Source organism: Neopsephotus bourkii, unplaced genomic scaffold (genome assembly GCF_033783945.1).
Source record: "Neopsephotus bourkii isolate Nb327-2 ecotype Australia unplaced genomic scaffold, CSIRO-AGI_Nbou_v1 NB_1292, whole genome shotgun sequence".
NCBI classification, from domain to species: Eukaryota; Metazoa; Chordata; class Aves; order Psittaciformes; family Psittacidae; genus Neopsephotus; species Neopsephotus bourkii.
Window position 1 is genome coordinate 2,371,747 of NW_026901776.1, and position 576,716 is coordinate 2,948,462.

The following is a 576,716-nucleotide window of genomic DNA, read 5'->3' on the forward strand; positions in this document are numbered from 1 at the left end:
GTCCCTCATCTTGTTGATCAATGAGCCCACTTTTTCCCTAGTCTTTCTTTTGTCACCTATGTACTTGTAGAAGCCCTATGTGAGATGTGAGCTAAAACACACTAGATTATTTCTGCAGTATTTTGGGCCTTACTGCGAAGCCCTGCTTCCAAATTTCTCCACTTTCTCCCCTGACCAACACTGATTTGCCACATTCTAAAAACAAATCTAAGTATTAGTGCCTTTTTTACTGGATGCTGCCAGTGGGGATGTAATAAAGCCCAGAGCAAAACTCATCCTCTTCTGTGCCTCTTACTGTATAAACATAGAGACTGGGAAAACCTGCATCTCTGCTCACATAAAATGCCTTTAAATCTTTCTTTACAGCTTATGCAGAGGAATCTTAACTCAAAAGAACTGCCACTTAAAAAAAAAAAAAAGTATCTTGCTAAAAACTTTAATTCAGCTGAAACGGGGGGGGGGGGAAGGGCTTTTTGATGCAGTCCTGCCTAGGACTATTTTTTTGCCAGGTCATGATCAACTTAGTTAAGGAAGTTCTTGCTGAATGGAGGTGAACATGTCGTCATTAACTACCTTTTAGCAGGATGGCTCCAGCTAAATTGTGTCCTTGGCTTCTTCCTTCCAAGTCCAGGAGAACAATTTCTGCTATCCATGTTGCAAGTTTTTAGCAGTGTTTGGCATAGTGGAAGTGTGTGAAATGAGATGCATCTTGGTTAACTAAAAAATTGATTTCAGCAACTGGAACAAATGTTTGCTTAAAAAATAAATATTTATTTGCTGGCAGGTATTTTTGGTGTTTGCTAAGAAGGTAGGGAACTTTCTGTCTCATTAACTTTGTAACTTTGTGCGTAAGAAGATCATGCATACAATTGCATAAGATGTGATTTTCTAACTGAAATGTAAGTTCTCAGTGGTATAGATCTCTATCTGAAGTATGAGTCAAAAGACAAACTTCATCTACCAGAACTCCCCCACCTTGCAGTCTTGCTGGGGAAGATTGTGGGCTGCTGACCTGCCTGTTTTTCATAGCGGTGTTTCTGAAATCTGGGGTCCATAGGTCTTTGCCTCTAGGTAGAACTCAGCTGCATCTGTATTTGTCAGAATAAGAGACTTGAATATGCAGCAGCTCTAGGGACCCACCTCCTATAATCCTTGAACTGCAAAATCAAAAATCAACTACCTAGCAATGGACCATGACAGAAAAGCTGGACCAACAGCAGTCAAGCTGGATTCCACCTACTGCCTTTTCTCACTGGGGTAACTGCCATCATCAGAAGATTAAAAAAAAAAAACCAAAAAACCACAACAAAACTGTTGGGTATAAAAAAGAGCTTTTATTGTACTTAAAAAGCACAGAACAGTAAAATGACCCATTTAGTCATATGCATGAGGAATAGTGTTGAATTCTAAGGTGGGAACAATCCTGAACATCAAAAAAGAAGAAAATTTATAACATCAGAGAACTGAGAGCCAAAACCCACTAGATGGCTTTAATGAGACTTTATAGACACTAACTCTCATAATACTATGGTATCAGTTGATTATATCAGTATATCAATAACAATGAATTCTAAGATTAACGTACAGAACAATGCAAATATAATGTCCCACCCAGTCATGATGGAAATACTCTATTCCATATGCAATGAAATTAACATAATCACATCTGGATGCTTTAATCATGCAAGAGCTATACGATGACTTTTCTACTTTTCCTTTCTACTTTCGCTTTTCTTTTTCTCCTGAAGTGTCTGTGAGACTCTGAAGGAAGGTTAAGTAAGCTTCAGCACCTATGTGCTACCTTCAGCATCTGTTCCCTCTCCCTGTCATGGCTTCTGCAGAGCTTGTCACAGGTAACTTTTACCTTTTCTATCTTTCATAATTTCCTTAAAACAACCAAACCTATTCTTTACCTTTTCTCTGTTACTCTGAAGTAACAGTTCAAACCCCAACTAGAGACATTGAGCTAACTGTAGTCTAAATATAGAGGTTTATTTTTTCTTTTTAACTCCCTGAATGTACAGAAGTTTATTTCTACTCCATGGAACACTATGCACTCTGTTGTTTTGTGGATTTTCATATGCTATCCTAAAAAACATATTGTCATGTCCTGAAATTACTGTGTGAAAATACTATAGTGTTTCATGTAAGTGGAGGACTTGATCCAGTGCCTTTGTGGAAATTTTCTCTGTTGCTACTAACAGCTCTAAATGGGCTGTTTTTTCACTTCAGAACTGCCTGCTTCACAACTGTGTGATAAGCGTTTCCCTACACCGAAGGAAGCAGGTTGCTGAATTGTCTAGTACCTAATGATAATACATGCTATAAGAGCACGTTTTAATTATCACATATACTGCATTTCTAACAATAATAATGATTTAAAAACTTGTTCTGAATATATATTACAGCATGTTACAAAATTGCTAATTTGAAAACATAAAGAACAGTTTTATAATATGGTAAATCTAACACTAAACATTTCTCCAGCCATATCTCATTTATGAAGAAAACCTAAGGGATAAGTGATGTCAAATATTAGCAAATAATAATGGTAAAATGCAGGTGGCAGAATGAGTCACAATGCCTGTCTTGCTATTTTAGTTGGTCAGAAATGTCCTGGCAAAAAGCTCTTAATTTAAAAATTCAGACAGCAAACTTTCTGAAGTAACTTTCTGTAAGTATGCATGCATTTTACGTACATATGCACCTACACATACATGCCAAAGAATTGTCCAAAGATGGACAACATTAGTCCATCTGGTGGAGGGCCTAGAGCCTAAGTCTGATGTGAGCAGCTGAGGGAACTGGGGTTGTTTAGCCTGGAGAAAAAGGAGGCTTAGGGGAGACCTTGTCCCTCTGTACAACTACCTGAAAAGAGGTTGTAGTGAGGTGGATGTTAGTCTCTTCTCAAGTAACACATAGTAGAACAAGAGGTGAGTAGCTCTAGAGAGGACACCTTCAACACCAGAGTGAGATGAATCGAAAGAATGTAAATCCCACAGGTTGAGATAAGAACAGTCCGGTAACTGAGGCACCATACAAAATTACTACTACTACCACTAATAATAATGATAAGGGAAATAGCAAGGGGAGAGAATATAAAAATAAAAGGGAAAAAGGAAAACAATAAGCACAAGTGATGCATAGTACTATTTCTCACCATCCACCAATCGATACCCAGTCTGACCCAAGCAACAATCTGGGCCTTCTGGGTAACTCCCCTCTGTTTATATACTAGGCATGACGTGCTGTGGTATGGAACACCCCTGTGGCTAGCTTGGGTAAAGTGTCCTGCCTCTGCTTCCTCCTGGCATCCCATGCCCCTCCTCACTGGCAGAGTATGAGACTGAAAAGTCCTTGATAGGAGTAAACATTACTTAGCAACAACTAAAAACATCAGTGGGTTATCAGCATTCTTATCAGGCTAAAGTCGAAAACTCAGCAGTACACCAGCTACTAAGAAGGAGAAAAATAGCTGTTACAGCTGAACCCAGGACACCCAGTTAGAATTAAATCTGGCGAGGGATGTGAAAGATAACAGGAAGGGCTTCTATAGGTACATGGCAAACAAAAGACAGACTAAGATAATGTGGGCCCTCTCCAGAAGCTATCAGGAGAACTGACTACCCCAGATTTGGAGAAGGCTGAGGTTCTCAATGACTTCTTTGCCTCAGTCTTCACTGGCAAGTGCTCTGACCACACCACCCAAGTCATGGAAGGCACATGCAGGGACTGTGAGAATGAAGCCCACTGTAGAAGAGGATCTGGTTCAAGATCATCTTAAGAACCTGAATGTTCAAGTCCATGGGACCTGATGAAATCCATCCACAATGAAGGAGCTGGAGAATGAAGTTGCTAAGTCACAGTCCACCATATTTGAAAAATCATGGCAGTCAGGTGAAGTTCCTGATGGCTGGGAACAAGGAAATATAACCCCCATTTTCAAGAAGGAAGATGTTCCCTGGGAAGACTCAGGGAACTACAGAGCAGTCAGTCTCACCTCTGTGCCTGGTAAATCTTGGAGCAGATTCTCCTGGAAGGCACGCTAAAGCACATGAAAAACAGCAAGGTGCTTGGTGACAGCCAACATGGCTTCACTAAGGGGAAATCCTGCCTGACCAATTTGGTGCCCTTCTATGATGGGGCTGTAGAACTGATGGACAGGGGTAGAGCAGCTGATATCATCTACCTGGACTTGTGCAAAGCGTTCAACACTGTCCCACACGACATCCTTGTCTCTAAATTGGAGAGACATCAATTTGATAGTTGGACCACTCAGTGGATAAAGAACTGGCTGGATGGCCACACACAAAGAGTTGTGGTCAATGACTCAATGTCCAGCTGGTGACGGGTAATGAGTGGCCTCCCTCAGAGGTTGGTGTTGGGACAGATCCTATTCAACATCTTTATCAGCAACATGGACAGTGGGATTGAGTGTGCCCTCGGCAAGTTTGCAAATGACACCAAGCTGTGTGATTTGGTTGATATGCTGGAGGAAGGGATGCCATCCAGATGGACCTGAACATGCTTGAGATGCCAACTTCATGAAATTAAACAACTTGAAATGCAAGGTCTTGCACCTGGGTCGGAGCAATTCCAGGCACAGCTACAGATTGGGTTCAGAAGTGGTTCAGAGGGACTCAGGAGTATTGATTGATGAGAAACTTGACATGAGCCAGCAGTGTGCGCTCACAGCCTAGAAAGCCAACCATATCCTGGGCTGCATCAAAAGGAGCATGACCAGCAGGTCGAAGGAGGTGATCCTGCCCCTCTACTCTGCTCTCGTGAAACCTCACTTGGAGTATTGTGTGCAGTTCTGGTGTCCTCAACATAAAAAGGACAAGGAACTGTTGGAACAAGTCCAGAGGAGGGCCACGAGGATGATCAGGGCACCTCCCATATGAAGACAGACTAAGAAAGTTGGGTCTGTTCAGCCTGGAGAAGAGAAGGCTGCATGGAGACCTCATAGGAGCCTTCTGTTATCTGTAGGGGGCCTAGAAGGTTGCTGAAGAGGGACTCTCCATTAGGGGCTGTAGTGATCGGAGAATGGGTAGTGGGTTCAGACTTAAACAGGGCAAGTTCAGGTTAGATATAAGGAAGAAGTTCTTTTCTGTGAGGGTGGTGAGACACTGAAACAGATTGCCCAAAGAACTGGTAAATGCTCCATCCCTGGCAGTGTTCAAGGCCAGGTTGGACAGAGCCTAGGACAATATGGTCTAGGGTGAGGCATCCCTGCCCATGGCAGGGGGATTGGAACTAGATGATCTTAAGTTCCTCTCCAGCCCTAACGATTCTATGATTTTATAATTCAATTAGAGGAAGTGGCTTCAAGGATATTGGGGAAAAATTCTTCACTAAAAAGATTGTTAAGCATTGGAACAGGCTGCCCAAGGAAGTAGTTGTGTGACCATCCCTGGAGGCATTTATGTCCCTAAGAGACATGGTGTAGTGGTGAACTTGACAGTGTGAGGTTAATAGTTGGACTTGATCTTAAAGGTCTTTACCAATCTGAATGAATCTTTTATCATTCTATCATTATATATATATCAGCTTCAATATAATTGGTTTTTAATAAGGAGTTTTCTTGCTGTCAGAATCAAGTGGCAGATAACCACTCTGGCAGTGAGAGCACTCATAAAGGATGTAAGCGAGCTTGGTTTCTTTTTGAACACAGACTAGACAGCTCAGCTCATCAATAATAGACTTAATCCATTAATTAGTCACTCTCAGGGCTATTTTGGTAGAAATCTTATCTCTCTGTTTCTTTTATTAAAACTTTGTAACTTTGTAACAATAAAATAAGTATTCATTGGTCTAAATAGAGGAAGTGCAATTTACTGTGCTATCAGACCTTTGGCATATACAGATCCAGGAAGACCCAAAATCAAGAAGTTGTAGCACACCCATGTAAAGCACCCTTCAGTCCGTGTTTGCTGCAAACTTTTTGTTTCACATCTTCAGAAACTGTAGTGAGCTGGAACAGTCCCTTTTCTACTTTCCCTTTCCCTTGCTGTCCTAGTGCCTACAAGGAGTTAACAGCACCTGAAACTGTGACTCCAAAAGCCCTTTTTACAAATAGGAACTCTGAAAATAAAGGTGAGACAGAACCAGATTACTGAAACCATCAGTATTCCTGGAAACACAGAGAACATTATTGGCTTTATTCTTTCACTACATGTTTGGGGGAAATTATAATCAGGTCAAAGTCTAAAATGTTTAAATACGTCCTATTAAGAGAGGATAATACCAATCTGCTATGAATGAAAAATAAAGTGTTCACTTTTGCTTTTTCCTGAGCAAATTACAATTTCTGAAAATCAGGGATGATCAAATATGCAAACTGAGAAAACAGCATTTGCAATCCCCTTTGCTCTTTTTTAGAAAGAATTCAAAGCACTGAAATAATGATGTACTAAGCAACAGAAGTGGCATTTTTCTCAACCACTACATCTTGCAGGCTGTAATTTTCAGCTTGCTCAGGGACTCTTGATCATGTAAACTAAATTGAACTATTGCATGAACAATTTAAAAGGTACGGATGCTTTTATCCAGGGCTGAGTAATCTAGTTGAAACACCCTAAATTAGATCACTTTGTGACATCCTGTCTACCTTGGGTATTTGCATTTCCAAGTGAAACAAGGATTATACTGGAAATAGTCTGGGGAAAAAGATGGAAAAAAAAGATATTCTGTACTGTGTAAAAACTAGCAAAAGACATATCTGAAAGAATATCTCCCTCCCTGGCCAAAAGTGTGGAGTGTACCAAGCATTTCCAAAGGATGCCCATGTGTACAGCAGCTGACATACTGAACCAATAGCCTCCTCTTACATCCCAATCGGCTAGCAAAATCCAGCAAGATTATTTTACTTGTAATAATTTTCATTAATTACAATTCCCATTCACCACATGCCATATAGGAAAAAAATAACCACAAAAAACCCCAAACTAAACAACCTCCAAACCACCACCCACAAAATCCCCAAACAAACAAAAAGGCCCATAAAAAGACAAACCACAAGCCACATTTGTCATTCATCTGTATTTGGACACAAAGAAACTAAAGCAAGAGGGGTATGAGTTACCTTGTACCTTTTTACCTCTGTTGCCTTTGTTTCTGTTTAATTCTATATTGATTTCACCAGTGCTACTGCACTGGACACTGTGAGTAATTTGTGTCCATGGACTTCCAAGGCAATGTACCAGACTGGGAGGATGCTTCCATGATGTGTGAGCGAAATGATAGCATCTGAGTGAGGGGAAGTATGCAGCAGGCCAGTCATGTAACTGATCACAAACAACTGCCTACAGGACAAAAACTTTCTCTTAGCAGCAGAAAATCATCTCTATTAAAGGTCAGGAAGAAAATCATATCAGAAACAATGGGAGTACTTCAAAGATCCTGAGCAACAGAGAATCTCCTAAGATGAAATTCTGCAATTTCCTGCAGTATTTCTTGATGTAAATTAACAGTATTTGGTAGTATTGCATGTAGACCTATGAAAATAAAGGTGAGATGGAAACAGCCTACAGAAACCATAATTGCCTATGAATATTTTGGCTATGTAACAATGAGAAATAAACCTATATAATTTATCTTATAAAGGAGAAGGAAGGAGGAAATGCATGTTCCTGGGAGCATGTAGTACACACTGACTTGTGTTAATGGAGACTGGTGTATATCCCACCAGTATGCAGAACAAAGGAATGTTTCTCTGCCTGGTACAGATTTTAATTTTCCCTCAATTCCACTGATAAACTGAAAAATCTATAGAGTTCTGGCCAGCAATACTGTATCATATTAGCAAAAGATTTTCCTACTACAAGGTTAGCCTCACTCTTATATAACAGCCTGGTGATATGTGAACTGCTTTGAACATCATTCTAAGCCTGTCTGTCACTCAGTTAAACTTGAAAACTTGTTCACCTTCCTGTCTATATGTCATTCATGCGACTCTCTACAACAATTTCTAAATGCATTTATTTGGTGCATTTTGTATTTCAGAATCAACTAAATTAAGTCACAGGAGGTGAAAGACTCATACATTTAATCTATTACATAATTTGGCAGTGAGTTTACCTTTGCAGTCCCACATGCCTTCCCAGAAGATGCAATTACCAAGCTCGAGCAAGAGCCAGCTTGGGGAGCTTTAGTGGTCTGTGGTATGCAATCAATCAGGAGAGGCGAGATAATGGCGCCTGCCATAAGTGAATCTCTGTTTCTGAAGAAAAATGTACTATGTTTTTGACTACACCTGTTGATATAAGGGAGAATCCAGAAATAAACCCAAAACAAAATAAATCACCTTTAGCAAGCTAATTAAAACAGCTTTAGCTCATACACCAACACATTCTTGACTCAGAAATAAATATCCTAAGCAGACCTTTTGCCTGGCAAATAACCCATTTGTGAAGAATTCTGCTGATATAGTTGTGGAAATTAAGCATGCTGCAAACTAACTCATAGCAGAGAACATAATGGATTGGAGCAAAAGGTAAACACAGCAATGTTTACATGGCCAGAGCACCAATTTATGCCTAAATTCAGCAGACTATTCCTTCCAAAACGGAAACTTTGGATGTTGCTAAATGTGTAATTGAAAATAGTCATCTTTTCTCCTGCTGCTTTTTATATAGTAGTTTGCTTCAACACATTTGCATTCCGCTTGGATCTCCCAAGTCAGCCCCAAGGTAGCCTGAGGATCATGCCTTCAGGGATTTGGAGAGAAGGGAGGAGTGGGCTCCTCTTCTACTTTGTTGCCATGGCATCTGGAAAATAATTGGCACATTATCACAAATGGTGTTTTTCAGCAGCTGTGGCAAGCAAGGATTATAGCCTCAGCAGAAATATCAGTTCCCCAACTGATATTTTCCAGAGGGCTTCACAGTGCGTGAGCAATATTGAAATATGGGCTTAGGAATATGCCTCATGTTTTCATCTGGAGTGACAAAACTACTTCTGACATGAAAGAGAGCGGGGACTGGGCTTTCAGACAGCTTCTTTTTTCTTAACTAGGATACCCAGTGGTCAGGACTGACACCTACACAAGTTCAAGTTCAAGTGAGTACAAATTCTATTAGTGGGCCTGCTTTGTAAAGGAATATTTTCCTGACTCTTCCACAGTTGTTCTCAAGAATCTGTTTTGCGTGAACCCAGATTGCTTTAGCTTGGTGATCTGTGTAAGAACTGTACCACAAAATTCTCTCCTAGGGAGGGAGAATCCTGAAACAGTTACAACTTTGATCAAATTTGGGTAATTATTAAAAACTCAAGTTATCAGTGTAAAATTAACATGGGTTTCTTGGAACCGCTAAATTTAATTTTAACAAATTTTCGCTATGGAGAATCAATGAAAGAGTAAGCTCCCAGCTAAAGCCTGGATAAGAACATAATGCAAATAATCATTCAACTCGTATGCCCATTTTATTCCCAAGTCTTTTAGTTTATGTTTTGGGATGGGGGTAGGTTTTTTTTTTCATTGTAAAGTCTTTGGAACTAGGGTCATATTATGTGCATGCATGTTCTGACATTATTCTTATAGTAACTAAACCTGAGTTTTAGTCTTGGCTAGATTTTCAGGAAATCCTATCATCTCCAATCTGTCTGTTAGAGTGCTCTGCTTCCCCATTAGAAAAGCAATCAAGACTGTAATAACTACGTAGTCTGAAGCACATTAGTGATCACACTTGAAAATATAATTTCATGTTTTCACATCTTTCTGTCCCGCTCCTCAAGCTCTGAGCAGAGCAACTGCAGAAGAATGGGAGGGAGGTGGGAAGGTATTAATCAACTCTCATCTGCCTTTCTTCTGCCATTTTAATGATAGGTTCACCTTACGTGTTCCTCTGGGAAACAGAGCAAGAGGATCAAGTGAAATCAAGAGGGAGTGGAAACACAAAATAAGTTAGAATAAGATGGACTGTAGACAACAGCTAAAGTAGACTTAAATAAGGGGGAAGTGGAAAGGTGGAATTGGAGAGAAAATAGAAAAGTGGAGCAGACAAAACTGAGAAAGTCAACAGCAAATTTAAAGGTGCAGCAATTGGGATGGAAAAAGCAAACACTAAAAAGAGGAATACTGTCCTCTCAGAGAAAAAAAAAAAACCACAGAAAATTAAATAGTGTCTAAGAAGATTCATCAAACGAGGGTGTGGGATGGGGAGAATGCAGGAAAAAGAAAATTAACAGCAAAAGATTGGGAATGAAGAATGTCATTGGAGAAACGAAATTAAAAACAAAAGATGCCAAAGAACTGGAGATGGGAAACAAGGTGGTGTCAAGAGGCAAATGAGAGTATAGACAATGAAGAAGAAGAAATTTCATAGATAAAGTATAGAATAAAAAAAGGTATAATCACATATATAAAGAACTACCACAGAAGATGATGACTATGTGAGTATGGCTTAAGTTTGTCCTAAGAACAGGTAGAAGTTTTCCCACTGCTGGTCTTGTATTTGCTGAGGAAAAAAAAAAAAGAAAAAAATTATAGTAGGGAAAACATATTTCACAGTAAAAAACCGTGTATTGGTAATAGAAATGGACTTGATGTCAAGATAGTCTGAAGAGAGGTTCAGATAGTTTGTTTTGTACTCCCTTATGTAAAAAAGAGATCTACGGCTTTATTCTATAATCCTGATATATGTTGAGTGGAACTGTGACCTGCAAATTATTTGAGTGAAATCAATAGGACTGCTTGCTGAGCAAGAACTTGATTGCTGCTTTGCCTAGAGTCAACAACAGAATTTCCATTGCTTCCAATACAAAAAGATCAGGCAGTAAGATAATAGTTGTGAGAAAGAATGACAGAATTGTGTACAATACAACATAAGTTGCCATGCAATGTAATGGGTGCATGGCAACATACTATGTTATGTATCAATGTAAAATATGAACAGCTCCTGGGAATGTTTCCCATTTCCACCACCAGGTGAAGATTCAAACCACTGCAAAAGAAATTGATATCAAATGAATGCCTGCATTTTCAAAACTACTGCATTTATAAACACCAGCTAGACATTTTGTCCAAAAGGTACAATTGATTTCACTGCCCTGGACTTAGTGAGAATGTTCATTTGATTAATCTGCAATTTTCTCTCCACTTGATTTAATAAATTGAGTATCTACTTACATTTCAGAGGTTCATTTTTGAGCACAAAAAATGCTAAAATCTTGAAGTTTTGATAGCACGTTATCAAATTACATTTGTAACCAGAAGATATATTCGTTGAACCCAACTTTCAGGCTACACCTCTAGAGGGGAAAAAAACCCTGTAGGTCATTCAAGAAGCGAAGCAAATAGATACATAATGGTGAAACATGTAGTTCAAATTTTTCAATTAAACAATAAAAGGAGACTGTAAAGAGTACATAAAGAAGTGTGTAGGCTCATAACAGCTGGTAGTTTTCTGACTATTCAAGTTAATTGTTTTTCAGTATCCATAGTGTTAAATACTGAAACTTATGTTTTTAGTTAGCATTGCTAGGAAATGGCACAAAAGGGAATACTTGGAATGATGAAGCAAGGGGAGGAATATAAGAATCAGTAACAAGAAAATTAATTGTATTTTATATTACCCATTTCTTTCACAAAATGACTCCTATTGATCTGCATGCTATTGGAAATCCATCCAAACTCATGTTTGCTGACAAAAAATAACACACAAGAAACTTGTTTCCAGGCAGATCTTTACTAAATAGGTCTTCTATAGCTATCAGTAATTTTATTTTACAGTTGTTTTGCTTGAAATGAGCCAACACACTATGGAGACATAGCCATGAGTGAAAATAACTTCATATATCTTCATATATGACTACAGTCATGCAGAAAATAGCAATTGGTCACAATAAATCTAATAAAAGAAATAATGCCAGAAATGAATGTTGTGCTATGAATTTTGTCACACTGTCTGGGTTTGTGATTCAGTAGGATTTCACAAATTAAATAAGCTGGGGCCTAGTGTAATAAAGTTGCATGCTTACAGACAGATTAATTTACCAGATCCATCATGCAGGTGTCTTATAAGCCAGGTCTGGAATCCAGCCTTGCTATCCCAAAGCCACCAACCTCTTGAGCCTACAGGGAGCTTGTTAGCTGCCTGCATCTGGGTATATGCTTTCGTCTCCTCTGTAACCCAGCTACTGTCAGAAAAGATGAAGCAAATGTTTCAACCAAGTCTTCATTCAATTCGAATTAACATTATTACTATTATTATTACTATTATTATTATTTAAGAAGGGGTGTAAGTGGAAGTGAGGCTGTTTTCAGTTCATCAGAAAAGTGCTGCTGTTGCACAGGCTGCAAGAGAGGGTGTTTGCAGTGGAGACATCCTGGCTGACAAGGGCACCAGAACTCCAGAACACTCCCACTACAGTCACTGGGGCTTAACCCAAACCCTCTCTTCAGTATCCTCGTAGGAAACAACATTGGGTCTCCCTAAATTTTGTAGCAACAAGATACTTAGTTTTCAAGGACAAACTTGCTTTAGGCCAAGTAGTAGACATGGTATCCCACTGCAGAATAGATGCATGAACTCCCTCAGAGGCATTCTGCATGAAATAAAAAAGCATTTCAGTTGTTCAGAAAACTGCTATTCCATTTATCCAGTGCCAGTTTTCAACCTTATCTCAAAATTCTTCCAGCATCATCAGCTGAGAAAGCATATAGCTTTCATCTTCTGCCTCTTCCTGACAACATGCAGGCCATACATAATTTTATTGTCTTTAGAGAAATGGCAACAAGCATCTTGAGTACTGTTAGTCACCATCTTTTCAAGTTTGGGATCCCTAATGACATATTTTCTGCAGGACTATCTCATTTTTTGCAGCTCTGCAGTATATCACACACAGTCTTGAAGCTGTGTAAGTTCTTTAGACTGTTTCTGTGTTATAAATAAAATATCCATGATGGGACTATAGAAGAAAATAAATCCCATTATTTATCAATATATTTTCCACAAGGTCCTCAAAGATAATTAAGCATCTAAGTCCCTTTATAAACACACTAAATATAATACAAAGACTAGGAAAGCTACAAGGCAAATATGAAGGTCAAAAAATCAGAGTATATTTAAGACAAATAGTCATTAGGTTAATGTATTTGCACTGTGTGGACTTAGTGCCTACAGTGAGACTCTGCAAAGGACAGGACACACTGAGGAGGGTTTTTAATAAACTAACTTTCCGAATATATCTCCAGCTCTTCCCAGCTCATTCTAAAACTCAGACATAAAAGGCTGTTATGAATAAGTCTGGTGCTCTTTCTGATCAGGGTTATTCTTAATGTTAACTCCATATAGCTGTCAAAATATTTTTTGTTGGATATGCTAGATTTATTTTTGAGAGAAAAAACAAAAGAACAGCTTTAGGAACTAACTTTATAAATTAAACCCAACCAAAATCCTTCAAAAGTTATTTTATAAATCACACCAAAATGTTCAAATCACAGTGTATGTTTTTGAAATTAAACACAATTATGTGGTAAAAGTTCATCATCTTTTGCACTAAGACCAGATGGCCTCATTTCAAACAATGATGTCTATCTAATAGTTTGTATTCGTTGTTCAGGAATGGAATTCAGTATTTAGTGAGATACCAGGATGAGTTACCTGGACCATTGGAGACTACTATTAATATCTTTTTTCCCAAGGACTGATACCTCCATGAATACACGTCTGCATTTTGCCATGCATGTTGGATCAATGTGCAGACGGGTTGCCTCTAAAAACAACACCATTTGCTTCTGGAAGGGATTCAGAAAGTGTCATTAATTCACTGCTTGCGCTGAAATCACTTGGTGCTCCAATATGGCACTAAGGCTACTATGCCTCAAAGAAACAGAGAAAAACTAAGGTTGTTATCACTTAGGACTATTACAACTCACAAAGTAGAAGTTATTTTTAGCACGCTGTGCTATCCACAGATTCTCCCAAATTTCATTTACTATACCATCCATTACTTCTACATGATGTAATATTATTCATTGGGCTAGATCTTTGTTCTAGATGTCCTAGAACAAACCATAAAAGTAGGAGAATGATTCGATTGAGTTCAGTGCAAATATTTAGGACTAAATTGTTTCTGATACCGGTATGAATTTATGATTTTACTTACTGTTTTTCATATACACATTCAGCCATATTCAGATACTGAAATACAATAAGACAAACCTAATTCCTCTTCTTGTGTGATGCTTTCATCCACTCTATTACATCATTTCACATTGTAGAGACATTTAAATTACTTTTATTTTAATTAATTAAAAAAAAAAGAAGAAGAAGAAAAGAGAAAACACAACCCTGAGGAACTGGTGTTTAATGTTCAAAAATCATTAAACAGCAATAAACTACTTAGGGATATTAGCCAACTGGAAATTCAGTATCCCTAGTTGTTTTTAATGACAATCTGCAGCAACTTGACTATCTCATTAAAAAAATCTTTTTGTCAACTTGGAGCAACTTCCTGTGCTTTTAACAGGAGGTCTGAATATATCTGCAGCTTTTCTAACCAGAGCTGGCCTTTGCTATTTTAGTCCCCCAAAGAATGGAAATGCATCCACCCTCTCCTCTGTATCCCTATAATTTAACATCCTCACCACTTAGAAACCTCTGAATGAAATTGTGAAAGGGGAGACACACTGTCTATATGTAGATGGAAAACCTAATAATGTGAAACTGAGTGTATTCCAGCAATTAAGAGATTTGCCCTCCAAGTGAACAGCTCAATTTTGTGTACTCTTGGTGTGGTGTCCTCACAGCAGCATGGATACACACATTTTGCATGTGCCTCTTCCAGGGGTTATTCCACACCCATCTAGGGGAAATCAGTTTAGTGAAAAATAACAGATTGCCGTTATGTTGCTTTGCTTTTTTCTTTTGCTAATACTAAAAGGCAAATAAAGGGGGACATTTTTCCAGCTCTAATTCAGACAGTGGATACCCTGCCCCAGACCAGAATCCCCTCTGTGGCTGGGAACCCAGTCCTTTCAGAGGCACCTTTACTGGATGCCTCCCTCAAAGGCAACACAAGCTTCCTCACTCCCGCATGTGGAGCTTGGTAACCAAAGGAGCTTTCACATTTAAAAATGGAGTTTCCCATCAATTAAGGTTACCAAATGGAGCCCCAGATGAATGAAAGTAATAACAGTCAGGAAAGTTGTCATGCAAGCTTAGACATATGTTGTCTCTTAGATCTCTCTGCCCATGCTTATATCTTCCTCTATTGCTGTTGCTGCCCTTGGGGTGTAAGGTGGATGTCAACTCCTGTTTTCACAGGAAAAGGATTAGAGCTATACTTTTGTTAGATATTAACTTTTATTTACCTTCAGAGAAGCAAAGAAGCTTCTGATCATATAGACCTCATCTGGAATATTGTGTCCAGTTCTGGGCCCCTCAGTTTAAAAAGGACAGGGACCTGCTGGAGAGAGTCCAGCGCAGGGCAACTAAGATGATTAAGGGAGTGGAGCATCTCCCTTATGAGAAAGACTGAGGGACTGGGTCTATTGGAGAAGAGGAGATTAGGGGTGACCTTATTAGTGTATATAAATATATAAAGGGGAGTGTCACGAGGATGGAGCCAGGCTCTCTCAGTGGCAAACAATGAAAGGACAAGGGGTAATGGGTACAAATTGGAGCACAAGAGGTTCCACTAAACCTGAGAAGAAACTTCTTCTCAGTGAGGGTGACGGAACACTGGAACAGGCTGCCCAGGGAGGTTGTGGAATCTCCTTCTTTGGAGACATTCAAAACCTGCCTGGACACGTTCCTGTGTAACCTTATCTAGGTGTTCCTGCTCCGGCAGGGGGATTGGACTAGATGATCTTTTGAGGTCCCTTCCAATCTCTAACCTACTGTGATACTGTGATACTGTGATACTGATCAAACTGATCATACATCAATTTTCTTTCAATTCTGTATTATGGTCTTCTGTAAAATTACTTCTGCAGAGGATTTTTCAAGTAAAGAGAAAATTGGAACAACCGTCTTTAGGGAAAAAAACCACAACCAAAGCCTAGTAGATTTTAAGCAGGTACTTATTGGAACCTCTTATGAAACAGGCAACCTGCATATATGTATGTATATATATGTACTGTTTTTGCTGGGATAGAATTCATTTTCTTCATAGTAGCTCATGTGGTGATCTTCTGGATTTGTGACCAAACCAGTGTTGGTAACACAGAGATGTTTTATTTACAGTTGAGCAGTGCCTACATGGTGCCGAGGCCTTTTATTTCTGTTTCTCACACTGTCCAGAGTAGACTGGCAGTGCACAAAAAGTTAGGAGGGGACATAGCCAGGACAGCTGACCCCAACTGACAGAAGAGATACCCCAGACCATATCACATCATGGTCAGGAATAAAACTGGGAAGGGAGACTGGCTGGCAGGGGCTGCTGTTGGGTGCAAGAGAGAGCAAGCAGCTTTGTGGGGCTGAGCTGCCTCCTGGGGTTAAAACCATCACCACTGTTCTAGCTATGTACATGAGATCAATTTCTTTTCAATTATTTTAGGATAGGGGCTTGAAAATAGGAATCAAAACACTAGAAAATTGAGTTTTCATCAACGTCTGCATCTAAAAGTGTCAGAACTGTGCTATAATTAACTGTAAAGAACTGTGTTACAGTCATTTTGTATGCTAATGGTAGGTATTTATCACTGTGGAACAAGTTTGTTATCTGACATATACTGAAAAAAATTTCATAACTGGTCATGTTGGACTTTTCACTGAAATTTTTCCTTTTTATACATATTTAAATTTCTGTATTTTAGGTTAATTGATTTAATTTTTTTTTTTTGTCCCAGGATACATTATTGATGAGAAATTCAGCAGTTACGCCTGCTAAAGGTCATGGTAACATTGTGGGGTTTTTGTTCTTGATCCAATCTGTAAGCCAACAAGGGCAGCAACAACTTTTGTGAGGTCATTAGTAAGTTGAGAAACTAAGCAATAGTTGCACTTCCATTTAACTGGCATTCAGTTCTTTCTAAATTAGAAAGTATGCCTTGGAGCCCTAATGTATTACATATATTTCATGGGTTTTATATTGCTGATTCCCAGAACAAAATGATGATTGCTATCACCTCCCACAGCTTGTGTGTATGCACCCTGCATCATGCATGTGTCCTAGGAGGAAGACAGACTAGTAAGAAAAAAGGTTGCTTGAAAACAAAGCTTTCCTTTTCTTTCAGCCTTCGGTTTGTACAAGGTTAAAGATAATAATGCCTGCCAAAGACCTCTCCTTTGTGATCTGCTTGAAAACACATATGGTTTTGCTTTCTTAAAGTTGCAGTTGAATATTACAAACTATCAAAACTGAGTGTCATTTGGAGCAGAGGTCCTGCATTTTCTAAGGAGAAGGACAGAAGGAAGAATGCAGAGAGGGAAGAAAGGAATGACTTTGTAATAAAGCAACATTCTTGTCTGAGATTTTTCTGTGACTCATTTGTTTGGAGACACAACAATAAAGTAGGACAGTGAGATGCTGAGATGCTAATCAGGAATAGACACTGTTCTTCCACACACGCTGCAGTGTCACTGCAGTTCTCTCATCTCTGGAATTCAGGTCCAAAGACATATATTCATTTGGGTGATATAAAAAAAAAAGTCTTAAATTACAGCCTTTACCATGGTAATTGTCTTTTTTGGTTTTGAGTTTGGTTTTTTTTTAATCCCTAAGTTTTACACCTTGATACTATTCTTTCTTCCTTGTATCTGTCACTGTCTTTGTTCTCACTGCAACAACGGGGGGCAGCATTATCCCCAGATAAAGCAGCTTTCAGGTGGTCCCTGTTGTCTGAGCGTTACTTTTTTCCAAGAGCCTTATTCTCAGACCTAATAATGACTCTTCAATCAGTCCTGTGCTGTGATGGGATGTGACTCAGGATTGATCTTTTATCTGCTGTCTTGAAACTGATAAATTGTTGTAGAGGTTCTCAATATCACACAAGCTTTATAATGCCCAAGTATGTCCAGCTTTTCCTATCCTATTTGTAGGGTTTTTGGTGTCAACATCTTTTCTGATATCTGTTTTTTCATCAGTTTTTTACTGAGTTTTAAATATTTTACTCAAAATACCACATTGAACGTTGCTCATTTTGCCTTCATCTCATTATTTTATGTCACAGGTAATTTTTTCATTGTGTTTTTTCACTTACGCAGATTCTGGGAACATAAATAATACACACACAAGGCAATCCTTCAGTGGTTGTAACCAGAATGGCTTGATTGGTGATTGATGTAAAATAATATATAGTAAAGTATCAAAGGAAAAAAAGCATGCAGAATAAATTGAGCAGAATTTGTTTGTATTTCCATGCAAATAATTCCTTTTACCAGCTGCCTGTCTGGCGAGCGTATGTGTCTGTATATGGGGTAATCAAACTGAGTAGGTGTCAGAAATCACACAATAGAAATAGATGTTTTGATTTTAAAGTTGATCTCCTAATGATCTTTCTGTCACAGCTTAGTTGCAGTACTTTCTTACCCCTATTTTGTTGGCAACTATGTAGAAGATCTGTTTTCTGTTCACCTGCAAAAAAATACAACTCAGCAATTAGCGGAGGTCCAAGCCAGATTTCCACAAAATTCGGCATGTACACTACTTAACCAGATCTTTGTCAGACGCAGCAAGGAAAAAGTTGAAGGATAGTGAAATGTCCAAATTGTCCTGGATGTAGAAGTTCACATTTATCATTCACTGATTTCCATGAACAGGAGACTGCATTTCATTTTTGCACAAATCCTAAATCCTTAGGATTCTGCAGCTGAGACTCATTCCTCAGCCACATGGTACATCGCACCAGCAGCTGTGGGAGCAGATCCTCATGGTGATGGCAGAGATGATGTCACAAATATGTGACATTTTTGGCACACCAGGCAGTGTCAATTACAGGGACCTCTCAGACCAAGAACCACAATTAAAATTTGTGAATACAGTAATATCTATAATACCATCCCTAAGATACTTGGTTTGGAGGTTTTTTTCAGAAGTAAGTTTAACATGCCTTAGGAAATCTGATCAGTGGGAAAGGATGCTTCCTGAAGGTGCAGAAAGAGATTGAACAGCACTGATTTTCCCACTAGTAATGCGCAGCTTCTTCATTGCTCACATTACTGTCTAGCAATAAACCTAGCAACTATGTAACAGGAAGGAGGCTGGAGGCAATCAATTAACATTGATTCACATGCAGCGTGAGCCTAGCAAATAGTACATTTTATATTTGCTGTTGTATTTGTAGTTGTCTATTGCAGAGGAGACGCTTAACCAAGGCTGTAAATAACGTCTTTTAAGTAAATCTTTTATCTAGGAAAAAAATCTCATTGAAAAAAATTGACAAATTCTCAGAGTTCCAGATATCAAACATTTCACATATTAGTCAGATGAGATGAAATGATCATATAAAATTAAGTTAGAACAGGTACAAGTCTACACATCACTATCATAAATTATGCAGTAAATAATGTTACTACTTTGTCATGTTTCCTGTCAAAATTTTTCTATGAATCAACCCTCTACTTTTTAACAAATGTTTGAAAAAGTGAAACACTTTATGAAATACTTCATAGAAAAATATGGATGTCTCATTAGGAGACCAAAACTCTCCAAATGGAAAGCTTCCTGGATCAAAAAAAGGAAATTCTCCCAGCTTTCACTTTGTGGCAAATAAACAACAGCAAAAGAATAAGCCTTTCTTTCTAGACTAGCCAAATTAGACTTTCAATAAGCCTCTTTCATTTAGGTAATCAATCTGTGGTTTGGAAATCCTACTTGCAAATGTGTCATAAAAGTATATTTGATTTCCAAAGCTGCAGATATCTATTTTTAAATATTTTAAGTTTATAATCAGGAGATCCCACACAAAATCTTTTTTCCCATTTCTTCAGAATAGTGATTATATCTACAAAACCCACTTCTTTTCTTAGGAAATGTCCAAGTATTTTCCATTTTAAAATAGCTTACTTATATTTCTAGCAAGGAAACTTTTCCTTTTCTTTTACTGTTTTCAGCAGAAAGGCAGTATTTGCAAGTCTGAAGAAAATTCAGTGCTAAAGAGGCTATGATAGACTACTGAAATATAAAGAACATGAGCTTTGGTGCTTCCAATAAAACCATTGTCTAACTAATAACTTCATATGCTCCCAATAACACTAATTGCTACTGATTCTAGAAGTCAAAATTTATAATGCAATAAATGGCTGTGCAGATGCTGTGTCAGGTGTGAAATTTTAGAATCTGTTCACTTAATTTAAACTATAATAATGATTTTAGTTTTATTTTTAAACTTCTGTGCATTTAAATGTAGTTTAGGATGTAAGTACATGCATAATGGTGCTGAGATGAAATTATTCTTTTTTTGTAACTGCTTCAATTTGTCTAGAAGAGACTAACTAGAAATAATTCAGCCAAAATGGTATTTTAGTTTTCAAAAGCTGCTAAACATCCCAAGTAAGATCTAGGATAAAACACATTTACTTTAGTTCTTCCTCAAGAGCAGCACTGCACTTGTGTTGCACTAGCATTGCTGAGGTAGATAGTGATACATTTGAGAGGGACATTTATCTTTCCCTGCCATAATTTGCAGGTTTGATGTTACTTCTGTGCAACCACAATGGAGCTTTCCCTTCTGTTATGCAAAGCAAAAGCTGGAACTTTGACTATTTTATCAGCTTTCTCTGAGCTACAGTTCCACTGGAATCCCTACTTTATCTATGAAAATTTGTTTTGCTTCATTTTATTTTGTTTTTTCCCTCTTTGTTCTTCACTTGCCTGAGAGTTTTTAGTCAGGGCTACCCTGCGTCTGTCTCTGTCGGACCAGCCCCACAGAGCTGGATTGTGGCCCAGCCTCCCTCTCCATGCATGGGACAGATCTTGCTTTCTTGATGCACCGCTGCAGATGCATCAAGATTCTTGACTTTTCAACACCAATTCCAACATTAAATGGTGCAAAGATAAAACAGGTAGTGTTCAAGCTGGCCTATTCTAAACCTGGTAACTAAGATACTTGCAAATTAAGCCAAATGCTGTACAGTGCCTTGGGATTGGTAGTTGCTGAAGTCTACAGACAAAATTAATATTGACTTGGTAGCGAAGGGGATTGAATATTGACAAAAAATCCCTTAAGGACTCAATGGAATTTCAGCAGTGTTAAAGACCAAAATATGATCAAGATAATATCTGACCATAAAAAAAAGTTAAAATTCAAGATTTTCATGACAAAAAGGTAAAGAAAACACTGCTCTGATCAGCTTAATTATGTCAAAGCTGTGAGCATAGCCAACCTGTTCCTTCACAGTTTTCCCACACATGATATTTATTATTGGTTTCTAATTAAAGTGGAATTAATTTAAAACATGACTGAGAGCATTCACTGAAGGTTTGTAACATCAGTGCTTAGTAGTAGACTTTCCTCATTTTTCCTGGCTTTGGGAAGTTGGCTTTCAGTTGCTTTAAAATTTTCACAAAGCACAATTTATAGAATAGACAGGTGGAAGCACCAGATTCTTAAGTTTTGCACCTTGAGAGCTCCAAAACAAATGTGATCTTTCATTAAAAAGGGAACAAACCTATTCTGGAAAATGGTTTTGAGTTATTTGTCCTGAGTGTTTCAAAGCAGGCCATGAATTATTCTAAAAATTCTTATTTTTCTGTTCTATGAAAACCCACAAGCCCTTCCTTGGTGTGGGATCTGGGCTATGTTGTTTCCTGGCACCTGGGTTTTACTTCCTTTTTATATTTGATAAGGTCTGCCTGATGAATATAAAGCTAGTATGTTATAATAAAGAAAACTAGATGTCAACAATTAATACACTAGCTGAACAGCTCTTGGAAATGTGTATAAGGCTGGTTTAATAGTATCACAGTGATATGTTTGTTAAAAGACTTCAGAGCTTTTTTAACTTATATTGGTCAAAAGTTTGGGGGATATCTTTTTAGATGTTCAGACATAACATTGTTGAAGAGTCATTTCTAGCACTTCACCGCAGCAAGCAGGAGTTGGATCCATAACCCTGCTTCATGGTTTTACCCTACCTGAATCATAACATCATACTTGAGACTTCTCGAAGCAAGAAATCTGTTCAGGAAATTCAAAATACTCTTATGTAAGGATAAGACACACTAGTGTTTTGTTCAGGGCAGCACCACCAAAGCAGGACTTGAAATATTACTAAGCCCAGCTCAGCCATAGAGATGTTGGAAAAGGACTGAATTTTAGAGTTTAGGTAGAAGGTAAGCCTCAGGATACCAATAGCTAGGTAACAATGAACTCATAGGAGCAATGGGATAGATTCATTTTGTTATATGATGTTTTGAAGACAAAACACTATTGAAAAACTATGCAGTAAATGGGGCATTCATATTTAAATAGGCTACATGCAGAGAAACTGGAAGATTAAATACTATGGTGGGGTTTTTTTAAGTGATACATTTCACTGCTTCTACATTTAAGTCCTAGAACAGCTATACAGAGAATGAGTCGAGTGGGGATATGCCTTCTCTTGACTACCACTTTATATGTGGTTGAAAGCTATTTCTCAAGTGTCTGCCACTAGTCAGCTGTTGACCTTGACCACAAACACTTTAAAAGTTTTTTTAATTATTCATTTAAAATAACAGTGCAAATGGATTTTGTGCTGAAAAGTCTTTTCATTGGTGACAGATCACCAATGAAAATTTTGTACTTTCAATTGATTATCTGCTTCTTTCGTGACTGAGTGGCTGTGGTTCATAGCTTGCAACAAACTTCTATTGTTTCCTACATCCGTTTGACTTTTTGCTGTTTAAAAAAAAGAAAGTTAATGGATATTAAGTAAAAACAATGTTAACAGATTGAGGCAAATATCAATAATACATGCATCTATACATTTTCATTGTGCACATCCAAAGCATGAAAAGGCCTCAAAGTTGTTCAAATTGCTATATGACAGATTTTTCAGAATTTGATATCCTCATGAACACACCTGGATGGGCTGCATGTGCTGAGCAGGGCACTGAGGGGCTGTCTCCAACCACCTCAGAGGGCTACTGATACTGCAGATGGACATTCGCTGCATAGCATGTGTGTCAATAGAAAATCTTGCTCTACTCTTCCTTCATGGGCAGAAAACACAGCATGAGTACTATGCGAGTACACTATTATATGCCACCTTGTAATAAGCTGGTGCCCTTCTTGTGTTACTTATAAGGGATGACATGCCCTTTGGCAAAGAAACAGATAGCAGAAGTATTGCACATACTTCCCCTTTCATCTCACAGCCCTTCAGGGACTCTCAGGGATTCACTATGGTTAGCTGGACTCATGGGGTTTAGTGCCATCTCTAATTAAATTTAAACAAGTTAAATCACAGTCTTTCATGTCCCCTCACATGAATCAATCTAATTGTGTTCTGGGATTTTCTAACAGTTTTGTGAGTTAAATTGATTTTTACTTTTTCTATTCATCTGCAAAGTTACATGAATAAGTTCAAAGTGAGTTAGTGCTGTGAGCTGTGTTAGAAATTTATTTTCATACCATTTCTGTAACTAGACTGAAAAATGCTCAGCACCTCCAGAACAAGAGTTTCAAAAGTTAAAGAAATTGCAAGAGCTTGCTTTACTGTTGTGTCTAATCCCCCTGTCTGTTGTGTCCAATCCCACTGTTATAAGCAGCCCTGGCATGTGTGGCCTCTTTTCCTATTTAGCCATAACAACTGTCCAGATTTTCAAAATAAAATATTGCGCTGGGAGCAATTCAGCACAGGTTTGCCTCTTAGAGCAGAGGAATCAGTGATCTCAGGTTATTCACTCTATGAAACATAGGCTGAAACAGAGAACTATAATTAATATTTCGAGAACTTGGAATGAGAACCATGTCTTTCAGGCAAACACAGACTGAATGTTATGAAAAAGAACCAGGACAGCAGCTGAAGAGATCAAGATGTACTCACAGCTTGAAAGGACAAAGGATTTTTACTTTTTTCCACAGAATCATTGAAAAGGGATTTATTGTACTTTTCCTTTTGTGTGGCTTAAATTTCCAGCAAACTTAAACCAGTATCATGTACATTTCATTACTCACTGCATTCATTAAAGACCAACTGTCAAGTAAAATTGCAGCAGTTCTTGGCTTGTAATTGAGTTGGGCTCCAGGCAGCAGTTGTGCAAGTTATGATGAAGAGCCTTTACCAGAGTTGAAATGAGGGTGTTGTTTTCCTTATACATGTCATATTGTCCCTGCTTGAAATACCTCTAGTGTTCTAATCCCTTAGTTTAAAACTGAGCTTAAGTCAGAATACATAAATCAACGAAGGGATACTTTCTGGTTGCTTTGGAATCTAAATTCCCTCCAAGATTACTGTTTGGTAGAAAAATGTTTCTTATTTACTGTCTTTTGCTTTTGGTGTCTAGAAGTAAGGTGTGTAAAAGTGACTTCACTTTGAAATCGTGACAGTTTGGGGGGGGGGGGGTGTCCAACATTATCCCTTGCTCCAGCCTCTCTAGCACTCTCAGTGAAAGCAGTGGAAAATCTGACTTTACTAGGAAAGAAAGATCAATATTTCAAATTATTTATTTATATAATTGACTATCTTGAAATAAATCAAGCTCTAGTTCCAAAAAGCTTCATATTTCTTGCTGACAGATGATCAGATACTTACAATGAAAGCCATTAGCAAATCCCATGTGCGGTATTCACCATTTGTGTGGTTTATTTACAGCTCTTTGCAAAGCAAGTGGTGGAAAGGTAAATAATTTGCCTTAACGGAGCAATCTGAGAGACTGTTTTTCACTAAATGTAGTGTTACATGAGTTGCCTACAGAAAGAAGAAAACCTGGAAATGTAGTTGAATCTCCAGGGAGAAAGTTACCACTTCAGTGAGAGAGACAGTTTAAAAACTTTCCTAAAACATGAATGTGAAAGTCTTAGTGCCCTGCGTGTATCAACTTTCAATTGCCATACGGATTGCTTACTGAATTCACCACAGCTTGGATTCTATACATGTGTGACCTCTGCCAATCCAAACTCTCTACCTGAGCTAAAGCTAAAAAGTCCTCCATGTCAAAGCGCCGTATGAAGCGAGACATTTGTTCTGCCCAAGCTAAATTCAGCTCTTTAACCAACTGAACTTCACATATCCCCAGTCAGTACAAGATCAAGAGTGCAGTGTTATCTGAGTAGAAATGTATCCTTCTAGATTGTGTTTTTCCTTTTATAGTGAGCTTCTGGCTGGCTCCTAACAGAGATTAGGTGACAGCTTTCATTTAACAGAAGCACTGTGAAAACCTAACATGAGGGTGAGGTGTTCAAGGTCATCAGTAGGAAGTAATGTGAAGAAAGACTTCACCTGAACCCTCTTGAAGATTCAAAGGACAGAAACCCATTTGGACCAATTAGGAGACATATAAGAAACATCCTGGAAAAAAGCACAGAGGTTTAAAAAAGAAAGAGAAAGGGACTGAAGGACAATGTCAGTGGCAAGACAGTGCTGACTTTTCAACTTTGTATAGGAATGAATTTTTGATTCCTATATGGAGCAATCCATGAAACTTTAGTGAAGAAAACACCACTGCTACCACCCAAGTCATAGGCTTTGGGCTTACACATATAAGAAAACCCCCAGATTGAGGATTATTTGCCATTCTGTGTACCTGCTGGCTTTAGGGCACAGAAGTAGCACACATTCCATGAGCTCAGCTACCATCCCTTACAGAGCCCCATGCAGCTCCAGCTGAGACACAGGATCCCTGCCATCTGCTCTGAGAAGGGACATCAGTGTAGGTGGTGCTGTACTATTGTCTTTCCAAGGATTGTCTGTCACACTGGAAAAAGCAGAACTGGCTGCACCAATTGATTTTGCCAGAGGGAGGAATCTGCAAAATTACTAGGTGCAGAAAACAAAGCAGTATCCTTGAGCATAACCATCCAAGCATCCAACCCAAGATATAAACTATCAAGTTCTCCCTGGATAAATTAACACTGAAGTCTATGTAATTGCTAAGAGCTTGATAAAGTTGGATTTAAACTTTTGCTGAATTCTGAAGATTACTTGATTCAGTTATTCAAATCATACGATCAAGTAAATGATGGACTTGATGGTCTTAAAGGTCTTTTCTAACCTAGTCAATTCTATGATTCTATGATGGTGTAGAAATATTTTGTAAGAGTTTATAAACAATATCATAGCAAATAAACTAAGAGAAAGAAAGAAATCTGGTAATGTTGGAAGACATGTATGGAAGGCTTATATATAGCTATATGGAATGTGGTCATTTGCATGAAAGAAAAATTGCTGCAAAAATGTTATTAATGATCTCTGTATACAGACTGAAGTTTCAAAAGCAAAAATTTGACTGCTTATAACATTTCAATACATCTACTACCTGCATTTAAAAATTTACTTCTGCAAGTTAATGGTGAGGCAAAGTCAAGAATGTGGTATGAGCAGAAAGCAAAATGTCTCTTGGGATTCATCCACAGGAATGCCTCCTCTAACAGTAAAATCCCTAGAGGGAAAAGAGAAGAGGGAGAGGAAGGTAAGCAATAATTGTTTCATTTATCAATTCAAAATAAATAGTGACATTTATGCAACATATAAACATTAATATTTTAGCATTCATTATTTCTTCCTCGTCAAAACAAGTTATGAAGTATTTTTCCTGTGATCACAACCATTTCCTGACTCTTGTCCTCTACTTGGATGAAAAGTTTCATTCCCCAATGAAGGCAGCTGGAAGAACGGGAACAAGAAAGTGTGAGCTATTTCATATAAAAGACTAGGAATCTGTAAAAGAAACCAAACAGCAAAATATTATGACACTCTGGATCCGAAACTGGGAATGTGTACAACTGATTACAGAAAAAACATTTCTAAAGCATTTAAAGGAAACTAGGTGGAAGAAAATTGTCATGTAAATCTTACTGAACTGCTGATAGGGAGTTCTACAGCTGAACCAATCTTCAGATATGTTGGCAAAGTTTATTTATCTTTTACCTTAACTAGATTTAGTTGCTTAGTTGCTTTCCTGCTCAGGGTGAGAGCAGTATAACATTTGCCCCCCTTTACATTTACTTTACAGCGTATCTTTATAGGATATCTTCTCTCACTCATTTTCTCTCTAAATGAAACAATATTTCAATTTCCTTCCATGGAGTAGCTATTCTGTAATTCTAATAACGCCAGTTGTCTGTTTGTGAACCTTTTTTATTGCTGTCATATCCTTTTCTGAGATAGAATGATAAAAAGTCGGCCAACTATTCCAAAGAAGAGCTTATAATTGATCCTTGTAATGACAGTATAATATTATTGTGCTGATTTCTAGCTCATTTTTCACATCTCATTCTTTCCAGCAATGGTTTGGTCTTGAACAGTTATTAGAGCAGAAGACGTGAGCAGCTCAAATTTCCCTTCCATTGTACAACAGTCTGATTTCTTTCAGTAATTCAATTAACTGACAGCTGCATTACATTCCTCCAAGCATTCTGACCTCTCTGAAGGTGCTCAGAGCTTGCTCTAGTTATTTACAGCTCAAATGATTGTTCTTCAAATATCCCTGCTGAAGTTGTCCATAACAAGATGTTTGCAAATCTCCCCTTTCCCAGCAGCTCCCATACAGTCACTTCTCATAACTTTCCAACAGCAATTAAAAACAAAAACAATATCTGAGAACAAAACAAAAGCTGAGAACAAGATTAAGGGCTTGGGAGATCTGAGGTTGATTTTCCATGATAGTTTTCCAAGGGGCAGCAAATGTGTCAGATTAACTTCTTTTTATTAATGTCTTTCACTGCCTTGAGGAGGAGACAAAAGTTCCCATAAAATGTTCTGAAAGGCTTGAAATATTATTTATACATAATGATAAAAGATAATTGAAAGTAGTGGTCCGAAACACATCGTTTTCCCCCTAAGGGGGAAGCCAGTACTCAGAGACTGACAGAGTCTAAGCCAAGGGACAACCTGTGTGCCGGTTTTGTACACATCTTCCCACCTCCCAGTCACCAACAGTTTTCCCTGGCACTTAACCAAATCCTCTCTTGGTGTGTCAGTGCTTGTATCCTGTGATGCTGCTCCTCTCTTTCCCTCTTCCCTTCTCATTTCTGCACTCTTTCCCCTTCAGTAGCTCCTTGTCTCCACCTCTCTCCTCCCATCACAGGTCCCCTGCCCTCTCCTCAGGCTGCACCCTCTTGTTCCCTTTGCCTCTGGTTACTGGGGAGGGAAGAGCTGAGGAAGGGGATCATGCTTGCACCTTGTCCTCTACATCACTCCTGCTGACCTTGGTCCAGACTGTGTCCTGATCTGGGCATGGGCCCACCTGTAGATGTCCCCCCACAGAAAGGTTTAGTCATTTTGTTTGGGCTAACTCTTTAGCCTCCTGCTCCCCCATGACTTTTTCATTCAGAGAGTGCACACGGCTAACACAGTTAGCAATGCTTTGGTTAGCAAACGTTCTGCAATTCCTTGCATCCACAGACTTTTAAAAGTCTCATGGTGTAATATTTACTGTCCTTCCTTCCACCAGGATTTTTATAATTCTTTTAAAAGCAATGAGGACAAATTTATGCTAATTATTGCTCATAACTTTATAATTTTCTGTACATATCTAAGGGCTTTTCTCTTCTCTTTTTCCTTACAGAGTGGTATTTTATAGATACATAAATATGTTAAATATGTTTGTTGTAAAATGTAGCCTACCTTTCCTCACACGCTGGTGCACATCTCGATTAAATGACTCATGCAGATCAATGACTCAAAGGCACTTTATATGCAGATATATTCTATGTTTATCCTGCAGACCACCCACTGCCAGCAAATACAATTATAATTCTATAACTGGAGCAGAGCCAGGGGGATACAGGAGTGTGCATCTGCACAGGCGTGCATGTGTCTCGCTATATATGCGTGCGTATATGTACATTGTATGCATGCATAAAATTCACATGGGCATATTCACTGAGGGTGGAAAAATAGAGGAAATCAAGTGAATTAAAATGTCCTGGGTAATATGACCACAGCACATTCAAACATAGCACACAGACACCAAGTGCACTGCAGATGACTCTGAAGATCTGCATCAAGTGCAAGACTAATGGTATTCCAAACATCCTGCCCAGCCTGGCTGTGGTAGAGCTTTTAAAACACAGCACTCGAGGAACAGGATGGGGGAAGGGTAGAGCAATAGTTCTTCCTCACCCACAGTCACACTTCCCTGTCACTTCACATCTTTTAATTTTTTAAATTAGGTTTAATTAAGGAAATAATTGCAGGAGATTAAATAATAAACTGGTATTCTGCAGGAATGTGTTTTATCTGGGCTTTAGAAAGAAGGGTAATACAAGAGCAGCAAACCCTGGAAATAATAGTTTTGAAAGAAGAAGACACCTTGCTGTGATGTGATTTGTAGCAAAAGCTATAATACAGTCACAAAGACTAACTGTTTGCAGTGCTAATAGGTGTTTACTCCCATGCAGAGATGGCTGGGAATTTTCCATCCAAACATGTTTTGAACTAATTATACTGGTTTTGTCTGAATTCCCAAATCTACTTTTCTTGAAAAAAAAAATATGGCCTATTTTTTCTGTCCTTTTTGAAGGGTCATAGTAACTTATTATTCAAAAAGTACTCCTTTCTATTCTTGCATCTTAAAAAAAGAAAAAGGATTTCTTTGCATTGCAATTAAAACTGAACAATGAATTCTATAATAGATCAACATGGATGTGTTAGGTCTGAAAAATAAGATAAAATATTGCAGTGAGGTTGCAGCTCTCTTTAGCCACGTGTGTTCAAGCCCAGGTCGGACAGAGCCTTGGGCAACATGATCTAGAGTGAGATGCCCCTGCCCATGGCATGGGGCTTGGAACTAGATGATTTCAAGGTCCTTTTCAACCCAAACCATTCTATGATTCTATGAAAGTAGGACAGCTCAACAGCATTAACATGCACTAGTGCAGACTGCCATTTGTACACTACTGTGTGAAAAATGCAATGAAAACAATAAAATAAAAGATATAACTTTGAAGCTTGGAAATAATTTTGAATTTTTCCCAACAACTCAGATTTTGAGTTTCTTTACAAAGAATGCTTTTGTAGTGCCAGTGGAAAGACTTTTGAAGAAAGTGGAAATGGAAACTATAATGATTAATTTCACTATTTCATAGAATCATAGAATAGTTAGGGTTGGAAAGGACCTTAAGGTCGTGAAGTTCAAACACCCCTGCCATGGGCAGGGACACCTCGCTCTAAACCGTATCACCCAAGGCCTTGTCCAACCTGGCCTTGAACACTGCCAGGGATGGAGCATTCACAACCTCCCTGGGCAACCTATTCCAGTGCCTCACCACCCTAACAGGAAAGAATTTCCTCCTTATATCCAATCTAAACTTCCCCTGTTTAAGTTTTAACCCATTACTCCTTGTCCTATCACTACAGTCCTTAATGAAGAGTCCATCCCCAGCATCCCTATAGGCCCCCTTCAGGTACTGGAAGGCTGCTATGAGGTCTCCACGCAGCCTTCTCTTCTCCAGGATGAACAGACACAACTTTCTCAGCCTATCTTCATATGGGAGGTGCTCCAGTCCCCTTATCATCCTCGTGGCCCTCCTCTGGACTTGTTCCAACAGTTCCATGTCCTTTTTAAGTTGAGGACACCAGAACTGCACACAATACTCCAAGTGAGGTCTCACGAGAGCAGAGTAGAGGGGCAGGATCACCTCCTTTGACCTGCTGGTCATGCTCCTTTTGATGCAGCCCAGGATACATTTGGCTTTCTGGGCTGCAAGCTCACACTGATGCTGGCTCATGTTCAGTTTCTCATCAACCAGCACCCCCAAGTCCTTCTCTGCAGGGCTGCTCTGAATCTCTTCTCTGCCCAGCCTGTAGCTGTGCCTGGGATTGCTCCGACCCACGTGTAGGACCTTGCACTTGGCATGGTTAAACTTCATGAGGTTGGCATCAGCCCACCTCACAAGCATGTCAAGGTCCTTCTGGATGGCATTCCTTCCATCCAGCATATCAACCAATCCACACAGCTTGGTGTCATCAGCAAACTTGCTGAGGGCGCACTCAATCCCACTGTCCATGTCAGCGACAAAGATGTTAAACAAGACCGGTCCCAACACCGATCCCTGAGGGACACCACTTGTTACTGGTCTCCAGCCAGACATTGAGCCATTGACTACAGCTCTTTGTGTGCGGCCATCCAGCCAGTTCTTTATCAACCGAATGGTCCATTCATCAAATTGATGTCTCTCCAATTTAGAGACAAGAACGTCGTGTGGGACAGTGTCGAACGCTTTACACAAGTCCAGGTAGATGACATCAACTGCTCTACTGCTGTCCATCAGTTCTGTAGCCCCATCCTAGAAGGCCACCAAATTGGTCAGGCAGGATTTCCATTGACATCTTTAGACAGGCATTACACCATGAAGACCAACATACTGCATAAAGTAGGTAACTATAGTATCCATGTGAACAGAAAACACTGGAATACTTTTCCAGGTGTCACAGCAAAACTATCACAGGGAAAGAAGAATGGATTGCATGGAGCTGGGAAGAAGAAAAGTTTTGACAACCAAGACCTCAAATGTCAGGGACGAGTGAAGAGGCAGTCTATGGCTCTTTCCTTAAACAGGGAAAGAACAGATATTTTATGGGTGCAAAATCCTGGCCAGCCGGTGTAGCACCAGGTGGCTGAGCGGCAGTAAGACATCAAGTTAATGTCTGAGATGTAACAGCTTTGAAAAGGTAAAACTCCAGATGTATGCACACGAGCATGTGCATGTATATCTCTGCCCTTCTCTTATATAGAAGGATTTTTCAGTGACCTTTCAAAAATTGTTAGTAAGCCAGACGAATTTCAGTCAACTGATTGGTACTCATGACAAACATATCTCCCATGTAGATGCTTAGATGTGTTATTTTGGCCATATATTAAAGGTGATAAATTTAGACAGCAGGTTTTTTTTAATGCAGCTATCCTTCAGCCATGTCACCAGATTATTCCAGTGGCAGCATCCAGTCCTTCTCACAGTCCCTTACGGTTTCTAGAGGCAGACATTTAGCAAGGAAACATCTTTTGAATTTATTCTTCTATAAGTTTTAGGCAATAAGTCATTTGAGATTTCAGTTCCTGTTATCTGGATGATTGTTTTCCCCATTTCTAACTAATCACTTACATTTTAAGTTAGAGGTCTGCTCTGGGCTTATGTGTTGCTGTGTCCGGGAGGGGACATTGTGACCTGCACATGCCCACACCAGTGCACAGCCTTACTTGGTGTCTAAGTCTGGGGCTTTTGTTTCCTTCTCATGGGCATTTCCATTTTCATCCAGTTGCCTGTTTAAATCAGGTGCTGAGGCTACAAAATAACCCCAAGTGTTTATTTTCTTGAGAAAAGATCCCCTAACAAAGAACAGTTAATGGAGTGCATGCAACAGATTTTATATGATGTGACTTTGTGGTCACTTTTCATTCGTTTTCATCTACTTGAAAATGCAATGCAGTGATTGTGACCATGGTTCTAGAAAAACAGATCTAATTTTTTTTTAAGAGACTGAAAAAGTGAGTGCATATGATTTTATATTCATGAAGGCTACTGTCTTAATTTCACAAAAGTCAAAATAATTATCCAAGATGGAGATTTTGGACAAATGAGGTCAAAAGAAACTTTCCAAAGTACTTAATTTAAATTTAAATATTCAGTGACAAAAATGCACAGTTTCTGCAAACAGCCTGTTAACACGGAAATTGTAGTGCCTGCCAAACTCCAACAGCTTCTTTTTTCCCTTTTTAAAATAAAGATAGAGCACCATTTGCTCATCCAAGTCATTTATGTCAGTGCTCGGATAAGGTGAGATGCAGCAATGCCAGTGGAATCCTGCATCGTTTCAAATCTACTGCCTGCTGCTGCTCATCAACAATAGCATTCATTTCAAACCTTATGCATTGTGTGATAGGAAAAGAAAACATGTTTTCTCCTTCTGTCATGCCAGTCTATAGTGCCAGTGCATCACTATCCCTCAGAGTATGACCAGACTCCTCTTCAGCAAGGGTAATGAAGTGAGATCACCCACATTATAGTTTTCATGAGTTTAAATCTGTATGCCTTATCACTAAACTGAGCATGTCAGTTATTTGCCAGCAACACTTTTAAGCATTATTTAACATCTTACAAGGGACTTGCCAACAGGGTAGTAAAAATATAAATGAGTGTCTTGAACTAAGAGACTTCCTGAGAGTGGGCACTTAAAAACCTGCTGTCTTGATGAAAGGAACAACATAGGTGGTGGTGGCAGACTATATCTAGTCTCCTGGAGTATATAAGTCCTGTTCAAGATCTTCCTCCACATACAGTCAGTAGAACATGCTGGTGAGTAAAAATCTCCACTTCCTACATGACAGCCCACACCATTAGGCTACCAAGGAATCTTCTGAATGTCTTCCTTCCACACAGAGCCACCTTTCATTTTGGCAAGAGCTACTGAGATCTTCACCCAGAATAATCTGTGCCCAAAAAAACTGATGGCGGCTGCTTGCTTTGGTGCAAGAAAAGATTATCATTCTCCAGACTAAGAGTAAACAATAAAGCTTGTAGGGAAGGTGAACCAAATATCTCTCTGCTCCTCTTCAATTATTTTTACTGTCTTATTTGAGCTTATCTGTGTTGCAGACCCATTAGATTTATTTAAGAACCCCTCTTCCATTAGATTTATTTTAAATACTTTTTGCCTTCTGTTCCTGTGATGTCCCAGTCAAGACTGTAAAGAAAAAAGCAGATAAATCAGTTTAAGAAGACATTGTTTTCTACCTACCTCATTTCTGGTTTGTGCTCTTTGCCCCAGTCACTGGGTACAGGCATCCTTGGCCTGGAAAAACAAATCAAACCAAAATTTTTCACTAATTAACCTCTTGGGTTTTTTACAGTAAAGTAGAGGGAGCATAGAAGAATTCTGGGCAATTTGTGCTTGCACATTCTTGACTTGCAGCTTTCTACCTCTGCCAGAGCTTCCTCCAACACATTCCTGCATTAGACAGAACATCTTAGCCCTCCCCCAGCCAGGCTCATCTGTTACACAATACTGTGTTTAACTGTACTTGCCTTCAGTTTTTCAAGAGCCAGGTTGTGGATGTGTGCTGAAAACAGTGTTGATAACACAAAGAAGTTTTCATTATTGCTGAGCAGTACTTACACAGGGTCAAGGACTTTACTGCTCCTCACACCACCCCACTAGGGAGGATGCTGGGGGTGCATGAGAAGCTGGGAGAGGACACAGCCAGGACAGCTGACCCAAGCTGACCAAGGGGATATTCCAGACCATATGGCATCATGCTCAGTATATAAACCTGGGGAAGAAGGAGAAAGTGGAAGATGTTCGGAGTGATGGCATTTGTCTTCCCAAATAACCATTATGTGCAGTGGAGCACTGCTCTCCTTGAATAGCTGAACCCCTGCCTGACCATGAGAAGTGGTGAATGAATTCTTTTGTTTGCTTTGCTTGTGCATGTGGCTTTTGTTTTACTTATTAAACCGTCCTTACCTCAAGCCACAGTTTTTCCCATTTTCACCCTTCTGATTCTCTCACCCATCCTACCGGTTGTGTGGTGCTCGGTTGCTGGCTGGGGTTAAACCATGACAGTGGTTTTACAACAGCTACACTTTAAGCCAAAGACACAAAACAAATCTTCATTTATGACATTAAGCAGTCTTGAACTGTCCGGAAGTAGAAATGCACTTTTCATTTTGGATATATAGTTTCTACCAAAGCATTAATGCTTTTGGCTGTCTAACCATTACATTCCTCCTACCAAATTATTAATTACACAATCTATCAAAGCAAGTAGTCAGATAAATGGTTTGCCATGTCTTCTTTGTCTTTTTGCTGTCTCAAACTATTTTCCCACTTACGTGGAAGGATGAGCACCACAACATATCCTCCTTTACTCTTAACCTGAAAGAATTCAAGGTTTGGCATTTGTGACCTAAGGATGGGAGGAAAGAGAGAGCTTCTGGGGCAGGCAAGAAGAGCACTGCTCTCCGCTGCAGTCCTGGTTTCACTCTAAGCCTTAACATGGAGAGGTAATGTAGTCTACAGTGGTGTGAACTATCCTAAACCTAAATTTTCTGATAGGAGGAAAGTCTGTAGGGAATCTGGGAAGGAGGCACACTTGATTGTAATTTTTCCTGCAACATCATGATACTCATTTCTCTAACATTGCCAAATATTTGACCCCACTGAACTGGTGGAGTAATTTTTTTCAGTAATTAAGGTATTAACAATTTAAAAATAAAAATTGAAACTCCTGATAGACAGAAAATCATCTTTCTTCTAAAACAAAGGGATCTAGTTTCTGTCAATTCCCATTTCATACTTTTTGCTTGACTAGCACCTCCTGGCCCCTAGGACACTGCAGAATTCCTTCCAGTCTGCAATACTAACAACACTCTTTCATAATATGTTCTTTCTTACATTGTTCTTTTAGTTGTTCAAAATCATGCAAATCATAAACAATTCAAAGGTAAGTTTAAATCTTTGCCTGCCTTCTCATGTACAGCCACCAGCTACCCAATTTGATCAACTTGCACATAACTATTAATTTTATTTGCTATTCTTATTTTCAGTATTCTCCTTGGAAAAATAATAATTTCCCTGTGGCCTCCAAGAAACTTCAGAAAATAGTTTAATTCCATGATTTTTGCAGAAATTCAACTCCTAATAGTTCCTTCTGGGCAAAGAATAAGTAATGAGTTTATTCCCGCTACACCTTTTCTTTATTAAGAATACATTTTGGAAAGTGGAAAATATAGCCTGTCTTGCTTGAAATACTCTGATTCTACAGCAGTTCCAGGTTTTAACTTTGATCTTCTGAATACTGTTAAAAAAATGCATCTGAGTAAGTGAGGAATTTTCCAAGTATTTTCTCTTCTTACAATGCAACAAGCACAGAGTAACTCTTTTCCAGACGTATATCCTGCTGTGCCTGAACCTCAGCCCTGAAGAGGTCATCACCTTCACTGACCAAGCACCTAAGAAATCTAGCCACTCACTCCTGACAATAAATCTGATATAACTATATGCCTTGTCACTCCTTAACTCTTTGTTGTCAAAGTGATTTGGACTAGAAAAGACCTAACTGGTGGAAGTGTCTAAGCTAGCCATGTCTCCTTGGCAGGCACCTGGATGCTAACTTCTGCCATTGAGCAGTACAGCTCCAGATTTTTATGTTTCTTTTGCTTTGATCCCCCTCTAGCACAAAAGCTGTATCCATCTAGCATTGTCACTTCAAATTTTGGAAGTGAGAAAATGAGGCACCTACTGTGCCTCCAAAAGCTGAAATTAGATGTGATAATGGTGTTTCTACATAACAGCTGATGATTTTCCCCTACCACAGTGAAAATTGTGACAATATATGAAATCATCTCTTAGCTGACAGCTCAAAACACATCCAGAAATGTTAGTGTGGACACAGATAGGTGTTTTTTCTGATCAAACACTTCTAGATGGAGAGTTTTCAGTGTAATTTTTCTTAAAAAATATTAAGGGGCAGCAAAAATGTGGGATAAGTTAAAATAAATCTTACAGACTATTCAGGATTTTGATATAATGTGACATTTTTTAATGAGCAAAATTTTGCAAAAAGTTTTTTTTATTAATATTGTCGTATTGATTGCAATGAGATGATACAGGCGGCTTATATTTCACTTGCAGACCTTTTTTCTCAGTCAACCTCGCGTTAGGACCAGATTTTTGGGTACTGATGACATCAAAAAGAAAACAGACAATTGGGAGCCAATTTAGGTTTCAAAGCCTTGAACAGCTCTGTAAAATTGTCTCCACACTAAAATGAAGTAGCATTTCAGTCACACTCCACTCATCAGTGTTTTCTACTGGCTAATGGAAGTTGTTCAACATGTAAACTGATGCAAGTCTTTCTTCTGCGTAGAAGATTACTATGCATATTCTAGAGATGCAATAGGTTTAACATAGGACAGTGGGTTCCAGTTCAGGCCACAGACATGTAAATGTAGGTGTGATGGCAATTGCTGTATATCTCCAGATAAACTGTACTCAAGGCTGTATAACCTTTTCTGAGCTATTTTATGGAGGAAGAGCTGCTTTTATGTGGAAGAATTAGAGTCCATGTGATATCTGCTCTCTGTCTTTGGAGACAGCATAAGTGGTCAGACTAAGAAAAAAAAAAAGTATGCTCACATAACAATTTTGTCAGGTTAATTTGATTTCTAATTTCAGTTTAGATTCTATTATTTTGACAAAGATGCTGCATGTGTAGGGCAAAAATAACAACTACATTATATTACTTGCCAGTCTGAAATGCTAGAACTGAAGGATTCTGAGACTTTTAAAGGTCTCTGACCTTGCAGGCAGATAAAGATTTGAGAGAAATAAAGACCTACTCACAAAGTGCCTGTTTCCCATTACTCTGAGCTGCCAGCATCTGGCATTCTGGGATTTCAGACCACAGGGTTTCGCAGAGAATCCTAAAATACAGGACGCAGGAGGGACCTCTCCAAAACTCCCATGCAACCACCTTTTTTATGGTTTTGTTCTCTGTGGAAACAGAACTACATTCTTCTACTGCAAAGTGGTTTTAATTCCTTTCCTTCCTGAGTTTTTGAGATCTGCTTTTGTTGTGCTCATTTCTGTGGGCTTGCTTGCTTGATAGAGAAAGATATTGATCAACCAGGAAAAATGAAAGGATGAAGTGAAATAAAAGAAAGACTCCTAAATGTATATGCCTTGATTAACAGATGGCCGAGGAGACTGGGATGGCAAAAGCATGATGCCCTATAAATAACTGAAGGATGGAGTTAAAAGTGTTGGGCTAACAGAAGACATTTTTAATGAAATATCAAGATTTTATCGTAAAAGGATCAAGAAATGTTATATAAATACTTAAAAACAATGGTTGCTCCACTTACCTTCAATATTTCCAAATGTTCCAAGAGGTATAAGCCATCCGTTTCTGTAGATGATCACATTCCATGCTGAAGCAGCATTTGAAAATATTACAGTTAATACCCAAATAACCTGATTTTAATTAAAATTGTGTCCAGGTAATGAAGGTGATCAGTGGCCAAAGTCATCCTGTCACTTGACAACAAGATGTCTCAAAAATACCAAAGAAACAAAGAAAAGTAAAACCAAAGGCAGTGAATTTAAGGGTTAAATGCCTTTTTTTTTTTTTTTATTGTGTTTGTGTCTGTTTGAGGTGTGTCTGATTAAACTTTCAGGCAGATCAGAATAAATTTCTTTTCTACAATAAAAATTAATGAGGACTATGATTTATCTATTTTAGCGAAAATATCCAAAACAACATCATGAATTGACCACAGATTATGCAGACCAAATTCTTCAAATATTAAATTCCATACAGTATGCTAATCCTAAGAGAAACAGTAATAGCTTGTTTTGATACGAGAAGATAATAAAATATACGACAGATTTGCCACATGCTCCTATCTATTTTTTTATTTTTTTTTATTTTCTGTTTTGTCTTAAATCCTTCTGCTGTTATATGACTGACCACCTTTCATTGTAACCTGACGTCTCTGGAAAATATTTCCAAAAGCTCACTGTGGCCAACTCTGTACTAAAGATGCTACCTGCAAATAGTTGAAGATAAGAGCTAAAAAAGGACATAGCTAGTATAAACCATAAGTAAAAGTCAGATGCGTAATTTCAAAATTGCAATATGAACTAATTTGCTCTTAATTTTAACTCTGAATTTTCCTTACATCTCCCACATGAAGAAATTAGCCAAACATCTCAACTTCTGCTACACTGAAAACATGATGCAATTTGAACATCTTGCTGTTTAGCTTCTAGCTAACACTTGGGCCAATTTAGAAGTTAACATGTCTATACTCAAGGTACCTTGACATTCACATATTAGCTCAGATCAAGAAAAGTGAATTTCCTGATGGTCTCCATCTACCAAAGTTTGGTCTACCATGATAAAGCAGTTTCAGAACATGTGAACTGGGGGAGTTTTTTGGATGAAACTAAATTGGAATATGTGCCAACTAGTGGGCATTCATCTCACACTCTTAGAGAATGTAGACACAGCTTCTGTTAGTGGTTGTAAAATTCATGCAGACCTGTATATTAAATGTCGGTCTCAGTAAGGGGTGGGACACAGTCACTGCTCCTTCTAGAAGGGATGGCTCAGGGTGGATCATGGATCTATATGGAAGTTATGTATGAGTTTTTAAATAATTTATAGAGAAAAAAAGTATTGGCTGCTGCTCCCAGAACTACTTCTGATCTGCAACCAATGCAGCCAAGCCTATCAGCTGGGCTTGCACAGCTTATTCCTTCTCAAGCTTTCGAACTTTAGTACTGGGATTCTTTCATTACTTTCTGAATCTTTCATTGCTTCCTACACAATGTCATGGTTCCAGCAGAAGGTGCTGACAAGACCCACTATAATTCTTGTGACATGGACTGAAAGCCTTATGGTGATTACAGTAGTCTATACACTCCTTGAAGATGTTCTCTGTCTTAGTTTTGCCTAGAAGGACACCATTTTGTATGTTGCCAGGCTATTCCTCACTGCAAGCAAAAGCATAGCAAATGGTGATGAGGACATTGGCTTTAAAGATGCACTCTTGGCCCAAATGAAGCCTTTAACAGAAATGTACTCTGTGGAAATCCTCTTTAAAACGGGATACATTGCTTGGCAACCTGAGTTTAAAAACAGTATAAAAATTCAGTCCCTAGCATCCTGCACAAATGTTCTGGCCACCCTGCTCTGGCATGAAAAGGAGACAATAATCACTTTTCCTCCCTCAACCCTCTACTACGCCACTGCAGGTTTAGGGTCACTGCTCTGTCCATTGAGATAGCAGCTCTCAGGGCAGGAGTCATCTCTGAGTCTAGCAGTGCCCCTATGAATTTCTGGGCCAGGGTGGTTTAATGTCTCTTCTGGATAGCTCTGCATGTTGCCTTGAAGAAAGTTTTTGGAGTTTGGCATTTTTGTGGAGGTCAACGACCTGCTTTGGGGATTGGGTATCTGGAAGCTGGGCAATACAGTACCCAACAAACAGAGACAGAAAAATACAAACAGACCTCCCCCTTCAAAAAAAAAACAAAAAAAAAAACCAAAACAAAACAAAAAACAACATACACACACAAATCATTATGACTATCTCCTAATTTCATAGAAGCTAACAGTTTCAGAATTAGAATATAGAGATTTCATATTTCAGGTTAGGACATATACAGACAGTTCTTTCTTAAAAAAAAAACATCATTTTCATGATGCTTCTTGTTGTGTTACTGGGCATCACTGACCCTGTCTGCTGATGGCAGAGATTAATTGGCCACTTCTGCCTCTTGTGTCTGCTTTCCTTCTCTCCTACAAACAGCAAATCCCTAGCAGTAGGCTTTTACAGATAATTTCCACTGTTTAGTTTTTTTGCTGAGAGCAGGTAGAACTCCCATATTCACTTTTTCACAGTTTAGCTGGCTGCCATAAAAAAAAAAATAAAAAAACCCCAAAACCACAGAAATTTAAGCACCAAAATTACATTCCTGAAATAAATAAGTACAATACACCCAACTCTGAAAAAACAAATAAAATTAAAACAGTTTACCATATGGGACTCTGTCAAGCTCTGTGCCTGTGGGTGTAGGCTAAATATCACAAAAGACCTCATTGTATCTGAATGTTTTTATTTTTAAAAAATATAAAGGCAAAACAACAACAATGAAAGGAATATGTCAGTATTTTTCATACACAGTGCTTCCTGTGCAGCAGTTATATATGAACCCAGAGTAATAGAGTCAAAACCACATACACCCACCTTCTGTCCACCCACATATACAAGGACAATTATATAATCCAAATGACAAGATGAGTTTAAAAGGTTTTTCTTCCAGCTTTTGTGATCTTTATTGCAGAAACTCCTCTAGTCTGAATAATATGGCAAGACAAGATCCCTAATATTTTAGATATATAGACCATAACTACTGTTTAAGCTGTAACATATCTTTCAGGCAGAGTACTTTTTGGATGGAAAGCTTTAAAGGATGGAGAATCCTGTATTTTTCTAGGTAAATTGGTACAGTGTTTTTTACTCTTGCTACTAAATTGCTTATAATTTCTATTCTGAATTTGTCTAAATTCAATTTCCAGGCATTGGATTTCATTACCCTTATTTTACTAAATTAAAGAAGTCATTATAGGAGGTCTTCTCTCCATAGAGGTACTTCTGAAGGTCATGATCATGTGCTAGATTAATTAACTATCTTGAGTCTCTTAATTCTCTCTAGACCTGAAATCAAGTTTGTAGCTCTTTACTGTACTTTTCTAATCTTTCAGCATATTTCCTGAAGCCTGGGAAGAATGTCTCAGCCTCGTAGGAACCTTACTGTGATGACACAGGACTGCCAAGTCCCTATCCCTTCCAGCAATCCTCAGCTCAAACATCCAAGGACTATATTCACTTTTGTGGCTTCAACACTACAATGGAATTTGTACACGAATTATGTAGCTCCTATATGTCTGACTTTTTCTTTAGGTATGCCAAAAGGCCTTTCTTTCTGATGAACCTATATAATTGCTTTGTCCTCAGCAACATACAGCATTTTATCATGTTTTGTGTAATCTACTATTTTTCCTGATCCAGATCATACTTACAGTTATTCAAAAGCACTAATCTCAGGAACTAAAGAAATATTTAAAGAATTACACTATTTGAACATAATGAAGCAAATTTTAAGTTGTACAGTGAAGACTGTCAGCTTATTTGTTTTGTGAAACAAAGTAACACACAAGACCAAACTATTAGAAGATTTTTAAAGTTGATATGATACACTGTTATTGAACAAACTTCTGGTTTTAACTGAAAACAAATTAGTATGTTTGGCAAGAACAAGTTCCCTACTCAAACCCATGTGAATTTGCATGAGCTGTACATGTAACCCTTGGAACCCTCAAGGAACACTCCTATGTAGCATGTATGCAGCTCGGGTAGCACACCGTGCCACAAAGTTAAGATTGAGTCCTTACTCGTTCTTGTAAAATTTCTATCATTTTCTTGCAAGTGTTTCTTCAGAGAGGCTGAAAAGTTTTAACATTTCAATTCCTGCCTGTGCCTGCATTTCACTTGCGATGTTTATTTCACTGATATATTTTAATTTTATTTTAACTATTTTTTAACTTTTTTTTAATTTTTAACTTTATTTTTAACTATATTTAAACTGTACCCTTAAAACAAGGTATCCTACAAATTTTATCAGGAAACCTAACTCCTGCACAAACAGCAAATGTGACACTTACAATGGACCCCACTTTACACTGCTTTTGACTCACTTTTCCAGTCCAAAGTGCATGAAATGTTCCCTCAAGAATGCTAACTTACATGAATGAAAAGTCATTATTTAAAAATCGGTTTCATCTGAAAGTTCCTGCAAATTTGTTTGATTTCTTCTCAGCAAGTGTAGTGCTTAAAGCAGTCAGTTAAATATCAGATACCTAACAGGACTGGGGTTTGGTTCTCCTTTTGGAAGGGCAGGATACTAAAAGTGACAGCAAACATATCCAAATCTGAGCTGTATCTCGGTGGCCAAGTCAGTATTTCCTCTGGGGTCTCATCACAGAAGTCAGGGCTGAAGATTGGGGATCTGGAAAGAGCCCAGTCTGATTTCAGCATTCATCTGCGAGTTGTTAAACAGGACATTTGGAAAGATTACTTACTCCTTGTAAATGGAACATGAATTTTATCTGCAAATCTGAAAGAGAAATTCTCCAGTCATTTTGTGGCATACAGTTGTATTTTAAGAGCATGTAAGAGGATACCTTGATTGCTAATTTAGGAATCCAACATAGTTACTTCAAAAATTAATGTGGCAGATTTTCTGGAGATTAATGAATATAATCACAAAGAACAAAACAAATGAAGACTTCCAAAGAGAGTAAATTCACTTAAAAAGCTATTTATATCTAAATAAATTTCTGCTAAGGATAAACATCCATGAGCCCAGACCTTTTTTCATATTCTGGAAGAGACTTTCTGCTCATTCAGACTTTTTGAGGTTTTGGTTTTTTCTTCACAGAATAGCAAACTGATTAAAAATACTAGAAAGGTGTTTTTAAGACTGTCAGGATGACAGGCTTCCTCCTTCAGTATAGATTCATTCCTGGCTGAGAAATGAGAACTCTCAATCACACTTTGCAAGTTTCCATGCGATGGAAAGTACAATTGCTTTGTCCAATAAATTAAAAGGTAAATTGGGTCCTAGTCTCAGCAGTTAGGACTGTATATACTGAGGAAGCAGCTGAATGCTCTGTCAGGACAAATAGATTTTTTTCCTATATTCAGTGTGTAACTGGAGGGACAACATGCTCAGACATTACTCTGTACGCACATGTAGTCCAAATTTCAGGAGGGTTTCTAATAGGGAAATGTTATTGTTTCTTGATTCCTGACAAATCAAGGGGCAGGCTGAAATATTTGTGCAAAACCTTTTTTTTGTGGGTTTTATTTCTTTGGTTCTTTGGTTTTGCTTTTGGTTGGTTGGTTGTTAAGATTTTAAGAAAAAAAGAAAAGAAAAAGAAATCAAGGTTTTCTTCTCAGGTAGATTAGAAAAAGTCTTGAGATCATTTGAAAATTCCCAGGCTAGATACACAGTCTCCTGTCCTAAGCCTTATTAGAAACATAAGTCACCATTTCCTTCTACCTTAATGAAAGCAGTGTAGTTAAATCCAGAGTAATCATTTTGACACAGAGCTACATCTCTCCAGCATACTTCCATAATAATCAACTGAAGCAAATTTTCAATAACACCAGGGCAGCAGAAGCAGAGCTGCAGAACACACCAAAGCCGTACAGATAGGCTGGTATGTTTATTTGTCACATGTATATTTATCTAACTACCTTGATTGCTTCTATTGAAGATGTCTGAAAGAGAAAAATTACTTGAGTTTTATAAAATAGTTATTCTTATATCTGTTACTTTAAGTACTGTTTGACTAATAGTATATCAATATAGGATGAGAAATATGAACTTAGTCCTGCAACAGTTACCAGGAAAGTGTTCCTTATTTACTCAGCTGTTAAAATAAATTCAGATACTTCCATGATAATTATTACAAATATATGGCTATGTTAATAACAACTCTTGAGGATGAGCTACAGAAATGGAATTTACTTGGGAATATTTCCAGCAACATATATAGTCGCAGATTTCCAAAAACATTTTCTTTGAAATACATACACTATTTCTATCATGCTATCGTCAGCCTTCTGAGTAATTAGCTTTTAAGAATCCCCTTAGAAAGCTGATAGGTCTAAGCAAAGGTTGCATAATTTCTGCTTATCATTTAGGTAAGTTAGCAGGTCTTCACCAAAGGAAAACATCTCTGGCAAATAGTACACTTCAGCTCATTACTGAAATATGTGGGTTGCTTCTCTGATGCTATTGCTAACAATATTAGTAGTAACTACAAAGTTATTTGTATCCATAAACAGGTATTAAAGGCCTTCAGACTTATAAACATTTCATCTGGTTTTATGGCAATAAGAACAGTATTATTACTAAAAAATAATTGATATCTAAATGACTGATTATTGCTTTATTAATTACCAAATAATTGAATTATGAATAAAACTAAATTTGACTATGGGAAGTTTGGAGATTTATAAAATTCTTAAAGAAATATAAATACTTCTATATATGAAATGAGCAGGGAACCAGTTACAGCAGACAGATATAATAATTTGTCTAACTGGCAAGAATATTGGTTAAAAATACACAGCCTTTGCTTAACAGCTCCACCCTGCTGCCCTTCAGCTGGTACAGGTCCAGAATCCATCCTGAACAGGGACATCCACAGACCTGTGCTCTCCTAGCAAAATGTAGTTGGGCACTCAACATGCTGTAGCAGCAGCCTTCTGGTTTTGTCATTGTGAGTTTTACAGTATGGTGGACTTCCTCTTCTGCTTACTGCTATGAAAATTACTCCTTAGAAATGCTTTTGTTATATTCAGTTGGCTGTAGCTTTATAGAGACAAAAGAGACTTATTCCATTACGTGCAAAGCCTGCACACCTCTTGTCCCATGTCTACTATTGCTCTCACTATCACAATTTCTGATAATATATAGTATTCACACAGTCTATGGTTTGACTAGATTTCTTTCCTGAACCTTATCATGCATAAGGAGATAACCTAGCCCACAGGCATATGTGAATACAGATTATTTTATTAGTTGAGCCTTCTTTAATTGTATCAAAATGCTCTTATGACTAATATGCAGATGGATATTTACTGAACTGAGTTCCAGCATCTTGAACAACATGTTCTCAAGTCATTTTGGTGGGTGAAAGAGTATAACCAAACAAATATTATGTGCGCAGTAGTAGGTGACAGACTGCTGCATGTGCACTCACTTTTTTTTTTACTTTTTAATACAAATTGCATTTGAAATGCTATCTGCATACAAGATTATTGCCAACTAGATTGTGCTGTGGAAAACAAGATTGAACAGAGTTAAGAATCAAGGTACAGGCTTACCCAACTCGATGGACTGGGTGAGAGACTCAGAAGATACAAAACCTCAAGGCTTCCAATACAGTGTCATAGATCACTAAATTTGCTTATAAGGAATTGATAGATGTCTGCCTGAAACAAGGCGGTCAGCTTGAGATGATAAATTCCCTTACAACCACCTACTTACTTTTTCTGAATACACGGCTTAATCATCAAGCAAAGGGACTGATTCCAGGTGTAAGCCAGACAAATAACCCCGTAATTTTGTGATGTGGCTGCCTGGCTTGAACTTCAGCCTTTGCAATGATAGCTTTTGAGCTGTACTTTAGCAATATAGAGTAAGCAGCATAAATTGTTATGACCAAGTATCATCCAGAGATTCCCAACCAGTGTTGCAAGGCCTCACAGTTCCCAAGGAAAAATTGCGTTTTGTTTCCTATTCTTTCTTTTTTTATTTTTTCTTCAGGTGAAAAAAGTAATGAAGAAGTAAGGAGCTGACTTCTTACTACTCAGCAATTTTTAGAAGCTTTGCTGGAATAGGAAGGATACAAAATAGTCACTGGTTGAAACTAACATTTTTCTTCACTTATGATAAAATGATCAAGCTGGGTGGTGCATCAGTCCTGGACAGTGGCTTGGCTTTCCCCATGCTACCATCCCAGCAACTGTATTTCAGAAAACTCTGTAAGACTGTGACAATCTCCCTATATGCTCTATTAAGTGCAGTGTTGCTAAAATACAGTTCCAGAGCTGTTATACTATAATTTTATATATGGTCTGCATATAATGTATACAATATACATGTGTTCTTGTGAGCATGTGTGTCTGTGTGCTCACCTGTGAAGAGAAATACTGTATATACCTACTGTGCTCCCCAGCACAATTTATGCAACAAACACCATCTGTTCAGCTGTGTCTGTTCATGCAACAGACACTCGGTCTGAGCAAAGACACTCTATAAGCATGAATTAAGTTACCCTCAGTATGAAAAGCAATTTATTGATCCAGTCCCTGATAGATTTCCTTTTCATTCAATTTTTACCTACTGTTAGCAAACAATACAGCTTTAAAGGGAAAATTCAGTAACTGGTGTTTCTCTTGGGTACTGTGTATCTGGAAGACCTAGAGCTTTAAAACCTTCTGAACTTGTAAGAGTATATCTGTTCTGCAGCAGAAAAAAAAAATCAAAACAAAAAACCAAATAATGTACAAAAGAAACAGAAAGCTGCAATGTGCTTCTTCGGGAAGAGCAGGAGAGCTACGATTAAATCCTTACTTTTTCTGAGCCAAACCAGGGAGACAAACTTAAGTATCATCCCAATTCTTCATCATCAGGCTGTAAGCTATTTATTTCTCACACTTTATAAAAAAAGGACCTGCTTCAGTCTCTGGACAAAACATAAAAAGAGCTGAAATCCCAGTAATGTTTCCAGCTGTAATTCTTTGAGATTTATAGCTACTATTGCCACTTTTCTTTGGAAGAAGTATTCTTCAAAAGAACAATGTATTTTTCAGCCTGATTGACTATGACAACCTGTTTATGAATTTATTGTTAGACCAGGAAGATTCCTGCTTTTTCTGTTTGCCTTTTAAATGAAGCTAATACACTTTTGAAAGCTTTTGTGTTATCCTAGTGAGGCATATTAGTTGGGGTTTAGGAGGAGAGTCTCACTTTTTCTGTATGCAACTTCCTTTTTCCTCCTCTCCTTCATGCCCAGGTATAATTTTTTTCATCATAACTTAGTTTTTTTCTTGCTTCTCCTTGATCTCTTTTCTAACATAGGCAAGTCAGATAAGTGGTAGCACTCCTAATCTTTGCCTAATATGTTAGACTTGGGTCCTGACTTTGAATTGGATCTGACAGAATGCATGTCCCTCTGCAGGGACTTACTTTGGCATGGTACTGTCTATGTTGCCTGCTGTACTAATTGTGAGTAAGCATTTTGCCCCCCTCCTTGTAGCTTCCTTTTCTCTTTGGTAAATAAATCAAACAATAACAACTTTCTTTTCCCTCTTCTTTATTGCCTTATTGAATTATGGTTGCTTAGTAATATCAGGTGAGTGATATTGCCAGCTGTCTTCCCACAAATGTCAAAATACTAATTGCTTGCTGCCACAGGAGGCTATTATGTTCAAATTCCCAGGACTCATTGCTCTCACTCCAAATATGAATACCTCTGTTAAGACCGATACAGCTTATTAATAAAAAAGACCAGCCACTACAATAGCTTGTAGTGTACATTAAGAATTCTATAACCAGAGAGATATGCAGGGTTTTGTGATCTCAAAAAACTCAGATGCACTTGATATTTACAATGAAATAGATTCTTCCACAATAGCAGTATTACAAGGAAGTTTATTTTGTCATGCTCTGATTTAATAAAATAATATCTTCGAGTATAGCTTCCTTATCCTCACTAAAACAAGCAACCTTTTGTGTACTCCAGTACTAACACAGAATGCAGATCCTGAAGAGCATCTTAAATATATTGAGAGGAATAATTGTATGATTTTAATATGATTGAATACAAGATACAGCAAAAGATATAAGGCAGCATTTCCCAGAATTTCTTCAATGAAGTCAGAGTCACCAGAAGAGGCACTTACAATGAAAATTGGACTATAGCCTTTAGCAAATGGTGAAGATAAATTACGTGAGTTACAAAAAACTGGGAACAGAGTGTGTTTGATGGATTCAGAGCAGGATTTGAAGTTAAAGAATGACACATAGACAGAAAGAAAGATGTCAGAGTACCTGGAAATCAAAAGCTCATATTTAAAGGAATAGACTAATAGGTAGGAATTTTATTTCCTTTTCTACTCTCTACTTGCCACATGACCTTAAGTTAGTCTCTTGACTTCTCTGTTGGGTTTGGCATAATGGTGTGATGGTTTTCTTGCATTAAATGCTCATAAAAAGGATTCCGTCCATTGTTGTTTTTCTGGTTTGGTGGGGCGGGGTCTTTGTTTGTTTGGGCTTTGGGGGGGGGGGAAGCGAGGGGAGTGCTTTTTTTGTTTGTTTGTGGGTTTGTTTTGGTTTTTTTTTTTCCCCATTGGAAACAGATACTGAAGCACCAAAAATTTTAAGTAAAAAAAATACTGAAAGCTCTTAAAAAGTTACAGAATCCAAAAGGAATTCTTAATTTGCATGTCCCATCATCCCCATTCCCATATGCATCCCATATTTTCAAGGGATATTTCAAGAAATGCAATCACCTTCTGCAAAAGGTTTTGTCAAGAAACACATTTTCCCATGAAAGTTAAGTTTCAGTAGAAAATCACAGAGCAAATTTGGCCAGCCAACAGCATTACATATCTACTTATCTGTATATCAGGAAACAAGAGGTTTTAGTTCCCAGATGAATGTGGCTTTTAGCTGACCAGGTGGGCTGAATGACACAGACCTAGCAGTTTTGGAATATGTGACATGATCCCTGCCTTTCCTTTCCACAAAGGTGCCTTCCCTTTCTGCAATCTCTTCTCAGAAGCATGGCATACCCTTGGATGCATCAGTGACATGCCTTCCAAGAATTGTAAAGTGGTAAAACAATTTCCTCTTAACAAAGTCAACCCATGATTCCTTCAATAGCATTCATCTTAATCCTCTTTTTTTTAATTAGTTCAAGTGAGTATTCATTGCTTTCTCACACAGCTCCCACTACCTTATGTATAAGCTTTCAAGACAGTGACAAAGTACGTCTGCTCAGCTGACAATATGGAATTATTTCTGTATTTGTTCAGACTGTAGCACATAGAATGACCTATATCTGATAGAGGTGTGCTGAACCACATTATCCATACATTTAATTGGCACAGCTTGGAAAGTACCATCAGGAACATAAAAGTGTCAAAGATGTCATAGTCATAGAGTAAGCAAGAAGGAAACACTGAAGGCTGGTGAACAGAATTAGCTTTTCCAAACACATAATTCACAGGATCTCCAAAGAGTCTTCTGAAATGCGTTTCTTATTCCCTCACATCCTGACAAAGCAAATTAAATGTTACTAACTTCTCAGTTTCATCAAACGTTTGTTCCCCTTCAAAGTTAAGTACTTGGTTATTTTAGTTTCCAGCTTCCTGGAAGCTCAGGCAATGTGTTAGTTTCGTTTTATTAACACAGGACTGTTTGGTTTTTTTTTGTGCTAGTTGTTCACACATCCCTCCTGAGAACACCTGCATTTTTCAAGCAGCTTTGACTGAGCCAAAACTGTGGTTCACTTAACATTTTCCAGGCTTCACTGAGGCTGAGGTTAGTTTTTGAGGAAGAGAAGACAGATAGAGAGTTCCTTATTTTACTCTTCTTTTACAACCTTGGTACATAAATAAAACACGCGCAGTAATTTATAAGAGCTCTAAAGTAATTCTGCTTGTCTTATTGCGCTTGTTATTGCTTCTACTGGCTCCAGCCTAGACAAACTCTTATTTCATGGCCACAACTACACAGTTACACCTTTCTCATACAGAGAGAATCCCAGAAGATAGTGTGCTTGATTCCTGCATGCCTTGTGTAGTCATGTACAGAAAGATGGTTACAAATTGTTGCTTTTCTAAAGTAATATTTTGCACTTACTTGGCAAGACAGAAAAAGGAGAAAGCACAAAGCAGTGGAGAAAAAAATTAAATCAGTGGAGAAAAGGATCAATCTTTAACAGCTATATGTAAACCATGTAAATTAACTGACCTAGAGCAATTACGGTAATTAAAATAGCATGGATTTGCATGGATAGCTTCTTAAGTATTTTTTCTTTATTTGTCATCAAATGTTACCTTTCATTACTGTATAATAAATATTTAAAGCAATATATTGAAAGGGTGCAAGCCCCCAAGCACCTGTGACCCCACCAATAACCTTTGCTAATTGAAAGGGTATGCTTCTTCCCCAAGTTGCTCCTTGAAAACCCCTGCATGACAAATAGTTCAAAAGCTCCATATTCTGTGATATATAAACAAAATGAATCATGAATTCTTTAAAAGATCTTTAGAAAGATTACTAGTCTTTCAGTTAAGCCTTTTCTGAACCATCCTGTTTCAGAACATTACAATACTACTTGACATTTCTATGTACAATAGATTAAGGCTTAGCATAGTTTAGATTAAACTTACTAATATTAATATCAATGTTAATATTACAGTTATGATGATGCATAGTATTTAAGTAGTTATTTAGATGATAGAAAATAGACTTTTTTGCTAAAGGCATTATTTAAAAGAGAAAAGAAAGACATAAGTGCAATTGGATACTCAAGTTATTTGAAAACATAAGAATTTTTCAACATGAGTCTAGCTCTGAAATGGATGATACTGTACTTTCAAAAGTAGCCCTTTCTAATACTTTTTAGCTTGTTAGTAAAACTGAGCACCTCATTTCACCACTGGATGCTTTCCTTATGACTTGTAAACTAATGTCCATGGAAAGGGTTGTTTGAAGACTTTCTTAGTACCTATTTACAGGTAGTCATGTAACGACTGCCCAAGAATCTTCAATGCTGCCAGGAAATCTCTGAACTTGCTTGACTGCTTGCTAACCAACAAAGGTGCTTCAGCATCACCTCCCTGATCCCAGCACTGCAGGACTGAGAGACAACACGTGAATACTTGGCCACACCAGCTCTTGAAGTTGTAACAATTCATTGAAATATACAGATAATGGAAAAAAGTTCTTTTTTAAGGACAGACTCAAGGGGACTTTGAGGTTAATTGTTAATTGCCTTTTCTACATCTGTCTGTCTATCTATCCATACATTCATCCATATTAAAATACTACAGATTAAAAAAAATGAAGACCAGCACAACTACATTTCCGAGCTTTTATTTCTGATCTAAGTACAGAGCTTAATCCTAAGATTCAGTCTATCACTAATGATGTATGTAATTTCAGTAATAGACTGTAAAGTAGCATTTCTGAAAAAAGTAAAGAACTGCTTTATAATACACTATTTGTTCTATGTTATACACTCTTTGACTCTTTTTAAAATGGTTAATTCATGTATTATGGTTTCTACTGAGTCCTTGGATACAAGTCAAGAACAAAAACCAACAATATTTTCCCAGTAAAGTCAGAGAAACCTCTGCATTTATAATGTGATGGGTAGGACTGAACATCAGCTGAATACATGACAACATTATGACATGACTTAAAAATATAGTAAATAAAGAGCATAACAAGGGAAGACATGATATAAACAATTTACAAGTATGCAACTCACAGATGAGAAAGAAAAAAGAAAGTAAAAAACGTTTACATTTGAAATTAGAATTGCTCTCCAAAGAATATATATAAAAAAATTACTAATGTGAAGGAAGAAAACCTTACCTAAGTTCAAAGGCTAGATTTCAAAGGTTTGAGGTATGCGCAGATGGAAAACATTCATTTCAACACAGCTTCAAGGCCAGAGAGACACCATTAGTGGAATAAACCTTTTGTTGCTACTAATGTAAAATTAATCCTTTCAGCATAAATAAATCCCTATCTTTAATATAAAAAAGATAACCATACATATATACAGTTAAGACCCTTGAACTACCTTTGTGGTTCCTATATGTCCTAGTTTCAGCTGGGATACTTTTCCCCGTAGTAGCTGATACAGTGCTGTGTTTTGGCTCCAGTCTATGAATAATGTTGGTAACACACCAGTGTTTTAGTTCTTGCTAAGCAGCACTTACCCTGATCAAGGGCTTTTCAGTCCCACATGCTCTGCCAGTGAGGAGGGACGCAAGAAGTCTGGAGGTAGCACAGCCAGGACAGCTGACCTCAACTGACCAAAGAGGTATTCCATACCATAGAACATCATGCTCAGTATTTGAACTGGATGGAGTTAGCTAGATAGGAGAGATGAATCACTGCTCAGGAATGAGCTGGGCATTGGTCAGCAGGTGGGATCAATTGTATTGTGCATCACCTGGATTTAGGGGTTTGTTGGTTTGTTTGATTCCTCTCTCTCACTCTCACCCCCTGCGACCCCCCCCCCATTTATTATTATTGTTGTTGTTACTGTTATATTGTTATTAAATTTCACTTTATTTCAGTTATTAAACTGTTCTTATCTCAATCCACAAATTTTAACTTTTTTTCTAATTCTTCTCCTCATCCCACCAGGGATGGGGGAGTGAGTGAGAACAGCTGTGTGGTACTTAGTTGCCAGCTAGGCTTAAACCGCAACACTATTCTGGCTCATTTCTTACTTCTGAAATATATTATGTTTGATGTTTCCATACCACACAATCTTTTATTACCATTACTATAGTGAAGTCAAATGTATACTGCCTACAATGGTTTCTTACATTTGCTAAGTTTTACTTACTTTATATTTTCACTGAAGGATATTTTATACTATTTTATATAATCTTATACCATTTAACACCTATAGGCTGACTCAACGAATGAACATTAAATAATAGGGTAGTAGCAGAAGTACAGCAGGAACAAATGCTGCAAGCACAGCCTGCTCTGAATGTCTGTCCAGGAAGCTCTGCATTAAGGCAGCTGATATAAAAATGATTCCCTTCATAGGGAGGGAATACACTTATAGCCTCATAGGCTCATCCTTTTATAGTTGCTTCCTCTATGTTTTCTATGTTATTTGCACCTTAATCTCTAGCAGGCTTACAGTTTTTCAGAAGTACTTTCATAGGCCCATGGAGCCTCACAGTGTGGATTGTATAGAACTAAAATATTGCTCTCAAACCATATTGATTTGGGAGTGTTTGCATAGCATAACTTGTACTGACAGAATTTGTTTGGATGTGCTACAAAGCCAGAGGATTTCCAGCAATTCTTCACTGTGAATTTAGTGAATACACTAAATTATTGCTGTGCCAAAAGACAACAATTTATTACACTAAATCATGTTTGCATTTACAGTTAAGGCCGTAATATTGCAGTGGCACAACTAAAGGCTTCAAGGTACAGAGTTCTTAAAAAAATATGCCTACAGACTGTAAAATTTTATTACTTCTGCTACTACCTCAGGATCCAGGAGTTGTGGTACTGATGGAACACAGCTCAATGTCCAAGTGGAGACTGATAAAGAGTGGTGTCCCTCAGGGGTCACCGTTGGGACCAATCCTCTTCAACATCTTTGTCAGTAACACGGACAGTGAGATTGAGTGCACCGACACCAAGCTGTGTGGCTCAGTTGATGCACTGGAGGGAAGGGATGCCACCCAGAGGGACCTGGACACGCTTGATAGGTGGGCCAATGCCAACCTCATGAAGTTCAGCAAAGTGAAGTAGAAGGTCCTGCACTTGGTTCAGAGCAATCTCAGTCACAGCTATAGATTGGGTGCAGAAGTGATTCAGAGCAGAGAAGGACTTGGCTGTGTTGGTCGATGAGAATCTTAACATGAGCCGGCAGTGTGCACCCGCAGCCCAGAAAGCCAACCGTATCCTGGCCTGCATCAAAAGGACATGGAACTGTTGGAACAAGTCCAGAGGAGGGCCATGAGGATGATCAGGGGACTGGAGCACCTCCCGTATGAAGACAGGCTGAGAAAGTTGGGGCTGTTCAGCCTGGAGAAGAGAAGGCTGCATGGAGACCTCATAGCAGCCTTCCAGTATCTGAAGGGGGCCTATAAGGATGCTGGAGAGGGACTCTCCATTAGGGACTGTGGTGATAGGACAAGGGGGTAATGGTTTTAAACTTAAACAAGGAGAGTTTAGGTTAGGTATACAAAAAAAGTTCTTTACTGTGAAGGTGTTGAGGTACTAGAACAGGTTGCCCAAAGAAGCAGTAAGTAGTTGGAACCAGATGATCTTAAGCTCCTTTCCAGCCCTAACCATTCTGTGATTCTATGATTCTATGATTTCCTTTCATGAGAGCTACCTCTTCTGAAAGGGTTTATGTATCCTTTTACATAAAAATTCTGTACACAATACAGAAGGAAGTTAATCAGAGCAGTTAATCCAATAACTCCAAGTCTTGTCTTTTTCTATTAGCATTCCATATTTAGCAGTCACTGTCTACCAACACATAAATCTGGTGCAGTTATTTTCCTACTCTTAAACTGACCATAGTCTCTATGAACATAAGTATGCTTATCAATATAAATATGTACATTTTAGGCCTTTGCTTCACACAACAATGAAACCAAATATTTGCAAAATATACTCAATAGAATCCTCCATTTGTTAGTGTGATTCATGTTCAACACCAGTGTTTAATGAATCCTTGTCAGTGTTGGCATAGCCATTTGCTTACACTCTTAGAATGCTCAGGATTTACAAAATAAATTAAAAAAAATAAAAAAGGAAAACCACCACTCTTCTGTCATAGATGTATTACTTTGTTAATAAGTCATCTCCAGAAAAAGCTGTATACCCAACTTTGAGAAGAGGTCACCATGAGCGAAAGTGAAATGTGTGGAAAGGTGGAAGTTAGGATCAGTCACAATCATAACATGCAGAGAAAACTACAAAAACAATTGTGAGAAAATTCCAGCTTCATTTGACATAAACTGTGCCACACACTGTACTTGTTTCTTATTTTCTGTTACTGAAAAGTGGTTTTCAAATATGTGTTTGTCGATCAATTATCCTAACTGATTAAAATATCTGCTGGAATGCCCCAGAAGAATATATTATTTTGTGGGCATGACTTTTGCATACGGATATGAATATGAACATAGAAAAAGTATGAAAAATACACCACTGACTTTGAAGCGGATAATTAGCCTCATATTGAAAGCTATTAAACAAACAAACAAACAACTTGATTTGCAAACCTTTTGACTACATAATTCCCATAAAATTAATTATACTGCAAATTCAGAAGAGTGGAACCTCAGCACTTGTAAGTTGTTCACATTGGATTTTCCTTCAGAGCCCTCAAAAGAGATCATAAATATTATTTTATTACAACCCAGAATCTCATGAAAAAAAATGTTCTCCCTGACCCTGATTTTTTTCATCTCTCCTTTCAGGACACCACTGTTTCCCATGGCAGCCCCAGCCCAGGAAGGAGCAATTTACAGCAGCCCTTCGAAACAACATCAGCCATACAGATCAACATTTCCCTGTGGATAATTTTCACTTGAATGTGAGGACCTTAGAGAAGTTCCCAAATCCTTTTCCTACACTGCTGAACTGCAGGGATTTTGCAGCAGAGATGGCACCTAACAATACCTCTGGGGACTTCTTATATAGAATTTATTAAGCATCCTGATGGTGAAGGCCAGCCAAATTGTCTTTATTTTTTTTCAGACCTCAACAGGACTGCACTTACTGCTTTCTAGTCTGCAGCATGATGTGCTCTATTGAAGTGATATGGCACAGAAATACACGTTTTCCTGTACTGAGTGAATTAGAAAATCATGTGTTTTTAATTAGCTGTAAAAGGACACTACAGCAGCTGGTAATACAAAGCATATGAAAAGATTTGCCTTGCTTTGGCTTTGCACTTAGAGAATCAAACAGTTAAGTGCCCGCTCTTCTATAGTGAGTGATGAATGTGAATTATGTGGATTGGAGAAGGCGTGGGGTTTTAAACACAGGCTCTTCCCATTTCACTTCAGTGCTGCCGAGTGGCTGCTAATTTACTCCTGCTCTATTGCCTGTTTCTGGATCATTACTGAAACTGTTAGTCATAGACTCCCTGAGATGTTTTACAACATTTCGTGAACAAAAGACAACTATGGTACAGTGAGAGTACATCATACAGGCTCCAGTCCTCCTTATGCTCACATGTATGCTCCTGGGCAGGGGAGGGCAAAACACAGAAACCTGCAGAAAATCTTGGGGGAGGGGAGAAAGAAGGAGGCGTCCTCAGAGTGGGATTTCCACCTCCCTGTTGTTCTGTAAAGGGGTCTGCTCCAAAAGAAAGAAAAAAGGAATTGCAGATGGACAGATGACACATTTTCCTCCCCTGAATATCTGCTTTGGCTTCTGTGATGGAGAAGCTAAGAAGCAGTGCTAAATGTGCTCAGTTAGTATTTCCTGAAGCAGTATGAATTTGTCTCATGTGTTCTGTGATACTCATTTAAGGAGGGCACAAGGTTCCACTCAAGCTTCAGCTCCCCAGCCACTAGCAATAGCCTCTCTGAGATGAAAGGGATAATGCATAAGAGTGTTAAAGATTGGGATGGCAAGCAATGAACATTATCAGACAATCAGTATTTTCTGTGTTTTGGCACAGTTTGGCCTCAGCATTTAGAAGCATATATAGAAGCAACTTTCCCATCACCCTAAATTTAATTCACGGATACACAAACTAAACCAGGTTTGAGCTTTTACATATTTTTTTGCCCTTCCTCACTATCACTCTGAGATTCTCATCTATTCAAAACTGGTAGCATTTACTAAAGCTTGTCAGACTTGAGCTTCCTTCAGGGTCCAGAATCACCATTCACAGTTAGCACTATCATATTATTATGATACGGTGGAAATGAAAGACGTATATGAGTGCTAAATAGCCAGTATTATTTGTTGTTATCAAAATTATATACCCTTCAAGATCTGCACATATCAACCTTAAGGCTCTAGAAATCAGTCACATTTTGTATCATATTTACATAGTTTCATGTACCATGTTCAGGCTACTTATACGAAGAGTTCCCATGCTTTGATAACTAACCTGATAACAGAACACTTTGCTGAAGTGCTGAATTCTTGGCTAACATTGTAGCCACATAACCACAGACTTGCTATGAATATACTTACTTTGGTACACCTTCCAGAATGAGTCCTCTAAGGCCTTTTCTCCTCCTCCCAATTTCTGTGCAAGTTACTACACTTTCAAAACACTCCTATAGGTTTTGGTTTTTTCCATTATTTCTAAGAAAAGGTGAGAAGTGAATTATTTAATATAAGGAGTAGCAAACACATACTTTTTGAAAAATTTCCAGGTCAATGATCAAAAAAATTACCTGCATTCTAAAGGCAGAATGCATGAATTGGTACGGTGCTGATTTGTCTCTGTTACAATGTGAAGAAGTATCTCCAGCTCATCTGATACCCCACTGAAGAATTTCTTCAGTGTGTTCTCTAGATGAGAACTGGTCTCAATCAATTTCCATTAGTGAGAAAGGTATCTCTGGGAAAAAAAAAAAAAAAAAAAAAGGTTTAAACTCACAATAGCAGAAATGATATTTCAGGTTTTTTAAACCTGTCAAAAATTAACTTCATGTTGCCTTAAGCAGAATAAGTAACTCAGGTGTGGAAATATTAAAGATAGGTGAATGGGCATTTATCTTTACTCAGACTATTGCAAAATTAGATTTGACTTTTCATCCCCCAAACTACTGAATTTCATTCTTGCATGATATTTTCCAAAACAGCATCAAATAAGCCAGTAGATGTGCTGTCGTTTCCCTGTATAGTACATAAACACCGCCATAGGTGGCTGCTCACATAGATCCCCAGCAGCACCCACAATCACCTAGAGGGATGTGGTGGGTTGACCTTGTCCAGCTGCCTGGTAGCCACACAACTGCTCACTCCATCCCTTCCTCAACAGGAAAGGAGGAGAAAATCAAATGAAAAGCAAAGCTTGTAGATCAGGACAGAGAGATCCTCACCAGTTACTCTCAGAGGCGAAATAGGCTTGACTTTGCAAAAATGAATTTAATTTATTGCCAATTTGTAACAGAGTTGGATGGTGAGAAATAAAGACAAAACCTAAAGCAACGTTCCCCCACCCCTTACCTTTTTTTCCCAGGCTCAACTTCACTCTCTCATTTCCAGCTCTTCCTTCCCCTCAGCACTCTTGAGCAGCACAGGGTGACAGGGACAGGGGTTATGGTTACTCCATGACAGCTCCTTTCTGCTGCCCCTTCCTCCTCTCGCTGCTCCCTGCTCTACTATAAGGCTTTCATGGGTTGCCATCTTTCAGGCTGAACCTGCTCCAGCCTGTGCTCTCCATGGGCTGCAGTTTCCTCAGGATATGACCATCTGCTGAAGGAGCTGCAGGCAAAACCCTGCTGCAGTACCTGGAGCACCTCTTCCCCCTCCTCCTGCTCTCACCTTGTTCTCCCCCCCTGTTTTTTCCTCACAGTTTAAGAAAACGAAGTGTTTTGCCCTTTCTGAAACATGCTTTCACCAAGCCACCACCAGTGTGGCTGGGCTCAGCCATGCCCTTTGGTGGGGTGGCTGGAGCTGGCTGGAACCTCTGGGCCTGGCATGAGGCAACCCCTGTTCCTCCTCACAGAGGCCACCCTGCAGCACTCACCACTAGCACTTCGTCATTGACATCTGGCACAAGATGTAAACACAGTCCTAAACACATAGTCTGATACATCTTACAAGTGCACAATCCATTCTTAAAAGCATTTGAAGTATGTTAAACTGATTTTGAAGGGATGAGGCCATTTAGATCCTCTGAGGTAATGGAGCTTGGCCTACACGTTTCTTGATGTGCACTGGATGTTCATACAATGCACTGGAAGAATAATTGCCTAAAGTTTATTTTTACACAATTTAGAATCAATTAAAATATGTGCTTCAAGACCTAAACCTTACCCACCTGAATAATCTGAAATATTTTTATCAGTTTCAAGTATTTAGTCACAAATGGTGAGAAATTTATGCCAAGCAACGCGATCTGCCTCCGATTCCTGCCCAGGTGACCTTCTCCTGATTTCTCCTTTACTGCATCGACATCTACATCTGATTGATGGTTCTTCAGTACTTCAGAGTCTGAGATTAATGATCAAGTTCCCTCATCTTGGTCACCTGAGTTTGAAGGAAAGACTGGGATTTGAATTGTGGAGGTTAAAAAAAGGAAAATATTTTTCTTGTCTTGCCATGGCTAAAAGGTCATTCTTGAGCACAAGTGGTTTAAATAATTAATCATGAGCTACTGAGTCATAATGATTACTGATCTGTCTTCTACTACGGTAACATTCTATTTTCTCAACTCCTTATTTTTTTATTCTGCAGTAGGATTAAACAGCTCTCAATCTGCAGTAACCAGAATTGTTTAAGCATGCTGCAACTGCATAATGATGCATCAGATCAGTACCTTTTATAATCTGACTAACAGAGAAGTGCCTTAATGGGACTACATGCTAAAATCAAAGTGTTTTGTTTGGGAACAGCATGCCTCTCTCAGCTTTGAGCACATAATCTGTTTTTTAAGTAGTCTGTGCATACTCACTTTGCAACAGGAGATGATTTGAGACTCCAGTGCTGATCTACAGAAAATCTGGTTTTCAAAGGGAAAAGCTGCTGTTATAGGTTGTGTATTTGTAACTTATACTCCTGGTGGGCATTAACAGATGCTGAAGGAGAAAGTAGATGTATATATGTTTTTGTTTTATTGCATTAAGAAAGGCAACTTCATTTCTACTTACCTCATTGTTAGATCTGCCATTGCTATTGCATTCATTTAGAAATTTGGAAATAATGATATTACGCTTACAAAGATCTTGGAAGGATTAATTAATTGTTTTGGAAGTGTTCCCCATTATGAGAAATCAAAGTGTTATAAAAATAAAGTTATTATGTTACCAAATAATAGGCCTAGAACTTGAATTTCGGTCTTGATTAGACCAGTTCTATATAGATAAGGCTCCAACTGAACACTCTTTTCTGCTTGCATTTGTTTTTCTCACAAATAGTCAGATGTTATATACAGTGATGTATGAATTTGGAAAATTATGAACCACTCTCATCCTTGTTGGATATTCTCTGAAATCATTATGAAGAATGAATGAAACTGCATTCTTTAGAGGTATTAAACAGCAGAAAACTCCATAAATTTGGTCTCATTTTGTCAGGTGTGCATAGTGGTTGGTATTAGTGGGACCTTGATATGAGCCATTAGCACGATTTTGATTTTGCTTGTGTTAAAAGGATCACCTGACTCTGTGGAGTGATGTGTGATTCACGCTGATTTGCACAACAGAAAATCAGATAGAATGCAGTAGGTTATGCCAGACTAACTTGATAATTTTTTTAGACAAGATAAATAATTTTCTTCACAAGGGTAATTAATTCTTCAGGCTTGTTCTTTCGGGGGCTCAGTAAAGCTTTTGCCACAGTAACACACGGGGAATCGTTAGTTAAGATGAAGAGGCTGTGGATGAGTACAAGAATGTTAATACAGTAAGACATGGGCCAAAGGGAGACAATAAGGTGTGTTGCGCTGACAAACCATCAGGCTCGATGCATACTGCCGGTGAAATTCCTCAGGGAGAAGCAGTTGCTCAGCCTTGGCCAAAGGGAAGGAGGATCTGCCAGCTGAGACTGTCGCTGAGACAATGTTCAGAGGCGCTGCCAACACTGCCTGACAAGTATCTGGTTATCAAACATAAAAAAATGGAGTGACCATAAGGTCACAGTAAAGCATAAAGTGAGAAATGCAGTGAGGCAAAATAGGAAAAGACACCTAGGAGCTAAATACAGGAATGTCTGCCATGAGCTGGGGGTTATCAACTGGAAACAAATGAAGCAAAAGAAATACTTGTTGGTACTATTTGGCCAGAGGGTAACTACTAGGGAGCAATGGGATAGGGCAGTGAAAACAGCAAGGTGAACACCAGCTTACGGTCCAGGACACGCTCATTCCTTCTAAGCCCTTTCTAACTAGCTGTATCAAGCACTTTGTCTAGAACTGGTATATAATTTCACCAATATTGAAGGAAACTGAACTCAAAAATAAATATGATACACAAATGCAGCTTGGATAAAAAAAGAGAGGAAGAGACCTACTTTACAAAACAAGACTAGGAAAGCACAGATGTAGCCCAACAAAACTATGGAGGGGGCATTACAAAGATCTTAAACCACAGGAGAATGGTGAGGCCAGTATCATAGGGCAATACAAATGGGTATAAAGTATTCAGAAATAAATTGAGACTTAAAATTAGAAGTTCCTAAGTATTACAGACATGAGGTTCTGCTGTTGCAAAGGAGAAAAAAAGGAGGGACCAAAAAGTGAAAGATTATCTTAATCATCTGAACTTCTAACTGAAATCGTGTGATTCCTGATTCCATTTGAATGACGGCACAGATGAGGAAGTGCCCAAGAAGGTACTTCAAGGATAACTTCAAGGGGTGCTAAACAGAGATAACTGAGTTGATTTCTTGATGAGACTATTCAAATCTTAGCTGTGAATACACAACCACAGAGCATCCAGACGATGACTGCACAGGCTCTGGGAACAATAATTGCGTGCACACAGGCACAAAAAGCACAGGAAGCCAAGGATGCAGGATCAGCATCTACAAAGATGAGGTTGCAAATTCAGTGGTCCTCAACAAAAAGTGTGTGTTGTGCTTCAGGTTGTCCAATCATCCAACTTCATGATACTCACTTGTACGGCCCAACTTTTCTGCACCACTGTTCTCTGCAAGGGCCAGGATGTTCATGGAGACTTGGTCTTGGTCATCCAGGGCATCCCACACAACAGTTAGGGTTTAGGTTGTTCAGTGAGAGGAGAAATAAATCAAGGCATTGAGAAATGCACAACTTCCCATGCCAAACTTTCTTCTTATTCCCTATATACCTCCTGCAAGATAGTCAAGTAGTATTTCCTAGTAAAAAACCCCAGAACAGAAAATACAAAACAATACAACACAAAACAACAAACTAATCCTTACCTTTTTCCCTTCTTAAGAATATATTGTAAAGACACGTATTACATGTAGGAACTGTGCTGTGCAGGTTGAACCTCTGGTCTCTGCTCAGTCAAAGATCTTGTCAAAGTCAATGAATATTTTCCATAAAGGGTATTATTTAGCAGTGTCACTGCCAAATTTATTCTCCTACCTTAGGCGTCCCTAACCAGCTCCTTGACTGCCTTGACACTTACTTCTTTATACAAGACATTATCCAATATGTGTTTTCTAGGATCATTGATTTTAATGTGCACTTGCTTACTTTAAAGGCTCATTTTGCATGACTCAAGGTTAAATATATTTATGGTGCACAATTGTACTGGGCAACTGATTTATAAAGTATTGATATGTCTCTTAAAGCAAAGCAAATTCGAAGCCAAGCTGATCTCAGCTTGTTTTGAATCTTTTTCTTTTTTTAAAAAAAGCATTTTCTAAAAAACATTCTGTACTATATACATAGATGATTTTTGCCACAACCTCAGAAACTGATGAGGTTATGGTAGACACAAAACTACGGACTTTTTGACCCTGATCTAATTATACTGTGATTTACCATTTGGGATTTTTTTACCCCCCTTTATGTGGTTTATGTGCTAATATATTATCCACCTCAACCTGAGATCTTCTTAGCTATATTTTGTGTGCTCACAAGTGGGAAGCCCTTGAACAAATGTGACAGCTAATAGAAGAGACAGAAGGGAAAAGACAGTCAAATTATCTACAGCTTCACTAGACAAAAAGAAATACACTGTTTGTAATATAATCTTACAAAACAGAGGTGCAACTGATGACCACACCTCCACCATGCAGGGATGCTGAGGTGCAGAAACTCCAAGGGCAACTGTACTCTGAAGGGTGACCTGAGAGGATTCCAACACACCATGGGGGCTCTGAGCTGCTTTGAAACGCCAGCCTAGCACTACAGCGTACGGAGTGAATTCTGGCACTATTTTTAGGTGCAAGGTAAAAGGAAAAACAAAGATGGGCAGTAAAGTAAACATATGCAGAGCTTAAGAACTGAAGAATCTTTGCACACCAAAATCTTGATTTTTTTCCATGTGTAAGAATATTTTTTTTCTTTCTCATCCCATGGGTATTTTTTTAGAGTGTGATTAATTGCTCACTTGAATTCATTGAAAACCAGCAGATTCATAGCGTGGAAACTTTAGTACCCAAAATTGTATATATTCTTTCACAGGCTCTTGTCATGCCCACTTGTCACTGAGGATCCTTGGACATGTTATGTGAAAATCCCAGTGCAGCTGGGGTGCAGGGGACTGAGGCCACCCAACAGCCAGGGCTGGCTGTGCTGCCGCAGCAGAAAAGAACCACTGGCCAGCAAATAACACTTCCTCACCACGACAGTGAGGTGCAGGTCACACCCCAGGCTTTTAAATTTTCTTTGAGAGTAGCAGGCAATGGAAATAGTATTACTTAGAAAACTGATAGAGAATTAGGACCCTCTGAAGTACACACTGCCATTTTATTTATATTTTCCAGAGCACCAGTTTATAAACTTTTCTGTGTAACCAAGAAATACACCAGCAGGCAAACAGAACACACCCAGCTCTGTTATGTCATAGAATCATAGAATGGTTCATGTTGGAATGGACCTTAAATTTCTAGTTCCAACCACCTGCTGTGGGCAGGTACACCTTCCACTAGACTAGGCTGCTCAGAGCCCTGTCTGACTTGACCTTGAATGCTGCCAGGGATGGGGCAGCCACAGCTTCTCTGGACAACCTGTTACAGTGCCTCAACCACCCTCAGTAAACCATTTCTTCCCAATATCTAATCTAAATCTCCCCTCTGTCACCTTAAAGCCATTAGTCCTTGTCCTGTCACTATGTGCTCTTGTAAAAAGTCCCTTTCCAGATTTCCTGTATGCCCCCTCTTGGTACTGGGGGGCTGCTGTAAAGTCTCTCCGGAGTCTTCTCTTCTCCAGGCTGAAAAAGCCCAGCTCTCTCATCCTGTCTTCATAGCAACTTAGGGCAAGAAATGCAGATCACAAAAACAAGCGTAAAACTCTTAACTTTTTTTGTGCCAAACAATTTCAAGTTACATTTATTAATCTTTTATGACAGAAGAAACGTGGAAGTGAGACAACTCAGTTTGATTTATCATGTACATTTACAGGATCTTCCGAAATGTGAAAAATACGTTCTTTTGGTTCCACATGTTTTAACTGTGCATTAATACATTATTTAGCTTTCTGGAAGTTCGTAGCATATGCTGATTAGCTGAAAGGGAAGAATATTTAAAGCGCATCTTTTGAAAGACTGCTAGTAATGAAGCACTACCATATTAACATATATTACAGAGCTCTATGATGATATCTGACTTGGCTGATGTTATATGCCCCATTAAGAGGCATATTTAATATGCAGTGGAAAATTATTTACTTTCCACAAACAAGACCACCATCTTCAAGCAACAGCTGCTCATATGTCTCAATTAACCACAATAAAAATAGATACGAGGGAAAAAAAAAAAAAAAAGAAAGAAAAAGAAGAAACCGTTGCAGACTAATGGAAGACTTCCCTTCTCCGCACAGTCTCATTTCGGTGAGTCCTTTCTGCCCCGCAGGCAGTTTGCAATGGTAGGGGATGGTTTCTGTAAAGCTCTGTTTTGAACGCCTGCACCCGAGCCCTGGGGGCGCGGGCAGAACTCCTCCGCGCCAACCCAAGCACAGTCCCACCGCCTCGGGGCCGATGCGGACCGCCAGACACTCGGCATCGAGCCTCGGAGGTACCGCTCGGTGGCTGCAGACCCCCCGCGCGCCCCTTGTTGCCACCGCCTTCGGGATCTCGGTGGGGTACCCCCAGGGGCACCCACCCGGACCGAGCCGGGCCAGAGGGGCGGGGCTGGGCCCTGTGAGGTCAGCGGCGGGTGGGCCAATGAGCAGCTCGGAGGAGTCAGGGTGCCCCTTGTGCGGTGGTTGCATGGGGAGGGCGGCAGCGGTCGGCGCGGGGCGAGGGGTCCCGGAGCAACCCCGCCCACCCCGCGGGCGAGACTGAGGGAGCCGCTGCCGCTGCCCCTGCCCCTGCCCGGGCGGGCACAGGTGCGCCGGTGGCGGCGGGAGCGCAGCGCCCTCCTCCCGGCGGCGTCCGGCGGGGAATGTGCCGGCCGCCGGGGGCGCGCCGCCCGTGGGAAGAGCGCTCCTAACGCCACCTGGGCGCCGCGGGGAGCGCCCGGCTCGGCGCGCAGCGGAGCGGAGCTGGCGGCGCAGCGTCGCAGGGAACCGGGCAGGTAGGAAAAGAAACGCCGGTTCGGGAGGGTCTGAGGGGTTTTTGTTTGTGTTTCCTCTTTTATGCGCGGGGTGCCGGTGGCGGGGAGCGGCGTGCGGGATCACCCGGGCCAGCAGCGCAGCGGGGCTCCCCGCGGACAAAGTTGCGAGAATGGTCCTTGCGGGCGGCTTGGAGAGCCGCAATACCCTCCTGCTGCTCCCTCTCCACCCGGGTGGGGGGCTTCACTTGGGGCTGCGGAAGCGGCGGGTGTCGCCGGGGGCTCCTCGGACCGCGGCGGGGCTGCCCTCCCTGCAGGGGTTCGGAGGAGAGGCCGCTTTGCTCAGCGAGGCGAGCTGCCGGCCGCCCCGCCGTGTTCGCCTGTGTGAGCTCGCTCCTCCGGTGGGCTCGGGGACCGCGACCGCACAGCACGACTGTCCCGTCCTGTGGCGGCTCGCACCGGGAGCTCCGGAGCTCGGTTAGACGTGCTACTTACTAGGTGCTGGGTTTGTCATGTGGGGCAGCGCGGCGCCCTGCCGCGGCTCCGCGCACTGTGCGGTGTGCCTCTTCTCTGGATCAGGCGCAGTTCCTCGGGGCTGTGTCCCGGGGTGCGGGCTTCCATTCAGCGGGAGTTAGGAAAGCTATCGGCAGGCAGGGGGTGCGCTGCCAGCGCACCCACAGGAGCGTCTGAGGCAGAGCCCAAGTATTTACTGAAAACCAGATCTCGCCGTGTTCCCTTCGTTGTGGAAGTCTCAGGGCTCACGTGTGCAGGGCTATGGATCTGCTCTTGTGGGTGTTATTACTGATTAACGGCCTTCTGATTGTCTGGGATTACTTTTGGAAAAATGCAAATCCCAGCAGATATCTGTGCTGACCATATATAGCAGTAGTCACAGACAGAACTGTAACTTCAATATTGCTGACACATGTTGAGAAACTTTAAAAAATAGCAAACAAAAGCTAGGGGTATGTCCTGAGGATGTTTTTGCCCAAGTAATAAATTATCATGTGTTTACACCCTACACTGACTGAAATGTTAATACTTTTTATTTACATGCCTATATGCCTCAAAGCTAGTGAATGATGTATTGGTTTTATTTCATCTGCTTCTGTATATTTAATCTGACAGTGTTTGGTTTTCTTACTTGTGTTGGATCAGGACTGCAGCAGGTAACGCTGCTTTATCGGGAATGGAAGCCTGGTGGCTTTCAGAAACATGTCTCAGCACTGAAGCAAGCTGGTCACTCGTACGGTAGCAAGTCTCCATGACATGAAGAAGTATTGCAGGCTTTATCTGATGCTGTGTGTCCTAAAAAGTTTTCACGTTTTTCTCTCTCCTTTTTTTCTTTAATTTTTCTTTATTTTTAATAGTCCTGTTATTACCAGAAATTTTTACATGTACATTGTTGTCCTGTAAAGCAATATGAAGATTGAATTTTCCAGTGCTGCATTTCATTCAAAGTGATGTATTTTTACTTTAGTGCTGTTTGTGTGTTAAGAGGGTAACCAGCTTTATGGAACAAGAATGGTTGACTTGAACTGAAACACTGAAAACCATTCTCTTGGACTGTACTGGATGTAGCAGTTTTGTTTGATTTTTAGTAGTGAAGCAATGAAATACTCCGGGGATAATCCAGTATGAAATGCATTTGACTTGTTGCCAGCTGTATCAAAACAGGTTGCAAGTTTTCTTCTACCAGCTGCACTCTTCCACCTAACCCAGAAATTCAGTTTTGTAGCCTTTCATGTTTCATTCACAAGAAATAGAACCTAATTCATTGCAGAAACTGTTGTGAGATGCAAATTCATGTAACTTTTAAAGTAGATGAATAGTAACCTGCAGAGGGAAGCCAGTTGTCTACTTTATATCATGCATCCGTATATTGTCAAATGCAATCCATTTGTACTTCTGTTACTGAAAGAAATTTAGATTTCATCTCACTCATAGTAATGCTACTCTAGTAGCAGTCTCAGAAGTAGGTTTTTGTGGTGAAAATCAACTACGACAATATAAAATATCACAGGCATAGTTCTTAATGGGTGTCTTAAATTGCACTTTGAAGTATTAGTATTAAGAATTAAAATGTCTTAGTTAATTTGTAAGCTGGTCTAAAAAGTTATCACATGATGCTTCATTCTAAAACTATAGTCGCTGCTTTAAAACAATCCAACCTCCTTTTCTTGAATTGTTTGGATTTTAGCATTATTAATGTTTTCAGGATCCAATCCTGAAATGCTAAAGAAAAAAACTTGTGAGAACTAAGGCAGAAATTTCTTCTACATAAATATTACAACGTTATGATTCTTACGTTTACACCTTTCCTTCTCCTTCAGTCTTAATTTTAGCAGACAGAAAGCCTAAACGCATACTTTGTGCTGGCAGTTACTGTGCTTACAGAGTGTTATGTGACTCAAAGAGGAAGGGGAAGTGGTGCAAAAGGTGCTTGACACTAGAAAAGAGTTTGAAGTGATCTGAATGACCTTAAGTAATTTTGTCTGTTATCATATTACAGCTTGTTTGCCCTTAAGAAGAGATAGTGCTCTGAGGATAAGACAAAGTGCCTGTGAGATACTTGAAGGCAATGAAAGCTCTGCTCACTGCATGTAAATGCATGGTTGATGAGTTTAGTACCTAACAGGATAGAACAGTTTACTAATATTATTAGTATCCCTGACTGTAGTGGCAGCATTTCATTTAATGAAGACATAATTTGGCTTTAAAATAAGGAGCAGTACGGATAACAATATGTGGGAGAGGATACGCAATGCCATCTCAGTATCCTCAGCTGTATTTAAGTACCTTAGTTTGTGAATATGTAATAGATGTTTAAATGGATCTGTAAGCTTAGAATGAAAAGAAAAAGTCTGGTTAATGCTAAAAGTAGCTTGATTTGCAAATTCTTTCAACAGTGTTGCTGTCGCCTCTGTGACTTCATTCTGTGTCTTCATTCAGTAGAAGAACATCAGTTCTTCTAGGCTGCACGGCTGCTTGTAGCATGTGAAACTGTCAGATGCTGAGAAGGGTGTATATCAGCTACACCTCTAGATGCACAAACTGTGCCTCTAAGCCCATTCAGCAGAGAGTGTTGTAGAATATATATTGTGGTATGTTCCTGATGGTGTTGGGGTGCAAAACAGAATGAATGAATTTAGTATAAGCTTTGCATGCCAAATTTAGAATAGGATTTCATGCTTCGGAGTTATGTCTTAAGAGAGGATAAGAGTATGCTGCAACACTCTACTCCTTGTGCCTTGGTTGAGTGTCATCAGAGCACAACTTTCTGCATGCAGGCCTGGCTAGGAGATTGAGTGAGGGCAAGGAAAAGCCATTCTCCAAAATATTAATTGTTGAAATTCCTGTGTGTAAAATAGGAGAGGATGGAAGATTAACCCTCTCATCCATTCCAAGTATATGGTTTCATGGTGGAGGCATCAATTAGGGTAAAGGAAAGTAGGCTGAAGTGAATTTGTTTATTAAACATTTGTAAACTAAAGGCAAGGTCTTTTCTATGGTTGGAAATGAAAAAAAAAACCCAAAAGATGTCATTTGTGTTACAAATGATAAATTTTCGGTTGCTGAAATGAGAGCTAGAGGCACTTTGATACTTCTGGAAATCAATCTTGATAGAGATAGCTATAGAGAAATATTTAATAATATGGCTACAGTATGGATTATGGGAAAATGTTTTCCTGGATATGATCCAAAAATGTGTCCACTTGTCAATGCCATTACCTTTCCTCTTCTGTTTTCTGTGCTTTAGTTCTGAAGTCGGAGCAAACAAACCCCTAACTGTTTAAATCAGAAAACATTCCTGCAAGCAAATTCAGGGTTGTTTGGTTTTTTTATTTTGCTAGGTGCAGTACAGCAGTGTAGCCACAGTGCTGAAGAGCTCCATGCAAATCAACCATCTCATAATTTGCCTGGTCTCTGTTGCGAACACTATGCCTGGTATCGGTATCCAAGAGGTTGTGGCTGCTCTGCTAGTTTGTAGCAAGTTCTTGTCAGGGTAGTGAATGTGCTTGGGGGATACAGGATTGTCCAGTTGCAACAAGCAGTTGATGGAATTGTGCTGTAAAATGAGTATTTCTGATTTATTTTTTTTTTCCCTTCTTCTGAATAACAAGGCAGGGTGTGATGACGTGATAATCTTTCACCATGTGTGGATGATAACCTGTCCTTCTGCATTCCCAGTATATCCCCATGGGAAAAGATTAACTGTGATGTGCAAACGGTTGTAATACAAAAAGTCAGAGGTTTCCCACTTGTAAATCCATAGAAGTTTGAGAATTTGTTTTGGGAGGGCTTAAAAAAAAAAAAGGCAGCTTGGAGTTTCTAACACATGCCTCTGCTCTGCCTCACTTCTGTTAAAGAAAGTGATCTATCATGATACCTGTGGTTGGGTAAGGTGTATTATGCAATGTTGTATGCCTGCTTAGCTCTAGCTGTGTTCATTTGTACTGTTCCATCCCATACTATCTTACTCAACAGTATCGGGTGTTCTGGAGCCATATGCCATGAAGGCTGTTTGTGGGTGTTAGAGTTCCATGTGAGATGTAAAGGGACCCTTTCCAGGTCAAGCCTGCAGTCCCCTTATACTAATGTCCCTGTCTCACAGGGTGCCATTAATTGTGAAAGGAGCCTCATCCCTGTGCTCTCTTAAGGATTTCCTGAAACACAACAGGGGCTGGGTCCATCTGAGGGTGTTCAGGCAGCAATGTTCATGCTGCACATACTGAAGCATGAGATACCCATTATGCTTGGTTTTGTAGCTGCGAGCTCTGTATTGATCACTTATGCAAAATCTTACTGCTTTTTTTTTTGGCCAGAAGCCTTTTAGCACTCTACCGTGTTTCTCTCATAAAAATTAATAGTACTAATTGCCACTTCTTTTATCATTAATTTCTGAATCAACACAAAGTATTGCTATAGCAACAAATCCTTTCGAACTTCACTGCAGACAATTAGTAGGAAAATTCAATCTCAGTATGTAATAAGCACAATAGTAAGGACTATTCAAAGGATTAAGAAACTTTCTTTTTGAAAGGGGAGTAATGCAGACACGCAAAACTGTCATGGAAGAGCAGAACTTAAAAATTTTCAGAATTATCTTTTTATTAATCATCTCAAATTACTGTACAAAGGTGCATACTTGCTTCTAACAAAATAATTAGAGCACATTGTGTGTCCTCAGACATAAAATTCATCACCCTGTGGAATACTGCAGATTTTTATCTCTGATAATCATGTTTCACCACAAACTGCTGCATCTTCTCTCAAAGGGTGTCTGTTCTTCAGTCTTGACAGTGGCTGTGCAGGAAAGCCCTAAGTAGGTTTCAGGATTAGTTGGACATCAAGCAGTCCAAATTTATGAGGTCAAGATTAGATAGTGCTTTATCTTTACTTTTTTTGCCAGCTGAAACATCCTTCTTTCTTTCATTGAAATGGATTGCTATTTGCATTTTACCTTCTAATCTCTCTTGATAACAGGCAGACAAGGGAAGTTATCCATATACATGCACACGCACACAAAACAGGAGGCATAAGGGACATGGAAGTGCGAAATACCTGAGGAACAGTGGAATAAAATGGAACTGTCTTGGACTGTGAGTCCGTGATCGATGTTATTGTCTGTGATAGACTGAGGTAGTGAAAGGTTATAAATTTTTAGGAGGAGCCAAGTTTCTGAGGATGTCAGTTGCGGTGGAAGAAGGGAGCATATGCTCCCTTCCTTATGTGAAGGGAGCATAAGGACAGGTGAAGAGTAAGAACAAGAAAACTGTAAATTAAGGAAATTAAGAGGATAGTCAAAGGAAGAATAGTGCTTGTAGAAGGCAAGTCTGAAGGATCCTGTGACTCTTGCATGTATACAGGACAAAGAAAATAAAGTGAAGGGTAGAAGACCCAGAAAAATGGACCAGCATAACTCCAGGTGCCAAGGGAAGAACCTGACAGTGGCAGACATTCTGGATGTGGCAGTTTTGGGTTGATGTGTAGACTCTTGCTTCATCTTATGCAGTGGGTGATGGTGCTACAGCAGATGCTGAGGCTGGTGGTTCTGTGTATTGTTAAAGTATGTTTCCTTATATGTAGTGCCCCTGACACCCACCAGACTTTCTCTGTTAACCTTGCAAGTAATAACTGTAAAAGGCAAATACTGAAAATGCAGTTATATGCAAAGCCTCAGCTTTGTCTCGTCAGAGCAGCTCTTTTTGGAGAGCCCTCTGCACAATCAAGTTACTGTTTTCAAGCAGTCAAAACTTAAAATTTCTCTTCAAGTTGTATATCTTGGTTGTTCCTTTTATTAGCATAGCAGTCTGGTTTTATTAACTGGGAAACCTTAAAATTCTGTACTAAAAGCTAAAAGATCATTAGAAAAGCCTATAGTGAAGAAACGCTGAGTGTGTTTTACTTCCAGGATTCTTGAAAGAAATCATCCCTGGAGTATCTATGTATGTAAATATCTTTCTAAAATACTTACTACAGAAAGAATCTCCCATTAACTAGAGAATGAGCAAACTGACTTTAGCAAAGTGTCTCTTAAGGAGGACTGGAAAACAAAATAAAAATTGGAATCTTATCTTGGCTCTGAAGCTGCTAAGGTAAATTCGGGAAGAAAGAGGCTTGATGGGGGATAGAGTTGTTTATTTCAAATGCCTTTGTATCATTTTTATAGTTTGTGGTGGGGTTTGTTGTTTTTGTTTGGTTGGGTTTTTTTTGTTTGTTTGTTTTTTTTTGTACAAAATTGTCTTGGGCTTTCTGTAGCAAAAGATGCAAAAGTTCACTTTTAAGAGAAAAGATGTAGATTTTCTCCAGAAGAGAGAAAAACATTGGCTCTGGTGTCCGGATGCAGTATAGAAAACCTAACAAAGAATGATGAAAAATGAAAGGAAAAGGTCTGCATCGAAGCAGACAGTTGAATGTGCTAACCTTCAAATGCGTGTGGAAGAGAAGCTTATAGGACTACTACGCTATGGGTACAGGGTTGTGATGTAGAAAATAGTTGCGAAAAATAATAGTGTGCAATGCAAAATAGAAAAGTGATGAGAATTAATTTGTAGCTCTGTTTCTGGAAACTGCAATTCAGTAGCTACTGGCTAGTGATGACGTGGTAGGCAGAGGCATTGGTTCTACTTTCCCTTGGTCTTAAACTGCACTGTGGTAAGGGAATATATCAACAAAACTGAAGACAGTGTTTGTCTTTCTTGTTGATAGACAGTCACAGGTATGTGCCTTGGATTGTCAGATTTTCTCTTTTCAGTCATAATATCTATGAAGACCAACAAATAAAAATGCTAGCGACTATTACTTTTGCTCCTGTTCCATATCTCCCTTCAAAAAATTGGAGAGTTTTGTGAAAGCAAGTACATGAAAGGTGAATTGTACTTTTCAGAAGAAGCAGACTGTGTTTATACTTTTCACTATGGAGTCAGTAGTCTCAGCCTCATTCAACTAGATGAAAGCTGGTGGTTTTTTGTTTTTTGTTTTTTGTTTTTTGTTTTTTTTCAAAAGGGAATACTAGGGGCATAAATGTGCAAGATTGAAAAAAAGATGCATTGGATTTGTGTGGCAAGGTTTTGGTAGCGATGGCTACAGGAATGGCTTTTATGTGTAGCTCCTAGAAGCTTCCCCTGTATGGGATAGAGCCAATGCCAGCTGTCTTCAAGAGAGACCTGCCACTAGCCAAGACTGAGCCCATCAGTGGACAGTCGTAATTCCTCTGGGATAACATATTTAAGAAGGGAAAGAAAAAAGCTGTACAGGAGCAATTGCCGTCATAAGAGAGGAGTGAGAATATGTGAAAGCAACAGCTCTGTAGACACCAAGATAATTGTAGGAGGGGAGGAGGTGCTCCAGGTGCTGGAGTAGAGATTCCCCTGCAGCCTGTGGTGCAGACCATGGCGAGGCATGCTGTGCCCCTGCAGCTCATGGAGGTTCATGGTAGAGCAGATCTCCATTTGCAGCCCATGGAGGACCCCACACTGGAGCAGGGGGATGGCAGAAGGAGGCTATGACTCTGTGGAAAGCCTGTGTTGGAGCAGGCTCGTGGAAGGACCTGTGAAGAGAGGACCCTACCCAGAGCAGGTTTGCTGACTGACTTGTGACCCCAAGGGGGACTAGAGTCCACAGGAAGGACCCATACTGAAGAAGTTTGTAGAGAATTGTCTCCTATGTGAGGGACCCCATGCTGGAGCAGGGGAAGGGTGTGAGGAGTCCTCCTGAGAGGAAGAAGGAGTGACAGAAACAAGGTGTGATGAATTGACCACAACTACCATTCCCCATTCCCCTGTGCTTCTGGAGGGGAGGAGATAGAGAATTTGGGAGTGAACTAGAGCCTGGGAAGAAGGGAGTGGTGGAGAGGTGTTTCTGAGATTGGTTTTTTATTTTCTCATTCCCCTATTCTGATTTGATTGGTAATAAATTAGATTAAATTTTCCCCAAGTCAAGTCTGCTTTGCCCTTGACAATAACGAGTGAGTGAACTGTCTTTGTCCTTAACATGACCCATGAGCTTTTCATTGTGTTTTCTTTCCTCTGTCCAGTTGAGGAGGAGGAATGATTGAGCAGCTTGGTGGGCACCAGGTGTCAGGCATGGTCAACCCACCACAAAAGGTTTCTAAAAACAGCAGTAGATTTGTACATCCTTGGGAAACGGTAGGAGATGAAAAAAAAAAAAGGTCTAGTGGATTTAATACCTAGAAAAATTTCAGTTAATCTTTAAAGACTTTCTGCTGCAGTCTGTCTAGAAATTTCTGAATTTATTCCGCAGTAATGGTAGCTTGAACTGGATCTGATGGGCAAAACTTGAACTAAGCTACAAATTTTTATGAATTTGTGCACAAACCTGTTGTGATTCTTTCTGTTTAATGTCCAAGCTCTTTGGAAACTGTTGATTTTTTTTTATTTTTTTTTGTCTGATATTAAACAGAGTGATCAAAGATATTGGATACTTATTTTACTGGTAAAAATTTCATAGAAGTAATCATTCAAGCCTAATTTTCATTATGATTCTGAAGATCATATTTTACATGAGGTGTATTTCTTGTAAGCACAATCAAGTCATTTGTTATTAAAAGCACATTCTTATGAGCTGCAAAGAGTTTAAGTTATTTACTTTTCCATCCAGTTTGGGGAAGAAAAGTGTCATTTGTCACATTCAATTCTGCATTCAGCATGATGTATTACCATCCGTGAATAAAATACTGAAGCTGAATAGGTAGCATGATTCTCACTAGAGTGTTGTAGTCTGTTCCCATGCCTCCTCCCCAGATAACAATATTAAATTCTAAAAAATGAAAATGATGATTCTGAAAATATTTTCATTCCTGAAGAATGCTAAGAAAGCATGGATTTAGTTTTATAGGTTTGTACGGAACATTTTATTGAATTAGATTGAACCTCCCACCCCCAAAGTGTAGGACTTGAAGCCACTCATGTAAGTAAGTGTATGTCGAGTCCACCATCCAGAAACATGGTTCAGTAAATAGGTATTTGCAGTGTGGAACTCTTGCAGAGCACCACACATTGAAGCTTTTCAGGGCACTTGTGAGCAAATCTGCTGCTGCCAGGAGCAGCTTTTGAATTATGGATATAGTAAAAGAAAACTTTTAAATGCTTGAAATAGAAGAATGAGGATTATGCGACTTGTTGTCTGACAGCAATGATCAAGAGATCCATTAAGATCTGGGAATAGCTGAAGATGTTGAGGCCTAAAAAACCAGATATGATCTCAACGTATTTGAAAGGAAATAATACACACAAAAAAAGTACACCTCACCTACTCTGTTTTCCACAGCATTAGCACACATACAAAATTTTAACTTGCAGTCATATTTGCAAGCTAAGAAAATTAAGGTTCAAAGGTAAATGTGGTCATATCTGTTGTTATCAAGAAGGAAATACTGAAATTGAAACAATTTGTAATGTACTGATTACTTTTTAATGAAGCTGAATGTCTGATATCTAACAACTTGCCAATATCACCATGCAAAGGTGTTATCCTTTTTATATCAGTCTGAAATTTTCCATGGTACAGCGAATCATACAGGTGACCAGTATCTTTCTCTGTGTCAGATCTCATCAACTTATTTCACTTGGTACATTAGTTGCTTGGTTGGTTTGTTTCTAGGAATAATGCATTCATTTTACAACAGCTATACGGTTTTGCTTCTGCTTCTCTTAAATTTAATTGCTGTTACTATTTCTAGAACTGTTAAGGTTCCTTTAAAAAATCCCAAACTTCATCCTTCTGTTTTTATAAGGTGGGAACATTTCCTTGATATGGATTACGTAAAGAGATGGGTAAGAATTTATTTGCATTGTATGTTGATTTATATGACAAGAACAGTTAAATACTGAGAGCTCTTGTGTGGTTGTGTGATTTGCATGTCTTTGATCCTGCTTTCCATATTGTAGTTGGAATCAGGCATTGCAGTGCCATAAGGTGAGTGTTTCTGAATCTTAATGTTGACATAAAACTGTAAAATTTCAAGATTGCTCCTTTCAATTACTCAGAATTTCTTTATTGACCATGTGTTTGAAACCGTGGTAGTGTTTGTTTTTTGGTTTAGCAGCTATTTTCCATCATATGTATTTCTTTTTTACTATATGAAAATTACTTTTGATTGCCTTTCACTGGGTTTTCAATTGGTAATGCTGCTGTTCCTGATCTCAGTTTAAACAAATGCAAGGCCTTTAGTGCCAACAGCTCCTGCCCCCTGACTCCCCAAGCTTGGATGCCAAATGTCTTGGATTATTAATGATTAAGAGCAATGAATAGATGCAGAAAAGGTTCACTCATCATGCTTGGCTAACTCATGCAGAAGGTTATATCTAAAAGGAAAAATATTCAGAGGAAGCACTATAGAAGTGTTCATAAATTCGATGGTTGTGTGAATATACCATCTGGTTGTGTTTCTACCTTACTTAAGGATGTGGTATGACACCTAGCACTGTTAAGCTAGATGTCTGGGATTTTTTGCTTGTTTTTTGTTTGTTTGTTTAGGTTTGTTGTTTGTTTTTTTTTTATTTGGACAAACAGATTTTACTTCAGTCTGTATTTCACTTTTCTTTCTTTTTTAACGCTTCTTCGAGAATGAAAAGTATATTCTTTTCTGCATGGGTTGATTTGTGTATGTTCTTTATAATTTTTTTTCTTTTTGTTTTTTTGAGTTTTCTAGTAGCTGTGATACAAAACCCCTCCATTTTTATTTATTTTTTTTTAAACCAAAGATATTACCTCTTCTACTTTAAGTGAAGCAGAAGTGCAAATTCTAGGAATAAATGGCCAGTTGGTCTTGTTTTGGCCAAAGATGTGTGGAGTGTACGTGTGCAAAACATACTTCAAGGCCTGCCTTAATCAACTTAAGCAAAATAAATGGAAACAAATATCCCCAAACTACTTGCAGCAGTTAAATTAATTTAATTTAAATAAGATTAAAGCTATAATACACATAGCTATTTTCATGTGAAGATAAGCTTGAACAAAATTCTTCCTCTGATCCTAGTTCAGAGTAATAACCAGGCCAGAACCCTTCATTTGAGGATTATGATTTCCCTTCTGAATTTCTAGTCTCCTCTGTTCTCCCTTCCCTCCCCACTTCTTCTTTTAGCTCTAACATTTTTCCAAACACACTTGTTTGCATGTTATTTTGTCATTTGCAAGTTTGGTCTTGATGCAGTGAACCGTGCATTATATTAAGACTCTTAGTTGCAAGAATCATATAACTGGAACAAATATTCTAAATAGCTAATTAAGTATAAAATCATAAGAATAGACGTTGCTATCTACAGCCTCAGGTAGGAATTTCTGGTTTCGACTGTGCTTAATAGATCTCAAGTGAGGGAAAAACATGAATCATTGGAGAAATGGCACTCATAGAATAGAGTTGAAGTACACAGATTAAACCCCAATTGTACTGTTTGTGAAGGTAAGAAAGTTATATTCTGTGTCAGCCTGTAAGAATGAAAGGTTGTTGATATAGTTTTGCTGTAATAAGAATAGGATTCATTATGGAGTTGTGATGTTTCAGCAGTTTATCTTTTCAGCAAAATTTGGACAGAAAGTTGATTGAGTGCTGAATAATATATAGAGCAAAAAGCTCAGCATCTGGTGACTTTTATTAGTTAAGTGGTTTTCAACAGCTTTAACTCAGTGTTTCAATGATATTAATAGATTGCTAGGCTGCATCCTTACTCTCTGGATTCAGTTAAATGTTACATCCACTTGAGCTGTTATAGTGGATGTCACTCAGATACCATGTAAATATGTGAAAATGACTTTAGCAGTACAGAATGCTTTAAAATGGATAAATGACTATATGTTAAAGCTTTGCACAGTCAGCTGTATGTAGCAAAATATTTATTATTTGCCAGTCATCTGAACTTTATCTAAATTGTTGGCCATGTGAAGTTAACTACAATTTCTGGTTTTGGCAAAGAAGTCATTAAAATGTGAAAGGTATTCCTGAGTCTGTACCGTCACCAGAGATACAGTTGAATGTGCACAGTATGTTTGACTGAAAGGCTAATTTTGCTTTTGTAATTGCAAATATGGTGTCCAAACAGCTGCGGAAGTGATAAGTTGCAACCTTTTATCCCCAAGAGCTTAATGTAAAGAAGTGCAGGCTAGCATCTGGGTGGGTATCAGTTAGCCCATTAGCTCGCATTAACTTATGTCAATTTTTAGCTCCTCTAAAGTCATCTTCATCTTTGCACAGGAAACCTGTTATGCTCACCCGGGTTCTGCCAGCCCTAAGAATTTTAAATATCTTTAAATAAGCCTTTTAGGCTTATTGCACGAGGGGAGTATAAAATAAGGTGTCAGTATGTAGCCAGGCTATGTACCAGGTGTTTTGTTTTCCTTCTGCACACCCTTGTTATCCTACACTTCTGTGTTCCTTCTGTATTGCTTGTTGATCTTCCTGAGATGAAAGTTACTGAAAAGTCACCTGAGTGCTGCAGTTTCCATATTGCAAAAGCAAATGTGTAAGTATTGAGTTGTGAATTCCCATGTTGATATTTAGAAGCTTTGTTTGCCAGTCCTATATTTCAGGAGTTCCTTGAAATTGTTGTAATGAGAGTTGATCTTAAATGTGCAAAACTTAATATGCTGTAAAGCAACTTTATTACATAATAAATTCAGTACTGAAACATGAGAGAAATAACTCTGGACTGAGGACTTTTATTCTTCTGACAAAGCCTGTATAATTTAGCCAACTAGCTCCAGTCAAGGGAACTTACCTGCTTTTTCAGACATGACTGATAGATCTCTGCAGTTCCATAACAGTTATATTGCCACCTCAGAAAACTTTTACGTTTTTTAGCTTAATCAGCAGATGGACACAATACTGTCTAATTTTCACTGAGTTAGTGTTATGGGATTTCCCCTTGACTGTTCCTGTTAATCCTCTTTGTTTAGTTAAAATTCAGAGAAAGGAGACAAGGGCAGTTATCTGACCACAGAGACAGGCTGGCCACCCAAGAGAGTTTAAAGCTTATAATAACTCCAGTCAATGGGGAGGAATTGGAAAAGTTTAAGTTTCTGTCATTCCTGGATTTGAAGTGGCAGTTCTTTAAAACATCAGCGCTGCCATTATGCTGTGAAAATCTAGATAGGTATTTTCAGTTTACACAAGACAGTAGGAGTTGTCTGATAGTGCCGGGCTGGGAGCCTGGAGGCAATGTCAGACATGAGATAATGGGAGGTGGTGTTAAAATGGTCCACTAGCATGTATTCCTGACTTGGACATATGTAAGCATTCACACAGGCATCTCTCAATGAGGGAGAAATATCAGTATTTGACTTCTGGAAGCCTTTGCATATACTCTTGACTCCATCATGACAGGACACATCTGTATCTCAATACACTTGTGAGTTTGTAAATTGCTGGTTACTGAATCCCTTATGCAACCAAGTGTTTCATTTTTGTGCTCCCTGAAAAATGGGGATTCTAATCTGCTTCAACAAAAAACACTTCTGTGGCAGTTAATTCCATGAGACATTGACCATGAGGCAGGTCAAGTGATGATGTTTTTTCCAGGTGTACAGCTAGAGGAAGTAGTTTGGAAGTGGGTTTTCAGTTTTCCAGCCATCTGTTAAAAGCTTTTTTCTTGAAGCTGTTTGTTATATTTCTGAGGCTGTGGTGTATTTCTCAGTGAACTATAGGGCTGTAATAGTCAAAAGATTTCCCTAAGCTGGGCTGCTGAACAATCCTTCAGTGACAAATTAAAGTCAGTACTGCTGTGGGTTAGTATAGCAGGCGTTTCACCATTATAATATGAAATCAGAACTAAACTGAAATCAGAACCGTAAGTATGCCACAGGAGAGAAGTGAATCATGTATGTTAGAGAAAAAATGAGAAAGGGTGATTGTGGACTGGCATTTGGGAGCTCATGCTCCCCAAAATGGCAGAATTAGGGTTGCTACTGGAAGGTTATAGACTTTCTCTATATTTTGAATCACAGATCAGAAGTGAAGTGTTTTCTCCCTTAAAGTCAGGGATAGTACATTAGCAGGCAGTTTTCTAGCTCACGTGGATCACAGTGACCAAGCAGTTTTGAATTGCATAGATTTGCCAGTGCTTCTCTGCCCAAATCTGTTGCTGTAATCAGGGTGGAAAGGATTCTTCTGTATGCTCACACAAATTAAGTCCTTTTTATTTTTTATTTTTTTTGTCTATGAGTCTGTTCTGTGCAAAAGGGATTCCTGTGCTCAGCCTCAGTTGCAGACTACTTCACCACCAGAAGTGCAATCGTCTGGCAAGCCAGCAGAAAGGGTGAGAACATGGACAGCAATTGCCAGACCATTGTAGTCCATTAATTTTCCCTTAATTATACTTTGGTTCATGATTAATGCAAGTCACTGCTGCCTGGTCACGTTGTAGATCATGCTGAATATTGTACAATGACAAGCACAACTCCTCTGAGTCATTTTGACACCATGGCTTAAACAATCATTGTTTAAACAGGGTAAAGAAACAGTTTATTTTAAAAATGTTTCCAAGAAGTCCTAATCCCCTTTTGGGGTAAGTGGAAGAGTTTCTGCTATGAGATTGCTTGCAACTGTAGAAAGAAGTCAGGTTGAATTCTGAAAAGGAAACAGAGAAGGTGCTTTCTCAGCAAGTGACAAAATTTCTTTAGATTGGGTAGATTTGCCTTTTTCACCCAAAGGCTACGTGGAATGTCTTTGCAGGTCAAGAGCTGAGTTGATCAGGCTAAAACGTGTTATCAGAAGACTTTGGGTCAGGAGTGCTTAGAAACAACCTAGCTCAATGCCTACACATCCTGCTGTGGCAGGAGTATCACAGAATAAGAAGGGAGAAATCATTAACTTAGGATAGATCATTCACCATGCAAGGTAGCATCACATGCTTTGTTCTAATGAGTTCTGAATGTTGTTGTGGTCAAGACTACCCCAAACACCTAGCTGTTCTGGTTTGCATTGTTTGCAGGTCATGGTTACGTCTTGTGTAGCCAGCTAGCATCCACCTGAGCAAGAACTGCAGTCTTGCTCTCACATCCCTCTTCTTTCCTTTCCAAGCATCCCTCTTCCTGTCCTATTTGCAAGTCAGATGTTTTCTTCATATGTTTCATATCACGTGGCTTAACTTCAGTGGGAGGTCCAGTGCTGGTGTCCCAGGAAGGCAAGAGCTGAAGTGCCTTGGCAGATGGCTGTTCTGTATTTGTGCCCTCTGCTTTCACCTCGCAGACTATAGAGCAGCCCTCAAATGTCACACTTTGCCCTGGGGTTTTCAGGGGAACTGAGGCTACCAATCCTTTGCCTGGAGGTGTTTGACTATAAAATGCAGAAATCCTGGAGCTACCTCACAAGCAGCAGGGCTGGAGCATAGCTGGGACTGACAGTCTCTGTATGCCTTGTTCCTGTGCATCATCCAAAGCCTTTGCATAAAAGCCTTACCAGGGAAAACCATACAGTCTCAAACTTGAATGTTCTTGGGAAGTCAGAAATGTATGCTTGAATGCGTAAGTTCAATTCCCTGCTGCCTTTGAGGATACTGTTCAACCTGAGTGACAATTGTAAACCCCGTTTACACAAAAAGGCATGGGCCTTTCTTTCAAACCTAAGCCTGTATTTACATGCCTTTTCCTAGCTGGGTGAGTATAACATACTTGTTTGACAGAAAGTGATTCGGTTTGGTCTTTGTTTTGCCAGAAAAAAAAATCTTGAGCAATAGTAATTCAGGTTGAAACTCCCCAAATTAATTAAATCTGTTGGCATCACAGTTTAATTTAAGACAAAAAGATTTATACTTCTTCTGTGTTTATATAAGAAACAATGCAAGAGGATTAAAAGTTATTTCAAGACATGAAACAAATTAAATTATTTGCTGATAAAATCACAGGGGAAAAATATATATATAAAAAAGCCCCCAAAGCCAACCCAACCCCCCCTTCATATGTAAACTTTGTGGAGGTTAGATTTTAGGGAATTTTTTGTTTACTGGCACCTTGTTTCAGGAGCAATGACTAAACACATGAATGTATCCATATGTAAGCACCATTCTGCTACCCCTACTTCTTATTCCAGGAGTGCAGGAGTCTGGTAGGAGGCTCCATAAATGGTGACTGCTCTTCTCTTCAGTTTTAATTACATGTGCCTAGAGATGTAGTATGTCTTTAGAAGCTCAACATTCCCTTCTTGTCGTCACGTACAGTTATGTGAGAGGATTTTGCTCATAGGACCAGATGATAGCTTTCTTGCAGTGATGAGCACATGGGAGTAGGAGGAAAAGAGTTCTTTTCACTGTGCATCCTACATAATTACATTTAAAATGATGGCATGAGTCAAGGCTAAGTTGTCTGGGCGTATATCCGTACTTATAGGTTAACATAGGTACAGTAGTTGCATTTCCTAGATAATTTCCTTATTCTTTTAATGTGTTTGCAAGAATATGAAAATTGTATCCATTAATTTGACAATAATTGCTTTCTATCAGTAGTCAAAAAAAAAAAAAACCCATAGACAGTTCTCCCCACTGTACCTGATTCCATATACAAAGTACTTGAATAATTTGACCACAGAAGCTGTTCCACTCTCTCATGTACATATATTCTTCATTGCCATCAAGGGATATCTCAGGGAATTTTGTTCTTGTGTGGAAGTAAACAAAAATGTTCCTCCTTTGCTATTTTAAGCAACAAGTGGAAACTTTCATAGGTGAAACAAAGAGTTGAAATGTAAACTGAAACAGCTTTCAAGTTGAAGTTCAATTTTGGGGTTATAAACTGCTTTTGTAAGACTTAACTGTAGCTTCATTGCTTCTTTTGGATATGAGTATGATTGCAAAGAACTGTTAGTTATTTCCTTGATGTGACAGAAGACGTGAATGCCTGTCTGAGGCAGCTTGAAACCTTCATTTTTTCATTCAGAATCTCTGTTGGCTTCTGTGGTGGGAACCAAATAATGAGAAAACTATTTGACTAAAAACTGCAACTGCCTACCATGTTTTGCCTCATCTTTCTTTCATCCATTCTTTTTTGTCTCTTCTAAATGCTTTGTAAGTCTAGAGTATAGAAAAAATTGTGGTCTCTCTCAAACCCATCTTTAGGTGCTATTATGTGTTAAACGTATCCTTTGCTTTATGTGGGGTTTTTTTTGTTTTTTTTTTTGTGTGTTTTTTTTCAGGATGTTGGCTTTTTACCAGCTGTCAAATTATAAACTGTAATGACTGGTATGCCTCTTCTCAATTCCTATTTCCGATTTGCTTTTAACTGAAGAGAAGGTGCCTGCAATTGCGTGTTAGGCTTGGTATGCTGCTCTGCTACAGAGATAACCTATTAGAGATACTAATCAGTGGCAGGGAGAGTCATAAAACAATCATCTGAAGCTTGTAATGATCCCAGCTTGTCATTTTGGATGCTGAATTGACAGGTTTACTGGGGTGCCAGCGTAGATCTGTGAGAAATAAGTTTAACAGCCTTTTGATCATCAGGTCCTTAACTGAGATGAATGAAGCTGGAATTGATTCAAATATTGTGCCCAGACTTTTCCTGCCGTCATGCTCAAGGAACATTTGTATTGAATTCTTCCTCTGTAAGAGCCAATAGAAATTAATGAATTCATCTCTATAGAAACAGGGTGCAATTAAATTTAATATGTTGGACTGAATTTTTTTTGATACCTGTGTAAAAAGCTTAAGAGGAAGAGCTAGTGGCTGCTAGTAGCCAGGTACATGGGCATTGTTAGTGCAGCTCCAATTGCTTATATCTTTCATGTTTGCAGCATCTGGGCAAGAACTGAGATGCAGTGGTGGGGTGTTTAGGTTTTGGGGTTTGAATTATCTTTTTTTTCCAAAGTTAATTCTTAGCATCATGTTAAATTAGCCTTTATTAGTGTTTATCTTTCCCAAAATCATCTTTTTACTTTGCTATTCTGAACTCTAAAGCCACAATGGATTATAAGGCAAGAGTACCTGGATTAAAGTTCAGTTTATTTTGAGCCTAGAGTTACAGTACCAGTACTAGAGCAGCTGATTCAAAACATTCGGTTTTTGGAAAACACTTCCACTTTAACATGGTTTGAATTTTCTGTGGCATGGACCTTTCTCGTCTCTTCAAGCTCTGTTTTATTTAATTACCTTTCAGAAAAGTGAAAAGCTGCACCAGGTGAGCTAAAGATTTATAGTCTTTAATTTTGTGAACAGTGGAATGATTCTCTTGTCTTACATAGCTGGTTTAAACAATATTTATTTTTATTACTAGCAGAAACCATTTTTAGTCAGAGCAAATATGAGTTACTGTGTAACCTTAAGCAATATATTTATTGCACAGAATGTGTCTCCAATACTAACAAATGTTGTGTTTTAATAATGCATTCTGATATGTACTTGAGAAATTATTGATACTATTAGCATTGCGGTAAGTTTTTTTCTGTGAAACATGTGATATGGGTAACTGTTTGTTTCCACACCTCATTCTAGTTCCTGAACTGGGCCAAATCATACTACAAGCATATTTATGCTAGTCTAGTACTATCCATGTATGTTGAAATGAAGTGGAGGCAGGAGGAATGTTGTTGCTGTTAGCAGACTAGTTATGGCTGAAGCATAAAGCTTTTTACTACAGCTGAACCTTTACAGGCTATAAAGATCACCTCACCTTTCCCTGAAGCACAGCAGTATCTGAGGCAATACACAGGACATGAAAAATGTCCTATGACAGTTTAGCATATGATGTGATGCATTAAAACTGCAGGCATGATACAGTTGTCTAAAATGAAACTTTGCTGCTAGTTCACATTAAGGATCATCTCTAAGAATGACATCAGATGTCTGGTTACAAGTAACTGTTTTTGAAAGTATAACTCAAAATTCTACCTTTGTAACGGTTCTCACTAACAGGCTCATGGGGTTTTGATACACTATTGACACCGATGAATGTCAGCTTCCATAAAGATAGCATTCCATGTACAGTGCTCAGTTCTCCTCCAAATACCTATCTAATGCAAACTTTGTTTTCTTGTTTCCCCTACCAAAGTTTGATTATGACATCTGAGAATTCGTTGTAACTTTTTGGTGTGAAGCACCTACCTTACTTCTACTGTACAATGTTTTGCATAATTATGCTTCATCAACATATGAATTTGTTAAACACTTTGGAATGTCATGAAAGCATTTAAACTTTCACATTACTTAAAAAATCTTAGTCTTAAAGTAGTTCACAGGTGAGAGATTGTGAAGTTCATGAGATAATTCTGTCCAGTTTATGTATTTATGTTCCCTTTCTTCTTAAGACTAGATGAAACTGGCTTCAGATAAGTGGTATAATTTGTTAATGCGCATTAGAAGAGCTTGTAACTTTTCCTCAACATTTCCTGATCAGTACACATCTCTCTTGTTTTGTTACTATATAGTTATATTGCTAGTTGTTTTGCTAGAAAATGTTTTTCCTTGACATGAGTACCACTGTTTTTCCTCCTTGAATAGGCTAGACTGTTTTTGTTTATACTACTAAAATATAAACAAAGGTTACATCCCTGTATAGTAAACTCACATGTACACATATCTATTTTAAAAATATGGTGTACTTTGCCCTTAATTTTCAATGTTTTTTTCTTGAAAAGCTGGTTAGTTTCAAACTACATATTTCCCTTAATATATATATATACTTATTAATAGAAAATAGGAGCATAGTCTTTGAGAAGTAGAATACAGTAGGTTGAAAGAGATTTTTTTTTTTGATTTTTTTTTTTAATTTGGGAAAAATAAGTCAGAAAAAAAATTCGAGATTTTTTTTCCAGAAATTTATGCTTTTACCTTATTGGATTAGTTTCCTGTGAAATAATAAATAATTACTTCAATTTCAGATGTTATGGGAAAACTTGAAAATACTGATTAGAATCTAAGCCTTCAACTAAGGTTATGGCCAATATCTGAAGATGCCTTTGTCAAAAGTTAGCAGGTTTGTTTGGTTATCTTAAAATTATATTGAAATTTAGTGCTCATGGAAGTAATTTTAAAGTGATACTTTCATTTTATGGATGGTCTCTAAAGGATTTGTTGGCGGGATGTTTTATTTATTGGATAGAAGGGAAAGGAGATATTTCTAGGTTTTGCTTCTTTCTTTAGTGCCTCCTGTTGTGTTCATGGTCTATATAATATAAATCTAGTCAATTTTGAGATTAGCATCTTAACCTCTGAGTAATTCTGGTAGATGAGAGTTGCTGCACTGCCTCCCATACTGGTTTTTATTTATATAATACATGGCAATCTCTGCCTTTTTGTTGGGTTTTTGTTGTTTTTTTTTTTTTTCTTGGTTGGTTGTTTTGTTTTTTTTTTTCCAATTCATCATGGAGCCAAATTCAACTGCAGCAAGTTCTATTAGTCTGCTCTGTGCCTATGCAGGCATACTTAAGGACCACTAATGGAGACTCTGCAAGATAAGGGTCTTAGCTTTTAGAGATGGTGGGGTGCAGACCCCTGCTCTCTTCCGGTGTATTTTCATGTTACTGTTCCTTTGAATCATAGAATAGTTAGGGTTGGAAATGACCTTAAACTCATCAAGTTCCAACCCCCCTGCCATGGGCAGGGACACCTCGCTCTAAATCATATCACCCAAGGCCTTGTCCAACCTGGCCTTGAACACTGCCAGGGATAAAGCATTCACAACCTCCCTGGGCAACCTATTCCAGTGCCTCACCACCCTAACAGGAAAGAATTTCCTCCTTATATCCAATCCTCCTTATATCCAATCTAAACTTCCCCTGTTTAATTACCCCTTGTCCTATCACTACAGTCCCTAATGAAGAGTCCATCCCCAGCATCCCTATAGGCCCCCTTCAGATACTGGAAGGCTGCTATGAGGTCTCCACGCAGCCTTCTCTTCTCCAGGCTGAACAGTCCCAACTTTCTCAGTCTATCTTCATATGGGAGGTGCTCCAGTCCCCTGATCATTCTCGTGGCCCTCCTCTGGACTTGTTCCAACAGATCCATGTCCTTTTTATGTTGCGGACACCAGAACTGCACACAATACTCCAAGTGAGGTCTCACGAGAGCAGAGTAAAGGGGCAGGATCACCTCCTTGGACCTGCTGGTCACACTCCTTTTGATGCAGCCCAGCATAGGGTTGGCTTTCTGGGCTGCAAGCACACACTGCTGGCTCATTTTCATTTTCTCATTGACCAGCACCCCCAAGTCCTTCTCCGCAGGGCTGCTCTGAATCTCTTCTCTGCCCAGCCTGTAGCTGTGCCTGGGATTGCTTTATGCCACTTGCTTCAGTCTCTAGTGAAAACTGTAAGCAACAGAAGAAATGAGAACCTAAGGTACAGTTCAGACAGAATTCAGGACTCTGTCTAAAGAAATTTTTATCTTGCTTGTGAAGGGACAGAGACGAAAAATGTCTTGTTATTCTAATGTTTCCACCATTATATAGGGAAAGGTGAAAAAGTGTGTGGAAGGCTCTATACCCAGTAGTACTCAGTGGTTTGGGAAGGGAGCAGTAAAAAACCCAATGTTGTCTGCAGTGAATGAGCGTAAACTGTAGAGAAAATGAAAGCATTAGGAAGCTTTCTGATTTTTGGCTTTTCTCTGTAAATTGAAGGATAGCATTTCTTGCCTTGATGCCTTCAGATTTAACAAAACACAAAAGTGGCCCAAGTCATGCCTCCCTGAGATTTCTGGCTGCCATGGTAAAGACTTGAAAAGAGCTGGCTGAGGCTGGAGCTGGGAAACCAGCCCAGGCTGTGCAGCCAAAAAAGGGAAGGAAGGTCATGCAAAGGGAAACTGCAAGGAGCCTGAGGTTCACATCACCTGGCTGAGGAAGAAAGATATAAGATCAGTCTCCTGTAACAGCTTGAAATGCTGAAAGCTGCTTCTTTGCTGGAAGATACTTTTACCTGTAGTGATTGGAAAGTATCAAAAATCGCATGGCCTTTGCAGTCCATGGGCCCTCATTGGGAAGGAAGGGAGCATCTTCTGTTCCTTGCTTCCAGGCCAGGTTGTGCATTATTTCTGGTGAGTCCTAATATAAAGTGCGTAAGCAGTCCCGGAAACAAAGAATGCAAGTTGGGAATGTGCTCATCACTTTATTGCACTAACTGCATTACCAATAAGGCATATGCTAAATGGATTAAGAATAGACTGCCATCTCAACAGTGGCTCTTCAAAAAGAAGCCTGTCCATCTCTTCAGAGCTTAAAATAATTTTTGTTAATTATCTAGAAACAAAGATGAAATCATTGACAATTACGCCATCTACAATTTTTATCAAAACAGCAAATAACTATGACAGTGAAATCAAAGGAGTTACATAGTTGAAGCAGCTGATTTCTGAAATTGAGGAAGTCAGACCCCAGTCATAGGTCTGGCAGTCACAGTCTGAAACACTTGAACTTTGAAAGGGGCAGTAACTGAGTTCATGTCCCCTAGGTGGTGCTGTAGAAGAAAATGCTAGTCATATTCATATATTCATTATACATATATATGAGAATATACAAATAGGTATAGGAATATATATAACGTGTGTGATTCATAAATGTATATAGATATGAAATGTTGGAGATTGGTGAGGCTAACCCTAGACAGTGTATGCATTTGGTATTCATATGGAAAAGAAGTGTTAGGGAAGGAGGAAGAAATGATCGAAAAGAACTCATGAACCAATTAGAAGGAATGCTTCTGAATAAAAAAACTTCCAAGCTCAGTTAACTTCCAATCTTTGATTTGGTAGCGAACACAATAATAGTACAGAGGAATTCTGAGGACAGGAAGCCAAGACTTACAGCATTCTCCACTCTAGTGCTGCAGACAGCTGAAGGATGACTGGGAGTGAGGTCCAGGTTTTAGCATCAGCAGGGACAAGTTACCAGAATCAGTGAAGGTTCTTCAGCCCCCAGCACTCCATCATGCCTCTGTGCTGTGCTGGCAGATCTGCTCTGGCAACCTAGCACTAGCAGAATTAAATACAGCGGAATAAACAGTTGAAATGAGATTTACAACATTCAGGACATCAGACAAAATCTTCGTGTAAAGATATAGTATTTTCTGACCTGAAATTAGATTAAATGTTCTTCTACCTCAAAGGAGTATTCATGATGTTTTACAGTTAAACTGACTTGACCACTGTTGCAACAGGACAAGGGATAATGATTTTAAACTGAAAGAGTGTGGATTCAGACTATATTTAAAGAAGACATTTTTCACAATGAGGGTTGTACAACACTGGGACAGGTTGCCCAGATTGGTGGTAGCTACCCCATCCCTGGATGCATTCAAGGTCAGGTTAGATTTGGTTCCTCAGAGACTTGTCCAGTTGAAGATTTCCCTGCTTATTACATAGGGGGGTTTACCTAGATGGCTTTTAAAGGTCCCTTCCAACCAAAACCATTCTGTGATTAATTTGTCTGTGCAGGAATTGGATGACGGCCTTACTAACAAGTTGTTTTTCATTAAAATGTAGTTGAGTTGCACTGCCTTGGTTAACATCACAGTTGGACATACTCTTTTGGTGCCTGCAGTGTCTCTGATCACAGACCACTTACTTTCTGATTATGACCGAATTCCTATGAAACAATTGCTACAATTGCCACAAAAATTTAAACCCCACATCCTCTTCTGGAAAACTTTCAATCAGTTTAAGCTTACTTTTTTTTTTGCCTTGGCTTTATATCTTGAAAACGATACTAAAAATCCTCCTATCTGAGCACTAAAAAAAAAAAAAAAAAAGGTAATGATTTGCATTTTTGTGTCTGCACAGTCTATATTCCTAAAAAGTTATATTACTGATATTGAGTATTTTTTATTAAGCCTTTGAGTACTGTGTGCTACAGGGGATTACTCAGAGTATTTCTTCTAAAGTAATGTCTTCTTGAGGAAATTAAGTTTACTATGTAGTGTATTTTGGTTTTGTGCTGAAGCTCTAACTTGAACTACTTGAGCAGAAATCTGAAAGGCACTTATTTAAAGTGGGGAAACGTTTTATGATTAAATTTTAAACCAATAAAATGCATCTTTCCAAGTTTGTGTGCCACTTCCCTCCTGCTCTTAAGACTCTAACAGAAACCTCCTCACAATGTTTGATTTCTCATTAAATGGTAATGCAGAGGAGGACCTAATGAAGACCCTAGTCTAAACCCTTACACATTAACCTCAATGTGCTGGGTGTTTTGGACAACTCTTGGGGAATCATTCTTTTACCTTGCATGAATAATCCAAAGATGTTTAATTTAAGGCTTCCTTCCAAGAAACTGTGAATAATTTGTACGTTAATATTGAAGTAAGAGTTCAAATTGTGTAAGGCTTAAATAATTTCTATTCATTTAAAATTCAGTCAAGAAAGACCACAAAAAAAAAAAAAAAAGGAGATTTAGTTAAAAATGGTGATGTTGCAGTAGCTACTGGTATTACCCTAACAGTAAACTACTTGCCTACATAATCTTTCAGTAATATTAGTTGTTAGTGGTAGCTATATGTGGATCTTGGTTGTTTTTCTTAATTAAACTTCCCAAGATGCTGCTGCTCCTCCTCATCACCCTAAACGTGATCCTAAATGGGAGCAACAGAACAGAGGAGAATCTGTCTTGGTCTGTATCTATGGGCAATGCCTTTTTTCCCCACCTCATGTGTACAAATACTGCCAGACACTCTTTGTTCAATCCTGAGTAGCTAGGAATGGCCACCTCCTTACAATTTGTCTGATGGAAGAGATGGAGTTCTTCAAGAAGAAATGTCTGTTTGCTTTACATTAATCAGCTCTCATTCAACATCTCTAGAAAGGCGGGTGACCTCTGGACAATTGAAAATGTCGAAATGCAGCTGTCTGTCAGTTTTGTCTCTGTTACATAAGGAATCAGAAATTCAGGTAACATTAATTCAGTAGCTGTTTTGAATACATTTGTACAGCAGAAATTCTGTTACACTGAAAGAAAGAAGATTGAAGCTGTTAACTTTCAGCACTCATCACACACCAATGTGCTTAGTACTCTTCTAAAGGAAAAGTAAGGCCTGTGTGCTGGTGTGTGCCTCATGGTTTGCTCTGCCACTCTGCTATTATATGTCGCTCACTCTGGAAACAGTATTTCTTTTGAAACATCTTTTGGTAATAGAAGTCCACAGGATTTAAAAATTTACCTTTTTTTTTTTTTTTTTAAATACAGTGCATTTCCTGAGGTCAAAATATGTGTGTGGACATAGAGCTTATTTTTGCATTATTTTCTGTTCAGCAGTTAAATATTTTCATACTAATCATTGCCTTAGGTCTTTTATGTGCTTTTATTCCTATTTGAACCATGAATTTCGTCAAGTTTTTTGTATGATGAAATGCTGAGAGAAGTCTTACAGTATCATTAATTTGAATGGGATTAAGACAGAATATCAGAATCTCAGAATTTTCTCTCAAGTACTCTGCATTACTTCTGGAAAAACAGTTCTCAAACTAAAAGTTTCCACTTGAGTTCTGTGAAGGGGCTTTGAACTGCAGTGATATTCCCATCTCCCAAACATTTGCTTCTTCAATAAACTTCTTAGAGCCCAATTGACCTGTACTTGACTCTCTCTCTGTAATATTTACGTTTATGGCACTGCTGCAGCTCCTGTCAGCACTTTTTTTCCCTGTTTTGTTGTTTACCTGCAGTTGGCTATTGATCTCGGCTGTTGCTTTATCACTTCTTATGTACTTGGTTCAAAAAAAAGAAAAAACAAAAGGAAAAAAATATTTTGGCCTGATTATGTGAAGTGTCACTTACCTATGGTGATACAGCACCATTTTTAAAAGGAAAGAAAAAAGAAAGGCAATTCACTCCTTCCTTAGCATGAGCACTTCTCGTAAGCAGAAGGTGGGATGGACTGGGAGCCAGGAGCCTGGGTGCTTTTGTCTCTGCTCTGCAAACTGATGCTGGTTGTTCTGGGCAGTTCACAATCCTCATTAACCCAAGCCTCTGGTCTCATTTTTAATGATGAAATAACTAGCATTTTGTATATATTCAACTGATTCTATACTCGATCATTTTAGTGAGTGTTAGAATCAGGGTTCAAACCTCATCTGTTTATTATGCTTTGATCTCATAATACTTCTGGCATGAATGTGCAAAATACGTAGTCAGTGGTATTTGTTAACATTTGACTTCCTTAGTAGGGCACAGCTTTGCTTCAGAGATGAGCAAGTAACTCAGGAACCATAGCATTGGATCTGCCATTGTCCTGATGCAATACAAATGATGTTCTGACTGCCCAGAAGAGTGTGGGCAGAAGGGCGGGGGGGGGAAGAAAAGAAAAATCCCATTCCAATTGTTAGCTGTGACCATCTTCAGGAGTCCATGCTGAAAGCAGCTACATTGCCTGTTTCTCTTGCATCTTCTCCATAACCATGAGAGGCAGAGAGAGATATAAAAGGTCATGCATTCATATCATTCTGACCCACTATATGGAAGGAATAGTGTAGAGCAGACGTTTATTATGACAGCTGTAATAGTATGTGCAGCATTCCTGCCTCTGTGCATACTGCATTTTCCTATTAGAACATTGCGAGCATGTCTCCCCTCTCCTCCTTGCTGTATTAAAGATTTCACAGTAATACAGGTGCCAAAGAAATAGAAGGCTGTATCTATAAACAAATCAGTAATGGATTCTAGTAAAAAAAAAAAAAAAAAGGGTGGGTTTTTCTGGTTTTTGTTTCAATCTTTAGTTCTAGTCCTTCATTAATGCTTTCTGCCATATGCTGCTATGTAAGAACAAGAATCCCTCTGAAAGGGGAGATCTGCAGGATGGTGATACCTATTTGTGTTTTGCTAAGCCAATAGCTGTTTGCTAGCAGGCAATTAAGGAAAGAACAACAAATCAGATGTCAGTTTATTACAGAAATGAGTAATATATCACTCAATCTTTGTGTTGTTAGCTTTATTTAAAAGCTCAAAGATCTGCTAGATTTTATGCGCATGCTTAAAACTGATGAAAAGTGGGGTTGCAAAGCATGCAAGCATACAGAGTATAACTTCAGTAGTCATGTCTGAGAACCAGTCTGAAAACAGGAAATCCCAGTTTCAGTGGGTGGGTGGGGGGCTGGTGGGAAATACAGTGAGATTGTTATAGATTTCTGACATAATGGCATTGTCTAACTTTCAATCCAGATCATTCATAGGATCTAACCTAAAGACACAAACAGAAGCAAGGCAAAGAAAAAAGTTTCTGAATAATGTCTAAAATGCAAACAACTTGCTTGAAAGGAGCAGTGCGAAGCCTGGGGCAGAGAAGCATGCGTACTGGCATAAGCAGTATTTTCCCTTTGGACAGGGAGGCTGGATTTGTAGGATGGTTATGCTCCTTACAAAACTGAACAGAAAAGAACATAATGTACCTAAAAAAAGAAACAGAAGCATACATATCCTGCAAAATGTAGTAGTTTATTAAACAAATCATCTCCTAGTTGGAATAATTTCCTTGACCATGATGGGACATGGATGTTGCTTAAGTATTTGACACTGGAGCATTAATTGCTAGAATGCTGAAGTTCAAGCAGTTGAAGGTAAAATCTACTCATATAGCAGTATAAGTTACATTGTATAGTAGCTAAATCGAATTTGTAGTTGTCAAAGAAAGCAGTACACTTGATGGCTGAAAGCAGGTGGAAACTACAACAGTGTGAGTATATACAGCAGCTTGTGTAATGCTGGAGAGGACATCAGGAGCCTACTGTCTTGCTCCTCTGTTTTCAAGTGACATCTGATTCTGTAAGTAAGGATGTTTTATATTAATGCAAATTGAAAAACAACAAACAAACCAAAAATGAATGAATGCAAGGGCATTGCACCACAGAGGAAAATAAAACAGTAAATGTACTGTGAGTGACATCAGTTAAACCTTCACAGCTATAAATGATATGCACATAATGGTGAAAGAAGGCCATTTCAAAAGCCTTCAGTTTCAGACCTTAAGAAGGGGCTGGGGGATGAAAGGGTAGGCAGGCAGGAAAAGTATTAAATATCTTCAGCTTCACTGCAGACATGAATGCTTTAGGATGGTGCCCTGATCAGAAGATGTGCTCAAGGTCACTTTGGTTTTTTTGCGACTGAAGGTTTTCCAGAGTTGGTCCCTTCTGTGCTGCTGTGGAGAAACTATCTGGAGGCTGGGTTGTCAGCAGTGCACATGGACCTTTTCTCTCTTTCCTTGGGTCGGTCCTCTCATGTGTTCATTTGACAGTTGCATTGCAGTTTCATTACAGGGAGTCTGTGTCTCACTGTCGTGACTTAGTCTAAGTGCTTGTACTCGTGAGCTGGAAACTTGACCATATCATTAGACTTCCACAGGTTTCCCTGTGTGTTGTCTGGGGAAAGGGTGAGGGAAACTCCAAGTTCCTTGTGCTCTTCTAAAGTAGTGGGTAAGATATTGACTGCATTGGCTATGTTCCAAAAATACACTTGCAAAAGTAATCAGAAAAATGAGGTATCAATAAATTTTATTACTACTTATTTACTGGAATTCCATCCTAGGTTATTTAGGGTATGAGGAATGGAAGATGCACATACTGTTTGTTTTCTGGAAAAAGTCAAACCAAAGCAATAGTGAGAATGTCTGTCTCATATGGACTGCGGCAGGCAAACAGAGTAGGAACTGGTAGTGCTATGTGCCGGAAGTGCTTACTGCAAGGGAACCCTGCAGTTCCTCTGTGCTGCTTGACATAAAAATAATACTTAAAAGTAATAATTCAGTGTAGTTTTCTCTTGGCTTCTTAGTGAGTTTTGTTAAATGGGGTTCAGATCTACAGTTACATTATGTAATAGCTGGTATTTAAATTTCTTTCCCAATTGTAGAAACTGAAATTTATTAAAAAAAATCTGGATGTTTTGTATTATGATTTAATAGCTTGTTATTTTCTACTAATGTTAAATCAGAATTCTTAACCTGGGTCTTTTTTTATCCTAGTGAAAGAAAAGGGAAATAAAATCATTTGACCTCAGCATGGTAGCTTTTGGGGCTTCCGGGAAGGTTTCTAGCTTTTGGATGTGTATGCATATCCTGCTTCCTGAAGGATCACAAAACCAAGCAGTTGCTCATGAGAGATTCTCGAGTGTGTATTTCTGGGTGTTGTGTGAGAGAAGTTTGGTGTTCATCTGTTAGTATTTTGTAGAAGGATCTATATTTCCTCTCCAGCAATATGCTAGCAAGGTTTATTTGGATGGGTGGGTTTTTTTTTTTGGTTGTGTGGTGGGTGTTTTTTTTTGTGGAGTTTTCTTGGTTTATTTTATATACTCATACTTCCTGGTTAGAGTGAAGAACTTTATTTTCTTATTTATCTTCTGATATAATTGAGCAGATGGCAAAATAACAATGTTATTTAAACAAGCAATTCAGTGTTTATAAGCTAGGCTTTGCTACACTTTCTTTGTAGGACCCAAATATATGGCCAAGTTACTTAATGAGTTACTTCAGTTCAGCTCAGCTGTGTTTTTTCTTGAATTTGCAAGGAGATGAAAATGTAAACCTGGTTGACTGTGGGTTATGTGACCTGCAGTGTCTGAGTGAGCCATGAGAAGGTAAAGGTATGCCAGTGGTCTTTTGGAATCACTGTCCAACCACATCTGACTGCAAATTGTTTTGGTTTTTTTGAACTCTGTCATACAGAGTGTCTTACCCTGGAGAGTGTGTTGATCCCCTGAGTCACTGATCTTGAATAAGTAGAAAATAAAGCTTTGTGTGCTTGATTTAAATAGTTGGGATGGCCTATAAGAAAATTCAAGATTAAATTTTTAAATCTCTAAAATGTATTTTTGTATAGCTTGCAGTTCATCTTGTTAGATTCAGTATAATCTTAAACCGGAGGCAGATGTGTCTATGCAGGTGATCCCACAAATTTAATTCAAACTAGTTTTAATTCATGTTTTCAGTAAACAGGATTTGACTGTTTTATTGATCAATCTGATGTGTTTATAGCATGCAGGCAGCAGTCAGGCTGTCGGGAATAAGTGGGTAGTTTCTGTATTGTGTTACGAAGATTGGATCTTTCTTGCATTCTTCAGACTGGTAGCTAAAATTAAAAACAAAAGGACACTCAAACCTTTTCATTCTGCACTGGAATGGAAGCAGAAGGTGTTGAAATGTTGAGAGTAATGCTGCTGTAAGCAGGAATAGGCAAGGATTGAGCCCCAGAGTGCCTATGTATGGGAGAAGGGGAAACCTTGGTATCCATCCTTGCCTGAGGGACCCTAATGTAGCCTCAAGCAATTTCTCTAGCCAAGAAGCTATTGCTTAAGGGAGCAGTGGATGGGTATAGTCATTCCACCTCTCTTCTCTGCCCCTGAATCCGACACAGGAGATTTGTTGTTTTGACATTCTTGGACAACTAAGGCATGTACAGAATCAGAGGGTGGCCATTTCAGAACCTAGGGCTCAAGGACTAGACTACTTCTTTCAACCTGTGGACCAGAATTTCTTCTAGTGCATTTGTTGGTCTGGGCCTAAGTACCTAACTAATGTTGATCTGGGCCTAACTACCTAACTAATGTTTCCTAAATGATAGCAAACAGATTGATTTAAGAATCTTGCTTAAGACAGGTATCCCCTGTGGAGGAACTCTAATGCAAACCAGTGTATCATGGTGCTTAGCTGTGCTTCAGGGTGCAATGATTGTGCTTATTTAATGAAAAAGAAATCTGATGGGTTGCAGAAGTCTGAGGTAATAACTCAGTGTAACTTGCTAAGGACTTCTTTGTCCTGCACTGTTTGTCCTCCTTGCCCCCAGATCAGTTTGTAACTGCAGATAAAATTGACTGGGCATTCTGAATTCAGGTTACATAGCATTTTAGAATGAATGTAAAATAAAAACCCACTAACTCTTTAACCTGGGGAGTGGGATTTAATTCACCGTAGAGTTCTTTGGATTCATCAGTGTGTTGAATTTAATTATTAATTTCTTAAATAGAAACCAATTATGTTATTTATTTCAAAACCTGTTAAGAATAATATTAATTAAATGTAAAGTCAGTCTGTATCTGTACAAGAGTTGTATCAAGGTGTGACAGCACATAATTGAAAATTTTGTTGTTTACACAGAAACTGAGATTGTTATTGATTACAAAGAGCATTCAAAAGTCAGTTTGGAAGAGAATATGATGTTTTATAGCAAAGTTAGAAGTTTTTGACTTAAAATTTCCAAAGTATATAATGCATAACAGTGTTTTAAAAATAAACTTATTGAGACTAAATGCCACTTTATAGAGCACTTTAAAATGCTGTGGGTTTTTTTTTTTTTCATTCCGATTACAAATGAACCCACACACACACTTCAAAAACTGTCAAAAAAAGAGATCTTTTGAAATCAAAGGCGTCACAGTGAATGTGATTTTTGTGAAGCATTTTGATTTCAAGATAGCAGCATTTTCTGGTGGATAATTGTTCGATTGTAGTTTTTTCCAACTAGCTCTAGTATAAAGTGGCATATTTATGCACTTTTTATTTGTGCATGTTTTATTTTGTATGGCACACTTCCATTTCATCTTAGGAGCTTTATAAAGATAAAGCTTTATAGAGCCCTTTTCTGCAGATATTATCCCCATTATACAGGAAGGTAAGCAAATACAGAGGAAGGTTAATTGAATTGCCCTGCTGCAGTATGTGAGTATTGGAACTGGAACTACAATTTGGGAGTGATTGTTCCCAAGTCAGTACTTTAATCTCATATAGCACAGGAGTATATCCTCTGGTATTGTAATGGGGAGGGGGAGAGGGTATGGAGCAGAAAACACAAAGTTAGTCAGATCTTAAAGTTAAGCTCCAAGGTATTGCTCTTCTTCCTGTTTAAGACTCTGTTTTCCTCTTTATACATTATTTCCAGTAACAACCACCTTTCATGCCATAGCATGTAAGATAAATGGGACCAACTGTGGCTAGTAGGAACCTTGCTGTTCATTTTAGGGATCAGAGTTTTAGCTCATCATACATCTTGTTTATGTTTTTCTATATATTTGAATAAATGGTAAGGCGCAGATTTTTAAGGACCTTTAGAAACTCAGCCTCACAATGAAGACCACTTTAAAACTGTTTGTGGAACTAAAAGAGGAGATTGCCTTGTACTCATTGGAATGACTTTGTGGTATTGACCGTTTAAGCAAAATATGTATGGTCACTATCCTGATAGAAGTAATTCCTTGACACTCTTAAAAGCGGTACAAGAGATTTGTGGTACGTATGGGTGACTGACTTGTACCCAAGCTAATGTGTGCATTCGTTATAGCTTTAATTCCTGTTCTGTGTTCTTCTTTCAGTTAAATCAGGACTGAAAGTTGAGATCTGGTCGTGAAGTATATTGCGTAATTTCTGATTTTGGAAGAATTATTTTGTTAAAGACTTTGCTTTCTTACTGTAACTTGAGTTTCTGTGAATCACTTAGCTTGGTGATACTGTTGAACTTGTGGAAGCTGAGGTTAACAATGCTGGCAAAGGCTCATTTAATGCCAAACCCCTCAAATACAAGATTGTGCAAGGAGAAAGGAGGAGCATATCAGGGAAGGGGTCTTTGACCCTTCCGTAGAAAGGATCCTCATGTGTGAACTATAGCAGCACCAGTAGCAGGTACAGTGCTCTCTTTCACAGAGCCTATTTAAGGGCATCTTTTGGGCACCAGGGAGGGAGGGAAAAGCTTGTTAGTTTTTGGGAAAAGGATGGTCTAAAGATCTGCTTTCTCCCTTTACTCTTGTATGCTGTGCAGCTCCTCACTAATGATGAAAAGCAATGCAATGGATACATCGCACCCTTTACAGAAATGATTGCTTTGTAATTCTGTGTTTCAGCTGCACATTATGCTGTCTGTTTAGCACAGATGTGTTTATGGAAAATTTAAGTCTTTTTTTGTGGGTAGTGGAGGGGCAACAATCTCTCTTCCTTCAGGAGGGTGTATAGAAATACTCCATGAACTTTCTTCTAGTTTTGTGAGCCTCTATGGCGGTGATGCACAATACCACGTTCATTGTTAAGGGTACAGAAAAACAAAAGCATTTTGAGATACCATGATACACTCTGGGAAGCGTTTTAAAATTGGTTTACTGCAACTCCACGGATTTTTCCTAATGTGCTGTTGAACTGAGGGCTGTGGTAGACCTGGGCCACCACATAAGACCTTCTGTTACCTTGCAATAGTAGTAACTTTTTCTGCTCTGTAAATGTCACTTCTGTTTTTTAGCTGTACTTCCCTGGTTTTTGAGAAGGTTCAGTTAAAGGATTGCTGTGACAGTTCTCTACTGTCTGTCAGTATGAGTGTTAATGATCCACACTGAAGGATGGGAAGTAAGAAGTCTGGTTATTCCTTAAAACCTGCATTCATGACTGAGGTAAACTATTCCCTTGTCTCTTCCCTCTCAGTGATTGCAGTGGCTTCACTGTAAATACCTCCAGTGCAAATGGCTTCAAAGGAAGTGCTGCACTGGCAAACGTAGGGACCATCTTTGTCCATGGGCATGGACAGGCTATGTCACCCAAGGTGCTGTCTAACCTGGCTTTAAGTTTGGGCATTTTCATTCACAAAAGGGTCTGTTGGACTGCAACAGTCTCTCAGGTTCTTGGAGTGAGCTCCCTTTTGGCTGAGGCTGTCTGTAAATACTGACCCATTGCCTTTGTCAGGGGATGGCTGGGTGGGTGCCTGCAGGAGCAGAGCTGTACTGTTCAGTGAGCAAACCTGAGATATGTTTACGCATCAGTCTGGGCATGGCAGTGGTTAGTGGATCCTCTCCTGCTCAGGACACCCAGGAGCAGGTGGCAGGACAGCTGGTTTAACACATCGGGGTGCCTGGCTCTGGCCCCTCTGCATCAGCTCAAGCCCCCATGGTGGCTGCCACCTTTCTTGGTGTGATGGCCAACACTGTTATTTGCATCTTTGCTTTTCCTGCCCACCCTGGATTAATCTAGTTGATCTGAGGCAATGCCTCAGTGTCCTGAAGAGGGGCTGACTTGGAGGTAGGCTTTGCTCTGAGGTGTGTGGGAGAAAGCCAGGTGTGCAGGAGAAAGCCCAGTGTGCAGGAGAAAGTCCTCTGACCTGCAGGTTCTCCCAGGAGAAGGGAGAAGGGAAGAAAAAAACAGCAGTTTTGAATCCTCTTTGTACTAGATAGTATTATTCTTCTCATCCCCATTGTTCTGTGTCTTCAGGTCACTATGTCTGGCAGTTTTCCCTTGGTATCAGAGCAGAGGCCACAGGGCATGAGCACCCTTTTATAGTCAGCAGAGCCAACCCAGACCAAGCTCTGCAGCTCTTCTGTTTAAGCCTGATGTATCTGAATAATAAATCCCAAGAAGAGTCTCATGTACTTGAATGGAAAACAGCTGAATATCTCTCCCTCCTCCCCTAACATTATAATCTCGTTGGCCATGTGCTTTTTTTCTCTCAACCTGTTGTTAAGTTTTTCTCTCTGTCCCTTTTTCTCTTTCCTGCTTTTTCTTTTGCAAACTGGCAAGAAAACTACTTAAATAAATTTTTAAATGACTGGTTGCAGCAGCTGTGCAAGCATAAGGGCCAGTGGGAAGCCCTTCAGAGGAGCCCAGACCCATTGGTTTAGGCTGGGAGGAGATGCCTGCACCCACTGTGGAGGTAGAGCCTGCTGTAGAGGTCTCTGTCAGCTTCAACCACCTTGGAGGTGTCTCCCCCAGGCAGAAGCCGTGGGATGACCTAGGAGGAAGCAGATTGAGGTCTCTTCAGTGCCTGTGGGTGAGGTGACGTGTCCCACAGCTCACCAAGGGATGGTGCCTTGGCCTTTCCCTTCTTGCTCTGCTCTGGGAAGTGAGGAATGATCAGCAGTGTCTTTCCATCTGTAGCCTTTTTCCTCCTTCCCTTCCTCAGCAGTTTAATCTGCACCTCTAGGGTGCTTCTAGAGACTTGTGATAATATACTTGTTTTGAGGAAAGAAAGAAATATTTTCTTCAGTTATGCATAGAGATCCTAAGCAGAAATATGTGCTAATTTTTGAGTCCCAAACTCCAAAAATCAGGCATTCAGGGTGCCTGGATGGTTGCCAAATATAATTGAGGCCAGGCACTATTGTACCAGCTGCTCCAGTATCCTGAATTCCTGGAACTAGCCTAAAATCAGCTTGTATTATCAACTCTCTCACAGTTCTTACCCTAGAATTTAGTTAATTTTCTACTTTTTTTTCCAAGGGATCTCAGTCTCTAAGTTTCTGCAGGCTGGTAGGTTTCTTTACTAGCTCCTTCCATTGTTTCAGTTTTGCAAATGAGGTCCTAAAGCACAAAATGGAAAACATCCACAGTTTTAAAGTTCAGATGTGTAGGTACCTTGGTGCTTCAAGTGCTGAGTGCTCTATGTGGCCTTTATTTAAAGGACTTATTTTACCTGCTGTTGAGTGTTACGTGTGTCTGGAAAGCCAACACCATGAGGTTTTCAGGAATTATTATTCCTTTTCTAACTTGCAGAATACAACAGTATCAGAACCAAACTTAACTTTGGAACACCTGAACATACTGGGCATTATTGTTTTCCAGGTTTTGGATATAACTATTAACTGGTTTTCAAATATTTTTCTATTGTTTCACAACCTGTAGACATGGCCAAATTTAACTAAAATTACAGCTAATCCATGTTCAAGAGTAAGAAGTAAATTTATGTTTTGGATTACTGTTGTTTGGCGGTTTTAATAATTAAATTAGACTATTAGTATAGCTCAATTAAACTATTATTTTCAATAACTGAACTAATTCTAATTTTAGTAACTAAAACTACAAAGTGAACAGTAAAGAGCTAAACAGTATGTATGGTTTGAAAAGATCAGTGTTGCTACTTAGTATTGGATTTTAACACAGGGGTTCTGTTTATTGTAACAGTTTGTTACCATAGAAGTATAAACTGAAAGGTAGCAATGATGACTTAGCGTAATATGTTATATTAAATAAACTTGTCCTGTTAGGGCTGCATGGAAGGTTTTATTTACATTACAGTAAGCTGTTTTCTGCTGCATTTACAATTCAGCTATACAAATAAATTAAGGGATCTCATGACAGTATGATTTACTTTCTCCTTGCAAACTAAAAAACATTAATATTTTAAGCATATTTGCTTGAAGTGGATGCATGACATTTTCTGTTGGAGCACCATCAAACCTACCATCTAATAAAGGAAGTATATATCAGTCTTCATGTTTCTATATTTAAAGGATGCACAAATATTGAATACAGTGTTTAGGCTTGGTGCTATTCAAACAATATTGAATAACTCTTTGCAATATATCTCTGTCTTGCACTAACAGATGAACAGCCACAAAATGAAATAAAAGAGTCAGTACTATCGCACACAGAATTCTGACTTTTATCTTCCATGTTTTACAAATGCACTCTTTTGGAAATCACTGAATTCAGTTCAGCTTTGGTTGAGCCGAACATGTGCAGCTGAGTGAATGACTTGGTCTGTAATAGTGGTGGTGGTGGTAAAGGAAAGCTGTAAAGGAAAAACTGAGTCTGGACTTCTAGTCCCAGGATAGTTTGCAGGGCTGATAAGTTGGGGGGATGAGGGCAGGGAAGAAGTATTTCTGTTTAGATAAAGGAGCAGATGTTGTCTGCACTCCAGGTACAAAGGCCGTAGAACATCACAGTTTTTAAATAATATTTTCATTAAGATACATACTTCCGACATGATACAGGTATTACTCCTTCTGTGAACATCTGTTCCTTTAAAAAAAAAGGTGTCAAGTGTAATTCAATTTTGTTTATGAATAGAGCTGGTAGAATTAATTTGAAGTATCTTGATGTAAGTATTTGGAGGTAAGCTCTTTCTTTTTCACTAAAAGCTGTTTGACAAATTGCAGGGTAACTTACTCTTGTTGTAAACATTGCCTCCTTTGGTTGCTCAGCTTGATGCAGTTCCCATTCATTAGGAGCTGTCAACCCAGGTCCTGGGAGGAGTGGGATGCTACTTTTGCAAGCAGCTAGCTGACTGCCATACGGTGTCCTGCACAAGAAGGGAAATTCTCCCTCACAGAAAATGGTACATACCTGGCTTCCGTGATGTTATTTTATTTTCAATATACATGGAAGCACAAGAGAAATGCCGTCTCTTCTGTGCTTAGCTGATCGTGCTGTGATCCACACTTGGCTTTTTGTGTTCTCAGCTGGATGTGTTTCTCAGCTACACCTTTACGATTTGTGCCTCTATTGTGTGATGCTGTTGGTTTCAGGGTCCTGTGTGCTTGTCATTCTGCTTTCAAAGTATTTTGTCCAGTGTTTGTGTTTGTTTTAATGTTTGTAGAAGGCAGACTTATCTGGAAAATTACAAGTTATCTGAGAACAATCGCTGCTGAGTTGAAGTTTCATTAGAAAATACTATGATTTTGCTATTTCTGATGAAGGTAAGCTGTAATGGTTTGTGTAATGTGTCTGCAGCTCTGTAAGCTGTAATCCGAATAGAAATTGATACTACCTGACCTTTCTTTGTAGTTTCTCCATGAGTAGAAAATCCAGCTGAAAGCAGAACTTGATACTTTATTGCTATTTGGTGAAAGGCAAATGGTAGTTTAGTTCTACTTGGCAAAATATTAATGTACCTTGTAGGAAGGCTTCATGTGTTTATCAGATAATGCTTACAGAAAGCTTTGAAACCGAGAAACGTAAAAGAGTAGAAGACTTTGAAAGAATAATGTAGAGAAGTTACTTTCTGGCACTAAGTCTGTCTGTGTGTCCATGGAATCCTAGGAGGGCCCATGCTCCAGGCCATCTCCAAAAGCTCAAGAGGGTTGTCATTTGCCTTAGGATGTCTAAGATAACACCACGTACCTGTGGTTAGGCAACATAAATTGCTCCTATAGACATCTAAAAATAGGTGTGGAAATCTCAAAATAGACCTTGTAGTAGGAGCTTGAAATTTTCATTACAGCATAAAGCAAGAATATTTTGCTTTTTCCTCTGAAAAGCCATTGCACAAGGTCAAGTTTGCTGTCAGTGTTTCTGGACGTCAATATATCTTGGAGATAGATCACTAACATTTTTTCTTCATGTTTACCCCCACCTTGTCATGGCAAAAATTTGGAGTGCGGTTTGTGCCATCAATGTGAAAACACTGAGAAACTGACCCAGGGCATCTCCCACCTAGTTCAGAATCCCCCTTACATACTTCACTTTGACACATATGTATGTAAAGCTTTTTCTTTCTACTGTTTACCTAACAGTATTATCCATTCAGAAGAATTAAAGGGGAAAAAAATACCCCAAACATCATTTCTCATTACTTCATTTAGTCTCATTATTATCAGTATTAAACTGTCAGTACTTGAATGACAGTGTATCACCACTGTCAGCATGAGGCTAGACAGCTCACCTGGATTTTTTTACTTATAAAGTCACCTTTACCGTTTCTCCTCAACTGATCATGTGAAACAGTTTTCAGCACGGTGCTGCCTGTGGGTGCAATCATCCAAAAAATGATAGGGGGAACTGTGAGTGGCTGCACTGCCGGCATCCTGCTTCTCACCGCCTTTGAGGGCATGGGGCTGCTGGCTTCCCTGCTGTTACAGCTGGGATGCGTCAGAGTTAAGTGGCAAATGTCTGTAAATTTTAATGGGGTTTGTCTGCCAGAATCTATTAGGCTGCTTTTAAATATTTAAGCTATGATTGAATGTTTCTTAGAAAGGCATTTCCCCATAATACTAATTTCGTATCGGCTGAAAGAAAGTGGGTTTTCATTGCACTGGTTTTTGAAGCTGAAAGAGTCAGGCTTGACCTGAAGTATTAGTTCTGCATAAAATATGAAATCGTATAATTCTGAAGGATGATTCTGTCTGTGTACTATGTAGCAGTCTTTTCAAAATTGTTTTTGTTAACATATCTGGTCTGTTTGTAATGCCTTTATTTTTTAATCATATCAGGTGCCCTGGCATATTATTTTTATACCTCATATTTCACATAATAGTAGGCTGAAGCATGTAGGCTGAAGCATTTACCATAAATTTCTAATCTGATACAACAACATATACTCCTATTCTCTATATTTATTTTTTTTCCTTTAAATGTACCTTCTAGGAAATTGCAGGTTGCATGCAAGAAAGCTCTTCTGTTCATCCCCATGACCTGTGTAAAACAGGTAGAAGATAGACTTTAATATCTAGGTGCAAATCTAACCTTGCAATAGCAGCAGGACCAATCAGCCTTAATCCGAGGTTTTGGGAAGGATGGGAAGGCACTGCAGTGTTGAACGATTAGCTCAGTGATGAGGGCGGTCATGGTAGATGTAATAAACTCGGATTCAACTAACATTTTTTTCCTAAGGACGCTTGAACATAAAACTTCCCTGACTGAAGAAAGTGCCCTGTTAACCAGGCTAGAAATAACTGAGAAATAAGGTTTGTTGTGCTACCCTGTATACAAAATGAAACACTCCATGGAGCGGGGACTGCAACCAGATGTTTCATTTCCCAAGTGGCTAATCTGGCGACCAGGCTAGAGAGTTGTGTTTTCTCATTACCCCTCCCTTCCTTCATTTGCATAGTCTGTACACAGGGGAGAGTTCCAGTCGGTCTGTAGCATTAGAAAATATCACACTGTCATATAATTTTCTAGAGGGTATACTTGTACCATGCCTAAATCAAGTGCAGGAGGAAGTGATTAGCCAAAAGATGTTTTGGTAGGTCAAGCACCAAAACCTGCATGGTTCATCATAAGACACAAAGTGTTATTTTTTTTTTATTTGCTTAATCTCAGGACTTCCTGTGCTCTTGGGGTTGCCTAAAGGAACCAAGAGACCTTCAATTCCAGTCTGAACTGAAAATAACATGAGGAAATGGCCTCCTGAGCTGCGTTAGAAGGAGCATTGCTTGCGGGTTGAAGGGGGTGATCTTTCCCATCTATTTGTCACTACTGAAATCACAACAGCACAGGGTTCAGTACTAGGCCTCCCAATACAAGAGAGACATGAAGGTGGAGCAGGTCCAGCAGAGGCACAAGGATGATTAGGGGACTAGAGAAAATCCTCTATGAGGAGAGGCTGATATATCTGGGACTTTTCAGCCTGGAGAAGGGTCAGGGGAATCTCATCAGTGTATGCAAACTGATGCTTCAGAGGCTTCTTCTGACTTCAGGTTTTCTGTAAAAAAATATGTACTTCTGTTATCTTCTTTCATTTACAGATACTCATTGACCATATCGTGTACCTAGGTTTCTTATTCAGCCAGATTAAGATATGAAATTTATTATAAAAAAAAAAAAAGAGCAAAGTCAACAAAACAAAACCCTCAAGAAAGTTAAAACAATAACGAGGTCTTTCCTTACATTTGTAGGTGACAAAATCCACCCAGACTGATGATATTACATAAAGCACAAGAAACTCTGAGGAGTTGTTCAAGTGAAGTTTCCTTAACAAATGCGTATTTTACCTTCTGTTTTCTTATACTTGCTTTTGGGATAGGGTTTAGATGGCAGAACAATCTATCCTTTGATTCTGAAAACCATATGTGAGTGACTTGAAACATTATTTTCCTTATCTAGAGAGAGTAAATCTTGGGGTGGGGGGGGATAAAAAGAAAGAAAATCTTTGTGAAAAAAGGTAAAAAACACACGAAAGCAGTAGGCTCATTTCAGTGTTAACCTGATGACTTTTGGGTCCCAGAAATCTGCAGCAGTGAGGTGCAGCATGTGCAGATGTGGTCCTTGCTCCTGGCAGACAATCACTGGGAATTCTGGTATGCAGTTTGAAGAGCCAAAGCTGTACTGACTTTTCTTTTTTCCTGAATCCACTTATCTCCCTGTTGTGTCAGTAAAGTTGCAAATATAAACAAGTCTTCAACAGAGAAAATGTAAATTAGTTTTCATTAATACAGTCAAGGAAATATTTTAATAGATTGTTTTTGAAAATCAAAATGTAAATCACACCTTGCTAAAATTCTGAGCCTTGTTCTAGTGTGATGTTGAGAATGTACTTCTGCTTTTGGCAGAAGTTTTTTGGTCTTTCGCATATTCAGACCTCCATGGTCTGGTCTTCTGTGGCTCACTTAAAATGCAACTGGTATTAATGGAGGGGTCCTTGTTTACTTTCAGCTGAAGCTGGATAGTGTCTTAAATGATTATTACCTTTGTCTGGAAAATGATAGTTTATATATTTCCATGTACTTTGATCTGGTTGAAGTGGCTTGACCCCTCTGATGCCACAGGTTTTATCACTGTTCAAAACCAGGCTGTGCATGTATTAAAGGTCTGGGAATCATTCTTTTTGTGTTTTCTTGATGGCTCACCTGGCATTTAACACATAGCGCTTGCCCCATGCATGGTCACCTCAGTTGTGATGCAGAGTAGCTTGCAGGACTGTGCAATGGACTATAATAAGGCATGGCTGGAGGCTAAGAATAGACCTTTTTATATAGCAGTTTCCAGCCTCCATCACTTCCTTGCTCTGGATCACTGCTTGCACCCCTGGTCCTGGACAGTTGAATGGGTGTGAGTGCTGTGGTGGCTGAGTGGCAGGCTTAGATTGGGTTGTGCCTGTGCTGCTGCTGGGGAAAGGGCTATGCAGCCAGCATATGGAAGCACACACTAGGTATTGTGTGCCACAGGGAATTGAGCAAAGAAATACTATTGCATTTCTGAATGGAGTATGCAACCTGTGTGTATATGTTAACTCTGTATGATCAACAACTGTATTTTTAAAAGTTGTCATTTTAGTCATCTGTAGAAAATTGAAATGTCGCAGTGTGGAGCCTTGGGTTTTCTGTGACTGAGTATGTTCCAACACTATCCCATGTAACCGAGCAATTATTTTTGCCTTTCACAATTGTATTTTCTATTCTTTCAGTGAAGATTTCTTTACTTCAGAAAACAGGAGACCATGGGAGTCACCAACAACAGACCAAGGTGTGAGACCCAACAAAATTAATGGAATAGAATAGAATAACGTGGGTTGAAAAGGACCTTAAGATCATAAAGTTCCAACCCCCCTGCCATGGGCAAGAACACCTCACACTAAACCATGTCACTCAAAGCTCTGTCCAGTCTGGCCTTGAACATTGCCAGGGACGGAGCATTCACAACTTCCTTGGGCAACCTAGGGGAAAAAAAGAATCTCCTCCTCCTTTTCCTGCTTTGTTAAACTGAAACCCTTTCAATTATTAGGGAACACAGCCTAGGTAAACTTGACATCATAACTCGCAGGCTGAGAAGTCAGTCGTGAAGACATACCTCAAAGGGGGGTCAGTTAATCTTTGATTATGGTAGACAGTGCTTGTAAATTCATTGATTCAATGTTAGATAAATTACTACTAAATAAGATAGCACAAACTGAAATCTGAGTGGCAAGTTTTGTCACTTTAAAGTTTTTTATGACATTCAATATTAATTGTAAAAAGAAAAAGGTAAATCCTCACTTGTACTACATTCTAAAGGAAGAACATCCTTATGGCTTTTCGTTTTACCTTCCTTCAATGAATCTCATCCTTCATTTATTGGCTGAATGAAAACCAATTGTGTAATTTTAATAGCTGTTCACAAGCAGCCTGAACAGCATAGCTGCTGCTTATTTATACTTCTTGCTTTCATTTCAGTCCTTTATGGTGATCATTTTTTCCCCTAAAATTCATTAATGACAAACCTAATAAAAAGTTGATTTACTGGGGTTTTTTTTTTATTTTTTATTTTATCACAAGAAGTTTAGAGATGGGCAGAGTAGTGCTTATGTATATGGGGAAGGAGCACGAGTACTAAACTGAACAAAATCAGGATTGATTGCCAACAAAGATGTTTTTGTTAATCTTTTTTAATACCTGTATAAATCTAACAATTAAAAAAAAGGGTACACAAAAGAGCTGGAATATAGTTAATTTACATTGCCTCAGTATGTATCAAAGTTTTACTTTGTAGTAAGAGATATTAGACAATGACTGAATAAGCAGCCTAAGCAAAGAGGAGAGCTTCTCTATGCCTGTATTATCTGTTAGTTTCTAATTATAATAAAATTAACAAAATCAGTAATATAGGAACATTTGAGTTACTGAATTTTCTCTTTGTTGATTAAGGGAATTGAAAATGATGGCCCTGTTTGACATCAGTTTGAGTCAATTTTAGCTAATTTTATTTCAGTGGTTGAAAATAGTTTAAGACAATTCCATGTTTTCCTTGAAGTGTTCTTTTTTCTTGTTGATTTTTCCTGCCTCCATGCTTGCTTTTGAGAGCTTTTTAATTGTTTCCACTACAAAAATTATGCCTGAACATTTCTGTCACTTTTTTTATTGATAAATTTCAACTTTGGTAGAACATGTAGATTCAAAAATAAAAATCAGTTTCAGCCTAACCTAATCCAAGATAGTTCCTTCTTTGAATATGTCCAGAGAACTTTACTATAGTTCAACAGAATGTTTGGTTATGGTTTCCTGAGATTTATTTCAACTTCCTTGATCTGCATTTTCCATAAAAGAATGTTGCTTGATTTCAGTTAATTTTCAACAGCAGCTACTTCTGAACTTAATTTTCAGTTAGTTTAACAAATGGAAATGAAATAATTTATCTTAAATGTCAAGGAATATTTATCATTTCAATCAGAGAATTCAGATTATTTAAATATTTCTAGAGCTGTCTCATTTCTGCTATACAATTGCATGGTTTTTTGTTTTGTTTTTTTTCAATGTACAAAAATGTTACCACATTAGAATCAGGAACAGTAATGATTTATTCTGAAACCTTGAATAATGTTACCATGGCTTTCTGCCTAATTTCCTTTCCTGGTGAGCTGTTTTTAACATGTTTTAACTGTTTCTTCAGTGATTTTTACTCTTCCCTTAGCAATTGGTAATGCCTTAGTTCTTAAAGTTATTCACATGTATGTTTTACTGTTCCTAAGGAGAAAAAGCTGTGTAAAAAAAAAAACGTCCTTTGTTAGTAAATCTTGGCTTTGGTGTATCCTGAAAAACCACAAAAAAATTAGTGTCTGCAATTCATTGGTTCTCTCAAGGAAAGGATTCTTGGAGTTGCTTAACAGCTCTGTCCAGCTGTTGCTTTTCAAACCTTTGCTGCTGTTTATCGTTCAGCAAGGCTACTTGGACTGTTTGTTAGGTGATGCTGGAAGTGATCGTGGCACCAGTGGGGTTCGTTGCTTGTCTGAAAACAGTGAAGCCAGGCAGCAGCAAACTTTTAAAATCCATTTCTTTTCTGGAATAGGGGGCTCATGGAGCTTCTTCTCAAAGTATGGTGCAGCCTGACACCTGAAATGCTTTGCCTTTACTTTACCTTCTCCCTGAAGTCACTTTCATTTTCTCCTTTGGCATTGTTTATGAGCATACAGATAATTTTTAAGTGAGTAATTCCATTAGCTTTGGTAGGCTAACACAAACATGTAAAGCTAGACATAGTTGAAGACTTTATTGAATCAGTGACCAGATTTTTCATAATCTTCTCTTTATTTTTAATCTGAACGAGTGGGTCAGTCTCAGGAACCAGATGTCTCTCAGAGCTCTGCACTTTGTCAGTTGTGGTCAGCCCATACTTTCTTTTTTTTTTTTTTAAACCAACATTTATTTGATGTTCTTTCTTCTAGTCCATAGAAAATAATGAGATTTTTACTGTGTTAACAGCTCTTTTAAAGAAGGTATAAGTAATAAACCTGCTGAATGAACAATAGCTGTGTCTCAGCAGTACAGCTTTGGGAACTTGCAGAGCAATTTTAAATTTCCCTTGAGATAAAGACATCTAATTGTGAGACTCTTCTTTGTAGGTGTACTTGCATAGTGTGGTTAAATTACGATAAGTAAGCAAGGTATTTAACATGACTGCAATAGGTTCTGCATGCCAGGGCTCCTGGCATTGCTGGGAAATGACATTAGGCTGAGTTAAGTTTTGTATAAAGTATTGAAGAAACTTTTTAAGCTTGGAGAGTGGAAAATTCTTAGTGTATTTCCTTGACCAAGGAGGTGTCTAAATTGTAAATAACAGAGAAATGTCCTATAAATGGCATTATTTCCAATATTATGCAAATTACATGCTTCCTTTTATATTTTTCCAGAAACTTTCAGATTTTCTATTAGCTTGTTAGCATTTTGAGGAAGCATAAGTGTATCCTGGAATGAAGTACATGTTTTCATTTGCTAGGTGTTACATGAGGCCTATACCCTCTTAGCATTCAGGATACAATCAATCATTTAAAATTATTCTTAATATTTACGGTTTTATGTATCAGGTTGGTTAGAAGCTGTTAAGAGTGAATTAATTGCCTGACTTATGTAACATTAGGTTTCATTAAGGCTGCCACAGGAAACATAGCCACAATATTTGTATTTAGAAAAGGAAACATTCACTTATTTTGTGAATGTTCTTTATTTAAGTTAGAACTTTTTTTTAAGTGAGTGCAAAAATTGATTAATCTACAGTGGTGCAGTAGCCAGTGGTCCACTTCTAGTCTTTAATGTGTTTATTTTCCCAGTGCTATTGGGAGATCACAGATCCTAGTAGGACTCCAGCTGTAACGTAGATTTGAGTTATAGGAAACATGGCAAAAACTCGTAGGTGCTCAAAACCTGTCTCAAGAGATAAATACCTTTGAAATCAAGAGCTACCTCATCAAGAACTATCGTTTTATAATGCTTTATTGTCTTTTCCTTCTCAGTTGTTAAGTGGCAAAAAATTAAGGCAAAAGTCTTAAGTTGATAGAGCAAGTTGGAAAAGAAAACAAAGAAATGGAAACTTCTGAATACCTACTAGGACTAATTGCAGGGTATTTTCTGAATTCAAGTTTGTAATCAATTCAGTGAAAGTTGTGATTCTTTTTATAGTGTATTAGTTTCCTAATTGAGATACGGTTTTATACCAGGTCTTAATAAAACCAAGGTTGCAGTGGTAATATACATAAGTATATAAGCCTAAAATCTTACAAGTCTGACAAAATTAATGTTCCAAAAGCTCATATTGAGTAAACTTTAATTGTATTCTAATTACTTCCATTACAACTTTTGCTTAATTATCACCGTTTCTGTTGTTGTCTGGCAAATTCATAATACCTGTAATTTTTTGTTGTTTAGTCATTTACATTGTTCAATATTTGTGCAGTAGCTTTTCTCTTATTCCCTGAGTGCCATTAGTTCACAAAATGTTATGATATATTCTTGCTTGTATAACCTATGCATATTTTGTTTGTATTTGGAATTCTAATAACCTTGTAATTGTCCTTTTTGTTGTTTTTTGAGACTTTTGCTGAAAGAATATATTCATATACTGAATTTTCTGTTGTTAAAATTCATGTCCAAATCCATTATGAGGCAGAATTAAAATGATTATGGCAGTTTTAGTAATTTCTTGATTTTTCTATCCCATCATAATGCAAGATGCAGAATAATTTTCCTTTCTGCTTCAGTTGGTTTGAGTGTCAGGGATACTGCAGATCAAAGCTGAAGTACATAAAAGCTTGCTCAGCACTTCTCTACCATTAGCCATACCACATTAAATTTGTCTTAATATATTTTGTGAGACCACTTAAAGTAAAAAGGAAACATTAAGCTAAACTCTTCATGAGCAGAAGTACAGGCACAAGTCATCGCATTTTTATGCCATCATATAAATACCCGAAACTATGAAAACCAGCATTTTCACCAACCTTTTCTGTTTCCAATAAGTATTAAACATTTTGGACTGGATCCAGAAATTATAACATTAAACTTGATAACTCCTTTTGGTCCTTACATGCCCTGTTAATGGTTACATTGTTTCACATTTGATCATGTTATTCAGGACTTAGATTGTGAGTGTAAAAATATAAATACATTCTTACAATACAAAATATACTTAACATTACTGAACCTGCTTTGCAATGCAGGAGTCTTTGTTTGAATGCCATCATTTTGGTTAAATATAAAATGATTATCTGTGTTGGAAATTCATTTAGTTTTACAGCTTTATTATACACTTCTCTGTAATGAACCAGTTAATTGTGGCTTGTGTTACCTGAACTCACAAAGCAAAACAGATCAGCCTTTTGTCAGTGAGTAATCCTGGTGCTTTCTTGCTGTTGTACTGTACTTCTCACATTGTCTTCTAGTGATGTGAAATATAATTACGGGTATCAGGAAATATTGATGCCTACTTCAGTTGTTAATGATGATCAAAGTTTTGATAATATTCATATAAGAGACAAATTAAAGAGCCAAAAGGGTAGATGGCATCCTCTGGGTCCTTCCTGGAAGAGTAGTTGATTCCTGTTCCCACATATGGTAAGCTAATCACTAAAGGAGGAAATGTTATAAACAGTGTGACAGTGTAAATTGCATCACTTGTCTTCCCAGTTAAAATGCACAGGATGGAAGTGACACCTGTGCAGAGAACATGCTTTTAAAAGCCTCTCTGTTTTATCTCAGGTGGCAGCATCAGATCAGGGGGGTTCACTCTTGCGTGTATGTTCTCCTTAGCTTCTGTGCCCTGCCTTTTTTCAGCCCACCTGATTTATCCCTCTTGGTCATATGGGCTACAGTCCCTGACTTCTCATGCCTTTCTCTTCTGTTTGAAGTGTGGATTTGGGATTGTTTTTTTTGGGGGGGAAGGCATTGCATAAGGATTTTTCCGCCATCCCTAGTAAATCTGGGAAACTGCCCATGCAATTTCAGTAGTAGTAAAGCACTGTTTTATCTTCTCTTGTGATGTAAGCTACTAAAGATTTTTATTACCGTTACATCCCAAATTATGCTTTTGTTGATCCAAATAGGTGTATTTGTAGGGCTAAATAGAAATTACATGTGATTTTCTCCACAGTGAAATTTAATCGGTGACAAATATGTTTCTCTGACAAAGGTCCAATGCCATCAGAAGAATGATCTAAATGGATGACTGTAGGTGGTTATCAATGTTATGGTCATTATTATATTATTAGTCAAGAAGAGTGGTGTTAAATGGCTTTCTGGTCATAAACTTTATTTTCTGCTTATATTTTTCTCATATGACTAAATGGGGTGTTTGAGTGGGCCTCCACCATGACTGGCAACCTTAACATTATCAAGACTTTCAACAGTTTATTTCCTTGCTGATTTTGCTTTCACTAAGAAAGAAAAATACCATATTAGCATTAAAGCTGGCAGCTATGATTATTGTTTTAAGTTAGTGTGTCTAAGAACAAGTAAAGGGTAACCTGTGATTCAGTATCTCATTTCTTTTATAATAAAAGGGGTTTTATGGTCATTCATGGAATTATGGGGAATATTTTATGATAGAGCTGATCAGAAAACAAATCACTGATTCTCTGTGGACTTTATTTTAAATGCACATCTATTATTCCAACATTATACAAAGAAAGAAGGCCTACTGTGTGCCATGCAGTTGATCCTTTTCCCTTCCCCATCTACAACCAAGCTCTTGTCTCTTTAAGGAAGCCATTGATAATTTAGAAGAGCTTTTATAAAGGTAATGTGAATAACTGCCTTTTGGGTTACAAAAAAAGCAACAGAAAAGGAAGGATGTGTTAAGAAAACTGCCACAAATTAAGTAATTGTTGTCTTCTTCTAAAATAATTCTGTAACAGGCTCAGTTCCTTCCTCTGCCTGAAAGATACTTCCTCCCTAGGATAGTGCAGTGACTGCGAGGCTGTAGTAAATTTAAGTGTTTTTAAAAGCTGATTACAGTTGGCTGTCCTCTTAATTTCTGCAGGTCATGCTGTTCCCATTACTGCACCCTTTGCAAAGCTGGTGGGGGGACGGTTTTGGGTACACAAGTGGGAGGACTGGTTCCAAGGACATTTGGGCAGGTGTCTCTTGTCTTCCATGAGTGGAGCCTGGATGCTCACAGAGAGCCCAGTCCTCATCGCTCTTCCCAGGTGTCAGCACACGTTATAGGAGAGGTGTGCAGGTGGTTGGCAGGCAGCTCCTCTCTGGTTCCTTCCACCCCATGACCACTTTACATGCCCCTCCAGATCCCTTCCCCTCCTTTCCCCCCCTCCCCCTTTTTCCTCTCACTGCTCTCAGCCCTTTAATCTTCGTATCTGTTCAAGTTTGCAGCTTTTCAGTTTGCCTTTTGTTTGAATTATTTTTTTTCCCCCATTTGGAGGACTTCTTGGTTTTAATTATAGTCTGGCTTAAGTTCAGCCAGACCCTAATTCAGTTTTTTGGTTGCTAGGTGTTCCTGACAACCCCTACCAGAGGTAGGGCTGACAGAGTGCCTGATCCCGTTCCCCTGTCTGCAAGCCTGCATGTCGTCTCTGTGGGCTGAGGATCAGCCCTGCCCCTGCCTGGAGGTCAGTGTTTCTAAGATCCTAGGGCTTACACACTGAGTTTGCTTTAAAGGTGTTCAAAGTCAGGGCTGCATTCCCAAGTTTGTGCATTTGAAAGACATAACCTGATTTGTCAATCTTAAGAAATGCTGCTTGGTTTGCAGGGCTGTGTTTTGGTAATAAGTAACCTCACACTTGAAACACTGCAGCTCCCTTGCATTCCGCTGAGACAGGATAGATACCTCTGCAGAGTGACTAAATACAATGGTTTTTGAGCATCTGAGTCCATGGGAGGGACTTGCTGTAAACCATAAAGATGAATTCATCTTGCATTCAAAGTTGAGAAAAAGTATCCCTAGTTGGGCAGGTACTCAAAATTATTACTACTATTGTTACTGTTTAGAATAAATTATTACACATTCTCAGTTCAAACCTGCAGTTTTAGAATCGTGGTGGCAACATCACTGCGGTAAATAATGCCTAGGAAAAAATGGCCCAGGTGATAAAGGCAACTGATTGTCAGAAACTTACAAAGAAGGGAAGAAAAAAAAAAAAAAGGAAACATACTATTTAGACTAAAATAATATAAATTTGGACTGCAGCTTGTGGATACATTCCTTCAGACAGCTGGGGCGGACACAGTATTTTATTCTGAAAGAGTAAGAATTGTGGCAGTAAGAACTGCCAGAAATGGGAACAGTTACATTTTCTTTTCACCAGAAAAAGAGAAAGCCAAAATCTTCTTGCTCTTCTGGTCAAATGGTTTTCTTTTACTTCAAACTGGACTTTAACATATAAATGATGATAGAATGCATACAAAATTTATGTATAATACCAGAACTGATTGCCTCATTTTAAGAATTTTCACCACTAAGAGATGTGATAATCCACAGTGCATTTAAATGCATGAATCTGTACCATTCTATATATAATACGGATATAATATATATATACTGTATATAATATGTGAAACCAGATGCAAATATGATATGCATCTCATCATTTGAAACTGTTAGAATGCTGTATGGGCATATATACGAAAATGAAGTTAGGTCAGAAGTATTATGGTATTAGTAGAAACTGTGAATTTAAGTCTGAATGCAGACACATTAATCATTTGTGGTTTCTTATTCTGTGCACATTGCACATGAAGAGACTGGGCTTGAAGTTATATTTCACCTACACTGTCTGTAATAACATTATTTGCATTCCCTTCATCAAGGGACTTATTTCAGAAAATGTTAGTTCTTAGATGTTTTTTCAAAGCATGCTGATCGCTCTTTGTTGTTCTGAAAATACAAATGGACGTGGTGCTTATTTGTGTGATGTTACATTTTGGTTGGGTTTTGTTGTTTTAGGTTTGTTTTGGTTTTTTTTAAGACAAGAAATTGAAGAAGTGTCACTCAAAACCATGTGTTTTTTCTCCACAACAATAAACACCAAGTATTTAAATATACTGCAGCTCTTTATTTAATCTTCCTTTTTTTTTTTTCTTCTACCCCCAACCCCTTCTCAAATGTGTGAAGTGTCCTTTTGCTGGGAAAGGGATAATGGTTGTCTCATTTTACCCTAGGACCATCCACATCCTTATCCCTTTGAACTGTTTTCCACATCATTATGTCTAAAAAATACCTTTCACTTTGAACAGTTCATTTTGTGTGGTGTTTTTTTCCTCCCTACCAACCTCATTCACTTTTTAGCTGTCCTTTAGCAGTGATGCTGAGACTAGTAGTTGGGGGGGGGGGGGGGGGCATGTATACCCATTATTATACTTTTGGCAGGTGTTTCAATCTCTCGTTCTGGCCACCAAAGAGACTGGAATTTATACTAGAAGAAAATCTTGTCAAAATTGAAGCATTCTTGCCAGACATCCATGCTAACAAATGGGTATTTTTTTTTTTGTTAGAAAGACTTTAACTTATTATGATTGACAGCTGTCTTTTTTATTCTTACTTCTGTGTCTTTGAGTGCCGTAGAAGGGAGTGGCACAATACTAAAAGGAGTTGGTTTACCTTTTGTTTCCCTTCTATGATCATAGAATCTTGGCACATAAATGTAGCTGTATTTCATTTGCAAGGTGGGTATATGGTCAAGGAAAGATGTACTGCACTCTGTAAAGTGTGTGATGTAATTTTGTTTTATTGTGCATCAGCTTCACCATTTCCAAAGGTTTTATCTTTCAGATACTTTTTTGAAAGAAGTTTATCTGACTCAACTATATTTATCTCCAAACTTGCCTAAGTTATGTAATTTAATCAGATGATGCTCAACTCTTCTTAGGTTTCTTTCTTGTACAAGTTAACTTTGTCTTCATTTTTTAAATCAAGTGTCAGGAAGAAGTAAAATCTCTGGGAAAGATGGTTTCCAAACGCAGTTTGGTACTTTTGCTTCAAATTCTTAGTTAAGATACTCTCTGAGGTTTTTTTGTTTCATTATGTCAACACTTTAGGGGGAAAATAACCCACAAAAAGGGTTGCCTCGTTGCAGTTTGCTAGCACACCCCTAACAACTGTGAAACTGGGGGCTGTTTGAAAGAAAACTTGTGAGAAGTGCCATGTGCTAAATGAGGAGCTGAGTGAGCTCTGTCTCATCCTCCATCTGGAAAAGCAGCATTTGCTAAACAGTCAGTGCCTATAAACTGGCCGTCTCTCAGGGGGAGGGCCTGAAATAAGCTACTTTGTATTCTGCTGGGAGCTGGAGAAGGGGGAAGGAGCTGGAGGCCTGACTGTTTCCTTCCTCTGCAGCTTCCTGCAAAAGTTCAAAACTTTCTGTTCCAGTATATGCAAAGTGTGGCTGCCAGCACACTCCTGTGGAACAGAAATGTGCAAACAGTAATCCTGAAAATAGTAATTTTGCTTCTGCGCAGCAGGGTTCTTTTGGTTTAAGAAACTTCTACTTTCTCTTTGTGCTTCTCTGTAGTGATGTGCAGAGCAACGACTTCTGCGAGTTAAAATGGGCAATGGCACCCTCATGTAGTTCATTTCATAGAGTCATAGAATAGTTAGGGTTCGAAAGGACCTTAAGATCATCTAGTTCCAACCCCGCTGCCATGGGCAGGGACACCTCACACTAAACCATGACACCCAAGGCTTCATCCACCATGGCCTTGAATACTGCCAGGGATGGAGCATTCACAGCTTCCCTGGGCAAGCCATTCCAGTGCCTCACCACCCTCACATTAAAGGACTTCTTCCTTATATCCAGTCTAAACTTCCCCTGTTTAAGTTTTAACCCATTACTCCTTGCCCTGTCACTACAGTCTCTAATGTATAGTCCATCCCCAGCATCCTTATAGGCCCCCTTCAGATACTGGAAGGCTGCTATGAGGTCTCCACGCAGCCTTCTCTTCTCCAGGCTGAACAGCCCCAACTTTCTCAGCCTGTCTTCATATGGGAGGTGCTCCAGTCCCCTGATCATTCTCGTGGCCCTTCTCTGGACTTGTTCCAACAGTTCCATGTCCCTTTTATGTTGAGAACACCAGAACTGCGCACAATACTCCAAGTGAGGTCTCACGAGAGCAGAGTAGAGGGGCAGGATCACCTCCTTCGACCTGCTGGTCACGCTCCTTTTGATGCAGCCCAGCATAGGGTTGGCTTTCTGGGCTGCAAGCTCAAACTGCAGCCGACTCACATTCATTTTCTCATCGACCAGCACCCCCAAGTCCTTCTCCGCAGGGCTGCTCTGAATCTCTTCTCTGCCCAGCCTGTAGCTGTGCCTGGGAATGCTGTGACCCAGGTGTAGGACCTTGCACTTGTCATGGTTAAACTTCATAAGGTTGGCATCAGCCCACCTCACAAGCATGTCAAGGTCCCTCTGGATGGCATTCCTTCCCTCCAGTGTATCAACCGAATCAGACAGCTTGGTGTCATCGGCAAACTTGCTGAGGGCACACTCAATCCCACTTTCTATGTTGCTGACAAAGATGTTGAACAGGATCTGTTCCAACACCAACATCGATCCCTGAGGGACACCACTCATTACTGGTCTCCAGCCAGCCATTGAGCCATTGACCACAACTCTTTGTGTGCGGCTATCCAGACAGGTCTTTATCCACCGAGTGGTCCATCCATCAAATTGATGTCTCTGCAATTTAGAGACAAGGATGTCATGTGGGACAGTGTCAAATGCTTTACACAAATCCAGGTAAATGACATCAACTGCTCTAACCCTGTCCATCAGTTCTGTGGCTCCATCACAGAAGGCTACCAAATTGGTGAGGCAGGATGCCCCCTTAGTGAAGCCATGCTGGCTGTCACCAAGCACCTTGTTGTTTTTCATGTGCCTTAGCATGCCTTCCAGGGGAATCTGCTCCCAGATTTTGCCAGGCACAGAGGTGAGACTGACTGGTCTGTAGTTCCCCGGGTCATCCATTTTCCCCTTCTTGAAAATTAGGGTTATATTTCCCTTTTCCCAGTCATTGGGAGCTTCACCTGACTGCCATGATTTTTCACATATGATGGATAGTGGCTTAGCAACTTCATTTGCCAGCTCCTTCAGGACCCATGGATGGATTTCACCAGGTCCTATGGACTTGGGGATGTTCAGGTTCTTAATTTGTATGTAATGCCTCATAAATTTAATTTCATAGTGAAATTTCATTCCAAATATGACTTGAAAACACATTTCTTCTTTGTCTTTCATCTTAATAATTCTTCCTAGCTTTGATATATTATTTAAGTCTGTGATTTTATTATTTAATATCTGAGATCACGCTGGACTGTAGTTTCTGAAAAGCCCACTGTATAGACATGCACCCTTTTTAAAGCTGGTTAGAAATTTGCTGAAAACAGGTAAACAGCAAATACCTTTTGAAAGTGGAAATTGAGACTAAAACAATTATTTGGTATACCCTGGTTGAGAGAACTTAGCCAGTTAGAAAAAAAGAGTCTGATGAGAACCCGACAGTGTCAGTATCTGTAGCATTCTTCAGGTAGACAAAAACACAGCTTAAGGGAAAAATAAAAGGGGAGGGGCTGGGAGGGAGGGGAAGAAGCATGCATAATTTTATTATTGAATATTCAGTAATGACGAAAAGAAAATTGTCATTTCTCACTCCTTTCTCCTTTTTCCTCAGAAATACCACAAAACCAATAAGAAATTCAAAGTTCTGATTCCACAGACCTAGGTCCTACACAGCAAGTAGCTCAAGTGACACTAAGAGTTTAATTTTGTATATGCAAAGCAGCTCTCACATGAAAAAGAAGATAGATGTGAACACTGTTAAATAGATCAGCATTTGTCATTGAGCCCATACTCCTGAAAGCAGCAGTTGCCTGATCCCTCTGGGATCAACGGTGTGTGCCATCTTAAAGCAGTGGCAAAATACCAGTTTAGTTCTGTGATTCTCCAAGCCACAGCATGGTGTCCAGAAGGAGTTATGGTTACAACTAGCTGAATTTAATTCATAAACTTACTGTGTATCAGAACAGATCAGTGCTCATTGCGAATGAGTGCTTGCTTCTGGAAAATGTCAGCAAATGTTAATTTTTCTGTTTATCTGGGATATTTTTTGTCTTGGTTGTCTTTAGGACATTAGGAATAAAGAAAATGTATTATACAGTGCCACCTTAGAATGTAGCCACAGGAAGACACACCTGACTTTCTCAAAGGCAGGTAGTAAAAATACTGCTGTTATTGTCCTCTTCCCACAGAGATTACTTTTTTGCAATGCTTCTGTTTCATTCATATGCACTCTGTTCTGCCAGGTGAAAATAACCTTGACTAAGCAGTGTAGCCTTGTCAGATGTGTGTTCTTCTCAGATTTAAGTGCTGCTGCTCAGCAGTGCTGACGGGGAGTGTTGCACTAATACTGACTAAACTGCCTTCTTCATGTTAGTGACCTGGCACTTTGCGTTTAACTCAGTTTGGTGAGTTTGGACCTTTGGATTTCTGTACAGTTCAGGATATTTTCCACTTACCATTTTGTGATAAATAAACATTCAAAATCATGTTCTCTATTTTTTTATATATCATTAGGAGTATGCCCATATACATTGGTGAATTTGGGAAAGATGCAACAATAATGTGTGCCTGAAAGCAAACTAAACAACCCCCCCTTAGTAATTATATCTCTACTAGGTTTCTTCTTTTGTGTTTCTTGCTATCTACTTGAAATCCCAACGTAGAATGTTATCTTTCTAACTAGTAGGAGAAACAGCTGAGGGGCTGTCAGTCAAGTGAGATTTCTTCATCTGATAGAAGGGATTAACAAGCAAAATTCAAATAATAGTTCTACATGTTAAATCTTCTGTGAAATGTGTTGTTATGTATTTCACTGGATGAAGATACAACATTTTTTGACATCGTATGGAATTCTTAATATATTTACATTGTGCTCATCCTGGATTTATGATCTAGGACCTGAGCCAAGAGATCAAAGACTAGCCCTGTCCTCCTCAGGATGATCCACAACACTGAAAGTGTAACTCGTATTTTACGTGGCTGTAGGTCAACTTCCTTAGAAAAGCAGACTAAAAAGTTGAACTTTGGTTTGGTTTTGGTGTTGTTTTGTGTTTTCTTTTTTTCTTTTAAATTCTAGATTTGTTTCAATGTTTCAGTAATTTGCTATAGTTGTAAATATTTCTGTGCAGGTGCAAAGTCAGTTCTTTCAAGATTCTTAAGTTTTTTCTTAGGTTTAGCCATAACTTCAGATGAGAAACCCATCTTTTCTTTCTCAAAATTTGTTTCATTTTAGACCTTAACATTTAGAAAAGTTGATAGTTCCTGCTGGCAGGATTTGACATGTTGCAGCTCAGGAAAACGCATTCAGAACTTATCTACCTTGTAATCTGCTGTTCAGGTACTGAAAAAGTTCTCTACTTAAATATTAGCATGTGGCTTATTTATGTACTACGTGACAACAGTGTGGTGCCATAAGGTGGCATTCTATGTGGCAATTAGCAGCACATCTCTTAGAACTAGCATGTGCTACAGACAATGTCTGCTGCCTAATAATGGCTTTTCAGTATGCCAGTTGGGGGATTGTAATCAGGTGCTCTGATAATCTTCATGTGCTGTCGAATTGCTGGGTCAGAGAATCCTCTTTTGTGAATTTCCTTCTCTGTCATGATCCAAAGTGGTTCATGGCAGCCTCTCTGAAGGAACAGAGGGAACTAGTACTGACTGTTCATATTATGGCATTGTAGTGGGCAAGGGACACCACCTGAATGTGAAGCAAAATATAAGCTAGGTAAACTGGAGACATTAGGGAAGGATATTTTACGTGTTTTCAATGTACTGAAGAGTGAGTAAGAGCATATTCTAGCTGGACAGCAATTAGAAGTAAAAAGGAGACAAAAAGCAAGATAGTTATTTTCCTAAAAGGAGTAGGGTGGCTTGGTAATGATCATTCTCATACCAAAAAATCCTTCATCTTAAAGATTGTCTGGGGGAAACGTTGATAACTGCTGTGCTGTATGTGCAGGGGCCTAGTAACAGTATTCTCTTATCATCCACCGGGAAGGTATAATGATGAAGACCCTTGTAGCTTAATCCAAGCCATAAAAAGGGTGATAGATCATAAGCCTGTCTTTCCAAATGCTGTATTAAGGGCACACTAATTTGTGGCATGTAGCATTATCTAACGGTTCTGCTCATAAATGCAAATCTTTATTATGTTTTCAGTAGCTTCATCATTTTAGACGCTAGCTTCTGCCTCTCTTTGATGAAGCCAGATAATTTAAATTATACCATTAGAAGGAGAAAGTGTTTTCATGCCAAAACGTCTTGCCAATCAACATCTCTTATGTCACTCTTCTACTTTACTACTGTTCTGCATGACATTTCTGTATGCATTTCTGCTGAATCTCTTTAACTTTCTACCTTTGTAATGGCTTAGCACTTGATTAAGCTAGCTGGGTGCATATAAACAGAACCATCAATGATGGATAACATCTATACTTAAATTAAAAATGTTTTTACCATAGCTCACTAAAGCAGCTACTTAAGATCATGTTAAATGTAAGGGAAGTGTGGGTGAAGAGAACTACGGAAACTGTGTTGGCTAACAGGATGAAATAAAATTGTTATCCCTCTTCAGACAAGAGCAGTTCCTGTGAAGACTATCATTTGGGACAATTTAGGGAGTTTTTGCAATGGATTTCTTTTGGAGAGGGAGGGAGAAATTCTTGAATAACTCTAAGCAGATGTATATTATTAAAAGGGCCAAAGTGCTGAAATACCCAACTGAATCAGGAAAAAGTGATGTTTTAAATCAGGCTTGGCATTGTCCAGTGGGTGTACTTTAGCAAGCTTCACCTTCTCGAGGTCAATTCTGCTGAAGTTAAATTTAGCTTTAGTTCTGCCATTGTCACATAGAACAGCATTTCTTGATCAATGCAGAGAGGGCTGGACCAGTGTGGGAGTGACTCTTCAGAGCAGAATTCACAGTTCCTTTTGGGTGGCTTTGCTATGGAGCTTTTGTCAAAGAGGTGTGGGGTTTTTTTTGTAGCTGTTGTTTGTTTGTGGTTTGGTTTCGGGTTTTGTTTATGTGGGTTTTTTTAATATATATATGCCGATTAACATCAGAAAACTGGAAAAGTTCTGATGTGGAAGATTCTTCAGTTACTGTGGTATGGTGGATAGCACAATCTGTGTCATGTGCTCACCTGAGAGAGATATGAAGTCCTAAGGATCATCAGATACTAGTAAAATTATTTTAATGAGAGGGAAAGAAAAACAGGAAAAAATACTGTTTGTAGTGTTTCTATCAATTTTCCTAAAGCAGCAGTACTTTATTCCCACATAAGTACTTTTAAAAAGCTCTTCTGTGTTTAAAATAACATTTATTTTTAAAAGAATGTTAAGTATTAGACTTTTGTTAATTCCTGGCCTATTTTCCATCTACTGTTGCAGTAAACTACTGTAGTGATACTGTTTAGTGTTTAGACTTTACTCTGCTTGAATTAATATAACTATTTTGAAAGGCTTGATAATTGAGTCCTTCCTTCCAAATGGCAGTTCAGACACAAATGGTTCATAAATCTTAATGTCATGAATGTGACGGCAATTGTTCATGCTCCAGGACAATTAGGAGTAGTTTATTTTCTAAGAATCCACCCCTGTGTATCCAGTTAAACACATTCTCTATGGAATTTAAATGCTTCTAGAAGACCTGTATGCCAAAAGAAGACAATCCTTTAATTGCTGGTGAGGAAACAGAAAGATCATTGAGTTACCACCCTAACTGTTGTTGTCTACAGAAGAGTGCTTTACTTTGATTAATAGTGTCAAGTCGAGCATTAGTTGCAATACTACCAATTTCATGAAACAGCAATTTTAGCAGGTTGGCAAAGCTGAAAAGCTATTATAAAGTTAAGAAAAAAACAAGTTTAAAGGATGAGGAAAACTCATCTACATGCAACTTTGCTGTTTGATCCTATTTCCCTGTGGGAGTTTTCAAAGCCAGTGGCCTTCCGTCTGACTTGCTTAAGCCTCAGTCTTTGCCAGCTCTGCTTGGGGGTTTTTTGTGTTTTGTTGGTTTGTTTGGTTTTTTGTTTTGTTTTGTTTTGTTTTATCTCCTCAAGTAACAATATTTCGGCTTTGCAAAATAAGTTGGCTTAAGGGAATTGGTTATATTTCAAAACTTGTTTAGTACCTAGCAACTTTGCTGAGAATCAAGGCTCTAAGGAGCTGTATTTGAAATCTGGCAGTTTACGTAGATTGACAAGTAGTAATTTCCAGATGCTATGCTTCATGGATAGTAGAGCAGATTGTTTGTTTACATAATTTATAAAATCTAGTAACAGATTAAAAGCCAAAAGCTGCCCATATCCACATTATATATTTGAATATATATAAATATTGATCTTAAATAAAAATTTAATTTCTAATGGCTCTTGGATATTATTCTTGTCGTTAGAGATGTGCTTTTGGTCCCAGGCCTTTCCTTGTTCCACAAAAACAGTCATGTGGCAGGATTTGTGGCATGGTGTTTTCAGGTTTTCTTCTCTGCACAGAGAAGTGGTTTATTGTTAGAAGCCAGTGAACACAGTGGCAGGCATTTAGCTCCTCTTCAAATGTGACTAAGAGAAAATAAATAATACAGCTTTATTAAGCCCCTGTAAATAAGTTTCTTTAAAGAACAAAAGAACATCTATTGATTCGTGTATAGCTTTAGCATTTGTCTTTTAATGAAAAAAAAAATTGTCCTGCTTCAATATTTTAGTGCTTTTATTCATCACTGGCTGCATACACAGTAGTGTTTGTTTCTGATCAGTGGTGTGGCTTTAATGCAGATTCCCTATTGGTCCCTGCTTACTACCTACTTAAGTGCATGCTGCTTCATTACCTGGTTTTGACAAGCATGAACTGGCTTATTCTCAGAGGAAATTAAACCAAAGACCAATTTCAGTGGACCAATGGAGTTTATCCTGGTCTCTTTCCTAACTAAGGTAATTACATGATTTGGATTGTAAAACTCTTTGAAACCTTAAATCTGGCTTATCATAAGTTTTAAGGCAGGTAGGCAGGTAAAACAGAAAGCATAATGAATTGAGCTTCAGAATTTTCTTTTGTCCACCCTTGGTAGTTTGTTTTAAAATTAATTGTTGGGGTGTGGGGTTGGGTTTTTTTTTGTTGTTTTTTTTTGTTGTTGTTGTTGTGTTTTTGTTTTTTTTTTTTGGGGGGGGGTGTATTTCCAGTTTGGCACTTTTATCTTTTGATTCAGCATTTTCCTATTACTGAATTTTGAGGTATTGTGTCTACATGGAAAGCAGTTGTAAAGAGAATAAAGTTTTCTTTAATATTCACAGTGGTACAGGCAACTATGTATAATTTATATATACATATGTAATGAATGGATTGTTTAAGCTATTCTAAAGAATTGGGTTTTTTTTCTGCTGGTGTATTTTGAAAATTGGAAACTCAGGTTTCAATTTATACTGGTTCAGAAGTGACAAAGGTATTTAGTCTTTTTTGTTAGTGATTATTTATAAAGCATATATAAACTTGAAAATTAATTGGTAGGCTAACTGTAGAAGTAAAATGGTAACAAAGTCTTAAAAGAAATCTTTAATAAGGTAGAACAGAGGCATCTTTTTCCTTTGATTTATGAAAGCAATTGAAATACTCTGCAGTATTATTCTCAATGCTTATATCTAATGGACAATTAATTTAAGCTTATTTAAGGAAGTGCAGAGAGGAAACAAAAGGGTTGAGTTACCATTAAGAGCGCATGTGAAGATCAAGCATGGTGGATCAGAAATGAATCAGCAATTTGCCATTGACAGGCAAATGTCTGATGTCATCTGCAGCTTTGAAACTTGTGGACCTGACATGATATAATGATGTGATTATTGCTAGTGCTGGTTGAAAACCAAAAAGTTTGCTTTGAAGAAAGCTCTTACAAAATTGTTGTTTTCTTCCAATGAGAAAACAGAAAATGAAAAGTCTCCATTTTGTGTTGATAGAAGATGGGTGCACTATGTCGCTTTTCCTCCTCCCTTTTGCACAGTCAGGTGCAGTATGCTGGTTGGGACACCTAACTTCAGTGAAATCCTTGCTCTGTGGAGTGGGCCTCACTTTTCCCTGCTATGCAAACCTATGTTCTTGATATTTAGAGAAACATTCTTTGTGAAAGTACAAATACAGGGATGCTTTCCAGTGAAGAATGTAAGAGTTCAAAAATTTCCTCTTAGCCTTAGTGTTTTGAGTCATGGGTTTCCTGTCCCGGCCCATGTTGGTGTACTTGGTTGTGGTTTACATGAATTACAGATTAGACAGCCTTTTCCAAGTTCCTAGCAGACAAGTATCTACATCAGGAAAAGAAATCGTCTCATATCCCTGCTGCACTTTGAGTGGAAGAAGCAGTTAGAAACCTTCCACAATTACTGAAGCAGGAGGGGGAGTGGCTTTAACACGTCTGATGGTCAGAGCTGGTCTGTTAGTATAAAACAAGCAAACACAAGTATGTTTTGGGATGACATGCGTTTCTAACACAAAATCCAGGAAAGGAAATAAAGCTAGGTTTTCCAAATAGATTCCAACAAAATGTTTTACAAGTGATATTAAAAAAATAAAAATAAAAAATGCAGGTGTTTTGGGGAGGGGAAACATCCATACCATTTCTTAAGAAAGGATGTCCAGCGTAAGGGTCACCTTGTTCGGGCAGGTGTGCTCTGTGCAGCAGTGCTCTGTGCATGCATTATGCTTCTGTTGCTGTAAACTGACAGGTGAAATGTGACTGTAAGGACATTGTTCCAGTTCCAACCTGTCTGCTCTCTGTTGAGTGGTGGTATTTTCTAGCGCATGAATAAGTCTCTGAGCAATGGCTAGTTTATTAGGGTTTGTTTATAGGGCTTTTGCCTATTGTGGTTTGTGTCAGAAGAGAGACAGCAGCCTTTGTTTCAGTAAGCATCACATACTTCTCTCTGTTTTGCAAATATTTTTGAATTGGCTTTGCTAATCTTGATTATGTCTTTAAGACTGATATGTCCTCTGAGTTATTTCTAATTGGCTACTTTTTGTCTGCAGCTTGTTGGTTCTGTTTTTCCCATGATAGACCCAGTGTATCATAGTGCTCTAATAAATGAATTTTGTGGTAATATCCCATCTGTATGGCCAGCTGGCCTTTCCTACATCACAGGGGCACCATGTGGCTATTACTAAAGCAGTCCCCCTACAGAGCCCTGTCAGACATTGCCTTCAGGGGTTTTTTTTTCCAAAGGCCATAATGAGTATTTGTTACACGACCATAGCCTTATGCTGCAGGACCTGGGAGAAGTTCCTAGCTTTTGATTCCCCTCAGGAATCAAAAAGTGTCACCCTAGCTTGCATCTGCTCACTTCATGCGCCTTTTCTCCTCTTCTCCCTAGGTCCTCAGGTCTAAAGGCAAGGACAAAACATTCTGACCTGGCTGCGCAGTGAGGTGCCAGGGGTGGGCAGGTATGATGCCAGAGCTGCCTTGCAGATCTGGGACAACCAAGGCAGAGAGGAGCTCCCTTGGTGGCTGTGGGCATGGTCCTGGGGAAGGCAGTACAAAACAAGATTTCTCCTTGGATGCTTTTTGGTGCCAGGTACCTTGCAATCACTTGCAGTGGTACTGGGTTCTTCCCCTGCTGAACTGCTGCTCCAGAGCCACAGTTTGTGTTCACAAAACCTGGACTGAAATGTGTGTTGAAGGTCCAAGATAGGCTCTTTCTTACAAAGAAAGTGTGTTCCTAGTGCACATACCTGAAGATTTGTTTTGGGAATGAGTGACATGTAGGGCTTTCTTCTATGAATCCCTTCAGTAGTAAAAGACCTCTTATGCTTTTACCACATACCACTCTCCTATTAAACTAAAAATAAATGTACTAGTTTTGAGCATTACAGTACCAGTTAGTAATCCTGAGGAATACGGTGTTTTATGTGTAAGCTGCACAGTGTATTTAATTTTGTGGTTACTCCATGCCTCTAGTACCATGTACTATGACAAGAAAGTACAAGTACTGAAGAACTTAAAGCAAGGCTTTGAATAGTCCAGGTGATTATCACCAGAGTGAGAGAAAAAGCTCTCTGCATCTCTGCCTCTGCCACCGGTAGGTAAGGGGATTTCAAGGAAGTTAAATTATCTCTTCCTCATTCCCTGCCTGAGAGTCACTCCTGAAGATTTTCAGGAAGTGCAATGTAATTTATAGACCTTTTAGAAAGGGAAAACCTGTTTTCTGATTTCAGGCTGTAATTTCTAGGGAACAAATCATTCTATGTTATGGGATATTGACAGTGTCTCATTATTGGATGTTAAAAGGTTCAAAGAAGAAGTTTTCATGGCTGTGGTGTAGCTTAATTTATGCCTGTTAGTATTAGAAAACTTATGACAAATTTAAGTTCTTTTCCTATTACTAATATTATCATATTGCAGCAGGGAGATAAGTCTGCTGGTATAAATCTGTGCAGAAAGAATTATGATGTATTACAGAGAATAGCAAATGTGGAGAAACTAGGGACAAGAAGAAAAGCTTTCTACAAAGCAAGATGATTCAAAATAAAATAGGTAGGAAATGCAGCATTAAACAGTAAAAATTCTGTCTGTTATCCTGTGGTTCTTAAGGCTGAGCCTCCTGCCTTGTGTGCTGACTGTAACTGTACCTCAAGCATTACTGATGGCTCTAGATATTTTCAAGAATAAGTGAAAACTAATTCACTATGTTTAATTGCTACTTTACAAATGGCTGAGTAAAAAGCAATAATAAAAATGCTGGTCAGGTAATGCAGCAATGAATATGGTATGTGGGATTTTTTGCAAATGAGAAACACCTTTAGGGTTTATATTTTCTTTTGAGAGTCAAGAACTGTTCTTTTTTAACAAGTGGTTTGTTTGGGTTTTTTTTCAATAAATTCTGAATTCTCACATCACTTACAGTGGCACAAATACGGAGGAATATACATACCCTGGAGCATCTCTCTGCTTTGGTAGGCAGAGACACAGATTTACTGACCAAAATGTTTTCCAAACTCAAATTGGTTTTGATTGCAAAGTAAGTATTTTTACCCTTAGTTTTGGTCTTTGCATTCTTAACTGTGACTTGTGCTCCTTCAGCCTAAATTGCTGTGGCTGTTCAGAGGCACCTGGAGGCACTCTAAGTGCTCTGCTCCATTCCAGTATGTTTTCTTGGCTTTCTCTCCCTGGAGCTGAGGCCTCTTCCCTGTGGCTTTCTGGCAAAAACATGAGTTAAAGGTGAGTTGGTGATGTGAAGATTTCCTTTAGCCCTAACAGACATCTGCATTTCTGAGAGGAAAGTTTTGGGTTCCTTTTCTCCCACCTTTTGCCCATCCTTTCTGGTTCATTTCCTTTAGTTTTTTCTGCTATCCTAAATCTGGTTTATTCCAGTTGGACATCAAATAAAGCAGAAATGAATCATCCGTGCATCTGATGAGATAAAGACATCTTACCATGAAGTTTTATTTTAATTGCCTTTTATGGAACACAAGGGAATTCTAAATAGCCCAGTGAGCTTTCTGTAGAGGTCTGTGATTAGTAAAACTGGCAATGCCGAGAAAATTATAAACCAGAGAAAACTTGAATTTTGATAATGAAAAAAAAAGAAAAATACATAACTAAAATATTTTTTTTTTACATTATTTGGCTACATGCCAAATCATTTTAAGCGCTTCAGAATTGATATGTTTACAGCAGGAAGCAATAGTAAACACTCAAAAATATTAACTTAAATTTCCATCTTTTTCAGAAGCAAAAATACATGTTAAAAAAAAAGGGGGGGGAATCCCTTTTAGGGAGATCTGATGAATCTGAATCCAGGTGCAGCCTGATTAAACAGGGATTTTGATAGAATTCCTATAACATGATAGGCTCTCACACACCTGAATCCTCTTCAGAGGTGGAGTATGAAATAGTTAAGGGACTTTCTCAAGGCCTTGCAGGAATGGTATGTTGAAGCAAGGAATGGATCATGTTCCTGGTGAAAGTCAGTCTGGTACCATTATCACAATGGCATCAGCTGACACTGCTGTCTTTGAAAGCAGATCTCTTCCTGACCCTCTCCTGGGATAAACAGGTGACTCCAGGTGTGTGACATGTCCAGATTTAATTCAGGTATTTCTAGTCAAGCAATGAACTGAAAAATAGGTAAGCTACCTGTGAGATCTTAGCAGATTTGAGGGAAAATTGTACAGCTCCAGCTTCATACCTGGCACAAATTGTAAGGAAAGGTTTGCCTTTTAAGTATTCATAGGGAAAATTCATGCTTTAAAATACTGACTTTCTCCCATTACACTGAAGGTAGCTTTGGAAAATGACTTCTGCTAGGTCATTTTCATACCTTAAAATCAGAGTTTAAATGATTTTATAGACCTCTTTGACTCTGCCTTTAGGAAACACAGTTAACATTTTCTTGCTGATATACTGGTATGTAGAATTGGTTGTCTGTCCAGTCATAACTTCATGAAGAGCCCTTTACGGTATGCAGGGTCATGTAAATACTTTTATCTGGAAACCTTGAATAGCTGTAATAATTGAAGAAGACAGACATCTTTCTAGTGTTCACTCCAGAGCTACTTTAGGAAATACTTACCTTTTGGGGAAGAAAGATTGTAAAATGTCTACAGTGGAGAAGACAGACATTATTCATGCAGGCCTAAGAATGATGAGCAATGCTTATGCTGAAAATATATCTTGCAATCAGTCTTTCTTTAGGTCATTATTCTTCCTGCCTGGAGCTACATCTTAGATTTGTTTCTTTTCTCCGTGACCCTTGCTTTTACCCTTTTCCATACATGATATCCACGTGTAACCACTGTGCTTGTGCCACTCCTGCCTTCTCTCCTCCTGTATCCTCTTCAGAGCCAGCATTTCAGAAAAAATAAATACACAAACCACTTATTCATTCGTTCATACTTTTCCTGCCTTCTTGTTTGCAAACCGAGCAGGAATTTATTTGTGCATGGTGATTCACCATCAGATTTTATGAGGGGATTATGCTGAACATCACTGATTCACACACTTTTGCCTTTGTCAGAGGTCAATGTCTTGGCAAGCATTCCCCTGTAAATAACATACAAGGACCAAGAGCTTTAAGTCAGTTCTGCCTTCCATCACAGGTGCTGTGCTTCTTGCTCTTGTTTAGAACAGGTGCCAGCAGGGGGACAAGGTGATAATTTCTGTCTTCATATCAAATAGAGACATTTCCTCGTATTCTGTTGGTGCGTGGGTATCTGCTGAACAGCAGCCTCCTCCCCTTCACCCTGAAGTGTGCACTGATTTGTACTTTCTTTAATTTAGAGAGCTGCTGAGATAACAGCTAAGGTAAAATCTGATTAGATACTGTTCATGACCTTTCACTTGTTATTCTCCTCCCCTCTTGCCACATAGTTGCTTCCTGCCCCTTTATATCTATTCTTACGTTTTCTGTTGCCTTCCTTCAGAATGCTTATCTTTAAGGTCCCTGGGTTTAAAGAGGTATCAGCTCTTTGAAACTGGGGAGATTGCTATGAATTTCAGAGGTTACAGAATCCCAGCTGGTGATTTGGCATTTATTTGTTTGTATTTCTGTAATGTTTTCTGCATATTTACAGGCCACGTACCTACGATGCAGCTGTAGTAAGCTGTGTATTCAGTAGCACATGGGGAGGTCTAAGAGGAAGTCCTGCAAGCAGTAACACAACTGCCTAATTACTGTTTTCCTGAGTCATGTCAATGACATAGTACTTAATCTCTTGCAGAATGAGCCACTGTACAGATTGCATGCAAGATCTTGAAAAGGAAAAGGTCAGTTGAAGACTTACCAATGGTGGAAAACAAATATCCCATAAGGCTGATACAAGTTTGAAGATGTTCTTCTTGATACTGTAGTAGTTCTCAGATTTTAAAAATGTTAATGTGCTTATTTTACTTTTAAAATTCTTTGAGAGCCTTGGAACATTAAGATGGAAGAGCTGAAAGAAACTTTCCAGACATGAATATAAGTTTCTGCCATCTGACACCGCCAGTCAGTCATACTTCTTCCCAATTCCCATCTGTTGCTCTGCTGCTGCAGGACATTTGCTTGGAGCCCTTTTTTTTGCTTAGAGATCACTTATATTACTGCCTGAGCATTGTTTTTGGCCACTGTTGGAACTGACAGTCCAAACTGACTCTTTGGACCCCTTTCTGGGCAGTGCAGTACTCTTAATTTCCTGCATGCTCTGAAACAAGTGTATTCAAAAAGCCAGAAAAGCTATTTCAAGTATGACAAAGAACTAAGGAAAAGAAGCATGAAAGGAAAGAAAAACAAACAAACCATCCATCCATAAATTGTGCCTTGGAAGAAAATAGAATATGGATAAGTTATTATGTAGTTTGTGTTTTATATGAAATGAAATGTATAAGCATGTATTTCTTACTAGGAAGTCTTCAGCTGTCTCACTTTGGTGGCCTATGCTCTGGTTTATAGAGGAAGATCTGATCATCTTTGGGAGAATCAAATGTTTTCAGGTCACTGGGCAAGAAAATCTTTAGTTTGGCTGGAATTACAAAGTGAACTTCAGCACAAATTCCAAAAGATGAGATTAAAATCATACGTTTACGATTGCTGTCTGTTAGAAGCTTTTGGAGAAACAAAGTTTGTTACAAAAATGGTTTGTTTTGCCTGGAAAGAGAAGATTAGTAATGTTTGTTGACTTATTGCGGTCACCATCTAGAACAGTTCACTGTGACCAGGGTGTTTGAGGAACTGCTGGTAAACTCTGCTTGGAGGGAAAAGTCAGTGTGTTTCAGATACCATCCTGTCAGAAGTGCCAAGTTCTGATGCAGTTACAGGTGTGGATAGTATTGACCTTCATTGATTTCATTGGGATATATTGAAACTAAACTCCACTTCGCTAATCAGCATTTCTCCATGTTGTCTTCCCTCTGCTTTTCCTTTTCTTCCCTGCACAAGATATCTTACCTGCGGAAGCCAGTGTCAGGGGTAACCTTAGGGTTGTTACGGTTCTGGTATGTTATTTCCTCACCAGCTTTGCTCAGAATTGTTGGCCATGGCATTCATGGGTGATTTGCTTTAAAAGGAAATGTCAGATTGTTTTAGAAGGAAATGCAGTCTTCAGTGCTGTCTCTCTATGTATAATTGGTATGTTGTTCAATGAAGTTATTGGTGAAAATGAAAAATCATATCATGTTGATTTTTCTTCAATATAAGACTCCTTGGGGTTTTTTGGTAGTTACAGCTAAATTACCCCTTCTGAGTTAGCAGCCGTATTGCTTGGACTCATTTTACTCTATTTACCTGTCAGACACTTTCATCTGCCCAATTCCGAACTACAGATTTTAAACTAAAATACTGTCTAGTGAAGGCATGGTCGCTGCCAGGAAAGCCTGCCCTTAAACTTATTTTACCATAATGTAATCTACATTTCCTCTCTGTCTCTAGCTTTGTCACAGTTACAGTTTATGCCAGTAGGATTTGGATGGAGAAAACAGATTTAACTCAGTCAGTGCTGTGGTTTTACTGCTAGGCATTGCACATTTTGATTGAAAGCTTGATACGATGTTTCTGTTACTTTAAAAATTTGCTACTGAACTTGATTTTGATACCATAGCAATGGATGTTCTATGAATACCTAAAGGATTTATGGGAATTTCAGATATATCCTTCTAATTATTTACAGTGAACGATAGGGTTAAATTTGATGCCCTTCTTCTGTATGATGTTGTTCTTGCATTATTGATGTACTATATGGAATGCGGTAGTCTTTGAAATCTGGATTTCCTGTAACTTACGTGACTTTTTTTTTTTTGAAGCAAGTTGCAAATGGAACTGGCACAAAGTACAAGAAACTGAAGAAACAGAAATAATATTCTGGGAAGAACATTATTTTTCAATTAAGAAAAACAGCAGTGGTAGCAAAATACTAATGAAATACTAATGAAAATTAAACTCTTAAAAGGTGTTTTTAGTTACAGATATTTTTAAAACTAGAATTCTACTTTTTTCTTAAGGACAACCCAGCATAACATGAATTTAAATGAAGAAAAAAAAATACCCCCAAACATGTCCCCTCCTCTTCTCTTCTAACTTACTCCTCATAAGCACACAAATCTATTTTGAGTGTGTGCAGAACTCTGACTAGTTTTTCAAAATCCTCTAATATTTTAAAAGAGCTTAGAACTGCTACAGCAATGTGGTTAAGCACCTTTTATGTGGAAGTGATGTCTCCTGAGTGAAAAATGTCTCAAACAAAAGTTTAGTTTTAAAAATAAAACAGGAATCACTTTTTACATGTAATCTGATAAAAAAGAGAGGGAGAGAGAATAAATAGATTGCATTTGTTAAATTAAAAAAAACAATTTCTAGTATTTCACAAGGGTAAAATAAGCATAATTGCGTTATTGCTCTTCCCTCCTCCTCCACCCTATTCTTTTGGTACTGGTTCCAATACAGGATCAAAGTTTTGTACTCTTGTAGGATTTGTTCAGAACAAGATCCTGTTAGTTTTTGTAAAACACAGTTATAAAGTTCATGTGGGGTAGTATGAGGTAATGATCATGAATAATAAGGGCGGAGGGATAAAGTTGTGACCACAGAATAGAATTGTGTCTTAATGAAAGCATCTTTCTTTGCTGATGTTCTATTAAATTATTCTAAGTGTTTTATTATGGGATTTTGAAATAGAATGTAGAAAAAGAACAGTAGCCTGTCTTTTAAACTGTCACCACCCTTGAAATCACTCTCCTCTCTGAGTTAATTGCTAAGTGACAGCAAGTGTTAGGCTTTTCTCCAATCGCTGCCTATTGAAGTACAGAAGAAACAGTAGCTAGTACCAGTGAATGCTTGTCACACAACATAATGGTGCTTACCATTCAAACACTGTGTTAAAACAGTTTTCTTCACACACTGCGTGATCTCCTTGATGTAGATATAAGGGTGTCGGTCTGTCAGTCTCAGGAGAAGCAAGGCTTTGCTGCTGTGCTCGCAGGGATGTTTCTGAGCATGTAGGCCACATGCTGAAGGTGAGGAAATGTCAGCATTTGGGCTCAGTATTTTGGGGGTTCTTCATAGTGTAGATTTGCAATGACTAAAAAAATTCTTTCTGGGTTTTTGAAAGCAGAAAAAAGTCCATTGGCATGGATACCTTATGGCCCAATCAGTTGAACTAGCAAAGTTATAATCCACTAAGTGAGGTTAAGGAATTGTTTTATTTTGTACAGTATAAATATTGCTGTCTCTTATGCAGAAGCATTTGTATGTGTTTCATCTATAGAAAAGGTACAGGATAAAGAATAGTTTCAAAGGAAGGTATTCTACTGAAGTCTCTCAAGACTGAAAACTGATTTCTCTTTCCATTTGCATTAGTAATTCCTATTCTGATGAAGCAGGTATGGTATGGTTCTTCAGGCATCTACCTAAAATTTATGAAGCGATTATCCCTCCATTTATAGTGTGTTCTTGCTTGCCTCTTGTAAGCTTGTTTTAATATCTGAAGGTTAGTCTTTAGGTCATAGCCTTTATAGGCTTAGCATAAGCCTTTAATCTCTATTTAATGATTTTTGTGTGTAACTTATTCTCATAATTACTACTAATAAAGCTACCACATAGCAAAGTACAGTACATCCTTTTAGTATCAGAATTATTTATCTTATTTGTTTATAACTTATTAGCAGAAAAAATACTGTCTCTTCTTATTTCCCCACAAAAAGACCTTCCTAGACACTATAATAGCACAGAGCAAGGGTAATGTAGAATAAGAATATTCAGATTTGCCTAACATCTTGATGATTCCTTTATTTTTTTTTTTTTCATTGCCTGGGGTTAAGTTACAATAGGAATTATGCTTAAAACTATGATAGAACTAGGGCTTTAAACACTTGGTTTTATCACCCATAAAAAAATCAGTATTATAAGCTGACTATCTGGCATTTGTACAATATGTACTTATGCCTCAACAGCAAAAGACATCTGCTTAACTAACTTGCTCAGCAATTTAAAGAACTGCTTATATTGTGAATTGACGGATGTTCTGTTACCTCAAAGCCTTTTAAAATTTGTATGTCTCATCTGTTGTAGCAAAATTACTTTTTCCTTACTGATTTTGCTGTGCAGTATTTTCACAGAGAAATAAATGCAATGAAAATTTCCAACTCTACCCTCTTCCCACCTCTTGTGGTTTTGCTCCTGCTTTTAGGATGCCACTTCCAATACAATTCCTCTAGCAATGCAAAGAAAATTTGCTGACTCTGCCTCTAGTGTCTCCATTATTTTTTTGATCCTTCAGAGATAAAAACTTTGACAAATGGGCCAGCTGGCTCCTTTTGCCAAGTGTCAAGGGATAATTTTCCTGGTTCCTGCATTCCTTGATTTGAGCTTCTAACCTTCCCTCTCCCCAGTTCCCTCTCCCCAAACCTGCTGGTGTAAATGGGAGGCCTGTGAAATGCTTAGAACATCACTAGCAACCTTCAGGGGAAAGCAGCACTTCAGATGTTGAGTAACTCATTCACGTGCAAGGTAGGTGAGGTCCAGTATTGACACTTTCCAACTTCTTCCCAAGCAGTTCTGTGAAGTGCAACTTTTTTTTTCCTTCTCACTGTATTTATTGAGGGTGTGTGTTGAGGAGACAGCATGTCACACCTGTATCTGTAGAAGAAAATGCTGAGCAAGATCTGGGGCCCCAAAGGAAATCAGTAGAGCAGACTTATACATGACCATAAGGGAATTGCAGCTAAGGAACACTAGACAAAAACTTGTAACATCAAAAGTTGCCAGGTGAAGACAACCAATGCAACTAATACAAAAACCATGAATGGAAAATGGGGAGACAGTTAAACAGTTTTACTTATAAGGTCATGATTAACATAATTTTTTGCAGTGCATAATGGTCAATTACTGATTGCCTAAATTGCCTTACATAATGAGACTTCATCCTATAATCCATGGACTCTGAAATAGCTGCTTTCTTTCCCCTACATCTTAAGTTTTATCTTTGCTCCCAAAAACAAGGAATGTTTTCATATTCTGTAATCCTAACCAGTGTGTATAGTGGGTATTTGCTGCACACAGCTAGGTGTCCTACATCCAGTGAAGAGGAGGATGAATGGCACGGTGATGTTAAAAACAGCCTCATTTCTCCCTAGGCAGGTTTCATCACAATGTAATATAGGTGTTATTTTTTCCAGAAGTAGTTATATGGCTGGAGTTTTTAGTGGTTTATTGTTAATTAATACCAGTTCATTAAAAGATTAGTTCTGGATGCACATGCTAAGCACAACTGCACTGCTGGTGGTAAGTTGACCGAGGGAATCATGTTCTGCTCTCCAGTACCGAAGAATCCTGGATAAGGATTCTTTTCTAGATAATGTAATTTTTTTATTTTTTTTTTGAGGGGGTGGAATGTTTGTTTTGTTGGTTTTTTTGTTTTGTTTTGTTTTTTCTTTTGTTGTTGTTGGTTTGGTTTTGTTTTTTTTTAATGAACTGTTATTACTAGAAAGCAATATGCTCAAAGAATGATGCTCAAAGCATCAGTTCTGACTTTGTTCATACATCACACAGGCAGAAGGTGGTAAAATAATTACAAAACAAAATTAGGTTTGATTTTTACTGCTGTGTAGCACAACAGGCTGCTGAGAAGCTTATGTAGTTTCCCAAAATGCTATTTGGTTTATAGAATATGAAGATGTAAATACTTGCTTTGCCAAACAATATCAGTGACTTTTCACAGAATAAATGTGGTGAGAAGCAGTATTTTTGCATGTGACTTCTCCTTTCTGTTACCAATATGGTAAAAATATTCTGGTGAGTCAGCCATTTTCTTCAAGGTGAAAAAGAAATATAAAGCTGCTTCTCTAGTGGAAAAAGAGGAAATAAGTTTTTGACAGGGGTAGAGTACAGTTCTTCATGATGTCCGTTGGTCAAGAATCTGTTAGAGACTGTATACTGCCATGAAAGTTAATTTTGCATCATAGAAAGGACATGCACCTGCAGTGTTGGGGAACAAGTGTCACATTTTCATTACAAATTTGTGCAGAACAGAGCTCTCACAGGAAATACATTAGCTTTATTTCTTCACCTGGTGTCCTGATAATGGAAGAAAGTGAGTGACAAAGGGAGTTTGTGGACTGATGCATATAAGAAGTGATATTCAGAACCTGTTGATATAAACTGACATGTCGATTCCTCTGTCCTGTTCCCTTACAGCAGCAAAATAGGTATTTTTCCCACAAAGGACTTAATAAAAGGTCCAGATAAATATCGCGTAGCATTGTGTGTTTTCATGTGGATCTGAAGCAGCCTAAATGAAGAATGTGGCTTGAATGGGAAATTAAGAGCAAAATGTCCATCCAAATCCTTCTAAAAATACTCAAGAGAAATAGATACCACTAGTGCCTACGTGGAGTCCTACCTAAATTTCAAAACCAAATTGAAACTTTTCATCAGTAATTCATTACTAAAATTTTTATTTTAAAATTGCAATAGTAATAAATAACTTCATAAAAATCACAGCACTGAATCATAGAATCATAGAATAGTTAGGGTTGGAAAGGACCTTAAGATCATCAAGTTCCAACCCCCCTGCCATGGGCAGGGACACCTTGCTCTAAACCATATTACCCATGGCCTCGTCCAACCTGGCCTTGAACACTGCCAGGCATGGAGCCTTCACAACCTCTCTGGGCAACCCGTTCCAGTGCCTCACCACCCTAACAGGAAAGAATTTCCTCCTTATATCCAATCTAAACTTCCCCTGTTTAAGTTTTAACCCATTACCCCTTGTCCTGTCACTACAGTCCCTAATGAAGAGTCCCTCCCCAGCATCCTTATAGGCCCCCTTCAGATACTGGAAGGCTGCTATGAGGTCTCCACGCAGCCTTCTCTTCTCCAGGCTGAACAGCCCCAACTTTCTCAGCCTGTCTTCATATGGGAGGTGCTCCAGTCCCCTGATCATCCTCGTGGCCCTCCTCTGGACTTGTTCCAACAGTTCCATGTCCTTTTTATGTTGAGGACACCAGAACTGCACACAATACTCCAAGTGAGGTCTCACGAGAGCAGAATAAAGCACTGAAGTATGGAAGCAAATAATTTAAATTCACTGAAAACATTGAATGAGGATGTACTAAAGTGAGAGATACCTATGGAGGAAAAAAGGCAACGAAAGATGAAAGAGAAGTGTAAATTATGTTTAACAGTTCCAATTACTCCAAGCAGTATTCACTATTCAAAGATCCCAGGTAAACAATCCTTCTTTCCTCAGACGGAAAATCTGTTGTTTGAAAAGTTAATGTCAGCCAATTCTTTGCAAAAATTCAGATTTTTTTTTTTTTTTTGGAACAGTGCATGCTGCCGGATGCATTTTTAGTTAACTGTGCTCTGAATGCAGCTCCATTACATTTTTTTGATATCTTTTTTATTTTTGGAAAATAATATTTTAATGAAAAAAATCCCATTCTTTGGCCTCTGAGTAGTACTTTGGGGTTGGGGTGGTTTGTTTTGTTTTTTTTTTTTGTTTGGTTGGTTTGTTGTTTGGGTTTTTTTTTTTTGCTGTAACTATAAGCTAAATTGGTTACACTTTGAAAATAGGTCTGTGGGTGGTAGAATTTGTGTAAGGACCAAAAAGCACTTTGTCAGTACTCATTAGGCATTGTGGTTATAAGGTCTCAGTGTTAAAACAAACTTGTGGGTTTCAAGCAATAATATGCTACTCCATAGTTTTTAAATATTGCATATTCAAAACATTAAACAAAGTTTGATTAAAACAACAGTTACAGTTGTTGCCAGGGTAAGCATGTTGAGTCATTTGGATATGATCCAGTTTTGTTCGTTATAAGGGGATAAATGCATCCAGTTTCTCTTCCTGCAGTAAGCAATTAATATATTGTTATTCTTCATTGTGTTAAAATAATAATTGGCATTTAGCATGTAATTGATGCAAATGTTAGCATAACCAAACCTAATGAGGTTTCATTTAAATAAAGAAAAATGTATAAATAACAATTTGAACATAGTCAATGATTTAAAACAAGCTGTGCATCGAGTGTTTTATCGTCAAGGCTCTTTAGCACTTTTATGCGTTTACACAGTGTGTCTGTCCTGGTTTGCAGTGTGTAGCTGGCAGCACTGTTTTTTACATTTTCATTTACATTTTACCAGGTAGTAATCATAGGTTTGGCCAATTTGAAAACCAGAAAGAATGAGGGTCAAGAATTACATTTAGAATTAGAGGTTACAGGTACACAAAATGCTCTCCTCTGTGATATGCCTGAGTGAAAATTGATGTATCCAACAAGTAAACACATATCCAATACTAAGTATGTGTTTTGGCTCAGAGGGACGTATGCAGAGTAGGAGAGGCGGTCACTTGCATGAATGACTGCCCTTGCTGGTGAGCATCTCTGGGACAGGCTTGGATAACCGACTTTAAAGGGTGTGTGAATGACTCATGGGTATTGTCTATACAAGCTGAGCCATTTGCAGTGAGGTATTTGAGATTAGCCTTTCATTGATTGTGAAATAGACACAAAATACCTGTGGTTTCTAATTAGTTTTCAGTGAAGGTTGCTTGTTAGGAAAAAAAACCTTTTCCTTTATTGAAATGACCACTTAGATTTCAGTATAGAACAATGCTTACAGACTACTTTTGTCTGTAGTGTTCACTTCCTTCAAAGCAAGTTTTCTAATTAATGAAATCAATTGCAAATTCATGTTCCGTCTGGATACTTATGTAGCTGCATAGGACAGTCATAAAATTGCCCTTATTTAGAAAGGTTTCTGTAGAGATGGCAGAGACACACATACAGTCTAAAACTGTCTCCACATGTCTGAGGCATGAATCCAGGAAAAAATCTTTATTTCATTCTCGGAGACCATCTGAGTATTTTTGTGTTCTACTGACCTTAGAACCTCTGCTCTCAGTGCAGGCTGCCCTTTGTGCTGGAGGTGGTAACTGGTGCCAGTCCCTGTGCTTGTGCTGGGCACTGCTTACCTTGCAGTGCCCGGCTGCAGGGATATGCCATACCTATATAACGCTGATGCACAGGGACTGTTGTTTTTCATGTAGCTGTATGTGTGACTGATTTCAATCAGATGTTTTGTGTCCACTGAAGTCACAAATAAACTCGTACTGTCTACCTGTGCCACTTAAGTGCTGGGAACAGATCAAGACCTTGGCTAGAATGAAGAGATTTTTAGTTGATTGTATTTCAGGTGTTTTATAACTTTCGCTGATATTCAGTAGGGTCCTTAATAAGCCTCTGTATTGTGAATAAGAACTCATTGGGTTTGTGTGTACTCAAAAAAAAGAAATACAGCATTAATCTGTGCAAGGCTTATTTTTCTTTGTAATGTTAAAGTATTTGAGAACATAGAAGTCTTTTTATGGCTTTTGGTTTTATGGACAGTCAAAATACCAAGGAAGGCCAAAACTTGTATTGTTTTGGCTCTGCAGATGTCTGCTTGAAGGATTAAGGCTGTCAGCAGAATGTGTAAACACCATTTCTAGCCTGTTAAGTTGGTCACTAAAGCATCTTTAAGAGCAGCTTGGGAGTCTAGTCCTGCATGACAAAGCTCTCAATCGTGTGATTAAATGATGGTCAGGGTCTTCTGTTAAAACGTTTTAGTAACTTTACAGTTCACAGCACTAAGTCATTTCTCTTACATTTGAGATGCAGTGGTCGATCATGTGTCTGTAACTAGTCCATGGACATATAAAATCAAGCTTACTTTAACTGAGAGTTTACCTCAAGTTAAGACAGGGTAATTATTTAAACAAGGGTGTAGTTATTCAGAAATTATATTGTCACTGTGATCTGCTTAAAGTTGCTGATTTTTCTGAATAAAGCCTGATCATACTTGAAAATAGGTAATTTTGTCCTTGTCCTTTGAAACAGCACTGGGAAATGAATACAGAAAAGTAGAAGAACATGCACATCAAAAGCTACCGTATATGAATAGAATGCCTTTTTCCCAAGCATGTTTTGCTTGGTCTCCACCATGCTAAAAGTATTGTGATGTTTTGGACAATGAAGAATTTATTTCCCTTGTACAGTGAATCTTCTGTCCATCTAGTTTTCACAAATTTACGTATTACTTGACTGAGCCTGTAATCCACCATTTCTAATTTTTTTGGGGGGGGGAGAAGGCAGAACAGAAAGATGAAATACTTGGATGGGTCATATAGCTGCCCTTAAACTACTAACAAAATTCAGATATAGAATTTCAGCAGAAGGGATGGGAAAGAAAGGCGTGATGCAGACAAAAATAATCTGTGTAAAGTAGTCAGAAAATTATATTAATTTTACCTAAGCTTTTCTCATTTTGGGTGAAAAGAAAATTTCTTTTTTAGATCTCCACAGTTCTATGGAAAACGTAAAACCCAGTTCAGAGAGGTCATTGGAATTTCATTCTGTATCTGAAAATCGTGATTTGGAACCACTCACTTTAAAAAATGTTCAATGAAAGAGGAATCGCTGTGCTGGTATCACATTTTCACTTTAGTGTTGACTTTATTTTAATCTAAGATTTGAGTTTCAATAAAACTGTAATAAAAAAGCTTCTCTTAAGAGGAAATATTTAAATCTGAAACTATTGAAATGGGATGCTTCAAGGGTGGTAGAATGCTCTCATCCATTTTTGCTTTGGAAAAAAAAAAAAAAAAAAGCCCAAACCAACCAAAAACCCCCAAATAAACCCAAATTTGTCGAATTTTCAGTTTGAGATAGAGTGTAAGTTGTTGCACCTCATGGGAATTTGGAGGAATGATGAACGAATGGTTCTGTAATAATTTTTTTCCAAAAAGCTCTATTTTTATTCAGTGAATAAAGATGAATTTTAGCTCAGCTTTTACCTCAGTGCTGTACAGCTGCTTGACCTGGAGCTTGCCTCTCTCACTTTTCTGTCTATCATCTGGGTCTGAAAACTGGACTTTGAGAGTAGATCCTCTGATGAGCTTTGTATCACTCTGATCTTTCTGTTCAGTAAAATAGAAACAACGAATTAATAATAATTAATAATTGCTGTTGATGGGATGATGAGTGTTCCTTGTTCTCTGTGTACTTCTAACCCAAGTTAAGCTGTGTACCTTGTCTTAGAGGTGTTGGTGTTATCACCCGTCCACTGATGTGTGTGCTGCGTACATGCTGCGCTCTTCCCTGCCACCCAGCTTTGTACCTAATTTTGGAGAGGGGATTTTATGCTTTGGTGGAAATTACACAGTAAAATGCTGTCCTGGGTTCAGCAAATGCTAATGGATAAGATTGTTATCAAACAACAGGGAATAAAGGGTCTGAATGCTGAAAAGTCAGCTGAAAGCCAAAAAACCTGCAAAATATCTGCAAATTATCTGAGCAAAATATATTGCAGTGGTTGCGCAATAAGCTTTTGCTGAATGGAGGTGATATGTAACAGGATCTTTTCTAACCGTGTTCTTGTCTTTTTAAAACTATGCTTTAAAGAGCAGTCAAACTGTATTTTAAGTAAGGAACACCCAGTTTTCACTGTTTCAGTGTCTGATCATCTTTTGTGTGTTTTTTATTGTTTTTAAGATCTTGACGGTTATGGCCGTATCTTTCATCAGCATATTGTATAATGGGCTACCCATTGGATGATTTACAGTCATCTGAAACATGATACATACTTCTCTTCCTTATCCATGGTAAGTTTTGTGCCTTTGCATGCCTATTAAATACTGACTTCAGAGAAGAACTACAAATTTGCAGTGACCTGAGTTGGATGTTGTTCTCATTGTTTTCATATGTTAATTTACTGAATAAATTTTAAAAACCAGTTCTTTGTCTTAAGCTGTTTGAGAATGTTTTAAAACTTAAAAAAAAAAAGCCCCAAAATTCTTTTTTTTCTGTTAGTTTAGAGCTGTGCAGACATCCTGATACATAGCTTGAAATGCTGTCTTTCAGCTTGAAAGCATCCTTACCTCCATGCAGAGTATCTTAGTTCAAAATAGGTTCCAGCCAAATGTTCTTTTGGTATGACACATAACCACAATGCATTCAAGAACAAAATAACTGTAACTGTTACAAACATAATTCAAAACACAGGGAAAAATAAATTAGTGAAAATATTTAGAAGGAAGTTTTCAGTTTTATTTTTGCACTGCTTCTGTGTTTTGTGCCTGCAGTTAATCTGATTATAGTATCTGTGAGCAATGTTAAGTATTGTATGAACAATAACATTAAAAGCAAGGCTCCTCATAATATAACTGAACTATCACTTCTGATTTACAGTGTCCAGACACGCAATAATGAGATCCAAAGCACTGGTTCATTTGGCTAAACGCATTGACAAACCAAATTTGGATATCGAAATGTTCCACTGACTGCTCTTTAACACAACAGAAATAGCAGCCCAGTCTCCTGTCCAAATATCAGGTTAAGCATTTGATGTTAAAATCCCCACTGTCTTGATCTTCTCCTTAAGTGTTTTGACATGGCTCTTCTGTCAAAGTTTGTGAATGGTGCTGTATTTTCTGGAATAGTTGCTTGGCCATTGTTAAAGTCTGTGTATGTTTGTTACCTTAAGTCTGTGGCTAGGGTTCAAGTTAGAAAAGTAGAGAAATGCAAGCAGTGAGAATAGAAGAGGCAAATTAATGGCATTAGTCAAAGCCATTCTTGTGACATGCTGAAGTACTATAATGAGGTAAGACAGAGACAATAGTTTTCAGAGGTGTGTTTACACTTGATAATGGAAAAGATGTGTTTAAATATTCCATATAAACCAACAGAGATATTTTACCAGCAAAACTGGTTACTGTTATTTTTGGTGGAAGTAGGTAATTGCACACTGAGATGGACAGACATATAGAATCTCTTTTTCATCTTTTGGAGGGCATCTTCTGCTTGTCTATGTTACCAGTTTCAGCTGGCTTTGCACTTCAAGTGGTACATCTCCCAGATGTTAACCATACAAGTTTGAAACCAGGGAGCCAAATAAATAGCAAATAGAGCATCACCTCACTTGTTTCCACTGGCAAATTACTGGGGGGAGAGGAAGGGAAGAGGTAAAGGTATTGTTTGAGTTATCTAGCACCTGTTAATTCATTGAGGCAATTCCCTGGGTATTCATTGAGTTCTGCGTTGTTCCCTAAGCAAGCTGTTTATTTGCTGAATTAGCCAATTTGCTTCAAAAACTTGACCTTTTCTTTTCTTTTCTTCTCTTCCTTATCATCAATGTGCCATACATTTTTGAGCCTGTTTTTGCATCCTGAATGTTCACCAATTCATGATGAAGTAAGGGGTTTGTAACAGGTCTGGTGAAAGAGCTAACTTCTTTAAACAGAGAATAGGATGTCTATCCCGCATATATAAACACTGCAGGATTTTGTCTTCTTTTTCAGAGGTCCGCTACACCACATTTTACCACTATTATTTTCTGTGTTCACCAGCATGAGAACAGAAGCCAGTCCACAGTGTTTCTTTTGTGGCCAAACTGAAAAAAATACCTGTGATGATGTCTTAAATTGTTTAAGTAATGCCACTCTATGTTGCCCTGATTAAAAAACAAACAAACAAGCAAAAAACCCCAAAAACATACAAACCAAAAAACCCCCCAGAATACCCAGCAGCAACAACAACCCCCCACTGCTTGCTTTGGCAGTCTTACTTGTAAGATTTGTTCCTCTTTGCAGTCAAACTCTTCACTAAAAGAGCACGTGTGTGAAAGGGCATCTTCATCCCCTTATCAGCATGGTATGCACTCAGAGATCATGTAGACTTTCAAAAGCCCAGTGAGTTACCCCACTGCTTTTTTCTAACCAGATGAAAGCTAAGGTGGACATTAGGGGTAAACTGAATGTCACCACACATGATGTGAAACTTAGAGGATTTTCTACCCTTGTTTTTCAAAACAGTAATATACATTTAGAATCTGTAAAATGATAGTAATGGTTCTAGTTTGTTCCTAACTCCTCTACTCCATTAACCTAGACCAGGGAAGCCTACTATAGAAAGATATGTTAATATGATGAAGTTAAGCTTTTAGAGGAGAAGGTGGGATGTAGGAAGAACTTATGCGTTCCAGCTGATACAAACTTCAGCAGTTTTTTGTGTCTGGAATGCAGACAACAAAGATAAAAAGTGGAAAACCTAAACTGTTTCATATATGTTGAGAAACTTCATATGGTGTTCTAATACTGAAAGGATTCTTCTAAAGATACTGAATATGTAAAGTCAGCACAGGATGACAAAGAAACAACAAACAGCAGAAGCCAGGTATCGTCTAAGAGACATTTATGACAATTAAAAAGAGAATATATAAAACATTAAAGGTCAGAACATCTACAAAAGAGGTAAGTGGTTCTGATTGTATGTTAATTTATAACTCTTAGTACAAAATAGCATCGATTTACTTGGAAGGCACACTGAAAATAAGTCTAGGAAGTTCAATAAAAAACTGTAGCAGGTATCCCAAAGTCCTAATACTTTCCAGCTGTATTTTCTGAGTGCTTGAAGTAATTTAACTTGAAGTAACAGTATCAGCAACTGCTAGGTTAGTATTGCAGTTCTGTTACCTGACTTCAAAAAATCCCCACACAAACAAACAAAGTCAACAGGAAGAAAACATGGAGGAAGTATAGCTAGCCCTGGACCTCACTTTCTCAGCTTAAAACAATCTGTCAGAAACTATGTACTGAAACCTCCTATACCAACACTAAATAATGAACTTGTGTTTTGGGTGTTTCTGCTTCTGAACTGTTGGTTCAGGCTGTGATAATGCCTTCTTGCAGTTTGCAGAGAGTGTTGTAACTGAAGTGCTCCATTTTAACTGTAAAGCATCATTAATAAGTATTAAAAACAGTCAAATTTTGTTATTTCTATTGCTTTCTCCTTCTGTGGAAATTCATAGTTCTCTAGTCAGCCACTGCTTTTTCTTAGAGCCTCGGTTCACCAGAGCTCATACAGATGCATTCCATGAATCTGGCTCTATCTTGCCATGCCACTGGCTAGCTGGGCTGTCCGAACACTTCGCAGGCTTCGTGTGAATACCAGAATAAATGACATAGCAGGTACACTGGGAGAATCAAAATGAAGCATGCATTATTTATGGAAGTAATCACAGTCCTACTGAGATGTATCCTGAACTGAATTGCCTGCAGCTAATGAACAGAAACAAAGGAACAACCGCTAGTGTTTGTCATGAAAATTTCTGGTTTGGATGAATTTAAACTAGGTTTTTAATGCTGCCTTGGTACATGCAAATAAAATAACTCCCCTTTGCCCTTTTACTCACATTTCTACACACTTCTGTGTACTTTATTTTTGGGCCAATACTGTAATCCAGAAGAATTGCACTATGTCAAAAGTCTTGAATAAATTATGCCCCAGAAGCTTCAAAAGCCACAGAGAAACTAGCCTCAAAGTCAGGTATTGGTTAATAGAAGTCTGAGTAGCCTGAGAAGCATTACTGCTGATGTGCTGTATACTAATGATTTTCTATTAGTAGAGAATCTTGACTAATGATTCTCTATCAGCGTGTCCTGATTGATGTGCCAGTCAATGGATCAGTGCGTCATTTTATTTCCTCTTAAACAGCATCATTCCACAGCATCCTTCCAACCTGAGTATGGTAGGATTTGGCTTTAAATGAACTGCTGCAAACAGTTTCTTTATCTGAATGGAGACAGGAAAATCTTTTCACTTCCTATAGGTTTGAATTGGTGCATACTTTTCTTCTGATTTCATAAATTATTTGTGCCAAGGAACTAACTGTAGGCTTTTTACATTTTTTTTTTTTAAGAATAGTAAATGCTTGGAACGAGAAGAGGCTCTGTGGTAGTGTTACTGCTGTGTTTAAATTCTATACTCTTTAACTGCACCAGGCTCTTAAAGAAAGCGCTGCGTTTAAAGCTCCAGCAAACTTACTTAAAAATATATTCAACAAATTAATATTTAATTTTTAGCCTTTCTGCTGTACTGCCATAAAAAAGCAATGGCAGCCATTTTCTACAAAAGACTAAGGGCTTGCTAGCTTTATTAGTGTAAAAAAAAATAAGAAACTCATGCAAATATCAGTAAACTGATTGTTTAAATCTGTTCTTAGGTTATTAAGTTTTTTTGCTCATTAACAATTAGCAATATAAGAATATACTGCAATTACTTCAGACCTGTTTGGATTTTTTTATTTTCCTGCTATGAAGGTAAAGTTTCCAATGGAAGACCAAGGTGCAGTACAGAACTATCCAAACCCATTATCAGTTTGGTAGAGGAAGATCCTAGAAAGCTGGAAGGGTTTAAATGGTGTGCAGTCTAGGAGTGTCTTACCAGTGATTGGTGCCTGAGTAGCCGCAACTCCTTCCCTCAAAGTTAAACACTGTTGAGCTACAGGAAATTAATGCAACTGCTTCAGTCAGATCTTTTTGAATGGAGAGGACTTTACTTTGGATGACCTGTAGTTGAGTTGATTTTACTCATTTGTGTTCTCACACTGGCATGCTCACAGCACTGAAATATATGTCCAGGTGACCTGGCCAGCATCGCTTCTATGCAAGTCTGGAGGCCAGGAGATGTCAACACTTGTGTCCTCACCACTTTTCTTGGATTCTACTTTGCTGGTGGCAACAGATGAGTTTTGGGAAAACTGATGTAGGACCTAAAGGTTGCTGTATTTTGGTCATTCACTTCAGAATTTTGCTTACTTCAGTCTCGGTAAGTGTTAAGCAGATCTGCTGCCAGTGTTTTCCTTTCATGTTTCTCTGAGTAGCTGGGCTAGCAGGATGAGGCACGTGGCATCACTGCATAGGGTGTTTTCTCTCCTGCCTAACTTCTGACCTGCAGCAGCCTGGTTTGCAGTTTAATTAATTGCACGGTTTTAATTCTGGATACCTAGCTTGAGGAAAATATGCTAAATGCTTATTATCAAAATTGAAGACCTTAAACTTATGTAGGATTTGTCACCCAAAAATGTGCCTAGAAAATGTAGAAAATTAAACTTTGTTTCTTTCTAAGAATAAATATATCCATCTCTTGTTTGTTGGACATTGAGTGCTGGAGTCGGGTGATGCTTATTGTATCTCTGAGAAGCCAGAATTTGGTAACTCCCAGGGTTTTTCACAGAAAAGATTCAATAGGGACTTCTGAAATAATGATAATAATTAAAAAGAATGCTGCTTAGAGTAATTAGTATTCTTTTTTCTCTTTGTTCTTTCATAGTTAGCAGGCAAAGTTCCTTTCTTAATGCTTATTATTTTGGAGCTTTTGGAGGTTTATGTTGCATAAATACATATGTTGGAACTAGATTTTTATATGAGCATAATTCTGGAGTAATTAAGATATTTAAAATCTATGTGGCCCCAACTGTGGGGGAGGAATGAAGGCTCTTGTGACTATTTAACACCCTCCCTCCCCCCCCCAATAATCTGAATAATTAGAACACATGAGTATGTACAAAACTCAGGGACACATTGGCTGTAAGAGGGCTTCTCCCACTCCAGGCAGGACCATTGCCCACCCTGATGGTGGCAGTCACAGCTCTGCCCTTGCCACGGCTGGATGCCCATCCCCTCACTCCCTACTCATGCTGGGTGTTATTCTGTGTCACAGCTCCCCCTTGACACCTGGTGGATAAAAAGGTCTTTCCAGCTAGAGACTCTGCCATCAGCCATGTCAGCACTCCCCCTAATTTGCTCTCAGTTGTGTATTTGCCAGTGGGACCTCTTTGGCAAACAGCAAGTTACTGATGAAACCATTGAACAATATAGGCAGATGAAAATTAGCTTTGCCATGAGATATGAATTAAGTGTTCATTTTAAATTATTTTCAACATACCAATTTCATCGTATAATTTACATAATATCATAAGGACAGGTGCCTGAATTAAGTATAATCATTTTAAGACTCATTCAAAAAGTAACTTCACAAGACACATGTAAGAAAATACGTAAGAATCACTGTAAGACTTCCAAGTGATCACATGCTTAGAATACCTCCTCTAACATTGATTATTCTCGTATCCAGCATCAGCAATAGAAGAAATGGGAGAGTGAGGAAACTGGTAGAAAAGGCAAGCTACTGAAAAGCAATTTACATAGCTCAGGGAAACAAAATCTAGGCTTTTGAAAGGACTAATGAAGTACTTGAGAAAGGGAAGAAGGAGATTCATAAGTTTAATTCATGCTGTTACAGCAGGCATCTACAGTTGAATTCTGCATTCATTGCTTTTGTATGAGTTCTATATTAAATATGAGTGAATGTATTCAGAAATCTGGATAAGAGCTTGTTTGGGTTTTTTTCCTTTTACTGTTGTAAATAAAACTATACAGATGTTGACAATTTGTTAGCTTGGATAGAATTCACTGAGATTAGAATCAGTGCAGACTTTTACAGGGAAATCAGGCATGCTTTTTGACAGAATACTGTTTGTAGATGTTCACCTTTTCAGACTCTCTGGTTACACTGAAATAGTATTGGATACCTTTCTTTACCAGAAAATCAACAAAGTTGGAAAAACCAGCATAAAATCCTCAGAACTTTGAGTGTCTTTTGCAGAGTTGCTTTTGACAAAAGCAACTTAATCTTTAATACCCTTGTGTGACACTTTTAATTTCTGTTTTTCTTAAAAACATGTAACACTTCCTCTTGTCTTTCATCACATTTTATTTCCCTCTATTATACTGTTTTCTACAGCTTTATATAATCATGTCTTCTGACTGCATTTTATGCGAATTAAATGCATTTTACAGTGGCTTGTAGCAATTAATCTGGGCTATAAACTGGGTAAGCATTTCTCTTGGCAAATTTTTTCTGCTAAATTATTTTCTCAACTCCTGCAGTGAATAGATTTGGTATCAAAGGTAGTTGTTTCCTTGCTAATATTAAGGAAATAATAATTTAGATACATGAAAATACCAATTTTGAATAACTGGTGCCACTGGCTTAGTGAGACATGGTATTAATTATTCTAAGAATTAACATGCTGTTATATCTCAGTGTTAATTTGCTTTATGTCATTAACTGATGCCTTTTTGCATGTGTGGTGTATATGCATGTAGAGATGCACATATAAAAAAGTGAAATAATAGTTTAAATTATACAAAGGCTTTGAAAAAAGTATTTGTTTGGAGGGGAAGAGGACCATTCTGTTACAAGAGATGAGCAAACTTGGAAACTAATTTCTTTCCTTTAAAATAAAACTTACCTTTTTTTTTTTTTTTTAATGGGATGCCTTATCTGTGTTCTGAATCCATTACTTTGAATATTTTACTCCATAGATCTTTATAATAAAGGTAGGATTCATCTGGTGTTTCTCAGTTGTCAGTTGGGGAGAGGCAAGCAACTCCAGAAGGCATTTCCTCTCTTACGTCTATCTTAGACACTTATCTTAGAAGGGGATATATTACCCTCTGGAGTTGGCTGTGCATGCAATATTGTTATTTCCTATTTTAAAAGCAGGCCAAGATAAGCCTGAAGAGCTCAGTGCTTCCTCTAGTTCGTATTATTTTGTTGGAACTATAGCAATTGCATCTCTGGAGCGACTGCACAAGTGGATTCTACCTTTCAAGTACTAAAAGGCACTCTCAAAATGATAGAAAATTTCAGGCCAGAAGGTACAGTAGTTCACCACTGTTATTATGTAGCACAGTAAAAAAGAAAGTCTCAGGTTTACTAGCATTTAATCCAAATTGGTGGCATTCTTCAGACCTTTTATTTGCCCGATGGTTTTACAGTCACAGAAATAACACACTTGCCATGTTGGATTCTACCTGCTGCCTTTTTACATTCAAGCAGAATATTAAATTTATTAAAACTAGGAGCTTGTTTGCAACAAAAAGATCTGGAGAAGCGAGGTTTTTTGAGCTATTTTCTTTCTCTATGTTAATGGGAAAAGTCACATATATTAGTAATACTCATTTAAGTAGTTTGTGCAATATAATTTTTCTTATAGAATCTTGCTGCCTCTTGTAGAAAATCTGTATTGTTATTTTATTGGAATTTTTTTTATTACCCAGTTTTGGAAAAGCTCCTAGTGCTTCTTGCCTTTCATGTTGCCCATATTAACTGAACTAATACAAATCTTTGCCTCTGTTAGATTCTTTTGCATTATACAATATCAACTATGAAAATACAGTGATGCTTCAATGTAGCTTCAAACCAGAGTCTTGCCTGGTTTTATTCAAATTTGCTTTTATCCAAATCCCTTTAATTCTCGCGTCTTTGCCATGTCCTCTTTAGGAAGATAGGACATGGAAAAGTAACGAGTTTGGCATGTTTACCTATTTGTAGTTTTCCATGGATTAGACAGCCCTAATTTCCTCAAGTGAAATTGGTATTGTGGTGCTTTGTTAAATGGTCAGCATTTCACCATAACAGTGTGGGCATTTTAGTGGTGTTGAAATTATTTCCCATCGGAGAATATATAGATTTATTCAGGACTTAATACTTACAGTCTGAGTTTCATCTTCAGCCAAGAGAAGTTAATGGCTTGACTCTGCATTATACCAGACCTTCTTGTATAGTTCTAATTAATCAATGCCATGCTTAAACCTGAAACCTTTTGGGTAAGAAATAACAGGAAGGTTTCAACCATTTGTACTTATAAAATAAAATGTGCCATTTGGGGTTATCCTGACTAGATTTCAGCTTGTATAACATCTTGCGTAATAACCTTCTTACTACATTTTAATTATGTAGTCTGCCATTGTTTAATTCTCCCTCTAAGCTGTTTTGTTGCTTGGCTCAGTTGAACAGCTGCTGTGTTCCCTCCTCCAGGTGGCTTTGCTTCAAATACCTGGAAAAGAGTGATTCTTCTTAGAAATAGGTAGCACCACTGTAAAATGTAAGAGGTGTATTTAAAATATCTCATAGTCTGTTTCTTCCTGTCTCAAGGACTGTTGATACTTTGGCTTAAGGAGACAGCATTTTTCATGTTCAGAAAATCATTTAATTGCTTTATAGGCTGCCCAGCTACACAGCTATCAAAGAGTGTCTGAAGGCTTTAGAGAGAGGATTTGTGGGTGTGATTATACTCAGGGGAGAGGAAGGAAGTGAAGGATCTGCCTCAAAGTGATGAATCCTTTGGGAACTGATGCACCAAACAACCTTTCCAAAAAGAGCCTGAAGCAACACATTAGCATCTATAGCAGGTGATGCCAGTGAGTCTGAAAAGCTCAGATTAAATGAATGCAGATGTTGATGTTAGAAATCAGGTCTCTAAAGAGTGGTGCTAGTTACTCTCAATGGGTTGTTCTTGCCAAAAGAAGTTTAGAAGTACTTTAAATTGCTGTGAACTCAACTTCTCCAAGCAAGGTCATAAAACAGTCTTGCATATGATTAGTTCTGAATGTGAGTCAGCTATGAAGAAGGAATGCTCTCAGATTTCTTTCCTTTGGAAAATTTACATTCTTGAGCTGATTCAAGAACAAACTTACCATATTTGTTAAAAGGGTTTATTTTGTTGTTGTTGTTGTTGTTATTGGATTTGGGTTTTTTTGCCTTTTTTGTTTGTTTGGGTTTTTTTTAATCAGAAAAACGAGAAACTAAGGAGAAACAATTCACAAGATATTTCTTTTTTTTTTTTTTTTTGTTTTTTTGGGGGGGGCGGGGGGAGAGAAGTTTGCCAATTCTCTCTTGTGCACAGTACGGAAGAGCAGATCTTTCAAATAATACAAACCTTGGAATGCATGTGCAGGGCACTATTTGAATCTTTTTCAAGTACGTTAACATTATGAAGAAGCAAGATCGGTTATTCTTCAAGAAAAATAAAAAATAAAAAAATGTTCTTGCAAGGTGTAGGAACTTCCTTTTGTTCTTGATTGGATGTAATCTAGTTGGACAAGAGAGACAGAAATCCTTTGGCCATTTTTAAAAGGTTGTGGCTTTGGGAAGGGGTGAATTCATTTCTGTGTTTAAAATAGACATGGAGATTCCATGTGGGGCAGTGTTGTCCAGTGTTCTCAGCATTTTTGTGGATGACACAGATGAAAGAAAGGAGGAGCTTGAAACCATGATGCTATCCATGGGAGTGCTGCATGCGTCCTTTGCAGTTACCTATGTCTGTAATCCTGAGCCATTTACAAGATAAGGGCTAATTCAGCTGGTTTTGAAGAGTCATTGTTATTTCAGAGGATAAATAACACTGTCATATTATCATTGCTTCACTGAGTATTATGAGACTGCTAACATTGACTTCCCCTCTATTTGGTTAAAGAAAGCTATAAACCTTGCTTATAAACTGTGTTTTACACAGCTGCTTTTATACCACATTTCTGTGAGCCATATCATTGTTGACAGAGTTTTTGATTATGTTTGACTTTGATTTTTGCTCTCAGTGCTCTGTAAATTTTGGATTGAATTCATGATTATAAGGTGTCTGATTACTGATAAGCTCCTAACTATTTGAAGAACTAAAATAAAGCTGTTTGCCTCTCCTCTTCCTTTCCTTATATTAGTTGTGTAGAAGAAAGTCAAAGCAAGACACTAATATTCTGTGCAAATAAACTCATCATAAGCTGGTTATGCTGTTGCTAAAAATGCTTTAACTCATCAAAGGTATGTGATACAATGCCCCTAAGGTGCCTGGGCTCAATCTGAACTGAATTACTTGAATAATTATATGCTTCTTGAAGCTGATGAACGATTAGTTTTTCAAATGCTTTTATTAATCCTTAAGGTTTCAGTTTCCTTATGTGATAGGTGAAAAATGAACTAAGTAGAGAAATGCTTTTGTGACGGCATTTTTTGCCATTCCAGCCAGGAACAGTACTGAACCACCAGACTTGAGAAAAGCTTGTTCCACACTAAAGCTGAATATATTCCCCTTTTCTCTTCTCCCCCTTGTCTGATCCCAGGCACAATAGCTGCTGCTAACTTCCAGCAATATTTTACATATCCCCACGAGTTCTTAGGAACTGGGAGATTCCTGGAAGCTTTTGAAAATTGAGGTTTTTGTAAGTTTGACAAACTCACATTAATGTTTTCCAGCATCCCAAAATGAGATTAAGTGATGTGAATACTTCCCCACTGACACCATGCTGCTTTTCCAAGAAATTAATTTTTTTAATATTGTTTTTCCCAAAGGGGAATTTTTTGTTACGTCAGTTAAGAAAAGTAAATTGTCACCTTTCTCCTCCACCCCCCATTTAATACGGGTAGGGATTCCAGTGTAACTAACCCATTGTCCATGATTTAACTGTTACAGTATAGGTCTTCTCATGCCACCAGTTTATGTGAGGAATTGCATTAAGCAGAAGAAGCAAGAGCTTCAAAATTCCTTTACTGATCAAAAGAATTTTGCTCTTAAATATATGATCATATGTTGACTGCAGCCCACTTCATTTCTGCAGACATCATACTCCCCTGACGCAGCTGAGAGGAGGGTGGTTACTGTGCAGTGGCACAAGCTCATTAGGAAAAGCCTGTCTGCTTTAGAGGGTCTCAAGGTGGAGGAAAATGAGATACAAACATTCAGGGAAACAAAAGGCAAGGATAAAGCAAGGCTGGACATCTTGAAACTGTAGTTGCACAGCAGTAGCTAACACTGAGGTTTCAAAGGGAGGTGCTGTAGCACAGTATTGTTTTATGACTTTAGGACTTGCTCGGTTCAGATGTGAAACAGTGCAGTTAGGAAAACTGTTTACAAGTTAGAGAGGCAGACTTTTCCAGGACTTCTGTCAGAGCTTGTCAGAGCTCATTTGCAGTCTGTTAAAGTTACACAGATCCCTGAGGTCTGGGGAAAATGTGTTTTGTGGCTTACTCTGATGAGTGGTAAGCTAGCATTATGTCTACGTTCTCACTGCAGTTCTGGGGGCTTGCACTCTACTTGAGGACTGTATGGATAAATTAAAATTCAGAAGCCAGGAAAAGAGGTTCTTTTAAGACATCTGTGACATGGGGAAAAGAATGGCAAGTCAGTTTAGTAGCTAGTTTGTGTGCTCTTACACCTATTGGAGGTATAAACAAAATAGAGTAGAAATCAGGAATAACTAGAGTGGGGTGGAGGGGCATTGGAATGAGAACGTGTATGTAGTTTGGAAGTCAGAGAGTTTCTCCTGTTCAAGGCTTTCTGCTGTTTGCCTCTTAGGGTGGAAGTGCTTCTTTAGAAACCTTTTCCTTTGAAAGTAAGACAAGCAGGTTCTGTCACCGTGCTGTTTTGTTTGTGAGGGAAAGGGCAAAATGCAAATAATTTACTAGCAATGCCTGAGAAGGTTGCCATCTGCTCCTTGGAGTGCAGGTGACATTAAGTGGCATGTTAGGGTTCAAGTTAAATTAGCAGTAGTAATTAGCTGAGCTATTGGTTTATTGTTTTTTCCGCTGTGAGTCTTTTCAAAACACATCTTGTTGGTCATACAAAACACCATCAAAGTAGTTAACTCTACTGCCTGTATCTCTGTTTTTATAATCTACTTCAAATGATCAGAGTGCTCTGATTAACTCTGGTTAATTTGGCCCAGTGTTTGTGTCAACTTTCTTTTTGCTTCAACATGGAGATTTTATCATTAAGCTTAATTCAGAAAGTAAAAAGTATGTGGGCTAATATTGACTGATACAAGAGTGATTTTCAGGACTTAAACAGAGGAGAAACTGGCAGTGTATAGAACTTATAATCTGTAAATTCATCAAATTTAGATCGAGTGGAATGTGGAGATATTTTTGAATTATGCAGTTGTTCAGCTTTTCCTTTAGTAAAAGTCTGTAAATATGTTCCTTATAAATTGGTTTTTGAACCATCTAAAATAATGATCTTTTTTGTAGGGTCAGGAGAGCAGTTATTAACCTCAGTAATGTAAAGTGTGTAGGACTGTCTTGGTCAGTTTAAAGTCACTTTGGATGTAACCTTTATTTCTGGAAATGAGCTGTTTTCATATTGCTTGCAAAAGCAATTGCAGCAATGTGTAGTGGATGGTATGGTACAATATAATATCTATTATTTGCTTCTGTCTGCATGTGCTGAAATCTCTGCCTGTACCAGCGCTAGCAAAACAAAAGCTGTTAGTTTCACTATGCATCACCTGTGATGCTGCCATGGTTGGTTAGCTTTCCTTTTCTTTGGAGGTTGGAATCAGCTGTCTGCTGGTGTGCCTGCCCAAACTGACCCTGGGCTGCAGTGGCAGCTGTGTCATGTTTCAGAATGGAAAGCCAGTCCTGAACTGTGCAGTGCCAGTGTAGCTTAATGCAACATTCCAACAAAAGAGGTTAAACGGTGCCTTGAAGGCATGATTTGTAACCTGGATTTCTGCTCCAGGGCTATGTTTTCCAGGCGCTGGCAGGTACAGTGCAGAGGGGACATTGTCCAGACTTAGCAGTGCTCAGCAGTGTAGCTCCTGTCCCCCTGTTTGCCATCAGCACCTGGTTGCTTGTGTCTCTTGCTTCTTAGTTCATTCAGAGCCCTCCTTTGTCCAGTGGCAACAGTGGAATAGTTACTTCAAGTATTCTTTGTAAGTTCTGATTGGACTTGGGTTTGTTTCCTATTTGTATTTAGCAATTTAGTGAAATAATGATTAAATTGATGTCCAAATGAGATTTACAGTGGGCTTCAATACACATAGGAATATACACTGATCTTTGTTTTATTTTTTTAATTTTTTTTTTCTTTAACTCTTCAGTATTAACTTAGTTCTGCAGGAGAGCATGAATAAGCCCTGATGGCTTGGGTAAGTCTCTGCTCTGTTTCTGCATTTATACAGTCCTTTTTGGTCATTACTGCAATTGTTCCTTCTTGTGGAAGAGATTGACGGATGTTTTTTCTTCCCCTATTTACTGATTGATTTATTTATAGATTCAAAACTGTCTATTGCTTTGTTTTCTGCCACCAGTTGCTTTTCAAACTGATTGGGCTTTTGTTGAAGTTCTGGTGCTGTTTCAGAGTTGGATTTTTTTCTGTTTTGTTTTTCTTGCCTTGTCATTATTATTCTTGAAAGAGAATAATGGAGACCAACCCTCATTAAGCAAAAGAGTAATTTTTGCACAAGACCAAATGGTATAAACTATGTTACAGATATTGTACAGGAGTTAGAAGGGAAACTCTTAATCATTAGGGCAGTTGAGCTATGCAGTGGCTCTGAAATATAATTTTTATCAATGTATTAAAAGGATCATATGACCCATTGCTACTGAGCACCTCAGTGTCTGAAACTCGCCTCATTACACCTAGAATTAGTGGTTCATGGGCAGGCTTTTAGAAGCATAACTGCTTTAGTAATTTCTTGGAGCCCAGTAAGACATGGTGGCATAGCAACATAATGAGGCTGATTCATTGACAGCTAAGTCTAATCATGTCTGAAGAATGTTGTTCTTTATCCATATGGGATCCCCCTTAAAGCAAACAAATTCAAGAAGAACTTCCCAGCTGCAGCTCTTTTACAGAGCAGCTACTGGCAGCAGGAAAAGCAGAACAGAGTGTGATACCCTGAACTCAGTCTTTTTTTGCAGGCTGTAGGGGCTCAGTAACCTAATCTGTTGTGTTGATGAAAAATGACAGAGTTAAACACTGCAGGCCAAAAAGGAAGTTACAAGCAAAGGTCTTGCAGCACTGGGGAAGTACATTGAAATCATCCTTCTGAATGGTGTGCATCTCAACTGTTGGAGTCACAGAAATGGCTGGGAATGTTTCAGCATCTGAAAGGTATGTTCCAAGAGCCTTAGCACACACACACAGACGCACACACAAAAAAAAAAAAAACCAAAAAACCAAAACAACACAGATCTGGATTTTAAAAGGCAAGATGTTAAAATACATTTTAAAATACATTTTAAAATGTATTTTCTTAAAGCTTTAAATCACTTTTGCATCTGACAAAATCCTTTATGGGATAGACAAGTATCCCCTTCCTGCTTGTGCCTTCCCTTTCTTGTGCAGATAGTTCCCCTTATCCTCAGCTAATCCTGCACTTAATCATGAAGCTGAATGCAGTAATGACATTGTTGTCTGTCTTCTTATTTTTTGACTGTGCCCTGTTTTTAAGTCCTCTCCTTCTCCCCCCACCCCCGTTACTTTCTCAGACTTTGGAACATGTAAGACTCATTTTTAACTTGAAATCTCTGTTCTCCCGCTTGAAGATTTGTCAGCTTTCTGAGCTATAGCCACTCCTACAGCAGTGGCAAAAGATGCCAACTGAACGCAATCCATAGAAGTAATTAATTAATTTACTCAATAGTTTTTCTTTCATCCTGAAGGGACACAAATGAATTATTTCCCCTGCCTTTGCTATGTTTTCTCACATGTGGAGACTACTTGCCTGCCCTGAGGTTACGTTATGGCATCTCTTTCTTTCCCTGCAGGTCAGGCATTGCAGAGCTTACCCTCAGTAAATTTGCAGACAACACCAATTTGGGTGGGAGCATTAATAGGAAGGCTCTGCAGAGGAATCTGGACAGGCTGGATTGATGGGCTGTTTCCAACTGTGTAAGGTTCAACATGGCAAAGTGTCAGGTCCTGCACTTCGGTCACAATAACCCCATACAACCCTACAGGCTTGGGGAAGAATGGCTGGAAAGCTGCTCAGCAGAAAAGGACCTGGGACTGTGTCCTAGTTTCTGCTAAACAACAACAGTGTTTGTCAACAGCTGGCTAAATATGAGCCAGCAGTGTGCCCAGGCCAATAGCATCCTGGCTTTTATGGTGTGGCCAGCAGTATGAGGGAAGTGACTGTCCCCATCTACTTGGCACTTGTGAGGCCGCACCTCAAATCCTGTATTTAGCTTTTGGCCTCTTGGTACAGGAAAGACATTGAGATGCTGGAGTGTGTCTAAAGAAGAGCAACAAAGCTGGCGAAGGGTCTAGAGCACAAGTGTTATGTCAACTGGAGTTGTTTCCTCTGGAGAAAATGAGGCTCAAAGGAGACCTTATTGCTCTCTACAACTGCCTTAAAAAGGTGGTTGTGAGGTGGGTGTTGGTCTCTTCTCCCAAGTACCAAGTGGTAGGACAAGAGAAAAAGGCCTCAAGTTACTTCAGAGAAGTTTAGGTTTCATGTCAGGAAAAACTTCTTCACCAAAAGTGTTGTCAGATATTGGAACAGGCTGCCCAGGGAAGTGGTTGGGTCACCATCCCTGGAGGTATTTAAAAGACATGTAGATGGTGGCACTTAGGAACACAGTTTAGTGGTGCACTTGGCAGTGCTAGGTTTAGAGTTGGACTCAATGATCTTAAAAGTCTTTTCCAACCAAAATGATGCTATGATTCCGTGATTGTTCCTCCTTTACTCTGCCACATCCCAGGATGTTGAGTCTGACCTTCCCAGGTAGGTGGAAGAAATGCTGTGTCCCAAGGACTAGCATGAAACGCCACCTGGAGCCTGCTTCTCAGGATCCTGTCCCAGCCTTTCCTTTCAGCTGCAGTACTTTGGGCCCCACTGTGCAGATCCAAGAGGTCTGTGCAACCTGTGGCTCAGGTGCGTGTTATTTGACCCTTTCATCAAGGAGCCCAAAGCCATGAACAAAGTTGCTCAACCAGTTTCTCACCAAAATGGTAAAACAAGTGAGGATTTTGATAGGTAAAAAGGGGAGTTATTGTGCGCACTAGCAGTGACAAACCAGCAAAAGCTTTTCTAACTAGACTTTTTCGTTCTTTTTTAAAATACCTTTTGATTTTTTAATACCATGGTGTTGAAGAAGCCAAGGAGCTCTCAGACTCAGTGGTGGAACCATTACAGTTTCAAGAACAGTATGTTGTTGGTCTGTTAGCTTAAAGCTCCTATTCTCTGAAGGTTTAAAATGTCATTGATGCAACGATTTGCTAAGATATGCTAGCACTGCTTTACAGAGCTGTGACATCATGCATTATAAAATACTTCTTGAAGCAAAGGGGTTATTTACTATCTCACCTCGTTAGGCTGATAACCAGTGCAGAGGTCGTCACTCAAGATACAGATTACACTATGTAACAAAAATCATTTAAATTGTTTTGGAGGTATTTGAGCAAGAGATATACAATATGATAACTTTAATTTGTGATCTTAAAATTAAAATCATATTTGTTTTCAAATAAAATTGTTGTGTTATGGGAGGTCCACATCTCAGGGTCTGGTCATAATAATAGGATACAATAATAGTTTCATTTTTCTCAACTGAAAGGTAAATTAATGTTTAGGCACACAAGTAAAAGAAGTGGTCTTGATCTCTTTTTTTTTGTTGTTGTTGGTTTTTTTTGTTGTTGTTGTTGTTTTTTTTAATGCTGTCCTAGAAACATTGAGTCTACAGACATTTTATGTATTCTGGAAATGCAGCTCTCTTCCTTTTGTCTGCAGCTTGACACAGTGTAATTTTAACGCTGAAATGTTAATAGCATTTGGGAGGGGATAATTCATACAGTTCTATTGCTTATGTCACTGTCAAAAAGGAAAGAAATTTGCCAGACCTGGGTAGTTGTTAAAAGGCAGTGTAAGCTTGAGCAACTTTGTGAAGGGTGCCTGTGTCCTTCACGGTGCAGAAGGCTGCCCATCGGACGAAAAGAGGACATCCTTCAGGCTTCAGTTTGTGCCTTACTGTTTGGTCTTGGTGGCAATGAATGATATTGCTCAACTTTCCTTTGAATGCTCACAGTACTTCCTGTGAAATCATTTTCTCATGCTTGGCCCATTTAGGAGCATGCCTGAGCCGTGAGCGAGCTGAGAGGCCTCTGTGACCCTATTAATGTGCTGTAGGACAACTTGTCTACTAGGATAGATTTTACCTGACCCAGTGAAATGATTGTGTTAGTTTTAAATTGTGCTTTGCTCATGGTGTTAATACAGCTTCACGTTTTCAGGGCATAATCTGGCTCCCCATACTGTGATTTTCTCTCTGAATTTCAGTGGAACTGCTCATGTGTCTAAAATAAAACATGTGCTTAAGTGCTCTGGTGGCTGGGGGCCAGAGCACTCAATACGTTGTAGGGCTGAGCCCTAAGTGCACGCTGCTTTAATGTATAGTCTTCTCTAGCCCAGGATAAATCAGGATTAACTCAATAGGAAGAGTCACAGTACTGTGAAGATTTGGAAAATGCCTTGCTCTGTGGAGCTCAGGCTGCTAGCAAATACAAGTGCAAAAGAAGCAATGCCTGCAGTGTAATGATTTTTAAGGTGTTGTCAAAAGAGGTGCTTTTTGTGGCTAATGAAATTGTCAGTTGATTTTCTCATCACCGTGTTTGAGCTTGTTCCTGCAGTTGAACACTAGTCTTGCCTTTTCACATGTTGAAGATGGCATCAACTTAACATTCTTTCCCATTATAAGGGTTTTAAAAACCTTCACACTAATACTGAATAAATGGAATTTGTGGTTTAAACTGCAGAAAGAGTACATTGCTGCTACTGGGGAAGCAGAGGGAGGCAGGTAGGAGATCTCCGTTCTTTGTCTTTGATTCTCAGACCACAGCGGCATTCCAATGTCCTTAACAGCAAAGCAGTTTGTGGGGATTTTTCCATGGTAATAGTGACAAAAAGTGTGATACAGTTCAGGCATGCATTTGACAAGTCCTCAATATGCAATTTTATGCATGTTCTATTTTTCTACCAACTTTTTCTGTTTGGGCGATGATTGAAAGTCATCCTTTTTATTTTTTTTTAGTGACTTTCATTGAATAAAAATCTGCATTATTTTGCTTGGATAAGATAACAAGACACAGAGGGGTGATGTTAACTAGTATATGGTGAAATTTTCTTTATTGATCACTGAACTCTGGGTGGCTGCTTCTGTTGTCTCATTGTTTGGTTTACACTTGTTCTGCTTTTATTTTTCTCCTTTCTGTTTTTCTTTTTTCAGTCAGTTAGTTTTACCTAAATTGCTATATAGCATACTGAAGAGCCTTTTTTGAACTGTTGCTTTCCAGAGGATATTTCTTTCCTTACGCTTTCCAGTGCTGGCCTGTTTCAAATCTGGCTGGGCTGAACAAGTTAGCTTCAGTACTGAGGAATCTTGGGGGGGGGGGGCATTTAAAATGCTACACAAGCCAAATTCAGGAGTTGTGTTTACTGAGTCAGTAAAGCATGAAGAAGGGGCAGGTGGCTTTCTAGTCTCCTGAGGGGAATCTTTTGGCTTAGTGACAGAGCATGATTTTATGGGTGTAGGACAAAAATAAAATAGGGTGCATGGAGCTAGTAAAGCTTAAAAATACGGAACACTAAATGTATAAACAAAGGACTCAAAGTGGGGCAGGCCTGGGACTGAGTTGCAGAATGCCACATGGAAGAGGGTCATAGCTGGATGTCTGGAGTTTTGCATATTTTCTCCAAACAAACAAACAAAAGAAGTAATCCTGCAGTCTTGACTATGGTGATGGAGAGAGATAAATAATACTGAAAATATACTAGCAATTCGGAGTGGTTGCAATGGGTTTTCTGTATAAGAATCACAGCTAGTTTTTCGTTCTGTGTATGGGGCTATTTTCCCCTCTTCCATAGTTACAGTTCAGTTCTCAAGTGAACTTTCATACAGTCAAACATCTTGGTTTCCTAAACTTGCCTTGATTACTGTGGCTGATAGATTGCCCTGCAGGGTGGTGCTAGTGTGAAGTGGCGCAACGCTGTTTATTCCTGTACCTATTGCAGTTGGTTATTTCCAAGCAAGTTTAATTGTCTGTTTCTAGTCAAAACATATGCTGGCATCTGCTAAGTGCAGAGCGCTTATGGTGAATGAAAATGAGCGGAGCGTACAGTTTGCCTCTTTTCTTTGAATAGGTACTGAAATAAGAACTGTTAAGCCAGGTTTTGTGTTTCTTTGTATCCTCTGCAATGTTTTGTACTTGCCAGTCATACCTATTTCTCCACAGTAATCCTGAAGCCAGTTAATGTGCTTTTGTCTTCCTTTTTCAACAGTGATTAAATCCCTTCTTTCTGCAGTGCTTTTCTTTTTATTTACTTTTCACAGAGTTCATTAAAAAAAACCCAAAACCAAACAACAAATTTGTCACATACAAGAAATCCAGTGATCTTGTGAGAAAACTTTTATTGTAGAGTGCCAATAAAAAAGGATGAAGAAAAATGGTCCAAAATCTAAAATAGGTGAAAGGCCCAAAAAGGTACTTATTAGATGTTATGCTGCTTGATGGATGTCTGTGACTTCCATGCTTGCCAAAATCTACTAGGTTAGAAAGTAACAGAGAAACACATTCCTGTGTCTAGGGGGGCCTTGCTGTGTGCGACTCTGGCAATATTTAAATAGGCCTTAAAAGATGTTATATTGAGTTGGTATTGAAATATGCAGAAAACAAAGAGTTAATATTGTTATGCTCAGATCTTTGCACTTTTCAGGGGAAAGATTAAAAAAAAGCTTCAAAGGCTACTTTATGATGGAAAGGACCTCTGGAGGTACCTTCTTCTGTTCTCTGCTAACTCATGCTAGCTTCATTCACTGTTTGACTAGGCTGTGCTCTGAGCCTTGGTCACTCAGGTTTTGAAAACATCCAGTGATGGGGCCTCCCATCCTCCCTGGTGTCTAGCATAGAGTCTGCTCAGCCTCATGGTCCCAACATGGTGTTGCAAGGTTCCTCTGGCTACCAGCATCTCCAGGAGGTGGACAGAGGAGTCAGCTTCTACCCATGGAGGACCATGTGAAACCTGTGAGATGGAGAGTACAGAGATTTTTTGCTGAAATACACAGACATCAGGGATGAGAGAACAAAAATGCTCCTTTAAGATTTGAAAAGCAAAATAGTAAGTGAAATAAGTGGGTTTCTTCCTCCTCAGGTAGCAAGTATTGTTTTGACAAAAATCTGGAAGAACTACACTGCTACCTTGCTAGAAAGCAATGCTCACTTTTTTCCATTAAATCTTGTGCTAACTGATGTCTTTAGAGATTGCAATATAATTTGACTACATAGAGCTTAGTTCTGTCTTCACTAGTAGCTTGTCTTTGCTAAGTGGGTTATCAAAGCCAGTTGTCAGAAATTGCTCTCTCTCACAAGCCATTGTAGCTTCACTGTAGTACTGCAACACTAAAATACATTATTTGTTACTGAACTATCCTCAGACACCTTACAAGATGTTTCAGGATACATGGTACTGCAGTACTGGTGATTTAAAAAGTCAGTGTTTATTATTGTTAAAGGATGTGTTGTCGAGAAAGAGCAAGCTGATGTTTGTGAATATAAGTGAGCCTGCAAAAGACTGATTAAGAGAATTGCCAATTGCCTTCTTTTTATGGAGCGTAATGACAGGCTTCAGATGTGTTTTCCACTGAGCTCCCTCTGAAGGAGCTCAGCAACCACAGAATAATGATGTCAGAAAGCAGGTTGTGTTTTCACTCGATTAGTTCATGTCACTTTTGTCTCTTTTCTGAATTTGCTTTAAAATCCTGCTAAATCCTTCCGTTGCTCTGTATGTGCCTCAACCCTCATTCTGTCAAACTGTAGGGAATGATGCTTATGAAAGCATCTTGCTGAATCATCTGAAGCATTTCTGGGATTCTTCTGTCTATAACATGGGAGTGTGCTGGGCCCAGGGAGGATGGGGCTGATGTCAGGGAAAGACCAGTCCCTTGGAGAGAAGAGAGCTACCCCCAGGGGACGTTTGTCCTTGGTGACCACTGGGTAAAGCCTCTAGTCATGTAGGAGCAGATTATTATACTGTGTGGCCACTTAAATGCATGGTCATTAAGTTGCCTGCCTTGGAAAGATAGCTCAGAGTCTGCTCATGACTCACGAGTGCTTTGGGAAGATACCTGTTTTCCTCTTCCCAGCAGCTTGCATTGTGAACTGTCTCCTGCACTTAGATAAATTTATTCTGTATAAGTAAGTGTACCTTTGATAGCCACCCATCCATGGCAGTTGTAGTAGCATGACTTTATAATGAAAATTATGAAATTCCAAATTACAGAAATTTGTAAAGGGCCTTGTTGTTGCTCTGGATCAGAGCACTTGAGCAAGCTATAGTCCTTGTATGACCAGTGATGGCTATAAGCCTGCTGCTTTTTTCTTATGATGATTCTAGGTGATTGATAACCTCCAGAGGGAGAAGAGTTTTGGGTATGGGACACGAGAGAGAAATCTTGTTTAAGATTTGGAGTGATACTAAAAGATGCGATTGTGAGGACATACCTCAATGAATTTTTAGAGTGACCAAATGAAAATCTTTGAGGCAGTGACTTTGTATTTGTTCAAGTCCCTGTGCTGTGGTTATTTTACAGATCTTTAAGTTTTCCCTTTTGTTAACAAAACAGCATTGAAGTCTAAACCACAAGTAAACCCCCCCCTCCCAAAAAAAAACCCAAAAAAGCTGAACAAAAAGCAAAACCAAACTCTGTAATATCGTTCCAGGCAGCACAAAAGGGACAGATAATATTAAGTTGTGGCATTCAAAGTTTCCTTTGTTTTCTGAAGGCTTCTGGGGTTTTATGTCTTTTATTGGTATTTCTCTTTGAGACTAATAGGCATAAAAGTTTAATAGCAATGTGTCAGGAGCTTGTTCTGATTTCTGTATACTGTGTCCTCTACAAGGTGTTGGGGGGTGGGTCATGTAATTTTAATAATCTGTGTAATATTTGTCTTAATAAATCACTTCAAAATCTCTAATGCAGAGAGAGATCTCTAATAACAGTGTGACAACATCTGGAATTAAACTGTTTTATCCTTTCATAAGTTAGCTGTAATTGTTCACAAATTGCTATGTCCTGCAAAGAGTAAGTATTGATGAAGTGGTTAATGCTTCTAAAGACTTTTCATGGCATGCTATCCTTAATGTGAATCTTGCAGTGTGTAGCTGGAATCAGGACAGTATATTGCCTGTGACTAAGCATTATGGAAACTTTCAGACTTACTTGAGATCAAAGAATTCAAAGCTTTTAACTCTGCATGTTATTGTTGCTTTAGTTGATTATAGACAAATGTACACATTTACATTATATAGAGCTGAGTTTATACATCACTGTTAAACAAGGTACTGAGCAGTAACCTGGGCACCCAGCACAAAAATGTCCTGATTCCTTGGTGAAAGATAGGTCGGAAATGGAGAACTGGTGCAGCTGTCATCTGGAAGGAGGCATGGCAGGACTCCAGCCTCCTGCCTGAACTTTCATTTTGTGTTGAGCAATTCAGAAAATGGCTCAGGTCTCTTTCAGCTCAGAGGATTACAGCAGAGGTTGTATAGGAAACAGTTGAGACCTGGGAACTAATTACAAGAGCACTTCTGCACTCTGTTCTGGAAAAACTGAAGGAGGAGAAGTGCCCGTGTACTTAGGTACAACTGAAAAAGAGTGAGGAGGAAGGAAGATTCAGTTCACTGAAACTCCTACAGATGAGAAGTCCCTCTCCTTTGATTCGGAGAAAACTCCAGGAACAAACTTGCCAACAAAGTTTTCAAGCTGACAAGCAGGTATTCTTTATTGTGGTGCCGGTAGACACGGGGGATACCTCCTCCTAACGTGTCCCCGTATTGCTATACAAGCCATCCTTATATAGTCCCTGAGCATGCATACATATTCATGAGGCTACGTATGGATTACATCATTTTCCAGAGAGTTCCCCGCATGCGTACAGAATTGTGGTGGTGGTCTTGAGGGTCGTTTACTTCTTCCAACAATCTTCATCACTTCTGACAGCCTTTGGAGCACGCGCAGTAGATGCTCATACTAGTTTAATTGGTTTGTTAGCACCAGAGACATAATAATCCTCCTATCCTCCTACTTATCAGTTAGTTTAACTGTAGCCCATCCTGGACACCTGCAGTTCCCAGATACCCCTTATCCCTGTGTCCTGTTCTTCTAGACTGTTTCTCTTAAAACTATGTTGACTATAATGATTTATCTTGTGAGAATTCTCAGTATGTTCTCTAGCTGTACTCTGTTTTTTTCTCTATGTATCCTGCACCTCAGTAATTTTCCATTGCTACTGTTACAAAGCCATCAAACTTGACATTACTTAAAACTAATTCTAAAGGTTTCTATATTCCATTTTGTGATTTTTGTGCCACTTTGTCTCAAATTCCCCCCTTTTTCTGATACTGATACTGATTTGGATGTATAACAGCATTCCATAATAATAATTCTCAAAAGCTGGAGGAACTTAGCAGACGATTTCTACTATAGAGTGAGGGAAACTGAGATACAAAACTACCGTCCCAGGACAGAGAGGAAGTCTGGTACAAACCCTGGCTTAAGATTCATCCTACTCTGAGATGCATGGGGCCAACCACAATTGGCAGCCCAGCCATGAGCACTTCACCGCTGGGGCACTGCAGCCACCCGCTGCCCTGTGGTGCCCACTGCCTCTCTCCCCAGAGCCTCTGGGATGCCTTACCTCAGGAGCAGCATGCACAGCTGCTTGGTGCAGTGTGTTGAAGGCATGCAGGAGAGAGCAAGAGCGCTGCAACAAATGAAGGCAGTCTCAAAGGGAAGCCTGGAGCCTACTCTTCACTTTCTTGTATCAGAAAACAGTAACTCCTTGGCCCTCCTACCTCTGAAGAGTCAGGCTGACGGGTACAAATGATGCTCCCGCACATTTCTCATCTCTCACTTCTGCTGCAGTCCTCTTCATCAGTCAAAGGTAATCTTGAAAACCACATGCATCAAAAGCAAAATTTATCTTTTAACTCTTGTTCAGTCTCCTTGCTTCAGTTTTTCTTACTTTATATTAGAAAGCAAATAGTCTCTTCCGTGCCAGTTTTTCTTTTCCTTTTCAGTTTTGTTTGTGTCTGTGTGTGTAACATTTCTTCCAAGCCAAGCTCTGATCTTCAACAGGCTTTCTTTGGCATCCCAGAGTTGAAAAGTGTATGCCAGGCAGCCAAGCACAGTCTCTCTCAGGAACAACTGCCTTTAAAAAGGGGCACTGGCTTTTCTCCTATAGCCTGTGTATCAGTTCTAACACCCCTTCCTCCTCGAGACCTTTGCCTTTCCTGTCATTGAGGTCATTCATTGATTTCTGGTGACTGTTATATTAATCCAAGCACCTTGTTAGTTTTGCAGTGGTGTACAGGCACTTCTCTACAGGCTGTGACATCCAAGCTGGCTTTCAGCTGGATGCCATCCCTGACTTTTATTTTCCTCTCCGGATAGTTGGAGAGCTGTACCAGACAGCAAAGATATTTTTATTGTAACGTAAGTATAGAAGGGAGTATTCTGGTAGGATAGATCTAGAATAATCTTTGTGACAATTTATGCAGACATCCAGACACAATGTTCCTGGATCCTTCTTGAAATATATATGTTTTCTTTATCATTATTATTATTTTTTGTTTATAAAATAAAAATTTACTTGGGGGGTGTTTGCTTTTTTGTGTGTGCTTGTTTTTTTTGGGCACACACTTGTGTGTGTGCTTGTTTTTTTTATGTATTGAGTATTTTTATCATATCAGTATTTTACTATGTTTAGTTTGGTTATTACTAATTACAAATGCAGTTTGGTTTCCTAGTGTAATGAGCTTTGAAAGTAGTATTCAGTAGACACAAATTAGCAAGATTTGTGTTTACAATTGTGCATCTTTAATGTGTTAATAAACATTGTATAATACAGTGTCTGCAGTAACAGGAAACCCCAGTTAGCAACTCAGGACATGCTTTCTGATCCTGCAAAGTTAATGACTGAAACTCAGTAACATTTTTCTGCATTGCGCTGATAATATGCACTAAGATCCTTTGTAGGAAAAGAAAAAAGATGTTGACTTCTCAAGTGGCAAAGCTAATCTCAGAAGTACCTAAGCACAGTCCTCTTTGATGTTGCTCCCCATCCTCCTAGGTGTGGCTGTTGTGAGAAACAATTCACCAAAATTTTCTCTTCAGGCAGTGCCAATGAATTACAGCATTGGATTGTTCAAAGTATTACGTCTCCATTCTTGACATGAGTGCACAGATGAGTCAATAAAATGCTGGATCATATTAATAATTTATCATAGGGATAATTATACAGGAAATAAAAGGGACAGAGAAGGCCATCATCTGTTTGCATCATTTGTGAACATTGAGAGATATATTGTATGCCTGATGTAAGTTCTTCATACTGCATAAGAAACATTGGTCTGTAACTCTTCAGATCACATTAGAAAACTCTTAACACAGTCCATAGAATGCCAGGAGACTAGTTACTCATTAAAGGTCTGAACACCAGGGAGAAATAGTGCAGCTCTAAAAGTTTTAGTTGGGCTGAACAGTAAAGTTTTAATTAAAAAAAAAAATAAATAAATTGTTAAAATAATTTAAATTTGCAGTCAGCCTTGTCAATATCTTGCACAGTTCTTGTACCCAAATATAACTTCTGGAGGATCAGAATAATGAGTACAGAACAAAATCCTCTCTTCTGGAATGGTGGGACAGACTTTTCTGTTAGCTTCCACAGAAGCAGGTTTCATTCTGACATCTTCCTGCAGACTGAAAAATAATGCAGTAGTCAATAAAAAGTCCCATTGTACATATAAAATATCATTATTTGAATTCTAAATGACCATTAGGATCATTCATAGATAGAGGTCAGGAGGAAGCATTGAAATCATACAAATAGTCACACTGCAACAATATCCTTAGTTGATTTCAGCTGAAGCAGAGATACTTTCCCTGTCCCTTTGGAAAAGATTTTACACTTCCCCTTCTTTCTGTCCTAACCATTTTTGATTTTAAACTTGGTGGTGGTGGTTCTGTATGAATTTTAGTGACAACATAATGTTGTCCAACTTGTTTGAAAACAAATCACCTTGAGCATCAGGTCTGTGCTAAATGTTGTCACTGAGATGACAAGACTGATTTTTGTAAGAAGAAACAATACAGATCAATCACTTTGGTTTTGGTCTTGTTTTTTATTGAACTTAGAAGGTTGTCCTGACCAAGGCAGGTGAGGATAGTCTAGTTAACTATTTAATTTTAGATGCTTATTCTGTTTTGATTGCCTATAAAGTGAAAATAATTTCTCTGAGATTACCTGTAGTACCAAAATTAATTTTATGTGGCAAATCCCAATCTTCTAATCTGATCCCTTTGATTTCAGGAAAAAATACCCAGATGGGGTAGTATCACTCATCTTTCATTTTCATTATAGCATATATTTCCCAGTGCTCGGTCATGTTTTAAAACCAGTCACTGGAAGAAATGTGCCCTCATTTCTTCAAGCCTTGCTGAAGCCCTGAGACTGAGCTTATGTTTTTGTTGCATGGAACCGAACTTGTTACAACAACAGGAGACAGTAGGCTCTCTAGGAATATTTTTCTTATGGGATTTCACCAGAGTCCTGGTAATGAGTTACTGGGGCAATCCTCTATCCTGCAAGAAAAATAGAGCAAGGATGCATTGCAACCTTTGGCTGCTGCAAGGATGCAGCAACCTTTGGCTGGTCCCCACCTTCACCACCCACAAATACCTTTCTTTTCTTTGTGCTCTTTCACCCTCTCCCAGGTACCTTCAGCTGGGCTAAGCTGCCCCTAAGGCTGGTGGCTGCAGAGCCTTCAGAGGTGGAATGGTCATTCCTGGACTGTAAATCATGGGTGGTCCCATGCACCTCAGGGGCAAACAATGAATTTTAAGCCAGTGTTCTGTATCCAAACTTCTTTTCTGTGCTGGGACAGTGATTTTACATCTCCCTTGTAATTTTTCTTGCACCATAGTGGAAACTCTCTATTAGTTTCCTCAGAATTTTCTTTTGAGAATTAATGCTTATGGAATGTTAAATATGCAAAGTAGTACAAGACAATGCTTTCTGTTACTTCCATTATGTGCCATCACCAGCCTTTTATGAGATAATTTAAACCATTTTCATTTGAGTGATTTTTATTTGTGCCTCTTTTTTTGAGAGTGTTTACTATATCTCCCTGGTGAGGTTAGGGAATTAGGGTTATTGCCTTTAACTTGTGTTTTAATTTTTGGCTTAAAGGATAAGAGCTTCGTCCGTATTTTAATGGAGATAAGCAGATTTTTGAGGCACAATAAACATTTGAACTGTGATTTAAAAAAGAACCCCAACATTTACCGTTATGGCTACCAAATTGTTCTCTGTATAGCTACCAAAGTAGCTCTGATGGAACTATGGAAATGTGTGTGTGTGTGTGTGTGGGAGGCAGAAATCCCTCTTATTTCGTGTAATATACCTGGACTAAGCTGTTTACATGTATTTTATAAGAAAGTATTGAATAAGACTCTGTAGAGGGTGTTCCCTTAGACATAGAATAAAACATTCTCTTTGAAGAACAAGAGTCAAAGCAATTGGTTTGATGCATTGTAGTCTCTGTCCTCAGGGACATAAATGCTGACTTACACCTTGTTTAGATCAGGCTGTGTTGCCTCCTTCTACTAAGTGAGCATGGTGGGATGGAGGGTGTGCGCTGATGCAGGGCAAAGTTCCTTTTCCTTTTGAATTCCCCAAACCCAGATTTCTCTCGCTCAAATGAATATCTCCTTACTGTCAGTGCTCATGGCTCAGAAATTTTATTTACATGAAGAAGGTTCATTCCACTCACAGCTCTGAAGAAAATCTTTCTCACCCCTTAAAACAAGTGATGGTTTCAAGGAACTCCATCTTAGTGTGTGTTTCAGAGGATGTAGCTTTGGCTGTGTGAGGAATGATGGCAGCACATGCTTTCCTGAATGAGAGTACAGGTTACTGGGGTGGCTTCTGTTTGGGCTCCAGCAAAGCTGCATGTTGAGCAGGGAGCTTTGGTCAGAAGGAGGCTGGGGGACTGGTGTGAAGCAGAAACCCTGCAGCACCTGCATGTGCTTATTGCTGCTCTGCTGCATTGCGCCAGCTGTTGAGTGCCACATCACTCACTGATAGCTCTCTGGAGACAGAAGCTTTCAAACCCCAGGAGACAAAGAACATTTCTAAGCTGGGGTGTTTTTTTGTGGTTGTTTTTTGTTTGTTTTTGTTTGTTTGTTTTGTTGTTGTTGTTGTTTTGTGTGTGTGTTGTGGATTGTTTTGTGAGTTTTGTTTGTTTTGGTTTGGTTAATTTTTGTTCCCTTCTCCCCCCTCCCTTTTTTTCTTTTTCCCTGGAAGCTGAAAAGTGAGTGTGATGTACTCTCCATAAAATGCTGCTGGATGGAAACCCAAACACATCATATGGGACAAACTTTTGAAGAGATGAGAGCTTTCCTAATGTGTTTGGTAGCCAGGGTTAGTTTGAGGGAGTGACAGCTCCCTTTGATGTCCTGAACTCCAAATATTTAAGGACAGTGTTGCAGGAAAGGAGTAGAAGGCTGTTTATATACTACTTTGTTCTGAAATTGTGAGCTGTACAAAGGAAACTTTGAAACCCTAAGATTTAAGAAAGAGAAATGTTCATGCCTCAGGAGAGAGATTATGAATTCCGAGAAACTGAAAATCAGGTATTTCTGTGGTTTAAGTTTTGATCTGCATCTCATTTTATCTTTGGTGCTCATTTACTCAAGTACATGTGGGTTTTGGGTTGCTGGAGAGATTAAACATAGTTGGAAATACTTGAAAACTGGTTTTGCAGTAATTTCTAAGGAAAAAGAGATGCTTACAGTCCATCTCCATGTTCCTTTTACAGCTGGTGTTTGAGTGCTGAGAAGTTAATGACTGATAGTACTTAAAACCTATTTGTATCCACTTAATCTCAATTTGTTGCAATCCAAGACAAGATGTAGTAAATAATTTCATAGTGGGTCATTTTGAAGGACCTTTGTTGAGCACAGGTGGACACAGCTCAGGTCTAACTGTCCCAAGCTGTGCTACCGGGAATCCTGTGGTTCCTGCTTTGTTACCAAAACTGTAGCAGTTTTCAAATTAATTTCTGCAGTTTTTTATTAATTTCTGTCATAGTGTTGTAGCTCAATACTGTCACATTAGCTGATCAGAGGAAGAACTCTAATTAAAGCACTGCATGATCTTTGAAGTAATTGATAGTTTATTCCTCTCCTTTCTTTAAAAAAACCTCATTTTGTACATGTTTTGAACATTAATACTTTTTTCACTTCAGGAAAAATCATCCGGTAATATTTTTCCTGCTGCTTAGAAAGAGTGAGGAAGTGGCTTAAAATGCTTCTAAAGAACCAATGGATTTTCCAGACCACTGTCTGGCAGTGCAGATATATATGCATTACTGGTGAAATGCTCTTTTGGACAGTGATAGCATAAGGCATGCAAGCCACACAGAAGTCCCATTAAACTAAAAATGAGTCTTACTAAGACTCCGGTAGTGTTTGAGCTGCCATGATGGGAAAGAAAGATTTTCATCTTAGGTCACCCACCAGTAGCTCTGTCAAGGAAATACATGGATGGTGCTAAGGTGCCGAGCTGAGCTGAGTGTTGAAGATAACCACCTCCATCTCTATTCTGTTCAACAGTCTTATTTCTGTGGAGTCATACCAGTGTAATTCTGGGGTAGTGAAGTGGAGAATCTGTCCCCAAGCCTATTTGGTTGTTTTAAGCATACAATCAGTTCTCTGTGTTCTGTTTTATTGCAAGAAAAGAGTACCGTAACATCTAGTTGGTTGATGATGCTAATCAGAGAGCTTACTGGCTCCCTTCAGGGCCTTTATGTAGTACACTGGATTTTTATTTGTCATGTGAAAAGCAAAATCTTTGGGAGTGCAGGCAGCATTTGGCTATGCACATAGGATTTCCTCACAACCTGCCCCAGCATTTGCCACAGCTGATAGAATCACAGAAAGGTTTGGATTGGAAGGGACCTGTAAAGGTCATCTAGTCCAACCTGCCTGCTGTGAGCAGGGACATCTTTCACTGTGTCAGGTTGCTCAAAGCTCCATCCAACCTGATTTTGAACACTTCCAGTAATATCTGCTCCAAGAGGTTCTCAGGACAGCAGGAAGTGGAAGGACCCCCTCACCTGCTAGATGTGCCCTCGGGGTGTGCGGAAAAAAGGAAGGTAAATGTAAAAGGGTGTAGTGAAATAAAACCACCTTTCTGTAGTATCAGTGTTAGCTATGATCATCAGCCTACGGGTTATTGTGAGGTGCCTACCTATTGTTTTGACTTGTAATTTGATTTGGGAGAGTGTCTGAGTAAGAACTCTGTACTGATCCAGCAGCCATCTTCATTCATCATAATAGTACCCACGAGATGTAGCTGAGTCACCAAGCTGGGTTATTTTTTTCTAACATGCATCTGTGTTTTATTTGATTATAAAGCCCAGATCCTCCTGCTTTCTGTTACAGGCTTTTTATCTTACTCTGGTCATGTCAAAATCAATTTGTAATTCTGTGGTGTACACATGAAATTAGTTTTAATTTGTTATGTGTTTCCAAGGGTGACTGACATTTAATATTTTGTTCCTAGGGTCTCATTAGTACTGTGTACCCATAATCTATTCTATGGGTGTAATGACAGAGGCTAAGTGAGCTATTGAACAGCATCCATCTGTCCACTTAGCGAATGGCCAGAGGGAAATACAGGGGAAAAATAGATGGATAATTGTCAGCATTTCTGTATTTTGTAGTACTCCACCTGGAGTACTGTGTTCAGCTCTGGGGGCCACCAATGTAAGAAGGATGTGGACCTGCTGAAGCAACTCTACAGGAGGGCCACAAAAATGATCAGAGGGCTGGAGCACCTCTCCTATGAAGACAGGCTGAGAGAGCTGGGCTTGTTCAGCGTGGAAAACAGAAGGCTTCAGGGAGAAAAGCTCCATGGAGACTTAATAGCAGCCTTCCAGTATCTAAAGGAGGCCTACAAGGAAACTGGAGGGAGACTTTTTACAAGGACTTGTAGTGATGGGACAAGGGGGAATGGCTTTGAACTGAAAGAAAGTAGATTTAGATCAGATACTAGAAAGAAATTCTTCACTGTGAGGGTGATGAGGCCCTGGCACAGGTTGCCCAGAGAAGCTGTGAATGCCCAATTTCTGGAAGTGTTTAAGGCCAGGCTGGATGGGTCTTTGAGCACCCTGGTCTAGTAGAAGGTGTCCCTGCTCATGGCAGCATGGTTGGAACTTGATGGTCTTTGAAGTCCCTCCCAGCCCAAACCTTTCTATGATTCTGTGACCCATAACATGCTTCTTACATACCAAGCAATGAGAAAAACATAGCAAAACCAGTAGAGGCAGAACTGATTTTTGTGCATGAGAGCAGTTGCCGCACTGTGAAAGAAGTGTCTTTTTTGTCCCTAACCTCAATATCGAGAGACAAGTTACTTTAGTAGCTGTGCTGTAGTCACTACATATGTGGTGCATACCACTTATGACTTAATTTTTGCTTTGCTCTGTGTGATTTGTTACACATGTTTTGAAGACCTGTATGGTTCTGTAAATCTGGTGTCAACTGAAGTTATAGAAGAAAGATTATTTAGCCTATAACTCAAGTAAGCAAACTGGGAGTAACCAGTACAATCAGTGTAAATGCCACAGGATAAGAAGGGAAGAAAAATATTCAATGAAGTGATTCTGAGGTAACACAAATCTGTGTTAAAGTAGGTGAAGAGAATGGTGACTTGCTCTAAAGCAAAGTATTTCAAACTTCATTTGTCCTGGAGAATTCTTGAGATGAATTATTTCAGTTTATTCACTTTTATCACACTGTGGTGTAATTCATGTGGAATGTCTTAGCGGTTTTGTTTGTTTCTTTAGGGAAAAAAACCAAACTAAACAACAAGAAACAACCCACAAGGTGTTGTGTTTTTTTATTTCTCTGACCTTTCATTAGACTCCTTTCTAAAATCTGTTTTCATCTTGTTCTTCACCTCTGTCTGATAAAATTCCCCTATGTCATTAGTTAGAGCTGAAGTGCCGATCGTGCTTATGCAAGAGCAGGACAAATGATAAGGGCAGAAGAAAGAGCAGATTGTACTGTTAGATTGCACAGTTATTTATGCCAGGGCAAAGGATGCTCAGAAGATTGCTTTCCTTCCAACTGCTCCTACCTACACTTTTTACAGTGCTTTTGAAGTTGTGTCTGGTGCTTATAGTGTCTGTTGTCATTGAGCCTTCAACTTTCAGCTATAACACGTTTTCTCATATGGAGAAACAATATTCTGCACTGCAGAGGGATTACCTATGTAACAATTCTTGCTTTTGTCATGTGCATTTCCTTGGCCAGTTTATAGAAAATTTCTTAGGTGGTTTTTTATTCTTTTATCACACTGAATTAATGTAGAGCTTGTACTTAAAGAAATTGTAAAGTTAGATTAGAATTTATATTTAGATATATTTACATATTTACATATTCTACAGAAAATACATTTAGATATGTAGTAAAGTATTAGTGATAGTTACATGGAATATTTACCCTCAAAATTTTTTACAAGCATTATATTAATTAGCAGTTTTAAACCATTAATTGTTAACATTAATCTTAGAACAAACAATCCAAAGCAAACAAAAAGCCCCTCATTTGACAAGTTTTAGAAGGCAGTGTAAAATGCAAGAATCTGCCATAAATACATTCATCTTGCTATTAACTTTTTCCAATATGCCCTTAATTTCCACTCCATTTGTATAGGTATTAGTTTTACTTTATATATAAAATACAAATTTTAGATCTCTAGAATACAAATAACTATTAACTATTATGTCTTTAATATTTCTGTTTTATTTATATTTTACTTAGTTATAGGCATATTATTTATAATCTTACAAGGAAATAATATGACTTCATATTATAAAGTGTCATTGTATTAGGTGATTATTACAAAGAGAAAGAACACTTAAAAGTATGTGTCCTGAGTATGAAAAAAGCCAGTTGTATTCCTTTTCCGGTGCCTGCAAAAAAAGTAAGGACTCATTCCTTTTCTTATCTTAAAGAAGACCTACCTTATCTTGACCTTATCTCATTTGCTAATCAGTCACACTCAGCTCCTCTCAGGTACCATATAAGAAAATTACATGGTGCTAGGACGTTCAGTATTGTATTAGAATCATCTTTTTATATGGGAAATCTCATCACTGTTTATCGCGAAGCTGGTTTGATTGCATATAGGAATTGCCCATCCTTGTATGTAGATAACCCCATTTATCTTAACGGTGTAAGAAAATAGAAAAGGAAAACAACAAAAACTATTACATTCAAAGGCGCAATTTTCCTTTCCCTATTTATGTGCAGTAATTTTATCAGGAAATATTATCTCCCAAAGACAAGAAATGCCAAAATTGGTGTTGGCATTTTTTTCCATATACGTTTTCTTTATAGATTTTAGTCTTTCTAATGGCTGTTCAAAATTATTCTCACAAAAGGCCTAACCATCTGGAAGAATATGTGAAGGGTTAAGAGGATGAAGAGTAGCAGTATGTCTCCAGTTTGCTTCTCATACAGAGGACTGAAGTATGGTGGACAGGCTATCAGTTACAAGAGTGTGCTTTAGTTTTTATGCTCCTGAACCCCTCCCTAGCCTGAGCTGACTTTAATATAGTTTGGTCTCTTATCCCTAGACTTCCTGGCCTGAAGCAAGGCTCCTTGCTGCATGTTAGCCTATCACAGCAATTATATCACTTCAGAGTTCAGCTAAGCTTGTCAGCTTTGTCTGCCTGATTTAAGCAGAAGACAAGAGAGGAGAGATTAAAACACAGGAATGATGATCAAGTGCTAAGTGGGGGGGGGGGAGTAAATCGAGAATCTTAAATCTGTCTCGACATATTTGGCCGATTTGCTCATATTGAACATGTTTGGCATTGACAACCTGTTAGGGTACCACACTGCTGTTACGGTTGCCTAAAACTTTGGAACAGGAAACAAACCAGACAGACTTAACATTTCATTGCTCTAAATTAATTATGAGTCTTCAACAGGATAGGAGAGTGATGTTTAATTTTTTTCTTGAAGGTATCAAACCAGTAGCTCTACAATTTTGGAAGACATAAGATCCCCTGAATCTGCAACAGCAAGCACTTTGTTTCTGGAGCTGAAAAGAAAAGAAAGCAACAAAAAAGCCCCCACTCCAAACAAAAAGCCCAAACAACCAACAGGAAGCCAAAAGAAACCCCAAACAAATGGTAGTATTAATCTAGGCTTATTTACCTCTTTTTAATAATGCCCCAATATTTGTGTTATACAAATGCAGCAGAAAGCAGAATTAGCTTTTCTCTGTCTCCAGCCCTTCTATTCTTTGTTGAATGACTTTCAGAATTGATTTTGGTACAGAAAACAAAAGGGCTGTTATGTAATTATTTTTTTTTATTGATGAATTCATTTCACATTAATATTAAGAATGTCCGATTATGAAGCCTTTCATTTTAGAAATATTCTGAAGCTAGTTTTAAAAACCTGTATGATTCCCAGTCATTATTTCTGGGACCTCAGAGTTTGGAAACAAACAAACAATTATGTGACTGAAATCTTTATTTTATTCCCTTTATCCTTTGGCTTTGGCTTGAATTTTTGTATTTATTCCATCTGAAAACCAATTATGGGAGCAATTCTTTCAAGCCTTGTTGTAAGAGAAAAATTTCAATCAGTCTTGAAGCATCTAGATCTATTTGGAGGTAACAAAACCTCTTATCTGAGTTTTGATACATGCAGGAGTAAAGACTATAAAACCTGTTATGAGAATTTTGATATAGTATACATAGGATTAGGAATATTTGTTGCCATGCATTGTGGCATGTATCAGTGTTTGCTAAGGATGCTGGGATACAGCTCCGCACTCTGGGATTATTTTCAGGCTATAGATTTGAAGTGCAAAACCGTAAATCCTGCAGTGTTTAAATGTATTAAATGTAAATAAGAGGAGTTGACAAGGCAGATCAAACTCAGCAAATCCCCTGTTTCTATGATATAAATTTTTCTTTATATGGAAAAAACGCAGTGTATTTGGAAAAGGAACAAGTCAAAGTACTTGAACAATCTGTGTAGAAGTTATGGCGACATTTATTTTTTTGAATTTCTAATAGCGATACTAAGTGAATAAGGATTATGAAATCACTTGGTGCTTTTTACTTTTCTAAGTTTTCGTTGGAATAATATGTATCTCACCACTAAGGACTGACTGGAACACATGTCTGGGTAAAATGCTGTCTCAGGGGCATCTTATATTAAAGGCCAAAGACAAAATTCTCTATCTGGTATTTCTGCAGAATAACTGTAAACAGGGGTAGGCAGAGTATAAATGCTTCTGCTTATCAGTTCCGACCTTTTTAAAATTTTAAGGCTGCTGAAATTTCACAAAAAGTCTTTATATGAACTAATTAGGTGACATTTATGTGAACTAAAGGTGGCATTTAGATATGACACACTAAATGATATTACCAAAACCCCCTTAACTTCTGTTGAAAACCTGTTAGTATTTTCATTTGTGTCTCTATAGGCAGTGAGGGAAGATCCTGAAGTAGGTTCCAGTTTGTTATGTTGATATATATGTGTATATATATAGGCATATATATTTATTCAGTGGCCTTCGTCAGAATTTGCACTGGTCTGACATTAACCAGAGTGAACTTGAGTCTCAAGAAGATCCCAGGCAGGACTCCAAATTCTTCCTTTTGAACTCTAAGATGTAAACTCAGTGACTTCCCTGAAGTTCATATGAATTTATATTCTGTCTTTTTGCCTTCTGAGTGAAGATATTTTTTATTTTATTTTTTTTTATGTGTAAGAGTATTAACTTGTCATATCTAGCTGTTAGGTGTAAGTATACAATATGTACTGCAGAGCCTTTCATGTTAATTCATTGTAGTCAGCAGTGAGTGTGACAGTGAGGTGATACTATTGTAAAGAGATTAAAAAATAAACTGTACTGACTCACCACATGATTAATTTACTCTCATGTGGCAGAAGCAGAAGTGGGGACTGGTCTGGCATCTCAGGGCTCCTCATCTATTGGTTCTTCCCCAGCAGCCTCTTTACCCTGCTGGCTCATTGCAACAGCTCCTGCGGGCTTTGCTAAAATCTGGGCTGAACATGAAACACAGGTTAGCTGAGTTTTACTAGAGTGCACTTTCTGTACAGTGGTAATAAAGCTAAAGCAAGTGAAAATGAGAGAAAAGAGCAGGGGGCGAAGTACACTTAAGTCATACCATAAGGGAAGATTGCCTGTCAGTCTTGAGCAGATTACTCTGTTTCAAAAGGACAATGCAGATATTGAAGATGATGGATGATGACATCTGATTTATACTTTACCTTTTAAGCTATCATTACATTCTATGTGTTTATATATATGTGTGTGTTTATATATATATATATATAAAAAGATATAAAATACATGAATTCTCTGCTTCAGTCCATCTAAAGTTCAGGAAGATAGAAGGACCTGTCATTTAAAAGAAATACTTCTTCAGACCAGAGGTGCGCTGAGAGCACCAGTGTACATCCTGTAAAAGATTTTCTTCTATGTTTCTAAAGTATTTTCAAATATGTAATTGTCTTTTAAAGCTGTTCCCCAACTCACAGCTCTTCCTATATTGTCTATTTTTCCTCTTACACAACCAAAAAAGAACAGGGGGGATGCAGGGGGACTAGTGACAGCTTAGGGGTAATTGATCAGGTGCCTCATTTAGGAGTTTAGGAAAGGATATCAACATCAAAACAAGTCATAAGAATTTATATTCTGTCTTTTTGCATTCTGAGTGAAGATGATTTTTTTTTCTTTTTACTATATATAACAGTATTAACTTGTCATATCTAGCTGTTAGGTTTAAGTATATAATGATTATACAATGGGGAATGAAGCTTTGGAATCTTATTTGCTCTTACAGCTTCAGTTTTTTTCCCAGCTTTAAGAAAATGGAAAATTGGTTCTAGGGGGCATTTTGGATGGCAGTGAATTTTGGTTCTCTTTCACTGAATTTTCTTTTTACAGAGATTACTGTTGAGAAATTCTTCATGTCTTGAAGTGTTCTCATCATTAATAGGAATTCGCACATTGTCAGAGGTATGTAACCCTGCAGTACAATTACACATGAAGAAATATTAGAGCATCATTAAGAGCTTGAAGCATAACAACCACTACATGGAAAGTCAGAGATAAATGTGAAGAATAGAGTTAGTAAATTCTTTATGCATACAGAAATGTCTAAATAATGAGGTGTTTTCAAACTAAGCTTTCCATTTCTATTAGATGTGAAAATTCCTTTGTCTGTAGTTGTAAGGAGTTATTCTCTGTCACCACTTGGTTAGGGCCCTTGATCGCCAGTCTTCTGCCAGCAAATATAAACTGGAAACTATTCAGTATGGGTTTTGGGGTTTGTTTCCTCCTTATGGAAAATTGCTCTCCCATTATCCACACTGTTGGCGCAGCCAGCATATAACAAATCAAGACTGAAAAAACAAGAAAAGCTTAGTTAATTTCCAAATCCTTGTCTAATTGAAATGATACATGGCACAACTTGAATTTCAGTGACATAGCTGTAGTCAGAAATTTTTCACTAAGCATGGCTGACACGAATATTTAATGGGCTAGATTATATTTTGTTAATTAGAAATGCGTGCTTTGCTCTAACAAAGGGCTCAGAGGATTTTGCCAGGATGTAGCATGTGACTATGTGTTCTCTACTTAATACCCAGGCTGTGCTCAGTGCCCCTTTTTTTGTTTTGAATCTACATTTCAGTTGTGTAGTCTTGCCAAGGCAGAAGTTGCCACCCACTCAGAATGCCCAAATTTCAGTTTAGTAGAAGTGCAAAGTAGCTGTTGTTAATGGCTTTTTGACTTTTGGATTTGAGGAATTTAGCAGCTTGTTTTTAATGATCCATGCTAATTTGCTGAGTTGTAATTTAAAGTTTCATTTTGCAAAACCAAAGGGAGTTAATTGGAACCTTGTTAGATTTTCATGTATACCTTTTTTTTTTAAATGTGCTGGAAATGAGAATGAATAGTTTTCTCATTACAAAACCTTGCTGTAAGCTGATATGCTTCTTACCAACACATCATTATAAAGTATACACGTGTGTTATATCCAGAATAGATATGTCACAGTTTTAGCAAAAAGGAGTTAAGCGTTGGGTACAACAATAATAATTGAATCTTAATTAGGATTTTTGTAAAATAAAGTTCAGTAGAACAAGAGGAACTTACTGAACTGCGATTTTTCATACCTGTTATTAAAAAGATGTATTTAGAATGCATTGTATTTCTTAGGTAATATATGCTATTAAATATGCTATTCTGAAGGTAATCCTGCATTAGTAAATAGTTGTGTCTAGTACAGTTTGATAGATCTGAATAACTGTGCTGCTTGTGATAATATTACACAAGCCACGTAATTGATGTTTTTAAAGCTTAATCCATTGGCATATATGAAATTTGTTGGAATGCTGAGGGGACCTACATAAGTACTTTCCATTCATAGTTATGCTCAGAAGTGGCCAAGAACTGGTTCAGCCCTTATACCACAGCTGTGTCTTGTTCTCATTTATTCTGGCTAATGTATCAGTTATGGTAGTTTCAAGTCTAAAGAGCAAAAATATGAACTAGAAGTTTCCCAAGCAGCCATAAAGGCAAGTGAGATTTCTGCTTATCGGGGAAAAAAAAGATGTAGTACAGCATTACTGCTGTAGTAACTTTGTTATCATAGAATTATAGAATAGTTAGGGTTGGAAAGAACCTTAAGATCATCAAGTTCCAACCCCCCTGCCACAGGCAGGGACACCTTGCTCTAAACCATATTACCCAAGGCCTCATCCAACCTAGCCTTGAACACTGCCAGGGATGAAGCATTAACAACTTCCCTGGACAACCTATTCCAATGCCTCACCACTCTAACAGGAAATAATTTCCTCCTTATATCCAATCTAAACTTCCCCTGGTTAAGTTTGAACCCATTACCCCTTGTCCTACCACTACAGTCCCTAATGAAGAGTCCCTCCCCAGCATCCCTATATGCCCCTTCAGATACCGGAAGGCTGCTATGAGGTCTCCACGCAGCCTTCTCTTCTCCAGGCTGAACAGCCCCGACTTTCTCAGCCTATCTTCATATGGGAGGTGCTCCAGTCCCCTGATCTTTCATTCTTTGTAAAATGATGAAGCAGAGGCAAAGAAAATAGCCACGGAATTTAAGGTGATGTAAACATTTCAATGTACTTTTTCCATGTGATTCTCATAATTACTGCAATATTCTTCCACTTGCAAGTGATGCATGCAGTCCAATCTCATGGCAGTAAAAGCTTTTAACTTAACAATCTGTCGTAAGTCTTGGTGTGCATAACGTGCAGGATAATCCTGTTAGGTCAGTTTCAGGGTTTTGTCCCCTTTCAGCTATCGTGCTTACCTGTCATTATGTGAATGAAACTCAAAGAAAAACTTTAAAAATTCTTCTCAAAATGGCTGTTTCTTTGTCCATGTATGTGGCATTTAACGTTTGAATCAGCAGTTACAAGTCAACAGGAGAATGGCTGGCATTTAATGTCAACTAAAAGTGGTTCAAGTGTTCAACCCAATACAAGAAAAAGCAGAATCACTAGTCATTTGAGAAATATCCTGGGTAAATTTTTAGGATCAGTGATCATGATAATCTTTGAATACTGTCTTTGTGAATTTCCAAATGACACTGTGTCAAACATAGTGCTTCACGATTTAGGACAAAAAAATCTTGTGGCAAAGGCATAAAGTTATCTTTAAAAAAAAAGGTATGGCTTCTTTCTTGTTTTGAAAGGAAAAGTTGATTTACATTAGATTCATCCAGGAATCATTGTGCACAAGTTATTTTCACAGTTTTAAAACTTATCCAACCATGTTTCTTATGAACATTCTCCTGGTGAAGTCCATATAAGGTCAGGTGTTTAATAATGCCAGTGAAATATATCTACAGTTTATTAGCATAGAGATCTCTTCTAACAGATGTTACTTCTAACTTAGCTGGGGATTTAAGACTTTTAATTGGACTCTCTGCTGTATTTAATCATGAACAATAATTAGGCAATTGCTAACTATTTCGTAGCCATTTCCATCTTCTGGATGAATGGCGGCTCATCATCACTGGTGGTTGGGCAGTGTCAGTATGAATTATTAACAGTAGTAAATAACTGTGCCAATACTAACGTTGCTTCTACAGTAAACAAGGGATAGATCTTAAGAGGAAGCAGGTTCTGCATTGTTTCCTAATTGTGTGGTCTCAGCTTCTGCAGAGATAGATGGTGAACTTTAAGAACTCTGAATAATTCATTTGTCTCCAGTAACGTCATACGAAGGCAAGGATATGCTGCGGTCTTGGCAGCGCCAACAGCTTCAAAGCAGTATTAATCTTAGGTTTCACAATACAGATATCCAGCTATGCTGGAGTCTGGTATTTTCTGCCTGTCACACGTTCTGGTGTTACCGCAAGACTGTTTGTGCAGCTAGGTAGTAAAACAGATTGGAAAACTGATTCTGATTCTTCTTTTTCTTCCCCCCTCCCCCCCCTCCCCCCCCGAGAAAGGTAGAAAAATCAAGAATGGAGATTGCCAAAAGAATACCTAATATTTTATATCATAAGTGATAATTTAAATCTTGTTGTATGCACCCAGAGAGATTGCGTACTGGTTATATACCTCCATTTGACAAAAGCAAAATAAGTTACAAGATTTAAAGCATTGTTCAGAAGTATTTTGCAGTTGGGTCTAGAACAGAGTGTGTGACATTAAAAACTGGTTAAAGGCTATGAGTACATTTCTTCTGATAAAAAGATGTAACCTTCACATTGTGAATAATTCTGCTGCTATCATTTGATAGGAAAGCACATACAGCAAAAAGTGGAAGATACCCTTCAAAGCTTTGTAGTGGTCATAAAGATGTTAAGACCTTAGGTATCAGCAATTATCACTTTATTTTATAAAGAGAGAAAAAAAAAACATTATTAAATAGAGATGTTTCTAACTTCAGCAACTCATGCTGTACTTTCATAGTCATTAAGAACTGATCTGTGCCTTACAGGTTCACTCAGAAATACGGGTATGATCTGCACCAGGAAGAGGCAAAACTCTTGTTTCTGTTCAAATTTATCAACCCATATGCTACAGAGTTGCTACCACCTTTACCCTTCTGTACATCACAGTACCTCAGAACAGTACAGCTGGCATGTAGGAGCAAAGAGAAACACACAGAAGTGAAAGCAGAAGGTTAAACATACTAGCCTAAGACTGTTCTAGTCCAGAAATTAGCATCTCATAATTCATGGAGTTGATTGCTTAGCAAAAGTCAACACCAGACGCCAGCTCTGAGCGAGCCAAATTAGAGTGCTGCGTGAAATTTAAAGGGAAAAATAGTCAATGACTGCACAATGCAGTAACACTTGAGTGCTCAGGCAAGCTGTGTCAGTGCTGTGTATTTCTTAGGTTCATTTCAATGCTTTGCTGTGTTGTAGGTGGCATTTACCTGTTGATTCCACTTCAAAAAAAAAAAGTTACAGTCATGCTTTCTTCCTGCAAAGATCATTTGGTATGGTTCCTCTGTGAAAAACAGAGAAGCTCCAACTTGGAGAACATGACTACATTCTGGAGAACTGGAACAAGAGACCAAATGGTGCACTCTGCCAGAATCTGTAAAGGAGCAGGCATTTCACCTTTATAAGCTCTGTAAAGAGAGAATACGGTATTTTCCTAACATGCTCCTTGACGTGCACAGTACTGTGGAACAAAAAGATTTTAATATAAGCCAGTCAGGCACAGGAGGAATAGATCTTTTTTCTATAATATTGAAAAGGATTGAAAAGCTGATAGTAGGAATTAAAAATCAATTATTTTAATGAAAACCAATCATAGCAATAGTACCAGCTATTGTCAAATTGCCATTGACAACATATCAGTTTTCAGTAGAAATCAGTCATATCATTGGTATCTCCTGGTTAAATGCCTTTAATCTGCTTTGAATGAAAAAAAAAGGCAAATAATCAGTGACTGGTATCAGAAATTGATTGGTTTGTGTCAAAACAAAATTCTTGACATACACTTACATGCTTGAAGCGTCTTCATTTACATTTACTTGGAAATTCCAAATTTGAATGTTGATTTTCTTCTGGAGCTAGCATTGGAGATAAATGTGAATGATAAGCTTTTTCTGCACAGGATTTGCCTTGTTCCTTATACTAGGTATGACTGGGAAGAGTTTTGGTTTGTTTATAAGAGATTTAATTGTATGTAGTAGAAGAAAATGCACAAGACTGATGGTGAGAATACTGACACTGATCTAGTTCAGATGCTAAAAAGTCTTCGGGAAGAACATTGTCAGAAAGTTTATTCTGGCCTTTGTTGGTGAGTTTTATTTCACAGCCATTAAAACATGGAATGTACTCCATTTAAGCTGCCAGAACTATTCAGACCACCTGAGTCTTAAGTAAAATATGAAAAAAGAATGCATGTAGGTAGTAGATTCTTCTTTAGGTATTCTACGTGATAGTTACCAAAACCTAGTAATCGTTTTAATGGTGTGAAGCTTCTAGCTCTAATTTGCATCTCTGTATGGTAGTAATGCTAAAATTGCACAAACAATTGTATGTTTTTAATCTTAATCTGTTTACAGTGGAAAATTACGTTCTTGTATTTTTGCTTGCCAGCAGTGCTGCCACCCTAAAGGTTGGCAATAGCTGGAAAGAATTGAGTAGGCTTAACATACTTTTCCAATTTTGTGAATGTTTTTGTTCCTTAACTTCCCTGTGGTCATTAGCAGTTGTTAAAGATGTTACCTTGCTGTCTATGAAAGCACTGTACCTATCAGCAGGCATGATCTTCAGGATGGGATGCAAGGTACTCTTCTCTATGTTTACTGTCTATTTAGAAGCAGACTCTTCCTCTATCCAAGTCAGGCTTCACAGTTTTCCTTCACTGGTGACTTTCTTTCTGTGCACTCCTTAAGTGTGTTAGCTTAAATTTACCAGAATTGCCTGATTCTAATCAAATAATGAAGCAGGCCCCCAGAATCATGGAGCTGGTTTTGAAAATGAGGGAAAAACAAAAGGATGTGACGGTGTCCTTTTATGTGTTGGATTGATGTTTGTCTACAGCTAAGGAGCTTAGATTTATTTTATTTTCATGTTTGTGAATAAAAATGGAAATACTTACCCAAGGGCATAACTGCATAAATCTGTGGTCTGAAACAGGAAATGTCAGAGGATTCTCTGAAAAGCTGTCAGCTAGGTGGTTGGCTTCTTCACAGCTTTCTTCTCGTTTCTGATTCTTCAGGAAAGTTTTTTTTTAAGATCAACTCATTTGATTTTTATAACTTCCTTTGGAAAGAAATCTTTTCAGGCATTGCAATGGCACGTACTAGTTCTTTCTGATCCACTTCAGTGTTTTGCTTTTGCTGAAGAACCTTTCGTTGCCAAGATATACCAATTGCTAGATTTCTGTTTTTTCTGTGAATGCATGAGAATTCCTGGAAAGTGAAAAATCTTGTCAAGATTTATCATGTTATCACTTTAGGAAGCAGATATATTCCCTGTAACTAAGATTATATCCCCTTGTCTTCATTATTAATTTTCCAAGCCAGACTGAAAAGAAAAAGAAAAATCCCAGGAATTCTTTCTCTTTTTCTTTCTTCTTCTTTTTCTTGTTTTTTGGGGTTTTGTTTGTTTGTTTGTTTGTTTGTTTGTTTTTAATAGGCGTATGAAAGCAAATAGCATATCTAGTTTTCTATTCAGGTGAATATAATAAAATATTATTAATTTGTAAGTATCCCTGAATAAATTTCACAATTCTTGAACTTGTCTTTTTCTTTCTTATGCTTATATCAACACTGATTCCCAGGTTTTTTCTTTACAGGCTTTCATAGTTGTAGCTCACACCTTGCAGTGTGCCTCATCACCAGGTTCATCCCCTCCTTACCATACTTTTAAAGGGCATATGCAGAGATAAATAACTCCAACCTATAAACTGGAAAAGTGAATTAGAGCAGAGGTAATGCATTTCCTTATCTTTCTCTGTGACACTGTTAGGGCATCTTTTTGAAATAGGTCCAAATTTTAAGTGTCCTTTCTACTCTGTACTTGAAGACAAATGAAGGCTCTGCTCCAGTCTTGCTCCCTTGGACAGGATGGTGGTGGGTCTCCATGTCCTGACTGAGTTAGAGGCCACCTCTTGTCCTGAGGGCACCTGGCAGTAGAAGCTGTCTGGGGGTGAAAGCTATATATTTTCTCTTGTTTTGCGATTGCTGTTTGCACACTGTCTCCAGTTCTTTTATGGTGTTTACTTGTCTCTTCTTCCACCTTTGCATTCCTCCAAAATCCCCATGAAAAGTCGCATTCAGAATACAAAAGTTTAGAAGCATAAATCAAGAAAAAAACTTCCGCAGAACTATGATGCTGATGCAGCAGTTCAGATACTACTTTTGGCTGAAAAAAGATCAAGAGAAGATATAACTCAAAGAAATGAGATCTAGCGGGAAGAAGGAATAGGAACAAGGAACATCTTGGTAACAGGGAGAGACTGAGAGGAATGGTATGAAAATGAAAAGGAGATTTCAGAGGTTGAAGGATGCTAGAGGCAGCTACCAAAAAATGTTACTGCTCGAGAAAAAGTTAAAAGATTGAAAGTGTGTTTATGGAAGTGGCAAGGAAAGTAAGGAAAAGAGGGAAAGAAGGATGAAAGAAAACACAGACTTCATTATTACATGCATATTACTATATTATAAATTTTATTATTTTTTTCCAGTGTAGCATTAAATCTGATATCGTGAGCTTCACACTGCTGCTTGCCTTTTTTTTTTTTTCTTTCAAAATGCTGTTTGAATATTATATCTTATTTTATTTTGGGGAGGGAAAGGTGAGCATTGTTGCTGCCTTGCCTTACCACAGTGGATAGTCAGCAACCAGGTTGATCAGGGGTTTGATGTGTGCATCCTTGTGAGAGAGACCCACTTGATCAAGTGTGCTACAAAATGTAATCAGAGGGAAGACAAAACAGAGAGAAAATGTTGGATCTGAAATCAAAACACATTCCTCAGTAAAGGCTCATGTAGCTTGTAGTACTGCAAGCAAACACCTATATAAGTGGGGTGAAGGGGGAGTGTGTGAGGTGGGGAAGGTGTTCATTTTTTTCTGGGGTGGTGGTTCTCTTGAGAATAAAAGCCAGGTTTTGATATCAGTTACAATCTATGTAGAAGTCACCTATGTTTTGTGTTGACTCTTGTACAAAAATTAGAGAGGTGTTTTTTCCTCCGGTGTTTTATAATATTCCTTTTGTTTATACTGCTACTGTAGCACTTCAACTGCCTGTTTAGAAAACAGTCTTTTATTTAATGTTATTTTATGTCATCCTATATTATTTCTTATCCCATTTCAGGGGGAAAAAAAACAAAACCAAAAAACCACAGGGGGGAGACCCAAAAAACAAATCCATAACAACAAAAAAACCCACTCAAAATTCTATTAAAAAACACCCCTGCAATCAAGTAAAGGGCTCTGCATTTAGGCTGCCAAAAGTCTTGAGCCTGGCTAGTAACTCTGTCCTTTCATGTCCTTTCATCTTACCTTGGAAGAGCTGGAGCAAGATTTGATAAATACGTACATGTAGTCTTTAAGCTGCCAGGGTTTATGATCATCCCAGGGATGCTGGGAGCAGGAAAGATTCCAAAGAAAGTGATGTTCTTTATAGGAAAATACTTTGTAAACCATCTTGTACGCTACTTTTTTATTAGTTTAAATATATAATAAGAAAACTTTTTCAGATCTAAAAATTTGATTGCTTTGAAGTAGCAATTCAGAGGGAAATCTTCCTGATTGTTTTAGAGATGAGGAGTAAAATACTGCTGGGAACACTAGTTCAAGGAGAGTGCATGGTTTATGGACTGTCTCTTACTCTGAGCTCCATGTGTATCTCCAGAAACTTAAGACAAGACAAATTACCCAAGGAAGGTGTGCTCAGGACACATTTTCATGTCTTATTTTTTTCTTTTTTATTTTTAACTGGTGGTCTCAGTTTCTCCATTCATCTCTATTAGCTTTTGAGGCAATGACCTTCCTTCGGTCTGGATCTGCTAGAGCTAAGTACCAGGCAGATACCATGTAAGAGCAGCTAACCAGGGATGCTTTCCTGGCTAGATAGTGCACTGTGCTTAGCTTCTCTGTCGTTACTATCTCTCACTTGGTGATGTTCAGGGCAGTTACAGAGACAAAAATAGCAGAACAGAGATTAGAGCTAGAAAGCATTAAGGTCCAGTTTTCCAGTTTGAGACTACAGAGCAGTCTCATATAGATCTTCAGTTTGGTTTAATTTGTCCTGGTTCGAAGCTCATCTGGCAAAAAATAGAAGATGCACCAATTTCCACACAGGATAGACAATAATTTGCTCATTAGCCTGTGGGATATTTGGTTACTATAACCTTTCCTTTTTGTAGTAGGTGTTCCTATCAGGAGCATGAATAAATGAGGTTCTTACAGTTAATTAATTTAAAGTAATTTTATTCAAACTACATATTTTTAATCTATGAACTGTAGAATTCAGAAGCAGTTCCCTAGAAATACATACTTGTAGGAGACTTCAGAAAGCTTACAAAGTATTAAAAAAAGCTGAAAAAAGTATAGTTTAAGAATTGCTTTTTTAAATATATCTACACATTTATATGTATTATTTCTGATAGTTGAAAAAATTTGTCTTGAATTCTTAAAATATGTTGTTAATCTGCTCATTTCACTATTCATTTATTACCTGCTTGTAAAATCTTCTGAACACTTCAGGGATGTATCTCCATGCACAAGTAAAAGAAAAAAAATCCTGCTGATTTTGTAAAATAAAACACAACACTGTCAAATAACAAGAAAAATTAATTACTGCCGTCACATTTACCATCTCAGCTGTTCATTATGTCAAGAATTTAGCTACATGTATTTTGCTGTAGTAACGAAAAAGTGACATTTGTTATTGCAGAAATATGGAACTAATTGGCAAGATAAAAACCATAAATAAATCTGTATTTTCCTTGCTAAAATATGTTTAGGTTTTGTTAGCCAACGTTCTGTCTATCATTAGTTACCTGTTAATATTAATCTCTTACTTATCTGTTAATATTAATCTCTTACTTCAAACACTCTCAGAAATCATTTGATCAGGATACAGCTCTGCAGGGATTGTCAACTATTCTTTCACATCAGATGGTTCCTCCACATTTTTCCTTCTTGGATGGCAACCACAGGATGCAAATGGCAAGTTCTTGCAAGGTATTTTCTAACATCTGGTTCTTGAGGGGCTCCTCAGGCAGCTGGGCTAGATATGCTGGAAGAAATTCTGAGCTGTTCTTAGAAAAAAGTGGCTTCTTGGCCTCTTAGATGCAATGTGCTCTGCAAGCAGCCTTTTACATGAAGTGATCTGCATGTTGTGTCTTGCCACAGAGCCCAAAGATGCAGATCATTATATAGCTTGAAACTGCAAGCGTGCAGTGTAAATGGAATGTGGTGTATAATTGTAAGGCACGTGGGTAGTTGGGTAGCCTGTTGTGATGGCTGCCATGTTTCACATCAGTATGTGAAAAGCTGAAGAACCTTAGTTACAGTAAATGATTTCACAAAATTTTTGGAGTAACAAGGCCCAAAGTAGAGGGAAAGGAAAAGAAAGTGTAGGTATTTTGATTTTAAATTGGAAATGAACATTTGCTTTATATGACTTTTGTCTCTATGTTGATTTTTCTCTTTCTGGTAGGTGTTCTTAGGCTGTAGTTCTGTATTGCAAATACAGAACTAGGTGCTCTTTGTAACTTAGTTGTGCTTTTCGGCACCCTAAAGGAGAAACAAGCACAATGCATTTGTTTCATGGCATGGAGTTTCAACTTCAAGTAAATGTGATGCTTAATATTCAAGATTGCAAAATATCTACCAGCCTATTATGTTAACAGTGATAACAGGAAACCTAAAAATGGAGAGTATAACTTTCTGTCAGTTAAATTACATTATTGTTATCTAACCACACAAGTGGACTTGACAGTTATTTGTAAAGTACCTGCTTTCTGGTTTTTGTCATTGATTATTGTCATAGATAATCAAGATTGTTGTCTGGGTATCTATTTGCCAGGAAAAAAAACCCAACAAAACAAACAAAAAATGAAGCTTAGGGAAGCTTAAATATCAGTTGTTGTCCAAAAATTTGATCCACACACACACACCTCCCCAGTGCAAGTTTTCTGCATAAATTGGTACTTGATTATAGCTAAAACTCTGAAAGCTCAAAAAATAATTTCAATTTGAATAAGCATATAGAACTGGAATACTTTCAATACGTTCTTAGGCTCTTTTTGAAGAAATAACCTGGATTAAAAAGACTGCATCTGGCTGGATTCTTTGATTTCCTTTGGCAAAAAAAGGAACTCCAAGTAATCTTCAGGATGTTGAGATTAACAGTGCTTTGGTGTGAGAATACCTTGTTGTAAAGAGGAACTTGAATTTTTTTGAGGCAAGTGAAAATGACAAAATCGGTGAAGTTACAGTAATGCTTTTAGGCAGAATTAGACCAGATTCTAATTGTACTTTTTCCTTTCCTTGCTATAATGTTAATATTATAAGATATGCCAAGCTGGGGTAGGATTTTACTATTTGTGAATTATTTAACAAGTAAAAGAGCTTTTATGTAATAGCAAATGCAGTTGATCATTATTAAACTATTTAAAGGTTTCAATTAGGCTTTTCTCTGGTCGGGGGGAAAAAACACGGCTCAACATCAGTTAAGGTATTGTAACAATGTAGACTTTAAATGTTTTTTTGTTGTTATTACTTAATATGAATCTGTATTTTATTCTTGATGTTAAAAATTTGCTAAAAGGCTTTTGAACCTTTTTATCTTTTAACTTAAATTCATACAGTTACAGAATTCCCAAGTAGCTGATCTTATATTCCTGTGGCTAAAATGAAAGTCACTAGATAAAATTAATCCAGACATAAGAAACTTTAGAGGAGTATGCTTTAAATAAGTGACATTTTATACCTAATGCATATATAACAGTGAGGCATCAGCACACTTTTCATAATTTCATTCTGCTTTTTTAATTTACAGGATTATTAAAATGTTCCCAGTTATTTCTTTTGTTTGTAGGGCTGAGAAAGAGCTAGTCTTCTACTGTGAAACTGTACAAATAGCGGGGCCTTGAAAAGTTCACTTGTTTGAAGTTACATGGTAGGCAAAAAGTTTTGTAGGTGGAATTTATTTATCTGCTGCAAGATAAAAAGGCTGTCCTTGAAGACTATCTATTAAAGTATAACCACCCTGTTGTTTGAACTGATATTGAACTGTTAAATTACCTTCTCATAAGAAAACTGTACTACTCAAATGAACAGATGATATCTGAAGCAGTTTCATCAGTGCTTTGACAAGCTTTCTTCCAGAAGAGGACTGATACTGAGCAATTAAGAATGCTTGCTTCCCTTTTTGTATTTTTTACTTCACTGGGGATGACTGAATTTCTTTCATTTACTTAATGTAGAATGAGATTGTGACCCATACAGATTGTTTCTTTTTTAAAGAGATTAATAACTATAGGGATATGATAACCTTCAGAGTTGAAGCAGCTAGTGTTCCTGTCATTAAGCTATATATTTACTTGGCTGGCAGCACTATTTAAAAAGGAGAGCATGAAGAGGGTGTGAAGAGGCCTTACTGCCTGTTGGATCTGAGCTGTGCTGCACCAAGGTGTACAGAGGAGGGGAAGATGTTTGTGGGCTACTGAGACCCCTGCTCTGAAAGAAAGGTGTCATGAGTGGTGCTGAATGGGTGGTATCAAAGCTTCTTGCTCTCAGAATGTCAATAAAAGGACAGTCTCACGGATAAGGATGGTGAAGGAATGCGTCATCTTTGGAAAAAGAAGGGAATTTAGAGCAGATGAGCAGAGTAGCAGCTTACCCTCCACTCTGCTTCAGGGCTCAGTTCAACAACTGTCCTTGGTAGACTTCATGGGAAAGCCAAAGCTTAGTTCTAAATAATAAATCCAACTGATTTATCCACTGACATATGTTTACAAAGGTTAGAGGTGTTACAATAGAAAACCATGAAACGTTAACTATGCCTGTATATGGCATCATGTTCATTTACTCATTATATGTTCTTAATGCTTAGATTTCTGTTCAGAAATGTTATGAACTAAACAGTAGTGAAACAAATCAGGTAGAAATAGAGGAATTACTCAGTAAGTTGTGTTGCTTTGGCAGTTCTGTTGAGTATTGTGCATTGGCATTTCATTGTACTAATGTGAGACTGATATCTGAGCTCAGCCCTTCGGGTTTTTAACTCTGGCTTTGACATGCATCTCACTGCATTTAGAAAAATAGCTAAGCTTTCTGTTTCATTTTCTGTAATGTCAGCAAGATACATAATTTCTGTAATTTTATTGTTAGCTTGTAATAAATCAGGACCTTACTTGACTCATGAACTGTATGAAGATGATCACAGAATTTCTGTCTGTAAAATCTTTATTAAGTAATTTAAAATCTTATCCCAGTGAGATCCCTTGGCTGAGCTGATTGTATGCTAATGTTGTGTTGCTTTCCTGAGGCAGCAACTGTAATACGGCAATATTGCTGAAGATCTTAATTGTCTCAATGCATCTTGGTGTGCTTTAATGCCTCTAAATTAATTATGCAATTTAATATTGTTATTAAGTCTTGAATTGCATTACTTCAGCAGAAACATAATGTGACTGTGTGCCATACGAATGGCAACACCTGTGTTTTTTAAGGCTTTAGTCCACAACATTGCAATTATTCAGTAAATGTCTAGTTCAGAATGTTCACAAAACATTTTGCTCATATGCTCCTGGGGGCCCCTGAAGACCTTGCATGTAACTTATGGCTTACAATAAAAGGTCAAAAGCCACGATTACAAATTGTCTGAGATATAAGAAATGAAAGCCATTGATGATAGCTTAAGTGCCTGTAGAAGCAGAAAATATGTTAATAAAATATATTTGTAGGGAATACACTGTATCACATATTCCAGGGAAAGTCAGTAATAAAATCAAAACTAATACTTCCTGCCAGTCTAACCTGGGGACTTTTCTTCTTACCTTCAGATTTGGTTATTGCCTTAAAGATGTTCGGTTGGTTGGTTGTTTAGTTTGGTTTTTAACAGAACCAAGCTAGGTACCTGAATATTTTAGTATTGCTGGCAGCATTGGTTCACATCACTTTGAGATTGGTCTGGTATAATTAAGCTTTCCATGCAGAGGCGATGGGGTTTTCCCTATACTTTCTCCTCTGCCTGTAATAGGAGGGAAAGCAGATATAAATCCTCTCCCCAGTCTCCAAGGCATCTTATTTTTCTTAAATATTTAAAAATCTCAGTCACCTCCACTACTACCATCTGTCAAAAAATCCACCATTTCCTTTGCTTCCCAAAGCATCACTGTGAAACTATGAAAACAGGAAGAATGGAATCATTAGGCTTTAGAGTACATGACTTCTATTTTGAATGTATAGAAACAATACTACCCCTCTTTGAGTTTAAATTGAAATAGAGAAGGAAAATTGTTTAGGCAAAAAACATGGTTATCCGAGCTAGAAGATGAGACTGGGTTTGCTATCAGTCCTCAAGGGAAATGTGTGCTTTTACATTTTGTCTAGATGACAGCACTTCCATTATTATAATGACCTGTAAAATCATGGAATTGCAAAGCAGCACTGCAAGCTCAGGAGTGATTATAGTGGATCAGCCAGAAGTGTCTGTTCTTATGATATTGCCTATAGGAGTTAAAGCCTACATACAGTGCACAGCTTCTGGTCTGCAAAGATTCTTTACCCTTTTAGGGCATAGGTCATTCTGTTCCTTTCATAGATACATCTCACTTGTGAGCTTAATCTCATATATCTCCAGCTGAGTTTATATACTCTTGGAGTTATTTATGGTATTCTTCTCATATTAAATCAACTGAATAAATGTATGTCAACAACAAATATTGATAACTACTGCCCTCAGCAGTAATCAGTTGCAAGCTGTTTCCAATACTCAGAATAAAATAAATCCTATGCAAAGCCAGGCCTGTATTATCTGAGCAGAACAATGAAATGGTGATAGGAAAGCCATTGGCTTGTTTTCCCTGGGATGTCAGTCTAGTTTTAGATGACGTAGTACACTTTGTAATTTTGGGGATCTGATTTGTTGATTAAATTGTGAATGTAATGACAGAATGTGGCTAGACACAAGGGTTTCTTCTCAGGGTTGTTATGTTCCCACATATCATTCCTTTTTTTTTTTGTTTTTCCTTCCTTATCCCTTCTCTCCACCAGCCAAAAATTGTTTAGCTTTTTAGTTTGTATAAACATTCAAACAAAATTCAAGATATTGATAGGGAAAGAAATGGCTGAGCTGCTTTTTCAGGTACAGTAATTCAATACAAAATTTATAACAGATCTTCAACTTCAGATGCGCGGAAAGAATCTACAGAAGTTAACAAATATTTGACATGAATGAAAGTGTGTTACAGTCCCAAAACTTGCTTGTTATGTTCCCCTGGAGCAGGTCAGAAATATGTCCGTGTAGTGAGGGCTTCTCTTGGGTTTTGCTCCTCAGTCCTGATGCCTACATGGCTGTTAATGATAACACAGAAAAACACTGAGCAATCAGCCACATTCTTAACAATGACAAATTTTAGTTAAAAGTCAAAATCAGTGGCTTTTCCTACACGGGTTTGTGTTATAATATAAGTTGCTGTAGAGTGAATGGTACATAACTATATGTATTTGGTCCTAGGGCTTAAGTTACTGTTAGACTTTAGTCTCAAAAAAGTGCAGATCTCCCTGTTATGCCCCAAGACCCAAAATGGGCCACTTGTCCCTTTGAATGTTGGAATCAGAGCTGTGGCTGCCAGACCACGCAGAACTGACTTTGCTGAATAGCAGAAGCGTCCTGATAAAGTCTGGGGTTCTGATCCATGCCACTTTGTTGGATATTTCATACCATATGGGACCGGAGCCTGTGGGACCTCGTTTTCAACCTAGTCCACACAAAGAGCAATCACAAAGGGTACTGCTACATGGACCAGAGGAGCTGAGCTGCTACTGAGTCACTTCCATGGTGGTACAGAGGGACAGGGTCCAGGGCTGTGGTCAGCCCATGGCAGCCCTGTCCTTGCGGTGCACCTTACTCGCACCTGGGTCCTCGTTGGCTTCAGGATGAACCTACTCCAGCCTGGACATTTCATTGGCCGTAGGTCTTTCATGACGTGTCTACCTGCTCCGGTGTGGGCTGCCTGAAGCTCTTTGTTCTTCTCTAAATACGCTTTTCTGGAGGCACCCAGCCATGTTGGTGGGGCTCAGCTGTGCCATGCAGTGTGGTTGTGGAGCTGGACAGAACCAGCTGTGGGCAGCATGGGCAGCCCCCACTGGCACCTGGGCTGGGACACCCGAAGCAGAGGTAGATCCAAGGCATGTTAGCTGATTTTATTTCATTGTTTAAAGTGACATTTGCACTGGTGGTTGTGTCAGTGCTGCCATGTTTGCTGGTGTCCCTGGGGCATGCAGGAGCAGCTCCCTCCCCTTCCCAGAGATGCCATTTGCGCCGCTCTCTCTAGGTGCCTAAGAATAGCCCCCCAGCCACAGGAGATGGCACGGACACTTCCATCACAGTATCCCAGGGTCCTGCTTCTGGACCTGGGCAGCCACCTGCTCTGCATGAAGCTGAAATTCATGCTGATGTTGGGCTGGTGCCCACAGGCTTGGCTGTCATCAGCACAGAGCTGCTGTGGGGGCTGGCAGGATTAATGCTGGTGAGTTAGTGGGCAGGGTGGCCCTGGCCTCAGGTCACACCTTTGCCCCATGGATGTTTTACAATCATCGGTTCCTTTCTGAGATGTAGGGTTTAAAATTACTCTTTAATTTAAAAGAAAAAGTTATTTTTTCAAATCCACGAATAGATTTAGCGAAACTTCTCAGATGAAGAGGTTCAGTTCCACTAGGTGTATTACAGCTATTGTATCTGCAACTCATGGTGTGGAAGGAGTTGGAACATTACATATTTCACCACCTTTTTTCTTTGCCCAGAGACATAGTTTTATATGTTTGAATGTAAGTGCTGCATGGCAGCCACTGTCTGGGTTCATTTAGGGGGTTGTTTAAGTTTTGCATATACATACTGTTATCTTTCTCTTGTTGCAGAAGAATGGATTTTGGTAGGTGAGTGTGGGAGATTATTGCATCTCTTGCCAACAGTTTATTTCATCTCTGCGTATAAACATATTCATTAATCCTATAATTTCTCATCAGGAGTTTCATTAAGACAATGTTGTGTACATCTGGCAAAAAATAGAGTTTAGAAAGAAATTTGTGATTGCTGAGATTTTCCTCTATTGCCTAGGAGGCATAGGACACTTCCTACCTGCGTGCCCTGGTGAATATTTCCATTAACAATTTTATCATCCCTCTTCAGGAAAGTCCATCTGCTTCCAACTGATAAAGCAGCATTTTACAGCTTGTTCAACTGCCTCATATGATAATTCAGAACCTTAGGCTTCCCTCCTCTCTCAGATTTAACACACCAGACGCATGCTTTGTGTACATAAGTCACATCCAAATATTTCCTGAAATATTGGAATTTCTAATGTTTCATGAGTAAGGAGGTCATGAATATTTAAAAACTTTTCAGTAACTGTTAATAGTGAAACTCTCTGTGGAAGAACCAGAATGTTATGTACTCAGGACACCTTTTAGATAAGGTTGCCTTCCATGAGAATGGGTATCTGTTGTTTCTTTTTTTCCATGTGTGTATATATATATATATATGCATATATATATAGTGGAGCCTAATCTCACTGTAACTGGCTGGATGTATCAGAATATTTATAGACTAAACAGTGGATGAAAGGGATTTGTAAAAACAGTTACTACAAATACCGATTTATGACCGTGACAACTGAACACTCAGGATGGGATTCGTCAAACCAAATTTAAATGTGCTGCATAATGGATGGGGGACATGAAATACTCCTAAGGCTTACTTCATCCCATCCTAGAGCCAACAACTAAAATACAACAGCTCTGTTGAATGGCCCTTTGATGTGGCAGCTTTTCCTTTGTTGACTGTGCAGAGTCTGTACAGCTTAGGAGGAGATGCCCGTAACTGTAAAGATACCTACAGTTAAATCGGACCACTGCTGAAACGATTAATGCTCTGATAACTCTATACCAAATAGAGAGCTTCCTGGTTTGGTCTGTTTAGGCATGAATATCTTGCAGTGTCATGTAAAATTACACGTCACTTAACAAAGTTGGTTTTGTTGGGGTTTTGGTTTGTTGGGTTTTTTTATTGTTTTCTTAAAAACAGAGTTGCTAGAAGTTAGACATTAATAAACACCCAAAAGACTAAAAATCTACGATTCTAAAATGTTCTCAAATTTTAAAAACCATTTGTGATTATGTATAAAATACATAGAAAATAAGTAATAAAGAGCAATTAAACTGAAGTATTTTCTTAGTAGTTGTTTTTTCCTGATGCATCTTTTTTCCTGCTTGTGCTATGGGTAATACTCACTGTATTGCACTTTCGAGATGCTTTGTACATAAACTGAACTTAGTTTAACACTTTTCTGCTGAGCAGACTTAACGGAATGTTTCCAAAATAGCCACTCAACTTTGGCAATAAAATGCTGAAGACAATGTTCTGGAGTGAAACAAATGTGATAAGTCTAGAATTAACATTTTTTGAGCTACAAAGCTGCCAAATTAAAATCATACCTGAAATGTCTGGGTTTTGTTTTACCATACTCCTCAGAACATCAAAACAATATGAAGCCTTCTAGATATTCCGCAGCTGGAACAGCTTTGACTGAGTCAGTACTATGAATAGACAGCTCTTCACTGAGAACAGTCCAAATTCAGGATGCTAATAGTTAATTTTTTTAGCTCAGTTACCCTGGATGAAAGGGGCATAAAATTACTGTTTTCAGACACCGTCAGAAAATAAGTCAGGCAGATTGAATGAACTGTTGTGTGACATTAAGTTTGTCCTTTCATTTTGGTCTTTTGGAATTTCTCCAACAACCTCAGAAATGCAAAAGGTGATCCAGTGTAGTGGGGACTTAGTTAACCTTTGCAGAATATAGGAAGAATTTATCTATATAGGTAATATTTAGAACAGACACGGGATATCAATTTGTCTTTCACAGAATCATAGAATAGTTAGGGTTGGAAAGGACCTTAAGATCATCAAGTTCCAACCCCCCTGCCATGGGCAGGGACACCTCTTGCTAAACCATCTCACCCCAGGCCTCGTTCAACCTGGCCTTGAACACTGCCAGGGATGGAGCATTAACAACCTCCCTGGGCAACCCATTCTAGTACCTCACCACCCTAACAGGAAAGAATTTCCTCCTTATAGCCAATCTAAACTTCCCCTGTTTAAGTTTTACCCCATTACCCCTTGTCCTATCACTACAGTCCCTAATGAAGAGTCCCTCCCTAGCATCCCTATAGGCCCCCTTCAGATACTGCAAGGCTGCTATGAGGTCTCCACGCAGCCTTCTCTTCTCCAGGCTGAACAGCCCCAACTTTCTCAGCCTATCTTCATATGGGAGGTGCTCCAGTCCCTGATCATCCTCGTTTCCCTCCTCTGGACTTGTTCCAACAGATCCATGTCCTTTTTATGCTGAGGACACCAGAACTGCACACAATACTCCAAGTGAGGTCTCACGAGAGCAGAGTAAAGGGGCAGAATCACCTTCTTGGACCTGCTGGTCACACTCCTTTTGATGCAGCCCAGGATACAGTTGGCTTTAACGTCCAAATTGATAGAATAAGCCTGTGCCTCTTTCTTCTGTCTAATTTATAGGATATTCCAGAACTGTTCTTTGTTAACATAGCCTTTTGAAGCAGTTCAATGGGAAATACAATATTAACATGTTTATTGGGCTAGGGATAGAGAAGATGATCCTGTCATTTTGGATTTCGTTTTAAGGGGCTACTAGTAGTCAGTGGTAGCAGGGAGATCTCTGAGTGCATCAAGCAGCTAATAATTTTACAGCCTACTTCCATAAGAAACATGGAGCTAATATTGAACTTTTTTAATAAACTTTTTATTAAAAAGCCCCTTTTTAATAAAAAAAAAAGCTTTTTATAAAAAAAGCTTTTTAATAAAAAAAAAGCTTTTTATAAAAAGAACAAACTCTAATAATGTGAAAATAAATAAACAACAACAAAAAACTGTACCCAGCAAGAAATTCTGTTCTGAACTTGGTGTCGAATGTTTTCCTATCAGTGGAAAGGTGTTTTTCAACTGTATAAAAATCGCAGCTGCAATCTCTTTCCATCCAACTTTGATCATTTAGTGGTCCAAAGTGGTTCTAACCTCTTCTAATGAGATCCAGTGAAGGAAGTGCAAAACAGGAATAACTCTTTCAGTTGGCAGACCTTTTTATACATGAAGCTCAAGAATCAAAAGATTTTTCTGCCCTTTAAAGTCCACTGGAACTATAGGCTGCAGGGCTGATACTGTAATATGCCTTTTTTCTTATTTTATAAAGTCATTAGAATTACATCTATGAAACTATTAAAGTTCCTTCTGCCTGTATGGGTACACCTATGGGTATTTTTGAGGATAATAAACATGATAGGTAGTAGCGCTGATTTATTTTTAATAGCTTATTTAGGCAAGAAAATACAAATATTTAATGAAATCTCTCCAATTTTTGAGACCTTTTATTTCCTCATAGCAAGACAAAAATTGCCCAAAGTTCATTTATTAAAAAAAAAAAAAAAAAGAGGACCCATGAGATCACCTTTAACCATTGATAAATGCTCAGGTGAAATACCCACCTTATTATATGTGAAGTTTATACCTGTAAAAGTTATTTCCAGCAGTGAGAAACTTACTTCATGCTGCAAGTCTGTATAAGCTGAATCAGTAGATGGTTCTGATTGCTTTTCATAAAGAATAGAGTTTATTAGTTTTGTAGCTGAATATACAAACAGCGCAAGCTTATTTGAGGAGTCTTAGTTTATCGTAAATTAGGGCAATGTATTCCAAAGCTCTGAGTCACAACCTGCCTAGTTAGGGGAGTTAAACTGGATTCTTGACAGTAATGGCATAAAATTAAAATATAGTAGAAAATTACTGGGAAGAAATTTCTTCAGTGAGAATAGCTTGAAAAGGTAATTTAATAATGAATTAGTTTATTGCTGACTAAAAACGTAATAACTTCATGAGGGAAATTATTAAGCATTATTAAAATTCCAGTTTTAATTGTCAGAAACTATAATTCCTCAACTAAAAGAAGACTCAACTGACTAAAATGATACTTTTCATCCTTTATTCTTTCTCTATAAAAAAGTAATTGAACAAATTTTTTTTAAGTGTTTTTTAGTGCTTTTATGTGTAATCCTCGTTGTTTTGTGGGCGATGGTATGTAAGAGTTCCACTTAAACCTCACTTAAACAATAATTGCTACATTCAGTTTTAATACTGAGCAAATTGCCAAAGTATGGATTCACTTCTGCATTGCTGCAGTGTTCAGATTCCACTCTGTTATGTTGCACTTCTTGATTAATGAGATTAATGGCATATCAGAGCTGTGTTAGAAGTGCTGTGTTAGTGTGCAGAAGTGTACATGGATAGTAAATGTGTATTTTCTTCCATTCTGAAAATGGACTGGAATGTCATTTCAGTCTTGATTGTTATTGATCTCAGCCTTGTTGCTGTTGAGTTTGGTTGGGGGTTTTGTTCCCTTTTTCATCCAGCATTGCCAGTGTGCTCTCTTTCTGGTATGCTGCCTCCTTTTTATAACACCTGGGAGCAAAATCTCTTGTCATGCTGGTAAATCTGAGATACTGAGCAAACACGTTGAGCATCTGTGGATTCAGAATCACTCTTCTGTGTTTAAGTTATTCAAAAGGGTCTTGGAGCCTTAGGCTGCAGTGGCATGCTGCAAATGGCATAATAATGGCACATGGTTCTACTTGGCACTGATTACATATGATGAAATGGAACATGGTAGTATATTAAATGCAGCTGTAAATGTATGGAAAACATTAGGGGAGTTAGTTTTCTAGGGGTTTAAATTTTTTTTTTTAATAAAAATATCCCAAACCAGCCTTGATATCTTGAGAGACTGCATAACTGGGGGAGAAAAGGAGAGCCTAGTTCTTAGTTCTGTGCCTGTGTCAAGCTGTTCCTGGGGTCCAGACGGGCTGAGCATCTCATCTCTCTCTGTGCCTAGAGGTGCCAATTTCCAGGCGTAATCCATCCAAGCTCCTGTTCTGACTGAGTGCAAACTTATTTCTGCTGTCTTGGAGAAACTGTTACCTTCACTCCAGTTTGGTCTCTGGGTTTAAAAAAACAGCTGAAAATATTGTGATCATACATAGCACTTTGGGGATAGCTATAAGCAGCCCACAGGCTTGGCAGTACTATCTTATTACCATTGCTCTGGATCTGTGCGATACATGCACGTGTGAATTGTTCTGTTTTCAGCTAGGAGTCTTAAGATTTAAATAAGAAAAAAAATATTATTATTCAGCAATGAAAGTATTAACAGATTTATGTCTTCTTTTGGTACCAGAGAGGACTTCTGGCTTGTATATCTATGCTTCCCCCATGTGTATGTAATCTCTTTTAATAATTATTCTTCTGTCTTCTGTTTTGTTCACAGCCTACATGCTGACACATTACCAGTTTTGTTTCCAAAAGAGGAGTTCACAGAACTGCACAGTGCCTCATCCAACTAGCTGCTTTGATGTTCCTCACTGGACCATGTAGGTAAAATTCAAAGAAACATATATATTCACATTATATCTTTACAACTACTCAGTGTATCTGGAAATAGCTGATTACTGCCAACAGTGCTCACTTTGTGAAGTCTGGTATTTTGAAATTTATGGACTACAAAATCATTCAAGGTCTTCCAACTTTGCAGTGTGTTTTATCATCAACAGACACACAACTGTAGACCATCGTATGTCAAAATGTGTTTGGTCTTCTTGACACATCTGTTTTAAGTTGTTGTGGGTGCTGTAATGCCTATCATTCCTGTAGACCTTAATAGAGCTGTAATGGTGCAAATTTCAGTATAGGCACAAAACCCAGCAGAGAAACTGAATAAATTCTCAAGCAGTTACAGCTGGCAAACCTTGAGCTTCTTCTTATTAGAGCTGCATAGGTAGCAGAATAAGAGCTAGCGAGTGTAAGAGCTAGGCTGAACACGTTTATGTGAGTGAACCCCTATGTTTGACTTAAGAAGAATAGAGCAGTATCCTGGTGTTGGTAATCAGGGGAAAGATTCCTTCAGGTTATTTCTGTTGATCATCTTGAGCTTCTGCATAAACCTTTAAGTTTTCTGTGAGTTTCAGACAAAATGTAAAATGTAGCCGATATTCCACCTCTAGGATTTCCCTTCAGAATAATTCAGTCTTGCTCTAGTAGAGGGGGGAGTCCAACAGTTTAAATTCAGTACTTTGAGAGTGTGTTTTCCCTTCTGTTTTTTATATTCTAGTTGGGTTTAGTTTTAATGAGTCATTTCCCTCTGGGAGAGTAAACCTAGGCAAAGAACTAAATTGTTCTGATTAAATTGCCAGTATTCATTATCACTTGACTGCTTTCTTGCTTGTATGTTTTGCAGGTTTATGTCTCAGTTGCACTGGCATTTAAAATAATTTACATGGATTGGTAGGCTGCAGTGTTTATGCCTACATTATAGTTGGTGTTTCTTTTATGTTCCTTGCACATTTTGCCACATTGGTTTGCATTTCTAATTTTGTGGAAATGAGCTGTAAACATGGGTATGTGGCAGTGGCTTAGTTGGACTGTGTTTACACTTGCTGGCACACTCTCCTTACACAGAAAACAGCTCTTTTCACATTTTGCTTTAAGGACTGTGGCACTGACAGTTTATGGTGATTTGCTAGAGTGCCTTGATAGTTCAGTTGCTTGGTTCTGTCTGGAGAAAGCTTCTAGCCAAGTCACCTCAGGAAAGCATTTTGATAGCATACTGGCTGAATCATAGAATACCAGGTTGGAAGGGACTCCAAGGATCATCTGGTCCAACCTTAATTTTTATGGCTTCGAAGCTAGCAATAAGTATCTCAGATGAATCCTGCAGTGATGCTTACCCCTGCTTTCATCTCCTGAAATTAGGGCATGGTATCTTGCGCACTGTTACACAGCTGGCCACATCCAGTTACAGTTGATTTTGCCTTTCATGTTATGTTGACCATATTCCAACTGTATCTAGACACTTTATTCAGGTTGTTTTATATGAAGTGAAAGGTTTACATTGGCCTTTTATTTTTGTTTTGTTTTGTGTTGGGGTTTTTGTTGTTGTTGGCTTTGATTTTTTTTATTTGTTTGTTTCAGATGACAGATTTTTCAATGAATAAACTACTGAAAACACACTATTGTTTTGTAGTTGAATTTAAATAGTCACAATTTGTAAGTGGGTTGCTAGCTCTAGATTGGAGAGGACATTCATGTTCCCTGTTGTGAGTATCCAAAATCTTTCCCAGTTGTAGCTGAGGGCCAGGAAAAACAATCCCAAAAGACATTTATTATGCTGGCAAGGATATAGAGTCTGAGGAGTCTTTTCTGTTGGTATCAGTGGCACAACTTCTCCATGGCAGGAAATTTTTCAGTCGGTGCCAAAATTCAGAGTACCCCAAAGGAACTGTGATTAAACTGTACTCCCTTTTAGTCTAAAAGGAAAGTAACGAAGAAAATACCTGAATTCATAGAATTAATTTCTGCAAATTTTGTTATAGTCCACAGCTCACTCTGTCTGCATAAAATAAACATGTATTATTTATCTCTAATATCTCTGATGTGACAGTGGAAAAACAGTGAACAAAAATAAAGGGTTAAAGCACCAAACCATGTAATCCATTTCCAGAAAAGCCACAAATACTAAGTTTAAAACAACAAAGCGATTCATGCAACTAAATGTAATGGATTGCTTTAGATTTACAGTACTTGTCATGCCACCTCTTAAGGGATTATACATACCAAAATAATAAAATAATGTGCTTTACTACGCAGAAATGTAGAGCACATTAAGCAGAATTTGTCAGTGCATCTTCATATGTTACATTAGTCAAGAAGAGCAGCATCATTTTGCTTAGCAAAGGTACATTAATTAGGCTGTTTACGCTGTCAGAATCTTGAAATCTTGCCTCAAATGCAAGGATCACTGTGACATGCATTTAACGCAAGTAATGCCTGTGCTTTAGGGACTTTTAACAAAGTATAGATGTCTGTAAAGATTGCACTACAGGTCAGCTTTCTAAAGTGCAAATTCTAACGCAATTGGTGTAATTTTCAAGTGTGAACTAGATAAAGTCTGGTCTAAGAAGAGCCAGAGGAAATGTCTATTTTTAGACAAACCTCAGAAGGTATTAATGTGTTAAAGTTTATTCATATTTGTTTCATATAGTCATAAATGTGCTTAAAAATACTTTTCTGCATTTAAATGTCTACCTGAAACTGTGGTATTGATAAAATCTGTCAACTCAATCAGAAGTTTAACTCCATTAATGTTTGTTTTAGAGTACTGACACAGAAATATTGTTCCTAAAGATTATCCCTTGAAAAATAATCCGAGCTCTTTATCTGATGCTAATGAGAACTTGTATTTTTGTTTCCTTATAGATTTTAGTAATAGGTTATATACATTAGTCAAGAGAAGCAGCATCATTTTGCTTAGCAAGCAAAAGTAGCAGAAGAGTAGCTTTGACAAAAAGAATAACCAATTCAAAGCATATGTAATCTGTGACTGGGGCTGTCATGAGCTCATGCTCTAAGCAGTTGCACAATCAGCCAAAGTTTACAGTGCTTACTTGCCTAGTCTCTTTGAAGTAATTTGGCTTGACATTATTTCAGGAGAAGCATCACAGCTTAGACCATTGTATATCTGTGGCTGTCATGTTGAGTTAATGGTTCATCCATGAGGGTAGGGTACTATTATGCTTTAAAAGGTGATAAATAGTCAAAATTAATTTGCTAGAGACTGTTTCCTCTTTGGCTCTAGTTATTTAACTGAGTCTATGCAGTACCTATTGATTGTGAGAGGAGCACATAGAGTGGGTTAAATTTATTTGTTCATAGTTGCTATTTATTTATGAGATTATTTCAATTACTTAGAGGAAAAAAGGTGACACAAACTGGTCATGTGTAATTTGCATCCTGAAAGTAAGTGTACTTTTTATACTAGAATTAAATTTTTTAAAAGATCTGTAATTCAAATGAAAGATGGAAATATTTACATATTTAAATTTAAGTATGCAAAATATAATTGCTGTCAGCTGAAAGGCCTTCTAGGGTATTTTGTAAACAATTCCTCCATTACATGAGTTTAAAACTTGAGTGGAGTGATTTCAGTCCATCTGAAAAAGTATCACCAAAGATTTTTCAATACCTTTTTTTTCAGAGCGAAGACTGTTAGTTTTTTGAATTAGAAATTTGTTTCCTCTGACATTTCAAAAAAAACCCTTGTGTTTTCTTGTCACATACTTCACCAAGATGATCATGTTTAACTTGTGAGGACTGACTAGTTTGCAGCAGTAGGTGGTATGTGAGATACTGACTTCAGGAAGAGCATGATTTTCATAACCACTTCAAAGGAAATACATTATAAATAAAATACGTTTCTCTGGGGGCTTACAAAACCATTCTGTTTGTAATTTAAATTACATTAGGCTAAATATAATAGTACAGTAAAACCGTCAAGGGAAAAATACTTCATTTAAGTGTGAACATTACGTTACTTCCATTAATTGGAAGTATTTGACTCTCTTTCTCTAATAGTTCATTTTTCATTGAATATATATAATTAAAAAATGTTGTCATTACAACAGTAGTTATTCTTTCCCATTTAGTGTTCCACACCCTTCTGTTCCATAGGCCACTATAGTTGTATTACCCCACCTTACTTCATTTCTCACTGCTTTATTCCTGGTGACTAACCCTCTGAGTGTAAGTGTATGACAGAAGATTACCATCTCTGTGTCATGCATGTTGAACTTAATCAAACTTATACTGGAACTACTCAGACTCTCAACCAGCCTGAAGTTTTGTATCAGAATCATTGAGTGTGAGGATTTTTTCTGCTGGAATACTTTAGAATCTGTTCATCCAAATGATGCAGCTTGCTTCTTCCAGGGTGCTTGAGGGGCAACTGTTGAACAGGGACTGCAACACAAGCAAGAGAATCTGTTGGCCTCCCTACTTTATAAATGTAACTTGGAGGAAAAGAGGAGGTGCTCTACATACATATGCATGTATGTGTATTTTGTGTATCTGCAGATTTAAGGTCATACGTGTTTGTGCATGTGTGCGTGTGTGATTTGCTGGTATTCATATGGTTTCCTTTCTTGCTGTAAATTTATGCCAATTCAGTTTCATATCTGAGCCTGATAGGATGTTCTCCTTTAAGTCATGTAAAGATAATATGACTTCCAGGAGAGGGTGACTAGGAACATATTGGAAAACCTCAGTGAACTATCTAATTGTAAAAATGATTTATTCCACCTTCCTTTTTCATCCCATGACAGGAGACCATACAGGCTGAACTAAATCAGGTTATCATGGAAGGCAGTAAATCTGTAGTGCTGACCTCCTCTCATATTGACAGCTTTGCAATATGTGTTCCTGTAGAAATTGTCTAAGCACGTATAAGCTTACACAGGCTGAAACAGGTTATATGATAGAAGCAGGCTAGTCCCATATGCAGTATTTATTCCCACTTTAGAGTCAGCTTTAAACTAGCAACTGACTTCAGATTAATACCCATTTAAGGCTTAAAACAAGCTTTGTGTTTCATATAAATCAATTTCAAATGATTTTATATGGGAAAATATATCTTCACAGTTAAATATTAACAGTCTTGAAATACAAAAAGAAAGAAGCCATGCAGAAATTTTCCCCTAATTTATAAAATGCTTGTTTTTTTTTAAAAAAAAAAAAGGCAATTGTACTTAAAACAAATTAGCAATAGTAATTCAAGCATATGGCAATAGTAATTAGTGCTGGGTTGAATGAAAACTTTGTTGACCTGAGAGTTTCATGTTTGACTGAGTAAACCTTGAGGTGGAAAAGGTAGTACAAACTATCAAAGCTTAGACACATTGTCTGTTGACTCAGAACCTAAAAGTTTTATGAAAAAAGTAAGACTTCTTAGTCACAAAAGTCTACAGAAATTACTTCTTCATTATGTTTTCTAAGATTTTCAATAAGTTCGCAGTTTCATTTTATATCCTTAGGAAACATTTATTTGTCCTTTCTGCTTTATAAAATTTTTTTTTTCCTTGCACTATTAGATGTCTGTGTTTTAAAAGTAGCTTTTGTTCCTACTATAAATGGTCACTATGTAGTTAAATAATAATGATAATGAACTCTATAATGAAAACCCAAATATACTATACTGTGGCAAGCAGGAATTGATCTGAGTTTTTCTGTGTTAACTTCCTCCAAACTGGGGGTACTGGTGGATGAAAAGCTGGACATGAGCCAGCAACATGTGCTCATAGCCCAGAAAGGCAATCATATCTTGGGATGTATCTAAAGAAGCGTAGCCAGCAGGTCAAGGGAGGTGATTCCTCTTCCCTCCTCTGGTGAGGTCCCAGCTGGAGTACAAACCTGGAGTCCTCAGTACAGGAAAGGCATGTTTAAACAGGTCCAGAAGAAGGACACAAAAAAATGATCAGAAGGGTGGAGCAGCTGTCTTACAAGGAAAGGCTAAGAGAGTTGGGCTTGTTCAGCCTGGAGAAAAGAACCCTCCAGGGAGGCCTTCTTGTGGATTTTTAGTACTCAAAGGGGCTTTATAAGAAAGATGGGGAAAGACTTTTTAGTAGGGCTTGTAGCCATAGGACACGGGGCAATGGTTTTAAACTAGAAGAGGGGAGATTCACATTAGATTTAAAAATGACATTTTTTTACGATGAAACTAGTGGTGAAACACTGGAACAGGTTGTCCAGAGAGATGCTCCCTCCCTGGAAACAGGCAGGGTCAAGCTGGATGGGGCTCTGAGCAACTTGATCTAGTTAAAAAATGTCCCTGTTGATTACAGGGGAGCTAGTGAGCTGTGAAGGTCTCTTAAAGCCCTAATTATTCTATGACTTTTATGAAATTTATTCAAAAATAGTTTTCATTATGCAAGTAAGTTATACCATAATTCTTCCTTTTTTTTCCTGTCTTGTTTCCTAGCCATTTCCACCAACTTTTATAAAGAATAATTTTATTATTTTAATAAATGGGTATGCATATATCACCACATATTTTGCTTAGCTTTCTGGCTGAAATGGTTTATGGTAGGGTGAATAAAAAGGCTGTTCCTCATTTAAAATCTGAAAGTGTTGTGCTTTGGAAGTCCATCTTGCTCTATAAGTAAAGGTATGCTTGTATTGCCAGCTAAAACTCAGCTAGCTAAGGGATTTCAGGTCTTACTCTCCAGGGCTGACTGCTTGATCGTAACAAGGGAACAAGCACTTGGAGAAATTCAGATTGGTAGCAAACATTGAGAGGTGAGATGGCAGGGCAGCAGTCCCTCCATCCACTCCCCCAGCTCTGGCTGCAGCTGTGTCCCCCTCACCTTGCCACCTCCTCTTCAGACTCACAGTACCTGAGGTCATGCTCTCCTTGTAACCCCTCACACACAAGAACTTCAGGAAAAACTTTTAGTCATTATCATAGTGATATAATCTTAGGATTTTGCTGAAATGTCTATATGTATTTGTCAGAGTTGCATAGCTAAAGCTGTGAGGTAACTGAGTTTCCTTTAACAAGGAGCTGCAAGACTAAAGTGAGGGTTTGTTCTTTATTTGCAGATTGGAGCGTTTGACTAGTTGTGCACTTTATCATGCACTCTGCCTGCATATGCACACAGCTGCCGTCCAGCCATGCTCTGAATGATAGCAAGGCACTAGATTGATGTGTGTTTTATTCAGAATACGAATCATAGTAAACATAGTTGCAAGTCCCATGAATCTGTAGTTTATAACTAAGATCAGCTTTCAAAGGGACAGTTAATGTGGAAAAGAAAATCATTTAATTCAAAAATTTACAAAAGTTTGGTTACGAAATATTTTCAACCTTCTGTACATATGATAACACCTTGCCTGGTCTGGTTTTCTGCTTATATCGCTGTCAACAGTCTCATCTCAAATGTTCCTTTCATACTGTCTCTCATGATGCTATAGCAGTGTCTTGAAATAGCCCCTGGAAATCATATTCTTTCTATATTACTGTTTTGAACACTGTGGTGAGCAATTAAACATGAAAGTTGCAGTACTAAAGCCAGGTATACTTCAGGATTTAATTTCCTTGAGTGGATAAAAATTTGTTATGCTACACACATATTTAACATAAAACATACTCCGTTTATACAAATGTTACCCATCTCTTTCTTGTTTACCCATCTCTTTCTTGTTTTCTCATTCAGCCTATGAGTTTTCTGAGGGATAGTGTCTGACATGTTGGTGGCAGCTGTCAAAATGCAAATAGTAAAAGATATCATAGTGGGAGGTATCAGTCCAGCTGCAGTTAGTAATTAGTGTTGCTTTGAAGCAAGAAATGTAGGAGGAAAGAAAATGATCCAAAGAAACCACATTTATCCTTTTTTTGCTGGGATTTTTCAGCCCTTTTCTGTTTTAGACATCAGACAAATAAGTGATTCTAAAATATTCAGTTCTCTATCACTTGTGTGTGAAAGCTAGAGGGGCTCGCAGTCAGCTCTAGCAAGATGGTCACTGCTGATTTGCCTGGTGCTAGCTGACTTACAAACTTACACTTTAATGCCAGTGCGTATCTTCTGAAAAAAGTCTGCATTTTATTGGAATACTGTTGGAGAGCAAATTAAGGTGCCAAGGGCTGATTGCCTAAGGTATAATGACCCTCAGCATGAGCGCCTGTATTGATTTAAATCTAACTTAATACAGTTCTTTGCATGTGACAAGAAAAAGATTCCTCAATGTTCAAAGTGTTTTAAAATCCCTGTCTGTTCAGTGAGGATTTTGAATAGGTGACTTTGACTGAGGTTTATGAGTTCAGGACAAATTAAGCAAGTCCCAGTTTAGGCTTGCAGATGCAGTAATACAGTGTGCCTGAGAGAAGAGTTAGAATCCCTCCCGTTCACTGCAACCTGCAATTACTTTGTTGGTGAGTTCAGAAAACTTACCAAGTGATTAACAAAAGAAGAAATTCATAGTGTGCCTCTGCTTTTTTTGTGGAAGATACTCCATCCCTTATGTTATTTTTTTTTTTAATGGGTTGATTATGTTGATGAACTGACACTAAGGAATGAAGCTTATTAATCACAGAATCCCAAGGGTGGGAGGGGACCTCAGAAGATCATCTAGTCCAAGCCCCCTGCAAGAGCAGGGTAACCTAGAGTACATCACACAGGTATAAAATGAATGATCCACTATGATTCTTCAGTTTCAAGCTTCTCTCAAAATTAATTAATTAAAGGATTCATGTAATTAATTAAAAGAATTGTTGTTGTTGCTTTGATGCTTATCTTAAAGTGAAATGAAAAGTATTTTCAACAGCAGCACAAAAATTTTGCAGCATCACACTTTGGCCCAAGGGATGCCCAAGACAAGGTATTGCAGTATTTGGGAAAGATGGAGAGGAATTTGTACAACTGAGAGCAAAGCTTTCTGTGGTATGGTGACAACAACTCAGACTTGGTCACCCAAAGGCCCTCTACTTCTGTTTATAAGTGGCAGTCTGCCCAAGTGTTTTCAAGATCTGTTTCAGTTTGAGTTTGTGCTCACTTTTTAGCATTTTCCTTGTAGATTTTTCCACTGCTCTGTGAAGTCTGTGGGGTCTGAGGATCAGGGTCTCAAAGTCTTGTATGTAGTTGTTGACTTCTGTATAACTGCTAGGTGACAGACCTGTAGGCAGCACAGCTTGCAAGAGAGGATGTGGATGTCAAGTTTCTGATCTTTTGTTTGTCTAAGCCAGTGCCTCTTTAATGAGCTGCATTTCTACTTTTTTCACACTGCAGGCATTCTTAGTGATTCCCTTTCCTCTAAATAGCAGCCAAGGTTTCCTAATTATTATTATTCATTATCTTTATGCTTCTGTCTTTTTAGGGCTCTTTGCCTAAAACAACAGTCAGAATTAAGAAACATTTAAGTACTAACAAATCCATTCTCTTATTATACCCTTATTTTTAATTTGGAAAAACTCTGAAACCTGAGGACTATTAATACATACATCCCTTTTCCTTCTAGTCAACATGTTTTGCAATAACAAGAGTTCTTTTAGCAAGTCTTTGGCTATCTATAATTGCTGAAAAGGCCCTTTGGAACAAACTGTGTCAAGTAGCTACCAGAAATACATACGGTAGTGTAATGCATTAGATGTCATTAAATGCTCAAATTAGATCCCTAGTGAGCACATATCCAATCATTACTACTTGTAATATGTATTAACTGTTTTACCTCTAAAAATATAAGTTCTATAGTAGCCACTGTCATTAACTTGCTGAGACCATTTCTCAGTACGTGTAGGAATTTGTTGGAGAGTCAATAATTAATGGGATATTTTCTGAGTTTAATTCCTCTTTTCAAGGCTAGTTTTAAGTTTTATTTCAGTGGTTTCAGTGAGTCTGATTAGCTTTTGGCAATTGAAGGAAAGTAAAAGAGGAAATCTTGAACTGGGAAGAAGAAATGCCTGTATTCTTCCTGGCCCTCATTTCTGCTGGAACAATTCTACAGGTGAGTGTCTATCTCTTACACCAAAAGAGAGAATCAAAGAAATAAAAATGACTAAACTTCAGGACGAGAATTTAGGGAGCTGCCTGGAAAAAGGAAATATCTTTAGAAAAAAAATAATTTCCAGCTTCTAAGACTTATTTCTAAAGACTGGGAAAAAGGGACAGAGAAAAAAAGTTATATTTAACAACACTTAGAGGAGATAGGACTTCATCTTTCAAAACTCCTATGGAGGTTCCCTATATGCTAAGCTACACAGAATTTAATCTGTCTCTAAAGATGAAAGGCTGAGGTGAGCCTGCCAGAATTAAACCTCTGCTTCCGGGGAGTCTAGATTTTTCCTGCCTTAGTGATTAGCTCTCAAAGCTACTTTCTCTGGCTATAGATCCCTCTAAATCATAGCTTTAAAGAATTGTATACAAACTGACTGAGCCTCTGTTATTTCAGTGCAGGGACCAAGAGGATTGTGAGTCAGATATTTGAGAAAAACACAGACTCTTCTTGGTTGGTTTCTTCTCGCTCAGTCCTTTTTCATTTAGGATACTTGCGGCATGAATAAATAATACAGCTTTGATTTTACAGCTCAGTTTCTGGTGTAAAGATCCACATTTTTACATACCAGATTTGGAAAGCTGCCTGCAGACTAAGCCAAGGGAATTTCCTGCCTTATCTGTGTATTTATGTACACATTTCTGGTTTTTTATTTGTTACATTTGCTCTCATGACTACAACTTTAAAACCAGCAGAATTCTGTTGTACCACTTTTGTGAGGCTTAAATAATCATATAATGGAAATAGAGAAAAACAGGTGACTGCTTTTGGTCTCTTAGTAACTTAGTAGTTAAAAAATGTCTGGACTTTGTATTCAGAGTTTTATAAAAATAGTATGGTGGTTTGTTTTGTTTTTTAATGCAATAGTATTGTATACCATTAATGTGAATGAAAACTTTTTTTTCTTGACATTTATGATGAAATGTAATAACACGTTTTAATTTTAGTCATAGTCTATGCATTCTGTCATCACAAACTGACTTTTAAAGTTAAACGTATATCAGATGTATAAAATACTTTTGCATCCACTTTAAAAATTATATTTATTTTGTCATTGACTGCATTTTTCATATAGCATGGTATAAATAACCTAAATAGTGGCTTGTTGCATCTAGGAGTTAATAATTTCTGCAAGCTATCTACTTACATCAGTTTTCAGAAGATTTTCCACATAAAAGCAGTTAGAGTAAGTGGGTCTTCAATATTTTGGTTCCAGCTCTTTCCAGTGGTCTGTCTATTAGTCAACTATACATGCAAATTTTTACATTTCAACGTTTCTGTGATTGCTGTCATGGATGGAAAATGCATGGAAAATAATAGCCAGATCTTTCCTTTCATGAATTAAATATAAACATGTATATAAGAAAATAACAGAAAGTGCAAATTGATTAATATTATGTTTTTATAAGACATGTAATAGCACCATCTTTGTGAATGTTGTGTGAAGGAGTACTTAGGTTGTAGGTTTTTGGAAGATTCTAACATAGGTTAAACTTTCAACAAGAACTTTTAGATATTTTTTTTTTTTTTTATACTAAAATAACCTTTTCTGAAAGATTCCTGCCCTAGAATCCCCAATCTGCTAGATGCTGGTAATAGCTGTAAACTCAGTTCTGCTGAGTGAGGATTGGGTCAGAGAGGAGCAGCGCATGATTTCTGAGCTTTGTGCTAGTGGGAGAGACATGAACCCAAGATTTTTCTGCTCTAATTACAGGGAGCTGGGCAGCAGCAGCAGGGGTATTGCATGGGGAAAAGCTGTGCATTACTTCATTTCTGACCTCTGTTCAGATGTATGAAAAGCAGGGTGGTTGGGATAGCCCACTTTATCTATTTTTCATTAGAAAATCCCAAACACAATCAGTCCTTTCATGTGTGCGAACATATCTCTTAGAAAAAAAAACATGGGCATCTGACTGACAGTGACTGAATGGGCTTACACAAATGTTTCACAAATGTAACAGACCAAGGAAGCAGAACCCTGATACGATACTGTTAATCTCAGAATAGTACAGGTAACTTTTATCTACAACTTCTGATGATGACTGGGTAGGAAGCATGGATAAGTTATGGGAGACTGCCAGCTCAGATCGAATCTCAGTAGGCAAGGGCTTTGAGAATACAGCAGGCACAGCTCTCTTACCCACTGGTGCAGATGCCTCTGTCAAGGTTTCTGTGGCTATGCTTAGTCATGGGCAGGAGTAGATATGGTCTAAGCTTCAGTATGATTTTAAAGGAATTTAATTGTCCAGGAAGAAATTCTACAAGATCAACATGAGGGACGTGATCTGTTCAAATCATTACTTCCTAGAATCATGAACAAGAGACTCTGTTAGATCAAGCTAGCAGGTAATACAAGGGATAAGAATGCTGTAGCATAAAAATCACAAGACATGGAAGCACAGCTGTCCAATGCCAATATGGTTTCTTTATTCTGTTTTAACAATTGAAAAGTAAATTCTAGTGTAATGTTCTTCAAAAGCTACTAGAAAAAAGTCTTTAGTAACAGTACTATGCTCAGGGTCCTTCCTGATCTCTGCAGTCAGGATTGTTTAAATGGGTTGTTTAGAGACTTATGAATTTGAATCATAATGCACACTCTTACCTAGTAATCAATAGGATTTGCAGACACAAAGCACTTCTTGTTTTATAGCAGACATGCTGATTGCTTGCTGGATGTTGTTCTCTATCACTCTTAGTGTTGTTCTTCCCTAGCAATATTGAAATATCTTTTGGAGATGAGTTAATCACTTATCACATAATGCAAAGAAAAGCATACAGTATTGTATTCTGTTGTGGAAGGGGTTTCCTGAAGCATTCACACTGCTAAGGGAGGATCAAAAGTGCTGAGGCAAGTCTGTGGGTGTTCTTTGTTCCTGTGGGAATGAATTTCTCATGTTCTGGCTAATTTCTAGGAGAACTTTCTCTACTTCCCATGTAATCAGTGTCTCCATAGAAATTTCTATTATGCCGAAGAGGTAAAGTCACATGTTTGTCAAAAGACCAAGTCCCATGGGGACAATTTGAAATATTACTCCCAGATGGATCAGCCTGAACAATGCATTGCAAAAATGTAATCGTGTCTGGGGACCTGCCCATTAAGCTATTACTGCCATTAGTATTTATGACATTTTTGTTGGGCAGCTGAAAATATCATGCAGTATTCTTTTCTATTCACTACCGCATGCCATTTAACAATGGAGTCCTCTTTTTTGTTCTGCATTAAATTTCCTCTGTAAATTACTTTCCTTCAAGTAACAATCTTCTGCCATCCTCTCTGTCCCTTCCTAGTCAGTCTGAATGGGAACAACTTAAAATAATTTGGCACAGTGGAAGCAGTGGAAGAACTTGAGGAAACTGGTGAGCATATATATTAACTCTCACTGAGCTCAGTTGCATCTCATGAGCATGCAGGAGGGATATAATTTGAGTGAAGGAGAAAATTGCTTGGTTTTCACACATTGAGAGGCGTCAGAAATCTTCATGCTATTCAAGATTTCTTATGTGTCTAGAAAAAAATTCTGATAGCCTACAAATGCTGCTGCTGCTCACTCAGCCATTAAGTAGCCTTCTTCCACTAGATTTTAACCTTTGATGAGGTACAGAACTATAGTATTTGTAAAAACAAAGAATTAACTAAGGGATATTTTATATCAGTTCTATTTTTTTGCTGTTAGTGCTGGAGCAAGGTTACTTTTTAAATAAGCAAAATACTAATTCTGGTTTCCCATGCCTTGAAAATGAAACAATATCTAGAAAGTACCTTCATAAATGTATCATCAACATGGTATCATAGTTGCTGTGTCTTGTGAATCTGCACAACACAGTCTGAAGGTCACAAGACTACTGATTTTTGGTCCAATAACTTTGAGAATTCAGGTATTCAAAATAAGATCCATCTTCCATGCTTTCATCTTTTGTGCTTTATCACCTGTAGTTGAGGCTCTTTGAACTTACTGTCAATCCATTATTATTCATTGCCTGCTTATGAGGTTTTCAATTATACCTATGCTTTTCTCAGGTGCTATGAAGAAATCTTGTGTTTCAGAGCTACCTTAGAATCATAGAATAGTTGGGGTTGGAAAGGACCTTAAGATCATCTAGTTCCAACCCCCCTGCCATGAGCAGGGGCACCTCACACTAAACCATCTCACCCAAGGCTTTGTCCAAGCCTTGAACACTGCCAGGGATGGAGCATTCACAACCTCCCTGGGCAACCTATTCCACTGCCTCACCACCCTAACAGGAAAGAATTTCCTCCTTATATCCAATCTAAACTCCCCCTGTTTAAGTTTTAACCTGCTACCCCTTGTCCTATCACTACAGTCCCTAATGAAGAGTCCCTCCCCAGCATCCTTATAGGCCCCCTTCAGATACTGGAAGGCTGCTATGAGGTCTCCACGCAGCCTTCTCTTCTTCAGGCTGAACAGCCCCAACTTTCTCAGCCTGTCTTCATACAGGAGGTGCTCCAGTCCCCTGATCATCCTCATGGCCCTCCTCTGGACTTGTTCCAACAGTTCCATGTCCTTTTTATGTTGGGAACACCAGGACTGCACACAATACGTAAGAGTCTTTTATGAACCTTATTCAGACTAAATATGTATACAGATTCATATTTTTTAAGTAAAGAAGGAAATAACTCTATGCAGACTGTATAGGAAAGAATAGAGCTAGCGAGTGATGGAGCTAGTGTGGTCTGTAGAGAAGAAAATAGTAACAGCCTGGTTTCAATGGAATTTTCTTGGGGGAAGTGGGTAGAGGGAGGGAGAGAGAGCACAGATTCAGAAAGCACCAACACAGGTAAGAAGCAGTTGACCCAAATCATTAAAAAAAACAGTAAAATTGCTTAAGGCACTCACGCTGGGGTGATACAGGCTGGAGAAGAGAAGGCTTCAGGGAGACCTTATGACCTTTCAATACTTATAGGGGAGTTTATAGGAAAGATTGAGAGAGACTGTTTACCATAGCATATAGTGATAGGAGAAGGGGTGACAGTTTTAAATGAAAAGAGGTTAGGTTTAGGTTGGATATAGGGACGAAAATATTTAAGGGATGGTGAAATACTGGAACAGCATTCCCAGAGAAACTGTGGATGCTTCTTCCCCTCCCCCATCCTTGGAAGTGTCCAAGATCAGTTTGGGTGGGGCTGTGAGCAGCCTGATCAAAGATGTGCCTGCTGTGATAGGGGTGTTGGACTATGTGACCTTTAAAGGTCCCTTCAAACCCAAACCGTTCTGTGATTCTGTGATCATGTGATTCTATATAAGAAACAGTCTTTCCTTTAAACCATTTGAGTGGAAGTTTTGAACTGATCTCTCTATTTTCATCTAGAAGCCACAGACTTTGTGTTAGTAGGTGTTATGGTAAATATGAGTCAGTATATCCTGTTAATACTTTTAAAAAATTCAATTCCACTTCTAACGAAGAACAGAAAACTGCAACCATGATCTCTTAAATGTGTGCTTGTTTTCCAGTAAGATCTACTTGAGTATGCATTTTTGTTTTCAGTGGTGGTCTCAGCAGAGGAAAGAATATTTACTTTCTTTTCCCAGTTTTCTAATATAAAGAGAGGACACAATATGACACAAATTCTTGGAGGAATGTACTACTGCATTTGCTTGTATTACCCTAATTCTGGTAAAGAAATATGTTCTTAGATCTGTGTGATAGCTTTTTACCTTCATACCATTTTATGTTTTCACAGAATCACTATAATCACCAGTCTGCTTTACCGCCAGTCTAAGGTAATTTCATAGATCCTTTGTAAGGGCTTAATATGAAACTATACTTCCTGGTTGCTCCGTTTCTGTGTGAGCTATTTTCAGGCTTTCCTCACAGACCAAGGGTGATGCATTTACATAATGCAGCAAACCCTCCTAATCTGCCAAGGTTTTAGGACCAAGCCCTTCACTTTTTCCAGAAATTTTCAGAGATGGGCTCAAGATAAAGTTTTAAATATGTATTGTTACATTCATTTAAAACACAGCTCTTCCTGTTACACTCGGGAAAAACATGGCTGCATTTCAAAGTTGAAAACGTTAGCATTTCTTAGCTTTCCTATTCCTGTTCTTACTTTATGTATGTATCCGAAATGGATTAACATGTGCGCACTACACACCAAAACCTTTGTAAAGCGTATCCTGTAACTGTGGACTTCTGTGAGGAGTGTTGATGTCCTCCTGTGACCTATGTTTTCAGCCTTGTTTTCCATCTTCCCAATTCTTCAGCCACAGCGATGGCTGGGACATGCAATTAATACAGCCATTGCTGTCTTATTCCCAGGTCACCACCCTGCTTTGGTTTTTTTTCAGTCTTACATAAAATAACCTATCCTAATTTGAATACTCTGTGTGAGCCAGGCACAACAGAAAATAAATAAATAAATAAATAAAAGCAGGTGGGTTTTAAAGAAGAAAAGATGAACAAAAGGAGGTTTGTTTGTCTTTTTTTGTTTTGTTTTGTTTGGGGTTTTTTTGTTTGCTGTGTTGGGTTTTTTTCCCCTTGGTAGGAATAGCTGCACTTCTTTAAATATCAGTTTCTTAATGCCCTAATCCCTGGGACAATTTCTTCTATGAAGAAATTTGCCTCTGACTCTTTTTCTTCAAGCTTTTTTATTTCAATGTAAACAGAGCTATTTGAAAGGTGTTGTCAGAGTCTATCTTTCTGTTCTTGCACAGATATTCCAGGAACAAGGGGACAGTTCCCAAAAGAGCATATCTCTTATTTAACCAGAGTTAAGGCTAGTTACACTAGTGATTAGATTAACTTGTCACACATACTTTTCTTTCCAGATGAATTTCCTGTGTGATTTTCATCTGGTTGAGTTAACTGTTAAATGATGTTTTCAGACCTTCTCATCCATGACTAGGAATTTTTTCATAAATAATATATTATGCCAGCATCTAATCAAAGTAACTGAGCCAAGAACTGATGCAGTGACAGACTGACTTCAGAGGAGTAATGAAGAAAGTGGAGAGCTGTCTTTATTTTCCCCCTGCTTATCATAAGCCAGTCCTGAAAGCATCAAAGATGTGATCTTTCAGAAGCGTAAGCTCTTCTAGATTTTGCAGAAATTAAGAAAACTCATTCATACATTCTAGGCTTGATACAGATTTTACCCCAGACCAATCTGGAACACCCAGAGAGAGTTGGATTCCTCCTCACCTCTTCCTGCTATACCTGCCCATCCATTTTTATCTCACCTTAGCAATGTGCATTTCCCTTTCTTCTTTGCCCACATGAATGTGATTTGCTTGGGTTCTTCTTGCTGTCACAAACTACTTCAGGAATTAACTGCTTTAATCTTTGAAGATGTGTACTGGTATATGTGAAGTGAGGAAGGCTATAGTGGCAAGTAGGTCTCCATGTGGTGGGGCAACTGGGTCAGTTAAGATAATCATATGAGTCTTAAGTGCATAATTTAAAATGGCAGTCATCTAAAATGTCAGGAAATAAATCCCTTTCTCTTTCATATCATTCTAATATCTTGGATTCATTCTTTGTTTTGCTGCCAGTCACTATTCAATGTTTTTTGCCTTATGCCTGTATTCCACTGCTTTTGTTATGATTTACTAATAAACTGTGTTTTCAAATTTGCAACAATAGCCATTAGGTGCTGTCCTTTCAGTAAGTCTTTTTATAATTACACTCATGATTGTTCCTCCATAGCTGAGGACATCCTTAGATCTCATCTTTGTTTAGGTATTAATTGGTTCCATTTTGCCAAGCTTTTTGGTTGTTAGTATTGATATTTAAGGAAAGGAGTACTAGAGCATTAATAAAAAATTATATGTGTAGTTCATCTCAAAGATCAATTTAACGTTTTTGAATAAGTAGTTTTTCCCTCTTAGCTTTCAATTAGCAAGGAGAAAAGAGTATGTCGGTATCATGAAAAGGCTGTAAAATGTATATTGGTCTGTTTTCAAAATAGGCTATGGAGTTTTTATCTACCAGGCTATGATAAACTGGTGGTTATCTCTACGGTGTAATCGCTTGAGATAATGTGTCTCATGTAAACACCTCACAGCTGTCTTAGAATTGCTGGACCTCAGATGATTAAAGAGTTCAGTTCAAGTTGCAGTGTATGTATCTACTGAGCTGCTCAGACAGCCTGTGTGGTCTGTGTGTTAACTGACCTTGGGCTTCTTATTGCTGCAACTGTCATTAACCTTCAGTATCATCAAAGTCTCTTTGCCAATGTAACTATTAAAGCTTCTAGGGTTTTAGTTGATCAGGGAATGCAAAACTGACTGTCAGCATATGTCTGCATTGATTTTGTGGAGCATGTGCACTCACCATTTCACCGATGGATTTTTGGCCAAATGGAATCAGACAGCTATTGTTCAGCTTAGACATTAGAATTGAAAATTATAAAAAAATACTTTTTCATATCTTGGTTAATCTCAAAGTTTATAGCTATGCTTAAAAGTAGCTGCCAAAAGAATAAAGATCCCTTAAGAGTCTTTAGTGTGGTAATACACTAGATTTCTTTTAATTCAAAGCAGCATGCTTAGCAAACCATACTGACATTAGCCATATTGGATTTTAAATTATTCCAATTACTCTGCAGTGCCTCAAACCATGCAAGTATTTGCAGGCTTCTCTTAGGCTTTCTGTGGCTCTGAAAAGCCAAGTCCAGGGAATATATAGCAAGGCCTGATGTTTCTCTTTTACATAATACCTCTACATTCTGAGCACAGCTAGAATATATTTTTAATTAGTGTCTGAAACCTCAAACTACAAAAGGTGAGCCACGTTGTTATCTCTGTCCAGTGAGCATGTCTGAGTTGTTCCAGCAGGAAACCAGGGCTTAGTAGAGGATGGATAGTAGAGTTTCAAGCTTGATTTTGCCAGTTAATAACTAAGCAGCAATGACAGAAATACTGCACCTGCTAGCACAGTTCAGTTGTGCTGCAGCAGGAAGTTGCTCTGTGATCTTACACACCTCCAGAGACATTTATTTTCCTGCATTTTGGTCTGTGTGTGTGTATGCCGGTTGCTTTTCTATCTGGCAGATGAGGACTGCAGTTTGGTACATGGTTGGTGTGCAGAAGTTGCAGCCTTGCATCTTCACTGCTACTTTGGAAGAGCCTGTCCCTTCATATCTGTAGTGCTTTACGCATAGTTAAATGGACAAATAAATTCTCTGAGTTCCCCTCATAATCCTGTGCCATGATACGGTTAAGCAGAATTTAATGATAAAATATGTGCTGAACTTGGCTTCAGCATGAGGGGGAATTCCTGCCTGGCCCTTTTCAAATTAGAAGAGCATCTATGATTTATTTGGCCTTTTGTGTTTACTTTTTTCGGTATTGGGGTATTTTTAAAGTATTCTCAAAGACACTTAACTCTTCTAGATCCACATGTTGCATATGTGTCATAAAGACAGTCTATTTATCTTCTGCCCTTATTGATAACAAATAACCTCTCACTTTACAAATTCTGAGGAACATTTTTACCCCTTTCACTCTGATTAAATAGAAATAAAACACTTGTATAATTCTCCCTGGGTGGAAATCAGGGAAAACTGTGGTCTTAAAACAAAATTGATGCCTACACCAATCTTCTCTCTCCTGATCTTTCCTGCTCTCCCATCTCAACTTGCAAATTAAAAATTCAAATACCCGGATGTATATATATAACATTACAATATCTTTAAACGTATGAAAACAAAACCCGAACCACTGTTTTGCTGGACTTTGATGAAGGATAAACGTGGCCTAAACATTGCCTTTGGGGCAGGGTTTTTTTTTGGTTGCTTGTCTGATTTTGTTTCTTAGGACTTCTGTGCTGGTATTATATAAGCACATCTTAATTTACTGCATTATTTTATTTGTAACTGGAGAGCAGCAGAAATCATGAGGCAGAAAACACCTGGTGAGAAACACTACTGAGAGGACTCATGTGTCAGCAGAGGTGTCAGGAGGGCACTGGGCATAAGGGACTGGGGCCGATCCATCATGATGTTGCTGTAACCACACTGTAAAAGAATCTGGCATGTTTCAGTCTCCTAGATACCATTTGGAATAATCTGTTCTGGGTGTAAAACATAGACATGTAAAAAAAAAAGGAAAGTAGACTTTACAAAACTGTGTTGTGTGCTGGCAGAATTTACCATCAGAAAGTGTTCCAAGTTACAAATTAAAGTTGCATTTTCCCAGATTTTGCGTGTTACAGATAACATGTTGAAACTGCTTTATATGTTCTATGAGTTCTATATGTTCATAGGATGTTCTATGAGTCTTGTTTCTAATAATAATAATAATAATAATGACTTTTTTTTCTAAATCAGTGCAGGGCTTATAATAGGTGTGACCTCTTTACCGCCAGTGCTTTTGTTTGTAATCATTAATTTTATATTATTATCACCTTTTTTCTTTTTTTTTTTTTCATAAGAGAAAACACAAAGGGCAAGAAAATAACATCGAAATCAGTCATCTTGCCTTGTATGGCAAATTCATTTCTACTTCTGCCTAGAAAATTCAGCACATGATTAAGGAAGCATATACAATAAAGATACTAATCTGTAGAAGATTTCTCAGGTCATGCTTATGGTTATAATGAAAGATTCTTTCACTGAAACTGAACAGGTATTGCTTTATATGGACAAAGAGAAAGCCAAAGCTTAATTATAATGAAAATATATGTTGTCTGTAATAGGAAAGGCTTATAATTCCCTAATGTCAGGATTTATCAAATTATATTTAATGTATTCCAGATGCTACAATTAGTCTTAAAAAATACATATGGAAGAGTTCTGTCTTCCCCCAAACCACCTATTGGTGTCATTTAAGTTACAGCTGAACTGCTTTGGGTCCATATGTATATTTTCAGTTTCATGTTTTTGAAGATAACTTATTTATGGATCGTTCATAGTTAATTCTATCTTTTTATCAGTCACTGGGAGGCAAATTATGTAATTATCAGAACCAAATTATTGTCAGACTGTTTTTCAATTGCTGAATGGTTTTAAAGGCAGTATGATAAAATAATGTTGCGTTTTTACTATTGCACCAAATGCAATACATCGAATACATGTGTGTAAAATATTTCCTGCCTTAAAGTGATTAAAATTATGTTAAATAGTTACTTTTGAGTCCTAATTCAGGCTCTATTTATAATCTTTTGGCAGGAATGTGAGCCTTAGACATACCAAGTCTTAACAAGCTTTTCGCTGCAGAACACTTGACTATTGCAAAACTGCATTTTTGGGTGCTATACTTTCTTATGAGAGCTTAAACTGTGAACCTAGCACCTTCTACAGTATATAGGAAGTCTTCTAAAAAGCCATCATATTGCATGGGAAAAGAGCCACCAAGAAATGCTGAGGAGGGAGATGGGGTTTGTGGCACACATTTCATGCAGGGTAAAGTGAAACATCATCTGGCACTTGTGAATTTCCTGATGTAGTCAGCAGCCTTTGGCATGTACTGTGGTTGGAGGAAAATCCATCTTTTGCTTTTGGCTAAAGCATTCACCAAGGTTTGAGGAAAATCATTTGCTTGAAGAGAACCCATGCTTCCTGCTCCCAGAAAGTGTCCCACCAGTGGGAGTGAAGCGCTGAAGTTGGAGCTCCACCAGGCTTTCCCTAAAGCACAGAAGCTCAGGGGTAGCTGCAGAGCTCAGGGCATTGTGGTCCTCAAAGAGCTCACGGCTCCCCTCCCCTCTGAAGAGCTAGAATATTTTAATGTAAATGTGTATATATGTAATTTGTATAATCTCTGTTTTATTCTGCAACCAGTTTGGTGACTGAAATCCTGACCCCAGGGCAAGGTGTCAGAGAAAGCTAAAGAAAGGGCTGTGTGCTGCTCCCTCTCTTTATATGTTACTTGGGGGTTATATTTATGAAGAGCAGTTTCATGTGTTTTTTTGAGGGGGGTTTTGTTTTTCTTTTGGGGTTTTGTGTTTGCTTTTTTTTTTTTTTTTTTCCTTTTTTCATTTTAGGATATCGTTTTGAACTAAGTAGCACATAATCAAAGTTATTTTTTGTACTGTCTCTATAACTCAGTGTTAAGAAGGAAACCTTCAGTCAAGCGTGGTTTTAATAACTGCAAAGTGATGCCAAATATTAATGACTTTAAAGGATTTCATCCTTTCAGGTCTTCAGGAGAGTAATTTAAAGCTTTTTCCTTGGTTACTTTTTTTCCTCTTTAAAGGCTTTTCATTTTCAAGTATCAGTGTGCTGCCCACTTCTGACACATTTGAAGAGGTTTTATGCTTCTGTCAGCTCTCAATAAAAATGCGGGTTTTTTTCAAATGAGCTAATTATCCCTATATAACATTGTTCATTGAGGGAGGGAAGGGTATTGGTAAGAACAGCAGTGTAACAACTGAGGAGAGACAGGGCTGAAAGATGTAGACTAAAATCCTTACAATTGAGGCTCCAGGATAATTGAGGTTGAATTGTTTCAACAAGAGTGTCTATACCCAACTTCAAGTCTCAGTAAATGGGATGGAAGTTTTGTTTAGAGAATGGCCAGTATTTTACTTACCTGAATTCCCACCAAGAAGTTTTTTGTTTCTGCAGAGTTTCAAGGTTGATGATACTTTTACGTCTTAAATCCCCAGGGAGCGTTGCAGAAGTGAATGCTGTCTCCCTGCCACCCACCTGTGGGCTCATTCCTGAGGGAGATTTCTTTGCTTTCTGGCAGTTGACATTGTCGGTCATTGACACTCACAGCTTGGTCAAAAATGCATCTTTTTTTTCTGAGTGACCTATGTTTGCCTTCCAGATGCAAAGATTTTGTCTGCACACTATTTATTGGTGTTATCTTCTTGAGCAATAATGTGCATCCCATGTCTTAGGTTAGCTTGAGACCACTCTCTGTGTGCTTCACTAAGAATTGTACTGTCTGTGGGAAATCAAAGGCTCCTTCTTAATTCCCATAGGTAGCTTGTAAATGTGGTGAAGGTGTCCGCACCCCAGAGCTGCTCTGCCCCAAAAGCTTTTCTGGACAGAGCAGTCTCAGGGGCTCACACTGCTGTCCCTGCCCCGGGGCCAGCCCTGTGCTATGGTGTTACTCTTGCATTGGCCCTGTCATTTGTGAGACTGCAGGAGGCTGCAAGGGATTTACCAGGCTGAATACTGATTGCTCCAGGCATGAGGTGCACCAATTTAACTGCTCCACAGTTTGAGCTACATCTGAAAGTGCAGTCTACACATTTATGAAAAGACCCTTCTTGTTCCTTTTGTGCAGGAGGAATGAATTTGAATACAGCTGTGCTTACGGTATTTATTCTTACACCTTCTTGTGAGCCCTAAATTGGGTTATAAAATCAGCAGATTCCCTTTTTCTGGTGGTTATTTCTAGATTTACATTTTTTACTTTTTAAATTATTATTTAAGTGACTTCTGGTTGCTCACAGTGTTTTCATGTCTGATAGAGTACTTCAAGAATCACAGGCCATAAAATGTGCATAATGTGCAAGGACTACTTAAGCTGCCCTAAAATGATCCATAAAGTACTGATGGTTTAGGTGTCAAGTTAGGAACTTGGGGTGTGTTTCCCATGGTATCTTTGTCCTACTGTTTTCAACCTTCTATAAACATATAAGATTATATTGTCAGGGACCCCATTTCAGCTTCAGGGGGGCATTGCTTTTACAGTCCCTGTGCATTCAGCTCTTCTATGTGTGCCCATAGCCCTTTTTTTACTGAGTTACACTGAATGATAAAATCTGTAAGGCTTAAATTATATTTAATACCAACCTCCAAAAGTAAGCTGGGACTCATTTTACATTCAAATAAAGAAAGATACCACGGTCCTAAGAAACCTGGATTAGTTTCCAGCTCACTCACAGGTTTCAGTACTGGTACAGTGATAGAGCAAGAGTATGTTTCTATGACTTGAGGAAAACCACGCCCATGGTTTCCTTGATTTAAATGAGTTATAACTGCTGTTCAGCCACAGTAGAGATTTATGTTCTGGAATTACAGAAAGCTGACAAACCAAGTGATCTGCTGCTGAAGTCCCATTGCTTGTTTCCTATTTCCAAGATTCAGAACAATGTGACATAACTTGACTCCTGTCTTATTTCCAAAGTTAGAGGTAGATTTCCCTTGTACAGGGCATATCACAGAGAAATGGTGTGCCACCATTTCTTTTTTAATGCGTCAGAAAGCATAAAGCATTCTTTGTTCCTGATAAATCCTGGGTGCTGGGGTTGAATGAACAAATGAAGCTCTCGATTGAGCAAAAATATATATTACCACTCAGGTTCCAGAGGCAAACATTGGTTTACATGCAAATATGAAGTAAAATTGATGGTATCTACATTACATGTGACTGTGTCACTCAATTCAAAGTATTTATATGTTTCTGTGTGTTATTCTTCAGTCTCTGGGGCTTGATTTGGAGACTGACTCGGTGGTACAAAATTTGTGGGAAAATATAAATTGTCTTAATTTTCTCTTCAAAAGAAGACTTAAGGCGAAAAAATTTCATCATCACGTTTGTATTCATTGAAAAGTATGATGCCTAGAAAAAGGGAAATATAATCCCCATTTTTAAGAAGGGGAAAACGGATAACCCGGGGAATTACAGACCAGTCAGTCTCACCTCTGTGCCTGACAAAGTCTTGGAGCAGGTTCTCCTGGAAAGCATCCTAAGGCACATGAAAAACAACAAGGTGCTTGGTGACAGCCAGCATGGCTTCACTAAGGGGAAATCCTGCCTGACCAATTTGGTGGCCTTCTAGGATGGGGCTACAAAACTGATGCATAGGGGTAGAGCAGTTGATGTCATCTACCTGGACTTGTGCAAAGCGTTCAACACTGTTCCACACAACATCCCTGTCTCTAAATTGGAGAGACATCAATTTGATAGGTTGACCACTCAGTGGATAAAGAACTGTCTGGATGGCCACACACAAAGAGTTGTGGTCAATGGCTCAGTGTCCGGCTGGAGACCAGTAATGAGTGGTGTCCCTCAGGGATCGGTGTTGGGACCGGTCTTGTTCAACATCTTTGTCTCTGACATGGACAGTGGGATTGAGTGCGCCCTCAGCAAGTTTGCCGATGACACCAAGCTGTGTGGATCGGTTAATACGCTGGAGGGAAGGAATGCCATCCAGAGGACCTTGACATGCTTGTGAGGTGGGCTGATGCCAACTTTATGAAGTTTAACCATGCCAAGTGCAAGGGTCGGAACAATCCCAGGCCCAACTACAGGCTGGGCAGAGAAGAGATTCAGAGCAGCCCTGCGGAGAAGGGCTTGGAGGTGTTGGTCAATGAGAAATTTAACATGAGCCAGCTTCAGTGTGTGCTCGCAGCCCAGAAAGCCAACTGTATCCTGGGCTGCATCAAGAGGAACGTGACCAGCATATCAAAGGAGGTGATCCTGCCCCTCTACTCTGCTCTCGTGAGACCTCACTTGGAATATTGTGTGCAGTTCTGGTGTCCTGAACATAGAAAGGACATGGAACTGTTGGAACAAGTCCAGAGGGCCACGAGGATGGTCAAGGGACTGGAGCACCTCCCATATGAAGATAGGCTGAGCAAGTTGGGTCTGTTCAGCCTGGAGAAGCGAAGGCTGCGTGGAGACCTCATAGCAGCCTTCCAGTATCTGAAGGGGGCCAATAGGGATACTGGGGAGGGACTCTTCATTAGGGACTGTAGTGATAGGGCAAGAGGTAGCAGGTTAAAACTTAACCAGGGGAAGTTTAGTTTGGATATAAGGAGGATATTCTTTCCTGTTAGGGTGGTGAGGCACTGGAATGGGTTGCCCAGGTAAGTTCTGAATGCTCCATCCCTGGCAGTGTTCAAGGCCAGGTTGGACAAAGCCTTGGGTGAGATGGTTTAGTGTGAGGTGCCCCTGCTCATGGCAGTGGGGTTGGAACTAGATGATCTTAAGGTCCTTTCCAACCCTAACTATTCTATGATTCTATCTGCAGAACTGCTTCACGTTATGATTACTAATACAAAATAGTAAAGATTCCACAGCAGAGACTGAATATTGGCCAGATTTCTCAGCAGAGTCCATAGGGGAATATTCTTCTTCATTTTGTCTCTCTGCCACAGAAGCGATGCAGATCACCTTTTTAGCACATAGAACTTGTTATATGCTGGTGTTTTATTGTATCAAGAAGTGTGTGTGTGCATATAGGTAGGTATGATTCAGTAGCACCAGCCCTACAGTTTTGTCTCATTGGTTAGGAAAATTTCCAGTGGTGATATATTATGGTGAATATTAGTTTAGTCTTCAGTGCACAGTAAAAGCAATAGTACCCATGTTTGACATGTGTGACTGAGAATTAAGATAATTGCTTATGCTGGTTGGATTCGTAGTTGTATTCGGGTTGACAGAAAAAAGTTCAATCTGTCATGACCTCCCAGCTGTTCCAGAAAGAGCCTCCTTAATGAAACACTTTAGCATATTATTTTGTGTGTTCTGATTTTTATTCCTTATATTTAATAGTGAGATTTCTTCTGAAATAAAGGTAAATGTATTTATTTATCCCTAACTACTGATCTCAGCAGTGCTACAAGTGGTAATAAATAGCAACTACAGAATCACTTGTGCCTCTACATCAATGCCAGGATAATCTTTAATTTAATGATATAACTTAGCACTTATGACAACGATTTAATTCCTTGCAGTTTATGGAAACATAACAGATGATTTAGCTGCATCAGTGTATGCTATTTAGCTGCTAAACTCTGTTTCTCATGAGATAATGACAAAATGTTTATTTCTGTTCATGTTATATTTCCATAAGTGTTGGCACTCACATCCTGTGGTTGTATATCCAAAAGCTTTATTATAATTTTGTGAAATACTGGTCATCATAACTACTTTTTTAAAACTTTTTTTCTAAGGCTTTTTCCTGATTTAACAGTAATTCAGTTAATATAATCTGAAAAATAACCATTGTCTCACTGTTGCTGCAGTAGGATATGAAAGTAATATTAGCTGTCTCTTTTTTTTTCTAGTGCAGTATTAATGGATCCTAAAATGCAAACCTTTTCCAAATTAAATAGCTGGTGCAAAATGCTGCAGTTTAAAAAGGGAAACTGTCCAAAAGGTCAAAGCAGGCTTAACTACATCCAGGAGCAGAAGCCTTATGGCTTTGCAAGAGGGCACAGAAGACAGACCTGGCTGCTGTGGTTGATAATATATATACTTCTGGCAAAATAAAGGTTTTGCTGGATCTGTCTATGCTTGTTCCAGAGGTTTGCTAGCTCTCCAGGAGGCAGAAGTGGGCATGGATGGAATTTTGTGTGGGATGTCATTATTTCACTCTTCTGAGAAGTCTCGATGTTTATTCATTAGAGATTGCTATGGTTTTCACTGATCCATAGGCTAAATGATTGGAGTGTTTCTTAGGGTCCTTTTTTCATGGTTGTTTCATTCTGTTGGTAAATTCAAGAGGCAGGGAAATGGCAAACAGAGTAAATAGATTTATTTTTTTTTACATTGACAACTTAAAATCCATTTGGGATATTTCTCTCATGAGACAGAATTTGGGAAGTCATGCCAATCCTTTCATAATAATTAGAATTTTATTTGCATAAATACTGTTACAGAATTGTTCAAAGGAGAACTCTGGATATTTTAAATTTCATAGTACTCATTCATGTGGCTCCTAAACAATAAAATTACATTTCCTATACTAGTAAAGATAAAAGGTATAGCACTCAGTTCCTGGCTTTTTCTTCACTTTTGGTCCTGTGCTATTTGTCATTTCTGTATCACATAGCTATCTGTACGCAGTCTCTAGATTAGATCTGAAGTAAGCTGATTTTTATCAAGCCACTGGATAATTCTGACCACTTCATCTGACAATTTTAGTATTGTGCCATGTCAGCTGACCTATGTAACTCAGGGGTTCCTCTGTCACCAGCATACCAACGAATGTCTTGGAGAATTATTTCAGCATGTGCCTGTTAAAGGTAAGAGAGGAAAACATTTGCTTTCTGTGTATTAAAAACGTAGTAAGTGTTATGTGGAATTAGGAGATAAGCTCTGTTTTTATTCTGGGCTTGTCAAGGCTTTGAAGGAAGCAGCGTGGGCCAGTCATGGCATCACATTGGTTTTGTGTAGAAAATATGGTATTGTCATTCCACCATTCTTCTTCAGTCCAAAAGGAGGTTTCTGACGTGTTCTTCCTGAAATGTATTACGCTAGTGTGAATGTAATATTTTTGCAGGGCAAAACTATGAATTTCCTGTATCAAGGGGTTTTTCTGTACAAAAATGCTTAGCAGCAGCAGTGCTCAGTATGTTCTTGGTGCTTTTATTTCGGCTCAAAAGACCAGCATTTTATCTTACTGTGAGTGCTAAACAAGGCAGTATGGGGTTTAGCATATTCAGTGTTGCATGAGGAGTAGATAATCCTCAGTTCAAGCTGATAAGCTTGAAAGGGTTTTCAGCTGCTTGTCTTTAGCGAAAAATCTTTTCTCCACCTGTTTTCTCTTTGTTGGTGGTGGGTTTTTTTTTTAATAGACAGTTTGTATTATCAGTACAAGAGCAGGGTATTTTTTGTCTAGCACGACAGACATTTTGGCTGGCTGACCCGTCAGTTTGGTATAAGATACAGCAAGAAAAATAATAAATTCTGATCAAGGCAACAATGTGATTATGAATCATACTTGTCCTGTGAAAAAATGTCTTCTGTAGAAAGCATAATTTCTTAAGTAGAGAACTGCTCCAGCACAAGCCTATGCTCTTCAGTAGGCATTGCATCATCCAGGAAACACCACAGCAATTATTTCCGATTAGAGACTAAGGTAGTCAGTTAATCAACTGGCTTTTGCGTTAGAGATCGTATGTCATATGTCTTGCCAAGTCAAGAATAGGTTTCAAAACTTAGCATACAGTTTACATGAATGATTGCTCTTCTTGTGATGGTTCTCTCTCAGGAAAAAAAGGCACTTGTTTCTACAAGACAAAGAACTCTTTGTTTTACAGGTTCTAGGGGGTTTTATCAGCTCTGTAGCCTGGGAAATGGAGATTGTATTGTGAATATTTTGGAGTATTCACAGTGATCTTCAAATCTCATTCTAAGGTCATTAGAGCCTTTAGCTCTTGGTCTTTTCTGAGTAGCCTTGCAAAAGAATAAGATGTAGAATAAATGTTTTCTTCTACCTGAGAGCCAGGTTATCTGCACACTCCAATAAGGAGAAGGTGGAAGTGGTACCGAAGTTGCCAGCTCACTACCCCAGCCATATTAGTGATCTTCAGTGCCTAATGGTCTTCATAACAGTGGCTAACGAACTTTGGGTCCATTCTAAAACTTGTATTTTAGACCAAGCATTCTTAGATATTCACTTTTTAAAAAATATGAAGTTATGAAGCAGAGCCATAAAGCTCTCTTATAAAAATTATCAAACATTCCAAATTCTCTTTTCATTTACCTTTTTAAAGCACAGGCAGAAATCTCTGGTGAAAGCAGACTAAGACAGGCTTTTACATTAGGAGCATTATAAGGTACATTGCGTAATGTCATTTGTGCTGATACGATTTTGTTAGATGAGTAAAATTGAGGAGAAAGCCAAATTTGTATTGAGTCAGAAACACACAGGAATTGTTCTATGCACTGCATATTAAAAGAATAAATGATCTTTCATATAAAAAGCACTGCACATTGTAATTTTTAGAACTCCCACTTATATAGGTAGTGCTTTTCCACTTGTTTTAAATAATGTTCCATTTGGAGAGAAGATGAACAAACATCCTTCTGCAAGGTATTTCATTTGAAGAGGGTGGGAAAAAAAGGGAAACCTATTTGGTCATTTGGATTGTTGTTGGGTTTTTTTCCTCCTTATTAGATATTTGCAGATGAAATTGCAATACTGCCGTAAATGATTTTAAAACCAAAACATAAATGCAGTTCCTTTACTGCCCTATCCACCAAGGGAGTGATCTTCTGGTTTTTCCTTCTATAAATTGAGCAGAATACCTGCTATCAGGACCTAATCACCTGAATGGTATTTGAGCCCAATTACTCTGTTCCAAAACCAGTAACCACCCTCTACCCTGCTAGCATATGATGAGGATGCTCATGCAATAAGCTGTTCAGGAAATGCGAATTTTAATCAATTTTTACCTCCCTCACTGGAATGACATATGGCTTGCATTCACTAATATTAAAAAAGTATGGTCAGAATGAAGCACAGCTCAGAGCCTCTTTATCATATTGCCTATGAATTATGATATTACCAGCCAGAATTATGGCCTTATGAATTCTTGCAAGGATCCCACCCATCCATTTCAACAAAAGAGACTGAAGTTCCATCAATGGCCTGGCTGCCCTGCCCACCAAATCCTCTCAATATTTCTGTATCTGAGAAGGGAGATGAAATGGAATGACCAGAGGGGCCAAGATGGCAAAACATGCTTTTGTCTCTGTAGTCTGCTAGAATATGGCTAAAACAATTTTCCATATGACATACTGTTATTAAAATACATGCAACATAAAATTACCTAAAACCCTGAGCTTGTGTGCTGTGCAGGAGCACAGTGCTGTAACAGCATCTTCTTACTGCAGCTCCATTCTTGTACTTGCAGTGAAGCCCTGGGGCCTGCAGTTTACAGAATTACTGAATAACTGGAAGACAAGTCAGAGCTTCCCAGACCCAGTGTCAGTTCCTCTCCAGGGGTGCTGAACTTGGCTCTGAGTGTATGCTTGCTTGGTACTCTTTGTTTTCTCATCCCTCTGTGAAGTTTCTCTCACTGGTTACTGCTCACAGCTTACTATTTCTGCTAATTAGGTGACAATTTAATCATTGATTTGTAGGTGTTTGCTAATTAAAATTAATCATGAATGCACACTTGTAATTTTATCTCATTTCAAAGGAGTGTGATCACAGCAAATGAAAAGAGGGCAGGAGGGAACAATTCAACATGTGTGCATAATCTTCTTGAGAACCATGTAAATGCTTTTCAGATTTTTAAAATGCTGTACATTCATCTACCAGTTGAGCAGAAAATTCTGCCACTAACTGAACAGAGGACTGTTTACTTAATCTAATGAAAGTCCTATCTGAATGGCTAAGAGCTGGGGACTGGGAATTCTCACACAAATCTCCAGGAGTATCAGGCACCTGCAGTGCAAGCTATGGTGACATAAGTAAGAGCTGGGGTGTTTAAAATTTGTCAGCATCAGCCTCTGTACTTACATTTGTCCCTGTATTCTTCATTCTCTCACCTAAACCTGTAGGTGTAAAATGTTGGAAAATTTTACATATAACATTATAGTTATATGTATATATATATATTATTATGTAATTGTACATGTCATATGTTATATATACGTATAACATATAACATATAACAGTTATATGTATTAAAACATAAGTTTTAATATAATGTTAGTCTGTAAGTGTCTGCAGATGTCCTCTCCCAAGTTAAGTGTTAGTATATATATCAAAGGTGGTTTCTGAATGTTATTCACTGAGAGAACAGTGAATATAACTTGAGTGGAAGTTGGTTTTGTCCTTATGCCAGTGAATTTGAGCTCTTTCTTTATGTGAGGTTCTAGACGTTCATGTTTGCATCTAAGTCTTGCTGTATGCAGCTATAGTTGAACTTTGATCTGCAAAATATTTGTCCATGCCTTTTAGTCTCCCGTGGTCTTTCGTAAGAATGGAACACTCCTGCTGGCCTTTCAGAAATAAAAGGGATAAAGGATATACAAAGTATTTCCTTCTTTCCCTGCATATCAGGAAGAGTTTGAATTTGGCTGATAACAGGGATCAAATTAGTTTGGAACTGGGAAAAAAAAAATCTTAGTGGAAGGAAACATGGTCTTTGCAGTTCCACTGTGGACGTGTCCATGAAAACAGTGCCAAAGCAGTGTGCTGCACTGAGGCTGCATATGTGAAAGGGGTGTGAGCTGGTCAAAGTGCAGAGCTGCAGTAAGGGAGACCACCTTATCTCAAGACCTGGGTAACAGGTCAGCAGCTATTTACCTGCTCTAAAGGAAATAAATGGGTAAGGATGTTGACTTCCACTTCCCACCTGTGAAATGGGCTGGCAGCCAGACACAGCTAGAAGTGTAGCACTGGAAGCTGCTTGCTTGCAACTGTTTCTCACTTGAAGTTTCTCACTTGAAGAGGGCCTGAGGTGCATTTAGTACCTTTGCTATGCTTCTGCCACCTTTGCTGCATGTCCTGCTTTTCTCACCCCTGGGTGCGTAGTGCCAAAGTGGGTGCCCTTTCTCACGACTCAGGAACTATCAGGAAGTGTTTTTGAGAGTTCTTTAATTGGAAACTATGGCATGCTAAAGTGCTTCAGAAGAGCGCAAGTTCAGTGATAGCAGTGCTTTTTGCTTTGCTGAGTAGTATCCTAAAAATTGCAAGGATGCATCATATGCCCCTTTGTTTTCCAGAGGTTTTGTGGTTTGGGGTCATGTTATAGCTCTTAGTAACATCTCATTGGATTTGTTCATCTGTTTGAACAGCTTACATTCACTGATGCCAGGCCTGCCATGGGTCTGTACTGGATTGCAGCCAGGCACTGTACAGGACAGGAGTCAGGGTTAGCAGTTAGGATTAGCAATCATCTTTGATACACACCAGCTTTATGTGATACAGCAGCTTCAGGAGTGAGTAAGAACATAAAGTAATGGTATATAGGCTTTAAATACAGGATAGGTGAAAGGGACAGGGAGGGCAACTAGTGAGCTTAATCCTGTGAAATTGCCAAGGGAGGCAAGAGAGGACAGAAATATAAAGAATAGGGAGAGGTTTTTCAAACTGTTTTGTGCTATGTGTCTGTGATGAGTTGCTCTGTGTCACTTAGGTGATGCAGAAACAGCCATAAAGCTGCTTTAACAACATGGTTTTTCTAGATTTACTGCTTCACCAGAGCAATATGAAACAACTGGAGTGTAATGATGAATCAATCCTGTTTAATTTTGGTTTGCATACTTGAGCTTTACATCAACTTTATTAATGGCTAAAAAGAAACATTCATCTTTGTTTATAGTAGAAACTGAAATAATTTGAGAAAAAGATGTTTTCTTCTGCTCTTCAACTTTCTCAATTAAACCGCATTTGAATCTTGAATCTCTTGAAACTCATTCCTTGTTATTTTTTCTCAGTCAGGACTGTGTCTGTCATTTCCCCAGAGCTGAACTCCCTCTGGCTAAGAGTCACTTTACATATTCCTTAAATGTGAGGCAACAAAGAATGCATTAAACAAATAGAAAGAGAGAACAATGCACTAAAAGTCAAGTCATCATCGTGTGCGATTACAATTACTGCATGTCATCTTCTTTTGTATCTCCGTTTTACCTCGCATATCATACTTTTCTGTGCATGCATTGCACTTAACTGTAATTAACTACATAGTGGACCAGTTTTCAGCAAATAGACTCTGATGATGACAGAAAAATTGGAGGTTAACAGTGGATGTGTTGTGAGTCCTGCCAAAGACTTTAGACTGTTTCCATTGAGGTGACTTCAGCAATTTGAACTGTGGAAGTGAAATTTTAAAGTGTGCTGGAAATTATCAGCTGGATTCCTCAGTAGTTCCTTAGAAAATTTTGGTTCAGTGCTGATCTTCTCTTCAGCCAAATAGTTTGGCACTTTCCTTTGTATTACATTTATTGCTCCACTACTACTTAAGACAAGTGAAGCTAAATCTAGAGCGTTTCTCTTCTTGATTGCATTTGATTAGTACTTTCTAAGGCAGTAGCTTAACAAGCCAGAAGTTGAAAGGTAGGTTTCACATATTCATGAAATGCAATGAAATGTAGTAAAATATAATTTCTCATAATACATCAAGTATTTTTCCCCTATAGGTGGTTTCACCATCCTGATGAAATTCAAATAAGGGTCTATATCTGTTATTTGTCTTGCAACTCGCAGCCAGAGCCAGTCTCCCTTTATTGCAGAAGAAAGATCCATAGAACTTATCCTGCAGTGTTATGAACCGTTCTTCCTTCCACCAGAGAACTTCACATACATCTGTCTCTCAAGGTCTGTCTGCAAAACAGCAGCCAGCTCAGGAGCTCTTGCATGGCAGATGCCTTACTCCAATGCACAATTCTCGAGAATGCACAGAATGATGGGTGCACACTATTTGCAAGGGAAATAGAGTAAAGGTAACAGATCAAAAAAAAAAATCTATATATTCTCTCCCAAAAAATCAAATCACAATGTTGGGGTTTTTTTTCAAAACAGCTAAAGAAAACTGTACTCTATCTGTGGATTTTTCAAATGTGATTTTAAGAGAAATTCAACATATTCACATAGAAAATATAAGCTGAAATTTAGATTTCATGGCTTTTGGTGTCTGTGATTATTCACTTAGATATTAAGAGCAAATTCTAATGGGAAATAAAGCCATTATTACATTCTGACACTGAAAACAGTAATTCTATTGCTTCATTAAGCAGGTACCAATAAGTTTTATTTCCCATCTGAAATACTTTTCTAAGTCATACTGTTGCCTCCATCTGAAATAAATCCACAGAGCAAATCTGTTTTTTCTTAAAACTGCAAGTGAATAAACACAGCTGAAGAGACATCCTACTATCAGTCCTTTTTTTAGTGGGTTCTACTATTTAGGATGTCATTAAACTTAGTTTTAAGAGTGAACCATTTTGACTCATTAGAGAAAAAGCACTCTTGACAACTTAAGTACAATAGCTGTCTTGCAATTTCATGTCATTTTCTGCAAAGTTTGTGAAAATCTTTAACATTAAAGTTTATCAGAATGGACAAAAAAATGTTCCCTTTTTTGTAATACTAAAGTTTAGCTCAATATAGGTTGCTTATAAGCAACAAAGTTTCCTGTTTGCTAGAAGACAATGAGGTGTTAGGGGTATCTGGCATGGGTTTTGCCACTTATTTCTTTGAAGCCAGAACATCTATATTTCTATTCTCAGCTTCCCCCTCAGTGAACTTGCCCTGCCTCTGGGTTCTTGGCATCAACCGACATTGTGCATCCCCAGGATTGGCTGCTTATGGGCTCACCTGCAGCAGTGCTGGCCACATCCCTACTGACTCTACCCCCGGGAGGCCTCGGAACCCTTGTTTCACTGGGTCTCACCAGCATGTTTTGGGGGATGCTATGAAGGCCAGGGGTTTGCACAGCTGCTAGTGAGCTTCCTATGCTGCAGGGCTGCCCCGCTGGGAAGGGGCCTGCTTCGAGGCTGTGAGCAGTTGGGTTTTAAACAAAATCCTTTCACTGACACAAAACCTTCCAGGTTTGCTTTAGCGCCAGGTTTGAGTGTGTGGATGGAATTTTTAAGCATATTTATTTGATAGGTTGCAGTCTCCAGGTACAGAAAGCACCCATTCATTGATAGCTCCTGCTTTTCTTTGCTCAGAAAGTGCTGTCCTGCTTGAAGGAATTGTGCTGGCAGGTTGCTGCAGAGGCATCAGACTGTGCCGGTGATTTCATCCAGGCTGTCAAGGCACTTCCAAATTGGGCGTTCCCTTAAGACATCCAGGATATGTGTGGAATTGGCATAAAGCTGCCCTGGTATTTCCTGCTCTGCATGAGGTAAAGCACCCAGTGCTGCAAAGTGGAATCTAACTTCCTTGCTGGTGCAGGGAAGTGTCCTGATCTGCTAAGCCAATACAGAGCAGCCTGGTTTGCACAGAGGAGAGATATTAGGGCAGCAGCAGATTGTTTATTATATGTATTTGCATTTTATTTTCAATTCTAGCTCTCCAGGGGCCTACTTTGAAATCTGGTGAAGCCCCTCGGACTCTCCATGGGTTTAGGCTAAAGTTGAATAATATCTTGCTTTTCAGTTCCTCAGGGGTGCATGCCAGAATACACCTTTTAAAATGATAACTTTTGAAGTTGAAAAGTTGCCTGCTTTCTCATGTGTAACCCTTTCAACTTGCTCTAATATTGTGAAGTATTTACATTTCCTCAGGTAAAGCTGAAGAGATTTTGTTCTTTTCCTTGATGTTTATTGCAGGACTTATACTGTAAACGGTAAAGATACTTCGGTACTTAAATCAGTTTGTGGCTCTGCATTAACAGGATCAAAATGACTTTATTTCTTATTTGCAGTCAAGGTTGTCACAGGTGTTACCAGGCCTAAGGTCTCTAAAAGTGCAGAAGCAGTAATAAATTTGCTGTACAACTCCATGGATTTCATAAATAGAGTTGAAAGAACCTGACAAAGTGTATATGTGCTGTTTTCTGTGAAAATGGTGCTTACTTTTTTTAATCCTTGATAATACTTTTATTCAAGAGCTTGAGTCCAAGAACATTCTTTGAACACAGCTCTAATTGCTTATGAATATTCCAATTATGGAGAATACAGTAGTAAATCGTCTTCAAACAGAGAAAGAGAAAAAGGAGTGTCGTTGGTGATGAAAACTGTGGGTGGATTATCAGGACTGCAGAATTTGAAATACTTTTTTTTGCCATTGACTTTTTTGACTTTCAGCATTCGTTACTTTTCTTGCTTTGATTCTTCTAAATATGTCAATAGTAGAAACAGTCAACTTAGACGGATGCTTAATATTTGCAAAATGCTTTTCAGCTTTTAGCAGAAAAATGCAGGTAAGACAAAATTAATTAACTTGCTAACTTTTTGTCATATTCTAAAATAAAAATGAATTTATTTTTCAATGGTTTCTTGATGTAAAATTGATAATAATATTTGAGTGGTCTATTGGCATGCAGATACTGACACACCAAAAAGTAAAACACCTTTTTCTTTTTGTTTATTTAAAAATGAATTTATTTTTCAATGGTTTCTTGATGTAAAATTGCTAATAATAACAATATTTGAGCAGTCTATTGGCATGCAGATACTGACACACCCAAAAGTAATACAGCTTTTTCTTTTTGTTTATTAAGTTCTGAAATCTTCTTTCTATTCTAATAGCCCATTTTGGTCACTATTGAAGTAAGAGTAAACTTAATTCAGTTATCCATTGTCTTTAATAGAGAGTTCAATAATATTAAAATTAGAACAGGAGAAATTGGGGGGGGCTTTTCAGTAGATTATTTAGAAATAATTGACTATTCCATGACAATAGGAGTTTTGAAAAAGATTTTCAGTTCACTTTTTGGCAGTTACCTATTTGTAATATAATTATAGTTAAATATGATTGGATGCATTTTACATTTCAGTAGGTTTAGCTAGATTTTGTGCTTCTTTTAATTAAATGTAAAGTTTCAAATTGTAAAGCTCAACGTCAGAGTCTAGGTACTGTTGAGAGGAAAAAATGGAATAACACCAAAATTAAATGTATTATAACTACACATAAATCTAGTAGAGTTTGAAATACAGGTGGAAAATACAACTTTTTTACTGTTTTGTTTCATTTTGATGTGTTTTTGTGGTTTTTTAGTGTAAGCTGTAGGACAGTAGCCAGTTCAGAGGAAGAATGACTAAACATCACTGATTGCTAGGTACTGTCACTCTTACTAGGGATATTCTTAACTGTTACAATAAGGAGATGGGGAAGAAATAAAACCCTGCACAACTCTTTCAACCCTGGCAAAGTGACCCTGAGTGCAGTGCTTGAATTCCTCTCTCAAAGGAAGTAGAAGCTTTTGAAATTTGGGTTCTTCAATTGTTTCCATCTTTTTTTAGCCTCTTTATGATTGTTAGATTGATGCAGTCAGTATTGCTTCTATACATTTTCTAAGATATAAATGTTTTAAATTAGTGCCACATAGATTAATTCAGGAACTTCCAGTCCCAAAACCATTATCTATCAAATTTGAGGTTCACTTGATATTCAGAAGAGTACAGGGTGGAATTTGTACTAGATACTTGCCTCTGGTACACATAGCCAGTGAAGAGAATTTTCATTGTTTTGTTTTCTAATCACAGTATCCTAGTGTATGGGTATTTTCTGCAGGTTATCTGTTCAACTCTTACTGCCTGAAGTTCACTGTTAGTGTCTTAATTGAATTTACTGCCTTAAGTGAATTAAGTTTGTCCACTGTTATGTGGCTTTATCCCTTGTTTTATCAAACACCCTGCAATATAATGATGAGGTAATTACAGTTGAAGCAGTGCAAACACCCTCCCAAGATACAGGCTGCATTATTAAAAGTAAAATGACAGTTTAGTCCTTCTTTAGCGTAATAAACACTTAGGAAAAGATCTGCAATATGCTTCTTACACTGAAGTAATTTTAAAACATCCTCCAAAATTTGTATGAGATGTTTAGAAAGGAGTGTATCTTCAGTATCTTGAGGTCAAGAGTTATGAATAATACCAATTTTAGTAAACCATGCAATATCATTTAGAGCTCCAGGAAGTAAAACCTAAATCCTGTAGCCTGAGAGATGGAAAAAAGAAAAGAAAAAAAATAATTGTGTGGGAGCTTCCTTAAGATACAGAAGCACACTATGAGACATTAAGAGACTGAGAGACATGTCAACCATTTTTACTGTGTTTTCATGATGGATTGTTGCTTACTGGATTGCACTGAAGCAGGAATAAAACATGAAAATGGTGAGATCAATTGCAAAACCCTTTATTGTGCATTTCTTTGGTTGTAGTCATGCCTTTCAGCTGACATCCCTTTGGTAAAATGAGCTGGCACTTCCTCTTGTACCCCAAGCTGTGAGCTCAGCACCACTTTGTGAGACAAATGTAAGTTTGCTATGTAAGAATTATTAATGTGCCTTTAAAAGTGGCATTTATGTCTTTGGGCTCTATCAGACAAGAGGAGGAGATGCATCCTCAACGCTTTCACCCAAAGACAGAAGGTGCTTGCAAGGCCAGCAGTTATAGCTGGAGACAAGGAAAGAAAATGCCAAAGCACGTAGCCTGCAGTGATGGAATTTTAGCATTTAACATGCACATGGTGGCAAAAGAAATAAGTAAATGTGTGCAGTTTATGGCAGTCCCTGAGACCTCACAGCCATCATACTTAGCCATGCAGTGCCTTGTCTGTGATAGATGTGTGGCATCCCTCACCCTCCCAGGCAACAGGGCTGTTGGTACGAGGAAAGGATTACTGTCTTCCTCTCAGCATGGAATGGTATGCCAGATGTGCATGTGATAATCTTGGTGCAGCGAGGAGGTTATTTTGTGCTTATAGTCTCTAATAAAGGCAATTAATGTGAAAACTCTTTCTGTGTGTGTAGAAAAATAAAAGGATTACCTCTGAGCATTAACTTTGTGTTAACCTGTACTGTGTGAAGGTACACTGCCAAAATATGTGGACTCAGAGACAAAAAGTACACATACTATACCTAAGAATTTTGTAATATATATATATAAAACTGACATTTTTGTCATACAGGAGATATAACTTCACAAAGTTTCATGTAATAAAGCTCTTTACACATTTCTGTGTTGTTCATTGTTAATTAATGAGATAATGAAGCTATTAATGCTGTTGTATTTCATATGGATGATTTGAGATGAACAATTTTGATGTAGCTTCAGATTTTCTTCCGAAGAGTTAATATGTTACTTTTACAGGCAATAAAGGGATAATATTTAGAACCTCTTTAGTTATAGTTATCGTAGTTAGACATTTTAAACATCAAATGGTTATAGGAGTGCTTCTTCCACCTCTTATCCCTGCTTCAGTTCTTGCTTTTTCCTCCTAAGCCTGTGCAGTTTAGGTCTCAGGCAGACAACCTGATCCTTAGTAAGGCTGTGCTACTGGTGGGTCTCTGCAACAGTTAAGTATAAACAGACTTAGTCAATTTCTCTGTAGCATATGCAAATATATATGTATGTATATATACACATGTGCACTCCTGGTATTTTGCTAAGATGTAATGCTGTTTCTATTAAAGTTTTGCATCTGGAATTGATTATTATAGTAAAACTGACTTTTCATTTTGTTTCACTGGAGCACAGGTAGTGATGCTTCATTCTGCTGAAACTATTAAGATACAATAAATTCACTGGCAAAAAACAAAATTGGGAAAATGTCTCTACATTAAACCTAGTTTAAAATGCCTTGAATTAGCTCCTTCAGGGCAATGCAAATGACTGGCTCTGTTTTTAAGAACATTTCTTGGAAATAATTTCCAAAGTAACTTAGAATGATTGAATTAACAACAAAAGCAATTTTGGACTTCACAAAAACAGAAACTGTGGGAACAAGAAACACTAATGGTACTGCCATCCTAATCACTGTGGACAGAAAAAAGTGCTTTAAGGAAAACCTATTTCATGCTAACTTAATACATATTTAATTTCCCTCATCTGATGTGAAGAAAATGAGATAAATTGATGCAATCTGTAAGTCCAGAATTAAAATCACATGTGTAAAATTCAGACAATTTATCAGCTGGACTGTGTTTTCCTCTAAAAAGGGTATGAATAAACCCAGTGCATAACCTTTTTTATACATAGCAGATGCTATGTTGAAACTATTCCCCTTGGAGTTTGTTTCACAGTTAAATATGTGACCTATTTGTCATTTCTCATATGTCATGAGTTGTTTAGCTCTATCAAATATGAGATTATGGACTTTTCCTAGTTTTTCTAGAGTCTGGTGCAGAGGACTTGCTTGTCAGACTACCTAGTGGACACCCTGGTGATGTTCAGCACATATGAAAATGAGAGAAAGTGAAGTTAACAGCAGAGGAATTGCAGGAGCAGCAAAATATCCTCAGTTTCTGTGAGGATCTGTTCAAGCAAACCTTCATAACTACACATTTTCCTGATGTGGGGCAAAACTCTTAGCATAAGAGGTAAATATGCATATAGTGTCCCTGTTTCTTCTGGGACAGAGTTAATTTTCTTCCTAGTAGCTGGTGCAGTGCTGTGCTTTGGATTTAGTCTGACAGTAACATTGATAACATATGGATGTTTTTAGTTGTCCCTGAGTGGTGCTTACCCAAAGTTAAGAACTTTTCAGTCTCAGGTGAGGAAGTGCCCAAGAAACCAGGAGGAAGCAGAGACGGGACACCTGACCCAAACTAGCCAAAGGGGTATTCCATACAAGAAAATGTTATGCTCACTATATAAACTGGGGGGAGCTGGCTGGGGATGAATATTAGTCACTCCTCAGGACCAGGCTGAACATCAGTCAGTGGGTGGTGAGCAGCTTTATTTTGCATCACTTTTCTTTCTTGGGTTCTATTCTTCTTTCTCTCTTTCCTTTTCATTACTATTATTATTGATGTTATTACATTTCCCTTTATTTCAATTATTAAACTGTTCTTATCTTGACCCACAGGTTTTACCTTTTTCTGATTCTTCTCCCTGTTCTGTAGGGGAACAGTGGTAGGAAGTGACCAGGTGGGTACATGGTACTTAGTTGCTGGCTGGGGTTAAACCACAACATATAGTTACATCAATTTACAGCAGTTCAGGACTTTTCTTAACTTGTCTGCATTCACACTTCAAAATCCTAATAGAGGTAGGAAATTAAGCACATTTTAAGCACCTCTTCTTGTCTCCTGTGTTGATTTTTATTCGTGTCTGTAACAGAAATGCAGACTGTGAATATTTTTTCTCTAGATAAAGCCCATGCCAGTGACCCAGTTTTGCCCACCTGTAGTGAAGAGCAGAGTGCTGCCTGGCCCACTGACACGATGCAGATTTCATCAGTGAAGTAGCCAGAGGGTGTGTGCTGAGTCCCTACCAAAGCCTGGCCAGATGGGCACTCCTTCCAATAGGTGGAAGTGTCTTCTAGCCAGAAATAAATGCATGCTGCTCAGTCCGTTAGAGGGGCAAATAGCATGTGATTTCAACCAAATGAAAAATTCAGGTGATTATTGTGGAGGAAGAAGAGTGGGTGTTGTCAGAGGTGTGTAATACGGAGCAGAAGTTAGAAGGTAGTGGTACAGGATAGCTTTTATGGTAGGAAAAGTCAGTGGGAAGAAAAAGGTAGGGAAAAAGAAGTCTCACTTTATGTTGGTAATGCCTCTATTACCTGACCTAGGAATGCTTGTCCTAGGTCCTTGATCTTGAGGAGAATATTTGTTTAGTGATAGTTCCTGTAATTCCACATTATTGATATAATTGAGTCAAGCCTCTCTAATGTGTACATTTTGAAGGTAAATATTACAGAAACACCTGTAAGCAGTGATGCTGAGTGTAGACAGACTTGTGTACTGCAAGCACACTGGGACCTGATCTGTTCAGGACTCCCTGCATGTGTTCTCTGCAAACTCTATTTTTGCAGGGTTTCCAAGAAAACAGGAGTGTTTCTCTCTTTGTGCTTATGAACTTAGTTTTTAGTTTGGAGGTTGAGATTGTACTTAATATCTCATTCCCACAGAGCTGCTTCTAGGTCAGTCCTTAGAAATAAACCTGGCTTCCTCCACCTCTCTGAAAAGCTTTATGATAGAGCCTTTATCCACACGTTTTCTCCTCTTGTTCTTTGAACAGAATGATCCTGTTTTCACTACAAGTTTTTTCCTTTTGAAGTACTGTGATCAGCAAGACAATCCGAGTCTCTCTGAGAACAATCATTACTTATTCATTAATTATGAATTATTCATAATTCATTACTTATTACTTAACCTTCAGAAACAAGCAGAAGGTCACACTACAACAGGACTTTGTGCATGTGACTTATTTACAAAAGCTGGTAAGAAAAAATGAGAATGTAACTTCCCCCAAAGCTTGTGAGCTCCATATCTGACAAGGAGAAAAGATCTTTCCTGCTTTCAGGATCCCTCTGTTATCCTTGGTCAAGCTGAAAGCTTTTGCTTTGTCCTGGAAGCCTTGAACTGTTCACTATGCTTCTTATTCCACCAGTTTCCCAAAGCCCCAAAAGATTTAATATTCCCTCATCTCTCTGTGCTCTGCCTTGGCAGTTATGTCGTGTGCTAGACAAGGTGAAGGAGCTGTTCCTGTGTGGCTGTTGGATTTGCATATATTATTTGCTTGGGTGTTCCTGAGCAGCTTCATTGCTTTTCCTTCTCTGCCTGAAAACCTGTAACGTTTAATTTCACAGCAATTTGCTTTGATTGCAAGCACACAGAGGTTGGCACCAAATCTGGAAAACACGCAGCGTAATGTCAGAACTGTGCAGTGTTCCTTTGCTCAGCTTGGCATTGTGCTCTGCCTCAGTATCAAAAGGTAAAACTGAAGATGGCCATAAATGTATTGTTTGTAAAGAATAAAGAAAGAGAGAGAGAAGGGAAGAAACACTCCTGCTGTCTAGATAGGAGCAATGTCTTCTTCCAAAACAGTGAGGTGAATGACAATGAGCAAAGACTCGGGCTATGATTTACTGAGGTTGTTAAACTGTATGACAGTTGCATTAGGAGAATCTCCTTTTCAAAAACTAAAACAAACAAAAAAAATGTAGAGGATGAACTGAAAGGAAGGGTCAGTGAAAATCTGGGAAGTCTCTCTCAGGGAGATTGCTGAAAGGAACTGTGGTTGTCTTTGTCACTCTCAGAAAGCCAAACCTTCCTCAGCTGTCAGAGGAAAACTTAGTCTTGTACATCTGTGTCCTTTTTGTTTCATTGCGTTTGTACCTAGTCCAGATAGGTCCTCATATAGCATTCAGAAATCATTAGATTTCACCAAGTTATTCTGCTGTTGATCTTAAACACTTTAAACAGTGACTTTCTGAACGATGTATGAGACATCAAGTGACAGATGATCTGTTGCTTCTTTCAATGATTTTCCCAGTAAATGACTATATTCTGTGTCAATGTGTACATTTTGCTGTTTCCAGACATTAATTTCAGCATCAGGCCACTAATGCTGGTGCTTTCCTTTGACAGAATGAAGATCCTTTTGGTATTTTCTCTTTTTGGTAGCATATATAAGCTACATAGGTTATGGGCCAGGTTTCTTTTGAGTAAGGTAGAGAAAATACAGTTTATAAAAAAAACCCAAAACTTTATTCTGTGGCTACACCTAATTTTCTATTTGTTTTACATTCCCAGCAGAATTGCATGTGTTTGTTTATTGTAAGTTTTCCCAATTTTATCTGAAGTGATTAAATTACCTCCTTCCTGTATTATGTGTGTATTCACATCCCTTGTTCATATGACTTACTGGGTTTGTAACCCTTTTATGGAAGCATTGTATCTCTCCATCTGCATGAAGCAATAGGTCTTCTTCATACTGCCTGCTTTCCAGGTTGCGTACCTGAACAGTAAGTAAAGAACACCTTTAAAATAATTTGTCATGCAGATCCTGAAAACAGAACCTTCCAGACCAAACATAAACAGGTTTTTCACAGACGTCCGTGGGATTTTCTGGAGGGTCACAGATTTCCCTCTGTGCAGCAGATAACAGGAACATTCTTTGCCCTAGGAAGTTGTATCCATTTGTCCCTTACCATCAATTTGCATGCAGTCTTATGTATAATATACCCCGTTTTGCTTCTGTGCTATGAAACTCATCTGGTGACATCAAAAGGGGAAAAAAAACCAACCCCCACCAACACTTTTGTTAATTTTGCGTCGTCTGTTGTCATTGCTGTTTGTTAAGAAGGTTTTATGTGCAGCCTGATTTTTCCACTGCTTCCTCATTTCGTGCTTAGGGCAGAGAAAATAAGTCAGTAAATATTGAACAGCAAAGCTGTATTATGACTGACAGTTGTCCTAATTCTTTGAGACACACTAGTATCAGTAATGTCTGTTCAAGAATGAAGTGCCTAATTTCACTTTGTTTTGATTGCAGAGCTGATTTATTTCAATCAGAGAGTGATAGCTGGTGTAATTTTTAAGGCAGCTGTCTCATGTGCTTTGGTTTTTTAGTTTGTTTGTCCAAAATTCCAAATAACTGATTTTCTGTGGCATGGTCATCTTTAAATATAATGATGTAAGAGCATAAATACAAGAACAAATCAGTGGGTTATCTGTCTCAGATGTGTCCAGCAGAACCCATTCCCAAATGCCTCTTCACCTGCTAAGGAAGCTCCCAGCAGCTCCAGAAAAATGCTCTGAGCAAAGAGAGGGTCCAGAGAGTCCAGGCAGCTATTATAGCAGGCTCTCTCTGGTCTTCAGCTACCTCTCTCTGCACTTTTGGCAGGCTTACCTCTGCCCCTTTACTTGGTGGACAGCCACTCTGAATTTCTGCCACCATCACCTGACATCTGTCCCAAGTGCCCTGGTTGTGCTCACCTACATTTCTCTGTCTTTTCAGCTTGGGCTGTCACTTTCTTGGTGCCCCCTTCCTCCCCATTGTCCCATCTCAGCCTCTTGTTCTCTCTTTCTCACGCCAGACTAACATTTGCCATGATTGCACTGCTCATGCTGCTCATTTTTTGTACCACTTTTCCCACCAGTACCTGTGTTATGTTGTCTATAAGTTATTCAGAATAGCTATGGTCTTTCACAGTGTATCTCTGCATACTGCTAAATCCTATGAGGCTCATCTTTTGTTTGGTTTTAGGCATTAATGTAGTAAACGTGATTCATAATGCTAACACCATCTGTAATGTATTTGGTTTATAACTGTACCATAAAGGAAAATTACTTCCTCACCCAGCTGCTGACTGTACTTGGTATTTTGTCTGCTGTTACTGTAGATTTGTGCTTCCTTCTGTAAAACAGTTTAATATCCTAAATTTTTCTGGGCTGAAATTGTGACACAGATCTATTTCTCAGGTCTTTTAAGCCAAGGGAATCCAGCTATTTTGACCTCACCGATGTTCCTCAGGTAGATGAACTCCTGAATGAAGCTCCTGAATCAGGTAGAATAGCTTGTCTAAATATGTTATTCGATTGTTAGTATTGCTACAATGCCCAGAAGCTTTCTTGCACAAAGCACAGTAAAAATGCCAAAAAGAAAAAGAAAAGGAGATTAACTGTTCCACTGGCTTACAGCTGAATACAGGAAAAGAATGAAAAATTACTATGCTGACACCAGATGCACTATGTATATGCATTGTCTGGTTTTCTTGGAAGTCATCATGGTGGACGAAAGCTTTAGAGAGACATTTTGAGGAGCCTAAGCAGGGGTGGGTTTATGATTTATTTTATGCTGCCCCAAGTTATTGAGGACTTCATCTCTGAGCCAGCTTGAGTGGCCTCAGAAATCTTAAAAAATTATAATGGTAGCTAGAAAAAAATGGTTGTATTCTTTTCCAAAGCACTTGAAGAGCTGTGAGCTTGTACAGGCCCAGTGTAACACAGAACAACTTTGTGCTCTAAATTAGAGTGAAATTGGGTCTGACATAAACCCACCCCAAAACTAAGGGAACTAGCATAGCTGCCTTTGAAGATACCTCAGTAGCTGCATGTACCAGTTGCTGAGAACAAAGAAACAGGATCTATGCACTAATCATAGAATCATAGAATAGTTAGGGTTGGAAAGGACCCTAAGATCATCAAGTTCCAACCCCCCTGCCATGGGCAGGGACACCTCACACTAAACTATCTCACCCAAGGCTCTGTCAAACCTGGCCTTGAACACCGCCAGGGATGGAGCATTCACAGCTTCCCTGGGCAACCCATTCCAGTGCCTCACCACACTTACAGTAAAGAACTCCTTCCTTATATCCAGTCTGAGCTTCCTGTGTTCTAAATTTTAACCTATTACCCCTTGTCCTATCACTACAGTCCCTAATGAAGATTCCCTCCCCAGCATCCTTATAAGCCCCCTTTAGATACTGGAAGGCTGCTATGAGGTCTCCATGCAGCCTTCTCTTCTCCAGGCTGAACAGCCCCAACTTTCTCAGCCTATCTTCATACGGGAGGTGCTCCAGTCCCCTGATCATTCTCGTGGCTCTAATCTTGTTATTAGCATTGTACGCATATAAGACACACCTGTGTACCTCTGCAAATGCTACAGAATGTGATGTGTCTTGGTGACCTATCTTCTGTATGCTCTGTGAGCAATCCTAGTCATTACATTCCCCACATCAATACTCTTCTTACGTCATGGTACTCTCGCACATTCACTAGTTTCATTTTTAGCCTCTTGTTGCTAAAATAGCATGGTTGTGGTTTTCTGCAGCAAACCATTATAGAAGTCATGTCTATACTGCTCTGGGTTTTTGTTGAGAAGAGTAACGAAAATACTCATTTGCTTTATGCTGAATTATGCTGATATGTTGTCCTAATAAAAATGCTGAAATTAATATTTACCTAAAATCCCATCTTTATATAACTGTCTATGCTAACAAAGCAAATGATGCATGATACTTCACCAGGGTATTCTAGTATTAAAAACCATGAAAGCTTGGAAATAAAAAATTAAATTCTGTCCCAAATATAGATCTGTATATGTTGTATGTATTACATATACATGTCTACTCAGAATACGAGGACAAAGGATTGGTTATAGTGTTGGTTAAATCGAGTTGAAATCATGACTTCACTAGGTCAAAAACTGATTCTGATCTCCATCCAGTGTTGGGTGTTAATGGAAGTATGTGAGGTGAGTAACTCTTCAGAGGAAGGTTTTGTTTGTAAGCCACTTCCTTCTGAGGCTGAAGGTCAGACATTAGCAGCCTTACTGAATTCGGATTAATGAAAGTTTGTGTGTTCCAGTATCCTAGTCTGTACTTGTTTAAGTACATTCTCTCCGTAATTTTAGTTAGGAAAAACTTATCTTGCCACTCTGAAGCTACTATGCTTGTGTTGTTTTGTACAATTAAACTACTACAAAGTTATATAAACTCCTATGGTTTTAGCTGCTTTGCAGAGCTGACGAAAGTCCCTGGCTCTAATTTCTCTGATAAGGCACCTGATGTGCAGATGTAAAGATTTTCCCCAAGTAATGCAGATGGTTATCAGCTTATGAAAAACAGCCTACGTATCTTCAGTCTTGATGCATTGCTGTAATCATTAGGGAAAAAATATACTTTATAATGTTCAATAGTCTAAGCCCCTCATCTTTTAAGTGTGCAAATACTTCCTGTGTTTAACTGCAACACATACAAGTAACCACAGCAATTTAAAGCTAATAACATTTAGAGGTATTTACAGGATCACAACCTGTTATCGTATGTAGTTGTATTTAAATGTTGTAGATAACTCAGGCAAAATGTTTATTGTTTTTGACAATGCTAATTATCATTATGAATTGCCAGAACACATTATGAAAAAGATCAAATTAGTCTAACCTTTGAAATGGTGAAACACCTTGAAAAGATACAAAACTGCTGCAGATTTCTTTGACAGACGGGAAATATGTCTGTGTTGTTCGGAGAATAAATTCACTAGCAGGTAGAAGAATGTGGGAGAAAAGACCAGGGAAAGAGATAGCTTCATTGCATCTTTTAAACAAGGTGGCCAGGTATTTTCCGTTCCAATAATGTAGGAAAAAATTTAAATTGTTTGGTATCTTACAGAAATATTCTGAAATTAAAACCGGTATGAGCTGAAAATGTAGAGGCCCACATCCACTCATTCCTGCCTTTGGATATCATTAAATTCTCGGAGAGTTTAACAGACTTGAAAACATATCATCAGTCACACCAAATGACAGCTGTAGGAGAACAAGATTATGGAAAGTCACAGACACAGCTGCAGTGTTCAGGTATCTTAATTGGTCCCACCCATGACATATGCATTGTTTCTTGTAACATTTGATGGATTAAAATTGTATAGACATCACTGAAACATACTTTATTGTGTTGAAAGACATCTCTCTTTGATTATTCAGTAGTTTTGGGGTGACATTCAGTGTTAACAAGAGGATAAAATGAACATGAAATATTTCACAGGCATTTTACAGTTACTTAAGAAAACCAGAGTGGTCAAGATAGACATCCTTATCCTTATTTAAGAAAGCACTTTGACAAGTATGACTTTATAATGAAGAAACTATCATGTTCTTTTCAAATCGACGTGCTTGTTACTACATTTTACATGTTTTCTCCAAAGAACAGAAGTACCTTTCTACCAGATGGTCCTTTTGGCTGGTCAGCTTTGAACTAAATGTGCTTCCTTTAATGAATGTGTCATAGCTGTCTTGCTGCTTAGACCATGGATCCATTACTTGATATTCTTTTCTGCAGAAACCGTTTTATACTCTGAAGACAACTTTCTCTTGCCATCATAGTTGTGTATTATATTGTGGGGTAATAGACATTTCCCTGCCTTCTACCTGGTGAGAAAGAAATCTTTCCAGTGCAGGCTGAAAATACGCCTCTGCATATTTCTAACTTCCATCTGTCCACATATACTGATAGTCAGGGCTTCTAAAAAAGGATCTGCCTGTGATGCTTTTGAGAACCCCTGACTGGCTGTATGCAGAACAGGTTAAGGCATCTCTTGCTTCTTGCAGCATCAGTCTCGTTGTTACAGGAAATGTTTTGAACTTCTGCAAGTTCAGAAGTTGTTAGAATAAAGGCATTTCAGCAAAATGAAAATACATACTCTGTTTAAAGCCTTAACTTGGCTTCCCACGTTCTAAAGAGTGAGTGATAATCTTTCATCTATGGAAAAGGAATGAAAGATCACATTCCAACTGCAAAATTATAAGGAAATATTGGCATGCTCGAATAAATCACTGCCACCAATGCTTAAGAACCCTCACACTTTTAAGCTTGATTTAGACCTGGAAACTATTCTACTTTGTAGACATTAGATAGTGCTTCAGCGTGCCATGCTATCTGAAATGACAGCTTAAATAGCAATTACTTTCTAAAGTGTCTTTTCTGAAAGACCTTCAGGACCAAATTCTGTCCCACACAGTCTTTCTGATTTAAAATGTCATTAGAATCCACTTGAACACCACCTTCTGCTGTTATTCTCTCAGGCCTGGAAAAGGTTAAGAAGCATTTGTTGGCTCAGTCAGGCAGTTGACTCATAACTTCTGGATATAAGAGGGGGAAGTGGCTGCCTTCAAAGATAGAATCTAGGGTGTGGGCTCAGAAGTCCCAAATCAGTCATCTTAGCAACAGGCTTAATGAAATGAAACAGCATCAACAGAAGTTTTGAGCTGAAGTTTGTCTTACATTCTTTGTCAATAAAGGCAAATCCCTGAAAGGCAATGTAATAAGAACTTGTGTAACATGTCGACTCTATTGAGAACAGGTGACTAAGGTACCTATGCCAGAAGGGAGCACCAAAGAATAACGCAAAAGGTTTATGCCAGATGAACAAAGCAAGCTCAGAATACCAAACAAAGTGATTACACCACTAATCTTGCATAACCCATTTTATACCCTTCTCTTAAATTGTCATGGGGTCTCTTGCAATTATTTTGATAAAATCTTTTTTTTTTTCCTCACACTGACTGATACCTGTGTTCTACCTTGGCCTCCCTGAAACAGGTGCATAACATAAAGCATGCCTAGAAACAGAAATATACCTTTTGGTTTGATGGTGTCTTTTTTTTTTGGGGGGTGGGGGGGGTGGTACAAAAGAAATTCATTCAAAGTGAACATAAAAGAAAAATAAGAGAAAAGTAAACTGAAATCATGTAGCTGTGTTTTCCCTTCTGACATCCTGATTTCCCACATGGAAAAACATCTCAGTGTGTATCATACAAAATAATCTCTTATATGATTATCTCCATGCCACTCCTAAATTCAATTTATCCTTTAAAGCATCTAGCTGCTGAGCAGACTTTTGTTTGTTTCTGAGCTCAGATCATCTCTTCGGTCTGCAACTCACATCAGGTTGAATTTTTTTCCATTCTATCATAACACTTTTGATGAGATTCTCATTATTTTCAGAGGACCAAGCCTAACAGTGTGCCTCCTTTTATAAGGTTTGTATGTTCCTGCAATCTCATCTCCTCAAGAGACACTGGTTTCTGCTATATTCAACTGCCCATGTTTTCCTGACCACTGCTGAAATTCATGCCTGTGTTTAGTAACTGCTCTCTTTGCATAGATGGATTTTTATTTTGTTAAAAACTTGGAACGTGTGGTTTGCAGCAAGAGGAATTGCTTATAATCCCTTGTAAACTAAAAAGTTTATTGATTTACATGCTTTGAAATTAAGGCATATGTAAATCTTCAATCATCCTCAGTAGCATTACCACTATGACCTAAGATTGAAAGAGTGTAAGAATATGTAAGGGGAGAACAAAGCTCTCCCTGAGCCTGTGTTGTAGAATTTGGGGAACAGAGTTCAGAGGACATAGTTTTGCAAGCTGTTTCACTTTGTAGCTGTTCAAAGCCAAAACAATATGAATACAGGCTCTCTGGGGTTTTCATCAATTTAAAGATTTGTTAGTAGATAACAGCAGTGGATGTGTAGCCAGAGCTTATTATGTTCCACTAATACCTATTTACCATAATGTTTATGAGTCATTGGAATGGGAATATATATTCTGTGGAACTAGGAAGTAGGAATATATTCTTGTCTTGAATTCACCTGGGGTTTTCCAGGAAGCCTGTGGTACCTTAATTTGAGGTGCAAATCAATCTGCCATCATCCTAGTTATCTTTCTTCTCTGTGCTTTTACAGCCCCTGTAAACTATTTCTCTAGGCATTCTAGCCCATTTCCTTCTGTTAACATGTACAGTCAATATTCATGTATATGTGATTTTAGAAATGAAGTTTCTGCAACCTGTTTCTGCTTTTTAATTCAATTAGGATTTTATGTTAAACTTTGAATTTTATGTAGCTCCTTATGTCTTCCGAGTTTACATTCACAACTTCCATCTGCCAGGATAACCTGGGAGTGCCATTAGTTCAGTCTTTTCTTTTTTTCCTCCAAAATTGTTTTTTTTTCTTCTTCAAGAAATAACTCAAATTATCCTCAGCTGAGTAGTTCTAATTAAGGAATATGAACTGCATTACATACAGCTAACTCTTTGCCAAAAGCGGGTAGAAATTTACACCTAAGCAATCAGTTCATTGCATAATTCTTGTTTAATGTTCCCCTTCACAGTGTCGTAAACAAGACAATGGCAAACAGGTGCAGTTGCTAAGGGCAGTGGCTCATCCAAGTGATCTCTCTCAAGCACAGAATTCCTTTTCTAACATTTTCTGAGTGCTTCAGTCTTGAAGTCAGAAGGAGCTCAATGGTTATAGGAAGACTAAACTTGGAAAACAAAATGCCAGGGTCCTCCCTTAGGCCGTTTTTCAATAATGTGACGTGATTAGCTTAACATAAGCCATCTTTGATTCACATTTGAGTGAGAATGGAATCTGTGAGGCAGTATTTTCTTATGCAGAAAATAAATAATATCTGAACGCTATTTTTGTTCTCATCTCCAAATATTTAATGCTGTGGTATTTCCATAACATTCAGTGCCACTCTGAAATATGCAGACCTCAGACGTGTATATTTATTACATTTACCACTTTTTAGGGTAATTGACTAAAACACTCAGTGAAAAAAAAAAAAGAAATCAGCAGCACAAAATCTGGGGAGACCTACTAGAATATGCAGTCCATTATTTGCTGAGCCTCAGGTGCACCACTTTTCACCTTATCTCTGTCCTCTTCTCTGTAATGTATTACAACTAATACACTCTCAGCCTCCCTTGGAAATGCATCGGACAGGAGCTTCTTCCCTGAAAACAGTTTATTCCATTAAAAAAGTCCCTCTATTTTCTGCTAAATTTTGTAGTCTCTAAATCTCTTCATCCAGTCCCTTCCCTCTTATATACATAATGCCACTCTACTTCTCTTATCCAAAGACTAAATACATCTCCTGTATATCTGCTGAGAAACCTCTTGCTGAGAATCTTTGCCTTACTGTCTGCAAAGCAGTACTGAAAAGGGACATTCAGCACCATAAATTTTTTTTTCACTATACTGAGGTCATCCCCAGACATCACTCGGGTTCATCCTCCCACAGAGTTATGTCTCCCTCTAATCACCAGCACAGCCTGCTCAGCAGCTCAGCCTTGCCTCTGCATCATTCATTACAGCCATACCATACAGCTTACATGGTGGCATTCTCACACGTCACCTGTCTGCATCTGTCCGGCTGATACCCATTTGGGAAAGCTGGATGGACATGTTACTAAATTGTGAGAGCTAAAAGATCAGTCAGCATTCATCTAAGATGAATAACATGGATGCCAATATTGTATTCTTGTATATCCTAAATAAAGATAATACTTGTAAGAGTTAGTGTGCATTTAGATAGCTGAAATTGTCCTGCTGGTTTGCATTTGAGACAGCAACAGTCAACGATATGACACACTCTGAAACTATAAACTTGCTTCTCAGCTCCTACAGTTAATAATGGAATGAAAGTTTCACATCACTGGAATATTTTAAGTGTGAAGTTACAAACATAGCCAGGGAGAAATCACAGATAAAATCTGTGTCCTACACTGTTGACTAGCCATTTAGCAGTAGCACAGGAACTTCTAACATCTGGTAGAAGGAAAAATACATGAATTCTCTCTTCTTTTATTTCACTATCTCCTTCAGTATTCCGTGCTGCCCTCCTCAAATCTACTAATTTTACTTCACTAGCACGAACAAATTTGCTCTCTGTTGCCTATTGTCTTCTACCTTATACCTGCTTTTATCAAAGCCACCTTTAACTGGAAGGGCACATCTTTCCTTGGTTACAGTACCTGACAGGCACTGACAGGTAGATAATGTTAATCCTCTTGGTCTCTCACATCCAGGTGTTCAATCATTTTTAACAAGACGCTTCCTCTGGCAAATGCTCTCAATTCAGGTAATTTTGAGGTGATCTGCAGAGACTTTCCAGGATCCTTTTGAAATTCTTTTCACCTAGGTCCAGAAAGAATAATTCAGACTATAAGGAAGTCGTGAGCCTTGTGCAGATTTGTGGACATTTCTGCACATATGTAAGGAGAAAATTACCCTCAAGAGCACCACAGATTCTGGATCCTACGGGTGTGTAGGCATAAGACACAGAAAGAGAGGCAGAGAAGCATTACCTCTGGAGCATTTATCTAGCCTGAATATGCTGGTCAATATTTTACAAAGCGGCAGGAGGATGCTTTACATAAAATGTGTGAGTTTCCAGCTATTGACAATATTCAATCCAAGATGGGAGTCATGATGTTATTTCCAGATAGATTTTTGTTTGTACAGCCTAATTTAGCTTGTTTGTTACAATGGCAATGAACACAATAAACCAATTATTATATAAATGTTATAAATAACACTATTTACATAATAACCTATCAAGGAAGGAACCTTGCTGGCTAAGACTGTTGCTGAGTGACAGTACAGTCAGCCTTTAAGGAAGAAAAAACAACACTCTCAACTCACCATACCATCTTGGAAAATCTGAGCCTTAAAGTTACTGCTTACAGTGATTCACTAAGTAGTGGAAAAGTCCATAATTTCTGTCACCCAGCCCACAGATAATCTTTTGAGTCTGTGTATGCCACCTACATCAGCTACCCATTGCCTCAGCTACCTGGCCATTGCTATCAAAGTGCTACTAGTGCTGAAAAAGAAGTTTAGAAATACACTGTAGAAATAACTCTTCTCCTGCCAGAGGTGTGCTTGAATAGGTTTTCCTAATCAATTGTCTTTATAATGTTTCCTCAGTCAATAGGAGCGGAACTCTTCTGAGAGCTCTAATGAGATTGGCTAAAGATGCAATGAAAAGAACACCCTGAGGGATTGCAAGGGATAACCGTTGCAGTTACACCAGTGTCTATTCCTCCTTTTAAGCCACACAGGGATCACTGTTCTTTTCCCATATCAGTTCAGAACAGCATGGAAAAGTCCCCACAGGCTCAGACTAACATCTAGTGCTTTTCCTGCTTACATATTGGCATTGTGGTAAAGTGACATCTTAAGACACAGCTCTGCCCAGTTGTGTGCAAGCCTTTGAACCCAGCAGCTTCAAAGAATGTCCAAATTCAGCATTCTGTTCTTCTGCTACCAGATGTGGCAGATTTACTGCTGCACAGCCTGTGGACAGCTGGACCACAGTCAGTGCACGAGAAATGCCATCACTGTGGTTACTTTAGTGGAAGTTTTATCCATTTGGGGAGCATATCCATTTGTACCACAGCAGACTGTGTGGCACATTGCATGGGCAGAAGCAGTAGTTCTTGTCCTGACAGTAAGATAGATGTCCCTTTCCTGCTTCACTGGAAATATAGAGAGGGTTAAAACTACAGGTAGTGGAATATCTATTCAAATGCTACTTCATTCCTCTGCACTTAAATGGAGTCAAGGGCTGTAATCATTGACCACTGAAGTGTTCCAAGAAATCTTGGCAACAACAATATGAAATCAACAATGCCTCACTATTGCATATTCATGGTTGCTGCAGGTTCTCTTGCTTCATTGCAATGTCTTGGAATACTGTGGATGTTTTATACCCCTCTTTCACATGAATCAGGACCTAGTGCCTCTTTTACAGTCATGGAAGGAATGTGCTCAAGCTTGCAGTTATGATTGTACTGCAACTCTGCATAGAACTGATAAAGTCAAACTGTTTGTAATGGTTCATTTTCTACTTCTGTGATATCAGTAGTGTTGTCTCTGTGAGTGCCTCTTTTGGTAACCATCACAGGAATATAGCAGAACTCCTTTAACAGTTTTACAGTTCAGTTCTGTATAGGATGCTATGCTGAAGGGCAAGCAGTATGTGAGTCATGCTGAGGAGAGCACATCTCATGACAGTGTGCTCATTTGTGTTTATGTCCAAGTGAGCCACAGCTCACTACTGGAGTAGCGGGCATGGCCCCAGTGCCTTTCTCCTGATCACTTGTACAATGCAAAAGCCAGGTAGAGCAGCAGTTTGGGGAAAATGCAGCCTAAGCATCACAGTTGTTGCCATAGTCTTCGCATTTCCTCCATCTCTTCTGATGAGGCTCGTATTTTGTCCTAGTATTTTGTGCATTAGCAATTAGCATTTTTTTCTCTCCTCTCCTCTGGAGTGCATTCCCAAGAGGATACTTATTTGATTTTTAAAGAATCTCTCTTTTAGAACCATAGTGCAAATAATTTGAAAATTAATTACATTGCATCTATGAAAGGAAAATGAACACGATATTAAGGCTCCAACAAGGTGTAAGGATTGCCAGTGAAGTCTTACTTTAACTCTCAAAACCACTTAATTCTCTATTTAGTACATGTGATGAGAAATCTGCCCTAGAGGATCAAAATCAGTGTACAATTTCATAAAGATATGATGTTTGAAAAAATGCAGTTGTTATGACCACAATTATGTGGTGTTAACCTCAGGATCTCCACTCACCATGTTGTACATACAGACTCTGATCTGCACCTTCTGCAGCCCAGGCAGAGCTATCATTGCAAAGGATTTTAGACGGAAACTGTGAGTGGCTGAGGAGTGGGACTGCCAATGTATTATATTGTAGAGATGCAATGAGAATATTCTGGTCAGGAACCATTTTTTAATACATTAGGCTTATCACTTAAGCTTAGCTTGAAAAGGGGTTGTGAGTCTTATTAGTTGTTTTACACATCAGTATTTCCCCAAAATATTCCTTCCTCCTTTGCATTATATGTTCAGTAAAGCAATCACTTCCTGCCCCAGATACTTGGGGAACTTCCTTGCATTACTTCTCAAATGAAAATACTTTTATTTTTAACCAGTTTAATACATTTTTCTGGTTCGAAAAACTCATATGTGTGTAGCATATGAGAAAATAAAAGGTGCTTATTCTAAATTGAAAATACTTATGCTAGGGTAGCTATTGTTTTATGGAAATATTAAAGAGATTTCTGAAGCACGACTTTTACAAGTAATTATTTTCTATGTGTGTGTCACAACTATTTTTCTGTGCTGAAAGGAACGATATCTTGACTCATTCTGATCAGACAAAGCAGTACAGCCTGTCTCTGAATGGGTCTGCCCTGACATAGCAGAGGAGTGTATCCATCACTGCATGCTTCATGCAAACACTCTGGCTCAGTAAAGGCAGGAAAAAAAACCCTTAGAAATCATCAAGTGAGAACTACTGACAATGTCAGCAGTAGCTATTCTGTTCATCTTCCTGTGAAGATAGATAGGTCTATGCACTCTGGCAAGTTGGCAATTACATGGACTTCTCAAACACAGGAACTCAGGCCAAGGTGGGGACAGCACTGCTTTTGCTTTTTCGCTAGGTAAGGGGAATATACTTTGCATGGGGGTTGGATAAGTAAAAGTATACTAAGAGAAGATCACATACTAAAAGCTTGGTCATTTCAATAAATCATGAACAGTGTCTGTTACCCTGTGAGCAGCCAAAGAGATCATGCTTGTGGGAGCCATAAGAGGTGCCTGTGTACAGTCAGAAGGGGGATTGATTTCCTGGCCCAGAATAATTTTACATCTGTCCTGTATATCTCACATGCCAGAAGCTAGAACCAGAGAAGCTGAACTGCACCTTACCTTCCCCTGCTAGAGCTCCTTGTTGGTAAGCTCCTTCTGAAGTAAGCATTGGGTAGCTTGGTAGGTTGTTGAGCAAACTGAATCTCTGCATGAAGCACTGTAAAAAATTAGCACTATGAAATAAATGCATACTAAGTAGAGACACAACCTTCTCATGGATGTTTCTCAACCTAAAGAGTATTCATTGAAAGTAGGTAATAGCAGGAGCAATATTGTACAGTTTGGTAGGCATCTGAAACCTAATATGATAGATATCTGCTAAGTATTTTTTCTGGGGAAAAAGTTAGTACTGACAATAGAAAATAAAACTTACTGAACCTTGATTCAGCAAATAATTACATACCTTGAAATTTTGGTTCATGCCTACACATTCCCAGAGAAGTCAGTAAGTATCACTCAGAATACTTAAAATGTTCCAGTACATGTTCATTGCTTGGGTTAAGATGACAAAAACGGTAAGCCTAAGAATTTAGGCAATACTTCTCTTCTCTGGCGAAAGCAGTGTTCTGAACATATCACTAACTAATATTTGTCTGGTTTAGGTTCCTAATTGTATTGTTTTGTTTTCCCATGTAACATTTCCATGCTCTACTTTCAAAATAGTTGTTAAAATTTAACATTTATATACAGTTTTATTTAGCTTGTCAATTTCAGTGTCAAAAATGAGTTCCTTTCCTTTGAATTCATTCTGAGTTTAATTTGTATTCTTCACATGAGTATGTTCACTTAGTGTGTAAGTGAGGTAAAACAAGTAGGCTCAAAGCAAAGCTGTTTCTAAGAGAACTCTGGAGAGCTGATAATATTCTAGGAAAGAAGAAGAAAGAATTTGGGAGAACACAAGGTTAAAGAACCAAGGCAGATTTAAAGAAAAGTTCCCCCAGTCAAAGGACTGGTTAATCTTCTGGTAAATGTGACTGAGGAACTTAACACTACATAAATGCGCATTTATACATATATATAATATTCACATTTGACTTTGGAAATTAAAATCCTCGTGTGTTTTGACTAATTCTGACCAAGCAGAAAACAACTGATGGGGCAGCTTTGTGGTTCAGAACCTTGCCTGAGAGTAGGATATTGCAAAACTTCACCTTGCAGGAGACAGCATACAGATGTATTTGGCCCTTTTACAATTCTAAAGTACTCCGTAATGAAGGATATGTTTATTTGTACTTGGGATGAATAAACATGTCAATTTTGTGACTATTTAATCTGGTTAAAAGTATAGTTGGTAACGGTAGTAATAATAGTGGAATGATGGTCGTATTTTAGGAAACAGCAAAATTCACAGGGAATAGGTTGTTCCCTGGGTATTGTGAATATTCAAGGGTAGAAAAAAAAACATGTAATATAACAATAAATATTAAGTATCTTAGAGAAATGAAGGCTAATGAAAGAACAGATTAGAAGAAAAATACCTCAAACATGCATCTTTAAAGAAAGTAAAACCAATAGGGATCAAACAAATTAATTTTTAGACTGCTTTTGATACTCACAGTAAAAAAAAGTTCATTATTATGTTCTCAGGGAGAGGAGGAAGTGGGATCAGCTCATTTAACCAGAAAGCTACATCTATTTGACTGATCAGAAAGAGAAACCCTTACCCAGAACTTTAAAGAATATTCTGCCTGGCCAGTTTTGCTCACTTCATGTTATTTAGCAGTATATTAATTTAAAAGAGCAAAAGAATTAATTGTATAGAGAAGAATGGAAGTGATTCATTGCCCCAGAAAAAGTCTGCTGTAAATAATGGTAGGGGGGTTATTTGGTATTATTTCAACAGGTTTGAAATGCATCACCTCATCAGGTTACTTAACAATTTCATTTTGTCTCTGCCCGTACTAAGCCTTTAGTGTGCTTGACTTTAGTAAAGACTCTGTTTATTGTTTTGTTGGGCAAAATAAATAAAATTAAAAGTGAGCTTCCTCAAGATATCTAGAACACAGCTGCACAATCCAACAAAACAAACTTTTAAGAAAAGGAGAATTATTCTTTCAGTGAAATGCTTGGTTTGACTTCATGGAGGAAGCTATGAGGATGTGAAGTTTTTCATATTGCCCAGGAGGCATTCTAAATGTGACAGTTGAGTAATAAGCAGGAATTTCACAGGGGAACCACTCCTATTAAGTTCAAAAGGAGTTTACTTGACCTTAAGATTAGTAAACCTGAACCTTATTTTTATAACATATTTACAAAGGAACTCGCTTTCTGCCTGCAGCAGAGTGCTGTCCATGGTACATTAGTTTCACTTTTGTCTTGCTTGAACCATCTTAAAATGTTTTGCTGCTCACTGTACCTTGGGAATGGAATGGGAAGCAGACCTCCTTCCTGTAGCAGTGCCAGTCGTTTTCAGTTATTAGTTAAAATTAATCATAGAATAAAAATGCAGATTTGTTTCTGTGGTTCCTCCATGCTCAGGACTGTTAGCTAGCACAAGGGTGATGTTGCAGTAGCTCTTCTGCAGTGGTGGCTAGTTCAGCAGGGACTGCTTCAGAATGGGGCTGCGCATGTGAAGGATTTCCAGGGTGCTGGAACTGGAGGGGAAGACCATTCATAGCCAGCAAACATGAAGGGTTTTAGTGTAGCCTTCCTTTCAGAGGAGGAGGGCAGGGAGAGAATTAGATGGGGTTGGAGGTTGATATATTTATAAATTACATCATTTGGCTTCTTAACATTGCCTTCAGTATCCAGAAGATGTATTCTAGTTCTGTGTTCCTAACAAAGTTGAATTATGTCTAGAAATCAGAACAATGGAAAGGGGGAATCCTAACAAATAAATGCTGAAAATAGGAAGAGTACGTGTATTTGAAAAGGTGAAAAAGAATCTCCACAAATATGTTTATAACTCCCACACACATTTCCTTGTTCTGTCCTTTAAGAGAGGCCAATGAAATTTGAGAGTGGTTGCATTCAAGAGCATTAGCAATACTTAATCTGACTTCTGTTTTACAAAAATCCCAAATATCAAATCATAAAGCTAATTAAAAACATTATTCCAATCACAATGAGGTTTTATACTGAAAGTAACTCAAAAAATGCCTAATGGGCCTCCATTATCTCTCAGGGATTTCAGAACAAAAGTACCTAGCCTATCAGAAAAAGGTAAGAGTCCTCCTGTGAAGTCTCACTCTGCAGTACAATTCTGCAATTTAAAAATGAAGTTTTGAAGTTCATACCTACTTTGGTGTCTTGCTGTCCTTCCCAGAATGGTGAAGTGGGTAGTTCTGTTCCCCAGGTTACAGCTGCACATCATGTCAATTTGACAGGCATGTAAATAAGCAAGGTCTTTAACACCAGTCCTGAAATGTTTTTACCCTGTGGACATGGGCAGAGCTGGATCAGTAGCCTAAGGCCTCCCCAGCACTACATGGTGCTCTAATAGCGGCTCAGACCTTCGGTGGCAGATCCAGTGAGTTCCAGTTGTGTGGTCTTTCTCAACAGGCATGTCCTTCATGCTTTAAGATAGCAGAGTTTAAAATTCTATGAAAAAGCTTGCGTAATGTGCGGGTAATGCAGGATTTCTACATGATTCAGTCTGAGATTAAGACTACATGAATTCAGGTGCCTGCAGGTGGGTACCTTCCTATGAATGAAGCAGGTAATCTACTACAGCCAATGGTGGTCTTGCCAGTAGTCAGTGAAAGATCTTGTTCAGCTGCTTTAATTATTTAGTGAATTAAACCACCAGAGCAATAACACAAAATCTGTGAACATCTGCTTCCTACAAAAGAATGTTTAAAATCCATGGATCCTACAAATGCTCAGCACAAAGGGTTTATACCATGTCTAGCATATCTAGTGCCTCTTGGAAATTTTAGACAAACATCAACCATGACCACCTGTGGACTTGTACAGACAATTAACTTATATAGGCAACTGACACAGAATAGAAATATTAAACTAATATTGGAGGCTAATTCCCCCACACAAATAATCAGCTTTTATTTGGATTAAACCCATCCATCATCACTATGAGATGAATATAAAAGGTATTTGGTAGAGAGTCTGGGAAGTGAAAAAGTAGCACCTTACCCAATACCAATATGCATGTAAAAACGTATGCAAAATTAGTAAACATCTCTTGCAAACTTCAATTTCTCATCACAAACTCACAGTAGGTTGCAGCTGTGATCCCATATTGTGAACACTTAACTTAGTAATGGGTACATCTAGTGCAGTTCACTTCATATCAGTATTGATTGAATTCTTAGCCTAAGGTTAGTAATATGAAATTAATTATTTTTCCTATCAGCACTCACTAATCCAATTCTGTTATTGATGCAGTTTTTTGTGTCTGCTCTATAATTTGTTTCTTTTTTCCTATTAGAAGTAGAAACACAGCAAGCACAGCAGGGGCGAGTTTACTGGGTGGAAGGCAAAGGTTAAGTTGGTGGCTGGGCGCTCTGCAGCCCATCCGGGTGGTAAGAAGGGGAGCAGGAGCAGCTGGGTCTCCTGGCTGTATGGCTCCTACGTAAAGGCTGTATCCCCTTTCCACCCTCAAGCTGTCCCTGTCTGGCTGATTAGCTGGTATGTGAATATCACAGAATCATAGAATAGTTAGGATTGGAAAAGACCTTAAGATCAACTAGTTCCAACCCCCCTGCCATGGGCAGGGACACCTCACACTAAACCATGCGACCTAAGGCTTTGTCCAACTTGGCCTTGAACACTGAATCTGATTTCCAAGGGTACCAACTTCAGTGGTCAGTCCTCTTTCATTAAAGACTATGTAAGGGTAAATGAAATTATTTTGCTATCAAAATGCTTAAAAAGATTGATTAATGAAAATTAAAATATGCTCATCTTAATTGCTCTCGTTAGTTACCAGATCAGCTGAGACATCTTTTATGCTGGACTTGTACTTTGAACAATGAGAAACCTACTTAAATTCTGTTTTTATTTTGATGTTTTCTACTTTGTCCTTCATTTGTTTCACTTTCATTTCTTTCCTCATACTTCACATAATGCCCCATTTCTTTTCCTTCCCTTTTTCATAATTCTTTGTTTTGAATAGCTGTTTGAAAACAATGTTTGTCTGGTAGGACAGTTCATATTTAAATATACTAGAATACTAAAACTTTTGCTGTGATTGAATACCAGTCCAAAGACAACTGCAAAGTTTAAATACTGCTATATGAAAGGCAGAAAAGCATGTTTCTGAAGAGTCCAGAGGGCTTTGAAATGTGGTTTCATTTTCTATCGGAATTAAGTCTCTAAATTCTTCATACAACCCAGTAAAAGTAAAATCTGCTTTGAAATGACTTAGCAAAATCATCTGAAATGTTGATGGACTCTCTCATGTTTATAATTTAGCATGTAATGAAAACATCAAAACCAGATATAATGCCAAACTGAGGATTGCTCATTTTATTCAGGATATGTTACAACTGAGTATTTCAATACTTTCAATGCATCTTTATATATATATATATATGATATTATTTTAAAATGTTTGTACATTGGAATGGATTAAAACTGAGAGTTCATTTAGTAGACTTGATAGATTTTTATTAAATATAATTTGATGGAATTTTTCAGTTTATGAAAATGGTTTCTTTAGCATTTCTAACTGTTCTTTCTGCTTGAAACTTTCGGACTCTTCGTGAGTTTGTTTCCAGTGCCACACGGTCTTACTTGCTCTGTACGTGTGTCTTATGTATTACTCAATTTACATCTAGGATCCTTATTTTTCTTACTTTGCATGACTATATTTCAGTCCACATCTATCAGCTACACAAAATTAGTGAGGTTTCCCTTTGCACAGGTGTAGGGAGTACCTCCACCATACACAGAGGTGTTACAGAAAATCTGTAACTTCAGGAGGAACAATGAGGTTGAAAATGGTTTCATTTACTTACTGCAGTGTTGTTACTGGGCACTCTTTTAGTTTTGTAAAATGTGAATTCATATGCTTATTTTATTATGGCGTCTTTCATAAGACGTGTACTCCAAAGTACTCACCGAATTGTGAATGACTGGAACCAGGACATTTTAGTTTGAGGGCTTGCGTGTGGCAATATCAGTTTTATGCTTTACATACAAAAGAGTGAAGGATGTGACTATCTATTAAAAACAGTGTCTGAGTGTTACTGCCTCCTGGAGAAGTCCTTGGTAAGGAGAGGAGCCAAGTCAGAAGGGTTATTCACACCCATGTAATGAGAGAGGAGCTTCAATCCATGGAGTGAGGACAGGAGGAGAACAGTTCCCAACACAGGGGGTGGGATGCAGGAGCTGTCTCTGGAGGTGGCTGTAGTGCGACCACAGCCAGGTACCAAAGGACCTGATCAAAATGCTTCTACCCGCTTCCCAAAGCCTGCAAGCTCAAAGGGAGGTCAGATGTTTCTCGCATGCCCTTTTTGCTTCACACCTGACAGAAAAATGTGAGGACCCAAAGGGGATGGATTTGATTCCAAACCAGCTACAGCAAAATGTACTTTAATCTGTATAAATCTTGTAATGCCATTCTTTGATCCACAGTTAAAGGAGAACTGAGGGTCTATTTTAACTTCAGCTCTCTCCAGCTTTTGTTTTGGCAGATTGCAGACAACAGCCAGAACCATATAAGGCCTTAAAAATAAAAATAGGTCATAAATGGTTTCATGTCAAAAGCCTTTATTAAAAACAAAAAGAAAAAAACAACCAGTGATCAAATCCTCAAAATGTTCCCGTGACATATAACTAAGTATATGCATAAATGATCCTTTCCAACCCTAACTTTTCTATGATTCTATGAATATATATGTGTATTCATACATTTTTAATAATTTTATTTCCTTCAGCAATAGTATATTCAGAGAGTGAGTAGAACTTCTCTAATTTCTTTCTCAAGTTATTTTATGTGTTAGGATCCTTGCCAGTGTGTGTATGTTTTACTGACCTTAATTGCCCTGGCATTTCCATTACAGCATTTTAAAATTGCCATTAGTTTATTCGCTGAGTTGCCAATGCTTGTATTATGTTTGCCACCTACAGAGTACTGCAGTAATACTTGCTGATAATATCACACATTATTCTTGGCTGTACTTTGGCTCGAAGGGGGGGGCGAGGGGGGGGGGGGCGCGCGTTGTGTCTTTTCCCTAGCTTCAGTGTTCTGGTTTTTAATAGATAAAATCATTTCACTGAGATGCAGTGTCTCTTTCTAACCAGCTGACCAGTTTAAAAGGCTCATCTCTGAACTGTCTAACATGCAGCACTCTATTAGCTGGTCCTGTCACACACAGTAGAGCAATGCAAAGACATTAAGTAATTGGTCCAAAAGTCTGTCTGCTGACCTTATTTAGGAAAAGTATATTTTGCAAAAAGACTGGTATTGTTAAAATGGAAATTTCTGTACCACTGAGAAGATGTAGAATGAAGAACATTGTTTGCTATTTGCATTTTGGTTTGCACCATTATTTCAGCAGGTGATGGTTTGTTAAATCACATTTTACCACTATCCAGAGTGGATCTTTGTAAACTTTCTAGAAGAATTTAATAAACAAAATCACAATAATTCAGGGGAGTTACCATCCTGTGGTATTTAGCTCCAATCTAAATATTTATCTAAGTAGAATCAGGGAAATATTTTCTGCCATGGAGCCACCCACAGTTGATAGGTTCCTATTTTCTGTCAATGTCCATCAGGCATATACAGGAGGGGGAGAGTGCTAATCATTCTCGACTAAGGACTTTCTAACATTTATCAAGGTGTTTTAAAACCCCAGTTCCACCACTCTTTGTACGAACCTTAATTTTCTATCTCCTTTTTCTTTTCTTTTTTTTCTTCTTGGTGTTCCGCCAGTCAGGGAGAATCTTTCCTTTCCTATGGAACTTCTTATAAAATTGAAGATGTGAAACCTACTTATCATTTGAAATAGTGGACATGGCATATATATTTAAGATCAGGAAAGTTAATACATGATGCTTCTGTGGCAGTATGCTCTGCACATCATCTGCTCCTTCAAAATGCTGTTTCTGATGATGCTAGTTACCTATTCCTTGCAAGCCCCAAAAAGCATACAATAAGGTCACAATACCAAATTAAGGGCCTCAAACACGAAGATGGATTTATGTATTGAGAATGTATTTTATTGGGGAAAGCTGAAATATAACATTTCACTATTGGCTATTAGAGGCAAATACAACTGAATGAAAAATGATCTTGAGCACAGGCTGGGTTTGTTTTATTTCTGTATCATTTAGGACCCATTGACACTTCAGCACCTGGACCAATTTGTTCCAGCTTTTTACTTTACAAAATACAGAACAAAAGAATGGTGCCTGTACCAAATTTGAGAATTAACATTCAAACAAATTAGTAGAAAAAGCAATACTGATGCGAATTTGCAAAGATGTGATGTAACTTGCTTGTGTGCAAACATATAATACTGGTGAAGCTACACCTAAAACTTGAATCTGAACGGTTGGATGTTCCAAGTGCCAACACCACCAGGAACATCCAAATAAGGTACTCAGAAAGGGTAACAAAAGAATCAGCACAACTCAAGCACTAAAGAACTGGTTTACAAAATTTAAAACCACAGATGTACTTTCTAAGTAAGACCTAAGATAAGATCTACAAGGATTTGAGGGATGTAAGAATGAAAAGAACTGATTAGAATACTCCAAATATATGTGGCTAGTTGTGATGTGATACATGAAAAGTATTTGAATTAGACAGGGAAAGGAAGTTTGTTAGCTAAGAGAACTTTAAGCTGTGTAACAGTCCACTTACACATGTTAACAGAAGCTTTATCATACAAGTTTTAAATCAAAGTAAAAAATGTGTTAGAGGATTAATTTCATATAGGCAGAGGAGGAATGAGATGATTTTCTGATAATATTAGACCCCTGATTAATTAAATCCTGAGTAATCAGAATATAATTTTCCTTATGAGAGCTCATGACCTGCGTCTGGACATGCTGGAACAGCCGTGTGAGTCCTGAGGATTCAAAATAAAGGAGATTTAGGTCCAAATCATATAAGCATGAGAAAGACCCAGAGCTCTCCCTGTCCTTGAATCAGTACCAGAACACTGTGAAAAAGGAAGCTGCACAGCTCTTACATTGATTCACCTGATAAAGTCTGGGTCACCATTTTGTGATGAGAGACACAGGCACTCATTTATCCATATAAATGTATTGCTAGGTCTACATATCTATCTGAAGTTAAAATCCAAGAGAACACTCAGCTTGGAGAGGGCACTTGTAGGTACTTTCAAGGTTGGACAAAAACTGAGGTTAAGAGAGCTGACTCACTGGCTAATAACCTCTTGTTCATTATCTAGACTTACAGCATTTTAATTTTCTTGAGATTGTTATATTCCATCCTCACTTATTCTTATATAAGCTAATGGAGAGTCAGATGATTTTATTTTTCTGAGAAAAAAAAGGAAAATGATAATTACAGGTGACATTGTTCCTTAGAAGAAGCACTTAGTGCTAATATATTTAATACTGCACCTGAGGAAATGCTTTCATATTGATTCTCAGTACTTGTTCTTATTGCCGAAGCATTCCTTCCTACATGCTATTAAGTTAGTGAGACAGCTTTTCCATTGCAGCAGATTTTAATTTTTTTTCTTTTTTTTTTTTTTCAAAACCTTTGTATGAAAATTTATTCTGACAGCTCCATGTTTGGTCCGTCGCATTTGGTAACTGTTCCCAAGTTGCTAGGCAGGTTTTTTCACTTCCTCCGCCTTATTTTAAAATGAAGACTTTTGATTCTTCAAAACTTCAGGTTTAGTAAGGCTTTTTGATCACTTTCCACAATAACCACAGAATATTAAAATTGAAAAAAAAAAAGTTTTAGATTTGACTTTCTTCTTCCGTGAAGTTTTATCTGTACCTCAGTATAGTATTAAATAATACTGAACTAAAATGAGCCCTGCTATTGTATATGGGTCTGATTTAAAATTTCTAGGGAATTGAGAACTGATACTACATGGTAAATATGTGCTTTATTTGTAGATACATGCTGTCCAAGTGAATAAAGAAAGCATATGGAATATAGTATTAGCAGGAAAATAAAAAAAATAAGTGAGAAGTTATATAAATGAAGCTTTTGCCCTTTTAATCTGTGTTTTTGGATGAGACTCCCTGGCTTTTAATAACAAAGAGATTCTGTTGCTTTTTCCTGTAGTTCTGACATCTTTAACACCTCCTTGCTATCAAAGTTTAGAATCATATTTCCCCAGAATACCATGTAGATAGAGTCTGTCTTTCATCAAGACACTAATTTTCATGAAACTCGTAAGCATATCAGACTTCTGAGGTCTTTTCTTCCATATGAAATGTAACATAAATTGGAAGACAAAGTCTTTTAAGAGGAGAACACAAAAAGTGTATATGCATACACATAGATACAGTTTGATAGTTAAGCCATGTCTGTGAAAGTTGCAAGGTTAGAAACTACATTAATAAGCATCCAAAGATTTCTTAAGTGCCTTTGGTCCTTGCAAATCCAGTTCTGTTCTTCTTGTATTCCTTTATCCTATGTGCTAAAGAAAAGCATTGAAGAGACATAAGAAAAAGGAGCAGAATAATTAATTACAAATGACTGTCCTATCTGTCCATTACTGAGGCCAGAGTATCTTAAGAAACTAGAGACAGCATCTAAATGATGCAGGCATTACAGTACCATCACTGCAGAGTTGCATGTATCATAATACTCAGCCCAGGCATGACTAGATAACAAGTACGGAAAGCTTATTTTTTTATAAAATTATTTCCAATTCAAGACCACTGGTTTTGCCTATTAAGTGTGAAATTCAGAAATTAGAAGAATTATTTTCTGCTTCTATTTGTCTAATCAATTAAAGCATTGTGTAATTCAGGCTTTGGTCTCAGATCTCCATTGTTACTCAGCGTCATATAGCTGCCGTACAGAGTGCTGGTGCAGTAAGACAACTTCCTTACCTCTCAAATGTAAGGGTCCTTATGGCCACTGGATCTCTTTTGTTAGCTCAGCTCCACTACATCAATTAACCCTTATTGTCACCCATATTCCATACAGGCCTGCCATGCACAAGTCTTTGCCACACTGCAGAGGAGGGCTGGTAGTGAGGTTTTCCTGAAAGTCAAATATTCTACTGTCTCCTAATCACTGCTGAAACAAAAAAAGGAGGCTTAGGAAACAGTCAAATTTTCATCTCAGTCTTAATCAAAATGTTGTGCTTCTTTTACATTTGCTTCCTTTATGTAGTGACAGCTCTTTCTGCTGCAAAAATTATGCAAAAAAACATGAAATGCGTTTTTTGAAATTAAAATAGAATTGAAAGACAATCTTGATGCTTCATATGAAAGACTCAGCAGTCATACACAGAAGGGATGTTGGTAGCTACCAAGCTGAAGACAAAAAGTACACTGTTTCAGACAGTTACTGAGAAGTCCTGTGAGCTTACTGTACAATGCTATATCCCCCAGAGACACAGATAGCAGTAATTATGAACATCTGGCTTCTTCCAGGAAGGAGTTCTCCTGAAAGGGTGTGGTTTGGATTAACTTCCCTGGGCTTGAGAACAGGGATCAAGTCAGTCCCACCTCAGAAACTATTTCTGCCCCATTTCTCATACGGCTGTAGGTTCTCATGGTGCAGGGATGCAGGATGCACCCTGGTCAAGAGCTACTGAGGAATGGTGGGGTGTGATTTTCACCTATAAAGTTTCACAGACTTCAGATCTCAAACTAACAATGGGTTATGCCCACCTCGTCTTCCTTTCCCTATCTTCTCATTTGGAATGTCAAACTCTCAGACAGATAAAAGTTCCTACCTGTCCTGTCTTGTGTTTTCAGAAGTTTGGATTTGGAGAAGGCTGAGGTTCTTAATGACTTCTTTCCCTCAGTCTTCACTGGCAAATGCTCTGACCACACCACCGGAGTCTTGGAAGGCAGATGCAGGGACTCTGTGAATGAAGATCTTAGGCCCACTAAAGGAGAGGATCTGGTTCAAAATCATCTTAAGAACCTGAACGTGCACAAGTCCATAGGACCTGATGAAATCCATCCACGGATCCTGAAGCAGCTGGCGAATGAAGTTGCTAAGCCACTGTCCATCATATTTGAAAAATCATGGCAGTCAGGTGAAGTTCCTGATGACTGGGAAAAAGGGAAATATAACCCCCATTTTCAAGAAGGGGAAAATGGATGACCCAGGCAATTACAGACCAGTCAGTCCCACCTCTGTGCCTGACAAAATCTTGGAGCAGATTCCCCTGGAAGGCATCCTAAGGCACATGAAAAACAACAAGGTGCTTGGTGACAGCCAGCATGGCTTCACTAAGGGGAAATCCTGCCTGACCACTTTGGTGGCCTTCTGTGATGGGGCTACAGAACTGATAGACAGGGGTAGAGTAGTTGATGTCATCTACCTGGACTTCTGCAAAGCATTCGACACTGTTCCACATGACATCCTTGTCTCTAAATTGGAGAGACATCAATTTGATAGGTGGACCGCTCAGTGGATAAAGAGCTGGCTGGATGGCTGCACACAAAGAGTTGTGGTCAATGGCTCATGTCTGGCTGGAGACCAGTAACGAGTGGTGTCCTTCAGGGATCGGTGTTGGGACCGGTCTTGTTTAACATCTTAGTCGCTGACATGGACAGTGGGATTGAGTGTGCCCTCAGCAAGTTTTCCAATGACACCAAGCTGTGTGGATCGGTTGATAAGCTGGAGGGAAGGGATGCCATCCAGAGGGACTTGCTTGTGAGGTGGGCTGATGCCAACCTCATGAAGCTTAACCATGCCAAGTGCAAGGTCCTACAGCTGGGTCAGAGCAATCCCAGGCACAGCTACAGGCTGGGCAGAGAAGAGATTCAGGGCAGCCCTGTGGAGAAGGACTTGGGGGTGCTGGTCAATGAGAAAATGAACATGAGCCAGCTTCAGTGTGTGCTTGCAGCCCAGAAAGCCAACCGTATCCTGGGCTCTATCAAGAGGAGTGTGACCAGCAGGTCGAAGGAGGTGATCCTGCCCCTCTACTCTGCTCTCGTGAGACCTCACTTGGAGTATTGTGTGCAGTTCTGGTGTCCTCAACATAAAAAGGACATGGATCTGTTGGAACAAGTCCAGAGGAGGGCCACGAGGATGATCAGGGGACTGGAGCCACCTCCCATATGAAGATAGACTGAGAAAGTTGGGGCTGTTCATCCTGGAGAAGAGAAGGCTGCGTGGAGACCTCATAGCAGCCTTCCAGTATCTGAAAGTGGGCTATGGGGATGCTGGGGAGGGACACTTCATTAGGGACTGTAGTGACAGGACAAGGGGTAATGGGTTAAAACTTAACCAGGGGAAGTTTAGATTGGATATAAGGATATAATATATATATTATATTCTTTCCTGTTAGGGTGGTGAGGCACTGGAACGGGTTGCCCAGGTAAGTTGTGAATGTTCCATCCCTGGCAGTGTTCAAGGCCAGGTTGGACAGAGCCTTGGGTGAGATGGTTTAGTGTGAGGTGCCCCTGCCCATGGCAGGGGTGTTGGAACTAGATAATCTTAGGGTCCATTCCAACCCTAACTATTCTATGATTCTATCAGAACTGGTGGGCAAATGTTATTTCTGGAAAACTGATGCTATAATATTTAGCTTCCATACATATAAATCAAAACTTGCATTTCATTGTTATGGGGGATTAATCTGGACTTACTGTAATACAGAATTTTATCATAAAATAAATAATACATATGGAAATAAAGTATGTATATATATACTTCATGGCATATATTAGTTCAGGTGAATGCAAGTTGGATCAAAATAAAATACTGTATGTTATAACGAAGTTAGTTTGAAATGTTTCCAGTGATGTAATCAAAGAATTATGTTGCAGCAAAACATTTCAAGTCTGACACAATATTTTTAATGAAAGTCTTCCATCAATTATTTTGTCTGTAAGCAGGTCCAGCTATTAAGAATTGTTTCTTATGGGGAGAACATGACATTTATTTCACATAATTTGTGTGGAATATTTCCAGGAGATACAATACTCGGATACAACTTCAATTAAGGTGGGACGCCTCCACTACAATCTGGATACTGTAATGTTTGCCTCTGTCACTGTGATGCCTTGCAGTAATTGTACCTGCAAAAAAATGGCAAAGCAGGAGCTCTTTAGCTAACACAGAAGGTAGAAAGTTCTCTGAAAAGGAGCATCCATTTTTATCTTGTTAAGCAAGCTCAAGCTTCAGGCATCAACCATATTTCTCATCTGGGGCTTTTTCTCATCATAAGGATTCAATGAAATGATGTGATAAAGTTGGGTCTGTGATAAAGTTTCAACTTCACATATAAATTTTCCTCATACATGTGATTTTGTATGCAAGCCAAGAATCTTTATTGGCAGTATTTTTAATAACGTTTTTAATTAGCTCTGTCTTAAATAGGTGTTAGGGGATGTGTTGAATTAGCAGGAGAAGGGGAGAGGGGAGGGTTACCCAACAGATTTTTAGCAATTTACCTTGCCAATTTCTAGGAAATCCTATGGGCTTTTTTGCCAAAAGGTGTTCTGCATGAGGCAGAGTACTAGCCCTGACTCTATGTAGCAAACCAGGTACAGCATACCACCTTCATAGCTGGGAAGTGTGATGGCAAGTCATAGCTGCTGTTAGGATGGGAAAATGGAAAATCTCCCACAGAAACACAGGAGCCATCACATACATTCTACGATCTGGCCTTGGCCAGATCGTAGAATCATAGAATGGTTTTGATTGGAAGGGACCTTAAAGCTCATCTAGTTCTAACACCCCTGCCACAGGCAGGGACACCTTCCATTAGACCAGGTTGCTGAAAGCTCTGTCCAACCTGGTCTTGAACACTGGCAACAATGGGGCATTCACTACTTCCCTGGGCAACCTATTCCAGCGCCTCACCACTCTCATGAAAACAAAGTTTACTTGTCTAGATCCAAATCAGAATCCTCCATCTGCGTAATTATGGGTGAAGGGAGGAGTCAGGGCTTCCTTCTTCCATTTGTAGTTTTGATAACCACCCACCAGAGAGGGAAAATAATTTGTAACTCTGATTTTCAAAAAGACACTCTTTAAAAGAAGCCTCAACATTTATTAAAAGACAGTCCCAGGGGCTACTGATTGGTCACCTAAGAGATTCCTTTATCTCAATTGGTTCTCTTCACTACATTATAATATAGTGCCAGTATTTGAAACATTTTTCTCAGTTCTACAGTCACAGTCATCAGAAATCCTGAAAAGCATCCCAGTTCATCAGTTGCATTTTCCCCCTTTTTCTGTGGATTTTTTATGCATAAACACACACAAAATTGCTGTGTGACTGGTGTGCTGCACTAATGTTGTGTGCTCAATGCTGCCAAAGGCATCTTTCATCTTTTTGGTATTTCTGAAACATTGGTTTTGGGGTTTGTTTACTGTCCTTGTCAGCCCTGAGTGGAAATTGGCAATATCTCCAATGGTTAAATACCATTAAAAGGATTTAAATGAAGTGTAACCTCTTCCCTTGTAGCTGTGAATCAATTCAGTTCCAAGCTACTGAGGTTTCAAAACATTTTAAAGTATGTGTTGATAAGACTTCAAATGTTGTAATGCCTTTCTCATTTTCCTAGATGTTCACATTTTACAGACTTTTGTATTCATCTTGGTTTACTAGCAGAGGATGAAGTCCTACCTGCTTTATTTTAATTCTGCAGTTTTATAGCCCTTTTATATGTCTGAATTTCTGGAGAAAAAAAGAGTCTGAGAAAGGAAAGATTCAGAACATAATTTTCAACAATTACTTTATTGGTGGTCTCTCAGGGAAAATAGTCAACTAGTCAAATGACAGAAGAATGTTCAGGTATCTTTGTGCTTTTATCCAACCCCTGTATATTTCCATATTAATTCAAACATGTTTAGTCATGTTTAGTTTTACAAGCTGCAGTATTGTACATGCAAAATAGGATGAATGTTGCAGCTTACGGTCCTCCTCCTACTTACCAAGCAAGACAGCTACAGGGAAACCACTGGTAGGAAATGTTAAATACAGTGTCATACTCCTTTCTTCACTTTATCCTAAGTTGTTGCACAGCACCATTGTGCAGCATTAAACAGTTGCTGAGTTCCACCCCAGAAACACACTTTGTTTCACTGAATGAAAATTCGTCAAGGTACCAGAGGCTATGTCAGGCTAGGAGCTCATGGCTGACCAGCATCTGCACTGTGCACAGAGAATGTTCATCCATATGCTCACATGCTGTGGACATGACTACATGTACACGCATCATGAGGCAAAAACTTGACTGAATATCAACTCTTCTGCCCATTGCAATTACACGACTTTTTGGGAACTAAAATCTAATTTATATTCGTCTGCATTGTTATGTCATTTGTAAACAGGACAATAATTTTAATGCATAGCCTAGCTGATTTTTTGCTTTCAACTCCAGGGCATTTCATGCATTTTTAAATCTTTAAAGAGCACATTATTTCACAGATTCATGGTAGGCAGTTGATGCTTCTTCACTCTGAAGCCGTTGCAACTTTTTTAACTAAGAATATAAATCTAGTGCAGTGCATATTGAGAGTCTTGAGTGAAATGTACTGTGCAAAAAGGGTAGCAGCGTATTAAATCAAGCCCCATTTTCCATCTGTCTTGGCCTGTATAATAGAAAGCAGGTTTAAACTATGCTTTGACCTTTTTACAGTTATATTCAAATACTACTGTACCTCCCTCTACATTCATTTTTATACCACTGTATTGTGCATTTGCTTTTGTTCATAGCTATCCTCTATTTTGAAGGAGGGGGCACAAATTGTCTGTTACTGTGTTTATGAGCAGAAGTCATGATCCTCAGCCTCCAGCATAAGTCCCTCTTGTTCTCCTCATAGGTTGTCTCTGTTCCTTCTGTGATCTGCGGTTCCGCCTCCTTAAACATGGGAAGCCAGAAATGCACAAGGTATTCCAGACCATCTCTGCTAGAATCATAGAATCATAGAAATGTTTAGGTTAGAAAAGACCTTTAAGATCGTTGAATCCAACTATACTGCCAAGCCCACCATTCAAATGTGTCCCGAAGCACCACATCTACATGTCTTTTAAATACCTCCAGGGATGGTGACTCAACCACTTCCCAGGGCTGCCTGTTCCAATGCTTGACAACGCTTTCAGTGAAGAAATTTTTCCTAATAGCCAATTTAAACATCCCTGGCGCAACTTGAGGCCATTACCTCTTGTCCTATCGCTTGTTACTTGGGAGAAGAGACCAACACCCACGTCACTACAACCTCCTTTTGGGTAGTTGTAGAGATCTGCAAGGGTCCTCTCAGCCTCATTTCCTCCAGACTAAACTACCCCAGTTCCCTCAGACGTTCCTCATGAGACTTATTCTCTAGACCTTCACAAGCTTTGTTGACCTTCTTTGGAGACACTCCAGCACCTCAATATTTGTCTTGTAGTGGGGGGCCCAAAACTGAACACAGGATTTGAAGTGTGGCCTCACTGAAGGTGTTTTGCTCATCAAAAAAAAAAAAAAAAAAAAAGCTACTTCTTCTATGGTATATATATATAAAAATATATATAAAACCCTGCTTCAGTTTTGACCATATTTGCTATCTTTAATATCATATCTTTTCTCAACCATCCCCTGGATTTCTTTTGTGCTTTATTTCTACTTCAGATATTGTATTTTGCCATTTGACTTTTTATCCCAGCCTCTGGTAAGCAGTGTGCTCTTGTCAGCTTCCACGTGTCAGCTGCAGCACACTTTCATTCCCCGTTCTGTCCAATGACACCACACATGTGCAACTGCACCAATAGTAATGCCTTTGGGAAAAACACCACCCTGTGCAACATCAAACTGCAACTATGCTCTCTAGTCTTTCCTGACTGGAAAGTTTTACAGCTGTAAAATCCTGGTATGCATGGCATATTATGGAATCAAGTGAATAGACATTTAGTGTACACTATGTAATATCTATGTTATTTGTAAATTTAGAAACTTATATCTGTTGTATCAAAAGGAGAGTGAATAATAATCCCTTTATAGTCAACCGCCATACCCAATCAGCAAGGGAAGGACAGCCAGAATCTCAGGAAAATAGGAATGTGCAGATAGGAGTTTTGGGAAGGAAGGGAGGAGTTCTATTCAGTTTGCCTCTGTTGCAGCTTCTTGGGCTCTCTTCCTGCAACAAAATTTCTGTGAGTGGTGAACAATGCTGACAGTACTTTTTTCAACAGTTTTAATGAGTTCCTCCATCCCATTTAGCAGGGAAAAAACTTGTTGGTTTACAATAATCAAAATGTTTATTATTTATGCTTCTGCTCAGTGTCATTCATCGGAGTTTCCTAATAGGCACACAAATAAATGGTAATGTTTTATTAATTTTACAACATAAAGTCTAACATATTACCTACATAAATTGGGGCTTCTCAAGACATTACTAATTTCCTTAGCTTTTTGTGTGTGTGTGTGTGTGTCTGATCTTTTTCTTTCTGATAGTATTGCTTTAGTGGTAATATCTCCAGTTTTTTTGGTTTATACTGGTTTTCTTATTCAAAAAATAAAGCATATTATGATGTATTCTTCTATTTGGGCAACATAGGATCAGAATAATATTTTTTTCTGAATTAAGCAAGTAATATCTCTGTTTTGTTCGTTGTTCAACACAAATTTTCTAAGTATTATCCATGAAAGAGGTCGCTAGCCACATTCTTTGTTGAAGAAAAAATAGTATGTATGGATAGAACAATTAATGATTAATAATGTTATATTAATGTTAATATTAATAATTAATAATGTTGCAACTTAAACTCTGTCATACGTTTATAAAGAAACTGTGCAAGAAACAGTTACAGAAAACTCTTAGGCTCCAAGCTTACAGCAATGTTTTTCCAGTTGGGCCCAAGTTTTTTCAGGAGGTGGCTGAGCACTGATAGCTAAACTCCAGGGATAAATCTGTGCTGTACATCTGACAGAGGAGTAGATCTGTACCCCAGTCAGTGTGCTGCCATAGGAGGCCCTAAACATGATCTGTTGTAAACATGGCTTTAAAGCCATCAGCAAACAGTTTAGTTTACCCCACTTTGCTAACTGGGAGCATTAGCATTTCTCCATCTCACAAGGCACTGTGTCTAGAATAAGTTCAGAGGCTATGGTCATAGTCTCTATATAATCACATAAGAGAGATTGCTATCTGAATATATTTTTAATAAAAATGCTGGAGAAATATGTTAATTCTGTGCCCTGCTGAGTGAAATAAATTTGCATAAATTTACCAGACTTCCTAATTCTATTATTCTAATATTAAATTCCTTTAGAAAAGGGTTTCTATGAAGTCATCTGCATGGTGGTATGTCTTTGAGACCTAGCATCTCATTCTTTGATTTTTCTGTAGGGTCTTTTAAAGAGATGAAAGGCTCTCTCTATATAAGAATATTTACTCTTACTGTTCCAGAATTATTAGGGTGGTTGCATATTAGTCCACTACATCCCTGTTATGTTTTCTAATTTACTTCCTAATTGGCTTAAGTTCTCCAATGTATGGCTGTCTAGCTATCTAGGTTGTCTAGATGGGGTGAGGGAACCAGTTAGCAAAAGTCCATAGCTCCTACATAAGACAGCTATGCTTAAAGATTTTTTTAAAGTAGACCATGCTTTTAAGCAACTGATGTATATTGTTGCTCAGTTTTGTCCAGCTGAGCTGCTATTAAAGCTAAATAAAAGACGAGATTCTTTTTATCAGGAGACTGGCCTGTGAGTCAGCAAGGAGAGGAATAAGGGTACATCATTTACATCTATTGTCTGTATTGCATATTGCAGGACAAGAAGACCAACCTCCCTAATCAAAAAACAGAACGAACAGGAGAGGATCTGTCCCAGGGCTGCCTGGGGCGCTTGATTTGCTTCCACTGTGGAGGATATAGTTCGTGCTGGGTATTTGTTGCCCTGTATTGCCTCTTGTCCCTGTCATAGAGAGGCTAAGGATGATACTGTTAACTATGTGACATTGCTCAGTTTGTACAAGGGACAGCTCCTCTTTGTGCTATGCCTTTCAGAAAGTCAAAAACAAAGCTGAGATTCAACCCCAGATTGTAAAACTGGTAAATAAATAAGAACATAAAAAAGAAACAATCAGTCATAAACACATACAGGGCTTTGTTTCAGAGTCTGTATTTCTTGTTTCTATTGCTAGGATCAATGTAGCTGAAGGAGATTCACATTTGTTTTCTCTGTGCATGAGTGGTTCTGACACTTCGCGTTGCAAATGTGCATATAACAGCACCTTTATTTAGTGTTAATGTCAACACATACAGCCTCACAGCATCTGTGGATGCCCCTAGAGTGCTTAGAAATAAGGCTTAAGGGAAAAATCATTCAAACTTCTGTTTCCTTCAAGTGAAGCAGGGAGCAATGAGACTTGTGTGAATCAGATTTATATAGTCCAAGGCAGAAGGTATATCCTGCTTTCAACAAATACTCCACTTATATGATGAGAACATATAAGAAACAACATTACATTTATCAAACCTGAGTTGAGAATTTACTTTTTAAAAGAGCACTGAAACATCCTGTTCATACGTTTTAAGAAGAGGTGGCAGTATTGTCAGTCACTGTAGAGTTCATTTACAACATCTACCAAAATCAGAAGAGGCATTTTTCAGTGCATTCTGCTTTTTGAACAGGTACAGAACACAGTCAGCCTTCTGCTCATAGATAACAAGAGGCTGAGGGGCTTCTTGTAAAAATAAAGTTTTATGCTAAACTGAACCTTTAATAGGGAATTTCACTCTCTTCTGCTAACTTTTCAATGTAAAATTGAGAAATTTTCATTTATAAATTATTTCTTTTTACAGTTCAGTGATGTTTTCCAAATGCTTTGAACAATTCAGAACAATCTTTCTTAAATGTTTTCTGTCTGGCTTTTTTTTTTTTTTAACCTTATTTCTGAAAACATTGCTTTCAGCATTAACTGCTTTTTTAACTAGCAGATGCTGGACAGCAGTCAGAAACTGTGGGAAATCGAGTTTCTGAATGCCTTCCAACTTTAGCCAGCTAGAAATACAGCATAAAGAGAATGAGAATTATAGAAAGTATTTTATTCATACAAAAAAAAAAAAAAAAAAAAAAACAACCCTGAACTAGAATCATAGCAAGATGAATCTGTTAAGTTCAACTCTTAAGAAAATTTGTGCTGACTTCTGTGGACTCAAATTCCCACAGTTTCTTTTAAACTATCCTTTTTCTAGACTTTTCAACTGTTTTCTTTAGACATTTGTCCAAGCTGCAGTTAGGATTAGATAATCACTTAATGCAACATTCTTTATGTGAGGGGTTGCAATTACTGCAGGAAAGTCCATGGCAGAAGTTCTGGCTGAATTCCCTTTGAGGGTCTGGAGTGAGTGCACACAGGAGAGGCAGCTGTACTGTCCTTTGGAAATACGATCCTTTCTTCTCCATCTGTTCTACTCCAAGCCAGCTCCACTTGGCCAGGTCCCTATCCTCACTGGGGAGGGAGCACAGATGGCAACCTGTGGATTTTCTCCAAATTAGCTGGAACTAGGTTGCCCAGATTTCCTGGGACAGGACATATTTTCCCACATGTTTTTGAGTCTTTCATAATTTTATTCCCTAGCTTTTCTTTTAAATAAAAATTGTGGGGCTTCAACATGAAGCTGTGAATATTTCAGCGGACTCAGAATTTTATTCTCCCCTTTTTGGCTAATTATTCTTCCCTTGCTTAAGTGTTAGATATGTTCTTATACAGGAGATTCCCAAGAGAGACACTGATAAGTGCCCGCTGCGAATGGTGTCAGGTGACATCCCCAAAAAATCCATGAACTCTATACAGTCCTCTCCTTATAAGTCATAACACTTGATTTATTAGTATAAATCTTCCTAGGTGAAGTGCAGCCTCAGCAATAACCAGTCAGTGCTCATATTCACACATACCATAGGGGCACATTGTGGCAGTTCTGAGAGCTGGTGCAGAAGGAGCTTCAGGGCTGTATAGAGCTAAAAGAATCTGTGTGCCTTCAGGGAAATTTCCTGGGGCATGTAAGAGGGAATAGAGGAAGGAGAAACAAGACCAATATGTAAAGCGCCATTAAGAATTTCATCATATGGACAATGACAGTTTTATAGCTTGTTGGAACACCAGAAAATGGATTTCTCACAAAATCAATAATCCTCCTAGAAGATGGCTCCAAGAGGATAGAGCAGCACATATCAAAGTAATCAAAAAGCTGAAATAGAGGACTATTTAAGCTCTTGGATACAAGGGAACAAGTTGTTAAAAACCAAATGGTCTCAGCTGAGTTTTCTATATTACTTTATGAATCTATTCTATTTAATTCTCATCAGATGAAGGCCAACCATTTTTTAAAAGGAAATGTGAGTCAAAATAAAATTTTCTGTAATGCTTGCTCATCACTATTTCAGGAAAGTGTTTTAATTAGGTAGGTGAATAGGCAATTAATAAAGTCCTGAGTAACCTGAGTACCAGTCTAGGTGGTTTCTTGGAGGATTTCTTTAACTTGTCTTGTTGTTCATTTGCCACATTCTTCTTGTATTAGCAGATTTGAAATTCAGTTCCTTAATAAGGAAGACTTGAAAGTATATTTGTTTGCAGAATGGTGTTTTTCAACCAGTGAGCTGTAACCCTTCCTGGGAACCACAAAAGCCTTGAGATTGACTGAAAAGCTTTAGAAAAAGCTTAAGAAATACTTTTGTTTAAGACAGCTCAGGCCTTCTGCAGGAGCAATACAGACAACCAAAAAAGGAGTCAGGTTTTCAAAAAGTTAGAGAAACACTTCTATAGTTACACCAAATTTTAGGAGTAAAGCCTGAGAATTGTTTAAAAACAAAACCAAACCAAAACAGAAAAAAAAAAGTATATATATATAAGCAAATGGAATGTGATCCTGTGTGCTTAAAATGATGGAGTAAGTTGTGAGGGGAAATGCATCACGGTACCCTTCTGACCCAGAAAGCCCAAAGCCTCTGATGGCCAAGGGCTGCAAACACTGTTCCAGCAGCCCTGATTCTGCCTGCTGTGGGGTGGGCTGACTGAGGGTGAGGTCAGCTAAGTATTTACTCCGATATACAAGTACTTTTTAAAGGCTGATGATTACTTCAGGAGTGAACCGTTTGCTCAATGTCATTGACATAAGGAAAAAAAGCAAAGCAAAGCATGTTTAGATGGAAATGCCCATAGGAAAACACAGAGTAAATCCACTCGGAGAAGCACTCCAAAGAGCTGGATAAAGCCCCTAAAGCAACTGACAAGGAGATTTGGGGGGGGGGACGGGACGGGACGGGACAGGACAGGACAGGACGACCCAAACTCAGAAAGTTTAAGGTTTCTTTTCCCATGCCTAAAGTTCTTGCTGTATCTGCAGAGTTGGAGTAAAGTAGACCAGAGCAGATCAAAAATAGTCACTGATTTGTGCAGTGTAGAAAGTCTACTTAAGGGGAAGCAGGGCATGTCCTAAACTTGCAAACCAGCTGTAAAAAGAGGTAAGTTTCTAGTTTCCATTGTCCTGTAACAGCCTGCAGTCATGCACAGTGTGGTTTATCACACTTCAAGTCTTCCTACAAAAAGAATTGAAAAGCTTTTATGTTTGCATTAATGTAGGATGAAAGCAAATATAAAAAACCTGACAATTTTCCAGGGAACACTTATTGTCTTGTCAGCACTGTTACAAAGTTCTGTACCATTGTGCCTCTGTGTTGATACCTTATCTTACATTAGAACTTTTTGTCTTGCTGTTGTCACTGATGTTGATTTAGTCTTTTCATCCTTACCCTGGACATCCCTCACTGGGGCCCCAGGGGAGAGACTGCCACCATCCCTATCCCCTTTTAGGCTGCATCCAGCCCTTACTTATCTGTTGCAAGATAAATATATAGCAGTAGCCAAAGTTAATGTAATTTCTAACTTCACTGTTTGATGGCTCAGTTTTAAGCATGCTATTTTTCTCTTGCAGTACTTCTGTGTTACCATCTTAGCTGACACTGGAAATTTGTAAGCATTTCTTTTTAGGCTGGGGATTGATGGTGTCAGCACCTAACCTTTAAAATTCTCTGTGAACTCCTGAAGGACTCGCGCAGAAGAGAGTGTTGCAGTAGCATGCACCTCTTCTAGCTGTTTGTCACTGGAATTTCAGGTGCTGCCTCGTTTACATATGTAACTGTCATATTACTGGTTCTTGTTAGGAGCTTGGGAGTCTGCTAATGCAGCTAAATTTTGAAGAGCTGCTCTACCATATCTAACACCTCTACCCTTTGGGCAGAAATATTCATCACTGTTGTTTTACAAATGCATTTAGTTTTATTATGCAGCTTGAAACGAGATAGATGATTTCAGGTTACTTACCTGATCTGTATGTTTCTTGAGGGCATTTTGTTTTAAAGCAAATGCCATGCACATAAGGCATTTGGTATATCACATTAATGACTGATCCACTGAAAGCCTTAAACTGTTGCTGTGGCAGATGCAGTATTCCCTTTTATGCTCTACAGCTTTCTGCCAAGCACTGTCCTACGCTGTTACTAGCCCCTGATGGTGGGTAGCACTCCTACCTGCTCCATGGTGCTGTTTGCTATGATGATCCCAGAGACAGAGAAGCCTGTGCAGCAGCGTGGAGCAGCCTGCACGTCTCCACTGTGTTTGAGCATTGACACATTCAGGGCTCAAAGCGTCAAGTGGAGCTGCAAGGGGCAATACTGTCCTGCTAGCCCTGGCCATCCCTTTTTCCCCCCTGTGCAAGAGTTCTCCCCAAACACCAGTGGCTCAGCAACCCCATCCAACTGAATATTTACCTGCCAGACAGATATATGGAGTTCATCTATATTAGCTCAAATCCTAATGCTTGACAGGAGGCAGAGGCTGAAAGGCATAGCTGGGAGTGAAGAAGGCTAGTGCTTAGACTGACTAAAGCAAGATGTCTCAGCTGCAGACTGAGATGGACACAAGCAAACAGCTTGAGGAGCTTGTTCTGGAGCTGCACAGCTGAGGGCTGGCTGGCTGTGACCAGCTGTCTGACAGCCAGCTTTCACACCTCTGTTGGACATCCTCATGCAGGGGCAAGTTCCTGGAGCCTCAGCAAGCAGCCTGTTCTGTAGAGTCACATGTCGGGCCCTGATTGACATAGTGTATATCCACTGCAACAGCAGCCTACCTTGGTTTTTCAGACCTACCCCAGTACATCTGGAATGAATGGATGAGTTTGTCAAAGTCCACACAGAAATTCTGGAATGTTGGGGGGAGTAGGGGAGGACACCAATCCTCAAGTTTTCCAGCAATTCTGATATATCAAACTGAAGGAAAAAAGAACTTGTTTCTCTCCCAGCTCTGGGAGTTGCTTTGAGACTCAGTGGTTTTTTAAAGCACCACACGATGCCAGTCAGCATTTGACAGGTTTTCAGAATCACTCCTGTGCTGTTCTGCAGTGGCTTTGTTTTAGCTCTGACTGTGAAGGCTTGTTCTTTCAAGTACCTCGTGTTCCACACACCCTCTTCAGGGTTCAGAAAACTAGCGCTATGCAGCCACTTCTGAAGGCTGCCACATCAGGGCATGGCCTAATTATGAATGGGACTGTAATTCTTGCCTTGGTGGGTTGAAGTTTGACTCAGTGTTGTTTACGTAGGTTGCAGTATTCTAATTCAAGAGAGAGGTTATTAAGTTTTGAGTATGCCATTGAAGCTTGAAAGCACTAACTCTCCAGACACACACTCACACATAATTGAGGTGAGGTTGCAACTGAGAATGTAAAACAGCAATGTTGTAATTAACTTAAAACCCAGGATAATAAATGAAAAAATTATGCCAAACCCAGGATAAATGTAAAAAGCCAAATATGTTAAGATACAGGTAATAATAGTTAAATCTTCCGGGGACTTTTCATGTGCTAATAAGTGACAAAAGTGCCAGAAGAAATAAAAAGGAAAATGGTAATGGACTTTAACAAGCAATTTACTGACTGTACAAATACTGCAGTAGTTTAATCATTAATAATATGCTTTGGCATGATCTCAGGCGAAGTTTATATTTGATATTTTTACAGTTTTCTGTTTTTTATTCTGCTGTTTGTAATTGAGCCTTTATAAGACACTTTGTGGTAGTATGCAAGAGGATAAGACCAACAATACTTTCTGGGTAGCATTTGGCAAAACTGTTTTTAATTTTTGAATGAGCTTTTTTATACTATTTCAGTACCTTAGAATACAGAATGACAAAACATGCAAAACAGAGACTGAAATGAGGCCTGCTGAATAAGGAGAGCCCCTTCCTTCTCCAGTGTCATCTTAGGGCATCCATCCTGAAGAACAGCTAGCTCTAAACATCTAGTCATACATTTTGGGGTGATTATATGAGGGAGATCAGTGAACTAAAGATGAGTGTGTTAATGAGAACCTTCTTTGTCCTTCAGTGTGTTGTGGGGTTCAGAGGGTAAATCCCAAGGTCATCACTCTGGAGCCACTGGACAGTCCCAAGACTAGTTTAATAATGGAGACAGAGACTGAAAGAGGCTGGCCCAGGAACAAGTGTTGTTGCACACAGCTACACTGTGAGATTAAATATGTTTATGGGACGTTGTCTGAAGTTTGATGTCAAATGAAGTTGGATGTGGTATAAAATAAGCAGATTTCATTAAAAAATCAAGAAGTGATACAGGAATACACAAAAATGTCCAAAACTAAAGTATATCAGCTTGACTGTCTTCTCTTTTCCTTGAATGACCCTGTTCTTTCTATGTGAACAGCTTTCAAATGCACATCATTCTGGATTCTTTTCCCGCCTCCAGCCTTTCAGTTCTCATTTTCTGTAGGACAACTAACACATACCCTTCCAGATAACTTCCTGTCATTTTATTGTACTGACATTTGTCCTTCTTTTCTGTTTGTTCAATTCCCTTTCTACCGTTTGAGTTTGCTTCTAATGTCATGATAAATCATGGCCATCCACCCTTCTGGGCAGCAGTTGAATCTTTATTTGTTGCTGAGTGGCCACTTGTTGAGGCTTAACTGATACAAAACTCCCACTAAAGGCAGAATGGGTGACCTGAATGAATGAGTAAAATCAGAAAACCATAGAATTGGTGAGGACTCAAAGGAAAAATTCAAATATAAACCAATTTGCTGGGGTTTTGTCTCCCTTTTTAACTAGCTCGCAATACAAATTACATTAAGTATCATGTTCTGCAGTATCCATTTAACTTATTTCTAAGCAAATACATTCTGAGAGGCGGTCCTGCAGATGGATGTGCTCACTTTACCATTTCCTGTTTATTTTCCCACATTTCATTTCCATGTAAATCTGAAGCTTACAGTTTGCACTACAAGATGAGAACTGATTATAATACCTAAACAACATAGTGAGAGTAGCTGAAAGCCAAAATGCACTAACAGTAGATCCCTGTAGCAAATCACTGATGCATTATGAAATCCCATTTCAAAGTTCTCTTTATAGAAAATATTTATTTTTCCTCATTTTTATGGTTTATTTACTAAATTAGCTTCTGAGAATACAATGATAACATGGGTAGTGCAATATGTTACATTAATATTATCTTAACATGTAAGTCTTTTGTTGAAGTAATCTGTTTATTGTTGTGAACTATGAAGTACTTTAGATGAGCTCAGGTGTGTGCCTTCTCAGTAAAAAGTCAGAGGCTCCTCAGAGCTTTTCTTGGGTGGTGGCAGAATTTAACCGGGCATCGACACTGCAAGCAAGTCAACATTATTCTTGTGACTGTTACTGGAAAAATGCGAGTAGGGTCTTATTAGTTTGAAGATAGGAGAGTTGGTGAATCCGAGTAGTTTCTTGGGCCAGAAAAATATTGTCAGAAAGTGAAATTTTGGAAATTTTGTTGAAATGTTTAGCCAAAATTCATGTAATATTTGTATTTATAATTTATTTAAGTTGGCAATAGGAGAAAATGACAGGAGTGAAATATGGCAATATGTTTTGTAGTGTAAGAAAAAAAAAAGTAATTTCATGGCAAAATAAGCAAAACAGATCCTAACAAGCAAACTAAATTATCAAAGTCGCCTGCTATGGGCAGTTTGTAAGTCTAGCAGTCACATCAAATGAATTTATGCACAATTTTTCATAGATTTTTAAGGGAGGGGCTGGGTTCTTTCAGTCTATTTGGAAAATACTTCAGAACTTTTTTATCATTTTGAGGTTGTTATATGATGTTCTAAGTTATAACCCCTTATGTCATTACCTATGTGGTGGTTTCAGTGACAAAAGTATAGCAGTTGGTGCAACTTCTGCTGTGGTGTGCCCTGACTATGTGTTTATTGAGGTGTTGTTGCAATGAACAGCCATAGCAGGAGACCACTGCCCAACACAGCACATGTTGGTTATAATTTATGAATCCATTTGGGTGTAATGACAAGAACAAGTGTCTTCTCCACTACAGCATTCTTACTGAAGTTCCTTAGCTTTCTATACCATTATTTTTCTTTAATAAAGACAGTTTTCAAGCAGCAGTTCATATAATAAGTTCTTAACTGTCAGGGTCCCTGAGCCTTGGGGGTTCTGATGGGAAAGACAGCAACACAACATGTGGTGACAAACAATCCAAATCATACCCAAGATGATGTATAAGAATACAGAGGCAGTTCTTGGAAACGTGCTTCTGTTTTCTCCTCCCTTTTTCTGCTGTCAGGCTTTCTGACACTTAATGCATGGATTGATGGGGCTATCTTGTCTGTTCCAAACTAGATCATTTAGTTATTTTGGTTTATGAAATTCTCACCTTATGAATAACTACAGACTAGGGAAGAAAGTTTAGCCAATAGTTGGTGAATTTGAAAAAGGCAGTATTCAAATGAAAAGGCAATTAATGATAAATCTAGACAACTGGTATGGATATTGTTTTTGAGATAATTCTACCTTTGGGCTTAACAAATTTCAGTATTCTCTTGTACCAAGGTTATGACATCTTCCAAACTGTGGAGTTCTGCCACAATTTCTCTTTTTTGTTTTGCACAAAACTCTAGGCACGCAGGAGCACACAGTATTGCTGTGAATAATGACTCCTTTTCTAAAAGTCACCTTTTATTTGAGGTAGATAGAAAGAAAGCCAGCTGCAAAGCAATTATAACCTGAGAGGAAATCCTGCTGGATTGGGATCCTGTGGTCTTAAATGTCTGTCACAAGGCTAGAAGTAGTTGTACTGGGGCTCTGTGGCAGAAATACTGCAGAAGGAGCTCCAGGTGTTCCATGAGGTTTCCTAAGAGTTTATGGAGAGCTACATTCCCAGCATGATGTATGCTGCTGCTACATGAAATACCAGATCTATCAGCCCTGTTTCTCTGCAGGCAGAATATGAATCCAGAGTCTGAAGAGGGGGCAGACATATCTCTTAGTTGGGCTGGATGAAGAATCACGTCCCTGTGCTTTCTGTGTGCCCTGGGAGTTCCAGCAGTTACCCAGTGACTCAGTTTCTGAATTGGCAGCTCAGGTTTATGCTTGTGCATCGAGGTACATAGGTTCAGGTATCCAGTTTTAGAAATGTTGGCACAGAGCTCTACTTCTTCAGCAAACAGGAGCACAGCAGCAGTTCTGCTGGTTTGCATATGATATTTGCATAAGCAGAGGTTCACATTTCTGATTTCCTGAAATGACTGGCATGAATTTGTTGGACTGGCTTAGATTAAACAGGAGGTAATGATCAAGGGAAAAAAAAAGACTAAACCTGAGTAAATAGGAATGAGGCAAAGGAGTTAAATTGGAAAAGCAGCAAGAATTGATGTGCCTTGGGAAAACAACTGAAATGAGCTATGAAGAGTGGCATTGTTGAAGAGCTGTTGTAATTATGTAAAGTAGTCAGAAAATCCAGGAAGCTGTCACATTTTTCATCAAACTGGTTAATTTGCTCTGTCATTTTTAACGACATGTTCTTCATCTTACATGGTCACTACAGGCTTGCAATAACGCACATTTCCTTCATTTGGCAATGATGTTTTCCTTTGCATTTAGAGCAATCATTATAATTCACCTCCTTCATTGTCAAAAGACTCCTGATAATTTAGAAATAATTAAAAGCTGGTACAAGAAACATTCATCCTACTGTTCATTTTCTGAAAAGATGAAATTCCTGTTGAAGATTTTCATTCTCTTTTTGATTAGCACCACCTGTCGCAGTAAGGTTTTGTGGAATCACTTCAGTGCAATCAATGTGCAACTTTCAGTCAAATGTCAGAGTGATAGATATTTTAACAGTACTACTGTTTATCATAAATCAGTATTCTAAGCACTGGTTTCTCACAGACTTTTTGATCACTGGAGTCCTTTATTCCTACTATTTATTATTTTGTTTTACTTTGCTGTAAATCAAGTTTTGTTATTATGCTTAAAATAAATTAAAATCACAATGTGACTCTCAGGTCTAGCAAAAATGGAAAATGGGTCAAGAGACTAGCAGCACGTAGAAAATACAGCATATAAATGTAAATATATTTTTATATGAACAAATCAAGAAAGAATCCTTAATGAAAGGATTCCTCAAAACATCTCAGTCTTCAGATGTTTGAAGAGCTAGAAATCAGAATTACATGCTGAACTTCGTGTTGAAAGGTCTATTATTAGTGTTCCAGTATCAAAAGCTCTGCAAAAATAGGAAATGTCAAAATTGAGGTGACTTGCACATGTTGATATATAGCCTTGATCCTTGACAATCTCACTGCAAAGAGCATCCAGAAGGAGGGTGACAAGAATATGTCTTTTGAAATGTTAAAGCCTTTCTCACCTCTTCTGCTTTCATTTCCTTTTTTCTCCCCTAGCCCCGTCATCCAGTATGCCCTCTCCAATTGCTTCCTGTTCTGCTTCAATTTTTCAGTTTGTTTTGAAAGAACCCAAAAATTTCCTGTCAAGGTAATATTTCCAGAGATGGAGGAGCAGAGCAGTCAATTCAGACTGGCAGTGTTTCTGCACCCCTCAATGCAGTCTGTCAGGGTCACGCTGTGATACACTCACTTCCAAAATTCAGGACTGTTTCATTTTCCTACATAGTGCTCCAGTTAAGCAAAGAGCAAAACTCTCTCTTCTTTCATGTTTTCCTTCCCCTTCATCCTGTTGGAAGGACAATTCAGAAAATAATCAGGATTTTTTACAGGGGTTTTGCAACGTTTACGTGTGAACCACAACATCTGAGCATTGCAGAAACACTGTTACTGCATGAGTTTCATTTTTTTCAAAGCCAGAACCTGGCTCCTATTTAGGTATTTCAAAGCAGCTGAACTCTTTCTAAATTTAGTATTTATTGTGAGTGTGGCAACCATAAAAACCTGGCAACATACTTAAAACTGAAATCAACGCAGCAGAAACCGTAGATAATAATTATAGCTTATGGAGGCACCAGACATGTCCTGCAATATCACAGATTTGGTTTTCTCTGCTGCCATGCACATTCGGAAGTGCAGTGCTGCCATGGTGCCCATGAACTTCCCAGCCCTTTGCCAGAAGGCTCTGGGGAAGAGGAGAGCAGAGAAGGAAGACAGCAGCAGGGGAGGAGCTGTGTCTTCTGACCCTTCAGCTGAACTCCGCCTGGGACATTCCAAACTAAATATTCACGTCTGTTGGTGAAAAACTAACCTACAAGTGTGGAATATTAGACATTATATGGGGACCTTACAAATAAGGGTCAGGAGGCAGGAATCTCTGCAGCACAGTTAAATACTTCAGAGTCATCCATAGGGTCATTTTGGATGTAATTTTTTGAAGCACAAAACCCGTATTTGCACTAGAAATTCAAAGTCTGTTTCCAGAAGCAGTATTTGTACTGAATACTTCAATGCCTTTGCCAGAAGATACAAGAGATGCATGTGTCAGGCCAGGAAACTTTTTTGGTAATTGAACAGCCATTAATTATATATCAGTACAACTTTTAAATATGTTGTGATGTCTCTTTTTGTGACCAGAAGCACTATTGCCTACAGTATGAATAATGAGATTAGTATTCTCTGTGTGGCAGGCTCTTTGTGCATAGCTTTTGCATTTAATAAAAGGCAATTACAGAGACGTCTGGGCTGCCATTCTCAATTTTATACATGATCCTTATGGAAAAAAGAAAAAAATGAAACAGCCAAATTTTCTATTGTGTTCCCAAGGAGAATTCATAACTAAAAGTGAAAAAATAATTCTTCTTTGAATAAGCCAGTGCAAATAACCATAGGACCTTTCTCTATTTGAACAACACTCCACCGAGTTTCTTTACAAACCACAATTACATTTGCTATATTCTATTTTGTTTGCTTTGCCAAGCTGTAGAAATAGCTGTCACAGTTTATGAATGCTACACTGCGATGGGAGGTCTGAAGATCCATAAAAACATCCAGCATACGCTGCCTTGTTCTTTTTGCAGACAGAAAATGAATATGTTCATACCAATCAGTCCTTCTTTATCACCAGAGTTGGGAGTGGATAGTTTTAGAAATAAAAGGAAATTTAACAATCCAATGTCTATATTCCCTGTTATCTATAGTCAAAAGAGTAGTTAAAAGCATCCATGTGCCTGTCTTATGTTACTTGATGGCTGATAGGATAACCCATTAAATTTAGAAAAGAAATGCGTTATTATTTCAAATATATGTTTCAGAAACTATTTTCATTAGTATATGATTAAAAAGAAATTCACCTCCATATCGTAGTTTTAAAATTTTATCTTCCCATGACATTTGATATAACTGTGTGAGAGGGAGGGGGAAAGGAACAAAAGATTGTATTCAGAAGGTGGTAGGGTTTGTCTGGGTGTCCTTCCTTGCAAATCAGTTAAATAAAAACTGCACAATTAAAAACACATGAGTGAGGAGTATGACTCTGAGTCTGGAAAGCAAATTTAGCATAATGTCAGACAGGAGACTGTTTACAATGTGGTTAGAGGGGAGGAGCTGTAGGCAGCAGTTGTACCTTAATAAATTACTGATGAATAATTCTGATAATGAAACAACACTAATTCTAATTATTTGTTTGTCTCAACAACTCTAAAATGTATTACTTGATGATGTAGACAAGGCTTGACACTGATGAAAATGAATTTAGACTGGAGGGAGAAATGTTTTGAACTATTCAAAATTAATCAAGAGCTGGTGCGAGTTTCAGTATTCATAAGGAAGATACAAGTAGGCGTTTTATTACCCAATGTGAACATGAAAACAGGCCAGGCTAAGCAGTATTACAGTCTCTTAGCTTCATTTTCCAAATTCCCATCTATGTGGATATATCCACATAGCTGCATGTGTACTCGTATGTCCTTAGTTGTGCTTATTTATTCTCGTCTTGAGAGTTCAAGGGCTGATCATCTTAGAAGAATGATTACTCTTCAGCTCCTAGTACTCATCTTCTGAATGGACTCTAGGCAGAGCAGGGAATTAATGGTAGCACCTTTTCTTTTGAAAATTACACATTTGCAGACTCTTATGGAAGTATAATCCACTGGATAATTTATTTAATTTCCTCCAGTCTTTGCTGTTCTTTAAGGGACAACTTAAGGAAAGGAAATGTTAATGTGTCTATATTTTACCATAGGTCACTCATCATAAGCTTGGAGTGACTCCTGACTTTCTAGTGAGGTTGCTCTGAGTTTACACTGATATAAATGAGAAAATAAATTGATTCTCAGGATTTGCAGTTCCTAATTTTTATTTTTTTTTTAATATTCCAAAGCTTTTCTCCACGCTACCCTGAAATTTAAAATGCAATTCAAAGGAATTAATGTGCATGTTACAATAGCTGCTTCTAGGCTTTCCTTGAAGGTGATTTAATCTCAGTTTAGAAATTTATTTCTTCTTTTTGATCAAAATTTCAACCCATGTTATTTCAATTTCACTGTTCTGATACTAAGAAATACTGGCTATCAGATGGCAGTGACCACTTTTCAGCAAACTAACCTGAGGTTCTGCGAGTATGATTCCAAAATTTCTCTGAAAGCATGCACTCAGTTCAACTGATAGTAGTAAAGAAAACTATTATTATAAACATTTTGCTGGGGTTTGACCCACCAAATTGGATTGCTGATTGATGTATGCCATTTACACTGTAAGCACTGTGTTCATTGCATATTTACTGGAGGTTATATAGAAGACTTTTTTTTCATGTAAAACCAACTTGCTGCTTTCTTTTAATGAAAAACATCTTTGTGTCATGGGTAAGAGATAGCTGGTTATTTTTAGGTGATGTATTAGAAGATTTAATGTATTATAGGATCTGTTTGTGTTTGTAAAGTAAGATTGGACATTTAATGATAATAAAGGAACTTCTGGATTATTTAGCACTTTCTGTGAAAGAACAGCTCTTATAGTAAACTTTGGGCTTCCTACTTCTGATTTGGAACAGGACCTAAATGTAGTGCTAGTTAATAAGTACAGTCACTGGGAAATTAGCTTATTTAGAAAATTGGTTGCTTTTTTTAACATTCTGTTGCTTCTGTCAACGTGAGAGGCACTTGAATCTGATAGGGAAGAGAGGAGAGAGGGAGGATGTGGGTGGCAAGAGGTGAAACATGAGTTTCTCAGGAGGTTAAACTGATTAAGCAGTTTTAATCACAGCTCAAGAGACTTGTCGTTCCACATCTGAAAGCTGAACTCGGAAATGTGTGACTATGCCTTCTCTGCACTTTCAGACACAAGCAGAGATGACATGTTCAACCACCTTCCATCTGGGAGCAGCATCAGGAGGATTCAGGAAGATTGCTTTCTTTGACTAGATGTATTAGGTCAGTTGTACACTGAAGGCACAACTGTACCTGGAGTTACTGCAGACACCAGTCATAGGGTGACCTGTCAGTGTAGGGAGCTACTGTAGGAACACAGAAGGAAGGGGTGGCCTCTCACTACAATCTAGTTTACAGCCAGAATATCTAACATAACACACTATCAATCACAACTGTTCCTTCTTTTTTTATTTACTGTACAACAATTTATCTGTGTGATCCAGTGTTTCTAAGATACTAATTGCAATTTTTTTGCCCCAGTTTGATGTAAACAGAGAAAATCCTATGGGAAAACTCAGACCAGTCAAATGCAAGGAAGTTGTGACTTTCCAAGCAAGCAAGCAAGCCTGCCTAGATATGAAACAAACCAGTCTTCTCAGCCAAGAGGAGACTATAACTACACTTTCATGAAGCAAAATTCAGCACCTGGGGACACAGTTCTGTAGTAATTTAAATGAACTAAAATTAAAATTCATTTTAATTGTTACAGAAAAACTTAAAGATCATAGTTCTGGTTTTTTCTTCTTTAAAAAAAATTACAATCGCTCTTCATTACTGTAAAAAAACCCTGCTGAACAGGGTTTAGTGGGGTTTTTTTGTTGGTTGGTTTTACGTTATCTTTTATAGGATTATAATTATAGATAGTTTGAATATCTTTGGAAAACACAGTAACAAGAAAATGCAACTGTATTGCTTCATGTATGTAACACCCTTAATACAGATACTGTGCTCTTATCTGGACACTTTTATCATAGAAACTTGATATGTTTTACAGACATACATAAGCTGCTTAAATACTGTCTAAGATGGAGGCACTTTATCAAAGTGAAATCTGTTCTTGTAAGAATCAATACGATTTTGGTACTTTTTTGGTACTTTTATATTAACTGCATTTTCATTAACATATTTAGGTAATGATTTAACAAAAGTATTAATTTAAGATGAAATAAAGTTCTGTTGAGGAGACTAATAGAGCTTTAGGAAGAAATTCAAGTCAAAGTTTTCTGACCTTATTGGGACCTAACTTCTGCATGAACTTTGTGGTACCTTTCTCCATATGCACATTTTCCAATTTGAAAACACAAAGAGCTTGAGTTTTGAAATTGAGTTTGAAATTGAAGAGAGTTTAAAATTGAAATTATATATATCTGTTCTTCTGATTTTCTTTTGTGCTTTAAATTCAAAAAGTGGAGAAGTCCCTGCAAGTGTGGAAAATCACTGTTTATACAAGACTTCTCTAATGCATTTTTTGTAAGGGCAATTTTAGGGGTACTGCATACAGCCTTTTCAATACACTAACTATTGCTGAAGTATCCTTATATAGTTATTATTTTGTAATTAGCTCTACTATTTTAGGACTGCATTAAGGCTTAGGGAATAGCATTTGCGTGCTATCAGATTTCACTTTTCCCTAAAATGTTCGAGGTCTGCTGGAGCTCTGTTGCTCCTTATTGCTTTAGGTTTTACAGCCTCTTAAAACCTGTGGTAAGAAGCACTGTGCTGAAATGCCACCACAGGCACTGGACTTTCCTAAGCTGAAACACTTCCCAAACTCTATTCTCCACAGGTCATGAATTAATCTCTTACTACCTGGGGTATTTTAGATGTATCTGTAAGTCTCCTTGAGCATGCTTTTCTCCCTGAATTCTCTTCAATATACAGATCTAGATTTAAAGGTGGATAGATGCAGAAGTGTCCTCCCTCCTTATCTTCTCAAACACCCTCTACTTAATTATACACCTTCTGGGCTGGTGAAATGCCCACTTTAATGCTGCCTGTGGGAGCAGTCTCTGGTAAGCCCCCAGTGTGGTGCCTCAAAGTTACCTCACCTATTTGCAAAGTAGGGGAGAACTTAGGCCAGCCTATACCTTAGTAGAGTCTCAGCCACACTGTGCCATTGCTATAGGCTAAATGCCATAGAAAAACTCCCTGGGTCTCCACTGAGATCAAATTAACTTGAAGGGAAAAAAGTGGAGAACTCTGCCCTATAGGAATGCTGGGGAGGGACTCTTCATTAGGGACTGTAGTGATAGGACAAGGGGTAATGAGTTAAAACTTAAACAGGGGAAGTTTAGATTGGATATAAGGAGGAAATTCTTTCCTGTTAGGGTGATGAGGCACTGGAATAGGTTGCCCAAGGAGGTTGTGAATGCTCCATCCCTGGCAGTGTTCAAGGCCAGGTTGGACGAGGCCTTGGGTGATATGGTTTAGAGCAAGGTGTCCCTGCCCATGGCAGGGGGGTTGGAACTTGATGATCTTAAGGTCCTTTTCAACCCTAACTATTCTATGATTCTATGAGTATAAAATTTAACTGGTTTTGGTCCTCATCCCCAGCAGCTTTCTCCTCATAAGTATTTTGCTTACACAATGAAAAGCTTTTAGTCCAGTTCTGAGTACAACCCTCAATCAGAAAATTTCGCAAGCCACACTAAATAACATGTCCAACTATCCGTTATGCACTAAAATAGCCAGAAAACAGATTTTATGTTTCAATTCAAGTCCCTTTCAGGAAAGCATACAAAGGAACTTCGTACCAAGCCAAATCCATCTGGATCTCAATCTACATAACAAACAATTGCTGGTTTTATGTATTATAGAGAATATGGTTTCTGGTGCCCCATACAGAGGCCCTATACAAATTCAATAGTAAGGCTGAGGACTGTGTCCATTGTGAGTGTTTACTGAATATATTTAGTGACGACACAAATCCTATTTCATTAGGACTAGAAGAAACATTTCATGTGGTTTGCTTTCAATCAGAAACCTCTCTTTTTAAGTTTCTCATATTTCTTCTCCTCCTCCTGAGAAACCTGTCAAAGACTGATAATGTGTCTATTAATATTTTTTGATTTTTCATTTAATTATGCCATGGAATCACATAATTGCTCACTTCTGTTGCATTTGCCAACTCATAGATAAAATGCCAGCGACACCCAAAAATGTCACCTCTGTTATTCTGTCTGTGTTTTGGCGTTGGAGATGTGTATATACACATATGTATGCCCTGAGCCAGTATGAATCATTGCAGATCGTGCATGTCTGATGCTGGCTGGAGACTGTAAATGGCTGGAAGTTCTGCAGCACTGTTAATTAAAGCAGCATCTCTCTAATTTTTGTTGCTTTGTGTAGGCATGATGTAGGGCTGGGCCTGGGTACAAGGCTGATTGCTGCTATATCAACACCAGTCACAGATGAAAAATTACCATGTGCTCTGTGAAGTGTGGTGAAATCTGTGCAGATGCCACATCCACTTGAAAGGTAATTGAGTGTCTGTTGGATGTGGATTTGTTATTCTGAGGCAGCGTGGACTTCTAAAACACAGTATCCAACCTTGGTTCACAAGAAGAGACTATGAGCAGGGAGGACGTTTAGGACCTGAGGAAAAAGCAGACAGCTTTCTTCAGATGCTTCTAGGTGATGTTCATGCGTGGCTTTCCCATACAATATATGGTTTCTTCAGTTTAGAGGACTGCAAGGGAAAGCATGGTGTCCTGGATTTAGCAGTAGCAGTCATTTTTCTCCTTCTTGGTAGCTGGTGCAGGGCTGTGTTTTGACTTTCAGCTGGGAACAGAGCTGAAAACAATGATGTTTTGGTTTGGCCAAGGACTCTGTGGGCCTCATGCTCTGCCAGGGAGGAGGGGAGCCGGGAGGAAGCAGAGACAGGACACCTGACCCAAACTGACCAAAGAGGTATTCCATACCACAGCACGTCATGCCCAGGATGTAACGGGGGGTGGCCCGGAAGGGGCTAGAAGGGCTGGCAGGGTTGGAGGAGGTATCGGTCGGTGCTTGGTCGGGCTGGGGGGCGAATTATCGGTCGCCTGGTGATGAGGTGGTGTATTCTCTCCCCTTGTTATTTCCTTTATCATTACTATTATTGGTGGTAGCAGTAGTGATTTGTGTTATACCTTAGTTATTAAACTGTTCTTATCTCAACCCGTGGGAGTTGCATTCTTTTTGATTCTCCTTTCCGTCCCTCCGAGAGTAGGGGGAGGGCAAGAAGGGGGGGGGGAGTGAGTTAACAAGCTGTTTGGTTGGGTTAAACCACGACACATGGGAAACACTTATTAATGAATGTTCAAAGCTACAAAAATTGTATGTTCATGTGAGATGGTAAGATATTGTGAAGTATGCTTATGTTGTGAGCTGTTTCCTAACACATTCCATATCCTGAAGGCCTCTTCTTGCTTTTCTAATACCTTGCTGAGACTAGTCACCCACATAAAGTTTTCTAATACCTGTTTCAGCAATGACTAGCATTATACAATATATATTTTACCCTTTATTGTAAATGAAACCGGTTGTAATTTGCGGAGGAGTCACAGGGTAGAGACTCACTCACTCCTGATGTGAGGCGTCCAGCTTTTCTTTCTGAAACTCCAGTGAAGTGGTTGACTGTATTTTGGGAAATGTTACAGATTCAAATAATATACATTGCATTTGAATTCACAAGTAATCAGCAGGTGCCCTTTTAGATACAGCCCGGTGAATGTTCTCATCGAGTTTACATCCCATTTCATCTGCTGGTAAATCTCTGGAAATAAATGTAATTTAGTTAGTCTACTCATCATGATTTTTTCCATTACAGGTTAGGCTACCATGTGGCAATGCCGGTTGATGTCTTTAAAGTAATTCACTGCAGATTTTTTTCACTCTTGCTGCCTTTGACAAAAATGAACATAAGCCTATAGAGTAACCTACATACAGCTTAACAACCTGCAGCGTTGGTAGTAAACGAAATACATTCCTCTTTCTTTGTTTCACAAATAAATTTAAAAATAAATAGAAAGTATTTTTAAAATAGTCTGCTTTGGCAGAGAGGACTAAAAATAATTAAAAGCATTAAAAATGTTTTCGTAACTATTATCCACAAGAAAATTTTACTGTTCTACAGCCATAACTATGCAGCCGGGTCGTTCAGTTATAGTACTATTGGTTGCAGTGGTGTGTTTTGTTTGCCACTACCCAGAAGTTGTTATTTTTCTTCTGTTTGCAAATAGCTTGCTCTTGTAATTGATTCCTGCAGGGATTTTGTATCTCAGGCTTTCTTTTTAAAGGATATTTCCAATTAGACTGGCAGTTTGTTTGTATGCTAGAATGAAAGAAGCACGTCATTTTCAGTAGAATAAATCCATTTTTACTTTGCGAAGAAAATGTGTCAAAGGTGTCATAAGATCAAAGTTTTTAATTGCATTGACAACAAAGATTGTCGCAAGTGAAAAAATTGTCTTTCTGCAGAGAAGAAAATCTTTGTAAGGATTTGGTCATAAATATAAAGCTCTCAGTACGCAGCCTCCAAAGTAAAAAACTGGATTTATAGTCATGTTTGTGATTATTGGTTTGTATATACTGATAAGAAAAGCAGTGTGAAAACCAGGAATAAATGTTTTTGTTAAAGATATCTATTATTTTACTGTGAAGAACCACAATTAGAGATATAATTATACACTGTAACATCACACTTCTAATACTGGTGGCAGAGGCAGGTAGGAGTGAAGAGGTAATAAAAGTTACCAGATGCTGAGAATTTTGTCTGTGGTATGCTACTACAGGAAATCTCTTGTTCTTAGTAGTTTTTTAAGGAAGAAAATATTTTGCTTAAAATGAGTCATTACTGCAGTTGTCTATTTCCAGCATGTATATCTTTTCACACGGAAAACACAATAGAGGTTTTACCTTGACACCAAACACATTTCCTTCTCAGTTTCCAAATTTAGCTCTGTGGTGTTTAGAAACAAGTGTACTATGGGCAATTAGAGGTATGAACTCTGAAAAACTTTCTATTGACTTGCTGCAGATAGTAATAACTATACTCAAATGTCATTAACAATGGAAGACCATAGTTCATAAAAATATCACTAGTGCAGCACTTTTATTAATGCAAGTGCATTTTAGTAATTGTCTTCAGTATTGCTTTGCTTTAGTTTTAAAGAAAAGCTGTATGATACATACTGATACAGCTGGAGTGTCAGTATTTCCTTCTACTTACATTTATTGATTAGTCTGTACTTGCCAGGAGCATTTCTTTCTTCATTGAATTTGTAAAGGTCATTTAAATAAGCATTCTCCAAAAGAAAACTCAAGAACTAGTAATTAAAATTAGCCTGTGGTCTAAATCTTTGTCTTGACAGGCTGATTGAAGTATAACTTTGTAAGAACACAGAACAGTTGGTCTTACTGAATTGCTCCATTAGTTCATTTCCAGGCATGGAATTTCATCTCTGATGTGAGTCCTTTCTATGTAATCTGTATTTCCCAAATTCACAGATGACAGGATTACTGCTTTTATGTGTGTGTTCCACTGTGCATGAGGGCTGCCATTTGACTGAACTGATGCAAAAGCAGAGCTTTCACCCGTTCAGTCTCCTGCTGACCAGCCAGACAATGTGTAGTCTAACAGCAGAATCATGATAAGCCACCACCCTCAGTGGTGTGACTCCTACAGTCATGCCCTTTCACCTCATCTGAGAAACATGAAAAGTATATCTGTCTTACTGAGCTAACATCTTCACCACTCACTCTCTCCTGGTTATCAAGCTGTGACAGGGATAGGTTTTCAATAAGTTCCTACTTCCATCAGTCACATAAAGTTATATATAGTTTCTCATTAGTTTCCTGAGATTTGCACAGCAATTTTATTGTTCAGCCTCAGTTGAGAAAAAAAAGGACAGACTGAGAATAAAAAAATGGAGGGACCATGGGGTTAAGATATCATTGAGGACATATCTTCATCAATAAATGTAGTCTAAAATAATAGCACTTAAGCATCCCTACTTCTGGTACATAAGAGCTTTAGCTCTCATTATCATAATCGCTGAGCTCTTATTTCAGCAGAGCTGTGTGTTTCAGCCTGGTCATGCCGTGTCACAGGCTGCATCTGCAGCTTTTGAAGCAACAGGGCTTTTTATGCTGGATGGAGTCCATAAGCAGTAAGTCATCATTGGTGGGAACAAGCACTCAAATTACTGTTATTAGTACTTTTTGCATGAATGCAAGCAAACCACAATTGACTCCAAAAAAATAAATAAGTGTTTTTCATGGGAACTGAAAACTGGCAAGATCCTAAAAGCACAAAAGGGCACAAAAATGTGGTTCACGTGTCAAAAGATGCTGTAAACCTTTTTATGGTAGATAAGAGATCTCTAGAAGATGAAAACCTTAAAACCTCTAATAACATTTTTTATGGAGCTTCAGGTGTGAATGTTTTGAAATGAGTTTTTTCTATTACATTTGTTCCAGATGGACATAATATTTGATCTGGAAAGATGAATATGTTTTCAGAGTCAGTAACAGTAGAGAAGTCTTTCACACTGGATTCTTCCATTGCACAGCATTTAGGTGCCAAATAAACTATTCTCTCAGAGTAAAATAAAAAAGCTATACATTTTCAGACTTGTAAAAGCTATAGACAGCTAAAATTTGTTGGACCCCCTAGCCTGTCTCCTTGCTAATATGAGTTTCTTCCTTACCGTACCTTTCTTGTCGCTGTGCCAGCTTAGTTTGTGTGCCAGTTTTGCATTTTAAGAACTTCCTTCAGAGCTTCAGATGTATCCTAAAGTCTGAGAGTTCCTAATGCCAGGAAATCTTCCCTCCTGCTCACGTAAAATTGTGCACCTTTCTTATAACACTTTATATAAAATCTTTCCTTTCTTGGAGCTACACTGTGGTTTGGCTTTTTTGCCCTTGCTGTCAGCCTGTGCATTATTTCTGAGACACTTCTGCTTCATTGCTGGGAATAATTGCACTGAAGAAACAACCTGTAAGAATAATAATGTCTCACTGATTCTGATACCATTTCCAAAATTACCTGGTGCCCTTCAACTTTTTAAGTGTTTCTCCTGTACTTGTCATTTTGTTTAAACAATGTGTTTCCTGACTCTCTTCCCATAACTCAAGGACTCCTATTCCTCAAACTTTTCCATTTTTCTTCTTTAATCTTTAGTTAGTTTGTAAGTATCTTGTACAGATCAAGTTGGCTGGAGCAGAACTCTCATTAAACTGTGGTATGACTGACATCTTTTCAGCCTTCAGTCTTGTCTGTATGAAGTATCACAGAAATGCACATAAGGCTTTTGGTCACAAAGGTGTCTAAGGTAAAGTGAAATGCATTCATTTATAACTAAAGGGTAAAAACATACTAGTATGGGAAGAGGATATCTTTAAATCATGTCATTTCATTTGTTTGTTCAGATGGCAGAACTTCAGAACATTGAAAGAGCATTCTCCCTTTGCTGCAACATTTTATTATATCATGTATATTATTATTATATCTACTGTATATTATTATATTATGTATTATATAATATATATAATGTAATTATATATAGTTACATATATTTTATATATAGTGTAAAATATAATAATATCTTAGATCTATTTTATATATATAGTTGTATTATTACATTATATACTACTGCTGAAGTATGTAGCTCCCAAATAGACTTAAAGTGTGAAGGATATCAACTGCTGTAGAATCAATTATGAACTTTAAGCCCGAAATCTATTCCTCCATAGAGTTCACCAAGAGGTGAACTTGAAAACAAAAGTTTTCAGTTCACCTCTTAACCAACTGCTAAAATAAGATTAATTAAAATTGAAGGAAAGACATCAAAATGTGAAGATGTCTCTTCAAAGCAATTTATTTTTCTAACTTGTCCAAAATTCAGGGTTAATATTATGAACTACCAATTTCATTTGGATAGTTAATATTTCAAATTAATATGACTGTGAAGTATAGTGATGTCATTGAAATAACGTCCTCAGAAGGATGATACTTTATTCCACTAGTTTTATTTTTATATATGCTCAGATTGCATAGTCGCAGGTTTGCAAGCGCTATTCCATTAGGGAAGTCAAAATCAGCTGCATAGACAATTTTTTCACATAGACAATTGCATGGGTACTTGCATAGTAAATTTTTCTGATCAGCACCAGTAGGTTTTCCAAAAAAGATACTTCTGGGAAGCTGTTTGGAAGTGCATAGGGACAATCTGTTGTTCCTGCACAAATATGATAAAGGGGGGCAGCCAGTGCAGTGTCTGTTGGCAATAATTTAGTATCAATTTCCCTTCAATTGTTTTAGCTCTTGCCCACAATTTACTTGCTGTCTGGCCTCGAGGATTCTGACTCCTTAACAAATGGGATAAAAGAAACATAACATTTCTAGTGAACCATGTTTTGCTATAGAATTCAGTTCCAAGTATCTCTCAAAACTAGATTTGATACATGTACTATAAGTATGTATGTGGTTTATATATAAAATATGAAAAAGTGCCTGTTTGGATTCAACAGCTTTCTAATTCTAATAATATCTGAGGTTATGTTCTGACTGACTGGGAACTTAGATGCAGATAATTATTATGTTTTCTCTGAAAACCTACGATTTCAATGAAGTAAACATTTTTGCCTTAAAACCTTCTGTAGGAGTGTTCTCTTGGCAAAAATCAATATAAATTTTTCTGGTAGATTTTACGTGATAAGCAATGACTTAATTTCATTTTCACCTGGACTTAGGATATCCTGGAATTTTCTTGCCTGTGAATATACAGACAGCTGTACCCAGCTAGAACTTAAAAATGGAACTTGCAGAGGCAGTGCATGGTTAAATACTTTCTTACATAGATGCAGAGTGCCATAATTTATCGCAGTCCTCTTCTAAAGGACTTAAATACCAGAATGTCAGAAGTTCCTGCAGAAAGGAAGAGTTCACATTTCCCTTACCTCTACTTTCCGATTGATTAATTGACATAGTTACAAGTAGAATTTGCAGATGAAGTTAAATCATATATGCTGCTGTGATAGAAATATAAAGTATATGCTGATTGAATTTTTTCCTAGAATTCTGTAAAATATCAGTAACCTTTTTTACTCCCAAACTACCATTGCACTTACCTGCACATCATAGCTTGACAGTTGTGTGTGTAAAAGAACAGCAGGGAAATAAACAGCCAGGCTTGTTACATATGGCAGATTCCTTTTTGTGCCAGGGCATCCTGCATGCAAGCCCACATGGTTGGAAAAGATCTGAGAAGTATCAGGGATTTTGATGAAGAACCCTTTGGCATCTTAGATGGAGGTATAGAGGCAGAGGGAAAACCAAGGGAGGAATTGGCAGCAAACCAAGAGGAGTGTTCAAACGAAGAGGTCAGGCCACCCTCAGTCCTTGGATGTTGCTTGGTTTTGGTGTTTGTTTCTCAGAAACTGCTTTGGCACTCTGCAAAAGGACAGGGAAGCTTCTAGCCTTTGCATGTGGGGTCTCCACTACCATCTAGAAAATCCTTAACAGCTAAATTAATATCCATGAAAGAAGATAGTGTGTAATCTACCTCAGCCTAGCTTCTAAATTTATCCATAGTTGGTATTTGGGAATTGCAGGTTCTGTTTAGTGTAGCACAGCTGGTGTGATAAAATTAGGCAACTCAGGCAACTGCAAACGTACATATGAAGGAGGAATTTGGGGATCTAAATTGCTTCCTTAGGCAGTTGCTGTAGTCTTTCTCAAAGTTACACAATTAGTGATCTTGCACAGGTTCTCAAGGCAGAAAGGACAGGAACTGCAAGAAGCTGCTGCCTTCCATTTGTGCAGAGGGATGAATTTTCAGCTGCTGTTCTCTCTGAGTCAGGTTTGTGTGATATCAGTGCTGAGAGAGGTACCAGTTGCTTGAAAAGTAACAAGCTGAGCAAGGTCAGTTATTTCTCAATAGCCAGCACACCTCCTGTAACTGGGTGGAGTATTGCCTGGAATTACTTTTCAGGGAGCAAGTAAGGAATCTCAGTGAAACATGCCTCCTCAGGAGGGGAAACAGCTAACTGTGTGCTACAGGAAAGCACTTATATTACAAAGAATTTATTCTTCTCATTTAAAGACACAGGAAACTAATAAATGCTGTAGTAGAAACTCACTGATATATGTATTGTGTTGCTCACAGAATAGTTGTAGTTGCATGACTATATGTAGTAGTTCTTTGGAGTCCTTGATTTATCTTCCTATCTATTTCCCATTTCAATTATGTTTTATAAAAAAAAAGGCTGTGAGAAAACAAAATCTGGTGTGTATAAATAGCACAAAGAAATTATGCCAGCCATTAAAAAAAAAAAAAAGATAAGCATTCTGTTCTAGTTTCATGAATATTCCATAATCACTAAGACATTCTAGAGGAGTTGTATATGTATGTGTGCACATGAATACACATATGGTCACATGCGTGTCTTCACTTCTAACTAATATGACCAGCCTTGATTAACCTGTCCCTGATAATAAACTGCTCTTAGCAGGAGCTAAACATGTAGTCTGAGAGAAAATAGGCAATCTTGCCAACATTCTCTGTAAATGCACATATGCTTTGCTGTTACATCAGTAGTAATAACTCCCATAATCAATATATTAAACTGTCCTCTCTTAGTTTCTGTTACAATATAATTTTAACTTTCCCAAGACCACTTATTTAAGTTGAAGTGTGTGTATGAGTTTGTAAAAATGCATACATGCACAATATATTGGTCCTTGGCAAGGAGCAAATTAGTGATCTGTTTTGTACATATCTACTGCCAAATTGGAAAAGTGAAAGATAAAGTTTGGAAGAGGAATAGGTTTTACTGATTAATGATGTCTTCTTTCATTGCTTAGGAATAAGCTGGTCTAGACTTAACCCATTTTTTAAAACCCATTTGAACTGATAATGCACCAAAGCTTGTTTCACAAAGTCCATGAACTTGGTGAGTGCAGTGAGGGGCTTTGATACTAACTCTGCAGTTCCAGAGATGATCTGGCAGTTTTTAAAACTTTAATGTGTAAGATCAGGCTTCAAATTGCAAGGTGAGAAATACATGTTCTGATTTTCAGACATGTTGAGTACGCTTATTCCCATTAATGTAAACTTAGGAGTTAAAGAGTTGGGGGGGTAGTGTATCTGGGTAAATAACCAACCACAGTCAGTTATAACTGACTGTGCTCTAACAGACTTCCACTGATATTGGAACTGAACCCAAATCCTACACAAGTATAAACCACCTCAAATCTGATGCTTTCTCATCAAATTTGTCTGGGTGATGGAAGACAGCCCGGTCACTGCTGGCATGAGTGTGACTGTGGTTGTCCTCCTGATGCCGCTTCCTGCCTGTGAAAAGACTCATGTTGCTTCAGCACTGTCATGTACAGAGCCATGCTTAGTTCCATGTTACCTTCCTGGACATGCTGGAGTTACACCTTCATCTTTTAGGTAAAGATATGTTTGTTTCACTTCCATTTCTGCAGTGCAGCTGCCACAATGGAACAACAGCCTTGGGCTGCCTGCCACTGAGGTGGCCAGACACCAGTGCCAGGGCTGCTTTGCAGGAGCGGGCTAACAGAAATGTGGCAGTCTGAGAAAAGGTTTCCTCCTAGGTACAAAGCAGAGCCCCAACACCATGAGCTATCAAGCTGGCATGGTTGCCAAGTATGGGTGAGCAGAGAATTCAGTGACCTGGGTAGTGGCTTGCTTTAAAAGGTTAGATACGCAACACCTTGCTTTGTTGCAAAAGGTGTTCTGTGACTTCTGTGATGGTGCTTGTTACAACTCTGCTGGATTCTCTAGCAAGTTTTTCAATCCTATGGTATTATTTTTATGTTTGTTTGGAAACACAAAAACATATGTTTGCTTGGAAAGAGTACTTTGCAGTGTTTAGAGATATTAAAAAATGGAAGATTAGTAATTATTTGAAGTTTAGGAAAGACCAGTATAATCTAGAGGAACAGACGGTATTTCTTGGTAGGTTTTGCTAAACTGGCACCAGTCATAGGTATCATTGCAACTAGACTGCATAAAGTTTCTTGCCACATCTTTTCCTGCAGGTATAATATATGCAGGTCACTGTACAGTACTGGTCAGTACTGCAGTAGTGTTTGATGGAAAAATGTCTGATGCTTGATACAGAGCCTTTTAAAAAGGAGACTCAGAAAAACTCTGAACATTTCCAATGACAGTGTGTTTGCACATCAACAGAGTAACAGATAATTTCACATCTGTAAGCCTTAGAGAAAGAGATGGCCATATAGCTTCAGATGCAGTAATTTCCACTGCTAAAGTGCTTTTCAAGAAATGAAAGACTTGCTCTGAAATACAGCAATTCCAATGAAATTTTAGATGTGAAAGGGTCTAAATGCATAATGCAGACTACTAATTAATTTACTACTGATATTTTTTAAATTTAAATATTTAAAATACTTTATGACATTATCAAATATTTTGACAGTGAAATAAGTTTTCTACACAGTCAAAATGAAAACCTGCTTGGATTCCACATAAAAAAAAAAATAAAAATCTGAATTTGAACTATTGGCTTTTTTTGTTCGAGCCCAAGAAAGCAAGTTCCTCTGGGAAAAAAAAACAAACAAACAAAAAAAAAAGTTGTTTTTTTTTTTTCACATGGCCAGTTTTACCCATCATCTGTCATGAGCTGCTCCAACCATTCTACCAAATGAGTCTTCTTCAATGATTTCTCTGCTCAAAGTTGTGGTTCTATTTGCAAGTGGAAAGTTGTTTATCAAACTGCAGTTTTAGAAGTCCAGGTGCATTTTACCCTCCCTTTGCCTGAAGACAGTCATTAATTATGGCCTCAGGGATACCTTGAAACCAAATCTATTTTCACTGAGCTACAAAAATTACAACTGTCTTTAGGTGTAGCCAGTATTATTTTCTGTAGTTCATACAGCACCATTTTGAACCTCGGCCATCAATCACAAAATTTATATGTAAATCAGATTGTAGATGCAGAAAAGCTCCAGTAGAAATAGGTTAATAAAGAAAGTCAGAGAGAAAACATTTTCCATGCTGAGGTCTGGAAGCAGCTGGACTTCCTATAAGTTCAAGGGATTTATTTCATCAGATACATCAATTACATTGGAGATGTGCAACTGATGCCTTGCAGATAAACTACTGAAATTATGAGGGAGAGGTTTTTTTGTGATACTTGAGAAAGAGATTGCTGACTTGGTATGACATGTTGAATTCTCTGTTCAGTATATCTTGTCATCCTGCAACCATGCAATGGCTCAGCAGGTTAAAGGACCTCCACTAGGATTCAGTCAGTGGTTGTGTATGAAGCAGCTGTATTTGGTTCAGGAGATTCCCTTCCATTGCTGTTTTGAGCAAACTGACATCATGCAGTCAGAAAAGGATGTGGCACATATGTAGGCTCCTTAGCATGTACATGTTTGGCCATTCACAGAGGCCAGTGTTGAAAGGGCAAAGTGATCCACACACCGTATTTGTTGTCAGGGCCACGAAATGGTCACAGTTTGGTCCTCAGCAGAAAGAATTAGCTTTTTCAATGATTTTGTTAATAATTACCTTTTTCTCTAGTATTTGTTTCCAGCCCTTAATAACATGCAAGAGAGGTTAAGAAACAAAAACAAACAAAAAAAAAGAAATCTATTGAATGAGATTAAGATCAATTGTGCCATAGGATGGGGAAATAGGTTATGGATGATGGGTGTCATTATTTCACTGGGGTTTTTTACCTTTCAGGTGCATGGGGTAGAGTGTTTCTGTAGTTAAATAAAAAGTCCAAATATTGGTAGGTATTGAAACAGTGAATATGTTACACCTGTTCTTGGGAGCTTTATATAATAAATTTCCAATATTTTGTAAAGCACAATGTTTTAAACACACTCTAATGGATGTCAACAGTAAACCAGTTATCAGCAGAATTTATTTTCTTGGAATCTTAAAAGCACCTGTGTAAAAACATGTTAATCCAATTAGCTTTTGTTTAGTTTTAAAATTATAGAATCATGGAATGGTTTGGGTTGGAAAGGACCCTAGGATCATCTAGTTCCAACCGCCCTGCCGTGGGCAGGGACACCTCACACTAGACGACATTGCCCAAGGCTCTGTCCAGCCTGGTGTTGAACACTGCCAGGGATGGAGCATTTGCCACTTCTTTGGACAATCTGTTCCAGTGCCTCCTCACCCTCATAGTAAAGAACTTCTTCCTTATATCTAAGCTGTACTTGCCCTGTGTAAGTTTAAACCCATTACCCCTTGTCCTATAGCTACAACTGCATAACATGCAGGTTGCTTTATTTCTCAGGCTTATCAGTCATGACTGTGTGTGTGACAACTACAGGAAACATACTCTCCACAGTCATAGCATATTTAGGCACATTAAATCTGTACCAGATTTAACAGGTTTTAAGAACATGAGTACTTTGATGCTTTTCTGAACGAAGACCGTATTTAATTAGGATCACAAATATGAGGGTCACATCTAAGCCACACTCCTGTTTCCATCAGACAATTCTCTTCATAAACATAGTGTTCGCCCCTTAAATTTTTATAGATTTTATAGTTTTGTCACCACAGCTCTGATTTGGACAGTGATTTGATTTTGTTCAGTTTGCTTTGATGTCATTTGGTTTGATCTCAAGTGAAACCTGATTCTTAGCCAACCTACAGCAATATATAATATTGTTTGATAATTCAAATAAAATTCAGCAGATCAGTTGTCAGTATTAATTTCCTAAAACTGTTGCTGAAAGAGGGTGTATAAAAATTTTGGAACAGGCCTATTAAACATGACTGCAGATATAAAAATATGTGGGAATCCTGCATGTATTCAAAAACATGTGGGGAAAAAACTGTCGAGCAATACACCAGTATTTAATTTTTAGCAATACTTGAAATATCTTTAGAGCAGCAGGTCTGGACATGAAACCAAAGTCAACCTCTGCTTTGTTTAGTTATATGTATATATATATAAATATATATATACATATATTTATGTATGGTGTAGCTGTCTAACAGACCTCCATGCAAACTTCTGCTTGCAAATGATTTATACATTATGTAAAAAATAATAATGACCCACAGAGGTTGTATGAATGGCAGTGAGGATACAGGTACCTGAGCCCACAGTCTAGCATAGAGGATATTTGTGGGGTTGGGCTTCAGAGTATGAAGGAGTTAAATGTTTCCCAGTGGTCCAGCTGGTTTCCTGCACTCAGACTGTCATCTACACATAGTTCAAGATTAAAGCATCTCTACTTGTCCAGTGATGACTTGCGACATGACTGGTTGTCCTCATCATTCTCCCAACTGCCAAAAAATAAAGCTGGTGGGTATATGCTACCCTTTCTTTTAAGGAAAAAATAGAAAAATGAAATTTGTTATGTATATCCCACATTCACTCAGCTCTTGGCTTGCACAAAAGGTCAAATATCACCCAAGCATATAGAAAATAACAAGCTCACAGATCATTATTTTCCTGCTGGGTATTTCAAATGTGGAAAATGCAACAAACATTTTTGGTATATTATATGTTTTAGGCAGTTTTGATGCAGTTTATTAATGAGTTTTTCAGAATTCACTCTGTAAGCCACAGTTCTAAACTTGCAGGGATACAAACACCTCTGTATAGGAAAGCATATTTGGAAATTACTGTTTCGTGTTGAGTGCATTTTGAATGAAGACATAAATGCTGTCCTTCATTTACTGTGAGCCAGATTTCATATCATTTAAAAAAAATATTGAAAAATAATCTTTTTTTTGCTACTTTACACTTTATGAACTTATTTGCATCCCTGAGTTGTTAGAATAAATCACAAATAAGAATAGTAGGGGTTTATTCCTGTTTTGCATGGATGTAAACGAGCTGAAAAAAAAAAAAGAGAGGTAAATACAAATTTGCAGAAAAGTTGTACTAAAACAGATGCAAGGAACCTGCAAAAGCTTGTGTATATTTAGAAGAGACCAGATGAAGATCTTATGGCAAAAAGAAGAAGAAAATTGTTAAAAAGAAAACAGGATTGTTTGTTATTTAAAAGGCTAAATCCAGATCTATTAAGAGCATGACATTGCTTAGCAGCCTAGAATTGAAGAGCTCCGTTTGTCTAATACAAGCCTAGTGAGGACAGAAGAGTCAGTCCAAGAAGCCTCTGAACACATGGGACTGTCTACACTTGGAGCCAGTGGCAGTCTCCCATGCAACACCCTTTAACAGCAGACATATAGACAGAGATCTGCAAACTCCCATAAACTCAGCTGATAAGTACCAATATATTAATCCAGTTGATGGCAAAATTTCACAGCTGAACTGAATTTCTCCACTAAGTTTACTTGCATTATTCAAGTTTACGCTGCTGAGCATGAGCAAAGGGAGAACTGGGGTCCTGTTGAGTGGCTGCACTGATCAGGTGAAATACCATTGCTCGAGAGCTGTGAAAGTAGATACTCGGATTTCTCAAATCCTATGAGCTGTGAAAGTATCACTATTCCACTTGGATTTCTCAAATTTCATCTAGACATGCAAACTAAGGTTTGATATTTACCTGTGTTTAAGGAAAAGGTCAAATTAAATAGCTATTAGCTATTTCTTATTAGCTTTAAGGAGTTTTCTTCCAAAAGCATGAATATATCTTTACAGAGTTATTCAGCTGGGACTTGGACAACATGGTAAATGGATTTTATAATCATTTGTAAAAATGAGGGATTAAAGTGACTTGCAGAATGACATGCCAGTGACTCCTGTGAGGAGCACAGCCCACCTTAGCCTATTGCCTATTCTAACCATGCAGCATTGCATGTGTGTGTTTGTGTGCGCGCGTGTGTGTGCGTGGAGTATAGACAGGGGAAGGAGTTTGAATGGGTCTTTTTATTGGAAAGTGTTGACTTATGAACTGCTTTTTACAAGTCCAAGGGAACCAAAATGGTTGGCTGAGTTATCTGAAAATTCCTTTACATGTTAGAAGAGAAAAGGTAACTTCCCAATTCCTAAAGAAAGAACCTGGTTACTGTCCACTTCTAATAAGCACCTACTAGACAATTAAGTCTAATCTTAATTTGCTTTTCACTTACGTTATTTAAAGTTAAGTGGTCAGTGAAAATTACTTAATAGGAAAATCTGCCTTGAAGATACCTTGTAATAAAGGAATTCTTTTTGTAGCTTCCCTAGGTTTACAATAAAACATTCCTATTTAATATTGTTGTAGATTTGTTTGGAAAAACAGCTATGGGAAATGATCAAGTACTTAATGCAGCGAGGAAAATGAATAATATATAGTAAAGAGAAAGGGTAGTAAAGGCTCATAGATTCATACTCTAGTTAGCAATATAATGAGGCATCCCAGAATCCTGCCCTCTGTGCATGTGCCATTATCCTATAATGTGTTGTGTTAGCAGTGCAAATTTTCTCTTCATCTGTGTCTTTAGGTTGTGGCTGCTGCTCCCTGTCTCTGACTAGAGTAAGGCACTTAAAGTGCAGTCAGCTGAGATTTGTTTACTCAGATTCATGGCTTCCAGGTTTGATGTCCGGTTCTGGTTGGCTTGATTTCTGCCCAGAAGTTTCAAAGAATAAGTGAAAAAACTTAGCAAATACCACTGACAGCCTCAAGTGAATTCTAACCTGCTGTAATTTCGAGGGCTGTTACTGCGAAGCCTGTGGTTATTTGCTGCACAGCACCCAGACCCAGCACCTGGATAAACTGCAGCCAACTGAAAGCACAGTGAAGTTAGCACTTGGGAACTTGGAGTTCAGATGGCACAGCTGAGATCCTGCTTGGCACATGCAGAGGGTGGAATCGCAGCCTTTCATCTCCTTGGGGTGGCAAGGGCCCGCAAACATGTTACTAGCTGTAGAGATTTTGTGCACTGTGTAAGACACAAAGTGCCTGAATCTCTTGACTGTAAGCACCCTGGAACACATCCCGCATTCCCTGAAGCTTTCTTGTATTATGGCTGGAACTTTAAATGTCTTCTCTCTTTCTTCCTTCTTACATTAGAGGTTACATGTGCCCCCCATTTCCAGCTGGCCTTCTCTTTGCCCATGCCAGAAAACCTGTATGTATATTTGTGTCTTCAGTTTGTCTTCCTCTAATGGCTAATTTTTTCAATCTTAAGTAATACTAAGGCTTGGTGTAATCTTCTTTTTCTTTTCTCTTTCCTTTTTATTTTTTTTTCCCATTACAAATTAAGAGGGGTAAGGAGCTTTGCAAATGTGCTAAATTACTCAAATGGGGAAAAAAAAAAAGAAATTGAAATTTCAAACAAATTGTGTTGGAATAAACTCAGTGTGAAATCTTGCAGCACTGGAATTAAGCACAATACTTCCAATTACATCAGCATTTATTATTTCCCAGCTCTCACATTTTTGCTAGTAGAACACACATTCTTATTTCTACTTCCTTCTTTTTTATAAAAGGAGAAAGAAGTATTGATGAGTAGAGAGTCTGGAGTGAAATATTGATTCATCTAGGTCCTATAATTATTTGTAATAGCAAAAAGATGTGCTGTTTATTATGCCTTCTTAAATAAGGTCATGGGAGTGAAACAATACAAACTTTTATTTCTGCTGACACTTTGCATCTCAGAAATTGCTTCCTGTGGTACACTTATGAATTCAGGGGGGGAGGAGGGGAGGAGAGGAGAATGCCCTTGTCTGACACAATTTACCTCAACCTTGGCAGGAAGTCACTTCCTCCTGTGAGTAAATGAGTGATAGAGGAAGATGAAAGGGTAAAAGTGTGCAAGTGCCATCAAAACCCTCATTTTTGAGTTTTAATATGCTGCAGCTGCAGACATGTAATGTTTCTCTTGCAGTTGAAAGCACAACCAGCATGGGATTATTGACAGGTTTACATGAATCCTAAAGAGTCGCACCTTATTTGTATTCACTGATAAACTGGAGCTTAGAGAATACTGACTGTATGGGTACATTTTCAACTGGAAACGCCATGAAACAGCAATAGAGATTAACAAGAGGTATTGATAGGGAAACAGACACTTGGAAAAGTGAGCTCCGATCAAAACAGACTACAGTGAGATTTAAGCACTATTCTCCTTTTCAAAATCTATGGTAAATATTAATACATAACACAGTGACTGTGATTTAGAGCTGTCCCTCCTGGATACATTTTACCTCTTGAAAGTATGACCAGTTCTCTGGCAACAATTAATATCATTAAGTGTTAATAATCATGTTAGTATTACTTCCTACAAGATCTTGGAATTCCCATATTCCTATATGGAGTCATAATTTATCACTAACTTCAGTAGAAATGCAGATAATCTGAATGTCTGCAATCGGGCCACATTTGCTGATTAAGGGTAGGATTTTTAAAAAAGCTAGAGACACTGGATGCTAAATGCCTATTCAAGGTCAGTGGGTACTTTTCAGTGATGGAGAAGTACCCCAATGCTTTAATTTTCATTAAGCATTAGTGTATTTTTGGCACACAGTATTGAGAATGGCAGGGAAATCCAGCACCATTTTGATGATAAATTTACACCACAAAAAAAAGTCTAGAAAATCCTGCTGTGTGCTATATTGATGGCAGAGCAATTCAACTAAATCCTTCATACTCAGTGGTGTAGACACAAAGTAAATAATAAAAGCACCCTCAGATTCTGTTATATTTGGGCTGATGCACCATAGGTTTTAACCCTGGTGGTGTTTCCAACCTGATATGATAGAGATTGTTAGTATTGGAGGTATCCATACGTTATAACTGGTTCTCACATAATGTAGACCAGATGGACCTTTAAAACATAAATAAATTAATAAATAATGCATGTTTTTTTAGTGATGTTCACTAATATGCACAATTGTTTTAAAACAATTGTATTTGGGGACCAGCAGTGTTGTTTCTTATCTCTCTGCTCAGAATTGCTAGCATTGGTTTGATGAAAAATTCCAGTTTTATATCTCCCTAAATCATGATTTTGTCTGTGCAGTCCTGACCAGCAGAGTTCATCTGGTGTAAGCATTTGGTCTCTGGAAGGAGCCAGCAGCCATTGATTATGGATCCACCTAGAGGCAGGAAAGAGATACTAAGCTGCCTCCCCTTTGAAAATCCCTTAAACACTGCTTCCAGACGAGACACCACCACACCATGTCATTGTTTGGCCCCTCTCTTCAGACCACATTCAGTGACACAAGTCCTGCATTCCTATACTAAGCTATAGTTCAATTTACTGTTACAAATTCAAATTAGTCTTCTTGTGCTATAAGGGAAAACAATACGTCCTCCTAATATGGGTGAACTTGTCCTAATACGTCTCCTTTGAAAACTGATACTATTAGAATAATTTGGCCAGAGTTAAATGCTCAAGAGAAGGGAAGCCTTTAGGGCAGGAACAAGGTGGACACCCAGTTTATACTGTTGTGGTTTTTTGGTGGAGCTTGAGCATCTTCTATGTCCTCAAAAGTCTCTTTAACATTTTTAAAAGGAATATCAGGATCTTGGACCAAAACTAAAAATGCTAAAACCTGCTTCTTTCCTGGGAGACTAGGGAAACCTGTTGTTTTACCTGACCGCTGATGTGATATTTCTCATCTCTCACAATCTGTAGAGTCATGAGCGATTCATGGCATAGAAGTTTTTGTGTTAATCAATGTTGAGTTTTGCTGCACTACTGAGGGAAGCAAAGCAGGGAACAGTGGTTCTATTTTGTTTGTTTGTATGTCTAAGAACAATACATTGAAGTGCACAGAACTGAGGCTGCAGGATCCTTGTAGCTACAAACATGACAAAAAAATCCCACTTTGCTAGAAACACTGTGCATAAATACAGCAGCTCAGGCACATTCCTACACTGTTCAGTCTTGCCTGGCTATTGCTGGCAATAATCATACAGTGCAACAGTGTTTGACCTGCTGAAGACCAAGGTTTTTTCAAATGTTAACATAATATTCACATGTTCACTTTCGTAATAACATGGTTATATGCCTTACACATCACTTCTGGACTGACCCATGAAAATTATTAGTTATCACTGAAATATGAATGTCACTTAAAGAAGCCAGTCAGGATGTGGACTCCAGTCTCTTCTGTTTCTGCACAGAGACACTTGAGGAGCCAGATCAAGTTTCTTTCCACGTGCCTTCACCCCCTGTACATCATGTCCATACAGATAAATCTATTTCCATTGTGCCCATGGGTTTATTCAGGCGCCACATCCTCAGTGACTGCTGCCTCCCAAGCAGCAAGGAGCCGCTGGGGCTCCCAGCGCAGCTGTCACCGGACTGGGTCTGTTAGCTGCCTGCTGGTATCACCACGGGGATCAGTGTATCAGATGGGCCACTGCTTTATCTGTGCCTTTCTTTTGCTGCAGCAACTCACTGATGTGAGGATAGGCCTGGGAACAAGTTGTTTTTCTTTTCTCAACTGTCATTTCTAATGTCTCGCTGCTTTACTGAGATTGAGTTTTCTCCACCTCCTTTCTCTTATAAAACAGTACTAAATCAGAGAGGTCCTGTGCAATGACTATTTCAGGAGCAAGTGTGGTGGATTTGCTCAGACAGTTGCTCTGCAGCATCTGGAGTGTCAGGAAGAAGGACTTGACTTAGAAGCTCACATGCTTGGGCTCAGCTCACTGTGCTGAGTCACTGGCTCCTCCATAATGCCTCATCTCTTTGGAAACATGATTCTCCTTTTAGCTCTGTTCTTCATGCTACTGTACTGAACATCTGTGATCAGATATCAGTCTCAGCCAAAATGTGTAAATCTGGAGTAAGGGTGAGAGAGATATTTTTTTTAATGTATTTATTTAACACAAGGTGTGGGTTTCCTGGCAGTTGGGGAGGCAAGTGTGACTTCGTACTTCTCTTCCCTAAGGTTATCACTGGCTCTTTAGGTGTCACACATATGAGAAATAAGACATTGATTTGTTTATAAAATATGCCAGAACAATTCAGTACACTTGTCTCTCCTCTGTAAAATTCTTATTAACAGATATTATTAATAGAACACTTGTCCTTCCTTTGCTACTTGTTCAAATTGTGTTTCTGCTGTGAGAAACGAAAATCTAGATTCTTTAGGAGGGAGGCGTATTTTTCCAGCAGGTCGCAAGCAATTATTTTTCTTGTTTTATTTTTAATAATTCTTCACTGAACATGCTGATTTTCTGAAGCCCCTGGTGTTCTTCACGTCTTGACTCCATTATACCTGGAATCCTAGCTATAACTGTGGTTGTAATAGCCTCACTTTCCCAGAGTAAGCCACGAGGGCTACCATAGGAAGGGAGAGGACTGATGACAGAGAACTGCTGCTCTAACCAGTGGAAATTTCTTTTTATTTAAAGTGATTTTGTTGCTACTTTGAGATACAAGAGTCCTTATCCCAAAAGGAATGATCGCTGCATGCCTTCCACACTTTCCATGATGACTTCAGGTTCCCAAAAGGAGATACCAGATTTCATCTTACTAATCTTTTTACCATGCTTTACCTATTCAGTTGTTTTACCTTCTGTCATTCCTTCCTCAGTATTTTATAATCTGTGTTCCTTTTATCTTTGTCCAGCTTGTTATGGTTTGTACAGTGGTATTTCATGCAGGGTCCAGGAGCTTTCAACATGAGCATTCACAAACACATAGAGTATACACGGATTGTTCACTTTTCCCTTGGTGCCCCAGCTGTGTGTGCACCTCTTCCCCTCCAAAGGACATCCCTGGCCTACAGGACAGGTGTTTTAGAAGAACACAGTGGCACTGCAATGCAGGTTTCTCTCTGAACACAGGGAACCAGCTCACAAGTCCCACAAACTGGGAATACTGAATTTCAAACATCTCCAGGAGCTGTTGCTTAGGTCATGCAGGTGAACGAGAGGCAGAGCCTTCACTGGCCTTTCTACAGTAAACTTTCCATCCTGCAAGAAATGGGAGGGTAGGGTACTGAGTGCAGCAGCTGAGGTTTCCATTTGTCCTTTGCTCTGATGTCCACCAGCAGAAATGCAAAAACCATTTACTCATCTGGAGTCTGTCCACAGGTTGCTACAAATACTTACCTATTAAGACTTCTTAGTCCTAGGAGCTTTTACCTCCATGTATCACTATAAGACTGCCAAGAAAGGTTAAAAAACCCAACAAAATAGCTTCCTGAATGGCAACCAAATAGGGAATTCTTTTCTGATCCTAAATAACGATTAGTCAGATAGACCCACAGCAGCCTGGAAGTATAGCTCACTGGTAAACCAAAGCATGAAAGTGGGGCAGCTGGAAAATAAAGGCAGATGGATGGAAGGAAATACTATTTAATGAAGCATTAACACTTCTTTTTGGGGGGAAGTGGGACTCAGTGAAACCACATGCAGCATGCTGCCCTATTCTTAGTTCAAGCATTAACATTCCTCTGACCTTTCAGGACATGAGATATTTTTTCTAGGTGCAGATTCTCTTCTAGCTTTCTACTTACTTTTTGGAAGCAGCATATGCTACTTGCCATTTCAGCAACCCCATCAATGGCAGAGAAATATATTCCCTCTAATTTAGATAGGACTCCTGATTTTAAGTCTTTTGTTGATTATCCTAGACTGTAATGGGTTTGCAAAATGCAGGTTTTGTAGGCTTGAAAGAGCAAACACAAACAATCATGAGTCCACTTTACCTTCTTATTTTAGAAGCAAAATCCTGTTACTTAGATAGCAACTTTTACAGCTATTGTAATTATATCTCCCTATCTTTCTATTTATCATGTCAGAATGCATGAATCCTGAAGAAACAGCAACAAAGAGGGAGTGCAGACTAGCATGACTGTGCTAGCCAGACAGTAGAAAACCCTTAGTGTAGGAGGCGAATATATAGTTGCTTAATTTTAAAATGGTCTCTTTTTTGTTGATGGAATGGTTTTAAGATTTTAGAAGCATGCAGACAAAAACCTGCGAAGATACAGTTCAAGGTCATTCATTTTGCAAAACTGCATATACAGAAGTTGAGGAATGCCTGTCAATTACTAAATTCAGCTTCACAGCATCCTCTCAAGGTAAGGTGATGCTATTTTAAAGATCTGCGTAGGTCACTCTTCCTGTAGTGTGTGGAAAGTCTATGACAGGAATACACTTGAGTTCAACACTTAACTTACTCAGCTGTGAGCCCTTCTTTTTTCCTCTTCAGCCTCACGCCTCCTTTACTACATACCTTCATTCCGCATACCAAATAAAATCACTGCTTTGTGAATGTGTAGCCTATAAGACTGTAATTCAAAAACTTCAGACTCTTGGGATATATTTCAAGTAGGCAGAAAAAGCAAATATTCCATCAAACAAATACATAGCAATCTAATGACATCCTGGTAGGAAGAGGACCCTGTTATGAGGGTTACCAGCAGGCATTTATGTAGAATAACTCAAATTCTTCATTAGCAATTCCTTCCCCTCTGTCAGGACTGTTTTCATTGGACAGGTCTCTATTTATCTTGCTTTGTAACTCAAGAAAGCAAACAACAAAAAAATATCCTACCAACTCTGCAAACAAACCCTAAAATATAACACTGGAGAATGATATTATCACTTGGCTGTATTTGAGTAAAGAACGACTGCTTGCATGCATTAAAATCCACAGTGCCTCCTACCATGGATTTCCCAGACACTTTACAAATTCCTGGCAACATGAAGTGCGGGGGGGGTCAGAGTTTAGAATGGGCCTTTTTAGTTAAGTTACTGAATTCCACCATGACTTTCAGATGTATCTGTTCTAGGGAGAAAAAAAAAAAGTAAGGCTAGAGCACAAACCAGTTTTCAATAATTTGGCCACGAGCTTGATTCAGACCAATGTAGGGATGACATGCATTTCTTTTAGCTGCTGTTGCTATCAAGGAATAGCTATAATTTGGTTAGTTATAATTTCCATGTATAAGACACAAGCTTTATGAGGCTAGTTAAGTCCAGACTTCTGCTTCTGAATACCTGTTGTGCCACCTAGTGGGTATTAAACTGCACTTTTAACCAAATGGAAAGGTGGTTTTAAAATATACCGGTGAATAATGGAGCAAATACACAAATATTTCCAGCGTAATGTTGAAACAAAGCATTTTTCCTTTTTGTCTGATTATTTACCAAGGTTTTCCATTACATTAAATAATATTTCTTTTCAACTGTATTACAGCAGTTTGCTTACAATTGTATTAAAGAAATATAATTTATTAAAAGGGTACACACAGAGCTCTCCACCTCCCTGGTACAGATAAATTAGTAGCACATTTCATATGCCTGTATGCTTCTATCAGATTGTCAGCATGAAGGGATATCCACAAATCTCAGAGGTTAGGAATTTCCATTCTGTAATACAACTAAATAAAAACATATACTGAAAATGTTTTTTTCTGACCAACTGTGCCAATTTTCATTTGGATGCAAACTAAAAGGCTTTAAAACATTGTTACAAATGCATTATTTAAAGCCTTCTTTAGAAAAAAAAATAAGCAGTGTGGTTGAAAACAAAACATTCTGACAAACTTTCTCTCATAAAATTTCCTTTTCCATGTAAATGCTTCAGTGTCCAAATAGCCATGTAGATTTCATTAGCTAATAGCTATTTATTAGCATTTTTTTTCTCCTCTAGCTGAAACCTCTCAACAAGATTTTTTTATTTCGTTTCCTCTTTTCAAGTAAACCATCTGTCCAGTGTGGGAGTGTTGGGTTTGCCGCAGTAGATAGTAATAATATTTCAATCACCAAAGCCAATAACAATAAATTTCCCTTAATAGGGTGTTTCCTAACATTGTTCCAGTCACTTTATTGCATCTTATGTAAAACTGCCAAACTATCCATCATCAACAAAAGCTATAGTAAGTGATCTGCATTTTTGGCACCTGCATGCAATGCTGTAGTTACAGTAGAAAATGTAGTGATCAGCAATAGTACAATTTAGAACCTTTTAGGATTGTCTTAGACTCAAGAGAACTTTAAACACTTGCTATTTAGCACAGTTAAATGATGTATTTTAGAGATCTTTCATATGACTGGACCTGACACCAGGTGAACATGACAACTGCTCAGGAGGCTTTGATAGCCATTAGCCAGACCTTGAGGAAAACAGAAACATGTTTTAATGTTTTCTCTAAGTAAATAACAAAGCAGAGCTCATCTTCTTTCATCAGCATTTGTCAGAAAATCTGAGATTTAGCTTGAAGTTGGCAGAAAATGAAATTACTTTACAAAGGAGAAAAAAAAACCACAAAAAACAGTAGTTTTTTGAAAAGGCAGAAAATCAAAACTGTGGTTTGAGGTTTCAGGTTTATTTATGGTTTGTTTGGGGTTTTTTATTTTGGGGTTTTTTTGGACTTTTTTGGTTTGGTTTAGTTTTTTGGCTTTTGGGGGGGGCAGTTGGTGTGTTTGGGGTGTTTTTTTTTGGGGGGGTTGGGCTTTTTGGTTGGTTTGTCGGGTTTTTTTGGTGGTGGCGGTGGTTTTCCTGTTAGATTTTTGGTTTGCTTGTTTGTTTGGGGGTGGGTTTTTTTGTTTGTTTGTTGTTTTTTTTTTAGTTTTGGCTGCTTATTTTCCCTGAATTGAAAGGACTTCCAGGAAAAAAGTCTTTTCAATTTTCTGCTTTCAAGGCTTGATGGCATCTTGTCATTTCATTTTCTTCTTGCAGACAAATGAAATTGAGAAGAGTATGTCAGGTGTCAGGTGAGCTTGTGTAAAGCTCAGTACCCAGGCTTTCTGTCTTCTTTGATACTTGCAGAATATCTGTAGTGTTTCCCGGTTTTCCCTGGTGGTATATTGTGTCAGGGAGCAAACAGTAAAAGCAAAAATGTATTTATTTTTAGAGCATAAACTATTGTTTACTTTGTTTTAATGCGTTTTCATAAAAGATAGTAAAGAGGTCTGAGAATGAGGGCTGCTGTTCCCTTCAAAGGTCCTTGAAGGGTAATATTCATATTAAATATGGATTTTAAATGAATGCAAGGATTACTAAAAATAGGACTAGATTGCAAATACAGTAAAATTTACTTGTTTATCTAGCAGTGATAATGACCTCTTAATTTGCTCAATTTTATTCTTTTAAAGAAGGATCCATTTTAGTAAAAGAGGAGAAACAACTTAGAAGGCTCGATTTTTTTTTTTCGATCTGTTTTTCCATGTCTATTCAAGGTATTTTAGCATCTATCAATATCTTGGAGGACAATATAATTAAGTGTAAGAATTCCCATTACTTTATTTCACATGATCAGTATTTAAATATGATCTTTAAATACTTCATTTGGAGGATTATCTCTGGCATTTGTGCGATGTGATATTATAGATCATGACTTTGATTCAGTGTCATAATAAATACCAATGTATTAAATACTACTATGTAAAAAAGTGTATATACAAAAAATATATATGTAAAAATATTGAAATGAAGTCTCTAAGATGGATAGCTTTTTAATCAAAGGAAAAAAATGCACCCTTCATGCATAAATAAGATAATAAATGGCTGGTATTCTTCTGTCGTCTCAATTTAATATCATATTTAAATTCAACATAGTAACCAAGCCTTCAGCCAAACCTTCCTGTCCCTAGATACCTGCAAAGTCATTGGTCAAAGTGAGTAAAACTCTCCGTATTTGTTTGTAATTCTGACTACATTTCTGACAGTATCCGATGGGATGTAATTCTTATACAGCTCTCTGAAAGAGAAACTACCCAGAATTTAAATAATTTCTTCTTTTTTTAATGCACCGTGCAGATTTAACTGCTTGAGCTAATAGTCAGTATTTATTGTAATCTGAATTAAGCAAGACCTGATTTGCTCTGGTTTTCAAGCATTTGAAAATTGTAGACACATCCAAGCTTAGGTTTTTGAAGGTTTCACTTTGTTCTATATGAGCTGTTCAGACAATAACCACTAAGTGCACATGCCTGAGAAAGAGAAGTACCATTCCTTCGGCAAGCCTGATGCTGCTACAGATGATATAGCTTCACTGCCCTTAGGCAATATAACAACTGAGATGGGTAGCTCCTTTCTGAAGCATCTCCTTAGAATCATTTTAGAAGATTTCAAGATAGGATTAGTTTGAAAGTAGAAGTCATAGAGTGAATAAGTATTGGGTCACTGAAGCTAAAGAATAAGTAAATAATAAATAGCATGGAAATACTCAGTAAATGTGGTTATCTGTTAAAATCAGTGTCCTTTTAACTATGCAGACTGGAATTTATGTTTGTTATCCATGGCATATTTGGAAAAATTATGCAAAAGAATTATACAGTTCTTGTAACAAATTCAATCTTAAATGAAAGTCTTAAGTGCAATGCATCAGAAATACAGATCTGGATTTTTGGACAGATGCAATGTTTGAGATTTTCTTTTCTTTTCTGGTCCCAGTGGTAACACAGTGTTTATTTTTATTTTTATAGCTGTGTAAATAAGCAGATGTTTCCACTGAAATCACTGGCCATTAAAACACATTAGTATTCAAAGTTACATTTCCATCATAACATAAAAACCCTCAGTGAAGGGTTCATGCTACATGAAGTAAAGTTTTTGGAAGAGCAAACATTGTAAAAGCAAATAGTGTAAGCGGTCAAGGCCTGCAGTGGATGCTGCAGGTACAGCCGGGCAGTTTGAGTGCAAGTCTCTCAGTCCAAGTGAAGGCGATGTTAGATGTTTGGCAAAAGCTAATTGGCAAATTAAGGCATAAAAGAGGCTCTTTCCAGCTTTAAATAATAAATTTCAGTTTCAGGTGCTCCCAGCATGGCATCATTACACATTCCAGCAGGACCACTTGAGCTAGCATCCTCCTGTCTCCCCTTGCTTGCAGGGTAGACAGGGTGACAGATCAGGTATCTTGGTGCTGTGCATTAGGTTCTCTAAATGCTCACCAAAGTAATGAAAACAATACACAGGATTAAAGAAACTTAATTTCCTGGTTTGCTCATGCTAGTCCTCACACACTAACAGCAGCAACACAATTAACAAATAATAAGCAAATCTAATTCCTTAATCACAAAAGCAATTTTAAAGCACTGTCATTAAATATAGTTAATTTTAGCAAGCATAAGCAACACATCTTCATGCGTGGAAAATGGATGGACTTGGATTGAAGTGTTAGTGGGATGTTAAACTGAGCTTTATATCAAGTTGATAGCTAATTAGTGAAAGAGTCTTTCCTTATAACAAAATTTGGAATAATATGGCAAAAGCATTTGCGTATATATCTACAGATATATACATGTTTGTATACATATATGCATATATATGCATACTTTCATCTGCAGCACTATATACACATACTTTTGTCACATTATATGTGCTGTATTTGTATATATTCTTCTGTGTATACGTACATATATATGAAAGTATAAGAGTATATCAGTTACTTGTTTGTATCTACAGTCAACAGTGGACAGGAAATTTCATAATGTTATCAATTTCTATGGCTCTGTCTTCTCATTCTACAAAGATGCAAAACTATATTGAGCGTAATGTCTTTAATCATCAGTATAGCTAAGGCATGAAAAATCTGAGGTCCTGTTCACTGATAGTTATATTCTTTCTGCTATCACATACACATTCATTAGGAATCCTGTATCATGCTACACTAGCTGCAAGTGATGTGAGCTGCTATACAAGAAATGTAAAACCATGGATGCCAGTGTGAATACTTGCATATTCTTTTTTCCAGTATAAGTTTTTAAAATACTTTATTGGTTTTTTTGGAAAAAAAATCACACAAAAAAAACTCTGTGTGGTTTGAAAAATAAGTGTATGTAACTTTGGAATAATTTCAGGAAAACTTTAAAATTCATATGTATTTTTATTTTACCAAATACGAGGTTTGGGTCAATCCTTGTGCTAGTTTAGCACATGGCATCAAGCAGTCTGAAGGCTTGGTTTCTTTACATTAGAAAACAGTTTTATAATTCACTGCATGGAGTTCTCTGCTGTCTAGGCTAATGTGAATAGAGAAGCAATGCAGGGGAAAATGGAAAATAAGGTAAGCGATTTTCTTGTCTGTGCAATCAAATGAGATGTGAAATCCTTCAATCGTAAAGGCTTGCTGGTTATGAGCTCACATACAGCCAAGCCCAGAGACTGACATCTGACTTCCCAGAAAAAATGCATCTTGGGGCCCTTTAAGGACAGCAAGAAAATAGACTTCACCACAAAAGTTAAGGTTGTGTGTTTGTGAATAGGAAGGTTTAAGGAAAAGCAAAAATTTAGGAAACTGAAATATGAAGTATTCACAAAACTGAAATATGAAATAAGCAGAGAGAAATTAAATGGAGTGGAAATGTGTGACAGAACTGTCTAGTCTGTTTTGCTTTCTATTTACAGCAATGTGCAATGAATTAGACTATTCCAAAAATCCAGGCTTTTAAATCTGTGTTATACCCCAGTTATTGAAGTCAATGACCATTTCTGTAGCTCCTTTCTCCATCCTCTCCAGTGGAGCTTAGTGGGATATTTAGTATCTCTATCCCTCCAATGGGGCAGGGATCAGAGGTACCTTGGGAAGGATGTATGTGAAAGTTTGTACAACCATTGTCTGTACTGGGCCTACCCTTTTCCTGAATAATGCTAGGAAGTGTACATTGCCTCTGGTGTTCTCTGGCCTGTACCTTCTGTAAGCTCTTACTAAGCAGAAACTAGAGCAACGACAAAAAAAACCCAAACAAACACACAGTGAATAGCGTAGCAGTAATCTTAGGTAAAGTAATTATATGTTCTTGGGCTAAAAAAGTTTCCTTTGTTACTCCCTGGCTTGAAATTGTACTGTAGTGTATGGTACCAGCGATTTGTAAACTCTTGCCCTGGTGTACAGACCTGTAATCATGTCACCGTTTGGTTTGTTTGCCTCACTCACACTGTGCTAGCTGTTTGTTTTACCATAATATTTGCGGCTGCTTTCCTGCTTGGTGGCACATCATTCTGTCTCTGAGCTTGGCTTGCCAGGCAGGCGCTGGCCAGCTGCCCTGTGGATCACGCTGTTGTTTTGTTGAACCCAGGCCGCTCTCTCTTTCCTGTAGCACTTCTTAGAGAGAAAGCAGAAAATGAATGGCAGTTTTGGAAAATGATGGATAATTTACCTTGCTTTGGCTTCCTGAAGGGAAGAAAATACAGTTGCGCTCATCTGGTATGTTATGACAGTGGTGGTGTGACAGGTTTTTTCTGTGCAGATGAACATATGGGTAATACATTTTTTATTGAATTAAGCAGTGCAGTTACAGAAGCCTGTAGAAGAGCCAGAATAACAAAAGATCATTCTGCTAGCATGTCCATTTTATCAAATAGTCCAGCCAGTGTGAGTTACGGGGCTCCATTAATGCCTGAGGAGTTTTAAAAGCTGAGCTTCAGCTTGCAGTATTGCAGTGGACAGCAGGTAGCTCTAAATTTCTCCTCTTCCTCAGTTACTGGACTGCTAAGGTCTGTGCAGGTTTTCATTGAAGCAGTGGGTTGGAGGAGTTACTTTGAAGTCCAGGGATGGGAGAACTGAAAGGTTTTGTTCCAGCACCTGGTCAGCATCGGAAAGACTGCAGCTGAAATATGGCTTTCCCAGGCTTCCTCATAATGAGTCTTCTGAAGCATGGCCTTTTTGAAGGGAGTTATTGGTTAATTTACATTTAAATTTGATTTCAAAGTCTACAATTAAACGGAATTCACAATCGTTTTACAGGTCTAGCGGTAGAGCAGCATTTACACATTAATTTTCCAAGATTAGTTGTATCTTGTATGTGGTAGTTGTTTTGAACCTCCAAGGCTAACACATAGACTGTTTTATGGTTGTGTTATGCAACAAAAATGGGAAATACTCCCAAACTGTCAACGGTTTCTTTTTTCCTAGTAATAGTGTTATTTCTACCATCACTTCTAAATTATATTGGGGTTTATTCTATGCCCTGTCCTGAAACTTTTGTTTCCTTTGTCAGTATCTTCTGCCTGGTCCTTTCTTGTGTATTATAAGAAACCAGCTTGGTTTTTAATGAAAAAGCAACACAATGATGTCATCACCATATAAATTTACCTGCCAGACTTCTCAATCAATACTTAACTATGTTGGCTGTTACCCTGTCAAGGTTTCACCAGTGTATGTCTGTGGAGGGGAAGCTTTCTGGCTTTCATCCTCTGCTCTCTGTCTTTAACATCAGTGATGGAAAGTCTGCACCCTATAATAATAATTATTTCTGGCATATATTTATCAAATATCATTACTTCAAATCTCTCATACTGTTCTGGTTTTGACCTCACCCCATCTGACAGCTCTGGAAAAGATGCCTGCTTCCTAAGTAAAACATTGAAAGAAGGACGGTTTCCAGAAATCATATTTGAGTTAAAGATCTTTTCCCCAGTGTGAGTAACCACACTGTCCCATGAGCACCTGGTAAGAATTTCATCAGCACTTGCGTAAGTGGTTGCTCACAGCTGAACTTTGTTTCACCCATGCATTGGAAAGGGCAAGCCAAACTTGAATGCTGCTTTACTGTCTTTGCCAAAGGAGAATGTTCTTGTACCTTAAATTTTCATGGGCTTTCATTTTTAACTTTTGAATATGTGTAATCTCCAATTTTATAGACATGTAAATGACTGTTGTCTTTGGTCAAGTTGAGGAAATGAGCTGTGCCTGAGGGGGTGTGAATGAAAAACAGGTGAGAGAGCTTCCAATCCAGACCTCCCCTTGCCTTTTTGCAAATTACGTTCTGCTGACTTTCATTTAATTATGCAGGATAAGTCTATCTCACACAGTGCAGATTTAACTTCTTCAGCTTCTTTGAAACAATACGGTAGGGATCAGTGAGGACATGTTACTCTACCGTATGCTTGGTGGCCGGCCTGAAATACATCAGCTTCATAGTCAGAAGTATTTTACTTTGAGGAAGAAAAAGAAGATATTTGTTTTGTTCCACAGCTTCTCTAATAGAAGGCGAGGACATGGTGAAATTGTTTCAGAAAAGTTCATTTAGATTTTCTTGGGAAAGGATCAATTAAAATGTAAAAACAAACATTAAACATTTTAGAGCAGCAGCTTGTTAAATTTTCAGAATGTCTTTTTGCCTCAAACTTCATTCTGAATTACACATTTCTTTCACACTGGTTGATGAGAAGCTCAACTTGACCCTGGCAAATCCCCATGGAGACCTAATGTCATCCTTCCAATACCTAAAGGGGACTTTTCACAAGGGCCTGGAGTGTCAGGACAAGGGGGAATGGTTTTAAACTGAAAGAGGGTAGATTTAGACATTAGGAAGAAATTCTTTACTGTGAGTGTAGTGAGACACTTGCCCAGGCTTCCCAGAGAAGCTGTGGCTGCCCCATCCCTGGCAGTCTTCAAGGCCAGGTTAGATGGAGCTCTGAGCAACCTGGTCTAGTGGAAGGTGTCCTTGCCCATGACAGGGGGTTGGGACTAGATGATCTTTAAGGTCCCTTCCAACCCAAACCATTCAATGATTCTATGATATGAACCTAGCAAAGAAATGAAAACTTGGAATGACAAAGCTTAGTTTCAGCCTACTTTGATTTTAAGAAAATCAGTTATCCATGTCAGTTTGCAGTTCATAAAAGTCTTACCATTGTCTTTTTCCACAATTTTTTGAGTTGCTCCAAATTTTCAATCTTTTAATGAGGAACAGGGTTAAATTTAACTGTGTGATTTCCCACAGCAATATTTATTTTTGTTATTGTCATGTTGTTATTATTTTTGCATCCTGTGATTAACAAATTAAAAGTGGATTGAATTAGATTAAAATAAGGCAGCATCATTGTAACCTTGTCTTCCTATTAATAAAGGGAAAAATTAATATCTCATTTATGCCAGACATCAAAATATGGGGGGTTTGTGTTAGCTATTATGCATGAGCTAAGGGAATGCTTTGTTTGTTCGTATATTGCATATGTCAAAGAAACTGCACCATTTAAGACCATGTTGTGTTTTATGGCTTGCTAGCAAAACCAAGTACAGGTCAAGGGAATACTGGATTTAGAAATTAATTAAAGAATCAAAACCTTCTGTTTTGGGTAAATATTTTGTGTAACACCAGTGCATTGTGGTGGTCATTATTACCTCGTACCATAACATATTGACTCTGGAAGGATTCATATTTGGAAAACAAAGATATCTCTTTGACAGCGTATTTTGTTCAATATTTACAGTTGGTGGTGGATTTTTTCATCAGAATTCTTGTTTCTTGATGCTATAATTGATTTATTCCAATGAATCTAGTCTGCTGACCACAAAGTTAATGAAATAAGGGAAATGCAAATTCCTATTCTGAGCATGTCTTAATTTTAATAATACTTGGGGAAAAAAGTATGAAGCTTAATTATGAATCCCTTTCATGTTTTTTGCTCTTTTCCTAGTGTGTATAATGATTGCTTTGACATACATCTGCCAGGTATTTTTTTCCAACTCTAGACCATATTTTCAAAGGAAATTTTAACATGTTGCCCCAAAGACATTTTGAAGTCATTAGATGTACAAAATCCAAGTATAAAAATGTGCATGAGAAATGAATATTGGCATGTGCCAAAAGTACTAATGAGAACTTTTAGTACTTTTATCAGGTAGATGGAAATGAAAAGATCTCTGCAGCCTCACAGGTTAGAGTAGCTTGACACAGTGAAACAATGCTGGCTTGTATCTTTAAAGAAAGACAGAACAATATTTTTGATTGTCATTAGCAGCAGGTGGAGGCAGCAGAGGCTGGGGCAGTGTTTTGCTAGTGCCAGGGTAGCACTGGGGACCAGCACTGATTCAAACTTGAGAGTATATGTGGCTGCATATGTGTGGCATTTAGCTTGTAAAGGCTCCAGAATAGTAAGCTGTTGAGATGTAGAGTTAGGGAAGATCTGTCAGGGAGTGTTTTAATTAAGGGTTAGAGTTAGGAAGCATTTTAATACTACTGTGGGTTCATATTCTCCTAGGATTTTGGTTCTTCTGTGATTTAATGTTTTTAAGGAAATTTTATGTGATTACTACAAAGGGCCCACATAAACCGCAGCCGTAAGCTGAGTACTGTCATGTACATATTTGACTTGGAATGTGTCACAAATAGCGTGGCTTTTAAAGACATCTTTCAAAGTGTTAAAGATACTTTATGTATGGGTGTGAGGACAGTTATCTATTTACTTTCTTCACCTGTTCACTTGATTTTCATTTGTTTTTTTCCCTGCTGCAGACTATGTCAGAGAGCCACAATGATCATGCAAAATAACAGTTCAGCTTTGCCCCTGTTGTCAAATGTAAGCTCCTTCTGGAAGAGAGATTCATACGGACCAGGACTTCTTGATGAAGCAGCATCACTGATTAGCAGCTATGATTTCCCTCAGACCACAGAGAGTTTTCCCCTCTCCACGGTGGAATCAGCAAATGTGTCCCTAAATGCCACAAGCAAAGACCCTCTGGGTGGACACACAGTCTGGCAAGTAGTGTTGATTGCTTTCCTCACTGGGATCCTGGCACTGGTGACCATCATAGGAAACATCCTAGTGATTGTTGCATTTAAAGTTAACAAACAACTGAAAACAGTAAACAACTACTTCTTATTGAGTCTTGCCTGTGCAGATCTGATCATCGGTGTTATTTCCATGAATCTTTTCACCACGTACATCATCATGGACCACTGGGCTTTGGGAAACTTGGCCTGTGATCTTTGGCTCTCTATTGACTATGTTGCCAGTAATGCCTCTGTCATGAATCTTCTTGTCATCAGTTTTGACAGGTATTTTTCCATCACTAGGCCACTTACATACAGAGCCAAACGAACAACCAAAAGGGCTGGGGTAATGATTGGTTTAGCATGGATTGTCTCTTTTGTTCTTTGGGCCCCTGCCATCTTGTTCTGGCAGTATTTTGTTGGGGAGAGGACTGTGCCTCCTGATGAGTGTTTCATCCAGTTTCTAAGTGAACCTGTCATCACTTTTGGCACTGCCATAGCTGCCTTTTACTTGCCAGTCACCATTATGAGTATTTTATATTGGAGGATCTACAAGGAGACTGAGAAACGCACCAAAGAGTTAGCAGGGCTACAGGCTTCAGGCAGTGAAGCGGAGGCAGCACGCTTCGTACACCAGACAGGCAGCTCCCGCAGCTGCAGCAGCTATGAGCTGCAACGACAGAGCATGAAGCGCTCCACCCGAAGGAAATACGGACGCTGCCACTTCTGGCTCACAATGAAAAGCTGGGAACCCAACACAGACCAGGGGGATCAAGATCACAGCAGCAGTGACAGCTGGAACAACAATGATGCTGCTGCTTCCCTTGAAAATTCAGCCTCCTCTGACGAAGAAGACATCACTGCAGAGACCAGAGCCATCTATTCAATCGTGCTGAAGCTTCCTGGTCACAGTGCCATCCTCAATTCTACAAAACTCCCCTCCTCAGAAGATTTGCATGAGTCAGGGGATGAACTGCAGAAATCTGACATTGAATTGAAGGAAAAGAAACCTAAAAAATTGAACCCTTCCAAAAGTATTCAGGATGGTGGGAATTTCCAGAAGAGCTTTTCTAAGCTTCCAATTCAGCCAGGGTCAGCAGAGACAACCACAGCTTCTGATGGTATCTCATCAGTGACCAAGACATCTGCAGCCCTGCCCTTGTCCTTCAAGGAAGCAACCCTGGCAAAAAAGTTCGCCTTGAAGACCAGGAGTCAGATCACTAAGCGAAAACGAATGTCACTTATCAAAGAAAAGAAAGCGGCACAAACACTTAGTGCCATTTTGTTTGCCTTCATCATTACCTGGACCCCATATAACATCATGGTTCTGGTGAACACATTTTGCAGCTGTATCCCCAAAACTTTCTGGAACCTGGGGTACTGGCTTTGCTACATCAATAGTACAGTGAACCCCATGTGCTATGCACTGTGTAACAAAACATTCAGAAACACTTTCAAGATGCTACTGCTGTGCCAGTGTGACAAACGGAAACGACGCAAACAGCAGTATCAGCAGAGGCAGTCTGTCATTTTTCATAAGCGGATCCCCAGGGAGGCTTCATAGAATAGTATTTTTTAAGCAATTGAAAAAAATAATGAAATGCGAATGGGATGGGACAGGATGGGATAGGATGGGACAAGATGGCATGGGACAGGATGGATGGAATAAGATAAAAAGGGAAGGGATGGGATGGGCTATGATGAGTTGGGGTGTGAGGGTGGCTCCAGGGTGCTTATTTAAACATTTAAGCATCAAGATGTGAAAGCAGCTGCCAGGCCTACGTATCCTTTTAATAAATCCAGTTTAATATAAAAATCAAGTATGCATTGAGCAAAAACTAACAAACTTCAACGTTTTTACTAAGGAATGAAAGACTTAATAATTAAGTTTTCCTACAAATTTGCAAGAAGCTGTATAACAATTATAAACCTATTACCGATCTGCCCAGCTTTTTGATTATAGTCAACTCTGGGATCTCAGGTAAGCGCATCTAGCTAGCCCAACTCTTCTGTTTCCAAGGAATCCAACAACTTACAATTCAAGTCACATACAGATGTAGCAAGCTAGCGAAACAGGATTATGTAATTATTTGAGACACTGTATAGGTTGCAAAATTGCTTCTTGTTGTCCAGGTAGAGTTTCCTGTCTACTTCTCTTCTGGTGTATTGTTAATTGTACCCCTGATTCCTGATTGCCGAGTATCTGTGTGTGCAGCTCATGTTATACATATGTGTGTGAGTGTGTTTGTATGTATAGCATACATTCACACCTCTAAAATACACACATACCAGGAAAGAGGTAATCTATTGGTTTAGGTTTTACAGGGCCCCCCATCACAATTACATGTGAGTGAAATAAAAAAACAAACAGCCCCCCGCCGAAAGTCATACTATAAATATATATATCGTTTGCTACCTGAAATTCAAATTTATCTCTGAAACCAAAACATGTTGTCCACATTTCAAATGGAGAGAACAGAACCCTGTGAACCTAATGGTCTACAGAGTTTCATAATGGGGCACCTGCCCAGTAAAACCTTAATCTTTAGCCTAATATCTCTCCCCAAAGTGATCACACCTCTTTAAAAGATACAAGGTGAAAGGAATTGAAGGTTACATTCAGGACAGAACGTGAAGTTATCTTCACAGGGTGTGGGATGGTGGGAGCCCACATCTGGGTTGCACAGTGCTAGTGCACAAAGGGACTCGCTCAGGAACCAGGCAGGTGCAGCCGGTAACAGGAGCACTGTTTTCTGGTTGGGCGGCTTTCCTGCTTTCAGAGCATGCACGGATGCTGAAACACCTTGTCCTGACTTGCACTGTGTGGATGCACCACTGTTTTCAGAGCCAGCTGAGATCCAGTGCACAGCACCTGTATGGCTTCCAATGAAAGTTCAGGTTGTAATTTTCTATCTGAAGCTGGTGGAGCCGCCTCCCCCCCCCCCCCCCCCCCACTCTCACTGTCTGCCCAGGTGATCTTCATCAGATGCAGAAGATTTGTGTGAAAGAAATGCTTTATTTTTGCACGTGAAGGATGCTCGCTAAAAAGTGGGGTTTTTTCCAGAACCTGTTTGAAAAATCATCAGGAGAACTGCACCTAAGTCCATTTAACGCCAGGTTATTTGGTGTTCCGAAAAACGTTGATATTGCCAATTTGTAACCTGGGAATTTTTCATAAAGAAAATTTTACAAGGGCTTTAATATTTATAGCTTTGACATGACCAGTACTTCCTGGTATTTGTGATGTGGTCTGCACCAAATATGGTTTATAAAAGTCAGAGATCCCCTGGGGAAAGGATTGTACTTTAAACTATTGTTCTAAATTTGACTTAGTTACATGTTGAAAGATAATTTTGTATTCTCCTTTGAATTGACCAAAACTTTTTTTATTGCTTAGACTCTTATTTTGCTGAAAATAAAACAAAACAAATACCTTCTTTTACAAAGGGGCATCAGTGTTGTGAACACAGAACTGATGTTAAAGCTGCTTTTGTATTCAGTGTGAGATGGTGTTTACAGATGAATTTGACAACAGTGGAAATATATTAAATGGTGTCTGTGTATCTGAACTATTTAATTTTGTGTTATGTTCATATGAAGAAATATTTATACATACTTCACCAAATGTTTTATTTAATGTTGATAAATATTGCTCTTCAGTCTTCAGCTGTAGTGTCCTTTTAAAGTGATTCATTAAGGTCTGCTTGAGAAATGAATAGAGTATACCTATATTTCTTGTCACTAAAAAATACTCTTGACATACAAATCTTTCTTTTATATGAGTTGTTTAAAATGTTTACCTAAAGGTTATCTTGTAAATGATATCGCAAGTCTGCTGCAAGTACAAGTTTAGTATAAAACACAAGGAAAAGTTAAAGCTTCATCTATAAGTCACAAGTGTGTTTTGAGCTAAAGATACCGAGAAATGTTTTACCAGTTTGGTACCCAGATACAACCAAAGTCTTACAAGGCACCCATGTTGCAAAGACAATTAATGACCTTTATTTATAGAAAGAATCATATATTTGAGATATATTCATTACTCAAGTTGACCTACCTAATGTTTTGACCTTCAAATATATATCTATATCTATATATATTGCCATATTATTATCTTCTGGTATCTAGAGTAGTGCTGTGCCCCTAATACACAAAATGTGAGAGCATGTAAGGAAGCCAGAGTTCATCAGGGGGTTTTATGGTATATTAGTATTGATTTTACAATGGGAAACTAGTATTTTTAATGAAGTTAAGCTTCCTTGAAAGCAGCTGTCACCACTGTTTACATAATAGGAAGAGTTAAACCCTTGGATTGTTTTAACAGAGAAATAAACAACCTGTCTTTTGATGTGTGAACAGGCTTTAAAATGTTATTTACAGGCATCTTAAAATGTGTATATATACACATATCATAGCATAGATCAATTTAGTTATTATTTATTTAATGGAATATGCATTATAAAATATTAAGAATTTGGCTGTGTTACCAATGCAGGGGGGATCAAACTAATTTGTATTTTATGTTTATGTGTTTGTTTAAACCCATGCACACACACAGATTTTAGCTATATGTGCAAGTAGATATATTATTTAGGAGCACAGGTGCACATGATAGGTGGTGGAAGAAGAGCAAGGTGAGACCAAGAAGTACAATCTGACACAGCACTACTTGTAAGAAGTACAAATGATGTAATGTTTCATCTTCTTTGAGGAAAATTAAGTTAGAAACATGATAGAAAGCATCATTCTGAGGTCAGAGGAACAGCTCAGTCCAGTTAATACTCCTCACATGGAGACCTGGCTTTTAAGAGACCAGGTACCATCCCCATTAATTGTAATAATGCAAGATTAGACTCCATATGAAGAGGATCAAAAAATCAGAAGTGGTGGCCAGACAGGACCCATTGAGTTGTTGTAGGATAGACCCCAATCACTGTCAGCCTCTGAACAGCTCTGAGACAACAAAATGCATTATAATATGCGCTTGGCTTTCTCAGTATAAAATTGTTACAGAAGTTTATAACTTGTAATGTCTGATCCAAAGACGCAGGGACAGGTGTCATGGTGCATGAAGCACTTTGTCCTATCCCAGCGTAACACACTTCCTACAAATATAAGCTGCTGATCAGTGTGTTCTAAAGCTACACAAATATAGAAAAGGCCTGAGCAGTTCTCAGGATCTAAGCCTGTAGATCTATAGATCCTGAACAATAAATGACCTGAAGGAATCTGGCAGTTTTGTTACAATACCACAACAGATGTTCTGAGGCAGTTGGTGGTCTTTCTCAGTCATATACAACTTCATTTATGTTGTTGTCTTATTTCCTTACTTCTGCAAGAATATTCTAGTCTTGGCTCATTATCAACCTTGTATACATGAGAACTGAGTATTTCTTGTATGCACAAGAATAAGAAGTCCCAAAGTACACTCAGTTTGCCTCTACAGAATGCAAACATCAAGGCAAAAGGAAATTGTTCTTTTTTATTTTCCTGATCAGCAGCATCAGTAATTTTGGACATATGGTTATTATCATCATGCTACCATACATACGGGAAGGGTAGTCATAGGGTATCATGCTAAGCTATAAGCTGCATTTCACTTGACCCCTTGGCCCTCTGACTATTTATGCATCCCTATTCAAATTTATGTTTGAGATTTCAAGCCCTCATTCTCCTCAAAATGGCTCCCAGATATTTTTCATAAAAGGTGTTTTACAAGCTTGTCTTGGTATCACGCTTTTTCTCTCCTTTCAGAATACGCCTGTGCAAAGTTAATATGCTCTTAGACTGTCAGAAGGCACATTGCTAGCTGCAGCAGTTCTAGTGTTGAAGTCTGATACTTTCTTTTCTAAAGATGTATGAGACTTATAAAAAAGAACTGGAGTGGTTTTCACATGTTCCAGGTCCTTACTGGCAGAAATAGTCTGTACCACAAGTTGTCTGTTCACCAGGCCTGACCTTCTCTGGGGCTTCTGGGGATGACCTGACCTTCAGGATGTCCTGGCAAGCCTCCACTAGTTTGAAGTTCAACTAGTTCATGAATCAATATGTACTTCAATGCATTTCAAAATTTCTGAAAACATACATATTTATTGTGGTACCTGAATATTCTTTGACCCATGTAAATGTGCTGTCCCTTCTCACAACATGCTTCCAGCTTCTTTTATTTTTCTATTTTATATATTCCTTTCATGTTTTATGTATTTCCCTAAGCAAATACCACTGCACTTGCTTCTGGAAGTAGGTCAAAGGGATGTATATTTTCAGATTGCTTCTTGTTAACCCAAAGGAATGTCTGGTGGATCTGACATGTTCATAATGATGGCTGCCTTTTCTGCTTCCTGAACTGGACTCCCATGATACCCAAGCACTTCTGTTTGGAAGCCTAGCTAAAGCATGTGTCACATTCAGATTTTCATAGAGCTAAAAACCTTATATAATTAGGATTTCCTTCCTTGGGCATATATCACTGGCATGTTTTGCACTTTTCTGCTTCTACTTTTAGGAGATACCAGAGAGATATTGGGGAAAATATCAGTTGGTAATTTCTGATACTTGGGCATTTTCGTACTTCAGTTTTTAAAGTAAGGAGACAGAGTAGCTCATCCAGTCGTGCTATTTGCTGGAAACAAGTTGAGTATGAATAGGTGTGTTTGGAGCTATGCATTAGGTTCATTCCAATTCATACACTGTGGCACCACAGTTGGCTGGGATTGACCATCACAGTATTTGAGGTCACATTCAGTCTTAACTGGCAAACCCATTAGCTGTGCCACAGTGGTATTCAGGACTTTGAGTGCTTTTCACCACCCATGTTTTACCTTCAAAATATAACATAGATTGTAATTTTTTATTTCCCCCAAGAAAGATTGCTGTAGTTATTTCCAGATGCCTCCGTTGATGTGCTTGAGGATTTTTCTGCTTAATTTTAAATACTAAAATGGCTTGGAGGAGCTTCGGTTAGCCCTGACAGAGATTGTTTAATGGAAGGAGTACAGGTGACACAGGAAAACATTAAGTGCTACTTCATGGCTTATCCCAACATGTGTCATGTAGTATGCATATTATACCTAGACATCTTTATGCACTCTGTATATCTGAGAAGGATAACATGTAAGACATAGTATTGTGCATGTACACGTAATACAGGGATGCACACACATCTAGAGCGATCTATACAGGTGTATATAAAGGCTCCTGCTGAAATTATCAGCCATGGTAAACATTGCCTTTGAACCCTAATGAGTTGTAACTGACAGAGGAACTCTGTTTAAGTCTACTCAGCTGCAAGAAAACTCTCCACGTCTTTCCTCAGTGCATGTTTTTCCATTTGCATTGTCATTGTTTCCAAATTCGGTGTTTTCAGTTCATTGCGCTGGCTCTTCAGACATTACCCAAAATTTAGAAATGCACAAACAGATTTCATTTATTGAGCTATTGCATCAATATTGCACTAGATTTAACTCCATTAGCTTAACCAAAATCCTCCCATTTGAAAAGAAAGGGAAAAATTATCATCCTCTCTCACCCCATCCTGTTGCTCTGCCCTTTCTGTTGCATGGAATGATTGATACTTTTCATGTGCCAGTCCCACAGGTGGAACTGTGCAAGCTTAAAAACCTTGTTTGCCCAGTAGGACTGAGAAATGCATAGCATATCATTCACCCTTTACTGATTTTGTATAAACGGTAAAAACCTCACTGAGTTTAACTGCTATGTATGATGCTAGCCTCAGGGAAGGTCTTCCAAAAAAGGTGATAAAACCGTTCAGCTCAACGTTGGTGAGGAGAGCTAGCTTTTTTTCCAAGCTATTGAAGCTATACAATTTATTCAACTTGGCAGAAAGTGTGGAAAATACCGAAGACATTTAAAGTTTTATAGATATGAACATCCGCCTTGCATAAGGGTGAATGCACACATGTAAACAGTGTCCAAAAATGTTCAGCGTATGAATGAGTCTGTAAGCCAAAAGCATGCACCACCATCACTACTCTGTTGGCAAAAGAGCCTGACACCCCACTCAGGCCTCTATGAAGAGATCCTTCCTACAGCAGTCTAGGACTACATAACTAGGCATTAATAAGAACGCAGGATTAGTTTATCTGTGCTCATATGCATTTTCCAGGAATTTGGTGGGAAATTCTTACTCTTTTCAGGACAAAGGTTACTTAGTGCAGTATCTGGACTGAAAGAGTGCTTGCAACGCTCTGGTAATCGTTACTCAACCAGGGCTAATAGTCAGAAAAGCACAAGAACTTACTGTACAGAGAGAACTTAAATTTATTTTTCAAATCATTCATAAAGGCATAATTTACTTAAAATCTTCATAAGATCTGAAAGCTTTAACACTATTCTGGAAATAAAGTTTCTGGACAAGAATCTGATTCCTTATGTGACTTTGAAATATCCAGTCCTCTTGAGACTATTTTTTTTCTGGATTGAAATCTTTGGGTAACAAAGCAACTGTAGTCACTCAAATACTACCTAGTCTAGAGACGTCATAGGGATGAGGAAATGTCCTTCATTAATTTGTGCTTAATGAATCCACTTTAAGAATTATTATCATTGTGGCACAGACCACTTAGCACTATTGAGGATAAAAGATGTAACCTTATTTATTTTAGTCCCTGCCTTGAACTCTGAGTTTTGCAGATATGTCACAAGAAACAGACTTGTGCTGTATTTCCTGATGCTCAGTACTTTTCTCTACTCATTACTTTAATTTTTCATGTGTTTGGTCCCGTCCTACTGAATATACATATTCAATTCACTGCATACACATATTCAATATTCTACCCAATCAATACCCCCTACCGTTAATATTGAAGTATGCCATGTTTTAGCACCTGCAAACTTACACAAAATTGGATGTAGCTGGAGTTAAGGAGCTTTTTTCCTCCAGTGGTATGAATTTTTCTGATTCGCAAATACATCCTATTTACTCACCTCATATCTTCATTTACAATGTTTCTTTTACAAGTGTAGTTACGACAAAACCTTTCCACTGTTCAGGCCGTAGATGCATCTCTGAGTAAGTATTTGGTTCCTTTACTCAAAACAAGTGTGGTTTCTTGATCATAGGCTAATCTGAACAAAAGTTTCTGTGTTTAAGGACAGAACAGGCTCTATTTCCTCCTGCTCTGCCCATACACTTCACTGCATATGACAGAGGGTTTTTTCACACTTGTTTTCAAGGTAGTATGCCTACATTCAGTAGAGCACAGTTATGGGTACTGCAGAGGCTTAAGCTCACGTGTTTTGCCTCCTGCTGTGAAACAGGAATTACCAGTATGAAGAACTAGCATGCCAATGAATGCAAGAGAAACTTCAGCTGATAGGCGCTTGTGCCTTCTTTGTACTGTGTGCAGTGCAGATTGACAGGCATCATTAGAGATGAAGTATAAAGTAAGACTGGAGATTCACAGCTGCTCTCTGAAGAAAGCTGCATAGGCAAGGATCCCTGAAATCCATATTCTAAATGCACAAAAGTGTGTTTTCAAACATGTAGTTCAAAAAGAGGCATGATTTACCATATGTTGCTTTCTGAAAGAACTAAAAACATACTAAATATAATGTGAATTTTGATGGCTGTAAGCTGTAGGTGTTGGAAGAAGTGAAGGAGACATAATTGCTTTGACATGCGTTATCCCTGGGTTTCTGGAGGTGTCCCCTCACCCAGTTGCCTCTCACCCCAATTCTTCCTGACTGGCAGTCACGGGACACTGCCTGGCGTGAAGCTGGAAGTGAGCTCCCACCCCTTCCACCCACTGGGGAAGGGTGTGTACCACACCAGGCCAGGCAAGCTGTTACAAGAAAGAGTCATAAGCTTCCTGCTTCTGTTTGGAGATAGCGGGTATTTTTGTGATAGAACTAGAGATAACATTACAGGAATCTGATGAACATACTTTATGTGTTTCCTGGTACGTTTTTCTGTTCCTATTACTTGAAAGCTTTCTGTTCTGATTATGGAGCAAAATAAGTTCCAGAGGCAATATCTGAATATATGCTTTTAAGGCTTGGATATATTAAATAAATTGACATTTTCCTTCTTCATTTTGATTTTGAAGCATGTGGAGAAATTGCATGCAGTAATTAAGCAGCTCAGCAATCTCTTTCATAAAAAGAAATTTGTAATTTTACTCTATCACTTTCTTCAGCCAAAACCATTGGAGCTGAACTTACTGTAAACTGATGAAGTGATTAAGAAGCATCAGAAGGGAGACCCTCACCTTCTGCTACATGAAAAGGTAGTACCTGAGCATTCACCCAAAGTCTGGAATATATTGTTCTAGATGTAGCCATCCACTCAGATCCTGTACAGAATATTAGCATTCTTTAAATTATTGGACAAGTTGCTCTTTTTTTGCTAACAAACAGCTGCCTTGCTGCATAGCAGTCCTTCTGATGACTAATTAAATTCTATGTCTCAGTAAATTCTTAGAAAGAATAATGGCTCCTAGCTCGTTTGCAAAACACTAGCATGTTAATTGGAAGAGTAGAGGTCTATAATGGCAGCAATTGTTTTCCTCAGCAGCAATGTCTTAGAGGAACCTTCCCTTTTGCAGCAAACAAAAACAAGAGTAAGAGAAGATGCACTGAGACAGACTCAAATGCTTTTTGTAGGCATCCCCCACTCAGCCATGACCCAGCACTGCAGTCCTGGGGGTAGAAGGTGAATGGCAGAAAACTGAACGCACTGGTCCGGATCAGGTGTCCTACGAGTGCTCGCATTTCCCCTTGCATGGGTATCAGCCCAAAATGTGCTGTCAAAACTTGGCTCCTGACAAACTATCACAGTGGAACATTGTGCACTTAAGAGATTTTTCTCCTGCCAAGATGCTTTAACATCTTTTCTTTTATGTAACCCTCCACATAAACCTAATCAGGTGGCACCTTCCCGTGTGGAACTTTCCTTGCAGATATATTATTGTAATCTGCAAATGACTTTTACCCTGTATGCCCTTGATAACAATTGCATTAATATAAGCTGATAAACTCGTTTCTTTAGTTGCTGCTCTTAGAGTGGCTTGCTAGTTAAGATAAAAAGTAAATTATGTGATATACAAGTCATATCTGATTTTACAATAATACACTGTGTGCCAAGCAGTTGGTGAGGTAAGGTTTACATAACCACTAGATGCTGCTTGAACTTTTGAGATATATTTCCATGTTCTTTTTTCCTCTCTGAACCCCGCACAGGGGCAGAACACAGAGCAAGCAATTAAGAAAAATGTAATTGTTTTGATTAAAGTAATTTGCATTTGGAAGCTGCAAGAGGGATAAGCAATCTAGAGAAAGCTTCAGCAGGCAGATCCTTTCCTCTGGGGAAACTGTCATTCCCCAGTCTGGGAGGACTCTCTTAGGATGCAGATCTGTAGGAGGAAATTTTTACCCCATTCATATGCTCCAGTATTCTTTGACTGCTCCTAATTCACCTAATGACACAGTCAGTTGCTCAGTGGAGTTGCTCTGCACTCTCTTAGCAGCAGCAAACACCAGCCTTTTCTGGGGACTGATCCAGGCCCAGCTCCTGCTGGTGGGAAGGCTCCCCACGTGCTTCTGAAATGCAGGTTTTACCCCAGGCTGGCAGGAGGTGGCCGGGACTCTGCTCCACGGCATGGGGCTTCCCTATGTGGCCTCCCATCTATATCCCAGATCTCCCCCCAGATGACCCACACCCTTCTGTCCCCAGGGTATGAGCCTGCAAAGAATTCCTGTAGAAGAACATAGATGGAGCACAGTGGCCGCACATAGAATTATAGAACCAGAGAATGGTTTGTGTTGGAAAGGACCTTAAGATCATCCAGTTCCAACCCCCCTGCCATGGGCAGGAACACCTCCCACCAGACCAGGTTGCTCAAGGCCCACGATTTCTTCCCTTCTCCTTCCTGCTGCCCAGGGACAGCATAGTCACACAATAAAGGCAGCTTCTAAAATCTTTCCCAGCTTCATTGTGAACTGCATTGGCTTTTGTTCTGAACTGCAGTAGAGAAAAATGGAAATGAGGAATTGCTTATCACTGCTCTGTTGAACTCTTTCTTATTTTAATGATGTTCATATAAAATTCACTTTTTTGGAGGCAAGACTGCAGATTACTGATGTAACATTCTGGTAGATATTTTATCATATTCAGAAAAGGGAAAATTCAGTTGCACAAATGAACATGATGAATTTTGTTTTCCTTTCTTACCAAATTCATCAGAGTTTAAGACTCACCTCTGGCTGCACAAGCGTCTTCCTGCATTTTTTACAAGTGGACAATTTTCTCACATGTGCCAGTTTGTTCATTTCCTGTTTCCTCACTAATGGTTTCTGAATTATCAAGCCTTTGCCTTTTTGATGATGCAGAGGTTGTTTAGCACCAGCTTTAAATTAACTACCCAGTCTAAGGTATCTGGAGCCATCCAGCTGCAGTATGACTTTCCTTTTATGTTACTTTGGTTTACAGCTTGAATTAGACCCTCTGCGTTCTCAATTATCACGCACTTACAGACGAGGTTTTCTCCAGTGCTTTTAATATTCATAAGATTTAATAAAATCATCAAGTGCATATAATCAAGGTGTTAGAAATACCAATCCATAATCCATCCTATTACTTTAAAGTACCTTATCAAATACATTTTCCCATTAATTGTGGAAGCAAATATCTCAGTGCCTAGCCGTGACTAGCTACCTAGCCTATAATGAGATCTAATACAAAACAGATATTCTTCAAATATTTCATTAAATAATATGACCTAATTCATCCTGGCTGAACAGACTTGGTTTAGCTCAATCCTGCTGTTAAGCCTTCTTCAAAATTCTCATTAGCATCAATGGAAATTCTAGCAAGAGCAAATAAATCAGTCTCTCTTTATAGGACAGATAAACAATGCTTCAGTTTTGTATTTCTAGTTAATAGACGCAACCAAATTACTTAAAATATAAACACTCAAAGCCTGTTCTGTGCCCTCAGGGAACCCCTTTTACTATCCCAGTGCAGTAAAGCTGCATATAGCAGGATATATTCCACTAATACAGTCAAAAATATATGGGTGTGTAAGGCCAAACAGCTTAAAAAAAATCATACTGTAAATGATGTGATTGAGTGAAATTGTATGTATATTTTTCAATTCTTTGGAATAGTTGAAGTTTTAACTTATTTCAAATTTTTAAGTTGAAATCTATTCATATTTGGAAATTTTGTACAACCTTGTAAAGTTAAATACTATGTCACTGTAATTTATTTTTGTTGTCATATATTGACACATGCTCATTTATATATGAAGTGTATTGTTTATCAATTGCTTCTAAGGCAGCAATAAAAACATGAAAGTTGTTCTCATTTCCCTGTCAAAGCTGTCATTTATGTCCCATATATATTTCTTTACTTTATTTGAATACTTTTTATTCTCCCTTACTGAAACAGCCTACTGAGTCTTTAACTGTATGTCTTCCAGTGCTCAGTCAGTACATAGGCTATTTTCACCTGTGCAGCTACAAGGATTCAGGGATATATTGTGCAGAAGCCCTAAGAAGAGATTACCACTGATTACCACTTCAGTGCATCACCTCAAGAGGACTTCAGAAATGGAACAAAAGGGAACAAGAATTCAGAGCTCCATGTAAAGTGAGAAGCACTCAGACCACTTAGAGAGTGACTAGAAATTACAGTGTACCCTAGATGATCAGTCCCAGTCTTGAGATTTGATTCAGTAAAGTAGCTCTTCCCCAATTTCCCTTCATCTTGAAGGAAACGTTTCAAACTTTCCTCCACAAGCACAAAATGGGGGCATACAGGGGCTGAAGTACTTTTCCATTCCTTGTGCACAATAGGATGTATCTGCAAATTCCTGGCTGTATGGAGTGATCGCGCATGTCCAGCTTTTCCTGCGGCTGTAACAGAGGTCAAATGTGTTTCATGCATGACAAGGAGCACTTGGTGCTATGAAATGCAATCATCTATGGATTTCTGAGTGTCATATCTACAGGCACTGTAAAACAAGCAATGGGCATAACTGGAGGGGTTTCCTCCAGTGATTCAATTTCTTTTCTTCCTTGCTGATCTGAGGAACATGAATGTAAAGTTAACATTACTTTATTTTGTAATAACAATACTATTATGCGGAGCTAGAAACCATAAATTTTGCTTTATACAGTGATCTCTGCAGCAAAGCACTAGGGGAAATACAAAAAATACTAAAAAAAAAAAAAACAAAACAAAAAAAAACAGGAAGACCATGGACATTGACCACACACAGTAGAAAAGTGAAATGAATATATATCGTGAAGTGGGTTTGTTTGCTTTGTATAGTTTCTACAAAGGTGGACTATTTTCTTTCTGGATGTCCTTTGATACCTGCCTATGTCATGATGTGTTCTTTTTGAACACTACCAAATTTCACCCATTCATCATCCTTTCTTTCATTCCAGGATGAAATAGGTTTATTGTTACCCTTTCAGGAGTGAATGCGAGCAGTGGATCACAGAATATCTCAAGCAGATGGAGCACAGCTGGATGCAGCAAGCAGCTGGGGGTGCCACTTCTCCAGGCCCAGCTGGATGAGCTACACTGAACTGCTTGTGCAAGGCTTGGGAGGGAGATGAGAGGCAACATGCACTAGCAATTACTGCTGATAACCTGGAAGCAGTAGCTCTCCACCCAGATTAGTAATACTTTCTCAGCTGATATAAACTAACCAATTTACACTGTAAGACACAAAAGGAAGGGAGGTGGAAGGGAGGATGTGGATGCAGGTAGCAGAAAAATAATCAGCTGACTGGTGGGGGCTGCTGCTGGTTCTGGTGAGTTTGGGGTTCTCTCACAGCAGCTTGTGAAGATGAAATGTGCTGGGAGGTTTGCTTGGTCCAAATGTGCAGTGTAGTCTTACCCAATGCCTGGTTATTGGGATGCCAGCAGTGAAAACCCTTGGTCTTGAGAATCATTGGTGCTGCATTTAAGCATTGGTTGCTTCAAGTAAGGCTTAGACAGTGATGACTTCAGATTAAAATCCTAAATTAAAGTTTTAAAGATGCTTTTAGACAATTTTAATGTAACTCTGGATTAGGACTAAAGCAAATTTGTGATGCAGCTACCTTGAAAGAGTATGGTCTGACTCCAATTTGGAAGCTCTAGTATAAAGTTATAAAAATGATTCATTCTTAATTCTCTGCACACCACTAACCTTAATGCAAAGGACTTTGTGCTGCACTGACTATAAATACAATTTGGGTTGCTCTATCAAATAAAACAAGAAACTATCCCTGTGACTTGTAACCAAAATAATGTCTGCCACTTTGGCAGCTAAATGAATCTGTCTGATGCAAGAAGAGGTAAAAGCACAAATCTTTTTCTCCAGCCAGCAAGCTGTTTCCTGAGAGGCTTTCAAAATGGAAATTTACTTCTGCTTCAATGTACAAATATCCACATGCTGTGATTTTCAGCATTTCTGTCAGCTAACTGATAGACACTCCATGGGTTTTTGGGTGTGCAACTTAATGGAACTAGATGTGGATTTCAGTGAGTTGTTTGCATCTCCTTTTTAAGTTATTTATTCTGCTATGAAGTAGTAAGTCGCTGTGGAAACATAGGAAGTTGTTAGCTTATTGAAAGTATTTCCCAGCAATTTTTGTGTTTCTCCCATTTGGTTGGGGTCAAAGAAAAAGCAATGCAGGTCCTAATGCTGCTCAAACAAAATGTGAGGTTATATTACTCAGTTTGCTCCTCAAAGCTTCCACCCCCTTTCTTGCTGTTACTTCAGCAGGGATTTGCATTTTGCTGACCACGTAGACCTGAGGCTCTGAAATATGGCAGGGAAGTATTTTATTGTAGCTACAAAGTCTGGCTATTTGGCAGACATTTATGTGGCTTAAATAAAAACATGCTTATCTTGGAGGGAAAAATAAGATGGGACTTTTTTTTCCTCTCAAATGTCCATTAAGGATATGGAGTAAGAGCAGAGTCAAAGTTTCCAAAGCAATAAAGCCCCCAATATTAGGCGCTTCTTGCAGTTTCAAGAATGTATGGTCCCAGTTGTAGCCAGCCTGAAAGATAATTACCTTAAAGCTGGTAGTTCCACGCAAAACAAACCAGGAGGGATCTTGTACAGAATGAATGTGCCTTGCTATTGGATTATTTTAACAGAACAAGAGAGTTGCAAGAGTCCTTTGCTTTTATTATATTATTACCAGATCTTAGGAATGAGGAAATGTTTGTCTCTTGCCTCTTCTATAAGAGCCTATGGACATTGTGAAAGCAATACTTGTTTTTCCACTGTATGTGCCAGGCTGTGAAGATTGTGAAGTTCTTTGATAAATGCTTTTTCCTCCTGACATATGTGAGGACTGAGGGCAGGGCAGGACAGGACAGGACAGGAGCCCCTGGATGCAAATCTGGCCTATGCAGTCAACAAGCGACACACTGACCAGAGCACTGTTCCCTGTAGAAGCTTAGCAGTGAGAAGACAAGCCAAAATGAGAAGTGAATGTAACTGTTAACGAGAAAGATCTGCTGAGAGCACAGAAGGCAGAGAAAGATGATGTGGAGCAGCTATAGGTTTATGAGTAGTTATGGTTTTATTATGGATATTCACAGTTATTGTGGATATACAAATGTGGCTGAAGCATGAAGCCTGGTTTTTGAAACTGTGCACTTCTTTATAATGTCTTTCTTCCCCTCTGAAATTAAACATCAGTATTTTGCTGCAGTTGAGGGCAGAGAGGAAAGAAGAAAGAACTGCATGTGGAAGAAAATAAGAAGGGATTTACACATATTTCAAGAATTAGCATCAGATTCAGCAGCTTTTATTTTACGTGATGTGTAATGAAACTAGGTTGTCCTAATTCTCAAGTTCAAGTCTGATATCTCACTCTCCTGAATAGGGATATAGTTCACTTGAGTGATTTGCAACAGTAATAGAACATGTAGAATATCTAGCCCTTCCACAGTATGTTGTTTGTAGGAAAACAAGAAGGATGACTAGAAGATAGACGGTTAGGTCATATGAAATATCCCCAAGAGTGAGAACTATTGCACTGTAATAAAAACAAACTGCAAAATGGTTGCAAAAATATGTGAAACATACATAGAGATTGGCCCAGCACTGTTGCAGAAAGCCAAAGAGGATAATATCTTGCCATCAGTTTTGTGAACTTTCTCATTTTCTATTTGAGTGATTTGATTCCTATGTCAACACAGGGCATTGTTAGCCTTGTTGTGAATGCTTTTTCCAGAGCAAACCAAAAAAGAAAGGAGTTTCAAATCCCATCAGACAGCTACCCCTTCCCCTCCTGCACAGAACAGGTCTTCATTTAGAGGCCAGCTGCTGAATAGTGCCTAGAAAACCACCCAGAATCAATGCCCAGGGCTAACAACTGTTAAGATCAGAGGACTTTGAATTACCCGACTGCCAGATCATCTAATCTCCATGTGATCAATTTCTTCAAGAATTCATTCGTATTGCAGTTGTTCAGTATTTTAACAACACAATTAAGAATAATTAAAAAAAAAAAATAAGGCTTCCAGCTATTGTAGCTATTACACAACAGGCCTATAATGGCTGTAGAATGGAAAAAACAATGCATTAGACAAATTAGGGTCAAGTTAAAGTTGCTATTCATCTACTAGTTTTGTGAAGTGGCAGAAACAGCACAAAAGCATCATAACTCAGGATGTTATGAGTGTACTTGCTGATGGTTTAACTTGTGGGGTACCTGTAATACCAGAGTCAAGAATTATCCAACAGAGGAGGTAAGCAAGAAATTGTTCAAGACAATCTTTAGAATTGCAACAAGGGTTTTGGAGTTCCAGCTCATACTGAAGAGGGCATGAGTACCAATGAGTGTTAGTAGCATTGATTTCCTGTTACCAGTGAGTCAAGCTTTAACATCACTGAATCAAACAGCTTAGCTAGCAGTACAGGTGGTGCTGTTTGGGATCACTGAATGTGCATCAGTTAACTCCAACTAAAATCTTCTAGGATTTTCAAAGCACTGATGATGTGATGTTCAGTAATGCCTCATGTATTTCCTGATAAAAGTAGAAGATATTTTACACTTGAGAGGAATTGAGGTGATTGTTGCAGAATGACTCATCTAATGTGGACATCTAATAGAGGCCCTCATGAAAGAAGCTATTTAACTCAATTGACTGAAAGAGTCATCTCAACAGCTAGCTCCAATTAATATCCTCTGCAGATATTTCAAGTTAAAAGTCAGATTCATCCCGTTGTCTACTGCAGAGGGGAAAAAAATCACAGCATACACAAACCTGGAGCATTTTCCTGTCAGAGTGTGTGTTGTTAGACTGCAGCTGTTGATGCTCCATAGACACGAAGAAGCCTGGCACTCTATAGTAGGCAGGTCAGTGGTTGCTTGATGGCTTCATTAAGATATTGGCATGCTCAAGCAAATCCATGAACCTTGCTGATGGCATATGGGCTTTCAAATGGGCCCTTGATTAGATAAAGTGAAGGTAAGTCATTCAGCAGTGGTGCACCCTGCACACATTTACCCAGCAGTGGATGAGGAAGAGGGGAGGGGTGGGAGTGAACATTTTCTGTATTAGGGAAGGAATCAAGATCAGCTGTGGGACATGAGGATTTGTAATTTCAAATGCACGAGTGAAGGAGGGTTAATGCTTGTTAATGCTGGGTCCGTTCTCTACTACACCAACCGTGCTTAAATGCCCACTGTCATTTTCAGGAATATACTGGACCACTTTTCCAGAGAGGAGCAGATGCATCCCATCTGGGCTATGTTCTCACAGGATCCTCCAAATTGCTAGGGTTAGAGTTCTGTTTAATCTTGTACAAGCTATGTTTATATCACTGAGAATAATATAAGAGATTCTAATTAAAATGTTTAGCAATTTCATTTAACATATATTCTAGGCCTGTTTTTTTTTTTTCTCTCACAGTGCCTAGAAATTTAGATCACTGCTTCTGAAGTAAAACCACATGAAACTTGCTAATTTATCTGCATAACATAAAATGGAAATATACTTAATATCTGTTTCTGTTTAATTTTTATATTTGTCTACTAGTAGTGACTGTCATAATCTATCAATTCAAGAGTACATAGAGATCTTATGGGAGGAAAAATAAATGCTTGAGCTATTCAATTTAAAGCTGTTAGAAGTAATTGCTTGAGCTTTAACATTTTAATAAAGAGGTTGGTTCTTTAGAATATTTATTTTTGGCTTTCTTTTAAGAAACTACTGATGGAAGTCATTAAAAGCACCAATGTGTTTCTTAAGCAGAGATTTTTTTTTTTTACTATTACTAATGTATTTTCAACAGTAATTTTACTGATGGGTTAAATGGTAACGCCAGTAATTGATCTATAAGGGTGTTTCCTCTTTAGAATACTGGTAAATAGCTCCAGTTTAAAATCATCCACTGTGCCAAGTGTTCCCTGGCAGGAACACTTTGAAGTGTACATGCACCTTGCAAATGCTACGCCTGTGCTGCGTGCTCCCCTGTTGTATTGCTTACATGGACCTGTTGGAGTGAGTCCAGAGGAGGCCACAAAGATGCTCTGAGGGCTGGAGCACTTCTCCTATGGAGACAGCCTTAAAGAGTTGGGCTTGTTCAGTCTGGAGAAGAGAAGACTCCAGGGAAACCTTAAAGCAGCTTCCAGTCCCTAAAGAGGCTGACAAGAAATCTGGAGAGAGACTTTGGGCAAAGGCATGCAGGTATAGAACAAGGGGAAATAGAGTTCAACTGAGAGAGGGGAAATTTGGGTTAGATATTAGGGAAAAATTCTTCCCTATGAGGGTAGTCAGGCGCTGGCTCAGGTTGCCCAGAGAAGCTGTGGCTGCCCAATCCCTGGCAGTGTTCAAGGCCAGGTTGGATGGGGCTTTGAGCAACCTGGTCTAGTGGAAGGTGTTCCTGCAAATGGCAGGGGGTTAGAACTGGATGAGCCTTAAGGTCTGTTCCAACCCAAACCAGCTCATGATTCTGTGATTTATATACATTTTACTAGAAACTCCTCTGACATATTCAGTATCCTCGAGTTAGGAGAAACTCTTACATTCAAGCTTAAGTTACTATTTTAATTGTTTTTTGTACATGAAAGCTGAACATAGAATTGTACAAGTTTACAAATTTCATTTTCAATTACACCAGTAGGATACAAATCTAATCATATCCAAAGTCAGGGCCATGCTAAGGTCTGGGGATTTGGTGTGAGATTAATTGTAAGATGATAATGCTAATTACAACAGGGTAAACTGACCTAGTAAGAGAAGCTGGATCCTTTAATCCTGTAAACATACAAATCAGGTAATTGCTGACACAGTAGCTCTTGTGCATGGTGTGTCAGTGGGCTATGTAGGCTCAAAAACTGTTCCAGTTTAATGAATGCCATCTTGCAGAAGTGAAGCAGCTTGTCCAGAGTCCTAAACCAAGGAGGTGCTGTAGCCCTGCATGCTAGGTCAGTGGGAACCCAGTGAGGCACACATTGTTCTTTGGGGGTTGCACAACAAGCCTTTTGTGAAGGAAGAAATGAGAGAGCCTGGCCCTGGCTGGGGACAGATGTGCAGGGATGAGGAGATTTTTCTGAAAAAATATATACCTAGCAAAACTATCTCGGCATTCTTGTTATCAAAATCACTGAGCAGGGGTGTAGCTTTTTGTACCAAGCAGTCTGTAATGAATAGCTATAGGGAAACCCCAGAAAAAAAGTAGGAAATCAAGGGACATAGATCTGGAGAAATACAGATCTGGGTAGCTGTGCGATTAGAGAAAGCAGTGCTCGGTATCCTGGACTTTGTTCTTGGAGGACAGTGTGGTCCCAGCAGTTTTAAGCTTATAAGAAAAAAGATAGCAAGGATAAACATATATTGATTGTGACAGGGAAGGTGAAAGACTGCCTTAACGAGATCTAGGTCTTGGTCTCTTGCTTATACCACAAAGCAAGAGTTTGTAGTCTGCCCAGAACATCAAAAAGTCACAAATTGGTTGGAATTAGTCTGTAGAACAGATCTCAGAAATGCTATTACCAGATCAGCACAGTCTTCACCCCAAACTTACACATCACTTTTAGCAGTTCTATCCTTTCTGTAAATGCTGTTTTCAGCTTTGTAATGTTTAGTTATAATGCATTCTTTGGGCTTAGGTATTGTGGACTTCTCTGTTCTAGTATTACTACAGCAGTGACACACAGTGCATTTTTCTGCTTTGGTTTTCCTCTGACTGGCAGAGCTGTGAAGTAAAAACTAAAAGAAAAATATTGTATTCCATTTTGAATCATATTTGGAAAATTATTTTTATGCAAACATGTATGTGTATGTTTTGTGCAGGATGACTCAAAAGCCAGTTGTGTTATTTAGTGCATATCTGTGTCTATTAAGGGTAGGTGCCCCAACTCGGAGCATTAGCCATCTCATTACAGACACATTAAATGAACAGGTTTTGGTAACAGGCAACATCGCACACCCTCCCTGATAAATGACATGTGTCTTGGGAAAAGTCCTGTCAGATGTGGGAAATGCATGGCAGATGTCCGGGAGCTGCTCTGTGAGCAGCCTGGTGGCACTGATTAAAACCGTGACAAATTGTATCAGCAAGTGGGTTTGCTATTGCCAGAAAGAAATGAAATTGTTCAGAATCGGACACCTACGACAATATCCAGAGCAACAGTGTTTGTATGTGCTCAGGCAGAGGAGCTGTTGTATTTCCAAAAGGAAGAAATCTGCACAAGCTTCATGGAAGTCACAGTCTGACCTTGCAGAAACTCTCTGCTGTGCAGTAATGTAAGCAGGCTGCCTCTGAATGTTTTGGGAGAAGAATGGTAGCAAGTGAAAGCAAGCTGTGTAATTTGCACATACTATTTGTATTTATGCTTATGCACCACACTGAAGGTACCTGTTTATTGGCAATGCAACTGAGATGAGAATTTGGATGTAGGAATCGAGTGGAGATCCTTGTAAGCAGCTACAGGGGAAGGATGATATGACAAGGACAATATGCTGAGTTTCTCGTAAAGTCATAACTGCCATTCATGACGCAATGGGGATTGCCTTGTAGGATAAGGCATGATGTCTTATGTAAACTTAAAAAATAATAATATTTTTGTCAATCTATAGCTGTATTAGCTTCATAGAACTCAGTAGTGAGAGAATTAAATCTGTGCTATTTCTTTTCAGGCCCCGAGGCTAGAAGAGTTGACTCAAAACAGAGGCATGTACTGGTTTACTGGTTAGCACTGGTTTCCTGGTTAGCACGATTATTCCCAGGTTACGTTTAGAAACATGTTGTTTTAATTGTATTCTTGAAGCTGAATCTTTCCACATATAATGGAGTTACAGCACAGACTGTCCCCACTGCCTGGACTTCTTGCATGAAAGAAATCTATTGCTACCTGCAGCTTGAAATATTTGATCTTTGTGGATTAAGGAATTTCATCCCCTTCTGCATAAAGGAAGTACCAAATTTCTGGGGAAGATTTCCCTTCACAGGGCAGTGAGGAGAGATGCTGATTCATGATATATTTCAGGGTGTCAGTTCTGCTTATTGTGCCAGCAGTGTCCAGCTGTGAGCTCAGTTATTGATTGGACAGATTCAGTATATTCCAGCTTCAAATCCTTGGGACTAAAACTGAACAGTTAAACACACTTCTGGTAATTTGAAAGTGTTTGTAATATTAAAATGTCTGGTGCAGAAAACTACTTCTCACATGCACATAACAAACATGTTTTCCCTTTACTCTGAAAGAAGGGGGTTTATTTATGTATTTACTATTTTTTCAGCATATGGATACTGTAGCCATGACAACAGTGGGTGCTCAGGAGAAAAATGTGGAGATGCAACCGACATGCCAGAAATACGGTATCTGTCAGGATAAAGGATAGCTTCAAGACCTTTGAGGCACAAAGCCAAAGTCCCTTAGAGAGTATTTTAGCTCATGTTATTTTTAATCCAAGAGAGGCAGAGTGATCTCCTCAGCAGGGCAGGTGAATGAAAAAAATAAAACCAAACAGAAAAGACCACCTTTAATCAATCCTTATCTGCACCACTTTCTAGGACCTTGACTAGTATATTAGAGTTGAAGTATAACTATAATATAAAACCAGTTACAGTTCTGTTTTTAAAAACAAGGGTTTAAAAACAGAAGTGGTTTGAGGGTTTGTTTTTTCTTTTTATTTAATCTTAAAATGGCAAATATTTTTAAAACTTCAATAAAACATAACAACATGAATGTCTTTCTTTGAAGAAATCTTAATGTAAAGGAAGAAAGGAAAGAAGGTGTCTTCCCTCTGCTCCTACATGGGTATTCACAGGAGTGGCTCTGCTTCTGTCCAAGCTGGAATTTAGGACTGAGGATAAAGGCACCCCACCAAATTCAGTGGGAATCTTGTATTCAGCATGTGCTGCTTCAGGCCCTCAGGCTGTATTTTTTCTTATGCCCAGAATCATCACGCAGGAAAAGTACTAAAGTCTTCCAGGCTCCTGGGAGCCTTAGCAGGCTTTTTGATTTAGATCCACATAGCCTCACATGTATTTTGGGGTAAGATGCCTGCAGGTAAGTGCCATGCTGTCGGAACAATGAGGTAAGCTCTGGTTTACCTGCAAACTTCCAATGCCACTGCCACATAAGGTGGGGTCTCACCCAGGAGAGGATCCCTTAGCTGACTTCTTTGCAGGTCATGCTGTAAAGGCCACACCTCAGCACAGCTCAGTATACTCAACACACCTCAGTATACTGTGTGCCTGGTCCATCTACTACACAGATATGAAAATCTTCATCTTTCCTCTTTGTGCAAGCTTATAAACAGAACCTACAAGACTGTAGCCACAGTGTAGGTTCAAATTAAGTTTGACATTGAGACTGGGTTTTGATTTGTGTTCAAAACATATATATGACCTTGAAGTGTACTTATTTTTATATAGAATTAGCCCCATTGTGAAGGATGCAAGCCTCAGCCTGTACACATACAGCAAAGGTGCCTGGCAGGAAAAAGAATTGCTGGATAGCCCCCTTCCTACTGCATGCAGCACTTGAGCTGCAGCACAGAATAAACGCTGCCAAGCATTAAAGTAGCTCCTTGTGCTGTCCTCCAGTGAAGACATTGCCTTGTCATTGGGTTGGTGTTCTCTGCATACCCTACCACATCATGCTTTTCCAGTGACATTTTCTCTGTCGTATCTTGTTTCAAAGATACTTGGAGTATTGAAGGGCTCTTAGGGAACTTGTGATCAGCTGAGACAAAGTCATAAAAGCCTGACTGAGAGAGCAAGTCCCTAAAATACCCTATAGATTGGAAAATGTCATTTCACAAGATTTCCGTAAACAGTCTTCATGTTATATACTTAAGGACTGAAGAGGTGAAGTCAGAGGTTTGTCAGTGTTTCAAGACCAAGTATATTCTTTGCAGTGACTATAGGGATTATTTTTTTCAGTCTAATATGTGTCCAAGAACTTTCTATTGCAAGTGGGATTTGGGCCATGAAATGTCAGAATTAAATAACCATCAGTTTTGATGGTTCCAACATGAAAATAGATATAGTTTAAGAAAGATAAATTTGCTTAAATATAACAAATTCCACCAAGTGCTAGTCAAACGTAAATCCATATACAGCTAATCCTAAAATCTGTATATATTTTATAATTTAGGAGAGAATTCCCTACCTGTAAGCCAACAGTGCCATCCACTGATTTTTGTATGTTTTCACACAGATATTCTTCAAGATGCTACAAACCACGAGGTGATCCTAAAAGCATTTTTAAGGATGCATGTAAGTTGCTTAAGAGAATAGAATCATTTTGAACATGCCAATAAATAATAAAGGCAAAAGTCTATTTCATAGATGGTGGAGTTTTTAATGGATTTGATCTTTACACCTACAGAGGGCTGCTTTTTCATGAGAAGGTGGCCTGTTTTAGTTAGGCAGCTTCTCATCCTCACCTTCCAAACATTCCATTGTCAAACAGAAATCTAAAGATCTTACAGAAGTGAAGATTCTGGTTATAAATCATTATGAAAGGACCTGAATTTGTAATGATATTATGTGTCACTCTTTCAACTTGTTACATGCTATAGAGGGCACTCGGAGACCTGTAAAAATCATTGCTCTGCCACAGGCTTTAAGTACATTCCCTTTCTCTCTGAAGGTGAAGTGTTTTGATCCAGGATATAAAATCAGTTTCCACACTACAAAGGGAAAGGTCATGCATTAGTAGTACCAGAATTAGGGCTGTTTGTTTATTAAAATCATATTCATTTCTGTTTGGTTTGATTACATGAAAGTGCAGATTACTGCACAAGAACCTGATCTGTGGAAAGGCAGAAAACTTTTCATACAACTGGGAGAAGCCACCCCATAACTTTAAAATTTAAAAAGCAACCACTCTAGCTACTTCTATGGTTATACTATACCTGCATAATTATATTAAGGCTGACTGTACTGCTACAGTTGTTCAGTAATCCAACTGGGAACCAGAAGGGTGCCTTTTTATTAACTGGGAGCAGCGCCCCAAAATAATGGTGTGTTACTGCCACAGGTTGTCACGTGTATGCTTACACTCTGTATTTCTCTTGGGCTGTGATGTAAGCTATTTCTTGCTATTATTTCTATAAGATCTTGTCATGTGTAGAGGGAGATTATTCTTCTCTAGTTAATTACATTTGTAGTAATTGCTCTACTCGAGCATCACTTCTTAATTGCCTGTTAGAAGTTTGGTAACTTTGTATGTTTTCATATAAATGCATTTTGTATGCCACAGTAATAAACATGAGCCTCCTTGAATTTGAAATGAAATAGTTAAATTTTGAAATATTCTATTAAAAAATGATGTTGGAAGACCATACTGCTGGGGAGGGCGCAACAAAATGACCATTCTTTCTCCCCGCAAACCAAAAGAATCACTTCTTTAATAACCTCGTTAAAGGTTGGTTTCAATGGCAGCAACTATTTTTCTGCAAATCTCAGCAGCAACCAGTAGGTGACACTGAACGATCATTTGAGAGGCTGCAGTGTGATGCGCAACTCCGTGAGGACCAAGTGCTGTCCAGTTCTCGGGCTGATGGAGGGAATAGTCTAGCTACAAAAAAATGTGGTAAGAGTATGAAAAATTTGGTAAAAATGGATTAAATATGTTCTGTTAAATATATAGTATCTGCAATATAGTATCTGCAGCTATAGGTCTATATAATGCCTATACCACGCACATCGTTCAGGTAAAAGTGTACATGATTTTAAATAGTGTTTATTCCTAAATTCTACTTTCCGGACAGGTTAAACCCAAGAAAGTATCTCTTCAGTAAAACAGTTCATCTTTATATATATGTATGTGTATATATATATATATATATATGTAACTGAACATTACATGTAACAAGGAAAAAGAAAACCTGTAACACAACTACTTAAAATTGTTCTTCTGGTGTTTTCTTCAAAGACAGGGCACCTAGGAACTACCCAGGAGGGGTCACTATCATGTCAGGGTTTTTCACTCTAAGCAAATGTTATGTCCTCGTTGGAGTTGGCAATATGTCTCTCTTTCCAAAAGTCAGGTAACCTAATGCACATACGGACTGCTGGAAGCAGGGGCTGGAAGGTGAGGCTCACCTTCAAAGCCATGACACTGAGTAAGTTGGAGTCCCTGTGTTGGCTTTCCTTCCCACCCCACAAACCTTGCAGTGCTGAGTGCCTGTGCCCCAGGCTCAGCAAACGGGCAGGGGCTGCTTCCAACCTTCCCTGGTTCATGGACTTTAGCTGATGGCCACAGAAACTTTGTGGCTCTGGTGCCTGGGAGTTGGACCCTCATGAGGTTTCCTATATCTTCAATGAATTCCTGCTCTGCAGAAGCACTATGCTACTGCTAACTCCTGCATTTAAACAAGGGCATGCTCTCCTAGGTTAGAAAGCTGCCCTCTAGGTGGAGGACATGATACTATGAGTCCCAAGTACATGGATATACCTATCTCAGAAACAGGAAACTGTTGAGATATTATCTTAAGCTTTGGGGTTTTCGCTTGTTGGATGTAGGCAGGTTCTATTTAACATTAAAGGATAATGAGTTACCATTTGCAGGAGCCTTCACCTCACCTTAGGCTCCATGCGTAGTAACTAAACTGTGTTCCCTGAAACACACTACTGGGTTTGGGTCTCTAAGACTTTGCATCATTTATGTGGGCCACTGACATCCAGAAAGGGTTGGGCTTTTTTTCCCTAGTGTGAATGATTTAATTTCAAAAATATTTACCTTAGTACTTTGCTGTCCTTCAGATTCCACTCTTCAAAAAACTAACAGCCTCCAGCCTATGTTATCTGTCTTTTTCTGCCCTGGCAGTAAAGATCACCATTTTTTCACAGTCTTTTTCCCGTTAAACACAAATTAAATTAAAATGGTATAACTTTTCAACAGTCCCGCCATCATATCCTGTTTTGTTTGGGTTTTTTTTCACTTTCATTTCCAGGTATGAATTATGTCCTATCATTTTAACAGGAAAAAAAAACTCTTAAGAGCAAGAGCACAAAACAGAAGAACAAATAACTGGGACTTGGAGAGAGAGGAGTTTTAGTGTTTACAAAAAGATGGATCAAAAGGGAGACTAGGAAGGGAAAATTTGGAACAGGAGGAGAAATATGGTGATTTTTAAAAGCTGCAGCAGTGACAGCTTCTGTGGGTTTGATGTTACACTGTGGTGTTTTCTTTAATGCTCCACTTTCTGGAGTTGGATGGTTATACAGAATTTTAGATTTGCTTGGTTTAGGGGAGAAAAACTTGATTCCATACCTGTAAGATATATTTGGATAATAGTTATTATTCAAAAGAAATTGCTAGCTTAGCCATACTTGTACGTTTAGATGGAGAATAATAGTAAAGCAGGCCCTTTCGTAAGTGCCATCCTGCTGACATCACAGGCAGTAATCACAAGGAGATTGATTCCCGATTTCAGCATTAGGTTTTCAATTTGGTATCTAAGCCTAGCTCCACTTAATTAGTTTGGTCTATCAATAAATGTGAATGAAAACCCATGCCCGTGGGCTGTTTATTTTTCCAATATCCCATTTTGTTAAGCAAACTACATAGAAAAGCCTAACAAACATATGAAAACAAAACAAGAGGTACACATTTTATGATCAAAAATGCACAAACCTTCACGAAGTTTTTCATAGCATAACTGTAACTGTTTCATGATGAAAGTGTAGCTGATAGTCATAACCAGTGGTATTCAACCTGTTCTATCAGCCATCCACATGCTCGCATTTATACAAATGCTTAAACCTTATTTGAGTAAAGGGTAAGTCTAGAAGTTGGTGTGTATTCTTATACTGGGACCATCACCCTTAGTCTCATGGCTGATTCAAATACTTGGTAAGGATTTTGGTTAACTGATACAAAAGTGGTCTTAGTGCAGATGGAAAAGCCTGAAATGTGTGTGCTCATTTATGTCATATATATTTAGGGACAAAAAACTGAAATTGTTTGAGTCGTAGCACAGTGAAATATTCACAGAAAAGAATTTGGGAATAATTGAACAATCTGTAGCACTGCTTTTGATTGAAATGTAGTATTTGCCATTGCTTAAATAGTAAGATTTTCTTAGGATTAATCTTTATTTATGCTCTAATTATATTGCTATGCCACAGGTGTTTCCTTGTCTTCATTATTCTGTCTGCATCCAGACTTCTATCTGAGCAGTACTTTCTCTGGTTCATAGCCGTGAGTTTACTGAACTTCATCAAGTGTAGCTCTAGCGCTGCAGAACACACAACCAGATGTTACTGTGTATGAGACAAACTTTTATTATCCCACTGGAGCCAGATCAGCCCAAGGTAAATTCTGCAATGATGATTTAAAAGGCACTGTATGCATGGGGAAAACTGGAATGGCTTATCAGTGTTCATGCCAAAAGACTGGAGATCAGTTATTTTCATAGTTGGTTTGCCAACCTGCAGTGTACAGTTCAGGACTGTGAAGCCACATTACATCTGCTCTGACTAAAACAGGTCCAGGAGAATTTAGCACCTGCCCTCACAGTTTTATATGTCGATATGCAGGCAGAGCAGAGAGGATCTGCTGCCAGTGAGGAAGCAAAAATTCCTTCTGGCTGCTATCAGGATTTCTAACCTCATGGGAAGGCATTCAACAGCTCACTCCTGCTTTAGAGTGTGACGGTTACCCAGATCCCCCGGTTTCAGCAGTGGGCTGAGGAGTGTCCTGCTGCAAGAGCCCCGTTAACCAAGCTTGATCCCCCCACGAGCCATGACAGACGCATGTCTGGGGAGGAGCTCCTGCTGCCACTGCCTAAAGCAGCCTGCTGGGACCTTCCTCACAAGGGAGCCAGGTTGATCATAGTGCTCCTCGAGAATGCCCGTCACTCTGGGCCTTTCCTACTATGTGATGAGATGCAAGAAGTAACGGGAGAAACAAAAAAATAGTTTGTGCCCTATTCTTTCTACCTGGTCTGGTTTTTGCTCCTATTCCAGCTCTCCTGCCTGCTTATCTTCATTTTCACGTCATTTTCGTTCTGTTGTTTTCTCTTTTGGTCCTTTTTATTCTCTGCCACAGCACTCATCTTCATTCAAATGTAAGAAGTGTGTATGCTTGGTTTTGTCTGCTCACTTAAGGGTGTATTACCCTTAATTACCCTGATGTCTGTGCACCAAGTTGTTATGCTAATAGCCTTTAGCTGAACAGAGACTTTCAACTTACACTCTTCAGGGAACTTTTATTTTTTTCCTGTTTTCCCCATATTTTTAAGTCTTTGTTTCCTGGTTCTTCCCTGTACAGTCTTAACACAGCCCACAGAGAAGGACACGTGTAAATCCTTTGCTGACAGCATTAATGCAGCTCTGACTGGAACACCAGTGGCAAAGCAAGGAGGGATGGTAAAGAGTCAGAGGTGTGGCTCCAACAGCCCTGCAGAGATGTTAATTTCTATTGATGAGCTGTAAAAAGAGGAAAAAGTAGGTGTGACTTTCAGTGCTCGGACAGGATACCTAGGGAAAGCACCTTAAAGCTGAAACTTTCTAAAGAAAGTTCAGCTGCGTTCTCTACCCTGAAATCCATAGGAAAAAGTAATTCGGTCTTCATTTGGAATTACTTTTTTTTTTTTTTTTTTTTTTTTAGGAAAACCTGTTTTCCTTAAAGTTGCTTTTGGTTGGGTTTGTTTGTTGTTTTTTTTTTCTCTGATAGTCACCAGTCAGCACTTAATTGTTATCTGCTTGACAGTGTTGTCTGGTACCTGAATTTCTCTGCATTTCCTTTTTTCTCTTGTCAAAAAGTATTATCTAAATGCTTCTTGGCAGCTGATGATAAGAGCACAGCCTGTAATACATTTCTCCAATTAATTTCAGGCAAAAAGCCAGATGTTACTGCTGTTCAGTTTGCCAAGCCTATAGGAGTGCTTAGATTTTGGCCCTCTTTTTTTGACGACTACAGAGGTGGAGGGAGTCAGCATTCAGCTTCTGATCAAGTTCGAGGTAAAAGCCAAGAGCCTCCATGCTGGATTCTTCTGAAGGTAAGTTTTCTGCCATTTCAGTGCATTCCTGTCTTCTACTGGGTCTTGAGACATTGTCTTAAGAAATTTATTTTTATTCTTTTAAATTAGAACGGTTTTAAAGTTTTATTTCTTATATTTTTATTTTTTTTAGTCAGTATGATCTCTATTATAGGTTATAGTTGTATTTACACTATAAAGATGCCTTGCAAGAAGCCTCCTGCAGATGGACATAATTGTGTGAGTTTGCATTAACCATGTTTTTTATACAGCTAATATTTTACATCTTAAGGGTAGGAACCTTTTAACTGGAAGAAAAATGCAACTTGCTTTATTTCAAACTCAACCACAGCAAATACACTGAGTTTGAGACTGGGAATAGAATAAAAAAATTTCCTTCATGCATATACCTTAAAATATCCATAGGTTGCTGGAGAGTAAAGAGAATGTTCATAAGAAACTTTGAGGGTTTTAATAAGAAACCAAGTACTGAATGAAGAAAAAGAGCTGAATACTCATGGAGTTCCATATAAAGCATACAAACTGTATGTCAAAACAATGTGGGTTTTTTTCAGTAGCAAACTTTAGGTTGGTAGGTTGTTTTGAAAGGTAATGTGGTGAAATCTGTCACAGAACTCGTAGCTTCAGCTTTAAGCAGGATATGTTTTTGTAATGAATGTTACAGAATATAGCTTTATGTGGCCACCACCACACAGAGCTTCCTTTCCATCTCTTGCCTGAGGAACGGTTCAAAAGGAGATGATAGATAGATGGTAGATAGATAGATGGTAGATAGATAGATGGTAGATAGATAGATGGTAGATAGATAGATGGTAGATAGATAGATGGTAGATAGATAGATAGATAGATAGATAGATAGATAGATAGATAGATAGATGATAGCAAAATTTTCCTCTCCTTGCCCTTAAACAGTGTCTGTCTTATTCAGTGCAACTTGCATTACCAAGCAGGTACAGCTTTAGACTTTCCTGAGAAGTGGAGACTGAGGACCAGCTGGGGATCTCAAAACAGGGATGCAGCCTTAGTAAAAGTGGTGGTTTCTGTTAAGTATTGTAGTCTCCAGTGACCTGGGCACGGGCTTTGGGCTTGAGGCAGTTCTGTCACCCTTTGGCAAGATACATTGTCTATCCATGCTTGTAAAGGGACGCAACAACACTGAGACATCAGGTACCATTGCTGGACCCCTCCTAATTCATGTGGTTGCTGAGCATGCTAGAGTTAATTTACCTTTAAATTCAGCTACAAGAATTACCCAAGATATGCTCAGAAAATTATAACAGATTCTAGAATTAATTTTCAATTTGAACTGTGAGATGCTTTCCCAATCAATTGTTAGAAAAAAATTTACAGTCGCCTATAAGCAAAGTCAACAACTTTGTCTTCTCAATGATAGTCTGGCTTGTATCTTCTCTTTGTCTTCTCACTATCTTTCTCTCATCACACAGATGCTTCTCTTTTAGAGGCTGCACAATAGGCCCAGTAGGTAGAGTCTTAAAACTGGGAGTGTATTGACTGACATGCACCTAATTTCTTTGGTAACATAGTATATCCCACATACTAATGTTATGGTTCTCCTCAGGCCCACATGCATGGAAAAGCTACAGAAAATCCTGCCTGGTGCTTTTTCCTGCAGCCAGCAGCAACTAGAACAGCAATGAGGTTGCTTGTTTGGGCTGAAAGCAAGAATTGCATGTTTCCCTGTAGCATAGTTATTGTAGATGTATTCTATACTATTTCTGGCCATTTCTGCTGTCTGATAGGATTTTTTATTTATTTTTTTTTTTTTTTTTTGCTTTTTAAAGGTATTAACATACTCGTACAAGAATAATCCTGTCTGTCCCCAAGATGTAAGACTTTTCTGGGAATTCTGCCTCAGCCTTGGAAATGCAGAACACGACGTAAAGGCCAAGTGGACACTCTAATTGCTTTATGACTCTCTCGGTCTCCATAAAATGAGTGGTATCTTTGTACAAGATATCATAAAACTTAATAATATCCATCTGGTGTTCTAAGGATGTTTTATATCATATGAAAAACCCTACTTATGAAAAATAGCTACCTTAACTTGCACAGCATTCTGCAGGTGTTCTGAGAAGAAACATCTTCAGCAGTATTTTAGTAAGTGGGTTTGAAATAACGACCAGAAGGTAAAATAAAGACTAAAAAATAAAGTCAAATTTATAGATATTTATTACCTAATTTCCTTTGGGTTTCTGTGCTAGAAAGATGATACAACTGACAAATTTCCCCCTCACAAAAAAAAAAAAAAAAGACATTGGGACATTTTCTTTTTCTCTTCCTTTATGTGTAAATTAAGATGCACTTCTGAGCAGTAACAATGGAAATGCAGACTTTCATATTGCTCTGTAATTTGTCTTTTTCCATTCTATGTCCTTTGAGTGCCTCCACTGAGGTGTGATCCTCTTCTATCTTGATCAACAACTCGGTTTCAAATGCTTAATTTTTCTATATGAAATAATTTTAGTGCCTGGATGATCACATGTACCGGCACATCACACATCTAGCAGAACATGGAGAAACACTTCTGAGAAATCAGATCGAATATTATAGCACAGAAAGTGAAAGCAGCTAAAGAGCTTGCTCTGTGGTAAGCTTTCAAGCGGAGGAAAGCATAATTACTGAGCATGTTTCCTTATATTAAAACTATTCTGCTTGCTGCTTTGCATTTCTGAAATAGTCACATCTCCTGAGCTACATTTCTTAAGTTTTATTTTACGTGGCTTTGTGGCTTTCAGTCCTAGAGACCCATTTTTGTAATGGGAGTAGGATTAGACCTTGGTGGGCTCTTAATAGTTTCTTCAGAATCTAATGTAACTTCTCATTTCCAGCATATGGAGGGACAAAAAGAAGATTATTACAGGGTACTTAGCTGTAACAATCTCCTCCTCTGAAGAGACTGTTACAGAAAGGAATCGGAGTTGCGACTTCTTAATATTGTGAAAGTCTGCAATATTCTTCTTCACAGAAACTTCTGTACCTGCTGACTCAGTTTCCAAGAAATAACGTTTCTAGCTTGCATTCAAAAGCTTGGGGGTGAGGGAAGCAGGTGGAGAAGGCAATTACTGTAATCTCATTCTGGGTACTACTTTGAAGAGTGGAAGAAGCATTTTTTGTATTTCTACCCTAGGCATAACTTTTGGCCAGGCAATGATTTTAATCCATAGTATCTTCCACTTACATTTCACCAAAGCTAGATTTATATTTGTGTCCTGCATAAAAATAAAACAAGCAAACCCACCCCCAAAAAAAACCCAACAAACATCAAAAAACAAGCAAACAAAAATCAACCAAAAAAAAAGAATAAAACCCATGTCTTCTGGCTGTTCTATCCTTGCAATTTCCTAGACACTGCTACTAAATATGGCAACTTCACTATATTTTTTTTCCTGACAGGTAGAAAAAACAAATTAAAATCCACATTCCCCTCTTGACTGACTAGAACCCCAGGAGACATGTTGCAGCAAAACACCTCTATAGAGACTGTTCCATTGCAGGGCATCAGATTGGATCAACCTAGCATTACGGTAGCATTAAGACAGAATAGCTTGATAACTGGAGGAAAACGGATTCAGAAGTAATTTCTCTGACTTGTACCTGCAGTTAAATTAGCTTATGTACTGCTAAAGATACAAATTCCACCCATATGTGTGACTCAGTAAATGATTAGTGAATATCCTTCCTTGAGGGATAGAAACATGGATCATAAATTCAGGGGATTCCACACATAGTCTTGATAACTGAAGTGAAGGGAGCTCTGTAGGCTAGTGAGCTGGAGAGTATTCTATCTCTGTTTAAGATACTGCTGTGACTGTTCTACGTATCAATTTAAAGGAAGTTTTGCCATTTAATTTTCTTCTTCTTTTTCTTTTTTCTTTTTTTGGTTTGGTGGATTTTTTTGTTGTTTTGTTTGTTTGTTTGTTTGTTTGTTTTTAAACAAAATATATTTTCTGGCCCTCCCATGGCTTCTTAACCTTGCTTGTGCTGTCTTCCTTCCTCTAAATGTCTTCACATCATTTATACTTCATGATCTGACTTCATGAAGTGATCCCAAATTATATCTTCATGATAATCTTGCTAACCCACTCAGGCAGGATAAATCATCCTTTTTTAAACCATGGAGTTCTCGGATCTCACATCATTTATTCTCAAGTTATCTGCATGCATCAGACAAATCTGCCAGGGTGGATGCTATACCACATGGATAGTAGTTCTCTTACTGAAACACTGCCTATTACATGTCCCAGGCATTTCTGTGGAATACAAGAATGCTCATGTAGTCTGATATGGTTATTGTATCCCAATGCATATGAAGGGGGAGTTTCCTGACATTAATCTTTGAGGGACATGAAAATTAGATCACTAAATTGGATTGGCATTACCTTCTGAATCAAAAAATCCAGCTACAAGTATCCCTTAGTAAATGGTTTTGTTTCTTTCAATTGCCTATACCAGACAGAAAATCAGCCTCTTTCTGACAACTATTGGATGGACTTAATGTACAAGTATGATACAGGTGATCGATCTGTGCATAGTTAGGAAGTCTGACATCCACCAAAATTCAGACTGTATGTCAGACAATGTCTATAGGCTTATCCTGCAAAGCATGCATTAGACAATAGATATTTGTTAGCTATTTTTAGAAGAACTGCTCTGCACCATTTCACACCTACCAGTTTCTTTTCTCTTCTGTACATAGCACAGGAATCTGGTTTGTCAGTCATTTGGTCACCTCTTTGGTTGGAGGTGCAAGAGCTGTGGGAACCTTGCTAATGGAGAAAGAACTATGACTTCCCTTTTTCTCTGTTTTCCCTCAGAAAAATATCAATGTTTTGCTCCTAGAAGTGTGTGAAGATTATGAAGGGACAATGTATGTGTATTGCTTTAATCTGTCTATGTTTAACTGGGTCTGAGATGGTTTGGGTTTTTTTTTCCCCTCTCTCACTGCTCTCAAGAAGCAAAAGATTTTGACATTTCAGAACACTCCTTGTAGACTTCATGAGGTCTTCGATTTTTTTTTTTTATTTTTTTTTTGTTTACTTTAAAAGACCACAGAGTGCATAAAAGCAGCATCTCAGGTGAGAGGAAGGCTTAAAACAATCCATATAATTTGCATTTACACAGAGATGACTAAGTCTGTCAGATGTTTGGACACAGCTACCTATTATCCTGTAATACATTGACTTAGCTGTGCCCCTTAAGGTCACCTTCTGAACATGAGACTTCCTCAGAGACTGCAATGAATTGTAACAAACAAGCTAAATTCCAAATGTCTCCATTACTGCAGTCCTGTGAAATGTAAACCACAAATCCTGCCTTCCCCTCCTTCCCATGCCCTCAAGCAATGTTGCAAACCTCATGGAGAGCTCTTTCAGATCTAAGACCAAAACAATAAATCCTTTTACGAAATTGAAAATATGTTTAAAATAAATGAAGAGACAGAAGAGTTTACTGGAAGCTTAGGTGTCAATCACAGCTTTATTCTCATTCATCACTTTTGTCATCCAGAGGTCGAATTCATCCCTTTTGATATCCCAAACTCTGGTATCCATTTAAAATCAGTGTCAGATTCTTCCCTGATTTGCACGCAAGTCCTACTTCAGTGAGCTTGGAGAGGCATGAAACTTGGGACAAAACTTTATTCATTATGGTTTACTCCTTAACATACTTTATAGGTATGTGTCATGCTACCATGAGCACTTATATTATGCTACTTTTCCTCACAAATAACCTGCATACCATATTTTCAATTACTTTTGTGATAACTCTTTTAAGCAGTGAAATTTCTCAGGGTATTTTTTAATTTTTTTTTAAACAACATTCCTGCAAATGTCAGTGGCTGTTAACATCTGAAGCAAGCTGTTCCCAGTTCATGTGACTGGAAATGGTGCCCAGAGCAAAAAAGCCAGACACTCTGACTCTCATATAAGTGTAGTCTGGGTGCAAATGTTACTACTGTACTCAAGTGGAAGTTGCTGAATCCACACCAGAATACATTTTGGCAGGAAATAAGGTAAGGTTGCATTATGATCATCTTATTATTACTTTTATTCAATGTATGTATTGGAAATGGTCTAAGAGCTGAGGAAAAACATGATGAGCTGCTAGATAAGGATCCTGAATGGACACAAGGTTAACTGGCTTCCACATTGCTGGCAGTATCTATAACTCTTCTGGGATTATATTGGAATTATCTCACAGGAAAGAAGACTGAATTTGGGGTTTTAGCTTATAGTCACCCCAGGGAGCAGTCTTGAACAGTCTTATGATCTTAAGAGGTTTTACACCTTCTAAGTAGAAGGAATGCCATGCAGTGACCAGCTGTACATAGGGTAAAGGGTATTCATAGCATTGAAGAAAAGAGATAAATTGAACTCTATTCATATGTGAATGAGTCTTTTTTGGAGTGTCACATGGGTGGCATCAAAGACAGAAAAGTGTGCCAGTCAGAGATGGCTGGACTAGGAGCAGCTGTAGACATACACTTGCATTTGCAACCAAAGGTGTTAGTGTAGCTAAATATATTTCAGACATAACACACTGACATATGCACACAGTTTCAGGAAAATTGGAAGGTCTAAGAGCGTGGACAAAATGTGTAACTGAATCCCTAACTGCCTATGAAGCTCCCAATACAGAATAGAAAAGATTTTTATTATTATTATTATTTTCTAAGAAATGATCATCCTTACAGGCTCAGATATATACTCGAAGCTTCACCTGTCATTTAGGAATAAGTTTCTCTTAGGACCAAGCACTGCACGGCCTATGGTACACACAGTGTTAAAATAGTACTTTACTGAAAGAAAAGAACAAGGAATAGTAATTAACTCCTTCTCCCCAGCCTCCAGCTACCTTCAGTTATTGTTACCCAATGCTGTTTGTGTGCTCCTGGCTATGTGGAAGAAATGTCTCTGCTTCATGGTGGCTTTGAGCCCTAATGCTTTAGGAAAATCTCTTAAAGCAAGCACTTGCTACAGAATATGACAGCTGTAGTCCTTTGTACTTTTGTTTCCCTTCTCTTTCTTCTGTAGCTTGCTTATAGCATGTGCTTAGGTAGGGGAGAGGAACAGGACAAAGGAGTAGCCACCGTAGTCACAGGCGGCTTGCTGCCTTGGCAGCACAACACTCATGTTCCTATGTAACTACATGGCAGGGTCATCAGGTTGTCCATGTAACACTTGACTAACTTATATTCACGGGACCCAGGCTACCTGCTTGAATGGATGAATTGTGGTTTTCCTCTTCTTTCATCACAAAATTTCATTTCTGTCCCGGGGGGGCATGACAGGGGTAAATTTGACAGAGGCTTATATAATGTTTACAAAATTGCCTTGTTGTAGTATAAAACAATTTGTACTCTCCCTATCTGTGTTAGATGTGGGGTTTGATTGAAACACAAAACCTCCAAGAAAAACACAAAGAGTGCATTAAATAAATAAATAACAGATAATGAGGTGTTACAGCAGCTCATGTTCAATCTTCTAAGATCTGCAACTGATCTCCCTAAGCTGGATCCTTATCATTTCTAACTGATACAAACTTAATGGGTTGTCTAGAGATGTCGGAAAGGGGGTGGTAGTCTTATAAAGACAAGAAGCTATGTGTTTAGTGTTTAAAAATAACAAACTAAGTAGGTGGCTTAGTAAATCAGACCCATTTTATCTGGTTTGAGATGATAAATGAGGTAACAACATAAACTCAGTTTCTCTGGATATTTCTTCTAGCAGCAGAAACAGTCTGAACATGTGCAAAAGCCACAAACTGTTTAGACAGCTAATACCACATAGTCCAGTTGTATCTGTGTACCTGTAAAAACCAAGCTCAAGCATGCAGAAAATTCAGAAGCATCTTGTGTCTGAGATTTTACTAAGAAATTGTATTAACATAAGTGAGATTGAATGCACTTCCATGTAGTCATTAGACAAATGGTTCTGTAAAACAAAAGAACTTTCTCCCATCTGAAGTCAATAAATGTTCAGATGTTTAAAATTTTAATCCTTAGTGATGTTAAATTCCCTGTGGTGATGTCTTCATGTCATCAGAAAACTCACTTTCATTGTGTTGAATGAATTTCTCTTCAATGCTTCAGTCACTGCATTCTGATCTGGAGGTTTCTCTGCTTCATATAACAGCCTGGGCCTTTACTATCTTTTCCATTGCAACTTTATGACTTTCTTCAGCGTTCTACTCTGCAGCACAGCAGTTTACAGTTTACATACCTTTAAATGTAGATGTTCTCTAAAGCTGCCTTTACATATACTTCTTATAAATATTTCAGGGCTCTTATCTGCGCTTATTTTCATAATAGAACCAGAAGAGAATATGCATTGAAACATAATCAGCAAAGAATAAAAATACTTACAGTAGACATTATAATTAAAAGAATTTTTAAGTAACTTGACATTCTACTCCTTTGAAACATAAGCTATACCACATGTTAATATTTGCATAAGGAATAGTTTTCTAGGTCATGAACAAGGTATTTCTGTCTCTTCACTGTGTGCCTTCCTTGAAAACCAGTGGGCATTGCTCATTTCAAGCTACCCCAGCATGAGTATCCAGGGTTCTCGGACATTGCTAGAGCGGACTAATTGAGGGAACAAGATAGCTGTGTCAAGATATGTGCATATTTATAAATAAAGATGACTTTTGTGTGGGTTTTGCCTTAAGGTCTTTCTGAAGTCTTCCATGCAAGCAGCCTTATTAATAAATTATTTGGGATGATGCCAGTTTAAGGAACTGTAACCTCCTGAGGATTCTATGGGTAGAATTAAAAATATAACTTTAAAAAATAAATATGTATGGAAATTGTTTGACTTCTATTTTCAAAGAAATCTTAGATCCTGTATACTACTAAGCAGATGTTACTAAAGAGCTGTTTCCAGTTGACTTATTCCTGCCTTTATGGACAACCTTGAAAAGTGTGGTTTAGTGCAAAGCCATCAAACCTCCACTCTAGTACACAGCTGGACTTTCATATCAGAGAGAGGAATGTCAGGCTGCCAATAATGCAAAATTTCACACAGAAGCACTGGACTGCTTAGAACCCTGTTATGGCATTTGAGACATTTTAGATTAGTATTGAGTTAGAGGGAATAGAAGAAGCTTATTTGTGTCTGATCAGATATTGACATGATGCTAGAATAAAAACAATAGCATCCTGAATAGTCCATAATAGGAGTTAATAACAGTAAATTCAATGAACTGGAACAGAAAAAAGCGGTGTGAAATGTCTGCATATATTCTGTCAAGCTCTTTCTTCCTTTTCTCTTTGATGCAAGATACTTATCTGACAAGATGGAAATAAGAGTATTTTCTGATATTGTTCATTGCTGCTTCATCTGTAGTCTTCCTATGTCCCAGATAAAAAACACAGCAAAACAACAAACAAAACCAGTGAAAACCTGAGGCTAATATGTAGGACCATATTTGAGCCACAGAGGAATCAGATTTCAAAGCAATGTTCCCCTATGATGTACAGAAAAGATGGATCCTCTGTCTTCAGTTTTCTTCATCCAATTCTTCCTTTGCTTTCTTTCACTTCCTTATAACACTGCATTGTGCTTGATCTTTCTGTATCTTATTGCCCTTTGCTTATTGAAACTGCTGATAGATTTAGTACTCTTTCCCACTTTTACATGTACTTACATAGGGCTGAACACATAACCACTCAATTTTAGTAAGCCAGGATGTCTATCTTTTCAACATCAAGAGTCTTTCTCACATTAATAATTTCTGGAAGGCTGCTGATATTTGTCCATCAATACCACTTCACTGTGCTGTGGTGCAAAACTAAAGGCAGTGAAAGGCAGGAGGAAGTGAACAAATGTAATTGAGTTAATGAGGATACCCATGTGAGTCTACTTAGACTGTAAGCTTTCTGGGACAGGAACAGTACGCTTGTAGAGTTTTGTTTAGTGTTTGGTACAACTGGTCCTAGATTTGACTGTCACTTCTGTAAGTGCAAAATGCAGTGCAGTCATGATAGTGAGGACAGCATGAACGGCAGGCAGCACAAGATCGTTTGGAGTTAACCACCTTGTCTAAAGACATACATTAACCTGGATGACAGACTTGGTGAATAAAATTTCCCATTGCTTACTTCTAAGGTGTTTTCCACAATCTTGTCTGTACTGACCACTCCTAGAGCACGATGTTGAACCAGATGTGCCATCAGTTCAAATCCCAATTTTTAATTTTTTTTGGGTGATGTATCCTGAAATATTTTAGTATCTGTGGTTATTGGGAAGATTCCTGGCACAGATACAAACGAAGTGCCAGATGACAATGTGAATACCCTATTTAAAAGTCATGAGTATTCTCATGACATTTTTTTCCCATCTTTAGGCTATGCTAATATAGCTTCAAGCAGCTTTAACAAAGCAAACACCTCCTCTAATAATGCCCCAGGTAAGACTAAGCTGGCTCAGAAAAGACTGTCAGAATTTTGCTAATTGAACATTTAACCTTTTCCCCTCAGGTGGTGTTTTTTTCCTCTGTGATGAGTACATTTTGTAAAAAGCAGAAAGACAAACCCTCTTAGGGCATAATTCATCCTTGTTATTGTACACACATACAAAAATATGAGCTGCTATACTGACAGTTCACACAAAGCCTCTTTAAGTTAAATTTAGGGCTGTTGCTGAGCATTTCTATCCTGTTTACTTGAACGTCTTCCCTGAACATAAGTGAAAGAGGTACGATACGTCTCATGTCATTTGTTGAGTGAGGCTGACCATCTTGGATGTTGGGAAGAACTCTATTTTCCAAATAATTTTATGTAAGCTTTTAATATGATGACATTGGCAAGGTTGGAGTCAGAGCATAATAAAATTTTAGCTTGAAAGTTTTCTTGCCAACTGTTGCAAATAAATCAATGCCTTAGTATTACTTCAGGTTCCATAACTAATATCCTAAAGCACTCTAGGCTGTGACATTTTAAACTAAAATGTTTCAGGAGAAATTAAAACTTTGAGACGTGATGCAAGCATTATCTGAATTATAACTCTCCACAGTTTGCCATTCTTTCTCAGAACTGAAGCTTGTAGTAGTAGTTATATGTAATTGGTTTTTAATGTCTTTTCTACGTGTTTTCTCAGTGGAAACTCTCTACAAAAAGGTAGGCCTCAATATTTATTTCTTTCTTATGTGGTTCTGACCAGTTCTGGATTGTGACACAAAAGAAAACTAGAACCCAACTCAGGTTTTCCACAAAGGTGAAATTAATCTGCTGCATAAACATAAAGGAAATTGTACAGAAAAAGAATATATTATGAATATAGAATGTCTTTCATATGGTCTGAGCTGTAAACCTGTGATACAATTTCATTGTACTTCTTACCCACAGTGATGGGTGAAAAAAAGTGATGTTTAGTCCCACTTGCTTACACTCATTATTGGCTTTTATCTATTGAGATGACAGTAACTCCTTCCATCATAACGACCAATGTGAATCTAGGTACAGTGAAGAAGATTTTGGATTAAAAGATAAAAGGAGAGTGATGTAATGATACATCATTTAAGGACAGAACAGTTAGCACATAGGAGATAGTGGGAATGGTTAGTAGAAGGAAGAAATGGCAAGGGAAGGTGCAAGGGAAGACAAAGAAATTAAATTATGGAGATAAGTGCAGGAGAAGAGATGCCATTTTGTAGCTAGAAGCAGGTCACCCACCATATTGACAACATTCTTTTTTTGTGGATGACCTTGGAGAAATCATGAAACAAAATGAGACATCACACAAGAAGTTTTTGGGTACAGTAGTGAAAATGAAGTCAAAGGAGAATTGCTTAGGATGAGAAGTTCAGTAGGACAGTCGATATTAGATACTTAGACGAAGATGCTGAAGTTGAGGAACAAAGGCATAAGAATATGAGAGATTGGGAATGGACACAGTAGGAGAAACAAGGATCTGGTAAAATTGTAAGTTGTTGCTCATGAGAGGGACTTTTCATTCCATAAGTGGATCACAGTAGTTGCCCTATGTATTTAGCCTTACAGAACTGTAGTTCAGTGATGGCCTCTATGCATGGTATAATCCTTTTGATACAAACCCATCACCATTATAATTGAATTTCCTGACCTTTATCTGGGCATCTGGGTTATTAAGTTTCACTTTTTTCTTTTTCATTCTTTTTTCTTATTCACTCTTGTAAGATAGATTTCCAGCTGTTAGTGGGAAGAACTAGTACCATGTAGAAATTATTCAGTTCAGGGGATTAAACTTAGGTGTGCTAAATAGTTCTACAGCTAGTTTTATATCTGTATATATAGGAAGCCCAGAAAGAATAGATCTCCAGGACCTGAATCAAGTTTCATGAATTTCTCTCACTTTCCTGGTCTCCCTTTCCCCTCTTATGAAAACACATAAAGCCTTAAAACAAAACTATTGAGCTAGCTAAGGCTGCACATGTATATACAATCAAGGAAGAACTGAAGAGTCAAAACTCACCCAGTGACTCCTTAAAGTGGAGAATACTATTTGCTGTGCATCAGCAGTTTTAGCAGTATATATGCTAGAGGATGCATCTATCCCCATTATTTGCTGCAGTAGCTTTCCCCAGTATCCACTTAAGGCATGAACTTGAGTTGTTGTAATTGCTATAGAAATTTCAGTTTGAGCTGTACTATGTACTACAAAATAAAGGCAGAAAGCTGAAGATGGAAGTCATGAACCCCCATAAAGATAATTTGCTGATCATCATGTGGTAACAGCAAAGGATCACAGTAAGTGGAAGAAAAACCACAAGACACTAATGTAAGTGATATATATTATCTCCACTTTCCTCTGGTTTCCTCAGAGCTCCTTTCCTTTCTGGCTTCTCAGTGCTTGTCTTTCTCTGCACTGGATGCTGGTTTATAATTTTAGTTTAGGTACACTTTATGCACTCTAGTTGCAATGGCTTTCCAGCCCATGGCCAGGCTGTTGGAACTAGAGGATCTTAAGGTCCTTTCCAACCCTAACCATACTATGATTCTATGATTTATCCTGTGAACTCTTAAACAGACAGGGGCATTTGTATTTGTTCATTAGTACAAGTAGTGCTCACCTTGATAATGTCCTATACTCAAGTAAACCAAAGGCTAGGAAAGAGATTTCTTCTCCATCTTGCCAGGTTGGATTTGATTAATCCTAAATCTGATTATGAAAATACTATAAAATACACATTCTAATTACTAAATGTATTTGAAACAATGCAACAAATTTGTACAAAAATGCTGCTTTATCTGCAAACCCATCCCATTTTACAAATCTTCTGCACCTTCCCCACATGGTTTGCAAAACGAGCCTGCCCCAAGGTTGTTCTCTCTAGGGGAAACATATTTATGCCAATAGATAGGAGAATGCTTGCTGTTTTAAAAAGAAGTGAAAGCTGATCCATAAATTTTTCTATTTGACCCAAACTCTGCTCATCTGCATGTTTGTGTGTTTTTATGTCTGAATGTCTGCAATAGAACAGAAACTGATGCCTAACAGAAGAGGGTAAAAAATAATGTGGGTTTTTTTTTTTCTCTCCACATATTCTTAAAACCAGTTACTGGTTCAGATCTTTAAAAAAAGACAGAATCATCTCAGGAAAAACTTCATCTTCTGCAACTTTTCCTTCAGACTAGTAGATACATGTTGCAGTAGAAATTATAAAATTAGAGACCTAAGTACTTAAGTTAATCTTTTGTTTCCTACAGAAAATGACTAAGCTCAAAAATCTGCCATTGTTTCATGGCATTTTAGGCTCTCTGCAGTGAAAAAGGTCCACTGATATGATCAAAGTCCCCGTTTTTCAGCCCTGTCAGTAAGTTCTCTGGGAGTTGTCCAAGAAAACCAAAAAGACAATATGTAATTTTCTGCTTGATTTAACAGAATATGTCCTCCTCTAAGGAATGAGAATGAGGAGGCCTAGTTTCCTACAGATTTGTATTCTTTGTTCCTTTCTCTGTTCTCTAGGACAATAAATCCCTTCTTGTCTGGTCTCATTTTTCTCTATGAAATTCTTGCTTGTGGTGGGTAGTCCTAAACTCTGTGAATCTTGTTTATCAACTTACACAGTCAGTTCTGCATATCTTTCTCCACCTTTACCGAAATACTGGTTCTGTATGTGTGTGAATTTTGAGAGGGTTTAATGATCTTCGTCTTAAAAGATTGGTGGATGTTTCCTGCTGTGCTCAAAAGCTACTATGAGCTCTGAAGAAACATCCTTATTGCATAAATTTTACTCCCTTAGAAAATAAAATTTATAATTTAGACTCCTATTCTGATTTTTTGACTGTACTTTAAATAGTTTAAATGGTAGAAACTGGTTTACCCGTGCTTCTTTGATAGCTTGGTCAGCAGGTACTTTACTATTTTTTTTCATGATGCAGCCTACTCTGTGTTGCACTGAATTTGCTTAGCATATATTAGCATACAACTGATGGTTATCTGCATTTGAGATAAAATTTGTCTGCAATGAGCTTCCTGCAAGGAAAAGTGGGAGCTGTGCCACAAATACCTCACTTGTCAGTCTGGGATAGGAAATAAGACAGACCTTTATACTTCCCCACTGCTCAGGTTTAGTTACAATACTAGTATACCATCTTGTGCTCCAAATACAGGAGTCTTTGGCTGTAGTATTTGCAGAGGCCTGGATTTTCAAAGACTCTTTCTGTGACCTGACCCTGACCTGCAATGCATACATCTCTGGAATGCTGGCAGGGTTTTGTGTGCAGCTGTTCAGCCAAACCCTCTATATAAGTAGCTATGAAAGGTTCTGTATAGCTTTTATGCTGAAAAGTGTATTTCACAATAAAGCAGCAGTAAGATTATGGAAATGTTAGGAGAAAAGCATAAAATGGCTTTCTGGAATGCGTATGGTTTTTGCTACGTCAAGCTGATCATATCTTTTTTAAAAAAAAGCTCTTTTTCCCATTGCATAAATGTATTATCGCATTTAGCTGAGAAATCCAGGGGGTTAAATGTTTCACAGACATTTTGGCTCCAACCAGTGAGTATTCAGCAGCATAGTTGTTGGCAAACACTGGATTCCTGGAGACCCTGCTTCTTCAGATATGCTAATTTGAAATGTTAGTTTTCACTAGACAGAAATTACACAGAAGAAGGTTCAGCAATATGTACCAGGCATTTGAAAATTCTAGTCATTACTCTTTCATGTACCTAATAAAAGCTCCTAGGTATGCCTAACACTTGCCTAGTATCATTGCTTGCTAGGTTCAAGATCCTTATAAAAAAACCCTTTCAATAGGTAAAACAGGTTTCTCATCAGCTGGATCACCTCAATTTATCATAAATGCAATACATGAGGCGTGATTTCATGCTGCTCAAACAAGTAGCAAAAGAAAAAGCAAAATCTCATATCCACTAGAAACTAAGGCAAGGGCAGGACCAACTTCGTTCCTAGCCACTATGGTCTCTTAATCCACCTTATATTTTCTGATCTCCTGACTTGGCCCTTGCCAATCAGAGAGCGGACAAAAGTCTGCTACAGCTTGTCAGGTCACAAAGCCCAATTCTCCCTATTCTATAGCTGAAAAATGTGGGATGTGGGCACAAGAAATGGTTACCAACTGCTCAGAGCACAGTTTTGGCCCTATAAGGGAGTGTTTAATGGTAGCTGATTCCTTCTGAGGAGATAACTTTTCCAGCATGCTCAGAATGGCAGCTGAGGGAAGCTGGAACAAGGACCTGGCTCCAGCACCAGACTAGATGAGAATGAGCCCTTTTCTTGCTAATGAAAATTTAAGCATTAGTAACACATAGGTGGCTGGGACTATCCTAGTCCTCTTAAACAAATCTTTGTACCATCTGTATTACTTTATTCCAATCAGTAATGTACCACCAGAGTACTTTAAAACAACCCTGTTAATCTATGTGCCTTTATCTCCAACTCAAACCTATAAACACTGAGCCACTAATGAAGAAATAAATATCCACAGGGTGTGTATGGCAGAGGTGAGGATCCCCTGGCCCATTCCTACTCTCCTTCTCCAAGCAGTAGCCCTGGTCTCTCAGGGAGTAGGCTGAAAAGGCGGTGGAGGAGCCTCAGGGCTCAGGGCGGGCCCTGCAGTACAGTGCTGTGGCTCACACTCCTGCCATTGTAGCCTTAGCTCTCCTCTGCAAGGAGGCAAGGCATTATTGTCTTCACACTATATGGACTTGCCCAATGACTGATATTGAGAGCAGGAAGAGATTATCACAATAATGGTGAAAACTGTCCACCTCAAAAAAGCAGCATCTCCTCAGAGCAGGCCCCCCTAGGCTCCCAACTTTTCCCCCAGGCAGCCCGTGTTTGCAATGGCCTCAAAACACCAGTTTGTTGGACAGATCCTTTGGCTACATGGTCTAGTGTGAGGTGCCCCTGCCCATGGCAGGGGTTGGAATCAGATGATAGAATCGATAAGGTTGGAAAGGACCTTAAGATCATCTAGTTCCAACCCCCCTGCCATGGCACCTCACACTAAACCCAAGGCTCTGTCCAACCTGGCCTGGAACACTGCCAGGGATGGAGCATTCACAACTTCTTTGGGCCACCCATTCCAGTGCCTCACCACCCTCACAGTAAAGAACTTCCTCCTTATACCCAATCTAAGCTTCCCCTGTTTAAGTTTTAACCCATTACCCCTTGTCCTACATTAGGAACTCCAGTTCCTAATGAAGAGGCCCTCCCCAGCACCCTCACAGGCCCCCTTCAGACACTGGATGGCTGCTATGAATTCTCCACACAGCGTTCTCCAGGCTGAACAGCCCCAACTTTCTCAGCCTCTCTTCATATGGGAGGCTCTTCAGTCCCCTGATCATCCTAGTGGCCCTCTTCTGGACTTGTTCCAACAGTTCCATGTTATTTTTTATGTTCAGGACACCAGAACTGCACACAATGCTCTAAGTGAGGTGTCATGAGAGCAGAGCAGAGGTCCTTTCCAACCTTACTATTCTATGATTGTGTGTCAACTGGTCACCCAGCCTTTCTGGGGGGAACTTGAGGGCAACGCTCCTCTCACCGTCGGAGCCTCACCTGGGACAGTACTCCGACTTGGCTGTGCTCCAGGAGGCTGAGGCCTGCACCCAGGTGTGGGCAATCCCTGCTGCTGGCAACCATTCCCCACCCAGCAGGGCGGGCAGGCAGGCAGGCAGTGAGTGAGGCAGCGCTGGGGAGATCAGGCCACCTTTCTAGAGTGGCTGCAGTAAATAGTAACTGCCTTCTTGAAAATAATTATCATCTCATAACAGGGGCTTACTTTTCTAACAGGAATGTCTTAATGTGGAAATCTCTGGGAGTGCCAAGTTCAGTACATCTTGAGCTGTAAGTTTTGACTCTTTTGTTTGTTGCCATTTGTGTCTCCTGAGCATTTGAGAGAGGTGAGGGGTATCTCAGGACTATGCCTGCAATCCCACCCCTTGGTAATTTTAACGGACCACTGGCAAATATTAAATGAGGGAGGCAGGCAAGCTCAGTTATTTGTTAACAACTTATAGCAAGCTGAGTTACAGTTAAAAATGAAATATTCTTCTTGAGCATCTAAACCCCTCTCCTTTCTTCATTTAATTTCTGTTGAAAATCTCTTTGTTTGGTGTAGAATAATGAATATATTCTTAGGTTTTAAGTGTAGCTTATACTGGTGCCAAAATGTTCTGGGTTTTTTGATGACTTTAAAGAACATGTTTTTTTTCAGAAGCTAACAAGCTTCTGAGAATAAATAACACCCTAAGTATTAACAGTTGGTTTTATGTTTGGCTAATATTAGCCTTTTGTACCTTACCAGAAATGCTGATTGAGAGTTGTACCTGTCACTGTCACTTTGGAGTAATTTGTATTCAGCCCCCATGCTCCCTTTTTTACTTTTATTTTTGTTTTCCTTTTTTTTTTTTTTTAAATGTATTTTCCATACTTTATGTGGTGGAATAACCAGAACAAATTCTTTGATGTTCATATACATACCTCTACTCACATAAGTATGCCCATTTTAGTGATATTCTTTCCACAAATAGATCAGAAATTATGGTCAGAATCCATGATGGTTAGAATACCACATTCAGAGGGCCTATCTAGAAAATGGTTTGACATTTTTCTTATAGTTCTTTAAGGATTACAGCCTCAGGTTGAAAAAAAAAGAATATTTTTTAGTGTAATATTTAAACTCAGGTCATATATATGTGTCTATATACTTATGTGTTTTTTTGAAGAGTTTGCTAATGAGGATGTGCTGTATAAATACTTCAATGAAATAGGGCAGATACATTATTTGAACCATTATAACTTTCTAGGTTGCAATTCAAAATTAAGATTATTCTTTAACTTGACTGTCTCATAACTCCATCTTTGTCAACGGCTGGAGTTATAATTGGTTGTAATTGGATTTTGTTGAGTTTGTAATGCAAGTTTACAGAGAAGGAAGGAAAAAGAATGTTTCAGACCACCACACTAATTCTATGTTACCCTTATTCAGTCCACCGTATCTTTATATTGCTTTTGCATTATGTTAATTTCTGGCAGATTTTAGTGCAACAAGAGCTTTTAAATGGTGTTGGAAGCTACAAGTACTCCAGTTGTAGTCAAAGGTCTAGGTCCTTGCCAGTTCTAGTCAGTGAAAATACCCATCAAGGTACTATTCTACTACTATGGTTTTCTCAAACTGTGCCTTAAGTAATTCTTACCATGTATCTTCAGGGCTGAAATTACCTGAGCTTTCAAAAGCTTTTTGCAAGTATGTAATAAAGCTGTAAAAGCTAAAATACTGCCACAAGTGAGAAACTAAGTAGGATAACAGAAAGCAGAAGCAGGAATGGAATAAGAAAGCAAAATTGCTTCACATGCTCTTGCAGGCTTTGCTATACTAGCTCTTTCTTAGCTAGTATATTTATGAATGCTGAATGCTAAAACTGAAAAAAAAAACCAACCTAAAACAAACAAACCAACCAAAGAAGAAAAAAAACAACCAACCAACCAACCAAAAAAAAACCAACAAAAAAAAAACAAACCAAAAAGCCCCAAAACACCCCCCCCCCCCCCCCAAACCACTGAGTGTAAGAAGTCATCTCATGCACTTAAAACACTTGAGTTCTTCTAGACAGAAGGCTTTTGGTGCCTTAGCCACAGGCCCCTCAGGACAGGACTTGCATCAGAGCAGTACACTACCAAGAAGAACAAATGAAAAATATGATAGTTGAAACTAATGTGTTTGCATGTGTTATTGACAGTGCTATTCTATCCAGACTGAATTAACAGCAGTTTTTTAACAATGACCCAGATTCATAAAAGTATTAAGAGAATGACACCAAAATTAAGAGTTAGATAAACCAATAGGATGCATTTACCTAGAATACTGTATTGTTTTATGCAATCTCTGATGAAAAGGAAATTCCTAGTAAAGAAGCTCAGAGGAGGGAGGAATGTGTCTTTCACAGAAAATGAACCTCATAGACTAGGGAGTTTAGAGATGATAAATCATAAGCAGAAATACATCTAATTACTTCTTGGCTAGTATTGAGCCAAGATATTGAACTGCTGGACTGATCCAACTTGGCAATTTGGCATTCTTATGCCCTTTTTTTTTCTACTCCAATTATTTTAAATCTAAATTTTAAAGTGGAAGGGATTACCTGTCTGGAAGTTCAGGAAGTATATTTATGAAGTATTAATGCTTATACAACTAAAGAAAAAAAGGAGGAGAAAGAGCAACTGATTAAACTGTTGCAAAAGATTCCAAAATAGTTAGCAAGTGATAGTGTGTCAATCAATTATTAATTTTATAAGATGAAATAGGAATGCTTTATTGTATCATTTTCCCTAGTAGCATTTGAATACTGCTATTTTTCTTGTTTGTTTTATCTTGTTTCATGCCAGATGTTCTTACTGGGGAAAACAATGGTGGTGTGTTTTAATATTGATGAGTTGATTCTCCTGGGAATAATAGTTTATCTACCTTCTCAGAATACAAATTGTAAGAGGTTTGTGTTTGTTTGGGGTTTTTTTGTTTTTTTGTTTTTTTAGTGTAATTACCATAATGCATTGTATTTTAAGTACAACTCTTTTTAAACCTATGGAAAGAACTTCTTGTTTGTTATCTTTCTTTCTTCTATCTACTTTCAGAGTGACTCTCTTTTTAAAATCATGTATTATATTTTGGTGGCCTTTAAAAAGTAAACATGTAAATCACCAGAGGTACTGTGTAATCTGTCAAAGTAGCATATGCTCAAGCACCTTATAAAGTAGTAAATAATCATAATATTTCTCTTTCCAAGGTTATTAGTGTATTAATTTAAACAACTGGAGAACAATTAAGGAGTAATTAAAGTACGCTGCCTTAACTTTTTCTTTTTTACAGACACTTGAACATTTAAGTCCTGAAATTATAAATGATTTGATGACAAGCTGAGTTTGCAATGCAGGCAATAAAATCTGTGGAACAAGAAGTGATTTTTATAAAGGAAACACTTTTCACAGAATCCTTCCTGAAGAAACAAGAGTGCCGCAGAAACCCGGAGAGCAGGCAGCTCTGTGAACAGCAGCCATTGGAAGGAGCTGTCTGCAGCTCTCAGTGCTGTACTGAGCATGTCCCAGCGGAGCCCAGCGCTAGCAGCACATTATGCAAAAAGGCAGCTCTAGCAGATGGGAGAGAGCCACAGCAAGCGTTTGCTTCACTTGCATCATCACCGCCTGAAAACAAACCTGGATCGCTAGAGGGGATCTCGCCGGCAGACCAATGGAATGAAACCCGAGAGCATGGCTTGATTGCCGACGGTGTTGCACTGCGAAAAATCATGGGGAATCAGGATGGGAAGCTAAAGAAAAACACAGGTGATGTGCATGAAGGAGGAGAGGATGCCTCTGGGCCCAAGGATACGGATGGCACAAAGAAGGTATCGGGAAGCAGAAGGGGACTGGGGAAGCATGCAAAAGGAAGTGAATCCGGTAAGAAGAAGGGTAAATCAGACTCGAGGGCTTCAGTGTTTTCAAATCTGAGGATCAGAAAAAATCTGTCCAAGGCTAAAGATGGGAATAGTAGTTCACGAGAGGATGTTTTGGAAAGCCAGGCCTTGCAGCCTGGAGAGCTGGACAGTACTCATTCAATTGTTACCAAAACTCCAGATATAAGCATCTCTGCAGATGAAGGGGGTCTTTCAGACACAGATGTAGAACATTTTGAAATCAGAAATGAAACTGTTCCAGCTGCTGCAGAGACACAGGATGGACAAAGGACCAGCTCTGGCTCTGATACGGATATATACAGTTTCCATTCAGCCACAGAACAAGAGGATTTGCTTTCTGATATCCAGCAAGCTATTAGACTGCAGCAGCAGCAGCAGCAGGGGGCAATTAACATTGGAACTGAGGACCTTGTCACCAAAACAATGGGCCGACACATGGCTAATTCACAAGCAGCCCCCTTAGATTTTGAACTGTTTCTTTCAGTAACTACCACCGACAAAGAGAGGAGCCCAGATACTGAGGGTGCTTTTCCAGCAGTATCTGAAATTGTGGAAAACATTCCCGTCGCCTGTGCAACTGAACGTGAACTGAAAGAAGCAGTAAATGGCACAGGCTCTCCTGGTAACGGCTTATTTGAAACACAAGAACGTAAGCTATTGATTGAGAAACAGGAACAGCTTATTTCTGGAGTGGATGCTGTAGCTAATGAATTAGAAGATGATTTATATAGAACTGTGGTAGAAACCAGGTCTCAGACACACAGCTCCACACAACCTTTTCCAACCTCTGTAGTAGACACTGAGACTAAAATTGCTGAAGTGCAGGCCGTTGATTTGCGGGGCTCAGTAACAGAGGACGGTATTTCAGATGTAGGCCCTAATCATGCTGCTGAGACTCAGGAAGGGAAACACACTCTCTCAGCCAGTCAAGAGGACCTGCATAATGGTTTATCCACGGAAATAAAAGATGGCATTTTGTCCTCCCAGGGGACATCAGACAGTCCGATGCTTGGTTCCCGATGCTTTAAACCCTATCTTATTAATCCTTGTTACATCAAAACCACAACTAGACAACTGAGTTCTCCCAACCATTCACCTTCTCCTTCCCCATCCCAAAGCCCACTTTCTACAAGGAGGCAGGAGTCCTTCCAGAAAGCAGAAAAAGTCGCAATCAAGAAGCATAGGTCTGCTAGTTTGGCAGGTTTATTTAGTCGTTCTGCAGACTGGACAGAAGAGGTATCTCACCACAAATGTGAGATAACTCAGAAGGTGGGGTCTGCAGGCTACTTGGAGCACAAGGGGTTTAGGGAGAAGTTTCAAACAGAAAGAGTGCCTTTGACTCATTCAAGAAAGTCCTCAGGGGTGCAGGCTTCTACAGAGACATTTCCCAATGTCTTTTCAGGTGAGTGACATGTATTAAGTTGATGTTAGCTATTTGTTTCCCAGAGTGTCTTTGAAAATATATTTAAAATACTTGAATTCAATCCTTTGCATATAAAATTGTCTTTACTTGTGTGGACAGTTTTAAAATTGAAGGCCTGATCTTACAAACACTCAGATTTCATTAATGAGCATAACCTCTCCATTCAGTGTCAGCCTGGCAGTACTGCCAGTAAAGGAAGTGTACAATTCTTTTGAAGTTTTTCTTTCTGCATTACTCCTTTGTCTAAATCCTGTAGGAAAAGGCTAGATGCCTTAAATTATTCTTATTCAAAAAATGCTAAGAGCTACACTTTTGTAGGCAGACCAGCTCTCTGCATAAAGAGATCTTTCATATGTGAAGCTTTCCATAACTGTGATCCTGTTTGGGGTTTTCTTGTGCTAGGCACTGTTCTGATGTACTGTAAATATTTGAGAGCTGCACCTGGTGTTAGACTGAGGCAGCGTTGAGGATTTGTTTAGTATAAAAGGAAAAAGCCATGCAGGCACAGATGGACAGCACTACAGAAAAGAACTAATTTCCCCTTCAGAAGGGGGAGAGAGGAGAAGAAAAAATGTTAATGACTTGAAAAGACAGCATAAAATGGGGAAGGGAAACTGAGGTTAATACAGTTTGGTAGCTGTGACAGGCTGCTGCTCAGGCTACATAGGGTGATTCATGCAGGAAAGCATTCTTTCACCTTGCCTGTTAGGCAGCTTACATCCTCTTATAAAGGCATTGGGGTATAGAGTTTATGAATGAGATAATGTGAATTATCTATTCACACTGTATGGCTATATTTTCCTGCATTTTGAGTTGTCTTTTTTTTCTCCTTTCTCTCCCACATCTGAAGTTTCTATATAAAGCTAATGTATTCACTAATAGAGAAGGCCTCTGTCACATAGGAGGTATGTATACAGAGGAAACTAAGCAACCTATTCCATTTATTTTTCACTTAAGAAAACTGTAGAACTAAGAATATGGAAAAAATGCCCTACGAGCATGTTACAAGATTAAAACAGCTGAATCTATGATCAGGTTTGTTTTGAATGTAAGTCTGTTCTAGATTCATGAGCATAGTAACCATGTATGTACCTGAGCTATCTGCAAAAAAATGGAGTGAGAATATTTGTGCTTTTATGAAAACTAAACAAAATAGTATGGTTTATGAAGGGAACAATGCTGTGATTTAATAACCACACTTAAGAAAAAGGTTGAGCAATCAACAACTGTTTTGCATAAGACTGTCTTGGTTTATCTTATAGATACTGAAAAATATATAACTTGTAATCATTTGCATTCATAGCTGCTTTCTTTGTGCACATTCTACTCTGTTTAACATCACAGTAATATTGGTGAACTAAACTGTCAGGAAACAAATTAATATTAGCGGCTTTTTTTGCACAGCAGCCAACTCCAGGAGCTTGAAATACTCAGGTAAAGGATTAACATTATTTTCCAGATTCAGATCACATGAGTACTTTAATTCTTCAGTAGCCTTGAATAGAAATCCCCAATTTCAGTCTTACAAGTTAGAATTTAAGTTTTCAGCACAAAAAATGCCAGCCCACTCTGAAGGAGACCAGCCCCTGTGAAGTGAGCTGAATCTTTTTGTGTGTGCTTTAAATCCCTTCCACCTGTTTTCTAAGATTTCGTTTCAGACATCCCTACCTAAAGCTTTACAATTTGAGGTGAGCACTATTTTCAGATTTATAGCATATAAAAAGCCCTTTTTTTTTTTCTTTAGACATTTGACAGCTTATAAACAACTGTGGGAGCAAAGCTTTAAATTGCATCATCAGTAATTAGATTTTCTTCTTTATGATGGTGCTGTGACTGAAGTAAATTTTATGTGGCAAACTTCAAGAACATGAAATTACATTTTAGAGTCCTATTTCCCATGAAACAGACTTGTTCACATTTCCTCTCAAAATTTTGATTTACTTATAATAATTTTTGTTTTATCGTGTTTTCCCACCACCACTTTAGACTTATTGTGAAAGGACCAATGTCCAATGCAACAGTGGTTCTGTCTCTTATGGAAATGATGGTGACCCTTATTTGCATGTACATACTAGCTGTCTTTATAGGGAGAGGACAATTATACCTTTCAGTTCCTGCAGAAAAACTTGAAATGAGGCAACTGGAAGTGACATGATAACACTTCTATCTGTCTTTGATCGTTCTTCTTCTTTTTAAGATATATTTGCACGCTGTAAATTATCAAGAATATAAAAATAACTAGTGTACATAAAAAAGGGAAATTAAACTTAACATTAATATTCCCACAGACTGGCTGTCATTTCTGCAAGAGCAGAAAAGCCTCTTTATTTAAATCAGTCTGCACAGCAGCAATTACAGAAATAATTTCCTTGTAATTTGAATTTTGCTTTTGACAAATGTTGTATTTTAATTGCATGCATGAGATGGATCAATTTGGGGATTTGCCATCAGGCTTTTAGAGATAAAATTCTTCCTAGTGGTTCATTCCTATCTTTAAAAGAAAAAAAAACCAACAAACCCAACCAAAAACGAAGCTTCTTGCCTACAGCATTAAATCCCATCTTGCTGTGCAGTGACTGCTGTGGTGTTCTGCATTTCTAACTAGAATCAAGTAAAATATTCCACAACAATTTAGTCATCAATTTTAATGACAGCAGGTTCTATGCAGATGACTGGCCTACTTTTGCACTGTATTGTGGTCTGCCTGTGTTCCATTTGGTTTTCACAATGATCAATATGAACTTTTCTAAGTCTGCTTTAATGTTAAAATGCAAATGGAAGCCAACAGCTTGAATGGTAGAGACTTTGTGTATTTAAATTTTGCTTTATATTAAAAATAAGCATGGTATTTAAAATTTGATACATTTGCTAAGAATATGGCATGAACAAATTTATGGGCATTATGTAATCCAGGCATCGGATCTGTTTCTTTAATGATGAGGACAGCTGTGTTTGAAATTGTAGTGACAGTAATTACAAGTTCTAGATTACCTGATGCACAGTGAAGCCATGGCTTTTATGTTGTAGTCCCAGGAGGACAAGAGCTGAAGCTGAATGAATAGGATTGTCTCTCTAGCTTTAGTATGTGTCAATGAATGATTTACACTAACATTAAGAGAGTGTCTTGGTGGGAAAATTAAATTGATGTTTCCAAATATTAACTGCAACATAAGAGCTAATAGAACAAATTAATAAAAAGGAGTTTATCCTCGCATTAATTTGAAGTGCAGGGATTGCTGAGAAGCTAGTAAGGGTGTCTGTTACATAAACTGAATGTAAAAGTCTCATCAGCTGCCCCAGATGGTAATTAAACTCTTCCAGACATACCCAGGCCTTTTCTAATCTCTGTTGGCTAGCTGTAACACACTTGCTGCATGCATCTCTTTCAAACAGATCATTTATCTTTTAATTTATCTTCAGATTTATATTTGTCCTGCTGTAGCTGCAAACAGGTGACAAATAAAAAGTCCTGCTTACCATAAGACAAGACCTGTTAGTCCTGTGCTTGTGTGCTCACAGCTGCTTTTTGATTTCTATAGAGTGCCAGCCTATTTCTTACAAAGACTGCTTTATCTCACCTCTGCACTGTGTGAGTGTCATCTGCACTCACTTGCAGTTCAAGTAGAGAGTGTGCAGGCATAAACAAATGTCTCAGTATAGATAAGTATGTGAAAATTTGAAAAAAAAGGATATTTTAAAAGGATTTTTTGGGTTACTTTTGGGGGTTTGTTTTCTTTTCTTTTTCATTGTGATTCACGTGATAATGCCACAATATGGATTTATATCTACTGTCTTCTATAATATAGGAGACTATTTATCACACAACTGTTATTTAAGACTACTTATGCTTTATTGTTTCACTGATGATGTTTGTTGTCAGTAGCTGTAGAATCATAAAATGGTTTGGGTTGGAAGAGACCTTAAAGACCAACTAGTCCCAACCCCCTTGTCATGGCCAGGGATGCCTTCCACTAGACCGGGTTTCTCAAAGCTTCATCCAACCTGGCCTTGAGCACTTCTACGGATGGGGCAGTCACGGCTTCTTTGGGGAACTTGTTCCAGTGTCTTACCACCCTCATAGTAAAGAATTTCTTCCTAATGTCTAATCTAAATCTTCACTTTTAACTTAAAGCCATTCCCTTTTGACCTATCACTGATGCCCTTGTAAATAGTCTTTCTAGCTTTCTTATAGGCTCCCTTTAGGTACTGGAATGATCCTGTAAGGTCTCCCCGAATACAGATAGGTTGTTTTTTGGTTTTTTTTTTTTTTTTTTTATCAGATGGCAGTACAGACTCCTCTAGTGGAGCTGCCCAACAGCAACTCTTCATGTGATAGAATCACACATTATATTGAGTATTGCTAGTAAGCATCTGAAGGGAAAGATCCTCTTCTTTTTGCCTTGTAAACCTAAATGGAGGAGAGGAGAGAGAGTAGGGCTGCAATACTGCACTCCAGCTACAGTAAAATGTGTTTGTAAATGGGCTGCAATATGTTCTTGAAAGACGGCCGAATGCTGGTGAGTTACTTTAAAGTACTGCAATATGGGAATCGGAGCAATACATGTCATTGGAATGCAGTGCTGCCACAGGCTTGTTTTCATGGGGTCTCATGATTAATGCTTTGATCTTTATCTAGAACTTCACTGGGAATAGCAGGTTTTGGTCATGGGTTTGAGTGTTTGCATCTCTCAAACTCTCTCAGCAGCAACCCCATTCTGGGGTCTGACTGGCAGTCTGAATCGTCTGGTTGTCTGCTAGACTCTTTTGGGATGGAAAAGGGGCAGCTTATAGCTGGAAGTCCATGCATCTCTTCTAGGGTCTGAGACATAGTCACAGTATAATATCCACACATGGGATCTGGGTAGAACTGGTTACTAAAGGACATTGTGTGCTTCAGATTTCATTTCTGTGAAAGAGCAGTGGATTATTCCAGAGGGAATAGTTATGAGAAGCTGAAGTTTGAAAATATTTCTTGGATCTAATTGTGCTTTATTATTTTTTAAAATACTTATAAATTACTTAGTGGTTTGGGGGCTGTTTTGTCCAGTGGTTTTGTTTTGTGTTTTGGTTTGTTTTTTTCTAAACTGGGTAGAATACTTTGCAGAAAAGAAAATTTATTTCTTGAAGCAGGCCTCATGTTTTCTTCATGCTGTGGTGTCAAAATTAGAATAAATTTGTAATTGGAAAACTTCTCTAGGGATATTTTCTTCTGCCTGTATATGAGGGATCAAGTTCTAATGTGAATCGTCCTGACAGAAAATGCGAAGATACTAATTGACTAAGATATTTTGTTTGTGCTGTAGTTTAACCAAGCTCACTCAGAATATGGCCAAGTGCATTCTTTATAAACTACTCCTGCCAAAATTTGGACTTACATAAGGAATAGTGGTGATGAAGCATATACGTGTAGGTGTTTCTGTGACTGGCTTTATTTATTTTTAGGTACATTTCAAAGCAGCCTTCTGTAGCAGTTAGGTGGAATACAACAGTTTCTGGAAACTTAAAGGTATATGTTTTATCTTTTCGGGAGATGAGGTGTGTTGATACAAGGGTAACAGGGCAAATGCACTGAGCAGCACTGAAAGGAAGATGGTGGTAGGATGTTAGTACTTTACACTGTGTCACCTCCTTCTTGCCCCTTCATGTGACAGTACAAGGCTACTTGCATTTCATTAAGTGCTTTGAAAAAGACATCAAAGTGGGTTCAGAAGCTGTGTCACACTATTATTTCCTTTAAGCAGCAGCAACTTTCTGCATTTGCTACATTGCAGTTCATGCAAAGGAACTTAGGGAAGTTGAGATGATCTGTTACATTGAGTACCAAATGACTATTCCTCGTTTTATTTCTGAATTTTTGCTGTCCTGAATAAGGTTTTTTTTCATGTTGATGGAAATAGTTAGGCTTTCTGCTCATGAAAAGGAAGTGGGTTATGTTTTCTGATGCAAAATCTTGCTTTATTCTCAGATAAATACAGAATACGACTTCTTTCATCTGCAGATTCATAGATGACAGAATTATTGTCAGCTGTTTTGCAAAAGTAAGAGGCAGTGGTTATGAGATAGTGTGTTTGTGTGTGTGTGTGTGTATGTGTGTAAACAACATCACAGTTGTAAAAGTAATTCCTAACACACATAAAATTAAACATCTGCTAGCATCCATGGAAGAAAAGGTGGTTTTCATTTAAAAAAAGGGTGTGTGTGTGGGAACAACAAAAAAAACCCAACTAGAGCAAAACATTGCCTTCATAATAGAGGGTGTATATCTAAACATTGTTTTGTCATGCAGAGACAAGACAATACAGTATGCTGAGAAATAGAGGGAAGTATTTTATAAAATCAATGAAAGGATATGAAGGTCAAGCTACAGCAAGAGAGATATGCTTAGGCTTTATTCAGATGAAGTCTAGAGGAACATATCTGCACATGCATAGGTATGCATGTATTTTATTCTTTTTTTCTTTTTCATGAAATGCAGTTCTAATTTTCTGCTTTTCCCTTTTATCATACTGGTTTTTGTTTATGGATACAAAGATGAAAAGCTTTTGTACATCATGATAAAGATTAAAAAATCAGCAGTTGTTAAAGTTGGAGGAATTTCAGACTGTGTGAGCACAGGTCCTGGAGAGGAAGGAAATCTAAGGCATGCTGCACCTCTAATGAATAAACTGAAAGAAATTTGTTACTTGTCTGCCACTTTAGAGGCTTCCTAGTTCAGTTTCAGTTTGTGACCTGTGGCTGCTTGAGCAAGTACTTGGATTTGCTTCTAAAGTAGAGGTGGGCCAGACTGCATTAAATGTCAAGTGAAATGGAGAACTCTTGGGAATAAACAAGTTTTACAAAATTGAGTTATAAAGAAGTGTGTACCAGTTTCGACTGACAAAAGTTGCTGTTAGTAATAGTTGCCCCAAAAGACATCAGAGGAGCTTCTTACTTTAAAGAGCTAGACAGAAATAATTGTGGCTTTCCAGCAGTCTGTGAGAATCTGGCACAGAATACTGCCTTCACATTGCAAATCACCACAGAAACTAAAAGGGATGGACAGAATTCAGTACTTGCTGAGAGGAACCTAAGTACCTGGAAAACACAATATGGAAGTTGCCAAAGACACATATGGTGCCTAAAAGATTCAGTAGACAGATGCATATTGATTCTCTTTTATCATAAACCACTGTAATTGGGAAAATTTTAGGAATATACCTCTATAATCTGCTGTAATACCGCACTAGAACCTGAAGAGCATGCTGGAAAAGTTATCTCTTCTGAAGGCATCAACTACCATTAAATACTTCTCTTCCTGAAGAGAAATCAAGGTGAAAGGAGACATGCCATATAGTGTTGTGGGAGGTTACATCTTATTTATAATTTTTAGAAAGGTATTTTGTATCATATTTAGCAAATTGTTTGGTATTTTAAAACTTCAGCTTCTGAAAGATATTTAGTGACGTGACAGTGAAATGTAAGAAGATATATATATAGCCACATATATAGTGAAAGGTAGGGGTAAAAGCATAGTTTAATACTTTGTGTCAGCTTATCCTGTTATACATATGTCATATATCAGAAAATTCAGTGTGGGGGAAAGGTGTAAAATCTTAGTCACTGCGAAAGCAAAATTTCAAGGAGCTTAATGTGCAAGTTAGGAAGACAGATTGCGTCAGAGACTTGTTAATCTGCAAGTATTCTAGAAGAACTGTCACAGGCCATCACAAATATTTTAATATATTTTAAAGCTTTGGCGATAGCAAAGTTATAACATCTGCATTACAGAAAAAGTATTGTTATTGCAAATGACTGAGGCAATTATCATCTTGATTTTTGACTGCAGCAACAAGCAAAGCTTTGGAATAAATCCTAAAGGAGGAAATTCTAAGATATAATTAGCTATTGGGTATATGATAAAATGATGAAGAAAAATAGAACAAAATGCAGCATGGTTTTAGCAAAAATCAATAAAACTACATTGATAACTTTTTTATGGACAACTGCCTTCTAGGCAATGCAAGAATGATAAGAAGGAATTCATCTGGGTTTCCGTACAAAACGGAAATGCTGCAAATTACTCAAAGAAAAAAAATACTGGTGGTTTTGATAAGGGACTCTGTCATGTTACTTCACTGCCACCAGAGATGAACAGCTTCATTTTAGCCTACTTCTACTCTATCTGTTATGATGCACAGGCTTGTTCAAGCTATGGAAATTCATTGCATAATTATTGCGAGAGTAGAGCTGAGCCTTAACCTTCGTCCTCATCATAGTGTTTGCAGGACAACATTTTCATTACCAAGTAAAATTTTTGGTAAACTTTCATCTATCTGTATTATAACACAAATGTCAAAATCAGGAACTGGGCTGGCATTTGAAGTTCATTCATCAGGATGGAGGTCTGCATTGAATTTCAGCTTGACTGCTTAGCTCTTTCCAACATAATTTGTTCAAATAAGGCATATGATTAAGTGATCTTTTGATGCACCATTGGATATATGCTGCAGTTGATGCTGCCGTGTCCCATAGCTAGCACAAGTGGAGTAAGCTGTTTTAAAACACATCCACTTGTTTTGATCAAGGGTTAAAGAGTGAGGTGAGGTTTTTTGAAAAGTGTAACATCCTTTTTGGAGTGGCTTTTTACTTCATTAAATCTGGGATCTTTTCTTGTCATTTATTTTTGGAGAATCCCAGTTTCAGGTTTTGCCAGACCTTTACTTTTTTTCCATCACGGCATTCCTGGAAGAATTTCAGGAGTGTATGAGGTGCTACTTTTGCTCTGTGTACATTGTGGTGGCCCTGGCAGCAATCAGCAGGATTCTCTTGCCAGGGGCAGCTTGTACCCTTGCTTCCAAAAGAGAGCATATTAATGTGTGTTCCCTGGCTTTTCTGTGCTACTTAGAGCTGTTAGCATTATGTGATTCTGTAACTGCGTAATGGGTTGCTTGTTTAGCTGAGTGAGTCGAAACCTCAATGATACAGTTATTCAAGCTGTCTTTCACAATCCAGAATCTGTTGAAATGATTAGTGATTATTGTGTGGCTAAAATGGATGGGGAGGGGGAGAGAAAAAATTGAGTTACACAGGGTTTGATATATTGTGGTTCTAACTTAGAGCTGGTCAAGAGATTTTGTGGAAATTTTTTAACAATCAAGAAGGATACTAAGAGATGGGACAGCATAACATTGAAGATTGAGGTGCCAAGAGATCCAGACACAGTGATAATCAGCTACAGAACTAATAGATGTGAAATTAGTAATTGATAGTTTTATTCTATTTGTTTCAAGAGTTTGTGAATTTAAGAAATCAATCAATCGATACATTATGCACTGGAATTTGGTAAATATATATTTCTGACTTTGAAATTACAAGCATTACAAAAATTAACTGTGTGTAAGCAGGCATAGAAAACTGGGGGAGAGAGGGAGATAGTGTTGCTATGTGTCTTTTTCATAATTCTGTTGTTTAAACAGACTTTCTGCTTTTGAATGAGATGGTATGTGGCTTCTGTTCCTACCATCCATGTGAACAAAGCCAGGAAACTTGAAGACAGAAAATCAGAGGACAATCCTCTCAGACACTTGCACATATCACTAACTTCAGTAATGTTCTAAATACTAAAATATAAGATATAAATACATATGAAGAATAAACATATATATATATAAATGCAATACAAATATGTGAAGAGATCAATATATATAGTCTTTGGGGGGTTTTTCCCCTTAAAAAATATTTTTGTATGCAGGCAGTGAATGCAGATACTAGCTATTACGCTGATAATAAGAACAAAAAGAAATATCTTTATGCCAGAATTATAGTAATTTGTACCATAACCCTAGACCTTGTCTAGTTTTATTATTTTTAAGGTTTATGTTGCCTGGAAATTAGACTTACAAAAACTAATTTGTGTTTATTTATAGTAGAAGGATTAGGTTCTTTTCTTTTAGTTATGCAACCACATTGTGCACACAGGCATGTTGCGTGGTCAGTTTTCCATGTTTTATGTAACCAAGCTGTGAGAAAGCTGTCAGGTGGTTTTATGAAAGTATCTGTCAATGAAAATTCAATCCCTTAAAAAAAAAAGAACAACAAAAAAAAAAAACCCAAACAAAATGAAAACAAAACAGCCAATGCAAGCTCAGAATATGAGAGATCTGGAAGAGTTTCCCAGCCTAAATCAGCAGAGGAGTAGAAACTCTGCAGAAAAAAAAAAAGAACAATAAATGAATTCTCTAATCCTGGAATTTTGGTCATAATTTCCCAGGTTATTCTTCAGGCAAGCAAGAGGCAAACTTAATTTGTTACTTTTTTAGTGAAAATTTATATTTAATTTATCCAGGACTTCGGCTTGTCATTTGAAGAGATGATTAGAATACTGATTTCCAGTTCTGTTTCATTCCTGAAGTTCCATACACACCTTTAAAAACCACGTCTTTTCAGCAGTCACGTGTTGCACTTTAGGCTGACCGGTGTAGGTTAGCTGAAAAACTTGCAGTATGAAAAGTTTATGAAATTAAAGTAAAATATTAAAGAAATATAATACTTTTAATCCTTGAAGTGTTAGGTTTATATGTGAAGTATTGTCTACTGAGTGCTTTGTGTATTTGAGAACTAGGAAAGCATGTTAAACTGCCGGAATGTGAAAATGAAGTGTGATTGACTTGCCCCTGGGAAATGATTCAGCAAGGTTTTGCTGTATAGTTTGGGGATATATGATGAAAGACTAAAACTTGTACTGCAAAGTATATAAGAAATTACATGTAGTTGCAGTTACTAGCTCATCTGTAAATATGGAAATCTTTGCAGTATTTCTGTGTCTCAGACATGTTTGTCCCCTTCTGGTATCTTGGGAAATGTTTGGTGCTGCGCAGTTCAGGTTCTTTGTCAGATTATTTAGGCTTCGCTTAGCTGTGACCTTGATGGTGGTATATGTAGGAAGAAAAACAGGGAAAAATGGAAAGGAGAAATGATGTAGACATATATGGGGCAGCAAATATCTAACATACAGTGTTTCTTAACTTTTGAAAGCTGTAAATATCAGATTTTCTTTTTCCCTACTTACTGTTCCTTTTGTGTTGTTTTTTATTAATTTATAGGATTATTTTAATAATTGTAATCCTTTCTAAATAATATTAAGAAAAAGACTGTTATTGTCTTTTTGTATTTTGCGAGACAAATAGAAAACATGTTCTAAACAGAAATAGCCTATTTTGTCCATGTCTTCTTCCTTTTCCTTTTTTTCCTGCACTATCTCCCAGAAATAAAGCAAGGCCTATGGTACTTACGGCTTCAAAGCTTATAAAATCTCTTTGCTGTGTGAGCATTTCTGATCTCACTAAAGTGGAAAAAAATAAGAGTAAAGTGGGGGAAAAAAAGGCAAGTCAATTTGAGCTTTTGAAGATGTAAGCAGTACGTGCATGAATCAAGTTAACCCTTGATGTGACTCTGAATATGGTGTGCAGAACTGGTGTTATACTGAAGCTGTTCACTCTGTATCAGGAAAAACTAAAATGGAAAGTCTGTCTCCAGTCTGTAAAGGTTAAGATGTGCTGATACAGCTGCTGCGCTAATGGTGAAAGTGCAGCATAGTTTTTAGAGGAGAGAATTGCAGGAGAGGAGCAGAAGGGAGAGCTTTCAGAGTATAACTAATTTTTATCATTAGTCTCAACTTGTGCTCACTGACAGCTGTGCTCCAGGCTTTTGCAAATGCAGTGTAAGGATAGGAGACAGATTTTTAAAGGTAAATGTGAGGTTATAACACCAGGATCCTTAGAGAAACATTATTGCAAGTTCTGCTGCAATGCAGTGCCTCAGTGCATGTGTGTTTTTTTTAGTGTGACCGACTACTGTAGTTTTCTTCTGTTTCTCCCTTCTATTTGTACCTCTCTTTTCAATAATTAAGTAAATCCAAAGCCAGAAACAACATGCTCGTGATATTGCTAGTTCTTAAGTATTTTATTGATTACCTCATAGCTTTTTGAAAGGTTGGTCTTCTAAGCAGATTGGACAGGCAAAGAGCTATGATGTGAATTCATTGAGTTGGGATTTGACTGTATTTCTCTGTGAAAAGTACTGTACATGCTTTCGACATTCAGTAATTCCATAGACAATAAAGTGTAAGGCAGACCTGCATTTTGGAACAGTGTAGATATTTATTTTTAGTGTCTGCTTTAGGAGAAAAAAAGTTGCCCTGGAATATGAGGTAATTGTAATAGAGCAAATGTGCTTCCTTCTAAAATAGGCAACCTCTTCATCCAAAGTGACTCATAGTGCAGCTCATGACAGGCAAGTTGGTTCACATTATCAGTACTGATAGCCAAAGTCTATAGCAGTTGCTGCTGTATGGGAGGAGGTGTAATACATACACACAGACACCTCTCCAGGCCAAGGGAGAACCTCTGGCTGTGTCAGGATGGTACCAAGTGGGATTATTATATGAAATATGCATTTTATGTAATAGTTGAGATTTTACATTTCATTATTTATTATATGAAATAATGTTTATAAGAATGTCTTTTGGTAGGTTCCTTCTCCCTCTACCTTGCATTTGAGTAAATGCAGTTGCGGTAAATCAAGTTGAAAATGATCATTCAAGAATACAATTACATGTGGGTTTTTTTCAAAAAGTATGAATAGAAACCATACTGGAACTTGTAAATTTTCATTCTGCAGTTAATAGCTTACATGTTCTATAGAGGAGGTTTGTATGAACAGTGTTACTTATAGGGATAGTATGAAGACCTGTAATGTCATACAGGAGGCAACAAGCTCAAAGTGCTTCATCTTCATGGGAATGGGAGGAAGTGACCATGACATGGAAGTGGAGAATATAGAATTTGGATGGTGAGCCAGAAGACCCAGGCTGAGCCATGGCAACAGAAGTGTCATAGAATATCCACAGAAGGCCAGAGTACCCAAAATTTCCAGATTTATTTAATGCTTACATTCTTTTAGTTAATTAATTGTATAATTCTTTGTAAGAAAAGAAAAATCTTTTTATCCCTCTCTGGGATTTAAGAAGTCATTCTAACCTCCTAAAAAATAACTTAGGAGTTCATAGTCATAACTTGCCAAGGGTTTTGGCAGGATCTTCAGAGTACTGATTTCATCTAAGGCTGAAATTTAGCTGCAGATCTTCTCTAATTCAGAACTTAATATGTCTCCCATCTGAAGTCAAACTAATACTTGGGGGAAGGCAAGAATAGGGTTCAGGAGATTCATGATCAGGGATTTCTAGGAAGAAGGGTTGTTTAAAATATAAAAAATGGAAACTTAATCTGTTAGGGGAAAAATTTGATCTGAGTGATCTTTGTTCTTTACTATTTTTCACAGCATGTAAAGGAAACCTAGAGAAATTGTTTTACCATTGCATTTAACCTGTAACAGAAATCAGCTTATTATTTGCTAATTCCGAAAACGTTAATCATATAATTAGCCCAGGTTATTTGCAATCATCTTCCTATTGAAGGTGTTACCTCATGTAAGTTACAAATATGAGGTAATTAATGGTGTCTGAGGAAAAAAGCTGTTGTTGCTGCATTTTATTTATAAACCAAAGATGAAAAGGTCTAGGTCAAAATCTTGTGGTTGAAGTTGACTGTAATTTAGCCTATGTATTACATACAGATATGGTTTTGATTTTGCTGTTTAATGAATAGATGCAGGGATTGACATTGTGCTGTCAACACATGACACAGAATTATTTTAATTTGAATTAGTTAAAAGCATGTGTAGTGCAGATAGGATGCTGGAAAACTATTTCTGCTTCCAGACAGAGGTAGTTAAAAGCCTATGGAGTCCAGTATTAAAGAGGTATTTCATTATACCAAAACAAAAATTTAACCTTTGTCTTGCCCTATATCAAAAACGTCGTATCTGCTGCTTCATGAAGATCGCTTTGACATCAGGTGTAGGCACAGGTAGGGCCAGAAGGCAATGAGACAGGGGCTGATTCAGCTGCAGAGGACTTTGGAGCTGGAATGCTTCCACTGTAGTGACAACTGGCTTTTAGCTAAAAGTAGGTGGGGAAAAAAACATCAGATGCCCTTAACATGGGAGGCACTACTTCTTGGTAAGTGATGGCTTTCAAATGTTTTCTCATGTAAAAAAAGCTTCAGCCCTGTCTAGAACTACAGTGCCATAATATTGGAAGGTTCATCATGGCTGGGTGTTGTCTCAAGGAAATGAATGATGTGTCTCAAGGGAATGAGAAAGTACTGACACACTTTCTTTTGGTAGGATTTACCTCCTCACTTACCTTTAAGGAAAATATGTATTGTACCTTTCATAACTTTGATGAGAGATGGGTGGTTCTGGCACTTGTAATGAACATTCAATTTATGATAAGCCCTAGCTGATTAGGTACGAAACTTCAGTGGCTTAACAGTCAGTTCCTAATATATTGCCCAGAAAGTGCTTTAAATATAATAACCCATTTACTGTTGATACAGAGATTTATTTTTTTGCACAGCTGTTCACAGTGAAGCTCCTTCTGTATGCATTGAAAATTAAACTTTTTTCCAGCTTGCATTTGGTAAAATATGTTAACTGAACAGGCAAAATGTATTCCTGTAATTCAGATTTCTGTCTCTGTTCTCATATCTCCATAGCAATTGGAAGGAATACATAAGCAGCTTTAGAACGCAGCTTTATCCAAACATGATTACCTTTGTGTGGAGAACCTTTATTTCTTTGACTCAACCTACATTTGATGCAAAGGACAGATTACTGGTACTAAAGTTAGTTTGAATTGAATTGTTGATTTTTTCAAGTTAAATATGCTAGCTAATATCATTAAATAATTTTTACTACCCTATTTATTATAAGACTACCAATACACTGGGGAGAACAATTCAGGTTTGATGGACAAAATGAAGTAATACATGGTACAGTAAGAGAAATTAAGTTAATTTTTTTCGTACATGTATACTTATATTATCTGAATGCTAAAATGTGTTTAGACAACAGGTAATAATCACTAAGCAATGATAGTTATTAACCACAAGTTAAATTGCAACTGAATAGCAACTAAGATTCTGATTCCATGTTGACCAAGACTGTTAAGAAGTGCTATGAAAATTAGCAAAAGAATGGGTGCATTAAGGTGGAAAAAAAAGGGAGGGGTGGTGTATTTCCTGGTTTGTCATTTATGGGTATTATTCCTATTAATTAGGTTAAAGCAAAAGGGGGAAGAGATGAGGCTATTTTGCTTCTGTATGTGCAGAAGAGTCTTTAAACATGACAGGATTATTTAAATGTTGAAACATACAGACAAATAAAAAAAGATATTTTAAATCTGACATTCAGAATTCATGGATAACATTTAAATTTTTAATGTAGCATAAAGAAAGGTGTAGTCCTGTTTTTGGTTTGTTTGTGAAGTGCTCTTTCTCTTTTCTATTTTTTCATTATTTTTTTCTTATGTGCACTTCAGATAAACATGAAGCATTGACTTCCCCACTCATCCTCATCACTTGCAGTCTCTCATTTAACTAGACAACTTTCCATGTTGTTGAACTTTACTTAGTGAAATAAGTTGATAATGTGGTAATATGGTGTTCTTTGCCCCAGAAGGGCTAGTGGAAGTGCCATCTATTGGTGCTCTAGTGTCAGTGTGATGCCAGTCTTATGTTCTTATTTTTCCTAAAATTTGCTTACATAGCTTAACCTCAATATTTATAGATAGGAGTATCTGTTTATTTCAGTAAGAGGGCAGTAGCTAGAGGTTTTTCAGTGGTCTTTTACAACACTACTAAGCATTGGCAACTACATCTCCAAAGAAACATTGCTGAAATCATGAAAATATCTGTTGGCAGATAGCTCCATATTTGTGCTTCACTTCCATGGTTTTGTACAGTTGCTTTTCTTCACGTAGAGAATTGCTGTACATTGCTGCAACTGTGGAATAGAGGGGTATTTTGAATAAGCAGTTTTGTTAACATTGACTTATATGTGGTGAAACCAAGGACCAGAGGCAAATTAATCAGCAAATGTAACAAAACTTGTTTTTCGTACAAGTTTATTCCCTAGATTATCCTCTTGAATGTACTGTATTGTGTCAATAAAAAGCTAGGAAACTTGGACTAATAATTCAGAATTAGCAGATCTTTAGATGTGGAGAGGAAAATCTTAGAAATAACTTCTAACACTTTATAATGCATTGTTTATTTTAGGCTGCATTGCCACATGAAGTTAAAATAATACAGAAACTGAGCTAATGTCACAAGATCCTTTTTAAATTGCATCCAGATGTTTGAAAGAAAAATCTTTTATGTTCAGAAAGCCTGGGAAGTTTTAGATTTTTAATAAAATCAACATTCAAACAGAAATCTTGCGTTTTTATGTAAAATCCAGTAGTATTATTGTTACTGTTGTTGTTATTACTACTTCAAATAACACTAAAATCCTTTTTAGTGTATTACTTTTTTTTTTGGAAAATACCTTTAGCTTCCAGGGAATGGGTGGAAAAACCGACTATAGAAACTGTTCTAGGTGAAAATTGTATTCACAGCTAGTCCACACTAAAACATGAAATTAAATTCATTACTCCATTTGCCTTCTCTCCTCCAGTAGATCTATTTCATCTCTTTATCTATATCCTGTAAATCTGAACTTTGGCATCTTTTGACATATTAGAGCTTAATCAAGCAATTTAAAATTCTTGCAATGTAGATTTTACTGCAGCTTGTGTGTATAACTAATTTTTGTAGTCTCTTTCTGGATAACTGCACACATCATAATGGTATTTGAAACCTCTGTCATTGTCTCCTATAATATATTTTATAGCATAAGCCCTCCTTTCATGCTGAAGTGAGATAACAAGGAAAACACTTTGATCATGAAATCTGGCCCTATAATAGGAATAAGTCTCTTCTCACTCATTAAAAGTTTTACTTCTCTGAATTGCTGCCTGTGGCACTGAATTTTGGTTTGGATCACTCTGATCCCCTAAAACTATATTAAATGCAGCTAATGCAGGATAGTTATCAGTGGCTTTTTGCTATTTTTCTTTTATTGAGGGTTTCCCCAAATAAATTATGTCATATTTTTAATTCTAATAATTGGGATGTTTCATACACATTTGTAATGCCTAAACCTTTGTGTCCTGTAGATAGCTACAAATTCTTATTGATCTGTGTCATCACCTTGGCAGGGCGAACTCTGCTGGAAAAGCTCTTCAGCCAGCAGGAAAATGCACCACAAGAAGAAGCTGAAAAATTCTGTTCTCGCATTATTGCAATGGGTCTTCTGCTTCCATTCACTGACTGCTTCAGAGAACCATGCAATCAGAGTGCCCAGCAAAGCACACCCACATTTGATGTAAGTACTAAAAAAGTTATTTTTTAGCTCTTTTATCTCTTTTGCCAAGCAGGACATGATTTATCAATGGCTCCTCATTCCTGAGAGAATTCTGTTAGTTGTTTTAATGAAAATTACCCTTACGAGAGTGGCCAACTATTTTTCTGAGCTCAGGTGTGTACTTTAGTATCCTGGTAAGCATAAATTTCAAGATTCTCCCACAACCTGATTTCTTAACTTTTAAAATCATCTTAGTCTGCTGTACTATCCTTTATCTGTTGTTTCCATTATGTCTTTTTCTTTGAATCAAAGCACTCTATTTCAGTCCAACAGCTGCTTCACCAAAACATAAAACTGCATGTCACAAAACGTTACAGAACTTATAAGGGATGGCTATGATAGGCAATTTTTCTCCCCTGAAAAGACTTTTGAAAAACGTACAAATATTAACTAATTTACTTAGTACCTTACTCATATAGTTAAGATCATCCTTATTCTACACATTAAGCTGAAGCTTAGTTAGAAATACTCAAAAAGTGATTGGCATAGATATGAAAGAACATGAGCCTTTAACTCTCTGAATCTTTCTCGTCTTTCCAGAAGAATAATTTAACACAACTGGGGAAGGAAAAATGAGTAGAATAAATTTATCCAATGAATTCTTAAAATAAACAACTTGCCTAGATAACTTAGCATAGCTACAAAATGACTCCATAGTCCCTCTAAAAGTGTTCAATCTTTGTTGTATTTTTGGGGTTGGGTTTTGGGGGGTTTGTTTCATTTTTCAAGAAACAAATGTTTAAAACATTTTCAGACTCTTTTTGAAATTAATTAAAAAAACTGAGTGTGACTATAAAACTGAGGCTATTCAGACAACCTAAATTCATAAACTATGTGAAAGTTTTTATGGTTAAATCTACTCAAAGTTACTGGAAAATACATGTTTCTTGGTTTTCTGTTTGTTTGTTTGTGTGTTGTTTTTTTTTAAACAGTCTGTCAATGTTTTAAGTTCTCCTGGCTTTACCACGTATTCGGCTAATCTCTTTAGAGTATTGAACACAATATTCTTTTTACAAAAGTTGCTTCTCACTTATAAACAGATTTTATCAAAGTAACAGTTTGGAAAGAAGCAGAAGAGGCTCTTTTCCTAACTGGTATACCATGCTTTGTCTGAGTAAGTGAATTAATCCGGTTATCTTTCATCGACTATTCGACAGGATGGACTTCCTGAAAAAGGAGCAGTAGCCTTGCATAGTGTCATGTGAACAGTGTGTTAAAGGGAGCAATGTGAGATAATGCTGGTTTAGCAATAACCGTAATTTGAATTGGACTATCAGTAAGAAACAAATGCTCTGTTACTCTTTTTATGTGTAAGTCCCCTAAATAGATAATGCTCTGTAAAACTATGTCAGAAGTGGCGTAAAGCCCTGTGCATGCAACTGGTAGTACATCTGCTTTAAAGGAGCATGTATTGGTCTTAAACACTAAGATCTCAGCAACTGAATTTTACATGTCACAAAGGCAAGAGCTGCTGCTGTTGAGTTTGGGAATATGTTTCTGCTTCAGCCTTGGTGACCACAGTGCAGGAACACCTACCTGTTTATTCGTTACATGCCTTACAAGGGTGAAAATGTTTAGACCTTGCAGTATAAACTCTAGTGGCTGAGAATTTCAAACTGGGTTTCTCCTAGCTGATTTTGCTTCTTAGAGTGAGTAAATAAAATAACTTGCAGAAGATAAATGGCAATGGTTAAGTAAAGAAATTAAACAATTAACAATTAGTATGGAAAAAGCTTATGGTGATACTGTATATTGCTTAAAACAGTACATTTAACATCTGTGACCTGTCTCCCCTTGTGTGTCTGTCTCTGTGCTTTGCTTTTTTTATTTTTTTTTAATTTATTTACTTTATTTGAACAGAATTTTAAAGTTGATCTAACCATTTACTTCAAAGTCAGAGGGCTCAGACTAGCCTTAAGTAATACTTAGATTTCACCCATTTAGAATTAGGAGATTCATCATGTTTGACCTTACTCCAAAATTGGGACACAGCCAGTCCCATATTCTTCCTTCATCTCTGAGTTCATAAAATGTGCCTCTAGTTCATCCTGGATTGCCTCCAGTTTGGCTGCAGTCCTTTTACTCAGCTGAAACTGCGATCAACAAAGCTTCTGTAACTCTGTCCTGGTCCCAGGTTTGTCGGACACCTTGCTGTCCTTTCTGCTACATCTTGTTCTGGTGCTTGCTTGTTCCTTAATGTTACTCATTTGGCTGTTTTGATTTTTATCTTAGTCTGGTTCTGATAAAGTCTCTTAGGTCACTCATTTAGTATGTTTTTTTGCAGAACTGCCAACATTTTTTCCTCTGAAATCCTTCCTTGAATCCCTCCTTTTCCCTTTTGTGACTGATCCCATGTATTTCTGAGCTTTAACTTACTTTTTTTTTTTTTTAAATGTTGGATAAAATCCACAGTTCCCTTTGCCCTTAACTGTGGTCCCACAGACTTTGTTTTTTTTTGAAGATGCTAGGTTACAGTTTATGAAAATAATTCAGTAAGCTTTGTTCACTCTATGATCTATTGCTCATGGCTTAAGATGAATATAAACAGATTATTTAAAAGTCCTATTCCTTCACTCTGATCTCCTTTTCTGGATGTCCTCCAGTGAATTTAATTTAACATGGCTAATGCTGAACTCTGCTGTATTGAAATGTTTGCAGTTGCACACTGATTATATTCTTGTCATCTTTGTTACTCATGCCTGGTGGTAACCTTTAGTTCTTTCTGTCTTACAACTGTGTATCCAAATCTTTTGTCTGTTTTCTCAGTACCACAAGGGAGATCTGTTGTTTTTATGTGTGTCTTGAGATATTTCAGGATTCAGTGTGGGCCTCCACATCATGCCATTAAATAACTGTGTACGGCCTTGCTTTCTTTTCTCATTGGATCCTATTTCTTTCTCTTCCACGCTTTCTGACTGTAATTAAGCAATTCATTAAGAGTAAAGACAATTTTCACAGCTCTTAGTTTCTTGGGCTAGTATTATATTGGCTCTTGGAAGACAGTTTAAATTAAAATCTTAGACTTTTTATTTCTGGTGTAAGTTACACTTTGTGGATTGTGATGCTTACTTCTTTGTTAGTATATGATAAATGTGAAGAACCAACAAATACCCAATGAAAGCATAATTTTTCAGAGAACTAGCAGCTGTCATCACATTTATGCTGCGGGTGGCATCTGGTTTTCAGAGGCCTATAACTTGGGTAGTTTTTTGATACATTTGATGATGATTGGAAATGGCATATTCCTGAAGTATATCAATTTTTGTCAAATTCCAAGTCATAGCCCAAAGAATAGAAACTTTAAAACTGTATTAAAAACTCATAAGAAAGCTTTTATCTTCTCCCTTGTTCTGTTTTGTCAGTTACTTCTCTCCAGACAGATTGTGGCAGATGATCAGAATAGAAGATTAGTCTGAAAAATAAAAGTTGAGCAAAGATTTAGAAATAACAGAAGAAGACAGGGTTGTGATTTTTAAGGTGTTTACTGTTAATAAGCAGTAGAAGCTTTCATCATAGTTCTTCCTACCTATTCTTCTTGAAATGTAAAGAGTATCTTAAAGAGTAAGTGAATGTAAATGGCAGATGCATTGTTTGGAAATATTAAGCCCTTTTTACTAGTTTCTCATCTCCTGGAGAGACTGCTAGTTACTGCCTCATGTATATCATGAGTTCTTACTTGTCAGGCTATCTTTACAGCCTTTCATTCTTCAGTTGGCATTTTATAAAAGAAAAGAGTTTTAAAAAATAAAATAATAAAATAATAAAAATAAAAAAGATGGCCAAGCACGAAAATGGGCAACTTATTGAAGGATAGATTAGCAAAGGCCTTTTAGAAAATGTTCTCTGAAAAAATCACTTGCCTTTTGAATAACTATTGCCTGCTTGCCTTTTAAATGCTTCCATTTTTAATAGTTGTCCATACACAAGAGAACTTCTGAAGTTTCAAGTTAAAGTATCCTCTGACTTTCTGATGTTTAAGAAATTAATGCTTTATGAAAAATTCTGTCCGTCACAAATGACTGTGTCGTGTTATTAAATAATTGCAATTCTGTAGCACTGGAGTAGTCCTAAGCTTTTTAACATGTTAACTCATTATGTTATCCTATTATAGTAAAATAAACAAAAGGCTGAGCTAGCTAAACAGTGCATCTTTGCCAGGAATATAACCACATGGATGTTTTGCAGCCACCTGTTGAAGGATTACAATTTTCAACAAATAGGGATCTCATCTCCTGCTTAGCTCTCCTGTTAATGATGTATCACAGAAGCTAGAAGATGCCTATCTTTGGAATGCTACCAGTAACATGTATAAATTATACACTTTTGCATTAAACTGTTCATACACCAATAAAAGAAGTTGGCAGTTTCCTATCAGTGCAAGGTAAATTCATTTCGTTATGTCATATTAAGAAATATTGACTGTACTTGGTGTTAGCATTTTATCCAGTAGTTGCACTTCCCACACACTGTGGATGTCCAGTCCCTAATTATGACTTTACATTCCAAATTTTCCAGTTTACACTCTGAAGTCTTGAGCTATGGGCTTTTTTTTTTCTTTCTCATAAGAGATGTCTGCTTTTTTTCTGACAAGCTTTCCAAGTAGTTTTGTGTGTTGTTTCTGAACATTAGGTTTAAAACACTTAAATAATCTGTGAAAAATTTAATGATTTTGTGATAGAGTCTTTCTGTTGTGGTTTTGTAAGTTCTTTTGAGAGGAAAACTGAGCATAGCGTTGTATCCATATTATACTATTTGTTTGGGGAACTTTATCCCTAACATCCACTGAAAGGTCCAACAACTATTTTTTTCATCTGGCACTAACCATCAATATCCTCCTCTGTGTGTCTCAAATGCATACTGAGCTTTCATCTTTCTTTATTTGTGGTGTCATTTGATTGGGCTAGCTCTCTTGAGATCTTTTTTAGTGTTTTTATTGAATGATGTTACTGTGTTGACTTAATGTTTTCTTGATTTAAAAACTGTTTCAGCACATTCTATAATGCAAGAGCTAAATGGACATCTTCTGCAGGGTGTCTATCTTTACTGTGTTATGATGTGATTTTATACATAGGCATGTTTGACAGGTTGTGATAGGGACTGTGCCTTGTGTAATTTGTAGCTACAATGACTGAGTAGGTTATTATCAGTTTCTGAAATAAAGCTTCCTCAAGAAAACACAGAGACAGACAGCAAAAATGAGAAATGCTATAAAAATGGCTGTTTTCCCAATATCTCCTGGACACCTGTGGTGATGCAAATACTCTTTAAAAAAATTAAGATGCTCCTTTCTTTCTGCTGAATGGTAGCAGATGGTGGGACTTTGCAGGTCAGATGGAAGATGAGTTAGTAACATGAAGACTTTACTTAAAGTTACCTTATTTGCACCATTTACACCAGTCTGAAAATTAGTAGTTAAACAGATTGCAGACTGACTCCTTTTTCAAAAGTCAGAGAGCAACTTTCCCAAGACTTGACTTCAGCTAGGAGAACTTCTCTTCTGAACTGCAGCACAAACCTGACAACAATACAGCATTTTTTCAGGCTTTCTGCAATGCTTGTGAGTAAAATGTGGAAGACTGAAGGTAGTCCATCTAATGAAATTTGTGAGGTCAGCACATTGGGTGTCAGTAGCTAGTAAGACTTAAAAGTTAACAAGTGAAAATTGTGGGATGCAACAGAGAAAAGATTGTTAGTCAGCTGTCTTAATCTCTGTTTGTCATGTAGGTTGCCATGGCAGTTGAGTTTGACTCAAAACCCCCGTGTCTCCTCTCCCTCTTCCATTGCCCCATCACACTTTTTAACACTTTGTCTTTTGTGGTGAGCAACTCTGGATATTCCTGAGCATAGTAAAATGGAAACAGTTGGATTATCACTAAGCTGAAGGATTCCTGTTACACTGTTTCCCCACTTCCTTTTAAAAGATTTTAATTGCATATTAATTTCATAGTTATTACATCTGGTCCTGTGGTTCTCTAGCAGTGTATTTTTCTCTTTTCTTGTTTCTGCTTACTTGTAGTAATGCTACTGTATACACTTTTGACTGAGGTATTTATATGCTATTTGACTGAGGTATTTATATGTTGCTAAGTTTTTATGTTTCTTATTGCAAAGAACTTTGCTTACCTGCTTGTTATTCCAAAGAACTGCTTCAAAAGGCATGTACTGATTAAGTTTACACCACCTGTTTGAAATGTTCACAATCATTGTGCCTAGGGTGAAGGTGGTGGTCACTCTGTCACCTCGAGAGATCTTTATTTTATGGCTTCCTTTATGACATTAGTTCTGTCGTGGTTTAAGCTCAGTCAGCCCCACAGCTGCTCACTCACTCTTCCCCCCCCCCCCCCCGTTTCCTCCCCCCAGCTCCTGGAGGGATGGGGAGGAGAATCGAAAGAATGTAACTCCCACAGGTTGAGATAAGAGCAGTCTGGTAACTAAGGTATAACACAAACCACTACTGCTACCACCAATAATAATGATGATAAGGGAAATAACAAGGGAAGAGAATACAGCCGCTCACCCCCCGCCAACCAATACCCAGCCTGACTGAGCAGTGATCTCACCCTTCTGGGTAACTGCCCCCAGTTTATATAGTGGGCATGACATGCTGTGGTATGGAATACCTCTTTGGTCAGATTGGGTCAGGTGTCCTGTCTCTGCTTCCTCCTGGCTTCCCCTCCTCCCTGGCAGAGCATGAGACTCAAAAAGTCCTTGGTCAGAGTAAACATTACTGAGCAGCAACTAAAAACATCAGTGTCATAAGCGCTGTTCCCAGGTTGAAAGTCAAAACCACAGCACTGCACCAGCTACTAAGAAGGAGAAAAATGACTGCTACTGCTGAACCCAAGACAGTTCATGTAAGAGTGACAGGCATATCACAATGCCTTTTTTTCTACCTAGGAGTTGGAAATACAGTGACAGTTGAATTTGTCTATATTGCATGTCTCTTCAAGTGGAAGTTTTTACAGCAGTGATAATTACCTTTTCAAATGGAATAGAGGTGAAAGGAATTTTCTAATGAAACAGATTTCTTCAGAAAATTCAAATCTATCAGAATCCAAACTCATGGCATAACTGTGTCAGTATACATAAAAACAACTCCTGCTGGAAAGCTTCTTGCCTCAGCTTAGAATTTACGGAAAGGGGGATGCTAAAGGACATCCCGTCAGATGGTCTAAGTAGAAGCAGATAACCTAGAGGTCTTGGGATGTGGTCTTTCTAGAGGGAGTTCAAGTTGGATGTGTAAAGGGGCTAGATGTAGAGGTTCTTGTGTCTTATATAAGGCTAACCACCATTCCCTCTTCTAAGGACTGTTTGTTGTAAGCTCACCAGTTCAACCTATTCAGCTATATTAAATGTAGAAGTTCTCAGAGAATAGAAAGACACAAAAAATAACCCTGGAACAGAATGAGAATAGATGTGGAAATCTGAAATATAGTTTTCTGATTTCCTTTCCCCATGAGGGACCTAACTACAGAGATATTGGCCTCTCATATACCCCAGATATGATGTTGAATCCTGAGCAACGTTTGATGGGATTAAGCAAGAGTGTTCTCTTTTTTTGAGAAGGTTTAAGTCATTTCATGGGAAAGAAAAGTTTCATGGCTTTTTGATACTTGAAGTATTTTTAAATTAATGTTGAGACATATCAGTACTCTTAAAAAAAGTCACTCAAGTAAAATGCTGATGCATGAAATTTTGTTAATGAGGGTAAAGTGCTACTTCAGCCATATATTACAATATTATGACACGTTAGCTGTGAGCACAGATGCCTTCCAAGGCTGAAAAAAAGCAAAAGGTAGTGCAAGCTGAGAGCCATGCTCTGTCAGTGGTCTGTTACTGAAACTGTTCAAAAAGTAAATCGCTTTCCCCACTCTTGATAGTATTGATTTCTTTATTTTAAAAGCTGCTTAAAATAAAGCAAGCTTCTGCTGATACGAGCATTTTGAGGCAGTCTGGCTCTAATTTCTTGAACTAAAACCTTGCTTGTCCAGTTAACTATTTATATACACTGGGAACATGAAATTGGCTTTCTTTCATTTTAGAGGTTGCATGCTAAGTATATAGAATGATTAATCTTCCTGAATGAAAAAAAACCCCAACCAATTAATTCCTCTGTGAGTTTACCTGGTTCCACCTTAAATGCAGTTATACTTTTGTCTCCCCCCTCCTCCAGCTCTTCCCATTGGAAGACTGTCCACATCCAGACTGATTTAATGAGTAGGCCCATTTATGCCTGTCTGTGGCCATGCCGATCCTTCTGTTGTCCCCTCCTCTTGATACCTTTGAATGTTTGGCATTCTAGTGAAAAATTCTCCAAGGTTACAATTTGAAAATAAATGTGTCAACGTGGGAGTCACGGACAACGCAGGAACGATCAATGTGCCCATTTGTTACAAAGCTTAAAATCCTTATATACCATTTCTTACAGTCACTTACAGTGATTTGGCATATTATGATTGGATACATGTCTTGGAGATCCTTAGTGATTAGCATATAATTGGTTAAGCACAGGTGTGAGAACTTGGCCTCGAAAGCTTGCCAACAGTCCACAGTTCTCATAACTCACTGAATTACAGCTTCTTCTTATCTTGCTTGCTTAAGCTTCCTCGGGCCTCTCACGACCTTGCTGTATCTTTCGGGATTATTCAGAGTTTATGTACCAATTATCCATTCTCCTGTGAGAGGGAAGTTAATACCAATTTACTCTAGTGTAAGGAAGTTTAAATGTACTCCTAATGTGTTTCCCCCATCTACTGCTGTGCTGAGCTGAAGAGGTTAATTGTGATAGCAGCATGCTTTTGTACTGCCCCACTTTTCCCATCTCACTGCGTGATCTGACTGCTTTTTCTTTTTTTTTTCTTTCTTTCTTAAGAATTCTTGACTTCTGGTCAGATTTTTATTTTCACCTTGCTAGTTCATGCTTTTGCAACCAGTTTGGGCAGATGTGTACATATTTATTGCTGTTTCAATTCTGTCTCGCTTGTAACTCTTTTAAGCATTTCTCACAATGGCTCTCTTTCTCCTTTGAACTGGAAGCAGTTAAACAGTTGATTAAAAACTGAAGTGGTGTTGAACTGAAGGTCGTATTACCTGCCTGTCTCCAGGAGCAATACAGCTGCCAAAGAATAGGTTTAAGGTTGCACATTATATTCCTGCAGTGGAATGTACTAATCTCTGATTTAGTTTGTGGCCCAGGGAACAAACCTGGTCTCTCTGTGTGAAAAATGTGTGACCCGTTTTCTGAAAGCTCGAGCTCCATCAGTATGCCTTCTGATGATTGCTGCTGGTCTAGCTCATGTCCCTAGTTCTGAGTCTGCCAGCCTCTTTCTACATGTCATTTGCTATAGGCCCTTACTTTGAGTATCTTACAGTATTGCCTTCCATCTTAAAGATTAGCAAGCATATCATTAGCTCAAGCAGTGAAGGAATATAGATAATATTTAATCTATTACGTACCTGAATTATAACACTAGGGTACACAAGAATGAAAATTTGTTACAAAAAGCCTTTCTTCGTGCCTACTGAGAGCTGGCTGGGAAGAGAGTGAGTTAAAATACAGACCTGACTGTGACTCTATTCTACATGCTAGCATCTGTAAGTGGTAAAATGTCTATTGATTAGGTACCATCAGATCCTGCAGGCACTTTGCCTCGCCCATGTTCAAATGCTCTGCAGTTTTAAGAACCACTGGAAAGTGCTGTGTAAGGATGTGTGGAAACAAGAATTCTTCTTGACATCATATTTAGTGCACTGGACTCAGACAGCTTTAAGCTTTCAATGTCCACTCAGAAATGAGTCCAAATACATAAGACTGGGATAATTCATTGCAGGAAGATTGTATATATATATATATATTTTTTTTCCCCTCAAAAGAAGTGCTTAGTGGAGTCTGAGCAAGATGAAGTGGAAATTACAGATGTATTCAGAGCTTGATCACGGTAAGAGAATTAACTAGCTGTACTTAAAACTGCATCTAGTAAAAAATTTCCTCTGAAAAGAGTAAAGGAGAAAAAGTTGGATGTGGAAATCCAGATTTGTATATGCCTGTATTGTAATTATTAATAATAAAAGAAAATCTATATTTTATTTGGATTATTCTGTTTCTTTTCTTGAATAGTACTTTGACATCATAAAATTGGCTGCATATATCTTTTTTTTTCAAAATGTTCTAATAACCATGCACATTTATGGCATTATCAGATTTGGAAAAGAAGAAATGAGATGAGTTAGTATGTTAACTGACAAAGAGCTAAAGAAAAGAGGTAAAGGATTAGATTTTGGAAAGTAGCTTGAGTGAGTAAGAATTAGGACATTCAAATGATTCATCTCTTTTAAAGAGCATGAAAGTGGAGACAGGGTTAATCTTTTCCTATTTCAAAAGTAGTTTATGGTCTATCAACTTGGTGTCCAGACCTTCAGACTACCTTTATATCATGGTGTTTTTTCATATTTTAAATTATGTTTATAAATTTGCATGTAATCTAAATGTAGCTGTTGTTAAATACCTTGTTTATGTGTTGAATGCATTTTGGTTGTAGTGCAAGTCCCTTGCAAGTTTAGGTTTACTTCTGTAAATTTCTATGACATTATCCTTCTCCATGTTGAATAGTGAATGACAAGAATCTCAAAACAAAAAAGACCACACAAACAAAAAAGTATTGTCTTTTATACACAAAAACAATGCTCCCATGTTGGGTTAGGAGTCAGTTATGAAGTTGTGAGATGTCTTAATATGTTAAGTGTTCATAGCTATCAGCAGGAACATAGGTACTTCATATTTTATTACCTTCATGATGTATCCCACCTGGACAATAATTCTGAGGCATACATCCTAGTTCATGTAGGTTAATCATACTTCAAAAATTTATTATTCAATTATTGTAGTGTCTTTCAAGAACTGGCATGGGGAAATACTGCATCCAGGAACAGTTTAACTGTTTGTCTTCCTCATTCATGTTATGTCAATGTCATCTACAGTCTGTTGTTTTCTGGTGTATTGCCATATAATCCTACATGTAATCTCAGCTAACCCTCTGTAGAACTTGCTTTTTTCTGTTTTCCCTGAAGTGTGTAAGGTAGTAGACTGTGCAAAAAGAGTTGTTCTGAGTTTCCCTTGATGGCTTTTTCAAATCCTAATTTCCTCTGTGTTTTTGAGATTCGGATGATACAGAAACAAGACTAACAACAAAAATCCATCACTTTTTCTTTACAGTATGCACAGGTATGACTCTTTCTTTTACTCCCACAGTACTGGAAATTCAACAGAAACAAGAAACAAAAATATCCTCTAAAACACTGGAGTTAGACAAAAGGAAAGTACTAAGTAACTGAAAAAACTGCATTAATCAAACCTGTTTGCATGTTCAAATGCAGCAGCATATTAACGGGAAAAGGATAGGCTTTTCAAGAAACACAGCGTTCCAGGCTATGTAAAGGACATGATGTGATTTTGGTATTAAGCTTTTTATCCATTATTTTTACCTTTATTTAAGGTCTGTGTATATGGTTGGATTTTTGCCATGTTTTTCATGCTAGAAAGATCTAATGAGTTTCCTTTGACCCTGACTGATTGAGGCATCCTCTGTAAACAAAAGCTTTTTACATTATAACTAGCATTTGTCTGTTCTTGGCACATTGCTGTCAATAGAGTATTATCATTCTTATCCCAACTTATTTTTAGGCAAGTAAAACCTTACTCACATAGAGTAGAGGTTATCCCCAAAAAGTGTTAAATTATCTTGCTCTTTCCTTTGGATGTCTCTTCAATACTTATTATCTTTGTAAGAAGATACTACTGAATGATAATACTGTATTTTCATCCTGTAACTTGAATTTTTTTTTTTTTCCAGTTCTGTACTATAGTATTTGCACTATGGTATTTGCATATTTCCAGATTATTTACTAGATTACTTGCTAGTTTACTCATGGAGCTGCTGGAATTGATCTTTCTAGAGTTTACAGTATTATAAACATATAATCGAAAGGTGTGCACACTGATGCATATTAGGAGTCACTAGAATAACTATTGAATTATGTTCCATTTCTGTTGCCTTACAGCCTAAGTTTGCCCTCCTTTTCATCAAACACCCTGAGTGTCTCCTACTTTTAATAAGTGAATCAAACTCAAAGCTCTTGAGCAATAAGTGTATAATCTAATTTAAGCCAGAGGGTTTAGAATACTTTTATTTGCTGGGCTGGTTTATTGTGTGTTGCTTATTTTGTTTTGGTTTGGTTTTTTTGTTGTTGTCTTTTATTTTTAATTTAAGCAAACCAATCTTTTTAGTCACCTGTCTACAAATATGGAAACATACATGACGAAAACAGGCTGGGGGTGGCAAAAAATCTCAGTTTAATTTATGCTGCAATAGTTCCATTTCTTTACTTTGCTTGTGTATTCAGTGTAAAAAGATTACACAGTGTGTGGACCAAAATATTTTTCTCTAACCTATAAGCTAGCTATATGTAATGAAGTATAGTCATAGAATCAACTAGGCTGGAAAAGACCTTTACAATCATCAAGTCCAACCTGTTATTTCTCTAAGGAAAAAAAACAAATAGTTCCTTATACTCAGAAATGTTCTGAACTCTATTCTGGCATCTCATTGTGCTGTAGTTAACTGAAAGATTATATTTTCTGTTGTTAATAGAGATAATTCCAGGCTGAAACATTAAAGTTTTTTAATATACATTTATGTTAAGTCTTTATCAGGAGATGAAGATCATAACAAGAAGTGTGCTTTGGTATATATAGTGGATATTGAGCTATTTGTGTTGGAAACAAAAACTTTGATATTTTGGCTTGTCTTTCTGTATGAATTTCTCAACTTCTTGCTTGTTTGTTGTTTTTCTTTTTTGTTTTGTTTGTTTTGTTTGTTTGTTGGTTTTTGTTTGTTTGTTTTTTTAAATAACCACAGCAAGACCAGCTTTATACTTGGGCTGCAGTTAGCCAACCCACACATTCTTCAGATTACATTGAAGGAAGCTTTCCAAGGAGAATTCCATCTGTGTGGCCCCCACCCAAACCTCCAGATGAAGAACAAAGAATCAGTATTGAGGAAGAAGGTATAGTTCTTGGACACAGACAAGATATATACATAAGCTGTTGTCTTTTAGAACCCAGGATATAAGCTTAATATTTTAACTTCTAATACCTGATTTTGAAGATATTGGGTTAGCATCAGAAATAATATTAGTTAGCATGAATCTAATGCTCAGCAAAATGAATGCTTTTCATTAGCAACCAAGATGTGCACCTGCATCTGCTGACTAATGGATTTTACCAGGTGTGACCTTTGTTCTTTTCCAGTTTACATTCCTTCAGATCCATGAAATATGGGTACTTTTCTCTTCTTAAAAATATGGAAAACTTCAGAAGGCCACTGGTGGTATACTGAAAGTTCTTAGAGTGGTGTAAGGTATTCCTTTGCGGATTCAGGAGTCCCCTGAGAGGTAGGAAAAGCGTATCTGAAAAGAAAATATTGAGGTCTTGTTTGCAAACTCAGTTTATCTTAAAATCTGTGAGGTTACTCTGCCAGCCAAGTTTCAGAAATCTTCATACATATAAAAATATTATTTAAGCTTACCAAACAAAAAACCCACTTGCTGACAAAGAAATTTAGAAGAAAATTTTCAGCCTGTTTTTTGTTAGGAGCGTTGATGGGCAAATACCATAGGTTTGTGGAGGCTTAGATTTCCTTTAGTTAGTATTCAGTGGCTGTCAACACTTTTGGGCTGTGTTCATTCCTATGACCTCCACAAAGATCTGCAGGGTATTCTCAAATTTTTCATTTCCTACCACTCCTTTTTTTCATTGCTCAGATTTTAAAAATTGAGTCATAATTTCAGCAGATCTCTTTGTATTGTTTGTAGACATTGGGTGGAGTTAAATTCAGATTTACTTCTCTTTGGGACTTTTCTACCACTTCCTCTGGAACACAAGCAAAGTATTCCTTGGATGGACACCACTTACCATGGCAACACTTCACTTTTACTGGTGTCACAGCAAAATAAGTGATGCTAACAAAAATGCACTAGTGCTATATTATTCTGTTTGTGCTGTGGCTTTTATCAGAGCAGTTCTATTAGCAGTCAAGAAAAAATTTCTGCATCAACCTCATTGATTCAATTCAGAGCGTGGAAAGGTGCAGTCCTGTATTGTTGGTCTTGTGTAGTTTTTGGCTAATAATCTACTATTTCATGCTATATTCAGTTAAAGGGCTGTCATGCACTAGTACAATTCATTGCCATGTATTCTTGGAGGACAGGTTGTGTTTCTCAGCTTGGAGGCTTCGGTAATGGATGTGTGATCAGAGTGCTCATGAACATATTCTGCATGCAAAAAACAAAGGGTGAATATTTTATTGTTTTACTTGAAGGCTTAGCCCAGCAGAGGATTGTGTAAGTTAACAAGAGTTTTGTTGCTCTAAAGAACGTTGATTACATAAAACAATTTGAAATGTCAAGATTTGTGTTGTTTTTAACTAATTTCATGAGTATTTCTACCAAAAGTATAATACTAAAAATTTAATAATGTATTTATTTTATACATGGTGTGTTTCTATCCCGTGTTGTTCTATTTAGTATTATTCCTACATGGATGCAATGTGTACAGTACTTGTCTGTTCCTTATCTCAGCCACTGGCCTCTCACAACATGCAAAAATACTAAGAAAATAGAATTAGAAGTAAAATGGAAAGTTACATATTGTGATTATTTCTCAATGGAACATAAATAGTTCCAAAAATTTATCTACTTGAGGTGCTGACACTTAGAAATAGTGTTGAAATTTTGGTTTTTGGTGTGAATTTGTAGTGCAGGGCATGGAGGGATAAGGAAAAATTATAACTGTTCTGAATGAAATGCAGGTAGATAAATAATTTCAATGTTCTTTTTGTGGGGGGGGTTGTTTGCATGCTTGCCATGTGGAAGAATCTGGAGTTGAGTTTCATGTGAAGCCTGAAGGATACACATTTTCCCCAATATTTTTAACTGAATTATTTTATGGATACATGTTTGAAAAGTGGAGGTGTCAAGCACATTTAAAGACTTTAAATTACTCTGTGTAGAGTAGCTCTATTTCTCATATGTAATTATTGTTTTATGGATTAAACATATACAATATTAACATTAGAGACAATAGTTTGTGAACAAAAGCATCTATTTTAGAAAATTAGGTTGATCTAGAAAGGAATGTAGTTGGATTTTTTCAGAGCAAGAGTATTCATTTTCATTGCACATTATCAGCATGAGGACAATACTAGACCTCCAAGTTTTAAGTAAGGCAAGAGGAAATTCTGCAAGGTCTTAGGTAATTGTTCTTAAATTAACAAAGTAGTTAATCATCTATTTAAGACAGTATTTATTAAACAGTTTTGCTGTGTGCTCTGTATCATGTTGAGCATTGTTGGATGTGAGGAAAGGGCTGTTTAGAGTGGTCAGGGGGTTTCGTGGAGTTTTGGTTATTTTGGGGGGGTGTTGGTTTTAGGGTTTTTTGGTCGCTTTTAATTTTTTTATTTTTTAATTTTTATTTTTTGGTTTCCATTTATTAGAAAACTGAAGTTTGGAAATACCTAATAAGAATTTGGTTTCAAGTCAGCAGATGCTTATGCCAAAACCACTCTTCAGTTCTGGATTCGGAAAACATTTTGGACAAAATTAATATCACCAAAAATATCAGTGCAAATACCACCAATTTTCCATCTGAATACCCAAATCTGTTTCTGTTTCTTTTTACAGTATTTGACTTTACTACTCTCACACTCCAGCATATTGCCTGATTCTAAGCACAAGAAGATATTTGAAATTCAGTTGTTTTATTGTTTTGCTGATGCCATTTTTCCACTTACCATCTAGGAAATGACAACTTGCAGGCACTAGAGCCCCATCACCCTGTCTCCCTTGTGACTGTCCTAACTGCTTGGGCAGAGACTCAAAGATTTTACAGCTTCTCATGCAAAATGAAACAGTTCTAACACACTAAATCTGTGTGGGTTTACACCCTGAAATCTAAGTTACATCTTTAACAAACTGTGTTTGTCCAGACATTTATTTCCTTTTATGAAAAATGAAGAAAATAAAATATTTGGTTTGGGTTAAACGTAAGGTTTCATTCATAATATTAATTGTATAGCACTTTTTCCCCGTTCCTTAATTCCTTTGGCACTTCTGTATGTTTGGTTAGGTTTAGGTTTTTGGTGGTGGTTTTTTTGTTTTTTGTTTTTTGTTTTTTTTTTTTTTTTTTTTGTGGGGGGTTGTTTTTTTGTTTTGCTTTGTTTTTTTTTTTTTTGTGAAGAAAGATAAAACCCTGTTAGTTTCCTGTAAATAAATTGTATTTGGTGGATTTTGGCAAACTAACATTAATATTATCTGCTCATGTGATCCTGAACTCAGCTTATATTTAGAAAACTTTTTAGAACAAAACCTCTCTGAGGTCAAAATAAGCTAGACAATTCTATCAAATTGTTTAATATTGACAAATATATGGGAACAATCTGTTCCTATTTTTCAAAGAACTTTTGAGGCAGGGAGGTAGTTTGTTCCAATTTGCATAATAGGAAACATTACTTTCTAAGTTGTGTGTGTACCTGTCTTGTCTAGCAGTAGAACATCAGCAAAGAATAAAACCTGGGCAAGGATCAAATTCACCTTAAAGTGTCTCTCAGCTGTGCAGAAATTTAAAGTCATGTACATGGGCCTTGGGGTGATCATCAATGCCCAAATACTAATGAAGTTTTTCCAGCATTGCAGATCAATTGAGGTAGGATTAGCCAACAATGTTCTTTTCTAGATAATTTGTAAAAACATTATCTCACATCTGCTTAGTTTAAAAATATTAATACTTTTCCCTTCCTTCAGAAGAGACATTAATAGCTTTTACCAGAAAATCATCATTCGCTGTTTCTGTGGGGTATTTTTTTGGTCACAATGAGGAGTGAGTGTGGATTTCATTAGTAGCATCATGAATTTTCTTCCGTAAATGGACTTGTCTGAAAGTCAGCCACAAAGCATGATTTAACCATACTAAAAACTTGTCAAAGTGAGACATAATGAATTATTTCCTGTTATAGACAGCCTATCCTCACCCACCTTTGACTGGAAGAATTCTGTCAGATGAGACTTGAAATGCTGTTTTACTAAATAATTAAAGTAAAAAAAGGTTGAAGACTGTAAATTTGCAAGGGGTAGCCTTGCAGCATAACTGCCACTGGCAATGAAACTTCCCCCTCGTATGTCTCACTTCTCAACATCTGGGATTGTCAGAAAGCTGCGAGGAGGCCAAATGTCTAGGAATTCTGAATCCAGAGGTTTTGGACCACAGCGGTTTCACTGTTCCTGCAAACGGTCAACAGATTTGCCTGCTGTGTAGTGGTGCCCTTGAAAGATATTAGAAGGATGCAAGATGAATGTGTTTTCTGGGCAGGTATATGAAAAATCTTTCTGTTCTTGGGCTGTGTAAAAAAGTTAGGCTATGACCAGCTAAAGTGGCATCATTAGCAGTAGCTACGAAGCTGATTAGAGATCTTTGCACCGTGTAACTGCTGGCATGACGCTTTTTTTATTCTCTCATTTTCCCAGCATTCCACTGTCCCTCTCTCCTTCTGTCCTCCCCCCTGGTTATTTCCTACCAGACAAGGAAATTGAGGCATAGAGATGTTCTTTAAGGTCAGAAAAAAAATCTGTTGAAAGGCCAGAACAGAAACCAGAGCTTTTAATTCAAGTGTTTATTATTTTTAGCATTTAATATGTTTAATTTTTTAATTTATTTATTTTTTTAATAAAAAATATTTAATATTAATTAAATCTGTGCTTTAACTACAAGACTCTTTCTCATAAATACATGAAAAATAAATCTTTGTTATTCTCTGCAATGGCTTACCAAAACACTTTTGAGGGTGCTGAATGTGTGTTGGGTTGCTACATGCTTGTGTCATTTCCAGCATAACCAAACTGGCAGCCAACCAAAATACAGGACTGTAGAAACAATGCAGGAATGTACAGTACATGTCTCTCACTGAAATAAATATTAGCACAATCAAAGTTTTGATGTAATTTCGTTTGTGCTTAGGTTTGAATTGAAATGTTTTTATGAAAACAAAGATCTCAAAGCCTAGTGTTTGTAGAATAATTGTTATCCAGGGTTTAAATTAAGATGGGGAATCTAGTTATGGGGTAGAGGAGATTTCTTATGTTTAGATGCTCATTTTCCAGGTAAAATGTGCGGATAAAAGCTCTTAGACCCACTGCCATTATATTTTTCATTGTCACAGCTGAAGATATATAGTTCTCTTTAAAACCGTTATTCTAAGACAAATAATTTTGTTTCTCCATTTAAAGATAGTCATTAAGTCAAAGAATGCAAAGATATTAATTAGGAGACTCATTAGTTATTCCAAAGTAGAAAATAATGGAAGAAGATACAACTAGAATGAAGTGCTGCTGTTTCATTTTCCAATGTAAATGAGTAATGTGTTCAGAATTCCAAAAGTCACATTAATGCTGGTACTTTGCCCAAAAGAGAGGGTGTAGAATGTAGTACAAAGGTGAAGAATTAGTTTCGTATCCTCAGTTTGAATGTCCCCAGTTCTGGGAAGCATTGACTTAGACAGTAAGTGCCTTGTCCTAAACTATTATCCCTTTGTAAGGCTGGGATGTTGTAGACAGCAAACAACCAAGCTAGGATGAAAATGGGATTTCTCAAAATCTATTTGCAATAGTAAGGCCTGTTTTGTTCAAGTATGCTTTTTTTTTTTGATTGATTTTGATGGCAGGGCAGAGGAGGGCCATTGGCTGATATGAAAAAAGCAAATCTGCTCATGAGTTCTTTTGGCCTTTTGTGAACAGACACAATCCACAGACCTTAAGGACAGAAATACTTCTTAATGAGATTGGATGGGAAGAACAATCATGAGAACCTTCCCCTGACCTTTTGTGGAATGTGCATGATAGAGGCATAAATAACTGTTTTTCTTTGCATCAGAAATTTTGGCAATTAAAATGGACTTATTTCAAATTTCAGATAATAGCATTTAATGTCGAGTCATAATACATACATTGTAAATTGAGATCAGGTATGACTTCATGCATATGACCTGTTGGGTTAATTTTAGATTGATAATTTGGGCAATTAACATTATTTTTTAACTCTACACAGTGTTCATGAAATTCTTAATGTGTATTTCAAAAGATGAGTAATTTATAGAGATATATAAGATTTTTTTAAATCTGTATTTTCTTTTCAAATTCAGAATTGAAACCTGCTGGCCTAGAAACTGAGAAACAAGGCATAGATGGTGTTCAGCTGGTACAGGTAAGATTCTAACAGAAGTGTTTTATCTATCATTTTGTAAAAAGACCAGAAAAAAAGTATTTCAGACATTTTTGCAATAATTTTGTGTACTGAATGTTCTGAGTAAAAATATTCTGAAGTGTGGTTTTGATTCTAAATTTTTATTTCAGAATACTTATATGCTCCATAATGTATCTAGTTACAGAGATTCAAGGTTCCTGCTGCCTAAGGTGATTCTTATTAGATGTTATTTCTCACTCAGAAGTAAACTAACCTTGGTTCTGGAAGTCTGACAGCATTACTAAGGAATGGTTATAGAAGACCTGGTTATATCAACTGGTCTTTAAAAGTTCATGTGGAATAATAGTTACAGATTTTTTTTTTCTCTTTCTCCACTGAAGCTTATAGCAGTGGTAGTAAGAACAGATTTGGAGTGCTTCACTTCAAAAGGTGATAATGTGTACTGGGACACTGGAGACCTAGTCTAGGTTGGATTTGTTCAACATGAACACAGCCCTTTTTTTCACCCTTTGTGTTATATTCCTCATTAAATGTGGTGTAGTTTGATGGAGTTGGGGAACTTTACATTATGTTTCCTCAAAAGACTAGCTTATTTTCTGTGGAAACTCTCCAGTCACAGGTACCAAATTTATCTTGCTAATAAAAAAGGCTATTCAATTTCTCTGGAAGTCATGAAGAGGAAGATGAAGTCCTGGTTTCATACAATCATAGAATCATAGAATGGTTAGGGTTGGAAAGGACCTTTTAAGATCATCTAGTTCCAACCCCCCTGCTATGAGCAGGGACACCTCACATTAAACCATCTCACCCAAGGCTTCGTCCAGCCTGGTCTTGAACACTGCCAGGGATGGAGCATTCACAACTTACCTGGGCAACCTATTCCAGTGCCTCACCACCCTAACAGGAAAGAATTTCCTCCTTATATCCAATCTAAACTTTCCCTGTTTAAGTTTTAACCTGTTACCCCTTGTCCTGTCACTACAGTCCCTAATGAAGAGTCCCTCCCCAGCATCCCTACAGGTCCCCTTCAGATACTGCAAGGCTGCTATGAGGTCTCCACACAGCCTTCTCTTCTCCAGGCTGAACAGCCCCAACTTTCTCAGCCTGTCTTCATATGGGAGGTGCTCCAGTCCCCTGATCATTCTCGTGGCCCTCCTCTGGACTTGTTCCAATGGTTCCATGTCCTTTTTATGCTGAGGACACCAGAATTGTACACAATACTCCAGGTGAGGTCTTACAAGAGCAGAGTAGAGGGGCAGGATCACCTCCTTTGACCTGCTGGTCACGCTCCTTTTGAATCCTGTGTAACCAGTTCTCCCGAGAGCTTCCTGAGGGAGCCTACGTTGTCCCTAGTCTGTTTTTTTTATTTGCTACATACCTGTAGAATCCCTTCCTGTTATCCTTAATATCCCTAGCCAAGTTTAATTCTATCTGGTCCCTAGCTTCCCGGACAACATCCCTGTACTCTTTCCAGGCCACCTATCCTTGCTTCCACTTTCTATAAGACTCTTTTTTCATTTGAATTTTCCTTAGTAGCTCCTTATCCACCTGAGGAGGTTTCCTGGCCCTCCTGCAGCACTTCCTTCTAGTTGGGATGCAACACTCCTGAGTTTGTAGCAGGTGATCCTTGAATATCAACCAAGAGTCTTGGCCCCCCCTGCCCTCTAGGACTATATCCCATGGAATCTTACTAAGCAGGTTCCTGAAGAGGCCAAAGTCTGCTCTCCTGAAGTCCAGGGCAGTGAGCTTCCTGCACGCTCTTTTCACTGTCCTGAGGATCTCAAATTCGACCATCTCGTGATCGCTGCACCCAAGGCTGCCCTGGAGCATCACATTTCCAACAAGCCCTTCCCTGTTGGTGAGCACGAGGTCAAGCATGGCACCTCTCCTTGTTGGCTCCTCTATTACTTGCAGAAGGAAGTTGTCTTTCACACAATCGAGGAGCCTCCTGGATTGCTTGTGCCGGGCCGTACCGTCATTCCAACAGATGTCAGGGTGGTTGAAGTCACCCATGAGAACGAGGGCCTGTGAGTGTGAGGCTTTTCCTATCTGCCTATAGAATGCTTCGTCTGCAGATTCCTCTTGATCAGGCGGTCTGTAACAGATCCCCACAGTAATGTCTCCCATTGCTGTTTTCCCTTTAACCCTGACCCACAAGCTCTCTGTTAACTGCTCACCTGTCCCCAGACAGAGTTCCATACTCTCCAGCCTATCCCTAACATAAAGGGCAACTCCCCCTCCGTGCCTGCCAGGCCTGTCTTTTCTAAAGAGTCTGTAACCTTCCATTCCAACACTCCAGTTATAGCAGCCATCCCACCATGTTTCTGCAATGACTATTATATCATACCCCTATAGACAAGCACACATCTCTAATTCCTCTTGTTTGTTCCCCATGCTACGGGCGTTTGTATAGAGGCATCTGAGCCAAGCTCCAAATGAAGCAGGCTCATTGGCTGGAGCAGCTGGAATATCTCTGCATTTGTCCAAGCATTTATTATAGGTGCTGGCAACTGACTGGGTGTGTTGGGATGGAATGATGCCCCCCTCCCCCAACACATCTAGTTTAAAGCCTCCTTGACCAGCCTGGCAAGCCTCCTACCAAAACTGCTCAAGACCAGCTCCACCAGCCCCCACTAGACCTGGCCTACAAACTTGGGTCCCGTGTTCAAGACACCCAAACACCTGACTATGACAGCACCCTTCTAACCATTTATTAACCTGGCTAATTCTCCTAGCTTTTTTAAGGTGCTTCCCTGTATCCTGGAGAATTGACAAAAGACAATCTGAGCTCCAGAGCCCTTAACCACCTCTCCCAGGGCTCTGTAGTCCTTCTTTATGTTCCCCAGGCTACTACTATCTATATCCCTAGCACCCACATGTAGCACTAGAAGCAGGTAATAGACAGTGGGAGTTACTAGAGCAGGCAGCCTCTCTGCAACATCCCTGCTCCGTGCCCCTGGTAGGCAACACACCTCCCTTGAGAGTGGGTCAGGCCGACAGACGAGTGCTTCTGTCCCTTTCAAAGTAGAGCCCCCTACTACTGCGACCCGCTGCTTTTTCCTGGCAGCAGCAGTAGAGATCTTCTTTACCAGTGCATCAGCCAGCTGTTCCTGGTGCGAGTGCCTCCTGCAGGACAGCAAAGCGGTTCTGCATAGGAACAACAGATGTAGGAGGAAGCCCCTTGCTTTTAATTGTCCTTTTCCTCCTTTCTTTGTTGTTTTTTTTTTTTTTTGTTGTTGTTGTTCCTTAAATCTTGGTTTGAAGCAAGGAATGCCCCAAAGCTCTTCAGATTTATTTTTCTTTTTTTTTTTTTTTTAATTATCTTTCTTTTCTTTTTCTGTATTCTTTTTGGTGCAGTTTGGTTTTTGTGGCTTTGCTTTATTTGGGTTTTTTTGTTGTTCTTTAGGGGTTTTTTTTGTTTGGTTTTTTTTTTTTTTTAATGAGTGGATGGTTCTAGCATAACTGCATTGACCAGCGTTTGTGAGAACGGTCAGTGATTTGCTTTTAAGGGAAAAAATAAGGAATGCCTGGTGAAATGCATGCTACTGATCTTTAGACTCACAAATTTAATCCAGGTTCAGCCAAGTATTTCATGAGGATGAGTGGGGAGAATATGTTTATTACCTTTATGGCTCTTGTCTTGCCAAACAACATCAAAGGAGTTCTTGTCAGGTACCTGAACTTTTTCACCGCCATAATTAAGAACATCTATAAACTAGATGCCGTTAGTTAAAATATAACAAAATTATTCTACATTGCAATATCTGAAATTTAAACTAAAATATATTTGTCCCATGCTATTTCTATATTTCAGATACCCGCATTTCAGTAGAAATGCTTTTTAGTATTTCTTGTGAAAATGAACTTTTTTCTATACTTCCACAAATGTATTTCGTATAAGGACTATATTTAATCTGTCTCTAGGATTTAATTTCATTGCAAGAAATTATCTAAATAAAAGGGTTTTTTTTTAATTAGAAATATAATTAATGGAAAAAGTTTCATGAATACTTAGGTACTTTACCTGAGGAAAACCTGATTCTTTTGCTATGAGAATGAAGTTTAACCAGCAGCACTAGTGCAGTCTTTGGTAGCATGAACAAACTTTTACTTCAGGTTGTGGGTTTTTTATTGTTTTTTGAATTAGCCTATTATGTTGTCCGATTACTGAATTATGATTGCTACTGTTGTTAGAGATCATAATTCCTCTTGCTCAGTGTTGATCTCTTATCACAGTAATATAAACTTATTCCACTCTGTACTGTTACTCATCAGTGAAGAACAGAACTATTTTGAATGCATGATGACCTCACTCGCAGAAAATAATCTCAAATTTTTGCTTGTCATCATCATTCTGGTTTATTTTGAAAGTCAGAGTGGAAGTTACTTCATTTAAGGAACTGTTTGTGGGTAAATATTTTCACGTATTCAAATTATTTCTGTATAGTCCCAAACAGTTGAGTGTATTCTAGCTACCTATCTATATCAGTCTTTACAATCCACCAATTAAACACATAGATGTTAGAAGGGTCACACTAACTTTCTGCATCGTGTTTGTAGATTAATCATTTATTGCAGTCAGATCATTCTTGGTGTTATTTGTACTTTAAAAGAAGTGATGAAATACTATGAAATATTTCTTTCAGACATCTGGCCTCTTTTATTCTTTGTCTAGTTTGTCCATAGTTTTTCTTTCTGAAGAAAGCAATCATTAGCAAAAGTTAGACAAGTAGATAATTTTTCTTTTCTTTTGATACATGACAAGGAAGACAGCCCTAGCATATAATTTGAAACTGATCAACTAACTGATCAACTAACTCTACCTACAGACATCTTCCTTCTTCTTTCCCCAAGAAATGACGTTTTCCACATGCTGTTAAAATAATTGGAGATGGTCAATATTGACATGGAAACAAACATAAATGCTATATGTTATTGACTAAAAGAGAATAAATCTAAATTAAAAGTAGAAGTAACACACTTACTTGCTTAGAAGGTTGGATTTTACATTTTCTTGCCACTGGAAGAGGCTTTTTTTTATCCTCTTTGTTTTCTTACCTTTACAATGTTAGACATAACCTTCCTAATTTGCAGCATAATTTCCTAAAGTTTTTAAGACAGTTTTTTTCGAGTCCAGGAGAGCTTATTTTTTAAAAATAACAATGAAAAAGAAAAAAAGGCTTTGGGGGTGTGCTTGTTTTTAGTGCAGGAAGAAATTACAATAAAAAGTGACAGCCATTTCACGTCCTGGTTTTGAAATCCCAAAGAGGAGCAATGATGTCTGCTTAGTCTTCTCACTATGAACAGAGAAAGCTCTGTTAGATCTAGCTCTTTCAGTGAAGGAAGAAGAGGAAAACTGAATGTTCTAATTTAGAAACTCCAACTTCAAACCTGATGTTTAGATTTAACAGCAGTACTTCTGTGCAAGAGCCAATTTCCTTTTGTTTCATGCCCCAACCTTTTTTGCTACCCTTGTATTTTTCCCTACAGCTTAACTTAGTTTTCAGGTTTGTTTTTTTTACATGGTAGATAAAAACAGACTCTTAGCAGAAAGAAGAAAAAAAGAAAAAAAATTCCTATAATTGAAAATGAATACATGAAAACTAGGCTTTGGTTAGTAGTGGGACATCACAGAACCAAAAACCTAAAGTTGTTTGGAAGTCACTTATATTCTTTGTTTTCTTGAAATTTCTTCCCCCTTTTTTTTCCTTTTTTTTTTTTTTTTAACAGTTTGTGAAAAGTGTGTATTCTGAGTATCACACAGATTTAAAAAGAAAACCCTTATTGTGTTTATTTAAAGGTCAGTATCCGGATGTAATGAATTCTTCATGCCACTGACTAAGCCTGGTCTCTAATCCTGTTTCAGGAGATGAAGTTTTGCCAGGCTGCTCCAATTTCTAGCAGTTTGGTTATGAGATAGTTTACACTGAGTATTTAACCTATATTTACTGCAGAAAAGCTTGCCATCAAAAAAATACTTATGCCTGTATCATTTCCAGGTCTGATGTTCACTTTGGTTTGGTTTACCCCATTTAAACCAATGAATAAACCCTCAACAAAAATTATATTGTTTCTTTGAATGCCACGTACTTCAACTGGTAGTAACAGCCAGACCAAATTTTGGCACTTCTCAGGCAATGAAAACAGATTTCTACTGCATGATCTACTTTCCAACAATTTCATAGGGAAATGATGCTACCCTTAAAAACCTTAAATTACAGGACAAGTTTTAGCATGTTGAATATACTTCCCATTTTGAAAACATTATAAATCTGAATCTTGGAATGTCTCCAAAGTATTCTCAACTACCACACTTTGCTGGTAATCCCTCAGCCTTTCAGACATTTGAAATGTTCTGATTTTGACTCAGCGATACAAGAAAAGAGGTGGCAAAATCCTGTAAGATAAATACATAATGAGTCTATTTAGAAAAAATAAAACACTGGTGAGATTGGGATTTACTTTTCATTATTATAAAATATCTTAGCTAGACTTTGTATAGGAAACAAACACACTGCTCAAAACTCTTCAATGAAATTTCAGAAAGATGATTCTTTACAGGTGAAGGTAAGAGAAGGAAGGTAAATTTAAGATTTTTCTGAAATATGAAATAATTCTACTACACATACAAAAAGAATAATGTTAAAATAGGAGATTTTGAAAACCTGTTTTGGTATTACATAGCTTTCATCAAGGTAAGGTAAAGTCTAGATGAGACTGTTTAACAATTGTGTTCAGCTGAAGCTGGTGGAAAATAGGGAACTCTTCCTTTATGCACTCCCAAACCATTCTGTGGCTGTGGCTCTTTTTACACTGCTTCTTTCTATGTGTTCTTCCTTGAGATATCAATCTAGAAGGAGCTAGTGATTCTGGGAACCTGGATCACTCCTCTTCCATCCCTTCATTACTTGGGTTACCTTCTGTAAGGGGGAAAGAGAAGACTTGGAGAGACAGTGAAGAGTTCTAGAATAATTCTTTTCCTACAAATCTATATTCAGGAAAGAAAGCAGCATAAAAAACTTTTTTTGAAAGTTTTCTAAATGAATCAAATGATAGTGAAGTCTGTACTTATTGCATTTTTCAAAGTAAATACTATGGCTAACTGATGATCTCTGTCTGACCAATAGAGCTGGATATACTGTTTTAAGGAGTATCAGCGTAAGCTTCCTGCAACATCATGCCAGCATACCCCAATCTCAGAAAACACAAAGCTAAAAAACTGAGAGGTATAAATCTGTTTTGTCCTTATCTTGCAAAAAATAAAGCCAGGCTTGCAATTTGTGATGTGCAGGAGATGATGTTCTAATTGTACATCTGAGACATTAGAATTACTTGAAAGTGGGTGAATGTTAGGAAGCACATGTAGGCATAGTGTTTTCGTGTTGGCCTTGAGAATAATTATACTTTATTAAAAAAGAACAGAAACGAAACAAAATTTGTGTGAAACAAGAGATGATTGAAACCTGGCAGAATACTATACTGCTGGGGTCATACGAACTGCTGACATGCAGACTACTTTACTCAATATATAAAGGGGAGTCTAACTTTTGTCAAATTTCGCTCCAGGCCATGATAACTTCAAATCAGGTATTCTCAATTTTTTCATGTTCATATTAATGAAATATAGTTTTTACATAGAAGTTTCCAACTTTATTGATAGAAATCTGTCTTTGATTCTTAATATTTACACTTTTCAACTTAAACACAATGCATTTTTTAGGGTTTTTTGGGGGGTTGCTTTTTAGAAAGCCTAATAAGCATTAATATATTTTTCATGTTCTAGAACTGTAGCAGATGAATTAATTGAACTTTTTACAATATGAAGTAAGGTTGTCCTAGTTGAGATCTCTACATAATTTAAACAGAGGTTGTTCTAGTCTGTTCTTCTTCCTGTATGACTAGTAATGGAACTTTGCTATTAAAACATTGTCTTACGAGAATGTTGGGATTCTTAGGCCCTGAAGGAAGGCTGAGAATGCAAGTAGAAATATTAGAAATGAGGGAAGAACTAAGAGTCTGAAAAACACCATAGAGAAGTCGGCCTACTCAGCCACTAGATGGCAGTTAAGTATTTTTGAATGGGCTGTGCAAGGCACTTGTAAACCACTACGGTGGAGGGCCGGGGGGCTCAGAGGAGGAAGAGGGGGTGTGATCTTGAAGACACTACAGTGAGAATATGAATTATTTTTTAAAATAAGTCAGAAAGTGATGTCCTTCTGGTGGTTAATAAAAGTATGCACACTTACTCTGTTTAATCTGTCCAAGGATAGTAATGGGAGCATCTCTGAGATAGTAAAATGTGAACCAGTGATAACAAAAAAACCCCAGAAATACATCAAAAAAATTGAAACATTAGATATTTAGATAGTTCTGTTCTGTCACTACTTTTTGGGGTTTTTTTGGTTTTTTGGGGGGGATTTGGTTTGGTTTGGTTTTGGTTTTCTTAAACGGTGAAAGGAACGCATTCGATTTAATCTGTAAATGGCTGTAAAACCTCTGAATTGCTGTAGGGATAATTCAAAAGTTTTACTGTTGAATTACTATCATTTAGATAAGTGTTGATTTTTTTTTTTTTTTTGTTGGATACGAAATTTATTTCTTCAACCATAATCCTGAATCTTTTCCATTTAGTCCTGATGAGAGAGAAATTAATAAAAGGAAAAAAAAAGAGGGGGATAAAACTGCATTAGACATAACTTTGATTGATTAATTGACATGGAGTATAAATCATTGGCTCCATATTTAAATAAAAATCAAAAAAGGGGTATAGCATGTCAAGCCTGTGTGGTAGAAAAATAAAAGCAGTTAATTCTCAGAACAAATGTTAGTATTTTGTATTATATTCAGACTTCACAATACTTGGATTGGCTTCCATTATTGTGCTTGAGGGCAGTATTTGCTTCTTTAAAAGGAACAATGTGTTGGTATAATTTTCTTTGGAGTGACAATAGCACATTCTTGCACTCTTCCTCCTGGCCATTGTGAGACTAAAGTTTATTTTGTTCTGATCTGTGTTCTTGATGTTAATGTCAAGATGAAGTTTAACTTAAATGTTCATTTCAGTTTAAAAGGCTCTTTATTGTGTTCTTCCACTTTGATATGTGGCATGATACCACAATCATATCTCTGGAATAACATAAAAATCATAGCATAATTTAGGGCTAAATAGACATCAGGAGGTCATGCTGTCCAATCCCTTCTGTACCAGCACCCTTCTTCAAGCAAGGCTAGCTCGCATATTTAGCTGGTTTTCTCAGGACTTTCCTCACTTCTGAGGATGGGTATGTGGTAATAATAATACTAATTTTTGCTTTGCCTAGTTAGTGGTAAAATGATAAGTCTTGCTATGTTTCTGATGTGTTGTTTTGATAACAGCTTAGAGAATAAAAATGCATGCTCTGAAGCACATATATTTCCCATGAGTTACCTCTAAGTCAAATACTGTGTGTTTTCAAGCTTTGGTTAAAATTCTCAAGAATCTGCTGGTTGGGTTCAAGTGATTTACATCGCTTCACTACTTCTATATCACTAAATTTTATGAAAATATGGCCAAGCATAATAAATTTTTTTGCATCTTGCAATTATAATGGACAGTTCTACATTTTTACATTTTAAACATGCTTTAAACTTGGACAAAACCATGCAGACTTTTTTGTCATTTTAGGTACAACAAATAACACCAACCTTCAGGTTCAGGCAGTAATAATTCTGTTATGTCTGAACAGTGTGTTTGCAAATTCTATGCAATGGAAGCTAACTTAGGATTTACAGACTTCCCTTTCTTCTTTCTTTGATGGGAAAGCAAGGAGAAATGAGAGTAAAATTGAGGAATTTATTTATTTTAACCTGAATTACATTCTGGTGGTACTTGGCTATACTGTAAGAGACTTTCACTTTTTTTCTCAGAAGATGAATTTTTGTATGGGATAGGTCTTGGATAGGACGAATTGCTTCTTTTCTGTCTGCGTGTGTGTGATTCTGAGCATTAGTATGTTTCTTGTCTTGCCTTTTACAGCAAGCTTCTTGTAAAATCATAGTAGAGCACTGTTATTTCGCTGAGGGAGCGGTAAAAAGAAATGTATGATAGGCATAAATTTATTGAAAATACAGTTTTAAATTGTTTTCCATTTTCTCCTCTGACTCCTCATTCTTTTTACTTGTCAAAATAGGTAAATTGAGGTAGTGTTCATTTCATCTAAGTGTTCCTGATCAGAGCAAAATTTATAACACATCTGTATTTATTAATTGTTAAAATACAGTTGATTTTCTTAAATTCTCTTTTTAAAACTGGCATTGTATTTCAGATGAAAATCTATAAATTACTCTTCTTCCAGAATGTGGTTTAAATTGGAAGTTTGTTTATTTACATATACAATTCCTCTCACCTTTTGGAGAGAAGTGAAAACAAAGAGGTTTTGTGTACTCAGTGGTACCCTACTATATTTAGATTACATAAAGTATTTTAGGTACTAAAGTATTTACCTACCTTCCAAACTTTTTAGAAGAGCTCCATAGGAATTGAACAGATGAAGAAATCATGTTAAATACAAGAGAGTAGCATGAAAAAGTGTGTATATAAGTTTGCGTGCATGTGTGTGCATATATGTATATATACAAATGTACACATACAGATGCACATTCCATAAATGTATTCAAAGTATATCTGGTCACTGAAATAAAATTTCTTCTTATGGCATTCCTAGCAGAACAAACTGATCTCAATTGTCAAGTTGGGTTAGCCTGTTTGAGAGACCTCATCCAGCCAAAAGTGAAACAAGTTGTAAAGATTATTTTATTTCTCTCGGTGTTAAAGATCAGGTGCTACCTTACAGTGGTGTAGATTTTAAGAATTTCTACAGGACCCTGTGTGTAGAAGAGATATAAGAAATGTTTTTCTCAGTAAAAAAATGAAAATTTCTATGACTTAGAAATATCAAAAATTTTTCTAAAAGAAAACCCACACAAATTTTAACAAACCAAAATAAAGAAAAAACCCAACCATAAACATAGAATCATAGAATAGGGTTGGAAAGTACCTTATGATCATCTATTTCTAACCCCCCTGCCATGGGCAGGGACACCTCCCACTAAACCATGTAATCCAAGGCTCTGTCCGACCTGGCCTTGAACACCACCAGGGATGGAGCATTCACAACTTCCCTGGGCAACCTATTCCAGTGCCTCACCACCCTTACAGTAAAGAACTCCTTCCTTATATCCAATCTAAACTTTCCCTGTTTAAGTTTTAACCCATTATCCCTTGTCCTATCACTACAGTCCCTAATGAAGAGTCCCTCCCCAGCATCCTCACAGGCCCCCTTCAGGTACTGGATGGCTGCTATGAGGTCTCCACACAGCCTTCTCTTCTCCACGCTGAACAGCCCCAACTTTCTCAGCCCATCTTCGTACAGGGGGTGCTCCAGCCCCCTGATCATCCTCATGGCCCTCCTTTGGATTTGTTCCAACAGTTCCATTGGCATACCTGAATGAGAACTTAAAGGTAAAGCTGAGAAGAATTTCTACTCTTTGGATACAAAACAGTCTAGCTGGTTTAACTTCTACTTACAATCAGATCAAAAGGCAGTTTTTATTATGCTGTCTATTTTATGTTGGTAAAAGTAAAACCAATAAAACCATTTATTTTCTGTATTTTTAAGTACATGTTTTTCTTCTTCTTTATTCCTTACAGAATAAACACAAAACTACTGTCAAAAATTAGCTTCCATATTTAATTACTTTGTTTTCAATGTTAAACTTCTCCCGAAGAGACAAATGATTTCTTTCTAATGTCCATGATACCAAAAAGTTTTACTTAACCTTTGAAAATATAAAACTCATCTTTGGTGATTTGATTTTAATTGGTTTTATTCAATGTTCTCTCATGCAAAATGATACAGTTTTGCTTTTAATACTCCCTTCACACCTTCAAAGAATTTGCGAAGCTGACTGACCTTCAGCCCTTTGCTTTTAGCATGCTCATGGATATATTTGTGAAGTCTCTGATTCAATTTCTCTAAACTTTTTCTATTGTGAGTAGTAGGCTCATATTTCAAGGCAGTGAAGACTATTCATCCCTTTCCACAAAGATTTATTCTTACTGTGGATATTTTTTGCTGCTTATTCCCTGCTGGAAGCCTGAAATAAAAGCAACATGTGAACCTCCCATTTTGTGGTCTGGCTGAACTCCTGGATAAAAAGGGCAAGTACTGTGTAGCAACATCATATTCTGGACAGTTGCTTATCAGGATGTGTCAAAGTTCACCTGGAAACTCATTAGCTTTTTATGTTCTCCAGTACCGGAGATTAAAAGCATTACACGTCCTTCAAATTTAGATTATTAATGTTGACATATTGAGTAGTAGAATCCTTACTATTATTTCTAGCATAAAAATTAGTATAGTTTCTGTATATAAAGAACACAAATAATAATAGAATGAGACAGTTTACATGAGACTAATTCCCAGGATGATGGTGAATCTCAAGTTGAATCAAAAATTAAGAAAAAGCCTGGTATGAAAAACTTCAACTCCTTTCTCTTCAGTATGTGAATGTAGTGATGTTCAGGATATTCCAGATTTTATTTTGTGTTTTAACAGAATGAGAATGGTGCTTTGCCTTGGCCTGGATACACAAGAAAACTACTCAAACCATTTAGACTCATAGTTACAATTTTTTAGGACAAAGGCAGATGATACAAGAAAGAAGGTGATTCATCATGTGATAGTCATTTCAGTAGTCAGTCTAATACTGAGCAGAAAAGAAATCCAGAAGAGTTTTTATCACAATTTAAGGAAATCTGTGACTCTTAAGGTACCTATTGCCCTTTGGATTGCTGGTGTAGGTGGCTAGGTTTTATTATCTTTTCATCTGCTGAAAGACCTCAGTGTAGGTAATTCTACTCCAGCAGCATTTGCAATCCACAGCAGCACACCTAAAAAGACATCAAAAATAGGCAAGATAAGTTTATATTAAATAAAGTTCAACCTCCTTTTTTTTTTTTTTTCTACGTCCATTCTCATTTACACTGTGTGAATGATAGAACAGTTTAACCACCTTCTGGGCTAAATGAAGTTATGTGATGGGGTAAGCCTTTCTTGAAGTCTTTATTGTTTAATGCTGTACTGCTCCATGCTTCTCTAATAAGGTTATTTCTTTTATGCTAGGTGAGAAATCTTCAAAACCTGGGGTGGGGGAGGGGGCTGTTGGTTTGGGGTTTTTTTTTTAATGTATTATTTTTTTTAAAAAAACAGGTCTAATATTTTGTGGCTGAAAAATGCTTTGTGCAAGCTAAAAGCAATATTATGTAAGATGGCATGTAATTATACTTGACTGCTGTGTAGCTTCTAGGGTGGTCAGTGGTTCTGTGAGAGTTTATTTTACCTTGTCTTGTTTGCAGTCTACAAAAATTCTTTTGAGCTCCCTATTGTAGCAGAACTTGGGGATAACCTAAGGTTATGCTTCAGCTCAGTTAAGAGTCTTGCATCTCAGAGAGAAAACTTTCAATCTTTGATGTATTTCAGGTTGTTTTTTCATTTTTATTTTTTACTCAAATGGGAACTATAAAAACCTGAGATCTTATCCTTTGAAATGCTCTTAGCTCAGAGATAAAGTATTCTAAGTGTTTAGGAGCAGAAGTTTCAAGAAACTCAGTCTGCTTTCTTCTGACTCCCAGTTTTACAAGCTGGCATTTGTAATGTGTGCACCTTTCTTCAAAGGTCCATGCTCCCTGCTTATCCTATGTTTGTTTATTGGAACTATCTGGTTTGCAGTGATTATTGATTTCTGCAGTTAGTGGGGCTTTTTCTGCTGTTGGTTTTGTTTTGTTTGTTTGTTTTGTCAGCTATGATAGGTTGTGGCAAAACCTCTTGGTGATTAAACTTGTCCTAGATCTTCAGCTTAAGAAGAGCTATATAGCCCTAGTGCCAGCATAGTGCAGGCTGGTGCAATACATCTGTTGTAGTATGTCACTGAGTGAGAGATCAGCTTGCATCCACCAAAATTAAGTTGATCACTTCAGGCAGAGCAGTGCACTGTGCTGTTTCTATTTCAGGGCTTGTTTATTTAGTGCTATCCTGGGGAGCTTTGCATCACGTTTCCTTGTGATTGTAGGAAGAAACATGGACTGTTGGGAAAACCTATATCCATTGTCCCCATACATGCACCTGCAGTATAATAAAAGCTTCAATCTCATAATTTGAGGAAGAAACCAGTACCCAGTGCTAGTTCTACTTCTCAAGCAGTTCTTCCTGGTATAATTGGCAAGCTTGTCAGGTTTTGATTCAGCTTCTGCTGTTGCAAAACTAAAATGCTGCAATAGCCTTTGAGGATTAAGTGAAATGTGGGAATTAATTAGATGGATGCTATTTTGTTTGAATGTGAACCTAGTGTCCATCAGAGAATTGCTATAGCACTAAAAATACCTATTAAAAAGTTGTCTCTCCTGTTTTTAAGGCTGTTAAATGAGTCAGCTTTAGAGAGAGAAACCTGAATAGAGATCACATTTCTTTGACTGAATTAAATTCTTGCTGTATCTCTATTTTGTGCCATTCAGTGACTGTGCTCATTTGAAAGTGTTTCAGTTTGAGTAGAAGAGAGGCATTTATTAACAGAGCAGTTGGAAAAACCATCCTTCCAAGTAACTGAACTCTGCTAGTACCACAAGGTGTTGACTTACCAGGAAACCTGAGGGATCTTTTTTGCCATCTTAATCCTGTTTAATTGTATGCTTCTATTCCCTGTGTGTGCTTACAGTCAGGTAGTAACATAGACTCTGATTCATGACTGCTGATACAGACACACTAAAAGGTTAAGTTTAAAAAAAAACCACAGACAACCAAGAAGTATAATTCTATCATCTAAATACAAATTCCGTCCAGAGAGGAAACTTCATGACACTGGCAACTTACTGAAAACAATCAAAATGGTGATGTAACTTGTTGGCTTGTAGTAGCATAAAGCATGAATTTCTAAAACTAAATTGTAATATGTCTTTATTTTTCAAGTGTTCCAAAATTACCAGTAAGAGCTGTCATTCTGTTGTAGCAGATACAAGTTAAGATGAATACAGATAAATATATAATATAGACACATATATGTGTATGTATATACATACAGACTAGGGATAACTTTCACAGATGTGGGGGGGTTTTTTACATAGAAATTTTCTTATAAGAGGGTCTGTAGGTTTCAGTCACTCGTCTGAGAACTAGGATGTCAGACGTGGTAAAGGTATATACAGTCTGAGTTTCTACATGTTTGAGGATCCTGGGCATGTTCTACCTATACAGATAAGCTTTATGCTGGACATCTGATGTATTCATGTGGAAAATATGACAAGATTGAAATGAATTGGATATAGCTAACAGGCTTTTGGTACGTGTGCAAATCCAAGTGTACAACCTTACCCAGCAAAGTAAGTGTTCTCAGATCATTTGGACACTGTACACATACAAGCCTATGAGAGCAGCACAGGCCTAGATTGAGCATCAAACTCGGTGCATGTAGAACATGTAAAACCTGCTTGAGAAATACTGGACAGTCTTCTATAGCCGCACACATATGGATTTATTTTTTTTTTTTTTCCTACTCACATCTTTCACACTCAAGTCACCTGGATAAAGCAAGGCTTAAGCTTCCACCTTTCTTTCTTTCTTTACAGAAAGAAGACTGTTCCACAGTACCTGGGTCCTGGGTAAGAGTTCTAGACAAGACAGAGTTCCCTCATATCTCTTTTAAACCCTGTAGGTTTCTGCTGTGGAATTGTCCTCTGGATTAAAAATGAACCTTCTTTTCATCATGTCAACTTTTTTTAATCTGAGTCTTCTGGTTCTTATCAACAGCTTTTGACTGTCTTTTACATGTATGAAAAACTAAGTCTTCCCTTGCTTAGTCTTCTAAGAAAACTGTCTAATTTTCATTTTGGATTGGACTTACATATTTTAGATTCACTTTCTTGTTGAGGAGAGTAGTAATGTGCTGTGTCTTATGTTTGTTTGATACAGCCCTTTCTGATCTAGGGGAAGACTAAATTTCTTGCTAGGGTAAAGGCAGAAATCTAGTTAAACTAGTCTGAGGACATCCTGGAAGTCAGAATAAGAAGTATCTAAAATAATTACTGAAGCACATAAGTACAGAGGGGCTTCGACTTGATTTAATTTGTTTTATTTTTAAAATTAATTTTAAGTATGTAATTTCCTTTGGATAAATATGCTTGCCTTCACAGCAAGTCTTATTTGTTCTTAATATGATGTTTCTGTAAAATCCTGGATGCATTTGTGAGATAGATAGATAGATATAGGTAACAATAGCAAGTCATCCGGTTGTTTGAAAGCCATGTCTCAAGGACAGCAGAAAAATTGTTTCTTAGAGCATGGGGTAAAAAGTCTCTTTTAATTCAATCAAGACATCTTTTTTCGTTGTCTGAAGTGTTTAATTATCTTGATTGCCCATCCTTCTAAACTTTAAAAAATGCAACTTCTTTTGAAATAAATTTTATGATCTTCAGAGTAAATTATTTTGTAAAACAGTAAATTCTGGGGTTTTCCTGTAGTTCAGGTAGAAATTCAGGGCTCAAGGATTAACTTTTCTTGTGAACAGTTGAATCCAGTCACCTGGGTAGATGAATTGTTAAACAGTGAAATGTTCCATCATTAAAACAAATCTCCTCAGTACCATTTAATATTGTGTCTAATCCTGTTGGATTCAGTTTGTATGTGGCAGGAATTATTTTTTCCATTAAGATACAACTGGTAACCTGTATCTGTCAAAACAGTTGACAGTGTTCTTGCAGTGGGAGCTTAGGAAAGTTACAGTCTGGAGAAACTGGATTTGCTCTCAAATAACTGAAGACTGGTGTGTGATCTTAATAACCCTCTAAACATATTTCCTTTGATAATGTTGCCTTTTGAAAAACTGATAGGCCTTATTGCATTTGCAGGTGACTGGTAAGGGGATAAGAGCAGATGAAACAGGGATAATGGACAATAGAATATGCTTTCTTCTTTATAATTAAGTTCTTCAACAAAACTGTTGTTGCTAGAAAGTATTGAGGTATTAAAGGAAAATGAGTGAACTGAAGCACCATGAGTAGCCTGTAATGCATATGTCTTTTTCAGCCCTTTTTCTTTGTTATAATACTGTTTGTTAAAATATGTCTGTTGTGTTCATTCCTTCACTGTTTCTTGAAAAATATTTTTTCTTCAAAGTTTGGTAGGGAGACCTAGTTGTATTATGTAATTTTTTTGTTCAAAGTGCTGTTCCAGAATGTTCAAACAATGTAGGGGTTTGTAAGTTTTTATAAAGGTGAGAAAGCTAACAATATTTGGTTTAAATGTAGTACTTGTTGGTTTACTTCTGGAATTGCTTTAGGACAAATGGGAAACTCTAAGATAAAGACAAAATTGAAATTTTATGTTTGAAAACCAATTTTATGCAGAAACAATTTTTAAAGTATTAATGGACATATATTTCATTAATAGTCCCCAGCTGGAAGTTACAACTTTATTTTCCAGAAAGGAAAATGACTTTTAAATGTTTCATGTGTCAAAGGATGAGATGAAAAACATCATCTTCCAGAAATAAATCAAGGCAATTAGTATATCAGGTATTGTATGTTTATTTGTAGGCTTCTTTACAAAACCTGTAAAATCTGAATATTTGGAAGATTTCCAATGAATTAAGCCTACAGTCTCATCCATGAAGCTTATGAATTTACAAAAGAGAACAAAAAGGCACTAAATTGTTTTGCTGTAATTTGGGAAAAACATTGCATGACAAAATGAATCTAAATTCTTGAAGTGCTGACCAATATTTCAAACTCAAAGAAAAGAAGAAAAAAAATACTAAAAAGTAAATGCATGCAACTAGAAAATAATTTCTTTCTTAAAGATTTTTGTATTGTAAAATCACATCTGGTCTTATCTTCTGTTCTCCGGGACTAGGTTTTTTTTTCTAGGTAACTTTTGATAAAAGTACAAGGCCATTACATTTAGTATAGTTTGCAACTGATATTTCTTTAGAAAACATGGAAATTACTGTACCATTTAAGCTTAATGCCTCCTCTACTCAGTCTGCAGCAGGCAGGATCAGATGCTTCAGAGAAAGATATAAAATTGTGGAAACTGTCAAATACGGAATAACCATTCCAGACAGGAAGCTTTTCTAATGTTACTCACAGTCTGTCACTTGGCAGAGGAGTTGCAAATCTTGGGTGGGAGGAAAGTTCTCCCTCAGTTTTGTCTTGCTTTTCCTTTTCAAGTGTGGTTGCTGGTGAAAAGCATTGCTTTGTTCTGAGATTAGCTGTTTTTTTGAGAAGTGAACATTTGTTACGTTCTGCATTCCTAATCTGAATTGTGTCATTAAGGTGTATATTGAAACCCAGCAGTTAGTAGTAGTTGAGTCTCTTAATGCACAGTGCATCCTTTTGAAGAAAACATATTTTCAGTTAAGATAATTAAAACAGTGCAGTGCCCTTCCCTCCGCCATGTCTGCATATCCATGTCTACAGAAACACTTGCGATGCTTGTGCTCAGTGGTTGGTTGGTTTTCTTGGCCAGAGTATGTGGAGGAGGGGATGCTGGTGATTTTTTCTTTTGCCAAATATAATTACAGTCTAAATCATCCTCATAGTGACTAAGCTAGCTCCATATTGAAGCTCATAGTTTTTCTAAGCTATCTTCTTCCTCTGTAAGATGCAGCTAGCTGAAACGATACCTCTGTCTTGTCATAACTGGGTTATTTCTGAACCTCTGGAATACCAGTATTCTTGATCTAAACTTAAAAATTTTATATAGTGATGTTACCTGGTTTATGCTTCTTATTTGTTTTCTTTCAAAGGATGATCTTGATGTGAAATCTGAGGAGCGGGCCAGTGTTATCCAGCAACTTGAGCAAACTATTGAGGATCTGAGGACCAAAATTGCAGAACTAGAGAAACAGTTCCCTGCTGCAGAGGTACAGACTCCTGGGAGGGAGCATGAAAAGGAGCACACACATACAGTCTGCAAGGAACTCAGCAGTGTGACTCATCAGACAAATGAAGAGGAGGTCTTACCCAGGACTGTGTCACAAGCAAGATCTGTACAGACGTCACCAACGGAGGATTATTTAACACACGCAATGCCTTCAGCCAATGCACTGCCACAGCCACCCCTACCACCACACTTAGAAGGGGGCAAAAGTGAAGGGCCAACTCAGAAACTGACACCTCTAGAACTACAGCCCACATTTTGTTCTGAAATCTCCTTAATTCTGTCACCGAAGCTAATCTCGGTGCCACTGGACGCAAGCCAATCAGTACAGAGTATGCCACAGTCACCTTTTCCAGGACCCAAAGTTAATTTGTCTCTTGCTTTTAAAGGAGAAACTGAAATGCCAGCTTCCCATCAGCCTCTAAGTACTGTAGATGTGACTTGTAGTGAACATCCCCCTTCTTTGCCCCTGGAGCCCACATGTAGCATTCCCCTATCGCTGCCAGCACCTGAACCAGCTGTAACCCTGTCTGGAGCACATGGCCCTGCCCTTGCCACTTCCATGTCCATGGCAGGAGTACCACCCCCACCACCCCTGCCCGGCTCAGGACTCCTTCCAGCTGGCTCAGCAGTGCTGCACCTGGACCACTCTCTGCCAGGCATGATGATGCCACCACCCCCGCCTCCTCCTCCACCTTTGCCAAGCGGGGAGATACCAATGCTGCCTCCAGCCCCTCCTCTCCCATGTGCTGAAGTCCCACCACCACCTCCACCACCACCTTTGCCCAGGGTCTCACCCCCTCTGCCTGGTTGGGGCATCCCACCTCCCCCTCCACCACCACCGCCACCTCTACCTGGGGCTGGTGTCCCTCCACCACCTCCTCCTCTGCCTGGCCTGGGAATGACATCCCCACCCCCAGCACCACCTCCACCTGGAGTAGGACTGCCACCACCTCCCCCACCTCTGCCTGGAGGGGGCATCCCAGCCCCTCCTCCTCTACCACTTCTGCCTGGTGCAGGTATCCCTCCTCCACCACCTCTGCCCGGTGCAGGTGTCCCTCCTCCACCACCTCTGCCCGGTGCTGGTATTCCTCCTCCACCACCTCTGCCCGGTGCAGGTGTCCCTCCTCCACCACCTCTGCCCGGTGCTGGTATCCCTCCTCCACCACCTCTGCCCGGTGCTGGTATCCCTCCTCCACCACCTCTGCCCGGTGCTGGTGTCCCTCCTCCACCACCTCTGCCCGGTGCTGGTGTCCCTCCTCCACCACCTCTGCCCGGTGCTGGTGTCCCTCCTCCACCACCTCTGCCCGGTACAGGTGTCCCTCCTCCACCACCTCTGCCCGGTACAGGTGTCCCGCCTCCACCACCTCTGCCCGGTACAGGTGTCCCTCCTCCACCACCTCTGCCTGGTGCTGGTGTCCCTCCACCACCCCCTCCTTTGCCTGGGTTGGGGATGCCACCTCCAGCCCCACCACCTTTACCTGGAGGACCACCAGCCCAGGGCAGCACCTACCCAGCAGTCCCACAAGGATGTGGGTTTCTTCCTCCTCTGTTACCATCTGGCTTATTTGCAATGGGGATGAATCAGGAGAAAGGGAGCAGGAAACATGTGATAGAGCCTTCTCGTCCAATGAAGCCTCTTTATTGGACAAGAATTCAGCTACACAGTAAAAGGTAAGTCACAGAGTTGTGTAGGGCTTGATATTTTTAATTTATGGCTGTCCTAGTAGTGTTGTATGTTGCAAGCAGGTCTTTATTTATTGCTAGGCAGGTCTTTAAGAGAACCTCAGTGCAAATAGGATTTTATCTGTAGCTGGATATGTGAGTGGGATACCTGTTTTCTTTACAATTCTGAGTAATATTATCTGTACATGAAAGCTCTTTGAGGGTAGTGTTCTCAGCTGTCCTTTGGTGTTACATACCATGCATTGATCAGAAACCCCGGGATGAATGTGTACCATTAAACGTTCCATGAGATGGTTTTTAAAAATATCATATTTGTGTTTCCCTTCAAATTTCAAGATACTGTTGGTCTCTGGAGCAGTTTGCAAGTTTTGTAGCCTCTTCCCTCTAGATGAATGTATGCTGAATGCAGTTTGTCCTCCTCTTTCCTTTCTCCAGTGACCTAGAAATATTTTATTTTTATTTTTCTTCCCCTTCATCTTGCACACTCAACAGACAGCTTCAAATGGCAATTTATTTTCATGGCAGCATAAAAGCTATTCTTATAACCCTTACTTTGATATACTTTATTTTGGTTGTTGATGCATTTTGCTTGTAAAATATTGTCCTTGGTCATGAAAAAAGTTTCCTTCTTTATATCTCTGAGTGCTGATTGTAAAACCATTCTGCTGTTCTCTAATGTTAAGTTTCTCTTTCTTTTCAAGTTCTTGCCACTGTCACACAGGTGGCCTGCAGATACCTATTTCTACTTCTTTGTGTAAATGTCTATGTTTCATAGACTGTATATGGCGTATTTATAATCCTGTGTATGTAAAGTAGGTGAATATCAATGACCCTGACCGCTGTCATGTGTGAATAAAGCAGCAACAAAAGAAGTATGGGGGAGAATCAGCAATATATCTTCTCAAAATGCTGCTAGTAGAAGTTAGGCAACAACTTTAAAATTGCTATTTTATTTTTTTCAGTCCTCCATTTATGACCTTATTTAGTTTGACATTGCCCTACATAGGTCTTTTGCTTAACTTTAGAGATTCTAGTGCTTCACTTGTGTGGGAAAAAATTGAAGAACCTTCCATAGATTATCATGAGTTTGAAGAACTGTTTTCTAAAACAGCTGTTAAAGAGAGGAAGAAACCCATTTCGGACACCATTACAAAAACGAAGACTAAACAAGTGAGTACTCATTTAATTTCAGATCTTTCCTAGGCTGGTTTATACATAAGGACAGATTTTTGCATGCAGCTGAAATGAATTTTGCTTGGTGTGACATTCTAAACATATATATATACACTACATAGAAATGTAAGAAAAGGAGAGAATGTAGGGTGGGTTTCAAAGCTACATGTGTTAATGACTGAAGTTTTTCTTATAAATTACTTTTAAGTATAGATTCTCTTAAGAAGATCTTTGCTTTATCTATTATAAAATTAATAAAAATAAAACTTTAATAGGTGCATGTGACCCTTTGAAATTGACTGTGTATGTGTGATGAGTAGTATGTAAATTATTCTGACTAATTTATAGAGTGGTGTATGAATTGCCATGAATATGAATGACTTTAGAGGAAAAAAAAATATATGCTTAAGAGTCTAAGTCCTAACCACTTGTAACAGTTCTAAGTTTGTATTGTGTTTATATACATATATATATAATGAAGTTTATGCATACAATAAATGACAAGCACATTTTGCAAAATGTAACATTAACCAAACTGAGTTCTTTTTCTTGAAATTTCATGGTGTACAATAAAATAAAAACAGGAAGTATATTTTAAATGTAGAAGTTTAAACCCTGGGGTAAGAGAATTGAACCTGCATGCGTACATGACTAGAGAGCTGTAATGTTCTTTGTCTGTGTGAAAACTGAACTATGGTGTTGTGATAAGTAATTTGCAATTAAACTTTCAGGCTATAGAGGAAAATGTTCTTATGTAGAATCCCAAACAGCAGTTAAAGTTGTTTCATCTCATCTTCACATCCCTATACTTAGTTCAAGGCTAGGTTGTTCTTTGCATCATCTTTTAACATACAGGTTAATGCTGTACAAGGGAGTTTTTTTCTATATTGGATATACAGTGGGACTCTTCAAGCCTCCATGCAGTAGATGCTACTTTTTAATATGACCCCTCCATCTAGTAGTTCTGGAGATCTTGCCCCCGCAGACACAATTTGATCAATAATATAAATATGCAGGTGCTCTCTATTGTGCTGGCTACGTGTTGCATGCAACAGAACTGGTAGTAAAGTTAGGATGATTATCCTAAGGTGTTGGATAAAACCTTTATTGGGCTGAATGGGAAGGACAGTGCAGTCACTTATGTGGCTGTTTATCACATACATGTGTGCTGTGCTAGGCTGTACTTACTGGGATAGGAGAAAACAGTGCTGCTCCTACCTTGGTGTCCTGTAATAAATCTCCGCAGTGCAAGACCTTTGCTCTTGTAGAAAAAGCCCCTTTTAATGGCTATTCTTAACTAAATAAGTGTGATAGTTCTTTAAGTATAAAAAGGAGTGCAAAGGTGTAGCTGATGTTTTGCCTATGAACCGTTGATCCCCTTGCATTTCATGAGGTTTGGCAATGGAAGTGTCTAAACAGAGTAGAAATGACAGCTGTTTTATTTTGTAACATAAACAGTGGTTAAAGACAGGCAGTGATTATGAATAAACATTAGGTGTGGATTTTAATACTAAGAGTATTTATTTTTCTTGCAGTGCCAAAAATTTAGATACATTGTCAATAAATAAATAAAATGTAGATAAAACTAAATAAAAATGATTGATTGTTTTAAACTTCTTTGAAAAGAACAAGTTGTTTGTGATAGAACTTCACATACAGAAGTTTAAGGCAATTTAAGCAGGTACCATCATCTAGAACAAACATTCCTTTGGGCCACCTAAATTGACAGAAGAGAATCCCCTGTGTATTTCCCTCCCTCTGATCAAAGGAATGCACGGCTCTCCAAAAGAGAAATTGAGTAATGGAGAAGTCTGATTTGTTGAACTGTAGGATCTGGGGGGAAAAGATCAACAAAACAGATAATTGTCAATTTTCATTAGAACTGCAATGAGATATATCACATACTGCAGGTGTAAAAGTTAAACATTCATGTGTGCAAATCTCGTTTGGGCTTCTCATGGTACTGATGTGAGACAGCTGAAGAACAGCTTCACAAATATATTCTATGTATGCTCTCTCAACAGTTTGGAATGAAGGCTTTCATTTTTTAAATTCTCTTCATTTATACCACAGTAAACACTTGGATAATAAAATCCATCGATATTTAGCAGAAAGTCAGTTGCTTGTGGAAAACATGGCTGTAATTCCACAAGTATGTTTTTATAAGAAGCACCAAGTGCTGTTTAAGTGGTTACTGACTTACATGGCTTCAGTGATAGTAAAGGGTGTTGTAAAGATCTTACAAATGGTGTTTTTGTAGTGATTTTTACAGGGATTTGTTATGCAAAGCAGATGTGTTCTGTCACCTGTTGAGCTAAGGAAGAACATTGTACAGAACAGAACAAGGACCTGCAAAGCTCTCTCTGCTGCTTTCCAGAAATGCTTTAGTCCGGCAATTGGATTTCCTCTTTGCATTGATGTGCGGGTGTTCTGAGTGGCTGTGTTGTTTAGATGGATTGGATGTAAAATACTAGCTGCACTGGAAATAGTAGTCAGGAAAAAATGCTCAGATAACTTTCAAATGCATAAAATATTTAGTACTCTGCATAAACATCTGATTTTAATAACACAATATTTTTATTGTAACCTGAAATAAAAATGTATTTACAGAGGAGGCCATATGGCAGGGAGGGAAATTCTAGCTAATCTTAAGAAAGATTTGATAGTTTTGGGATGTTTTAGTGGGTGAAAGATGAATTATTTTAGAGTACAATGCTGTTCTGCACACAGCTATTTATGCTATATGCCACAGAACATATGCATATGTCTGCTGGTGTATATATATAGATATGCATGATGTAATTCCTTCTAAGTTATGACCCATTTTTAAGCGGTAAAGTTACCTATATTATTTTGGGTTGGTTGGAGGGTAGGGGGTGTTGAGTTAACAACTCGGTAAATTTCACTGTACAGAAGTATTGGTTCAGATTGTTTTTCACTTTGCATGATCATCTGCAAATAACTTAATACAATATAAATCAATAATGGTTTAAAAAAATAATCTATATTGCATCTAGCACTGAGTGAAGGCCACATTAAAATCCATCTCAGGACTTTAAAGAAAGAGAAAAAATTAAGTGTTAATATCTGTTTGTGAATGCAGCTGATTTTATTCTTACTCTCATTGGTGCTACAGCAAAAGCTGTGATTTATTTTGCTCTGTTGATATGTATATGTCAAATTCTCAGCTGCTCTAAATGTGTGCAGGCTCAGTCAATGAGAATGCCTACTAAATCTTCAAAGAAAATTCTTTATGGGCTATATTGTAGGTGGGGCTGCCATTTCTACCTATTAAAGTGGTCTGGCTTTCATTATAACTAGCTGTTGTTATAACTTTGCCAAAATTTAGCTCTTTAGGCTGCAACTTTTTTTGGGTTAGTTTCCTCCCTCTGCTCCCCCCAACATTGGGTGTCTCCTTCATTTTGCCAGTGTTAATAAAGAAAACAAAGCCTGGTTTTGCTCATGTCCTTGTAGTTTCATGGATTTTAATTATGGAATTTTTTTTCAGATACATCTCTTGTTGGTTGTATAAAGGGTTTCTTAAATTTTGCCACTCTACAGACTATATCTCAGTTCCTGTTCTTCAGCAGAGACTTCAGGTATAATTTATAGAATCATAGAATAGTTAGGGTTGGGAAGGATCTTTACATCATCTAGTTCCAACCCCCCTGCCATGGGCAGGGACACCACACACTAAATTCTAATTCTGAAGATTTTTTTCCTAGCCTTGTACTAGCAGGTTGGAAAACAAGGGCCAAGGGGAGAGAGGCAAGGGAAGGTCAAGATGAGTAACTGGGGAGGGAGTGAAGAACTGAGGAGATGTGACAGGTGGAAATACATTACAAAATAGGTCTGATTTTGTGTCACCTATTATTCTGTCCAAAGTAATTTCTGTCAGAAACTTGTGCTCCTGTGGTATTCTTGACCTGGACCTTTCAACAAATAGTGGATCTCATAAAACCTACAGAGCTTGACTCGAGTAAAGAGTGAAAGCTCACTTGTGGAGTGTCTTGTTCAGCCATGCCATGTAGTTTTGGTTATATGGCTGATAGTATTTTTCTTAGGACCCTTTCTGTACCTAGTGTGGACTGTGTAAAATGAGCATAGTTAATAAAGTTTATTTAGAAAATTAAGCAGTTACCTGAGTAAAAAATACTTTTATCCATTGTTGCATCACTTAAAAACTGTAATTTCTGAAGCAGGAAGAAAAAGGCTGCTCTCAAGATCAAGGACACATACTCAAGAATAACAGTAAATACAATATTAAAAATGTTACATAGCAAACATTGGCCAGTGTGTGCTGAATGAGTTCAATGGAAAGGTGGTACATAGTCAGAAAACATGTATATCATTGTCAGCATAATAAGTATACAGAAAGGGCTGAGCTGACTTGCATAGATTTTTTTTCCCTAACTATTGAGCAGTCATCTTAGAAGCCCTGCTGATAATCTTCCAGCTGTATTTTTGGAAAATAATATACATGTAGCTACAGTGAACTTTTCAAGAGTAGACCATGTGTTTATAATCTATCATGTAAACGAAATAGTAATGTTAAAGATATTCTCATATGGAAAGTTCCCTATTAATCTATCGACATTAAGATTTTAATCTCCCTCTTCCACCCCAGAAAATAAATAATGGGTTACTTAAGTTTCATTTCATTTCAAGAGCCTTAGATGCAAACAAGATGTATCAGTAAAACTTTTTAGTTAATGATTTCAGCATTTTGAACGTAAAGAAGATATAGCAATAGAATATCCCTAGAAATAAAATGCCACAGAAGTATAATTTGGTAAATCAGGTAAAAGCCATATTGAGTTAACAGATAAAAGTTTATTCATGTTTATTTGGATGAACAAGGAATGGCATTATTCTGAAAATGAGGGTTTATTCCCTCTGTGAGCAGTGGAGACACTATCTTAAGGAGCTTTCTCTACCCACTTTTGTTGATCTATTACCTGTGTCAGTGGCAAAACCATTGCTGTGATTTTATGTACTGTACAGAGACACAGTTAGGGTTCTGCTGCCCCCTTTCCCTTTGGGATTTTAGAGGATTTGTGCATTTCTTTTATTTACACAAGCAAGTTGTTAATAATGTCATGATGCTATTTGTGAAATTAATATCTAATGGCTTGTAAGAATTTTTTTTTTTTTTGTGAGCTGCTGTGTGAATGTGATCTCTGGTTTTTACCTCTCATTTTCTTCTTTATATAGCCTATTGCATGTTTTGTTATTATATTTTTGGTTTTGTAATTCTAGCTGCAAAGTTCTCTGTTGCAAGCACAGTTTTACCTGACTGCATATATAAATATATGTCAAATATCTCTGTTTAAGTTTCCCACATTGATATCCTCTACTAATCACATGCATTTCTTTTCTTGTTTCCTTCCTGCTTTCTTTTCTTCAGATCATGTATTTGCAAGTTTAAAAACAAACACAAGCTTGGCGTCCAACAATCTTACTAACGCATTTTGTGATCTAAGAGCTCTGTGGGTTTCCTTATTTTGTTCATGTATCCTCATTAGCACAGAAAGGTTCTGCTGATGTAACAGCCAGTTTTAGATGCTGCATCTGCCACTTGCGGATTCTGTATGGGCAAGAGAGGTTATATTTGTTTCCTAACCAGAGGAACCATGTGGAGCATCTGACAATGGCCTTATTGTTTCTCTGTTCTCTGAAAGACCTCTGGAGGGGAAGGTCCTACTGAAAGTTTGTTCAATTAAATTGAAAAATAGGCTTTGGAGGTGGGCTGTGTTTGTTCTGTGAGGCACTGGTGCAGGTTGGCCAGAGAAGTTGTGGCTGCCCCATCCCTGCAATTTTAAGGCCATGCTGGATAGGGCAACCTGGTCTAGTGAAAGCTGTCCCTGCACAGGGGCTTGGCAGGGGGGTTGAAACTACATGATCTTTAAGGTCCCTTCCAGCCCTAACTCTTCCGTGACTCTGTGGTACCTAAAAAGCAGAACCCAGACCTTAAATCCCAGCAGAAAGATAGCTGCCACTCTGGGCCATGTGCAATTCTTGCTGTACTTGACAGCACCAAATAGATGCATCTTAGTTGCAGCTGTCTTTCCAGAGGTTTGCAAGTTTTCATTTTCTGTAGGTCTACACCTTGCACATACTTTCTTCTCCATCTCTCCACGGTGCTTCTGACACTCTCAGTGTAATGGCTCAGAGCATTGGATATTGTAGCACTGGATGACATCAAGGAAAGAAGAAAGGAAAAAATATGGCGATAGCAACACATATTTCTTCTCCCATCTTCTCCCATGTCTACATTGATTTTGCTAAGGAGACAAGAATCATAGAATCAGCTAGGTTGGAAAAGACATTTAAGATCATCAAGTCCAACCACCTCCAGGACTGCCAAGACCACAGCTATACCATATCATTGAGGGTCTCCTCGGCATGGTTTTTGAACACTTCCAGGAATGGTGCTTCCACCATTTTGCTGGGAAGCCTGTTACAGTACCCGATTACCCTCTCTGTGAATAAATTTTTCCTAATATCCAATATAAAACTCCCCAGCACAGCTTGAGGCCATTACTTTTTAGTACAGGGCGTTTTAAATCTGATCAGGAAAACTCAGTGATTTCAGAATTAGGTGTGCATATGGACTGAATTTGTTTAACCTAGAAATTAGGGTTTAGCACAGTGGTCATGTTGATTTAGTAAAAAATCACTGTCTGACTTATGTGTGAACACATTTGTATTACTATCACATCCTGAATTACAAGTTAAATAGACTTTTACTGTCAGCATGAAAATCAAGGTTTTTAGATTATTTCTTTATTTGTGGAAAAGTATTGATTTTGCAGATTTTTCCTTATGGCTAGATTTTGTTACGTAGTACTGACTTCAGTACAAATGGCAAAACCAAAAAGAGTTCTTATATTCATTTGGAGTAGGTACTACTCCAATGCAAAGCAATGTCATCCTTTTGACTCTAACCATATGTCCCCCTTTAAAAATAGGAACACTGAAGCTTTTCCAGTATGGGGTTTTTATTGTTGATATCTCCTACTAGATATCGTAGTGGGTTTGCACCTTTCTTTGAGATTTTTTTGGTTTTGCTTTGTTTTCTTTCTTTACCCTTTCATACCCTCCCAACTTTTTCCATGTCTGCCTCCCTGATTTGATGTGCTTTGTATGAATAACTACAACTGTTAATTTCAAATGTATTTGGGCATGAAATGCATTTTGCAAGAGTTTGCAAAAAATATCTAATTGCATGCCTGATTTGTGTCCAGAGCAGCAAGACTGCTCATAGAGGCTGGGTTTATCACCTGTGAAAACCATCTGCTGAGTGCAATACAAACCATGCATGAAAATTCTGGCTTTTATACTGCGTTTCTAAGGAAATTTTAGTTTTGGGGGGTTCCTGTTTTGAGAGTTGTATAGAAACTGAACTTTAGGTACCCTGATCCTTTAGCTGGTGAAAGATAAAGTAACTGTAGTTGTAGTACATAACAATGAGCTAAATTCTTCAAGAGGAGCGTTATGTATGGAAAAATAAAATCCTTGTGACCTATTTTTAAACTGAAGAATTTAAATTTTGGTTTTCATCTTCATCCCCTACTCCAGTACTTAAAGTTAGAATATTGTTACTTTTTATTAAGAGACCTTTTACCATTGTTTGGCCTCTTCTTGAAGAACACAATACTTATTTAACTTAGTACTGTATATCTGAATGTAAGCAATCAAAATTTTTTTAATGTAATGTCATAAGTGAGGAATATTAACTCTCAGTAGAAGATTAGTTCTACAGTAATAGTTCTATGATATTCATTTCAAACACTACAATTTTAGTGATTAAAAACAGCATAAAAGGACATGAACTGTTTATCATCTATACCATTAAGAGCTTTATTTATAAAAGCACAGTAAAGCAATAATATGAATGAAAAGTAAATATTATGTATAATCTTTGCTCTCAAGCATAAATTTACAGCATCCACAAACGGGCAAATGTGGCTGCTTGACTGCATTAATTTGTGCAACATGTCAGCAACTTGCATCTGGAAACATGTGACAAAGAGTTTTGAAACCGTGGGTATATCCGTACAGATTATGATAATCTTCAGTGGGGAAAGTAACCAGTTACTTTGCAGAACAGGTTCTAGGCTTGATTAGGGTAGAAGAGAGGAGGTGCTCAAAATGATGCTTTATGATTGACTTTCTGTGGTGAAAGCTGAGTTCGTTAAATCATGACGTTCTTTCAATACAAATATGCTGTTTGACAGCCAGGACTGGGTGTTGGCTGTGGGGGCTTGGTTTTCCTTTTCTAAGTATTTAGTAGAAGTGTTTGATCTTCTGTTGTACCGAAATGACCTCACTACTTGAACCAGTCCCTGTTTCGACTCCCACAATTGCCATTATGAGCCAGAAGTAATTTTTGAGTTTACCTTTAACCACCTCCCCCCTCATTTAGTTAATGCAAAATTCCATGCACTAACTAAATATTATTCTGGGGAAAGGGAATCTTCATATTTTTGCTTCAGGGTTCTCATCAAACATGTGTTTTGCATTACCTTTCACTAAATATCTCTTTGACTGTTTTTGCTTGTGTTAAAAAATCAGGAACAAATTTGGCATGTGGTTTGTTTACTGCTTAACAATGAAGACCACTAAACAATTAGAAAGTTTGTCCTAGACTTCAGGCTGCAGATAATATCTCTAGTTTCCTTTTGATTTATTTTTTTTAAATTTGTTTAAAGCAGAGTTCCAGAACCCAAACTAAAAAAGAGCTGTCTATTGTGTCTGGGGCTTTAGATCTTGTAGAGATTGGATTTATCAAACTTTTGCTTTTCCTCTTTTAAATGGCGTCACTCGTCTGTAGCCTGTAGGCTCAGACTATGCAGCTGATTTACCGTTTTATTTTGAAATGTGGGAATTACATTAGGCATTTATGTTAATAATCATATTTTCTGAATTAGGATTGTATTGTTATAGCCATTCTGTTGGAGGAAACTATAGTGTTCACGCAGTTGACTGAAATGGGAATGAAATGCATAATAGAGATTAGTATAAAACTTGACATAAAACCTAGATTTAAGTAAAGCCAGACAAAACAGTAGCTGCTACATTAAAACAGTCTGTTGCTGTTCTGGACCCATTCACCTGATGGCCATGTTCTTCCATACACTTTTGATGGTATAGTTTGAAATTTTAACAGCAAAGAGATGTTACTTTTCACAGGGACAGTGCATTTTTGTATGGGTTTGTTTGTTTTTGTTTTGTTTGTTTGTTTGTTTTTCCTCCTCCCCTCTAATCACTTCCAAAATGTCGCCATTAGTAAATGATTATTCTCCTGTCCATCAACTCACTTTCAGTAAAAGCAGCTTCTTTTTATTGTTTTTAGGCCATATTCCTTTTAGAGCACAGGACAGGGATTTATTAGGCCACTAAACCTGGTTTATAGATTATAGACCTGATCTTGGTAGCTCTCTGAGCTTTACTCCTGATGGGCAGTAGAAATAAAAATTTCACAGTTTGGAAAATATGGAAGTATATGGGTGTTGACACAATTGGAAATGGGGAGAGTACCTAGAGCAGACACCAGCTCATTCTTGCTCTTTAGGCACCTAAGGGGGAACAATTTAGTTCTTTTGGAAAGGTTAAGTTGTGGACCCTTCCTTGTTCCTAGATACATTCACATCTGAATGCAGTTGTAACACTGTTTTGGGGAAGACCACTTAACAAAGTTCTACCTTATTCTATGTTTTCTTCTTTTGTTATGGCCAGTATAGTAGCCTGCATCAGTTCCACTTCTTTGTATTTGCAGACTAATGAGTGACAATAAATATGCAAGCTTACTCCGGATGAGCTCTTGCTGCTTTGTGCGACTATTGTTTTTTTTCTTGTAGGACTTTTGAATGGGTTTTTTGTTTTTTCTTTTTTGGCCAACATTGGGATATTGGGATAGTTTTCTTCTTAAAAAAAAAAAAAAAAAAAGCCACAAAGGACTCCATCTATATGTTGATGACAGCAGCAAGCTTAAGTTATTCTATTATTGTGAAATGTTTCAGACTTGAACCAAAGCAATAATGGTTGGGACTGGAATCGACAGTTTCCCCAACATTTTCCATACTGAATTTGGTCTTGTCAGTGTTGAAGGAAACAGCTTTAAGGAGAAGTTTTTGAACTTCTGAAGAGTTTTTTGAAGAGTTTACATTCTTTTTTAAATTTTCTACCCACTTTTTTTTTTTTTTTTAGAATTTTTTTCATAGAATGCAAGATATTTGTTTGGTGATTACTAGAAATGTACATTGCAACATAATTGTTAGAAAGACCTGATCCATGTGTTGCTACCCAAGATCTACTTTATAAACTCTTTGTAGGTGCAAAGAAGCAAATAGAAAATAGCTTATAACATGAAAATCTACCTCAGGTTTATATCGGTTCCAGGCTTACATGAACTTAATGTTATATTTAAAAAAACATTTAGAGTTATGATAGCTTATTAGAAAGATTAGTGCAGGATACCGTAATTTTCTGAGTTAGGTTAGTTTTTCCATTGAATTCAGAAAATATAACTATCAAATGCTATTTCAGTCTATTTGACTTCAATTTGAAATTCTTCATAATGTATTACATGGATTAGACAGTTGCGTGGGGTTTTTTGCTAATTTTTGGCAGATAATGTCCATGGCTGTGCCCTGAATGTAGGTCTTTAACTTGTGAACAATAGTTATGACATATTTGATTTGTAATGTTAAAATTTTCAATTCATGAGCAGAATGCTGTGTTTTCATTTTACTGTAACTAGTTAGGCATCTACAAGGAAAGAAGGATGAAATACCTTCATAATTAATGGTGATAAAGGTTTAATGGGGGGAGAAGAATATCAATAAAACAATTGACCAGCCAACCACAGTCCCAGTGGTGGAGTTCTGTGTCAGACTTTCACTATTTCTCTTCAGCTATTGCTGAAACATCAGTGTGCCAAACCTGTGTCTGAAACCTGAAGTGAATCAAAGTTGGCCCCAGGGCAAACATGTTGTGGGTACTTTTTATGTTTGTTTTTTTTTTTTTAAGATGCGACTTGTATGTTCATATTCTCTACTCTGGCTAAATTAATTCTGCTTTTTCTAGTCTCATTTCTACTAATTAATCTCTAAATCATTTTGCCAGGGGGGCTGTAGATAATACTGCTCATTGGTGCTAAGATGTGACCTAACTTCCTAACTCCAATGTGAAAAGAACCTGAACTTCGTTCTAATTATCTGGATTTTCTTCTTTCCCCTAAACAACCCACAAAGGTTTTACTCAGTGTGTATTGTATAATGTAAAATTCAGCAACCTGAGTAGATTAAATGTTAACTTCTTCCATCTATGTAATTGTTGTAGTCCTGCATTTAAAAGTACTTCATGTAGAACCACATTTGGCAGATAAGGGTCTTTGCCTGGCATTACTTGTTTCTCATACTAACTATACAAAATTTACAATTTTAATTCAAACAGCTTAGAGACTTGTGGAAGACAGTCTGAATTACTTGTTGCTTTTATGCCTGCAAAACAAATATGTACAAAAGTACACTTCAGTGGCTAATTTTACCCCCCCTACAGCAAGATGTTTTCATGGCTTGATTTTTATTTTTTTTGTTTATTTTAGAGGCCAAAAAGCTTTGAGACCTTTTATATTCCTTAAAAAATGATCAAAGAACACCCCAATATATACGTGGTTATTTTGCTTTTTAAATAAAATTCATCTTGGCGCCTACTACGTCAAACATTCAAATAAAATACAAATTCTCACAGTTTTAGCTTACATCAAGATGGAAATCATTGTGTGGTTTTGGAAACCAAAGCAATTCCAAGATAGACACAGTTGGAATTTTTTTTATGTGACAGCCTGTTTCATATACTTAGTAACATCAGTGTGAAGCTGAAACTCCTGAAACTGCTGAAGAAGGAAGCCTACAAGAACTTTTACAGTGACTCTTTTGAGGATTAAGATTCAACTAGGTGACATAGTTACACTTGCAATGAATTTATGCAGCAGAGGCACACTTAAAAAATAATAAAAATACTAATTTTTAGATGTGTATATAAACTACAAGATACAATTTCTTGAATTTGTCATTAGTAATGTGAAATATCTTCTGCATTTTCCTGCAGATTAATGCTAATAGTTGGGTTTCTTTTGGCAGGTTGTCAAGTTGTTAAGTAACAAAAGATCTCAAGCTGTTGGAATATTAATGTCTAGCCTTCATTTAGACATGAGGGACATTCAGCATGGTAAGTCAAAAATGTATTGTTGATTCTGGCTCAGATCACAACATTAATAATTTGGAAATGCTAGTTATTTCTATCTTTCAGTATGTAAAAATCAATAAAACAGTTCTTTTACACTCTTATTTTTCTGAAAATAGCTTGTTATGGCAACTTTTTCCCCATTCTAGCAACATATCTGCCTTGTCCTGTATAGAAAACAAAACTATGTGCAGAATTGCCATTTACAGCTTTTGGCGTCAGTTACCTAGGTATATCACCTATTTATGCACTTTGATTGTGGTGTTTCTGAGGAAGCATGATATGTTGTTTATTTTAATACAGATAGCCTCAGAAAATATCCAGAAAAAAAAAATTATAACATTTAATTGATTTGTTATATAAAATAGCACATACATTTGGGTTAGCACAAACCGCATTTCTTTCATCATGAACAGTAATTTTTATAAAGGCAGATTTTTGGGGGTGTGTAATTCTTTTCACATTTATGCTAAGAGACAGTAGTGCAAGAAGGTGAAAAGTGGAATTGCATTTACGTTCAGAGCATCCCTTATGTTTCCCAAAGGCTTTGGATAGATTTGAAGCAGATTGAATTATCCTGTGAAGTGCCAGCCTATCTATTAAATAAATGTGGTTTCAAGTATAACAGACTTCATAAATCACAGAAACATCTTGTGAACTTTCTAGGTTACATATTTACAGCCATGCATTCAGTTTACTATGATTTGCTTATTTTGTGAAATTATTCATAAATAGAACAAATTTCAGAGCACTCTGTCAACTAGTGAGTGACTCTTAATCACAATTTTAAGTTTTTATTAAACTGTTTTGATGGTTACTAGACTTCCTCAAGCTGAAGCACTGAAGATGGTAGTCATAGAGCAAGGCGCCAGTACTGGCGCCAAGAAGTACTTGGTATTTCCAAAGCTGGCAGATGTAGTTCAGTTAAGTCATAGAGCAAAATCTGAAAACAATGATATGGTCCTTTCCTTCAGTCAAATATTCAGCTTGGTTTCAGTTAATAATGAGAACCTTATGAACAAAGGAGTCCGCCTAACATCTGTGTCTGTGGTAAAGCCAACACAAGTTCATTGAAAATTTGCTTGCTTAACATGCAACACTAACAATAACATGGCATGAATGTCAGTAGTTAAAGGGGTCAAACAATATTATGCTTAACCTTTATCCTATTACATTATTAAGCACACATGATCATCTAAAAGATGTGTACAGATTTTGTATATTCATCTTTCAATAGCTGTTTTCTAAAACCAAAATTCTTTGCAAAGGAGAATTTAGTACTGCTCTTATTACCTTGCTGTTGTGCAGAAGTGATTGAACAAATACAAGAGAGCTATTGTGTGGTGGGGGGATTTGTGGAAATGGTTGGAAAATCCTAGTGTAAAAAAATGGTTTGGGTTTTTTTTTCTTTGTTTTGTTTTTTTTTTTCTTTTTTGTTTGGTTTGGGTTTTTTTTTAAGAACAGAAAACAAGCACAGAGGAAAAATAGAGAGTAGCATAAAATAAATTTGCATTGTGGGGGCAAGAAAAATAAAAGATCTCTCTGAGGAGTATTTATGGCATCAATAATTCCATGCAGAATTCTCTGATCTAACCATAGAGACTGGAGAAAATATAAAACCACAAGCCCAAGTATTTAGCTCTACCTTTAAGTATGCACTATGTTTGCTTCACTGTAGAAAGAAAGGGTTTTACATATTTCTGAGTTTTATAGCTGATTTATTTGCTGCAATTTGAGCCTACTAATAAGAAGCTACTATGAAAATTAAAATAATGTTAAAGAGTGCCTATATTAATAAAGTAGGCAGTTGATATATTTGCATCTTTATACATTAAGATTTAAGACATATAAAAGTAACTACAGAAAAAGTCATAATTGTTGATTTTTGGCCCAGGGTTTTAGTGGTGGTCTTGAGTTTTTACCATGTTTAAAGTACAGTGATACATAGTTTACCTGTATCTCATTCAGTACAATAAAAGCAACGCTTCTTCATAAATTCGAAAGGCAGCTTTTTTGCCCCCACTGACAATTTGCGGTACTCAGCAACTTTATAGGCTTTCTTGTAAATAATCCCTATATTGTATATAAAGCATATCTGTGGGGTGCAGTGTTCATGCAATTGCATGCATGTTGATGCATGCAGAAGAACTGTAATTAATTTTTTTTCTTATGTCTTTTTTTCTATTGGCCATAGCAAAGCACCCAGAAAGAGAGGATCTTTCAATGCAGTGTGGTATTTGGTTAATTTATTGGCTTACATTCTCTTGTGTTTTATTTTTCTAATGGTTTAGACAAATTTCAAAGTGCTACAGGAGCGGAAGGGAAAACAATTGCGCTGGGTATTAATTCACCTAGTAACTTTAGGATTTCAAGTTTTAATTCATATGGTGTTTAACTAAGAGCTTAAAATAACTTGAAACCAGGGTAAATGTATTTGAAGTCTTGTAACCTTTTTTTTGGGGGGGGGGGAGGGAAGGGAGAGGCTTGTTTGGGTTTTTTGTGGGGTATGTTTTTGTTTGCTTTTTAAGCTGTAAACCAGTGGTGAAATAACTGTCTGCAAGAAGGAACCCTTGATGAAAGTTTGCTTTGGAAACTCTAAAATTTGAGTCATTAATGATTTTTTTTTTTTTTTTACCAATCTTGAACACTTGGCTACTTTTTCATGCATGTGTGATCATATGGCATTTAGTGGGAGATCTCAGAATATTGTAATACACGCTAAATAGCTTTCTTTGATAGGTTTTTCCTTGTTAAATATATGTTTGTAGAATTGCATTTGTCTGCTCCCAACTTTGAAATAGATTTAGTAAGACAAACTCCCAAGCCCTGGCTACCTTTAAAAATACTTTTACAGTTTGGAAGGAGTAGTTGTAATGATCTCCAGTATGTACTGAACTCTAGTATGGCTTTCTAGTAGTGGTTTAAAGTAGGGTAGGTTGATTTTTGCTGTTGTTATGTTTGAGTGTTTTTAGTAGATTCTAACTGCTAACAGAACTGCCAGCTATTTTATGCAGTCTACGATAGAACTGTAAGGAATGTTGATCTCTTTAGTCGCAGTGCCGTTTCTTTACATTACTAGTACAAAAATGAGTTCTTTTCTCATGGTTTCTCTGGTTTCACACAAGATTTTACTGACGCCTGTTTTTTTTTTTTTTTTACAATCATCTATCAACTATGCAAAGCACTTTATCCAGGCATTTAGCTTGCTTTTTTAATTTTTGCTATACCACAAATATCCTTTATCCGGTATAATGTTCCCACTAGAAATATAGCTGTATTTGGCTGCATGATAGAGCCAAGGCTTTAGAAATGCCTAACCAGTACTTCTTACATATTTTTTCCTTATAGCTCAGATTTTCTTCCTAAAGACAAGACTTTAGCTTTAACATTAGACTTCTGGGTATTTTTTTCTTAAGGTGTCAGAGATGCAATGTGTGCTTAAATTACAGATCCAACAAGATTCCAGTTAACTGGATACAATAATCTATGATCAACACCCTACACATTAGTATATAATTGCATGTTAAGCCTGTGTGTGCGTTTAGGGACTATGTCTGGTAAATAAGATATCTCTCTTTAATAAAGTTGTCTGTCATCACATGAAAAGTAACAACTGTTTGAAATTGTAACTGTTGCGGAGAACATGGCTGTCAGTGCCTTCCCTAATCCTTTTGCTTATAAAGATACAGTGTATCCTTTTCTGTGTTTAAGCTTTTATGGCTGTTGACAAGTGCAGCAAGAATAGCAAAAAATTCTTGTGTTTAAAAACAGAAGGAAAAAATTGAACTGAAGAAGCCATGTAGAAGAAAAGCAAAATTTATATTTCATGAAGATAAATATTACATTTAAAACAGTCAGATTTATATCTAGTAGTTGTTTCCAAAATTGAAATGAATATTTTTGTTGTTGTTGTTATTGTTTTTTTTTGTTGCCTTTTTTTTTTTTCACCAAAATCTTCTTAGTCTGAGTGTGCCTTGTGAATGTTGAAAGTGGAAGTGTGGCAAAAACAGTATATGCAATTCTCTGTCTTTTGAAGTTGACTAATCTTTTCCAATTCAGTAACTTTATCTTAATGTGGTTTATCATTTCAGACACTGTTACCCCTAGTGTGGCTGCAATACTCTGAATATATTTCTGTGAGGTTTTGTATAGCCTCTTGTGGTTGCCCTGGCTCCATCAGGAATAGCTGGGAGATTTCTGCCTCAGAATTTTGGTCCACCTTTCTTGTATCAAATTACACTACTATTCCCCCTCTCCCTCCCCCCCCCCCCCCTCCCCCCCAGGGAATATTGGTAATCTACAAATAAGATCAGGGCTCTTTTTATTACAGCCTTCAATTTGTTGTTGGCCAGTAATATTGGGAAAGGAGGCTGTATAAAAGAATGTAATAAGAAAAATAGCTACGGAAAGGGCAGGCAAATTTAACTGACAGCTGGTAAAGCCCAACCTTTTAATCTGGATTTGAGATTATTTTCCTGACAGTTGTATTTGCAGCAGAGCTTGCTCTGCTAACAGAAGCATAACTTCGAACAACAGACACACCACTGCCCTGAATTCAAGACAGATGTGCAGGAAGTGAATGCACTCTAAATATCAGTGGGCAAAATAAATGTTTATTCTTTAATATTTGGCTATTGGTGACAAAGGAACATGAGAAAATCTTTGGTTTCTTACTTGACTGCGCACACTGACACATACAAATGATGAGCTAGAGAAACTCCCAAAGGTTTAACTGAATTATTTCACTGGAGCATAAAATTTCTCTTACACTGCATTATTTAAATGTTCTGTACAGGAATTCTTGACGCATTGAAGTATCACGTAGCCTTAGTGCTCATAAGTCCAAGAGATACTCTAAATGGAAAGCAATCAGGAAAGAATGACTCAACATCTGGAAAATAAGACTTGTGATTAGTTTATGTTATGGGAGGTCCAGAGGTGATCTGAGCATTATTTATTCTAATAACAATATATGTGCATAAGCGTAATTGTTTGAAACATACAATACTGAAATATTTGTCAAGAACAGGTATTTTCCCAAAAGACATTTTACTCTTTAAACAAGTTAGGAGGACAAACCATTACACGATGTGTTCGAGTTCTTTGGACATTTTTTATACTGGAAGGTAAACCAGCTGCCCAAAATTATTGTTTGTTTTGAATGCACAAAGATACAGAACAGTTTTTCTGTCAGGTGGCAAGTGTTTATTTCTTTGTTAAAGGCATGATCCCTAAAGCAACTGCAGTCAGTGCCAGTTAATGACAAAGTTTGAAACTTTTGCTGTTAGCTCTGGCTTATTAATTGAGAACTGAAATTTTCTAAACTTTTTTGTTTTCCTTTGATCAAATATTGTACGTTCTGAGACCTAAGTATTTAAAAGATTGTCACTTACTCTTGCCCTATTATAGCCTTTCCAAACGTGTTTATATTTTTCTGAAACACCACCAAGGAAGGATTACTTTGTTCAGCATTTTTCTGTCCTGTGAACTACCACTTCCTCAAAACTTCACACCATATCCTCAGTCCTATTCCTATTTATTTCTTCTTAGCTTTATGCTACCATATTCATTACATTATGCCTGCTGTTAGATTTCAAGCTCACATGGTTTATTTGTTTATAATTATTTCACAAGCTCCTATTGTGAAATTATTGGTAAGGAAAACAATGGAATACACAAAATGGCTTTTATAAAAGACAGACTAGAGTTAAATCAGAGTGCAACACATATGTCTTGCTGCAAATGTTTCTATTGCTTTGATGCTATTAGTATGCCTACAGTATTCTGTGCTGAGCAGCCCAGAGCAAAACTGAAGCCTTCATCCGGCCAGATGAGGAGCCCTCACTCCTGCCAGAGACAGCTAGTGAGGAAGGACATTGAAGGTTTTTGGAGACAGCTGGGGTTTCTAATGGATGTAGCATAAACCCCAAAGCTCTGGGTAAAGGCCCTGAAAGCTAGTCTGAAATATTGGGAGCATGCCTTGAGTCCTCTTTCTAGCCTCTGAGTTTTTTCTGAAGCTCAGTTCAGTGACCAGAGGCCAATCAAGCAATAGCAACAGTTGTTAAGGAAAAAATACAACCTTGGTTATCATTTTTCTTTAACTATGCGTGCAACACATCAAGAGAGTGAGGGACAGTAACATCTAGAAAGGAACTGGATGCTTTATGTGCTGCATGCTTTTAGAATTTAGAATTAAATATAAATTTATAGAATTAAAACAATTTTCTATATTGTAAAATACATTTTAAAGAATTTTTAATTCTTTTTCATTTTAATGAGGAAAATCAAATTGAGGGGTGTGTTTTGGTTTTTTCCCCAATATTTGAATCAGCAGAGACTAATTACTGCCACATTGGATAGCTTAGATAATTAAAGGTTTTTGTTCTTAAGAACATACGAATGTAATTTAATTGAGAAGTTTGTAAGAAACTAATGCATTGTTTGTCTGTAGTTTCAGTTGAAACAGTTTGTTGTTGGGTTTGGGGTTTTTTATTTGTTTTGGGTTTTTTTGTTTTTCTTGGAAGATTTACTTCAAAACATTGAGAGAGAAGTTTCAGGAAACTTCTGTTCTCCCAAAAGAAAAAAAAAGAAAAAAAACAAAAAAACCCCCAGTACTGTTATTTCTCACTTGTGTTTCACAGAGTTACTCCTAAGAGGATGATCAAAAAATCCTAAGTATAAAAGCAACAAAATATATGCCATTAGCAGCAGTACCATGCAAAAACTGGGGGGGGGAGGGGGGGGGGAAGGAAGAGGGGAAAAAGAGCACTTGGTCTCCTTTCCATAGCAGAAATATTTTCCGGTGGTCATAGTTTTATACATTGCTGAACTACAAAGAGATTTTAGCATATGAAAATGAAGAAAAGCTTGTTAGTTGACTAAGACCTTCCAATAAGGCAGTCACACAGTTTTTCATTAAGTTAAAAGGTTTAGAAGAAAAGAATATTTGCCATAACAATCTGTGATTTGTTCATATTTGTTTTATTTTAGCACATTTTATGCACAAAAAAAAATTAATCAACAGCACTTACATGTCTATAGCTGTTAAAATCTAATTTAAATACAAGGTAGTGAAAATGAATATTTAATACAAACTCGCACAATATATTCTTTTTTCCTCTCTTTTTTTTTTTCTTTTCATATTCAGTGTATCTATTTTTACCGAGTTTTTCTTATCATCCCTCTTTTAAGGAAGCAATTAAAATTACATGCTGTATTTGATCAAATGGAGATCTGTCTAGCCTAGTATCCAATCTCCTGTGTGGATAACCAGAAGAAAAAGAAAACATAATAAACAAAGCTGCACTGACTGATCATTGTATAGCTTTTACAAATTTCTATTTCATTTCATCTTTTGCAGTAGTCATCTTCAAATTGAAAAGTTTGTTTTGAATTACTTTCATGAAACTTTGTTCTTTTTTTTTATTTTTTGTTGTTGTTTTTGTTTTCCTTGATACCATTTACAATCCATAGTTAATTCTCTTTCCTCTTTTTGCAAGTGAGGTGACCAGCCTTGTATGCTGTTTTCAGGATTTATACGCACCATATGCCTGTGCCATGGTATCACATCATCATCTATTTTAGGCTCAATTTTTTTCTGTATTGTTACTACCATTCTGTTTGCCTTTAACTGTTGCTAATTTTTGAGCTTATGTTTTCACAGAACTATGAAAAAAATCTGAGTGTCTGTTTTGGAGCAGTAGTTGCTAATTTTACATCTGTCTAAGTGTTTTTACAGTTTGGTTCCTTTGCCTCCCCCCTCCCTTCCCTCCTCCCCTCCATCTACTTTGCATGCACTGACACTGAATATCGAAGAGAAGCTTTCATAGGTGTTTCTGGTCAGCTTTAAAGAGGCTAGCTTTTATTATCTGTTGACATTGCCACCTCACGTTCATTAAACAGCATAGGAACCTGCAAACATCCTAGTAAGGCTTCACTGCTACAGCTCCGTACTTTGAAAACTGATCATTCATTTTTGTAATTGATATCGTGGTGGGGTTTTTTTTTGTTTGTTTTGTTTGTTTGTTTGCTTGGTTTGAGTTTTTATTTTCACTCAGAATAGACCTTTCTTCTTATCCTTTGGCAGCATGATTTTCTTCTGAAGCCTTAGCTAAGGATTCTGAGGAGCCATTTGCAAATCCAGTATCACTCTGGATCACTCTTACCTGTGCCTTTGTTGTCTCCATTAAAGCAGTAGCATTTGATTTTTTGATCATGAATGTCTACTATAAAATGACATGGTACATTGATTTCTGATTACATTAGTTTATCTGTATGTATTTTAAAAAGATGTTCTTCCGTATAAAACATAGACACTTTCCAGGCACAGAGGTCAGACAGACTGGTTTGTAGTTTCCAGCATCAGCTCTGGAATCCTCTTGCAATTTGTATTCACGTGTTCTGAAAGTTGTTCAGTTTGAGACAGTGCCCAAACCTTTATTGCTTGAGAGATATAGAACTTGTCTGAGAACCTCTTTGACCTTTTCTGTGGTTGTGAATCCTAACACAAATATTTTGTTTAACCTTTTCCGATTCTCTTTCTTTTGTGCTTGTTTTACAGTCAGATTATCTGCAAGCCCAACTGTTTCCTGTCAGGGTTCATACATCTGATGCGTTTGTAAGCAGTTTTATTACTGGCGCTATGCATTTGGCAAGTTGGGTTTAGACCTTTTGGTGTTTCTCCAGTTTACATTGAACTTATGAGACTTTGCTTTTCTATTTTCTTTGCCTGATTAGCACTTTCTGAAGAGTATCCTGCATTTACAGATGTCTCCCATGCTCTTATGTTTAATCATATATGTGATTTTTGAGGAGTAGGAATACTGGGAAAAGGGTACTTTGAATTTTTCAGTTGAGAATTTTTTATTTTTCCTCTGAACCTGTAACGTAAGCTTCCTTCTGACCGCTAAGCTTTTTTACTCATTTAACTGGCTTCTCCTTTGAATTCCTTCTTGTAAAGTCTAATTTTATGGTGTTACTTTTAAAAATCTTTCCCTTGTCCTATAGTCATTTTATTTAAGACTGTTATGGTGTCTCTAACTGTTCTGTACGTTATTCAGAAGTAAATCAACTGGTACTCCTCCTCTTTTGCTATTTCTTCCCAGTTGCTTTGAGCAATAATTACAGTACCCTGAAATTTAGATTCTGCATGATGTCTCAAAAATATACTTAATAGATTAAACCTTTTCTTGTTATGTTTTCTATGTTGCATATTATCTTACAGCTTTTACCATTTACAAGTCATCTTTAACATGCTTGTTGAGTGATCTGTTCCAGGGCACTAACTGTTGTGTTTCTACTCAGGCATGAACTTCCCCTGTAATGAATATGGTGGATTTGTACAGTTGATGCTCTGTCTTAACAGACTCGTGCTTCCCTGGGTGTTCAATTGCCACTCTTCTGCAGCAACGAATTATGGCACCCTAAAGAACCTTATTAGTTTCACACTATCTTCCTTCTGTTATGTTTAGAACAGCTATTAAATCTATCAGTAAATATAAATTTGCCCATTGCCAGTGTTAGATGCCTGGAAAATATCTAGGATTACATCATACACACAGTATGGACTTCGTGTATTTAGCTCTGCTTATCCGGGTCATGTTTCTGACTCATCTCGCTCGGTTTACACTCGGACTTCCTCTGCGCCACACTGCTTCCTTCTCCAGCCCGGCCAGGCGATGGGCCGCGCCGCCCCTGCCACCCTCCTCCGCCGCCAGGTGAGCCTCGCTTCTTGTCCTGCGCTGCCGGGCTCACTCCCCCAGGCTGCCCCGCGGCCGGCCCCGGCTCCCCGCTTCCAGCAGCAGGTGGCAACAGCGGCCCACGCTGCCGCCGCCGGCGGCAAGCTCCGCGGCCCCTTGCCGGGAGATGCCGGCCCGGCTTTATGAGCTACCTAGGTTTATCCTACCTTTAACCGTTCTTTCTCTGGTTTTGTCGTGATCCCTAAGCAAAGAAAGATCAAGGTTATTTCTGTTGTTCTGCTGTTCCACCAGACCTCCCCAAGCAATATGTGCTAGACTCTGCTTCAGTGTAATGTGTTTTTCTGGTTTTAGTGAAGCTGCAATTACTTTAGCCACCTGGACACAAAACAGAGCTCAAAGGTATCAAACTGAAGCAGTACAGAGTGTCTCTTGTAATCTTAAAGTTCTCAGTAGGCTGAACCCAGTCACGATGCTGAAATAAATACACATCAGTCATTCCAAATAATAGTTGGGTTGGTGGTTTTTTTTTTTTTTTTTTAGTTGGTTGGTTTGTTTTGTTTGTTTGTTTTTATTTTTCGGGGGGGGGGAGTGGGAGTGTTTGGTGTTGGAGTGTTTGGTGTTTGTTTGGGTTTGTTTGTTTTTTTCTTAGAATGTATATGTTCTGGTTTTCCATGTATCCAGGCATTTGATTTTGTTGCAATCCCAGCCCTTATTTCCTTGAGTTATTAATACCAGCTTTTGAGAAACACTTTGGAGCATGAAAAGAGATGGAACTTAAACCATAAACATGCATCCTTCTGCCCTCAGTTCTCACAGTATTGTGATTTGAATTGTAAAGCTGTGTCATCTGTCATCTACCTAGCCAAAAATCTTGCGTTATTTTCATAATCCCACCACACTTAGAACATGGACTAAATATCACAAGGTCATTACATCATTTTCTTAGCATCTGTAGCTCTTTAATACTGTAACTTCAGAGTATTTGATGAAAGGCTTAATGTGCATTAGTATGATACAATCCCTAGTGCTTATCCAGACATCCGACTGGGCAGACATGTAGAATACCAGACTACATCCAGTGTGTTCTCTGCTGTGCCAAATATAAAATTGAAATTTGATTGGGAGAATAAATTGAGAGTATGTAATTTTAATTCAGTGAAATACAACCATCTGATAGAGGAAAAGGGACATTTGATTTTGAAATGAAACTTCTCAAATGTTTTGTATCTGTAATTCTTGAGCAAGAAAATTTGTATTTTGACTTGTGACTGCAACAGTTGACTGTACTGCAGTTAGAGACAAATGGCAACTTGCTTGCCTGATTTCTGAATCCCTTAAGTTTCCATGTAGTGTTTTCTAGCTAGCTGTAGTACTGTGGGTACTGATGATATAATACGTAATTCACTAGCTTGAACCATTAAGCAGGGAAAGCTTGTTTCTGAATGACCTTTAATGTCTTCGTGGGTAAAAGAACTTGCAGTACTTTCTGTTGTAAATCATCAAAAAGTAGCAACATTCTGTGTAATCTATGTAAAATTATACTTGGCTTGTGGATGTTAGAGAAGACTTGTAGAGAACTTTGGAGGAACTTCACAAAAGGCAAACACACAGCTCAACTCTGTATTTTAAAAAGAGCATTCTAAGCACTTCATCTGGCTGCTAAGGCAAGTCAGTAATATTGCCTGCTAATTTCTGCCTCAGGCTATTAGTATGTATAAATACAAACATTTTAGGAGTATAAATTATCCTAAATTCCAGCTAAAATTCTGACCCTTCAACCTTTGCTTTCTTTGAAGTCACCGATCGTTTTGCTATGGACTTTGGTGAGTCTAGGGTTTCATACTAATACTTTAAGTGATGGAGAAGTCAATATATCCCATGAAACATTGTTCAAAAGATTAATATCGCTCCTTTTAGCACTTAAAGTGTTCTTTCCATAGTGAATTTGTCAGATTAACTTACAGGCATCCTTCATTTTTTTCTGCTTTTGGTCTGTGAAACTGTGGAGCCATCTACTTTTGGCTATATTCTCATGCAGGTATGTGTTAGAACTGTAATCAGTTTGCTTCTTAACTTTATTCTTTATAAGCTAAATAGATCAAGCAATTCCATAGAAGGACAGTTCCTGAGGTTATTGAAGCTATTCTCTTTGTTGGTGTTCTTTGATGTTCCATCAGCTATAGCTCTAGTCCAAAGACTGTTTTGACTTCTAGTCACTCCTTGAGAGACAAGAAGTCTTACGTCAGTTATTGATCATAATTACTGAGTGTAATCAAGATAGTTCTTTGAGTGAGCTTGAGTCTGCTCAGAAAAAGACCAGCTTTCTCATTAGTATTGCCACATGGAATTCACTGAGGATTAATAACTATTTTTAACATATTTCTTTTCTGTGTTGGTAAACATGTATTTAGTTGCAGTAAATTGAGAGCAGATTCCTATGGAAGCCAAAGATACTCTTCTCTCTGGCATGAGCTATTCAATTTTCAGATCTGTGAGTTATGCAGTTGTTAACTCCTTCACTCAAAACTAAATTACTTGAGTAATTTACGTATTCTGAATTGCCAACACCAACACACCTGGAGCTCCATTAACTGTATACTAGCTGTGGATAAATTGAGAGCACAAAAGCACAGATCTTAACTTAGCTGCTTAATGTAGAGAATATTTAAAAAAAAAAAACACACCAAAAAAGTACATTTGGTTTACCTGCTTACCTGCTTTACCGGTTTACCTGCTTTACGTGCTTAAGCAGGGTAAACCTGCTATGTTTAACTTCATCAAACAAATATGCAGAGTGCTATACAACTGTATAAAACTGGTATATCCTTGCCATTATTATGATGGATTAATTATGGCCACTTCGTCTCAAACAAATACAATAGCAAAAAAACAGAGAGGCTCAGTAGTGGAGTAAAAGAATGATTGAAGAGTGGAATGTGCATAAGGAACATGGAAAGGCTGGGGCTGTTCAGAGTTGCACAGGGTCATAGAGTAAGGCAAATAGTTCAGAACCCTTATACAAAAAGTTAGCAACCTCCTAGAGATTATAAAGTTAGAATAACCAATAAATTATTCTTTCAATATTTGCAATAATGTTAATCTACATCTGTTCTTGACTTTGCACTACTTTGAACCAATGTTTCATCTTTACCAGTGAACTACTAGATGATTCTAAGTAAATCTCTTGGTCCTTCTCCTGCATTTTATTTACCTTTTGGTATCATTTAGAATGAGTTCCATAAAGCACGAAAGAAAAACTTTTTTGCTTATGGACTGGGTTTATCAGAGTTAGCCATAGCTTTGTTACTTTGAGCCCCTCTAATGAAAATAGCTAATGTGGAATTAAACCAAACACCAGGAAATTTGAATTATGAAAAAATCCACATGTAATTTGTATTCCAAACAAGTCTTGCTAACTTCTTCAAGCAGCACTCAGTAAGAGATGCTACCTTGTTCTGCGAAGTTTGACTTGCACGCATCCTTTGAGTGTCACGGGTACACCGTCATTGTACCATCACTGGAACCATAGTCAACATGTGGAAATCCAGACCTAACGTCATTGAAACAGAGATTGAAAAGCATTAGAGCCTATGTGGATATAAAAGAAAAGTCAAAGACTAATGTGCAGGAAACCCAAATTTTATTTCACTTGACTCATGAATACAAAGTTATAAATTATATCTGTCTGCAGACAGATTAATACATAGTGTCAGGTCCACTGCTTAATGTGCCTGGCAGCTGATATATTTGTCCAGCTTGTTTTTATAACGTGCACAGTAAATACATACTGTCATGTAAACATCCAGAAATGTTTTCCTCAGGTATTCAGTACTAGTAGTCTCCCCACCAAAACTGATATAGTTGATAGGTATGACAGGTTTTGTTTTGATGACCTCTAAATGGAATGCCTGTGGCATGTTATACTACCTACCCAGTGGAAAAGCTTAGTAGAAGCTGATACTGAAGTAAAAGCCAATAGCATTGTTTTTTATACCAGTAATTTTATTTTCTGTAACAGAATTTCTTACATGTAAAATATATCCTTATGCCAATGATTAATTTTATACTAAATTCTTGTTCTTGAAACTCTTTCAACAATACATTTAAGTGACAAGAAGCTTGTCTAGATAACAGCCCCCTACTATAAGCTTAGAGTACTTTTTTAAAAAACTTATTTAAATGTGTTATGTCATTTGCATTTGTGTACCATGCTAAGTGTTAAGTAGCATTTTGGGAGTTATTATGGTAATTGTTTCCAGTTTGTTGAAAATCTTGAATCCTGCCCGTCAGTCTTGCAATCCAAATTCACTCCCCAAAGACTTTGGCAGGTTCATTGAGACTGTTAGCTCCTCTGTGCACTATAGTTTAAAATAAGCTTAATCTGGTAAAATGCCAGCCTTTTCTCAACCTTCCTATATTCCACACCCATGTTTTTTTCACCTGCCAAATTCAAACAAATCTTATCTAAACAATTAAGATAAGCACTGAAGTACTCTCTATAGTCAAATCAGCAAACCTCTCAAAACCAGAATCGAAATACAATCTCTCTAAATTAAACAGTCTACAATGGCAATCATGTTTGTATTTAAACATTTTATTCTGAAAGGATTACAGCATCAGTCTCCATTTTTTTTCCAGCCTAGACAAGAAGGCGACATAGTGAGTCAAACAAAATATATTTGTTCTTTAAGAACTGAACTTGCACACTTTTTATAAACAAACTGTATAGGTGTATGAAGTTAGACTTCACATAATCAGTAACTGCTGTTCTTAACATAGGAGTCAATTGTTTGAAATGTATGTAATGCAACTGTTTATATTAACAATGTACAGCTATATATAAAATCTAGTTACATATTTTGTCGTGTGTGTATATTTATATGTACATAAAAAAAGCTCTATCGATACAATTTTGTTGCTGTAATGTAGGGATACAACATTAAGGAATAGCAATGTTAAGGACAAATGTCTAAAAAACTGAATTGTGTTGGTAAGAGAAGACTCGGTACAAAAAGTGATACTAAATAGTCACACTTTTCAATTAAGTCTTCTGCAAAATTTCAAATTTTGCAAATGCATCTTCTTGCCTTATTGCTTCCCAAAAATGTAAGTGCATGTTCTTGAAGGTATTTAATAGTTTCAAGTCCTTTAAAAACCAATCTGAAGCAACAGCTAAGATCAATCCATGGCTCCTGCTTGGAAATTTTGTATACTGTTCTGGTTTTATACATAAGCTTTAGATCAAGGTGAATTACTGCCCCAGTAAAACTGTGGGCAAGCAGTTCTAATTGCTGTGTCTTGCCTCTGATTCATGCTGTATGTACTTACGTTGAAGATCCAATCTCCATTGTGCTTTGTGCAATGAAAGTTCTCATCCTGAGAAGGCTGGAGTATTTGCTAACAGATAAACATATCACAAAGGTACTGAAAGCAAGCAGGTAGGTAATAATATGAAATTGTTTTCATTTATGTTAACTCTCCCTAGTTCAGCCATCCCCCTACCTACACGTTATCAGCAGAGTTTTTTTTAATACAAGTTGCGTAAGACCTGCTTTAAAATTCTGTTATTTCACTTTCTGATAATCTATAAAAATTGTACAGTCACTATCGTGTGTTTTTTCCATATTTATGTAGACAAAACATTTATTTTGGAGGCCCATTTGGGGTTTAACTTTCTGCATTAGGGGATTCACATTTCTATATTTTGAGATAAAGAATAATCCCAAGAGAATAGCAGTAGTTCTCAAGTTGTTGGAAGTATCACAGACAAAAACATGACCTTGTGTTAGATGAATTATGCCAATAAAGTAACATGGAGAAGAAAAAAGATAAAGGATAGCAATTTTTGAAGTTGTGGGTTTACTATGTAATGAAAAAAAAAAAAAAAACTGCAAACTTTGTATCTTAATTGATTTTTTAAAAATATAAATAGTAAGTTTGATTGAAATCTGAGTTTACTTTGCAAGCAGCTTGATATTGTATCATACTATAATCATTATAGTAGGAAAGGAAGCCAATTCACTTTGATCTTCTGAGGCTCTCTTGGTTCTTTTTTTGCTGAGAACATTGAGGCAGATATTGTTTCTTCTGAATTGAGCAGTTCAGCTGTCAGTCATTCTAAGGAACCCGATGAAATTGTCTACTTTGAAACTTTCTTTGATTCCTGGTTTGCTAGTATTTACATGTGTGGTGTTGCATTTTCTTCCAAAGACATCTCCCAGTGAAGACTTCCATTCTGTATTCAGCAAACAAACTTATTAGTTCTTTTTTTTCTAATTTCTTGTAAGCACCATTTCATAAGTTTATCAGGAGATATATTGTCTTCGTTGCATCAGAATTTTCCACTGTTTAAGGTTTACCATTATGCTAGTTTCCTGATGATACTGGATTTTGACTATTTGAAGTTTCCTACCTGTATGTTGTTCTCGGAGCAGGTGTGTGTTTTTCTTGTTTTTTATTTGTTTTTCTAATTAACTCAGAAATAATCATTCAAGGAAGATCATACAGTGTGACACATTTGACCTGTTCATTTAGTCCTGCGGCTTTTTTCTTCCAAATATACTTTTGATATATATGAAAATGAATGTCTCATCAAATATTCCAGTACAATTACTTGAAAAAGTTTTAGAAGGTTGAATGACTTTTAATGTTAACATTCTTCCTCAGAATCACATAGAATTTTGAGGCTTTATTTATGCTTAATATAGATAACAGTTTCATGAGATCATTCAGTGAAGAAAAATCAGTCTGCCTTTATATTTTGCTGAAGTGACTGTCTATTGCTCCATCTGATGGAGCAGATGTGAAGTCTTGCAAAGACTTGGTGCTCTTCTGGAGAAAATGTAAGTGTGAAAGCGAAGAAGCAAAGATGTTCAGGAGGAAAAAAGGAGTGGCCTCTTGGAGTGATACTGCTTGTTTTTTGGAGAGCCATGGAGGAGTCATTCGTGGTGAAAATCAGCATTAAGAACTTGAGTGGGTGGTTTGCTTGTTGGTCTCCCTGAAACATGGATCTGAATATAGCAGGATTGGTGCAGAATTCCTTTTGGAAATTAGAGGTGGTTTTGCTTCAGCTACTGCTTCTTTTGTGAGGAGGTAAACTGTAATCGGTTATTAATTAAGTAGGAATTGGAAATTGCGCAGTCATTTTTTGGGGAGACAGCAGTGCTCCTAGGAGGTCTTGGAAGAGGACGCTCACTTTTAGATGGAGCCTGGAGACAGAAAAGCTTAGGAAATATACTTGGAAAGGCAAGAGAAATGTAGTGTGATTTGAAGCCTGCCCTGAGAAGAGGGAAGACATAAACCCAAGATTTGGACTGAAAACCAGTTTTCTGAAAGTCACCCTTCTGAAAGTATGGTTGTTCTAATGGGAGTTTTATGACATAAAAGTTGGACCAAAGGATGGAGTTGATAATTCTTTTTTTTTTTTTTCTCTGAAACTCAGTGTGAAATTCTGAATTTTGGCCACTTCATTTTAAAAAGGAAATTCCAGAGGTTTGAACTTGCAAATAGAATAGAATTTCCAAGTACTAATGGTTTATGTAAGTGGTGCTATTAGATTCACAGCCTCAGGCAAGTGTAGGTTTGCTGTGTCTATATTGCCTGTTTTGTTCTGTTGGTAGCTGGTAGTTCACAATGTAGACAGATGAATAATTGACTGTAATGATCTGTTTTACAATTAAAAAAAATATAGCTACTTACATTTATAGAGTTCCTGAGAATACACTACATCCTCCAACTCTCTGCTAGTCTTTTCTCATGCCTTTTTTCTTCAGGATTATATTTGCAGGCAAAAACTTTGATCTCATTGGTGGCTTGGTTACATACTGTGCTCTTCTGAAGACGTGGGTGATGATTACTCATTGTGTTGTGTTTATTTTTTTGTGGTGTTGTTTGCTTTTTTTTTTTTTTTTTTGACTCTGTGTTCTAAACTGGCTTCTATGTATGTGGGAGAAGGTCTGGTTGTCCTCAGAGTTCAAGTATGCCTCTGACAACAGTTGTGTGCTTTATACTAATCCCACTTTTTTTTAGCACCAATGTTCTGCTCCTGTCAGGTGATTTATCTTCTCAGGTGCCTAGCTAGACTTGCAAATGACTTAATATTACTAAGAATAGTAGGTCGTTGTCCCACTGCATATATTTTATCATCCTTCCAGTTTGAAAATAATATCTAAGTTGGCTTTGTTATTGTGTGTTTGTGTAATTTATTTTTTGATTCAATTTATGTTGCTGAAAGAAGGACGGAATGGAAATTCTTCCATTCTGCTAAATCTTCTATATTCTGCAGTAGCATAAGAAAGATATTATTTCTCTTCCAAACATGTCAGTTTAAATTTCCATGTAGATTGTGATAAAAACAATGAAAGTATCAAGAATGTTTAAGACCAACAAGAGATTCCTGAACATGTTTAAGACCAACAAGAGATTCCTGAACCTTTATTTTAGGTAGAAATCTTTTTAAATCGTTTCTTTCCCTCTGTCTTTTAAATTATCAAGAAATCATTTGTAATTGCTCTTCAACCCCTCTTCTTACTGGGTGGATTTTTTTCTAATCCGTTGACTAGTGCTTGATTTAAAAAACAAAGAAGTCATTGCTTTGTAGTTCCTTTAATTTTACCTGTGCATATTTGTGTATCTGGACACACTTGGTTCAAATTTTATTTTATCATATCTATACATTTGTATCCATATACAGTTATGTACATGTATATCAAGTAATTTTATAGTATAAGGCTTGTGATGGGCCTGGCTTGCTGGTTTTATTGGCAGCAGTGGCAATAGGAATGCAAGAAAGCAGCAGAACTATGAAATCTTGAAGGTAAGAGCTAAATGCCAGAGACAGATGTGATTAAAAGAAAGTTGTTTCTTTCAGGTATTCTTCACTGCTTTCTTATAAATCTATCAGGAGGGCTAATGGCAACACCAACTTTGAAACAAGAACATCGTTTTCTAAAATAGTGACATGAGCGAAAATATCCAGTGACTGCAAGACTATCATAAACCCTTCTCCAAAATTTTGCTTCAAAGTGTACTGGAATTGTAGCATAACTCAAAATATTTTCATATGAGGAAAATTATGTTTGTCTATATTTTTTGTCATTATTTTGCCACCACATATGGAATCCTTTGGTTAGATATTTGTGTAGTCATGCTGATTGTAGGGGGTAGCCATGTTTAGCCCTTGAGTTTGGCTACATAAAGAAACAACATTGTTTTTATCAGTTCAAATTGTCTATATTATTGAATTAGATGTGCAACAGTCATGATTTATTTTGCGAGCTATCAAGTTCTGTATGACAGAATAGAAGCTCATCTCCTGACTCCCCAGAGTGAGGACAAACCTACAGTAAATATTAAGAATCCTAATGGGATGTTAGAGTGCTATTTATGAACATATACATCTTTAGATGAAGTGTGTAGAAATATATTTTTCTTGGGAGGCAGGGATGTGAAACATATATACTAGGATCTAATTTCTCCAACTCCTTGTCTCAGAGTGATTTGTTTTAAGTACCTTCCTGAAGTATGTACACTTTTCTGCATACCTGTTTTGTTTAAAGTACACAGACCTGGCACCATTGTGTTTGCCAGACATTCTCTTATCTCCTGCAAGCATTCAAACAAAAGTGTTCTATTGCTCCTTGGGTAATCCATGGGTGATCTTAATATTGAGCAAAAGTCAGAGCAGGAGCTTATGTCATATTTCTTAATGCAGGATTAGGCAGTCTCTGGAAGGAAGTGGAGCAGGGAGAAGAGTCTCTGGAAGGGGGTTGGAGCAGGGAGAAGACAGCCACATCAAAATAAATAGTTGAAGGCTTGTGAGTTCATATATGAAATCATTGCATAACCGTAAGAATGCTGAAATGTAGGGAAAATACAGACTGATATCCACAATATATCCTGGTTTTTATTAAGCTCTTTGTACACAGGCTTTGATATACATGTTTTTGTAAAGTAGAGCTCTCAAACCAATCTAGACCCAGTTTCTGTTTGCATGTTAATTTTAGTTTCCAGTTCTACAGGGCAAATTTGGCATATTTTTAAGCATACTGATAATCCTACCGAGCAGCAAGGATTATTAAATACAGCATATACTGCAGTACCTTGTTGGGAGGGCATCTTTAAGCCTCTGTTGCAATAATTATTATGCCTGGGATGTTGATAATTATAAAATATATCAAATAAGTAGTAGCAGATTTTTGCATGTGCCTCTTCCCAGAAAAAAAACAAAACAAAAAACATGTTGCTTTCTGAACTGTTACATTGCCATTATCTTTCAGATTCTCTTGTCTTCTGGTGAGGAAAAATATCTTAAAAAAAACCCCACGTTATTTTCTAAATATTGATATTATTTCTGAACATTGAAGAGGTTCCTAATTAATTTCGGTTTAGGCAGTCCTAAAATTTAGAGTTGGATGGTGCTTAGAGATACAGTGTAGCCTGCTGAATTTACTCAAGATCAACACTAGTCTCATTGTAATTTTGTTATATTGTAACTAAAACTATGCTCAGGCCTGGAAAGTGGAAACATCATGAGTCACTGGCTCAGACTGGTATTTTTAATTGCTATGGAGCAATCTGAAGCACATGAGCTTGAATTCTATTGTCTGTACTATAGGTATATACAAAGAATTTGTATTTAGAACATAGGTTCTAATGCAACATTCTAAATTTCTTGCAACGTTTAAAACCTGGATGAGGTAATCTGGATTTATCTGGCTTCTAAATGAATGCTTTAGTATGCTTGTAAAATCTATGTAAGAGGAAGACTGAAAAGTACTATTTGAAAAAGAATTTTTTTTTTTTTTTTTATTAACTGAGAGTAATTCTTCACTAGATTCAAGAAACATTTCCTACGTTCTATGGAATTTTTGTAATACAAGTCAGGAGTCAGTGCTGTGTTCCTAAAAGTGTGTATCTCTTGATTTTGGGGTGGTTTGTTGTTGGTTTTTTTTGTTTGTTTGTTTGGTTTGGTTTTGTGTCCAGGTTAGGTAGTTTGAAATCACTCTCTCTGTGCTGTTGAACTGATTTTTCGATGCTGAAAAAATACTGTGTGTGGTGTCAGAATTGGTTGGGAACAGGAAAGGCATATTTTGTATCTCTACTAAACATGTCGGCTTAGTGCATAGAAGACTTGACCCTTGTCAGGTGTTTTGAAGTTAACTGGCTGACTTATGGATTAATCAGTTTAAGACTGAAGCCAACAGTGACAGGAATGAGCTTTGTTGTGTGAATGTGTGTGTGGGGGGCTGTGGTGCAGATTTACAAATTTTTATAATGCTTTCAGTTGGACCATGAAAGTCTGATGTAAAGCTTATCTCTGATCTCTGGCTATGGCCATACTTGTGGGATCATGTTTGTGTGTTTGGGGGGAGGGAGGTGAATTCTTTAACACTTGACACCTGGCTCTACCAGGTTTCTAGCCCATAGCCTTAGGAATGGCACTATTCAAGGCATAATAAAGTTAAAACCCTTAAGCTGTATGACCAGTAGGTCATAAAAACTGTTGCTGGGTATTGTGCTCAGACTTTCTTTCACAGCTGGATTATCATCCTGACAACTAATTCTTTTTTTTCTTTTGTCTTTTTTATAGCTGTTGTGAACTTGGACAACTCTGTAGTTGACCTAGAGACCCTCCAAGCCCTGTATGAGAATGTGAGTAATCGGAGGAAGTCCATATAATGTTGGAATACTGTAAGGCCATGTGAAGGTATTTTTGGTTTGCATCAGTAATACTCAGCAAGCTTGTAAAACGTGTCTATTTTGAAGTGACTTTATTTTCCCCAAAGCACTGAAAGCATTCAAGTTGTCTTAATTATTCATTGTGTGTTTTGTACAAGTAACACAAACAGCTTCTAAATGACTAAACAGAAATCGGTTTTGCTCCATTTTTATTCTTCTTTGGTGGGCAGTCTTTGGTCAATAAATATCAGAACTTGTATTTTGGGTCTTTGGCTTCACTTTGTAACTTCACTAACATAACAGTGCTGTTCAATACAAAAAATTGTTTTAATGACAGCAGTCGTCATTTGTGGAACTGTAGCTTCGGGGTTTTTTTTAATTATTTTTATTTCAATGATTCCTGCAAAATAATTTTAACTCTTTGAAAGGAAAAGGATTGCTTAAGTTAATGAAATGCAAAGCAGTACAAAGTGCCAGAGGCTTCATAAATAGTACTAATCATCAGAGAGTGTCTGACCACTAGGTATGCAAAATCAGGGATTCAGAATATACTCAGGCATGTTCTCAAACTTTAAAATGCCATTCTTGCAAAATTCAAAAAAGTGGATCTCAGAAGCACATTTCTGCCTTCAGCTGCAGCCAGTGAGCATTATTCCCTTTTCTGAGCACATTATCTGTATACATGGAGTTCTGGCTAGGCCTATCTGGAAAGAGCAAGAGACCTTCTATTTACCCTTCAAAGAACCTGAAAATATGAAATGTATATCTGTGAGCCACAGAATGGAATTGAAGGCCAGTGTATGCTATTGTACTGTATCTTTTATTTCCTTCATGTTATAGTTTTGATATTATGTTAATTACTTCAATGTTTTTCAGATTTTGAGGTTTAGAATCTAGGTTTTTTTATAGCTTACATAGGAGCGTTTTGTTGATTTACAAAATTTGTCATAAATAATCCACTTTGGGACCTGAAAAGAGAGATAGCATGCTCTAGTCCACTTTATAGAAAAAAACCCACACCTAAAGAAAATGAAAAACAAAACTCTAACAAGAACTAAGAAGCACTTCAGATCTTATTTCATCCCTGAAGATTTAACTTTCTCAACACTGCTCAGAAAATAATGGTCAAATGGAAAACCTGTTCTAACTACCCCAAAATTTTTAAGTTTCAAGCACTTCTCGTCCTTAATCCACTGCATTTCTGCTTTGGCCTGTGTTATTTTTATTTTACATTATCTTTAATCTTCTCCCTTACATCTATATCCCATTTCATATATTCTTTAGCATGTAAAAAATTTCACTAAGTTTACATATTACGTATGTGTGATTGTGAGAGATTGTGTTGTGGGAAGTACAGAATAAATATTGCCCTCATGTTCATTTTTTGCATCCTTCCCTCTTTTTTATTGCATAAGCCCTCCTATGTGGCCTAATAGGGTAATTTTCAAATGTTTTCTTAAAGTCACCTCTCATATACTTCAGCGTTCTAATATAATAAGTTACCTGCAAATTTGCAGTTCACTGAAATAACCAAATGTCATTGTCTTCCTTTCATCATTACCTTCACCAATTACCAAAAATGTCTGGGAAATATTATCCTGATTGAGGAAAATGTTATATGTTAATTTCAGGCAAGACTCAAAATAATTGAATGACTGTAATATATTTCTTTGCTTTGAATAGAAGACAGATCAGACCAACTTTCTAACTATATTTGCCTGAGTAGAAGACAGAAGAAAACCAAACAAACACAACCAAAAGCCAAAGAAAGAGCAAAAAATCCCACACCCAGTTTATTCTGGGAGAGCTTCACAAGGGGACCTGAATTTTAATCCTGGATCCTCTATTTGATAAAGCTGTGTCTTGAAAGAAGCATTCTTTAAAATTTCATTTTATTTTCTGTTTTTATTACCAGTCTTTGATAAAAACACATCAGACTTTGCATTTGCTTTCCTTAGTAATTTCACTAATTATAACAGTGTTCAAATAAAAATAAAAAAAGTAAGCAATATGTGGGTACCTGAAAGGTTAACATCTTTGACTCCTTCCTTATTTCTGAGCCTCATCCTGTAGCCTAAGTAGGGAAAACTTTGCCTCATTCGGCTAGTTTGTAGACGTTAACTTAAATTTTTATTTATTGGATTGGGATTTTTTGTCTGCATATTTAAATATTGCTGTACTATTTGTCAGTCTTTATATTTGATCTCTACAGAACATATGGGAGCATTTGCTTTACAGTCTTCCCTCAGAATGTAATCATTTTTTCTGATTGCATATGTCTGGCATGGTGCTTTTCCTTCTTAAATGTGAATGAAATTTGGGCAGTCTCCAAACCTAAACACACCCTAATTTCAAAAGCCACATTCCTGAGGGCTCAATTCCTGTTTACTGAGGAATTAAAGTCTTGTTAAACCACAAAGTTACTGTATACATCTTAGTGACTTTTTATAAATGAAAGAACCCACACCCCACCAAAGACCCAAGTCCTCAACAATTTATTTAATAGTATTAAGTGGTATTGCATCAAATGAGAAGGGCTTTGTTACTACAGCACCGTATAGTACAGTCACATAATTCTTACACATGGTTGTATAGTATGCTTTATAAAAAGTTGTTTAAGCATGTGTTGATAATCAGCTATGTATTAAGATCTAGGCAATTTTAATAGCAGAATCTTAATAAGTAAGACTACATGTGAAACAGTTAATTTAATATGCTTTTACAATTTCCCTAATAGCAATGCTTTCAAGTGGCAGCTAAAAGTAGAGAGGGAAAAGGCAGATAAAATTCAGTAGAGTTGTCAATTCGCTGTATGTGGTTAGGCCATATTGGTTGTGAGGAGAAACGTACTTATCTGCAAATAAGTGAATGTTTGTTTTGATAACAGGTATCCTCTTAGCAGGTGAGGTTGTAGCTGAAGTATCACTGCTTGAAACAAGATAAGCCTGCTCCTGTTTATGTCTTCACAGTATTGTGAAGACATAAGCTTATAAAAAATTGACTAAAATTTTTATCAAAGGATTATCTTTGATCTACGGATTTACCCTGTTCAGATCTCTTTACATTACAAAATGCAACATGTATACTTTCTTAATTTGATTCCTTGTAAATTGTCCACCCTGTATCTCTTTAAAATGCTTTCAAAAATCTCTAAGTGCCATTTGCAAGAATGAAAGTCTGAAGCCCATGCTTCTGCTCTGTCACTGAGATTCAAACCTTCTTCTCAATTATTTCTTGTGATTTCTTTTAATGGCAATTACAATGCAATGTCTTACTGCTTTTATGCGAAGACTATAGATGGTACCTGACTTCAGATGCATGACCAAGCTTCAAAGCAAGATGATAGTTAATAACCTCTTTATCTCTGTTATATCTTAGTTTCAGTTACTTTTGACAATATTCTCCAGACAATTCACTTGATGCTTTTGAAGTACATAAGATTATCTTTGAAAATCAAATGGACTAAAAAAAAATCCACCCCAAGATTAAAAAAAACCTACACATATTTAAACTGATTCAAATCAGAGCTAAGGTTCTGTTGCCAGGAAGATTGAAAATAATGAGGAAATGTAAGATTTGCATTGAAAAATCGCCCTTGTGAACTTTGGTAAGACCAAATATAGGATAAGTTTATACTATGGCAAAAGGGGGAAAATTGCTAAGCTGAATCAGTATATTTTTTTCAATAATTTCTATCAGATTTATGCTGTCTGATTTTAGGTACAGTTAATACAAAATTCTAGTATGTTATACTATTTTGTTGCATTTATGATGCTATATAGTAGCTAAAATTCAAGGAAATAAGTAGCAGTGACATCCAAAGAGGTGCTGATGCAACCAGATTAATGATTTATGAGAAATATCAATTGAACATGTCTTTTGACACAAATATGGACAGTTATATAAAATATTTTGTTAACTATCCACCTGCAAATTAAGAATTAGATAAACATTAACTGTAAAGCTAACTGATAAAAATCCTGAGAAATATTCTGTAATACCTGTGCAGAAGCCATGTCAGTCTTATTGCTTTTGTATTGCAATTTAATATAGACATAAATCGGAATTCTGGATAGCTGAGCCAAAATTAGCGATTTGAAACTCAGGGTTCATTCTGAACTTGCACCATATACTTGGACCTCTTGATTTTGTGAAAAGTGTAAAGCATATTGCTTGAGTTTCAATCAGCCTGCCAATGAGTGGATCATGCTTGGTCCTTGTATCTTTGCCAGTTTTTATTTCTTTGCCTACACAATCTGAGAATAATGGCTTAAATAAGGAATAGTGAGTCTGCCTAACCTTTGCCCTTGGGATTTGATGGAGAAACATTAACAGCTTGAACATGCATGTATATAATTGCTGTGATAAGTGCTCTAATATTTCACCATATGTAGAAGGCCAGAAGAGAGACTACTCTCACTATTTATCCTAAAGAATTCGCAAATAACCATTTAGCTTTATGTTCCTTGCTAAAATAATTTCTCCTCTTTAAATATTGCACAAAAATTTCAAGTTATCTCATTTCTGTTTAACAGAAGAGAATATACTTTACAGATTGGCCAGAAAAAGTAGAACATCATTTAAAAACTGTTGGTACAAGAACTTGTTTACTTTAAAAAAAAAACTATTTACCATTTACAAGAGTAAATTGAATAAATGAGAAATTTCTGCCCTTAGTTGAATTTTTCCTAGTCCTCATCCTGTGTCCAGATGTGTCTTAAAAATAAAAATTGATACAATTTTCTGATCTTAGTATCTTGAAATTATACAAAAAAACATTACTACTGTAATTATATTAGTATGTCCTATGCCTGCCTTGACAGAACCCTTATGTAAAAGGTAGCTATGAAGGATGAATCTCCAAGTTTCTTTTCTCACTCTAAAGCGATACTGGGGTAGGGAATTCAGGAAACTAAGTGTTATGGATGGGTCAGTACCAGTATACCAAAATAAAAAACTAGTTTGTATCAACCTAGCCCTTGTTAACTGAGAAAGACAGGTATGTATACACAAATAGATCAAATAAGCACCAAGCAAGTCAAGGGAAGTGATTGTTCTCCTCTTCTCAGCACTGGTGAGACCACACCTAAGGTGCTATGTCCAGTTCTGGCCTCCCTAGTGCAAGAGACATGGACTTATTGAAGTGGATCTAGCAACAGAGCAGCCTGCTCTAGCTGCCTCTGCTTGTGCCAGAGGTTTTGACTAGACAGTCTCCAGAGGTTCCTTCAAACTTCAATTGTTCTATTAATCTCTGAAATGTGTAATACCACTAATAGAATTTCATACTGTCAAAAAAGAAGTTTGATTCTGGGAGAAAGAAAAAAAAAAGTTATTTGCAAAATTTCCTATTAACAGAATACAGATCAGAATACTTTAGAGAAGATGACCCTTGAAGAACATCCACAGAAATGCTGGCTAAATATTAGGATGTGTACTATTCAAGACAGACGGCCTTGCAGTCATTTCCAGACTTCTTGAAGTAATCAAAGGAACTCTGAAGTGCTTTTGCTCTGAGTGGCCCTTTAATCTCTTCATCTTTCTGTTTCATGTCAGTATTTTCTCCCTTTTCACATGGAAAGATGCTCAACAACCTCAGAAGGATTGTCCAAACCTGACTTTCTGCTTTCAGATTGCTGATGGAGCTGTGTCAGTATGGTTTGAGATAGTTCCATACCTCTTCTGCTAATCATGCAAAAGCATGCTAGAAAGAATGCAGATGCAGTCTATCTTTTGCTTTGCCATTATTTAATTAGTTCAAATGTAATTTAACTAATATAATTTAATGTTGTTTTCAAGTTCTGTAATGGACTAAGTTAAAAAATGTGTGATGTTTTATTAAAGGAGTAAAGGTAGATATTTAATTCCTTTTTCATTTTTGCACAGATTCATGTTTTGATTCTATTTTGAAAACCACTATGGATGTCAAAAGAAGGGTCAGAAGTAGAAATTTCCATTCCACTTCTATTCCTTCCCATGCCGTTCTGTTTTCCAGTACTGCAGTTGGAAAAAATAATTTCACTGTAGCATGGAGCACAGAAAGAAGTGAGGCTCTGTTTCTTTTGATTGGAATACTAAAGAAAAGACCGCACAATGTGCCACAGGGTTCTCCAAGAATCTAGGCACTTTACATGTAATTGTTTTGGCTTATTAAGATAAAAATAAAGATCACTGTATGCCAAATTAAGTATGCAATTGTTCTTATGTATTATGGTATGCATGACAGTTCTATTATAAATCAACTTTGTTGTTGTTGTTCTACAGCATTTTCCAAATACCAAATAAAATTTAAATTGCAAACCTATTTTCATTTAATTAAAGAAAAAGATATTACTTAAATATATATTTGAAGATCAGATTGCATTCAAATGTAACTCAACAGATTTGGAAAGAGAAATAAAACTCAGGAAGAGAGTTCTTTGATCCAAAGACTTTATAAATAGCCAAAGAAATGGGATTGGGAATGAAGATTATTGTCTCAGTGCATGGTTGAATGAATAAATCTTTTGCAGATTACTAGTAGTCAATAACATTATTTGGAAGATGTTATGTTTTCCATCAGATGTATTTATACATAAAATCACTCTGTGGACTGAGTTGTTTTACCATAAGCAGATGCTAAAGTAAAAGAAATATCTATGAGCGTGATTTGTTCTAAAGTCATCTTTATATGTTTTTTGACTAAGTTTTTAACTAACGTTTTTCAATTACTTTGTTTCCTTTATTCCAGAGAGCACAATCAGATGAATTAGAAAAAATAGAAAAGCATAGCAAGGCATCCAAGGAAAAAGAAAATGCCAAATCATTGGATAAGCCAGAACAGTAAGAACATACTTATGAAAAAAACAGTTTTGCCCGCTTCAGAAAACTTTGCCTCCTAGAGTAAACTATCTAGAGGCGTTATAAAAGTAGAATAAAACCAAACCTGTACCTACTAGCAGTGACTTACACAATTTTCTTGAATCACCCCTACAGGTTCCTCTATGAACTCTCACTAATCCCCAACTTTTCTGAGCGTGTATTTTGCATCCTGTTCCAATCAACATTTTCAGAAAGCATTTGTTCAATCCATCGCAAACTTGAATTGTTACAGAAACTGTGCGAGGTAGGTTGTGCTCTGTCAAAAGCTAGAGATAAATTTCTGATATTTAATCTTGTTCAGTTGTACTCATATTTCAAAAGTTTTTGTTTTATTTACTCTAAGCACTCATTAAATCTGAAGGATAGCAGAATAGAATGTTTAATGATTGTACTTTAACATCAAAGCAAATTTTAAGATTCGCTCTTGATACTGAACTAGATAATGGTTTTGACATCAATATATATTTATATCAATATAAAGCAAAATCTTCCCTTTTCATAGTCACAGTTTCACTCCTTTCCAGATGAATGTAAGTTCAGTCTACTTTATATTTCCTCATATTTTGTAAGTGTGCAACTTGATAATATCTCTGATACCTGAAATCAGTTAGAGGGAGCAATGTTCTCTCTAGTTAGATTACTGGAATTTTGTGGTCCTATGTAAAGCAAATACATAGCTTTGAAATGCAAGCTTCGTCAGTATTTTAATAACTGAAAATTATTTGAAATATTTAATTGTTTTACCATTTAATAGATGTTTATATGTTTTGTTTGATAGGTTAAGTGTTTTAATTGTTCTCTGTAGGGTTTTTTATTAACTTCTTGCAAAATTCTCTCCTAAATTAAATATAGCATTCATGGTATCAGCATCAGTTAAGGAATTACTATTTTGTTTTCCTGAACAGATCATTACTGATAATATTGTTTAAATTTCCCATTATTTTTAATAAGTACCCATTATGGGGAAAACAGTCTCCATTCACAACAAATTACATATTTTAATTTATATTTATATAATTATATTTTTATATATAAATTACTTCTGCATGTTGCAGAAGGTTAATTCCCTTTATTTGAGCCTTTATATAAGTATTATTTCTAAACACAGTGTCAGTAATACTGTGAACTGTAAATATTATTAGAGTTTGAACAAAAAACTGTTTCTGTTTTGTAGACATTGAAAAGTGGGTCAGGAGTTATGCAGGTCCTTGGTTTGGTTCTTGCCTTTGGAAATTACATGAATGGTGGAAACAGGACGCGAGGACAGGCTGATGGCTTTGGACTAGATATCCTGCCAAAACTGAAAGATGTCAAGAGCAGTGTAAGTTGATTCTAGACTTGCTATAGGCCCAAGAATGTTAAATTCTCAGAAAATTACTTTGTCTCCACGTCTGAGTAAATGGTGTGAAATTTAGGAAGGCATGTCAGTGGGAACTTTTCTGTTATTGTGCTTATCTGGTCATACTTCTAGATTTGGGTGTATTTCTGTAGAAATATGAAAATTCTATAGAAAACAAAAATATGTTATGTTTTCTTTCCTAATCTAATATGTATTTAACTTTTGATACTCTATGTATTTCTAACTTTTCCTTTATTCAGAAGCAATACTATTATCTTTACCCTTAAAATGTTTATTATGGAAGTGAAAAGAGTTGTAAAAAAAAGTTAACTGTGATTGGATGGTGTTTCAAACTGTTGGGGGTGGAGAGGGAGGAAAGTCACTCCTAAAAATTATTGAATAGGCATCCTCGACATTTGGGATAATCCAAAGTTCATCCTTTATATACGTCATGATTACAGAAACTGCTTTTCACATTAGACCACAGAACCACCTGAGTAATCACAGCAACTACATGTTGATTTAAGATTTGTCACCTAAGTAAAGGAGAATGATAATTCATTCTATTTCTTGCTCAGTGCTTAGCTGGAGCTTGTGTTACCAGCACGTTTTTGGTTTTGATTAATCAGATTGGACTTGTATTCAAATATCTTTTATTTACAAGGAAACAATAAACTTTAAGTCTCTATGGCTATGATGAAAGACTTATCTCAGTGTGGACAGTGTTATAAGAAAGATGTAGGGACCAATTTAAAGTCTCTAGAATTACTGCTGAAACCTCTCTAGTGAGTCATTTTCAAGGTCTGCCATTCTGAAAGTGGCAGAAAGAACTTGTTTCTCTGCTTGATCACTCACAAAATAAACATGCTTTAGCTGCTGGGTTAGATAATGTAAGTGATCTTTTTTTATCCTGAGTTTAGACTAATTCAGCCATTTGCCTTTGAAGGGGTGGAGGAAGTTAATTCCAGCCTTGTGGTTTCTTTGGAAAGCCAAGGAAGTTCTGAGGTGAATGAAGCCTTAGCACGATGTTTTTAGAGGAGCTTATTTTAGCTGAACCTTTTGGTTGACTCTAGATATATCCCCAGTTTTGGAACTCAGCTCAGTAGAACATTTAGATACACTAAAATGGTTTGGTGACTTAGGTCTTTAGTATGTAATTTGCTGGAAACATTTTGACCCCATTATTAACCTTGCAGTTACAAAGTACATCTTATTTGCTACTGATTAGTCAGGAAAGTCCTGACAAAACAATTGTTTGAAATTATTTGAAATGTCATTCTGTCAAAAATCCTGTTTAAATCAAAGATTTTCTGCTGAAATTTCATTACAGAGATTACACATTGGTAACATGGGAAAGTTCCCCTGAAGATTCACAAAATTCCCAAAATTTCATTTAGAAAGATGAGATTTTTTTAATTAAACTTTGCTTTGGTTTTGTAGTTATAGATTAATAAAAAGTTCTGAATATTGTGAAAGAAGTTGCATACATCAACTCAGAAATAATTTCTCTTTTCCTTCTTGGGAAATTTCATAATGTAAGGGCTCATTTTACAATCAAATAGGTTTCAAAACTAAGGATTGACTTACAGGAGTCTTGTAACATAGCTGTCTAATATCTTTAATGATTAAGTTATATTTCAGAGTTTGGAGGGGTTTTGTTTAATTTGTTTTTATTTTTTAGTGAAGGTGTCAAATCAGCAAAGTGTTTTTCTATACTTGACACTAAACATTTCACCTACTTGAATGATCATTTCTGAATTTGGTTTGTTTTTCTTTTTTTTTTTTTTTTTAATGAGTTTCAGTAACAGCAAACTTTATTCTCTCATACAGGACAACAGTAGAAGTCTTCTATCTTACATTGTCTCATACTATTTACGTAATTTTGATCAGGTGAGTGGGAATTAATTTTGCTCAAGTTAATTCAAGTTATAAAAATCAACTTACTAAATTCATCCCTCTTCTGGCTTAGATGACAAAATGTAAAAAACCACTCTTATTGTTTCCACTTATATATTTTAGAATAGAAAAAGTAATGAACACTGTGACTGTTGTCTTTGTTTTTTTTCTTTTTTTCCCTTTTTTGTCAGGATGCTGGAAAAGAACAGTGCATTTTTCCTCTTCCAGACCCACAAGATCTCTTCCAGGCTTCACAAATGAAGTTTGAAGACTTTCAAAAAGATCTCCGCAAAATGAAGAAAGATTTGAAAGGTACTGGAACTAGATTAAATACTAAACATATGTTAAAAACATATCCCTGCTATTATTGTTTGCATAATTTTAGAGAAACTGGATGACAGTGTAAAAACAGTTGTATATGTTTGAGATCCCAATTACTATTTTATTCCTTTAATTTGTTTTTTGCATGATCATTTAAGCAATAATTCATAATTTTCAGTAGATAATCTGGAAGAGGCTATTAAAATAAGCATCATCAAACCAGTTAGGTTTTTGTTTTAAAAACAAAAGAAAGAAAATTTTAAACAGAATTAAACAGTCTTTCACTATAAAGTGCTGGATGATGTCCATGACAAAAAGGTCCATATTCAGGTAAAATACCATTTAGCAGATTATATATATGACATGTTGTTCAACACAGTTGAAATAATCTGTCTTTGTTAAAAAGTAGCATGCAAAGAAAGTATTTTTTCTCCTGATTGTGGAATTATTTTTTAAAATGAACACAGCAGGCTTAAGGTGTACTTGCTAGACTTCACTAAAGAACATGTATCACATAATACATTTCTTCTTAACACTGGGAACGAAGCATTGAGTTTAAGTTAAGATGGAGTAGTTTGTACAAATGATAGCTAATATCATGATCTTTACCATTTTTGCTGAAAGTCTCTGCTGGACTGGACAGTTACGTATTTCTGTTGCCTAGCTGATTCTGAATGCCATGCTTCTAGAAACCAAGGAATGGTTTGGTAAAACATTAGTCCCTGAACACCTAGAACACAAGTTTCTCTCTTAAAACAAAACACAACATAGCTACCAAATGTTCCTTCTTGCCTTTATCAAGCTTTCTGTTTGGATGTTTTAATTATTACCTCCAGAAGTTTAAAATAAATTTAAAAAGTTGTGTCAAGGTCATTTTTGTGATACTAAGGAGTGAACTGCAGCACCATTCTTTTGCTGCCCCAAAAAGTCTATGAGGCAAAAATCCTCAAATTCAGGTATGAAAACTTGTTTCAATACTTACATCTTTCAAATAATCTGAGAGCTGATGTCCAAGCTTGCACGTAGAGAAGATGGCTAAGTCTGACTTATTTTCAGGCACTTGTTTATGAACATCCATGGGTGCACAGATGTTATTCCTCACAAGTTCAACAAAAATGTTTTTATATTGATGGAAGGTTAAGCATTTTTAGAAAAAGGTTGAAGTTTTTGCACAGACATAAATCTTTTATGGAATAAATCCACACTGTGCAGTGATCAAAGCAGGGGTTCTGTAAAAATTGAAATTACACGCTTCGCTCTGCCATCAGGCTGTAATTGAATTCTTTCTGCGCTTCCAATCCAGCCTTTATGCTGGAGTCTCTGTTATCAGTCTGTTCTGTAGTTAGTGAAACTGAAGAATAGCTGCAGACACCCTCATTCTTTCCCTATTCCCTTTGTTACAATCTTTCTGGGGGACAGTGTCAGCTCCCTTCTGCATCCTCCTCTGGATATGAAGTGACAATTTCAATTCCAGTCTGTAATCTTATTCATGACTTCTTACCATTCCTGAGCGATGCAAAAATGCTTTGTGTTGGCTCTCTTTTCCAAAGAAAAGTGTCACCATAAACTAAAAACATTTTGTGTTAAAAAATGACTGCAAGAGCATTCATTAAAAATTCTGGGTATTCCAATAAGTTAATTGTTGCAATGCTTTCTGTGAAATAGAATAGCCAAGTTTCATGACAGTCTTTCTTAAACAGAGTAAAAGTTTTAGCTGAATGGATAAATGACTTTAAAGTGGGTTTCCTCTACCTTTAGTTTAAGTACACTACCGGGTTTGCAAATGAGCATCTGGAACATTATGAGTTACTAGAGTTACCAAGAGCCTCATTAAATGGCTGAGAAGCTGTAAGATGCTGAGCAAATTCTAACAAAATCCTAAATATGATGCTCTCCTTTTGAAATCAGTGAGACTAAATGAGTATTGAGTATTCCTGGGAAATACTGACTTTAAAGCCATAGAAATAGCTGCCTATATATGCATTTCAGTTTCATACTGAGATGCAGACTGTAACCTTGGACCTATTATCAGCAATTAGAAGATTTCGTGAGAGGATTTCACCATTTGGGTGGGGGGGGGGGAGGGTGGTGCAATGGGTGTGTTTGTTTTGTTCTTTATCATGGAAAAAAAGAAAACTGTACACAACATTGATGCAGGCAATACCACTGGTATAAGGGTATTCTGTCCATGTCGGTTTCAAATAACCTACAAAACAGTTACAGTGAGGTCATGCTCAGTACAATGGAGAAAGGGGGTATTGGTTCACCCAGGAAGAAAAGCTTCTGAATATGTTTTATTTCTGTCTTTAAAAACTTTCCATGATCATTATTCAAAAGTAAACTTCTTCCTAGAAGAATTTTTATGGATAATTATGGAAAAAAAGCATTGAGAAAGGTTGTTATTATAAAAAAAAACACCAAGTTTTGTAACCATAACAATAGCAGTTCATTCCAGCAATGCTGTATTTTTCCATCTAAATATTTCAGTAACATATACAGAGACACATAGATATAAATAATCTTTATGGTTCTGTAAAATAATTCTGTTGTCATGCTCTTTCACAGTTCTGAGTTTGGGCTTATGTTTGTATTAAAGGAGTTGTTAAACTGATTGCCTTTTTAAAAAAAACAGCACTCATGGTGTTCAAATTTCTGTGCTGATTTCCCTTTTCACTCAGCTCTTGTCTGTTTTTTATGAACCGTATTCCTTGCAGTTTGTACATGTTAGAAAATAAAATCTCTTCTAAGATTTCAGTTTAAAAGTGTAAGTCCAAAAGACTTTCAGAAAATGTGCTGTGTGCCTGTTCCAAGATTAATAAGACAGAATTTATCAATTTATTTTTTTTAATTGAAGAAAGAAAAAAATATCCCTAATATTATAGTGGAAGCTACCACTAGCCATCTAATATTGAACTCACAAATTGTTCAGTTTTGGATATGTAGACCCCTTGGATAAAGTCTATATACTAGATTTACCCCTCTACCCTCTCCAAAGATAGAAGACCACAGAACAGGTAGAACCTTTTACTGACAAACCAAGGGAATTTGGCTCCATCTGATGCTCCCAGATTTCACAGCTCTCCAGGATTCTTACTTTAGCTTTTTTGACTTCAGTGACATCTATTTTGTTAAGCAACTTGATCTGCTTTTGATCTCTCCTGGCTGTCAGCAGCGTTCCTTGATGCAGGCATGCCAAGCAATGAGCTCTGTTCCTATGTCATTCCACAGAAGAAACTTTAGCACTTGCCACATGACTTAAATCAACTCACCATGTAAAGAAAATTGGGCATCCAGGGTCAGAAGAGCAGCGTGTGACTCTTACTGATTAGGACCTGTGTTGTATATCTATTATTACCAGTATCCTTTTCTAGACACTTCAGAATGCTAAAGGTGGGGCAGCAAGATGTGGAAAACATGGATTGAATCAAGTTTTAACGCTCTCTGCTCTAACACTCTCTGGAGGTACAACTCTGGTTTAGGAAAATATTGGATTTGTGGTCCATGTAGTTCTGCAAGACGTGTGTTTAGTTTAGGAAAGAACTAGGACACTAAAATGGCAGTGGGAGTTACAGAATTTATGAAGCACTATGTCAAGTTCAAACTGTTTAGAAGCTGTTCTCTGGCTACACATTAACATTTTAGCTTTACAATAGCAAGTTTATTCTTGCAAATCAAAAACTAATGCATCATTTGTCATTTATGGAAAAACTTTCAGTGAAGCTCAGCTAAGAGGGAATTAAAAACAATGTCAGGCAGAAAATAAATCCAACTAGTAGAATGTTGAAGAGTTGAATACCATATAATGCAGACTGTTATAAAATGAAGTTGAAATCAGTACTTGTTTATATGTTATAATATTGTCATATTTGATGTCTTTGAAAACTAATTACAAGTGATCGTTATGATAATATTATTTTTGTCTTGATGCTTTCTTTTCCTGCTATGAGTATTTGCAACTAATTGAAAAGTCTCAATCAATAAGAAACTAGGTTGTGTGGCCCGGCACATCTCTCTGATTTGGAATAAATGTGACCGAGAATGTTTATAAAGTGTTAAGCATTTGCAGAACACTTTGAATTTTAAAAAGTATGTTCCAAGAAAAGCCCCACAGTAATTTGGAAAAATACACATTTCCTATTTTTCTGTGCTTCCTAGAGTCACATCAAATTATCCTGTCAGCTTAGTTCTGCTAGTTGTAGAGTTGATATGTGCTCTCTGGTTTAATACCTGCTGTGTAAATCAGAGCATTAGGAGAACCATCTTTTGCAACAGAAAAACTCTTAAGAGTTGCATTTGAGGTGGTGTCAATGTGTGGCTGAGTGAGACGGGGTAGTAGTAGGCATGCTATGCTTTGACCCCCTTACTTTTTTTTTTTCCTCATACAGTGTAACTATTTAGCTTTCAACAAATCTTTCCTCTTGCCTCGGTAATTATTGTCCCTAACACGGAGAAAGAGGGCCCAATCCTAAAAGTGCAGTTAGTGTGTAGTTTGAGATGGAATTTTCCTCTTTATGGCAAACTGTGGGGTGCATGGACTACATAGCAAAACAAGGCTGTAGCCACTCCTAATTCTTTCATTTGTAATATTAGTGTTTGCAGGCTAAAAACAAGATGCACAGTTCTATTTGCACATCATCCCCTCTCTCACACTCATACATCCACATATATTTTCATATTCATAGGACTCTCTGTTTCCATCACAGTTCTGATGGTAAGGCTAATACTTTGGCAACATTTCAGTGCCACTTCTTGATCAGGAACAGAAGGGGTATTAATTTAAGCTTCAGTTAACAAAGTTAAGCAGCCTAAGACATTTAGGGTCTCACTACAGTTGACAGAAAAGGAAGGTACTACTCTCCTAAAATTGTCTTCTCTTAAAATTGAGTGCTAAGGAAAGGTCTTGAGTCTAGTCTGGTGATCTATCTTTTAAATACCTATAGTTTGATGAAATTAAGCCTATCCTAAGAGGTTTCCCAAAAAACTAATTTTTTTTTTAATGTGTTTCTATGTTGGTACTCCAAGTTGTTTCAAGAGAAGAAGGCAGGGAGCTGGAGGGTAGAGAACTGAGGTAGAGGAAAAAATATATTTTTGGAGAGTTTGAATTCATTATTTCAACAAAAACTTTCTGGTTTAAGATACTTTGAAATGTCTGTGTTTATTATTCTCTGTTAGTAGTTTTTATATAAATGGGAGTGAAGGTTTTTCATAATTAAGAAATAGATCTTTTATTTTTCTTATATGATCCAGAGATCCATATTTTGATGAAGATACACCTTCAGTCTTTTATAATAAAATGTCCAATCTCTCAAGGTAATTATTAACAAAACAATATAGAAACATTAGTGGGTTTGGCCAATCCTACAGTTATCTGTATAGTCTATCATTACAGAAACAGCTATTGTTTGAATAATTCTTTACTCTTGCCTATTCATTAACAGCTGTGCATCCACAAATCCTAGTTGTTTGTTCAGTTCTCACTGAAAGGGTTAATTGCTGCAGTCATGCAGCATGCAGATTCCTAAACCTAAACCAGATGTAAACTAAAGCCAGGCTTTCAGTCAATCTGTGAGTCATATATTATTGTCCTTAAAACTCCAAACAAGAGCTGTCAATGGAAGTCCTTGAAGACTCAGCAGTCCTTAGTATAAGTCTTTACAATTGAAAAAAAAAAAAAAAAGGAAAATTAAGAGCTTGTTCTGTACTTGTGGCTGAGTTCATCAGAGCTTGTCTTTTGATGAGGCTGGTATTGTTTCCTTTAGGTAAAGTCTAAGCTTTCTTTTAAAGTCACAGATTGCAGTTGTAAAGAATCCAGAAAGCACTGAGGAAGTTGTGAAAACAGTGGTTATGCTGTTATATGCTTTAGATGATCTTAAGGGTCCTTTCCAACCCTAACTATTCTATGATTCTAATCCCTGTCCCTGGCAGGGGGGTTGGAACTAAATGATCTTAAGGTCCTTTCCAACCATAAATATTCTATGATTTTATCTCCTTTTCAGGAAAGTAGGAGGCAAGCATATCTTCTGCAGGAATCTGAGTACTCAGAACCTCTAAAATTCAGGACATAATTTCAAATCTTTCTTAAAGATTTAAAAGTAAATAGTCTATCAGATCTCAGTGCAGCTTGTGTTCTCAAGTCCCTTAAACAGACTTGAAAATCCACATAAATTCTGTAGGACTTCTGTAGATAAGTATGTGGTTTCAGAAGTGGTAAATTAAAAAAGCCTAATAGACCTCTTAATTACTTGCACAAGATAATTGCCAGTGTTTTGGTGGGTTGGTTTGTTTGGGTTTTTTTCTTGTTGTTTTTGGTTTTATGTTTGAAGGGTGTTGAAAGAAAAATCATGCTGCCCATTATTATCCTGACCAAAGACAATACAGTAAGCCTGGAAAGCAGCTGATCATCTGCTCACACATTTTCTTCAGAGACATATTTTGGGCTCAGAAGAGATATGTGCTCCCAAGGGCTAGAATTTAGTATCCAACAGAACTAGATGGAAAACATGCAGTAAAGAGATATTCTGAATCTTGAAAACATTCTTTTTTCTCTTTTTCAAAAAAAGTGGCTATTTTTGATGAGACAGCGCATTTTGGATCACTTACCAGAATTGCTTACTTGAAGTCTTAGTACAATACACATAACATTTTATGACTTTTCATCTTCTGTATGGATGTCTCTTAATCAATTGTTGTGAAATTTTAATAAAGGCTGTTGTGAAAACTTTTACAGTTTTAATATATTGACCTAAGGTTAAAAAAAAAAAAAGATATGAAAGCTAACACAGTAGCTTGGAAAATGGCAATGAATTGTATTTTAATATAAAAATAGAGAATAAGATTCTTGAGATATCGGATATGGCTGGAATAATTTAATTTTTTTTTAATCCCTAAATTGGTTTTGAACATGCATTTTTACATCAAATTCAAAATCAAGAATCTTTGAGAGATATGGGCAGAAAGATATCAGTTTGAATTTCCCAAAATTTAGAATGTACTCCCACAAGAATCCATTGCTTTTCTGGAAAATCATGTACAGTCCTCTGCAGCATTTATTAAAGAGAAGATTAAATTAGATGACCTATTGGTTAGATGACTTATTGGTCTTCTCCATTGTTGAGATATTGCTTGTATGTTAAAATTGATTTAGAGGGTTGGAAAAGGAGTGTATCTGCCCACTCCAGCTTATGCTTAGGATATGAAATCTGATAAAGGTAGATCAGTGTATGAAGACTGGGTATTCAGGACTATGGGGAGCTGAAACCTTCAACTTGCTGCAAGTTTTTCTTTCATTATTCCTGTTCATGCAATTCCAGGTTGAAATAAGATTCTACCTAGTGCTTGGCTTTTGTGACTGCCTACATAACCCATTTGTGGTGCCTTGAATACCTTCCAGTTCTTTAATTATAAGAAAACTTTAAATCTGCTTAAAGTAAACTAAGCTTAGGAATACAATAGGTTTGTCTGAGGTTTTCAGTTGTGTGCACGTCCCCCAAGATGAGAGAATAACTGAATCTGTAAGAAAAGGGATAACAGAGCAACCTTTAAGTCTGTTATCAAAAAAAGATACAAGCTTTTGTTTCAGACAAAACTTTTACAAATTCATCACAGCCAACCCTTTGCCAACCTATTCCTTTGACATCTGGGATATTTAGTTGGGCTGTTTCATGGAGAGAAATTTGTTTGAGAAATGAAGCTGAGGAAAAAATTGTAGGAAAAAAATTGTAGGAAAAAAATAATATTGTCACATAGCTGGGTTTTGGGGCTTGGTTTTTTTGTTTGTTTGTTTTGGGGTTTGTTTTGTTTATTTCTGTTTGGTTTTGGTTGGCATTTTTTGGGGGTATGTCTGTTTTGCTTGTTTTGGGAGTTGTTTTTTTTTGTTTGAGTTTGGGTTTGGTTTTTTTGGGTTGTTTTTTTTTTATTTTTTATTTTTTCACATCCACTTTTCTTAGAAGTTATTAAATACTCTTCTGTCACAAGCATTCAATCTCTTGCAAATAGCAGGTTTTTCTACTCTACTGACAAATTAAAGAACATGCTAGATGAGTGCCATATTCAACAGGTTCTGCAGGGAGACCACAGTTCCAGATTTGGTGCTCTGGAGAACTGTGAAACTTAAGAAGAGTTTACAGGCCTGTAATTCTCTAATGAAGAAAGCATCTGATGAACTGGTTTGTTTTAAGCATCAAAGCACTGATACTAATATGATCATAATAGATTTTGTCCTGGTTTTAAAGGCTGGATGCTATATATGATAGCCTACTTTCTATAAAGAAGCAGAAAAAGATTTTTCCCTGTGTTTTCTTTTGTTTTTTAGATTACTTAGACATCATTTGCAATTCAGCAAGAGGGTCAGAAATGGACCTGAACTGTTGTTCTTCTGACCACCACTTATTTTAGTCTTTTAACAGGGGGAAAAAAGGAACAAACAAAAAACCCACTCTACAAAAAATTGGAAAAAGAAAAATTTCATTAACTGCACTCCTGCTCCCCTACCTCACAAACAAATCAACCAGGGAAGAGTTTCCAGTATCTGACTGGTTAAAGAACAGACATTTCTTTCTGACAATATTACATGTTTCTCTTTTCCTAAGCAAGTTGAATATGAAGTATAGTGTATCCCTGCATATCCTTCTAGACTTTGAAAAGGGACTGCTTCAGGCTATTGGCATGGGGGTAGGCTAAGATTTTTGGTGGGTATATATCATAAGATCTATACATATCTCAAATCAGCTAAGAGATCAGGAGTTCATTGTGAGCTGCAGACATAAATTCAAGAGAGTATGATGTTGTACTGCTGTGAAGAATGTAATCCATATTCTGGAGAAAGGTATGGAATTTCAGTGATATCAAATGTTATTGTATGTTCTGCTTATTTCTCAATAATAGAAAAGAATAGTAGAAATTCTATCATACACTCTAAGTAAAACTCATGATCATTTGAATCCCCTCCCTTATTTCAGATATGTTGATGAACATTTGTTTAAAAATTACAGGCTTGTCCACGTGACTATATTTGTGGGGTTTCTTCCTGTTTATTGCTCATTTCTGATTATTTTTTTTTAATATTGCTTCAGAAACAGGGTTACCTGTTTGTTAAAATATACCCATGCTATTTTTTCTTCTGAAAATCTTGCTATTTATTTCTATTTTGCTCTAAGTTAAAAAAAATAAAAGAGAATTTAAATGATTACTGTCACCCTGGCTTTAGTGCACTTGTGTGGGATTACCAATTATTTGAGACAGTTTGCTTTTCAGTAGATGTGCATTTTTAAAATTGTTATCTCTAATTGTCATAAATATATTCACAACTATGAGAAAAAATTATTAACCGGTCTCTATGATATCCAAGGCTGCATTCTTCAAAGATTTGCCCCAGGTATAGCAAGCCAGACAAATAAAGGTGAATCAATTTATATAGCTAGCAGAAAGCAGTGATGTGACTACCATAATATACTTTCAGTTTCTTGTTGTTGTAGCTTGAATGACTAGTTACAGACTTCTTGTGGGTTGTCAGACCAGCATTTGCCAAAATTAATGAACCTGTGGATCTTTGTCTTTAACTGTGTTGTCCTTAATTGCTGTACCATGCCCTTTTGGATATGCTATTAGTCTCTTGATGTAAACTAGAGACAGATTATAAATTTGTGCATGATGAAGGACAAGGTGACATTGATCTAAAATATTACAGAACCACATTTTTAGAGCAGATAATGGTGGTACATGAAAGGCTAATACCTGTTATTTCCAGTCTTCAAAAGCAGAGTATAATTCTCATCTATAGCTATTTTAAGTTATACAATTCAATTAATAATTTATATTTAAAGGAGATAATTATGATAGTACTTTTTACTGTTTAAAAATCTTTTATTAAATGCCTAACTAGTAACCTGTATTTAAAGGCATAATAATAATAATAATCCTGTTTTTCTGAAAGAAACTCTGAAGAGTAAATAAGGAAAATTTGGATTTTTTTTTATTTTTGTGTGTGTGTGTGCAATTTTAGTGGAAATGTTGAGGCAGAATCAAGCAGGATTCATTTCCACTGAATGATGGGAAGTTACCACAGCCTAGAAAGATTTCTTCTATAGCAGAAACGAGAACTTAACATTCTCCTAAAGTAGTAGCATCAAGTCTGTTTTTTGCCCCAAACTAAATTAGCTTGGATAGTTGTGGAAGCGCAATTATACTACCTCACCAATGAATAATCTCTGTCAGGTCTGCTTCTGATTCCAGCTTCTCTCTCCTGGTCTCTAGTGCAATAAGAACAAAACTGTCCTACAAGATCTGTCTCTGAGCTCAAGCCATGATAACTGTACTCTTATAATCTTTCACTTCAATAATTTTGTGTTTTTACTTTTGAACAATGCAAGGAACTTCACTATATCTGCAGTTTTATCTGGCCTTATTTACTAAATTAAGGTCCTTCCTACTATGTGGTTCAGGTTTTTCATCTGAACTTTTGGTTTGATTCAGTTACTGTTACTTGGGGCTAGGTATATCAACACAGCCTGGGATGTGAATTTATAATTTAGTTCCTGTACATTTAAGGTCCTTAAATTTGTTTTTCTCCTTCAACACAATTGAATACTTTTGTTAATTTTTGTTACTGCTAATGTAAACTAAACACTGGCTGTAAATTATCTGTATATTTTGGTCAAAAATATTTGACTGGAAATGTAACTATTCCTGAACATATTATCATAGTGTTTGTACTTGAACTAGTGCATTTGAGGCACATATTCCAACGATTTCACTGGCTGTGCATGAAGTTGTGTCTTTTATTTGAGTATGCAGATCCATACTATGATGTGTCATCCTAAACTAATCTGTTACTTCAATTTCAGCATGTGAGACAGAAGCAGCAAAAGTTTATCAGCTATCACTAGAAGAGCACCTCCAGCCTTTCAAAGACAGCATGGAGCAATTCATTAGTCAAGGTAAATAATGAAATGTCACTTAACCTTTTCATGACATTTCAAAGGAAAGTTATGGGAACAATGTTTATACATTGTGGGAAAGGGACTGTTTATTTTGGCATTATAGAAAGATGTGGATTAGTTTAATCAGATGCCACACAGTTCTAAAAGATTTGCAAAATGATTCTGTTGTAGTGTAGGTGAGTCACTTTGTTTTGCATGACAGCAAAGACAAATGCTATTGGCTTGAGTACATGATCTTCTGATAAGTTCAGCATTCCATTAGGAAACAATTTTACAACCTTTGTTCCTTGAAAAATTATTGAAGCTGGATCTGTATCATTAACTTCTTTCCAAAGAGATGATTCTTTTTTATGTGACAAAAACATGGAGTAAGCATAACAGAAGTAGTTAAAGGTTTTCCAGATATAAGGCAAATCCACATAAAATACTTGGATGCGATGAGTGGAAAACACTGCAAGAGAAATAGATTAGAAATACCCATGATGAACTAACATCCTGATTGCTAGAAGGAAAACACTTTAAAAATGAGACTATGCTTTTAATGCTTTAATGCACCCTTCTTGTGCAAGACTACAGGAGGTATGGATAACTTTAATTTTTGACTAGTAGAATATCACAGAATCTCCTGCAATGCTAATCCAAAGGAGTATATGTTACATTTATCACTTTTTGATACAAGTCAGAATCCGGTGCTTCAGAGTGACAATGGTTTCCTGTGCACACCAATGTAATTTTAATTTTCTTGACCACTTTGATGTTCCTTCTGCTTTGATATTGCATTTTATAATAAGACACACCTGTTGTCTCCTGAACAGGTAAGTTATGTGAAAAATGAATATCTAGTACTGATTTAATGGAGCTGTTTTGTTAGCCTAGAGCTGTGATAATCAGCTATCAATTATAGAAATCACTATTAACTGAATGTACATTATGTTTGAGAGGCCATTCAGATATGCCTTAATCTCTTCTTGTTTAGAATACCCATGACCATCTATCCAAATGTTATAGGAAGCGAAGTACATATGTTCTAGTATATACTGATCCATGCTGCAGGACTCTCAATGACTAAATTGAGCAAAACAACCATTTTGAGCCATCAAATATGAATTGATGTTTTCTAAGACAAATGTCTATTAACCAAATCTAATAAAGTGGTTGTTGTCACCTACAATAGTAGGTAAGATGTAATTTAAAACTAGATTATGATTATGTACATGACATATAAATGTTACAGTAGTGGCATGATTAAACATGTAGCAAATAAGTTGGGTTTATATTATTATTTATATACAGAGATAGGAGATAATCACAAATTACAAATCAATCAGAAATCACTAGGTATACTGAAAATCATGGTATATGCTTGCATATTAACCTTAATAACAGCAGGAAATACATGAGGATTAAATTTCATCAGACTTTATCTGCTAAATGTTTTTACTTTTTTTAGAAAACATACTTTTAGAAGTATCTGAATCTACACTTTAGATTGCTTCCTGATTCTGACTATAACTTCCAAAGCATAATTACGTATAAACTATAGGGTAATCTGTTCTGTTTTTTTTAAGGAGATGGGATTTCCTTTCTTGATTATGTGCCTGTACTTTAGGAAAACTGAGGGAAAAACAAAAGAAGTGTATCTCAGCTATTAAGAGCTTTACTGTGTTCCCTTTTTAACAGTGGATATTTTCAGGTAGTTGACAAAAGGAGAAACCCACAATGTCATGAAAAATACCACCATTGCATTTTATTGAAAGTAATTGGAAATGTGTATTGTGAGCACAGTGGACTGTGACTGAACAATTGCTACATTTATTTAAAACTGTAAGGCCTATTTTGCAGAATTCTTTCCCAGTGTAAGAAAGACAAAAGGTTAACATATAGGAGAAAAGAATCCCTGGTTAAGTTCCAAAAATAAAGTAATTTTAAATACCTTTCATTATAAAATCCTTTGTTTTTACTTCATGGGATTGAATTCAGACTTGAAAGAGGCCATGTTTAAAGCAGGATTTCTCTTTCCTGTTCAGTGTTTGACAGGCTTTTGATCTAGATATTTTTTCTAAGGGCTTTTGTTGTTTATGTAGACATAATCGATGAGTCTTTTCAGCTAGACTGCACACATGATCATTTAGAAAAACAAAGGGACAATTCTTGGCACCTTTTGGGGATTTGTGTTTATATAACATATGCTTTGAGCAAAGAAAAATCAAGCTTTAAGTTTTTATCTTTTCAGGTTCCAGTTTCTCTAAAGTCAGAAAGCTTTAACTTATAATTCAAATGAAAAGCATTTTTCATAGGGTTGAATAATTTGGCATGTTTATATGCTGCCTTTTCAGAGTAAATAACTTGTGCCCATAAAGGAACCCAGAAGTTAAAAGTAGCTAGTTATTTACACTATATTCACTTCTACTTGTTGCTAGCAGCTAAAATGGAAAACAGTTTTCCCATAGGCAAGAAAACTTGGATGTCAAATTAAATATCCTTGGCAAGGGGTGAGAAAGGCACTGCTTTATAATAATAGTTACTGTCTGGCACAGTTGTAGAACTTTGAATTAAATTACTGTAACTAGTTGAGTTGTTTGTTACTATTGATGTATAAGTAAAACCCCTTTTTTAACATTAACACTTTTAGTTGATTCATCAAAGACAGAAAAAAGCTTCTATATTACTAGCTTGTAAGGAGAATTTTATTTGAGTGATAGAGGAAGTGTCAAGAATTTGCTCAGCTGTAATGTTTGAGATGAAAATGCTAGTGATATATATGACTGAGGCTGTTCAGCATTTGCCTTGCCAGCCTAGCCAGTAGGTGAAATAATTCATTAAAATATGCAAATTAGTGGAAGAATGCCAAGTCCTTTTTCTGATGGACTTCAGGGTCATTATTAAAATGATCATTCAAATTGACTCAAACTACCTACACTAGCTTAGCAGATATTTGCAAACATGCTTGATCATATGCATTTGATTTCTGAGGGTTTATTTGCCTAAAAAACTCCAACACAATCATCTCTGTTCACCCATGTTTTCCATTCTCTTTTTGGGTCTATATGCTGCAAATCATCAATCACAAAGTAGATAATGTGGTTCTTTTATTTTCACAAATATTAGGACTTTTTTTCCCTGAAATGCTCCATAACCAAAGGGATTTTTTTAATAGCTACTTCAAAAAAGGAGATTAGAGAAAAATTTTCATAGAATACAAGGCTTAAAAAATTATATTGTTTGTTACGTATTTCTAACCATTTCTTTAAGGGTTTCCAAAATTTGAGTGATATATAAGCATGAAACTTGAATAATAGTCCTTTTCCGAAGAAAGGTTATTCAGACTGAACTGCAGGAATTTAAGAAGTACTATTTGCATCTCTCCGATATAAGGTATCTATTCCCTGAAGTTTCTTGTTCCTTGAGTTATTCCCTGCAAGTTATCACAATTTGAATAAGATAAATTGTTAAGAAATGCACTATTTGGGAGCCTTGTCTCCTTTGCTCCATATGTGGTTGTGGGTAGATAGGGACACAAAGACATCAGAGATCACATCCACCAGTTTAGAAAGCTTCAGAAATAATTTCTTTTCCTGAGGGAAATGTCTGACACATGGGATGGTGAGGAAATACTGAGGGCGCTAATCATCATGCTTTTTGTAGAGGAATTTCATTAGCAGTTAGTAATCCTCTAACCTTGTCCCCATTTGATAAGATAGCCAGCTCATGTTGAAAGAATTGTGTGTGCATAAACCTCAAATGAGTCTCAGTCCCTTGGTCTTAACTGTAGTTAACTCTTCAGTGAAAAGCAGTCTTTGGGTGTTTGCTGTTGGGACTCCAGTCAGGATGTGCAGTCCTGTCAGTCTGATAAGGCAGGAAACTTATGATAGGAGGCAGCAACCATCACTCCCTCAGAAAACTAAATCTGGTTTGGGAACTGGGAAGAGGCAATATATTGGAATCATAGCTTTTCCACTGAGATTATATAAATCGTGCAAGTGTCACAGACTTCAAATCTGAGCAAGTAATTTGATATCATATTCAGAGACCAAACCAATCTGATTGAATTCAGACTTTAGAAACAGCTTCATGGTGTAGGAAATTTAAGCACTAGAATGCATTGTTTGTAGAAGTAAAAACATAATTCTGTGATGTTTAGCTAGTTCATTTAAAAACATTGGGAATAATTCCAGTATGATTGTAAGTCTGGGGGTACAAGATAACCATACAACCTTTGGTTCTTTCTAGTCTTATTTTACAAAATTCCGCAGTTCTGCTCTTGTTAGTGTATGCCAGCCCCAGGTTTCATTCTCCTGAACCCAAAAATACAGACCCAGATTCTCTTGATCTTGCAGTTTAAAGATGCTAAATTTATCCTTTTGGGTGAACTGTGTGGAACCATCTCCCTCTCTTGCCAGGAGGAGCATTCAGGAATCCAGTTTCCAAACTGTTAGTAAATGAATGTATAAATCACAAAGTGTGTTGTGTTTATCATTGTAGCTGCAACCAGAAAGTTGGCCGTGACTTTTTCTTTTAGGTCAAGCAGCAAAAGGCTGCGCATCGTCAAATGATGGATTGTGAATGAGCCTAAAGTATCAGACTGAATCTTGGATGGCTGGGCTCAGTTCCTGGCTCCAGAAATACTGTAGATGATTGCGAAATGAATGCTGCTAGGGTAATCTTAATTTTGGCTTTTTCTAACCCAGAATGATTGATTTTACAGATTCCATTTTCTTTAAATGTTGTTTTTATAATATGATTAATATAAGGGAAAGCATAGTGCCACTTCATACTTTTTCTAAAAATAATTTGAGGAAAATATGACTAAACCACCATTAGGAATATATATATATATATGAATAAATGTTTTTCATTTTCTTTAAAAAAAATGCACAGAACTTTAAGGGGTTGGTTGTTGATAAACTTATGTGGAGACACTAATTTTAAATATTATTATAACAGCAAAAATATTCTCATTACTAAGATTTTTTTAATTTATTTGTTTTTCATTTTATTAAAAAAGTTGGAGGGTTATAAAAGGTGAGCAACATAAAGTCACTAGAACAAAGATGCTGGAATTCCCACAATTCCACAATTGTTTACATTTTTATGTTAGCATTCTTTTTGCTGGATTATTGAAAGACATTTTAAAACTTGTTGAGTGCTGAAAGTATTTTTTTAATCTCACAATGACATCTTAATGCTAATAAATAGGTTAATGTCAGTATTGTATAAACTTGTCCCTACTTCAGATGTCAACACCCCCACCAGTGTGCATTATTACATAAAAATCCTAATTCAGATTGTGTTGCATTTGTAGCACTAAACAGGCTTCACTGAATTAGCCGCACTTCACTTCGAACTCCATGAAAGGCCAAACCTTTTGACTGCGGCTGGCAGCTTCTTGTGCCTTTGGCACAGGACCTTATTTAATCGTTTTTGCAGGCATTAATACGATTGCAGACCACACAGGAGTGATAAAGTAAAAAAAGTATTTTGGCACCCCCTGAGGACAGATCAGTGCACGAGTGTCACAATAGCATGATACGAGTCATCCACCTTAAAATGTTCTGAATAAATGCATGTGGGTCACCCATGAGTTTTCTGGGCAACCTGTTCCAGTGCCTCACAACTCTCATAGTAAAGAATTTCTTCCTAATAGCTAATCTAAATCTCCCCTCTTTCAGTTTCAGGCTGTTACCCCTTGTCTTATCCCTATGTGCCCTTGTAAAAAGTCCCTCCCCAGCTTTTTGTACGCCCCCCTTAAGTGCTGAAAGGCTGCCTTAAGATCTCCCTGATGCTTTCTCTTCTCTAAACTGAGTAGCCTTAGCTCTCTCAGCCTGTCTTCATAGGAGAGGTGCTCCAGCCCTTGCATCATCTTTATGGCACTCCTCTGGATTTGCTCAAACAGGTCCACCTCCCTCTTGTGCTGGATGCAGTATTCCAGGAAGGGTCTCATAAGAGCTGAGTAGAGGGGGGAAATCACCTCCTTTGACCTGCTGGTCGCACTCCTTTTGACGAAACCCAGGAGACAGCTGGCCTTGTGGGCTGCAAGTGCAAAGTGACAGGTCATGTTGAGCTTCTTGTCAACCAACACCCCCCGAGTCCTTCTCCTCAGGGCTGCTCTCAATCCATTCTCTGCTCAGCCTGTATTTGTGCTTGAGATTACCCGATCCAGCTGTAGGACTTTGTACTTGGCCTTGTTGAACTTCATGAGGCTGGCATTGGCCCACCTCTCAGGCCTGTCCAGGTCCCTCTGAGTGGTATCCCTTCCCTTCAGTGTGTAGACTGCAGCACACAGCTTGGTGTCATCAGTAGACTTGATGAATGTTCTGTCAATCCTACTGTCCATGTCACCAACCAATATGTTAAATGGCAGTGGTCCTGATATTGAGGAATGCCTGAGGAACACCACTAATCGCTGATCTCCACTTGGACAAAAATCTCTGACTACGACCATCTAGCCAATTCCCTACTCACTAAGTGGTCCATCTGTCAAATCCATGCCTCTCTAATTTAGAGACACTTCATCCAGCAGATCCCTGAAGACTTGCAGACGCATCTCATCAGACCCCATGGATTTCTGCACCTTCAGCTTCCTTGGTCTCTAACCTGATTTTCTCCTACATTGTTCTTCATTCTCAGTCCCTGCCTTTGCCTTCTGTGACTTGGACATTGCAGCTGGAGCACTTCCTGGTGAAGACTGAGGCAAAAACATCCCATCTTCTTACCAGACTACTGCCTAAGATGAATTAAAAAACAGTAAAGAGCAAACACTGGAGAGAGTTCACATCTTGAAACACAACATGTATGAGATAGGACTTGCCCTGAGATTTTTTTGTTGTTATTAATTAATGTAGTTATTAATTTGAAGTCGGTCTCCTTTTACAGAGTTTTTTGTTAATTTATTTTTATTTTTTTTTAACTTTCAACAAAGTTCAACTTTCAGTGCTCCTGTGTTCACTGAGAGTTTAAGCTGTGGTTCCATAGATCCTGATCATAAACTATAGAACTAGCATATAATTTGTTTCTGTTGTGTGAGAGTGTAAAGTCATTTTGAAAGTGCAATTGGTTGAATTCAGTACAAACTTTTATGTGTTTAACTTACCATAGGTGTTGAAAAAAATAGAATAACATAATTAGGAAAATGTCCAGCATATTAGATGCTCTATCCCCAGTTATCTTCAACAGACTGGGGCCAGAATGAAGTATTTAAATTGTTCTTTTTCTTGTATGTATGAAAAATCTTAGAAAATGAGGGAGAGTGAGTGGGTATTCTTCATGCTTACAGCCTTCTATGACTTTGTCATAGAAAATACAGAAGGATGTAAGACTCTTGCGAGGATTCCCCAAATAAATCCTGCTTTCTTCTCTTGCAAAGCTTTCTTAGCATGAAAGTACCTGATAATAAACCATCCAAATCTACTTGGACCTTTGTTCCAAGTGTTTACAAGTGTATATAAAAGTTCCTAAAACTATAGCAACATAGCTCGAATGACTCATTGAAAAGGCACTGTATCTGTCAAAAAAACCAAAACAACCTCAAACCAAAACAAAAAAAAAAAAACACAACTGGCTCCACTTGAAAGATATTGGAAAGCACATTCATAGCTAATTATAAACAAATACTAGTTAACACTTTCAATTAAGAAAGAAGAAAATAGCTTGAAGATTCAAGACATAGACAAGCAGATGAAAGGATTCTTGTTGCCTTCCATCTGAGATTACTCAGATGTATTCCTGTATTCAATTACCTGAGAAGATGTGATATTCCCTTAAGAGAGATCAGGAGATCAGAAGGCAGTTTCGTGCATCTTCTTACTCATAGCCCTTTGAAACTGGTTCAGCAGAAATAGCTTAACTTTCAACAGGGTTTGAGGCCAGATGTGACTGCAGACAGTAATCTCTGGGTCAGGATCATACCACAAACTAACAGCAAAACTTTGTGGTGGAGCAGAACCTCTGAGAGCACATTTGAATTCTGCTTGAGTAGATCTGGAAGGTCTACTTGGAATGATTTCTGAATTGGAGCAGAAGGGTCAACTTGTTTTGTGACTACTTTTACCCAGTACATTTGCACATAAAGTTTACTCCTCACTCTTACTAAGTTGTTCATTTTGAGTCTTTTTTTAATGAAATTCCTGCTGTTATTGCTTATTCAATTTTAAGCTTAAGTTTTAATGCTTTTATTATTTTGGGTTTTTTTTTTTTATAAAGTCACCAAACATGAGCTGCTGTCATCATTTAAATACTAATGACCATCTAACTTTTCTTTAAAATATTCCTCAAAATCCACTTCCTTTTTGATAGTTTCCACCTAAAATGGCTACTTGTTTCTTCCCAGTGCTACTCATGTTCCTAGTCACTTTAGTCTGATTAAATAAAACATGCAAAGAGAAAAGGAACAACAAAATCAAAAAACTGGGGCAAAGCACATTCAGAAGTATAAATGGGGGGTTCTCAAGAGCTTTCTGCTGATCCTAGTGCCTTTGCTTATTCTGCTTTTGTATTTCAAGGTATTTAAATCCACAGTGTTGAATAGTAATCTGCTTGCCAAATAGCTGTAAGAGTAGCTGTAAGTATTATTTTGGTGTCTTCTGGGGCATTTGAAAATACACATACTACCAAAGAGAATGGAGGAATTCTCTTAGAAGCATTGGCAGAGATCTTGTAAACTTGAACCTTAAGCCCTAATAATACCAGTGTAATTATCTGCCCTTGCTCATGGTGGTGGTTCATTCAGTATCATCATGACCTTTGTCAGGCACCTCATGTCCCCCAGATCTTTGTGGTTCTGAGTAAGCAGTGACAGATGAACCACCAGATGTTCCATACACTTTTAAAGAAAGTCTTTTTTCTTTTTCTTTTTTTTTTAGGGTGTTTTTGTTTGGGTTTTTTTGAGTTTTTTTTTTTTTGTTTTTGTCTGGTACCATAGATGATATTGGGTATATTTTCAAAGTCTCAGCTACTGTTCACTAGCACCACTGTGGAAAAAAAATACGTCCTCTTTAGAGATCCTGATACATCTGTAGCAAGGAACACTTTGTAAAAGTGTTAGAAATAGTGAATTACACTGTTCTGCTGAAGGCCATTATTTTCTAGAATGCATGTGTATACTTAATTGATTTTGTGAGATGCTTCTGATTTTCATAAATGCATAGGTCACCTCAGTATGGCAGTTCATATGCATGTCTTTGCAGAAGTTTGTAAGTAATCTTTGTAGGACTCTAAAAAACTTGGAAGAGCAAACACATGGAACAGTGGTATGCATCATTCTGGAATGTGGGTTTATGCTGATAATGACAGAGCATTTGTGAATTAAGGTAATGATACTTTGTGAGGCATTGATGGGAAGCTTGTTTTGAATTGCATGAAATTTATGCAAACACAGAAAGTGGTAAAAGAAATTTGAACATCTGATGTAAATGTTGAAGAAATACATATACCCTCTAGTTAAAAGAATTGGTTGAAGAGTCTTGTACAGTACAGTCCTCATGCTTGGTAAGGCATGACATAGGGAGGAAGAAATGTACTTGAATTTTGACCAAATATATAAAGTATTTAAGAAGCATAGACTTTACTCCAAACAAAGACCATCTTTAAATAATCTGAATGTATCTTAATTGAAAAAGCAAAAGCAGGCAAACAGTAGAATGTCATCCAGCAAGAAGGTGTTGAAGATGCTTTCAAAGCAAAAAGTGAAAATATAACTAATTCATTACGTGTTGTGAATAGTAGATAAGGCTTGCTCCATGAGAGGTCACTTTCACCCTAAAATGTTCTTTTTTTTTTTTTTTTTTGATAGGGCAGTGTTTTTCAATATGACCTGAGGTTATTTTTCAACTATATGGTTTAAGTAGATTTCCCAAATATATATGCCTTCAGGATTATGAAAGCTGCATATAAAGCCCTTCAATATATTGAGTGTGTGCAGGCAGAGATATAAACCTAAGTTTTACCTATGCTTACTGATGCCATACATGAAATATAAGGGCTAGTATTTCTGGGTATGATAGCAGAAAATGATCTGTCAAAAAAGTCTGCAAAAAGCCACTGCTATGGTCAGCTGTCAGAGTCTGAATATATATGAAAGTAGATATGGCTACTGGATGACTGCAAGACATCTTCTGATGTTTTTAAAAGAAAATCAATGAAGCGTTCTGAAGTAATCTTGCTTATTGAGGGTAGAGAGAAGTTTTAGTGGCTGAATGGAGTGTCCATATGTGCTCAGCTGCCATGGTATCCCTGGAAATGTTCAGTTTTCCTGTATCAGCAATTGCTATAGTAGGAATGCTGTGGTGTGGTTCGGGATTTTCTCCTTTTTACATCACCTGTTGAAGGAGTTCTTTTTTGTAAAAGGAAATCCACTTTTCTTCAAAGCCTGTTCTCCCAAGGTGGATACCTTGCAGCTGCTATTTAGCGCTCAATTGATATAGGCAGCCAAGAAAGAAAAATGCCAAATCGGTGCCCTTCAGGTACTCTCTTTACATTTATGATGAACCCTTTTGGAGGAAGAAGTGACAGTAAAGTTGTATTATATTGAATTAAATGATAAAGTCTAATTCATTCTGAGACACTTCAACTAAATCTGCCATAAATCTGATTTTATTTTTTTTCCCTCCCCTATTCCAACAGAAAAGATGGGTTGAAAGCATTTTATCAATGGGGTGATTAAGAGCCAAATACCAGTAACCACTAATATCAAGTGATCCTATTACTGGTCAGTTCCAGAAGTTAGAGGAACCTCCAGCTGCTTCAGCATACTTATTCCATTGTAACCAGGTGATAGTAGGAATTTCATGGTTTTGATAACAGGAAGCTTTCTTCCCTTGCTGGATAAATCTCAGTGCATGTCTTTGACAAGCCATTGTCTACAGCTTTCAGATGTTTACTGTGTACTGCAGTTATCTGAATATTTTCTTTGAAGAGGGACAGATCCCTGTGTGTACACCCCATATTTTCTTTTCACTGGTGCCACCTGTCATCTTGTGAAAGCAGAATAGTTTTCATACTGTTCTTTAACTGTTTATGTCTAGAAAAATGAGACAGCAAATGGATTGCAAATCAGATTTATACTTGAATAATATCCTTCTGATAACATGCAAAAGATTTAGAAGTGTCATCACATATTTGGAACAGACCACAAGGGAATTCTCTTTTAGGGAAAATTCTTTCCTTGCAAGACTGTTTAATGCCAATAGGTGATCTGATGCAGGATGAAATCTCTTTCTGTGGGTTACATTACCTGCCTTATGCATATGTGCTTATTACTTTTTAAGAAAATGCTATTACATGCACCTGTATTATTCAGGGATTCTCAAGATTCTTTTTGTTGTATAATACCCATGATCTATGAAATGATTAAAAGTACAAATACCTGAAGTTTTGGTGTGTTGCTTTTTCTTTGTGGAGGGTGTGGTTTTGTTGGTTTGGTTTTGTTTTGTGTTCCTCTTTGGACCATAGTAAGTTTCCTTTTTAATTGAAAGAAAACTTGCATTCTTTCAAAAGTAAATTGTGGGATATTTACTCCTTGTTGGTAGATAAATGTTTGTAAGCATGTGAAGAACAGTTGAAATAAAGAAGAAAAAAAATCAAAACAAAACCAGAAAACTAGACAGTGGTGTTATATCCCATCAATTCTGGAAATTACAAACAGAATTATATGCTATGAACATAATGCAGGCACTAAAAGACTGTCCTATGCTGGAACATGCTGACCTTTGTTTCCAAGCATTGCTTAACTGCGAGGGGTCAAAGTTGCATTTTTCGAGAACAGAATTATTTATTTTAAAAGTTGTATCTACAGACACTTAGTGAAAGTGTTAATACAGAATTAGATATTGGATCCCCCTTCTGCCAGGGAGCTTGCGTGCAGTTTCTTCTCTCTTACACCATATGGATTTATAAGTCATACCTTCACTTTCAGAACTGAGGTATGAAGAGAAAAAAAATAAATTAATGGAATTCTGTCAAAGCTGCCAGGTTTCACCTGGTTTCATGTCCAAAGTAAGGCAAGGCTTTCAAAGAAAAATTCTAAGTCAGCCGAGATTCACTCAACGCTGGGCCGAAGTTCACTCAAAAGGATTGTGAGCCTTCACAAACCTTTTGAAGAATCTGGGCTGAGTTTCAAGTCGGTATTGAAACCTGTAATCAGGCAGGCTTCACGTGCTCTTGAATTTCCCTGAGAACATTTACCCAGCTCTCCCTTAAGTTTTCTGTGGTTTGCTAGAATTTTTTCACTTTCAGTAAAACAGTGATGGAGCCTGAGTCTTCACGTTATGGTTAGTAGATACAATATCTGCCACTGTAAACATTCAGACACTGCTCACCCTACTCAGTAGACTACAGTACTGGTAATAAAGAGAATCTGAAGCATTAGGCACAGCTCTTATCCTTGTTCTTATTGGGGAAAGAATATGGAAACTCCATTTGTGTAGTGTTAGTGTATGTTTTTAAAGTGCCATTGGCTGAAACATTGTAACAGAAAATAGTGGTTTATTTCTGATCCCTGGTAATTCCACTGTTTTCCTCATTTTTGCCAAATGTAAAATCAGGATTTCCTTTTTCAAAGGTTGTGTGTCTAAAATGTAGAAAAATAATTTTAATTAATTACTGTTGTAGAACTATGTAGGGAAAGTTAAATGAAAAATACATTTACGTTTTTTCTTCTGTTTTTTGATTTCAATATGAATTCTGTACCATTGACACGTGATTCCAGAACAGTTCAGAATCTCTTCATGTCCCAAAACCCACTGACTTGGGAGTCCTAAAACTCTCCTAGCAAATTAACAGGCCAGTAGTCCAGCAGAATGAAAAGGAGGGACAAGTTCCAAACTAAAAAGCTTTTGACTGAAGTATGCAAATTTTAACTGGGATTTAAGTTGTGCTACCTGAATGAGTATATAAGTATAAATCTCACCTAAGCACACATGCACAGAGCAGTTTGTACTATTTGCACACTAGTGATACCTAAGTTAATATGCATGTTCTTACAGACTTTGTTCATCAGAATACCCACCTAAGTAAAATAGGTACAAAATAAAATATGAGAGAACACATGTTAAATATATCATTTTTTCACCAGTGTGTGTCAATTACAGTTCTGTACTTCAATCACCACATGTTAAATTCCTTTATATAAAAGCAGTCATGTTTTCGACGTGGGCTCACTATAGCTCTAAGGCTTCACTAACTGATGTGTGTGTAGGGAGATGGTGAATGCAGGGAGAAGGGAGAGAGCTTTATTTGTAACTATCAAACAATTTTTAGAAAAGCTGAATCTTTCCTGCTCTTCACTCAACTTTTCTTGGTAGACCAGTTTCTGTATTTGTTTTCACAATAATTTTTTTGATGTTTTTAAATCGCTTTTATTAATAGGTTATTTTTTTATATTACTGCGAGATCTTTCTTGCTTTTCAAAACTTGTTTAGAGATTTTTTGGGGTTTTTTTTTGTTTGGGTTTTGGTTTTTTTTTGTCTTTTTTTATGGGGATATGCTATAAAAATTCATGTAGTTTTGCTTATGCTTTGTTGACGTTGGTAGTGGGATTTTTTCTTTCAGAACTGATGTACATGAGTATATCCTCATGTGGTTTCTATACACTTTTTACACGTAATATTTACCAGGAACACTACCTTCAAACAACATTATCTTTCTCCTTGTAGTTAACTCTTTGATTGTATTTTTACAGCTAAAACAGACCAAGAAAATGAAGAAAAGTCACTGACAGAAGCACATAAAAGGTAAGCAAGAACAATGTAGTAAAACCTTTCTTTGAAAAATATGTTTTGGTAGATGTTGCTGTCTTGGCAGACAGCATTACTGTATTTTTGCATAGTGAAAGAAATGCACTCAAAAATCCAAGTGATATTTATTTATTTGTCAATTTGAATATGATAATTAGGAAAAAAGAAATTGGAGGAATATAGGCATGCAGACTACCTTTACAGAAATATTGCACATGACTTCTGTCTTTTGAAAAATACATGTGCCTTACATAAAAATAAATTCAGAATATACTATTTGGAATGACAGAAAACTGTTCATACCACAGCAGAATTGTGATAACTTGAGACACACATAGCATTTCCTATAGAACGATTATTCATTAAGTACCGCTTTCTGTGCTTATAAAATGTCTGCTTTGAAATAATCTGTTTTTTAATATACTAAAGGCTATAATTTAACGTGACTTCCTTTGTAGAATTGCTGTTAGATCTTCAAATATTTCTTTTGTGGCAAAAAGCAAAATACCTCATTAAATTTCATTACAGATGTGTGCAGTTGGGAAAGTTTTCAAAATTGGGAACTTCACTGCATTCCGCAACTTGTGGTTTCTTCTGATTTTTGCAGTGTTCTCCAGAAACAGTGTTTAAATGGGACAGATTTTTATCTGTCCCAGCAAAAGACCTAAACATAACACGCACCATTTTTTATCCAGATTTAGTGAAACTGACAGTCTGTGTTTGTTTTTCTTTCACTAAAAATAGCATCCTCTTTCTCTACTAGCTACAACTGCCACTGAATATATGCTAATGAATATAATCTTTATATATGTCCCAAGTCTGAGAAGTCCCTCAATAGAATTCCTGTAAAATATGCCACTCTAAAAGGTTCCAGTTTCTACTATGGTTCATTAGCTATGCTTTGGCTCTGATGCCCAAATTTGCTACCTGCTGTAATGCCACAGTGCAGTTGATGTCTTTCATGGTGTAGAACATTTTGTCTGTATTCCCTTGGGCCAAGTCCTAAAGATAGTACCTGAAAGGAAGCCAAGGGAAGAGTGGATGTTTCTATGCCACAAGAACCTCCCACCTTACTTGTAAAGTGATGTTAGGTCCTTTTAGTGGTACATCAGTGATGCAGAGTCATGATGGAAAAAATGGAACAAAGGGGGTATTTCTTTGGCTTAGTGTCATACCTCTTGCTCAAGTATATGAAAGGCATTCCTGACATTTCTTAGGTTTCTTTAACTGTGGAGTTACAGAAGTCTTACCCTTAAAAATCTGTTTCATAATAAAACTTTGAGAGAAGAAACTGCAGTTAGGAGATGATATTTTTTGTGATCTCTTACTGCTCTTTTAAGGGAACTGTTTTGTCTGTGGAAAATGGATTAGCCTACATGTCCAAAACTGACTGATAACTAAGGACAATGGGAATCTGCAGATTATTTAGAAATCTTGTGACTTGTTACTGTCTTCTGGTGTCTAATTCACTCTTCATTCTTATTTTTTAACCCAACTGCACTGGAGCCATCATATCAAAAACTTCCTCTTGCTATATCTAGGATCTACAATATGTGGAAGAAAGCAAACTGCTCCCTGGATTCTCATTCAGCTTGATCTGCTTCTTCTGACTTGTCCTAATTCTTTCTTCTCCCCATATGCTGAGCACAGCAGCTCGTTTGCCATAGTAGTTTGTCAAAGAAAATTCAGCTTTGTTGTTCCTCCTTACTGTGAATATCTAGCAAGAGTAACATCCCATGCAAAAGCTTTTATGGAACACATGAGGAATTATGCTAGGACAACATTAGTGAAAAATTCTGTTTTACTATTACATAGGCTATATATCTCTTTCTTCTTTCCACCTTTCCTGAAATTATCAATCAGATTAATGGCATTTGTTACAATATTGAAAACAGCTTCATCGTATAGTTTTGGTATGTGTATTTATCTAAGTTCTTTAATTCAGCTTAGAAATAAAATGCTTGGGATCTTGTTTGGCAGGGGGTGGGTGAAACAGATGATAAGACCTTAAAAAGCTAAATAAAAGATTAGTTACATTTGGTTAATCATAGGTAGAACAGCAATGCATAGGATAACTAGACAAGCAAGTAATGCAAGGAAATGTGATGGGTTAGATGGAGCAAAATTAATGGGATTAATGCACTTGGGTTTTCCTTTTTGAAGCGGATAACTTCAACCTGTGTATAAGTTCAGGTCTACCTCATGATAGTATTACTCGCTCAGGGGAAACTACCTCTTTTTTTTCTTTTTCCACAAAATATTAAAGCTGATATCTCTATAAAAATATGAAAGACTAAAAGGAAAGCTCTTGCAGCAGTAACAACAAAAATGTTTCTAAAATGAATAATGATTTGGGGAAAATGCAGCAATGTGTATTTTAGAAAAGCTCAATTGTGCAATAGAGGAGCTGAAATGGAAAGTTAATCTTCCACACAAAATAAAGACAAAGAAAATGGAATGTCTGCTCCAGGGACTCCATACAGTGTATAGCTGTTCATTTGTCACAAATGAGAAAATGTTTAATCAGTTTTGAAATGATGTATTCTCTCTTTATTTATCGTGTTTAGTGACTGTAAGAGTGTCAGTATGTAAAGTGTTTATCCAAGGAATGGATTTCTGGCACACGGATAAAATGAAAAGTGAAATGTTTAGCTCACAATAGGCATATGTTCCAAGATCTCTCTGAGTAAGTATCCTGAGATGAGAAGAAAGCACACAGGTCTGTGTTTATCTAGCTTACACAGGCAGACAAGGAAGGCTCCAGCCTGGTATTAACACTGAAGTGACATGGAATGTCTTCACCAAACCCCAAACAATTACATCATTCCCTGAACAATATTGATAAAGTGTAACAAAAAAGAACCTGGCACTTTCCAATTAAATCCTCATTGTTAAATACTTGAGAAACTGTGAAATACTTGACAAGTGAAAGTAAAAAACACAGGTTTAAGGGGAGAGGAAAGAATTAAAACAGGAGAGGGAGAGGAGGAGGGAAAGAGATGCTTCTATACTTCTATATTTTAAGAATCCACAGTTTGGTGGCTGGTTTCATTTTTATTTCTTTTTATTTGTTTAATTTTATTTTGTGTCTTCTGTCCCAAGATGCATAGTTGGATGATTAATTCACACAGTGGCGTAAAACATTTAAATAAATTTATAATTAAAATTTAGCATCTTTGAAAATTTAGAGTTACAGCACACTTTCTACCAAGCAAACAAATACATTCCCTGTTTTCTGATTTTCATTTACTTAGAGAAAAATTTATAAGCACTATTGCTTCCAGTTATGCTTAACAGAATTTTAGAGATAGTTTGATCACAGTATCCACAGCAAACAGAAACCAGGAATGCATAAAAGTTATTGTCAAAAGTAATATGATAGCTAATGTGTTGTTTACCATGGTAGGATAAAAAGCAATTACAGAAGCAGAAATATAGTCTTGCTCACTTACAATCAGAAATGAGATAGTTACTCCTCCTCTTGCAGCTCATTCCTGAAGAAATAACAGCTGAACAACCTCACTAGAATTACTAGAAACAGCAGTCACTGAAGGTGAAGGTTCGAATTCTCTACCTTTCTATCTCTCTTCAGCTGAATAGCTATGAAGGAAAAGTATTTAGCTTTATTACTTTTTAATAATACCTTATCCAGTGTTGTGTTCTGATCTCATTGAAAGGCTTCCAGATTAAGATCTTTTTTCAAGAAGAAAATAAATCCAGACTGTAATACTGATCTTTCTTCCACTGAAATAGTTAAGATTATCTCCCCCCCCCCCCCCATACGCAGTGATTTGGTGATTTGTCTCTTCTTGGAATAACACCTCAGGAATCATTCATAAATTGAATTGGAGATGTTTAATTTAGACCTGAGACACAGTCATATGATCTTCAGTTCTTCCTGCTGTCTGTCAGTCAAACAATGAAGCACTGGATTTTAAATTCAGTGCAGTAGCACTGAAAATCGCTATAGATCCTTTTCTTTCTAATAGTTCAAATGCTGTAACCCTGTTTGAAGTGATAACATAGGTCCCTAAGACAACAGTCCTATATAATGGTGGCTGGATTTAGGGTGAAACTGGGTGAAACCTCGTTTTCCTGCTGTGATGGCTAATGACAGCTGGATAGACAAATGCCCCTCATCATGACTTTGTGTACATCACTGATTTTAAAAAATCTGGTAATTTAATCTGTTTGTTAGTAAATCCCAATGTGTTATATTAATATATATTTGTTTTTTTATAAAAGGTCCAACACAGGACTTTCTGCCTTATGACACAAGTATCAACTGGGGAATTTAGGATGTGTGTAGCTGAGTATGGAATACTTATCTTCCCGTGTCAGGATATTTTTATTTGGTTTATTTTATAATTTGCTCCCATTACTTGCACATTCCAGTGATTTTTAGGCTTTTAAGTGCTTGCTGAGTGCAGCCTCCCAGGCACCTCTTCTGTTTTCAGGACTTTTAATAATCCATTTAGCAATATGCTGTTGCTTTCTTTGGTGTAGCAACAAATTACATTAATTTTGAAGAGAAATGTTTATCTTTAAATTCCCTGCAAAAAGCCCTACTCCTGACACAACACTTTGCAGACTTCCATTGGCTTCACTGAACATGAGACTTGGGGAGGAACAAAGCTTTACACCTGCTTATGACCTGACAAGTTGATGACACTTAGAGAAATAGCAGACAGTATGGTACAATGGCACTGCTGAAAAGCAACACCTCGAAATGTAGCACCTAAGTCTGGTAATCCTTTAAAATAGTAAATGTTCCTCCTGTCTCACTACCTTCCACACAATAGTTTGGATTGTTTCCAAAAGTGAAAATTGAGTAAATGATTGAAATAAAGTGGTGAAAAGCTCAGAATGGAGAAAGGTATGTAGTTAAAAAAACCCAGCATCACTACACTTTTAACTGAAAGGCAAGAATATGTTGTTGGACTCCACCTTTCACTACCCGTTGGCCATTCATCCTTTGTTGGTTCTTTACTGCTAGGTCTCTTTTCTCACTGTGTGGCTCCCAGCAGGCAGACTTGAATCACTCATAGTAATACATTTCAGACTGTAGGTATACATTAGTTGGATCAGCGAAAAGTAAATACTTGGTGAGCAGAGGAAATGTGTATAGAAGAAGCTTACAGATTGTTAAACAGATTGGATAATTCTAGTTTAGTATCCTGACTCTGACAAAACATCAGGGCCTGTAAATATGTAGTAATGGAAACTTAGCCAGCAGTTTAGTTAACGTCAGAAAGTCTCTTCTGACATATGGGTAACTGAGCTTTCCCTGAAAGACAAAGACTTTGTCATTTTCAGAAAATATTTGCCAAATGACTGCAAGTTCATAAGCATTTGTACAACTTTTGTGTAAGAGCATTTTCTTTTCTTTTAAAGATATTGGGCTGCTTGCTTAAAAAATAAATTGGTTTTTAATTAGTTTGCATTTAATGGCATTCAGTGCTAGTACGAACTAATTGTAACAGAGCTTTTGACAGACAAGGTACAATCCAGAGATCTAATATTCTGCAATATAAACTCATATTTATGCAACTTATTCTGCAGTTTATGTAGAGGCCCTATTGTTGCATCTTACATTAAAAGAGCAAAGATATTAGTTTAAGACACACATACAGTTACACTGCTAAGTAGCACTGATAACAGTACAGCTAAGAAACACCCTGATAACAGTATAGTTAAAATAACTGGAGTCTGATCATAACCAAAACTAATGCTACAGCATTAAATTCAGGAATAAAAACAAAAAACCCCAAAAAAAACTAAGAGAAGAAACATGTAGTTAATAAAATCAATATCTTTAAATGTGGCACATTGTTTTGACCTCCAGTTTAGGTCCAGCAGGTGGTTTCACTGAGAAGTCTTCAAAAATTCATATTCCTCTTGAGCTGTTACAGCTGAAGTAAAAAGCTTGTGTGTGTGTGTATACATGTAATTAGTTCCAGTGCCTCTCCCTTGTGCATCAGTTTCTGATTATGTTCAGTAGGTTTTTTCTTTCATCATATTGTCTACCTGAGCTGTTTAGTTAAGATTGTTTCCTAAGAACTTCACCATATATTGTTCACATTTGCAGTTTCTGTGACTTAAATGTGAAGAATGTTTCTACTTTTAGTGTTTTACATTGATTTGCCACTGCACTTGTTGCTTTCTTCCTTGTTGTATTTTAAGATTTACTTAAAGGGTTATTATATTGTATTACTGTTGTCATGTATATGCAAATAGAAAAACAACTTCAGGGATGTGATTTAATTAGGTCACAATTACATTAACTCATCTGGGAACTATCCAGGAATAACTTGTACAATACAGGTCATTCCTGCAGTAATCATTGCCAGCTGATGGAAGGCTGCTGTCAGCCATCAGCCCCTCCACAGCATAGGGTTTGCCTCAGGCTACTGCTGAAACCCCAATATGCTTAATGTGGAGATTATGTGACTAGCTAAAAAAGTTTTGCCTCTTTACTCTTGCTCAGTTTGTTCCTCAGGCTTGTTGTCTTGTTTCTTGTCTTTATTAACAAGTTAGATCCTTTCTGCATTGTCTTAAATGAATGCTTTTCATGGGAGAACTTGCACCCACTTCTTTCCTTAACTGATGGCTGAAAGGTGGTTCCATCTTCATCAGTCTGTTGAGGAGGTGAAAGTACCTTCTCCATGCCAAAGAAAATAACTAGGGCAGTGGTCACTCCAGACCTGAAACACCATAAAGCCTTTGTGTAGTCCTTGGAAGGGATGGGAAGAGCTCTTCCACATGAGAGTGTTCTTAAACCAAAGGAACATGATTTATTTAACTTTGCTTGGATGCGTGAATATTGGTGATTTGCTTATTTATTGCAATTATTTCATTAATTCTGATGGCTGCCTTGTCTTCATTTAAACTTGATCGTTATAGACAATGCTACCCATTTTTCTCTACTCATCTAAACAAAGATAACTGTCACTATGAAGAAAATATATTGGGATAAATTGTGAGTTCAGTCATAATTGCCTAATGTTTGAAAAATGCATGTAAAAACCTTTTCAATCTGACACTTCATCAACGTAGATGTTGAACCTAAACTTTCATGGGGCTATGTTGAAATTGACTCTAAGAATATGAAAGCGCTGTGAATATTTCTGTCTTCCCAGAGGCTAGATTTCTTCCATTCGTAATTTGTTGGCTTTTGATGATATTAGGAAATCCTGTGTTCATGCATGTTAAGGGGAGAGCTCTTGCTCTTTTACACTGAATTAAAATGCTCTTCAGAGCAATCCTGAAGGGTTAAGGAGAAAGTGCACGACAAAACACTTGCAATACTAGCAGATTCTGTGATACCCAAGTATTTCAGAACATTTTTATGCTATAATTTTCAATTAATAGAAACTGAAATCTAAGTTTGAGTTGAGCACAAAATCAGAAAGAACATATGACAATACTCCCAATCAGACCTGTAGATTCATTTCACCTGTTATTTCTGGAATGTGTTTTTGTAGATGAACATTTATAAAATTTAATCTAAGATGGGTTATAATCTTAGAATGTGGGTTAATATTTTATATACCTGAAATCTGGTAAAGCATGTGTGGTTTCTGTCTAGATATATAATTAAACTGCTCTAGATTTATGGCAAATTACTTCTTGTTAGATAACTGATCTTGACCCTGCATGAATTTCATTATAAAAGTGAGCTATACCTTAGGAGTAGGCAGATTACAAGGCTGAGATTGATATCGATAAATCAAAAAAAGCATAATAAAACCTCTAACACAAAAGTCAGTGCACAATGATTATACTACATATATAATATAACCACTTTAAGTAATAATGATTGCTCAAAAGGCCTCCATTGCACTAGACAGTGAAGATGAAGTGTGTTAATAGAAACATCTGGAGACAACTTGGGCTTTAACGTGATGCATTTAGCTGTTTCTAACATCAGTGAGGCGAGCAGCTTGTGTGTCAGATCACTGCTGTTGAAATTCATTCTATCACTGCATTCTGTGTCTACTGGCACCTTATTATTTCTTAAAGCTCAACGGGCCAAGGGTTATTTAATATGTTTGAAACTCATATATTAGTCTTTTCAAGAGAAAAATAATTTTCTCTAGGATGCGTTACTGGATCTGACTTTCCAGTGCACACAATTACATGACATTGTTTTATGCATGCTCATATTGTGTATGCCCAGTTTAGCACAGAGGTGCTACATTATGTGTCTGCATAACAGCTTAGCTGGCATACACTGGCATGATATACACTAAAATAAAGTTGAAAGTATTAAACTCCGAGAAAGAGAACCTATGTGTTCATGCAAAGTATGCAGATTACAGTGGATTGCATCTATGGAATTGCAGTTATCTCAAGCCAAATTTTTGAGACAAAGTTTGAACCTGTTTAAAACTGTCAATATAAAATGACAGGAGAAAGCACATTCAAGTTAAAAATGCATTAGGAGAGTCATGCTAAACAATACTTGCTGTTTTTTTCTGTGCAGCCCATTAGAATACAATTGTTGGAGATAAAAAAACCCACAAGGTTAGCTGTTTCTAATGCAGTATCTCAATTTATATTTTATTCTCAATAATACTCTTGAACAGAGACATAACCTTTAAATGTGCGTAACAGCATTTGGCTTCACATAAACCCCAGTTCCGAGGTGAGCTGTGGCTGACAAATACTTTGTACATGATACAACAAAGTAGCAAAGATGCCTCTAACCTCCACTTCCTGCCCTTGATTTTCAAATGGTTGGAGGCTGGTTCAGCCTGTGTGTAATGGCTTTTTAAATACTTCCTTTTTTTTATTTATCATCATTAGAAAAGTTCTCTGTCTGCCAAGTTAGCACCTAATCTGATACTGCCTCAGATAAAAGACGGCATTCTTATATCAGCAGAGCAATTGCTTACATCATAGCAATTAAAAAAAATCCAACCCAAACCATACATCTAAAGGGCCCTAGTTGTAGCCTAGTGGTTTAGAGAAGAATGAGAACAAGAAAAAATAAATAATAAAACCAAAGAAGGAAAATATTGAAGAATGCTTTTAAGAGGTATTGTTAACTGTGATCCCTGATAACTTCAGGTTTCCAGAAGGTACAAGCAACAAGAAGCGATCTGGCAAATTTCTTCATTTCTCCCAACCAATGTACCTTAGGCTGGACCTGATAAAATTAATGTTTAAAATAGAGACTGTGAAAATCTCAGTGCTCAAATTCACCTTCCAACAGCACTATAAATTAGTTATGGCCATGTTATTTTGTTATTTTGCTACCTCTATTATCAGGGACTTTGTTCTGAAGGACAGGGTTAAAGAAATACCTATTGAATGATGTAAGTACAAGGATCTGGAATAATAGTATGAACTGAGCTTGAAATGGCAATCTAATATGTGAAGGTTTTATTAATTGTTAACTCCATGAGTTCGTCAGTTCTCTAAAAAGGTTTTGTTTTCCTAAAATATTTGTTTTAAGTGCGAGATTATATTTGCAATGCCTACTGAATTCACAGTCTACGTCACAGTGTGTGCTCTGCTTCACTTACTGGCTCTGCTGCCTTCAGTGCATAGCGTAAGGTATAAAATGTGTAACGCACATTTTTGTTACTAATCAGTGTGTGCAGCTGATAATATTGATCATTGTTGATGAATGGGAAAGCTGTAAATAATTCTAGTGTTTGGGGGATACGATAAAATTCCTCATGAAAAAGACAGATTGGCTTGTCAAAACAGAATTTCCTGCTTTTCACATTGGATGCTGCTTGTCGGGCTTTTGTTGTGGGGGAAAAATGGTACCACAAAGGTAGAAGGATTTTTTTGTTTGTTTGTTTGGGTTGTTTTGTTGTGGTTTTTTTGGGGGGGCGAGGGGGGTGCTTTTTGTTTGTTTGGGGTTTTTTTGTTGTTCTTGAAGTTGTTAATTTTAATCTAGTTGGAGCAATAAAACACTTGTCTCTTTAATATGAGTTTATAGGAGGCAAGAGACTAGAGTTGAGGGAGATGATTTAGGATTCAAAACATTGCATTTTTTAGAGGAAAGAAAAAATCTCTTGAGACCTTTGTTTTCTAAGGAACAATATTACAAAATCCACAGTTACACAATCTAAATTGGCAAGTGAAAGAAGAGATTAATGATTCTGGCAGCTGGTTTAAACTGGCATATTATCTCAACTTTCTCTTTAATATAAGAAAGATACTTTTTTGCCTTTAAAAAAAAAAGGGGGGGGGAGTACCACAAGAAATTTCTTACCAACATTCCAACATTCAAGCACTGGGTATTTTGGATGAGCCTATGTTTATTTTTATATTTCTTCTAATTATGCAGGACAAGGGACAGCACTGAGGAAAGGCAATGATATTGACAAAAAAAGAGGAAAAAAAAGGGTGAAGTGATGTAAACTTATGGTGCAGAGGGGATCTCAACAGAATATGCCAATAGAAAACGAGAGACTTCTTAAGATACTGAGCATGTTAAGTTTGCTCACAGCTCTCTGCTCTCTCAATAACCAGGATTTTGGTTCTGTTTCATTTTATATAATTTTGTGTAACTTTAATAAAGTGTTTTGTATTCTCTCTTAAGACTAACTCTCATTAATGCTTTCAGAGTTTGAAAACACAGAGAAAATATGTACAGAGCCTTTTCTTCCTTGAAAAATAAGAATTGTGTATGACAATTCATATGATTCGCTTTTCCAGGAAGCAAGTACTGTTACCTGTGTACTCTAGTCATCTTCACTATATGTCCATCAATTCAGGATCAACACTCTGAACAGGCTTATATGCTTGCTGACTCAGTTTGGCTTTAAATATAACCCATGTCAGATTAAAAGTAGTAAGAGGCACATATAGTCTTTTCTCCCCTTTGTACTTTTTTTTTTTTTTGCTAGACTATCCTTAGTTCTAAATTTTATTTGTGACTTTAATCAAACTAAAATATACTTTAGCAGCTCCTGCCTGACTCAGAACTGCTTCTGAAACACAGCTGTTTCACAAAACTACCACAGTACCACCACCAGCACTACCTGATCTTAATCTCAAAGGTACATAAACAATGCTTAACAATTTATAAAGCCAAACCAAAGTAGTGAAGAATATCCAATTTTGAACTTCAACCAAAAGTATGTAATCTGTTAAACAGTACAGAATTTTTCTTGCAGAATAATAGAAACGTTTTTTCTGCTTTTGAATTCACATTGAAACAAATCTTTACTCTTCCAGGTGATATAGTTTGCTGTATGGGAAAACTAGATGAGTGTGTCTGTGCATGTCTTCAGCATTTCTGAGGTCAGCCAGGGCATGTCTGATCCTATGTTTACTTTGTTATTTGTTTGGACACAGTCAATGATGCTGAGGTGAAACTACTGCTGTCCATAGTTTACTGTTGTTGATTTGTCTCCTTAATGTGTTTTTGCAGGGTTTTTGTTGGTTTTTGGTTCGTGGGGGTTTTTTTTAGCAGAATTATTTTTGTAGTTGCTAACTGCTCTATCACCTTTCTCCTTTTCTTGGCTTACTGCTTACATTCACATACATACATACCTGCATGTGTACAAACACACATACATATTGGTGAGTATTTGTATTGCTGTGCATTGCATGCAGCAGACTTGAAACTGGATCATTGTCTGCAACTGCTTTCTAACTGGCTTCAGAATGGCATGGGAAAAACCTGAATAATCCATAGCTGCTCTTAAAATATTCCTAATGGATCAGATCTCTTAGCTAAAAATGCTGTCAGTGAGCCATTTGCAACGTGAATGTCTTCTTTTCTTTCTTGTATGACTAAATTTGGTTTGGCTGTTAGTGCATCCATTCCTTCCTTCCCTCTAGATAGAAAAATCATTTACATAGTCTCATAGTTGTACACAAGACAGCACACAGAAGAGTCCAGTGATTCATTCATCAAATTTCCACATTTGAGTAAGCAGTGAGTTCACTCATCTCAGTTTGAAATGATTTTTCTGAATTAAATGAACACTTGAACCAAGGAAATTAGAAGACAAGAAAGGAGAAAAGGAACTAAACTTCTTTCTTGATCTTATTTCCTTTCTTACTTATTAGGGATGAGCATCTCTTCTATTGTTTTGAGAGAGTTGACGTTATTTAATTCTCTTTCAGGGCCAGCATGAAGGATATGAAACCCAGTCAAACCTTTCAAAGAATTCTGGGGTTTGACATGTCAGGATAAGACAGTGGTGTGAACATCACTGCTTAGAATCATGCTTGCAAAGTCAGGCTGTTTGAAGCAAAGCCAGTGACCTCCTTTACCTCTTTTAATCCCTGAAAATAATTTGCATGCACTTCCTTCCCTCTTCCATGACTGCTCTCTCTTCTCCAATGCACATTCTTTTATTTTAAGACATTTGCTATGAGTATGGAAAAATAAGAACCTTTTCATTTGAGAAATGGACACTAAATAAGCTTTGCAATTCCTGTTTGTAATAAACGTTTGATTTTGCAGATAGGTGAAATTAAATCTGGAGAGGTCAGATGAATTTCCCAAGGTTGTATGATGCAGAAATTACTTTGGATATAGGAACACTTCAGCTTTAAACTAAAAATTAAAACTTTAGCTTTTAAACTTTTAAAGTACTTTTTAAGCTTTCTGAACTCCAGTCCCTTACTTGCTTCAAAATGTCTGTGTGCCTGAACATATAGTCAGGAACAGTATCAATGGTATTTGCAGATGTTTTGTTTCAAAATCTGGTAAAGGATCAACAGAAAAATTTGAATGGGCTGCCCCACTGAAAAGCACCAGAGAAAAGGTATTTGCTGCCTGGCTGAAGTATGAAAGGATGATACGCAGTCTTGGGGTTATGGCAATGTCATCTAAATTTCTCTTTGTATTTAAAATGTGTGTCCCCTCCTGGAATCAACTTTGAGATATGTCTAGTTTGACATATGTAAACATTTTCAAATCAGATCTTTAGAAAGTGTGGTAATATAGAGGATTTATTGCTGTGCATGTTTTATTATTTGATGCATTTGGATTCACTTTATTTGTTTTGTCTTTCATGTATGAATTATGCCACTTTGTCTTTTTACTACAAAAATGACAGCATCAAATGTATAGCAAGCAGGTTTCCCTATGTCTTTTAAATGTACTCTAAGACTTAAATCCTAAATAAGGGTAGACCTCTCTGGTTGGAAAAAAAATACAGTGACTCTCGTGGCTGTTTGATCTGCATATTTAGAAAAAATATTTGATTCATGGAGAATTGTGCCTTCAAGTCTTACTATATCACAACTGATGTCTTGTGCGTTGTTACTGGGCATTAGAAAGGTGTGATGTATTAACAGTGACAACCTGCTATGCTGCTGCTGTTTCACATTTCACAAACAGCTTATTTCCCTTACCTCTCAGAGTAACAGCCAGGGAAGCAAGAAATCTGGATGAGCATTTCTGTTCTCTCTATAAACCTAGAAATTAAGTTATAGCTCTTAGACACACTTGTATACATGTGTAAGGTTGTACTGGTTATTAAAGTGGTCCTCAGGGAGGCTTTCAGTCACTAGAAACAAAACTTTGGCTATCTCCTGCTCCCAGAGGATAGTTGGAAGCCTTTGTGTTTGTAAAAAAAGGTTAGTGCTGTTTTTCTGTGCAGTATGGATTTCATGTTGTCTTGACTTCCTGTTTCTTGGGTTTTATTTATTTATTTTATTTTTTGTAAGGAAATTCTAGCTCATTACCTCAAATTTAAAAGCATTGCTTAGGAAAGCCATTCACTGTCAATTTCTCTTCCCGTTATTGTCAATTGCAGAATGGTTTGAAGACACATTTCTCAGAACAAGGCTTCTGATTTTAACTTCTGATCTTTCTATGTTCTGTGAATCATTAGTGGCCTTCATTCAAAGAGCTTCCTTAAAAATAAGTCATTGACTGAGCTGATACCTCCAGATTTCTTCATGTTCCTTCAAAAATGCTGCAAGTTTATCCTGAAAAATCAAATTCAGATATTATATAATTTGCAATGAGGGTGGTAAAATACTGGAACAGGTTGCTCAGAGAGGTGGTGCATGTGCCATCCCTGGACACATTCAGGGCCAGGCTGAATATAGTTCTGAGCAACCTGATCTAGTTGAAGATGTCCCTGCTCATTGATGGGGGGTTGGACTAGATGACCTTTGAAGGTCCCTTCCAACCTAAACTATTCTATGATTCTAAAATTCCCCACTAACCAGTTCCAGAGCTGTAAGTCTCTGAGAAGAGGCTGGGAAGAAAACCAAAAGATCTCCCTGATATATTTGCAGTTTTGGAAAAGTTCAAAATATGTTGAAGTAGGTAAAAAGTTCAAAATATAGTGCAGATCACTGATGGCTGTCAGGGATATTATTTTTTATTCTATTTAATAACTAAGTGCTGACTTACAGAACAGCATGTCATGGTAGGCTGAGAGAGCTGAAGAAATGGTGTACTCAGATAAGGTGGCATTTGAGTATCAACACAGTGGGCTAAAAATGACAATTTTTTTGTCTTTTATATTTTTCTGCCCTACATCTTTGTTGCTTTACAGCTTAATTTTGCTTCAGCAGATGGAAAAAATGAATTACAAATTAAGAGGGAAAAGTGTAGAATTTGATTGGTAAACTGATGTTAAATTTTTAAGCTGTAGGCTTTTTTATTCAGAAATAGGATAACTGATGTAGACATTAGTTTTCATATTGGGGAAAGCAACTGAAGTATTTAGTATTTAGGACAAACAGTTTCACAGAGACTTTGTAAGATTAACCCTTCTGAATGGTTGAATCTTTGTATATTATTGTCATCATTAAATACTTCAAATTACAACAATTATCAAAACAGTCTATCTTCAGTTAGAAAAGTCCATGAATGAAGATACAACTTCTGTGACTAAAATAACATTTTCATTTTGCTGGAGTTGCATTTAATTTCCCATAATTAAAGTGATCAGAGTTGTGATATGTATTGCATAGAAAATTATCATTGGAGTCAACAAGTATTAATAGATCAGTGAGCAAGGCACCTACAATCATATTTCAAGAGACAACTTTCCATAGAATTTTTCATAAAATAAACAGTTCTTCAGAGGCTTCCATGTTGAGCTTCACATGAGAAAAATGTTCTTAAAAGCGCCAGTATTTACAAAACATTGTCAGAAATCAAAATTGAATAATAGTTAATCAAGCAATTAATTTTTGAAATAATTTTTCCACAGCTTCCTGTAACTTTCCTACATATTTTAATATTTGAAATAAACCAGAAACACTTCAAACTTGGAAATTTGTAAAATTCAGTTGCAGTCACAGTCCTCACTCAGTGTTAGAAATATGACCTTTGCATTTCAGCATTAGTTCTTGTTTTTGATGTAGCTATTGTGTTCAATATACTATTTTACTCTTGCTGTGCTGAAAAGGGGTTGTCAGTTCACTCTGAAAGCGTCATGACGGGCACCTCTTTTCTAACACAGTTGCTCCTGGCCCAGTTTTCTGTGGCATCATTTCTTGTTCAGTGCACAGCAGGTTTGAGGTTTACTGTTTCTGTGTGAGCTTCAGCCTAAGCCGTCTACCCTATTGTGCTATGTTACAGATTTAACAGAACTTGAACTTTATTTACAATCCTTTGACTCTGTGGTTTGAAAACAGCTTTAAACACAACAGAAAAGCAGTATAAGGGCAGGTGTGGATATCCAGATTTGCAGGGCTGTGGACAGTGCATTCATTTTAGCTTTTGAAATGGAAAATACTTTGGTCAAGCCAGAACCTATGATAGATGCCAGACCCCCACTTTGCTGCAAAAATCATCTGACATTGTGTGTCTGTAAATGAAGAGCTCAGAACTGTTCTGTTGGTATATTCTTTTAGATCTGCTACCAAGAATAGTTAAGTATTATATGGGTATTAAGTAAGAAAAAAATAATGTTTGCATCAGTGGGTACTGAAACATTTGTTGTTTTTGCTTTTTTTGACAGCTTTTTGGAAACTGCAACCTATTTCTGTATGAAAACGAAAATGGGAGAGAAAGAGGTTTCCCCACATTCTTTCTTCAGTATTTGGCACGAATTCAGTTCTGACTTCAAAGACTTCTGGAAGAAGGAAAACAAACTTATTCTTCAAGAAAGGTACATTTGTTTGTTTATTCAAAGGCTTTTCTCAGATAATGTTATTGAGAGCAATCGTACAGAAACCAGTCAGCTTTACTTTGTTAGCACACAACCTATTGAATGCTTTTTGGAGGGTTTTTTTGGTTTTGTTTTTTGTTTTAACAGATTCCACCACACACCCCACCCAGTTGTCATGATTCTTGAATGGAACATTAATATGAATTTATGCTAAATTTTTTTGAGACTATTACTGGAACTGTGTTTTCAGCAGAGCATGTAACCACTGTACCACTATGAATTCAAGGTCCGAAAGTTGATTAAAGATTTACCATTAGCATATTTAGTGAAAACAAGTCAAGGCATCAAGGCATGACATATAGTAAACATTTGTCCAAGGAAGCTAGGGAAAGGGGAAGGGAAGCAGGAATAAAGAAGGGATGAAGTCAACTGACCCCGTGTTAAGAAAAGACGGAGACTGAACCATATTGCAAATCACAGCACAAAGAAATGGCATAGTAGTTTTGAAAAATTAGCTATAGTGTCTGGTCCATGTATTTAGAAGAGCTATGAAGTTTGCTTTCATCTGCATGCATTGTAGTTGCCCTTGTTTATAGAAGTCACGCCAAGAATTAATCAGTTGTTAAAAAAAGTAATAGATGTCATAAAAGGACAAATTAAACAAATACAAACATGAAAGCTGTAAGCACTGTTATATAATCCTACATCTGTTGGCAATTGGAGTGACCTTGGGATACAGATAATGAAGCTGCTTCTGAGCCTTAACATTAACAGGATCGAAGCTTTGTGTTCATTAAACGATTGCTATCTGACAAAAACAAGCCTCTCGTTCAAGAATACTCACCCTATGTATTTGGCACAGGCATGAGATTACTTGTTTAGGAGTTTATGGAAAGCTTGCCCTAGATACCTATGTGATCAATGTCATGTATACTGTATGTATTTTGCGTAAGTGGGTACATTTTGGAACAAGCAGCCTTACGGTTAAGAAAACTGCATTCTGCTCCTATTGCAAGAGTGTGCTTCAAATGCTAACACAGTACAGCCGCTCTCCAGGGATCTATTTAATTTCACTGACTGATTTAATTTTATGTAATTAAGTATATCTCTTTGGAATTGAGTTGACAGTTAAATACTATCTTTGGTTTCCTATGCAGGGATTTAGCTGCTAACTTAATACAGGTTAATTTAATCTATTTTTTATAGAACAATATTTAAGAAAAATGTCCTTTCAGTTCAAAGCAGTAGGCTATTTTTCTAATAACAGATCAACAAAAATCCTCCAGAGGGTTCTCACTGCAAAATATTTTTCTTTAAAATACATTAATTAGAAAAAGCACAAATCCTTTTCCTCCTATTTTTCTTATACATCTAAAGCTTAAAAGAATGGGACTGTGATACAATCATTTACTTCAATTTTAGTTCAGTGTATGTGTATGCTTAGAGGATATGTTGAAGCAGCAGAGGAAAAAAGTGTCTGCCAGCTGGGCCCTTCTAGGGCAAGGGTGTTTTTAGCCTGAATAGAATTGAGCATGTGTAACTTACAAAATGTCTCTAGATGCAGGATGTGACAGGGAAGGGAAATGACAGTGAAAAAGGGCCTGCAGTGGAGTGTATTTTGCCTTCAATCATAGTTCAACCTAAAACCTGAAGTTGTCCTTCAGGATTTTTTTCTTGATTTTACATTTCCACTTTTCTTAGTAAAAGACAAGATGCTATGATGTGAGATATTGAGAAGTCAAAGGAGAAAAAACTTGACAGAAAAATGTGTTACTCAAAGGTGTAAGAATGAGCAATGAGATGGTTTTCAAAATCTCAGCCTAGATCAATAGATCTGTAGGCGTCAGAAATATGGGATCTGCCTATTTCCACCAAAATAAAAATTATTATTTCATGAAACTAGGTTTTCCTCTTTAGTTGATGTTCTTGAAAATTTTATACTTCTAAATTTGAAGAGCAGGCTAGAATATTAATGGTCAAAGTCACTCTAGTTTTCCATTGGTGGCAAAATCAAGTGACATACAGTGAAGCTTCATTTTAAAGTATTGCAGTATGCCACCTTTGGTAAATCCTTTACCTTATGAATTCATGCCACATGAAGCATGTTTTAACTACTATAAGTATTTATTAAATGTATAACTTTTTTTTTTTCTTAGTTTGATCATCTTGGTTTCTTACCCCTGATTGGTTTTGGTGGGGTTTTTTTGCCTTTTCCCACTACACCTTAGTGTTTATTTTAATAAACTCTTATGCTCAATGATTCTAAAATATTTTATATTCCAGTTTCCATATGGAGTGTTAAGAGAGGCTGTTCCTCATTTAGTTTCTGCAAATATGAGTCACACTGTTTTACAGTAATTTACCCAAAGGCTTTTCATAGATGGTATTTCCTAGGTGGTACTATTTTTTATTACTGATAGATTAAAAGTGTATGTTTTAAAGAAAGCAGTCAGCCAGTTCTTACTTTAAACACTTTTCACTTGGCATTTCAACTTGTATATTGGTTTGCCAGGCATTTATATGCTACAGATAAACACTGAAGTGTCAGGCTTCAAATTTCCTTACAAGAAGAGGAGAGGAAAAAAAAGAAGAGCAATGGTGCAAGGTTAAAAACAAATTAATTTTTCTGAATTTTTTTATTCTCTCACTTGAAATAAAGCAGACCTAGGAAATACCAGCTGTAGAGAAAATTATCCATGATAAACTGTTAAATACAGTAGCAATAAAAAGAAAAAATGCACCTGAAAATTACAGTGAAAGCATAGGTCTGCCAAAAGGTTTTCTGGACAGCATTATTTTTTTATGGTCACGCTGCAGTCGAGGCTAAATGGAGCGTTCCAACAGGAATTGTTATCTGGGTTATATAAAGTTCTCAAAAATATTTTGTGGAGGCTGAAATTTCTGGTGCTGTGTCTTCCATAAAGACATATCATTTTAAGTGAAAATCTTCACTTAAAAAATCCTAACCAAACTTAACAGGACATGGTTGCCCAGGGAGTTTGTAAATGCTCCATCCCTGGCAGTGTTCAAGGCCAGGTTGGACAAGGCCTTGGGTGATATGGTTTAGAGTGAGGTGTCCCTGCCCATGGCAGGGGGGTTGGAACTTGATGATCTTAAGGTCCTTTCCAACCCTAACTATTCTATGATTCTATGTTCTGAGTTTTAAAATGTTGCTGTTAGCATTTTCCTTACATTATATATTTAATGCATCATATGTAATCTATACATTTGCATTCATTCTTTGAAAACTCTGCAAAGGTATCTATCAGTATAGCTTGCACTTTACATGTGGTCAACAGGGAAGCCAAGAGCTGAAATATTTTCCCTAATACTTTTTCAATGCTGTTTGAAAAAAAGAAGTGTTATTTTGTATCTTGCAAGCTTCAGGTTCAGCATCCTCATTATCTATACATTTATTTCAGTTGCTGCATAATTTGAGATGCATGTTGCTCTCTGAATATGTACTGTTAGGTAATACACAGCTGCAGTGGCAGCTATGCAAAAGTGTCACCTTCTTAGGAAAACTCAGGGATCACACCACCAATCTTCAAATGCCTTTCTTTCTCCTGTAGTGAGAGCAAGTCTCTTGTACAAACTGACATAAATATATTGACTCTTTTCTCATTAATCTCTGTCTTTAACTCACCCCCACTGCAGTTTCTTTATATTCTGGAGGTAGAGTTATCCAGTGTTACATGCACTATTCCAGTCTAGCAGTTATGTGAAAGCAAGATGTATTTTAATTCTTCTTGATATTCAGCAGAGGTCTACAGAACTGTTGAGCTGACACTACTCTTTTCCTAGGAAACAGGAAAAGGTAGCCTGTCTTAGGAATTTAAAGATAAAAAAGCTGATGAAGCAACATGTAATATAACCCTACAGAGGGGAGTCTTGAAAAGTTATGATCAATGTAAAAAAAAAGGGGGGGTGGGGGGGAGAAGGGGAGGAAAAGAAGCAACTGCTGGGCATGTCAATCAAATATGGAACTTGCGAATCCTTGGTAGCTAAAAATACAGTTATTTATCAGGAAATATCATATTGGTGTGGACAACAATGATCCATCTTTAGGAATACAACTTCACATCTTCGTTATGGCCATGAAATGCACTCTGGCTCATCGTAGTAACAAAAAGCAGTCCTTTAAGAAATTCTGTGTTTTAAAGAAATGTTCTATTGCTGTCAAAAGTTAATATCTATATCATTAGACCTTAGATGCCAGTTCAGATCTCGCTAGCAACAGATCAATAATAAGACAGAAACATGTCTGTAGGACAATAGCTCCACCTTTCCTTTCTCTGGGTACAGGTGAGGTATTGACTTTGTTCGTCCTCTCCAGTTCTGGACATGTTTCCATTTCTTCAGATTGTTTGCTGTTCCAGAAGGCTTGCAACCCTGCAAAGATACACCTAAAAAGGGGAAAGAAAGTTGTGTTTTGGAAGGGGCAGGGGGAAAAAAAAAGGGAGAAAAAGAGAAAAAAATATAAGTGCCCTCTAAGTGTGTACATAAGGCATATACTGCTCATAAGCTCGGTTTGGCCCTTGCCTTTATGAAGAATCATGTTGCTGAACAAAGACTGTCAAGAATGCCAGCAGAGGAGAGTTCATAAACAGGATCAAGTCCCTGATATCTTTGCATCATACTAAGCTTGAGAATTTCTTTTGGCTGACTTTTTCGACCCTTTAACTCCCACGATAAATCTTTGACACATTCAAAATAATCTATAAACTCAAAAAAATGCACTCGTCTCTCAAATATAAAAGTTGCCCATTCCCACAAGAATAGCAGTTAAGCTGGCACCTGGTGTGTCACACTGTGTATATCTAGATGAAAGGGAGATTCCTGGCCAGCATGTCTCCACAGCTCATTGATCTCCCTCTGCAAAAAGACTGGTATGTCTCCCTACAGACTCCTCGGCAGAATGATTTAAAACTTGCTGTTGAGCAATTTAAAGTCTGGCATTGGATAGCTGTACATTGCACAGTGAGGAGCATATTGGTAAGCTGCCACTTCTGCTTGCAGAGGAGGGCATTAAATCCCATAGCACGAGCAATGTCCTCTTAGAATAATTTAAGGGATATTTTGTTAACGCTTATAATAGGAACCAGTGAGTCAGACTTGAGAGTGAGAAATCTGGGGACATGGGAGTGTGCACTTGCAAAGAAATGTGGAGTTGGAAGGAAAGAGGAGAAAAATGTATATGGAGTGGCAACATGAGAGGGAAATGATGAACATGTGGAGTATGTTTACTGGGATCACATTTTGCTTGGCATATTGTTGCAATGCCAGCTGAAAGCTCCAAGTGTTATGTTAATAAGTGGTTATGGAAAGATACATTTTCTGACTTGGGAACTTTAATCTCAATGTCTTTATATTGTTCTCTAATCAACTGAGTTGCATGCTAGTAAGCTTGGTTTTATGACTAATAGTTATAATGACATTTCAACACAGAATGCAGCTTACATGATTTTTAGTTGAATAATTAAAAGGATCATCAGGTTTCGGGAGTATTTAAAAGATGTAACTTAAATAAATTAGCTTTCTGATCAGAAAATACTGTTAAAAGCATTGGAAAATCTACTTAAAAAGAGACCTAAACGCACCAAAGATTGAAAAGCTAGGGACAGTCCTGTGAGGCAATGCCTCACAAAGAGACAATTTGCAGTCCAGCTGAGGGACGTTGCTCAACATTTCAGTATTTTTTTTTTTCTTCCTTGTGCACTTTCAGCAACTAGTCCTTTTTTTCAGTGAAAACACCACCATTTCTTGGTTCAGGGAGGAGAGACATGACTGTAATTTTTAGCATTGCTTTTGAAGGAAAAGTTTGTAAAAAATAAAAGCATTTGAAGATAAGTTTCTCAATCTGGATCTTTGGTGAAAATTCTTTTAAATACCACAGTTTAACATTTTTCAGTAATACTGTGTTTTGTAAGGCAGGAACAAATATTCCCCTTTGCAACTGCAACTGTAAGCCAACTGGTGCATACAAATAATAAACTTGAAAAGAGTGAAAAATCTAGTAAAAACTTAATTAGAAATCTGTTATCTTTCCCACTTTTTGTGACTTGCATGAGGCCAAATTCCGTAATGCCCCACATAAACAGCAAAAGGGCTTTTCAGCAGTCTTTAATTACTTGATGGTGTTGTATTATGCTGGTATGTTGCGTTGCAAAAAAGACTTAAAATCTACCAGTAACCCAGACTGGTGCGAAACTACTGAAGATGTTAAATTCTTTGGATACTGAGAGTTTGCTCAACCAGAGCATGGAGTTGACATAATAATGGCAACATCCATTAAGTACATGGCTGTGTTCATGTTTTATGGTATGAGTACAGGGATAGTCTAATATCAGGGAGTTTTGTTTCACATTTTTGGGAAGAGCCTCACAATGTCTGCAGTCATTTTCAGTCATTACATGATTATGTATGGGCAACATTTAATATGATTATTTTCACCTGATGCAGCAAAGTTGGAAGTCTCTCATGTTCCCACCTCCTGCACTGCACTGCACTGCACTGCACTGGAGATCTCTAATTCTGTGGCTCTCCAGCTGACTGTTACCTTTTTTAGTTTTCTTTTTTTCTTTTTCCCCAGTGATCTCTTTTATTCACTCAGTTCTCATCTTTGCTTGTACTGCCAATCTTGTAGCCATAAATTATACAACGTAGTAGCCCCAGTATACCCAATGTAGCAATTCAACTGCCCAGGGTATGCTTCCATATCCTCTTTATGGTAGTCGTCTCCTCCACATAGTCTGTTCATTGAGACTTTTTTCATTGTTTTTTGCGTACTGCATTTTTCCCTTCTTTTACTTCATCTGATGCTTTAAAAATGTTTTGCAGCAAACGTAGTTTCGCAATTCCGGTCACTCACAAGTTTCCATTCTTTTGCTTGCTGATTATGTTACCAGTTTTACTTCACCTCCAGTCTTGTTCCTTTCCCTTATCATTTCCTGTTGAATTTCCTAACCAAATAGCCCAAAATGCAGCCAGCTTCTTTGAGAGCTGGCTTCAGTTCCAAAAAAACAATGGAAGGTGATGACTATCTTTTCTTTGCGCAACCTCAAGTTTCATATGCAAAGTCAGTATGAAAATGATTTCCATCTTGCCTGAAGGTAGCCAGGTATAGCCTGAAATACTGATCACTTTGACAAGAAACAAATATGAATTTTTCAATGGCAGAAATCGAGTAATGCATTTAAGTGGGTATATGCACATTATAGTTTGTTTGAATCATAGCAACACTTAACAATTGAATTATTTACATCATTATTTTTCAAGTTGAAATTTTCTTTAATGTTGAAGTTATCATTTTTAAAACATGTTTCAACAAACTAGCATTTTTTGTATTTATGCACATCTGTGTATCTCTGCACAGCTAAGAGTGGAATCCCTAGATCATCAAGAATATGATTGCCAGATAGAACTGAGTGAAACTGAATACTTCTGAATTTAAATTCCTTCAGAGTATTTTTAAGTGTGTTATGGGTTACAGTAAGACTGCAAGTGGGAAGACCTCATTTTCATTTCAGTTGACCTCAATTTCAGTTGGCCTTGAAACCTTATTTTAGGCCCACTTGACATGATGCATACTGAAGAAAATCTGAAATGTATTCCCCAGAGTGTACTCTACACTGTTGACAGAAGAGGGATCTTATTTAGGGTCCTGCTACAGGTTAGTCTCTGTGTTAAGTGGCCAGATTAAAACATTTAAATTTGATTTAATTTGATTTTTATTTCTCCTTGGTTCCCTGAGCCAAAGTATGATTAATCACTGCTTCTTTTGGGCAGCCATTGTCTGCTTAGTGTTCCTTAAAGTAAGCATGAAAGTAGCTGGCAGGGGTATCAAGATAGTCTAATATGTATTCTCTTTGTTGGTAGGCAGAAGTTAGTTTCATCAGTCAGTTTGGTGGGACTGTGTACATTACAGTGTGCTTCTTATCTGTATGAAGTCTTTGCAGTCAGTTACTGAATCATATCTATGTCACCACTTTTTTTTTGCTAAAAAGAAACTCATTTCAGTATTTTAGTAACTGGATCAAAGAATCTGGAAGAGTTTTCAAAGAAAGAGTTTTAGAATTTTATGCTCCTGCAGTCTTAAAGATGTCTGGCACTTGATATTTTTGCTGAGGATTTTTTAGTTAATTTTTATTTGTGAAGGTGCTATAATTATTATATACAAATTACCTCTAACCCAGGCAAACCTAAATAAAATATTTGCAACACCCCTTTTGGTCATCTGATAATAAGCACTTAGTAGCATAAAGAGTATTGCCTAAGCTTTGTTTTATGTTAGAAAATAGAGAATATCTGCAGAGAACTGTCTTTTGGGTTTCATGAAATACACTGTCAAACTGTAAAAGTAATGCCTGAGTTTATCATGGGGGTTTTTTTAAATAGCAGAGCTGCTCACAGGAATATTATCTTCCAGTCTTCTCGCTGTTCATACATTTGTCATGTTGTAGTGCTCACTAGTGAAGTGTAAGGCTACCAAGCCTAGATGGAGCCAGTAGGAAATGAATCTGTCTGCTGCAGATGTTTTGGACGAAATTATTAATGTTTAGTGGCAGCAAAGTGGCTCCTCTCCCCCCTCAATGGGCTGAATGATGACAGAAAGTTTCTAAGCCTTGATAAGGTTGTGGCCAGGCTGGCTTTTGGTCTAGAAGGCAGTTAAAGATACTTTGTCTTTTGGGTTTGTAAGGATGTCTGGTTTCTTTTTCCTGTGTGTAAGCCAAAGTGTAACTTGCTTATTCATCTTACAGACTGTCTTCTAACTTAATCATAGTTTGAACATTTTTGTCTCACAATAAAGTGAGGTAGGAGGTGAAAGCACCAGAAGAGTGTTTTTTTGTTATGAGGGAAATAAGTGACAATGGTTAGGCTCTCTGAATCTTAAGTAGCAGATTTTGAGACCTGAATTCTCAGGGTGTGTAAGAGACCCGCTCTTCACTCACTTGTATATTTTTTTTATTTATTTTTGTTTTAACTGATCTCTGGATTGTCCACTACTGTACATTCCCTATACATTTTCTTATTGTTGGGGCTGTTTGGAAGTATAGCCTTTCTGAAATAATGCAAGCAATGCTTTAGCTGAATTCAATACTTAAGGACATATATTTGTCCAGATTCAAGTTACAAACACTTCCAGTAGGTATTTATGGAATATGCCCTGGGCCTGATGTTGGGTCCACTGCTGTTAATACCTTTGCTCTTTAGGTTACTGAAGAGTGGAGTGCCTCAAGGGTCGGTACTGGGACCAGTATTATTTAATATATTCATCAATGATTTAGATGAGGGAATTGAGTGTACTATCAGCAAGTTTGCTGATGACACTAAGCTGGGAGGAGTGGCTGACAAGCCAGAAGGCTGTGCTGCCATTCAGCGAGACCTGGACAGGCTGGAGAGTTGGGCAGGGAATAACTTGATGAAATATAACAAGGGAAAGTGTAGAGTCCTGCATCTGGGCAGGAACAACCCCAGGTTCCAGTATAGGTTGGGGAACGACCTGTTAGAGAGCAGTGTAGGGGAGAGGGACCTGGGGGTCCTGGTGGACGACAGGGTGACCATGAGCCGACACTGTGCCCTTGTAGCCAAGAAGGCCAATGGCATCCTGGGGTGTATTAGAAGGGGGGTGGTTAGTAGGTCGAGAGAGGTCCTCCTTCCCCTCTACTCTGCCCTGGTGAGACCTCATCTGGAATACTGTGTCCAGTTCTGGGCCCCTCAGTTTAAGAAGGACAGGGACCTGCTGGAGAGAGTCCAGCGCAGGGCAACTAAGATGATTAAGGGAGTGGAGCATCTCCCTTATGAGGAAAGACTGAGGGAGCTGGGTCTCTGTAGTTTGGAGAAGAGGAGATTGAGGGGTGACCTTATTAGTGTATATAAATATATAAAGGGGGAGTGTCATGAGGATGGAGCCAGGCTCTTCTCAGTGGCAAACAATGATAGGACAAGGGGCAATGGCTACAAACTGGAACACAAGAGGTTCCACTTAAACTTGAGAAGAAACTTCTTCTCAGTGAGGGTGACGGAACACTGGAACAGGCTGCCCAGGGAGGTTGTGGAGTCTCCTTCTATGGAGACATTCAAAACCCGCCTGGACATGTTCCTGTGTAGCCTTATCTAGGTGTTCCTGCTCTGGCAGGGGGATTGGACTAGATGATCTTTTGAGGTTCCTTCCAATCTCTAGCATACTGTGATACTGTGATACTATAGTGAGAGTTAAATAACTCTCTGCTTGTCTAGGCTGACAATGCAGAGCAGCAGTGTCACTTTGGCCTGGAGCCTAGAAGTAGGTCATTGTCTGCAATTGCTTCCCTTTTTGCTTCTCTAGGAGGAGGTTCACAAAAGCGTTTATGTTGTTTTCTCTAAATATCCTCTTCCCTCCTCCCAGTATTGAATTAGATCCATTAATTTCTTCATTAAGCTCTAGCAGCTCACCATAGTTGAACAGTTAATCCAACCATCCTGATATAACCACTAGTGTTCATATAACTTTTGCACCTTTTGGTCCTAGATTATTATCTTGCAGCTCCACGCTGATCAGGGTCTCACTGAAGTCAGTGGGGAGTAGTGCAGGAAAAGCCTGAGCAGGAGAAAGGTATGCGGGAATTTACCACTGTGAGAAATACAACTTGAACCAGGCATGAATTGACAGAAGCAAAGTGGTTTTCCCTAAATCTTGTTAGTTTCATGGATGGGAAGATTAAGAAACATTCAGGGTCAGCGGAGAAAACCTAAGAGACTGACAAGAAATTGACAGAGGCAATTATTTTCTAATTGAATTAAGACTATTGTCCTTACTTCAAAGGTAACCTTTTGTCTGCTTTTCTAGATATTGCAGCTTAAATGATTCTGTTCATATCAAAACCCATCCTTTTGCTCTTCCAGAAGAATTAGATTATTTTGATTTTATATTTAATAAAAACCTAATTTAGTTGAATGATCAACCTTCAGAAAATACACTTGCACACTGCAGAAATTGATATCAGTTTTACTGCTTTAATATTTAGCCCTGTGGAAGGAGAATGATTGCCTTTATCTCTATATTTTACTAGTCTGACGACTTTTCTTTTATAGATACAGCTGTAGATTTAAACAGTTCTCCACACTTCCAGTTTTAATGTGATCAGAAACAATCTCCCAACAATGAGCCATCAGTGTGCTTAGGTTGGACTTGATGATCTTAAATATCTTTTCCAATGTAGTTGATTCTACGATTCTATCTTTACACTTCTAATGACATTTCTTGGTGAAGAAGTATACATGGCTTCAGTGAATGTTTGTCCAACCACTTGAACCTTCCTGAACAGGGAACAGGATGGGGGCCAGGAGACAGCGAACTGTCCCAAACCCACACAGTGAGTCAGTGATATGGTTGGAACTGAGTGGCTGCTAGCTCTCAGCTTTAAGTGCATTAGGGAGTAATCCTTCTCATCTTCTTCTGCGTTCCCCTCGGTATGAATAAATAGGCTTAAACTCCAAGGAATTTCACAAAAACTCCCAAAAACTTGAGGACAGCAATCATATAAGTGAGACCAGTATGTAACCCTAGAAAAATGGGTAGCACAACCTTGAGGCTGTCATTTATCAGTCTGGAGGTTGCAGATCACTTTTTAAGTGCAATCTAAGGGACACAGAAATTCAGATGTCCTCTCTCACCTGACTTCCTCTCTCACAGAGTGGAATTGTTAACATTGTGCTGTTTCAAGCAGAGACAGCTTTTATCCAAATAGCTATTTCTCTAGAGAAGCTGAACATCTACAGATGTTATGCTTGCAGTAGCACTTAATGGGACCTGCTTGTTAGAAAATAAGCCCTATCACTGCATTATCAACATTCACATTCTTCATGAGGACTTCTGTTATGAATTAAAATTAGACAGACAGAAATCTGTGCTGCCTTATGTCCTGGTATGTTAGACAAGCAGTGGATAATCTGTCCTGGAAGGGCATGTTTAAATGGGACAGAGACTGGAACTAAAGATTCCCCGACATTTCCTGAGAATAACATCTGGATCTGTCTGAACTGGTTTGGTAAATATTTTTGTGTGTTACATATGCGGTCATGACGAGTAGTCTGAATACCTGCATATATTACGTTTCTTCTTTGATACTGTCATTTTGATAACCTTGATAGTACTCATACAGCTCCTGGGATTTGATACTAATTTAATCCCAATTAACATTTTCTTTTCTGATTTAAATTATTTCTATCAGTGAAAGAAACGCTATAGCTGTACTGGAAAAAAAAAAGGAAATTACATGATAGACATGATATTTTATATTTGTCTTTGTAAGAGTGGCTTCTGATGGGTTGGAATGTGTCTGACACCTCCTTTGGATGTAAGTAAACATGAAACAGAAGAAAAAGTGGCATTTTAGGAATAAGAATGTGTCTTTGAGTTTTACTGCATTTTGTATCATTCCCGTAAGCATCTATTTAAAGCTATTACTACATTTTGGCTGACACTTTTACTGGATCTATTTAAATACTTTTTAAAGGTGAATTACTTTGCTGTTTGATGTTTTTATTCTATATTGTTCTGTATTATCCTGCAGCAGTCTATCTGATATGCAGTCAGATAGAAAGTGTTACAGCTTCAAAATAATAGGTTTCAAAATCTTTTTTCCCCCACCTGTGCATATAAAGGTCTTCCTACATTAATAAAATATAGGGCCATCAAATGAAGAGAGCAGCTTGTTGGAAATGCTTGAAAAGAACTGATGTTTAAATTAATTTTTGAAAGTACAGAATTGAAACTTATAAAAAGAACGAGGTGTGTCTGGTGAAGTTGGATAAAGGAGAGATGAATGCAAAGGCAGGGTTTTTTTAATGTGCTTAGCAGACCCAGCTGGAGTCTTATTTTCAAAATCTGGCCCTTACCACGCACACAAAAAAATTTTAAGAATAATAATAACACAAAGTCAGATTCTCACGTTGCCCTGTGTAGCCTCAGTGAAATAGCAGACATGCAAGTGGTCTGGAGATGAACTGCAAGGAAGCAGCCAAGGGTATATCATTACTTCAGTATCATTTTACTGTTATTTCTTTTTTTTCCCCACTGTTGGATAATGATGAAAAGGCAGAATAAGTGCCATCTAAGGTCTATATTGTTGGCAAGAGCAAACCAATATAGGACTTACATTTTTATTTTCTTCTTTCTTATTTATAAATAATATTCTCATCTGTCATAAACAAATACACATCTCACACCATTTAATGCCATCATATAGTAAGGGGTTTATGTAATTCTTTGAAGCTCAGAGAATTCATAACTTAAATCTGTATTATCAGTATTTCAATAACCATGTGTGTTTGTAAGGTTGATCTATAAAATGAGTAAAGATGGTAAAGAAACATTTTAGAGTGTGCCACGGAATACACTAGACTGACTCAGGCAGGCTGCCTTTCCGAGTATAGCCCTTTGCTTTTCACAGTTTGTTCTCTATCTGCACGGTTAAAAGGACATGTATCAGAAATGTGGCATTTGCTGGCATTTTGCTAGGCCTTAATTTGGTACCGTTTGCCAAGACAGGAAGCTTGCTCACTTCTGGAACCTGCTGCTCTTTTTATATCCAAGAAGCCCAAGTGCATTTACCCCCAGTGGCCATGTAAGCCTTGCTGCTCACCCTCAGCTTTGGAAAGAAAGGGTTGTGTACAGTGGTGTGCACCACCTTGGTTGTAAATTGCATGTTACGTGTTAATTTTCCATTTTTATTTTAAGTTAGAGTGAAGACTGGAAATTGTGGTTAAGGTATTTTGCCATTTTAACTGCAAGCAAAATTGAGTGAAAGGGAAGATAGGCTGGTGGGAAATTTTGTTTAAACTGCTGTTAAATTACTGAGGTAGGGAATGGATGAAGACTGTGCCATTGATTATGAGTTTTCCTCGTAAGTGCCAGAGTCTGAAGGTATGGCAACAACAGCCAGAGTGCAACGGCTATTTTATGGAGCATGCGAATGAAAATATGGGGAATAAAGTTACCCACTTGATTCCTCAGGCCTGAACTTGTAAGCTGTATACTGTATTTGGGAATATTTTTGTTCTACAGGAATATTTACAAGTTTTGTCTCTCTTCAGAGTTAAAGAAGCAGAGGAAGTCTGCAGGCAGAAAAAGGGGAAGTCGCTATACAATATAAGACCAAAACATGACTCTGGAATTGTAAGTAAAAATTGTAGCAATGTTTTTGTTCCCATCACTTATGCTACCTTTCTCTCTTTGCATTTTATATGTATGTTACTCTTGATGTACCTTTTTGCTCTGAGGGGATTTTTCTTTCTTATTTTTTTAATGTCTAAAATTTTCATAAAAGGTGTTAGACTAACAAAAAATGCTTCCTATAACGTTTACTCCACAAAGTCGATGTAGCACAAGCAAGGCGAGCATGCTATTGTCCCCCTCTTCTCCTTCCCAGCTCCCTCCCTGTCAATCTATCTGCATCCCAGTATTGGTGTGGGATGCACGTAGAAGACAGAAAGACAGCTTCAGTTTTCCAAGCATATTCGGTCAGTATTCACTCTGTTTACAGTTATAAAATGTAAGGAAGAATTGTGATAGGTACACATTTTTCAAGTTGGATCCCTACATCAAATACTAGTGGCTTCTATTCCACTGATCTGGACTTGTTTGGAATAGAAATCCTAGAAAAAGATAATACTGTTCTTCTGAACTGTTCTTCTGTTCTCACTGTTCTCACTGTTCTTCTGAAAACATATATATAACTTTAATGATAGTAGAAGAGCAATTCTAGTCATTCAGTGAAACTTTCCCACTATTATTGTCTAAGCATTGCTAGGATCATAGCTGATTTTAAATAAAATATTCCTTCAGTAAAAAAAATAATCTGGCACTTCCTATTTAAATTATACCAGTAGCAACTGCCATCAATTAGATTTGTAAAATACTATAACAGAAGATTGTTTCATGTGTCAGTGTCCTTGTCTAATACCCCCAAGGCACTATTTAATTTTTTTGTGCTTTGTAGTCATGGCTCTATTACCATGACACATCCTTGAAGTGAAACAGGTGGTAATTTACTATATTCTCACTAACATAATCTAACACAGGAAGAAATAATACTGCATTTACTGTTTCCTATTCTGAATATTTAGGGAGAGTTGGCTGTCTGTGGTTAGTGCTACAAGAAATGTAAATAGAGGAGTAGTTTGGTTAGGAATGATAAACTAGATTTTATTTTATCAATTCTATTTGAAACCATATCAAGATGTCATTTTTAAAATAACAAAGCTAACATTGATTTGGATTTCTCTCTCACCTACATCTTACCATATGTAAAGACACTGAGAGTTGGGGTTTTTTTTAAGAAATAACTATATCATGTCCCCAAATAACTGGGACTTTCAGTGTTACTGAAAATTTAATAGAGTGAAAGTAAATATATTTCACAAGCAGTGTGTAGTTCCAGTCTACTTCATTTCCAGCTTCAAAGGAAATTTATTTGTGAAGTCAATTGTCCAGTGAGTATAATTAAACATCAGCCTATATCTTTGTGCTTTCCACATTTTCAGAGGTGATTTTATGTATACTCATTTTTCTGCCTTTTTATTTTCAGAAAGCAAAGATAAGTATGAAAATCTGAGAGAGGAAAAGCAAAAGCCATTGTTACCTGGTTACCAAAACTCAACATGCCTGTGGGTGGGGAGCAAGGGGGAAGGAAACTACATCATCCTGATCATTTGCTTTCTTGACCTTTTTAAATTTGCTTTTTGTTCTCTAGAGTTTGCCACCAATTGATGTGTTATTGTACATTCATTCATGAATGTAATCACTTTAATGGGGTGCCCAGCAATAGACTAGGTATGGACTTGAAACACCTTCCCTGTACTCTGTATCTCTTTTGCCACTCAAAAATGATATTTTGTAAAGTGTATGGTATATTACAAATAGGCCAAGTCAGCATGCATAAAAAGTGGCACCTGCATCAATTCTGAACATGCTGAAGCATTACGTTGAACTTCATAAGAATGCTACATGATACAGTAAAACATTTCCATTCCTACTGGCAACATTTGTCTAACACAAATACTTCATGGCACTGCACTTAGTTTAGGGAAAGAAATGTTACTCCTAGTGAATTGTTTGTATCCGTTTCATGTTGGCATTTGTAGTTTGTATTTTGAATCGTTAAGTGCTGTTTATACAGTATAATCAATGCTTTTCCAACTTTTTTGGTTGCCCTCCATGACTAAATATTTGTGGAACAAGATGTTTACTGTAACTATCTTTAAAATCGATAAGACAGCATACTTTTATTTCATCTTTTGCCAGATAGTGAATGCCAGGTGGTATGGGGGTCAGACATCCAGCATTCAGAGAAAAAAAAAAAAAAGAAATATGAAAGAGTAAGTGAAAAGCAGGAAAACACAGAAAAGCACAGAAGTATGATAGAGAGTATGAGAGAGATTTGTCTGTTACAGTTTGTTAATATATAAAGCAGCTAATACTTTTACATAAACTTTAGAAGGTATAGTATAGTTTTAACTGCTGATCACTTAAGTCAAAGCTTTTGGCCACATGTACATGACTTCCCTTTTGAAATTAGCTTTACAGTAATTTAAAACTCCTTTAGCGAGCCATTAAAAGATGCACATGGGGACTGACATTTATGTAAAAGTAGCTGATTCTAGTGACAGAACATAAACTACCAACTAACTGACATCAATTTCACACTTAACAGAATTGCAGACTTTTCCTCCAGGCTTTCAGTGTCCCTGACTAGGAGGTTAATGATTAAAATCTATGACTTAGGGCTTCCATTTTAGACCACATGCTTAATTCCTACTTGCAATCCTGAATTTACTATATCACTTTTGACCTGCTCAACTGGTAACAACCCTTTCCTCCAATCCTAATTGAAGAGCCCCAAACCAATCAGCCCGATTGACAATATCTTTCTTTCAAAGCGCACTTTTCCTGAAAAAGGGGGGTGTGTGTGCATGCATCTGGACACGTGCTCACAACCTTGGAGTCTGAAAGACACTAGCGTAAGGCAAATGAGCTCTAATCTGCTGGGTTGCATTATTCCCTGTTTAATCTAGCTCATCAAGAGTCTTTCCTAGCTGTCCAGAGGCTAATATACCCTACAGGGTGTCGCAAAAGGAAGTGTGAAAGATGACCTCAGGAATCTGTTATTCTTCACATATACCAAGCACTAGAAAAGATGGGTTTTTTCACTATGTGAAAAGCAAGTCTCCTGTTGCTGATAAAACTATGTGAAAATCTGTACATGTAATAATTTCTAGCAGGGATATATATTACCAAGAATGGAGTTCTAAAATTTTGTGTTGATGGGAGTAACATTACTGTTTGGGGAAGTGATTATTTGCTGTTACAAGTAACCTATGGAAAAAACTTTAAAAAATAAAGCTATTTTAATGGCACTGATTCAAATCCATGTTTGTATTTATGTAAACAATAGTCTTTTCCTCTTAACTTTGCTCCTAAGTGCAAGAATACAGTAGCATGTTTTCATTTGTAGCCTTCCGGTTTCCTTCAGTACCTACAGTATGTATATTACTATTCTAAATGAAGTAATAGATCATCTAACAAAGATCACTATGTGCAATACTGTATTTAGTGTTTCTATTTCAATTTTTTTAGAATGTTAATTTATAAGAAAATAAAAGGAATAATACTGAAATAACTGCCTTCTCTCGTTACTATCAGGGTTTCCTACCAACCATTTGCTCCCTAAGCACCACATCCCATTCAAGTTCCTGTGATTAAGGAAAAACTTCTGTGAAGGCAGTGGTGGAAACAGGGCTTCTCTTTCTTTGCCTTCTGAAAGCATAGTGACAGTAATTTCCTGTTATGTTGATATATTACCTTTTCCCCAGGTGGTGGTAGCGAGGAGCTTCAGAGTCCTTCACCCAGTCAGACTATCTTTCACTTGCTCCTCTGGCTTGTGCATTCCTTCCAGTAGTGGGTTTGGCTCAAACTTGTCCCTACTAACACTCCCTAACGTAGCAGTCTCAAGGAATTGCTATTAGGGCAGAAACATGCACTAAAAAAAGTATTATCTGCATATTATAATGTCTTTATATACGTACATATATGTTTTAGATCATTAAAGCGTTGTCCAGCAACCTGGTAGGACTGTCGCATACAGACATACTGCCCTTTTCACTGCAGCATTGATACTAAGCGCTATTTGCAAACCCCTCTTCCTGAAGAACAGTGTCAAAGGCTGACTGCAGCTGGTGGTACTGCGTTATAATCTGAAGATACAAGCTGCTATACATATTTCCACTTTCATCTTAAGACCCAAGCTATTTGATTGAATGTCTCTCTTGTTCTCGTAGCTTTTCTCCAGCCTGTTTTCAAACTTCCATACAGAGTGAAGTTGCTCACCCTTCACAGCACTAACATTGACGCGTGGCTCTCCCAGAGTGGATTCCCAGCATAAAAGATTCACCACTACTCTTTTTTTCCAGTGGCACACTCATCTTTTTACAGAATTCAAGACTAATGTTCTTTTGCTTGACTGGGTGTGTTTTAAAGAGGTTGAACACCCCACTGGTGTCCTCTTCCCATTTACTGCAACATCAGGCACACTATGAGTTGGCTGTAGCCCTACAAAAGTTCTCACAGACAAAATTCTGAACCTTTTCATCACCACCACCACCACATATCACTCATCATTACTTAAACAAATGCAGCAGCTAAATAAGTATTTTCATACCTGAACAGCAGATATTACTTATGGAGAATAACAGTCTGGGGTTTTTATGAGGAGCTGAGAAGATTCATGTTGTTTTGCTTCCAAATTAAAGCCTTTCAGAAGCATCGTACTTTGTCATGTGTCATGACACAGTAGTGGTTAACTGCTTTTGTAGCACCTTTCATCATCCTAAAGCATTTCCAAAACTTGGAAGTATTAACCAACAGTGGCAGTGGGAATACAATCAGTGCCAGCTTCCGTAGACAGAGATTTTTTTTCCGTGATCAACTTAAAAGAGTTGGAAGTAGTTACTAATTTCATTAAGAGAAGCTATAGCAAGTCTCTGTATTACAATTATTTTGTTGCATAGTCCAGGTTAATAACAAAAGCCACGTTTGTACCAAGTTACTTAAGATATGTTATTTCAAACTGCTATGCAAAGAACAAGTGAAAACTGGTAGAGCTGGGTTTTTCTGAAGACAGTGTGAACAGACAGGAGAAAGAAAATGCCTCACACCATTCAGGTGTGCCACACATCACCCAAGTGGGATTCACATAACAGAACAGGCTTTCCAAGCCACTTGGTTGCTTATGACAGAACCACCTGCACCTGTGCTGTACCCGAGTTCTGTCCAACCTACCTGTGAAGGCATCCACTGCCCACTGCCTCAGAAAGATGGGGTCTGTCTGAAGATCAAAGGTCCCTGTTTAGTCAGCGCTGTTTTCTTATTTATACAGCTCAAATAATCTCTTAGAAATTTCATTTCTCACCCCAAATTGGGGCCCTGCCAACACAGCAGTTCCACAGTAATAGAGATTAACATTTACTGTCCCCCTCCTTCTGTTGTCCCACAGCACCACTCTACTTTAAGAAATACTGGATCTATCTGACCTAAAACTTTTCTCATCTATCCTGACACTTGCCTTGCTCTTAGATTGCTTCCACAAGGGGGAGAATTTTGAACTACAGTCTATGCCTCTGGTACGGTGGTTCAGCAGGCACACAACAAGAGGCTGGGAGAGCTGGAGATGGAGCTGGAGCTGTGCCACAGAAGAGGTTTGGGTGGGTTCTGGGCAATGAAGCTACCTGTGAAGCAGGAGAGGGGCTTAGGGACAGAGGTGTTCCCTGAGCTCCTTTTGAGCTGACTGGCATAGCCACTTTCAAGTTCTGAGCACCTGATCCAGTAATTCTCAAAACCAACAGCCACCAAAAAAAACCCAAACAAACAAAAAAAAGAAAAAAAAACCCAAAAAAAACACAAAACCCAAACCAAACCCAAAGCCAAACACAGAAATAAAGCCCCCAAGACAAACAGACCAACAAAAAAAAAAAGACAAACCCAAGTTGCCAAACTCATTACATTGTTGAACTGTGAGCAGACTTGAGGAGTTGGGTAAGAGAGCAAAAGGCTCCTGTAGGTGACAGTTACAGTGACATAAATGATAAAACCCTCCCATGCTAGTTGTGGTCTAGGCCCTCCTGCTTCTTTCAAGACCCATGACAGGCACCTCTTCTGGTCACATGGAGGTTCATTCTGCTGTGTGAACAAACTACCTCTCTCCCCAGTGAAGTCTGCCTTCAAGGTTATTTTGCAACTATCTTTTCCCAAACACTGCCCTACCTTTGGTGAGGCACACAGCGCACTCATCCAAGAGATGAGAGAAAACATTAAAGCTCAGCTGTATCTTCAGATTTACTCCCCCCCCACTCCACCCCACAAGTAGTTTGATGCCCGTTACATAAGGATCTTGTTGTATTTTAAGCAAACCCACTTTGGTCAGGGTAATAGTTGCTTCTCTTACCACAAATCATGCCAGCAGCTCAGCCAGTGATGGAGCGTTGATCATCTTCTTGTCAGTTAACCAAAAACCAGAATTCGTGCATGCAGAATCAACCCCAGAATCAAGATTAGCAGAGTTTAGTTTTCCCTCTTTCCTTGCAGGTACTTTTGAGGGGAGTGGGGGACAAGGAAAGAACTAGCTGGGTACTCCCAAGCTGTCAGGCTGAGACATCATTTACCTGTTTCTGATAGGGTCAAAAGCAAGTTGGTGTAGATACTGCTTAGAGACCAGTTAGACACAAGGTGTTGAAGCAAAGCCCATACACCTGGATGCCATATAACCCTAAAGTAGCTTTATTAATCTATAATTTAATAGTAGACCTATAAAATAATTACATTATACTTAAAGCATTTCTTAATTTTTTTTGTTTTCACTTACTTATAAAACAAGAATTAAATACAGTTTTAATCATTAAAAGCTCAACTCAGTTTTTACATAAACAAACACAGCTCCTAGAAGGAGCTTTAAGCTGCAGCATATTCATATTGCAAACTGGTGAAAAACCCAGGTAGGGCATAGCTTAAAGGTAAAGGTTCTTGCACATTTTTCTTAACTGAAGTCGCTAGGGTGCTTTTCTCTCTAGAGTCCAAAATGTCTGACTTTTAATTTCAATTTATTTATTTCAAGTGGAGACTGAGATCCCTGAAGTCTTTGCAGACTTCAGCTATTGCTGCCTTCCCCCCACCCTTAACACTTAAGCCTAGACAGAATGGTGCCCATTTGGTGGTTGGTACAACACTGGCAGTACAACAGCAGCAGCCTCTAAGGTAATCCCTGCATGAGGAGTCTCCCTGTGCACTTCTGACACGCTGAAAGATCACAGCAGAAAAGCTATGGCTGTTCATGTAATAGGGCTAACAGATCTGCTCAACCTCATCCTGCCCATGCCAATCCCCATAAACCGCTTGGTAAGCTCTGGTGGAGCTCAGTCCTGAAAGCCTCTTAGGGCAGCCTGTCTCACATAATAGAGACCTGTGGCACTGAGCCCTTAGCTGGTGACAGTGCTAAACACATTAACCCCTTCAAGCGGCTACATGTGAAGAGGCTGGAGAGAAAGGGCTCCCACAGCAAGCTGGTTTCACTAGCTGCAGATGCTGAGCTGTGAGACATGCATCAGGGAGTCAGCATGTCATTTTTAATTTGTAAGCTTCAGACAATTGAGCATGCACAGGCTTTGGTTTGGGAGAAGGAGCTGGTTTGTTTTCAGGCACAGGGTTTTAATGCAGCTGGGACTAATACAGATCGTATCTGTAACAAATGGGATAAATGGGACATGCTAAACTCCATCAACTGAATAACAACATAGCGTGATTTAAAACGAACTTCAAGCATTCACCAACACTGATTGTGTAGGACTGAAAAACTGAGTGGACCACCAGTACTGTTGCAATTACAACTTACTCTCTCCCTGCTCCTACAGCTGTGACCCATTCCAGCACCACTGACTGATGGGTTTGTCCTTTAACACTAGCACATTAACATGACTTCCAATCATGGGAGAGACACCACTCCCAAAACCTGATGACACTGATGTAGCTTTTGTATTGAGTCCAACAATGACCAAATTTTGTCCTTTGTGCGACAGTGCTTTTATACCTTAAGGGAAACAACGTTCCTTTAAGTGTTCTCAGCTCCTCTCCCACTACCCTCCCACCTTCCTCTGTCTACGCAGGCATAAATAAAGGTCATAAATGGATGTCCTTTTTGAAGTAAGGGACACACCTATATCTAGCACACAAAACCCTACTGAAAGCCTAGTTAAACTATGCCCATTTTAAGCTAGGCAGCTGACCCAGCATCCGAGTCTCTTTGTCAACATATTTTAATTTCTGGCATATTCTGCCACAGAAAAAATATACATGGCTAGGTCTATAATACTTTAAACAGCTGTTTACCATAGCTAGGTTACAAAATAAACACTGCTGCAGAGACCACGTGTTCAATATACTCTAACCACAACAGCATCAGAACCCACCCTCAGTCTGCTCTGTGGTTGCAGTGGCTGACCCAGCTCCTCACCCTCTTCCCCTCGCTTCTTATCTACTATTCAGACAACAAGCCGGAAATGTCTGTCATTGCACATTTAAAGTTGTCTTAAGGAGATGAGCCTCATCGAAGAGTCTCACTTGCTTTTCGCACGTTACTCTCCCTCATCTGCATCCCCCAGTCCTGGGCAGCATCCCAGTATTTCAAGTGGGAGCAGCAAGCTCAAAGCAGATCAAAGCATGGGAAAGGTGGTTCTTATCTTTTGGAGGGGACTGGAGTGTAGGGCAGAGGGCATTACTCCACACAGTGGAAACATTTAATGCTGGATTCAGCCAACTGGTCACTTTTAGATGATCAATCCCAACTTCTGGGAGCCTGCTCCACTCCAGAAGATCCAACTGCCAGATGATATTGGAAATACAATGAAACTTGATGGTGAAGTGCCTAACAGAGCCCATTAAAAAGCACTATTCCAGTAGGCAAGCAACAAGGAGCCTTTCCTTGCTGGAGAGATGCCTCCTGAGGGAAAAAAACCACACACACAAAAGAAAAAGGAAAAGAAGAAATAAACCAACAAAAGGGACAGTCTGTTCCATGGAAGGCGAGAGGCAGCAGTAAATCTGATGGGAGCCAGACCAAGCAGTAGCTACACGCCTGCTCTCACAGTTTGCCCGAGTTGTTAAGATTCACAGACATGCACCGGCACTGCTTGACCTTCTGAATTTTCTTGAGTCGAAAAGGTGGGTCCAGCTCCGGGCACTCCAGCTGCACAGTCGAAGAGGTGACCTTGTGTGGCTTGCAGAAAGCACAGGACTGGAAGGACTCCTCCTCCTTTTTCACGTGCCGGGGTATGTAGAAGGAGTTGCACTGCCCATAGCAAAAGCGGTTGATGATGGTGCGGCTTATGCAGCCCTCCTCGCTGACAGTCTGCCGCAGGGGCTGTGTCTTGCACCAGTCGCTCTTGAGGTACTTCCTTTCGGTGACCACGAGGGCCTCCTGGCTGGAGGCCAGCACCTCCTTGTTCAGCTGCTGCCTCCGCTCGGAGTGGTTGCTGCTGCTGTCTTTGTAAGGGGAGGGGATGGCGCCTGCAGGACGGTTTTTCCTGGTGTCTGTTACTCGAACCAGTGCTGCCATCAGAAATACGGACAAGGCGAATTTCCAAACCATCCTGCAACAGTAACACAAGTAGCTGTTAGCGGAGACACGTTTTCAGACCACAGAGCTGCAACGGAGTTGAACTTTGCGCACACTTATAGAAGTGGAGACCTTACCGCCTTTGTAATCCCACCACTTTTCCTGGGAGATTAGCTCTGTTCTAGCGTGATTATTTATCATGAAGATGCCAGGCCCTGTGCAAAGTCACACCGCTTCCCCTTCCCCCCACACCAAGCTCTCCAACTACTTGCTTTTCCCCCATGGGGACACTGCTGCTTTGATCACTGAAGCAGTGATTTTACAGAGGCTTCAGCCAGAAAGGTTCCCTCCTACTCTCTGAAATCCTAGGCCAAACAGCTGGGCAAACTCCTGGCTAGCAAAGGCTCAGGAGACTCCTGCCAATACTGTGACAGCTGATTTGGGGACAGCAGGGGAAAGGGGAAAGGAATACCAGGTTACACAAGGTGAATTCCCATCTCCCTCTTCAGCCCGAGTCCCTGCCCAGCCTCGTTCTACACAGAAGTAACAAGAGGTGTCCAAAAGCCTATTTTTATTGTTTTAAATTGTTTCTGAAGTTTCTTGGGGCTTTCATGGCACTTACAGGATTGCGTTTGTTGTCTTTGTGGGAGGCTGAAAACTTGACGGATTTATTCTTGCAGTAAGAGGAAATGCTTAAGCACAACTTTGAGGACTTCATTACTGCAACACTCCTTAGGCATATGGTTTAAGAAGGTTTGTAAACAGGAGAGAATTCAATATTTATGTTAGATGTTAAGGAACAGGGTAAAGCATAAGCCAGTTGCTAAGTTAAAATAGTCAGCCAGTTGGCAAAAATATGTTTTCCTATGGTTGTCTATTAGGATTTCTTGTTCTGTGGAGCATCTCTTACCAAGCTCTTGGATTTCCATCAACTATTTGTCCAATTCATTTTAGTAATATGTCTCGAAGCGCTTCTAGGATATTAGGGTAAATGTACTAAATTTCCTCATGAAGTCAATGCTCACCAGTGAACTGCCACAACTCATTCGACAGCTCATTTCACACCATTCTCCCTGGGAAGGAAAACAGAAGGGTGCTAGGGTGCCATAAGTGGGTGCACACCAGAAACTTCCCATTTGAAGGCAAGAACACTTCAAGTCTTTTTAAAAGTTCACCTTTGTTTTTAATGGACTGTATTTGTATAATAGCACACAGATGACAGACTCACCCTCTCTTCCCAGCAAAGCTTCAAATCCTACCAAGTAATGATTTTTTTTTCCCTTTAAAGAAATGCCAAGACAAAAAAAACACCATCACAACGGTAAATACAGACACGTCTAACATTATAGACACTTGAAATGCTGCACAAGTACTCCTAACATGAACAATCTATTTCCCCAAAAGCACAACAGCAATAACAAATCATTTTTGCCTAACAAAGCAGACCAAAAGTATTTAACCCCCGTGGAGATAAAGAGAAGGAACTACTTGGCAGACAAGGTGAGATAACATCCATTCAGGTGATTGTCTTAAGTTTACGAGATCTCAGTGCCTGACTAAATTTCTAAGGGTAGAAACTTAAAGTGCTGAAGGAAAGTGCTAATCCTACAGCTGTGAAAGGAGGGTGTTGTGATGCATAGCTACATTTCACCAGAAACAGCTTTAAATGGAAGCCAATATTTCTAAATCCCAAATAAGGTCATTCATCTGCCCACTGACACCCTCTGCAGCCATGGGTACTTTAAGTCAGTGTCCTATTTTCACACTGCTCAGCATTCAGCACACAAGTCCAGAAGTTTTGTCCAGAGTCTTTTAAATGAAGCAAGACTAGACTTGGCTTTGCTTGCAGGTATTATCGCCAAGACCACTGGATGTCAACCCACACAGCCAGGCCAAAACCTAATCAGGTAATTAGTTTCAGTTGAATATAGTGTTCCATGCTTCCTTTCAAACTGTTCTCATGTTATTCTGCACTGATGGCTGCATTTCAGTAGTAGATAAAACAACTGAACCCCACTGCTTTGTGTTTTATATAGAAAGGGAAGGAAAAAACTCAGGAGTTACAAGCCTGCACCTTTTAGAGAAAGACAGAGGTGAGCTCTCCACAAGGTGCCTTATGCCAACATTCCTCACACATACTCTTCTATTCTTCTCTTGAAACACAAGCCCACAAAGCAATTGTGATAACTCCTTCAGGAGGGAATTTGGCCCTTTTCAGCAGGGATATGGCTGCTCCAGTCTTCTCTGACCTTGTCTGGGAAGAGGATGGTTCAGGTCCAGAAGCACATCAGAAAGAGACACACTCTTTTCCCCAACCACTCCCCTTTTCTTTAGAAAACCCTGTCTTATCACATCTGCCCTTTCTCATCTCAAAATGCAAGTTGAAACCATTTCCCTTTCGTGTCAAGGATGGGATCAAGTACAAAATCCTATGTAGGAATTCAGGAAAGCTGACAGAGAGCTAACAAACAGCTCTAAGTCTGCAACACAGAGAAATATTACAGTAGCTTTCTAATTATTGAAATAGTTTTATGTAGGCATGAAGAGCCATTCAACAAAATAAGTAGGATTTATTCAGTAAGTCTATGTTTATAACTAATAAAGCATTGTTAATCAAAGCCACTATTGTAATGTTATAAACCAAATGCTGCAGTACACATTATTAGCAAGTACTTTTACAGACAGGTAGCAATGCACCACCTATTTCTGTCATTGATCCTTATCAAATCTGGACTTTAAAATATTTACATAACAGAATAATAATCTGTTTTACACTAGAAGGTCAAATGTGCATTCTGTCAGATCATGGAATTTCTAATCACAGGGTTGCCCCTTACTAGCCTGCAAATCACCCCTTTCTAAGCCCTGGCACACAGATCCCCTATTCAAGCAAGTAAGGGTGCAAACAAGGTCACCTGGTGCCAACAACATGCCAAGGACTACATATATTTTCAGTGCGCACATGCAAAGAGAAGAGGAACCTAAGTATTCTTAGAGAAAGAGCATTTTGGTAAACTCAGTCTGAATGCAAAGCAACATGGGGAATGTTGTCTATCTGAAGACAGAGTGGAGTGAGAAATGTACTGGCGAAGAATCTGGCTTCTGGCAAGAACAGGGAAGTTCTGACCTGCTTAGATGTCACAGAATTGAACAGCATGTGGCTGAGACCAAGTAAGCAAGAACTGTCTCAAGAGACCAATGACTCTAAAACTTGCACAAATGCCAGCCTGGGACCACCATTCCTGCTGCATGGGGGACTCCCAATGGCAGAGGCGGTGGGAGCTCCCATGTGAAAGTTTCTAGCTTCTTCAAGCACTTTTTCCAGCTGCTGCCATGTCTCCCCACTGCTTTTTTCCACTGCATGAACTGGGAAACTTAACTAGATGCCAAATAAGGCCCAGCTGCAATTACATTTCACATGCTAAGCTTTTATCTCTTTGAGATAACGAAATCAGCATCAAGCATGAGTTCATAAACTCATCAAACCCACCATGCTGGAGCTCGGGTATCAGGTACCCAAAGGACAGTAAAAACTCCTTGGCCAGGAGGCAATATCCAGCTCTGCAATCTCGTGAGGTCGGGGCACTCAGCTGGGAGGGGAAGACCCAAGATCACTGTGTCTGCCCTTAGCTTTATTTCTTCTTTGTATCCAATTACTGTGTAACATAAAATATCTACCAGCGCAGGCTCCCTCTTGCAAACTGACCTTCTGGCCCTATAATTCATGCATTCTTGAAAGCAATCCAGCTCCAGAGCAGGACAGGCAGTAGTGTAACCCCCAAAATAGCCTATAGTTTTGTGGTTAGGGCACTTCCCTGGGAATTGGAGTATTGGATTTGACCTCAGAATTCACATGCATCATTTCTGGAGAAGTTCCCCAGTGCACAAGTTAGTGCTATGGTCTAAAAGACAGGTCACAAGGTAACAGCAGCGCTCATCTGTGCTGAGAGACTGCTCCACTGTTTCCTCTAGTTTTCAAAGGCATGCCCAGTTTCTCATCTCAAGATGTAGTTTCTTACAAGGAATTCCTGTTTCATAGATCAGACTATTTCAGGGTTGCAGGTGGACAGAAATAGAGAGGGATGTAACTGGAGGATTGCAGTGATTTTTTTTTTATGTTAGCTGCTCAGGCAATCAGCAGGTGTGAGACCCGTTTGTTTGTTTTAACATGCAACACCTACAAAACACTCTGCATTATCAGCATTCCTGGAAGCATCCAACTCTGATACTGGTATGACACAATCATCTCCTCTTCACCAGGCCTGCCTGGGAAAGGTTCAGAAAAAAAGCCACAGCCAACGGTATAAGAAAACCCCCAAAACCTGCAAAACCTTTCTTAGCAGGGAACTTGAAGGCCTACCTGCTTACTCACAGGATGGATTCACCCTGTAAATACATGTGGAAGAAGATTCAGTACTATTAACCTATCCTATGCCCATCAAAAGCACCGTAAGAGCCAAGGCTGGGAAGATGGCAATCAAATTCAGAGTTGCTTTACTTTTTGAAAATTGAGTTTAATGAACAGCTGAAGAGTTTGCCTTAGAAAATGGTTTCTCTGTGACTATCAGCAAAAGGCAGACATCATAAACTACATTAAATCAGGTACAGTTCTGTGGCACGGCACATACAGCAATACATTTGACCATGTGCATCACTTTTTTCCAGCTTCCATCCTGCAAAATGCATAGTCATGAGAGCTCTCCTTTAGGATCAGCTATTCAGCTGACTGTGAGAACCCCTGCTAACAAAATCTTTTTTACTTCCCATTTACTTTCGCAAGTCAAAAAACAATCTGAATAAACCAGCCCTATGTATATTAATGTAAGAACATGGTGTACACGGTTAGTTCTCAGCATTTAAGATGGGACGCAAGAAGTGTTCCTTGAAGACAAGCCAGGCAGTAACTTTTCAAAGAACTAAAACTTGGCTCTAGCAACAGATGTGGGAAGCCAGGAAATATCAGATTCTCTACCAGGAAGCCAAAAATGCTATTTATTTAATTTATTAATGGCTAGGCATGATTTTAATGGTACAGTGTTCACATAAAGACTACACAAATCAGGCATCTTTGTGCAAGGGAGGTATTTGGTGCTAAGTTATCCCTTTTAAGTATAGTTTGGAAACTGTTTCTCCAGTGCCTCAATAACACCAGCAATAACTGAACGCTGTACTGTATCTTTCTTTTTGTGGAGCCATGGTCCTCTTAGTAAATCATTCCATCATTAATAGATTCTCATTACTAAATTGCCAAGACTGAGGCCAGCGACAACAACTAAACATGTAGGAGGCAGGGGGGAACTAAACTCAAAAAAACCTCAGAAAACCCAGTACTGCAGCTAGAATGTGTTATTCAGATATTCAGATACTGCATCTTAGCAGTAATGAAGAGTTACCATGTACTAGGAAGACTAAAAATCACTTTTTAAAACCACTGCACGCAATACCAGAGGGAATAATTGCTTAAAAAACAATAATTAATGACATTACAAGCAGAAGTTTTTCCATTCTTGCCCTCTAAGAACCTTCTATAGTGATCTGAGAGAAAGCTATTTCATTGCATCACAGCCCTAGCAGTTGGTGGTAGAGGGAGAAAACATTTCTTTCAGACTTAATAAACTCCTTGTACCCTTGCTGGCTGGCTTGGATGGAGATCCTTCCTCCTCTCCATCCTTCGCTCTCCGTCCCAGCAAGGAGATCCACCCTTCCCTCTCCCTTGCTCCAAACCCTTCTCCCATAGAGGCTCAAGCGTGTCCACAGGGAACATCACGAAGCTTTAACAGAGACAGGAAAGGTCTGCTTGCAGGGCGGATGCCTCGGGAACCCCACCATCGCCTCCTGGCTCTTGTTCCGATTTTGAAATGGGAAAGTGGGGCTGGGTTTCATCCAGCCCACACTCTTCAGGAAAAGAAGCATTTCTGCATCCTGAAGTTCTCCTTGTCAAGATAGTTCCTGAAGACACTAAATTTAAAATATTGAAAAATAGAGTACATCACTGACAAAACTGAAGTACATAGAACAAAGACACTGGTGGGAATAGTCTATGATAAGATAAAGCTAGTTGTAAGCAACTCAGAAGATGTTGCTTCATACTAATTTCAGCTCTTACTACAGATTTTTGTAATCAAGAGCTTTATCTTGAATTTACCCTGAAAAAGTTGGGTGTTTAGAAGAATTCCTGGTCCGTGCACAAAAATATAAGAGGAATCAAGGACTTGACCAATTACTCCTGTCATATTCACTTATGTGTAACGTATCAGATAGATATGGTATTTTTTGGACAGGAGCAATTAAAAAGAAAACTCACCCTTGGCACTGAAACTAACCAGCTGAAGTGTTGGGGTTTTCCTTCATTTTGCCCTTTATCTTCCTTATCTATATTTTACTGCCTTCAGAAACTAATGTTTGTAACCACTGAACCATTCCTTCTTTCAGGAACTTCAGACAAGCTCATTTGAAACAGGTCTGAATGCAGACACTCACTTCATCAGACTTAAGAAATCACATTACTCCACTGCTCCTCTTTGCACTGTCCTGCCAGGAAGTATATCAATTTAAATATTGTATTGCTGATCTATTATATTAGGCTCTCCACAGGCTGAATCCTTCTTACCTTGCACAGCTTCCAAACCTGTGCTTCACTTTATTTTTTTAAGTAGTATTAGCATTGGAGGAACTGAGAGAAAGTTTTCATTATTTAAAGCCAGGACAAGGAGTTTGTGAGAAGAACGACTGAAGAGTTCAATAGCTGAGATATCAGGTTTTATCTATTATATCCAAGATATGAACTAGAGTTCCAGAAGACTAGAGAGGGGTTGAGAGGGAGGGAACTGGTGAAGCCAGCCATGGAATTTTTCTTTGAGATACATTCACTAACACTTGTATCCATTAAATATCATTAAATAAATACCATTGCTTCTCAAAAAACATATACATATAACAAAGGCAATACTCGACTAGAAGAAAATAGTGAAGGAAACCATGCTCCAAATTTGGAGGGGGGGGGAAGTTAAAGGCTGAATGCTAGCCAGGCAGTACAGTGAAGCAAGCCACTATCAACTTCACACTGCTATGTGTTTATCAATGGCAAAAAATTCAATTCAACAACTCTGTCAGCATTTGTCATTTTAACACAGGAAAAGTAAAACAAAGAGGAGGAAGAAAATCTGCAAGAAATGTAAAAGGTAAGTCATCCTCTGGTAATGCAGCAATGCCATTTTTAGGAGAACGTGAATATACAGAACTTCAATTGAATACTGTAACAGGTAACTGGACAAAGGCTTTTTGGAATATTGTTATGATTAAAACTCCTAATTTCTGTCGCAATTTCAGCTTCAGGAACTTGTGGTTTTAGAGCCAACCACAGACAAATATCTGCCTGGTGAGCACATGTGAACTGTCCCAAGCAGAGTGAGATGTCCTACTCGGAAGTGTCTGGATAGTCATCAGAACTGGCAGCACATGCAACACCAGGGAAAAAGGGGGAGTGGGAGGAGGGAAAACCCCACAAAATAAAAACAGATTTCTGCTTGCCGTCCATGAGGTTGGTTTTCTTTCTCCCAACCTGGTTTTGGAGAATGCTACAGTCAGGGGTGGGGGAACAAACACAGAGAACAGCTTTCTGGAAAAGACTGAGAGTTAGCTCTTCTCTGAACCTAAAACATGTCTCTTTGCAAGAGTGAGCCAGGACATGGTTCTCCTTCTCAGGGCTCCTCAGCTTTTCATCATAGGATAAAGCACCCCAAATAGGCAACTCAGTTCTGTTTGCACATGAACCATTGTCCAGCAAGCAATAATAGCCTACAGTTAACTTCATTCTCCTGTGCAGGAGGCAGCTGGTACAATCCTATTTGGCTGTGTTTCATTCAGGAGAAAACAGCAGACTTCTGCCTTTGGGAAACTAAAAACTAAATCAGAAGGGAAGCGGTGGCTTGAGCAAATGTCTTTATTTGTGACCATCCCTCAGTCTGTTGGAAAGGAGGACAGTCAATACAAGAATGCGGAAAGTTCAGTGTTTAAATACAATAGCTCATTTCATTGCTTCCTCACTGGAGAATCGATACTACAAAAGGCTATTTTGCAATGAGTAGTCTCCATTATATTTTTGTTGTTTGCATGACAACAGAACATAGAAATCCTATCCAAGACTAGTGCCTGACTAAGCAACACAACTTCAAATGTTCATAGACTAACTTGGTGAGCAACATATGGTGGGACCAGCACTGAGCACAAAGGGGAAGTGAGTTACTGGAGGTCAGAAATTAAATGAGAATGGACCATTTCCATGTCTTTCAATTGCACCGCATGGCACCAGTGTTCTTCTTTGCGCTGATCAATCAGATTTGTTACCCTTAGGCAAGCTTTTCTCTAAAAACATTATACTTTTGTATACAAAAATAGTTCTGTATGAAATTTTCCCATCCAGTTTCTCTGAGTTTTGATAGAAGAGAAATGGAGTTATGAACTTTATTGCCCTGTAGCCTCAAACAATGCACTATTTCCAGAGCACGCAGCTCATTTTCTAGCTCACCATAAGAGAAAAGACATGCATCACTGTACTTGCACCACTCCCAGAAGAGGACATTTGGATGAGCTCTGTTCTGGAAGAAAACTGAGGCCTGTATATTAAAGCATCATAGAAGTGCTCAAAAGAACTTCTGCTTGTTTCTCTTAATGGCTAGAAAAATGCCATTACTTCTAAAAATCAATAGGTGGCATATATGTGTATATGAGAAACATTAATCGACAGAGAAGTAACATTTCAATTTTCCAGGTATTCTGGGAAGTTCAGACTTTTGTATTCTTTCAAGCTCTCTATTCAAGATGCTATCCTCAAATACTACATTATGACTCTTAAAGTAGTCACATTCCTATTTGAAACATCTAAAATGTTATTAATGGTCTAGGGTTTATATTTTCATTGTTTTTAAGCCAATACCCTATTTACAGAGTGGAAACACAGATGGTTCAAATAAGAATTGCTCTTATCTCAATAACCTACAGGCTAGTCTTTCTATTAGGTAGTATGCAAGTTGCAAATTCCCATACACACAAAATTCCAGCTATGTATTCCACTATTTTCCAATATGTCTCCTGCAAGAACTATTGCAGCTGTATTTTCATAAAGTTGTCCTAAAAATGGAATAGATTTACTGCTTGAAGAGTTTTTAATTTACATTTATGTCTGCTTAAATTTGCTTCACAAAATATCAGCCTTCCCGACTAACACTTAGAACAGTTCTGGCGACAGAGTGCAGAAGACCTGTACTAATGTGCAAATAAAACAAGTATTAAGCCCATTCAGCCTGTTAGCTGCACAAACATGTACCTGCCTTACCAGAACTATTTGTTTCCCAGAAAAGCATTTTTCTCCTTAATGAGGCTAAATATAGGGAATCCTCTCATCTTTTTTTGCCTTTTCTTTGGTTTATAAGCAATATCCAATGACATATCTGACAGTTCCTCACGGTTACATTTTTTTAATCCACTGACCAGATTTCAAATAAGTTGGGCAGCAAGGCAGTTTTGAAACTCCTATTGCATTATGCTGTGTTTTCTCCTAGGGTATACAGGAAGGCATGAAAAATATTTCACGGAAGCAGAAGGGGGGGACCACAAGTCAACATCCTGTGGTATCCAGTTTGGTACCACAGGAGGTTTGAATAGTAAAGATGATGTTTAAGGTTACTGTGGACTGGCACACAGAATACATCCATAGAAAATCAGCGTTCACAAGCTCTAATATTCATGCGTAATACAAGACACCTTGAAACAATAGCGGGTCACCTCAAAGTTTTTAAAGCATTCTCTTGCTCAGGATGTAAACTGGCCCAACAATTAAAACAATTACTTGCATTATGTGTAGCTGGAAGCCACGCAGGAATGAGTCACCACTGCACACCATGCATGATATTACCCCTAGACTGATCCTGTAATATTCTGTATCTCCCTTTGTTCACAGACTTGCTTGGAGAGTTACAAGATGTTTTCTTGTTTCCTTTAGAACACCAGGCTTCTGACTGTCTTACTTCTGCAGTGACTTTTGGAGGATTAACTAATGGCCCATCAGAATCCCTGATTAATTACTTTTGTTTCAGGTGTTTAACTCTGCTGTGGGCTTTGCTCTGAAAGGAAGCCTGTTCATTAGAGGTCTCATACGAGAAAATTCAGGTATGCAACTGAAATACAATTCAAACCTGTGGGGGCTTAGAAGCATAGCAATCACATGCTCTGATGGTTGGTTGTATATGTGCATATGCAAGCCTGTAAGCAAATATGGCATCTGGAGTTCAAAACCTTCAGAGTTATATGGCTTCTTGGCTACCCTAGTACATGCATCAGTTGATGTCTTGATGCAAATTCTTCAGTTTGGAACTACTCTGCCCCTTATTTTCAAGCTTTTTTTTTTTTTTTGTAGGATTAAAAAAAAAATAATTATTATTTATTTAACTACACATCTACTGGTATTTCCAAATTGACAGTAATGTTTATGACTGTCATAGCTGTCAGCTGGAACAAAATAAACCCCAGCAGCTTAACAAGTGTCAAAAGTACAGAACTTATGAGGTGTTATAAAGTCAGGAATACAAATACAATTGTACTTAGATTTCCACTATCAGCATAAAATGCTAAATACCTTAACATTTCAATATCACTTTCTAGGTGTACTGGAAAATGTATAGCACATAGAATGAACAGACAAGCTACAGTTTACTCACTGTTATAGGCAGTGTGTGTCACAAGAAGATGAATTTTAAGTTAAATGCTACAGGATGACCTGTACAACAGGAAATTTCACATCCAAGTACTGGAAACTTACTCCATCCCTCCCACTTCACACTGATGGCAACACGTGGCTGTCCCACATCTATGTTCTTGTGGCTTTGATTCATGCTCTACTCAGTGATTCTCCCTCCGTCACTGCCCAAAGAATGTAAATATTTGTTCTGTCTGTATTCTGGTTTACAGACTTGGCCCATTATTGAATATGAAGGCTGTAATTTAATCATAGAAGGATCTGTTGCCACACATAAACTGGGATTTTACGTTTTATGACTTGGGCTTTGCAGAGCAGCCGTCTCCTACTCAGCTCCCCCTCTCCTTGCCCATGACTGAATTATAGTTCTGTCTCTAATTGAAGCCTAGTATTATTCTATTTCACTTCTCCTGAGAGGAAGAGCAAAGCTATCATTCTGAACACACACCAAGCCACAGGAGCCTGGATGAGGTACTCTAATGACAGGTCCTCCTACACAGCACATTTGCAGTCTTTCTGCTAATTAATTTGATTTCCTTTGTCTAGACTAACATAATACAGCAAGTTATGCTCATTTAAAGGAGGATTGTTAGCCTTTTGGTTCACTCCAAATGAGGAAGAAAGAAGAGTCAATAGACTGGAATCCGGGGGAGTCTGACTTTGTCCTTGACTACACCACTGCTTATGTTTTTTACTTGACCAAGACTTTGTCTCCAGGAGAACCCAAAACAGCACTATCATCACAGGAGAGCCTATAATCAAAATCAGATATCGTTGGTATGTGCATGGCAAAGCAGTGGCAGTTACACAGAAGGGTTCTGTCTATGATGCACTGCAGTCCGCAGCTTTCCTCCTGGCAATCACTTGGCATTTACTGTTCACAGCTCCTGACATCCTCAGAGGGCTGAACAAACATGTAATTAAAAACACACACAAGTGGTTTTCTTCAGAGTCCCTTAACAGAAAGAAAGAAGTTTCGGTAGTGTGCTACTGGACTAGTAAATCAGAGGCAAAGCTAGTAATGGGAGTTACACGTAACACGTAACTATTTGGAAGGAGAGTTTTGACACTGATTGAAACTGTGGAGCTGAAGCCTCAGGGCTGAGTCTCAGAGCTGAGTTGCCAGTCAAAGACAAGACATGGGACATGGAATGACACATAATAAACAGATGAACCAACTTGGGATTTGAAAGTTCAGCCTTCTGAATCAGGTGGTCAGATCCAGTTTTAGGACCCAGAAAGAAATGTAACAAAGATTCCCACATCATACAGGTGCACAGTGGTGTGCAATGATGCCACACTTTTCTTAATAATAGCAGGGAAGATCTTTCCTACAACAGAAGAAGGGAGGAAGCCTACAGAGGCAACCACTAGCCAGAGCTCGCCTTCTGTAGGCAATTTCAGGATCATTGCCAGGCTGGTAACCCCAGTTGTTTGCTTTGATCAAGACTTCTGAAAACTTTCATTCCCGCTGTGTGGAGAAACAAAACAAAAGTTTCAACTTTGAACCCTTGGGGCCAGCTACTACAATTCATGCAGCACAATGGTCTTCTATGGGTCAAGGATAGTCACAGCTCCATGGGATTTTTGCATGCTTGTATTTTGAAAGGAGGCTCAGTAAAGAATTTTGCTTAGCAAACAAGACTATGCATCCTCTTTTGCCTTACTCAGTCTCAGAACAACAGGTTTTGCTTTGAGTGATTATTTCAGCTTCCATAACTTTTCTCCAACACAAAACTGAAGAGAAGCTCCATACAGATCAGACCAGTGATTTGGGCAGCATAAGAACATGGGTAATGTCAGAGTGTCATAGAATAGCAATCAGGAAAATCACTACAAAAAATGCACCTAGAAGAATGACAAAGCTAAAAGTAGCTCACCTGTTGAAAAATGTTAACTTTGCAAAACCCATTTTTCTTAGAGGACCCTAAGAAGCTCCTAATTAGCACAAAGAGTGAGGAATACTAATTGCCATTTGGCAAAACTGTGCTCATTAAAAACACAGGGCACAGTTGTGGGCTTTTTCTTTTCTTCCTGCCCTCAAAATCCAGCTCCTGTTTTACAATAGAAATGACATAAAAGGCTACATCAGAGCAAAAGCACAGTTTTATATCTACATGTTTGTTCTAAGGCTGAAGGGGAGAACTCTTAGCTTAGCTAGAAGGAAAAAAGGAGTGAGAATTAAATCATTAAACTGTATGGTTTAAACACAATGGTACTGCAGACTTTAACAAGGAAAGGAATCAAGAGAGGAGCATCTGAATTAATAGAAACAGGCCTAAAAAGGCAAGCTACTGAGCGGATTTACAGCATAACAGTACAGAAGACAAAGAGCTCATCTACATAGCACAGTTCTAACTGTGATCCTCTTTATGATCCTCTCTATGACTGTTCTCCACCCCTGTCAAAAAAATATTATTTAAAGCTGCTTGCCAAATGCATGGCAAAGCATCTAACAAAAACCAGAGATGAGATTTAGAGACACTTTAGAAATAGGTGACAGGGACATACATGTCACTTGAATCAATGGGAGCAATCCAGAAAACTGTTCCCACACCTACAAGGCCTCCAGTTTCATTTTGGACTGCGACACTGCTTACACGTCTATACAGAGGTGCCTCTGTAGGGTGCTGAGATGTACGACTGGGTAGGTGGTAATGCTGTCTGCTGCCACTCATACAGAAGGCAGACAAAGCCTGAGAGCCACTCAGCAGCTCCACAACTCTCCTGCTTTATCATGCGTGTTTCACATGCACCCAACCAACACCACTGAGTAGAAGATGAACAGCATCTGGATTACTACCAGTCATCCAAAATTTAGCCAGCGTGTTTCACATGCACCCAACCAACACCACTGAGTAGAAGATGAACAGCATCTGGATTACTACCAGTCATCCAAAATTTAGCCAATGGGACACGTTACTTATCTTTCTTGTAACCATCTTAGCATCAGTATCTCCCCATTTATGAACATATGCTCAGAGTTTCAGTACTCACATAAACTGGAAATAACCTGACTCACATTTGCCCCATACTGGGGAAAAAAAACAAGAAAAAACAAAACAACACTAAAAACTGTAGAAAAGACTAGTGGGAAAGTAGAAAGCACAGAAGCATAACCCCTTCTTTCTATTAAAGCTGGGGTATTAAATACGGAACAAACACAAAATTGCTGGAATTATAGTTGGCTATAGCCAACTTTATTTTTCTGTGATTAGGCTTTGTGATATGGAGCTGAGGTCCTCAATTTTATCATCCTCCCCAACACATTAAGAAGGCCATTTGGTTTAGGTCTTTTTAATCCAAATTAAAATAACCACAGACCAAAAGACTTAAAACCTATGCCTTTTTCTATTTTACATTTCTGATAAGAATATTGCAGGACTTGTGTTCAAGTATATATTTCAGGTATATATACTCACTGTAGAACAGTGCAACTCCACTTTCAGGTAAACTAACGGCATAGAGAAAACCCTGTATCTGACCTTGAGAAATAAGCAAAACAGCAATTAATGTCAGCTGGACATATTTCTAATTTCAAGCCATGCTCCTCTGAGATAAGCTTAAATCATCTCATGCTGTCACCCAGTCCAGGGTGCAGTTTGATCCACTTAAACTATGGGCCACGGTCCCCTGTTCCTGTCCCCCAGTGGCATCACCTTTCCCCCACCCAGCACACAAGCATGTGTGCACATACCAGCACACACACACACACTCTCCTTGGTCCCTCTGTGCCAGTACTAACAACCAAGCAGCCACACAGCCAGCAAGACAAGCCTGCTGATCCAGCCAAAAAGGTATTCTTTCTGTTTTGCCAGCCAGCTTTCCAGCTTCAGGATCAGTAGTGCCGCCAGGGCCCCTGTGCCAGCCTACAGGCAGGTTGCCTTCAAACAGCTGCGAAGCCGCACCCTGATACTCCTTCCAAACCGGGGCCTGGGAACGCTGTCACCCAATTTACCTGTTTCAGGGTGGAGAATGCTAATGTAACTGGAAGGGTGTGGCTGATAAAGGTGGCGTTGACGGACAGGCTTGCATGCTTTTGCTTCCTGTATGAGATGCACGGTCCTTGTATCTACGTGGCTTGGTGTCAGGATTACAGTCTGTACCACAGCGGTGAGAGGAAATTGAATAACAGAACGTCATGATGCCCAAGGGCATTCAAGATGTTTGTACCAGCTGGCACATGAGATAGACCCTATGGGACATGCATACTCCTCCACAGCGGCCACTGGCAGCCAGGTTAGAGATGTGGGGTATTCAATTGCCTCTATTGAGGCAAACAACTCTGCCAGAACCATATTTTGCTCTAAAGACACAAGGACTTGATTTTTTTGAAGGGTCTTAAACATTACAGCTCTTACTTATATCTACATTTCCAAAAGAGGTATGCACCATTTATCTCAAGTCCTCAATGGATATCGAGTACGTAAAAAGAGGAACTTTTATCTTATCTAGAAAATGTGCTCTGCAACTGTAGCGCAAAACTAAATATTAAACTTGGAAAAAGAGGCATGTACTCTAACTGCTGCATCCTACTGTCTGACTTTTGAGAGTCTTGCCTTGTAAGTGCAAAGGTTTCTTCCACCAAGTCTTTGGGGTTTCAAGTGATTAAACACAACCACTGGTTAAACTGCACAGGAATAACCTACATGATATATGAAGCACTGATGCCTTCTTTATCTATTAGTCATATAGGCCCTCACCCTCCCTTTGCTAACACCTACCCTTGTGGGATCCTCCACACCTGATGCAGAACCTAGCACGGGTAGCAAGGTGGCTCTTCTTCCTTTGTGTGAAGATGCTACGTACCCATGCAATTAGTGCATTGCAAAATTAAGCAAACCTGAATTTAAGGGCAAGCCAACAAACAAGTAACATGGTATGGTAAAAAACATTAGAAGAAATAGTTTTCTGTTCTCTTTCCAGGTAACAGATAAGCCAAAAATGCTCATGAGACAGAATCAATCTGTGGCTAATGATCTGGGGTAAAAAAACACAAACAATCCATCAGAAGTTATAATGCGATTTGAGTACAAATATTTGTCCAACCTCCCTTTCAGAATAGAGCTCCAGAACTGTAAACAAAAGTTGCTCTCTTGTTCTGGCTATTGAATTAACATAGATTTTTGCCCTCATTAGGCAAAAGCATAAGATTTTCATGCACACAACATGGCAAGAAAAGGAGTGATGATGTTAATACATGAACAAGAAAAAGAGGAGACAAGTTTTTAGGAGCATTAATTCAGCAGAAGTCTGAAACAGCATTTTACCACCAGAGTCTAAGGCAAAGCCTTCAATGCCAAAGAACACCAGCTTGTAGCTCTGCCACGCAGTCAAAGGGTACGAACACCACAGTGACTCTGCATTCGAATGGCACATGCATATGCACAGAACCTGTGCATTAAGGTTCTCCCTTGTGACTGAATGAAGGCAGCTGCATTCTCCAAAAGCCCAGAGGATTTTGAGTATCATGTGGTGTAATGTTTTCCACTTAATTACAGCTGCATGAATGCTTAAATGTAATACACTTAATCGTCAACAGTCAGGACTAAGATCTCCTACAGGTATGAGCTCACACCATTTTAGCAATTAGGCCTCTGATTAAGAGAGGACAGCTGTCCTGCATTCAGTTTAAACCACGACAACAGCTTTAAACAAACACTGTCGAAGTTCAGCAAATACTTAACTGGCTTCCTGTATTCAGGTCCAAAAACCTGTTGAAGCTACTAGACCTTAGAAGAAAAGCATGATAATGTACCCTACACAGTAGCAAGTCAAAACCAACAGGGTACACACCCTACCCACTTGTAATTAAAATTAAGAGATGGAAATTGTATCAAGGTTGGATAAGTTAAGTTTGCAGTTCGGATCAGATGGCACACAAGCAAAGCTGTCTGCTATCTCAAGTGCGTAGCCCTTATTTTTAATAATAAACTGCCTCAAATAATATTTATTCCTCTAAAAGGAAGCCTCAGGCTCTGTACTTCACTGGCAGCTTCTTGTTAAGTCAGCTTCCACACATACACCCCACAAATTGTATATTGTTTCTATGTGCGCTGATGTTTCTCACAGTGGTCGTCACAGTAACTCATCTGTCCCAACGTGTCCCACGGTAGGACAAGAGGCTCCTCAGCAGCACCTGGAAATATGAAAAAAAAAAAACCCGAAAGAAGCTAACCCAACTTAAGTGCAACTCTCAAAAAAAAGACCCCCATCAGATCTATGCCCGCCACACTTTGTTAATGATACACTGGGGACAATCAAGGTTCTGGTTTTGGAGACTTGAAAAGAAGGCTGCACAAATACAGAATGGAAAGTGGTAGCTTATGAGCCAGTTCTGGACACCACGCTTCAGAAAAGCCATGAAGATTTCCAGAGGGGAGGCAAGGAAGGAAAACTAGAACATTTATATACACAGAAATGATAACTCAATTGGCAAGTCTGCAGAAATCAGAGATCTTTGATACAAAGAAGCAAAGACCAGAGGAGTGATATCAATAGCATTCAAATGCATAAAGGGCTATTGCGAAGAGTGAAACATGTCTTTATTTTTCATGGATGCAAATCGAATAATGTCAGCAAGTACGATTTCAGACAATATTCCTATTAGCAAGCACCATGATACAGACAGTGAGGAACTGGAATTGATTTGCCTAAGTTTGTAGACTCATCATCAAAATTATTAAGCAGAAAGTGACGCAAAGGAAAAAGTCACATCTGCAACAGATTACGTTAGATAAAATGATCCTAACAAGGAGGAGATGAGTTAGATGACTTCTCAAAGTCCCTTTAATACCCTTTTAAATAAATAGTCATATATATATTATATAGAAGAACTATTCTCCTCCAAGGAACCAACTTCCCCTATAATAGTTTTTTGCCTAGTTTTCTGTTACCTCTCTTCTTATATACCTAGTCTTTTAGGTTTTGTGCTAGCCATCACAGAAATAAATCATTCTTTTTGCAGTACACCTTAAGGTACATTTGCTATGGGGTCATTAAACCGCTGCCTAAAGCCAGCCTTATGATTAAGACAATGCAATCTGCTAATTGGGAACCTAGCAGGTTTATAATGCAGATACTATCAGATGCTTTCAGAATTAAAGGGTCAGTTTGATTTCTTTTGCTGTAGGCAGAATACACCTTTGTTTAATGCATCTCTCTGACAAAAGAGGTTAAGGCTCAAGATTCCGCAGGACGAATGTTTGCAGGACGAATGTTTTGAGTTTTCCAAATATTTAAGTTATTTAGAGGAAAAAATGCCTAGTTTACTTGTCTAAGAAGATGAATGTAATTCATAAATAATTAGAAAATAAGTTAGGTTTCATAAAGCATATTTAAATACACATAAAACACATATCCAATCTCCATATAGGGCTAATTTGGGCATGATTTAAAACTGTCTTTGAGGACTGATTTCACCACAGAGAAGTCAAACTGCTTAGCCAGTGTGGGCAGATGATAACGTGCCAATATTGTGCCATGTCATGTTTCTTCCTTTTGGTTCCTTCAGAGCCAGAGTGACAGGCACACTGAATTAGGAGGTGGCAGTGGCAGCTGCACCAGCTGATGGAGAAACCAAAGCCCACAACCACCAACTGAATGGGGCAGCTCAGTGGCTTCTCATCAGTCAGCCTCAGGATAGTGGAACATGCCCAGGAACAACCACATCCTTGAAGACCTGAGGCAAACCACAGAGGTTTGCACAGAGCAAAACATCTGTATTGTCCTCATGGCAGCAAACACCCAAATTCCTCTTTACTGTATTATATTATACATATGCTTGTAATAGCTGTAATTAACAGGTGTGGAATAGTTTGCCAACAGCTGTCATCATAAAGCTGTGGTATTTATCCTACAAACACAGCAATAGCCTTTGAAGATGTATCCACTGTCCAACCTTCCCTTTCCCACAAAATACAATAAATAGATAAATGAAATTGCTCTCAAACAGAAACTGAACACACACTGGAATGTGAGGAACTGTTCCCTTACCTTGATAAAGTCTGATTACATTAAACAGGTGGGCTGATATTGCAGTGTGTGGTTTCCTCAAAGTCAGGAAAGAGTCATTCACCTAAGAGCAACTTACAACACCAATATTGGTTATTTGTTTACTGTTATTTAGTAACTCTTATGCAGTTGTTCTCAGTACTGCTATTACTGAAAGAAGCCAGCTGCTCTGGAACATTTTTTTTAAACCAATGCTACATTTATTCTCACTTGTAACTCAATGCAAAGCAATAATCAAATAGATATAAATATGTTCATATTCTAATAAAAAGTACATCACTCATTGCCAAGGAATTACCATAGGATTGAAACAAAAAGAAAGTTTAATATAACACAGAATCCTGAAACTTTAGTACAGCAGAGGACAAGAAGAAACTAAGAAGCTTCATGCACTAAGCAACATTGCAATGTTTTCTGTCAACAAGAAGCCCCCCACACCTTTTCACTGCATCCAGTAAGCTCGGGGTGGGGGGGGGGGGGGGGGGGAAGGAAATAGGGAGGGAGGATTCTCTGGAAATATGTATTTAAAAATTATCTCAGAGGATTTGTCTGACAAATACCATCTTCAGTGTAGTGAATGGAAAAAAAAAAAACCTTCATTTAATGGAGCCAATAATTTTACTTCATGGGAATCTCAATACAGAATCCTTGAGGCTTAAAATATACAATCATTTAGGCCAAGAAAGTATCTGTCTTAAGGTAGACTCACTGATATTTCACACAGTCCATGTGGACAAAAAATATATTGCTATTAAAAAAACTTTATCAGTTTGAAGCAACTTCTTGCAGATAAACTACTATGACAGCTAACATGAAAAAAAACCACCAAACTACAAAGCACCATCAAAAGTGTTTAACGGGCAATAATTTCTAATGATAGATTAATAACATTTATGTTTGTAGAATTTCTTCTCTATCCCATACAAATTATTTTTTTTCATTTCTAGTTACTATAGTGCTGCTTCTTTAGTTATTCTGCATATTTTAAATTGTATTTTACTTTTGATTTATTAAACTTCATCTGGCTACAAAGAGAAAAAAGAAAGATGAGAGAACACAAAACTTTCTAAGTAGCTTGAGCCTGCAATAATTAAATATCAACATGCTGTAGTTAAATAGCTCCTTGTGTTCTCTTTTTCTCAACCTTAGCTACCGGGATCTAGTGAAAACTCGATGGAAGACCACTGCAGGTAAAATACTGAGGTCAGTGAAGAGGGAGAAAGAGCTGTAACACAGCATTGGGAGGGACAGACAAGCGACATAAAGAAATGAACAGTTTTTCGTTACATGACAGCCATATATTCTAAACAAAAAAATATGGAAAGATAATTGGAATCCCCGAACTCTACTGATTTACACTCCTGGCTGCAACCAAATTGAGATCTGATGAAGGTCTACTACAGAGACACCAAGACAAATGAAGTCACTAGGTTCAGTTTTGGTAATGGTGACAATAACTGTTTTTCTGAATGGTAACTTTCCACAATGTCTGCATTAATTTTAGGGTTTGTAACACAAATGTCTTGCTTGGTACAGTTTCCTGGCTGGAAGGAACTAGTTACTGCCAGTTGGCTGTACCAGACAAATCATTTAAGCAAAGAAGGGATCCTAATCTCTCCTCATGAAATGCTAATAATACAGTACCAATGAAGAACTCAGTACCTGTGTTGCTTCTTGTGCACAGCTCCCAGCTGAACTTTGGACTTCTAAAATTGGCTATTATATAGGACTTTCTCATCTTGAAGTAAAATCATGTCCAGTGATCCTAAAAAGCATCTGGGAAATCCCAGTGGCCTCTGAGAGGCTCACCAGCTCTGAACTGTGACATTCTGGTTACTGGCACCAGGGGCCATTCCCTATGTAAGGGTTTGACAGTAGAGGGGAGGGGGTAAAATGTGTCTAGCTGTACTTCAGATCTAATTACATCTTCTTATAGCTCTGAGGATTTTATCACCTTTAGTTCCAGAGTGTAATTTAACCTATGCATTCAACCCTCACAGTAATCCTCCCCAGCCTCCAGTTGCACCTTTTTCCTTATGGAAGGAAAAAATCTGAGCAGACGCATCCAAAGACGGGAGCATTAAGAAGCATTTTGCAGCATTTCTTAATCTTTCTTCACTCTTTCCTTCCCAGCACTTCTATGAGAGTCTCCACTCATGAGAGGCAGCATTTTGGAAACACTAATTTCTTCAGTATTATCTGAATTTTAGTAACTCCCCACCTTGGCACACTGACTTATGTACATAAGCCTAATCCCCAAACTCTCACTATCAGCAGCACAAAGAACGCAGGTGTCTGTCTGCCTTATCTATGGGAATTCCTGATGTTGGTTATCTAATTTTTATTTTCTTCGATATTCCTTAGGGTGATGCCTCTACTGAATTATTTAGATCACTCAGTTCCACATTCAAAAGCAGCTGCTTCAAAAATCAGGGCTTGAACATCCACAATACTTTGCAGCTCAGTTCACAACGCATTTAATTTGTTTGGAAGCCACCTAGGCAGGTTACCACAAAACAGTTCACCTTAGCTATTACTCTCCTTCTCCAAAAGGCTTATCAAGTCCAGACTCTGTAACCTTAATTTATCTTCACAGCTTTGCACACTAAGCAAGGACCTTGCAAAATTCTTAGCCTTTGTAATGCTGAGAAGAAGCATGTCTAAGCACTCTAAGATACAAGTTTAAGGTGAGTTGCCCAACAAGAGACAAAAAGTCTGTGGCTCCCTGATCCCAAACTGAACTCTAGACATTGTTATTTGTAGAATTCATTTGACCTTCATAATAGGCCAGTCTTCTGCATAGTGAAAATAGGTGGAAGGAAAGAAGGCAAAGGCTACTTTTACCCTCCACATACCTAAGCTGTGCCAGAGGGGCCACATACATTTAGATTCTTCTTAAGTTACTCAGAGACCATTCTGAAACACCTAGAATAAAAGCAAAATGCTCCTTTCATGAACTTACACATGTGTCAAGGTTTTATTGTAAGTCATATATATATACACGCAAGGTTGGCCTCACAGGCATATTTTAAGTAAAGGGTAAGCTGATATGAGAAGGTGACCCAGACAGAGTGGCAGTGTCACAGTGGTTCTTGATTTGTGATTTTTGTAGTGGGGCAAAATAACACAATCCTATGAGCAAAAACAGTGAGAGAAAAAAATGGTTAAATACTTAGCCTTTCTCTCCCCACACCCATAGTAGGTCCTGGAGAGCAGCCCAATAAACAATAAGCTACAAATGTATAGCCCTCCCCTTAGCACACACTAACGATTGCTGTCTTAAGCGCAGATTCAAAAACATGCCAACATTTGTCTTTCTCCCTTTTCTTCTGCACATTCCTTCTGCAGATCTCTAACTACAGCTTTGTATCAGGGAACCAGTTGCCTGCCACAAGGTGATTTGGAGAGACTGCTGCCTCAACATAACACGAAGATGACTAAATAGTGACAGAGTAAATAATCCCTCAAAGATAAGTAAATAGTGAATAAGTAATTTTATCTGTCAAGAGTTAACATTCAATGAATACTTGCAAAGGTTACACAACATCAAATCTACCAGCAGTTAGACGTGAGTTCCCTTACGTGTGCTCACCAAGGAAGCCTAGAGAGGAATAGAGCCCATTTGACTTCTTGATGAAAAGCCTTAATAACAGCAAGTTGTACGTATAAACTCCTAGAAAAAGGGATTATATCCTAAAAGATTGTTAGTTTACAGACAGTAAAGATACACTTTGTAAATATTTCTTAGGAAATATGTTAATTTTCTTTAAAAATCCTTTTTTAAAAACAGTTACTGAGCGGGATAGTTTGTAATGAGTAAAAAAAAAAGAAATCTGTAAGTAGTTAAAAAACCCAAAACATTTGTTGAACATACACACATCACCACCCTCCTCTTGAAGCCATAAATAGTTTAGAATTTAACGTGTAGTTAAAGCTGACAGACCACTGAAAAGCTTAAATCAGTTTTCACTTCTGTCACTATTTGCATTTTTCTTTTTTTTCAGTTACATAAAAGCATTAATCTGTTTGGATATTCCTCTTGAATATACTTTTCAAGTTCTCACATATATTTCTATCATGACATGATATTTGCCCTATAAACTTTGTGAACACATAGCTTATGATGTTTTAAACATTCTATTTAATAAAAAAAAATAAGAATCCTCCTAAAATGTGCAAGCAGCAGTTGTATATTCTCAAATTCAAGCTGTAAGTATACATCCCTTAAATTTTCCTACCTTCTTGAATAAATAGATCCTCTGAGGTTTCCCAGATAAGGTATATTTTGGATTACTTAGGCTACCCAAAGAACTTTTTTGCCGCTCTGTGCAATTAGAGATGAAAGTGCATTTATCTTGCTATAAATAAGGTGACTCTTAAAGAATGAAGTTCAGAAGTGTTAATGTCAACTCTTTAGTGGATATATCTTTGATAGGATAATTCTGTATCCCAAAGTACCTAGCCTAGTTTAACTCAAATTCGAAGTTACTTCTGACCTTTGTAATATAGCCAAGCCAGAAAAACTGGTGGAATAATTCCAGAATTAAATTATAAGAGTTTTATCATAAAACCTAAGTATTTACAGAGCTGTTTTGAAAGTTAACATTTACATATGATGTTAACTCAGAACTAGCATCAAAATCATACAAAGTATAACTGTTTCAGAACAATCTATGTATGGAATAATTCAGTTCATCATAAACAAATGCTCTCCCCAGTCTTATAGTACTTGGGTTTAGATCTGCTGCTTCAAAAGAGAAAAGTGCACGGGCACTTAGCTGTTGCTGTCTCTTTCTTTTACTGCAGTAAAAGGATATTTTACAGCTATGGATGACCTTATTTAAACTATAAACAAAAGCTTTGGATGTTCCAGGTTACAAACGTTAAGTAATGAAGAAAGCAGATCAATATACAATGGGCAGAAATTCCTACTATATGGAAGGCATGGTTAACTGTGGCTTTTCTTAAATTATAGGAGTATTTTTGCATTGTCTCGAAGTAATATGCTATTCCTCTGTGCAGGAATTAATTTAAACCACTGTATACAGATCTGCATTAGAATCCACATCCTTGTAGGCTTTGCAGTAAACCAAAACATCAAATTTTTTTGCATTTACATGTAAGGTCATGGATACCTCTTTTACCTGTTTGCTTACATATACATATATCACACTGTTATAAACAGTTTATAAGAAAAGCATTTTAGCTTTTAATACTTTTTTCTTTAAAGTGTTCAATAACAGTAACAGTTTTTACAGCCGGTAAAGCGACCCATAAGGCTCTGTTCAAACAGTGGCATCATTATACAATCATAGAATCACAGAATGGTTTGGGTTGGAAGAGACCTTTAAAGATCATCCAGTCTATGGGCATGGACATCTTTCAATAGATCAGACTGCACAAAGCTCTGCCCAGCCTGGCCTTGAACACTTCCAAGAATGGGTTCATACAGTTTCTCTGGGCAACCTGTTCCAGTGCCTCACCATCCTTCTTAGCCAGTGTAATTGTCCAGAAAATTTAGGATTGTTGGTCTTCAGATAGACTCTTAAATAGCAGCCTTCAATGAGCTTCCACACTTAGCAACTCAGCCTGACTACCTAGACTACTAAGGCCACCCAGTACTAACAGGGTTTTCAAGAAACCATGAAAGGAGTCTGCATCTATGAACATTGTCAGCTAGAGGCCATACAGTGTTTTGAACACTTGAGCCAACCTTTACAGCACAATTTCTGGGCCAGTTTCTACAGATGTCGAGTGTACTATTTCACACATGCGAGATGCCACAAAGAAAGTCCATAACAGAATTAAGACAGGATGACCCTTTCAGCATGAGTTTAGACATATGCCAAGCTAAACTGACACCACAGGCACAGCTTTAGACAGCATAACAAAGCAGGAATACACATTGGACCATTAACACTTTGTGATGGTTTTGGCTGGGATAAGAATTTTCTTCATAGTAGCTAGTAGGAGGCCATGTTTTGGATTTGT

At 37.9% G+C, this 576,716-nt stretch overlaps 3 protein-coding genes across 7 annotated transcripts in view; 2 read left to right on the forward strand and 1 right to left on the reverse strand.

The window, feature by feature from the left end:
- The first annotated feature begins 64,956 nt into the window (after positions 1 to 64,956).
- Positions 64,957 to 333,934, forward strand: CHRM3 (cholinergic receptor muscarinic 3). 2 transcript variants are annotated; one of them, XM_061365732.1, is made up of 4 exons: positions 65,150 to 65,273; positions 143,772 to 143,881; positions 204,397 to 204,499; positions 332,006 to 333,934. In XM_061365732.1, the coding sequence occupies exons 3-4, from the start codon at positions 204,402 to 204,404 to the stop codon at positions 333,825 to 333,827; spliced, it is 1,920 nt and encodes a 639-aa protein (XP_061221716.1). In that variant the 5' UTR covers positions 65,150 to 65,273; positions 143,772 to 143,881; positions 204,397 to 204,401; the 3' UTR covers positions 333,828 to 333,934. The 2 variants fall into 2 exon arrangements, with proteins under 2 accessions (XP_061221717.1, XP_061221716.1); XM_061365733.1 differs by lacking the exons at positions 143,772 to 143,881; positions 204,397 to 204,499 and having other exon boundaries at positions 64,957 to 65,273.
- Positions 333,935 to 379,880: 45,946 nt separating this feature from the next.
- FMN2 (formin 2) lies at positions 379,881 to 545,721 on the forward strand. 2 transcript variants are annotated; one of them, XM_061365734.1, is made up of 20 exons: positions 379,881 to 380,030; positions 383,053 to 385,058; positions 402,217 to 402,383; positions 415,337 to 415,484; positions 421,667 to 421,728; positions 437,387 to 437,419; positions 440,563 to 442,370; positions 443,408 to 443,552; positions 455,705 to 455,792; positions 477,096 to 477,157; positions 483,912 to 484,003; positions 484,157 to 484,286; positions 485,217 to 485,363; positions 487,212 to 487,271; positions 487,469 to 487,589; positions 498,440 to 498,532; positions 512,208 to 512,259; positions 528,171 to 528,320; positions 542,397 to 542,478; positions 543,890 to 545,721. In XM_061365734.1, exons 2-20 carry the CDS (start codon positions 383,111 to 383,113, stop codon positions 543,914 to 543,916), a joined length of 5,415 nt encoding a protein of 1,804 aa, XP_061221718.1. In that variant the 5' UTR covers positions 379,881 to 380,030; positions 383,053 to 383,110; the 3' UTR covers positions 543,917 to 545,721. The 2 variants fall into 2 exon arrangements, with proteins under 2 accessions (XP_061221718.1, XP_061221719.1); XM_061365735.1 differs by lacking the exon at positions 437,387 to 437,419.
- Positions 545,722 to 549,109: 3,388 nt separating this feature from the next.
- GREM2 (gremlin 2, DAN family BMP antagonist) overlaps positions 549,110 to 576,716 on the reverse strand; it is a 37,830-nt gene continuing 10,223 nt past the window's right edge. For all 3 annotated transcript variants that reach the window (XM_061365738.1, XM_061365737.1, XM_061365736.1), the window contains exon 2: positions 549,110 to 551,993. In XM_061365738.1, coding sequence (XP_061221722.1) covers positions 551,486 to 551,992 — 507 coding nt within the window. In that variant the 5' untranslated portion in view covers position 551,993 and the 3' untranslated portion in view covers positions 549,110 to 551,485. The remainder of the gene's footprint in view (positions 551,994 to 576,716) is intronic.

Excerpts from the sequence above, each read along its gene's own strand:
- FMN2 (XM_061365734.1), top strand. The coding sequence starts at position 383,111 with ATGCAGGCAATAAAATCTGTGGAACAAGAAGTGATTTTTATAAAGGAA. Across the intron at positions 402,384-415,336 it reads AAAGCACACCCACATTTGAT|CAAGACCAGCTTTATACTTG; the intron begins GTAAGTACTAAA and ends AAATAACCACAG. Across the intron at positions 512,260-528,170 it reads CTGACAGAAGCACATAAAAG|CTTTTTGGAAACTGCAACCT; the intron begins GTAAGCAAGAAC and ends TTTTTTTGACAG.
- CHRM3 (XM_061365732.1), top strand. The coding sequence starts at position 204,402 with ATGCTGACACATTACCAGTTTTGTTTCCAAAAGAGGAGTTCACAGAAC. Across the intron at positions 204,500-332,005 it reads GATGTTCCTCACTGGACCAT|ACTATGTCAGAGAGCCACAA; the intron begins GTAGGTAAAATT and ends TCCCTGCTGCAG.